The sequence below is a fragment of the Sinohyriopsis cumingii genome, chromosome 1 (assembly GCF_028554795.1).
Source record: "Sinohyriopsis cumingii isolate HCF-2022 chromosome 1, ASM2855479v2, whole genome shotgun sequence".
In the NCBI taxonomy this organism is placed as follows: Eukaryota; Metazoa; Mollusca; class Bivalvia; order Unionida; family Unionidae; genus Sinohyriopsis; species Sinohyriopsis cumingii.
In genome coordinates, this window is record NC_142961.1 from 160,074,052 (window position 1) to 160,556,448 (window position 482,397).

The window sequence follows — 482,397 nt, forward strand, 5'->3', positions numbered from 1 at the left end:
AGACAGGCATGAACTTCTTTCGAAAGACTAATCCACACGTAGAAGCTTCCTTCAACGGATCGAAACCCTAGGCGATCCAGAAACAATTGTTAAAATGTTCTACAACAATGCCATAAAACGTCCATATGAGATCGGCAATGTTTCAACATTTCTTCTTGAATGTCAGATGGTTTGGAGAACAAGTTTGGTCCCAGGCGTACTATGCTTCTCGTAGTTCTGTGCATATACCATATGGGTCGTAATAGTGAACGTCTTCAAATATGGAACGTGTTCATTAACTTCAGTGCTGATAAAGTGTAGAAAATAACCTTTGACCATTTTATTATTCCAAACGTTTCAGGGATTCTTCTCACTCAAAGTCATGTCCAAATAAAGCATGGCATCTTTAAACTGTGTTGTTCCACTTTCATGTAGATAAATTTGGTTCCATTCATGGTGACGGTGGGACATTGATGCCTTGTTCTGAATAATATTTGTAAAAGATATTGTCCACTGTATCCCAAGAACTTGGGAGCCGTGAATGTAGCATATCTATGACAGTCCTCATAACGTTGAATGTCTTCGCACAAAGTGTCGTAGGCAGGCTCTAATATCCATCCAGCAAATTCGGGACGAGTAAGAGATTTTGTCACATCATCCTTAAATCTTTTCGTAATTGGGACAGTGACAAAGTATTGATTCTTTTATATACTTCTCAGAAGCATGATGAGATACGGAAACATACACTGTGAATGCCAGTCTCTTGTGTGCATTTAAAGTCGAAAACGATAAAAACCACTTGTTTCTTTCTGTTTTTGTGCTGATATTCCTTGAAATCGTTCTTCGTTATATTTTCATATCTTTTTTAAATCTGGCATTGATGTTCAAAGTCCAAAACTTGGTCACAAAAACAGCATATTTCTTTTCCTGGACAAACGTGTGCTTTTGGGTTTTGTTTGGTTCGAATAGAATCTCTACAATTGGAGCACAAACTCAATAATTCCCAAGCACATTTCTGTTGCTAAACTTGTTTCAGACAATGGACTGATAAAGGTTCACTTGCATGTCAAGTGAAGAATTTGTTCTTAACCTTCAGGAAAGCATGGTCTTGTTACTAAGTACCTCCGACATTTCTCTCCACAAAGAATGTGTTTGTCGCGAGTGATAAATCCTTGTTCGCATTTCTTACAATAATATTGGTATCCAAAAATTATATTATGGTAGTAATGGCATCAAAATGCTCCTGATGATGAGCGACATAAATGTATTTTCCATCTGGTTCTCTAAAACACGAAAGATCCGTGAACTACTTGAGGATATGCTTTAACGGGATAACGAGGAGGCAGGACGTCTCGAAGTTTCTGCATTTCAGGAATGCCACATATCGTTTCTTTAGAAATGCCTGCTTGCTGCGGTAGAAGTTCATTTGGTTGCTTTCATTGTTGGGGTTTGTCCGATGTTGGAATACACGCACATGATCTTTTTGATTCTGCGATATCATTTTTTCTCGGTATACGTTCACCCACGACAATAGTCCATGCTAACCACATCTAATCTTTTGAGCAGTCAATTTGAAAGATACTGCGTTTGTCAATGCGAATTTCGTCCATCAATAACATTTTCTGCATCCACTTACCTCTAAAAATTGAAACGTGTGTCATATGAAGAGTGGTGTTTCCATCGGTGATGTTAAACTCGTCATTGGATTATCGAAACTCGGTCCACACAGGAGACTTCAAACTGAGAAAGTCCCAAACATTCGTCTTATTTGGCTTGGTGTCGTCGTTTCATTGCCTTTAACAATGAATCACACAAATCTGTATGAAACTTGTTGCTCTCTCTGGTGGCACTTCAGACTTGAACTCCTTACATTTTACTGTATACGCATAAACAGGGATTCTAAAGTTTCTGGAAATCATTTTGTGTTTCTCTCGAAGCTACTGAATGACTTTCATTTTTGGTGAAATCATGATTTTCATGGTTTTGTGTCGAGGTAGATGGTGTTGCTAACATGCTCACTAATACCAAAGGTTGTCGTCGTCGTCTCTTGGCTTCTTCTTCTGTTTCCATCGCAGCAAAGTGTGTTTGTTTCATCTTCAAAGTTTACAAAATGAAATAGTCAAAGAAAGAAAGACGAAAATGGACTTTTGTGATTATGAAATTTTCATTGTGACTCTTATTCAAAGAATATACCAGAGAAAAAGAAATGTAAGCATTTCTTTGTCTTGATCTTTTTTTTTAACTCTTTGTATATATAAGATACTTAAACACACTAGTACACACATGCACACACTAATGAATCACGGGGAAGGCGTTTCAGTTTTACTTGATTTGGCAGTCATTGAGTAGTATTCATTTTCTAAGTGATATAGGTGGCCCTATGCGTTTTGTTGAATCACAAGACATACTCATGGACTTGACATCATCACCTTTAACTGTCTTAATCCCTTTTCCGAGGCCAAGTCATACTTCTTCTCCTCGTGCCGATGTAGCTGCCATGTTAGGGGTAGTAGTAACTGCTGCTGCTTCTGGCATCTCAGTGATGTGAGAATGGATAGAAGATCTTATGTCTCTTTCTTTTGGGCTAAGCTAAAGAAGCCTGATACATTTGTCGCAGATAATTTAACTCCATTACAATGCCTTGTAGCGCATATAGCACTTTGTTTTCGCTCCCTTTCCTTACGTTCTTCATAATGCAAAGATTTTCCCGTCTCTTCTTCTAGTTCTTCATGTTTTCTTTTTCCCCTCTTAATGTTATCTGATGATAGATTGTTGTTTAGTGTGAGACTAGATAGCTAGAGGAATATACTAATGTCCTTGTGTGTGTTCGGACAGGAAGCTTTTAGGGACCGGAGGAGCTGTAGGAGACGGAGAAGGGAAATACTCTGGTACAGTTGTTCCATAGTCTCTGGCAGATAAGAAAAGGAGAGAACAGAAGTGGAGGAAGTGGAAGGGTGAAGGACGTGATTGTTGGACTGAAGGGGTACTGGGTACCAGTCAAGAAATACTACAGATGATGAAATAGGCTGTCACTTGGTCGAGTGAAAGATAAGTGATATGGTTTCAAATATTGAATTTCATTTGAGGAAGGACTATTTGTTATTGAATGGCATTAAATTTGTTGTTTATTTGAATTCCACCTTTTGTATATTCAGTAATTTAACTTTTGGCATCGCTAACTGGGGGCTCGTAGCTTTGCATCTGTATCACTACTTCAATTTCTAACGAAAACGAGCCAGGGTGGGTCTCCTGTAATAATTAAAGATAATACTGGGAGCACCCCACCCCAACCTAAGGTAGTCTACGAGACCTTTACAACCTATATACTGAATATACTGAAAGTAACGTCACTCGTCTGCTCTATTCTGATTGGAAGAGAGACCCAATCTCTGAATTTTGCAACGCACGCTTTTATTGGTGAAACATTTCAATCCGTTTCCACCCGGTCTTAAGCTAGATATACAAGCTCATTATCCTATGGTGTCACTTGTTCATGAAATGTCGTCTCGGTCATGTTGTTTAACCCGGGCTAGCCCATGTATGTAAGTTATCGCGGGCCATTACCAGGATCACAGACACAGCAACGAATGTTGAGAAGAAGAATTCCGGTTAAGCGATGCCATTTATGTTACCGTCTTTGGTTAACCAACACAACGGCTATTTGCAAGGCCAAGCAGACCTCTAGGAAAGAGACATACTAATCCTATTTGCAAAGAAAACTTGGGTTTGTGTTTTGTGTATGCATTTGTCTCTTTGCATATGTTTTTGTGTATGACACCGTATGTCTATGTTGCTGACAACAACAAAAAACTAAATCCACTTTTAACCCTTCTCTCTTCTGTGTGATGTTAGATGTGGGAGGGTACCGTATTAGTATATCAATAAACACTTCCTACCCTTGGGTGTGATAGTATGTTTGTATGTAAGGGGCAAACGTCACCGACAACAGTGTTGATGAGATTTCATGATGGCATGGTTTAGTGTTTTACTGAGTTCAGGTCAGAGCTGGAAAAGTGGGCATGAGCCAAGTAGTTCCTATTTAAATCTAAAGGTGTTGATTGATTCTGTATCTCCGTGTGAAATATTGCATGAGAGAGACTGATATTTTGTACAATGGATTAATGTAGAAGGGATTGTTCTATTATCAGGAGAAGTTGTGAGTCAAATGTGAAGTTGGGATATGTTGTGGTCATTCATTGATTTATAGTCTTGATACGTTGTTAGAACTTCCAATAGACAACTGATGCTGTCGAGAGGTCCTTGACATAAGGGAAAACATGTGACTTCTTGCAGAATTCACGCGTGTGTTGGATTTGCTCGGTAATGAGACCCCTTTGCATATTACAAGAGGATTTTCCACACATCACCTGAGTGGTCCACCAATGTTAGTCTTTGAGCTAATGGTTATCCACGTAGGTCCCCCAGGAGTCCCATAAATATAAATGGAAGATGTTTGACAACAGAAGTAAATGGGATATGTTTTTAACAGATGGATATTGCACAAACAGTTGACAAATTTATAGATTATTTTACACACTTTCTGTTCAGTGTATTAAGGTAGTGTCTAAGGCCTGCATTTTCAGATAGGCAAGCAATTCAGGCCTTTGAATGCCCCAGTGTCCAATGCCTGCATTTTCAGATAGGCAAGCAATTCAGACATTTAAATGTCCCAGTGCCCAAAGCTTTCAGTTTCAGATAGGCAAACAAACGTATTTTCTAATTTAGATTACCAGTAGGAAAAGATGAAATCAGATGCATATCCTTAGTCAACTGTCCATCTGTTACCATGTGCTATATTATGATGTACTTCAGTATTTGAAACAAGAAAAAACAAAAAACATTAGGATATCGAACGGGAGACTTTTATCATTATGCGGAAAAGTAAAAACCTATGTACGAGTGTTTGTTTGTATAAATACGTACATATGCCCCTAGTACTGATATTAATAGTATGGCGGTAAAAGACTTCTTTCTGCTTTATCACGTGCCTTTTTGAAATCTTTGAAAACGGCATATAACTTTGCTCGTGTTTTTCTCAGATGTTACCTTATTAATGTGTATAGTATGAACATAGTATCAGGTTGGATTGGTTATTTGCACTACCTTTTGGGGAAAATTTAGTTAGAGTCGCTGTTGACCGTTTTTGTGGAAATACCCAATATCAAGTTATTTATGAAATAATTAAGCAAGTATTGGATAAATAATTAGCATAGTGCACTTTTATAAAAAAAATATAAAAAAATCACTCCACGACGCATCTATTCCACGGCTATTCGGTTTTTCAGCTCTGACTGTGTGATTCTGCCCTCTTCTTCTAATATTACATTGAGTAAGAATTCATGCTGAATAGTTAGATCTTGATTATCTCGTATATGTTCAACTTCGTGTGCTCAATTTAAAACCTCAGAAAAACAATGCGAATACCAAGATAAACAGGAGATGCTGGTATTTACCACAAAAATTGTTTTACATCATTTGCATCTTTGCTCTCATTTTTATACTCGGATTTTTTACTTTTGCAAAGCTCTTTGTAGTGATGAAACGTATACGTAACTCATATGTTTTTATTAAGCCGAGACATTCGGAAGGTCCTTAAAGCAGTATATTTTCAAACTTGCGATCTCTATCAAACCTTGGATGGGATTTCAACTTTCTAGTTAATGCTAAGAGCTCTATTTGACCGTCATGAAGCACTGACTTTCATATATTTTGCAGGTCATAATACCCATTATTTAATATTTAAATATTTCTTCAAAGGATTGTATTAATTAGCTGCTTATAATATTTTCTGATCATTGTGCAAATACATTTGTAAATGACTCGACAAACTGTGCTCTTTTTGCTTTGTCCTGTATATAGTTATACATTGGAGTAAATATTAAATTGTCCGACACGCCCTTACAATCATATCTATCGGAATATCCATCAGAGACACACGTATTGATTCGATTCTGTCATTAACATCAAAGGGAGATAGGTAATTAAATGAGTTTGAAGATACATTATCGTAAATCATTTGTATTTTCCGATGCCTTTATCTGCCATTCAAAGTTCTAAGTCCAATAGCTCTGGACACATTAAAAACTTATTCTCCATAACGGTTTATCTACCTTTGATCTCGATTTGCAAAGATTGTTCCGTTCCGTATCTTGAACATGCTTTAAATTAAACCAGGTTCCGTACTTGTAACACATATTAAAATCGTCAGCAGGTATAAATTTATGATCTGTGTACTTCTCTTTTAATTTTATTATAGTATAATTTTCAATAGTTGTAGATACATTTCCTTCATTGTGAATTGCTGAGTATGACTTATGACTCTGTATGATACTGTATGACTTATCATAGCTCTGAGTAACACAAAAGGACGACAAAAGACTATTTTCAGTAGAAGATGCTGTCCACCAAAAAAATAGGGAATAAAAACCACATTTTTCAGCAATTGACTTTGTCAAAAATGTGCCAAATATCTAATTGATGTTACTTTTCTCTGTAGCATGAATAAAATAATTAGCTATCTATGCACATAGCTTTACTGAATTTTCAGGGGGGAAAAATGTGTTCACCATGCATTTTCCCCTTTACGCTGTTCTAGGAACAAAAAATGATATCCTTCCTTCTTTTTAGAACATCATAAATTGGAAACGGGTGGATATGGATTTTTATTTTTAACGTTCTGTTGTTTGCTAGAATTTGTAAAAATATAGCACCATGTATAAAATAATGACAGACAAATCCTTAAATTTCATTTTATAAACAGTATTGGATTGAAACTAGATCCACGAAAAATCATGAAATCCATTAACAATGGGATATGTGTTCCTCAACTGAACAAACTAAAGGTAATTCATCATACTGTTTATAACAGAAGGGCGGCATTTTTATTTGCCTACGAATAATTAAGCATAAATGACCTTGACTTAACTTAATGACCTTCAGATTACAACTCTTACAAGAGATTACAAGCATAGAATTCAGGAAATAATATCATTTAAATTGTAGTCAACGTGTAAATTTGGATTATATCACGTCATTATTTGTGTAAAAAATGTACACAACTGTTATATGCTTCTTAGTAGACGCTAATTAAAACTTATATATTTGTACATGAAACTAAATAAAAATGAATATGTTTTAAATGCTTTTACTTGGGCAAGTTTAGACACCCCCCCCCCCCCCGCTCCAACCACTCACCCTTGACATTATTATGACGAATTTCACCGTATCTCAGCCTGCTGATGTTACTTGCTAATGATACTGAAACTAATCCGGATCGATGCCCTAATTTCGAACGAAGCCTTTTATTTCGCTGTATTAGCAAACTAATTATTGACCACAATACTGACCACATGACCACAGAACAGGTACGGTATTATTACAATCAGTGAGACGCATTTATATAGATCATTTCCAACAGAATATATCTTAATACGTGTTTGTCAGACACCAATCGATCTGGAACCAATCGATCTGGAAAGAAACAGAACTGCAGGTGGCGTAGCTGTGTATATCAAAAGATGGATTCAATTCAAAAGACTATTTTATTAATATTAAATCTTTAGGCCATCCGGGCTAAAATAATTCTTTCCGCAAGTTAATTTTAAAATGGAATAATGTATGTGCATCAAAGATTTGGTGACTTAGGGTCAATGGGAGTCTCAGTTGAACAAGCAATAATGCCTTTGGAGACTTGTAGGAAGACCGCGTGGCATCCAGTAGACGCAGAACTATTGCGAATGCTATAAATACCCTTAATTTACATCAGTTATTCGATTAGCCTACAAGTAATTCTTACCGTAGCTCAACATTGAGAGTAGTATATGGGGGCGATTCCGGGTCTATGGGACTTACCATTAAAAACATGGTCCCGGCACTATAGGGTTTATGTAAATTTAACATGGGGAAAACTAGCCCGGCACTATAGGGTCTATGTAATTTAACATGGGGAATACAGGACCGGCACTATAGGGTCTATGTAAATTTAACATGGAGAATACAGGACCGGCACTATAGGGTCAAGGGGAATTGAACAGGGTCGGGACCCTATTTTAATACGGTCCCGACCTTATGGGTCTATGGAAACTGAACATGGGGAAAATTTAAACAGGTAGGGTCTCTATTTTTTTTTTAAAAAAAGGGGTAGGCATGAAAGTCAAGGTTTTTTCGAGGCATATGAAGGGGCCCTGAAAAGGGCCTTTGGTTTTATGTTAACATACCCAGCTGTTAACATAGAGGGCATCTTTGAGATGTTCTTCTTTTCCTCAAACTACGTCTGATTTCAGGGCTGTAAATGAGAACCCTCTTTAGGCATCCTTGCCTCTCCACGTAAATCCTTCGTATCTATAGGTTTGTTTCTGTCCTATGGACAATAGTCCACTTGGATCGGACATACATCGGTATGTCCGTCCGGAACATCATGGAAGAGACAAGAGTTGATGATTCCACTGTGGTCCACATGTTGGGGTGTCGAGAACGGGTGAAGGAATGCAGTGAACTGCGCTTATTTATAAGGAGAGGAAGGATTGAGTTCATTGACCAATACAAACACGCGTTACAAAATTCAGTCAGTCCACGTCCAATCCGAAGAGAGCAATCTGTGACGTCACATTCCCTATATAGATTCGCTAGCGCCTGTGCGCAGTCAATCCATGTGACAGTTTTTCAACATGACGGAAACTCAGAAAACGATAAATTGGGGTGCACCAGCCATGGAGACTACCCAAGGGAACCCGGACTTACTTTCAGAAGAGGTGAATTGGGATTTTGTGGATTTTCTTACCTCGCAAGAATTTGTTCCGGAACCTTCGTCACCTTCTCCTTCATTACCGCACATGGAGAATTTTAGACAGAGACAGAAAGAACAATTGGAGAAATTTATACAACAGCAAAAGGAAGCAGAACAAGCTTTTCTCCTACAGCAACAGCAGCAAGAAGAAGAGGTAAGAAAAAAACAACAACAACAAGAAGCAGCAGCAGCAAAGAAACAATGATGTGAAAGTCAAACGGTCACGGTACTGTTAGACATTTTAGCAGAGTTAAGAAGTCTGAAACAAATGTATCAGACTTCTTCATTACAACCGAAGAGAATACGACCTTCCCGAGCTAAACACTCCAACCCTGTGACTAAGCCTACCGTACCACCCTTAGTGATTTCAACCAAATCATCATCATCATCAACATTACGCAGTCCAGAAGTAGGCCTTGGCCGTGGTAAAGGCTTAAGGCAGTTAAAGTTGATTGTTTAAACCCACCCATACACCAAAAAGGCCCTTTTCAGGGCCACCCATGTCTCTCGAAAACAGATAGTCTTTCAATTGCCAACATCCATTAAACTCAAAACAAAAAATCCATTTTACCCCTATAGTGCGTGTCTGTGTATCAGTGCGTGAGTGTAGGTTCTTATTTTAAAATCAAAACCCAAAGACACTTACCTTTTATACATAATTTATTCTTTTATAAATATTTACAATTCAATTCACAATTCACAACATAACACTTTTAAAAGTTCATAGACTTCTTCTGTCTCATTGTTCACTCTCTCTGTTTTTTAATTTCTTCACAGTCACAGTCTTTTCCTCCTCTTCATCCTCACTTTCTTCCCTTCTTCTTTTCTTCTCCTGTTTCTTTCTCTTCACCTGTCTGCTTTCTTCCTCCTCTTCTTCTTCTTCCTCTTCTTCTTCCTCTCCAGAATCCCTCTCTTCTTCTGACTCCTCTTGTTTCTTAGGGCAATCTGGAGACCAATGTCCTTTTTCTTGACAATAATAACAGGTATCTTGACTTTTCTCTCTTCTAGCCCCTTTTTTTCTTTTTTGACGGTCTGGACACTCTGAAGACCAATGCCCTTTCTTGTGACAGATATAGCAAGTATCTTGACTTTTATCTCGATAGGAGGGTGAGTAGTCCCTCGGCTGGTCTGAAGAAAATTTTCGGATGACCCCTCGCAAAGCTCTGATGAAAAGTTCTATTTGTGTAGTCTCGTCCATCGTTGTGCTCGGTTTGATAGTGAAATGAATAGTGGAAGGACAAGACACACACCCTTTATATACGCTGGTCTGTCATGACTATAAAGTAACCCATGGTGTTTAAATTTTAGTCATTTCACGTTTTGCTATCAAGATAAAACGATCCAATTCATTCAAGAAGAAAGAAGAAGAAGAAATTAAGAGGCAGAAACGTGATCTATCGCCTCGTACCAGGGCTGAAGTCTTGGCACAAATTCATGCCAGTGATTTTGAAGAGGACACGAGTGAACCAGAATCCAAACCCAGAGAGTTTTCCTCTAAACAAAGTTCACCACCCTTAGTCAACCCTGAAAAGTACTATTCCATTCAAGAGACGGAAAAGCGTCCCTCTAGAAAATTTATAACCACGGCTTACAAATACACGGTGAAGTTTAAAGATTTCAAGTCCGAAGTACCGTTAGAGAAAGCAGAAGGGTTCATCACCGAAGTGTGGGATTCTTCGCTCACCACACTAAAACGACAATGTGAAGCCAAAGAAGACGATCGCTTGACACTTTCCATACAACACGACGGTTTGAAATCCCCTGTTTGGATCGAGTTTAGCACCCCTGCAGAATTGACCGCTTCCAAAGTCATGGACAAGATTCAACACGTCCAACAATCCAATGACCAGTTTGACATCACCGATGGAAAAGCCACACTGGACATGACCCACGTCTCTCCTCCTCAAGGGACCGGACAGCGCAAAAAGGTGTTATTGGTGAACGCTCTTCGTAGCACCAAAAAGAGCCTCGTCCAAATTCACAATTCTCAAGACCAGATGTGTTTAGCTATCGTGGTGGGACGAACCTATGCCGACAAAAACGACAGGGCAGAATGGAAAAGAGCCTGGAAGAACATTCGACAATCCGACAGAGCCAAACAACGAAGTGAAGCAGAACTCCTGTTGCAACAAGCTGGCCTGTCCAAAGACACACCCTGCGGCATTCCTGAGATGCAAAAATTGCAAGATATCCTAGCTCCACGCTACACCTTGAAAGTGCACCCTCAAGAAGTGCGCGGACCTCTGTTGTTTCGAGGGAAAGACTTTAAGGATGGAAAATACATTCACCTTTATCATCACGATGACCATTTCGATACCATTACCAGTATCACTGCATTCCTGGGATACAGTTATTACTGTGAGAAATGTGACTATGGCTATAAAAATCGAGAACAACACAAACATTGTGGATCGAAATGCTCAGGATGTTTGGCCTCTCCACCCTGTCTGAGCGAAGGACAAGAACGAGTGCATTGTCCTGCTTGTCTGCACATGTTTGTCAGCCCTACCTGTTACCAACAACATTTGAAGACGCAATGTTCACAGCAGAAATGTGCTTGTCAGCTCCTGAGATTGTGCCCTACGTGTGGACAAAGCTTACGTACCAATACTGCCAAGACACATGTATGTCGAGGAAAGAAAAAATGTCACATTTGTCACCAAATCGTGGACTTGGAACATCAATGCTACATGCAAAAATACCATCCCCAATCAGAGAAAGAGGATGGTCACAAAAAGAAAGGAAATTTCATCTTTTCCGATTTTGAATGCATGCAAGAGACTGGCATTCACATTCCTAATTTCTGCGTGGCTCATCGAGCGTGCGAAAGTGCATTCAAGAACCTATCTTCAGTCATTGCCCTCACTGCAGTAAGATTCCTAGAGGGTGTGAAAAAATCTTTCGGGGACCGAACACGCTAGCCGATTTCGCACAATGGGTCTTAGACCCCTTCGACAAGACGTGGAGCCAAGAGGACATCGAACGTTACGGAGATTGTCATCGTCATGCCACAATGATGGCTCACAATTTCTCAGGATACGATGGACAGTTTCTTCTCAGATACTATACGGAACATGGTACCGAGCGTCCTAAAGTCACTTTGAACGGAGCCAAAATCATTTTCATGCAAGTGGGACAAGTGCAGTTTAAAGATTCCATGAGCTATTTGGCCATGCCTTTGAGTCGAATGCCTAAAACGTTTGGAATGACAGAAATGGCTAAAGGTTATTTTCCACACTTTTTCAATACGGAAGCCAATCAACACGCCGTTCTACCCCATTTGCCTGAGGCTCAAGATTACGACCCCGACAACATGCGTACCGAACAACGAGAAGCTTTCTACGCTTGGTACCAGGCCCATGCCTCGGACCCTTTCGACTTTCAGGAAGAAATGCTAAAGTATTGTCGTTCCGACGTGGACATTTTACGGCGTTGCTGTGGAAAATTTCGAGAACTGTTCATGGAACACGGAGGGGTCGATCCTTTGAAAGAAGCTTGCACCATTGCCAAAGCGTGTTCCTTAGTGTACCGACAACGATTCATGCCTGGAAACAACGTGGCTGTCATCAGTCCTCAATCGACCAACTATGTCAAACGTCAATACACGGTCAAAGCCCTACGCTGGTTACATTACTTGTGCGACAAGGAAGACAAATGGATTCAGCATGCCCGCAACGGAGGGGGCGAAAAGACCATCGGAACGTATTCGGTCGATGGCTGGGAATTAGAAAAACCCCAAGATCGTGTACGAGTTTAACGGTTGTTTATTTCACAGATGTCCCGTCTGTTACCCTGATCGTGACACTAAAAATCAGTTTTTACATCGAACCATGGAAGACTTGTACCAGGCCACTTGTCAGCGACGCCTAAAGTTAGAACAGCAAGGATACCAAGTGGTGGAAATGTGGGAACACAAATACGATCACCGTTTGAAAACCGATCCCGAATTTAAAAAACCGTGGAAAGCTACCAGGTCATGGATCCCCTGAATCCGAGGGATAGTTTATACGGAGGAAGGACCAATGCCACCTGTTTGCTGTACCAAGCCGACGAAGAGAAAAGAGAAGAAATTAAATACTTGGACGTGTGTTCGCTGTATCCCTACGTGTGCAGATATTGTCGCTTTCCTTCAGGGCACCCACAATTGTTGACGGAACACATCGACCTGAAAAACATTCGACAATACTAAGGCTTGATCAAGTGCAAAGTTTTGCCTTCCACCGACTTATACCATCCCGTCTTACCTCACCATTGTCAAGGCAAACTGATGTTTCCTTTGTGCCGTACTTGTGCCGAAACGTGCAACCAAGATCAACCTTGTCAGCACACCCAGGAAGAACGGGCCTTGACGGGGACGTGGGTTAGCGTAGAATTGTTCAAAGCTCTGGACATGGGATACCAGCTGTTAGAAGTGTACGAAATTTGCCACTTTCCCAAGACACAACAATACCACATGGGTGACCCCACGCAGGAAGGCATTTTCGCAGACTACGTGGATGCCTTTTTGAAACTGAAGCAAGAAGCCAGTGGCTATCCTTCCTGGTGTCACACTCCCGAAGACCAAATTAAATTCAAATAGAAATACTGGGCACAAGAAGGCATTACTTTAGATCACATCGAGAAAAACGAAGGCAGGCGATCGTTTGCCAAAGTGATGTTAAATTGCTTGTGGGGGAAAAATGGCACAACGACCGTGTTTACCCAAGACGTAGTATTTGACAGTACCTTCCCGCTACTTTCAGATGATTCACGACAAAACCAAATTTATGAAACACGTGGACGTCGTTCGCGAGGATTTGATTTTAGTGAATTACGAAGGAGATCTGGACTTTGTAGAAGCCGACCCCTTTGGAAATGTCATTATTGCGGCTTGCGTGACAGCTCATGCTCGCTTAAAATTGTACGAAGCTTTAGAACTGTTAGGGGAACGCGTCCTGTACTTTGACACAGATAGTTTCATTTACATCGATCACCCGAGTCAACAGCACCTGACATCGAAGGAGACCGTTTAGGAGCCTGGACAGACGAGCACCCCGACGACAAGATTCTAAGTTTCGCAAGTGGCGGTCCTAAAAATTACGGATACGAATACCGGGACAAACAAGGAGAAGTGCACACGAAGTGTAAAGTGAAAGGATTGACTCTGAATTATCGTACCAGTCGAGTGGTGAACTTTGGCGTATTGAAAGAAGCCTTACACTCTGGAAAAGATGACCACTTTAAAGTGACCACCTATCAGCCCTGTACCAGAAGCGAGTGCGACTTCCCAATCATTTTACCTTACAGTATGGACATGTTGGTATTGGCCTGTATAAAAAAAGGAACCATAGGCAAGATCGATAGTTCATTGTGACTACCAAGACCAAACGAACAAGATGAATTGTTTGAAAGAGACAACATTTCAGTTTGGGGATTGTAAAAAAGTTTTATCTTCCCTAGTGTGACTAATATTGGATGGATAAGACCCATGCATTGCGACGGAAAATGTCCGGAAGGAAACTGCAAGTGTCCATGCGGTTACCATTGTAATTGCGCAACGGAGTTTTCGGACTAGTGCGATTGTGAGCCTTGGGATGGGAACGTTGCTGTACGTTGTGACCTTAACGATGCCGTAAAGCATCATGGGAACTTTGTTCTCACTACCCCTATCATGGAAAGTGATGCTGTGCGTGTCAAACCTGAGGGATGCAAAATCGATGTCCCTGGTCATCGTGGACACTTTATTGGGTTTCATGGCCGATGTGGATGTCAACCTTCACGTCTACCACCCTACGGATGTCATCCAGCCCTAGCAAACTCCTGTCCATGTCACCCAACCCTCATCGAAACGAACCTGTGAAAGATGAATATTCGTTCCCTGTGCGTTTGTCGGAATACTGCGACTTTGAAAATCGTTCAAAGGAAAATGGCCTAAGTATCTGGGAGGATCGACCCCCGAAGAATTAGCCATAGCCGGATTTTTCTATTTGGGCGAAGGGGATAAAGTCAAGTGCTTCAGTTGCGGTGTGTCACTTCACCACTGGGAACTGCAAGACTCGGCCTACCTAGAACATGGTCGATGGTCACCGAATTGTCATTACTTACCCTTAGTGGCACCGAGACATTGAAGTAACTTACCATGTCGTTGAAGAAGAAGAAACCAAATTGGCTAGGAGTCAAATGTTGGACATCACCGAGACCAGTATTTAAACTTCATTTCAAAAATGATATTCAATCATTACCTAAAGGACTGCAAGAGAAGATTTACAAGGAAGTTTGGCAGGGGTTTGCCAGAGTGAAATCTCAATGGGTAACTGTAACTTTTGTGTCGAGAAATTCACAAGAGGAAAGTGAAAAAACTAAACCAGTGTGTTAGATTTCTCTGGCTCAAGTGCGCATTCATCCTATTATATCGTTTTAGACCGTTTACATCAAAAGATTTCAATGAGATTCTTGGACGTTACCCTGAGTGGCAGTGGTCAGAAATTACGTACTATGTGGATTACTTTTACTCTAGGAGAAGATTGTAAATTGTACTGACTGACCTATTCATGGATACTTTGCTAGAGAACATTCGTGACTTGCCTGTGGAGTTGAGAGAACGCATTTACCGATAACTGGTCAAAATACAAGTCAAACGTAAAGAACAATTGCGTTCGTTACGTCATCAGATGTTTAACCATTGGTACCTGAATGGTATAAAAGAACCGATTCGTCAGAAATTGTTCCAGTGGTCAGACCTTGTTCAACACTTTGAGTTAGTGAATGATCGAAATGTTCATCATTTTGGTTACTTCGAGATTCACCTAGAGCAACGCATTGAGGAAGACAAGTTAAAGTATTACAAAGGTCTATTACGTGGAATCTACTTAGCGGAAGAGGAAACTTCTAATCGAACTCTGAAGTGTAGGTTACAGTTTGGAGCATTTAAATTTCCAACTGGAGAACGAAGATCTCTGGCTAGAAAGTACGTGTATTGCTTCCGAAACAAAGAGACTATAAAAACAGGAATCCATGCCACGACTTTTATCACATGTGATTGAACAGATTCCGTGGAAGGAACTCAATGACCATATTCAAACCGTGGATCATTACCATCAATTCTTACGAGAACTGTTTCCGTTCAATTTGGGTCGACAAGTGGTGTGTGTCTTAGTGACTTGTTTTCTGGGATTTCGTTTACCAGCCGATTCCTAGTGGACTCTTTACGAATAGTACTTACCACCCAAATGGCCTTAAATGGTCACGAAAGACTCCTTTTGATCAAAGCCTTGCGTTTTCATCTGGATACTTCTCGACCTCTACGGGAAAAAAAGATTCGTCAACTTTTAGCTACCGAAGACGTGTATGACGATGTGTGTGTAGCTTGTGACTTACACCCCATTGGACAGATGTACGTGCCTGGATAAAAAGGGGTTTTGAGGCTTGGACCCAAGAAGTGGCCCAGTGTGCTCGAGAGTTGTGATCAATCCTTTCAACGTCCAAAGAAAAAAGTCACTTTTCAACCTGTGTAAGTGACAGTACCAGAAGAAGAACTCGTCACTCAGGACAGGACTGTCGTGGACATTCCTGAAAGACCCTTTCGGGAGGACACTTGTGTGACCTTACCCAATATAGAACTGGTCAGAACATTACCCAAAACATGTTGTACAGAACTTGTTTCTATTCCACGTTGATGGTTTTCATGTGCCTTTTATTGTTGTATTTAAGCCTTTGGCTTTTATGTATTTTTGTATTTCGTGTTCATGTTTGAAACATCAATAAACGTGTCCTGAAAAAAAGTATATAAACTATTGTCTTGTCTGTTTTCGTGTCACAAGTGACATTCGAAACACTATGGCTACCTCTGCTGTCTCTGCACCCTCTTCCTCCACTGTCAAAGTCATCGACGAACACTTAGATCGTGCCAGTTGGGAGGCTTTGTATCTTCGCCATCCCTTTAACATGCTCATTACTGGACCTAGCGGTTCAAGCAAAACCGAATTCGTCAAACGTTTGATCGAACATAAACATCATTTGATCGATCGGCCACCTCAACGCATCGTGTAGTGTTACAAAGAGTGGCAATCGGCGTATAGCCTCTTGCGAGAAAGTCAAGGCGATTCCATCGTGTTTGTGGAAGGCATTCCTAAAGAAGACGACGGAATCGTCTCTGACTCCCGTCAAACCCATTTGGTCATTTTCGACGACATGTTAGGAGAAGACGAAGAAGAAATTAAACTTTGGTTCATGCGCAAAGGGCATCATCGTAATGCCAGTGTCATTTACATCACTCAAAATTTGTTTCAATAAAGTAAAGCCCATCGCACCATCAGTCTCAATGCCTATTACGTGGTCTTGTTTAAAAGCCCTCGAGATAAATCGCAAGTGCAAGTCTTAGCCAAACAGTTAGGAACGCCTTGGCTGACTCAGGCGTACGACGATGCCACTCAAACTCCACACGCCTATTTACTCGCCAATTTGAAACCTACGACTCCCGAGGATTTGCGATTTCGTACCCACTTGTTTCACCACTGGTGCCAAGACGGAGGGCCTGTCCTGTACACGTCTCCGTCCTCGACCTCATTTCACTCCCCATAAAAAAATCTATAAAAACCTCAGACCCTTTTTCGTCTGTCTCACTCTTAGTGCGAACATGACGTCCCTTCAGTCGCATCTTCCCGTCAAATTGATTCGTGCCTTGTATGGCATCAGTCGAGAAAAAGATCCACAAACACGAGCTCGTGTCTTAGAAGCTAGTCTCAAAGAAGTCTTACGATGGTTCACGGTGACGGCACGTCAATTACTCCAAGGAATCATTCAGATTCCTCATCAAACCAAACGCTTTTTTGATCGAAACAAAGTCGCTTTGGTCCAACTGGCCGATCCCCGCATCGACACTCAAACCAAAAAACAAATCATTTTGAAACCTGGAGGGAGCGGTACTCTAGGAGGTGTCATCATTCGCTCTTTCTTAAGATGGGATCCTAATGCTCACAAAGTTCTCCCCAAGAAAAAAGTCAAACGAAGCTCCAAGAAGACCAAAACGTGCCACGGTGTCAAGAGCAGGTCCCCAAGGAGACCCGTGTCTCCAAGAACGTCTCCAGTGGCGGGACCCTCCTCTTACCAGTCACCACTCCGGAAAAAGAAAAGACCCCAGAAAAAGAAGCAGAGAAAAAGTCCCCAGAAAAAGAAAAGCCCACAAAAAAATAAACTAGTCGCAAGAAGGGCACCTCGGCCAGGACGCAACCTTACACTTGCAAACCACGACCTGCAAGGACGGTGACCGCGTCTCCGGTAGCCTCAGGTTCATTTACTTCTCCTTTGATGACACCAACAACTGAGAAGTACTTGGAGACGTTGATCACACCAAGAACTTCTCCGTTGATGACCCCAAGAACTTCTCCAGTGGCAGGACCCTCCAATTTAGTGGCAGTGGCCGCTGCTCACAAAGTACCTTCTCCCAAAATCAAAGTCCAAGACAGATCGGGCATGTTACAAAGTTTACTGGATTTGTCCAAGCAAGAACTGGCTCGATTTAGTCCGTTGCGTACCCCTGCACGACGTGTCATGCCTGTCCTCAAGTTGATACGCCGTAAAGACAATCATTGGCGACGCGTTCCAATATAAAAAAGGCCTACGACAAAGTAGGGGTATCAGTGAACTTCCAAAAGATGTCACCTCAAAGAAGTGCACACCGTCACTATCGTCAAAAAAGAAAGAGACAAAGGCAGACTCGTCATCCGACAAAGCGCTTAGCCAAGCATCGACGTTACCCTAAGAAAAGATACAGTCGTTCAAAGAAAAAGAGGCGTCAACAAAGGGGAGGATTCCTTGGCGATTTTGGAAAAAACATTGTCACCTTTATGACAAAGCGATAGTCCCAAAAAAAAGATACAAGGGCGTGTGTTAAGTCATCGACGTTAGGGTATGTTTGGTGAATGTCCCGGAACCCACAAGCAAAGATGTCACCCTCCAGAAAACATTCCTCTTCTAAACCCCAAGGAAAGAAAAGGAAAGGACTGCCTCCACGTTTAGTCAAACATGGGGACATGTTATCTGTCCTGTCCAAAGCTTTTCCACCCCTGCGAGAAAAACCCATTCAAACGGCCTCCAAAGAGGTCATCGACACCGTGTGCGAATCTTGTTTGAACGTGTTGAAAGGCACGATCCCTTTGTCCAAACAACAGAAACAATGCTTAGGCAAACATCGTCACGTTCTTCGCCAAATTGTTCAAAAGCAAATTCTCATTCGTCAAAAGAAGAAGATGTTGGTCCAATGTGGAGGTATTTTACCCCTCTTGCTAGTCCCATTACTGAAAGGAGTCTTGGGAACCGTATTGGGAGGACTGTTGGGAGCAAGATAAAAAGGCCCTCTGGAGTCCCAAGATCTCAGAATCGACCCCTGACATCCCATGGAAGGACGAAAACTAGCTTTAGTGCCTTATAAACGATGGATTGAATACCATCGTTGGCAAGAACAACGCACCCCGCATTTACCTCCCAATCCAAATTTGAGCGAGATATCCCGGTTGCAACATGAATTGCAGTCCTTAATGGATCGCCAAGATTTGTCCGAAACAGAAAAATCGCAAAAGTACGGTCAACTCTTGCAACGACTGCAACTCTTTCACCAGAAAGCCTCAGACGAAACAGCTCTTCCCACTCTGAAAGATTTTAAGACCTTGATGAAAAGTGCAGCACCATCACTACTACCACCACCACTACCAGTGACCAAGACAGAAAAAGGAGAAGAAGAAGAAGAAGGGTTTCAAACTCCTCCAGAAAAAGTAAGCAAGTTAACAACACCACCTACCTCCAGAATTGGATGGATTAAAAAGATGATGACCACCCCTTCTTCATCAGAAGAGAAAAAGAAGGTGAAGACAGAAGTGAAACAAGAAAAGATATCCCCTGTTCAGACATCCTCCTCTGCGACACCTATTGCCGGTCGCACACGGAAAGCATTGCAATCCAAGAAAATACCCCAAGAGAAAAAGAGCAGCATCCTCCAAGAGTGGGTACCTTATTAACAAACAGACAAAAAAAATGGAAAAAGTGTTAGCCAGCATTTGCTACGATCCCTCCCATCCTGCAGGTTACGCAGGAGTTCAAAAATTGTATCGTGCTGCCAAAACGCGGCTGAAAGGTCTCCGTTTACCTCAAGTGCAATGATGCTTACAAGAACAAGCTACTTACACTTTACACAAACCCATTCCAGCAAGTTTGCCAGAAGTCGTACCCGAGTGGAAGGCATCCATTATCAATGGCAAGCCGATTTAGCCGATGTCTCTCATTTGGCCAGCTAAAATCGCGCCTACAAATGTTTTTTTTTTTTGTGTCATCGACGTCTTTTCCATATTTGCCTGGGTTGTGCCCTTGACTTCCCAATCGAGCCACGAGTTAGTGCGAGCCCTGCAACAAGTGTTAAAACAAAGCGGTCGTCACCCTCTTCGATGGCAAACGGACAAAGGTACCGAATTTCTGAACCAAGCTTTCCAAAAAGAATTAAAGAAACGTGACATTCATATTTTTACCACCGAGAATCCTGAAACCAAAGCCAGCATCGTGGAACGTTTTCAACGCACTTTGAAAGAATGTGGAAATATTTTACGCATCACCACACTCTGAAGTACATCGACATCTTACCGCACCTGGTGCAAGCGTACAACCAATCTTACCATCGAAGCATTGGACGTGCCCCGCAAGAGGTGACTCCCGAGAACGAAGTGCTGGTGTCTGATCGCCTGTTTGGTACGTCCCCGACGAGAGCTGTCCCCAAGAAAAGTGGAGTGTTGGCCGTAGGAGATTGGGTACGCATTGGCAAAACCAAATGCACTTTCGACAAAGGTTACTTACCTAAGTGGACTACCGAATTGTTTCGTGTCACTGAACGAGTGCATGGCCGTGATCCTGCCGTCTATAAATTGGAAGACATGAACGGAGAAGTGCTCAAAGGAACGTTTTATTTGCCCGAGTTACAACGTGTCACCAAAAAAGAAGACGACATGTACGACATTGAAAGCATTCTCGAACGCAGAACCCGTAAAGTAGGCAAACGACGTGTCAAAGAAGTAAAAGCACGTTGGAAAGGATATCCACCCAGTTTTGATTCTTGGATCGACGCTTCGCAAGTCATCGACTATAAAAAGAAGTGACCATCATGCCCTTTCACACAGACGCAGCTACGTCGACCACTCCTTCACCTAGTTCTTCTGTGCAAGATTTACAAAAACAACCCTTGTGGGTGTGGTGTGGAGAACGTGTGCCTAAAACGCAAATCGTCTTTTTCTGCCAAATCTTTGTGGTGTATTGTGTCATCAGGGTCGCCATCGCCAATTTGAGTTTGCAACAAGGAGACAAACAATTGTGGACCATTTTATTAAGCAGTTGCTACCTGCTTCCCAATCCCTCCCTGAAATTCACCTCGAACGGGAACAACGGGAGCCTTGTGTCCAGTGCCAGTGCCAGTCACCACTCCAACAACAACAATCCCATTTTGAGCGGAGACACGCCTCTGACGTCCAGTAACCCCTCGGACAGCCACAGAACTCTGGAATTATGAGCAATAACAACCAATTTTACTTAACCTTACCCAGTGACAGATCCATGGAGGTGTTTCCCAAGAACACTTTGTGCTGTTACACGGTCAAATTACGGGAACAACGGGAACCTTGTGTCCAGTGCCAGTGCCAGTCACCACTCCAACAACAACAATCCCATTTTGAGCGGAGACACGCCTCTGACGTCCAGTAACCCTTCGGACAGCCACAGAACTCTGGAATTATGAGCAATAACAACCAATTTTACTTAACCTTACCCAGTGACAGTTCCATGGAGGTGTTTCCTAAGAACATTTTGTGCTGTTACACGGTCAAATTACCTCAGACCATCCAATTAGATCACGAAGCCCATTGGGAAGTGGCTTTGGTAGAAATCATTCACCCGACTCAAGTCCTCAATGTCCTTCCTAATCAAAATTTTTTTACGGTGGAAGTTCATGACAAGCAAATGCTAAAGTACTTGAATAGTTTAAAATATGACAATAAAACCTATGATGACAAAACTCAAAAGTGGACCTACCACTTGTTCATTCCCCCAGGCTATTATTTTAGCGGTCAACATTTGGTCAGCACCATTACATCCAGATTTAATGTCGTGTTTCTTAAAGCTTTGGGAAGTGTCAAAAAAAGTTTCACCATCGAGTACCACAAAGCAGCTCGTCGCTTGTTGATGAAATTTGACGGAGGTAAAATCATGTCTATTTTACTTTGTCCTGAATTGTTTGACATCTTGGGGGGGGACATGGACATGAGAATGGCCATGATCAAGAAAAACGAATTACTAGTCATTTCCGACAACGATTCTTTTACCAAGTTATTTCGTTCCCCAGTAGAACTGAACCAAGGACTGAATTTGATCTTTGTGTACTCCGATGTAGTGGAGTATAACGTGGTGGGACACACCTCTGTACCTGTACTGCGTGGCATTCCTTTCAAAGTGGATTCTGCCACGGTCGCTGACGAGGAAGGTGGAAACACTTATCACGTTCACCGCGACTTTGTACATCCTCACTATTCGCCTGTCAGCAAGTCGTATTTGGACACGGTCAACATTGCTATAAAAGGAGATCTGAGACAAAATATTCCATTTACCAAAGGAAAGGTCACGGTGAAACTCCATTTTCGAAAACGGTTCTCTAACGACTCCTAAGTCATGTATCCAGTGTACCGATGGGTTGCTCGACAGCGAGGACACGGTTTAGGAGATATGTTGAAATCGGCTTTTCGTTCGGTGGCTCCGGTGTTGAAACCGATGGTGACACGCGGATTGCACGCCTTGAAAGATGCCACATTGACACACGGCAAAGAATTTCTCCAAAATGTCATCATCGACAAACAAAACCCCAAAGAAGCTTTCTTGAGGGCAGGCAAAAATGTCTTGCTGCAAACAGGTAAAGACCTTTTAGGCCGACGAGAAACACCTATAAATGCCCTGAACGCTACCGAGTCAGGCATTCCTACTTCCCTGAAGCCACAGCAAGGACAAGGCAGAAAGAGACGACGAAGAAAACACCCTTTCACCAGACTTCACACGTCTAAAGCTAGAAAGACAAAGAAAAGAAAAACCGTTCGAGACGTTTTCGATTATTGAGAAAGAGAAAAAAATGATGCACCGAGAGTCTTGCGCTTGTTCCAAGTCGGAACTAGATCTGTTTGCCATGCCATCCACCATGATGACCATGCAAGAATCCCAATGGGTGGAATTTCATACCGTCTCCTCTTTGACGGATTCAGCTCCCATCGAGTTTGATATCAAAGGTCAGCCCGAAGATCTGAATAGCAGTTACCTGTATTTGAAAGTCAAAGTGATCAAAACGGACAACACCAATCCACGAGGCGATGCAAGAGTAGCTCCTGTCAACAATTTCATGCATTCCTTGTTCAGCGAAGTGGACTTGTACTTGAATAACAAACTGGTCAGCAGCAGCATGGATACTTGCCTTTATCGTGCCTACCTGGAAAATCTCTTGACGTACGGAAAAGAAGCCAAGAATACTCATCTGGATGCTTGCGTGGTATGGAAACCTGACACAGCGGGTGATAACACGTTTAACGACACAGCCTTCACAGCAGATGACGAGCCTCACAATGTGGGGTTTAACACATGTAGAAATAATATTCTGCAAGGACGAAGTTTAGAACTGATGGATCGTTTGCATTTGGACATGTGGTTACAAGAAAAGTATTTGCTAAACGGAGTGGATGTCCGCCAGAGACTGAATCGTAGCAATGCCGCTTTCCATTTGATGGCCCATGCCAACGAATACAAAACCATCATCCAAGAAGCCAGACTCTACGTGCGTCGTGTGGAAGTGTTACCCAAAGTGGGAAACGACGTCAGTCACACGTTGAGCAGAACGACCGCCAAGTATCCGATACGACGCGTAAAAGTGAAAACGTTCACCATTCCCACTGGACAGCGATCTATGATCGAAGATCATCTGTTCCAAGGACAGTTATCCAAGCGTTTGATCATTGGTATCGTAAGCAATGCAGCTTTCAACGGAGCCTACAATGAAAATCCGTTCCAGTTTCAACACTTTGGCGTGTCCAAGATTGAAGTCAGTCGCGACGGTAAGACCTTGTGTACCCGACCCTTTGAGCCTAACTTTGGTGCCGCGAAGAATTATTTGAGATCGTACTTGTCCCTGTACGAAGCTACCGGACAGTTAGGAACCAACACCAGTCATGGTATTACGTACGACGATTATGCAGGAGGCTACGTTTTGTGGGCTTTTGATTTCACTTCAGACCAAGGCAGCGACGAGGGACATTTTCACCCTATAAAATCCGGTCAGATTCGAGTGGAACTTCAGTTTGCAGGTTCTCTAGCTCACACGGTGATCGTCATCCTGTATGCTGAATTTGACAATACGATAGAAATCAACAGTTTGAGAGAAGTCATTCTAGATTATTAGAGGCCATGGAAGACTATTATCCCTCTTTACCTAGTGGAGTAACTTTGGACATGGAATTTGAGGAGACCGTGGAAGAAGAATCTCAAGACAAAGAAGACGAAGTTATGATGAAGTCGAAATGGCCAGAACGAGAAGCGCATTTAGTCTTCTGTTTTGCTACAGTCCTGGCAGAAGGAATTAACCAAGGAAGAATGTTATGGATGTCAAAACGATCATCCCAGTCAAATTCAACACGATAAATGTCTGATGCTGAGTCAAGAAGAAAAATTGGACGAGTATCTGGACGAAGCTTGGGGTCTCATCTCGAAAGAAGTCGTGTTGCATCAGTGGTATAAAGGCTTGCATGAACATTCTTGTCCTCCATTAACGCCTCTGGAGATCCATCGCATCGAAACTCTCATGAACCAGGGTCCGAGGTCGGAGCTAAACGCCTTTTACTTGTCAGACATTTTCCAAGAGAAAATCAGGATCGAATTGATCGCTTATCATTACCTGTGAAGACAAAAACCACACAAATAAATAGATACCTGGGAACTTTATTACCTTTTGAACCACAGTTCGTACACTGCTTCTTGGAATCATGTCGTATGTGCTAAAGATGAACTCCCTCATCGCAAACCTCAAGACCATCAAGCTTATGTGATCAACACGGACGAGAGTCATCTCCCAGGAACCCACTGGGTAGCCGTCTACTTTCCTCAAGAAGGATGTGTGGAATATTTCGATTCGTATGGATTGCCTCCTTTGGAAGACGATATCATTGACTTTATGTGAAGAAATGCTCAGACCACACGATTCAATAATGTAAAATTACAAGGCACAGATTCCTTGGTGTGTGGACAATATTGTGTGTATTTTCTTCAGAATCGCAGCCTGGGCTATTCCTTAGAACATTTAGTGACTCATTTTGATCCTCGTTCTTCTTCTAGAAACGATGTGAAAGTAGATCGATGGTTTTGTGACCATTATGCTTATCTTTTGTCTCAAGCTAGGAAACGTAGTGTCCATCAATGGCCTAATGACTTCCAACAGTGGAAATCACAATTTCATTCACAACGTTGTCAGCCTTGTCCAAAATGATGTGTTAGTTAAAAAAATGTTTGTTATTTGAAAAAATGTTTGATGATATATTGAATGGTTATTGTTAAAAATGTTATAGTTGTTTGTTAGTGTTAAGTGATTTTGAAAAAAAATGTTTTGAAGAAAAAAATGCCTTTGTGATTTGTTTTGCTATAGGTATCCTGATTCATGCTCTTTGACTTCTTGCTATCCCTCCCATGATACTCATTGAACGTTCCGACTCAAAAACCGTGTAAGGATGTTTTCCTTCACGTCCGCGCTTTGACTATAAAACCGGGGGCAGTCTCCAGTCTAACTATCCATTGTCGACTCATCCTCCTACGAAGATGTGCTCCAGACTACCTAAGCTAAACGAAGCCTACGTGAATTTGCATATGGTCAGACACAGTCTGATACCGAAGCCAGAAGAGATAGAGAATGTGAGAATGTTAAAAGTCACTGAAGACCTAATAGAAGAGCTCTTCAGAGAACAAATTAACAGGGAGAAAGAAGAATGGACAGAGAAGTACAGACTTCCGAAACAGCAGAGAGAGCAGCAACAGCAACAAGAGCAGCAGCAGCAGCAGCAGCAACCTGAACCTGACAGAGGCTTTGTCGAATGTCGTATCGATACCAAAGAGTTCTTCTTCTCTTTCCGAAGAAGCAGACCTTATCCTGGGAGAAAGCCTATCGTCAGAGGAGGCCGCAATCTTAGAACCTAAAAGATTGCCATAGCTTCAAGTTCACACGCAAAAAAAACAGCCCTTTTCAGGGCTACCCCAACCTCTAGAAAAGAAATAACAATCGATTGCCTATAATAAGTTAAAAAAATAGAAGTGCGTGTATAAGCACATGAATTGTTTATCTTACTTAGAAAGTGTGTGTGTGTGTGTGTGTGTGTGTGTGTGTGTGTGTGTGTGTGTGTATAAGTATTTTCTTTAAGTGACTTGTCAACATGTTTTAGAATAGTGATGGGTAGTATAAAAAAGTGAGTGTTTCTTTTAGGTCCGCGCGTTGTTTGGTCATGATCTCGGTAATGTAAGTTTTGTCTTAGGGAATGTTTTCCTTCACGTCCGCGCGTTTTAAGTGCTGATCTAGGTAATATAAGTTTTGGGTCTTAGGGGAATGTTTTTCTTCACGTCCGCGCTTTTCGTATAATTACAAAACTAGTCGGCAGTCGGGCTACCCATCGTTGACCTTTTAACAGCAAGACAATGAATACAAGGATTTAAAACTTCTAGAACTCCAGATGCACCTGGAATATGCCAGGCGTATAGTGAATGAGCTGGCTGCGGAGGCCATTGTTGAAGAAGGGAGAATAAAAGAGGAAGAGGAGCAAAAAAGGAAAAAAGAAGAGGAGGAAAAGAAAATAGGAGAGAGGATGGCTTACAATATTCCAGAGACAGAGGATTGGGGTGCTGAAGCCAGTTATCCTCCCTCTGCGCTCCTAGTCAAAAGAGTGAACTGGGAGAAAGATTGGAGGTTTAGATGTGTCTGCGGTGCCAGGCCGGGGAGGTGCAACCATTAGCCAGGTGCCCTGGAGTTCAAAACAAACAGCCATTTTCAGGGCTAGCCAAAAAACTTGAAAAGAGATAGCAATCCATTTGCCAATGTGTGTGTATGTGAAGTAGTGTATTTATAAACACTCACTCTTTTCCTGTTAAGATTGTATGTGTTTATGTATATGATTGTGTGTTTGTAAGCGCTAGCGTAGGTTTGTGTGGATAGTAGATTATTGGGTTTTGTAATCACTCACGTACGTTTGTGTGGATAGTTGATTTGGGTTTGATTTTAATGCTTTGCTTGTGTGGATGGTAGATTTTGGGTTTAATTTGGCTGCTTTGCGTGTGTGTGGATAGTATAGTTTGGGTTTTGTAAGCGCTAACGTACGTTTGTGTGGATAGTAGATTAATGGGTTTGATTTTTTGCTCATTGGCGTGTGTGGATGGTATATTTTGGGTTTGTTTATTGCTGCTTCGCGTATGTGGATAGTAGATAATATGAGATGAGAAAAGTAGGGGATGTTTTCCTTCACGTCCGCGCTTTTCCTATAAGAACTCATAGTGTTGGTCGTTCGCACCATAATAATAACGGAAAGAAGAACATGGCAACAGTGACAAGTTTATTTAACGATTTGAGACATAGCTATTTTTTGGATCATGGATGGGACTTATGTAGTAGAAAGATTGAATAAGGAAGGAAGATTTGAAGGTAGCCTGAACAATGTGAAGAGTCTTGGAGTAGCAAAAGACCTAATAGGGGGAATGATTGAGGAAGAAGTAGAAAGAATCAGAGGATTCATTGACCCACCTTACGTGAGAGTAGGTAGTTTAAAGGAAGCCTTGGATCATGTTATAGAAGTCGGGAGCTTCCTAGATAATAGCTTTTATTGGACTAACTGGTGGTACGTAAAGTAGGGTTTTAACCAGTTGATAAAAGCAGAAGAACTAATTAGAGAGGTAATGAAAGTGGAAGTGATGAAGATAAAAGAAAAATGGAGTAAAGAGAGAAATGAAGAAGAGAATAAGAAGAAGAAATTAGAATTTGAAAGATTGAATAACAACTGGATGAAGATCCAACAGAAATTCAGAGCGATGGGCCACCCTGACTGGATACCGGAAATTGAAAAGAGGAAGAAGAAAGGAATTTTGGAAAAGATAAGGGATGGATGAAGAACCGTAGGAAATAGAAGAAGAGGATGCATCGAAAAGACCTTGACTTTCATGCCTACCCCTTTTAAAAAAAAAAAAAAAAATAGAGACCCTCCCTGTTTAAATTTTCCCATGTTCAATTTCCATAGACCCATAAGGTCGGGACCGTGTTAAAATAGGGTCCCGACCCTGTTCAATTCCCCTTGACCCTATAGTGCCGGTCCTGTATTCCCCATGTTAAATTACATAGACCCTATAGTGCCGGGCTAGTTTTCCCCATGTTAAATTTACATAGACCCTATAGTGCCGGGACCATGTTTTTAAAAGTCCCATAGACCCGGAATCGCCCCCATATACTACTATTGAGCTAGACAATACTTATGTGTGATACGCTAAATTGTTATGAAATTGGGTCTTGTATCTTTTTTGTCTAATCATAACCCCATTCATTGATGTTTATGAAAGTTCCACAACATATCTTCAAACGAGTAATCTTTGACTATAGAGCAGTTAATTATTAACTGTTCAGAGACTTGTTATTTAGAGCTAATTGGGATTTTTCCCCTAATCGTTTGTTTATGAATAGGTCAGTAAGATTTCTAGCCACGTTTTAGTTGCAGCACACTCCGCTACTCCCAGGAAAATATGAACAATTCATTTGAGAGATCCTCCCCTGATGAACAATAATATTAGACAATTATTTCCGATATAGAAAAGAATCCACCGCTTGACATTAAACAATTCCCCACCAATCTTTCTCTGTACTGGACCAAATACAGAGATATTAGAAACCGATTTTTAAGCGTCGTAAAAAAAGGCAAAACTTGAACATCTTAGTAAATTAGCTAATAAACTTGAAGATGGCAGTAGTGGTCCAAACGTCTGGTGGAACATAGCCAAAAACCTTTCTGAAGAAAAATAGAAAATCATAGTATCCATCCCTGACACATGATGACTAATATTTCGATCTAGTCTTGAAAAAGCAACTTTACTGAATAAATATATCTCTGACTATTCATCTGTATACTTCCACTACCCTTACTATTCATCATTGGGGCCCCGAGTGGCCGTGTGGTCTATAGCGCTCACCGTTCCGGATCACTGCCATCTCACCTCTGTCTGCGTGGGTTCGAGTCCAAGGCTCGGCTAGCGTGGGTACGTGGGAAAGCCTGCCAGTAGCTTCTCGTGGGTCGGTGGTTCTTCCCTGGGTTTTCCAGGGTTCTTCCTCCACCAGTTATACTGGCCGCCATGTATAGCCTGTCTTGTGCTGAAAAATGGCGTTAAACCCTAGAACAACAACAACTATTCATCATTATACTTCCACTACCCTGACTATTCATCATTATACTTCCACTACCCTGACTATTCATCTGTATACTTCCACTATCCTGACTATTCATCTGTATACTTCCACTATCCTGACTATTCATTTGTATACTTCCACTACCCTGCCCACACTACGTCTTCCTGGTACTGCCCTTAATAGTGTAATAAACCTAAGGTATATGCTGTTTGTATTTACGTCTCCGTTTATAGCTTTGGTAGATGTAAGTGAGTATTTGTTGATTATGGAGAGCCGGTGTTGGAAAGATAGTTCTCAGCCCATGCAATTAGCTGATTTCTTGGGGGAATAAACGTTATCATAATGGATACTTTACGCATTTCATTTTATAACTATCGTTCATTAACAAGAAATATACAAAATGTAAGAACTTTATTGGATAGTTCCGATATTTTTTTTTTACAATAATTGTGGCTTCTCGACAGTGAGTTAGACTGTCTCTCATCCGTACACGACGAGTTCTATGGATCAGGGGAATTGCCAAACAAATCTTCTAACGATAATCATACAGGCAGACCTTACGGAGGTGTCGGCGTACTATACCGTAGATCTCTCGCAAGTATTATAGAAGTACAACACCTCGATGATCCCAGATTAATAGGTATTAGTATCCATACGGGGGATTCCTCTTTGCTTTTTGTCAATATCTATTTACCTTGTGATCTTGCGGAAAATGTTGGGGAATTTGTAGATTATTTGGGCAAAATTAATTCTATTGTAGAAAATGCTAATACTCAAAATGCTTATGTAGTAGGAGATTGGAATGCTAATACGCTCAAATCCACACTCTTTGGAGATGAACTTCGTCTATTTTGTGACGAATATGGTTATATCATATCGGACTTAAAACTAATCGTAGACCACACAACAAATTTTACTTACATCAGTGATTCACACAATGCAGTGTCTTGGTTGGATCATTGTGTCTCTACACAGTCTGCTCATTCCGCTATAACTGATATGAGAATAATTCACACCCTAGTAGAGTCCGACCATCGTCCTACTTTAATGAATATTAAGACTGATCTACTTCCCAAATTTGTTTCATGCCCCAGTGAACTCTTAAATTTGAAATACAACATCAGTTGGTCAGACCTTACTTCTGATGAAAAACTGAATTATACTCAGACATCTGCATTCTTATTAAACAAGATTGAGACCCCACATTGTGTTGCGATCTGTAATGACCACGGCTGCACTTACCAGGTGCATATGAAACAGATAAATGGATTATACACTGATATAGTAAAAGCTTTGTCGAACTCTGGTAATAGCTTGACTAGTAAATCCAAACGCGGTCACCGGGTTATACCAGGTTGGAATGACTGTGTCAAAGAACTACATGAATTTGCACGAAATGCTTACCTTATGTGGCATGATAACGGTAAACCTCGTCACGGCCATCTCAGTAACCAAATGCGCCAAACAAGAGCACAATTTAAGTATGCTCTTAGATTATGTAAGATGGAGGAAGTAAAACATCGAGCAGACTCGTTAGCACAAAAATTTGAAAATGTCGACCAACGTGAATTCTGGAAGCAAGTTAAACAAAATACTACGACAACTTCCAACAAACTACCAATTTGCATTGATGGGAACCATGGTCAGAATAATATATGCAACATGTGGAAAAATCATTTTGAAGACTTACTCAATAGTGTTAAAAATGAATCGAATAAGAAGCATGTGCTTTCAGCATTGAATACCCCTTCTGCTCCTACTGAGGAAATCACATTATCTGAGATCCAAAGTGCAATTACAAGACAAAAAGGCAGTAAATGTCTAGGATCAGATTTTTTATATGTGGAACATTTTAAATTTTCAGATACTAGACTTCATGTGCTTTTGACGATTTATTTAATTGTATGTTTGTGCATCACTTTGTACCAGATGATTTCAAAAAAGTTACAATTATACCGCTACTAAAGAGCAAAATTGGTAACCTGGCGGACAAAAATAACTACAGACCCATAGCTCTTACGACTATTATTTCAAAAATATTTGAATGCATCATACTGCAAAGATGTGAAGTCACAATCACCGATAATCAGTTTGGTTTTAAAAAGCAGCATTCAACAGATTTATGCATATATGCCTTTAAGGAAACTGTTAGCTATTATGTGGATCATGGTAGCTTAGTATTTGCATGATTTTTAGACGCTAGCAAGGCATTTAATAGGGTCAATCACTGGACACTCTTTAAAAAGTTGATTGATATTAAAATACCTGTCTACATAGTTCATATTTTAGTTAACTGGTATGGCAAACAGTTGTATTGTTACGATGGGGAAGTGTAATATCCCGCTCTTTCCATGTAACCAATGGGGTGAGGCAGGGGGTATTCTTTCCCCTTTGTTATTTAATGTGTATATAGACGAGTTAAATCGTAAGCTCGGTCAGTGTTGCGTGGGGTTACGTCTGCCACCAAATGCGTTGTTTCTTAACAATTTTAGCTTTGCTGATGATATGTCATTGATAAGTCCTTCTATCACAGGTCTATGGAAATTATTAAAGATATGTGAACAATACGCATTTGAGAATGATATCATCTATAATACAAAACAAATCAGTATGCATAGTCTTTCAGCCAACTTCTTCCAAATTACCATCTCCTCCCCCTGTACATCTTATCGGCAATGCTCTTACATATGTCAACAGTTACACCTATTTGGGTCATATTTTGAAATCCAATCGGTCGAATAATGAAGATATGATGAGACATTACCGATCTTTGTACACTCGAACAAACATGCTTCTACGTAAATTTAAGAATTGTTCATTGAATATCAAAATTAGATTATTCAAATCTTATTGCTGCACTATGTATTGCGCTCCTCTGTGGACAAACGTTAGTGAATCTCTGAAAAGAAAACTAGTCATTGGTTATAATGATAGTCTTCGTTTTCTAATAGGTCTTCCTAGGTGGAACAGTGCCTCCAGCATGTTTGTAAATCATACTGTATTCAGTTTTGATGAAGTAATGAGAAAGTATGTTTTCTTAATGATGACAAGAATATTTAATAGTAAGAACTGTATACTGAAATCTCTTTGGAACTATGACATTCATTTAAATTCTCACATTATTAGTAGATGGAACAAATTACTATTTAAATGTGCCGTTTAATTTCCTTCTTAACGCTGCATGGCACAATTATTTGTTTTAAATGTATCTGTATACTTGTATGTATGATATATATATATTCTTTTATGTTTACAATGTTTTTACTTTATAATTATATTTTAATTTAGAGGTATGGACTTTGTAGTCTGAAATAAAGAATTCTTATCTTATCTTATTACTCTGGTGACTTTAAGACAGCATGGATTAGTTTCGTTAAATCGACCCTCCCTACGTTATTGGCACAGGGAATTCTCTGGATATTTTTAGGTATACATGTTTAGTAATTTGAGATAGGAATAATTCTTTTCATCGTGTGTTAGGGTCCTGTTTTGCACTGAAATGCGCGGTGAGAAGTAATAATATTCGGCTTGGAAAGACATAGTGAGGAGTCATGCAAATGTGAAACAAGTTAGAATTTCATGACGTATAGTTATAAGTTGATTACAGAAAACATTATTTGTAGTGTTTGCCCCTTTCAGTTGATAAAGACTGTTGTCTTGAGGTCAGTGGAAATCGAGAAAACCTTGACTTCAAGCGACGCTCACGCACGTATTCGATTGGCTCGGGGAGATAACTTGCGTGTAACAATACCAATCTCATTAGTAATAATACGTATTTTTAAAAATGCACTTTCACGTCTCGGCATTAGCAAGTCGGGGGATCCTGGCAGGATCCATATTGAACTAATTAAGGAAGGCACTCGTATATTATCCCAATATTTATTAGAAATTTTAAATTATTTGCTCCAAACTTTATATTTTCCAACAGTGTCTAAAGAGGCTAATGTTATAATTTAAAAATAAGGGAACACACATTTTTTCTCAAATTGCAGACCTATGTCCCTAAGCTGCGTTGACAAATATTTGAAACATGAGTATTCTAATATTTATATTAAAATTTATCAGCCAACAACCTAAGTAGTATTCTGAAATTTGCCCCACCCCATCCACCCCAAAAACTAAAACCCTCTGCTGTTTTACATGTGTTTACTATGTATTTCCATTTCCATAAGAGTCAACAAAAGTAAAGATACTATACTGGTGTTCTGAAATATATGTAAAGACTTTGACAAAGTCTAGTATAAATGTTTAATTTTTAAAATAAGAAATATTGGAATTGGCGATAGACTGTTGGAAAGGTTTAAAACAATTGTTTTTGAAGGTTACACATCAGATCAATACAATGTCGGGGCGTATATGCCTCAGAGATCTATAATTGGAACACTGTTAATTTAAATTTATATTAAAGATATTGACGTTAACTCTGGTATAAGAATATAGAGGATTCTTCGCTATCAATAATTGTAGAGGCCACAAACATGGCTACATAAAATAAATCTTGTGTACTGATCAATGATTAATTGATTTTAATTCAGGCATTGTCAAACCAATTAAAAATAATAAATTAGTTCAAGAATTTAAAAAATATAAACATAGCATCATTAGGTTCTAATTATTCAGCTGCTCTTTGTCAAATTAAAGATTTAAAAAAAAACTTCAAAGAATTTTTGAAATGTTAAAGTAATGTCACACGATTCCAACTTATTAAGTGTGCTGCTCTTTGCAATATAAAAGTATTTCAGTGAATTATCTATGATCAGAGAGAGAGAGAAAGAGAGAGATTGCACCAAAACTGCACTTCACTGAGTTATTGTACTTGAATGCATGTATCCTGGGTCGATGAGCGTGTTTTGGGACATTCTTAGGATCCTACTCGATAATTATACACGGTAGAATTTTACTGATCACTGTCCTTTTTATTTAGTTTTATTATATTTAATTGCCTACATGTATCCTGGATAGTTGAGGGTGTTTGAGACAGTCTTTTGATGTTTTAGGGTAGTCATGGGGTCTTTCATTTGGTGATAATTACAAACATGGGGGAACAACTCTCCTGATCTTACTCGATAATTATACAATGCAGGAGTTTACTGATCACTGTCTTTTTTAAGGTTTGATTCAGCAAAATTGCATTCATGTCTCCTGAGTAGATGAGAGTATTTTCGGACAGTCTTGTGCTAGCCCCATTACGTTCAGGGTGACAGACCAAAAAATTAAACTGTTGGGTGACTAACTCATGAGTCATGCATAAGTTGTTGGAAATAATCAAACATAAAATTGTTGGACAGATTTGGGGTGGCAAACAAGTGTTAATAAAAATTGCCTAAACATTTAGAACAGTTTTTGCTTTGATATTCTTCAAAGGAATAACCTATGGAAGTCTTGAGGACGAACACATTATGGTCAACAAGTATTGGCTGCTTGACTTGGTATTAGGTAAGGAACCGACAGTCTACCATTTTTCTGTTAAATGGCTTGTCAAATAGTCAAATGCAGGAATAGGTTGCAGATGTGCCTTAGATATCTTCTGCTTGGGATTTCCTGCCATTTGACAAGTGTGACAAAATCTCTGATACTTATAAATATCACTTTTAATATTCGGCAAATAAAAATGATTCAGGATCTCGTGATAAGTCTTACTGACACCAAAACGACATGCTTAAGGTGTTTTATGGGCTAGACTATGAATTTCCTGTCTATATGACTTTGGAAAAACAATTTGATTGCTCACTGACCACTCATCACCAGCATGTACATCAGGTGTCTCCATGTTTTCATAATGACCCACTTTTTCACAAAGTAACAATCTGGTACTTGTGTGGCCTTAATTTCTAAAACACAAGTTTGTGTCTTCCCTGAGGAATAGTACATGGGGGCCTATAACTCACATTAAAATGTATTGCATGTTTATAAAGTAGCTGTTACTTTCTGCTCAGATATCTATGAACTTCAGTCAGAAATTAGCTAGTGGTTTCTATTATTCTGTGAAGAAACTAACTTGCTTATGAATCTCTCTCTCTCTCTCTCTCTCTCTCTCTTTGCTGAGTGATCAAGTAATCAAACTAATGGAGTTTACCTCATTCATTTTCGAAGGCACATATATTATAGATAACAGGCCGAATTTAAAATTTTATCTCAGGTTCATAAATATAATAGTTTTATGACGGTCAAATCGTCAGAAATAACAAATTAACAAATAAAATATAATCCTTTTCATGGAATTTTATCATAGCATGTGCAAACAACTTATTATATTCCTTGCAAACAAAAAACTTCTCTAAAAAGTGAGCATTTTTGTACAGAGTGTATAATGAATACAGATCCAGTAATGGAATGTTTTTGGGACTTAATTCTTGACACATACACTAGGGAATATAACCTGACTCTTCTTGAGTCATAATTTACAAATGTATTGGTATACAAAAAGTAATGTGTCTTGGACAATCCAGAATTTACAGTTTTAATTCCTCAGAATTTGAAATTATGAGTGTACGTCCAATACAAAAGCCAAATTGTGTGAAAAGCTTGTCTTTATTCATGTTTTATTCATGTGAAAGTGAAAAACAAAAGGGACTAGCAAATAGATGGTAAGAACAATGTAACAAGATAATCCAGGTATTTGTTCCTTATAATTGCCTACCTGTATGATAATTTATGTTTTAGACTAATTCATCTAACAATATTGTTTTTATGAGAGCCGGTTTACATTAAATATTTAGTTTTCTCTTATATTCCCTATGAAAAGTTAAACATAGGACGGAATATAATTTTTATTTATTTATTTTCTTTATTGCATAGTTATTTTGTGCTGATATTTTTGTGTCATGACAATATTAACTTATGTCTCAAAACAGAATAAAAAAATGATAAAATCACAGACAAATAAAGATTATTTTTTTTTTGGGGGGGGGACGTTACAACAGCTTGAGCTGTGAGTAGCCTTGTAGGCTTAAAACCTTTACAAGTTTTTAAAACAAATATGTGTATGGGGTGTGTGTCTTACTCTTCTAACTGAATACAATCACATCTGTAGAAGATACATGTAAAAATATGTTTTGATCTTTTTAACTACTACATTAATTTCATATCCAAATGTATCAAGCAAGTTTGGTACTGTATTGTAGCAGTAATAATAAAAACAAATTGAGCTGGCTACTGGTAGCGGTAGTACCGTTATTTATATTCAATATATTATATTTTTATAATTGCTACGAAAGGAGTCTGATGTTTTATCAGTGAAGTACCTTACAATCAATCATCTTATCTCTACTATAAGCATCATTTCATATATGGATGAATGCAATTTTAAATAATAAAAAATGTAGTTTCCAGTTTGATATATGTGGAAACAAAGCATCTCATAATAGTATGGAAATGTTCTTTATGTTTAGATACAGAAAATATATTTCATACCGTTAGAATTAATTTTCTTAAATAATGAAATATTTTCATATTTTTGTAGCATATAGCTATGCTACAGTATATGCTTTCTATCTGATATCCTTGTTTCAAGTCACTGGAATCTTGCTATTGTATTGGAATTGGAGATTTAAAATGAAATTATATATATATATATATATATATATATATATATATATATATATATATATATATATATATATACTGCCACTGTAAACTGCAGATTAACAGTACAAATTAATTACATCGGTATGAGAGAATAAACAGAATCATCATCTCTCTCTCTCTCTCTCTCTCTCTCTCGTGAATAAACAATAAAGAGAAAATATGGCCTTGATGAGGAGTTATCTGCAATTTGCTCAAACCTTATGAGGTCTTGACTGATACAAAAGCAGAATTTGCACTGCACTCTAAAATAAAAAACATGCTGTAAATTGATAACATTGTAAATGAGAATATATAAACAAATTAGGACCATAAACCTTGCTTGTAAGCGGCTACCCTATTCTGCCATCGTGCGGCAGCGGTCCATTACACCCACAAAATGTTCAAATAAAATGTGGCGGGAAGGGTCAGCGGAACTATAACGTTGTGTAAACACATCTGATTGTATACAGTTTGATATATTTAATTTGTTTTGTGTTTCTTGCAGGCCACGTCTCTTCCGAATGTTAATACTCTGAGAAATCAGCTGCCTGCAATGCTGTAATATAATTCGAATGATATGTTAAATAAGACGCCCAAATATGCCATAAGGTGATAGCCTATAACCTCTTGTTGCTAGGGTAAGGGGAGTAGTATTGTAAGAAATTGACGTGTCACAGCGCCATCTGTTGTCATAATGAAGCATTATTTTATGCTAACTTCCGTGATGCTAACATGCAACGTGCTTGATGCTACATTATAATCATGATTTTAGAAGGTGCAATCTGTGTAACTTGTGATATAGCAAGTTTATAAATAGAATGTTAAAACTTGTAATAACTGACATAGCATTTGCCATACGACAAACTACAGAATGAATTCAGTAGTTGCCAAATTGCAAGATACAATGACGCAGAAAGAAACTAGATCTAAGAACTTACAAGCAGCCATTTACAGCTGACATCAATAAAGAATAGAACATTCATGACTAGAATTATGAATGTAGCACTTTCAAGAAGCTATTGACAATAATCCAGAAGGAAAGTAGCACTTGCAAACTGCCACATACAATCTGCATCAATGAAGAATACAATATACATTGATAGAATTACGAAAGTAGCACTTGCAAGCAGCCATTTATAATAATGCACCAAAGAAGATTAGAAAATACATACATATAATTATGGCGGTAATCCCCTTCCATTTATCACTGCCATCTCACCTCTGCCTGCGTTGGTTTGAGTCTCGGGCTCGCCAGTGTAGGTATGTGAGGCACCTTGCCAATAGCTTCCAGTTGGCTGGTGGTTTCTACCGCGATTTTCCCGGGTTCTTCCTCCACCATATATTCTGACTGCCGTGTATAGCCTATCACACTGAAAAATGGCGTTAAGCCCCCAAACAACAAAAGCAATAGCAAGTACAGATAGGAAAAATGTTTTAAATTTTAAGGCAATAAAACGCACATTTAATCACACATTAATGATCAGACGGTAAAATAATGGTAAAATTATATAATAAGTTAATCACATCACCTCTTAATAGCCTGCGATGTAAAGAACAGGTACGAAAAAATAAGTAATGTCAGTATTAAACAGAAGATCATAAATAAGGTTCGCAACAAATTTTTTACAAAGGAGATAGAAAGGTAATACAAGTTTCTTCTGATTTACGAGGACAATGCAGCAAGCCAATAAAAAATGATTTATCGAGAAATAAAACTTGCCTTCTAAGCAAGAAGAATGAAAACAAAAAAAAAACAACTATTCCACAAATCTCAAACAGCTGTAACGCTTTCTGATGGCACATGAAAACTAATCAGCGTTGACCTTGACCATGACTTCGACATGCGTAACTCGTGTCTGAGTTCCATTCCCTGATATAAGTAATTATATCTCAAACATGTTAAAAAGATCTAGACATTCATTTCAACAATTCTACAATGAACAGATGTAGGGTCGCTGATAGAGAAAGGCTCATCGCAAACTTACGCATTTAGCCCATTTGCAAAACAGATAGAGACTAAATGCAACGTTCACGTACATCAGCTTAATATTTGATTTTTGAAGACCTATTAATTTGCTGCATAGATTCAAAGTATGAACGGGTCCGTTTTGGCTTTTAGGGTTAGCGTGCAAGACCCGCGACAAAAGGGTGTTTGAATCCTACCATCGGTTACCGTGGTTGGTTCTTGAACAAGGCTTTTACTTAAATTGCACATAGCCTTCATGTGTTGGTGTACCGTATACAAACAATGTGAATGTAAACCAACATCTCTCAACATGCTGTTAGTGTGCTGATGATGACAAAAAAACAGAGACCAGTCCAGGATGACCTTTAAAGTTTTAAGTGGACAAAAATATAAATTGCAAGTACAAAATTATGAACCCCTAGATTAATATATGTTTAGTATTTTAACCCATTTAATATTATTATCATCAAAGCCTAAGACCCACTTCCCACCCTATTAGAAAATAGTGTTTATATCAGGTCATGTGGGCCCATGTAGCCTAAATGGAAAATTTACTAGTACTCTGGTGTGCCGGTTTGACCCTGGTACTTGAATTGCATAGATGGTTAATTCAACGTCGATTAATGAGCAGCATCAATGAACAGCCATCCAGTTCATTAGTTAGAAAGGAAACCGGTGTTCGCAGGCATCTACAAACTACATGTTTACGTGATAATTGAACATCAAAGGTCAAGTTAGCGTGAAGATAGCAAGAGACAGATTTTACCAATATATTTTATATTCAAACTTGGAAGCCTAACGTCTCGACCTATCCTATTTTGATATTTAACAGTTGGAATTCGGTCTGTTCTTGAAAATGGACGGTAAGTGTCGCTTATGATACCTTTTGGAATCAAAGAGATAAAAGATACGCATGTTAGTAATATAAAACGATTGCGATTAGCAAAGCATGTATTGTATAAAAATGTGTTCCAAACAAGAAAACAAGAAAACAAAAATTTCGCAAATTTATTTCTCTCTCATAAATCATATACATGTATACTGATGAAAACCGTATGATTTGCAGTATTTCATCCTGCACCTGTATGTATGTATGTATGTATGTATGTAATGGTTTAAAGGCACGTTAAGATATTCCTGTCTATAGTGTACCGATTTAAGTTTAACTTCCAAAAATATAAAGGCAAAAATTACAAAAAACTTTAGAAATAAATACCCATATAAATTATGGTAAATATATAGTCTACAGTCGAACTTCAAATATCGGCAGGAGTTTTCCAGCTTCAGCAATATGTGTCGTTTACGTGAGCAACACAATACAGCATCATCTTTGATAATTCTTCCGTTCGAATGATGGAACTCTCCAATAGAGGATTTGTATCTTTCAAAGCGTGTTGTGGAGTTTTGATTTCAAATGTATAACGTATTGATTGACATCATAGTTAACACGTAATATTACATTCGGAAAGGGATGACTGAAATAATTTATCTTTATCTGCTACAACTGTACTGCTGTGCCCAGGCAGTCAGTATGTGGGAGAATGTCGGCTGCAATTTTTTTTAAAAAAAAGTGGTCGCATTGACAACAAGGATAATTGACCTGTTAAGACAAACAAATGTTTGGTGTCATCTTTAATTTGACGGAAATGGAGAAATGCATGCGCACAGTTTTTGGTTTCGAAAACTTGAACTCCATTTCTTTTCTGACCAGTGCAGAAATCTATATAATCATATAAACAGAACTATGTTTAATCTTTAACGTCGGCAGATTTAACATTGAGAGTATTTTTCTTTTGAGTTTTTGTTTATTTACTGCCTTCTAAATTTCGTGTTGTTTGATATTGCCTGGCAGAATAGTATTCTCTCGTTACCTTATTACGCGTAGCACTCGATTGTATACAACACATTAGCAATTAGAAAATTAACACTTAATAAAATCGATGTGTGCTTTAGTTAGACACTGTGCATGCCTTGTAGAGACAGAGAATGAATATTGAGCTATAGATATAAACCGCTTTGATGTATATCCATTTCAGGACTTGTAATGCTAGTGGTCAAGAGAGACCTATTTTTTAACAAGACTGAGTACATGATATTTTTCGGTTCGTCATGGAGGACTCCTGTCGTCCTAATTCATATAATGTACTTCAGATTTCAAACTTCTGTGATAACCCTGTACAAAATTCAGATTTTGATTTTCAAATATCAGACTCGTACAGAAAGTGAAGGTACTTTTGACTTTTGACTTTAGACTTTATACTGACGACATCTGGCTTCACATTTCAGTCTTCAGACTTTTAACTTCATAACCGGTACTTCGGGACTTTAAATTTCGGATTTTGAAGTCTGAAACTCGAAGTATAAAATAGTTAATCAAAATTCACTACAATTACTCCAGGAAATGGGGGCGGGGTGTAAAGAGGGGCAGGACGAGGTGGGTAGAAATTGAAAATATTCATTACCGTTTAGTGCGTATTGATGTTAAAAGCTTTTAAAGTTTTACAGTCTTACTGAACTGATAAGACATTGGCAGCAGCAGGAATTAGATTAGCATAACGTTATTGCTAACTATAACATCAACATTGAACAACGACTGCAAATAATCTGTTAGGTACATCTAATAATTAACATGATATCGTCATAAATACATTATAATTCACTTGCTATATACAGATACATTCGGGGTTCTAGATATTAAATCATAATGATGACAAAGCAAACGGACGTTTACTCTTTCCACCTGTCTAGTTATCGACCGCCACTCAATATGAAACGTTCCATGTTAAAACACTTGCATTTCAGATCATTAAGCAAACTGCAAAAAGGAGTTATGTAGTTGCATAAGATTGATGTAAGGGTAAATATTTGTCCAAAATTACTGGTGAAAGGGGTCATTAAATTCCGCATTATTAACTACGTGAAATAAGGCCACATTTCTAATTTTATAGGTTTTATTCAATGTCTGAAGATACGTAGTTACATAAGTAATGATCTATAATCAATATCAGAACCAGGTCTCAGATGCCCATTTATCGACTATACCGAAATTAATGGGCAATTGTAATCAATAATGGACTTGGCCGAACGTGATGGGCAATTATGATCATGAGTGGACATGGCCGAACTTGATGGGCAATTATGATCATGAATGGACGTGACCGAATTTGATGGGCAATTATGATTATGAATGGACATGGCCGAACTTGATAGGCAATTGTCCATAAAGAGCCGGTTTTAAACCCGAGAAATTAACCTCGAGAAGAAAATATATTATGTAATTTTCAAACAAAATGAAAACAATGACATTTGCAGATTGTACTGAATAATCTTTTGATAAGCAATTTTACAAATATAAATTACAAAGATAATCTGCTTTGCCATATATAAAAAGTTAATATTTGAACAAACAAACAAACACAACTGAAAATTTGCAATTATTGTTTAATGATTTTTCAAATTTTTGAGACTGCCATAAGCGTTCGGATTAGTTCACCGGATGTCCTGAAATGACTATTCGTGAGAGGTAACACCGGATGTCCTAAATTGACTATTCATCAGAGGTAACACCGGATGTCCTGAATTGACTATTCATCAGAGGTAACACCGGATGTCCTAAATTGACTATTCATCAGAGGTAACAAGTTCGAATCGGAATTTATTTTGTTGATCCTTTTTAACCGTGCACCTGTCACAATAACACATCTTATTCTTTAAAAAAAAATCATCACTTTCTTTTCAATGTCCTGCTCTTGTAATCTGAATAACATTACACAGAGAACATTGCAAATGGTGCATTGTCCATTTTGTCTTTCTGTCTGCAAATACAGTATATGCGCAGTCTTTTGCCTACTTGCAGGTGATTCCTAACTCGTGTAAACAGGCCATAAATAATATACTGTACAGCTTATGTACTGGCTCGGCTCATGCGACCAGTAATGTGAATACCTGCATCGAAGAAGATTCTTCATTAGTCTCGACCATCTCTTTTGCTTGGAATGATGTAACATCAGAACCATGTACGTGTAGAAGACCTGTCAGACTTCCCAATGTAAACAATAATGTTAACGTTTATAGAAAGAAACAAAGTTTAACTGATCATCGAGCGTTAAATTAGATGTTAAATTCAATTCTGGAAAATATATCATATTTGTCTCGAGGCCGTGTATAATCTAACTTATTATTACGCAAACAAATTTCAAATCACGGATGCTGGTAAGGATGGTGGTATCAAAGTAAAGACTGTTATCAGAGTCTCCATGAAGCCGTCATGGGATGTACTGGGAGTAAGAGTGTCGCCATTGCGCCAGGAAAACAACTGTATCTCTATTTGTCTGAGGAGGAGATCAAACTTGTCCAAGAAAGCTGGGAAGTGTTGAAAGAAGATCTAGAAGAAGTTGGATTTCTAGTGTTTCAAAGGTAAGTGAGTCTGACCAAGATAGTCAAATGAGTAAACGAGTCTGATCAAGAGAGCCAAGTGAGTAAGCCAGTCTGATCAAGAGTCAAGTGATTTAGCCAGTCTGATCAAGTGAGCAAATTAATATGATCCAGAGAGTCCATTGAGTATGGTGGTCCGATCAAGTGAGTCGCGTAAATGATTTTAAACAAGTGATTCGGGTGAATAGGTGAGACTGATAAAGTGAGTAAATTATTTTAATAAAGTGAGTAGGTGAGTAAGTGAGTATGATCAAGTTCTTATATTGGTGGCATTACATATAAAAATACTGTAAAAGGAATTTAAGAGTTTCAGATAAAACAAAATACGTTTAGCTTGCTCAAAGTTTAACAAATAGTTCATGCTGTTTTTGTTGTATTTGAAAAATCAGTAAAATTATTCTTTTTACTGGTTTGAAATCGACTATAATAGGCTGTAGAACACAAATGGAAAAGATGAAACAGTTCTTAATTACAAGATCTCGCATCACTGGTTTTTTTTTTTGGGGGGGGGTGGTCGGGGGGATGATGGAAGTTGTCGTGAAAAGAGCGTAACCTACCATCTGAAAATAAATTATGCGCATGCCATCGATTAAAACTCGTTGCAGATGATGTCACTTTTCGTTTCTCTTTCAGCAAAAGCAATGTTATTTATATTATGTAAATAAATTAAAAAGTCAACACCAAATCAAATCAATTTAACATATTCTTTGGCATTTCTGATGATCGAATTTTTAGGTCTCATTTGTTGTTACGTAAAATATACAAAATGAGAAGGTCGAATTTAGGACTGAGAGTCCAAGGTACCAAAATGGGCGATTCACTGACAAATAGGGGCCTTAATAATTCGGACAAGAAAAAATACAAAAGGACTATGAAACTGCTTTGGACTGGAGACTAACTCAGAACGAATAGATTTCAGATAGATTTCAGAAGCTATTGCTTGATGGCAGTTTGAACCCGTCTGTATTATGGGAAGTTCCTAGGATTTTTCCAGCTTCTCTTGAATCATGTCGAATTGTTGCCAATATTGTGTCCAAGTTGTTTTCATCTGCCGATGATGCCGTTTTTACTAGCTGTCATACCATGTGTACTTCCGTTGTTGATCATTTGATAGGAACATGTAGCTTCCTTATACCAAACCGGGATGGGTTTTGGTGCCACCATATTGATCCATTTGGAGTACACGTTTACATGTTCTTAGAGTCATTGTCTGATATTGATTTTCTCAATGCTCTTCTGAAATGATGTCCCGAGACTTTTTAGCTCTTATTAGCAATGATCATATTGTGAACTTTCATCTCTCGTGTATTACAGCTGTTGCTTCCATGTGGAAAAAGTACATGAGAAAGGTTTGACAGGGCACCGTCGAGATATCCAATATGTGCTATACCCCTATTACTCAATTAGAATGTATGCTTACTGATACAATGTAAGCACCTGTCTTCTAGCTCACTGTACGACCTCAGGGATTAGAATAAGAAATAAGCTGTCCATCTTTGCATATACACCAGAAATGTTATCGCTTACTTCTGTGCTGAATGCGCAGCGTTCACATAATCTTATTAACAATTATACTTTTTCACTGTTTAATACTGCGTATTTTTTTTCTCCAGTAGATAATTCATCCCTGTATAAAGATATCACACACACACACACACACACACACACACACACACACACACACACACATATATAAAGTGCGTGTACTCATTGTCAAACAGTATGCACTTCGATCGATGATCATGTTTTATCCTTATGTAGCGTTTTTGTACGGGGCAGTGACAAGGTTTTTATACGGGGCAGTGACAAGGTTTTTATACCGGGCAGTGACAAGATTTTTACGCTGGGCAGTAACAAGGTTTAGTGTCATAGTATTGATACCTTTGGGTTGCATGTTACATGCACTTAGATTTAATGTCCAATATGTTTACATGCACTTAGTGTCTAATATTTCTTTGGGGAATACTTTCTAAGGAATAATGCCCGTGTTTATTAATGCCTGCAGGCAATGAATCAATTATGTATTCCGTCTCATATGCATGTTAACTGTTGCTTCCATGCGGAGAAAATACAAAGAATAATTATGGCCTATATCGGCACTGATAATGAATGTATTCTTTCTTAAATGTTTGTCAGTAACTTATTGATTTAGATCATTAACACCTTATTTTCTGTGTGGTTCGTCCCTGGTAGTATTTATATTATTGCGATAACTATCCCAATACTTGTATATAAGGAAAGCAATGGCAGCATTTGATAAAGAATTTCATAATAATTATATTGAGTTTCCCTCTGATGCTAATGAGATTTACTGTTACTACTGTGTTTGTTGCTAAACCGTTTAAGTTAGTAACACTAACCAAATTGTAGTGGCCGAGTGGTCTAAAGCGCTCTCCGTTACGGATCACTGCCATCTCACCTCTGTCTGCGTGGGTTCGAGTCTCGGATTCGGCTAATGTGGGTATGTGAGAAAGCTTGCCAGTAGCTTTTCGTGGGTCGGTGGTTCTTTCCGGTTTTTTTCCGGGTTCTTCCTCCACCATTAACACTGGCCGCCATGTATAGCCTATCGTGTGCTGAAAAATGGCGTTAAACCCTACAACAACAACAATTTACATTCTGTCATTAATGTTCATCTTAAATGCATTTATTTATGTTTGAGCATTTTTAAATTTATGATTTTTCTCACCTTTGATTACTGTACTTTCTACTTTTGCTGCACTATTGATTGTACTCTTCGAAATATACGGAGGAAATCAATCAATCAATCAACAAATCTCTTTCTCTCTTTCTCTTTGTCTCTCTGTCTCTCTCCGATAGACTATCACTTGTAGAGTTTCTGACAAAGTCTTCCATCTTGAACATATCCTACAAGTACTCATTCGTAGGCATGTATGCTCGTAGGTCTGCAGTAGACCTAAACAACCCGCTACTCACCACACCGGCTGATCAAGATCTTGATATTCGCCAAGCTAGCGCGTTTATTCTCTACAAAACAATGTACCCCACAAACCTCGCCCAAACGTATCGTCTATTACTTGTAATACCCATCAGCTGATATTTTTTTGAGGGTAAAAAAGAGGGAGGGGGGCTGGGGCTGGTCATTCACAAGCGCAGGCAAGATAGTCTAGCTCTCCTCTTTTACTCGAAGCGCCGTCTTTTAAATTCTTCATGAGGAACACCAATTAAAAAAGTGCAGTTTATTAGACCATTCACAAATTTGCGGGAAACTTCAACCGGGAGATACAGTATGGTTCCGCGTATGTATGATGGGTTTCATGGTGGACATTTCGGAATTAAAGTCACTTGACTTCACTTTTATAAGGATATATTTGCTAAGTCATCGTAGTACTTGAAGCATCGGAGGCACGCGTGTATTTGGAGCACAGACATTAGATTGTACCTTGTACCTAATAAAGACAGTCGTTCAGATCGCATCTCGGCTTCTCGTCTGTAGAATCATATCGAAAGATAATCATCCCTGCTTTCACATTTAATTCCGGATTAAATCCAGTGAGTGAATCCCTCCATGATTAAACCCGGTGGAGGCCCTTAGACAGTCGAAATCTTGGGACCCCCCTCGCAAATTATCTCCTATTACGTTTTATCAATATTATTTTGATCCGTTGTCGCGGGTTTCCTAGGCCGGTGCCTACTTTGCCTATTTGGTAATCCGGCACTGCCAGGGGAATATTTGTAGCTATTACACTCCATTGTTTGTTTGTCAGTCAATTGTAATTATCCCTCAAGGCGAGCATTGAGGAAAACACAGAGTGGTGTAATTCTTAACTACCCATTATCACCATTGACTCTTACAAGTCTGAATGGGACTCTTCTATTTGGCAGCTTAGGGTCACTTGACTCCTAATATGGAATTACTAGTGTGAGCTCTGATGTAAGATATTTATATTATTACAAACAATATATATTGTAATGACATTACATTTCCTTATGATTACATTTATTGGCCTTTGAAGATGGTAATAAATGAAAAAGTATGTGTATGTATGCTGGGTTTCATGGTGGACATTTCGGAATTAATTCAGTAATGTTTACAGAAATTGTCCAATCCAATTTGAAATTATCTAGTATTATAAGCAATGTTTATAAGAAATGTGGCGAAACAAACTATTTCGCTCAGACAGTCGTTTTATTATTGAGATAAGGTCCTTTAAAGGCCGAAAGAAAAACCACCACTGTTAATTTTCCTCCCAGAGCCAAGTTTCACAACAAGCATGTGAAACTAACTAGTTCTTATGTTCCAAACTCGTGCTGTGTAAATCATTTTACTAAATACGTGAGCGTAGCGTAGTAAAAAAAAATCACAGTGTACACACATTCAGGAAGCAATATTGCTAATTTTGGGAATTCGAAATTATTTAATTTTAACCATGCATTTTGACGTTATCACTCACGCTTCATATTTGATAAGATACGACCGGTCTTATGTTTGAAAATACTTCTGTTACTTTCATAATAAAATTACAACAAAAAAATCTAAGGGGTGGGGGGAGGGTGGCCTTAAAATATTTTAAAGTTATTTTATATATACATGTTTAAAGTGTATGTTCCTATGTAGGTCTTAATATTGTTTCAAGCCAGGGGTCTTTACTTGACCGAGCGGAGTCAAACCCTGGCACTTCTATTCCGGCTAGAAGTCATAAGTTTACCCCAAATTTTCAAACACTTCCATACAACTTCACTTGTAAATTAGTAAGCCCGACGTGTCCGTTCTATACATAAATTTTACTCTAATCAATGCAAGACCACAGATCTCACAACCTGCCAAATATCTATCAACCTCACATCTGCATGGTTTCTCTTCGTTAGGTTCCCGCACCGCCAGCAGTTCACGCCGTAGAAACTATACAACTATTCCTTAACACATGGAACTATTTTAACTACGCCACCTTAGGCCAGTAAAACTATGGTTTCCAGGCACATTTCACCAATACAACTGCATTACATTTGCAACCATGGCGACATAAACGGTATTTGGCGAGTCCCTTCTTATTGATTCCATTGTGTAATATACCGGTTTCCTACCATAAATACTGCCACTGCAGTCACACCATCAATGTACACCACTATATTTTAGTACAGACTTTGTTATTCCAGAGACACTCATTCGGTTTTGACCTGAATTCACTATTAGTGAACCATGTCATCATGGAAACTCACTAACACTTTACTCCATGGCATTTGCTCCTAGTAACTGGCTAATTATTTCGGGCTAAGGAATATTTACACTGCACCGAATTTCAGTAATTAGACAAGTAATCACAAAAATCTAATAATTCCTTAAAACGGGACGCTTAATCAAATGAGGATACTCCAAATTTATTACAATATGTATACATTATTTTTTTAAAAATTGTATGTAGTACTGTCAAGCCAAATAAGTTACAACAATCTAAGTTTCAAGTATCGATGAATTGCAAAAGTCGCGATCGATGTCACAATGCTCAAAGAATTTAAGGCGTACAAACCAAATCTCGCGATATTTAGCGGGAGTGAAAATAAGATCTTACACTGTATGCTGGAAGACGAAATCACTATTATTGAAAATAGTCTATTACTAACGATATACACAATTCACCGGTTTTGTTTTCGACTTTTGCGCTACTTCTTGCAGTGATAGAATACATAAAGCAAAACTCTCATTCTGTGATGAAAATATTTATTTTACAGTCTTAGAAAAGGATCTTTCAGTGTCGATGCCTTCGTTGGTTTCTGATCGATTTGTGACAAATAACCGGAATGCAAACTATCATATGTTTCATGTGTGCAATTGTTCGGTAACAGCTGAAGATAAAGGGCCATGAGAAATAGAAGCACAATTTTTTGGTCTAAAATCTGAATTTGAAATTTGTTTTGAAAAAAATTTACCAGCTGCACTTTTATTTAAAAAAATGAAGACAAAATATGTGCAGGAGATACTAAAATGGAACAATGAAAATGGACGAGCAGTTTTAATAAATTTATTCTTCCAATTTTAACTAAGATAGTCACTCCTGCATGAGTAGAACGCACACCCAAAACATGTTGGAAGTATCGAACTTGTTCTACAATATAGTAGTAAAAAAATAAAATGTAATGTCTCGATATTGTTAAATCTATAGCGTGTTGGAACAAGATATCAACTGTTATGGTTTGTTGAAAATGTGCAAAATAACATCCCGCATAGCAACTCGGCTAAAATATCTCAGTCACAGGGTGAGCGAACATTGAAGAAAGTCCCAAGTATTGTTAGTAAAACATTTGATGGTAGAAAATGGAGTTTGCAACTGGGCTCCAAAGTCACATTATTCGTAGACACGAGGTACGCGTATTGAACATTATAGTATCGAAATGGTGCAGATTACAACTATGTTTCCTAACCACTTCTGTTTAACAATGTTTCTTTCAGATTGTTGCGTATGCACGAAGAAGTGAAAAAACTTTTCCATATGTTTTTGACACAAGAGTCCTCCGGAGAGTATGTAATTGACGAAGGGAAACTCAGAACCCACTCCAGAATTGTCATGGAAGCGCTTGGTGCTGCAGTTGAGTGTCTCGATGACAGTGATCAACTTACCTTCATTTTGATTAGCGCCGGACAGCGACATTCAAACTATGATGTCCAATCAAATATGATCCCGGTATGTATGAAAATAATAGCCATCCAAATTCTTTGACGACGTTTTCCAATAACATTCTGAGAAAGAGTTGAGTGTGCATCCGATTTCTAGGTACCACGCAAATGTAATTTCGTCTGTGAGAACTCGCTGCCAAAACGTCAAAAATCTGTAGTCTGGAAAAGTAAAATTTATATAAGCCCGTATGTATGTATGTATGTATGTATGTATGTATGTATGTATGTATGTATGTATGTATGTATGTATGTATGTATGTATTGTTACGAGTCTATGCTCTTAAAATAAGTAACAGAAAAGAGTGAAAGACAACAAGCTTTGTAAAATTTAACAAATAATTTATTTCGCTAGAATACAATGTGAAAATGAGAAGAAAAAAGAACTAACGGTATTGCGAATTAAATCCCAAAATAATCAAAGAATTAAAGACATAAGTCCTAATAATATAAAGTCCTGAATAAAACTCAGTACAAGTCCCGAAGAGATCCAAAACTGACGTGTCTGTTATCGCTTATGGAGTGCTGATGTGTCAACAGTCTTTTGTTGAATCACAGTAATATAAAACCAGGTTTGAATATACTATATATTCCAGTGAATGTCTTTATCCAAGAATTGTATCAGAGATTTTTTTATTTCCAGAGAAAATAATCACTTGAATTAAATAATTTGAAGAAAATAAAATTCAGCCAAAACTGGACACAAAATAAAACAACTTGAAAGTGCTAGATATTAAAGCACGAATGCCCAATTCCTCACAATTACATGATTATATAGTTCTTTACTTGACCTCAGGTCACAATTAGTATTTTCTGGAGAAAAAAAAACATTACTTAATGGAAAATAACCTTCTAGAATGATCCTGATGTTTACAAAATCAAAACCATAACCTGTAAAATTTACTTAGGAAACTCCAAAATTTTAACTGAAATCAACATATTTAACGCTTGTATTAATAAAGATCCTGATATTAATCCCATAAATACAGAGAATGATTTAGCTATGTATTAGCTGTTGACACAAAATGAAAAGAAAACAAAATGTCAATCAGGTCAAGCAGAAATGAACTCGATTTTTGACAAGGTCAAGCCCAGCATACGATGTTACATAACAATAGCATGTAATGAAATTTAAAAAAAATATCTAACAAACAAACAAAAATAAAATAAAATATGCATAACAGTATATATATATATATATATATATATATATATATATATATATATATATATATATATATATATATATATATTTTTTGTGTGTGTATGTTTGTGTGTGTATGATTAACGTTTTTCCTTTTAACAAATTTAACAAATTTAACATTCTATTTGATCACATCCGTCCATGCCCACGTGCAAGATGCAAAACGATATCTGGTTTTAATAATTCAGCCGTGTCAATTTACCAAAATATACACATATTTCAAAGTAAGAAATACGTGAGGTTCTATTTTGCCGAAGATCCCCAGCAGTTGTCAATTCGTGAAATGTATGGGTCTGATAGATTCACTAAGTTACATCCAAGTCTAATTTACAGTTCATAGCTCTGTATATTTCTCTGGATAAATAGCGTAATGAAATATTTTCAACGTTGAAGTGGAATTACAAACAAAAAGCAAAAAAACAAGAAAACAAAAAAAACACAACAACAACAACAAAACAAACAAAAAACAAACAAGAAACCCCACCATATAATTTGCTTTCATATCGACTCTCAGTGTTATACAGACCATATCAGCAATTTTTGGATTTGATAAAACGTGTTAACAAACGATCAAATGGGTTTTCCTTTGATAATAGGTCATCTTGTACTGTTATAAGATATTAGTGATAAACAACTCATGGTCAACTACATGTAGCCGCTGGACTGCATGCTACACAACATAACGATACGGAGTTACGATTAGTGTGCCAGACTTGACTTTGTCATCGACATAATGGGTGCCCAGGGTCGATTTCTTTGTCATTTAGTATTTGTTTGCATATCTATATACCGTTAATTAGTCCATGATTAATAGGTGACGATATTTTCGAAAGAAGACTTTTGCATGTACTGTTAACTGAAATGTAACCGACCATAGTTTCACGTAATGTGAATTTGGTTTGCAAATATTATGTCCATGTTCTTCATATGGAGTGGGGTTGAATGTCCACTAATCTCACTAATTTGCATATAATAAATCGGTGGATTGTCTTTCAGTCGAATTCCGTCATCGGTGGATTGTCTTTCAGTCGAATTCCGTCATCGGTTGATTGTCTTTCAGTCCAATTCCGTCATCGGTGGATTGTCTTTCAGTCGAATTCCGTCAAGTAAAGGAGTACATGATGACTTGTGTTTTGTATATATACTGTCTTTAAAGCAAAGTACAACAACACAGCATCAGGCATGCTTACAAAGTTTGAAGCTCAACACCAAACTTTCATAATAAATTCCCTCTGTCCTCAAACGTTGACACTAATGCAAGAATTTGATGCAAAACATGAATTTCAGTACTGACCGTCTCGTATACATTCTTTACACAATATACTTGCGCTAACTAAATTTAGTTGAAACCACGTAAACTTGCCTTAAAATTTTTCGTCACTTTCAAAACCAGTTTCTTATGATGAGTTCAATGGTTTAAATATATTCGATGACATATAATTTTCCGCTAATCTGATCTACCTATAAATAAGACCTCATCTAATACATATTTTTAAATTGTATATTTTCTTTTTAAAATTCGACACCTTAACCTATCTCACTGTAAAACATTTTCCACGTTTTTATTAAGTTTAGTCGCTATTGGAATCTGTTTTACGTGTGCAGAAAATTCCTTCTTAGAGTAATAAGTTTGACATGCTCAGATGGTTCAGAGCTAAAGGACAAGTCTCTGTACGATACATTTTGCTTTCCTTGAATAGATGGATTGATGTATTGAGCAGCCGGGAAGTAAACCCTATGGTTTGTTCAGATAAGCAGGTTGATATTATGTTACAGATATTTTGCTACTCAGTTGTTCTTAGTGTTTAGGGTTTTAGACATTGGGTTTCATGTTTATGTATTTCCGTATTTCTTAAGCCTAAAAAATCACCTTATAGTTTTCGTTCCGATGATATTCGTGAGTAAAAAGATATGCATACACCCCTTTTGTTGAGTGAAGTGTCTTGATTATAGCACGGATGGAAGCCACATAAAATCATTGTCCATGAGTAGTGTCAGATTTGGAGTTTTGCCCCATTTTTCCTCTTTTGACCATGACCAGTCACCACAGTCTCTATCCCCAATGATTCTTCAAACAAGCGACATACAATGCCCATCAGATGGATGCAATCCACGAAAGTATTCAAAACGCATACGCGTTCCTGAGGCTGTATACAGTATAATTATGCATTAGTTGCAAGCAGCCAGTATCGGATCGATCAATACTTTTCAGGCTATGTAAAGCGTCGAAGTTTGAATTGCATTGAACCTTAAAGTTAAATGCGTTGAGCATTAAACTTTTATGAAATTTTAGCCAGAAAAGTCATTGTGAAGGGTGACTTCGACCTTTCTTCCTCCCCCTGTATCAGCGTTAAAACTTGAAAGGCTAGAATTTATGACTCAGTGAGATTGCCCAAGGCATTGCTACGCTGTCCTGAGAAAGTAAACATTTGAGCTACCAATCATCACCGCATGATAGGAACAAATGTCAAATTATCATTTTCAAAGGGAAATTGATATGCCCCGTACTTCACAGATTCTATGCTGTCTGAAATCTGACGGAAGAAATTATTATCTTTGGATAGTTTAGGAGCCGCTGCTTTAGATTGCCCAGAGTAAATTAAGGCGAACACTTTGAAAGTAGGGTTAATTTAAAGTGACTACCATAGTCGAAATTCTATAGTCTTAAAATTCCTGAAAGGTAAAGTTTGACGCCGAGGACGCCTAAAAAGAATAGTGATTTCCTCGGTAAACAAGAAAAGGGGACCAAGTGGCTGTCTTGTAAGAATTGACAGGGTTTAGTGCTATGACACACAATTTCTGAAAGAGAACAGCATTAAGGTACGCAATTTTAATTTTCCACGTACTCTTCTACTTTTGATTGATTATTTTATGCAAATGTGTTTGATATGAATAGGATCCAAACCGTTTTACCAGGATCGGGACAAAATGCTCTACTCCGACACTGACTCGCTTCTGATGCATATCACGACCAATGATGTTTACACGGACATGGCACAATCATGTCTGGTCAATGAATGTGATATCCGAAATAACATACGTTATTTAGGGTCACCAATAAAAGATTGTTATAAGTTCCAAGATGATTTCTGGGGTAAACCAGTCGAAGAGTGTGTGGGACTGCGACTAAAATGTACTCGATTATTCTGGACCATACATCCGCCAAAAATAAAAAGAGACTAAAAGGTATTCCACCGGTTATTGTGCAGAAAGATATAAAATAGGAACTGTACATGGAATGTATCCGAGACCAACGTCAATTCACACACACGTCAAAAATATGATACTGTGTCAGAAACATCGCATGGGTGTTTACCGATATACTAACGTGAGTTTATCCCCTATTGATAAAAATCGATGGATACTTTCAGATGAAATCATCACTATGTGTTTGGCCATCGTGCAGTTGCGGCTGACAAGTCAACTAGTGCACCAACGCGTTAACATAAATTATGATGGCAGATCCGTATTCGCTAGAACGACTTAAAATTCCTCTCACACAAATGTCCTGCTCAGTGGCTTTGGTCCACTCGGTGGCGGTCCCAAACGGCAACGTCTTAGATGTCTTGGAATATCAATCCATTCTGAAATCATAAACACATCGACGGACCATAAATAGTCAATCGCACGACATTACTCACCTTCTAACTCTCCCGGTGCATATCAATACCGAGTTAACTTGTCTCAGAATAGTTGTGTCGGTGCCGGCTGTTAATTTATTTTCCGAGTAAATGTGACTGTCTTTGTCGAATCGCATTGTATTTTAATCCAATCGTTTTCATAACTTCATTGCTTAGTGCTGATATAACTAATGGAAGACCTGCTCGACGTTTGTGACACCGCTCAAAATTGTTGGTCCCCTGGGTGCTAGTTTTCCGAGATCTCATCAACAATTCCTGGGGAAATGTTTCTGTCGTTCAACGCCCTGTCAATCAATGATACAAGATGTGGAAGAAACAGCAAGTCAGTCTGCTGAACTTTATTTGGTATTTGGATATCAAACCAACCACATAAAATTTGCCCTGACATTGGCAGGTAGATTTTGCCGCAGCGCTTGTTCAGCCAATCAGCGATTGTTGCTTGTCTAATACGTGTTTGAACTAGAGTTGGATTTGTGGTACGTGTTTTGCGCTATATGGTACACAATATAAAGACATGCTAATATTGTATGCTATATTATTCAATGGCATCACGTACAGGGAAATACGGACGCGTAAATTTAACAATCATAACAATCATATCAAATGTCCGCCAGTGGTGTCATAGAAATGTAAGGGAAGCGACGCATTGAAGCTGCTTGTAAATGCCAGGAATTGATTCAAAATGTTATAGAAGGCCATAAAATGTCAAAGCTATGTTAAGTTGCAATAAACTGCATGGGAAAACCTTACAGTAGGTTTGAACAAACATTTGCATCTCAGGTTAAACCAGCAAAAGAAATTGTCAAACTTCTTTTGCCGAGGATATTAAACAGGCTACAAGAGCAACCGTACAAGTGTCAGCGCTAATGGGATCAGAAAGACAACTGGGCCCAATCCGTAAAATAGCTAAGCCTACCAAGGAGATAAAAAAAGCAACTTCAGCGACTCTTGCCACATACAACTGGGGAAGTCAGAGAAGAAGTTGGTGAAATTGGAGAAGCCGTTGGTGTACTTGCAGAAAGTACATTTGCTCTTGATGACGAGATTAGAGCCACAATAGTTAGGATACCACGCGTTCTACCCAAATACAAGTCGCAGATGCTATCACCCCTTCAATACTTTGACGAAGGAGCTCGCCAGGCGATCATTACAAATCCTATAAAATCCTTCGCAGACCGAGAAATGGAAAGAGTATATGATAATACCGCTATCAAGGACACATGGATAAGAAATGGTCTAAAATGGTATTCAGGAAGTTTGCTGTAAAGAAACAATGTATCGGTGAACGGTGGGCTCATTATGTACAAAGTCTTAATGTATTTACGAGCGGAAAAGCTGAAGAATGTGAAATGTTATGGAGAGAATATTTGACACTGTTTCTACCTCAAACTGTAATGCAGTTACAACCACAACAGCTTTCTAGAGACTCATACCTCAAAGATATTACAGAGGAAGATCTGCAACGTATGCAAGAGGAACGAAGTGCCTACCAGGAACAACAACTAGTGTTGCAACAACAATACGCAGCACGCGCACCCCAAACAGCTGCACCAGCACGGCCAAAACATGTATCACAAACAAATCAAAACAAGAAAACTAAAGCACGTGGTATCAGCAACAGCAGATGTGACAAAGGCGTGAAGTACCTGCTCCTCCGTCCACACCTACACTTCATGAACCTAGATTTCTCACAAAAAGAAGAAAAGATATGGCAATGGCACATGCAGCCAAAGCAACAAACACCTGCACTCACACGAGCAGAAAAATAGCAGAGGTGGATGAAGATACAATATGAAAGGCAACAGTATATTACCAGAGAAAGGAGAAGGCTTTGGTGGACTGTGTGACCCTAACGACCTCGCGGATCGACTGTAAACACTCGTGGTATCAGTTAGCGTGGGCAACAACGCACCCATAGTCATTAACAAAGCTACATCGATTTGCTAGCGACTGGTCACCATATTTTCCATTTTCTTTATGAAATTGGCTTTGATAGACAAAAAGATCACATCTTAAACGTTTTGCGAGTCTGGATCAAACGTATTTATCATAACAGGAAGTACAGGAACTTGGGGTCAAACAGTAATGTTAATAAATAATAATCAGCCTTTGATTATACACCAGGTATATTACGTGCTGACAAGCCGGTCATTAATGCTGTAAATTCCTACACAGCTGCATTGTCAGCATCGTTAGTCACGGGAGATGAAATTCAGTTTTAAGGAATCAACAACTGTCCGTACGAGGACTTGACCATATTTGGTATTCGTGTTTAAGATTAGATTGTATCATTATATATAAGTAATGGATTCTGACCATGGTGATGAAGTTTCGGAATTAACAGACGGGGTTTTAGAGCAATTGACAGCAGATGCTAACATTGATAACAATTTCATTCCAGTAATTAGTAAATATCTACTTCCAAACGTTGTTACCTAACCCTCGTATACACTAAAATATAATTTTGTCATGAGTCAAGTAGAAATTAGCCGTGTAATTAACCTGATGTGCGATTACCAATTTAAGGTCAGCTTGGGATCACCGCGTGAACACTCTCAAGCGCTGGTGGTTCCAGCAGGCTCGAAAACACTCAGGGATTGTTTTATAATTGCGAAGTGGTATTCATCTATGTATTTAGCCGGGTTACTTTCACCAACGAATATTTTACACCAACATTAACTCATAGCCCATTTCATACCGAATTTAACCGAGTTACTCCGTAATTATCCGAATACCCCCCCCCCGAGTTACTTTATAATCCAGCCAATCAAACGCTGGTGGGCACATGTACATAACAAAATTAATTAAATGATTGAAATTTATATGTAAATTATCCGTAGACTTTCAAAAACAAATCTGATAAACTCATATGAAACGCATTTTATTATAGTGACGTTTCGGATGCACAGAAATAGTTTGAACAACTTGCTGTTTGCCTGTCAGGATTAAATTTGTTTACTTCGACACCGTTTCCTTACTTACATGTACATGTCCAGATGTAAACAGCTCAAAGCTATTCTCTCTTATAGGTTTGAAATCCGCCCTAGTTTCCAGAAAATAAGACAGGATGGTTCCAATATTAAATTTCGTCAATATCTGCGGCAACATCGCTTTTGAATATGCATTTTTCAACTCGATAAACGATGTTGAAGTAGTTACAGAACTTGATGCTGATGCTGAAGCGTCCGCCATATTTTGCCCACCACCTATCGAGAGCCTATTAAGGTCAGCTGACCACCCGCCACGTGATCAAAATTCCGAGCTAATTACGAAGTTCACCGAAGTCTGCATGAAATGGGCTATTGGATAAAAGAAAGATCTCGACTGTTATTCATTAAGAACGTACTTGTTCGGGTAACAGTTATTACACAAAGATGACCGTGAGATGTAAAAGGTGTAGGTGTAATCAGTGTGTTATTATAGGGAAGGGGTGCCAGACCACCAGAACGGAATTTCGCAGGAGATTTAAGTATTCCCAAAGAAGAGGTTTTCTATAATTTTAGGACAGTTTTACCAGTGACAAAGAGTTACTGACTTGATGTATGTTTGAGTATTTCACCTGAAATTGATGAGATCCGATTGGGTCTACCAGTCATACAATTGTGGTACGCGATTGTATTATTTATAGAAGAACTATGATAGACTCTCAATGTTACCGACGTGAACAAATAACTGAAGCGGAGAAACAACTGTAAGATGAAATCACCCAGATAACCGTGTTAATGGTAAAGTACAAACGTGTGTGTTTAGTGGTAGATGGTAACTGTGGTCTTGCTGCGGAAACAACTGTTGATGTTATTGTGGCTAGTATCACAACCACACCAACCAATGTAGGTGCACCAATCGGCACAACTGTTGTGGATATATCAACAGTAACCGGTGTCTTTGGTGGTGCTAGCAAATTAATTTCGATACGATTGCATTCACGAGTACACGTTTATTCAAAACTGCATGAGAGGCATAGACTATTCTGAACACCATTTAGGAAACTATATTCGGTGGCTATCGAGAATAAAATAATTAGCATGACCGAGTTCGAGACTGAGCTGGCGGAGATGGAAAATCACCAACAAATCGACCATAATTAAGGAATACAAAAATCTGCACTTTCGTGGATTAATCGTCGACGAGTTGCACAATTAACGTAGCTTGCTTGCCAACTCATGGGGGGTAGAGGCTGAGGTGACTGGTATTGGTTCATATGTTGCAAATGGGGGGGGGAACGTCCAATCTGACACTACCCCAGAAGGGTTAAAGGTCAACTAAGTGCAAACACGCAGTCAAGATTTCAAATAACATTACAGTCAACGATTTATCAAGATTTTGCAAAACTCTTGAATGAATCAAGAGAAATAGGTAATGGAAAGTCATAATAGTAATATAAACTTACCTGTTTTTCCTTTCCTCTGCTTCCACTTTACGCTTATTAAAGAAATTTGGTACACAACGTAATTATATAATCAGCTAAAACCAAAGACCTTTGAAAAATGTTCCTAGCAGCTTTTCTTAGTAGAAGCTGGCATCGATGTTTGATATAATCCTCAAAATATAATATGAAAAACAGGAATGACATCCCAATCAATCCTGCACTTTATAGGAGATATGGAGGCCATAGGTCAAATGAGTGCAATGCCTTCCGTTCAGTTTTAACGTATGCTATGAACATTAGTTATAACCTAATAGGTCTAAAGAAAAGCCCGGATTCGTGTAGAATTACCTCATATAGTTCTACTAATTTTAAGTATAAACTGTATCCAGTTGATAATAGAAGGTGGTAACTAGACAATATCTAGGCTATTTATTATGCTAAGAATTATATAAAATAATGAATTCAATGCATTTATCTTCGTAATTCTCTTTCAGGTTATAATGTTGCCATGTAAACCCTTTCATTTTAAATAAGAAACAATTGTGTACCATATTCGCTGATTTTCAAGCTTTCAATGCAATGTTTGAAAGGAAAAGGTACCATATTTGTTACATTTCTCAAGCTGAAGACTACCTTCCCAAAGGAAAAAGCGTACTAACTTTGCTGATTTTGTCATGCTTTCAGTGCTACGTATCCCAAAGAAACAAAGGTGTACCATATTTCCTGATTTAGGCAAGGTTACTCTTCCAAATTAATAAACGGAAAAATGTATATCATATTTACTGTTTTCATTAAGCTTTCGATGATACGTTTCCACAAAAAACGATAAAAATCAATTAAATAAAAGTAATGCGGAACACAGAAATTAGTTGTAGTTGTCAGAGGATGTTTGTAAGTCGCATGTTAGAAAAAGAAAGTATGATAAGGGGCCCACAAGCAAATAAACAGACAGAGCAATGTGGAATGTATATCTATATTGTGTCTTTTACTTTTGGTGCATGCCTGTCTAGTCCATAGGAGCTATAAATAGGTGTTGACAAGTTATAAAATTCCTAATATTACTCGTAATAAGGAACTTGTTTACAACTTTGGGTTGATTTACCATTGGATGGGTCGGTTAGGTGGATTCTTTTGGGATTTGGGATATTGTGGCAGAAGGGCCGTATTGAGTTAGAAAATATTTGCAACATACAGCCGTATGGGTGCATATAAGGTGAGATATATTCATTTAATATTCCGTCGTATTTCCTATGTTCTTGCTTTAATATCAGTTCCAGATTTGTTTAATGTTTTGTTTAGGTGTAATTCGAATCACAAAGTGCTCGTTTACTCTGGACTAAAATATTATGTTGGGATTATTGTGAATTTATTCAAAGGAGTTCTGAAAAATGACATCATACGTGAAGACTGTTGGCAAATTAACGCATTAGAGTACGTCGAATTTATTCAGAGGTAAACATGTTGCATAAAAAGAACAATTCTGCTATTGTGCGAAGAGCATCCTATAAAATCATCGTGCTCTTAGGATATTTCCGGACTGAAGTATGCGGAAAAAATCTCCTGTCATGTCCTGCAATTTTCAGGTGGTTTCATCGTCTGATAGACTGTCGCTAATTCATGGAAGATGATCCATCTTCTGAAAGACTGTTGTCTGGAAGTCGAAAAAGAATGTAACAATATAAAAGCTTCTTTAATAAATGCTTCAGGTCTGACTAGATGATTTATAGGGGCGCTCACCAGTTAGTATGTACTTTTGAGAGAGTGACGTATGCAAGGTGAAGTTGTTTGCATTTAAAACATGCACAGTGGAGAGAATGTTGCCATACCTCTATGCTACATTAATGTAATATGGATGATACTTCTTTGGATATTGTGCTTTTGGAAATTGTACATGATCTAAGCACACTGCTAACTAAAATGACTGCTCCCTTGTGTTAAAAAATCAGTCTGAATTAGTCTAAAGTACACTATACATAGCAGTTTTAAAATAGGGAAAATGAATTTTGCCACACTAGACAATACTAGCTTCTGAAAGTGCAATGAATGAATTATCAAATATGTAAAATTTTAAAAAGTTATCGGCTCTTTTTTTTAATACAAGTTATCTCTGAAGTTCAGGATGTGAAAATGACCAAGTGGAGCTAGCACTTTTTTGAAAGGTGCACATCTGGAGCAACGCCAAGCTGTATAATCTATAATCCATATTATACACATCAATCATACACCAAAAGAAAGGGAATTAAAGGTTCTTTGAATTATACCTAAGATATACAAGGTCTTTTTAAATAACCAGTACAATTAGTGAGGAAAGCCAGGGAAATTCTTATTCTTTAAAATTCTCGCCCTATGCAAAATACTAAACTATAGAGCGCCACCATAGTGCGTCTGTGGTGTCTGAATCATCATCGAACGTCAGATAGAAGATTGTTTTGGATTGGAGATACTAGAGCAGTCATCAGTTATAATTCGTTCCATAATTTTGCCAACACAGCTTGTTAGTGTTATGGGACAATAGCTTGTTAGTTTTATGGGACAATAGCTTGTTAGTGTTATGGGACAATAGCTTGTTAGTGTTATGGGACAATAGCTTGTTAGTGTTATGGGACAATAGCTTGTTAGTGTTATGGGACAATAGCTTGAAGGTTCCGTTTAGTCTTTTCCAGGTGAGGACACTGGTAACACCGTTGCGTATGGTCAAGACTATATTTTATTGAAAATGTTTTGCAGTGTTCCAGGGCTGTGACAGGTCAATATTTCAAAAGTTTATACTGGATGTCATCTGGTTCTACTAAAGTGTCATGGACTTGGTCAAGAGAGTCTTGTAACTCTCTGGTTTATTGTAATCTCCAGCATTTATTTTAAATTTAGTGGAACGGTTTTTTTTTAAAGTTTATTTCTTGGGATAAAGTTTTCAGACTGATTCTCTATACATATAGTTCTTCGAGAATGTTTCGGCCAATGCATTTGAGATTTCTAGTACGGTGTAATCCTTTAATTAGATTTCTTTAGATAGTGGTTAGAACGTCCGCCTCGGATGCAGGAAGTCGTGGGTTCGAACCCTGGCCGAGTCATAACAGAGATTTCCAAAAATGTTAATAACAGTTGCCTCGCTAGGTGCTCAGCATTAAAAGGTTAGAGTTAGGATTGGTCGGCCTAGTGTCAGGATAATGTGACATGATGCTACTTATCTGGAGCATGATGCCCCATTGCTAGACATCACTATATACTGTTACACTGCAGACATCGTAGCGATATGACTGAAAATTCGTAAAGCTACGTTAAAAATCCAAATCACACACACACACACACACACACACACACACACACACATTTCTTTAGATGCTTGATACAGCTGTTTGGTCCCATGTTCAATACGGATTAAACTGAGGTGCCGGAAGGAAATCGTTTTTGAAAGATGGATGATTGGGTAAACAATAAGCAAACGAAGCGTGTGATGATATGTTGTTATAAGACAGTTAATCTTAAACCAACACTCGCCACATGCTGGCTATGTTTTAAAATGTCACATATGGTATTGACTGTATCATAGAAATATAATTTGCTGATCCAGGGCTTGTTTATTATTAATCTCCAATACTTTCAGTCATCTTAAACGGGTCAGTATTTACCCATAGATACGTTGCTTATAACTTGCACGAGCTCATAAGTTAGCGAAAAGCGAGATAGCCACTGACTGACGCAGTGGTCAATACTAGGTCATATCTTGAAAAGTATGAAAAATCTCCCGAAATAGAATTTTATCTGGAGCAACCACCCAATATGGTGGTAGAAACTGCATCGTGTAGAGACAATATGAAAAATATAACTCCCACACGTTTTTCTATGTATCTCTGTTCAGTTTCTGACTCCCTGTAACTTGGAAGTTTGTTTCCCATCCCACTAGGCCTAGTGTGCCGGCGAATAATAGACCTTACAGAAGCAACACCAACAAAAGGCACACCGGAGCTTTATGTTACATAGTATTTACATCTTTTCTGGATCGTACCCTCTATATAATGAAGTATTATAAAGTCTTATTACACAGTGTACGATCCATAAAAAGTGAAAAATTGTAGCTTCTATAATATAAAGGGTACGTTACATAGAAAAGTAAACACCAACATCAAGCTTCCCTGATATGGTTGTGCCTAGATATAAGTATTAATCAGATGAATATTTATATAATTCAAACAGCATTCAGCATTATGCAGTTCCGAGTTATGTGAAAAGAAGGTTGAATTATAAGATCTAGACTGTGAAATATTATTACGCTGTAAAGTACTTTGGAGACATTGGGATGAGAACTGACATTTTCGCATGTTATCGTCTGTATTATAGCATCTAGAAAAAAAATCTAAAGGTCACCAAACGAGTCTTTCCAGCTGACGCTGAGCATGACCTATATTCTTCGCACTACTTTTGTGTCGATGCACAAGCGTATGATTTCTATAGCTTTTTCATTACAGACTCAATGACAAGTTAACTGAAACACGAGATGAATATTCTCAATTCTAGAAAGGTCATTCTCTGGTAGTTGAATCTATTAATTTATGCAGTTATTCATGATGATAATGATGATTATGACGATCACGACAATGGATATTATTATTATTATTATTATTATTGCAGCACATGTGGCCAGCTGTGGAAGGGGCTTTGGCAGAAAAACTGGGAGGCGGACTGACAAATGAACTTAAGAGAGCATGGGAACACGTGTTTGAATACATTGTCAGTAAATTTGCTGAGGGAGTTGTAGCCTGTAAGAAGGACTCAGTTAACACAAGAAATATCGTATAATATACAACTGCATGTAATCATGATAAAAATGCCAGCTCATTAGAAATGATGAACTGTGAAAAAGTAGTGTTCATGCTTCTATTTTTACATTTTAACGTATGCGGCTATAGTATTAAGTAAATAAGTTATTCCATTAGGAGTATGCTGTTTACATAATTTTTATTACATTTCCTTTTCTTCATACATGTATAGAAATAATGTTAAGATAATTTGCAAACAATTATGAACTATATCATTATAAAAGCAAACCAAATAGCGTAAAAATCCAATCAGGTAATCTGGACTGAAACATGCCTTCCATAATTTAATTTGTCTGTGTCAGATGGTGTTTGTGTATTTGTGATGAAAAACGTACAGGAAATAATGGACAGACAGACGAACGAAAGGATCAAAGCAAGATGCTCACGTTGCTAGCAGTGGGAACACTGTACGAAAAGTTTGCATGTGGGTACATATACATATGTGCAAAAGCTATTGGGTAATCAAACGAGCAAAGAAATATGACACGGTGTAACCTTTGCATGCCCTGGTACCATCATAGTAAAATGTTAGGACAGAAGTGAATGGGGACGGTTTAGCCTCAATGGAAATCCAGGTCAAAAAGGTCGTCGGACGATACAGCCTCAAACGGGAATTTAACATGGTGGGACTGTCTTGCCTCAAACGGGAATTGAACATGTGTTTTGGGGACTGTCTGGCCTCAAGGGGAAATGGAACATGTTGGAACTGTCTAACTTCAATGGAAATCTAAGTCAAAAAGACCGTTGGACGATATAGCTTCAAACGGGAATTTAACATGGTGGGACTGTCTAGCCTCAAACGGGAATTGAAAATGGGTTTTTGAGACTGTCTGACTTCAAGAAGAAAAAGAACATAGTAGAACTGTCTAGCCTCAATGGAAATCCCAGTCAAAAAGGTCATGGGCAACTCTGGAGACAAGGGGAATTCAACATGGGTAAATTTAACATGGGTGGTACTATAGCGGTTCAGTGGATTGGGACTGTCTAACGTCAAGGGATTGAGACTGTCTAGGCTCACTACAAGCGATTTAGCCTCAGTGGGACTTCCATGTTAAAAAGGTCGTGGGCAACTCTGGCGACAAGGGGAATTTAACATGGGGAAATATTGGGCCTGTCCAGCGACAAAAAATATTGGGTTTGTCTAGGGACAATAGGAATGGAACAGGTGGGGTGACGTCATGGACAATGGCAACAATGTCCGCCAGGTGTTATATAAAGTTATATGTACGGCTCCGCCAGGTGTTATATAAAGTTTATATCCCGCCCTGCCAGGAGTTATATCAAGATATATGTCCCGCCCCGCCAAGCGTTATATCAAGTTATATATCCCGCCCCGCCAAGCTTGATAGATTTTCACGGACAATGGGAATTACCATTACAAAACACCCTGGAAAGATTCACGGACAAGTTTCATACGGACAAAAGATTGGGTCTGTATAGCGACAAAAAATATTGGGTCTGTCTAGAACAATAGGAATGGAACGGGTAGGGCCACGTCACGGTACTGGACATTGGCAACAATGTTGCAAGGGGCTGACCTCAATCTGGCCAAACAGTGACAGCGGAAAAAAATCTATAACGCGTGGCGGGGCGGGACGTATAAATTTATAGACATAAAATCACCTACCAAACAATCCATAGCGATGAGAGTGCTAATCTAAAATAAATTTGTATACAAAACAATCAAACTAACTACGCGTTCGTTTGTGTGTGTGTACGTGTGCGCGCGTACGCTTGTAAGTGTTTGTGGGTTTGTTTTTTTTCCTCAACAAAACCCTTATCTCTTAACAAAAGTGTGTGCGTATGTGTGTTTTTGTATATATGCGTTCGTTTGTGTGTTATTTTGTTTGTGTGTATTCTATTTGTGAGTATGTATGTGTTTTCGTATGCACGCGCTCGTTTATGTGTGTATGTGTATTTTGTTTGTGTGCACCCATACGTTTTATGTGTTTGTGTTTGTTTTCTTCCCTTAACAAAAACGTATCCCTTAACAAAAAAAGTGTTTGTATGTGTGTGTATGTATGTGTTTTTGTATGCACGCGTTCATTTTTGTGTGTTGTTTGTATTTGTTTTCCCCATTAAAAAAAAGCTTATCCCCTTAACCAAAAAAGTGTGTGTTATATGCGTGTGTGTGTGTGCTCATACGTTTGTATGTGTTTGTGTCTTTCTAAGGACAAAAAAACCCTTGTCCCTGCTCAATGTGTTTGTTTTGTGTGAAAGTAGTGTGACTATAACCATTAACCTTTTTACTGAGGTGATTGTAGGTAATGGTGTGTATTGTAGATATATATAAAAAAATCCTTCTCCACAATGTATTCATAGTAAATAATGTAGATTTTGTTAGCATGAGTGTGATGTTTTGTATAAAAATTTATTTTAGATTATTACTCTCATCACTATGTTTATAAAGTAATATATCTCCGCCCCGCCAGGCGTTATAGATTTCTTATTCCGCTGTCACTGTTTTGCCCGATTGAGGTCAGCCTCTTGCAACATTGTTGCCAATGTCCAGTACCGTGACGTCACCCCACCAGTTTCATTCATATTGTCCCTAGACAACCCCAACATTTTTTGTCGCTAGACAGGCCCAATATTTCCCCATGTTAAACTCTCCTTGTCGCCAGAGTTGCCCACGACCTTGTTAACATGGAAGTCCCATTGGGGCTAAATCGCTTATATTGAGCCTAAACAGTCACAATTCCTTCACGCTCGACAGTCCCAATCATTTGACACTAGACGGTCCCAATCCCTTGAGCCTCTATAGTCCCGTCCATGTTAAATTTCCCGAGGTTAAATTCCCCTTGTCGCCAGAGTTGCCCACAACCTTTTTGACTGGGATTTCCATAGAGGCTAGACAGTTCCACCATGTTTCCTTTCCCTTTGAGACCAGACAGTCTCAAAAGCCCATTTTCAATTCCCGTTTGATGCCAGACAGTCCCACCATGTTAAATTCCAGTTTGGGGTTGTATCATCCCGCGACCATTTTGACTGGGATTTCCACTGAGGCTCAATCGTTCCCATTCACTACTTAGGATGATATGGGGAAATGGGTCTTTAACACGTAGGATTTATTGGTCCAAGAGGAAATCTATGTTTTTAAAAAAGTGTAAATAGGTTTAGCAGGTGCGTGAATCTCAAGGGACAATTGGAAATTAACATCACTGGTAAGTTATCATTATATTTTTTGTCCACAATGAAATAATGTTGAGCTTGTATAACAAAAAGGGAAACACGGTGTTAAAAACAAATAGGTTTAACAGATCAGCATGTATAGACAAGGGAAAACGTAACGCTAATTTTTGACATTTAATGTTCCCCTTGTCGATATAAATGCTTCAGGATTGGTCTGCACGGTCAAAAAGGACAAAGTAATTTTAAAAACATCCATAAGTTTAACAGTGTACGTTTATATGGCCTCAAACTGATATGTTAAATTGTGGCTACATTTTATGGCTTCTAACGGAAATTTAACATCGATGCTATATTTTTGACTCGAATAGTATCCTGTGGCCCCTAACAGATATTTAACAATGAGGCTATAACGCTTTTTTGGTGGGATCCGATGGCCTCAAATGGGAATTTAACGCTGAGGCCTAATCAACCCATTCCAAAAATGCCCCTTGGGTCTCTATGGTCTCTTACAGGAAATGTAACGCTAAAACTTTTTTGCAATTTAATACCCAACATTTATTTATCTACTATTCTACACATAGTTATCTACAATCTAACACAGTCGTGTACTATCCAACACCCAGTTATCTGATATCCAATGGATCTACTATCCAACATCCAGTGAGTTTTGTCCATCAGCCAGCTATCGACTATCCAAAACACAGTTGCAGTGACCAGTGTTCATTTATCTACTATCCAATACCCAGCCATACAATATCCATCACCACGACATTTACTACCCAACACGCCGTTTATAGTGTGTGTGTGTGTGTGTGATTTAAATTTTTTAACGTAGCTTTAACAGGTTTTCAGTCATATCGCGACGATGTCTGCAGTATGACAATTTATAGTGATGTCTAGCACTGAAGTATTATGCCGCAGACATGTAGCATGATGTCCCACCCAGTCATATTATCCTGATACCAGGCCGACCAATCCTAAGACTAACCTCTTAATGCTGAGCGCCAAGCGAGGCAGCTGTTAGTACCATTTTTGTAAGTCTTTGGTATGACTCAGCCGGGGTTCGAACCCGCGACCTCCCGCATCCGAGGTGGACGCTCTAACCCCGTTTATAGTGACTAGTACCCAGTTATCTACTAACCAACACCTAGTTATGTTCTACTCCTGTTCCACTATAACTTCTCTAGCATCAGCTTACATACAACATTAATACTTCCTATCGCTCTTATAAAATCTATAACGCTAGCAGTCAAGTGCAATGGGAAGAAAGGGTGGAAATATACACATGCACAGAGACAAACATAATTTAGCGCAGTCACAAATTGAGTGAAAGAGGAGAAGCAAGCATGAGTGTTTACACATATACACAAACATGCCATTCAACAGATATTCAACAGGATGGAGAGAAGAAGAAACATACACGTAAGGGCAGGCATTCGCTTATTTTTACAATGCACGGAGTGTATTAAATATATCCATTGCAAGTACTGTATGGTGTTATGTACATTTGATTCAATTTATATTTGATTTAATTTAATTTTCTGTTTCTAAGTTTTAAATTTTTTAATTTCGATTTCATTACATGTCAATGTAATGTAATTTTGCTTACTAGGTACTCGATATTTTTTTAGACAATAGTTTGACCTTGACTCTTCAGTTGTAAACACCTAAAGCTGACCTAGTTCCCGACCTTGATTTTCAAATCAGTTCGAGAAGTAAATAACTTTTCTTTTTTATCCTTTTTTTTGAGTAAAATGATTGGTTTTTGTCAAGGTCATAGTGGGACTACGTGCTTTTAGACGTAAATACTTTTCGAAAGTTCTGGAGATTGGACCCTCATCCGGGAATCTGTTTTGCGTTTGAAGTTACTGCATAACCTTTGTTTATAGAGTTTTCTCAGTTGGAGCTTTTTCTTTACACTGGAAAGTGTGTGTTTGTGACCAGTTTGGTAATTACATTATAATTTTTATTCAAATTGCTTGGATTCTAAAAAATTAATTCATTTTCCTGGAAATATTTGATTGCTCCTACAGAATTCTTGGACGAAGACATTTATTTAAATTTTATTCTGTAATTCAAACACCAGAATGTTATTGACTGTGGAATAAAAAAGAACTTTAGATGATACAAGACCATATTCACTACAGTATACGTCATCGCCTTCCATTCAACAAGGTTGGGCATGATTACACTTTCAGCACACGAACGACATAGAGGAGACATCAGTTAACTGTGTGACAATGATGAGGTTCGACAACATGGTACAGGTTCGTTTGTGGCAAAATGTTACATTTGATCAAACCTTCATACTGGTGAATGTGTACTACGTCGATGCATTGTCAAAATTTCAGGATGACCGGTGGGTAATCGAGCATATTTACACATCTAAGGAAACAATGAACACACATCTATGTATATGGTTTGCTCTCCTTTGAATTTATCAACTTTAGACAGCAAGCGTGTAATATTAATCCACCCGCCGAACAAACCGTTGCGTTGATTCAGTGATTCGAGGTCCACCACATTGTGCTCGTGAACGATGCGTTGAAATTCTGAATTTGTTTTGAAACATTGATCGTAGTAGTGTTCTCACATTCCTATCACTTGGTATGCTTCATTTTCTAGACTCTGGTATGTTTTATCTACACTCTTGTATATTTTGCCGAACAGCTTTTTCATGGTGGACTCTGAATTCTTGTTGAGAATAACAGGTGCAGATTTCATGAAATAAACATCCCTGAAATTATTACTTAATCTGTGGGTTTTCTAACTCGCAGCCATCTGCTAAATGAAAGCCACTCTTTCAAAAGAATGTCGATTTTCTCTGCCTAAGAGTGAACCACCACGATGGCACGGGCTAAACACATTGGATCTTGATGGTTGTTAATCAGGATGATACTTCGTTCGGAAGTAGGAAATCGAACCACCGATAAAACTTTGCTAATCCGCAGCTGCAATTTGGAGATGAAACTTGCGTCATGTAAAGAGTATCTTTTTCATCGGTCATGTCAAACCAATTTTTCGAACTTTTAACGTGTTGAACTTTGTCCTAGGTTTTTGGAAGAAAATTTTCTTGCAGGTGTACCAAACTCGATCCACACAAAGAAGTTTCAAACTGTTGTAAGTGATGGATAGTCTCAAACAATCTTGATCTTTACATTTTCAATGTCATTTCAAGTCCTCTTAGGCTGACTCCATAACTTCCGTAATGATCATAGCAGCATTCTGTTAAAGCTTGATATTTGAACTCTTTAAAATGTACTGTACGTGTAAGCATATTTGATTAGAAAATTACTTGCTGAATTATTGGCCAAGTTGAGAACTTGGAAACACAGGTTACAAACTTACAAATAGAAAATGAAGACAGGAAAGACATAAACTGCAGATGATGTCTAAATATGCTTACTGCGAAGATCAACATCATTCATGTATATGAATATATAGCATGTTAAACCCTAAAACACTGAAAATGAAAAATAAATGTGCTAATGCTGCAAATGTGTCAAACTTAAGAAAACTGTGAATACCTTTCGTCACTTTAGTTGACCAGAGAGAATAAAGGCTATGTTCTAATCTGTTCTATTCTGATACTTTGACGGGCCATATTTGTACACGAAAAATACAAAGCGTTTAACTTTATTTTCTTTTTTTAACCACGGAAAAATCTCTCCACATTTTTGTCACTTCAGGCAACAAGTCAGCAAATTCTTTTACTTTCTTACAATCATTCTGTCTGAATCTTGCGTGCTCAATAACCACAACGGATCTTTACAGAGTACCAAAAGACGTTAGGCTCTAATTTGCACCCTTAAAAATATTTGGGACAATCATGTGTACGGATTTGGTGTACCTGGTCATCCCAAACATTAGAATTGTGAGGGCTGTCATGTGATCATAACATTATAACTTCAATTTTATCTTGCTGTATTGTTTATCATGGTGCTTTTAACTCTGGTAGGCTCACTTAATCCTCATTTCGCCTCAAGTTGCACATAAGGCTTCGACAAGAAAGCACCACTGCTGACGGTCTGCAGCCCTACGTATGATGGTGTTCCATGTTAGACTGCTCTACCCTATATTTTGGAATAATTCCCTGAGGCTCTTTGGAGTTTTGGAATATTTCTCTGAGGCTCTTTGGGGTTTTGGAATATTCCGACTTCAGCATTTATGGGCAGAACCCCGTCCTCACCAGGAGTTTTCCCATTCTTGAGACTCAGTTATGTCCTCCAGACTAATGACAAGGTCCTCTTTGGTTTTCGGGCATCAAGGCAGTGACAGGTGGGTTGGGTCTGTTCTGTATCTTTGGAAAGTGTTCCTTCCATCTTGTAAATTTCTCCCTCTCATTGGAGACGATGTTCCTAGCTGCTTTCTTTAGATGGAAATTTCGACCTGTTCTGTAGTCTCCTTTAAGCTTCTATTCTTCAAGTCCGGTCTCTCTGTTGCCTGTTCTACTTCTGCATTGAGCTGTCCACAGTAGTACCATTTATCACTTGATGTTTCTGTTTTCTCTGACCCTACCAGTGTACTCTTCGAAAATCTTGTCTTACAGCCTGCATGACGTTTGCCTCTAGTATGCATTTTTAAAATTTGTTTTCTGTGTTCAATTGCATTACAGGTTGGCTGAGATATCGATTCCTCCTTTAAAGCTTTCCTTTAACTGAAAACCTCTCCAATTTCTCTCACAACTGTATTTGGAGAATGGATAGTCATTTCCGTCTAGTTGCAGAGTGTGCTGACTTGTTCTTGAGGGTAAAGTTGAAATCTTGCCAGATCTTGGGATCTTCCAGTTTGGTAATGTTTATACATTTTGTGTCGCCTCCAATTTGGCTTTTCTCAGTTTAAGGGTAAGCTTGGCTACCAACAAACTGTGATCGCTTCCTAAATCAGTATGCCTCTTGATTTGTACATCTTGCAAGGCTACTTGGCTTGCTGTCCTTCCTTCTGGAAAATTCCATGTCATCTTGTAATTTTGTTTATGCTTGAATAGTGTCCTTCCTATAACAAGATCATTGTCTTTACAGAGGTGGCAAAGTCTGTCAGTCCCATTCAGTGTCTACCCATGAACCACTCTTTGCCTGTGTTGTCTGAGCATGTTTGTGAATTAAAATTGTCATGCTTTATGCTTTGGTAATCCTTCAACAGTTGAGTGCAATCTGTCATAAAAAAGGCCTTTCACTTCAATGTATGTATCTTCTGTGTGGGAAAAGCAAGTGATGCCTGATATCTTGGCAAATTTTGAGTTGAATCTTGCATTTGTCATTCATTCATTTATGGATTTCCAGTTTAGAAGTGTGTTGTTCAGTTGTTTCTTTATGACCAAGGCTTTGCTTTCTTGATGCTGTTCATCATGCTTGCCTGTGGCCAGTGCTCTTTTCCTTGCTTTTATCCATCTGGCTTCGGTAATGCACACCAGACTCAACTTGTACTGGTGCATTTCCTGGAGAAACTGACCTATCCCAGTCTGATACAAAGTCCTCACATTTCAGCATCCAATATGGATGATAGTTTTGGGTGTCATGAGATCTGATACTCCGGAAGAGGCTTTTTTGAAGGTTCAATATTCAGCCACCATAGTGTCAGTTTCCTGCTCTCCCTTTCCCCTTCATCCTAGTGCAGTGTTTTCTCTTGGTTCCACTTCCGTAGCTTGAACAATCATACTGGTTTAGGGTACTAGCCTAGACTTGATACAGGCAGTTAAAATTAGTGTGACCAGGTGGACTCAACTCTGGCAGAGACTCAAGTAGATGAGATGACTAACTTATCCTCATTAAACTGAGGAAAAAGAAAAGCACTTATACAATTTTAAAAATCATAACAACAGTATTAAAAAAGAATATGATAAAGTCAATTAAAGAGTGTGACCTTTGTAAATATTTAGTAATTCAAGACAGGTAGCATAAATCAGGTTTTTGGGTTTTCTATTGTGAAAACTAATGTTATCTAAACTAATCGTGTCCTACTAAAAAAGTTCCCTCATCAACATACATTTTTCTTTTTGTGAATTGATTTGAGTCCATGATCTTGAAGCTGTGTAAATTTGATTAATTCCTAAATACACATCCAGCTAACATTTTAGTGACAAGGTACTTATTTTCCTAACTTTTATATGTAATGTCCATCACATGGAGATAGAAAATCAGCAAAGACCAAAAAATACATCGTTAAGTGATTTTGGATTGCTTGGACCCTTAGCTACATAAATTATAAATTTTCTTATGGTTAAATATGCACCAATATTTCATAAGCAATCATTCTTAACACATACATACGACAAACAACCACTTCCCATAATGCAAATGTTTCTGGGAAATAATTACATTCTTTATCACCATAAAAGCATAAGCAATCACCTCAATACCAATGAATGATACTAATACACACACATTAACAAAAGTAAGAAAATTCTGCACAAAATAATTTCATCCATATTCAACCAAAATCAAATGAGAAAGTGAGTTGACTTTCTATTATCTCCCTTTGCCTAATATCTATAATTTGTTCTTGGGTACCATATTTTTAAATTCATTTGTGTAGCAAAATGTTTCAGATGATAACATACATTATTTTTTACAGAGTAAATTTACAGTACTGAAAGTGGCATTGAAAATATTTTCCATTATGAGTTTCCATTTATTTGTTAGCCAAGGGAAATCAACTACTGTAGTAAGATGGACGACGAGTCAAGACAGCACAAACTTAATTTAGTACTTTAGATTACTTTTGATGGTATAGCAATCAAAATTAATAACATTCTAATAGCTGAATGGGTTGGCTAGGGGTAATCATTGGCATGGGGTAATCATTGGGGGTAATCATTGGCATTGGGTAATCATTGGTGGTAATCATTAGCTAGGGGTAATCATTTGGTTTACTAACGGCAAGTATAAATTAATCTACATGTTTTAGGGTGGTGGCAGCTGGTTTTATTAAATTTCTTAGTCAAAATAATAGACAACAAATGCCAGCATTATTCTTCAATAACAATAATTTTATTTTTAAAAATCACCATTTCATGGTGTATTTTGAAAGTCATTCCAAACAGTATCATTGTTGGGAATATTATTGGTGTGCAATACATCAAGAAATTGTTAAGCATACTAAATCATAAGTGATGAATTAATAAAACAAGAAAAAAAGTGGGCCTAATATTGTTTATGGAACAGCAACTTGATGAGTGCAATCGAGGTCAGGATAGTATTTCTGCAAATATGGTTAAAGATGGTGGGTATTTTGTTAAATAAATGTTATAACTGTTTTGAACTATTAGTGACAGAAACCCTATTTGACCAACAACATCTTTTGTAAATTTAAAAGGGGTCACTGCTTGGATGCTTTTTACAGTGAAACCTGTCTTAAAAAACCACCCCTTCTGTGATCACATTATATAACACCATGGACCTGTGCATGAAAAAAGGTCCTTCTGGTCAGGTTTTACTCTAAAAACATGCAAGGCCTTCATGTCAGGATGTTCTTTGCCACATCTGGTTGAAATTCAAACAGTGTTTAAAACCTATAAATAGAAGATGTCCATTGACAAATGATGAATAAAGGAAGGAAGACTGTCACAGGGTCATTTCATAAGTGGACATGCCCTTTGACCCTGTGAGGTAAAATGTAAATACCATATATATTCATTATAAGCAGACTACACAGACCAAGTTCTGCCACTGCTTAATGCTCTGGAAGATCTCGGTCTATGCAGTTTGTTAGGAGTAATCAGTAGAACAAACAGCATAGACCCTGATCTGCAGGTGCACTATGCTATGAGGATCTTTGTTGTTTGCAGTTTGACTCGACTTATAAACGAGTAGACACGGTACACTAAAAGTTAGAGAATAGAATGTGTTTAAAACCCTTACACATTTCAACCAAAATTTAGTCAAACCACTGTATGTAAGACACCAACTGATATATATTTTTTACAGAGATACTGAATATGGAAACCAAATGAAGAGACAGTGTTTGGTTCATCGATGTTTTCCTTTAAGAATTGGTGTCCTTTACATGAAGGTGTCCACTAACAAAGGTTCCATAACTGTTAAGCTTTGCAAACATTTTCAGCAAAAGAACCCTTTTTGAAAAGAGTGTTAATTATATTTCATAGACGCAAATGATCATCATTAAGATTTGAGGCCATTTTTATTTAAAGCTGGCTCTTTCAGGACTAATATCCACAGAACAACGAACCTAATGTAAACATTCATTATGTGGTAGTGACTCCCGTGTTATTACTATCTACTTTGTCTGGAAAAAAATGTCACTTAAAACTTGCCTAAAATGGAAAAAAGACCTCATTTCTTTATTCTCCATAATTTGCCCACTTTGTTCAAAACTCTGTTCCATCTTGAACATGCAATAATCCAATCTGACTATTCTTGAACAGTTCGAAAGCATTGGTTTACAAATTCATGATGCAAAGCATTTTTCTCCCATGATATTTTGTGAAAGAGCAAGTGACAAAGTGTGTATGTTTGTGTTCGTATGTGTGTAGGTGAGTATCTGTACACACCTAAACTTTGGAGTTTTATCTAGAAAAGGTAGTTACTTGGGTGAGACAACTGAACAGGCAGGGGCAAGATTTTGCCATGACAGACCATTTCTATATAAAGGAATTTATTTTAAAAAATTGAATTACTGGCTTGAAATGGTACCTATCAATACAACTCAATAGTCAACTTGATAGTGAAATACTGGTTAAATCCTTTGGCAAATTCTAGCTTGACACAAGCAGACTGAAAACTTTCAAGAAGTTAATACATTTTCTAAGGTATTTTTAAAATTCCTATGTTATATTCATGCCACCTGAAAGAGGACAATTGGGATGAAAAGTATACCATATATGTATGCTTAGAACAAGAGACCAACTGCAAACTGCACAGACCCAGATCTGCCATCACATAAAGTGCCTGCAGTTCTGTGTCTGTGCAGTTTGTTAGGAATAATCAGTAGAACAATAACATTGCCCAACCTTGATCTGTAGGTGCATTCTGCTATGATATTGCAGATCTGGATCTATGTTGTTTGCAGTTTGACTTGACTTATAAGTGAATATCTATGGTACACCCCCAATAGAAAAGATACATTTGCCAATCTTCTTCCTGCCTCCAATACACACAGATCAAATCCAAGGTGACCCCTGCCCATATCCACCACTCATGCATAAACAAAATTACAACAAAATATCCACCATACAATGTATAAATAAGCCCTATCATTGATAAACGGCGAATCACTGAAATGAATTTACATTCATATAGACTGAATATCTTCAAGGACAAATGATTCAAGGCAAGATTAGAGTATTTTGGCATAATGCAAAAACAATTTTTAATGGAATAACAACCTTGAGTATATACATGTATACATCCGTAGAAACATAAAACAGTAGTACATACATATATAAAACTGGAGTATAAATATGTTTCCTTACCTATAATTATTTATAGCATGCTTTTGTTTCTAATTGCAGTGTGTTTGTCTTGCAATCTATCTATAAATATATATATATATATATATATATATATATATATATATATATATATATATATATATATATATATATGATAACAAATGTGGTTGAGTGCTTTTTGAAAGAGTAAATGATGTAGTCATTATTATTATTCACAGATAAATTTAGTTATTTTAATGACACTCCTATGGTCCTTACAAACATTTCTTCTATAGATATTCCATACGATTAATACATATATGTAAAATTCTGAATACCATATGTACCTGCTTATAAGTTGAGCCCAACTGCAACAAAAACAAAGATCCTGATCCACCATCGAATAATGCACCAGCAGATCAGGGTCTAGGTTGTTTGTACTACTGATTACTGAAAACAAATTGCACAGACCCAGATCTATTGGTGCATAATGCGATGACATATCTGGGTCTGTGTAGTTTGCAATCTGAATTGCCTTATAAGCAAGTATATACCAAGCATAAACTCTCTCACATCAACTGGAATATTGGTAAAAGTACTATTAGCACATCGTTTTAAACATATAATCAACAATAAAAATGTATAAAAATATATTAGTTAACTCCAACAATTATTCAGTTTTAACAAGGAGACATACATTCACATTTACACATTGTCATCTGCATATATATGCATACATTATTATCCAAACTTATATATGCATACATTGTTATTTGCATATATATATATATATATATATATATATATATATATATATATATATATATATATATATACATGATCAATCACATTAGGATACATACATTGTCATGCACACACAAATGCATACACTGTCATCTGTAAATGTATGCATACACTGTCATCCACACATATATGCATACATTGTCATCCATAAATATATGTATAGATTGTCATCCACACATATATACATACATTGTCATCCACACATATATGCATACATTGTCATCCACACATATATGCATACATTGTCATCCACACATATATGCATACATTGTCATCTACACATATACATTATCATCCACACATATATGCATATATTATCATGCACACGGCGAAAAAATGGCATTCATATATTTCGGTGTTGGAATATAGAAGAAAAATATGTAATCTGCCATACCTGTATAAATTTAGAGTATTATAGGCACTAAACTACAAAACACAATATTGTAATCCGAGTATGGAATGTTTTAAACCATATCTGTTTTATGCATTTCAAATTTCATTCTTTTTAAATGTGAGGGTAAATGTTCTTATGTACTTTCTAATGTAATTAATCTGACAAAGAGAAATTTGCTAAATTCATCATAAAAAAGATGCAAATATTTTCACATCAGATTTCCCAAATCAAGCCTAATTTTTTGTGTGGTTTTCTGAATGAAACTAAAATAAATTAGAAAGGACAATAAAAGAATGACACATGTAAAACTGGGTGTAAAAAAAAGAATTTAAAATTTAACAAAATCACAAATATTAAGATTTAAAAAATGGACTTAATTAAAGCACTTTTAAAGGTTACCTTTTAACTTATTCACATAAAGTTTACAGATATTGTTAGAATTGGCTAACGACCACACATACTTGGCAACTGCTAATGATGCCACTGGAAATGGCACCTCAAAGACTTGATATGCCATGAACACAGCTGTGAGGATGAACTTAAAATAAAAAATCATCATTATTATACAGATTATCAGATTTGACAGATTAAGGTCACAAACACCGAATTAAAATCCTCTCTGCAGGGCTTGAATATCATAGTGGTAAAGCTCTCTGCATGCATCTGTGTAGGTTCAGGTCCGATCTCTTGTTATGCTATGTGCAATATTATGATACCATACATCTGGGTTTCTCCATTATATTACCAATGAAAGTTTGTCACATCCAATTCCAGAACATCTGACTGAACATTATGCTAGAAAAGAGCTAGAATGTGTTCATGGAACACAGATACCCCACCAGTACATGAAATGACCTAAATGAAAACCTTACCCAAGGAAGACCGGACACACAGACAGACATACATATGCATGGACAAGGGTTGTACTATATACCCCTACCAATGTTATTGTGGCTAATGGGATAAAAAAAATCTTCCACAAAATAAATAAAGCAGATCAATATCTAAGGCTAAGACTGTGTTATGAGAGGAAGAATTTTTCCTCTGGGGTCAGTTTGAATTTTAGCTGCCAATATCATCAAGGAAAGTTCTCCTTACTGGAATCTGTTTGGTTGGGTAACCATTGCATATACATGCACTATAACAATAAAGGATTTGCTCACTAATCTATGAAAACAATACCTGCCTGAAACCATATTTAAAAATAAACAGCAAGGACACAAATATTTTATTAAAGGCTACTTTGAGATATATCAAAGTTTGTAAGTACAATGGATATAGAATTTAGCTACTGGTCAAATACCAATTAAGTCAATGAAAACGTGAAAACCACACATCAACCTGGCTGTTGAACTGGTGAAAGTTAATAACACCATCATGTTCCTTCCTGCACAGCAGGGTATGTTTGATGGACATTTTGTAATCTTGTTAGATAACAAGAAATTAAAAAAAGACAAAAAGAAAGAAGTACAAAGTGAGACAAAGAAAACTTGTAGATCTACTTGTATACAGTACTGCAGAGTTTGTGATCACTGACATAGCTTTTCATCAATGAGTGCTCTCCCTTCTGTAGCTTAACTATTTCTAAATTATTGACAAAATATGAAATGTGAATTTGTCCTTCATTTTGATGCAAATTTAACCGACTCTACCTTGTAATATGATGCACCTACAGTGCTGTGTAAACAACCTATTGACATCTAAAATGCAAGGTACCCATATGTTTTATAACATGTATTACAAAGTCAGGTACTCACATGTTTTATAACATGTATTACAAAGTCAGGTACTCACATGTTCATTACATATATTACAAAGTCAGGTACTCAATTTTTTTAAACATGTATCACAAAGTCATATAAAACTCATATGTTTTATAATATGTATTACAAAGTCAGGTATCAAATCAGGTACTCACATGTTTTATAATATGTATTACAAAGTCAGGTACTCACATATTTCATTATATATATATATATATATATATATATATATATATATATATATATATATATATATATATATATATATTAAAAAACCAAGTCAGGTACTCACGTTTTATAACATGTATTACAAAGTCAGGTACTCACACATTTTATAACATGTATTACAAATCAGATCAGGTACTCACATTTTATAATATGTATTACAAAAGTCAGGTACTCACTTCTTTCATTACATATATTACAAAGCAGGTCATGTAGTCACATATTTGATAACATGTATTACAAAGTCAGGGGGCACCCTGAGTGGCAGAGTGGTCTAAAGCGCTCACTGTTACAGATTACTGCAGTCTCACCTTGGTCTGTGTGGGTTCGAGTCTTGGGCTTGGCCAATGTGGGTACGTGAGAAAACCTGCCAGTAGCTTCTCATGGGTTGGTGGTTCTTTCCGGGGTTTTACCAGGTTCTTCCTCTACCATTTATACTGACTGCCATGTATAGCCTATCTGGTGCTAAAAAATGGTGTTAAACCATGCAACAAAAGTAACAACAACAACAAATCAGGTACTCACATGTTTTATAACATGTATTACAAAGTCTGGTACACACACATCTTATAACATGTATTACAAAGTCTGGTACACACACATTTTATAACATGTATTACAAAGTCTGGTACACACACATTTTATAACATGTATTACAAAGTCTGGTACACACATTTTATAACATGTATTACAAAGTCTGGTACACACATGTTATAACATGTATTACAAAGTCTGGTACACACATTTTATAACATGTATTACAAAGTCTGGTACACACATGTTATAACATGTATTACAAAGTCTGGTACACACATTTTATAACATGTATTACAAAGTCTGGTACACACACATTTTATAACATGTATTACAAAGTCTGGTACACACATTTTATAACATGTATTACAATGTCTGGTATGCACACATTTTATAACATGTATTACAATGTCTGGTATGCACACATTTTATAATATGTATTACAATGTCTGGTACACACACATTTTATAACATGTATTACAATGTCTGGTACAAACACATTTTAACATAAGTTGCAAACAAAATAATCACATGCAGAGCAGCATAAGCAACAGGAGGGTAAAGTGAGGTAATTTCTGAAAGAAGAAAAAGGTTCTAGCCATCTGTCATACACAGAGGTTCTAGCCATCTATCATACACGGAGGTTCTAGCCATCTAGTCATGTGTCATCCACAGAGCAAAATAAGTTATGTTTATATCTGAGCTCTGCCTTTAAAAATTTCTACTTAAATTGCTGATAATAGAATTTATTCAAAAAAGTTAAAACTTTTCATTCAATTTACCAATAATGAAGTGAACAACATCTATGGGCAATAGAGAGTGCTCGTTTTTCAATCATTCATCTTTTTGTTGTTCTGGGTTTAATGCCATTTTTCAGCACATGATAGTCTATACATGGTGGCCAGTAGAACTGATGGAGGAAGAACCCAAGAAAACCTCTGAAAAACAACCAACCCCCATGAAGCTACCTGCAAGCTTTCTCATGTACCCATATAGCCTCAGCCTGAGACTCAAATCCAGGGAGACAGAGGTGAGATGGCAATGGTCAGTAAAGGTCAAGTGCTTTAGACCACTCAGCCATCCAGTGCCCCCAAAAGATTGGTGTTGCTCTTGAAGACTCTGAGTACATAATTTGATACTTTTTCTCTAAACATTACCATAAAGTTGACCATTGATAATACCAGAATTTTGTATCATACAGTCTTCCCTTACTTTAAATATAACTGTGTAATTCTATATGCTTTGAAATGTTTATATGTCTAAGCAACCATTATATACAATTTTTACTTTCTATCCATAGGACAAAACCAGACAAAAAAGTCTTTTGTTCAGAAAAAACCTCACTTAAAACTTAACTAATATCATCAGGATGGAAAAAGAAATGGTTTGAATTTGGGTTGTTTTGATCTAGGCTGATTACTGTAGTCCCACAGCATGACACGCCCATCACAGCTTGATATGTACAGCTTCTGAGAGTCACATGTGTAGGCCACACTGAAAAATGAAATGAATCATTCAATTTTAACACAGGCACAGAGAAATGATAATCAAAGTATTGAGAATACTGATCAAAGTATTGAGAATACTGATCAAAGCATTGAGAATACTGATGATAGAACATTACTCTTGAGATACTTTTTTTACGTTTTATAATTCATGGTATGTTCAACTAATGTAAACATACTACTATAAATATTGTTCATATTTTTTTTAAATTTTGTTTTATTTTCTTTTCTTTACTGTTCAACAAAGAATGTATATTGATATTTGAAACAATTCTGGAGGAATGACAGTGTTGCTTTCCTTTTAAAAAGCATTTTTATTATTGTTTCATATTTTACCATTTGTGGAATAAAACCAACAGAAATAAGTTAACTATGATAATGTATAACGATTTTCATTGAGTTGCTTCCCTTAAAATAACATTTTCCTGAAAGTCCAGTGGAGTTGCTAATATTAGTAAGACCATACAGTCTGTTCCTATTATTAGTAATACAAACAAAATTTGGACAATGGACACCATGCATACCTGCCATAACATGGCATGGAATATTAAAAACACAATTTTCAGTTATTTTCGAAAACAAACTACCACCGCTACTCCAGTATACTGAACAGAAACAAAATCTGCATGTAGCATGTATAAATGGTAAACAGTGCTGATTGGAGCTGATGCAAAACTACACTTTGGGCAGCTTAAATAGCTGCAATTAAAAGGCAAAAGGGTCAGGTATTAACCAACATTTCAGATTTTACATAATTAGCTGATAATTAATAGCTAGTGTGATGTACTGCAGTAGATGAGCCCTTTGTGCTATTTGCATAGGTACAGACCATGAAGTGGAACAAACTGACAGAGGTAAATCAGAAATGCTAGATGCCTGTAGAAGAATAACACTTGTTAAATACTGCCCTGAATGAGAATGTTTAAGCCATCTGTATTATTGAAAAGTTTGTGAACAGTGGCAATACTGTCTCTGAAGTCCGATTTTACTTCATAAGTAAAATGCAAAACGTGATTATTTTAGTTGTCAGAATATTAAGTGCAATTCATTTTTGAAGGCGATTCTGGAAGCAATTAGCTATCAGCAAAGCAAGCAAAAATAAATGTCATTTCTGTGATGCTGTCTGTCGAAATAGGAGCATCAACTGAATGTAACATATTCGACACAATGAACTGAACATTTCAGATTAGTTCTTTGTTATTATCCTTTATAATGATCTTGCTAAAATACTACCTATTAACTGACCTATACTTTTCAGGATGATTCTAACCATGAAACCGATTCACTGAAAGATAATAATAAGAACACACTTGTGCTTGCATGGATTGTTTTGAGCTGACAAAGTGTTACCATCTGTACTAGAGAGGTGTATATTATTGCTGTATTGCCTGTAAAGCCCATTAAACCTGAAAATAATATACCTTCCCCTTCCCAAACGTGATGTATGTTAATTTTTCTATACAGACAAGCATATCTCATGATCAGACTGCATCAGATACAGTTTTGACAATGTTAAATTTATGATCGTCCAGTTCTGACCAGGATTTGCTCAGAGAATCCAGTAGAGAAGTTTGAAAACCAGTAGTATCCAGTCTTGAGTCAGTGAAGTGATGAACACTAATGACAGTTGTATTACCTTCTAACACATAACTGAAATATCAAGAGCAGCAAAGACTGTATCTACTATAATTAGGACTATATTTTTCCATCCAATGGATTTTAACAACAGAAACAGGGTGTAGGTTTTTAGTGAATGTCAGTGTGGTTTTGATTTCATGTTTGCTCCTATATGTATTTGTATGGTGATGATATTTGCCAATACTAAGTCTCCCAACTATTGTTTCCTTTGTGTTAAGTGTATTAAATGCAGAAAGACAAGTTATTTTCTTTTATTCAGATCTGAATTTCCAATCATTTTTTTACATATATGAAAAGTTAAATTCTCATCTGGAAAAAATCACTGTTTTGGTTAAGTGCATGGACCTGCCCTTGGGACGTCAAAACACTTTTTAGGTCTAAAAAATAAGCAACAATTTCTGGGAATATGGTAGGCATGACCATCGCATAAGCCACAGAGGGATTCGAGGGTTGAACTCCCTCCAAGCCAAAAATAAAGCCAAAGGAGGATGAGGTAAGCTAAGATAAGAAAAGACCCTGTACAATTATATGCACTAAGAGATATTAAATTTATTAAAAATCTCATAAGAATACTTTCAGAATTTGAAGACAGTGAAATGTAAGAGATAATTCAATCATACAATTAACAAAAGAAAAGTCAGACAAAAGAATACAATTCTCCAATCCAAAATAACTGTAACTTTAGAGCAGTCAGGATTACAAGACTATCCTTTAGATGATATCAGTATTTATGTTGAGAAGATATCTGTTTAGAAGATATCTGTGTTTATGTTTAAAAGATATCTGTATGTTTAGAAGATATCTGTATTAATGTTTAGAAGATATCTGAATGGATGTTTAGAAGATATCTGTATGTATGTTTAAAGATATGTGAATGTATATTTAGAAGATACATGAATGTATATTTAGAAGATATCTGTATGTATTAGAAGATATCTGTATTTATGTTAAGAAAATATCTTTATTTATGTCTAGCAAAAAATGCATCACAAACATGCTGGAAATACCATATCTGAAACAAATATAATAAACGGTTTAAAACGAATTGGAAATATGGCAAGATACAGTGGGAAAAATAAAGAATAAAGGAATAAATACAGCAATACATGTTAAAACTTAAGTAACATCTATTTGGTTTGAGAAGTAAAATCCCAATGAAGTAAGATGTTCTATGCATTATAATAGGAATATAAAAAATTATGGATACATTCAAGTAATTTTACCTATTGTTCAGAGTGCTTTGTTAATAATATGTTTTACTGAAAATGTGTCATAAATGTCTTTTCCTTTAAATGTGTCATAAATGTGTGTGTGTGTGTGTGTGATTTTGATTTTTAACATAGCTTTAACAATTTTTCAGTCATATCGCTATGATGTCTGCAGTGTGACAGTTTATAGTGATGTCTAGCACTGGGACATCATGCCGCAGACATGAAGCATCATGTCCCAGCCAGTCACATTATCCTGACACCAGGCTGACCAGTAAAACACTAACCTCTTAATACTGAACGCCTAGCGAGGCAGCTGTTAGTACCATTTTTTTAAGTCTTTGGTATGACTTGGCTGGGGTTTGAACCCACAACCTCCTACATCCGCGGTGGATGCTCTAACCACTAGGCCACTGGAGCGCTGTGTCATAAATGTATTAACTGTCAATATATTATCGTAAATGTATTATAAATGCATTTTACTGTAAATGTCTTATAAATGTGGTTTACTTTAAATGTGTTATACATATGTTTGACTAAATGTTATCAATGTTTTACTACAAATGCATTATGTGTTTTACTGTAAATACATAATAAATGTTTTACTGTAAATGAGTTTTACTGCAATGTGCTAAAAATGTTTTTCTTTAAATTTATATATGTGTTTTAATGTAAATGTGGTATGAATGTGTTTTAATTTAAATGTTGTGTTTTACTGTAAATTTTATGTGTTTTATTGTAAATGTTATAAATGTTTCACTGTAAATGTTATTAAATGTATTTTACTGTAAATGTGTTATAAACGTGTTTTACTGTAAATGTTATGTGTCTTACTGTATATATGTTATAAACGTGTTTTACTGTAAATGTTATAAATGTGTCTTACTGTAAATTTATTATTAATGTGTTTATTGCAAATTTTTAAAAACTGTCATCACTATTCATAATGTTATTAGATCTTACTAAAATTATTTACATTTTGATTTTCAAGATGTAATAATATATCTAAACATGTAGCATATTAGCTAGACATGTGCTGCTGAAGTTACCTTATCACAGGTACAGCTATCAGATCTTTCTGTCTCAGATCACGGACTGGTGTCAGATCCCAGCTGCTCCATATTCTGAAAAAAGGTCCAGTCTGCTAGTCAGTCCAATTCAAACAAGACTAATTACATACTTTTACCAAGCTTTTGTAACATGAATTTCAACTGGTTCAAATCACATCATGTGACATGGAAAACTAAAAGTTATTAAGTTCACAACACATGAAAAGAATGATTTATAAATTTATGCACCCTTCTTGTGTGCTTTGACAATATTTGTAAACAATGGTTGAAATGCTATTAGTTTCTTGCAATTCACTATTATTTTTATAACTGTTTGTAATAACAAGAACGGAGCTTCATAATTTTACAGGATTCATTAGGTCATTAAGCTTAAAAACAAAAAACGTGATGCACAAATCGGCACAATATGAAGTTGCATCTCAAAGGCAGGGAAACAAATCCAAACTTGTATTAGGGATAATCTGGCAATCACAACAGATGCAGACACAAGACTGGTGGAGAAAGTTTTCTACTATTTTGGGATGCCATAGGACAGTTGCACCCTCAGGATCATTATTTGCACATCAACATTCTCAAAATGAAAACCATTTTGAAAACCTTCATTGGTGGCTGGAGAATCTAGATGGGTATTCTGCTTATTGAAGATCACCATATATAATAGACGCAATGTTCATCCTAGACATAACGTTATGAATCAACTCATGGGTATACAAATGGAAAACTGATGGAAGGCATTGCAAGAAAAAACATCCCTAGGCACTTGAAACTTGTGTCAATTTTAAAGAGTCCCAAAATATCAGAAACTTTGTCATATTGTGGAAGCAGTTGAAAGCAGATTCTTCCATAGACAATGACCACCTGATGTCAGAACTTTAGAAATGGCAAGTGATGTAGAGGAAAGAGAATGACAGAACTCAGATGGGAGTGGGCATACAAAAATTTCAGTCCAAGCTTGCAAGGTGGAGTTTCACTCATCATAGTAAGATCTAATAATAACGAGGGAAGCTGAGGACCAGTTTTCATCGTTTCTGTATTAAGGTGATGAAGCCGATGTCTCTCATGCTACCTGTGAAGTATGCTGAGTTATATACTCTTACTAAGCATAGGCTCCCTTTGGGTGCCAGAGGCTTGAGAGCATTTGAAGACACATCTTAGGAACTGAGGCACCAAGATGGACATCATATGCCCAAAGTATACTATGAGGGTTAGGGTATGTTACTCAGTATTAGTGGCATTAGTAACTGACAATTTCACTGGATTTGATGCCAATCACAGTTCCAAGGGGAAAACCATTCTAACTGCCACCTACGTGGGCTGATAATGATTAGCTTTTTAGCTAAATGTTTTACCCTGGGAGGGCTGGATTTGTGAGGTAGTAGTAGTAGTTCTTCTAAGGTATTATGATTGGGTAACGTATTTGAAGAAGAACCAGAACAATGACTGAAATGAGTGAGCCACATCACAGATCTACCAACCCTAAAGAGACATTTTTGATAAGGCAGTTGATTGTTTTCAGTAAGTTGGACCAATTTTCAGTAAGTTGTACAAAAAATGTCATGTACAGTCAACAAGTAATGTTACAACTGTTATAGTTCGTTTCTTTGTTTTAACTTGCACTCTACTGCTTCTGTTAGGACTGGTACATGGCACTTTCTGAGAAACTTCTGGTCAAACTCAATTTTGAAACATTCTCTTCTCTTTGCTTTCCTCACTAGGATTGCTTCCAAGGTATCAACTAATATGAGTAGTGTTTTAAAAAAATGAGAACACCCTCTTACAGTCTGCATATGTGTATGTGTACCAACATGCACAGTCTTCACAGTCTTCATGATGCTGGACAACAATTTGTAATTCAACTGGCATCCTGAACTTTATTGATAAGATCCCATTTCTTGTTTATTCCTTCAGTGTTTTAGACTTCTGGATACAATTCATTCACTTGATAATTCAAACACTTGCTTCCAAGTTATCTTTCCAGTTAGTTTCGTTGGGTTCAAACATGCAAAATATATCACAATGCTAAAATCATTCATCATTCTTTTCGATATATCAGCAACAGCACTGTGCTTGAGCTGTTCATTATTTGAGGTACACATCTTCATTATCAAATCCCAAACACTTAAGTAATAGTCTTCTTCATAAAATTTATTGAGTATGCTTTCATGCAGCTCACTTTTCCGCCATGTATTCGGAATCTACTGTATCATCTGATTTTTGTTTCTTACATGTCAGTAAGATCCTTGAAATTTTAAATTTCTGAAGCCTTTATCAATTGACCGACACTTGTATGAATAATTCAGGTGTGTTTCTCTAAGTCTGTGGATCGCAGGTTCTTCCTGTTGCAGCATTAGGTTAAGTAATGATCTAGAAATAAGCAATAAAGCTTCATTCTCTTAGACCACAAAGCCTTATGCATAGTCAAAGCCTTATGCATAGTCAAAGCCTTATGTATAGTCAAAGCCTTATGCATAGTCAAAGCCCTTTCATCCTGTAACTGATTTTTTTTTACTGTCCCTCCTCTAAAGCACATTCCTTAATTTTTATTTTCTCACAATTATTGCCACATTCAGTGGCTATACTGAAGGGTTGGGATGAAATATTATTCACAATTCTTTATGAATTGACTTATAGTGTTGCAATAGTTTTTTTTCTACCATACCAACAACTATTTGCTACTGATGATTTGGGAAACAAGATGCAGGGTCTGATGCAGCAATTGCAACATATGTCTTTCAACTAAAAAGTTTGTAAAAATGTCTTCGGCCTTTTTGACCTCCAGTTCAGTTTCTTGCACAACAAATCCAAATGTCACTTACAGCTAGATTTCGATGCAATGTATACTTTATGCTTTGGAATTCACATGGTGGCAACAACCTTCTTGCCCATGCTATAGGCAATGCTTAAGCTGACAAAACATAATGTACTAAAAATGTAATCGCTGCCTTTTCCACTTTTTGTAAGCTTTACCAAGTAACTGAATAATCTTTTATTTATACTTTTGTGATCACCGTTTTAACCTATAACTGCCTTTAATACATTTTTAGATGAAAGGATCATAAAAGTGTAATTTTAAGCAGGTCTGCATTTTGCAAGAACAACATTGGTTATAGTTTAAAGCATCTGAGAGACCACTGTATAGTTAGTCTGGTTCCCTGCCATAGTCAACTTAATCTAATACGAAAACCCAGATTTGTAAACCATCACAAGACATTGCTATTATTCCATAAGTTTTTAATTCTAGCATCAAGACTTAAGGCAAAATCGTAATTAGGGCTGGCAGATCTGACATCATAGTCACTGGATAGAATCACAAAGATGCAGTGGAAACAGTGTATGCTTGCAACAACTCAGTGTCTGCAATGTTGATATCCTTTGCTGCAGAGATTAATTTCACTGCTGCAGGATTGTACAAGTATTTTCTGAGCTACAAAATGTCTTCCTTGTAGCCTTTTTTCTTGATGCTCAGTCATAATAACTTAGCCATCAGCTATGGAAGCAATAACTGCTGTATAGCGAATTACATCCAATGATGGATGCCTGTCTTGCTAAGTTGGACCATCTACAAACCTATGGAGGTGATGCACTGAAGGACACGAGACAAAAAATAGGTAACATGTAGGTTATTTTTAGTGGGTGGGGGTGTAATACAAATTTTAATTATGTACAACTTCCCTGCCAATACTGCATATCCTTTTTGTGCTGAAAACTAACCATCCATTCGATGTTAATACATCCTCCCAGAGTGGAGAAAAAGTCAGAATGACCTTTTGCACTCCACTCGCTTATTTTGCATGCCACACTATATATCACATGGTTCTATGCACAAGGTTATCTTTTTTTATAAGAAAAGGCAAATATAAATCAAATCAGAACTTATATTGATTAAAACACAATGTAATACAAAATAAAATTATAATACAAATACGAGTTGGTCATACTTAGAAGAAATGGAAGTAATATACTTACTAGTAAACACCTGCAGTTAGATAATAACAATGATGAACACTTCATTCAGCAATACATAATATGCAATATTTTAAATTATTGCAACCTAAATAAAAGTAGATACTAGTAGTATGCGTGAATACCATAATAAAACATAAAATGCAGTGCATAGCATGGCCTATACGCATCTCTTGATGGGAATAGTGGCATGACAATGTAAAATATTTTAATGTAAGGATTTTAAATGTACTGCTGACTTTTAGTGTTTTCCAATATTGCACCTAGACTTATACAAATGTGTTCTACAAAACCTTGCAGTTAGGAAGAAAGGTATGAAAAACATTGACCAGACTTTTTATTTTATTATTTTTGATACAATTTAAGTTTGGGCACACCTTTGGACATGCAAGTTCCAAATGATTTAAATTTTAAATTGTACAACTTTTACCATTATTAATCATTTTACTGGATAAGCATCGATAATATGATTGAAAAAATGTCCCAAAAGATATGATTCAGAAAGAAAAAAACCTGTCCCAGAATAAACAGTAGACAAAAAAATAGCTTTAAAAATTAAATTCTGGCATCCAGACATATATGGTGTCCTAACATATACTGTAAATATGGTAATTCTCATTAGAATATTGAAAATATGAAACTGCTTCATATTTATAAGAGAAATATCGGTAATAAAACCTGTTCCTGAATTCCTGTCAGGTAAGTTTTAAAAAAATCATACTGGTGTCATATTTAAGCATTTTCTAATCACTTTTACATACTGAATTTTAAAAGAGTAAAATAATCACCATGATAACTCCTTATCATGAGTTCTGTTGATGGAAGGATAATGGATGACACACAACTATGGCATCACAGTTGCCTTATGACAATTTAAAAGTGTAAATTTCATTAACCCTCTGCTCATGTTCTGGCAAGACAGTATCAGTAACCCATTCTTTGATTATTGCAAACAAACCTTTAATACAGTAGTCAACCACAATCTCACCCATTTAATTTCACTGAAAAAAATATTAGAAATCATTCCTTACTTGCATTTTAGATAAGACCTATGAAAAGTTTCAACACCAGGGGCTTAGATAACTATATTCTCTATTTACTAAATGTGCAACTGAAGAAATCTTGGTTAATATATATGCAAAGTCAAACAAGGGATATCACTCAGTCCAATTTTGTAAAATGTTGTTGAAAATGTTACTTGAACATGATTTTTGTAATTTGGAGCCTCAAAGCAAAAAATCTGGTTCAGTTCCGTTCAGCCCTTCAAAAATTCTGAGTGGAAGAAAATTATTAGAATACCCCATGGGTACATGACGGGAAATGACAGATGGGCCTGCATAACATTCCCCCACTTTAGATTACAGCAGAGGCATGTTAAGGAAAATGACAGATGGGCTTGTGAAACATCATAATCCCTCTCCCAGAAATAAATGAGATACTAACCTAATAATACCAGAGCTGAGTCCACCAACTACAACATTAATAGAGACTCCTTCTGGAGCACCAGAAAATGCCAGACAGTTAATGCTGTCCTCACATTTTACTGTGGCCACATGTTCAGCATTCACTGTATGTAACTGAAGACAGCTTCCCATCCCTGAAAAGTGAACAGTAAAATCCAGTTAAAGTGGTGCATGGGTGTTTGTTCAATATGGATGGGCAACCTATGGGTCATGCTGGTGTAAAAGGTATGCCATCTATTTTCAAATATGTGTGTGTGTGTGTGCGTGAGTGTGTGATATTTTGATCTGCTGTCAACTACCTGTATGCCAGGATTGTAATGTCAATCTATAACCTTTCTGAAGTGCAATTTGTGCGAGATTTCAAACACCAATAGCTTTCACATCACAACAGACATGTGCCAGATATTTTTATCCAGATGATTTATTTCTATAGTCACTGTAAAGGTCTGTATTCTTTGTGGCTTTATCAATATTACTGGGGGGCCCATAGTGGCCGAGTGGTCTAAAGTGCTCTCCATTACGGATCACTGCCATCTCAACTCTGTCTGTGTAGGTTCGATTCTTTGGATTCGGCCAATGTGGGTATGTAAGAAAGCTTGCCAGTAGCTTCTCGTGGGTCAGTAGTTCTTCCCGGGGTTTTGCAGGGTTCTTCCTCCACCATTAATACTGGCTGCCATGAATAGCCTATCATGTGCTGAAAAATGGCGTTAAACCCAACAACAACAACAACAACAATATAACTGTTATCAAAACTGTCATATCCTTTTCTTTACTGTATTGATCAATTTATTATTTATATTGTGTCTTTACTAGGGCAATGTGTAGATGACCTTTTGTTTCCAAGATATTTCCATGATAAACATTCAATACAAAATCAGGGAGAATTGGTAGCTTATTTTGTAAAGCATTTGTTTCATAATCCATGGGTTGCAGGTTTAGTACCTGTCCAGGCCATTCCTAGTTGAATGTCTGTGTGTGTGCTCATGAAAGGCACATGGATTACTTTTCCTGTGTGATATAACCAGATAAATTTCTAAAGGTGCCATTAAAAACCACCCAAGAAGAAGAAGAAGATACTAAACCAATTTTATTTGAATTGTAATGATGGGGCTACAGTTTGCCAATGAAAATGTATACTTCCTTAACAATATTACAATGCATAATGAACCCAAGTATATGGTGACCTCATTTGTGTGCTTCCTTAATAATACTGTATTACTATGTATAATTTACCTCTGTATATGGTAACCTCACCTTAGAAGGAGTTTATTTGTGTGTTTTCTTAATGATATTACTGTGTATAATGTACCTCTGTATATGGTAAACTCACCTTAGAAGGAGTTTATTTGTGTGCTTCCTTAATGATATTACTATGTATTATGTACCTCAGTATATGGTGACATTGCTTTTAATAGAATTCAATTGTGTGCCTCCCTTAATAGTGTAAGATTGAGGGATCCTTGTATTTAACAAAGCTTACCGCAATTGCTGACGCTTGCTATGTCTCCCATGGTGTCACTCACAGCAAGAACCTTAACACCTGATCTATGGCCTTCTATACTGCGGACGTAGGAGAGTCTGTGGAGAAGAGTGGTCACACTGTCATTCATACTAATACTAACTAAACTTATTTAAAATGCTTTACCTGTTTGTTGTTGAAACTATATTGGATGTCTGTGGGATACCATTTTCAGTTAGGTCCAACCAGATAATATAGAAAAGGTTTTAGGTAAAAACTTTGTCAATATGACCTTTAAATCAAGAGGAATAACAATAACAAGATTTTCATGATTTCAAGATGGCTGCCAACTAAGGTGGCCATCATGGATATCAGATTAACACTATTTTTATTTAGGAATTCTTCAGGTGAAAACATGATATTCATATGACTTGCCATCTAAGAGGATTATGGATAAGATTTTCAAGACAGCCAGTGCAGTGATATCAGATCGGAATGATTTCTTTAAAGATCCACTGGACCCCATAAGAAGTCATCCAGTGAAAACCCAATACTGATATAATTTCCATTCATGAGTAGCAGAAGTAACATTTTCAAGATGGTTGCTGTGGTGGCCAAACTGGATGTCAAATCGGCTCCATTTTCATTTTAAAACCAACTAGACATCATAAAATCTCTTCTGTCTGGTGAAAAGCCCATATTGATCTGACCACCCATTCAAGTGGAGCAGCAATCTTCTGCTAAGAAGCCCATGCTGATATGATTTTCTACTTAGACAAGGTGGTGGTAAGATTGTCAAGATGGCAGCCACTGTTGACATATTGGATGTCAGATTGCATCATTTTCATTTCAAACCAACTAGACATCATAAGAAACTTTTAGTGAAAACCCCATGTTGATAAGACCTTCCAATCAAGAGAAATAGCTTAAAGATTTTCATGATGGATGATGTGGCAATATATTGCATGTCAAAGCAGAAAAACATTCATTTAGGACCAGCTTGACATCATATGAAGTTTTTCAGTGAAACCCCATGCTGATATGACCATCCATTCAGAAGAAGTACCAATAACAATATTTTCAAGAAGGCAGCTGAGGTGGGTATCCAACTAGATATCATAATTAGTACTCTGGTGAAAATCCTGTTTTGATATGACTTTCTGTTCAAGAGAAGCAGCAATACCATGAGTCTCAAGATGGCTGCCATGGTTGCCATACTGGACATCAAATCAGTACATTTTTCCTTTAGGTCCAACTAAATAATTTATAAGAATTCTTTTATAGAAAAATCCATGCTAATATGACCACCCATTTTGGAGGGGTAGCAATAACAAGATTTTCAAGATGGCTTTTGTGGTGGAAAATAGGATGTCTGAGCAGCACAATTTTCATTTCAGACCAATTGGATCTTATTATTGGGCTGAATGTGTGTGAAAGGTTCAAGGCGATCCTCCAAGTAGTTTTGGAGGAGTTGTGGCAACAATCTTGTGATAACTGACAGACATCAGACAAAAGATGATGGACAAAAGGCCATTCCATACACTCATCTGATCGGTGACTAGTAGAGCTTAGTACAAGCAAATACTAACAAAACAGTCTACAATGAACTGTGTGAATTATGTGAACTAACCTGTTTAGATCCCATATAATACATGTTCCATCTTCACTAGCACTGACTAGGATGCTGTACGGTTTGCAGACAACAAGAGTTGTGATGGCTTTGGTATGTCCATACAGACACTTTTTGTGCCCGAACACTTGCAGTTCGCTTTCCTAAAAAAAATAACTCACTACAATAAATTGTCTTCATTTGCACAACTTGGTCAGTTTATTGGTCTCTTGGTCAGTTTATCGCAAGAATGTTTTCAATTCCTATAAGACCTGCATCCCCATCAGGTTTTGTTACAACTAGATATTCATAAAAGCAATGTTATAAAAGCAAAATATTACTGTATCATCAAATATGTAAGCCAATCAATACCTGTGCAATTAAGAGGTCAAATAGAGGTTAAACACAGTTACTGTGGAAAATAAAAGTTGTTCTTAATTTTGAAGACTTTTACATTAAAATGAATCCTCATGCATGATGTAGATGCCTCCTTGCAAACCAAACATTCCATGAAATAATATTCAACTCTATGCAGATTATGAAAACAATTAAACAGAATATGCACATAGATCTACAGTAAACCAAAATTTTATCGTATATTTACCTTAGCTGGATTGTATTTGGTTGAGTACATGATGATGACTCCAGAGGTTCCCCCAGTAAACAGATACCTACAGTCTGGGACTGACAAGCAGCAAGTCAACTGAAAATAAGATAAGTATTTCTGCATGTATAACAAATTATTTTGCAAATACTAACCTGACCTTAATACTCAGATAAACTTCAAATACCTGAGAAAATCAGCCCTCCCATAAAAAAAAAGTTAAAATCATACAGATAATTCAGTATAATCCATGCAGATGACAAAATATGGATCATATTGTGGCAAATCTTAAACTAGTGTGAATCCATAAGAATGTTCCCTAATACCCAGTTTTTGACTCCATTCAACAAGTCAACACATTGTAAATCACCAAAGAACTGCATTTCTACACTGGTCCATTGTGATGGTTTTGCAATTACCTGCAGGTACTAAATTATGGAAAGACATTTTAATGTCCACTTTTGATGGATGTTGTTTTTCCAATTTAGATATTGATAATAATAGCATAATAAGTTCTGTCCACATAAACAAAGAAAGATATTTTCGATGGGGATAAATATTGATGCTTTCTCATTAATTTTAATCAAATGAAGATATTTCAATCATTCCACAAAAATGATGTTAAAACCGTATGCTTATTAATGCTTCAAGAATTGAAAGAATCATTGTTATTACTTCTTTCTTTCCATGATTTAATGTGTCATAAGAGTATCTGATTGAAACAGGTCACTGTGGCTAGTGATGATTAAATAACATTTTGACTGAAAAAGGTCACTGTGGTTAGTGTCGGTAAAAAGACATTTTCATTGAAAAGGTTACTGTGGCATCATTTTGTTTGAAACAGGTCAATGAGGCTAGTGATGGTAAAATATAATTTTGTTTCAAACAGGATACTGTAGCTAGTGATCATGGTAAAATATAATTTTGTTTGAAACAGGTCACTGAGGCTAGTGATGGTAAAATATCATTTTGTTTCAAACAGGTTACTGTAGCTAGTGTTGGTAAAATATAACTTTGTTTGAAACAGGTCATGTGGCTAGTGATGGTAAAATATCACTTTGTTTGGAACAGGTCACTGTGGCTAGTGATGGTAAAATCTAATTTTGTTTGAAACAGGTCACTGTGGCTAGTGATGGTAAAATATCAGTTATATAACATATTATTGCTCCTGTCCAATGTTCCATGTTTGTCACTTTGTCATTCGTGTTATTTCAATTTTGACATTCTTTTTTCAGTGCTTCTATCCAAGATATAGATGTTGTTTATGCCATAAATCATCCATACTGGAGGGCTTCAAAGGATATTAGAATCATGTATACTGGCTGTGCTGAGCTACAGAATAGCAGAAAGCCTCAAAAGAGATTTGCATGCTTTAAATAGTTTGTGTAGACTACATGATAGTAGAGTCATTGCTCTGTTTTGGGTTTAACACCTTTTCTCATCTCAAAATAGGCTATACATGGCAGCCATTATCACTGGTGGAGGAGAAGCATGGAAAACCCAAGTAAAAATCACTGACCCACAGGAAGCTACTGGTAGTTTTCTTGCATACCCACACTGACCAAGCCTGAGACTAAAACCCAGGTGGACAGAGGTATTATGGTAGTGATCAGTAATAAGGCAAGTGACCACTAGACCACCTGGGGCCCTATATAACAGTAGAGAATCTCAAAGGTAATTAGGATGATTAAATTGATTGATTTAATAGCTCTACAGAATAGAAGAGGGCCTCCAATGAGATTTAACATGCTTTAAATTGCTTGCACAGAACTATAGAATTGATATTGGCCTCACAGGTAATTAGCATGATGTAAATTGATTGATGGTGTAGATCTACAGAAAAGAAGAAATCCTCAAAGGTAACTAGCATGATGTAAATTGATTGATTGTGTAGATCTACAGAAAAGAAGAAATCCTCAAAGGTAATTAGCTTGATGTAAATTGATTGATTGTGTAGATCTACAGAAAAGAAGAAATCCTCAAAGGTAATTAGCATGATGTAAATTGATTGATTGTGTAGATCTACAGAAAAGAAGAAATCCTCAAAGGTAATTAGCATGATGTAAATTGATTGATTGTGTAGATCTACAGAAAAGAAGAAATCCTCAAAGGTAATTAGCATGATGTAAATTGATTGATTGTGTAGATCTACAGAAAAGAAGAAATCCTCAAAGGTAATTAGCATGATGTAAATTGATTGTGTAGATCTAAAGAATAGAAAAGGGCCTCAAAGGTAATTAGCATGATGTAAATTGATTGATTGTGTAGATCTACAGAAAAGAAGAAATCCTCAAAGGTAATTAGCATGATGTAAATTGATTGTGCAGATCTAAAGAATAGAAAAGGGCCTCAAAGGTAATCAGCATGATGTAAATTGATTGTGTAGATCTAAAGAATAGAAAAGGGCCTCAAAGGTAATTATCATGATGTAAATTGATTGTGTAGATCAATATTAAAGTAGAGGGCCTCAAAGGAGATTAGCATACAGTAAGTTGCTTGTGTAGATGGTGAACCTGGTTAAAATCCAGAGATGCCTTATAAAATCTTTTCCCTCAAAACATATAATTAACCACTGCATCCACGACCTCTGACCATTTTACCATTGCACCAGTAGCGACATGTATAACCTATGATAAACAACTAAGTTTGTTTCATTATGGCAATAATATGTAGCAATGCTTCATCAAAAAACTGGACAATTGACCACCCACTTAAAATCTGACTGTTGACCTCTAGGGGACATTTGTGGGGAAAAATTTAATGATCATGCTGTTATGAAAACTGGAGATACTGCCCTTTAAAATTGAAGACTGGATGTATGGATGTATGGATAGAAAATGAGACTGCTATAATTTGCCTTATGTGACAAATGTTACAGGCATGACAAAAAGCCCAAGTCACAAAACTTCAACAACTTAAAATTTTCCATTATGGCTTGAAAATCTAATAAGAATCTAATAAGACCATCTATATATGCATATAAGCTTGCCTATTCTGTCTATTCTCTCTGCCTCAAATTATTTTTACTTAATCAAGCTATTAAAAAAATTGAGAAATTGCTGTAATGGACTGAGAAACTAATCAAGTTATCTGCATATGAATACAAACAAAAACCATCAAATTTATTTTGTTTAGTAATACCTTAAGTCATATCTACATAATTCTGATAACAATTTCTTTGTGTCAAAAATGCTTCAGTTAACGTAATTAAGTTTTAAAATGTTCAAATTTTGCAAGAGTACAGTGAACAGCATATTATATTCCAGGCCCATGTTAAATAGCCCTCTATACAGATAACTGTAATTTTTGCAAATAAACCTTTTTATTTCTTTCACTCACAGTGACCTTGATCTTTGACATTTTGAGCCTAAACCATTTTTCTTCTTTACCTCAGTGACCTTGATCTTTGACATTTTGAGCCCAAACCATTTTTCTTCTTTCCCTCACAGTGACCTTGATTTTTGACATTTTGAGCCCAAACCATTTTTCTTCTTTCCCTCACAGTGACCTTGACTTTTGACATTTTGAGCCTAAACCATTTTTCTTCTTTCAGTCACAGTGAGCTTGCCAATTGAGTTTTTGAGCCTGAAATCAATAGAGTTCTTCCTTATCATATGTGCAAGCCATACACAAAGCTTGGTAACACTTGATGGTGGAGAACTTGAGTTATTGTGTGGAACCAATTTATAACAGATGTTTGGACAGATGGACAACATCATAATATGCTCTGGCTAATGGCGGACATAAAAATTAGAAAAAATTCTGCATTTATCTATTTATGCATGCAATTATGTCTACCAAAATATGACCTGTCTATATCATGTGATTTTTCACACAATCATGCTAATGAGCTTGGGACAGTCGGATGGACAGGACAAAATCAATATGTCCCTTCGGCAGGTAGCTGTTGTTGTTGTTGTTGTAGTGTTTAAAGCCATCTTTCAGCACAAGACAGGCTATACATGGTGACTATAAGTGGTGGAGGAAGAACCCTGGAAAACCCCGGGAAGAACCACTGACCCAAGAGAAGCTACTGGCAAGCTTTCTTACATACCCACTTGGCAGGTAGTGTGTACTTTATAACATGGGCCTACAAATGAAGATCCTACCTCTTCAAACTGGCTATGATGCAGGAAGTTGATGGCTGGCTTGTCCTTCGCATTGATGATGCGGATGATATTGTCTGGATGACCCCAAGTCATTATGGCTTGCCACGCTATTTCCTTCAGTGCTGTTGGAGTCCAGATTGTAGAAAAAATATGCTCTCAGTGTCATATATTATTTAACATCCATATAAATCAAGTAGATACTTTAAAAAAGTAAATATTTTAGTAAATTCTGTTCCCAAAGAATACTTCACTGACAATATTAACATTAAAAAAATAAACTCTGCTACTTCTTAAATCCAACCTTCCCAAAAGATGAAATTTCATCTTTTCCATCTATATACTCTAAAGACAAAGGGAAGAAGCTCTCACCAATCATCTCCCATTCCCACTGCAAGGTGCCTAATCTGTTTACCTGTTTAAGGTGAGTGATACATTGATGAGTATGCTTGCATTTGTTAGGTGGTGTGGGAGGGTACTATTGTAATGTAAGGTAGGTATTCTCAGCATAATTAATTAAGGTTGTACTCTACAGTTTTGTATTTTCATAGGATAAGATTTTTAATGAAAAAGAATTTCCCCAGCTTTCCTCACCGGTTATACTGGTTATTAAAAAAGATCTTGCATATCTTAATATCTTAACTTTTAATTCCCATTATTTTAGTGCACGATTGATGGGTGTAATTTGTGTTGTAGAGTATACAGCTCAACCTTGCTTCAAATGTTCACCAATAAAAGAAAATCCTAGCTCTGTTTGATCATTTTTAACTTCTGGACATCAACGGTAACTTTTTTTTAACATTTTATATATTTTGTAAATTGTTCTTTGCACTTTTAGAAGCTGGTATTTTCTAGTCTTGCAAAATTTATTTTCCCTATTTTAATAACTGAAAAATCTACTGTATTTTAGACTAATTCAGGCTGATCTTTTGAGCACATGGGAGCAGTCATTTCAAATAACTGTGCTTAGGTCATGTACAATTTCCACAACTACAATATCCAAAGAAATTTCAACCACAGTACATGAAAGCAGCATAGAGGTATGCCAACATTCTCTACACTATGCATCTTGCAAATGAAAACAACTTCACTATACACTTGTCACTCTCTCAGAAGTTCATTAAAATCTATAGAGTGCCCCCTAAATAAGCAAGTGATGCCTGATTGGATGTGAAGGTTGTTGTTGTTGTTGTTGTTCTAGGGTTTAATGCCATTTTTCAGCACAAGATAGGCTATACATGGCGGCCAGTATAACTGGTGGAGAAAGAACCCTGGAAAACCCAGGAAAGAACCACCGACCCACGAGAAGCTACTGGCAGGCTTTCCCACGTACCTACGCTAGCCGAGCCTTGGACTCGAACCCACGCAGACAGAGGTGAGATGGCAGTGATCCGGAACGGTGAGCGCTTTAGACCACTTGGGGCCCCTAGGGTGTGAAGGTGTTCCTGCTATCTGCTAAGGTGGTCAATTAACCCCTGATACCTGACCGGTTTCTTTATCTTTCAAACTCTTCTGAGGGTCTACCTTTCACTGAATGACACAGTCTAGAATGTTTGCAATGAACATGTACTCAATATGTGCAATTTAAAAAGATGAATATGAGAGCAACGTAATATAACCACCTGGATATAACTGTTGCTGTGGGCATGGTTCTCATGACCTTGGATGGTAGAGGGGCCATTGCGTAATAAACCAAAATTGTAGTTATTGATAATGTCTTTGGATGAATACTCAAAATGTCGCTGGCTTTGAATGTAGCTTCTTGTTTTTTAAGCTGTAGCACAGCACAGAGGACTACATTTCCTCTGAACACTAGCACAAACACAACGTGGTGAAGCTGATGAACACACAAGCATGAACCATAAATTTGTCCTCAATGGTCTTAAAATTCTTGTAACTGAAGCATAAGGTCATCAGTGTAATTAAAATTATAGGAATGACAACAGTTGGAAATAATAATTGGTAAATGTTCATTATATCAGAAATGCACTTGCTAATTAACAAGCAATAAAAGTCAAATTTACAAAAAAGACAACCAACAGCAATTCCAGTGACACCATGCTCAAATACAGGTCTGAAAATCCAAGCCTAACAAATGCAAAAAAATATACAGAATTATTGAATAATATTCAGAAATAAGGTTGCCAGATGGATTGGTATAATTCAGACTGATTTCTGATGGATAACTAGATGGAATGTGGTGTCATGATTAATGCACCACTGAGAAAACTTAAACTGGTAAACATCCAGTATATGGGTAGCCACCTAGTGGTGGGAAGGAGAGACAACTGGAGAATTTTATTTCCTTTGTCTCTATAAATACAGATGGAAGACTGGATTCATGAGGTATTGGAGTTTATTTCCTAAGACTAAAACAATTGAGGAATGTATTAGATTGACAAAAATTTAAATTTACATGGTTTCCACGCTTTTCTAAATAAAAATTTCCAGGTCTTTTCCACGTTTTTTCCAGGATGAAATTAATTTTTTCAAGGTTAACATATGACCATTACTGAATGGAATTAAAGAACAATATATGTGCATGTTATACAAAGCAAACACTTCCTGTCACAGTATGAAAAAACCCCAATAAATGCAAAATATCATAATCTTATCTTGTAAAGAAAAAAGTTTAACAATGAATTTGTGTGCCAATAAACTCTCAAACAAGATTTTTCAACCAACCTAAACTCCTTAAGACGATCTGGTTAAAAATTCCATCATAGAGAATTTTCTGCTCTTTTGTTTTTGAATTTTTATTACAACCATTATACGACTTTCATTTAATATTTTTTTTCTACAATATTTAAAATTGATGGTTGTGAGATTCTGTGTGCTCATGTGACTAGCAATCAAAATCGCTAGTACCAGCTCAAATTTCATCAACACATTAGTTTTATCGTCTTTCAGCAGATTAAAGACATAACAATTTTAATACTCGCAATTTCTGAGAAAATAAATAATTTCATATCGATTTTATGCAGGTATAACTCGATTTAACAACGTTTAAGTTTGCTAGCCCATCTGCTAAGCGGCTATGCTTTAATGCCACCATGTTCTCCTCTTGTGATGCTAGACTGGTTTTCATACCTTCCACATAAAAAAAGATATGGATATTGAACTGTCTGTGAAACAAGAAGTCTACTAGACGAATCTAATCCACTGAGCATTTGGATTGTCTCAACAAATATATTTATGGCAAGCACCCAAATGATCCATACTGCAACCTCCTAATATATTCTGGTTTGAATTCGAGAAATGCAACTCACAATCAATTCAGTTACGACTCAATTACATAATTGTTTCAGGCGACAACTTGTGGAGGAAAATTCCTGAGTTTTTCCCAACTTTCGTCAATATTTGCAAAATTCATGGACTTTTCATGGATGGGACAGAAAATTATCATTTCTCCTGATTTTTTCCTGATTTCCCGGCAGCATGGGAATCCTGAATTTAGCAGAATAAATCTAACTTGAGACTGAACACTTTGCCTGTTGTGATAATTGCTAAAAAAAAATTGTCTATAGGTCAGAGGTCATAAGTCTCAATTTCAGTGTGATTTTGGTTGACTGGATGCTGAAATAAAGAAGATAGTTTTGATTTTTAGTATGTGTTGAATATACTGAGATACAAAATGAGTGCATGTTTTGCATTTATATTTTTTGTGAACAAATATTAAACAGGATGTTATTGATTGATCTTAAAATAGAGTAGAGTTTGTGTTTAAGAAAGAGTTACTATATAGTGAGACAAAATTCTAGCAAAATGTGCCTTTATAATTTTTTAACAAACTTTGATGTACACACTGTTGAGCATAAATTCACCCCAAATGACTTTAAATTAGTGTAAAAAGTTGAAGTTTGTATTGTCCAGAAAATTCATTGAATGTTCTACTAAAATGTAATGTATGTATTTGATGTGTGTGTGATTTGGATTTTTAACATAGCTTTAAAAAATTTTCAGTCATATTGCTACGATGTCTGCAGAGTGACGGTTTATAGTGATGTCTAGCACTGGGGCATCATGCCACAGAGATGTAGCATGATGTCCCACCCAGTCACATTATCCTGACACCAGGCCGACCAGTCCTAACACTAACCTCTTAATGCTGAGCGCCAAGCGAGGCAGCTGTTAGTACCATTTTTGTACGTGTTTGGTATGACTCTGCCAGGGATCGAACCCATGACCTTCCGCTTCTGAGGCTCTAACCACTAGGCCACATCAGTGGTCAAAATGTAATGTAACCTTTGTGATTATCTAAGATAAAAAAATATTTTTTAAATTTATTTTAAATCTATGATCTATGATCTTCACTTTCATACAAAATATTTTGAAACTAAACAAAGCTGATGAAAACTATTCACGGTAAATACAAATCATCAGTTATGATGAGAGAAGAAACAGAAACACTTCTTTGTCTGAAAAGTTGAATTTTTTTCTTTCCATTCTTGAAGGTGTTACTCCAAATAGTTATTAATTTAATTTTAATTGCACACCTACTTCTTGACTTGCAGGCAAAGTAATTTCAGAAGTCTTCATTTCATTAATACCTACTTTCTAAATTCTTTTTTGAAACAGATCTAAGTTGCCAGAAAAAAGAAACACAGGAGTGTTAGTATTACACTCAAAAGGAAATCCAGATAGTAAACCTGCTAAGGTGGTCATCTCTGTGTAGCAGTCACCTGGGTATAAAAAAAGTCAGGAATAGTAGGTCAAAGTAAGTACCCACATTTATATATTTAATGTATTTGAAAAGGTCATCTGCTTGCATTTTCTGAAATGCTGTTGGTGGCATCTGTAGACAAGTTTGTCTGCACTATAAAAGGTCAGTATCCAGCTGAAAACTTGCTGGAGTATCTATTCATAACATGCACCAGTTGAACATTTGGTAGGACATTCATTATACATTAATTGACTTATGAATCAACATGGAAGGTTTGAATAACTGACAAAACCAGTCTGGTGTACTTACATTTGTCCTGACTGTACACAGCAAGAACACAACTCTTGGCACTGAGTCCATACACAAAACCAGTCTTGAGTGGAACAAGGGAGGCAACCCCAGAGGAATACTGCTCTTCCCACACACATTCAGGGTCGGGCATATCTAGGGATCCCAGATAACAGCCCCACTTCAGCCCCTTTATGTGTCTCTGAAAGTATAGGTGTCGATTTATAATTACAGTTTAATGTATAATGCAGTGCATTTGTGCTTATAGCTGAGAATTCGTTTCTATTTACCAAGGGTGAGTTCACATGCACATAGTCCTACAATGCAAGACAGCTACCCTGATATATGTTGTCTGGGTTTGACCTAAATGACATAAAATATCAGCTTAGATAACTCATGCTGTAGGACTAATGTGCACATGAGTCCTTACTTTTGACCTTGTTCCATACTTTTTTGGGGATAAACACATGACTATGCGAGTCTGGCACTGGTGCATCAGAGCTAGATGATAGTTGCCATTATTTGTTGTGCCATTATTTTGATTCCATCATGGAATGAATTATACCTCTCTAACCTGTTAAATGACATTAGTGTACCATATATATATATATATATATATATATATATATATATATATATATATATATATATATATATATATATATATACACACACACACCACTCCCTCAATAACTCATGCCCTGATAGCTCGCGAACCCACTTATAACATAAGGTCAGGCATGGATCCCATTTTTTAAACCAGAAAATACAACGAAAAAAAACTGATCCCTATTTTTTTAACTTTAAGAAAATCGTGATCAAAACTGATAACTAAAATGCTGATATATCGCTCGTTTTATGGTCAAAAACAGGAAATAGGACCTGAAGAATTTAATCAACATTTTGAAATAATACACTTTTAATAAGAAGTCATATAATTGGTTACATTTTCTTTCCAAACGATGTTCTTAGTACACTGCAATTAAAGATATTCAAGGAAATTATGATCAATGAAAAATTCACTTACGCCTAGTATAGGCAGTACATTAATATTTAAATGCCAATCAAATAATTTTTATTAAGTGAAATTTGTGTTTTAATTCTGTCTTTTAGTTCCTCTTAAGTGTAATCATCATAAATACAATGTGTATTTAAAAGTAAAATATGTCAATCTACCGTAACAGCTATGTCCACATGAGTTTCTCTGAGAACCTTGTTGTTGTTGTTGTTGTTGTTCTTGGGCTTAACGCCATCTTTCAGCACAAGATAGGCCATACATGGCGGCCAGTATAACTGGTGGAGGAAGAACCCTGGAAAACCCAGGGAAGAACCACCGACCCACGAGAAGCTACTGGCAGGCTTTCCCACTCTCTGAGAACCTAATTAAGTGCCAACAGTGTTTTGATAACTGACTTACAAAAGTATCTGTTGTATTGTTGCACTGAATTAAAAGCATGCTTCCTCTGTATTATCATGCTAATTACGTCTTTTGAATCAAATAAAAGAGGTGGAATAAAAGAAAAGTTAAAAGGCATGCAAATCCTACATACTTAAAATCTAGCGACCCCAGCTGTATGTCGGGTGAACTCACTTGATTTGATCAATCAAACATTGTCATACATGTTATCGTGTATGTAACATAACTAAACTACCTTAAACTAACTGACTCATTCATAACTGTGATCAAAGATAGCAAGGCAACCAAATGAAACAAATACATCATAAAACAAAGAGCTTGGTTTCACAGATATGGACCATAGTGGGCAGAGATTCTGAATTCCTGAACTGGTACTTAGAGATATTCAAAAGGATGAAAAGAAGTTTCACTATTACTTCCAATGAAATCATGACATCAATATTGTACTAACTGAACAATACAAAAATTGAGTTTCGATGTAGATGATTGTTTCACAAAATAAATGTTGCCAATTTTTTTATGAAAAAGAAGCTTGTTTGGTGGTGTATCTACAGTTAGTCTAGTTCCCTGCTACTTTGACTCCCGACTTGACACTATACTATTAAATATCACTCTGGGAACAAGACTAATCAACAAAACAAAAACAGTGATGTAATACACAGATGTTTTTGTGTACACATGATGGTTGTTGAAACCAGTTGGAACAATCTTTCACATGTTAGACATTTTGTTGTTGTTGTTGTAGGGTTTAATGCCATTTTTCAGCGCAAGATAGGCTATACATGGGGAAGTATAAATGGATGAGGAAGAACCCTGGAAAACCTAGGAAAGAACCACTGACCCTTGAGAAGCTACTGGCAAGCTTTCTAACATATCCACATTGGCCGAACACAGACTCGAACCCACATAGACAGAGGTGAGATGGCAGTGATCCGTAACGGTGAGCGACTTAGACCACCTGGCCACTCGGATTCCTCTGGGCATTTTGAAAATAAATGTTATTTCTACAGAATAATGAACAACTTCATTAGAAAAAGTGCGCAATTAACAATTATTATTGACATGATTGTAAAACGTGGATTCAGTCATTGAACAGCCTGGTTCCCTACCCCCCGGCTTTCTCGATCTCTAAGTGGATTTTTTCCATTTTGGAGGTCCCTCAGTAACTCGCACCCTTGCTTATAGTGCGGTCAATGTTTGTAGACCCCATTGTGTGCGAGTTATTAAGGGAAAGGTGTATATATATCCTTCTCATTAACTTCTAGCAGCCACTCTCCCGCAAATCAAAACCTTCTAAGTTGACAAATTTCAAGATTGTTATCATCTACTTTTCTTCTATTGTGGCACTGACTTTGCTTGTACAATATATACTGTCATAGGAGCGATACAAAAATTTCAGAAACAAAAACCAACGACAGCCATGTATGATGGCCAATTGGCATCACTGGTATAAATATGAGAGAGACTCAAATCAAGATGTCACCTGTTAAGTTCACTTTAATTCTGTTGAGCAGTTTTGGAGAAGACAAATAACAAGTTCATGGATGATGTAAAGATTCATGATAGATGGAACACTGATCCTACCCACTGTCCTCGCTGCCGTGTATCGGTTTCTGTCATCATATGTCGTGCAGGATGGGGAACCCTGAACAGCTGTTTTGGAGTCTGACCATATGTCTTCACCATAGTACGAATTGCCCTGCGTGTCACTTGATCCTCAATGTTGTTCACATCAATCCCAAAGTAGGTCTGGTTTCAGATTATAAATGTATAAATAAAAAGGATAACAATATAAATTATAGCATACTTTTGTCACAACTGTTACTGCAAGACACTAATTTGGACATAACATATCCCAAATTTAGCATAGGTTATGATGCATTTTCAAGAAATAACTGGAATTTTTAGTGCTTGTGACCTTTCCTTTCCAGAACCAGCTGAATCTCACCTGCTTGCTTTAGCACATTTTTTAAAAAAAAAAACGCCGAACTGAATCATCATTTTATTTCTTGTTTAGGCTTTAATACTATTTATGCAAGTAACAATTCTTCACTCCTTTAACAAACCTCCAGGAAAAATCAGCAAAAATATGAAATGCTACCTATTATAGATGACACAAGTTGCGACACTGATGTACAGCTTGAAAATTTGGCAGCATGTTCTCTAGTGTGGTCTGACTGGAGTGACATGTGATGCAATTGGTGACAAAATTTATGTAACTGGGACTGAAATCCATATTGCAAAAATCAATTTTAAAGTATATGGACATTTTTAGACTAGGTCAACCTAACGGTGTGAACCAGTACAAACTGGACTGAATGTCACGCTTTGTGAAGTCATAATGAAAGCTGTGTGGTGAAAACTATTTGTACTACTCTGTGATGTGATTTGATAGACCCAACATTCTCTTTTTTTGATCCAGTTTGGTACCTGACATTATAAAAGTCCATAGTGATCAATCATTTTCATCTGGAAGTTTTTTAAGGTGCAGAGCATTCAACAATCAGAAATGAATAAACTAGTTAAACTATACTAGAATTAACTTTTAGAAACAAGAAGCATTTAATAAGAGTAAATACGCCAATATAGCATCAACGTAGATTATAGTGATAAATGAACTGGTTGGACATTCTTCAAAGAGTTCAGTTAGGTCTAATCAGCTCCGAAGAATGTTCAGGAGCTAATCATTTATTACTCCTAATTAATTCAGAATATTTCTTTGAGTATTTGGGCTTTTATTGCCAGAGTAACTATATATAAAGGTATTATTGTAATGTCATTATTGTCACTATAAATAAAAGGTATTTTATAGTATAATTATAGCCATTATACATAAAAGGTATTACTGTAGTGTCATATTGTTATTGCTATAAATAAATTATTGTAATGTCATTATTGTCACTATAAATAAAAGGTATTTTTCAAGTGTAATTATAGCCATTATACATAAAAGATATTAATGTAGTGTCATATTGTTTTTGTTATAAATAAAAGACATTATTGTAATGTCATTATTGTCACTATAAATAAAAGGTATTTTTATAGTGTAGTTATAGCCAGTATACATAAAAGGTATTACTGTAGTGTCATATTATTTTCACTATAAATAAAAGACATTATTGTAATGTCATTATTGTCACTATAAATAAAAAGTATTTTTATAGTGTAGTTATAGCCAGTATACATAAAAGGTATTAATGTAGTGTCATATTGTTTTCACTATAAAAAAGACACTATTGTAATGTCATTATTGTCACTATAAATAAAAGGTATTTCTGAAGTGTAATCATAGCCATTATACATAAAAGGTATTAATGTAGTGTCATATTGTTTTCACTATAAATAAAAGACATTATTATAATGACTTTATTGTCACTATAAATGTATTATTGTAGTGTCATACTGTTTACAATATAAATAAAAGATATTATTGTAATGTCTTTATTATTTCTATAAATATAATGTATTACTGTAGTATTATATTGTTGTCACTATAAATAATAGGCATTATTGTAGTGTCATTATTGTCACTATAAATATAATGTATTACTATAGTGTCATTGTTTTCACTATAAATAAAAGACATTATTGTAATGTCATTATTGTCACTATGAATATAAGGTATTATTGTAGTGTCATTATTGTCACAATACAATAAAGGTATTCTTGTAGTGTTATTATTGTCACTATGAATATAAGGTATTATTGTAGTGTCATTATTGTCACAATACAATAAAGGTATTATTGTAGTGTTATTATTGTCACTATGAATATAAGGTATTATTGTAGTGTTATTATTGTCACTATAAATAATAATTATTGTAGTGTTATTATTGTCACTATGAATATAAAGTATTATTGTAGTGTCATTACTGTCATGATACATAAAAGGTATTATTGTAGTGTCATTATTATCACTATAAATATAAGATATTATTGTAGTGTTATTATTGTCACTATAAATATAAGGTATTATTGTAGTGTTATTATTGTCACTATGAATATAAGATATTACTGTCGTGTAATTATTGTCACAATACATAAAAGGTATTACTGACTGTAGTGTCATTATTGTCATGATACATAAAAGGTATTATTGTAGTGTTATTATTGTCAATATAAATATAAGGTATTACTGTAGTGTCACTATTGTCACAATACATAAAAGGTATTATTGTAGTATCATTATTGTCATGATACATAAAAAGTATTATTGTAGTGTTATTATTGTCACTGTAAACATAAGGTATTATAATTGTAGTATCATATTGTTTACACTATGAGTAAAAGACATTATTGTAATGTCAATTATAGTCACTATAAATTTTGTATCATTGTAGTGTTATATTGTTGTCACTATAAATAATAATTATTGTAGTGTCATTATTGTCACTATAAATATAAGGTATTATTGTAGTGTTATTATTGTCACTATAAATATAAGGTATTGTTGTAGCATTATTATTGTTAATATAAATATATGGTATTACTGTCATGTTATTATTGTCACTATGAACATAAAGTAATACTGTAGTGTCATTATTGTCACGATACATAAAAGGTATTATTGTAGTGTCATGATTGTCACTATAAATATAAGGTATTATTGTAGTGTTATTATTGTCACTATAAATATAAAGTATTATCATAGTGCTATTATTGTCACTATGAATATAAAGTTTTATTTTAGTGCCATTATTGGCACTATAAATATAAGGTATTATTATAGTGTTATTATTGTCACTATGAATATAAAGTTTTATTGTAGTGCCATTATTGTCACTATAAATATAAGGTATTACTGTAGTGTCATTATTGTCACAATACATAAAAGGTATTATTGTAGTGTTATTATTGGCACTATAAATATAAGGTATTATTATAGTGTTATTATTGTCACTATGAATATAAAGTATTATCATAGTGCTATTATTGTCATTATAAATATAAGGTATTACTGTAGTGTCATTATTGTCACAATACATAAAAGGTATTATTGTAGTATCATTATTGTCACTATAAATATATGGTATTATTGTAGTGTCATTGTTGTTGTTGTAGGGTTTAACACCATTTTTCAGCACATGATAGGCTTTACATGGCAGCCAGTATTAATGGTGGAGGAAGAGCCCAGGAAAACCCAGGAAAGAACCACCGACCCACAAGAAGCTACTGGCAAGCTTTCTCACATACCCACGTTGGCTGAATCCGAGACTCGAAAACACGCAGACAGAGGTGAGATGGTAGCGATCAGTAATGGACAGCGCTTTTAGATCACTCGGGGCCCCTTATTGTAGTGTCATTTTTGTCACAATACATAAAAGGTATTATTATAGTATCTTATATTGTCATGATACATAAAAAGTATTATTGTAGTGTCATTATTGTCACTATAAATATAATGTATTATTGTAGTGTCATATTATGACCTAGGTGAAAAAAAGGTATCTGAACTCACAGCTGGATGAAAGACATTAATGGCTTTCACTGCATTTTCCCCCTGCTGCTTGTACCCAAACACCAGATCAATCCAGTTTTGAATGTTCTGTGAGATGAAATCTGACTCCAGTGCTTGATGATGGATGAGAATAAACAGACGAGGATTGTTTTTACACCAAGGGGGCAAAGATACATCCCATACTATGTCTCCAGTTTGTCTCTTGCCTAAGTCAAAGCCTGCAAATAAACATTTATAAATGAACAGACTTTGCACATCGGTTGAATTATTATAAACAGAAAGAATGAATCTAAAGTATATATGCACAGAATGATACTGACCAAACCCTGCATGCTTTGTAAAAGGATGTTCGGAGATGGCCACCCCAGCAAGTAATGTTGGCATCTGTAAAGAGATGGCCACCCCAGCAAGTAATGTTGGCATCTGTCCAGAGATGGCCACCCCAGCAAGTAATGTTGGCATCTGTCCGGAGATGGCCACCCGAGCAAGTAATGTTGGCATCTGTCCGGAGATGGCCACCCCAGCAAGTAATGTTAACATCTGTCCAGATCATGATTTCTAGTAGTTGAAACCCGCAAGAGATGCCATCTTTAAGCCAAGAAAGTCCCCCCCATCATGCAATGAGAAACTTTGAGCATTTGGTCTAGCAAGGTTACAGCTGCCACAAAGATAGAAGGATCATCTAGTGACCTCTGAAGGTAAAGCAGCCCAAAACAGATAGGTCAGTAACCTCAATGAAAAGACCCAGGAGGATAAGAAATTCAAAGGCTTAAAACCAATTCTCCTTGCACATGGAGGACACTGCTGAGATTAAAGAGGTTTCAAACTTAATGGCCAGATAAATGAAGCCGAAGCAAAGCATGAACAAAACAAGGAATTGCATGTCTTGGTCCAAATATTGCTAACAGTGTGCTTTTTGAGACTGTCATCCTAGTAATGTGATGTTCCCAATGAAAACAAATTCATGACTTCATGAACAATCAAGAACTGTTCAAGAACGTTCTTGAAATGTTCATGATCAGTTCATCATTTGAGTTCATGAACAAATATTCATGAAAGTTCCTCAACTAAGCTCATGAACACACTGATGAACTTTTATGAACTATTATAATATCTCTGAAGTTCCTGAAATGTCATGAACTTGGTTCATGAACAATTCAAGTACTTTGATGCACCACCAAGATATTTCCTAAAATGTATATGAAATTTCTATATCATTATATTCATAAAATTCTCATGAAAATTCATCATACAAACTTCTCACAAAATTAGTGAAATATAAATAAAGGTGAATATTTCTTTTTAATTAAATGATACGATATTGTATAATGGTTCATAGAGATCTTTTATACAATACTTGTGTAATTAACCCGAGTAGTTCTGGATAAATGTGGGAAAATATTTTCTGGCCAGCATAAACAAAATGTATTTGCTATAAAATCTTTCAGTGACTGTTCTAAAATTTTTGTCCACTACTGTCATAAACTGCATATCCTACTGACTTAGTCACTGGTTGCCAATTTGCCATAAAAACTGAAATATGTAAACAATGATTATCCTGACTGGATGACTGTGAAAGAAGATGTGATATGATTGGTTAATATACACACGAGATTTCAGCAGCTGAGCCTCCTTTTTCCCACAAACGAAAGAGCACGCAAGTGGTTCTGCAACAAGCAAAAACCTCAAAACAAAAACTGTGGACTCCCATGGAATGGACAGATGAGAATATTTTCCATATAATTTTTTTAAAAAGTAAGTAGAAGTGCAGAGAAGCGATTATGAAGAATATGAAGGAAATGATTAGGTGGAAAAGCGTGGAAGCTGTATGGATATTTTATTGGTTTTTCTATGTCATCATGTTAGTTTTAACCAAACTTATGATTCATCATTTTGTTCAGACCTAATTTAAACTTGCTCTTTGAATTTTTTAAAATCACTAAACATTATCATACCCCCCATTTTAATCTCAATACCAGACATGGTACTGAATCTGCAAAAAGGAACTGAGATGTTCTGATGCAGTTGTTGTTGTTGTTGTGGGGTTTAACACCAATTTTCAGGACAAGATAGGCTATACATGGTGGCCAGTACTAATGGTTAAGGAAGCACCTGGGAAAACCCCGGAAAGAACCACCGACCCCCCGAGAAGCTACTGGCAAGCTTTCTCAGATACCCACAAAGGCCGAACCCAAGACTCGAACCCACGCGGACAGAGGTGAGATGGCACTGATGCGTAACAGTGAGCACTTTAGTCCACTCGGCCACTCGGAGCCCTCCTGTTCTTAAGTAATTTGGTAATTTAAAACAAAAAAAAACCTAAAATAGTTCATGTGTCACATAGTACACAATACAGGTGCAAATAACATAGTGATGAAACCAGAAGCAGCTATACGCAACATGCAGAGTCAGAGTGGATGCATTAGTGACATACTAAGGGCCTATACCACACAAGTCTTACGTTTTATCAATAGAAAATGGCAAAACTTTTTGAAGGCATGAAATAACCATTATCTGTACTAAAAAAATAATATATATATATATATATATATATATATATATATATATATATATATATATATATATATATATACATACAAACACACAGAAAAAGTTTAGTGTAACGATGCTGTCAAAAGTTTTTGTCATATTTCATTGATTAAAACATCCGACTCCTGTGACTATACCTATGGCTAGGCAGCTTCAGTTAAAATGCAACTAGTGACAAAATTCTCCGATAATATAAATGCTCAGTAAGTTGTGTATTAAGTGTACGGGATTAAATCATTTTGAGTTGGATCATAATTGATCCAGTAAATAAAGTGGGGTACAATAATAATGTGCTAAAAGCTGAAGATAATGTTGATCACAGGTTATCTGTAATTAACTAATTTTATCTTTCTTTCAGATCAGACAGCAGAAAAGTAAAATTATTAGAGGATGAAGTTTGTAGGTTAAGGAGGAAAATTTGAAAACTGGAGGATCCTATGGCCAAGATGGAAGAGACATTAAATTGTGACTGCTGCAGCAATGGTAATGATCCAAACAGTAATTGGATGGAACAGCTTAAGTTGCAGATGCAGACATTCAGTAGTGACAATGGACAGGATTTGATTAAATTATAGGCCCTGAACATCTTCACAAAAGAGTTATCAGACAGGTCAGTCTCTGGGAAATAGATTGGTCAAGTCAGGAGAAACCCCAGTGGAAAGACAGCCTCTTGAAGTTAGAGTCATCATTGCAAAACAAAGGGTCAACAGATGTCAGAATTCCATATGAGACCATTGACAGAGCAAGTGGAGGTAGACAGACCTCTGGAAACAGAAGTCAGAAGACTTCTATGGTGGATGCAAAGAAGACTTAATCTTTCACAGGCACTGTCAGATCAAGAAGAGCAGACAGATCTCAAGACTGAATGTCTATGACATCAAAGATGTTTCATTAACAAAAAAACCTTCTACCATGGCAGTAATGACTGAGCTGGTGAAGCAGGTAGTCAAGAACAATGAACAAAGCTGGGACACATCTTAGGAATTGGTGATTTTTCTACCTGGAATGACTTGAGAATTTTGGAGACAGAGACAGATTTGGTAGCAATGCTGATGAAGTATACATGCTCTTCCCTGCGATGAAAACCTCAACATCTCAAACAGTGAAAAAGCACAAAACTGAGAATCTGCAAGGCATCTTGTGACAGAATGCTGACTAGGTGAAAGCAGAGTTTGTAACTAACAATAGATGGTATTTGGTGCCAATTGCTCTATCCAAGCAGAGAACCACTCTTGTCTGACTTCCTTCTCAGAAAGCAGAAATATTTTTAGAATTTTCATTCCTAAAACATGCCAAATGGTATGTATGGTCCACATCTTTTAAAGCTTGGGAGGGCTTAATTTGTGAGGCATGGACTGTTCTCAAAATATATTATGACTGGGTAATGTATTTGAAGAAACCTAATTTGTACTCAGTACTGATACTTTTCTGCAAAAAAGAGAAAAATGTCAAACCTTTAGAGTTTACTTTTGGCATAAGAAAACACAAAATTCAACTGAAACCTGTTTATTACTGGGATATTTCAATTCATTGTAAACACATCCTGATGTGAGTTTGTAAAACGATTATGCCTATCATGGTACCAGATTTATGAAATTTTTCAAATCTCTATTCCATACAAGTAAACATTTTTTTCTTCTAAACAGTAAATAAATAAAATTTTCATGAAAAACATAATCTTGTTACTTTTTCATGTTGTCCGCAAGTAAAAATGATACTATAAACTCCTATTATAACAATTTTCAAGGGACCCCTTCTATTACATACCTAGATACGTCCTGATATAATTTAATACATGATCAAGTAATGTGTGTTTGTATATAAAAGAATGTAAATTGTGTTCACCCTCTGAATTTCTAAAAAATTCAGGTAAGAAGAAGAATTCTGGGATTAGTTCTTTGACATCAGTGGTTGAGTCTGCGCTTGACAGTCTCCATGATGTATGCATACTGTGAAATGTCCTATCTGGAATGTCAAAACTGTGATCTGAAATAAAAAAAGAAAATAAATGTCACTAACAGAAAGGCCATTTGGTAGATTTTTTAAATGAAAAAAGCTCAAAGTCAAAATCTTTTGCATTCTGTTTGCATTCAATTGAATAAAGCTATTATATCAAGATCTTCCTATCTTTCAAAACTTGTCTGATTTGCATCCTATCGTGCTTTATTATAATGAATATATATGTAAAACACTGTCATAGCAGCATTCATTGTTTTTAAGCTTTTCAGGCCAAATATACAACTTACTCTCGACTTACATAATAGTTGCATTCCCAAGAGCAGTTGCATAACTCAAAATCATGTAATTCAACTCTTTTGGTTTCACTACCTTCAATGTTCATCGAAAAATCTGTAATTCAGTTAGCTTTAATATCCTTCATTGTAGCTGGTTACAAATCTGACATTTTTGTTGTACACAAAATAACTACATAATTTTTAGTATTTACAACAAAAGTTAAATAAAAAACAAATTCATACGAAACTGCTTTAACGTGAAATTCAGCTAATTTGACACATTTCTACGTTGGCAGATACCTGTACTTCTGTCTTTTGATTTTTGTGGATACTGAATATGCATACACTACAAAACTCCAATTTATCAATATAGCTTCTCTCCCAAAATCGATGCAGTACTCTCCCATTATAATGCTGTTCTTGGAAGCCATGCCACTTCATAGTGAGATCTAATTTTACTACCATCTAATGAAATTGGATCCATTACCATACCTGCTAACAGGAACTGTGTTGTAATGAAAGACCTTCTAACAGGAAATTTGTTATAATGAAGGGCCTCATAATAAGATCTGTGTTATAATAAAGGGCTTTATTACAGGAACTGTGTTATAATGAAGGGCCTTATTACAGGAACTGTGTTATAATGAAGGGCCTTATTACAGGAACTGTGTTATAATGAAAGATCTTCTGACAGGAAATGTGTCATAATGAAGGGCCTTATAATAGAAACTATGTTATAATGAAGGGCCTTGTAACAGGTACTGTTACAATGAAAGACGTTAAAACTAGAACTGTGTTATAATGAAGGCTTTAAAACTAGAACCATTATAATGAAAGGCCTTGTAACAGGAACTGTGCTACAATGGAGGGCCTTATAACAGGAACTGTGTTAAAATGAAAGGCCTTAAAACTAACTGTATTATAATGAAGGGGCCTGTAGTGAGGAGTACTGTATCTTATGAGCATTCTAATAAAAGTGTGTTTGTGGAGTGTCATTAATATATTTTATTCTACCTTGGAAATTGAGGAACATCTTGGTGAATGGTGGCAGCCTGACAAGGTAGTGGAGAACAGTTCCACTGTTAGAGTAATGGCTGCCATAGTGATATGGTGCCACTTGGAGGCTGTTTGGCTCCTCTGGATTACGCCTCTCATATTCCTGCTGAAGAATCTGAAAACAAAATTCTCTATTACAGTGTAAGCAATCATTAATTTCTCTTTTTTTGTTTCTTTTTCTCAAATTCTATCAAAATTTATTTTTTCTCAAAAAAAAAACTTATTTCGACTTTTATGCCATGAAATGAAATGGAATCTTAACACAGCAAATATAACTGTGGTTTTGTATCTCTTTAGTACACTTGATGGAGAGTAGTTCTGTTTTGTGATGTTTTTCTGACAAAGTATTTAAAACCAGTCTTTGTTAGTTATGACAAAACTTGGGCACTGCTCCCTTCACATGATACTGAAAAAACCATGTACTGATTAAAATGTCCTTGCCCTAGGGGAAATAGCTCTTTCACAGCATGTCTAAGGACTGAAGGGAAAGTAAAATTCCATCTTTAATCTTAGAAACTTTTAAAAGATTATAGCTGTTCACATTTCACTTGGTTTATATTATGTATCCCAGAACATCCACCTAACATGGTTAACTTATAACTTATATTTATGCACGAAGCATTTATTGTAGCCTGCTAATTTTTGACACCCTTTGGGTGAAATGATACCCTTCTAACAAAACATAAAAATCTTGTTAAAACTAAAAAGGTTCGGACTGCAGACACAATTTGCATTGTACAATAGTGCTGAGTGACTAATACTGTCATACTATGCTCTCATCTTAACCAATACACTTGTAATTTGAAATGTGTAGAAGCAAATTCCGTGAGTTTTTGTCTCATGCTTACTGTATGGATGTCACTACAAGCACACAATGATGAAATCTGGCTGTGAACCTTGTAACAGAATTGTAGAATTACCAAATGAGTAAAAGTGTGGAAGTCGTGAAGTAACTGATCAGTGATCGACCCTGAAGATAAAACCTCAACTCTTATAACAAGATGATCTAACAAACTGAGAACTAGTGCATCGTTGTTAATCCCTGAATCTCAAATAGATTTTAAGATACAGAGCAGAAACAACAGCAATCATGAAATATGTACCTGTGGCCATGACCCTGAAGACAGGACCAAATGTGGTCATTTAGTAACAATGAAAAAACCCTCCAAATTTCACTAATTTTATCTTAAGCAGCTCCTAAATTACATGGCAGAAAGGAAAATAATATTAAAACCTAAAATATTTGGTACATGCCCCCCCCCCATGGTACATTTCATCAAATGAAAATTAAAGTATGAGGAAAACATCAAATATTGATTTTGACCTTAAAGCAGACTCCCAGGTAACTATGTGACACACCTGCTGCTGTTGATGCATTCCAAACATTTTCTCTTCATATTAAATGGCTTTAAAGTTATTGAGGAAACAAAAGTGTAATATTAAATTTAAATTACTGACAATCACCTGAATACTGCAGCACAAATAAGACAGATGAGCCACTACCTAATGATAATGTACAAGTATACCAAGTTTCATTGACAAAGCTGAAAGGGTTCAAATGGTATCTAATGATAATGTACAAATAGACCAAGTTTCATTGATAAAGCTGAAAGGGTTCAAATGGTATCTAATGATAATGTACAAGTATACCAAGTTTCATTGACAAAGCTGAAAGGGTTCAAATGGTATCTAACGATAATGTATAAATAGACCAAGTTTCATTGATAAAGCTGGAAGGGTTCAAATGGTATCTAATGATAATGTACAAACAGACCAAGTTTCGTTGATAAAACTGAAAGGGTTCAAATGGTATCTAACGATAATGTATAAATAGACCAAGTTTCATTGATAAAGCTGAAAGGGTTCAAATGGTATCTAACGATAATGTATAAATAGACCAAGTTTCATTGATAAAGCTGAAAGGGTTCAAATGGTATCTAATGATAATGTACAAATAGACCAAGTTTCATTGACAAAGCTGAAAGGGTTCAAATGGTATCTAATGATAATGTACAAACAGACCAAGTTTCATTGATAAAGCTGAAAAGGTTCAAATGGTATCTAATGATAATGTACAAATAGACCAAGTTTCGTTGATAAAGCTGAAAGGGTTCAAATGGTATCTAACGATAATGTATAAATAGACCAAGTTTCATTGATAAAGCTGAAAGGGTTCAGATGGTATCTAATGATAATGTATAAATAGACCAAGTTTCATTGATAAAGCTGAAAGGGTTCAGATGGTATCTAATGATAATGTACAAATATACCAAGTTTCGTTGATAAAACTGAAAGGGTTCAGATGGTATCTAATGATAATGTACAAATAGACCAAGTTTCGTTGATAAAGCTGAAAGGGTTCAAATGGTATCTAATGATAATGTACAAACAGACCAAGTTTCATTGATAAAGCTGAAAGGGTTCAAATGGTATCTAATGATAATGTACAAACAGACCAAGTTTCATTGATAAAGCTGAAAGCGTTCAAATGGTATCTAATGATAATGTACAAATAGACCAAGTTTCATTGATAAAGCTGAAAGGGTTCAAATGGTATCTAATGATAATGTACAAACAGACCAAGTTTCATTGATAAAGCTGAAAGGGTTCAAATGGTATCTAATGATAATGTACAAATAGACCAAGTTTCATTGATAAAGCTGAAAGGGTTCAAATGGTATCTAATGATAATGTACAAACAGACCAAGTTTCATTGATAAAGCTGAAAGGGTTCAAATGGTATCTAATGATAATGTACAAACAGACCAAGTTTCATTGATAAAGCTGAAAGCGTTCAAATGGTATCTAATGATAATGTACAAACAGACCAAGTTTCATTGATAAAACTGAAAGGGTTCAAATGGTATCTAATGATAATGTACAAGAATACCAAGTTTCATTGATAAAGCTGAAAGGGTTCAAATGGTATCTAACGATAATGTATAAATAGACCAAGTTTCATTGATAAAGCTGGAAGGGTTCAAATGGTATCTAATGATAATGTACAAACAGACCAAGTTTCGTTGATAAAACTGAAAGGGTTCAAATGGTATCTAACGATAATGTATAAATAGACCAAGTTTCATTGATAAAGCTGAAAGGGTTCAAATGGTATCTAACGATAATGTATAAATAGACCAAGTTTCATTGATAAAGCTGAAAGGGTTCAAATGGTATCTAATGATAATGTACAAATAGACCAAGTTTCATTGACAAAGCTGAAAGGGTTCAAATGGTATCTAATGATAATGTACAAACAGACCAAGTTTCATTGATAAAGCTGAAAAGGTTCAAATGGTATCTAATGATAATGTACAAATAGACCAAGTTTCGTTGATAAAGCTGAAAGGGTTCAAATGGTATCTAACGATAATGTATAAATAGACCAAGTTTCATTGATAAAGCTGAAAGGGTTCAGATGGTATCTAATGATAATGTATAAATAGACCAAGTTTCATTGATAAAGCTGAAAGGGTTCAGATGGTATCTAATGATAATGTACAAATATACCAAGTTTCGTTGATAAAACTGAAAGGGTTCAGATGGTATCTAATGATAATGTACAAATAGACCAAGTTTCGTTGATAAAGCTGAAAGGGTTCAAATGGTATCTAATGATAATGTACAAATAGACCAAGTTTCATTGATAAAGCTGAAAGGGTTCAAATGGTACTGAGCCTCTGTAAATGATAATGTTATGTCAAACTTAAAATATTCATCTATCAGTCTCAAATTGCTTGAAAGTTAGTGTGGAATGAAAGAAGTAAAACTTATAATTTTCAGTCATGCCTTCACATTGAAGACTGGACCCTTGTTGTGGCACATGACACATCTTTTAATGATGATGAACAAACAAACCAAATTTCATCCAAATGTCTTTAAAGTTATAGAATGGGAAGGAAAAAGTGAGGGAAAGCTTGTAATACCGAATTTTGCATTGCCCTGAAAATAGCACCCCCAATGTAGAAGACAGCACAATTTCAAATGATGATGTACAAAAACACCACATTTCATTCCTAAGTTACAGAGCAAAAAGTGTGATGGAAAACTTTATTTACTGGGCTGTTATTTTGGCCATGAAGACTCTAATGAGGTGTGTGACACACCTTTTAATGCTGCTGAATGAGTACACAAAGTGTCATCTCTTAAACTCAAATGGCTTCAAAGGTATTGCGTGGAAACAAAAGTGTGATGACAAATGGACAGACGGGTGGAATTGCTGATGCTATGTGTCCTCCACTTTTTGTAAAATGGAAGGAAACAAAAGTAGGAAATGGTATGACTGGTTAGGCTCCCCCCTAAAAAAAAATGTTTTCTATTGCACTTGTTTTAAAATCTGGGTAGGCAGGTCTTTGATATATATATATATATATATATATATATATATATATATATATATATATATATATATATATATATATATATATATATATATATATATATATTTTTTTTTTTTTTCTTCTCTTCTACCATGGGTAGAAAAAACGCATTATTAAAAAGTATTATCAATGTGATTGTAAAATGAGGATTCAGTCAATAAATAGCTCAGTTCCCTAATGCTGCTTCCCCCCAAAACAGTTTTCTCGATGTCAAAGCAAGTTTTTTCAATTTTTGGAGGGCCCTTGGTAACTCGTGCCTCCCTTACAGTGCAGCCTATGTTTGTGGACACTGTTGTGTGCGAGTTATTGAGGGAAAGGTGTACTGTGTTTATACTATTTAATATATACTTATTTCTATATATATATATGTATCTTCATTGATCTTTTATCAAGGCATTGGCTGTTAAATGAATCTACCCTTTATTATGAATGCTGAACATTGCAATTTTCAACCAACAGCTGGCCTTTTCTTTCATATCCGTATCCCCATTTACCTACTGACTGTTAAATTGATCGCACATATGGGTTCCTTCTACCAATTCAGGCCTTGACTAGAATTACATGGACAGTAAATCTGGTTTCAACAAAATCTCAAGGCATATTTGATTAGCATGTAGTAACTGGGCATATCCAGTTGGTTTCCTGTGGGAATATGATAATGGGATAACAGGACTGAACTGATTGTTCTGAGGTGTTACTTGAGAATGGAAATAGCCTGTCCCTGAAAATAGCAGTGCCTTGGTACATGAGGGAGACACAATCATGATGTAATTAATACAATGAATACAATCACCATCTAACATCTCTATTTAATTAGACATAATGCAATGCCATAACGGCAAAAAAATACTGCTCAGAATATTTATGATCAACATTAATGTTTCACCATCTTTCTCCCACACTCTCTCCTTCTCAAACAATAACATATATTTCACTTCTAACAACAAATCTTTACAAGTTCTTTCAACTGTAATTATATTCATGAGGTTAATGTTGTTGTAAGACTACAAGCTGCATGTGTAATTATATTCATGAGGTTAATGTTGTTGTAAGACTACAAGCACCACATGTAATTATATTCATGAGGTTAATGTTGTTGTAGGACTACAAGCACCACATGTAATTATATTCATGAGGTTAATGTTGTTGTAAGACTACAAGCACCACATGTAATTATATTCATGAGGTTAATGTTGTTGTAAGACTACAAGCACCACATGTAATTATATTCATGAGGTTAATGTTGTTGTAGGACTACAAGCACCACATGTAATTATATTCATGAGGTTAATGTTGTTGTAAGACTACAAGCACCACATGTAATTATATTCATAAGGTTAATGTTGTTGTAAGACTACAAGCACCACATGTAATTATATTCATGAGGTTAATGTTGTTGTAGGACTACAAGCACCACATGTAATTATATTCATGAGGTTAATCTTGCTGTAGGACTACAAGTACCACATGTAATTATATTCATGAGGTTAATGTTGTTGTAAGACTACAAGCACCACATGTAATTATATTCATGAGGTTAATGTTGTTGTAGGACTACAAGCACCACATGTAATTATATTCATGAGGTTAATGTTGTTGTAAGACTACAAGCACCACATGTAATTATATTCATGAGGTTAATGTTGTTGTAGGACTACAAGCACCACATGTAATTATATTCATGAGGTTAATGTTGTTGTAAGACTACAAGCACCACATGTAATTATATTCATAAGGTTAATGTTGTTGTAAGACTACAAGCACCACATGTAATTATATTCATGAGGTTAATGTTGTTGTAGGACTACAAGCACCACATGTAATTATATTCATGAGGTTAATCTTGCTGTAGGACTACAAGTACCACATGTAATTATATTCATGAGGTTAATGTTGTTGTAAGACTACAAGCACCACATGTAATTATATTCATGAGGTTAATGTTGTTGTAGGACTACAAGCACCACATGTAATTATATTCATGAGGTTAATGTTGTTGTAAGACTACAAGCACCACATGTAATTATATTCATGAGGTTAATGTTGTTGTAGGACTACAAGCACCACATGTAATTATATTCATGAGGTTAATGTTGTTGTAGGACTACAAGCACCACATGTAATTATATTCATGAGGTTAATGTTGTTGTAAGACTACAAGCACCACATGTAATTATATTCATGAGGTTAATGTTGTTGTAAGACTACAAGCACCACATGTAATTATATTCATGAGGTTAATGTTGTTGTAAGACTACAAGCACCACATGTAATTATATTCATGAGGTTAATGTTGTTGTAGGACTACAAGCACCACATGTAATTATATTCATGAGGTTAATCTTGCTGTAGGACTACAAGCACCACATGTAATTATATTCATGAGGTTAATGTTGTTGTAGGACTACAAGCACCACATGTAATTATATTCATGAGGTTAATCTTGCTGTAGGATTACAAGCACCACATGTAATTATATTCATGAGGTTAATGTTACTGTAGGACTACAAGCACCACATGTAATTATATTCATGAGGTTAATGTTGCTGTAGGACTACAAGCTGCACATGTAATTATATTCATGAGGCTAATGTTACTGTAGGACTACAAGCACCACATGTAATTATATTCATGAGGTTAATGTTACTGTAGGACTACAAGCACCACATGTAATTATATTCATGAGGCTAATGTTACTGTAGGACTACAAGCACCACATGTAATTATATTCATGAGGTTAATGTTACTGTAGGACTACAAGCACCACATGTAATTATATTCATGAGGTTAATGTTGTTGTAGGACTACAAGCTGCACATGACTTCAGCCATCTTAATCGCCTGAAATATCTGTCTGCAATAGAGACGTTTCTGAACAGAGAAAGTATCTGTCTGCAATACGGAGGCTCTGATAATAAATAATCATTGTTGATGGCTTACTGGTATTACTCAAAAACACAAATGGAATATAGGTTATAGAGCACAATGAGACAACAGTTGTACTGGACTTGTCATTTTAACATTAGTATGGGTTTGTACTGGCCTTCTCCTTTTAACATTTGTATGGGTTTGTACTGGCCTTCTCCTTTTAACATTTGTATGGGTTTGTACTGGCCTTTTCCATTTAGCATTAGTATGGGTTGGTACTGGCCTTTTCCTTTTAACATTAGTATGGGTTTGTACTGGCCTTTTCCTTTAAACATTAGTATGGGTTTGTACTGGCTTTTTCCTTTTAACATTAGTATGGGTTTGTACTGGCTTTTTCCTTTTAACATTAGTATGGGTTGGTACTGGCCTTTTCCTTTTAACTTTAGTATGGGTTGGTACTGGCCTTTTCCTTTTAACATTAGTATGGGTTTGTACTGGCCTTTTCCTTTTAGCATTAGCATGGGTTGGTACTGGCTTTTTCCATTTAACATTAGTATGGGTTGGTACTGGCCTTTTCCATTTAGCATTAGTATGGGTTTCTACTGGCCTTTTCCATTTAACATTAGTATGGGTTTGTACTGGCTTCTCCTTTTAACTTTAGTATGGGTTTGTAATGGCCTTTTCCTTTTAACATTTGTATGGGTTTGTACTGGCCTTTTCCATTTAGCATTTGTATGGGTTTGTACTGGACTTCTCCTTTTAACATTTGTATGGGTTTGTACTGGCCTTTTCCATTTAGCATTAGTATGGGTTTGTACTGGCCTTTTCCATTTAGCATTAGTATGGGTTGGTACTGGCCTTTTCCATTTAACATTAGTATGGGTTTGTACTGGCTTTTTCCTTTTAACATTAGTATGGGTTTGTACTGGCTTTTTCCTTTTAACATTAGTATGGGTTTGTACTGGCTTTTTCCTTTTAACATTAGTATGGGTTGGTACTGGCCTTTTCCTTTTAACTTTAGTATGGGTTTGTACTGGCCTTTTCCTTTTAACATTAGTATGGGTTTGTACTGGCTTTTTCCTTTTAACATTATTATGGGCTGTAAGTTGGCAAGTATCTTAAGTTTAAAGCTCTTTTTCGGTTCTGACGCCTTTATTTTTGTTATATGGTCAGTACTAAAAAATCATTTCCATACTCAAAAAATATCTCTTTGTGTACAAAATAATTACATGAATTATGGTATGATGAGAATTTATCAAAGGGTTTAACCTAAACCTCTACATAAATTTTCTATGAGTGGGAGCTTGACTCATTGTTAAAGGTGCAGGACAGCAAATCTTGGACTGAACTGTCTTAGATTCATAATGTCTCATGCTAGATTTGACGAGAGTCTATCATGGGGTTCAGCAATATATCCAAAGGAAAACTTTTAAGCAAAACCTTAGTAAACTGTTGAGACTCCTGGCAGAAAAGTGACTGGTATGTCTTGCTTCCCACTAATGTGGGCTTGACAAAAATTATGAAGAAACAGGGAAAGATAGAAAAAAACATGCACATAGTATATAGTATTTTGAATAAATACAGGTATAAATTACCTTGAATAAACATAGGTTGATAATATCCTGAATAAATATAGGTATAAATTACCTTGAATAAACATAGGTTGATAATATCCTGAATAAATATAGGTATAAATTACCTTGAATAAACATAGGTTGATAATATCCTGAATAAATATAGGTATAAATTACCTTGAATAAACATAGGTTGATAATATCCTGAATAAATATAGGTATAAATTACCTTGAAATAACATAGGTATATAATATCCTGAACAAATATAGATGGAGATGTAGAAAGCCTGACACAGCAAACAATCTGAAATTGGTATAGTTTCATTCAATTTCTGTTAATGTACTTCTTTAAGTTGAAAAGTACTCCAAAGCTGACCAGTGTTAGTGTATGGCAAGTTACTGTCCAGGCAGGTAACTGTTGCCTGAAGGATAAGCTTTTGTTTAGTGGCAGACAGAATGACCTTTTGGACAACTTTTGTGTTCTCGTTGGCTAAAAATCAGAGATATTTATACCTGGTGTCAAGAAAGGTGCACACATCATTGCAGACTTTTGACATATGTGAACACTCTCAAACTGCTGAAGTAGGCATTGAAATGTATCATAGGTGGAATTCCACCTTGTAAGGATATTTCTGCATAATGGTTTTTGGGCAAGTTTGTTTTTGTCTGGCAGCGTGTTTATTTAAGGCTAGGACAGATTGACAAAAACGTGCAACACAATTTGCTGCTGCAATGGTACAAGATAAAACAGGAACAGCATTATATGCACCATGGATGGATAATGGAAGTATCTGACCAAAAGGTATAAATGGGAGTATTTCAGAATCTCTGCACTACCATGTTGGAGGCAATGTCACTTACTAGTGCATTAGCTTAAGCATGTTTTATTCCAAGATTTAGCACAAAATTTTGTGATATTAGTTGCAATATTAATGCCCTTTGTTTTTATCATTCACCTCTCACATCACAAACACAGCATTCTGTATATTCCACAATTCATCAAAAGTGTGCATCATCAGCATTAGGAATCCTTCAATTGCATGGACTGTCTATGTATCAGTTGTAGAAATACTATGGAATATTACTGTGAATGTCCTGAACCAGACTATCTTTCTCTTGTTCATGTAGAGAAGAAATAAATTTAGAACAGGTAGGGCAACACGGAACTTCATAAGCCAGGTTTAATTATGGCACAAAACTTTGAAACTGTCCCCATAGACAATTCTTAATGGTTTTAAATCTAGGATGCACACAGCACCAACTTCTCCATGTATCAGGGCCATTAACATGAGCCATTATGGAATCAGGAAACAGTTATAAGGTATCTGTTCAACTGTATGTGTCTTTCATGGATTATATGCCTACATGGACATTTTAGCATATGACATGTTTAAACTGGAGATTATTTGCCATAATACCTTTACTTTTCCCCACTGTATGGGAACCCAAGTTGGCATGTACTGTATATAAATATTTTCTTGTTCCTAATGCCCCACTTAACCACAGAAAAGTATTCTGATATGTCAGAACATCTTAAAGTGTGCTTATGGTTGTTGGATATGAACTGCAGCTTCATACACTGCACATATATACAGGTAGTTCTTGTGACACTGAAGACATGTGCATGTTCATTTACACAGTTACCGGAGCCCCAAGTGGCTGAATGGTCTAAAGCACCCACCATTCCAGATCACTGCCATCTCACCTCTGTCTGCATGGGTCAAAGTCCTGGGCTTGGCTAACATGGGTACATGAGAAATCTTGGCTAACATGGGTACATGAGAAATGTTCCCAGTAGCTTCTTATGGGTTAGGGGGCCCCGAGTGGCCGAGTGATCTAATGCGCTCTCTGTTATGGATCACTGCCATCTCACCTCTGTCTGCGTAGGTTCGAGTCTCGGATTCGGCCAATGTGGATATGTGAGAAAGCTTGTCAGTAGCTTCTCGAGGGTCGGTGGTTCTTTCCAGGGGTTTTCCCGGGTTCTTCCTCCATCATTAATACTGGCCACCATGTATAGCCTATCGTGTGCTGAAAAATGGCATTAAACTCATCAACAACAACAACTTATGGGTCAGTGGTTCTTCATGGTGTTTTCCCCAGCTTCCCTTCATTAGTTATACATGCCATTATATATAACCTATCTTGTGCTGAAAAATGGCATTAAATCCTACAACAAAAACATCAACAACACAGTTATCAATTTTGGAAATATATCAAAGCTTAAGCAAAACATAGGCAATTATAACTGTAAACATTGGGGTCTTACAGTGCAATGTAGATCAGTCTCCCTCAAGCCAACTGACCAGTTTTCTTGTCAAATGGTTTGATTAATAATTATTTTTTTAGGAATCTCTCATAATTTTAGTTAGCATTCAGACTTTTAGATGTCTAAATAAACTGTCAAATAATCTACATGTGACTTGTATACAGAATGTCTCCAAGTTATGTGCATTCTAGAATCCATCGCAGGATGTACTCCATTTTGATTGGAAAATTTTCATTGAAAAATTAATTGTCTCTAATCCAAAATAAATAACTTTCCAACCCAAATATGACAGCTTGAGCACAAAAGTTTTCATTGCATTGGTTGGTATAGCACAACAAATACTTAAAGTAGAGCGAAAAGTCACACTATTCCACCCCAAGCAGACATTTGACTGAGGAGATAGTTGTTTTGAAATGGTCAAAAGGGGGAATGGTTATATGCTGTCTGCCAAAGGGACCAGACCAGAGGTGACCAGCTGATTCTGTCCAGGATGGGAATTGAGTTATGTAATTACTCAGATCAGTTTTCAGGTGATTAATAGCTTTTTGGTCAGCTTGCCTTTCTAAAAACTTCTTTCACTTCTGCTGGACTGATCTGGTCGATGGCATGAGAGAGTACAACTTGAAACTTTGTTTTTCCAATCACCATATGCTGGTTTCAAACCCCAGATTTCAATCAAGAAAAGAAAATTTGCTCTTTTAGGGTTCATTCCAAGCAAAATCCAAATACTGGAAAAGATGTGTGTTGTTGGGTGGAAGAAAAATAAGGATGATCTGATTCTCTATTGCTAGTCCGACAACATCAAGGGTAATGTGGCTGTCATGATCATTCGTCAGCAAATTTTAGTATATTCCTCCCTTTCCAAAAGCTTTGTAAGAAGATGCCTTGGAACTGTGACAAAAATATAGCTCAATTGATAAATTGATAAATTCGTTTTCTGCTGTGGCATAGCTCCATTCATCAGGAATATGTTCCCTAAATTCCCAATGAGGCATTTTTATCCAAGATTATTAATATTGGTATAAATTTTCCATTGGCAGGTGCATATGATGCAAGATGTTTGGCATGAGGTTATTACCATCTGCATGTCCTCAACCCAATGACTTTTGTTGTCGATTTCTCCAAGTCCCCTTAGACCAGGAATATGGGATATTAATGGGTTGACAAATTAGAATTTTGCAAGGCTTTCAGTGTGGAAAGGGAATCAGAAAAGATGACAATTAAATTTTAGTATGGCTGTATTTGTGTTGTTAAAATGGAGGCTTGACATTAGAGAAACCTCCAACAATGCATTGAGTAATCTTGAAAGTTGCCCAAGCAAAGTTCAATTCAAAACCAAGCTACTCACATTTCAGTACAAATCAGAAATGTGTTCATGGAACACAGATGCCCCATCAAGCTGCCTGTAATAACCTAAATGAAAATTTTAACCAAAGTGTGATTAGTTTTCCAAGATGGCTGGCATGAGGTGTCACTTAACAGCTCGAATAATTTCATCTGCTAATGCAAAATTTTCACCTCTCTGAATGAAATAATCATCTCTAGATAATTTCAAGACTGTGTACCATCTGGTTTTGGCTCTCATGGAACAATTATTAGATTTGTTTGTCATATCAGGTTTGATGAAAAAATTTTCACCCACCTGTCCAGGACATATATTTCAGAAAATTCACTTGTCCCATGTATATTTTCACTTGTCCTAAAACTTCACTCTCTTGCCTAGATTTTATGAGATGTAAGCATTTTAATCCATGGAAGAAAAAGAAATAATATACACCATATTTATTTTTTCGAAAGCTTAACTTTATACTGTCACGGTATCTTATATTCAACATTTCTTGCTCCGATACGGTAGCATCTGTACTTCCATCAGCAAGAATGGAAATGAATTGACTGGAATTCAGACCTTTTCTTCCAAAACCTTATCAAATGAAAGAGCAAAGTCTCTTGCCCTCAGTCTGTTCTTATAAATAGCGCCAAGTTTAGCATTGTTCTTCTCATGAAGCACACAGCATTTTCATATCCGAAAATGGTTTTCTATATTGGGCTAGCATGCAGACTTTTCCTAGTGGAGTGTTAGCAACATCAAATTAAACAGTCCCTGCACATACTAGCCAGTGTCATGCATATACCGTGTTGCACAGGATTTATGAGGTTCCAACTGCACAGAGACATGATTGATGAAATCCTCAATTTGTTATTTACATTGACAAATACACAGGTTGAATATCAACACATGCCAGTTTGGGATACTGCTTGCAATAGCTGCAAAACATCTTTCCTTTAGAGTCAGTGAATTCAAGCAATGGATAATTATCAACCCATGTGGCTGAGAAGAAAAAAATTATGTTTCCTTTGTTATTGTCATATTGATATATTTTGCTGCCACAGATTCTGGCATATGTCTCTTTGGAGAAATAGTTACCTCAGACTGAGTGACTGCCTTGTGTTTTATCCCTCTACTTTTACCTTATGATCTAAACTCATTTTATTCAAGCAGAAAAGATCACATATCTGTCAACTACTTCTTCTAAAATGATCATAATATTTACATTTTGCTGTTTAAATAAAAAGGTGACTGCACCTTAATTAATGTAATCAATCCATTACAAATCCAATATTGCACATTGAAATGATCCTTTGCATAACCAACTGAAAAAAATTGAAAGACTTGTTACTGTCACTTAAACAGTTCATAAAGGAAATGGACACTTATATCAGCAAAGTGCCTTTCAATAATTTCATTGTACTGACTGGTGGAATGAAATTAAAGTGTGTATCAGTTGTGAGTTTCTGGCCCAAGTAAACATGGTTCTTTAAGACAATGCTTTTTTATCAGATTTGTTTTGTTTGAAGTGTTTTGATTGGTTGATAATTTGGTCTTTTAGCTCAATATACAGTCATGTTTTTGAAACAGGAAAAAAGCGCTTGTCCTGGACTAGCACTTTGGAAAAATGTTACTAGTCAGACTGTGAAAATGAATAGTCTGTGATGTCAGGATATAGGATCTGATCAACCCCAAATATTTCATTATTTAAAATTCATGATCTTTTCTTGTATTGCTATGATGACTGTTAGGGCAAATGTCCTTGTCCGTGTACAAGGTGGCAAAGAAAATATCAAAAGGATAAAAAGAAAAATAAGACTGGTGGTTGTGTGCCTTTCTGTATGTCTTTGTCAACATCCCAGCAGCTTAAACAAAATGAATACCAGAATTATTCTTAGTATGTTAACAGTAGTGTGTATGACAGTAAATATTAAAAGGGGAAGAAGATTAAGCGTTGGCGGTAATGAAGAAAGAAAACGGGGCATTCTACCCAGAAACAGATTGTTAAATTAGTAAGTTACCTTATCATAGCATATCAAAATCCCCAGGTCCTGAATCAAACTGCTGATGCTGTTGGAGCTGTGCTAAGCAAAAATATTCAAAACAGAATTAACTGTCTTGCAAAAGACAGATGAGAAGGACATAAGGATGAGCTCTCTTGAAACCAAACTGAAGTTGGTTGAATCACAAACGGAATCCACAATGGGAGAGCTTGAAAGGTACAGCTGAAGGAATAATATCAGAATCAACAAAATTTCGGTGCAAATGGGAGGAATCACAGATTGAAATTTGCTTGGGCATCAAGACTGCAGCTGCTAAACAATCCTCAGGATTGTGCAGAACTCACAGAGTTGGAGATCCACAAATATCCTAGTCAGGGCCCATTACTACAAATATTTATTTCACAAAATTTTAATGCTTAAATGTTGAAGAGAAAAATAATCTAAAAGCAAACCACATGCTAATGATAACTGTACAGAATCCATGTGTACAAGTATCTCTGGTTTCACCTCAAAACACTAAGCTTATTTACAACTGTGTGATATGTATGTACAACTCTTTTTGCAAGGCAGTAAATGAAAGCAAAGAAATTACAGTGGTATTTTGTGCTGCTAGTAAGACTTTCAACAAAATTTGGCACAATGATTTTATTTGCAAAGTCAGAAATACTGGAACTGTTTATAGACTATTGGAATGATTTTAAAATTATCTTTCAAACAGGATTTAAAAAAAGTTGACAACACTTCAGGTCAACAAAAGGTCAGGGCTGCAAGGCTGGTGTGCCTCAAGGATTTATCCTATGACCACAGTTATTTTTAATTTATAATAAGGATATTGTGACTGATATTCAGTCCAGCACAAAAATGTTTGCTGATGATACTTCAACATCAATTATTATTGAGGACCCAATCGTAGCTGTTGGTATTTCCAACAAAGACCTGTTTAAAATCAATCTGTGAGCTGATCACTTATTAGTAGCTTTTAATTCAAAAAAACCAAATGACTTTATCCAGGAAATTTCAAAAAAGACCATCACCCAAAACTTTTCATTATTGATATTGATAAGGATGTCACTTCTCATAAACACTTGTTTTTAACACTAGATGAAATCCTATCTTGTCATATTCATATATAGGAAAAAAATACAAATGCATTTAAATCAGAAATCCTTATCTCTTCTTATGTACAATTATTGCAAGAAAATATGGCACGTTATTTCTGACTGATTTAACTTACAAATTAAGCAGCATAATAAAGACAGAGCAGTTCCAAATGCTCACTTCTCAGACCTGTCTTGGTCATGGTCATGTATTGGAAACAATACAGTAGTTGGGTCAAACAAAGCCCAGTCTGATTTTACAATGAAGAATTATGAACCGGTCATGTAAAAGGTTCTATATCACTTATTGGTGATTTGGCTAGTCCTATTACTTTGAAAATGTTAACGAACTCATGAGCTTCACAGAGTCTTTTATTATTGGGTATTTTTGTCTTTATCTGAGCAGTCTTCTTCTTCTTCAAGTGCTCAATGGACTATGATATTATGTTGGAACAACTGTGAATTATTCAAAGGAGTCATTTTGACATGTCAGGAATGTTGGTGGACCAATACAGTTTTAGATCTGAATTTTATACAGAACTTTTCATTCTTTTGGACTTCAATAGAACTTTTTCAGGATTATTTTTATTTCATAATACTGTTAAGTTCCTCTTAAATTTTTATTTTATAATACTGATAATTAAACTGTTTGTTAAGTTTTACAAAACTTGTTGGTTTTGCTACTTTCTGTTACTTGAGGTACTGTTTGATATTATTACTGACAATATTGTATTGAACAATTTTCTTTCTCATTAACATGTTGCAATCCATACCTGAATTATTCATGCCTGCCACATTACTAAGGTAAATATTATTATCAATGAGGAGAGGGAGCCTGAAATTAGATTATGCTTGCTGCGGAGTCCTATATATTTCGCTTGTAATGTACTTCCCATGATGACTTCTGTTATAATGCAAAGGAAACTGTTACCTTGATTTTTAAAAAAGACACAAATATTTGTCTCCTTTTACAGACCTTTCTCTCACTTAAGCTGTTTGGGCAAAGTATTTGAAAAATCTCTTCAAACATGTACGTACCTTACAGTCAATACCCTAATTATTCATTTGCAATGTGGTTTCACTCCATATAATTAAATGGTTTACAACTGTGTTATAACAGCTTTCGCAAGGCAGTTGATGAAGGCAATGAAATTAAATTGGTATTTTGTTATATAAGTAAGGCCTTCAACAAAGACTGGAATAAGGGTTAATTACCTTATAATTGTTTTTGTATCTTTCCTCACTGGCAACATCCTGTACTGCAATTGGTCGTGACAAATCCCTGTAATTTAACACAAATTTCTGTCAATTCTTTACACAGTTTCACAAATGCATACAGGTATTAATTTAAATAGTAATAAATCTTAGCTGCAAATCCTAAGTAAAAGTATGTTTTAGATGTATATGATAATTTACTTAAAGTACAACCAATTCTCACATAATTTAAACCACTTAAATTATAGGACATTCTCATTTATTAATAACAAATTTTCAAATCCTTATTTTGCTTGCAAATTACAATTTATGGATAACACATTATGCATTTTTACTCCTAATTATGACTGGCTGCATGAAGATTGTTGCAGTATATCTTTTCAAATAAGCATTAGGGTAGAATAAAAATTACCCCATACGTATGTATGTGTACATTTTTAGAACAGTATGTAAATAGTGTTCCTAATTTCTTTTATCTACATTCAAGAATCAGATGTTTATGTATAGAATCAAAATATATATCAGTACAGGCCAACATTGTACAAGCACTACGAAAGATATTTGAAGATATAATTTAGTCACTCCATGACTTTTGCATGTATGATAGAAAATACAGAGATTTTAGCATTCTAGTTTGTATACTATCATGAAACAAAAAAATTAAATAACGAATGGTCTCTAGTCTTTTTTGGCAAGTACTAATATATTCTTATCCATAATTTTTGAATGAAGAATTAAATCAACTGATTAAAAATATCATGAAATATTTAATTACTATGATTTTTCTGGTACAAAGGAATGTGAAAAATTACATTAATTAAGGTAGATATAATTAATAACTGACACTTTTTTCTACAGTATGACAAATTTTCCTAAGAGATTATAATGAAAAGCTTTGAGCCAGTAGCTGAAGTATCTATCAACTGGAAAATGCATTTTGATCTTGTCATGGGGACCTGTATATGCTAGGGTCCCTGAGATCCAGAGATTCACTGGTGTAGTCCTTCAGTATGAACGGAAATACTGGGTACTGCATTAGATCATTAAAAGATCGACCTGCTGCTTTGTTCAGATGTGTAAGGTACTCGAAATTTGTAAGTCTTCCATCCTCCCACTGAGAAAGCATGTCCATTAAGATTTCTGTGTTGATTCGATTTGGCAGCTCCAACTCCAATAGCTGCAGGTAGAGGTGATCCCGGTCCTAAACAACAAAATTAAACTTAATTTTTACAAATAGGTTTAAACTAGTCTGATGAGTACAATTTGTGATGTAAGCTGTAGTTAAATATAAGAATAGCATTTGATGTTGGTTTAAATTCTTCATTTTGCAAGTACTGGCCACGTGAGGAATTATTAAACTCGTAGGTAATTAATAGGTGTGGAATTAATAAACTTGTGGGTACTAATTAGGTTTGCAATGTACTAGCAGGTACTAGCCAGGTGCAGAATTAATAAACTAGTAGGTACTAACCAGGTGTGCAATTAATGTACTAGTAGGTACCAGCCACATCTGCCATTAATATACTGCAATTAATATACTTAGAGATGATCATGTGGGAATAATGATCATACACAGTTTATTGTGTGCGAATGTTTGTCAGAGCACTCTGGAAAAACTTGGAAGCATTGAACTAAAACTCTCCCATCATGTTCCAGCACACAGTAAATCCTCTGAGATTCATATATTCATGTCCATTGTGCAAGACAGTGCAATGATTTCTTACAAACTGCTGCTATTTTCCTTGCCTGATTGCAAATGGGACCCAGATCCATTATTTTCAAGACAAATTTTATCAAAAGAGTAATTACAATTTGCTGAAGTAAATTGATAAAATTTGGAATCAGTAAGATTTTGAAATATTTTATAATGGGTAAAAAGGATTCCCATTTACCTTTGGAGGGGGTCACATTTATTTTCTGTCCAAAAAGAATTTCCAGTAATTAAAGATGAAACTATTTTTTCTTTTTAGCTGCTGAGTGTCATAAGTGTTATAATCATATCTGATATATTACTTGAATGAAAAGATTTTCAAACTAGCCACTATTGTGGCAATATTGAATGTTAGAACACCATTTTCAAACATTTTCAACTTGGTTCTCATTGGAGATCTTGTTGACATAAAGTTCATGCTTCATAAAAATCTGTTCATTAATAAAGTCAAGAGAGTTTCCACAAGCAATTATCAATAGACACATAATGCAAAAGAGACCATGCTATAAACTCACTTGGCCTTCAGGAATGTCTGAAATAACCATATGTCCTGATGTCTTCGTTTAACAATGGAGAAAAGCTAATTAAAATCCATCAACTTACAATGACCTAACATTGGATAAAGATGGAAGAATTAAGGAGTCATCTGAAAAAGCAAAATCTGTCTTAGTTACCATTACGCCTTGATTTATGCTGTTTGAAACTTAACAATCTCTAAAACTCGGTGTATTAACTGAATCAAAAGAAGAAATCGGAAGAATTCAGACTGATGTTCAGGAAGTGTTAAATAAACATTCCTTACCCATTGCTTTAACCCAGTTATTATTTCATAAGTGTTGCATGATATGTAACTAATACTGGTGCCCGACTACTTTGGTGTGACTGAATGTATTCATAAACCCTCTGACTACAGGTGAAAACATCCAATGGGTGACTGAATGCATTCATCTCCTTCTGGTAACAGGTACCTGACTAACTGGGAAAAGTTGAATGCATCAATAACACTATAAAAACAGGTGCCTGACTACCTTGGGGGTGGGGGTGGATGAATGAATTTATAACCCTCCAGACAACAGGTGCCAGTCTAGCTGGGAGCAAATGAATGGATTCTTTACTTTCTGACAACAGGTGCTTGACTACCTGGGGGGTGAAAAAATAAATTGATAACCCTCTAACTACCTGGGGTTGACTGAGTACATTCATAACACTCTGGTAAAATGTGCAAAGACTACCTAGAGCAGTTTTTCAATGAAATTAGTTTTTCAGGAGTTTCAACAAATGCAACTGTATGTCTATAAAGATTGTCACTGAAGTTAGTATTATTTTTCTGCTTTTACCTTATCAAAGGACTTTAGACTTACTGTAGTTGATTTGAATGCCAAGAGGCATGTTTTTCCACTGGTCAGGAAAATTTCTAAGCCTTTGTCCATGAGCTGGTACCATCGTTTGTGTATCTCTCTAATGTCCTCATATGGCCATGTCATAGACAATTGGTCCTTGTTTCCTAGCAACACCTACAATTAAAGAATTATATAAAAAAATATACATGGTCTATTACAAGATTTATTTTATTCTGGTGTAAACATACATTACAGTAGTTTATGAAGCATGAAAAAATTATAAAGTCATCAACGTTTGTGTAAAGGTCACCTTCATTCACCTGCATTAAGCAGCCTCTTTCTTGAGATATGTTAATTGAAAAATGACAAGCAATGACCATCAAATAACCAGTTTCTTGCTTTGTCACATTGCAGACACAGTCTTCAAACACAACACTGACTGACAAATGAAGGTGTGAAACATACTCTGTCATGCAAACATATATCTCAGGTACTGAACTTGCCTGTTAGTTTAAAATACAAAATGGAAGAAATGATACATCAGTCTATAGTGATTTCAAGAGTGACAATCAACTGAATGCTAGGAATCAAATAACAGCTGACATGTACAATATGGGGAGCATCATGTTTATCATACATCTGTAAACTATGAACATCTGGATTTAATTTTTATAATGTCAACATGAATATGTTACATGCAGTAAATTTATTTGATATATTTGTATACCAGTCACAAAAGTTTCATATTCCAAAAATAGTTTTTTGCACATAAGTTTTGCAGTATTTATTCATGTCTGACTCAGTTTCTGTACTGGAAATTTACATATATAAAAAAATGTTTCTTGCTTCACAAATAAGATGGAAGGCATGCAAAATACTTTGTCAGGCTAAGATGTCAGGCAAACAACTTGTACAAGATACACTGAATGAGAAAATATTACTTCAAAATATACTGTTCCAAAGAGAGTGGCACTGTGACCAAGTAGTAGGGAATGTTGGTTCAGGATCAGAAAGTCCCAGGTTCAAATCCCGTCATGATTAACGCTGTTATGCCCCTTGAGAAAGTCACTTAACCCTGGTTTGGTTCGGTGCTGAACAGCACAGAAACAAAAGTAGGTTATTTAGTGCCAAGGCAAAAACTCTGGAAATGAGACCTTACTTAACTGTGAATGAATCTAATCTTAATATATTTCCTTCACGATGTGTGCAAATCGACAGACTGGTCTTAAATGGACAAATATCCCTATCAAGAAATTCGCTTACAATTCTGAGATTTTCATGTATCAAATACTCATTACTTTTTTCTTTTCTTACCTGAGTGTAATTAGCGTCAGTCATGGCCTCATCAGCGACAAAGAAAACACTATCTTCCCCTAAAAGATAGACATAGTGCAACAGTTTTCATCAATATTTTAAGCTAAAGCAATACTCACAATTTAAATCTTTATTTAATCCTACTGAGGAAGTGCTGTTAACATCTACTGAGATGTAAAGTGGTAAAATAACATAAAAAGTCCCTAAGTGAAGAGTAAAATAGAATAAAAAGTCCATATGTGAAAAGTTGTTGTTGTTGTTGTGGGGTTTAACGCCATTTTTCAGCACGATAGGCTATACATGGCGGCCAGTATTAATGGTGGAGGAAGAACCCCATATGTGAAAAGTAAAATAACATAAAAAATACTTATGTGAGGAGTAAAATAGCATAAAAAAGTCCACAAGTGAGGAGTAATATAGTATAAAAAGTCCATATGTGTGGAGTAAAATAGCATAAAAACTCCATATGTGTGGAGTAAAATAGCATAAAAAGTCCATATGTGCAGAGTAAAATAGTATAAAAAGTCCATATGTGTGAAGTAAAATGCATAAAATGTCCATAATTATGTTGCGGAGGAAGAAACTCAATCTAATGTCTTTCTATCTGTTTGAGCAGTTCAGGCAAAACTTTGAGAATATTACATTTAAACATAAATGATACAAAATTTATCTTTGCAGCAACTTTTACATGAAATTGTGCTTTCAAACAAAATCTTACAACTGCAAAGAAAAGAAAAACTTGCCTATCAGAAGTTCTCCTTTGGTCTCATTGCTTGGAGATACAACCCAGCAAGTACTTGTGTACCTAAATAAATGAAAGAAAAATAAGAGCAAAATGAAAAAAGGGCTAAAAGACTGGATGTCTGTCGGTTTTAGGGGTCCACAGTGAAAAATATGCATGTCCTTTTGTAAGTCAGTTTTAGAGGTTTACAGTGAAAAGATCCTTACATGCATGTCTTTTAAAAGTCAGTCTTAGTGGTCCACAGTAAAACAAAAAATGTTCCTACTAAATTATGTTTCTTCAATAACAGTTATCTGATCATAATACCTTAGGAGAACTATTACTAACTTGCAAATCCAGCCCTCTCAGACTGAAACATTTTAGACAAAATTTTGTTTTCCAACTAACAGTTTTAGTTATCTGTCCATGTAGGTGGCAGTTAGATAGTGATCTCTCCTTCTCTCCATGCTCTCTGTAAGGATGTAATATAAGGTAGGCTGAGAGGGTGTAAGTGTATTATGATTTGGTATTTTACTATAAAAAATTGCTTTCTTTTTCAAATACATTACCTTAGGAGATACATTCCCTTACCCAGATAGACCACGCCAGTCTCCTAAAGTATGTGAGACAACTAGCTACCTGACTGGAAAAAACTCCATTTGTCAGCAAGCAGCTTTGAAAGGAAAATTTTCCCTCTCACAAATCCCAAGGAAGTCTTGAAGCCACGTTCTTATGAAGCTGTCAAGCAACTTGGAAAGGTAACCTTTTGTGCCATGGCTATAGGTTCCACCAGACTGATTTCAGCCTTTAAGGCCAAAAAATCTCTGAGATAAAAACTGGAGACATGTACTCAGATCTCCATCCCATGACATGGATAATAACAGAACAGTTTCATTCACATGCATTGTTTGTGTAGATTATCCTAGCTTTGTGTGCAAAGCAAATTCATTGGTGTGCGGTTATTTCCAATATAGGGAACGAATAATCCACTTTTTTCAGGGGACCACTCCAGTGGCCTAGTGGTTAGAGCATCCGACCCAGATGCAGGAGGTCGTGGGTTTGAACCCCGGCCAAGTCATACCAAAAACTTCTAAAAATGGTACTAACAGCTGCTGTGCTAGGTGTTCAGCATTAACAGGTTAGTGTTAGGACTGGTTGATCTGGTGTCAGGATAATGTGGCTGGGTGGAACATTATGCTACATGTCTGTGGCATGATGCCCCAGTGCTAAAAATCACTTTAAACTGCCACACTGCAGACATTGTAGCAATATGACTAGAAAATTGTTAAAGCTACGTTAAAAATCTATATCACACACACAAACACACACTTTTTTCAGGATGAAAGTGTCATATCACCATTTCCCTTTGTGAGGGCAAGAAGCGGCAGGATGAAAGTGTCATATCATCATTTCCCTTTGTGAGGGCAAGAAGAGGCAGGATGAAAGTGTCATATCATCATTTCCCTTTGTAAGGGCAAAAAGAGGCAGGATGAAAGTGTCATATTATCATTTCCCTTTGTAAGGGCAAGAGGCAGAATGAAAGTGTCATATCATCATTTCCCTTTGTAAGGGCATGAGGCAGGATGAAAGTGTCATATCATCATTTCCCTTTGTATGGGCAAGAGGCAGGATGAAAGTGTCATATTATCATTTCCCTTTGTAAGGGCAAGAGGCAGGATGAAAGTGTTAATGGGCAAGAAGAGGCAGAATGAAAGTGTCATATCATCATTTCCCTTTGTAAGGGCATGAGGCAGAATGAAAGTGTCATATCATCATTTCCCTTTGTCAGGGCAAGAAGAGGCAGGATCTTCCTCAATGCAATGGCTTCGGAGCTCACACTGGATCTTGTAGATGACCTTGAGGTAAAGTGACCAGAGTAGACAAGAATTTATTAAAGTCTGATTACCGATGAATGGTAGTCTGTTCTTGGCAATGACAGTAGGGGCTGTCATTAATGATACTGACCCATCTTGTAGGAATTGCATGTTGATGGATCCACCAAAATGGCATGTATTTGCTAATGAGGAGGCAGAATTCTTAAGAGAGGTGAACCAATGAAGTTCTTGAGAGCATTCTAAATGGTGTCTTGTTCAGTCAGGTTAGTAATAATGATAGATTTCACTTGTGCAAGGATCCACCATCACTGGACATGCGTAATCTAAAATGGACAGAAGATAAGATAGGTCTTTGATTGGTCTGATATCATCTCTTTCATGATAACATAGTGTACCAGTGATCATGGAACAGTAGGTTTTAACTGTAATTAGTGCTAACTGTTTCTTGATGAACAGCCATAGGAATTTAGCTATTAAGGTATGGATGTCTGCAGTGGTGAAAACTGTTTATTCCTGATGGTGTATTTTAATAAGATCCAGATGTGCAGGTTCAGGAACTCAGAGCTGGGATGAAACTCCTGCCATCGTGGTTGCTTAGAGCAGATGAGGGAATATCTCAATTCCTGGCAATTCTGCTGTGAGGTTGATCCAAGACTTCCCATTTGAGTGGAGTAATCAGGATGAGGTGACACTCAAACCTTTTTTGCAGATCAATAGTGTATATATTTGGCCGTTCCAAACTACAGAAAGCAGATCGATTATCCAGACCTTTGGATCCAGGACTGGTGAGAAAAAGATTGGGATTTTGGCATTCCACCTTGTTGCTAATGGATCCATCATAGGTTGATCCCATTGGGCACCTACTGAGAGAAAACAAAGGGATGACGAGATCATTCCGTTTGTATTAGTTCGTTCTTACAAAACAATGAGTCCACCAATATATCAACCGACCTAGGATAACATTGAACTTGGATGTGGATTTGTCACTGAGGACACCACTTTAAAAAATCCTAAATAAGAATACCAAGGTCTGGGGACTTGGTTCTGCCTTTCTGCCTTGCTGTTTGAGATAAGTCACCATAGCAGGCAGAGTTGTCTGACAGAATGAGAACTTCATTCCCATGTAGGTTCTCCAGTTACCAATGAAAAGCTTTTGGAATGGTTTTCATCTTGAGAATGTTGATACATAAATAATGATCCTGAAGGGTCCACACTCCACTGGCATACTGAGATTATAGGAGACTTGTCCCCACCCCCACTTCCATGCTCCCAAGCCATTCCGACAATGATATTGGTCTAAAGGAATGTAAATTGAGATCATATGCAATGGCTTGCCACTATGAATGTCCATACATTTCACTGCATATTCCAACCCCACGCCACCATATATGCCAAGGTATTCACTCCTACCCCTAGGACAGTAGCCCAGTGGTCATAAATCAAAATTGGTCAAATACATGACAAATCTTTCTTCACCCCTTCCTGCTATGGCTGCAAACATAAAGTTTGGAAAATTTCATTAACTAAAATATAATGACACCCCTCTCAAAGTTGGTCAGAACTGGGGCAACATTACTGGAAAGTTTCATAAATTGCATTAAAAAAAATATTTAAAAACATGGAAATAGTGAAAGATGGACAGTCCCACTTTAACGTCTCCATGAAGAATAAGGAAATAAAATCTTACTTGATCTTTTTATTTTTGTGCAGCTGATAGATAAGAGGTGCTTTATCGGCCATTTGGTGATCATCCTCAAACAGGTAGATTAATGGTGGGTCAACTGCCTCAGCATCTGGAAATTTGATATAGAGTGTTAATACATGGATTCTGCAGAGTACTGTACTATGATCCATAGCAAAATGTACTCTGATTACCCTTAATTGACTTTCAGATTTAAATATATCTTAAGAGTATTCATATTTGTTCATGGAGATGATGACAACATCATCACCCCTTAGAGCAGCCATCTAAAATGGCTCTCAATATTTAGATATCGCTACCTCTGGTATAACAACATTGAAAAGTGACAATGGAGCTGACAAATTTACCGATATGCTTCTTTTATGCAGAGCTATTCAGATAGGATTCTACTAAATGTCATACAGTACAGCAATGTGTGTGTGTGATTTGGATTTTTAACGTAGCTTTTTAAAAAAATCAGTCATATCGCTACAATGTCTGCAGAGTGACAGTTTATAGTGATGTCTAGCACTGGGACATCATGTCGCAGACATGCAGCATGATGTCCCACCCAGACACATTATCCTGACACCAGGCCGACCAGTCCTAACACTAACCTCTTAATGCTGAGCGCCACGCGAGGCAGCTGTTAGTACCATTTTTGTAAGTCTTTTGTGTGACTCAGCCGGGGATCGAACCCACGACCTCCTGCATCCAAGGCAGACACTCTAACCACTAGGCCACTGGAGCGGTCTACAGTAATGTAATTCTCACACTGAATCAAGATATAATTTGCAATCAATGTGCATGCATCTAAAAAGCTTTTGTCTTGCCTGTTGCAATATATATGTATCACTTTTTCAGTGGCAGCAGCAGCAATATTGTAAACAATTACAGCTATGTTAAATGTCTGTGACGAAATTGGTTAAATTCACTTATCTAATACATAGTTGCTAAACTCAGAAAAGGGTAATGACCACTGTGTTACTGAATGTTTATATTGTGATACTCAGACAAGGGTAATGACCTATGTGTTACTGAATATTTATATTGTGATACTCAGACAAGGGTAATGACCAATATGTTACTGAATGGTTATATTGTGATACTCAGACAAGGGTAATGACCAATGTGTTACTGAATGGTTATATTGTGATAGTCAGACAAGGATAATGACCAATGTGTTACTGAATGGTTATATTGTGATACTCAGACAAGGGTAATGACCAATGTGTTACTGAATGGTTATATTGTGATACTCAGACAAGGGTAATGACCAATGTGTTACTGAATGGTTATATTGTGATACTCAGACAAGGGTAATGACCAATGTGTTACTAAATGGTTATATTGTGATACTCAGACAAGGGTAATGACCAATGTGTTACTGAATGGTTATATTGTGATACTCAGACAAGGGTAATGACCAATGTGTTACTAAATGGTTATATTGTGATACTCAGACAAGGGTAATGACCAATGTGTTACTGAATGGTTATATTGTGATACTCCAGAAGTTTCTGTCTGATTTTTAATGACCAGAAGGCTGGTGGCATCTATGTCAAATTCATCAATCCACATGCACAAGTTTTAGAAAATCGAACATCTTCATCAGTTGGCATATTAATCTGAAAATTTTAGGATAGTATCACCATATACTTAGGTGTGTATCTTAAAATATTATGAGTTTTTGTTCAAGAAACTCTCACTGAGGTGTGTGCCTTGATATGCTGAATTCCTCTACTACTTGTACAAGTTTGTTACATGATATGCAGAATTCCTCTACTACTTGTACAAGTTTGTAACATGATATGCTGAATTCCTCTACTACTTGTACAAGTTTGTAAGATGATATGCAGAATTCCTCTACTACTTGTACAAGTTTTTAACCTGATATGCAGAATTTCTCTACTACTTGTACAAGTTTTTAACCTGATATGCAGAATTCCTCTACTACTTGTACAAGTTTTTAACCTGATATGCAGAATTCCTCTACTACTTGTACATATTTTGTAACCTGATATGCTGAATTCCTCTACTACTTGTACAAGTTTGTAACATGACATGCTGAATTCCTCTACTACTTGTACAAGTTTGTAACCTGATATGCAGAATTCCTCTACTACTTGTACATATTTGTAACCTGATATGCTGAATTCCTCTACTGCTTGTACAAGTTTGTAACATGATATGCTGAATTCCTCTACTACTTGTACAAGTTTTTAACCTGATATGCAGAATTCCTCTATTACTTGTACAAGTTTGTAACATGATATGCTGAATTCCTCTACTACTTGTACAAGTTTTTAACCTGATATGCAGAATTCCTCTACTACTTGTACATATTTGTAACCTGATATGCTGAATTCCTCTACTACTTGTACAGGTTTTTAACCTGATATGCAGAATTCCTCTACTACTTGTACATATTTGTAACATGATATGCTGAATTCCTCTACTACTTGTACAAGTTTTTAACCTGATATGCAGAATTCCTCTACTACTTGCACAAGTTTGTAACCTGATATGCTGAATTCCTCTACTACTTGTACAAGTTTTTAATCTGATATGAAGAATTCCTTTACTACTTGTACATATTTTGTAACCTGATATGCTGAATTCATCTACTACTTGAATAAATTGGTGATAAATAATCTCCAGGCTCTGTGTAACTTTTTAAAAATCAGATGATGTACTCCAATTAAAGTTTTTAAAAATCAAACATCTAATCAGCTAATGTAATCAGTTAATGTATTCCAATTAAAGGTTTTAAAAAGCACATATCTTCTAATAACCTGATGTATTCCAATTAAAGCTTTTAAAGTTTTGGATAACACTGCTTACTATATGTCTTCGTTATTCTGGCTGTTAAGTGCCTTGCCTCTGGAAGAGGAAAAGTATAAAACAAATGACAGGTGTTAGTTGAAAGCCATTTAATAACACATACCATCATTTACAGGTGCAAGCAGAAAATCATGTAATTATTAAAACCACTGATTGGTGTAAAACCATTATAGAACCACTGACAGGTATTAAATTGAAAGTCTAGAAATTATAAACCACTGACTGGTGGAAACAGAAAGCCAAGTAGTTATAAATTACTGACATATGTAAGCAGAAGGCCAAGAAAGTATAAACCACTGAATGGTGTTAAACAATTATAAAACCACTGACAGATGTAAGCAGGAAGCCAAGTAATTATAAACCATTGACTGGTGTAAACCCATTAAACCATGATAAGTAGAAGTAGAAAGCCAAGTAATTATGATACCACTGACAAGCATACATAGAATTCCAAGTAATTATAACACTACTGATAGACATAAATAGAATAATAAGTAATTATAACACCACTGACAGGAATACACAGAAAGCCATGTAAATATAACACCACTGACAGATTTAAAATGTCAAAAATAAACAGCAATAATGGATTTACTTGTAGATTTTGTGAATTCTACCGAAGGTGAAATGCTTAGAATAGTGAGTTGTGCTCTGTGTCATTTTCTCCAGAGTGATGGCGGTGGCATTGCTACATTCAGTGATACATAAAAATCTCAACACTTCTAAGTAGGTTTTTTAATAAAATGATATGATTACTATATGGGCATACAATCTCTGAATTTACAACACATCAGGCCCTTGAAACACAACACAAGACTAACTACAGTGTAATAATACTATCAAAAAGTTGTAGGTAATTGCAAATTTACTTAATTTACCATTGTCATTGTACATTTCTCTTGGTTGTGACTGGTAATATCAGATTTCTTGAATTAATCAAGGTGTGGAGGAAAAGTACATTTTGTTGACTGTTCAGGCTTTGATATTTTGCATGTTAAAGTTTTCATGCGATTTTCCATTCTAGAATTTTTATTTCTATACAGACTAAGTCTCCAATAATTACCAGAAGTCATTAACGAAAATGGATTTTTGCTGCAAATATTGAAAATAATTCTTCACAAGAGAGGATAAGTGGTGATAATGGCATGATAAATTATGAGTGATGGGCAATTGCATAGAAATGGCGGGGAAAATGCTTCTTATATATTTCATGAATTGGAGCACTCATTGTCGACTTACAAATATGATTTGATGTTGAGGGTGCATATATGAATCTTGATACGGACCTACAGGGTGATAACAGCAATATAAGGACATATATCAGTTTGGATGGTAATTCTTTAATGAGGTGGAACCTTTTTATGTTGTTAACAATATTTGTGTGGGGTGTCTACTATTTTAAAGTGGAGATTTACTGGTGCTTTGTGCTGAGATTTGCATGAATTTCAACAAGGAACTTACCAAAATTCAAATTGTTTTCTTAATTGCTACATAGCAATTTATGCTGCAAAACCAAACAATCCAAAAATTAAATCAATGGCAGCCAATGAACAAACTCAGACTGTTTCATTTAAATTTTTTACAGATCTTAAGCAACTAGCCATTAAGAGGTTAAGGCATTGCCCTGACAACTTTCAATAATTCAATCTCTCAAATTATTTATTTTCTGAAAGATCTTGTAAATTGACTAAAAGCAATTCAGAGATAATAGAGAAATTAGACTTGATGGTTTTTCATATCGTATCCCAAAAGCAAGAAGGGATAGATATGCCAATATAACTAACCTGAGCACAGCAGCTATGTCAACCGTTTGTTGGCTTGAATATGGCCAGTAGATAGCAAACAATATTCTCAGAAATACTGTAATCATTACTTCTTTTGCTTCCATTATTCCAAAACTATGAGACGGCATAAGTGCTGACATTGTGAAAGCACCTACCTACCCAACTATATAACCACTTACCCACCCACCTATCTACCTACCTACTGTGACCAGGAATAAAAGACAAAAGGATAAATAACATCATTCTTTCCTATCATATCAAAATCGAGGTAATACGTTGATAATAAACAGATTAATGTTATTTTTGTATTAATTTTTAAATCACAATTTTTAAAATCTACAGCTATTATCATTGTCCACAGCTAGAAGCATAATATTAATGGGCAGTACACAGCTGATGCATGAGTAACTACCTTCATTAACCAAAGGTGAGGCCACGCTTGAAATAAATACAGCATACAATCTGATCACCTTATTCCTATGCTCATTTAGATTTACAATATACATTTCACCTGACCATCTGTTTGCCAAGGGAAAGGCTTGGTTTAGATTTTGCCGCTTTCTATTTATGGATGACTGTAAGTTATGTGATCTTACATGCCACGCTGAAGTTTAAGGTGTTCACTCGAACAAATCCACTAAAATTAAATGCATGTAAACTGTTGACTGACAGTGATGATAGCAGAATGGGATTTTACAGTCAGAGTTTCCTCTGACCCTCCCCACCCCATTTTAGATATTCTGACATTTATGTTGTGGTATGTGGTTAGAGACAATATGGTATCAAAAAGTTGGAATTCTCTGCCACCTAGAGAAAACCAGATTCATGAAGCATAGAGCATTAGTCAGAGATGTTTTTGTTGGTATCATGTGACTACCGCATTGACATGTGCTCTTTGCCTAATGAATACAGACTTCTGGTCATTGTTCATGCAATAGATATGTTGAGAATTAAGTATGCTTTACTTCTTTTTACAAACTTTAAGTGATTGTACAAGATTGAAGGGGTTTATTGTTGGTATTATATGACTTTTGGATAGCTAATGTCATGTACATGTAGGTTGTGAAATTTGTTTAGTCATGTGACCAGCAATGCAATTGGAGAGAATCACATCATATTTCACCAATGGTGTAGTTTTGTCTCATCTATCAGTGAATGATAAACATAACAAATATTATAATCTTGATTTCATGCAGATATTGCTTGACATAAGTTCATTTAAACTTGCTAGAACCACTAGCAAGTGGCTACCCTATGCTGCCACCATGTCATGATGGTGAATTCCAACATTTGTCAATAAATGTCAAAACATTAAAAACTAGGTGAAAAGTGTCAGACAAATCTTGGACTAGGGATTACACTACTGTTGTTGTGTTAATTTGTGACACTGTCCATTATCAACACAGCTCACGTAAAGATCAGAAATGCATTTATTTCATTTTCTTTCTCTAAAGTATCGTTTACAATATAATTTTCTCAACTTTATGCAAACAATAAAGCATGTCTTGATGATATTAGCTGAGAAGCATTTGTACCAGTAAAATTCTGCCATGTTCCACATTTTCCCATCCTTACTGGCATGAATTACTGGTATCTGCTCATCCCTGGCAAAATCCCTGTCTGTCGATTCATCATTTGTTCCATGAATCTTGCAAAAAACAACTCAAGGCCTTACGTGGTTGCATGGTCTAAGGAGCTTGCCTTTACAGAGTCCTTGCACATCTCACCTCTGTCTATGTCAGTTCGAATCTTGGCTCAACCATCCTGTGAGAAAGCTTGCCATTAGCTTTATGTGGGTTGGGGATCTTCCTCCACCAAACATACTGGCTGGCATGTATGATATGCTGAATGATGTTAATCCACAACACCAAACCAGATCAAAAAGAGCAGTGGAATAGATTCCACTGAAAACTTTCTGGTTGGACTTCTTTTTACAAAAATAAGATTATTGATGAAAACCTATTTTCATCATCCATATCCAGTCAAAATGACATGTTCCATTCACTATATTCTTTGAAGTTATAGTTTAGTCTGGTGCTTTTAGGCACAGAAACACAACAGATTACCGTATATACTCGCATATTATAAGCTGAATAATTTAGGAAAAATAAAGGCTTAGAAGAAGGAGGGGCTGGCTTATCCGCAAGCCAACATCAAAACTTGTCAGTTTTTAGGTCTTTTTGTTGACTACTGTAATGGCTGTAAATCTTGGGACACGAAACAATATTTTTATCCGTGTCCCAAGACACAGGCATGTAAAAAAATAACTTTCAGTGACCTGACAATTATTAAACTGTTATAAAGTAATGAGATTGATTTTGTTATTATTTTGCATGTGCATATTTTCTGATTTCTCCAACACAAAATTAAATAAAGGTAAATAGAGACTTCACAATTTGTGAGCCGGTTGAGTTTACCCAGGAGACCATGCTGAACTATAACGTACAGAACTGTCATTGTGCAAAGCGTGCATAGCATCACTTAAATCCTTATTTGTTCCCAAACGTATCAGATGCAGATTTTGCTTTATTCATTGTTTTGACCAAATTGCATTCTTCCAGATAACATTTCAGTTAGTCCTTAATAGCTGTTTCATTTATGTTGAATCACATGCTCACAAGTTGCTCATTTTCAATAATATAAGCGATCCAACAAATTATGGTAATATTTGTAAAAAGGTACACATATTTAATTGTACAAGGCACATAACCAGCATAATTTACATGTTCACAAAGAGTGGAAATAATAAAGGCAAAAATTCTCCTATATATCAACTAAGATCAACATCAATCAATTTTAGTTGTGTGTTCTGGCTGAACAAACATCATAACTTTCCACACAATGGAAAGCTTGATGTTTCGGCATCTCCTATGCTGATAGTCAGCAAATTTGTCTTTTGTTTTGCAACAGTGATACAGGCCAGTTAATCATTAAAACACTGAAAATGGCTTGTGTTACGAGGGAATTTTAACCAACAACTATACTTAGTACATCGATGTGTAATTGCCTTTTATTCCATAATATTAGCATGATTACTGTAGTTTTGTAAAATGCAGTGTAAGGCATACCTATGAACTTTTCAAAAAGCCAAGTAGGGAGACTGAATAAAAAAAAAAAAGAGACTGGGACCTAAAATCGGGAGGTTTTTCATGGCATTCTTAAAGCCGCGTTTTCACTAAATATTGATCGATCTTCCTGGTCCAATATGCGTGAAATTTACAAAAAGACACTGTTTCTCACTGTGATGCGCCTTTTTTTCCTCCAGGACATGCCCTATTTTCATATTCTGGTCAACTGTGGTCAAACTGCACAATAGCTAAAGGTTAGTCTTTAGTAAACAAGTGAGAAAGCCAGGGCAACCAATTATAAGTTAATCCTTATCGATGCAACTATTATGTTTAAATGACTGGCCCGTTGTCGTAATTCAAAGAAACCATGTTCTACACTACACTACTGTGTGTTATGCAAGCACCATCAATTGATTGGCAAATAAAGGATTCCCAATTTTGTTGAACTAAGGGTACCTAAATAGGCAGCCTCATGGTACCGTACATGTGGCAACTATTTTCCCCTCATTGTATGTCCAACCGTATTCCCTTATTGTCAACTCGTAAAGCATTTATTATTGATTACTATAAAACATGTATTCTGAATTAGTTTTTTGAGGACACATTTGCTGTGTGGTATATATTTTCATTCCTTCTTTTGATTTAATGATGGTAATTTTCATTGGTATATATGGTATAAAAATGCCAGGTGTTCACTTGTGTAAGTTTCTTTCGTGGGAATGGCGCTATAGCATATGGAGTTACAGCATTTGTAAAGATCATTCTTAGGATTGAAATTACGAGTGGACAATTTTATAGTTGTGGTTTATTTTTTTGTTCTGGTTTATTTTTTATTTTTGTAATGTTGTATAGGTAAAAGAATAATTAATTTACTTGAATAATGTTTAAACTTAACATTCTATTTAGTGAAGAAGCAAGTTATTTCTAGTAAAGTAATTATTTTGTCACGACAATAATTCACAGGTGATACAAAAGAACATGTAGGACTTTTATTGTTTAGAAGATAAGAAAATCAAAGATATAATGTAATAATCAGGAGTTCTATGCAAAAATCGGAAGATATTATGAAATCATGAGGAAGAAGTGGAGTGACCCCAAAAATCGGGAGATTGTTTTCCCCTCCTGGTGTGAAAGTTGACAGGTATAGTGTAAGGTCTCTTACATCAAAGCAAACTACAACTCAGCTTTTACGGTATTAGCATAATTTTCGAGGCATTATTTCTGAAACTTCATTATTGTATTTTGGAGACATCATTAGAGTTTAGTGCATTGGTACCCATGATTTGAGTCGAAGGATGTACTTAATTCAGCAAGTAATCAAACCGACAATGTATATGCGGTGACGCCATTATGTAAATATATTCAGTAGCCTAATTGCGAGCGTTAAATTGAACTGCATTGTCGTTGTGTTGTCATACTGGGATTACAATTTAATGAGTTAGGTATTTACAATTTCAAAGCAATGTAAAAACGTAATTACCGGTGCACTGTCATAAAATGTCCAATGCAATAATGAATAAACATACAATAATCGAGTCAAAAGGGAGAGGTAGTGTTACAGCAACTTGCAATTACTAAATTCTTGTCATTGTTTGATCAAATTAAACACAAATGTAAATAGGGAAACAATAAGAAAACAGAAAATTAAATAAATTACCTTTCAAACAAGTTTATAGCATTTCTTTTTATTAATCGTGCACGCCAACCTCGAGATAAGTATAGATGTAATTTTGTTAAATATAAGTTTGCCTAAATAAATGCATTTAGAACTTACCTCATGCATCTTGAGATGCCTCGGAGTTGTTGGTCGACTTATACACAGGTCATACACTTTTTAGTGTTTATACCTGTTCAGTTTGGGGGTCAGCTTATATGCGAAAGGGCTTGTATGCAAGTATATACGGTATTTGGTGCCGAGGCAACTGGAATAGAGAACCTTGCCCAAGGACACACCATGGCAGCCGAACTGGACTGATCCAATGGTAAAAGTTACTGAAAAAATGCTCTAAATGATGACATGAAAAATAAAATTATGTCATCGATTCATCACTTACCCAGTTTGTACCGATAATTTTCTTTCAGAAATCTGGCCTCTATGCCTAACTGTCCCCTCTGGAGCCTCTTTCTCACTCTGCAAGGGCCTTCAGTGGGATTAAGCTGCCATGACTGAGGATATGATTTCTTGTCAAACCAAACAGCTCTGAAAAAAATCACAAATATTTATTCACGTGGATCTCAGTCCTTACTGGATGGATCTGGAGTTAATATAATATTATACATGATTAAATGTTTAACCAAACATCTTGAAATTATATTAATTTTGTTGAATTTTAAGATAATGAAGTATGAATGGTTAGTATAACAAACATTTGAGGACTGGTATTCAAGTGTTACTGGTATAAAATATCAATGCTACCTGGTGCACAAAGTACCAGAAATGGGCATCCCCATGTCAATATATTTAAAGTTCGAGATGGCAAAGTTAATATACAAGGAGCATAACAAGTACAAGCAATATATTACTGTCCACTAAAAGCTGGCATCTTCAGAAACTCAACTTGCCAATCCCCTAAAAGCAATTCAATAGGACCCATTTAGTTAAAGAAACTGTAGTTTGACTGTATCAGGACTGTTTCAAACTGTTGTCTATTTGTATGACATTAATTACAATCGCGTGAGGAGAGTGACTCTGTCACATCACAATTTTGACTTTAAAACCTACCCAGGATATGTGTGTGTGTGTGTGTGTGTGTGTGTGTGTGTGTATGTACAGGGTTTAATGGCACATTAGTACCATCCTGGCTATATAGTGCCAACTAAGTTTTTGTATCATAAAAAACATACAACACGAAGATCAATGTCAAAACGGTAAAATCCCTAAAATACAAATTCAAATTTTGTATATAAACCAAGCTCTATTAAAAAATCCAATATCATCACAGATGGAACATTATCTTGGGAAGCAACACTGGGCAAAAATGTTGCCTCTAATAGTTGTTTCCCATGACAATCAGGAAAGTGCAATCTTGCCAATTCTACAATTCAACAAGTCTGCACATGGGTCTAATAATACAGAAGTGGTAAAGTCAAATTCTTCAACCAACGCAGAAAGGCTATCAGGTCTAATGAATCAGCCAATGATAAAATGAGGATCTTAGGGTCACGGTATAAGCAAATAATGGACTATACCTGGGTTCCATCTTTCTTCTTCAACTGTTAGTGTTTCATTCTTCAGCACAGACATGTATAAATGACATTTGTTTAAGTTACCAAGTATGGATTTTACTCTGATGTGTACTTAGCCTTGAGCATATCAAAGTTACCTGGTCTTGAGCAATACCAATTGCAAATAACATAGAACCTGATGCTTTGGCAGATCACTGACCGTGTTGTTTGTTTTACTGATGACTCTTAACAAACCACAATGACCCAGATCTGCAAGCACATTTTGCAAAGGCAGATCAGGGTCTATGTAATTTACAGTTGGACTCAAATAACAAGTAAGCAAATACAGTAAGTATGACATGCTTATTTTCATGAGCAAACATGTCACAGAAAAGCATTAATGTGGGTATTATAATACAGAAGTGGTCAGGTCAAATTCTCCTACCACCATCACCTTAATCATGACTAGAAGGCTCTGAGGTCTAATGATTGTCTTGTGATCACAGGCAGTGTTACCACAAATATACTATACTTGAACCAAAATGTTAAAAAAATGGAAAAAATCCCATTTTTTTACTAATAATTTTGGATACTCAGGAGAATTCAGCGAGTGATGGGAGGGAAGGGAGACACCAATAAACTTGGGGAAAAACCTATGCAGGGGGTTCTCATGCATATATTGTATCATATTTGGTGGTTTTGTGCAAATAATAGTTTTATTGGTAACTAAATTTTCTGATATACTTCTGTTGGGGCTGGAAGGATACCATTATCTTCACACATTAAACAATTTACTATTTGTTTCTTTTATTTTACTTTTTTGTTTTTGGCAACCACAAAATCAAGAAATTTGGTACCCAACCAATAAGGGCCCACCCAATATCTGTGTTTGCTATTACACTGGTATTAAAATCAGGGAGGGAAGGCATGTTTTTTTTTTCTTCAAACATTATTAATTATAAAGATTAATATACATAATGTTCTAAATGCTTCCAGTGTTTAAGTACTGGGCCGAATCAACTCAATTTCAATAATTTAAAAAAAAAAATAATTGTTGGCTTAATAGTTAATTTATTTTGTAGTACCTTTCATGTGTGAGGTTTTGGACTATCTCCTGCCACTGTTTCTTCACTTGAATCCTATCTGTCATTGTCTGTTTGATGTGTGTGACAAACTTGTTCCTTTCCTGTGTTTGAAGCTGGGTAACTGCTTGTGTTGTCTCCATCGCATGTCCGCACAGCTGACTGGCTGTATTATCAAACTTGTGGAAAATTCTGCACAGAGATTGAATAAATGTGCTAAAATTCGTTTGATGCAAAATTAAAACAACAGGCTATTGAATAAGAACTTCATTTATTATTTTGTCAAATGGAAAACAAGTTTAAGAATGTGTACAGGCTACTCTCAAGCCAATTGATTCCCTGGAAAATAGAAACCAACTTCTCTAAATGTACCATTTGGATTTTCATGCATATAATTTTTTGTATTTCAGTATAACCATTTAGATTTTTAATTAATTTATCTTTAAATTGATTCAATCCAGGATGAAATAATTGTGAGTTGAATTCAGAAGAAAATGGTTATATTTTGAATCCAGGGGAAAACAGTCGCATGTTGAAATAGTTGTATGTTGAATCAGGAAGGAAACGGATGAATTCTGAGTCAAGGAAGAAACCATGTTTTGTTGAATATAGGAGGAAACACTTGTACATGTACACTAAACCCAGGGAAAAATCATTGTACATTTAATCTAGGGGGAAAGAGCTGCATGGTGTAATTGTGTTATGCTAAATAGGAAGAAAATAGTTGCATGTTGAATGGAAACAGATGTATTTTGAATCCAGGTGGAAATAGTTGTATGTTGAATGGAAACAGATGTATTTTGAATCCAGGTGGAAATAGTTGAAGGTTGAATGGAAACAGATGTATTTTGAATCAAGGTGGAAATAGGTGAATGTTGAATGGAAACATATGTCTTTTGACTCCAGGTGGAAATAGTTGAATGTTGAATAGAAACTGATGTATTTTGAATCCAGGTGGAAATAGTTGAATGTTGAATGGAAACATATGTATTTTGACTCCAGGTGGAAATAGTTGAATGTTGAATGGAAACATGTCTTTTGACTCCAGGTGGAAATAGATGAATTTTGAATGGAAACAGAATGATGTATTTTGAATCCAGGTGGAAATAGCTGAATGTTGAATATATGAGGAATAACTTGCATGTGTATGTTGGAGACAGGAAGAAATACACCATTCCCTCAATAACTCACACCCTGATAATGTGCAAACCTGCTTATAATGCATGGTCAGGTGTGGATACATTTTTTTCAACTAGAAAATACCACCAAACTGGCTTGTACTTGTTGAATCTGAAGAACATTGCGATTGAAATTGGTAACGGAAACCTTGATATACTGCTCATTTTATTGCTGAAAATGATGGTTAGTCCTCAGAAATTTTAATCAACAACATGAAATTCTTAACTTATAATAAGAAATCATACATTTTGTTAAACTTTCTTTCCAAACAACATTTTCAGTACACTGTAAATAACACTATTTGATGAAATTTTGATCAATGAAAATGTTACTGATGCCTGTGGGTGAGAATACTTTAATAAATAAATACCAAATATACAAGTTTTGTCAAGTGAAATTCATATTTTTAGTTCAGTCTTTTTATTCAGTTTCAGTGTAGACATCACAAATGCAATATGCTAGGCTACTGTATTCAAATGTGAAAACTGTCACTCTGCCATCATAGCTATGTCCATGAGCATTTCTGATGGAACCTATATTAAGTGCCAACTGTGTTTTGATCTACGACTTGGATAAGTATTTATTGCACTGTTACACTCAAAAGCACACCTGCTTTGTATTATCAAATCAAATAAAAATGGTGGAATAAAACAAATGTTAAAAGTGTGTTATACTTTTTAATATCCAATGTGTGCTAACTTTCTTCATATCCAGTGTGTGCTAACCTTATTATCTAGTGTGTGATAATCTTCTTACTATCCACTGTGTGCTAAACTTTTTAATATCCAATGTGTGCTAACTTTCTTCATATCCAGTGTGTGCTAACCTTATTATCTAGTGTGTGATAATCTTCTTACTATCCATTGTGTGCTAAACTTTTTAATATCCAATGTGTGCTAACTTTCTTAATATTCAGTGTTTACTAACCTTTTTAGTGGGTACTAAACTTCTTAATATCTAGGGTGCAAACCTTAACATCTAATGTCTAAATCTTTGCAGGAATAAAATCTCTCATGTGGTAAATCTTACCTATTTCTTGCATTTTCTCTTTTCTTTAACCATGCTGTCTTCTGGTTGGCATTTCTATTTTCTACTGTTTTGCATTTCTAAAAACAAAAGAAAACACAACAAACTGTAATAACCTGTAATGCAAGGTAATTCAAGTTTATGATCACATTTGCTGCTGAGAAAATATCACAAATGAATCAGTTTTTGGTTAATTCTTTTGCTACAGTTTGATAATGTTTTATAAAAATTGCGACATCTGATTATCAGTTACAAATATACACAATTTCTTCACACAGAGAGAAAAGAACTTCAGCCTGTTTTGCATGTGTCAGTGCCTTATTTAACTTACTATAAGATTAATGATTCAAGAAGAAATGTATGGGTACTTTATTAATAGGCTGTAAAAATCCTACAGATAAATAAGTTTACAAAACCATAACATAGTTCTTTCCTTGCTTAACATTACATTGTATAAATTTTATAACATTCAAAAGTGGGGCCCCGAGTGGCTGAGTGGTCTAAAGTGCTCTCCGTCACAGATCACTGCCATCTCACCTCTGTCTGCTTAGGTTTGAGTCTCGGGCTCGGCCAATGCAGATATGTGAGAAAGCTTGCCAGTAGCTTCTCGTGGGTCGGTAGTTCTTTCCGGGGTTTTCCCGGGTTCTTCCTTCACCATTAATACTGACCACCATGTATAGCCTATCTTGTGCTGAAAAATGGCGTTAAACCCTATAACAACAACAGCAACATAACATTCAAAAGTAAATGTACCACCTCATATTTGGATAATGGAGACACATTGGAGACCATGGTGTGTCCATAGGCATTGTACTTTACTCATATTGCCTTGGCATTAAATAATCCACTTGTGTTTCTGTGCCATCAAATCCCAAATGAAAATTATTGGATTAATAAGGTCAGGTGTACCATCCCAATTCGGTGATACACTGATTGTCCTTAATTCATTTCAACAAAGTCTTCAAGACCAACTCTTACTTATGTCACGGATTCTACTTTCTGCTTTCACTAATATTAATATAATGTAAGTTTTTTCTTTTTTAAGTAGGCTGATGTTACAGGATTACTCCCATTACATAATACATGAGACTGTTATTAAGTAGGCTGATGTTACATGATTACTCCCATTACACAAAATACATGAATTGATTCACCTTCCCCCTGGCTTTCTTAATAGTGAGGTTTGTGTTTCTCACTTCCTTGGCTTTCTGAATGCCCTGTCTGACAGCTAGGCACCAGGTGGAGTGGTTGTTAGCACAGCTCTCCCAGTCATTGACATTGATGTTGGCTGATGCCCCAGAAGTTGTTGCAGTTGCTATGGTCTCCTTTGTTCTTGTACAAAGTGACAAAGATGGGGTCCCGCATGTCCTGGGGGATGTGATCCTGTTCCCAGCAGAGGCAGAGGAGTACATATGTGCTGATTTCCCATTCTTGTAGACTTCCAGTGGGATGCCGCTGCTTCCAGGAGCATTCCCACAAGTGAGGCTACTGATGGCTTTTCTAAGCTCTTACAGGGTTGGCAGTGTGTCTAGTTCCTCCATGACTGGCCGGTCTGGGATGGCATCCATGGCAGTGGCGGTGATGAAGTTTTGGGTTACATACAGCTCGAGATAGTACTCAACCAATTGTCACAGCTGTTTCCCCTGGTCTGTGATGACTTTGCCCATCTTGGACTTGAGGAGGGTGGTCTTGGAGGTGGGGGGGCCTGTTGCCTTCTTGATACCCTTGTACATGCCTTTTACATACCCAGTGTCGGCAGCTGTCTGTATACTGGTGCAGAGGTTCAGTCAGCAGGTGTTAGCACAGCGGCAGGTGGTCTACTAGGCGTTGTTCCTGGCAGTCCACAGGGATTGTAGTGAACTAGGGCTAGGTGCAGCCTTGAAGGCCAGGAGGGCTATCCTCTTCGCTTCAGTCATGGGATCCATCTCCTCCCAGTTGGCCTCATACCAGTTGGCATTTTTGCACTCCTTCTTCCCATAGAAAGTGATGGCTGAATTGTACACAGCATCATGGAGGTGGGACCACTTGGAGTGTACAGTGTCATCAGGTGTCTCTTTGGTGAAAGCCCCCTGCAGCTTACTGATGAACTGCTGTGTCTTCTCTGGGTTGCTTGCACAGCAGGTGTTGATGTGTGGGCAGCCCTTCTTCTTGGCATGTTGCAGCTTCTTGGATATTATTTGCACCTTGCAGGCCATGAGGGAGTGGTCTGTGTCTCAGCTAGCACTGTGGTAGCTACGGGTGAGGAGGACACTAGCCAGTTCCGCACGCCTGGTGATGATGAGGTCTAGCTGGTGGCAGTGACAGGAACATGGTTGACTCCATGACACCTGGTGGATCTTTTTGCATTTGAAGAAGGTGTTGGTCATGCATAGGCTGTGGGAGCAGTAAATCTCCAGCAGTCGCTGACCATTCTTGTTGATCTTACCCCTTCCTTGAGAGCCGAGACAGGTGGACCAGCTCTCGTGGTCAGCTCCCACTCTAGCATTGAAGTCTCCTAGTAGGTAGAGGCCTTCAATGTTGGGGATACTAGATATTGTTTGATCCAGAGCCTCGTAGAACTTGTCTTTCTCATTGTGCATGGAGCAGAGGGTTAGTGCATACATGCTTTAGATGTTGGCTGGGCCTGAGGATGTTGACAACTGGAGGACATAATGATGGCAATCATATTTCCCTCCACGAGTCATATTCAAATTGGCACGTGATGTCCAATAAACATAATTGTGTTTATTCCAGCTTTTATTCACAAGAATCTGAATATTCCTTTTTATTTTTCCTGTGTTGATTATTAACACTTTTTAAGAGGCTTATTTTCCCTTTCGTCTTAAAGATGCATCGCTTGCTGGATGCCATTTTGAAAAAAAAATTATATGATCAACAGTTTCTTCAAGCAGACACTCCGATAGAAGAAATAGGTGCAGATTAAAGCATCTGATGTGCTACTGTAAAAATAGTCTGGTTCTCTGACCAATTTCACTACTTCTAATATGAAACCAGGATCCAAATCAAACTCAGATGAACAAATTTTCCAGACTTGTCAGCAATGATCATTTTTCTGTAGTTTTTGCTTTTATGCCATAAGTCCGTATTTTAAGGCATATGTTGATGGTTGGATGATGCGTGGAAGGCATAAGGCCATACATAGAACAACAGACAATGGATGACAGACAACTGACCATCACATAAGCACTTCTGCTCCATAACCAGTTGAGCTAAAACTATGGAACTGGTTGCTCACTAAGCTGCAAGACAAAACATGCAACAACTTGAAAAACAAACATTAACCCTTTACCTCATGCAAGCGCCTTTGGACACCTCTACTCCATTCACATGGAAGCGCCTTTAGACGGCTCTACTCCATTCACATGGAAATGCCTTTTGACGCCTTTACTCCATTCGCATGGAAGCGCATTTGGACACCTGCTGTAAACATTGGCCATTTTTAGCGGGTTTTTGTAGCGCCACCTTCAGGGAAAACCCCCTATGATATACCTCATTCATTGCTGTGAATGACCATTACATCAGATCAAGTGGTTGCTATTTATGTTCTGGTCGAAATCTGCTATTTAAAGTAACTGGGTCGTATTCTCCACTCTCCAAAATGGAGGTCACGGATTTCATTCAGTACTTTTCACAATTAGAATCACAACTATGAAAGCTTCAATAACTTAGGTAAAGGCTCTGATATTGATGTAGGTAGCAATTAGTTTTTATAAATTATCAAATTCAGATGACTTAGTGGTGTAGATGCAAAGAACTTGTAAATTTAGAGTATGAGAAATGGCAGCTACGGTTGGTCACACGGCTTCAATGACTTGACAGTGAACAAGTTCTCTCAAGATTTTAAAGCACATAAAAAATTCTTACATGAAAAAAAATTACACAGCTATAACAATCGGACTTTACTCTTAAACTTTTCCATACATAATATATGTGTACCAAAATGTAAAATGGTTATTATTGCTGTTAAACGTAACATACACTACACTGCATAACAGTTAACAGGCAGGCCTATGTGTATGGAGTCGAATAGGTAACAAGTGTTCTATTTATAGCACACTGCACTGGGTAACTTTGCTTCATGCGTATCGATTGGCTATAAAGCCATATACTCTATGAGGTAAAGGGTTAAGGAAGCTAAATGATTTTTTGATATATGTGCATCTTCAGACCAGCACTATAATATTTACCACAGTTTCATGGCAATCCATCAAAAACAGCAGGACTTAGTTGCACTAATAAGATTGTATCATACACTGCATTAGGCTAAAGGACAAAATGGGCAATAGATCTAACAAAAATTGCAGAAGCAAAGTGATTCATCGATATATTCATCTTCACGTGAAGACTAAAAAAAGCTGAGGAAGTTTTATGGCAATCCATCAAAAATTTCACAACTAGATGAGATTGTGTCATACACTCCTGCCAGCTCCAAGAAAAAAACATTAATTTAACAAAAATTGCTGGAGCAAAGTGATTTGTTGATATGTGCAACTTCACATCATTACTAAAAAAATGGAGCAAGTTTCATGGCACTGCATCAAAACCTTCAGGACCAGCTAGTGAGATCATGGCATATGTTCCTGCCAACTCCAAGACAAAACAGGCAATAACTCCAACAAAAATGAGGCTGCAAATGATCTGTCTTGAAATGATGACTATTATATTGACAGGTTATATGGCAATCGATTAAAATCTGTGAGACCAGTTGCACTAATGAGATTATGTCATAAAATGAGCAAAAGGTCTAGCAATTACAGGAGCAAAGTTCTTCTTTGATATGGGCATGTTTAAGTGATACCATAATATTTACCAAGTTTCATGGTAACCCATCAAAATCTGTGGGACTAGTTTTCACAACAAGGATATGTTATAGACTGAAACAAGATGAGGTCAATAACTAAAAAATAAATAAGCACTGTAATTTCTAGATATTGTGCATCATCAGGTGATGACCGTAATATTTACAAGGTTTCAAGGTAATTCATAAAACCTGTAGGACTAGTGGCAATACTGTGTTACATACAAAACAATGAATGAATGGGTAGATGGAAATGAGGATTTATATATACCCCTGCCTATAAAAATTGTTTTTAGTGCAAAAAGAACCAAACTTTTGCAAAAATTATTCCCTTACATCTTTCAGCATCTCTTGCACCTCAGGGGCTGGAGGCACTTCCCTTGGTGACGGTACCGTGAAGCCCATCCCTCGAAGAAGGTTGATAAACTTTGACCCATCTTCATTCTGTTGGTTCGATAACCAGCTTCGGCAATTAGCAAGAATGTTGTACACATAGTACCCTAGGTCACTGCCCTGAAAAGTAGAAAGTACATGAATTTGTGATCTGACATAAGTATAGTGTTATATATACTAATTAGCAATAAAAGTCTTTAAAATAAAAGATTTCATCTGCAAAACACTGCAATAGTACTGTACAGTATCTGCTAAATATTTTGATGAACCTGAAAGAAAAGGGAGATGAATCTGTACATGTTTTATATAGAGTAATGTCTCATTGTCATTCAAGACTCAAATATATTGCAGAGAGGTCATGGGAGCATTCAGATCAGTGATAAGAAGTAACTGACTGTCATATACGTCAATTAACTTTCCATGTCAAGGCCAAGTGAACTCAGAGTTTCCATCTATTTCTAACAAAATGAACTTGCAAGATGTTGGAAACCAAGACGATTCTACATATTCATGTACACTAATCAAAATTAAAGAATTTCCTTTCCTTTATGTTACTAATTCAAAGATAACAACATTTCTTGATATGCAGTTGTTTTTTTGGGGGGTGAGGGGGTAAAACCAACACTTACTTGTTATTATTGCAACACTAGATCTCTTCCTGGCACTAGTTCCCAGTACTAGGCAATTATTCCCTCCTCCAATTAGCACTGTATTTTCTGTATGTCTTAGGACACTGTTTATTTTAGGACATTAAATTTTGTGGGAACCAAAATCATATTTTCTTGCTTTTTAATGTTTGGACATCATTTAGAAAGAAAATTTAATTTATGTACTTAGATATTTTTAAAACACAAATGCTGCTATAACAAGATAGATGAAAACTGCTTTCAGAATGTTGGGGAAAACTTGCTCGTTACTGAAAAAAATAGCTTTGACAATTTACACATATAATCCAAACTGTCCAAAACTGGTTAGCTCTTTCACTATTCATTAGCTCAAAAACGCTGATATAATGAGTGTCATTTGTTTAAAATTAAATTACTCACTTGTGGATATAAAAAAATTAATTGTATAGACATTAGAAGGCTATGCACACTTTATTAAAAGATAAGCATATTGTTTTGATTCTTTGGTCTTAAACTATGTAACACAAAAGAAAGAAAACCAATAAGTTAGATAAAATCAAGAAAAAAATTATTTCACTAAAATACAAAATAAAAATTCAAAAGACACAGTATTGTGAATTAAATCCCAAACAATCCTAAATGTTCTATCAAAAGTCCAAAAGTATAGAATGTTCTACATGAATATAAAATAATCTTGAATGTCTTGATGTACCACAATGATATAATTCAGAATATCTTTGAATGAATTCCTTATAATCCCAAAGTAATGTTTTCAGCCAAAAAAGCCCATGAGCAATTTATAATTCCAATGAATAATTTAAATAAATAACTCCTCTCAAATCATATCTGAACACAACTTTAAGTCATTCTGCAGACTGATCATAAAACATGAGTGAATAATTGTTTACCATAATCCTTTCTATGCATATTTCACTTGACCTATGTTACAACAGAATGTTCTGGAAAATCCAATGATCCTTCATTGGAAAAATTCACTACATTTTAATCATTTTTGCTTCCAGAACCTTTTAAAATCACAAACAAGGTTAGGCTTTGAACTCAGATTTTAGTAAATATTTTTAAAATCATGACAAAGATCAGGCAAGCAAAAATTCCATTTTTAAACCTCAATCACTGAGGTCATGTGCACAATATATATTAAACATACATAACAGTATAGTGCAAGCCTTCATCTCTATTTCAATATAATATTTATTAAGTGTAATATCTCCTTGAGTTCAGTGTAATATTTATTAAGTGTAATATCTCCACTGTAGATAATTATAAAAGCTGCACCTGGTCACATACCAGCAGCTATTTAAAAACTGATATCAGTGGATAATAATTATCTTAAAGAAATAGCAGCAAAAACAAATAAACAATTACTTTTTTCTCATGTGTTTTAGATATTATGAACTTTAATATATTTAAATTTAATTTTGTTAGCTATTAGTCTTAGAAACGTTTCTGTACTAGACTGCACAAACTGCAGTTGATTCACTGCATGGGGACAGTCTTAAGTCTTATCCACAATGGAGGTATTAAAAGAAAACTGAGATGCCATTTTTCACTTTAATGATTTCCTCCTTTAATAAAGGGTGGCGTATTCTTCTACTGTTTTACCATGAGATTTGTTGTCTATAGGTGAGTAATAGAATTTTAAACAAATAGTATTTGTTATATCAGTGTCAATGAGCTAAAGAATAGTTAACCTGGTTCTCCCAAATTCTCATTCACTGGTTTTCAGTCACGAATGTTATATTAAAAGATGCTTTGAAAATAGTAATTATTTTTGCCATCCAAAGATGTGCAGATAATCAAGTGACTGCTGGTTTTGCCACCTCGGATGCGGGAGATTGTGGGTTCGATCCCTGGCAGAGTCATACCAAAGACTTACAAAAATGGTACTAACAGCTGCCTCGCTTGGTGCTCAGCATTAAGGGGTTAGTTGTAGGACTGGTTCGCCTGGTGTCAGGATAATGTGACTGGGTGGGACATCATGCTATACATGTCTGCAGCATGATGCCCCAGTGCTAGACATCACTATAAACTGTCACACTGAGGCATCGTAGTGATATGACTGAAACATTATTAAAGCTATGTTAAAAATTCAAATCACACACACACACACACACACACACACACACACAAACTGCTGGTCTTGAATACGAAAACATTATCTCAGTCCAATACCTTAGTAAACTTACATCATTCAGAATATCATCCTACTTTGAGTTGGACCCAGACTCCATGAACATTAAAGCTAGGAGAGAGGAGGGAATTGGGCAATAAAAGCATTTCTAACTTCAATTCATAAGCAGTAAATAATTACCTGCTATTGTTGCACTGCTGAATTTAGCAGACGAATCCTTTGATAAAAGTCAAGTGTTAAGATGGAGAATATGAGAAGTGTTCTGCAAGATGGAGCCCATGTGCTATCATGGCAGATCCCTCCTCAGTGGTCAATATCCTGGGATCAATGACCAACAGGTTATAAAATCAATGAGTATGTGTGTATGAATGCATGTATATGTAGAGGGATGGATGGATGGAAACATGTATGAATGTAGTAGCACTTTACAGCACCTCAGCACAATAGCAATTCTATGGTACCAAGTAAAATCTTAAAAAAAATGTAAAACTGAATTGCACAGAAACTCAAGGAAGATAAACTCTTCCAAATAAATGTAAATGTGAAACACAAGATAAAATATAAAATGTGACAATATTAAAATTCTCTAAAATGTATATAAAAAAATTAATAAAAGTCATACATAAAATGCTGATAATATATGATCAAAATATGTTAGATAAACTACATTCCCTCCAAAAAAAATCCAATATATTATCAGGTGGCACATTATCTTACAGTTTCTTCATGTAGTTAACATCAAAATGCTCTCACCGAACTCTGAAGAGGAATTTAAAGACTTCTAAGCTTAGTAAAAATGACATGTTGTCTATAATGTACGCTTAAAGAACCTGCATTTATAGATTGTTGATATGAAGGGTAGATTACTCCCAATACCACAGGCCTATATCCCAACCTGAATCTGAGATTTCAGTGTACAGGAAGACATGAGGCTCTGGGGGATGAAATAGTCAGAAACCTAGAAACTTTGATGGTGATGAAATGTGAAGACTAAGGGGATCATAGTAGATGGGTTCCCTGTGAGGTCTCCAGTTTGCTAAGAGCTGTTTTAAGTCCCAGGAGAAAGAGGTACTGGCAAACCAACCACAATGTCCTCTTGTCCAGTCTCACTACAAGAAAAAGCTTTTGTGAAATTCTGTTGGAAGGAACATGAACTGTCCATTAATGGGTGAGAAAACTCATCCCCAGTAAATCAATTTCTGGGATGGGATCAGATCCAACTTCTTCTGGTTTGGAATTAGGCCAAACATGAGTTGATGTCTCCCAACACAGTGACAGATCCCTCAAAATGGCATGTCTGACGACACAGTGCATCAGCCAGTCATCAAATTACTGGAGGATCAAGGCTCCTAAGGACCTTAAATGAGCTGCTATTTCTCCCATTACCCTGGTGAAGGCTCTGGAAGTGGAAGAGAGACCAAATGGAAGAATCATAAATTGAAATATCTCCTGTCCCAGTCAAAATAACATGAAATTCTTGTGGGCTGGGAAGATGGGGATATGAAGATAGGTGTTCTGGAGATCAATGAAGACCACTGTTATTCGGGCGTTCCTGATTGAAGCCGATGTCTCCATCCTGAAACACTTTCCCAGACAAAATTTGTTTAGTGGGGAAAGATTGATAATGAGTCAAAACTTTTCCTCACTTTTTTAAACAAGTAAGATCTGGGAATAATCCTAGACTTCAGATGTTTCATATCCTCTCTATTGTGCCATTTCTTAAATGGGTGTACACCTTTTCCTGCAGGGATTGGTGGAGCAAAATGGGGCTATTTGAAGAAGGTGAAGGGTCCCAGAAGCAAAGCTAGTAACCGTCCCTTATTGTGGAAAGGACCCACACGTTGTCCATGAGGTCTAACCAAGGTTTTGATAAAAGACCCTGTCTGGCACTACCTAGAATCTTTTGAAGAAGGGAACTTTAGCAGGAGAAGGTATGACTCACTTGCAATGACAGCCTCCCTCCATTGGGAAGGAGGCAAGGTCCTTAGAAATCTTCCTCTGGCCACCTTATTTGTAGCAAGACAAGGCATAAAAGTTTTAAACAGGGTCTTATGGTTCTGCTGGTGCCCCTACTTAAAACATTTAGAATTATCAGTGGGATTGTGGATCTTTCAAGTTGGTGATGTTTCTTTGACGGTGTAGTGTAGCTGGACCCTAGTACCACAGACAGAGCTGGCATTGGTGATACCTTAAGTCTTGCAAGTCCATAGTTACGGATTATCCATGTCTCCACATCAACCAGGGGAGCCCTCAAAAGGCTTTTACTGTGCTAAAGCAAAATATCTGACACCTCCAAGGCAGCATTCCTATGGATGTGGGGAATCTCAGCAGACAGTGCAATATACACTGACAGGGTGTCTCTAAATATATCTGTAATCTCTGCAAAGCAGCCAAAGACAACAATTCCTCCTTCAACAGACTGACAAAGGCATGCACCCCCCACCAAAAAAAAAAAGAATGTCATGGGAGGTTACAGTTACTAGTGAAGGAGCCCACAGTTCCATAGACTTGGGAGACCTAAGGGGGAGATTGGTCCTTGACCCTGCCAAATTCACCACCTGGGTATCACCAAAGTTGGGTGGGTGGGGGCTTAAGGAGACAAGCAGGTAAGTGGGTCCTGCAACTGGAAGTTAAAATCAGGGGCTAAAGAATAGAAGAGGGGACAGACCACCCCTACTGTTGTCTTGAGACAACTTCTGAGACAGCTCACTTACCATTGCTGAAAAAAGGGTTTTCATAGCTGCTTTTCAAGACCAGGTGTTCTCAAGGTTTAGTTGAGGTATGTGATGTACAACTAATGTTAATGTGTGAAAAAAAATCTTTATTCTTTCAGTTAGTGGCCCTGATCTCTAAACTTTTGACCCTAAAAGCAAAAGATTTTTCCTTGCATTAAGTGCAAGCCAACCAAAATGTTTATTTGAGGTATGTGATGAAACCATGTTATTCTTTTAGTCATAGTGACCTTGATCTTTGGACTAAAAACTTAACTGGGTTCTTCCTTACACAATGTACAAGCTCATCTATACTGATAGGTAACCACAGATTAAGCAGAACTCAAGTTACTATGCAGAAACAATTTTTTTTGTCTTAAATTAAAGTGACCTTGACCTATGACTTTTGCAACCTGAACAGAGAGTGATCTTCCTTACCCTATCTTTGAGCCATCCACAAAATTTGCTAACTGTAGATAGTCAAGAACTTGCGATGTCATGTAGAAACTATTTTTCTTTTTTCACTTGTAGTGACCTTGACCTTAAATTTTTTTAACTTAAAATCAATAGGGTTCTTCTTTATGCCAAGTGCAGATCATTGGTACCTGTAGATGGTAGATAACTCGAGCTATTGTGCAGGCACAATATTGGTAACAAAAGGCAACATCATAATATAATCTGATTAAAGCCAGTACCTGGTTATATTAAATACCAAACATATTTTGTTATAACCAAGCTGTGCTATAACAATATCAGGGGGAGGGGGAGAGGGAGGGTCAGTATATTTGAAGAAGGAGCAAGTTAATTTACATGAAACAAATTACCTACCAGTTCTGCTGAGGTGCACATGGCCTTTAAGGCCTCTGTTCCCCGCTTTTCCATCATCATGTAGGACATAGCATAAACTTTCTGGTCAAGCTCCTGCTCAGGGGACAGCAGCAGGGACAGCATTCTACCCAGCTGTAATGACAATTAATTCATTTTAACTTTCCAATTTTCACAGCACATTTTTCCTTTCCAAATTGATCTTTTTCATTCATAATTGTATTAATCCATTACAAAAATATCTCCATTAAAATCACAATTATTCTAGATGGCATTTTGATAACAAGTCCTTTTCATGCTGCATTCAAGCAGAGGTTGAAGCAGTTACACTAGAGTCAATGAACAGATCAAGGTCCAAATGGCATATCCTTCCAGTTTAAAAAAAAAAAAATACTTCCAAAATTAAAACAAGTATAAACCTAGAGAGTATAAGAGCTCAGGTATTCTGAACAGGTAGAAGCATGATATTAAGCAGATGACCATGTACAAATGGAAATTCCAGTACAGATCAGTGCCATCTTTACAAGTCATTATGGATCAATTCTGCAAGGTATTTTGGATATGACTGGTATTCATTGATAAATGGAGTGAACTAATGAAATTATCAAAATGTTCCAGTTTTATCCACAATGCTTTGCAGAAAATTATGAATAATAACTAGCACAGGCATTTCCATGTTTGCCATTGTCTGCAACAAATGAGACTTATAAATGAAACTGAAATTCATTTAGACCTAGAAATAACTGAACTCATATTGTCAATGTGTGTTGTTATTGTGTTAATTCGGCAACTTCTTTCTCAGAGAAAATGATCTGCATACCTCCAGGACTTTTAGAAGTGAAATTTAGACAGTAAATATGTTGTCTATTTGTTTCTTCATGTGAAATTTATGATCATACCTGCTTTGTGAATGGGCAATAGACTTAATTAATTTGCTTCATTTTTTTCCTCCCAATAATGTGACTTTTCCTGATTAAGTTATATTAACCTGAGTTGAAAGGATAAAAACAAAAACTGAATAAGTACTGCCTTGCCATGAAACCATACTGGACTATGTACCAGTAATGAATAATAACTGAAAATTAAACCGTATACTATTCTCTAAAATTTGTAATCTATGAAAAATTTAAAGAGGTTAAAAATACAGTGGTCCCCCTCTTATACACCCCTTCTGCACCACAATGCAGTTTTACTAAATCATAAATGAAGCTATTACCTGAACGCGGATGACATCCTTGGCTCCGAACATTATTACATTCTTAGACCTCTTGTACAAATTCTTCTCCTTAAATTGATAAACATTTACATAAGTTTAAACAAGTGTTACATGGAATGAAGCATCTCACCAATGAGTGACATTATGATAATTTTCTGATCTTACTGGCAAGACAGGAATCCCAGCAATCTATCAACATACGAAATTTACATATATAGTTAATGTTGAAAAGAGAAACAAAATATACAAAATGTATCACCATGAATAATGTTAAGATTTGATCTTAACCTTAACGCTGTTTGTGGAATTGCTGATATGACTACTGTCGCTGTCAACACCCAAAAAGTGACAGAAATTACTCATTATTTACATGTATGAAATAGACAGAGGTTAATGTCTATATTACAACAGTTTTGATCATTAAGTTGGTCAGTCACTGCATTACAATCCAATGACATTTAAATGTCAAATATCATTAATTGTGCATGAAGTCGACTTGAAAATTACAGTAAGAGAAAATAACAAACAAATTAGAACATTAAAATCCATGTTAAAAATGAGACTTTCTTTAATCAGCACCATTCATAATAATTGATAAAATGACAACCTATATGTATCAACAAAATTTTAGAGAGACAAATAAAAGGATTAACAGTTCTTGAAGAATAAAAAGCTTTCTTTCTTATTATTGTGAGAATAAAGTTTCACTTACTTGTGGCAGAGTAGCTTCAAAAGCGTTGAAAGTGAAGTCAAAAAGTTTCCTCTGAAATTCCCTCTCAATATTGACAGTATGTTTGGCACTTTCAAACAGCATCAAAACTCTTCTCTCTTCAACCTTTCTCTTCTCTGTGGGCAAAATCAAGAGGCAGGTTAAAATATTCTTTCATAAGATAATATATTCTTACAATTACTACAGTACTGTAAAACTGTCACAAGAGAGTATTTAACAAGAGTTTTTCTGTACACACAACAGGGCAAAAACTAATAATATCTGAACCATCACACACACAGAGATTTATGTAACTGTGTTTTTTTTATGCAAAGCGTTTGAAACACACAATTCTAATTTAATAAATTCACACGAATGTAAATTTTGACAAGAACAGGATGGCTAGAATTTTCCCACTCTCAGACTGACATTACAGTTGAATGACTGGAATGTCTGGGTGATGATAAATGACATAACAAGAATACAGTGAAGTGTACATGATATGCACCCCACCCCCATGATTAACAGTCCTCTATATAGATAGCTGAAATCTTTGTTCAGAACAATTCTTTTTTTAGTCAGTGACCTTGACCTATGACCCTCAAATATAGAGGTCACTTATTTAAGTGCAACTCATCCATAAAGTTTGGACCAGGTCTGTGATGCTGGACTAAAGTTTTGTATAGAAACCATTTCTCTTCTTTCAGTCAGTGACCTTGATCTTTTGACCCATAAATCTACAGGTTTTTTCCTTATCCCAAGCAGAAGCAATCCACAAAGAAGTTTGGTTCAGTTCTGCCAATTAAAACTAAAGTGCAAACCATCTACAACGTTTATTAACTGTACATGGTGGATAACTCTAGCTATCGTGCAGAAGCCCTTTTTCTTCTTTCAGTTACTTGCTTTGACCATTCATCTTTCAATAGGGTTCTTCATTACCCTAAGTGCAAGCCATTCACAAAGTTGGGTAACTGTAGATGGTGGAAAACCTGATTTATTGTGTTGAAATGAAATTGGTCAAAGAAAGATGGATGGATGGATGGATGACACTGTAACATAACTGGCTCTACATTAAGGCTTTAAACAAATTGTAAGAAGCGACTTCTAATGAAGCAAAATAGTTTTTAAAGTTCGCTAATCAACATCTTGATGGGCCACATATATAACACAAATAATTTTTCACACTTACCAGTAAACATGGCGAGATCTGTTGCAAATATCATCAGCTTCTTGAGTCTATCGATAAGTTCATTCTGAGATATTGGAATGGTTGCCAGCTTTTTCCTTTTCCCAATGGAAAGCACTGATTGCAACAAGGAATTACTACGAATGAGTCTACGATGAGTTACATCCATGGAGACAGCTCTGTTGTAGGGTAGCTTCTGACTTGGAAAAGAATCCTGAGAGCCATTGCTGTCACCACTGACAGCCAATATGTCCTCGTATGGCTGGTCTGACAAGACATAAAAACCTGCTGATCGTGTGGACTTGGATTTATGAGGTGGTGCTTTGGATATGATGTTGCCACTGAGCCTGATTCCTTGTGCTGCTGTTGCTAGAGAGGTGTTCTGGTGCAGGAGGGACTGTGACAAGGATGGTTTTTTAAGGGATAAAGAGGATTGGAGGGATGGGATCAGTCGTGAGGTTTCTGAAGCAGCTGCAAGTGTGCACAGGAACATAACATTAGTGATATTACTGAATTATTGACCTTTGATGATGCTGGTGCAAGAGTTTAATAACTCCAGAAAAATTTATATTCACTGAGACTATATCAGAATGCAAAACCAATGACAAGATTCTAAGATGGAGTCCCATTTATCAAAATTCAACAAGGTTTCTGATGAAGCAGAATTTAATAAGTACACAGCTAGGGATAAATTTTGAGTCAAACTTTGGGTGACTGAGTCACATAGATTTCTCATCAAGGAAATAAATGAATATATTTATGTGGTTATAATATAAAGGGAGTTCTACAGTTTTATTATTGTATATGCAATTTATTCTTTATGTTGAAAAGGGAGGTAGTGGAAGAGGGGGAGAATTTTCAAACACTATTACAGTAGTCTCATTCAAATTAATATCCTGATTAGGAAAGTTTTGTTTTAGTTTATTAATGACTCCAGCTGGTATAAACAAACAATGAAAAGGTTTTGTTAAACAATTTATCCAGTTTAATGTCTGCCTCTGAATTGGCATCCTGCTTCATGATCAGAAAAAAAAAAACTGCAAGGAATTTGACCAATGAACTATGGTTAAGAGTAGACCAATCAGACGGACATCATATGAAAGAAAATAGTAAAAAATAAATGATTTCAGTACTAGATTTTGGGCAATGTCTTTGAAAACAAAATGAAACAGCCATAAAATAGCCGGCTGTTGTGAAATTTTTATTATTGTATAAAAGGCCAAACAGTTTTATTTAGTTCTTTAAACTAATCATTTATATCAATATTTTTCAATTAAATTTAAAACTTACTACTGCCAAGCTTTCTCATTTACCTATGCTAGTTGAGCTGAGACTTGAACACATGTGGACATAGGTAAGATGTGGGAATTATCTGTAAAGACATGCACCTTAGACCATTTGGACGCCTGTGACCCGATGTTTAAGACAGGATTTGATTAGTCATTTACAATTAAACTAATTTAAACAACAAAATAAACACCATAGTCAGTATGGCCTGATTGCAAAACATTAAATATAGGTCACAGTTGCAAAGTTTTGACTGATGACTGTTGTACAACATTGTGATGTAATTTTATAACAAGTTACGTGACTCCATTGGCAATAATACCTAAGAAAATTAACTAAATGTGAAGGTCAACAAAAATCACTGAACTGAGAACTGTACATTGCAGTGAAATAATTTTTGCTGTGAGGGTACAGTACTCCTCTAGCCAAAGATTTGATGCCAGAAAGACAGGTATCATTCCATATTCTGGAACTGCTTTGCAACCCAGCCACTTGAATCAAGAAACATTGCATTAGTTTGTATCAACATCACCAGTACCATCTATACTTGCTTATAGGTCGAGTCAAACTGCAAATAGCAGAGATCCTGATCTGCCATAGCATAATGAAATGCAGATCAAGGTCTATCTTGTTTGTTCTACTATTAAACTGAACAGATATAGGTCTGCTGGTACATTATATGATGGCAGATCTGGGTCTGTGCAGTTTGCAGTTGGACTCAACTTATAAACAAATTATATATATATATATATATATATATATATATATATATATATATATATATATATATATATATATATATATAGTAGTTAACAGTGGACAGGATAAGTAAAACATATTTTTGTTATATTTTTCTTGCTATATTTGCATTAGTCAGTTAAAAAACATGGAGGGGGTAGGGGGTACAATTTAAAGATGTTATAGAACTTGTACTTGCACAATACTAGGTATCCATGACCTTAAAACCTCAAAAACTGAAATCTATCTACAAAATGTCATCACCCTTGAAATGTTACTATTTGTCCTCATCTGTCATTTGAATTCTAAATATTATATTTCAAAAGAATTTTGAATAAAGAAATTAATTAATGAAGAAAATCAACTGTTATCGAATACTGAACATTAATGGGTATGATAATCACATCTGTTCTGCTTAATATGGTACTCCACTTTAATGTAGACGACATGACAGAGCAGAACAAGTTACCAGTCGCATATTCAAGAATTTCCAGTCAAGTCAAGGAACAAATGCTTCACAGTGATATAAAATAAAATGAATTTATTAACATAACCAATCAAACAGGACTATAGAGGTTTCTGAGCATTATTTAATTCTTTAATAATCTAGTTGCTATGCAACAGATTTAATATTTCATCTTGAGAGAATGTGATGAGTAGGCAGCTTTGGTGCTGTCATACTTCTGTCCAACTGACCTGGAAAAAAATCTTTTTTTTTGTTCTTCTGTAAAACGTATACCCCTCCCAAATATAAAAAATTAGCTACAATACATGTGCATCATACACACCAAACTATGGTATACTAGGTGCAAAACAGTATTATAAATGGTGCAATAAAAATATGAATGAATAGCATCATCAGTGAAACAACATATATATAAAATTAACTTTTCAGACCAATAAATTCTGATCGATGATGTTCGTGTCATTAACCCTGATGATAGTTTTAACAGATCTTAAAAAAATATTCAAAAAAACAACAGCCTGCAAGAATATTACTTTCTTTTGTGAAATTGATAAAATAATCTGTAATTTTCAGTTAAATTTTGTACCGTATGATGAAGAAAAAGATCTTGATGGTGAGGACAGCTGCCTTGGGAAGATGCTAAATGACTGGTTACTGACTTCCTCGCTTACTTGCTCTACCAACTCAAGAACCTTTCCCAAAATAAGGTATTGGAACATCCGCAGGGTTTGGACACCCTTACTTTCACATCCTGAAATAATATATAAATACTTTGTAAAGGTAAAGTCAATAATAATGAAAAAATGTTCACTCTCTTGTTGGATGTTATCAGGTTTCCCCTAGGCCCCCACCAACTAAAAAAATTACAGGGATGGGGGACAAAAGACTATACTTTTAATGAAGTGACAAAAATATTTTTTCTTAAAATTGAAGAAAAACCATACTTTTATGTCAAAACCAAAGTACCAAGAGTAATATTTCTAGATTTATCTTTTATTGCCTTCCTAATCTTGCATTAAAACTGGAAAGACTGACAGCATCGATATACATGTAGTTGTTAATGAAGCCATTTTTTTCCCATGCCAATCGATCCAAGTATTACTGTAATCATTGTTATGTTGCATCCCTAAAGAATAAAAATTGCAATTATATATTGTGTTATAGATGTCTTACATTGGCTTTTATAGGTTCAGAAAATTAGGCAACTGTTGCAATGATTATATCTGTTTGGATTTCCATACCCATACCAGGTCTGCAAACTGCAGTGGGAGAGGGGATTGAAATTTCTTAGTTGCACTTGAGTATTTACCTGTTTATATTTTACACTTATCACTTTCACCACACTCTCTATGGATAAGATCACAAATATGCAACTATTTCTTCATTCAAAGGAGAAAACAAATATTATAGTATGCAAATTTAAGGTATTTAAATTATAATGTATTAATATTTATAACAGTATTTGATCAACTGAAAAGAGCTGACCTGACACAAATGTGACCACTACCTCTTACACAGGTAGGATTTACATGCCTTTTTACCTTTGTTTTATGCCATGCACTTTTTTTTATTTGATACAACAGATGTAATTGACGTGACAATAAAAAGCAGGTCTGTTTTTATCCGAGTGTAACAATACAACAAATATTTCCACAAGATCAAAACACAGTTGGCATTTAATTATGTTACCACAGACAGAGCTGTGATAGCAGACTGAAATTTTCACATTGGATACATGAGGGCATACAGTGTTTATGATGATAACATTGAAACTGAAGCAAAAGATAGAACTAAAACACAAATGTCACTTGACAAAACTTATTTAATTGCTATTTATTTATTAAAGTGTGGCCACCAGTGGGCATTTGTGCCATATTCATTGACTGAATTTTAATCTAATTATTTTATTTCCAGTTTACTAAGAATGTTGTTTGGAAAGAAAATTTAACAAAATATATGACTTCTTTTTAAAGGTTGAGAATTTCATGATATCAATTCAAATCTCCAGGATCAAACCATCATTTTCATAAATAAAATATCAAGGTTTCATTTACCAATTTTGATCGTGACAATCTTCATTTTCAAAGAATTGGGAAAAATTCTAAGGGTATTTTCTATTTTAAAAAATGGAATCTATGCCCCACCCTACATTATAAGTGGATTCATAAGTTATACAGGTGTGCGTTATAGAGGGAGTGGTGTATTATTAAATACTAATTTTTGTTCTTTACTATTTTCTTTTAACAATTTAGAAATGACTGTTTACGTCATCCTAGGATGATCCTCTGAACAGCAATGAAGAACAATAATATTTATTTTCAATACAGAATACATAACTCATCATGATAATGATAGCTCCTGAAAATGTGATGTTTCTTAGGGCCATTTAGATGCTAAAGTGAATGTAGTTCTTTGGAAAAATCCATAATAATTTCTTGAGGGAAATAAGTTATTGAATTGGTTTTCTTCAGATACATCCATACAATGGGTTTGCTAAAAATTTATTAATTCTCATTTGTGTTACCATGCTCATAAACAATCACAAATGAAAACATGAATCAAAAGCTTTAACCTTGACATCGAATGACGATTGTCAACTACTTTATTTGTTTTGCTGAAAAACAATTAAATATGGATTCTTGTCAAAAATAATTGTGTATGTACATTTCACTTAGTTGAAAAGGTCAGTGAAGTATAAGGAATAGGAACAATGACTTTCAAAGGGGCAACCATTGTGTTAATGTGGGATGTCAGATCAGCATCATGTTCATTTATATAAACTAGACATCCAAAAAAGTCCTTTATTAAAATCCCATATAGATCCGAGCATCTGCTCAGGAAAAGTGATAACAAGACTTTTAATACAGCAGCCACACTGAAAGTCAGATCAACACCATTTGCAGACCTGCAAACCCCAAAAAGACCTTCTCAGTAAGGCAGTCAATATTTTTTCCATACGCTAGACACATTCTCAGTAAGGTGTAACAAAATATCATGTATTGTCAAGTTGGAAAACATGCATTTAAAAAGTACAGAAGTGTGGTTGTAGACTGATGCTGCAATGGTAAACATTATATTCAATTGAAAGGTCTGTAAAGTAATTTAGACCATAATTACCTCCAGTACAGGTTCACAGACTGCAATTCCAAACCCTTATGGAGTTTAATAGCTTCTTGTTATCTCTCAACCTGACATAATCCATTTGGACTTTTTTGTTTGCAATTTCACATAGAGATGACAATCATCTTTCCATGAGACAGGTTTAAATCAACAACGATGTTAAATAAACACGGTTGTTTCCCTTCCTGCTTTTTGCCCCAAAGAACCTGAATATTTGTTTTTATTCTAATGTGCTATTTAAACTTTGTAGGAGGTTTATTGTCCCTTTCATGTTTCGTTTGTTGGATGCCATGTTTAGAACACTTTATAATCAACAGCTTGATCATGCAGACATTTTCCATGAAAAAATATGTGCAATTTAAAGTGTCTGAGGTACTCTTGTAAAGTTAGTCTGGTTCCCTGACAAACTCCATTGAATCTAACATGAAACCCAGATCCAAATCAAACACGCACAAGTCAGTATTGGGATTTTACTGCAACATTCGTATTTCTGTAAGTTTTGCTATTATTCTGCAAGCCTGTAATTTAAGGGTTTGTAAGGGTTGGCAGGTCTTTAGGATCATATAGTTATCATACATGGTCTTTTCATGAAAAGCCATGTTAATATGACCATTTATTCAGGTGGACTAGCCTAAAAATATTCTCAAGATGACCATCAGGTCCATCAGATGAAAACCATTCAAGACCATTGCACATTGATATGTCCATCTACTGAATAACAGTAACAAATGTTTCAAGATGGCCACTATGCTGAATGTCAGATCATTACCATTTACAGTTAGGACATAGTAGTCTTTCAATGAAAAAGGATTAAAAAATGTGCTAATGGCTGAATGTTCATCACAACTTGTTTATTCTGATTTCTCTGAAATGTCAGCAACACTAACATGTGCAATTTATCCTGCAACATTCTAATTGATATCTGCCAAAACAATTACCTCAGATTTGCAAAGTCAGCCCACTTATGTAATAAACAGTCTCTTTAACATGTTAAATAGAGACCAACATAAAATGTATGCAACAAGTTGAATGTTTCATGTTGGAGTGACAAACAGCCATTGCATAAATCCTATTATTTAATATTCTGTCACTAAGATCCTCCCTCTATCAGCTGGCATATATAAAAAAGTTAAGATCATTTTTCTCATGGTCATCAAATTGTTGGCTTTATAAAACCAACTTGAAATCATGACTTAAAATACAGATAAAGATGACACTATTGTCACTCAGATGCCTCAACTGGAATGATTATAAGTTGTAAGTGCTGAGTAGCAGCACAGAGGAGATAACTTGAAGGGTCTGCCTTTCTTATGATGGCATGGTCAATTTCTCAGAGTATTATGTCATCCCTCATCATACTAAGGTGGCCTCCCATCTAATCTACCTCATGCAAGGATAGGTGGTGAATTGTAAAATAGAAATCTCACATGACTTGAATGCTTGATCAAGTATGGAAGTGTCAGGCTGATCTCTCTACCTCAGCAATTGAGGGTGCTCCAAGCAACTGAGGGAATCTCCATGACAACACATACATACCTTTGCAATTGTCTTCCCTGGTTTCTAACTCCTTAAGTAGGTTCAGAATGTCTTCAAACTGTTGGTAGTGTTCTGGACCACTAGCACTGAAAGTAGTTATGAATTATTCTTACATATCACAGTTACAGCAGTCCGATGAATAACTTTTTCTTAACTCAATGCATAGATTTACATAAATGGATTAAAATAATAAGCAATATACATTTTATTACATGAAGATAGACAAAATGAAAGTTGTCAATTTAATTGTACATTTTCAACTCAATAATACAAATGTATTTATTCTATACTGATTTTGTCCTTATTTGTCCTATCTGCTTGTCAATCCAACTATCCAGTTGAACTTGTTTATTTTTCCCCAAGTGCGACTCTGACTCACTGACCACATGTCACCCCTTGCAGACAGAACTGGCTTTCAAAAAACACCATGACTTATAGGAGGGTAAAAAAGACAGTCTCTTTTCTGCTGCCCTAAAGTGGGGGGTTGACTTAAAATTGAATTGACTTATAAGCATGTATATATGGTATATGCTGTTCATGACATGGATCTGGGACTATACTGTTCATGACTTTGGGGTCAGGCCAGATCTGGGACTATACTGTTCATGACTTTGGGGTCAGGCCAGATCTGAGTCTATGCCGTTCATGACTTTGGGGTCAGGCCAGATCTGGGACTATACTGTTCATGACTTTGGGGTCAGGCCAGATCTGAGTCTATGCCGTTCATGACTTTGGGGTCAGGCCAGATCTGGGACTATACTGTTCATGACTTTGGGGTCAGGCCAGATCTGGGACTATACTGTTCATGACTTTGGGGTCAGGCCAGATCTGGGACTATACTGTTCATGACTTTGGGGTCAGGCCAGATCTGAGTCTATGCCGTTCATGACTTTGGGGTCAGGCCAGATCCTGGTCTATGCTGTTCATGATTTTAGGGTCAGGCCAGATCTGGGTGAATGCTGTTCATGACTTTGGCATCAAGCCAGATCTGGATGAATGCTGTTCATGGCTTTGGCATCAAGCCAGATCTGGGTCTATGATGTTCATCATTTTGGGATCAGGCCAGATCTCAGTATAAGTCCCTTGAACTTAGCTTAGAAACCACTCAATGAGATTCCATTTACTTGTTCCCTGGTAAGCAATATGATTAAATAAATAAAGTTCATTAAAAATATATCTAAACCATCATCCTTTGATGGTACTGGAGCCTGCAGGCAATTCTTTTTTTTTGGTAAGACTCTTCATACAGTAGTAACCAAGTGCTCACTTCAACAGTTTGCTTTCTGTTTCCATAGTTACTGAGATGTACCCAAGCATAGTATTAGGCCATGGCATCAAGGCCAGAATTAATCAATGTAACTCTTACAAAGTAATTACAGTGTCATTTAAAATATTATTAATAAAACTGCTCCATCTGAACATTTAAATATAGATTCTGAACAAACCATTGTAAAATGATCATCAAAATATCAAGCATTATTGCTGCCTACAAAGTTTTCTGGAGATAAAATTGTTGTGGAAATTAATGGCAACAAGATTAACATGATCAAAAGTTAACTGCCAACATTCAGATTTTAAACCCAACTTTTATTACAATAATTGCTAGTGATCCTTGTCTGCTATCATTTATTTTTACCATGAACTCTTCATTCATCAATCCACAAAACCTAACAACTAGCTTTAATGAGATGCTTCAAATACTCATGGAAGAATCTACACTACAAACAAACAACCATACCATAAAACAATGAACAATAGATCTTTGAAACATGAGCAAAAGGGAACACAGACTGCCTTTACCTGAATTCCCATACAGCCATTGTGCACAGAAAACACTGGATGTCATGCAGGAGCATCTCACTCTCATCAAATCCCTCCACATCGCCTGGACTACACAAATATACAAACATCAATTACTAAATATACAATTAAATTTCATGTACTGGACACTACTGGCAAAAACAAAATTGTAAATATCATGCTTCATGCCTTGGATGTATTTTTACAGCAGTAATAAATCCTGTCAATTCATTTGGTGCTAAATACATAATTTGGGATATGAGTACTATTATTTCCACAAACTCATGGTTGGGGACATGGGTACTATTGTTTCCAAAAATTCATGGTTTGGGATATGGGTACTACTGTTTCCACAAATTCATGGTTTGGGAAAGGGGTACTTTTATTTCCACAAATTTATAGTTTGGGTATGGGGTACTATTATTTCTACAAATTCATGGTTTGGGAATGGAGTCCTATTGTTTCCACAAATTCATGGTTTGGGAATGGAGTCCTATTGTTTCCACAAATTCATGGTTTGGGAATGGAGTCCTATTGTTTCCACAAATTCATGGTTTGGGAATGGAGTCCTATTGTTTCCACAAATTCATGGTTTGGGAATGGAGTCCTATTGTTTCCACAAATTCATGGTTTGGGAATGGAGTCCTATTGTTTCCACAAATTCATGGTTTGGGAATGGAGTCCTATTGTTTCCACAAATTCATGGTTTAGGAAATGGGGTACTATTTTTTCCACAAAGGCATGGTTTGGGAATGGGTACTATTATTTCCACAATTTTATGGTTGGAAATATGGGTATTATTGTTTCCACAAATTCATGGTTTGGAATATGGGTACTATTGTTTCCACATCAATCAGATTGCATGATTTATTTCAAACTCAAGTTTGCTGTTGAAATTCAACATACTCATTTAGCTTCAAACTAAACTTGAGAATTACAACATTTGTTAAAATGACAACTAAACAGTCATCAATATGTGCACATTCATGACATTTACAACAGATGCCATCAGAAATAAGCCATGTGGAACCTGCAGCATCAAAATCATTGAACCAAGGGTTCCTTGCTGTCAAGAGTGCCATATATCATGCCTTTCCTGAACTTTTAGATTAACTCAGATCTTAGCTAGGGAGGGACAGGTACCTTACCCTGCCACCCAGAACCAGCTGGATTTGCCCTATCCAGGAATACCCAGTTTAGCCAGGTTTTAAGATAAAAATATGACCTTGCTGAGTTGGGTTCTCCACCCCTCATCCCCATCTTTCTGGGTGTCAGTAACAAGATTTAAAGAAACAAAACCACAAAAGCATTTTATGGTTCACAAAAATGGGGATACAAGAGAGGGGTGTGACATGGACAAACTGAGAATGGAGAAACCCAACCTAGTAAACACCCACCCAGCTGGGTAGTTCCCTGATGGGTTCCCTACCCATCCATCTCAGATCTTAACACTGATAACAATGTCACAACCCAAGGTCAAAATAATGATGACAATACCATCACCATCAAAACAGTCATATAATGTACCTGTTAACCCAGGGAAAGACAATCCTATGTCTCACCTGCTATGTCCAGGCATACAACAAATGTGTGGCAAAGTCACAAAAGCATGTACAGTAGGTCACTGTGATCTCCTTTTGAATAACATAAGCAGTACAGATGCAAACATCTAGTTTCATGGCTGTACATGCATCAATATCAGAAAATGAGCTGCATGCAAAAATTGAATGGTGCCAACAACAATGTAAACACCTCTGTCTCGACTATGGTTTGCAGGTGGGACAAAAGTTACAAAGTACTGATGTGTCAACCCGTTACCTCATCGAGTGTATGGCTTTTTAGCCCTTCAATATACGTGTAGCAATGTTACCCAGTGCAGTAAGCTATAAATAGAACACCTGTTACCTATTTGACTCCATACACATAGGCCTGCCTGTTAACTGTTAAGCACTGTAGTATATGTGACGTTTAACATCAATTTTAACCATTTTAAATCTTTGACGCACATATATTACGTATGGAAAGACTTTTAGTAAACTCTGATTTTGATAGCTGTATAATTATTTTTACGGAAGAATTTTTATGTGCTTTAAAATCTTGAGTGAACTTGTTCACCGTCAAGTCAGTGAAGCCACGTGACCAACCGTCACTGCCAATTCTCATACTCTAAATTTACAAGTTCTTTTCGTTTACATCACTAAATCATCTGAATTTGATAATTTATAAAAACTATTTGCTGCCTACATCAATATCAGAGCCTTTACTTAAGTTATTGAAGCTTTCATAGTTGAGATTCTAATCATGAAAAGTCAAGTAAGTACTGAACAAAATCTGCAGCCTCCATGTTCAAGAGTGGAGAATATGACCCAGTTTTCAACCAGATCTTAAACAGTGACCACTTGATCTGATGTAATGGTCATTCACGCCAATGAATGAAGTATCGAATAGGGGGTTTTCCCAAAGGTGGCGCTATGCTAACTCACTCAAAATGGCCGTTGTTTACAGCAGGCATCGAAAGGTGCTTCCATGAGAATGGTGTAGAGGCGTCCAAAGGCACTTGCATGAGAATGGAGTAGAGGCATCCAAAGGCGCTTGCATGAGAATGGAGTAGAGGCATCCAAAGGCGCTTGCATGAGAATGGAGTAGAGGCATCCAAAGGCACTTTCATGAGAATGGAGTAGAGGCATCCAAAGGTGCTTGCATGAGAATGGAGTAGAGGCATCCAAAGGCACTTTCATGAGAATGGAGTAGAGGCATCCAAAGGCACTTTCAAGAGAATGGAGTAGAGGTGTCCAAAGGCACTTTCATGAGAATGGAGTAGAGGCATCCAAAGGCACTTTCATGAGAATGGTGTAGAGGCGTCCAAAGGCACTTGCATGAGAATGGAGTAGAGGCATCCAAAGGCACTTGCATGAGAATGGAGTAGAGGCATCCAAAGGCACTTTCATGAGAATGGAGTAGAGGCATCCAAAGGCACTTGCATGAGAATGGAGTAGAGGCGTCCAAAGGCGCTTGCATAAGAATGGAGTAGAGGCATCCAAAGGCACTTGCAGTAGGTAAAGGGTTATGCATTAACAAGTTGTGCTAGATTTTGTGTTGGATAAAAGACTATACCCCTACTCGAGACCGTAATAAAAGAAATTAGAAAAATGTAAAATATCACTGTAATGTCATGAAAATCTTATATCACCAAAATAAGATTACAAACATACTTTATCTGTCTACCTCTTATCTATAATATTCAAACTTGAAAGATGTGGCGAAAATTACTGTTACAGTAATGCCCTAAAAATCTAACTGAAAATCTAATCAGGTCAACTACAGTAGGAGTCAAATATGCTAGACAAATTTGTCTATGCCTAGTGGTTTTTGTGCAATTTTGTTTACAAGCTTCTCAGAGTTAACAGACAGGACCAAATGAAGATATCCCTGCTTCAAGCAGTAGGACCAAAAGTAAATTGGGACAAATGTCAGATTAGCCATTTTTGGACATGTATCAAAGGCTTGCTTTAATAGCAAATAAAGTGACCTACTTGAGAAATATCAAAATAATCTGTTTGAATTTCAAAATTTCTTTGATCTAACAGACAGTAATGGATAAAAGAAGGTGTACCAGGATTCTTTCTCCAGAACTTTGATGATCATGTTGGACAAGACTTCCATCAGCCCGGCATCCACCATTGCACCTGCCAGTACAATGGAGCTTTCAAACAGCTGGAACACAGAATATTACATACGTATATGAATACAATTAACAACAATGACAACAAGAACATAGAGTAAACTAGCTGACTCATTTTTGCACTGAACCGGCTCATTCAGAAGAAATAACAGCAAGAAACAGGGAGAACAGCAGTATTCAAAATACACTTTAACTACAGCAAGCAACAAATAAGTGTTTTATAGCTTTGCTACCTGATAAAAATCCATGAATTTATTTCACCATTTGGAAGATAAATAATGACACAAAGTTTGAACTTCAAGGATCATAACAGCTTTTAACACACACACACACATACACACACACACACACACACACACACAGACACACTAATAAGGATAAAGGTTTGAATTACAACAAAATGAAGGATCATCAATGGTTTTGGTTTTCTACCATGTACCTTTAAAGTGATGATAAAGATAAGCATGTACTGATGAAAACAATATTGTTTTCAGAATATGCACAAGACACAAATATGCTAAATGCATACACATTTCAGTGTCACATCTGCTCCTAGGTAATAGCAGGCAACATGCTCCACGTGAATGAGCTACAGTAAATAATAAAGTCTCAGTTCAACAACAATTCCTAACAGTACATGGGGCCTTTAGGAATAAAGAAGCACCTCAAAGAAAAACCTATCAAAGCTTTCAAAATAACACCCACCCTGCCCTGGGTGTCAAAGGTGGGTGGAAGTGGAAAGTGATACAAAACAAGTGTACTATAAATGGTACATTATATACCTGCTATGTGGTACATTATATACCTGCTATGTGGTACATTATATACCTGCTATGTGGTACATTATCTACTTGATATGTGGTACATTATCTACTTGATATGTGGTAAACAGCATTATTAAACTTCTTTTATACAGAACCCTCTTTCATCCATTGGATTCTTGAACTTTTGAACTGAAAAGCAATAACTGTCTTTCTTGTTTTAAAGACAAGCCACTAAAACATTTTTTGATTGAAGTAAAGGAAATGGATCACAAGTAAACAAAAAAATTTTTCTTCAGTTTCACTGGCCTTGATCTTTGATCTACTGACCCCAGAATCAAAGGTGCCTTTCTTGCCTCGAATCAACATACGTCTTCCTTGGCTCACATGCAAACCATCAACAAAATTCAGCAAAGCATACAGTTAAGAACTTAAATAGCATCAGGGAATTAATTTTTCTTTATATCTGTCCCTGTACCTTTTGCCTTTGACTTTTCGTAGCCAACATGAATGGTCTCTTCCATGCCTTAAGTACAAGCCATCCACAAAATTTGTCAAAGAGAACTAAGCATATATTGTGCAAAAACCGTTTTTTGTTTTTTTGAGTCACTATACAAGCCTGACATTGGAACTTTTCACTCTAAATGATTCTGTATCTTTTTTCTCTCAAATACAACCCAGTTGCAGATTGTGGTCAAGATATCTGTTAGATAAGTCAAGTTACTGTGTGGAAACAGTTTTCCATCCTTCAGTCACTAGGACCAAGCACTTTATTTTACCTTTGGAATTCAAAATCAATAGGATTGTTCCTTGCCCCAAAATGCAAGCTACTTAACAAATGTTATAATGGAAGAAAGCTACTTAACAAATGTTATAATGGTAGATATTGGAGAAGTTGAATCATTGTGTGGAAGTAAAATAGGGAACAGACAGATGGACAGACATCATCATAGATAGATATCTTCTACATTATGGCAGGCATTAGATAGCTTTTTTTTTTTGTTGTTGTTGTGGGGTTTAACGCCATTTTTCAGCACACGATAGGCTATACATGGCAACCAGTATTAATGGTGGAGGAAGAACCCTGTAAAATCCCGGGAAGAACCACCGACCCACGAAAAGCTACTGGCAAGCTTTCTCACATACCCACATTGGTCGAATCCTAGACTCGAACCCAAGCAGACAGAGGTGAGATGGCAGTGATCCATAACGGAGAGCATTTTAGACCACTCGTCCACTCAGGGCCCCTCATTAGATAGCTAAATGGCTTACTGATGCTTCATTATACCATGTATACTCGCTTATAAGTCGAGTCAAAATGCAAACAACAAATATCCTTATCTTCCATAGCATGTTGTACCAGCAGATCAGGGTCTATGTTGTTTCTTCTATTGATTACACCTAAGCAAATCAGGGTATATGCTGTTTGTTCTACTGATTATTCCTAACAAACTGCAGAGACCCAGATTTCATGGCGCATCATGTGATGGCATATCTGGGTCTGTGTGGTTTGCTCTTAAATTCAGCTTATAAATGAGTACATATGGTACATGTGAGAGACATTCCTTTAAGGTTTTAAAACCTTGCAGCCAAATGCATCACAAATGTTGACACTATCTGCAGCAGCAACTGAAACATGATGCCAAGGACTAATATCTGTTAACAACAGGCAAACTGAAAATTTCACCAAACCAAAAAAAATATACAAAAATAACTATACCCTGATCACATATATTAGAGGGTGTATGGACACAACTTCATATCACAGGAGACAAAATGAAAAAAACTGCTGTCAATTCTTACCTGAGTGCAAACATTCAATGCATTATGACAAAGGGCAAGGTCACCAGTGCTGTTTCCAAGCAATGCCAATGTCAGCTGTATAGCTGATTGTTGAACAAGTGATGGCTCCTCCACAGCTTCCATCAAACAAAGCCTAAAAGATAGCGAGAAATGAAAATAAAGCATTCCCTCATAAAATAGTATACTAGTAGCCAATGTATCAACCCTCATTTGTGTTATTCCCTCTACTCTTTCATATATTATTTTTCTTTACATATCCTCCCATTTCCATTATCATTGTCTACTGCAAACTGCTCCAGAGAATAGTAACTGGCACCAGTCCACACTGTAATCTGCATCATGCCCTTTTCAAGAGAGATACATGGAATTTTCCATTCTTTTTGTTCTTTTTCTTTCTTATCCAATTCATCACAGGTGGCAGATGATATAAAAAGTTACGATGCACAAGTTATTGCAGCCCCTGAAACATTCCATGAGAAAGGAGACAACAGCCAGGCAAATCCCAAGTAATATCATCCTTAATTTGACCTGAAAGTGTGTGACTTTTTTAGAAATTATTTTACTGTTACCATACTTCAATATCTTATCTAGGAGAACAGGGGACATTGTAGTAATTTATCTGCTCAGTTCAATGCAGGAATGGAAAAGAAAGTGTGCCTGTGTGAATGGAAAAGAAAGTGTGCCTGTGTGAATGGAAAAGAAAGTGTGCCTGTGTGAATGGAAAAGAAAGTGTGCCAGTGTGAATGGAAAAGAAAGTGTGCCTGTGTGAATGGAAAAGAAAGTGTGCCTGTGTGAATGGAAAAGAAAGTGTGCCTGTGTGAATGGAAAAGAAAGTGTACCAGTGTGAATGGAAAAGAAAGTGTGCCTGTGTGAATGGAAAAGAAAGTGTGCCTGTGTGAATGGAAAAGAAAGTGTGCCAGTGTGAATGGAAAAGAAAGTGTGCCTGTGTGAAAGGACTATGCAAAAGAAAAAAGATCATGAGGGATTTATTAGTATACAGTTTTTCACCTTGAAGTGCACTCTGAAATACCTTCATGTATATGACTTCAACAAACACTGAACATGAGCTTCCTTGAACATACTGTCCCACCTTTGTACCTGTACTATGATGCACCATAATTCATGCAAGTTTTAGTACCCTCTAATTTTTCATACAAAATCTGTCCATACAAATCATATTTAATTCAAATAATCATATTCCTTTGTATACAGACCTCATATTTTTCAAGAAATCCTTTAAATATTTGTAACAAAAAAGTTAAGACAGTTTATCTCTAAGAAAAGACTGAAATATTATTGCCAAAATGTTTTATGACAAAGAATGAGAGATTAAAATAATATAAAATTAAAGCATTGTTTTAACATTTTTTTAAACTTTGTATTATTTTATATTATATGTCAAGAAGAAAATTCATATTTCAAACAGCCTTGAGAAATGGCCTAAAAAAAATACTGACGTGCAATTTAGATACATCAATGACTATGTATTATTTGCTAAAAATATGTTTGATGAAATAAACTTTAATTAATTAATTAACTTTAGGTATTTAATTGAGGTATTGAATAATGAAGATTAAGAAAGAAATAATCATTTGTCATCATTCATAAAGGCCTTCAAACACCTCATTTTGAAAGGGTTATAGTTTCTTTAAGTGAGAATCTATCTACCCTTATTCTTTGATTCACCCTACTATTATCTTTGCTGGTGAGAACAAATAATGTTTGTTTTAATGGCATTTATCAGATAAAAATGTTATTGAAAATCTATCTTTATTCTTCAATCCACCATTCTACTGCTATTTTATCTTTGAGAAAGAAGAAAGAAGATGGGGGTAAATACTTGTCATTGCAATGTCTACTACTGTTAATTTATAATAGGACCAAGGACTTTAAAACCTTCAGACATATTTTCATTTCCCAATGGACAGCCTCATTTTGCTACTGACATCCTCACTAATCTGATTTCATCTGTGGGAATCTTGTCCTCATTCCAGCTTTGACTACAATTATCTGAACAGTAAATTTGATTTCCACCAAAGTTCAAGTCATATTTAATTAGCATGCAGCAACTCTGTACGTCCATGTGATTATTGTTGCAATGTTGACATGACTAACTTAATTACAATATGAACAAACAGGTATTAATTGGTATTAATTTACAATATTAGTGCCCTAAGGATCATAATCATCACATAACTGAACAATGAAGATTACAACTGCCAAAATAATCTCTCTCCAACAGCTACAAAGAAATAATGCAATGAATACATAAGACATTACACATACAACAGTGTTTCATCCATCTTTGTTGCTCACACACACATCATCACCAATAACACTAACAAAAATGTAAGGTCTTTTTAAACTCATTTTTATTGTAGTTAGATTATTGAGGTTAATCTTACTGTAAGAAAATAAACTGCACATAAATTTGACAATATTAATCATATTGCCAACATAACAGCTACAGTAACGACTTCTCAAAATGCACATGATCTTATGCATGATCAAAACATTACTGTTTCATTTCTTTTTCTCTCTCACGGACATTCACTAGCAACAAATAGTTTTTGAGTTCTTTCATTTTTCATTGTAATTTGGCTCATTAGATTAATGTTGCTGTAAGAATAGAAGTTATATGTAACATTATCCACTTTAATTACATATCACTGAATGGAGGAAACACCTGTCTCAATACACAGAATCATCTTAGAATCGTTGCAGAATTTATTACTAATTACTCAAAATCATGAAAACAACCAATGTGCCAGCTTATTTATTACATTTTATTATGGTATGGTCAGCAAGTATTGTAGGTTATGTAGACTTTTTACTTTCATACATGGTTATTACTTTTAAATAATAATCATTGTTTGTTATACATAATTATTTGTTCTCTGAAAAGAAAAATTATTTTTCCTCTATGAATTGCATGAATTATGGTAAACCACAAATGTGACTTAATAATGGTTCCTTGTAGCATAGAGTCACATCTTCATACCATGCTATGATGTATCCTCATATATCTGACTTAATAATGATTCCTGTAACATAACGTATCACCTTTGTATCATGCTATCATGTACTCCCTATATCTGACTTAATAAGGGTTCCCCGAAATGTCTCACCTTCATACCATATTATGGTGAAACCCAAAAACCTACTTAATATGGGTTTCCAGCAACCTAGTGTCTCACCTTTGAACCATGCTATGATGTACCCACTTTATCTGACTTAATAAGGCTTCCTTGTAACCAAGTCTCACCTTCATCCATGTTGTGATGTATGCCATATATTTGACTTAATAAAGGTTCCCTGAAAGTGTCTCACCTTCATACCACCTTATGATTTGACCCCCATATCTGAATTCCACAAATTTTTTACTCAAAACTTTTAATACAGAATCCTGATGTTGGCATTATCCAATTGCCGCCACAGCTGTCTTAAAAGCAATAACTATGCCTCACCATTTGTTAATATGATACCAAAAGAAATCATCATGCATGGTTATCCTGTCCCTACAAGGAAACAAGAGGAATAATGAGCAATTTGCTCACCTAGAAATAACCCCATCTGAAGTGCAACCCATTCCCAATTAATAGAGACAAGTCCACTGTAAAAAAAAAATGTATATGACTTATCAGAACATAGTCAAGTTCAATGACTGGGCAACAAATACCTATATTCTGATGAAGACCATAATATGAACTAAATTTTATAGCAACCCACTGAAAACTGCAGGAGTAGCTGCAATCACAAATTTCAGTCATATACTGCATCTGGCTAAAGTTGGAAAAGGTAACAGTAAATCTGCAATACTGCTTAACTCATTTCCAAAACAAAATGGCTATAGCACTAAGTATTCCAAAAACTCAAGAGTCCCATCCAGGGACTGATGTAATAATGGCCAAAAAGAATTTCCATCAATCCAGGAAAAGACTCTTTTTTCTTTTTAACTGCTGAGTGTTGAAACCAACTCTGATATGCTTACGATTTTCAAGATGAGAACTCTGACAGTGATATTGGAGTAAGATCAGTAATTTTTATTTTAGATTAATTAGACATAATTAGTTTGATGTAAAAACTACATTTTGATTCAGAAGATATAGCGATAACAAGATTTTCAAGATGGTTATTATGGGACCATATTAGATGTCAACTCAACATCATTTTCATTCAGGACTAACCAGACACAATAAAAAATATACTGCTGAAAACTCCATGTCAATATGACTATCCATTCAAGAGGAGTAGAAATAACAGGATTTACAAGATGGCCATCGTGGTACCATACCAGATGCGAGATTTACACCACAATCCTTTAGGATCAACTGCTTATTACAGGAAGTCTTTTGAGTGAAAACTCCATGTCAGCATGACTATCCATTCAGAAGAAGTAATGATAACAAGATTTTCAAGATGGCTGCCATCGTGGCCATATTAGATGTCAGATCAGCACCATTTTCATTTCAAACCCCATGTCAATATGACTTTCCATTTAGGAGTAACGATAATATTTTCAGGATGACTGCCATATTGTATGTCATATCGCAGCAATTTTAATTTGGACAAACATCATGTCAACATGCCTTTCTGTTCAGAAAGAGACTCAGTATTGATAACAAGATTTTCAAAGATGGCTGCAATGGTGGCCATAGTGGATGTAATGTCAGCACAATTGTAATGTAAGACCAATTAGACATTAAAAGAAGTCTTTTGCTAAAATCTCAGGTTTATATCACCATCCATTCAGGCTGAGTAGCTACAACAACATTTTCAAGCTAGCGGCCATACTGGATGTAAGATCAACACTATTTTCGTTCAGGAAAAACTAAGGATAATAACAAGTCTTTTAGTGAAAAACGCTTTTTTATATGACCAGCCATTCAAGATGAGTGTCAATAACAAAATGTTTAAGAGGGCCACTGTGGCAGCCATATTGGAAATACAAGTAGCACCATTTTCATTTAGGATCAACTAGACTTTGTGATGAATGTGTGTGTTCAGGTTCATGGCATCCCTCCAAGTAGTTTAGGAGATGAAGAGATAACAAACCTGTGGTAAGAGACAGACAGTGAATGGCAGACCATCCCATATGCTCTAGTTGTAGCATCTGACCTGTAGAGCTAAAACTGCAAGACTAGTTGCATTTACAAGATTTTATGTGATGGACTGATGGACAAATGGACACCAGGATTACTATATATAGTATACAAGGATAACAGGTATATTGTCATCTTTGAATGCAGACAAGACAAAAAGTAAAGCTTGATAAATACCCATCCTCAAAGCTGAAATTCCTTGCCAGGACTATTGAGAGAGCTGCCTCAAACTGCTCCTGGTAGGTGGGATATTGGAACAGCTGGGCAGACAACAGCTGGAAGCCATCCATTTTCAGGAAAGATTCCACATATCCTGCATTACAGTGTTCAAGATACTTTGCCAGAACCTGACATATCGGAAATAAAAGATACAGTATCAGTTCCATAAAGTTTCCATAATACACATTAATTACATTTCAATTTACCATAAAGTGATCCCTCGATATAAAGTCTCTAAAAGTACACTATGACCTTGTGTAATGGGGAAGTGGTCATGGACATCAATAAACAACTCAATGACATATCACCAATAGCAATTAAAATGTAGTTTTTGTGGGTGTGAAACTAACTTCAATTATGAAATACTTACCTGCTATCATAGCTATATCTTTCTGTGTGCTAGACCCCAGTTCCTGGTGACTATTCCAATTAGTAACTGAAGGTCTAGAAAATAAAATGTGATGATCCCATTCTAATAACTTAGTCAAATTCAGTCATTTGGAATACTGTCCTTTTTTGTTGATTGGATTGAGATGGAAAGGGCACCTGAGAAGGGGGGGAGGTGGGCAATAATAGCAGGTAAGCATCACATGATTCAAACTAACTTTACCCCTCAGCTATTTTAACAGTAGTAATACCTGCTGTTATTGTACTGTTGAATTTGCCAGCCTGCTGGGCAAGTGATGGCCTAACTTGTGATTGCCATCAGTAGGATGCTCTACCACTGGTTGGAGGATGTCTTGACAACTTGTTGGGTTGACACACTTGGACCTAAAATGTACATGTCTTTACCTGGTTTGGCACCGAATAAAGATAAAATGACAAAAAGTTGGAGTGAGAATGGCAGAATGCAGCTTTCAAGACTGCTGTCCAAAGAAGAATGATTAAATAATGCTCATGATGTAGCAACAGCTCCAACGTCATGGACTCGGAACTTCATGAAATAAAGATCTCTCCCAGTGAGAGATTGGTAAGCTCTTCTAATAGCCTGAACAATCCATATGGCTACTGAAATGTCAGAGATATCATTAAGAATGAAGAAAAAAATGGTTCTCACACTTTCTTTACTCTTCTGTTTTAAACAGAAAAATACAGTTCTAGTAGGGTAAAGTACCAGTAGTCTATAATGATCATCTGCAGCATAGGTATGACTGAGACTGAGTAATACTACAGGAATGGGACCTACTGAAGGTAGCTGATTCTTGGCCATATTCCCAGGTTGGCAAAGAAGAAAGACTGATTCATAGACTCAAGAAGATCACTGAAACAGGCTCACTAGGGTCACTGAGGAGCTATGACGATTAGCCATGACTTGGCAATCCTGATCCTGTGAAGAACCTAAGGAATTATTCTGAAGGTGGAAGGTGTAGACATACAGTCAATCCCATCTCAAACTGAAGGCATCTACCACCGATGCCTCTGGTCTGCCATGGAACAGATATAAAGAAGGGATGTGTTGTTCAACCTCAACCTCATTATAGAAAGTCTACCACTGGCTTTCCCCAAAGATAAAAAGTGTCTCTGCTACTTACTTTTGCTGAGACCAAACTGTGAAGACTGTTCATTCCTGTTTGGACTGGCTGTCCAACAGAATATTCCTCTTGTCCAGATTATGGCTGGCTCAAATGGTGGTCTCTTTGTAAGCTGTCCAACAGAGGATGTCCAAGACTTTCAAGCAGATAGAAGCAGCATGAGTGTCCCCTTTATATCTAAAGTACTATATGAATAACATCTTTACCATGATGCAGTGATGTCTTATGCAGGTGATGCCCCCTTAAAATGCATTAAAAACAGACCACATTTCTAGATTGTTCATATGAAGGAAACATTATTTTCCAGAGACCACAGACGCTGCAGGACTACTCCATCTGGCTCTAGGTAAGCATCCCAACATGAATCTGAGACATCAGTGCAAAACAAGGAATGAGGTTCCATTTGATGAAATGGAACTCCAGTTAGAAACCTGTCCTGATTTTTCTAGCAACTCCGATATTGACAAAGTCTGCAGCCAAAGGGAATCTGACCTTACAGGGGTTACTTGTGAAGTTTCCAGTTTGTTAGAAACAAAAACTGGAGAGACAGCAATTGAAGCCTTCCCCATAGAACTTTTTCTGGTGCCATGTTGCCCCCAGGAGAAACAGGAAAGCATGCAACAAAGTCTTCTCATCAGGAATTTCTATGAGAGAATGTAATTGGGAGATTCTGTTCAAAAAGGAACATTCATTGTCCATTCATGGGTGAAAAAACTAACTGCCACATAATAAAACATTCTGATAAGGAAAAGATTCAACTTCTCCAGGTTGGTGATTCTGCCTCAATGAATCACTGTCTTCCAAAAGAAAGACTAATCCTTCTGAATGGCACATCATAGGATTTTGTATCAACCAATCATGAAGCCATTGTGTGATGGGGACTCAAAACAATCGTACACACATCATCCTGGTCAAGGCTCTACAGTGTAAACTAGGTCAAGAAGAGCCCATGATGAAAAGATCTGTCAAAAAGATTTTTAAAAACCTCTGTAATTTCCCGTGGGATCAGAAAATATAGATGTGAAGATAGGCATCCTGGAGATCTATGGAGACTATTTCCTAGATGTTTGGCATGATTTTCTGACAGAGGCAAATATCTCCATCTTGAAATTCTCTTCTTAATGTTGTTGATATTGTCATTGTTGTAGGGTTCAAAGCTATTTTTCAGCACAAGATCGGCTATACATGGAGGCCAGTATAAGCGGTGCAGGAAGAACCCAGGAAAACCCCAAAAAGAACCACCAACCCATGAGAAGCTACTGGCAAGCTTTCTCACATATCCACATTGGCTGAACCTGAGACTTGAACCCACACAGACTGAGGTGAGGTGGCAATGATCCGTCATGGTGAATGCCTTAGACCACTTGGCCACTTGAGGTCCCCAAAACTTGCTGAAGAAGAAAGATTGATAAAGAGTCAAAACTTTCCACCTTTTTTTATACTAGGAATAGTGGGAAATAAATTCCTGAATAATGAATGTTTGTCACCCCCATCTACTGCAACCATCCTCAGATATGTGTACATCTCTTCCAATAGGGATATCATGGAACCGAACAGATGTCCTTGAAAGAGGTCAAGGGTCCCAAAGCAAAACTGGTAAAACACTTTTATTATGGAAAGGACCCATGCATTATCCATAAGGTCCAACCAAACCTTTGAAAAAAGGTTAAATCCAGCACCTACTGGAACATTAAGAAGCTGATAAGAAGGGTCTCAGTGGGAGAGGATTCACCTCCCAAGATACAGCTGCGAAGAGGAGGGGTTTTGTCAGGAGAGAGTTTGACTTCTTAGAGATGACTGCCTCCCTCCTTACAGAATCTGTAGAAGACTAAAAGACTTTCTTCCCAGTCCCATTCTGGACATCTTGTGAGAAAGACAAGTGGAAAGGAGTCTTACACTAGAACTGATGGTTCGGCTGAGGCGTCAGCTAAAAAAAAACAACAGGGTACTGTGGACCTTTCATCCTTAAGGGTTTTCTTTGCCAATTTAGATGGGAAAAGTAACAATACCAGGGACCAGAGTTATTGCTAATTCAAAATCATTTGAGGTCACTGTATGGATCAGCCCACCAAAAACATCTCTGCATCAAGCAGAGTGGCACAAAGAAGGATTTTGTTGTGCTACAGCAAACCCTTTTATTTCTCCAAAACCACATCCCTATAGATATGGAGCTTGGTGTAGAGCACCGTAGACAAATAAAGTGTTTGTCTCATTGTCTTGGCAATGGCTTCTCAGCCAAGCAGCCATAGACAATCACTGCTCATTTCAACAAATTTATTAAAGAAGCTGAATGAAAAGAATGGCATGGAGGATATAGTAACAAGCGCACTTCAGTTCCAAAGCCTTGAAAAACTTAAAGGGGAGATGTGCCCAGTTTCAAAGCAATGGAGTCCAAAGCAAGGGGCTAAAGAGGCTAAGTAGTCAAATGGAAAATGTTTACTGAAAAAATAGAAAAGGGGGACAGTCCAGCCATTTCCTGCCTGGTCACCTATGGGCCTTGAGACAACTTCTAAGTTAGCTCCCTTCCCATCACTCAGGGGGATGACAAAAGATCCAATCTGGACTGTGCCCTGGAGGGTCTTGCCCAACTGTGGAGGATCCAAATGTCTGAAGTACCCAAGGGTTTTAGACACAGATCTGGTAGAAGGAGGCAGTACACCCTGTTCACTGCATTGTTAAAAGCTTACGTTTCCTAGGATAGGATGAAGATGGGAACACCAAAAGAGGTGAAGGAGCTATGTAACTGGTTCTTCAGGGAATTCACCCTGTCAAATTGAAAGTACATCATCCTGTCTTCACTCCCATGGCAAGACAGGACTATTCCATTTTACATTTTATTTCTTTGTCATCCTTTTGTATTGTTTTCAAGCACCATTATCTTGAGTGTATGTGAAATAGGCACTAAGATTCTGAGGTGGGGGGTAACAAAATATTACAAAATAATGAGATGGTAACAAATGTCATGTGAATAAAAAAGAAACACATACGAGCAGGCAAAATGTTATATCCCTCCAAGCTTCATTGGTGATAACAAGACCCATTTTATGAAAATCAGAAGCTCTGTAGCCTTGATCCATATACATGCTTTTATATTCTTAACAACAAAGGAATAATGATAGTCTATTTGAATACTACACCTTGTTTGTTCTACTTATTACTACTAACAAACTGCACAGAACCAGATCTGTCCATGCATTATGCAACGGCAGATCTGGGAATGTGCAGTTTGCATTTAAGACTCATTTTATAAGTGATAATATATGGTAGCGGGTATAATCACACCCTCAGCACCTGCCAACAGGTTAGTTGAATACATATATCAACCCGATTCAACTAGAATGAACTATTCTTGCTAGGACTTACCTTGATGATCCAGGTCCTAATCTCAGGGGAACTGTGGTGAGCTAGCACTATGAAGACCTGCGGGTTGATGGAATTATGGAATGTCTTTTCCAATAATGCATCTGGCATTATTACAATGGTGTCACACAGCAGCTTCAACAGACCTAGATAAATACAAAGTGGTGATTCAAATAAAGAAATAAATCCTATGACATTTTTGTAATGAATGCATTGCTCGCCTACTGCAATGCAGCATAGTACACTGTAATGAATGCACTGCAGGCCCATTGCAATGCAGTATAGTACACTGTAATGAATGCATTGCTGGCCTACTGCAATGCAGTATAGTTTATTGCTGGCCTACTGCAATGCAGCAAAGTACACTAATGAATGCATTGCTGGCCTACTGCAATGCAGCATAGTACACTGTAATGAATGCATTGCTGGCCTACTGCAATGCAGTATAGTACATTAAATGAATGTACTGCTGGCCTACTGCAATGCAGTATAGTACACTGAATGAATGCATTGCTGGCCTACTGCAATGCAGTATAATACACTGCAATGAATGCATTGCTGGCCTACTGCAATGCAGTATAGTATACTGTAATGAATGCATAGCTGGCCTACTGCAATGCAGTATAGTACACTGTAATGAATGCATTGCTGGCCTACTGCAATGCAGTATAGTACACTGTAATGAATGCATTGCTGGCCTACTGCAATGCAGTATAGTACACTGAATGAATGCATTGCTGGCCTACTGCAATGCAGTAAAGTACACTGAATGAATGCATTGCTGGCCTACTGCAATGCAGTATAGTACACTGAATGAATGCATTGATGGCCTACTGCAATGCAGCATAGTACAATGTAATGAATGCATTGCTGGCCTACTGCAATACAGTATAGTACACTGTAATGAATGCACTGCTGGCCTACTGCAATGCAGTATAATACACTGTAATGAATTAAATCTTCAACCCTGTAGGTTGTGCATTACTATACATATTAATATGTACCATAGGCATATGGTGTCAGTCCAAGCAAACATGAAATCCAAGAAAATTTATACCCTGTAAAATAAAGTCAACTCAAAGTATTCAAAAAAGGACAACAACTACAATAATGAATGAATTTCAATATGTGTATATTTAAATGATTAAGCAGCATACAACCATATCAGTACATATAATTCAAGGCATAACAGCATTCCTTGTTAGTGCATTCTATCTTCAGAATGCTACATTAATCAGGGATGCATGGTGGTCTACATTAATTAGGGATGCATGGTGGTCTGCATTAATTAGGGATGCATGGTGGTCTACATTAATTAGGGTTGCATGGTGGTCTACATTAATTAGGGTTGCATGGTGTCTACATTAATTAGGGATGCATGGTGGTCTACATTAATTAGGGTTGCATGGTGGTCTACATTAATTAGGGATGCATGGTGGTCTACATTAATTAGGGTTGCATGGTGGTCTACATTAATTAGGGATGCATGGTGGTCTACATTAATCAGGGTTGCATGGTGGTCTACATTAATTAGGGTTGCATGGTGGTCTATATTAATTAGGTATGCATGGTGGTCTGCATTAATTAGAGCTGCATGGTGGTCTGCATTAATTAGGGCTGCATGGTGGTCTACATTAATTATGTCTGCATGGTAGTCTACATTAATTAGGGCTGCATGGTGGTCTACATTAATTAGGGCTGCATGGTGGTCTAAATTAATTAGGGCTGCATGGTGGTCTACATTAATCAGGGTTGCATGGTGGTCTACATTAATTAGGGTTGCATGGTGGTCTACATTAATTAGGGTTGCATGGTGGTCTACATTAATTAGGGATGCATGGTGGTCTACATTAATCAGGGCTGCATGGTGGTCTACATTAATTAGGGTTGCATGGTGGTCTATATTAATTAGGTATGCATGGTGGTCTGCATTAATTAGGGCTGCATGGTGGTGTACATTAATTATGTCTGCATGGTGGTCTGCATTAATTAGAGCTGCATGGTGGTCTGCATTAATTAGGGTTGCATGGTGGTCTATATTAATTAGGTATGCATGGTGGTCTGCATTAATTAGGGTTGCATGGTGGTCTACATTAATTAGGGTTGCATGGTGGTCTACATTAATTAGGGATGCATGGTGGTCTACATTAATTAGGGTTGCATGGTGGTCTATATTAATTAGGTATGCATGGTGGTCTGCATTAATTAAGGTTGCATGGTGGTCTACATTAATTAGGGTTGCATGGTGGTCTACATTAATTAGGGTTGCATGGTGGTCTATATTAATTAGGTATGCATGGTGGTCTGCGTTAATTAGGGTTGCATGGTGGTCTACATTAATTAGGGTTGCATGGTGGTCTACATTAATTAAAGCTGCATGGTAGTCTACATTAATCAGGGTTGCATGGTGGTCTGCATTAATTAGGGATGCATGGTGGTCTACATTAATTAGGGATGCATGGTGGTCTACATTAATTAGGGTTGCATGGTGGTCTACATTAATTAGGGTTGCATGGTAGTCTACATTAATCAGGGTTGCATGGTGGTCTACATTAATTAGGGTTGCATGGTGGTCTACATTAATCAGGGATGCATGGTGGTCTACATTAATTAGGGATGCATGGTGGTCTACATTAATTAGGGTTGCATGGTGGTCTACATTAATTAGGGTTGCATGGTGGTCTACATTAATTAGGGTTGCATGGTGGTCTACATTAATCAGAGCTGCATGGTGGTCTACATTAATTAGGGATGCATGGTGGTCTACATTAATCAGGGTTGCATGGTGTTTACATTAATCAGAGCTGCATGGTAGTCTACATTAATTATAGCTGCATGGTAGTCTACATTAATCAGGGCTGCATGGTGGTCTGCATTAATTAGGGATGCATGGTGGTCTGCATTAATTAGGGATGCATGGTGGTCTACATTAATTAGGGATGCATGGTGGTCTACATTAATTATAGCTGCATGGTGGTCTGCATTAATTAGGGATGCATGGTGGTCTGCATTAATTAGGGATGCATGGTGGTCTACATTAATTAGGGATGCATGGTGGTCTACATTAATTAGGGCCGCATGGTGGTCTGCATTAATTTGAGCTGCATGGTGGTCTGCATTAATTTGAGCTGCATGGTGGTCTGCATTAATTAGGGATGCATGGTGGTCTACATTAATTATGTCTGAATGGTAGTCTACATTAGTTAGGGTTGCATGGTGATCTACATTAATTAGGACTGCATGGTGGTCTGTATTAATCTGGGCTGCATGGTGGTCTACATTAATTAGGGTTGCATGGTGGTCTATATTAATTAGGTATGCATGGTGGTCTGCATTAGTTAGGGCTGCATGGTGGTCTACATAAATTAAAGCTGCATGGTGGCCTACATTAATTATGTCTGAATGGTGGTCAACATTAATTAGGGCTGCATGGTAGTCTGTATTAATTTGGGCTGCATGGTGGTCTGTGTTCATTTGGGCTGCATGGTGGTCTACATTAATGAGGGCTGCATGGTGGTCTACATAAATTAAAGCTGCATGGTGGCCTACATTAATCAGAGCTGCATGGTGGTACCAATTTCTATTGGTGATTCCAGAACATCTTTAATATATCCCAACTGAAAGTTAGTTGAACTTTCATGATAGGATGCATTCTGTCTAATTCTGATGTGTAATTTATAAGAAGTTATTTAAAGTTTGCAAGTTTTTAGTAATGGTGGCCATATTGGATATCAGATCAATCAGATCATCATCTTTTATCCAAACTTGAAATGCCTTTATGCCAGGAGGCTTTCTGGTAATTTGATCTAACTCTGTTAAAAAGCATTTCAGAAGAAACTGTTTATTTAAAGGTTTTCTATTTATAATACGGGTGGCCATACTGGATGTTTGATCAACATCATTTTGTACAACATTAAAGTCACCTTCATGAAGGACATTTTTTGTTGCGTTCAGTAAAATTCTACAAAGCAGGTTTTGAAAAGTCACTTAAAAGACGTTTTCTATTTATAGTCATGTTGGCCATACTAGATGAATAATCAGTATCATTTTGTGCAAAACCATAAAGAGTCTGATGCCAGGATGCTTCATGCAAATTCAGTTAAAACTGATCCAGTTGTTTTAGGGAAACTGTCAGCCAATATTTATCAATGAATAACAACACATGCACTATGGGACATAAAAATATATTTAAATCTTATATGAAAATTTTGTGCTGAAACAAAAGTTTTAGTTCTGTTATATTGTTGAAATCAAGCCCATGACACCATAAAGAGACACCTTCAGATAATCTAGGCTCCTTCCCTACTGTATTCCTTCAGATCATTTGCAATAGACTCTGTGATATTGTTGTAATTTGGTGTTCAACTTTGAGTATACATTCAAGCAACTGATATGTGAAAAAGCTAATCCTTAAATAAGTGTTGATTGACTGAATGCATATTAATTAACGTTTATGTGGGTGGTTGTTGATTTAACTGAATTTACTAATAAAAGTAACTGGTTTGCTTATTTAAAATTTCATGAGTGGTATGTGTATATAAAAATTGCTTTAGTCACTTCAACACCAACAAATATTTTCTAGAACAAGCCAGTGGGTTAATAAATACAGACTTACCAACACATAGTGTAATCAGGCCTTTCTCAAGCTCAAACAGTTCTGCGTTTTCTTCATCAAAATGATCAGCAGCACTTTTCATCTTTTTGTTTCCATCTTGGTCAAGATCCTTCCTGTCGGGTACAGACATGTTGTCCCACTGTTTGTCATTAAGACTCTCTTCATGTAGGCTTGTGTAACTGCTGTCTTCTTCCTGGGACTGGTTTGAACTTTCCCAAACTTTTCCATCATCCTGTATTTCAGCAAGTGCTTGTGAATCATGTCTTCCCAACCCTGACTGTGATGAACTTCCTTCAACTTCTGCATTCTCTGTGACCATATCATCAGAAGATTTCTTGTGGCCAACAGTTAATGAAGGCTTGAAACCTATTGAAACCGTTTTGACTGCATCATCACAGCTTGGGGCTCTTAAATATATATATTCAGTGGCACTTTTCTTCTGATTTTCTGAATTTTCAGGGTTGGACTGACTTCGTAATTTACGTACAGTGTCTGGTATTAAACTTCTCTCATTGCCTATTTCAAGCTGCAAAGACCGTTTTGGAGATCTGCCTTGTGATGATTTCTCATCACTTGACATATGTAACCTCTCAATCCCATCAGCAACCCCCACTTTTGACAGAGACCTCTTGTAACCTAAAAAGAACAAATGGAAGAAGAGGACCAAGTGGGCCTGATATCGCTCAACTGACTTACATAACTTGACAGTTCACCATGTAGTGCATAAATTGTAAAAACACAATCTATTTAAACTACATGTATCTCCCACATTTTATGATGTTAGTTTTACTTATTTTTACTATATCCTGATAAAAATTGTTTCCAAAGATAATCGATAATTAATCTGCAGAGGGTCTTGCTCATAAATGAAGTCATCCAAAATCAATAAAAGTCAATTTTACAGATAAAGTTTTAATCTGTAATGCAGAGTCACATGGTGTATACACCAATTAAGATCATAATTTACGAGTTTGGGGTGGGGATTGTTTCGATTCATCTGAACACAAGTATAAACATATTTTCCAGTAAGAGATCATTTTTTCAGCTCAACCAGTCAAGCAACATCTTTACTTCTTTCAATTTCATAGAACAATTAAGTTCTACCATATCCTTCAATTCAACAGAAATCTAATCCCAGTAATCTAAAATTGGATGTTGACCAGTTAAAATCTGCATGGTTGTCTCCAAGGACAAATGAGAACCATCTAATAATAAAAAGTGTCATCAGTGTATTACCATAACTTTAACTCCATTTCGTTACAGAAAATTCCTATATTTCTATTCTTTTCTAGTTCTATAGCAACAAGTTCAATTCCTATTATAAATAAGCAGGGTGCGAATGGTTCTCCCAGGCGAAAACTTCTTTCAAAAACAATGAGGAAAAATGTCCATTATAAACGACACAACATTTTGATTTATTGCAGAATGCTCTGAACCACTGTCAAACAGATTCCCCAAAGTTAAAAGATTTCAGGGCATTTTCCAGAAAATTCCATACAACCGAGTCAAAAGTAGGAGAAGACCAGATTCATTTTTCAAGATACTGCATCAGGTCATGCAAAAGTCACCGAGGAATCTCCCTTTAATAAAACCCTTTTGAATGTCACTAAAAACAAAATGGACGACTTTCTTGACCCTAGAACTCCCTTTAATAAAACCCTTTTGAATGTCACTGAAAACAAAATGGACGACTTTCTTGACCCTAGAACTCCCTTTAATAAAACCCTTTTGAATGTCACTAAAAACAAAATGGACGACTTTCTTGACCCTAGAACTCTCTTTAATAAAACCCTTTTGAATGTCACTAAAAACAAAATGGACGACTTTCTTGACCCTAGAACTCCCTTTAATAAAACCCTTTTGAATGTCACTAAAAACAAAATGGACGACTTTCTTGACCCTAGAACTCTCTTTAATAAAACCCTTTTGAATGTCACTAAAAACAAAATGGACGACTTTCTTGACCCTAGAACTCCCTTTAATAAAACCCTTTTGAATGTCACTAAAAACAAAATGGACGACTTTCTTGACCCTAGAACTCCCTTTAATAAAACCCTTTTGAATGTCACTAAAAACAAAATGGACGACTTTCTTGACCCTAGAACTCCCTTTAATAAAACCCTTTTGAATGTCACTAAAAACAAAATGGACGACTTTCTTGACCCTAGAACTCCCTTTAATAAAATCCTTTTGAATGTCACTAATAACAAAATGGATGACTTTCTTGACCCATTCATGCCAAAGAATCTTGTAATCTACATTAAGTAGTGAAATTGGCCTCCAGTATTTAATAAAGTTTTGTTGCACATCATATCCATCCTCCTAGATCTTTCTAAAAGAATTTGTTGAATTAAATCCATCAGAATGAGGGCAAGCTTCATTTTACATATTTCTGACTGCTAAACCATATTCTTAAAAAATTAACTTACCTTAACATAAACTTCTTTCAAAGTCTTAAAGATCTTTATCACAATTTTAAAAAATGGTCACAAGTTTGTAAGTTAATGATGTTTTTGATTTTGCATAATTTTTCATAAACGTCTTTCTGATGATTTAATATCTATTTTTGACCTGTTACCTTCGTTCCATCTTCTGTAATTAACTTTTTTATTGTTTGTTTATGTAATTTCGTTTTAGAAGGTTAATAAAATATTTTGTGTTTTTTTTTCTTCACCAGACTCATAACACCTTGCTTTTAATCTTAACATTACACCATCCACCTCTTTTCTCTCATTTTTTCTAAATCTGATTGGTTTTTGTTCTTTTATAATTCATAGTGGGGTTATTTTGATTCACTAAAGTATGTAAAGTCTGTATTTCAGTTTAAATTTTCCTTTAATTTTGTTTCTCCTGTTTAGCATTAGCTTGCAAATATATAATTGATTCTGGTCTTATAATCATTTTAAAAATTACAAAAAATATTTATTATTGCAAGTTAATTTCAATTTAAGTAGGTTTTTCTTATTAACTTCACAAAAGTATTCTTGTACTGTCTTAGATATACATCATTTTACTAGATGAATATATTCGTCTTGCTTTCATGGTTTTGAACTGAATTTGAAGTACCCAGGACCTCTGGGTGCTGCAGATATATCAGTTTTATAGCCAGCAATAATAGAGGAGTAAATTTGAAAACATATCCTCAAGATTAAAATATAGTCCAGTCTACTCTGTTTCTCAGGGTTTACCTGTCAGCAGGACAAAATTCTACTGTGAAAACTTGTTGTTCAACCCACTACAACCCTCTGATGCTTGCTCATTTACATGTATACACACCTGTGTATGAAAATATGTTGCTGTTGAAGCACCTAAATCAGATCAATAAATTTACCATCCTAATTAACTAATTGCAAATCTTCAAAGTTCATCCCGTAGCAAAATGTTGCCACAACTATCAAGAAAAAATATTATAAAATCAAAGCTGCCTTCATGCACAAATGGGTGGACCATGTTACTATTCAATCATCAAGCAAACAATCGATCAGTAGCTAACAATCGATATTCAATATGATCTTGCATCTGATATCTCTCACACAACTTATTTAAGGATAGATATCGGGATAGCTTATCTTGTTTTAAATAAAAATTATTGCTTTTATAGTCCACAAGTTACAAATAATGTTGTGGGTATGTGAGAAAGCTTGCCAGTAGCTTCTCGTGGGTCGGTGGTTCTTTCCGGGGTTTTCCGGGTTCTTCCTCCACCATTAATACTGGCTGCCATGTATAGCCTATCGTGTGCTGAAAAATGGCATTAAACCCTACAACAACAACAACAACAACAAATAATGTTTATATCTCAAGCAAACCTTTTATGAGTCCTTACAAAGGGTACAATTATGTTTCACCTACATACTTTGTGCATAGCATATAATAATAATTCAACTGTCATAGACATACGTGAAATTGGCATGGATTAGGGTACAATAAGTGAATCAATTATAGTGACCATACAATCAGAGTAACTTGAACAAATGCATTAGTTTCACTATATTTTTTATACATGTTCAAATGCTGTGACAAAAAGATTCCAATATACATTCATTGGTCCTATTCATGTAGGTTCTGTAATCACACAGTATTTACAATTTCTGTACTAAATAAATCATTATGCCATCTACCAGTCATTTATAGTGGTAGTGATAAGTATTTGATCTTAACTAATTGCAAAGGCTCTCAATAATGTTTCTTTTTTCTATAAATTGACAACAAAAGAACGAATCAATAGAAAATTTCACATTTCCTCATCTCTTACTCACTATCCAAACACTGACCCAAGCATATGTCAGATGTCCAAATTTCATATCTCTTGGTTGAATAAAGTCAAGCTGATGATGGTTTTCCATAATTCAACCCTAGTCACATGATCACTTGCTGTCAAAACTGTGGTAGACAATAAGGGTCACGGCACTGAAACCTTAGGTTATTCCAGAATGTTGCAATCATTGATTATTTATTCTATCTACAGATATAAAAATATGTCTGTAATATACAGTTTGATTTCAAGTATAAACACTGGTACATGGATGGATAATGCGAAAGTATGGGGGTTTGTTGTACTAGATTAAAATAACATTGATCCACATGCCATTTCTTTTGAAATCCTGGATCAAATACTTTCTTTTCTTTTGTAACATTTTTCATTTTAGTTTAAGTAGTTTAGTGATAAATTATGAAAGAACAACCTGAAAATGAGATTCAACTTTTTTGTTGCTATTTCTACTGACTTCCATATTTCCTTACATGTGGATAGTCTTCCATAACTGGACAAGTGAGACTTTATTGCAAATATATATATAGCTGTATTTCGTTCATAACACACCTGCGCACATGCTGTCTTTTTACCCTGATTCTTTTTATCAGTCTTTCAATCTGCATTCTCCAAGCTTTCTGATGCTTCTTCTAAATTCAGTTTTGAATTTTTTTGTTGTTATCAACTAATGAATGTTTTACTTTTACTTGTAGCTCATGTTTTGTGCTGTTTTAAGCAACTACCGTAATCACAACCTGTGTTCTCTCTCTCTCTCATACACACACATGCACACACACACACACACACACACACACTCATACAAACATATAAATGCAGTACAGAAAAGTTCTATTATAAAAAACTGCATTTACAACTGATGCCACTTGTCTGTAAATGATCAACCTACATCATAAGATTGCACAGACTTTGCATGCTCTTTGAATTCCTTGGTCCAGACTTACTCAGTGTCATATATACCATTTAAACTTGCGGTCTTACTTATGGTGTAATGACAATGAAGTTTCTAGACAAGAATAAACAATCAAAGTAAAATGTCTTGAGAGTGTAAACATTTCTATGAAAATATCAAACTGGAGAGTCACTATGATAATTGTTGATAAATATTTTAAAATATGTCACGTTTCCGATGCTACGGCCCTGGATGGCAAGTGGTCTAAGTCATTTTATAAGTTTGACGAAATTCATTGTTTATGGTTTTCGTTCATTATTTGTTGCTACAGTTTGTTGTTTATGTTTTACCATTTTGTGTTTATTATTCAACGTGTTTATTCATCTTTCATGTACCTATTTTCTTACTGTTTTTTTTATTATAAATTATTCCATTTGCATTTCTTAGGTCTGTATACAAGATTATTCCCCTTGCATTTCAATGGAATAATAGACAGCTTAGGTCTGTTTACAAGGTTATTCCATTTGCATTTCAGTGGAATAATAAATTACCAAGGATCTGCATACAAGGATAGTCCATTTGCATTTTGATGGAATAATGCACGATATAGGGTCTGCATACAAGGTTATCCCATTTGCATTTCAACTGAAGAATACATTACTTGGGCTCTGCATACAAGGTTATTCCACTTGCATTTCAATGGTGGAATTCATTACTTAGGGTCTGCATACAAGGTTATTCCACTTGCATTTCAATGGTGGAACTCATTACTGAGGGTCTGCATACAAGGTTATTCCACTTGCATTTCAATGGTGGAATTCATTACTTAGGGTCTGCATACAAGGTTATTCCACTTGAATTTCAATGGTGGAATTCATTACTGAGGGTCTGCATACAAGGTTATTCCACTTGCATTTCAATGGTGGAATTCATTACTGAGGGTCTACATACAAGGTTATTCCACTTGCATTTCAATGGTGGAATTCATTACTGAGGGTCTGCATACAAGGTTATTCCACTTGCATTTCAATGGTGGAATTCATTACTGAGGGTCTGCATACAAGGTTATTCCACTTGCATTTCAATGGTGGAATTCATTACTGAGGGTCTGCATACAAGGTTATTCCACTTGCATTTCAATGGTGGAATTCATTACTGAGGGTCTACATACAAGGTTATTCCACTTGCATTTCAATGGTGGAATTCATTACTGAGGGTCTGCATACAAGGTTATTCCACTTGAATTTCAATGGTGGAATTCATTACTGAGGGTCTGCATACAAGGTTATTCCACTTGCATTTCAATGGTGGAATTCATTACTGAGGGTCTGCATACAAGGTTATTCCACTTGAATTTCAATGGTGGAATTCATTACTGAGGGTCTGCATACAAGGTTATTCCACTTGCATTTCAATGGTGGAATTCATTACTGAGGGTCTGCATACAAGGTTATTCCACTTGCATTTCAATGGTGGAATTCATTACTGAGGGTCTGCATACAAGGTTATTCCACTTGCATTTCAATGGTGGAATTCATTACTGAGGGTCTGCATACAAGGTTATTCCACTTGCATTTCAATGGTGGAATTCATTACTGAGGGTCTGCATACAAGGTTATTCCACTTGCATTTCAATGGTGGAATTCATTACTGAGGGTCTGCATACAAGGTTATTCCACTTGAATTTCAGTGGTGGAATTCATTACTGAGGGTCTGCATACAAGGTTATTCCACTTGCATTTCAATGGTGGAATTCATTACTGAGGGTCTGCATACAAGGTTATTCCACTTGAATTTCAATGGTGGAATTCATTACTGAGGGTCTGCATACAAGGTTATTCCACTTGCATTTCAATGGTGGAATTCATTACTTAGGGTCTGCATACAAGGTTATTCCACTTGAATTTCAATGGTGGAATTCATTACTGAGGGTCTGCATACAAGGTTATTCCACTTGCATTTCAATGGTGGAATTCATTACTGAGGGTCTGCATACAAGGTTATTCCACTTGCATTTCAATGGTGGAATTCATTACTGAGGGTCTGCATACAAGGTTATTCCACTTGCATTTCAATGGTGGAATTCATTACTGAGGGTCTGCATACAAGGTTATTCCACTTGCATTTCAATGGTGGAATTCATTACTGAGTGTCTGCATACAAGGTTATTCCACTTGCATTTCAATGGTGGAATTCATTACTTAGGGTCTGCATACAAGGTTATTCAACTTCAGCTTCAGCTTCACAAAAGTCTCTCTTTTATAGAATCTACCTTTACTGTAGCTAAGAAAGTAACAAAAATTTAACAATGAGTTTAATCTAAAAAACATTAATACTGACATCAATCTAGGGTGTGCACATACTGAAATGCTTTGTTCTTAAAATGACAATGCAGCTTACCTTTGCCTCTCTCAGGTTGACCCTCTTTTTCTGGCGTGCTGGTCTTCTCCCTACTCAGCCCTTGTTTCCACTTTGTGAGGGGTGAGGCAGGTACTCCTGTGTGCCATAAAAAATTTACATATTCATGAAGGATCAAATGACTCTTCAGGTAGAAAAACAACAATACAAGGTATCAACAAAAGCCTAGAAATTACATGTATGAAAAATATATCACTCACTAGTCACATTGCAATAACAAAGTTAGAGGTACTTTGCATAGGTATTTTATTAAGTTCAATTTCTTATTTGGCAAATAACAAATCCCTGCAGCATTGCCTTGCATGTTTGCACAGCAATTTGCCCACAAGATGCAGATAACTTTTCAGAATGAAGATTTATCTGTAGATAACAATAATACAATAAAAACAATGCTTACTCATTATGTTGGTTTGCATGGATGAACTTGAGAGTACATACAAGGGTCATAAATCTCTTTCCCCAAATGGTCAAAACATATTTCTGTCATATTGCTTCTATGGCTTTTACTTATATGATTGTTGGAAGTGTAAAAGACTTAAAATGTGTGCACTGCAATTCTAAGGGAGGTCAGTGAGTGTAACCCAGCAAGCAACATTATAAAATTCAGGATAATGAGAGTTATCAACTGATAAAAGCCAATAGAAAATGACTGGAAATTCAAAATTAAATTAAAGGAAATAAAATGTCTACTCTGAAGTACTTAAAACACTTGCGTACAAATAGAGCTGGTAGATTTAGTCTCACAACCTCCAAAACCGTCGGAGAGGTTGGTTGGTATATTATTCTTATTAGACCTTAATTATTAATGACTGTTAGAAGTATATATATAGTTACTGGAAGATGCACTATGATCTCAAAAGTTTGTTATTTTGTTACTTTTAACAAATGTGCTCTTCATTCTGGATTTGCTGCCAAGACTTTGAAAAACTGATACAGTAAAAGCATGTCACATTATTACAACCACACAGACATTACATTTTAAAAAATTCACCAAGTTTCAGTCTTTAAAATCCACAGGACAGTGGCACAGTCTCAACTAAATGGAGTCTTTGCTGCTCTAAATAGTTCAGTGGAGTGTTTTAAAGGTGATGCGAGTGTCATTAGAGTTCATTCTGCCATCAGAGACTAGATGGTACTACTGTCCAAACTTCCCAAAGATTTTGTTAACTTCTTCTCAGCATATAAAATGATCTTCCTGCTACTGCATTGCTGTGTGGGAATGGCAAAGATACAATGACCACACAAGATACAATGTTTAAACATGTTACTTTAAAGACTGAACTCTGCATTTGATCATTGTTGCTAGGTGGTGTTACTATGCTGATGGATGTGATACATGCCAGAATGTTATTATGGTGTTTGCAATATGTGCAAATAATATAATCCTCCATCCTTATAATAATAATAATAATAATAATAATAATGACCTTATTTAAAGAGGGTAACACAATTAGCTAAAAACTAATCTACCTTGAGGCCCTCATACAAAGGAATTCATTTATTTAAGCTGCATCTCTGAAGCCACTGGATATATTGGGTTTGGAAGAAGGAAATAGAGTGGGCATTTCTAATCTCAGCTGGAATACTATTCCAGAGCAGAGTTCCAGAGTATTGGAAACTTTTTTTAAATAACTCCTTATTTGGTTTGGGAATTTTATACTGCTTGGTTGACATGGATCGCAGGTGGGGAGTATTACCAGGTAGCCTATACTGGAATAGTGATTGTAAATATTCAGGAGCACTATTCTGAGATATCCTGTACATTAATTTGGCTTTTCTCAAACAGATTCGGTCTTTAATAGGTAATATTTTTAACCTACCAGCTAAACTTTCCTTGCTTTCTTTCTGGATTGATATTAGCCCAAATGCTCTTTTCTGAAGATGTGCCAGCTTTCCTATGTTTTTATCATTTGAATTACCCCATACTGTACTACAGTAGTCCAGATAGTGTTGTATGTAACTGTTATAAAATAGTTTCCTGTGCCTTTCAGGGAGAAAATGTCTTATCCTACTGAGAAGCCATAAACTTGAATTGACTTTTTTACTGGTATGTTTGATATGTTCAGTCCAAGATAGGTTATTATCTACCAGAACACCAAGTAGTCTATCATGACAGACAATTTGCAGATTTGTATCCTTCCATGTCAGACATAGTTCATCACTGTCAAGATTTGTCCTTCTTTGCCGTGTTGAGATAAGTAATATTTTAGTTTTACCAGTATTTACCACCATGCCATTACATGTGCACCAGTTTTCCAGTTTGTTTAGTGCATTCTGTAAAGAAATTTCGAGCTCATGCTTTGTGTTTTGGATGTCTGACAATGTTGTGTCATCTGCATAGAGATCTGTAGATGATATTGAGTCTCTTAGTGAAAGTGGTAGGTCATTAATAAATAAAATGAATAGTAGTGGACCTAGAATTGAGCCTTGTGGTACTCCATATCTAATTGTTTCAGGTTCAGACAGAACATTATTTATGTAAACATGTTGTGTTCTCTCATTTAAGTACGAAGTAAACCATCAAAGTGTTCTTTCATCACACTGGTAGATTTTCAGTTTCTTCAAAAGGATTTCATGATCCACCATGTCAAAAGCTTTCCTGAAATCTACAAATACAGTTCCTATTATTCTACCTTGGTCAAGTGCTTGAAGCATTTATCAGTTAGGGAGATCAAGGCAGTCTCACAGGAATGGTTCTGTCTACAGCTGTGCTTCACACAAAGTCAAAATTCATCAATCAGGCACTCTAACATTTAGTTTTGCTGGGTTTTGCTTGCTTCATCGATGACTCATCCTTTCATAAGTCAGAGCTGTGTTTTGACATTTTGGCTTTAAAATTAACCATCCATCCAGCTACTGAAATAATCATGTTTTGCATGTTAGAGATTTGACCTAAAAGACACATTTCCATACCAGGAACTACCCAACAGTCTTTAAGATGGCTTATATATTATCATTCAAGGCAACAAAGAATAAAAACTTTTGTTCTTTAACAGGCATTTCTTTTATTTAACAAGCTTCAAATGAATTGGGTTGTTCCATGTCCTGTATTCTACCTATGCGAATTAGCATATTGGAATCTCCCCAAAAGGCTTCTTATGAAAGCATCACCCTAGATATTGTCAGTCAATTAAAATATTTGTGCAGCCTATTATAACGGTTACTTGTCTCAGACAAATTTACATTTTTAATGACTTCGGTCTATGACAATCAACTACGTAAACTGCCTGTAGATAATACTTTTCTATGAGCATGAAGCATGACTGTTCATAAATGCTACAGACACATATCGGGTTTGAAGAAAGGTCTGTGTTTTTAGTATGACTACCACAAACCATGTTTTTTTTAAAACAGGACCTGGAAGTATAGAATAATGTTTTTGCATGACAAATAGTGTTCAGTCAGCTATGCAGGATGATTCTCTCTTTCATAAGGCCTGCATTTATGTTTGCCTATAAAGGAATAAATGTTCATGCTGAGCTTAAATCTAAGATAAAAATCTTAAACTAAAAAGCCTAAACATTAACCTGTAGATGTCCACACATACACTGCCATGACTGATTCTGCTTGACAATAAAGGTATATCTATTCCTACAAAAACAGAACCCTTAATTCCTTTGATATTTTTGGTCAAAACAATAACCATAAATAGAAACTGTCCTCACAAATAATCTTCATTTCTCTTTTCTTTTCTTCAACATTTTTCACTGTTTACAGTTGAATAAACTAGCTTCTTCTTGTCAATATTCTGTGTTTCACACAAAGAAAATACTAAGAAAATATATTCTATGTACCAGTCAATCATACCAGGTGCTTCAGTACTTTTCTCCCAACCTAGGTGGGATGTTAGGAAGAGAAAGAAAGAAAGCAGCCAAATGTCCTGAGAAATCTGGCTTGTGGGAAAAGATATCTCTTTCCAATGACTGTTACAGATGGTATATAAACAAGACTACCCATTTAATTTTAGTAACAATAACAGTGAACTAATTACTTTCACCCCCCAGTTAATTTTTTTTTTCCAACTTAGCAATAGCACAGACAAAAACCACTTGCATGAACAATATGCTGAACTGGCATGGTGTCAGTGATTTTTGGAGGAAATACTTATTATATGTCTTTTGTGGTTAAGAAGATGTTTACCTTTCTTCGATGTATGTATGGATGGATGGATGGATGGGTGGGTGGGTGGGTGGGTGGGTGGGTGAATGGATGGATGGATGGATAATGTTGCAATTCTTTCCAACACTGTTCCTGGGAGCCACAAAACTGACCCATGTTTTAACTGAGGAAGCCTTATATTGTGAGATGTTCCAACAAGATGATAACAGTGCATAAACAGTATCCTATTGTATTTAATTATGTGGAATGAAATACAAGTGATTCTCTTCAGCTTAGAACTGAGAAGATTTTAAGTAAATTATGTAACAATGACAAAGCAAAATTCAACCAACTGAATGGGATGCATGACCATACTTGCATTACAAGAGTGCTGCAGTACAATAAGGGGCTTTATAGTGTACACAGATATACAGGCAAACTGAAATAGACCTAGATCATAAGAATCTTCCCCAAGTATGTTGGTAGTATGGGGAAATCTAACCCAAGGGGGCAAGATTTATATCAGTGAAGAAGCCTGCCAAGTCACTGATACAAAATCTTACTCCTGAGGGTTCGAGTTCACAATCATGCACACACAAAGACACACTGCCATCCTAGTGGCCATACTAGATGCCAGATTAGCATCATTTTCATTTTGGATCACCAAGACATCATAAATTATCTTCTGGTGACCATCCATCCAGAAGCAGCAGCAATAACAAGATTTTCAACATGGCTGCCATGGTGACCATATTTTCATTTATGACCCACTAATCACTAAAAGAAGCATTTTGGTCAGAACTAAATGACATTTTGACTTACCATCAATAACAAGATTTTCAAGACAGCTACTGTGGTGACTGCATTAGATGTTTGATTAGCACCATTTTCATTTAGATCCAACTAGACATCACATGAAGTCTATTGGTAAAAGAACCAAATCAATATGATGATCCATCCAGGAACAGTATTGATAACATGATTTTCAGGATGGCAACCATGGTGGCCATATTGGATGTGAGATTCAGGAAGAGCAGCAAAAAGATTTCAAGATGGCTACTGTATTGGCCATATTGGATCTTGAAGCAGCTGCATCTTCATTCAAAGCCAACTATATCTTCTCATGAATGTGTGTGTAAAGTGTCTTGTCTTGAATGTGTGTGTAAAGTTTCTTGTCATAAATGTATCTATCAAGTTTCCTGTCATGAATGTGTGTGTAAAGTATCTTGTCATGAATGTGTATGTAAAAAGTTTCTTGTCATGAATGTATGTCAAGTTTCCTGTCATGTGTGTGTAAAGTATCTTTTCATGAATGTGTGTGTAAAGTTTCCTTTCATGAATGTGTGTCAAGTTTCTTATCATGAATGTGTGTGTAAAATTTCTTGTCATGAACATATGTGTAATGTTTCTTGTTATGAATGTATGTGTGTACAGTTTCTTGTCATGAATGTGTGTGTAATGTTTCTTGTCATGAATGTATGTGTGTAAAGTTTCTTATCATGAATGTCTGTAAAGTTTCTTGTCATGAATGTGTGTGTCAAGTTTCTTGTCATGAATGTGTCAAGTTTCTTGTCATGAATGTGTGTGTAAAGTTTCTTTTCATGAATGTGTGTGTCAGGTTTCTTGTCATTAAAGTGTGTGTAAAGTTTCCTGTCATAAATGTGTGTGTAAAATTTATTTTCATGAATGTGTGTGTCAAGTTTTTTGTCATGATTGTGTGTAAAGTTTCCTGTCATAAATGTGTGTAAAGTTTCTTGTCATGAATGTGTGTGTCAAGTTTCTTATGAATGTGTGTGTAAAGTTTCTTGTCATGAATGTGTGTCAAATTTCTTGTCATGAATTTGTGTGTAAAGTTTCTTGTCATGAATGTATGTCAAGTTTCTTATCATGAATGTGCATGTCAAGTTTCTTATCATGAATGTGTGTGTTTAAAGTTTTGTGGCAATTCTCCAAAAACCTTATGAGGAGTAGCAATGACAAACTTATCCTTAAAAAATGAATGGATGACCGAAAACAGGCCAGTCCATAAGCACTACTGGTCTATGACCAGTAGAGCTAATATAAATGAAATAAATACTATTGATAAATTAGATATACAAGTAAATTTATAAAATTAAATTCCACATACCCCACCAGAGTGTGAAGTAGAACGTTGACCTGGAATGGTTAATGTACGTGTTGGCAGCTGGATGGACATGAAGCAGAAAATCACAAATTTCAATTATTAAGTGGTAGTCAGGTGGGGAACCAATCATAGCATGAATGATATACAGAGCCCTCTGGCTTATATGGACTGGTAATGCAGCTTTACTGTCCTGTATACGCTCCTGTGGTAGAAAGAAAAGAAAAAAAGGAGGATATATGGCAGACAATACTGAAAAAGTCTCACTATAAATGGCTTATTTTGGTCATCTTGACGTCATCCATATATTCTCATCATATTCGTGAAACATTCCATGGAAATGCAAGTTATGTGATATCTGTCAAGGTCTACGGCTATAATTCAGAAGAAAAAAAAACAATGTGCTTATATACTGAAAAGAAGTTTATGTTCTCAATTGTGTATCTTTTGTGCATTTCAATATATTCTCATGTCATTGTTTCCAATTAAGCTGACAACTCTGAAACATATTTTCCCAAACGTTATTACAAGTTATTTTAGATTCAGATGGGTCAACGTTATATCTATATATGATTACATGCTCCATTACTTGTCATTACCTTATTTGATGCTACCATCCAAGGTGTACAGAGGTGCATTTCTGATGTGAAATCGTGGATGACATGTAACAAGCTGCTGATGAATGATGATAAAACTGAGGCCATTCTGATCACAACACAAAGACTTTCTCATTCACATCCTTTACCTCAAACAAAAAATATCAGCAACACCAACATTAAATTCACACAATCAGTATGAAACCTACGTGTTACTCTGGACAGTACTCTCACATTGCACCAACATGTCATGAACATATGCAAGGCTGCATATCTTGAGCTGAGATGCATCAGCTCAATTCGCAAATATCTTTCAGCTGATGCCACTAAAACACTTGTGTGTTCATTAGAACTTTCAAGACTGGACTATTGTAACTCAATTCTGTCTGGTTCATCTCAATATCTGCTCCAGAAACTTCAAAAAGTTCAAAACACAGCTGCTCGGATCATACTTAGAGTACCACGGTCAGAGCACACCTCCCCACTGCTCTGTACCCTAACACTGGCTATCCATTCGATCCAGAATCAAACACAAAATTTGTTCTCTGTGCTATGTTTTACTGTCAGACTCTAGTCCAACATACCTATCCAACCTCACCCATGTGTAATAATAATAATAATAATAATAATAAATAATAATAATAATAATGACCTTATTTAAAGAGGGTAACACAATTAGCTAAAACTAATCCACCTTGAGGCCCTCATACAAAGGAATTCATTTATTTAAGCTGCATCTCTGAAGCCACTGGATATATTGGGTTTGGAAGAAGGAAATAGAGTGGGCATTTCTAATCTCAACTGAAATACTATTCCAGAGCAGAGTTCCAGAGTATTGGAAACTTTTTTTAAATAACTCCTTATTTGGTTTGGGAATTTTATACTGTTTGGTAGACATGGATCGCAGGTGGGGAGTATTACCAGGTAGCCTATACTGAAATAGTGATTGTAAATATTCAGGAGCACTATTATGAGATATCCTGTATATTGATTTGGCTTTTCTCAAACAGATTCAGTCTTTAATAGGTAATATTTTTAACCTACCAGCTAAACTTTCCTTGCTTTCTTTCTGGATTGATATTAGCCCAAATGCTCTTTTCTGAAGATGTGCCAGCTCTGCAATGTTTTTATCATTTGATTCAGTCTTTAATAGGTAATATTTTTAACCTACCAGCTAAACTTTCCTTGCTTTCTTTCTGGATTGATATTAGCCCAAATGCTCTTTTCTGAAGATGTGCCAGCTCTGCAATGTTTTTATCATTTGAATTACCCCATACTGTACTACAGTAGTCCAAATAGGGTTGTATGTAACTGTTATAAAATAGTTTTCTGTGCCTTTCAGGGAGAAAATGTCTTATCCTACTGAGAAGCCATAAACTTGAATTGACTTTTTTACTGATATGTTTGATATGTTCAGTCCATGATAGGTTATTATCTACCAGAACACCAAGTAGTCTATCATGACAGACCATTTGCAGATTTGTATCCTTCCATGTCAGACATAGTTCATCACTATCAAGATTTGTCCTTCTTTGCCGTGTTGAGATAAGTAATATTTTAGTTTTACCAGTATTTACCACCATGCCATTACATGTGCACCAGTTTTCCAGTTTGTTTAGTGCATTCTGTAAAGAAATTTCGAGCTCATGCTTTGTGTTTTGTATGTCTGACAATGTTGTGTCATCTGCATAGAGATCTGTAGATGATATTGAGTCTCTTAGTAAAAGTGGTAGGTCATTAATAAATAAAATGAATAGTAATGGACCTAGAATTGAGCCTTGTGGTACTTCATATCTAATTGTTTTAGGTTCAGACAGAACATTTTTTATGTAAACATGTTGTGTTCTCTCATTTAAGTAAGAAGTAAACCATCTAATTGTTCTTTCATCACACTGGTAGATTTTCAGTTTCTTCAAAAGGATTTCATGATCCACCATGTCAAAAGCTTTCCTGAAATCTACAAACACAGTTCCTATTATTCTAAGTTGGTCAAGTGCTTGAAGCCATTTATCAGTTAGGGAGATCAAGGCAGTCTCACAGGAATGGTTCTGTCTAAAGCCTGATTGATTAGGGTGTAACAGCAAGTGTTTGGTTAAATATGACATGAATGAGTCTTGGACATGTTTTTAAATCAATTTTGACATTTTTGGTAATATTGAGATTGGTCAGTAGTTATCAGCATCATCCTTAGAACCAGATTTGTGAATAGGAGTTACTTTTGCAGTTTTCCATATTTTGGGGACAGATGAGGTTGCAATACTTAAATTAATTATGAATGTTATGCTATCTACAATAGCAAAGGCAGAAGATTTAATGAGTCGTGGACCAATCTGATCAAGTCCTGTAGCTTTCCTGGTATCAAGTTCACTGAGACATTTTTTAACAAAGTTTTTTGACACTGGTGGGATAGAGAAACATACCTCCTTAGAGATTTTGCTGCTGCATAACTTTTTCAGTTCATTAAAGTTGTTTTCTATCACTGGTTCTTTTAACTTTGTGGTAATGTTGGTGAAAAAATCATTGAAAACATTTGCAATGTCAGTTTCATCAGTGACTATGATGTCATTTACCAGAAGTGAGTGAATTTTATTTGTCTGTTTTTTGTGCGTTCCTCCAGTGAGTTCATTGAAGACTTTCCAAATGGAGTTTGAGTTGCTCTTTTTGTTTTCAAGCAATGATTGATAATAAGTTTTTTTAGCTTTTTTAATCATACTTGTTATTTTATTTCTCCATACTTTATATTGTGCATGGTTTTCCATAGCCTTGAATTTGTCTCGTGTTTTCATAGCATCTAGGATTTCAGTAGTAAGCCAATTAGGTTGAATTTCAGTCTTTACTCGATGTACTTTCAATGGTGCATGCTTAGATACTACATCCATGAATAAGTCAGTCCACACCCTCATGGCTTCATCTATGTCATCCAAATTTTGGATCATATCCCATGGAACTTTATATAGGTCATTGAGAAATTGTTCTTCATTACAATTTTTGAACGATCTGTAAGTGATCGTTTTATGTGCATTTTTCTTATTTTTCTTGCATTTAACCTTTCTTGTCAAAAAAGGTAAGATAGTGGTCACTAAGACTAACATTCCGTACATTAACACAAGCCACATTGTCTGGTAGGTTGGTATAAATGTGATCAATAAGAGTGCTCGATTTTTCTGTTACCCTTGTAGGCTCATTTACCAGCTGGTCTAGGCCTAATGATTCAATAAATTCCATCCAGTTGTTCCTTATTTCAGTATTGAGAAGGTCCTTATTTATATCTCCAAGTATATCTATTTCTTTCTCCTGTGCTAGAACATTTTTCATTTGTTTCAAAAAGTTATCATTCCAAAATGCTTTGGAGGAAGGTGGCCTATAAATGAAACCAGCTAGGAAAGATTTTGCATTATTTTGAAAATTTCCACCCAGATACTCTCAATTTCATGTGACTCCAAGTCAAGTCACCTTTTTACATTTACATCTTCCCTAATGTATACAACAAGACCCCCCCCCCCAGCTGTCTCTCTGTCCCTACGTAATGGTTTATTGTAGCCTTGACAGTGAAATAGATCATCATTGTGGTTAGCATTTAATTTGGTTTCAGTGAGTCCTAAAACATGTATATTATTTTCCTTGGAAGACAACATTAACTTAATCTGGTCTATCTTTCCCACTATACCTTGTACATTTAAGTGACCTATGTTAAAACCTTTTGTATTTAGTTTCACACCAGCATGATACTTACGCTCCTCTTCTGACAATTGTATACTCATTATTCCCACTATGAAAACAAAGTCATATGCACAGCGTTCTTTTGCATACCAGGACCCAGCAACATGGAATGAATTGCCCACTGAACTTAGACACAAAGACACAGTGATCCCATTCAAGAGTGCTCTCAAAACTAACTTATTTCGACTGCAAGAACAAACTTAAAGACCTAATAATGTTTCCTAGCTTAAATATTCTCAGCATGTTTTTTATGTTTTCTAATTTCATGGTGTTTGTTTTTGTAATCATATCATTATATGTTTTTTATCTTATATGTGTTGTTTAATGGTGTAAAATGCTTAGAGCTTCTAAAGATTAGGTGCTATACAAAGTCCTCATTATTATTATTATTATTATTATCTATTAAATATTGTCTCTGTTGGATTTATTTTAGCAGAAGTTTTAAGGCCACTGACCTAGCAATTTGGAATTGACAAGTGTTTAGTACTTTAGAAAATGAAACATATTCAAGTACTTGGATGGAGAATCTTTTTCTTTCAAACTATAAATATCAGGCATAAATCCTTTCCTATCCATAGATGATATACCAGTGTCAACTTTCAACTTTTACATTATTCCAGAGAGTCTGTTTCTGGATCAAATAATATTTTCTGTGTTGTAAAGAAAACATCATGTTACTGGTGTCTGCTTATAAAAATATGTTTGCATTGTATTCCTAAACTGAATGTGCTGCATATTTCCTTGAAGAAGGTATTCCTGCCAATTTCCTTCACTATTCTTAACATGGAGGATTCCAATTATGACCAATATCATCATTTTAGAAAATCATTTTACCCACTATGCTTGGATGTATAGATCTATATCTATCATTTTCAATATATTTTTCCCATTAGCACATATATACCTCTACACAGTGATTCTTGGCATCATATCCAACTTAGATCTAAGAACAAACTGGAAGATTTTTAAAGCTTCTTTAATAATTGCAACTGAAGGAAATGGAAAGACTATCAGAGGGAATATTAGATTTGTTATCAAAATTTGTTAGCTACAAATATTTCTCGAATCAATGAAAGGCTTAAAAAAAATTTAAGGCATGTCTTTCAGTTTGGAGTTGAAGTCCAGTTCATACAGGAGATCTGAAATTTAGAACTTTGGGAAGTCAGTCTGGATTGTATACCAGAATAAAATTTTACCGTAATTCCACTAAGTCCAAAACAAATTTTTTATTAACAAATCAGTGAAACACCAGAAATTTCTTAAAATCCTCAAAAACGTTGACCATGGTAGTAAAGTTTATTTCCGAACTATCAAGAAATACAGTAGCATCTTAGGCCAATAATGTTCATTTGGATTCATTTTCATAAAGTTTATACCCTTTGATATCAACATTTTTTTTCCTAATAGCACAGAATTGGAATTATATTGCCAGTATGATTTAATATTAAGATAATAGGGGCAACTTTATCTAAGGGAAAATGTAATTTTCTGATAAATAATAATAGTTTGATTTACAGTGTTATATATGTTTAATTTGCACTGTTTGCATACCTGTCAACTCTCATGTCGGGAGAAGAAAAAAATCCCAAATTTTGGGGTCATTCCATGCCTACCTCCCGATTTCATTACACCCAATTTTGCAAAGAACTCCTGATTATTACATTATGTCTGTCGATTTTCATTTCTCCTATAAAAAATCCTACATGTTCAATGTTATAACCCACGATATTGTTGTGATGAAATAATTATTATCACACTACAAAGAATTTTTTCTTTGTAACCTGAAGTCAAGAAAAGGACTATATGACCTTGATTTTCCAGAAAATATTTTTTTTGTGCTTAAAGATAACAGCAGAAAAACTTGTATTATTCTTGTACCCAGTGTTTCATTTGAGCAGGAATTTTATTTATGCCGATTATTCATTGGAAATACAGAATGCTCATCAAAACATCATTCTTGGAAACAGAGACTTGAATTTCTTGTGAAATTTCAAACAGGGACATATTCTTGGATTGTATTATTGTAATTCAACAAAAGACTTGGCATATCACCACTACATGGGCCACCACAGGACAGGCACATCGACACTTCCAGCATTGGATTTAATTTGGATTTCCACTAAAGTTTATTCGGAACTTTAATCATCAGGACTTGTATTTGCATATCTAAAATTAATTGGGATTTAATTTACAATGTTATAAGAACCTTTATAACATGTTCACTTAGTATTCTAGTGAAATAAATTATTTTTTAAATTTTACATGGCTTGTTCATTTTCACTCTTCTCTATTACTTACGTTAAGACCATGAATTCGTAATAACAGCTTTTAGCATTAGTGTAAAAAAAGATGGATCTAATTCATAAGATCTAGGTCAATAATAAGAAACTCCAAACAAAAAGATACAATTTAGACCATTGAAAACCTTTTCAAAATCAGCCAAGGAAAGAACAATGAGAAAAGTGATCTGCCCTGGGACAAAGACTCTGGCTGATTTAAAACATAAATATGCAAGGAAGAAACATCATTTTCATCACTAACCTGGTAGATCTTGAATATTTTTCTGACAATATTGATGACTTGGTATTGCTTGACGTTGAAAGTCTGATGTGGGTGATCTTCCCTGACTAAACTCTCTAGTCCTTGAAAAACAAAGTCTGCCAATTCCTCCTTCTGCCACAGTTGCCAGTTTAGAAGGAGCTGCTCGATGATAGAAGCATCTCGTATCAAGGCCTCAGACTTTGGGCGAAGGACAAGGCCTCCAGACTGAGGGTCGATTTTGAATAACGATTCCGTTGTGCTGGCATCCATCAACACCTAAAACAAAGACATTCACAAATATTTTGATTCATATTCAGTCTGTAGCAGTATTTACAATTTTCTTGCAAAAGAGAACATTTTCACTTTATTGTAAATGATCTAATGAAATTCAATAAACAACAGATTTAATGAACAAATTGTCTACGTCAATATTTACAATTAGCAATACAGATTTTCTACAGAATGACCTACCGTCACAGTGAACTGAAGACATTTATACTAAAAAATTCTTTTTTTTTAAAACTTTAAAATTATTGAGATTTGTAAGGATTTAACATGTGTTACATTTATCTTTTATATTATATACCATTAACAGAATTTATACCTCTTTATGTTTCATACTGGAATTTTAACTTCTTGTACTTCATGTAAGCATTTATTTGGCAGGGGTTATAGCTTATATGCAAATCATTTTTACAATGTCATACTTTATATTAAGTTGGCACAATATAGCCACTATTGTGCTGTGATACTGTAAATTGCTACTACAACTTCTACAAGTGATTCAAAACTCAATTTCCAGTACTCAATGCAATCATTTTAAACTTCTATAGCTAAAATGGTTGTATGTATTGATTCTTCATTTGGTTTATCATCCAAAATTGAAGAACATTTCTTTAACTTATTCTGGCAAAATACCCCTCCAATATCTGTTCTCATATTGACCTTTCATATCCAACAAGCTTGATATTCAACTTTCTTTACATTATGAGATCAACTAATTCTTGTTAAAGACTGAGTACCCTTCAAACGGATAATAGCCTCAATATTTGAACTGTTCACCCCAAAATCAACACATTATAAGACTTTATTTTAGGATAGGCTGTGAATTATTGGATTTTCCAGGAGAAATAAATTTGATAATTTGCTGGAGTGGAATACCAGGAATATTTTTTTCTCTGTGCTGTCATCAGACATTAATAACATTATCACCAAGATGTCTGAACTATTTTTAGAAGCTTACATGATCTAGTGTAAATATGGCCACCATGCATGGAAATGAACCAAGTTCAATTCCACTTTGTGCAATTTTTCTTCAATTCTTGTTTCTTATGTGCTGCTTTACATTGAGTTGTGAAGTAGAATTGTTCCTACTGATATTTCCTGTGCCAATATACACATCCAAAGGAAGACACATTTGCATGTGCCACAACTTGAGAGCAAGAACAGGATTCTACATAGCTGTTGCTCTTGACCAGTCTATGGAAGACAGCAAGCAAATGATGACTATTTCGTTACCAATGGATGGTAACTTATTTTTGGTTGTGTCAAGAGGACCAACAAACCATCTGATCTAAACTGAAAATAGTTTGGGTCAACAGAAAGGGCATGTAGCTCACTTACTCTGCATGCAGAAAAATGTCTACCAAGATGTTGAAATGTGTCCGATATCATGGAGCAGTAGCCTTTGATAGTAATTGCAGCCAACTGTTTTTCCTCAAATAGCCAGAGAAAAATGTTGGCCAGTTGAGGGATTGAAGCACTCAGAGGGACGATGTTATTGGTATGATACCACTCCCTGAAAACATGCCATTTTCCCTCATAAACCTTGAGAATGGAAGGCCTTCTTGCTCTCGGGATTCTCTCCACAACTGAAGGTCAAAATTGTTTGCCTCGCCCTTATAAGAGCCAAGCAGGCAGAAGATGGTCCAGGCAGGGATGGAACACCCCTGACCCTGGTTGCTTGAGAAGATTCGGGATGGCCAGATTCTTCCAGGGTAGATAAATCATTAGATCAATTAGACTGGTAACTCACGACTTGTCCCATCTGAGAGGGGCTATCAGAATCATCCATATTTCTGACCCCATAACATCTGGATTATTTTTTTATCTGGACCATGAGAGGGTAAGCAAATGCCCACAACCCATCCTAAAAGACTGACAGGGCAAGAGTTACTGGTCTTTGTCTATATGAGATAGACAGAAAAAGACATTTTTCATCTTTTAGTAGGGCTGGATTCACGAGGTGGCAAGTTAATATTCCTAACATAATGTGATTGGGGTATTTATTAGAAGGAGAAATACATCCATTATTCACTCATTTAAGGCAAAATATCCTCTATATAAAACAACAGAATTGTCTACAGTATATATACCTTACCACATGACATAAGTATACACAATGTCGGACTCACCTAAACATTTTAATCTGCCCTAAGATCAGGTGGCTCATTATCAAGGCTGCTCATGGTGGCCTTCCCCTTATAATATTACCTAAAATCTCATGGATATTTGCTCTTTGGGCAGATTGCCAGATGGGCAGTCTGACATTGGGTACACAGCAATTTATTCTTATAAATGCAATAACCTCTCATACTTTGCCATTTCATTATAACATCTGAATCATTATCTTATTTCTATATGTCTGACGATATCAGAAAACAAAGTATGATACACTTAAACCATATGAGTGCAAACACATAACACCATTACATAATTTTTCCAGTGCAACATACAACCATTTGCTATATTTCAAACAATTTTGTCCATTTAAAGACATTTTTATTGCATGCAACAAATAACATAAAACTAAGAATTTTAAACTGAAATTTTCATTCCATTTACATTGGTGAATTTGTTTTTACAAAATGTATATTCACATCCTTATTTATGCAAATTACCAACCCGTTTCTTAATCCCTTTTTCTTAATTAGAAATTAAAAAACTGCAATTATTGCCTTTTGCAAAATCCCTGTCCTTTTTATTGCATATTTCAAACCAACCAACCAACACACTCCTTGGATTTACCCCCTCATACCCAAAAGAGACCAATCAGTCATAATGCAAAATCCACCAACTATATATATGATGCTTTTTCTTAAAATAATTTCATATGTGAAGTATGGTCAGCAAAAAAAAATTATTAAATCTTTGTACATTTGATTTCTGATCCCATCACAGGGGCCCAACAGGCAGGGGCCAAGGAAGACACTTTTTGCAGATGGGTATCCTGGGCAACAAATCAAAAAAGCTTCTTGAAATTCTATCCAGCACTTTACAAGATATAGTAACAAACAGACAGGTGGACAGAATGCAGGTATCACGAACTCCACACAATTGTTTTCAAAAACTGTATGTTTGGGCATGGAACTGGAAAAACCCACTCTCACTACTAGAATTCACAATTTTACCATTATTATTACTTTTTTATTATATAAACCTTTTACAAAATGATACAATCTTTAGCTCTTTTTGCTTATCCTGTGGAACTACATAGTGTGACCCCACTATAGCACGCTGTTATAACACAAATTTGGAAATAACAAGATTGTGGCGTGGTTCCTGAAATTTCATATGCAAATATATTTCTCATGCATGAAAAAATATTTTTCCTTCTCAAAAGTACAAAAATAATGTGCAAAAAGTTTAACATTTGAGGAAGAGATCACGTGTGAGTTCTAATATAAGATGATTGTGGTGAGACTCTTGAAATTTCATATACATGTATTTTTCTCATACGTGAAAACAAAAATTGTTCTTTTCAAAGGTATGAAAAATAATATTAAAAAGTATATTCAGGGATAACATATGGCTTTGCCAAAGTTGCAAATTGCAATTCTTTTTCCTTACTGGTGACAAAATATATGATCTGGCAATTATTTTTCTTTTCGTGACAACGTTGTTGGTTGTTTAAACTTGCATACACAATCTTGAGTTGGGAGTGGAGAAATTCAAAGGCACCGTGAAAGGAAGCTGCAAACTTTGATATAAAATGGATTGGAATCTATCTACTGTTACATAAACAAATCCTTTGCTCATATTGACCAACCATCTTAACAGTGCATTGATATATCATAATTCACATATGCTGACATCTGACCTGAGTACAATATGCTATGATAGACCTGCTACTGGACTGGTTACAATTGACCAACCTTTGAAGGCAGGAATAGGAAGATGGGAATAGCTACAATCAACCAAATGAAATCTAATCCATTTTTTGTAAAAATGTACCCAGAAAAAATAATTTTGCTGAAACTTAAAACTGATTAGCTTTGAAGCACCAATCATTCTGTATATATACTAAGCAAATGAAAATTATTTCAGTCTCAATCAATGTTCTACACTTATCTGATGTTGACACCACAATAACAAATTGACATTTGTTTGATCCTCCAACTTTGTCCTTTAGCTGTGACTTCAGTAACACATGCACCTTTCATCGAAGCAAGCCAACTACAACCTTCAAAAAAGACAAATCACCTTTCATCTATGGAAGTCAGCACCAAATTTAAATAAGAGCAATGGAATCTGACGGATTGTCACATTTTCCAAAGTGACTGAAAGATGTATATTGTGCCCTGCAGTTTCCTTTTTGCAGGAAAAATATTTATGCATACAACTGCTACCAATGGCAGCATAAAATGCAAATTAAATTCCAATCTTTTGAAACCACAGATATCTGGCCGTCAAGTTAATTGAACGTGTTAAACTTTGTTCACATTTTTAATTTCACTCTGAATAGCCTCATCCCCTGCTTAGCCCCGGCAAGATCATAGCTGTCTATGGCTGTCCACAATCTAGGCCAATTTAAGTACAGGTACACACTGCATGTAAATAACTACAGCTACATGCTACAGGTGAAAATATCACAGTGAATTGTTTAGTGACAAAAATGGGATACAGATCCAATGAGAACTACCATTTTATATATATGTGTTGTGTTTTCTAATGGGATGTGACTGGTATATGAATTTTATAACTTGATTTATACTCGAATTCATGAATTTTCCATCTACATGTACACTACTCAATGCATTTTGGATTGTACTAAAAAAAATATAAGTTGTTGATAAACAAGTGTGTTCCAGGCTAGTTTTGTCTTCATTTAATCAAAACATGTATTTTTGCAACTGCTTTTATCACCCACCCACCCTGCCATATTTTGGTACATGCATCATTTTCTTCAGCTAACTGAATTCATTGGTTATAACACAGTTCAGTAGATAACATGGTTGGGTTATATGGACCCCAACCATCATCTTATAGTGGAGTCACGCTGTATTTACATTTATTTGGAAGGGTTTATTTTCCAAGAGTTTTTAGCAATTCTACTGTTTTAAATTGGAGAACTTTACTTCTAACTGGTTTCACATAGCTAGTATTGTGCTGATGTGCTTTTATAACATCATATATAATTCACCAACAAGAATTCAGTGTCCTTGTTCCAGCACTTGAATTCCAATCCTTACCATGCAATTTCTCATAGTCTCAGCCTCGGCTAACGTTGGTACGTGAGAAAGCCTGCCAGTAGCTTCTCGTGGGTCGGTGGTTCCTCCCGGGGTTTTCCAGGGTTCTTCCTCCACCAATTATACTGGCCGCCATGTATAGCCTATCTTGTGCTGAAAAATGGCATTAAACCCTACAACAACAACAGCAATTTCTCATAACCCAATTTTTTGTATGATCAATTCATGCAATTTCTCATAGTCTCAGCCTCGGCTAACGTTGGTACTTGAGAAAGCCTGCCAGTAGCTTCTCGTGGGTCGGTGGTTCTTCCCGGGGTTTTCCAGGGTTCTTCCTCCACCAATTATACTGGCCGCCATGTATAGCCTATCTTGTGCTGAAAAATGGCGTTAAACCCTACAACAACAACAGCAATTTCTCATAACCCAATTTTTTGTATGATCAATTCTGTTATTCTCACCTTCAATGTGTGATGACCAACCACACGTCTGGAGATGGTCAGGACCTTACTGAGGAGGGCATTGCCATTAATTTTAGCATATTCCTGTGCCATGAATGGCGAATGGTGAACTACAGAAAATAACACTCGCAAAGCTCTTGCCTGGAGCTTTTCTGCCTCATGTTTCCCTACGCTGCTCTTCTCCATGGCAGAAAGCTCATAGATCTGAAACAAATGAAGACCAGAAGTTTGGATGATATCCTATACTTGACTCTGCCGGTTGCGATCAGGTGTTAGAATTAGAGTACGTATTATCTCTGTTAAAGTTACTTAAAATTCTGGCTGTCCAAAGGAGACAAAACACTTACGAAGTAAAAATTATTGTTATACTATATTTCTTGGTCAAAATTCTTTCTTCACTAACAAATGGTTCTTTTATAAGTCGTTCCTTTATAACTTTTTATTTTTTATTTTTCTATGGTTTAACCTCTTGATTTATATCATTTCAATGCATAGTAGTGACATTCACTTAGCAATCATGAAGTTCCAGGTTTGATTCCTTGTTCTGACAAGTGAAATGTAATGGCAATTGTAAATGATCATCCATTTATGATTGATAGGTGACTCTCTATGTACTGTAGGTTTCTTCCAACATAAAAAATACACAACTTCAAACGATGCATTAGGAACACTTAAAATTTAAAATAATTTATTAAAAATTAATTCTGAAATATAATGGAATATGTAACCATTACAATTTGTTAGTAAACTAACCACTACATCGCAAATACATCACTCCCAACTTTCTTTTGGCTTGTGTCTGCAATAAAAGTGCTTCATATCCTCTGCTTGCCATAACAACTGGCTGTCTCTCTTCAGACCAGTGAAAATAATATTACAAGTCAGTCTGATCAACACCCTGTACAGCTTGTACAGGTATGGTAATCCTCTACAGCCACCCTGAATTTCCTACAGACTCCACATTTAATCATACCCAATGATATTTGTAATCTGAGTAGAAAAAATGAATTATCTGCATGTCCTATTCACAGTGCAGCCGTGTTTTGTTTGTATCAATATCAAGTTTCAAATAAATTCAAATAAATTCAAATACATTCAAATCCATGCACAATTACTCTGCATAACAGGTGTATATATAGAAGCTTGTCTAAAATTGGTGGTTCGCATGTTTAGAAAGGTAAAAGCTATACAATTTTCTGGCATTCCATTCTTCAAATATGCATGAAAGAGGTGATTTATTTACGTATTTCATTTGCATCCATAAAATAATTAGCTAATACTAAAAGAAAGAAATGTTCACAGAGTATTTCCCATTTTGATGTTTAAGGCATCACAAGATTAAATAAGTTCCTTATATATTTCCTTCATTTTTTAGATATAATAAAATCCAGTGTTTCAGCTATAAGTTCTGATGCACCAATACAATCTCACTTATGTTAGACACATACATGGACACAACATAAAAAATCAGGACACTGATATGGACACAACATAAAAAATCAGGACACTGACATGGACACACTATAAAAAATCAGGACACTGATATGGACACACTATAAAAAATAGGACACTGATATGGACACAACATAAAAAATCAGGACACTGACATGGACACACTATAAAAATTCAGGACACTGACATGGACACACTATAAAAAATCAGGACACTGACATGGACACAACATAAAAAAATCAGGACACTGATATGGACACAACATAAAAAATCAGGACACTGACATGGACACAACATAAAAAATCAGGACACTGATATGGACACAACATAAAAAATCAGGACATTGACATGGACACTCTATAAAAAATCAGGACACTGATATGGACACACTATTAAAAATCAGGACACTGACATGGACACACTATAAAAAATCAGGACACTGATATGGACACACTATAAAAAATCAGGACACTGATATGGACACACTATAAAAAATCAGGACACTGATATGGACACAACATAAAAAATCAGGACACTGATATGGACACAACATAAAAAATCAGGACACTGATATGGACACAACATAAAAAATCAGGACACTGATATGGACACAACATAAAAAATCAGGACACTGATATGGACACAACATAAAAAAATCAGGACACTGATATGGACACAACATAAAAAATCAGGACACTGATATGGACACAACATAAAAAATCAGGACACTGACATGGACACACTATAAAAAATCAGGACACTGATATGGACACAACATAAAAAATCAGGACACTGATATGGACACAACATAAAAAATCTGGACACTGATATGGACACAACATAAAAAATCAGGACACTGATATGGACACAACATAAAAAATAAGGACACTGATATGGACACAACATAAAAAATCAGGAAACTGATATGGACACAACATAAAAAAATCAGCTAAGGTAATGTTGCATCTTCTAACAATAGCTGCATTTGAATGCAACTGCTGCAAAATTTTTAGTTCAAGTGATCTTTCCAAAACCAGCCAAAACACACCTGGCTGCTTTTTCATCCAGTGTAAGAGTCAAGATGCTGAACTTAATAAACATTTTCTTTTCTGTTTAGGCTTTAATACCGCATTATGTTGAATAGAAGTAACATTCTTCTCTGCTTATCAAATCTGTAGGAATCAAAATATTTAAAATAATTATGCTTTGGAGTGTTTGGATTATATGGAACATCAATAAGGATCAATGGGATTAATATAAATTGCAATATATTATTGATCTTTTCTATTTATCATAATTAACACTAATTTCCATCCAAATACATGTAACTGCAAATAAATATTTGATGTCTTTTCATCCTATTATCAGAAAACTGATTAAAAAGTTTTTAATAAGTTGGAAGAAAGTACTTCTGCAATGAAATTTTATTAGCATTTGTTATTCAAACAATGCTATTATTAAAGCACAATTAAGATCCTGTCAAACTATATCAGGGGATTTCCTCTTAGAATCAGGATTTGAATGATGTCCCTTTACAAAGCTCAACTGAATTTTTCAAGACCAAAATGTTAAATGAGCTAAATACAGAAAAATGCATATTATTTGAAACTAAAACTATTTTTAGTAACAGAAGAGCAGATGTCATAGGCTTTGGAGGGAAATCTCTCCAAGCCAAAAATGGGTTTAAAAATTTATTACTGATTTTCTATGGTACCTAAATAAGATGCAATAGCAACTAACTGGCTAATTTAGTGGAGAGATACTTGAAAAGAGTGTTCTGATTTAGCACAAATATTAGTTACAACTATTGGATGCCAATGAAGAAAAACTCACTTCCACCTTGGAAAGCAGAAAGATTTTACACATTTTTATTTAAAAAAAGAAGCCGAAAGTTAACATCTTACTTAGCCTGGAAGTCTGGATTTGTGAGGCAGTGGATGTTTTCCTAATAAACTGTTGCACCATCAAACACAAAAAATTTAAGTTTATTCTTAAGGAGGTATCCCTGTAAATGTTACTCTGAAGGTCAGCACCTACCTTTGCTACCAAAAATAGAACAGCATCCAACCCTCCTGATTCTTCCACAGCCTTTTCCAGACCAAGATTGATGTCTGCATGAAGATATCCTTGAATTGTTGGAATTATTTGCTTGGGTTGTTGAGTCAACATGGCCATATCTGGTGTAAGACCAAGGTTGGCTGCAAGCTGCCCAGACATGTTCCCCTTGCTAACAGCACCGTAAAGGCTTATCTCCCTTGAATACTTAGGGTTGTACATCAACAGTAGAGAATTCTAAAGAGAAAACATATGAATTGAAGCTTTCAAACTAGTCAATGTATATCATGAATCTACACTAGCAATGTATTTTCATGAATTTTAATCACATTTAATCTCATCAAGTGACTTGTAAACCTGAACACTATTCTGATGAAAATACCCATGTTCCTGTGCAGGTTCAATGATGTAGAACAGGCCTAAAAGTGCCCTCCCTCCCACATGTCATAACAGGTGATTCATGAAGGCAACCTTTTTGCCCCAGGGGCATCATGTGAGAACATTCCAGATGAGAAGGTGTTAAACTATTTAATGAAGTGTTGTCTATATCAGAAATTGGATTGTTTAAAGGACTAACCCATTTCTGGCTTTATCTTTGCCTTGTGTGCTTTTTTGGAATACCAAAACTTACTTAGCACTATATAGCCACAATTGTGTTTATGTGCTGTTAAACACTATACATACAAGCATGCATACTATCCCAATACATGCATATACTACCCAAGTATAATTCTGATATAAAAAATGAATTTTTTAGATTTTTATGTGGCAATCTGTAATGTCTGATTATAATATTCAAATTCCTTAATAAAATAGTCCTGTTGATGATAAAGATTTGACACTAGGCAATAATAACACAATTAAACATATGTTGTCACACAATAATTAACAATCCCCGTTTATAACTTTTTAAGAACAATCCAAGCACAGTGTATTTGCAACAGCACAATACTGTTCCAACTTATTGTGAGAGAAGTATTTTCTCCATAAAATTAGTAACCTGAATTACTGATAATGATTTACAAAGTAAAGTATAAACTCTGAAACCTTGAATCCAGACCTGCCAATCTTAACACAAGGCACTTTTTTCTGTAGCTTCAACCACTTTTCAGTAAGGTTTAACAAAATATCATGTACTACTTTTGTAACGTTGGAATGCTTTTAAAACATTCAAATGTTGTATTGGAGACTAATGCGGTGATGATATATATTTTGTTCAACTAAAAAGTTTGTCAAGTATACTTTGATATCAAAGACCTCTATATAAACTGCAGTTCCAAATACTATGTAGTTCAATGACTTCTTGCAATGGTAACTCTCAACTTGTCACAATTCTTTTTCCACATTTTCACAAGATAATAGTCATCATATCTCTGCCATGAGATATACTCAAATAAACACATGTCCAATAAATGTAACTGTTACCATTCATGTATTTTTCTCCAAGAATCTGAATATTCCTTTATATTCTTTTGTACTGACTATAAACACATTTTTAAGAGACACTTTTCCTTCTATCATGAACATGTAACAAATGCTGGATGCCATTTTTTGAAAATTCTTTATTATAAACAGCTTGATCATTCAGCCATTTTGCCTGAAAAAATATGCACAGTCTAAAGCATCTGATATCTTCCTGTAAAGTTACCGTATTTACCGCATATATTGGGACACGAAAAAATAAGTATTTTTTTTGTGTCCCAGAACTTAAAGTGAATTTTTTTTAAACCTACATCATGTGTCCCAAGACTTAGGAAATGAAATAAATTGTGTTCAATTTGCCTCCACCCCCTCTGGCGCAACCGGCCACACCACATTTGACAATAAAATAGATAAATAAAATACTTATTTGATAATAAAATAAAGAAGCTAACCTTGTACTATTATCATTTATTCACTTTTTGGTTGACATTAGCATTTTATTATGAGCAAAATATATCCATGAACCCCGCATAAGTAGCACATGCATCCATAGTGTTATCGCTTTTCGTCAGTCAACACAACACATTGGTCACTGACGTGAATATTGAGACAGTAGCCTTCCACAACTGGATTTAATCCAGACCCTTCCTGTGAAGGTTACCATTGAAGGTGGAGAAGATGATTGGCCCTTCTTCCTCCTATTGCATATGTGGCAACTTTCTGCCAACTCCCACATCTAATCACTCCAATGACAATAAATTTGACAGCCATCCATGCCTGCACACCCTGTGCATGCAAAGCAGGTGTGACAATTGTGTCACATGGGACTGTCCTGTGGACATACTGGCCCACAACTTGCATCTTTAAAAACCCAGAAATTAAAATGTGTGCAATGCAAACAATCTGAACTAAACAAAGCACAGACAGTACTTACGCTAGCACCAGAACAATGATGGGGAATACAAATTAATGAAGCACTAATTGCTAACCAAAGTGCAAACCCATCCCTAAAATTTACAAGAAGGGCACAGATAACATAAAGCAAAGACTGAGGGGACAAATACTCAGTTGATACAAAAAGGTACCATATGTACTACATATGTGTCACAAGACTTAGGAAATGAAATAAATTGTGTTCAATTTGCACCACCCCCCTCCTCCCCCACAACCGGCCTGTTACAATAAAAAAGATAAATAAAATGCTTATTTGATAATAAAATGAAAGAAATTAACCTTGTACTGTTATCATTTATTGACTTTTTGTGTCGAGATTAGCATTTTATTAAAGGAAAAAAATATCCACAAACTCTGTAAGTAGCGCATGCATCCATAGTGTTATAGCTTTAGTCAGACAACACAACACATTGGTCATTGACATGAATATTGAGAATTGAATCATATTTGGTTGTCCTTAAAAGTTTGAAAGTCATGAGAATGAAAACTGGATCCTGCAAAATCACATACAAATGAGAGAGAGAGAGAGAGAATTATCAACCCCATTGCTCTAAAGCACCTGTCATTCATGCGTGTCACAGTGTAAGGTACAAAATAAACAAGAGTGTATTATATCCAGTTAACAATATGACAATATCTCGTAAACTAAAATCATTATTAGAAATACATTCACTGTGAGTACAAATGACAATCTTTTTGATTCCATGGGTTACAAAAAGTATTATTGATGCAAGTTAATGCTGTGTATACTATTTACACTGAAGAACTCGAAACCCATTTGTGTTAATTATGACTACAGATGGCACATAAATGAAAGCCCAGGTGTTGAATAAACACACCTTGTAACAGCCATAAACTCATTGTTTGAACTTACTGGTAGGATATCAAACACAAAGGTCAATTTATTACAAAGCAAGCCGACCCCAGAAGCAGACATTGGATTCCTTTTAGCGTGGAGATTTTTTTTAACTATACATACGTATAGAAAGTCGGCCAACATGGGGAAGCCAACTTTGATTTCTTTCTAACCAGTTTTCACTGGGATTTTGAAAATAAATAGAAACAACGGACCACATTGAAACGATAACTTCTCACATATTTACACAAAAAGTGATTCCTCACAGTCATTGTTATCATGTACATAGCATATATAATGGGGAATAAAAATAAAACAAAATAAACCACATTATAGATCTTCACTATCATGGATAAGTTTGTAGTGCGATGCTCAAGTAGTGAAGAGGCCTTGCCTCATGCATGGAAAGAAAATGCGTTACCTAAAGCTTCACCTAAGAGGCCTGTAGGTCGACCAAAAAAGTGTGCTAGTGAGAAGCAGTATGATGTAAAAGAAAATGAACCAGGTGCAAAAAGACATAAAATTGGAGACCCCAGTCAGGAGAGACATGATGCCTACGAAAATGATGATGTCAGGCGAGGGCATTACAAGCGTTTTACATTAAAGCACAAAGAGGAAGTTGTAAATTTCTCAAAATTGCATGTAAGTTGAGTAACAGCAAGACATTTCAAAATCCCCAAATCAACCATTGCAAACTGATTAAAAATAAATTTTTCTCGGCAGCTGAACGAATGGGGACATTTAGCAAGGAGTGGGAGACCAGGATCATATGGCAATGAGTTAGATGGAAAAATTACAAAGTGGGTTCTAGTCCAACGCGATCTGCAGATCCCTGTTAGTGTGGACACTATATGTGCTTATGCCAAGGAATTTGTGTCAAGTGAACGTCCAGAAATTGAGTTTCAAGCCGGTAGGAACTGGGCAACTGGTTTTTTAAAATATATCAGTGGCATTCATGTTTGTTCAGTAGTACTTGGATTATGTCAGATATCACTGCTGTGTAAATAAAAGATGTTTGAATCGCTTCAGGACAAGCCAGATCTGATCCAAAAATAATTTAAAGTTTGTGGTATTAACAGTAACTTGAATGGATGTGAGGACAATACCATAAGAGATACTGAATGTGATGGCAGAGACAGTGAAGAGGACGAATTTGATGGATTTGAGCCTGAGAAAGTTGAGTGGGCAATTAATAATGTGGACAGATTGAAGGATTTAAATTAAATATATTAGCAGCATTCAAGTTTGTTCAGCAGTACTTGAATTATGTTAGATATCACTGCTGTGAAAATAATAGATGTTCGGTTTTGGAATTAGTATTTTATCAATCACTCTCATAAACACAAACAATTCATTCTTACCTGTGCTCTTGTTCTTAACGAATTTGCATCTAGGAAGAAAAGTGTAAACAAACAACACTCACAGCATTTTCTTTTTTAAAAGTTTCTTTAATAAAATTTACATTTGAGTGCATTTGCCGATGTAATTTTCAAATGATTTAAAAGGTGTCCCACAACTTATGACTGGAGAAAAACAATGTGTCCCAGAACATAAAGTGCACAAAGAAATTACTTTTAAAATAAATTTATGGTGTCCTAAACAATATGCTGTCCCAACATATATGGTAAATATGGTAGTCTGGTTCCCTGAACCTAATATGAAACCTGGAACCAAACCACAGACAAGCCAGTATCAAGATTTTACTGTAACAATCCATTTCTGTAACTTTTGCTTTTATTCCACAGAACTTATTTCAAGGGTCATTTTCATAACATATAGGGTCAAGTCATGCCAGTTGGTAGGTCTATGAATCACACAATTTGCATCCAACTTTACATACTACAGACCTGAATCTGCTACCAAATAAGATGCTGGCAAATCAGGGTGTACAATTTTTGCTTGACATCATCAATAAAACAGACTTGACTCTGATATAAGGTGGCAAATATGAATCTACAATTTTCAAAGTTGAGTATGGATTATATGCAAGAAAACTGAATTACTCAGTGAAGTACATGGCAACCTCTTAAACAGTGATCACAAACTCTCAATTAGTAATCACAAACTCTCTATCAATAATCACAAACTCTCTATCAATAATGACAAACTCTAACTCAGCAATCATAAATTCCCAATAGGCAATCACAACTCTAACTCAGTAATCATAAATTCTCAATCACTAATCAAAAACTCTCAAACAGTAATCACAAACTCTAAATCAGTAATCAAAAACTCTCAATCAGTGATCAAAATTATGATAAATTTTAGCTGTTTAAAAGAGTACCTGGAAATGGGAGGTAAGAACATACAAGAAGAATTATGGGTGATGGGATAATTTTGTGAACCTGACAACCTTTCCAACAGTGCTGGTAGGTGTTTGAGCTTTGTGATCCCAATGAGGGGTTCATGCATATGACCCACGAAAGCAATGTCATACAATTGAGAGTACATTGTCTGCTTATAGACACTAATAGAAAATGACTGGATATTAAAAAATGAACCATACTTCCACCCTATTCCAACTACAGAAATAATCATACTCTACACTTTATATATGGAGTAAAATTGGACTTTAAAAAAAACATTGCTGCTGATCATGAACCAGCCTATAATTTTTCATACTGATGGCTTAAACATTCCAATTCAACAAAGTGTAATAACTTCAACATCTATCTCTTTGATTTACCTAACTTCAAATGAACTGGGTTGTTCCACTTCATGTACTTTACCTATGCAAATTAGCCAAGCAGGGTCTCCAACCACTGTGCTGAAAAAACTTTCACACAAAATAACCCTTGGTGCAATTGTCTGTCGAAAAGGTAATTTGTACAATAGTGTCTGTTTATCTCTGACTGGCTTTACCTTTAAGCTGAATCCATGTCAATTAACTATATAAATTGTCCCATGCTGACATGTTTGCAAGAGTGTTAGGCATGACTGTTCACTATTTATATAGGCTATAAGTTATGGGCATATATCATGGTGTCAAGAAACCAATCAATCTCTCTCTCTCTGCCCCCCACTCCCGATCTTTCCTTCATAAGATTTGATGGCAGTCGTGTTTTTACAAACACAAACATGTCATGGGTTTGGGAGTCAAAAACTGTTTTGGCATGACACTTTGTACAAATGTTAAGAGGGGTTAGACTGCATATACCTAAGTTAATGCTCAAAATCCCAAATCAAAGCAGTGGACCAGAAAAGTCCTTGGTAAATATACTGCATATTTAAAAGTCTTTGGTAAATATACTGCATATTTAAAAGTACTTGGTAAATATATTGCATATTCAGAATTACATACCCTCAGTTCATCTAAGCTCACTTTCTTAAGACCCACGAGGATGTCATACTGTATCTTTGCCTGCAGCACTACATTTTTCTTCAAAAGTGGAGCATAGGTAAAAATGTCTTCTGCTCTATCACATTTGCTGATAGATTGGCAACTGGGACCAAGAGCATATAAATGGAAACACAAGTCCTTGCTTTCAATGGCACCTGTAATAAATACAACAATGTAAATTGATGGATCATGATTAACACTAGCAATCATTATCAAATACAATGAAACCCAGCTATACCATCCTTCATTACGACACAAATTCAGATATAACATGATTGTGGCATGGCTTCTGTAATACATGCAGCAATTTTAATTGATGAATTATGATTAACACACAGGAATTATTATCAAATATAATGTATCTTTTATGAAATCAATGGAAGAAATTAAGAAAATATTTGGCAGACTTGTTTCTTGCAAGGTTTCTATTCCTTCTCTGCAAGCTGCATGTGCAAATAGTGAAAAAAATGTACCCATCATTTCATACTAGTTTCCTATCTGATATTTATGAATTCCAAAAACTGAAATCAGCATTAAATTTTAGTACTGTCATTACCCTAAGTCTCTGGACATTAAAAAATAATTACTTTTCTTTCTATTTAAATAAATTATATGCTAATGAAATTCATAATATTTCCACACTGTCATACCCATAAAATAAATATGTATTTTCATGCTTGTCTATCAATGTTCCCCATAAGATAGATGCTGGTTGAAAGTGGTCTGGATGGGTAAACTACCTTTCAGTAGCTTCTTGCTTGCCAAAATTCACACTTTCTAGATGATGTATATAAGTGATTTCTTATACAAATCAGAATACTGGTTGGAATTCTTTCTATTTGCAAAACTATGACTGTCTGCTCATGTTGTATATGTACTACCAATGGTGATAAGTATGAACAGTGACCAGTACCCACCACTGAATGGCTCTAAATGACATCTGATTTTGGTAAACTCTAGGTTAACTTATGAATTATGGCAGATTATTATCATGTTGCTTAATCTCTCTGACATATAAAGTTTTAACAAAATCAACTGATTAAAGCCCAACAAGTCACAGTCATTGATAGAAATTTGACCATGATACAGGTAATAATAAAATAGGCTGATTGGAGTGAGTTCTAATATCAAGCATGTTTTGTGATGTTAATCGTTTCTGACAACAGAAATGTCTACAGTATCCATATTATGTTACCTCTGAAAATCTGAAAAATATTTCAATTTGTTTTTTTCAAAAATGTCTGAGCCAACCTTGACATTACAAGTTTAAATAAGGTGATTTCTGCTCTAAATATGCAAATAAACCAAATTACTTAGACTGGTTCAAGAACTCAAGTGTTTCTGATTTAATGTTCATGACTGCTTTGTTTCCATTAGTAACCTCTCCAATGGTTTAAATAAAATAAATCTGCAGTCATATGTTGACTTAATGTAATGTTGATGACTATTAATTTACAATAATGAAAGTGCTTAATTAATCAATCTGACCCACTGTCATAATAAGATTTTTTTTCTCTCTTTATCATCACCTCTAACAAGTTTGCAACTTGCTTTGTTATGGAACTTCATAAAACAAGCTCTGGAGAATGTCAGCTGTTTTTGTTTTCTGCCTATTGAAACACCTTCAGTTAATCCATTTGATAATGAGAGTAACCAAAAGGTTTCACTGTCTAATTTGTCACTTATACATTCTGAGCACAGGTAAAACATTCCTTAACTGACGTTCCATCTTGATTTGTTATCATCAGCTTTAACAAACTATTGTTGTCCAGAAATGTTAGGTACTATTCAAAATTATTATAAATTTTGAAAATAAATAGTCTGTAAAATTGGATAATCTGTATGACAGTACTAACACTAAAGAAAGAACTGCAAAAAGGGTTCAGTACCTTATAATGTCTTGCAAGTTAAACAAATTTGTGAACTTCAGGTGAAAAGAAAAATGGGCGAGTTTAATTACAAAAACATTGCATTATATCTCACCTGAGAAGTTTTTGAACACATATAAAATCTTAAAGCTGCTACTTCACATTAAATATTTTAAATTCTTTATTCCTTAAATTCTTTAAATTCTTTTATATACCTCTTTTAATCAGCTTTTAAAAATATCAATTGCAGAAGACAAATAGTGACATCTGAAATAAGGAAAATTCTCCACAATTTTAGCAGAATTTCTCTCCTGCATATTATATTTAATAATAAAGATGTATCCATATAGAACAGATAGTCAATCAAATTAAAGAAAGCTCAGTTTAATATATAAGGGCAAAAGTCTAGTTGAATAAGGGCCATAACTCCATTAAATTTGTCACAAAATGTGGAAAACTAAAACCCATGTCTGACCTAATTTTTCTTAATATAAATCCCCAAATTAAAATCTAGTATCAATCCATCAAGTTACTGAGTGGAAATGAATTAAAAACAGAGGGAGAAAAAAAAGAAAATGGATGTATGACAAATGAATATGCAGAACAGATGTATATGGTAAGACTATATGCCAAGTCCTGAAAATAAGCCCACCTTTGAAAAACATCACTGGGCCAAGAGACAAAGTCCCTAATGCTGAGCTCCTGGGATCCTCAATGACATGACCAAGGCAGAACTGAGGAGACAGGACACCTGACTTATTACGAGACTTGATGGCTGAGAAGGAATGATCCAAGGTGAAAGAGTGACTTTGCCAACCATCTGTAACAACTGTTGTCTACAAATAGAAAGAGTGACAAATATTTTTATATATTTGGGTCAGTTCTGGTGGGTGTAAGGTGTTCATGTCATGATCTGTTGTCAAATGCCTCAATCTCATCTGCCAATTAAAATCTGTTATAACTGTATGCATTTTTTTATTTGGTATCCAGTAATCTGTGCAAAAAGAAAAGCAAAGGCAAAGATGGAAATCAAAGGTCTGGTCATGGTGTATGCATAAACATACACAGTACACCTGTTCAACTTTTTCAGACATATGTGGATATCATCTTTGCAAGAAAACTTTTTTTGTGTTTAGATTTTTTTCAGGAAATTCGTTGCAATGGTGACTGATCATGCAATTACAACAATTAAACACAGTTTACAAAGGTCAAATTTTTGCAAGAAAATTCTGGAAGGAATTTAAACTAATTATTCAGAATTTAATATTAAAGCTGACTCCTGAAACCTCCAATACTTAAATACAAGAACCTAAAATACTGCTGAGGGATCTACACTTAAGATTTCATCTACCATTTTGGTCTCAGCAAATCATTATGGGATCAAAGAGAACTCTTTTGTATTGAAAAAATCTGTATAAAAAAATATTTTAAAAAATGCTGTCAATGTGAGTCATTTATCATTTTACGTAACAATAACCTACTAGACATCTAGCATATGGATAGTACTGTAACAAAACAAGCGGACCATGACAACTGTTGCTTGTGTATCTTATAAAAACAACTCTTATGGCATATCTATACTTTGCATCTACAGATATGGTTGGTAGTACAACAGCATCATTTGTCCAATACTGTAAAGCCTATATGTTTGGATGCTTTATATCAATACTTGTCAAATTCGATTGAGGTTTTTCAGAGGCACTGTTGACTTTTTCTATTTTCAACTAAAGTGGGAATATTTCATGGAAGCCTACCATAATTTGCACAAAACTGAAAAGCCTCTTTTGACTGGATGCTGTCACTCAGATTTGGTTGAATTTTGTCTTTAAACAGTCTCTTAAAGGCTTTTCGATTTTAAGCAATTATGGCCATATCTAAGGACAAATTAGCCTCAATTATACAGACTTGAAAGACATTTCTCAATGGATGATTTGTGTCAAACTTTGGTAAATTTTGTTAAACAGTTTTTGAAAACAAGTTTTCTGAGAAGAAATTTTTTAAAAAATCTATTTTTAACTTTTACCTAAGTTATGGAAGCTTTCATAGTAGTGATTCTAATCATGCAAAGTGCAGAAAGTACTGAACAAAATCCACGGCCTTCATATTGGTGAGAGGAGAATATGACCCAGCCACTTTAAATAGCAGATCATGACTAGAGCTTAAACATCGACCATGTGATCTGATGTAATGGTCATTCAAATCAATGTAATGTAATATCTAATAGGGGGTTTTCCCCAAAGGTGACGCTAATAAAACCAGCTCCAAATCGCAGATGTTTACAGCAGGCGTCGAAAGGTGCTTCCATGAGAATGGTGGAGAGGCATCAAAGCACGATTCCATGCAAATCAGGCAGAGGCATCCAAAGGCACTTCCATGAGAATGGAGTAGAGGTGTCCAAAGGCACTAATATGAAGTAATGAAGTAAAATTTTTAAAGAAAAAAAGCTTCCAAGGATTGTTCAATCTGATGAAAAGGTACAACATGGAAGGTGTCTGTTAGGCTGCTTGTAAGACTGTATTTACCAGAAACAAGTAAAAGCAGTAACTGATTCATGGGATATGGTATCAGTCCCTCCATCCAAGAAATTCTACATTTACTAGTGATATTCATTTAAAACAGAATAAAACAAAGTAGTGTAGTTTAAAAATAGTTTTACCTGTCCTGTTAAAGTGCTACCATCTAAACCTTCCACATAACTGATAACAACATGATGCCAGTCACCCAGGGGTAGAATATTCTTACGAGCTGTTTCCTGTACAACCAATTCAACCCCAGCTGTCTCACTTGTCAGTCTAGCAGAAAAAATATACACAGACAAAATACAGTTCATTTAATCATAACAGTCAAACAAAGGGGTCACTGTTCTGCTAATAAAATGTTCACAATGAATCACACACTGTTTCTCTATACTTAAATGGCTTCCTCTGTCAAACAAAGACCTTGAGAAAAACAATATTTTTTTTTAAAACCTTGATTTTATATTATCTAAAACTCATTACAAGAAAGGTTTTAACTTAAAAACAACCCACCAGATGCTATTAATGAATATATAACACAGTTGCAGTCAATGTGCCTTTTAGGTCACTGATGTCAGAAAGCAACAGTCTTAAAACAGCCACATAATAATTATAAAGTTGTTAAGCAACCAAGTGTTGCTAAGTAACCATGTGTTGTTAAGTAACCAAGTGTCCTAACAGGTCAATTTTCTTAGTTCCCTGTCTGCTGGAAAAACTGCATACTCAAAAACAATACTCCAACAATACTGGATAATCTGCTAGAAAGAAAAAACATTTCATATACTAAACCTGCAATTTATTCCAATACTTTTTAGAAATTCAGGCTGTAATGATCTAGATAAATGAGCAGCAGCAAAAGCCATCAAATAGTGTAAATTCACTGTTATTCAAAGGGTACCATGAATTTCTAGCCAGACACACTTAAAGAAATGATGTTCTACTGATGGAAAAGAATTTGCAGGAATTCACAAAATATCATTTTCATCCCTCCTTTTATCATATTTAATTGGTGAGTACTGAAAACATCTCAGATCGTTCTTTTAGAAACTCCAGCAAAATAAATTGATAAACCATGTGACCGCAGTTATCATTCAAAGTAGTCTTAAAATACCATAGTTACTCTAATAGAAGCCCTCTTCTAATAAACGCCTTCCTTTTTCCCCCAAAGAAAAGAAATTCCTACATTATAGAGGTTTATAGATCAGTACATATCCATTATGGAATGTCCAAAAACAGTACATGAGTAATCCAATGACTGTTACAAAAATCAAAACAACTTAATTTAGAAAAGTCTTCAGTCAAACAGTGATGTATGGTATTAAAAAGAATTCAGCTCAGACACAACAAAATCAACACATTACCCCCTTTGGAAATTGTAATGCCCATGGGGTATATATTAGAATAACTATCGTATATCACCAAATGGGGTTGATAAAATCCATTCATGCATGTCTGTTGTATCCTGCTCATAAGTCATCACAGACAAATAAACGAGTCAAGACTTTTGACCCTAAAATCAATATCAGTGTGCTAACAACTTATGTGTGTGTGTGCGTGGTTAGATTTTTAATGTAGCTTTAACAATTTTAGTCATATCCCTACGATATATGCAGTGTGGCAGTTTATAGTGATGTCTAGCACTGGGGCATCATGCCACATGTCTGTCCCACCCAGTTACATTATCCTGACACTAGGCCAACCAGTCCTAACATTAACCTATTAATGATGAGTGCCAAGCAAGCTAGCTACTAGTAACATTTTTAAAGTTTTGGTATGACGGGTTCAAACCTGTGACCTCCTGCATCTGAGGTGGATGCTCTAACCACTTAGGTTTCTATAGCAGTTGCCACTATCAACTCGTTTATTGCAAACCAATGAAATACAAAGTAAAATTTGTCCACAATATCAAAACATGTTGTTGGTCAGAACATCATAATTTTATTCCGAACCAGTAACATACTGCAAAATGTGTTTTAGTGAAAATCCCATATTAAATACCACCACCATTCTTTCAAGAAAAGTGGTGATAACAAGAGTTGTTTAGTTTTAGATGGCCACTACATTTGCCACACTCGAAGTCAAATGAGCAAGCTGTCATTCAAGACCTGCAACATATTGCAATAGTGAAAAGCCCATCAATACAACCATGAAGACTTTCAAGATGGCAACTAAGGCAGACATTTTGAAAGTCAGACAATCGTGACTTTAACACAAGACCAACTACCAAGTGTCTCATGCAAAACATTATGTGGTTATGAGTACCTACTTAGAACTAGTCATCAAAAGATTTTCACGATAAACAGTCCACATTCTTGACCAATATCAATATCATAAGACGTCTGTTGATATTAGCATCTATTCAGGAGAAACAGTAATAAAAAGACTATCCAGATGGCTACTATGATGAATGCTGGAAATCAGCTCAATACCAGTTTTATTTCTGACCATCTATACATGCCATAAAAAGTTTTTTAGTGAAAACACCATGATGAGCTGAACATTTATGCAGGCAATAGTATCAATAACAAGACATCCCAGATGGCAGCCATGGTGACAATGTTGGATAACAGACAGTTTCATTTATGACCAAGTGCAGGTCATAAAAAGTCTTTTAGTAAAAATACCATGATAATATGACTATCCATGCATTTAGGAGTGGAGAAAAAAAAAATGTGATTTTTTTCTTCTCAAAATGGCCACCATAATGGATGTCTAAGAGCAACTACTTTCAGTCAGAACCAACCAGACCTCAGAATAAAACAGTATGCCAAGTTTTCTGACTTTCCTCCATGTAGTTTATTAAGAGTCATGACACCAAAAAACTGCTCACTGACAACAGATGCAAGGTGAAAGCATAAGCTCTCAAGTATGCCAAAAAAATTTAATGCAGGGACCCAACGAACAATGATTATTCTGTGAAAACAATGGGGCCACTCTCCCAATTCATAGAAATTTATGTACTAACACAAATATCTTTTCATTTTGTCAGAACCATGAAAATTGATACCCACAAAAATAAACAAATTCGCAGTACATGAAATAAAAGAATCAGAGTAGGAAGAAATACCTGAATATGAGAGATCCATCTTCTGGTTTGGTCCATACTTCAAACATTTTTTCTCTGGTCCCAACTGATACAAGATGGAGGCAATTATCAAGAGAGATACCATGCCTACTACTGGATGCTGTGTGCTGAGGTGTGACAAAAGTATCTGTAATGTTAAAACAGGAGTAACATGAATGGCACATTGTCCACTGTGTAGGCATTGGTTGGTAAACATTAGAGATTATTGACCAATGGGGCTCAGTGACCTAGATCTAACATGAAGGCATGTACTTTTGAACAAATGTTACAGTGAAGAAACCATAATGTTCTTATTTGACTTAACCATGAACTTGACATCTGAGCTACATACCCCACAAAAGGTTTCCTAATAACCACAAATGCAATTCATTAATAAAGTTTAGTCAAGGATAAAGCTAGAATGAAAGTTATTCTGCTGAAACTATTTTTCTACAATGACCCTAACACATTTTGGTCCCAAAATCAAAAGACTTATTCTATACCTGAATAGAAAACCCGCCACAAATTCTGGTAAAGGTACAGGGTCTAGAACTAAAGTTATTATGCAAAAAACCATACTTCCTCTTTTGATCTTTCAATCCAAAAATCAACTGGCTCCTTTCTTACCTAATGTGCCAATCAACCGTATACTTGTCATGACAGTTATTGGTCCAGAGCTTAATTTCTTATGCAGAAACCTTGACCTCTAACACTCTGACCACAAAATCAATAAGGTTCTTTTATACCTAAGTGCAAACCATTCATAAAAATTGCTAACTGTAGATGGTGGAGAAATCAAACTTTGTTGTGCAACCATTTTCTCTTCTTTCAGTCACAGTAACCTTGACCTTTGACCTTTTGAACTCCAAATCAATAGGGTTCATAATTACGCCAAATACAAACTATCCACAAAGTTTTGTAAGTAATGATTGTGATAAACGTATTAGTTTTTGTGCCGAAACAATTTTTCAGTCAGTGACCTCAATCTTTGACCTTTTGATCCTGAAATCAACAAGGTTCTTTCTCACCCCACATGCAATCCATCCACAACATTTGCTAACTGTAGATGGTTGACATCTCAAGTTTGTGTCTGGAAAGGAAATTGGTAACTGATGGATGGACAAGATCATAAAATAATACCCTCTGCTTTATGGCATAGTCACTGGGATTTGATTATTTGGTTTAAATATGCATTTTGGCACAATGCCTGTGCACATGTTCATGCATAGAATTTTCAGTTAGGGACTCTGGATCCAAACTCCTGACCTGCAGATCCAGGATCTATTCTAGGAAAAGCCATTGTCATCCAACTGATTTCAAAAACATTGTGCACAAAGAAAAAGCAATAATGTAATGTGGGAAAATTGCAATAAATTTTGCAAGCCCTATTTTGTTTATTTCATTCAATTTCCCTTATATTTAATGAATCCCCTACCCCCAAGGGCACACACATGATGCAGCTGCTCCACATAAACTGCCCAGATAAGTAGCAGTTTATGTCAACTAAGTGGCATCTATTAAGTTAAATAAATAATAAATTCCTGAACGTGTAAAAACTATAAATTAAAACAAAATTCTCAATCAAAACCATAAATGTAACAAAATTTTAACCATTAACTAAGGTAATGGTTAACTAGGAATTCAGCCTCTACAAATTGCCTGTTGATGCATGTATGTACAGGTATCAATTCAAATAATCATCAAAGAAAGCCCTAAATCTTACATATTTGGTACTGTATGTAAATGCTTATAAGTCCATCTGCAAAGTGCACAGACCCAGATCTGATGTCACATAATATGCTGACAGATCTGGATCTCTACAGTTTGTTATAAGTAATCAGAAGAACAAACAATACAGACCTTGATCTGCAGGTGTATTATGTTATCGAGGATCACAATCTTTGTTGTCTACAGTTTGACTCGACTAATAAGGGAGTAAATACAGTAGCTATTGTTGTAGTGGACATCTCATCATCTATATGAATGTATCTATAGGTTTCTCACATATCTCTCAAAACTATTATATTGCTGACTTTTCATATTATGAAAACACGAATTGACAGAATCTTCCAAATGTGACGGACCATTGTAGGATCATCAAGCCTTAGTGAGTAGGATGTCCTAGGTGTTCCTGCCAAGTCCCTTGAACAAATCTTATTCCTGAGTGTAGGAATTCTGTCTCCTACCCACATGCATTGGGAAAATTCATTTTATTAGCTAAAGCACCCATTAATTCTGTGAACAAGTTTCAAGAAATGAGAAGTCTGTGTATGATTTGTGCATTCCAAACTACAACATGAAGTGACCGACATTACAAAGGGTAGGCGTTAACCTTTTGGATTAGTTTTTTTTCTAGATCCATGTAAAATATGGGATAACTCTCTCTGGTGGGCAAAAGAAGCTGTGATTTAAGAGTTTACAACAGACTTGGGAAGACTTAAATCAACTACATTCCTTTCCATATCGGTTTCATCAAAATAGAATTTTGTATCCACACTAGAGAGATAATCTTGACCTGTAAATTTTACTGTGTTGCTACTGACACCATCATCCACAAGCTGACACCACAAGGCAACACTAAAGCCCTTCTGGAATGGTGGCCATGTGAGGGAGCTAAGTAGTGAGGTTTGAATGGCAGATATCCCCCACACTTCTTGATAGTGAAGTTTCTTCTCTGCCTCAACAGTATCTGCAAATATACATATGATATTGTTGCTGACCAAGAGATTTCTTATAAATATAAACAGTTTGTGCACTCAAAGAAAAATCAGCATATATATTTCACATTTAAAATATGTTTTTACTTACAGTTACTGGCAAAAATAAACATTTTGAGTCCAATGACAATCATTTTTTTCATTTTTACGAATAATTGTTATATGTTCATGTGAACCAATCAATGTCGCATTTGTCATTTTTATTTTGGTATGCATACCTAGACCAGAAAGTTGGATTTTTTCATTTTATTTCATAAGCTTTCTTTGTGATTTATATTTATTTTACTAAACAGTACCCTCTGTCAATGCAGGTTTAGTCTACTTTTCTGAACAGATAATCTGACCTTGTCAATATAGTCACATTCCTTTATGCCACAGTATGGTAGATGAAGATATGCTGCATGGAAATTGTTGTATTTAGAGTTTAGGGATCATTTTCAAATAATTTAGGGATAATTAAAACATACAGTTATGAATGCAAGTTAATGCAATGTTTTTTTGCAGTAAAACAATTTGAGAACTGAGTATTAGCCACAAGACAACCTGTGTTCCAAATGACTTTTATTAGCTACAAGACAACCCGTGTTCCAATTGACTTTTATTAGTTACAAGACAACCTGTGTTCCAAATGACTTATTAACTACAAGACAACCTGTGTTCCAAATGACTTTTATTAACTACAAGACAACCTGTGTTCCAAATGACTTTTATTAACTACAAGACAACCTGTGTTCCAAATGACTTTTATTAGCTACAAGACAACCTGTGTTCCAAATGACTTTTATTAACTACAAGACAACCTGTGTTCCAAATGACTTTTATTATCTACAAGACAACCTGTGTTCCAAATGACTTTTATTAACTACAAGACAACCTGTGTTCCAAATGACTTTTATTAGCTACAAGACATCCTGTGTTCCAAATGACTTTTATGGACAGAGATAACAAAGAACTTAAAAAACTTGGTTAATGTATAAAAAAATCCAATTTTTTATGACATTATAATACACCTTTTAGAAAAAAACACTGTGGTACTAAAACCTTTCTATACATGGTGGATTTTTAGAAAAAGTGGAACAACTGGATTGTAACATAAACCAAACTGACAACACATAAAAGAAATCTTTACAACATATTACAATCTAGCTGCCTTAATTCTACCCAAGCTGTTCTAATGCAAAAACTGTCAGAAAAAAAACAATGACTTAATTTATTTTACAAGCATTTAAAATTTATTTTAGATAAATCGTTTCTACCTAAAATGATGCATTAATTGAACAGCTGGACATGAATATGTTCATGGCATACATATTGGGCATGCTAAGAATTGAAAAATGCTGGTATATGTGGTTCTACTGGCAGTAGGACATAAGTTCAGTTTCAAAGGGCATCTATCGCAAGTACCATTTTATACATAAAATCTACTGCTTTTGAAAATCACAAGATTATAAAAAGTAATTAAATAGCCAAAAGATGGTATTTACATGTTCTATAAAAACATTAGAGAAACTAGCCAGAATCAGTCGAATGAAGACTGGAAATGTTGTGATAATTATGCATGGAAAATCTATTGTTCAAGAACAGCCAACTTGTGTTGTCCACAACAAACTGTTAATTGATTACCTTATTGATGGAATATTGAGAGTTCAAAGCCAAAAGTGGAATAACTTTTGAAGTGAAGGAGTAAAAGGTTGTCATGATTTCTTCTGAGCCTTTGATGATAATCAGCCAACCAATACCAGAAGGGATTTAAGAAGGAGACCAACAATAATAAATCATTTTAGCAGACACACTAGAGAAAGTTTTGGGATAATTTCTCATGTTTAATTGTCCTTGTAATGTTTACGGTGTTTTAAGATTAATATTTATGGGCAGCTTTTGCATTTTTTTTAATCAATTCATAGCATAATGCCAAATGCATGCTTTCTCCCAAATGCTAAGAAACCACAGGATAAAATATATTACAAATTCAACAGTGCATGGATATTAGAGTTTTTAAGTGGGTGCAGGTTAGTAGCAAGGTCCTGAGTTTGCATTGTGTGTTTTAAAGGTATGCATTTTTGTATTTCACACACATAAATTAAATTCAATCCCTAGATGAAATATAATAATTAACAGTATATTACAAGATAATTGTGTGTGTGTGTGATTTGGATTTTTAATGTAGCTTTAAAAAAATTTCAGTCATATCGCTATGATGTCCGCAGTGTGACAGTTTATAGTGATGTCTAGCACGGGGGCATCATGCTGCAGACATGTAGCATGATGTCCCAACCAGTCACATTATCCCGACACCAGGCCGACCAGTCTTAACACTAAGCTCTTAATGCTGAGAGCCAAGCAAGGCATCTGTTAGTAGCATTTTTGTAAGTCTTTGGTATGACTCGGACAGGGATCAAACCCAAAACCTCCCACATCCTACATGATAATTCATTTTAAAGTTGGGATAAATTATTCATAAAGCATAAATACATCAAGTACTTTTCATCATTTATTTAAAGTCTAAATCATTCTGTTTTTCTTTTAAATTCACAGTGGTGAAACCTGCCAACAAATGTTTGTATCTACGCCAAAGAAAAAAGTTCCTGAGGATGAGACTTTGGAATTCATCTAAAGTCCAAATCGAGAACTTTCCCCATGGAGTGAACCTAGCTCGGTTTATTGGTAGCAGTCATCAACCTTACAAACCCAGGAACAGGAAACTGAAGCAAAAAGTTATCTGCTGGCTGATCATAGCTGTCTTGTCAATACAACAGTCTTGTGCTGATGCAGAGAGGACATTCTCCATTCTTAGAAAAATACAAAGTGATTCAGGGGAAATCTGAACCAGACAACTATTGAGAGCCTGTTAAGTGTGAAGCTTAATAATTACAGTGACTGTCATCAGTGGTCATCAGTGGTCAGAAAATTGTAATCTTCTGAAGACAGCTAAAAATGCTACTGGATGTTATCAAAAAAATTTTTGCAGTGAACTGTAAGATAAACAACTCTTACCTTTTTTATTAACTGATAATATACTGACTCACATCAAAATAGTCACATGATATCAACAGTAAACCATCATCCAATGTTGTTGCACAAAACATTTGAAAATATTAAATGAAAGTCATGTAATGTTTGCAAATAAATATAATACACAACTAATTCTCAACATATTTATTCTGAGAACAACGACCAGAAACCTGTTGGTATCGCAGCAAGATATAGAAAATCAGATTCATCAAGTATTGAGCATGTTTCAATGATGTTTTTGTTGGTATCAATTGACCACCGAACTGACATGTGTTCTCTGCTTGGTGAATCTGGTTTCCTCCAAGTTGCTGCGACAGTAACAGAATTTTGGTCGGTCACTGTTTCCAGAATAAACAGTTTGGGATGTTCTTACATTTTTTAATAAAGAATACATGACTTATCATTTATATTTTCAATCTGATATCCTACAGCAACAATGAAAATGGTTTATTGTTGATGTCATGTGACTATTTGACCTCTGATGTCATTAATATGTAGGTTGCAAGATTTGTGTAGTCATGTGACTAGCAATGCAATTGGCAAGTTCCAGGTAAATTTCATCAATGCTGTAGTTTCCTCTCATCTGTCATTGGATTGAAGACATAATAAATGGTATACTCACAATTCCTGGTTTATATAACAAATTTTCGCCATATATTTTAAGCATTTTATACTGATACCATTATCTTTTATCTTATATAACTTTAAAAGAATTATACCATTTTAAACTTTTATCCTTTATCTTGTAGGACCACATGCTTACATTTACTTTGAAAAGTTTATTTCCCACACATTTTTGCAACTTTTACCATAAAGTTTACATTTTTAGAACATAACTTCAATTCAGCACTATATAGCCAAGATTGTGTTGACATGCTGCTAAACTTCATATATAATACAAACATGTGCAAGGACTAAATGTTTTCAATAAAATTCTGTTCATAAAAAAAAAACTTTTCACCATAATTTTGGTACATGTCTAAAATCTTACCCTGTATGTTGTGATCCTTACCCTGTATGTTGGGATCCTTACCCTGTATGTTGGGATCCTTACCCTGTATGATGGGATCCTTACCCAATATGTTGGGATCCTTACCCTGTATGTTGGAATCCTTACCCTCTATGTTGGGATCCTTACCCTCTATGTTGGGATCCTTACCCAATATGTTGGGATCCTTACCCTGTATGTTGGGATCCTTACCATGTATGATGGGATCCTTACCCTGAATGATGGGATCCTTACCCTGTATGTTGGGATCCTTACCTTGTATGTTGGGATCCTTACCCTGTATGTTGGGATCCTTACCCTGTATGTTGGGATCCTTACCCTGTATGATGGGATCCTTACCCTGTATGTTGGGATCCTTACCCTGTATTTTTGGAGCCCCTATCATCAACATGCTGGACATAGCTTTAAAGAAAGGAACCACTTTGGAAGGATGAACAGGGGGTTGATCAAAAGATCCACTCTCAAGGAAGTCCCTTTTGTTGTCATCTTCTGGCCGGGGCTCAGTCACCTTCACTGGAAACCTTACAGAATGGTATGGCAAGAGTGGGGAATTTTCAACAATCGTCAACAACACTGACAATAAATTATCCTGCAAGGATAAAAAGCAATCAATTACTTTATTTGCTAAATAAAGAAAAGAATGATAGTACATCTGACAGAACATCTAGGGAAAAATCATCGCATCACAGTATTCTAATTGTTTGTACAAACTAAAGATATTAGTAATGGGTGCTATGAAAAGATGTCCTTACTCCCTAAAATTTGCTCAGCAGGGCTTTGAACTTAGTGTTAAGGTGGCACTCTAACAGTTTCATATTTTGCATAGGGTGAGAATTTTAAAGAAAAATCATTTCCTTGGGTGTCCTCACTGGTCTTAATGGCAATTTGAAAAAGACCTTGTACATCTTAGGTACTGTTCAAAGAACCTTTAATTCCCTTTATTTTGGTGTATGATTGATGGTTGTAATATGGGTTATAGAGTATACAGCTTGGCCTTACTCCAGATGTGCACCTTTCAAAAAACTGCTAGCTCCACTTGGTCATTTTCACTTCCTGAACTTCAGAGGTAAATTGTAAAAATAAAGAGCCAATAGTTTTCTAACATTTTATATATTGGTAATTCATCCATTGCACTTTCAGAAGCTGATATTGTTGAGGTATGCAAAATTTGTTTTTCCTATCTTAACCCTTTACCTCATAGAGCATAGTTACAAAGTGCAGTGTGCTGTAAATAGAACACCTGTTACCTATTCGACCCCATACGCATAGGTCTGCCTGTGAACTGTTAAGCAATGTAGAGTATGTTACGTTTAACAGCAATTTTAACCATTTTTCATTTTTGGTGCACATCTATTATATGTGGAAAAATTTAAGAGTAAAGTCAAATTGTTATAGCTGTGTAATTATTTTTCACAGAAGACTTTTTATGTGCTTTAAAATCTTGAGAGAACTCATTCACCGTCATGTCAGTGAGGCCGCGTGACCAACCGTAGCTGCCATTTCTCATACTCGAAATTTACAAGTTTTTAGTCTGCATCTACATCACTAAGTCATCTGAATTTGATAATTTATAAAAATAATTGCTGCCTGCATCAATATCAGAGCCTTTACCTAAGTTATTGAATCTTTCATAGTTGTGATTCTAATCGTAAAAATTTCATAAGTACTGAATGAAATACATGACCGCCATTTTGGAGAGTGGAGATTATGACCCAGTTACTTTAAATAGCAGATATCGACAGTGCATAAACAGTGACCACGTGATCTGACGTAATTGTCATTCGCAGAAATGAATGTAGTATCTAACAGGGGGTTTTCCCCGAAGGTGGCGCTATGAAAACTGGCTTAAAATGGCTGATGTTTACAGCCAACGTCAAAAGGCGCTTCCATGCGACTGGAGTAGAGGCATCAAAAGACGCTTCCATGCGAATGGTGTAGAGGCATCCAAAGACGCTTGCATGAGGTAAAGGGTTAATAGGTGGTACAGATAGTGTACTTTAGACTAATTCAGGCTGATTTTTTTAGCACATAGGAGCAGTCATTTTAGATAGCAGTGTGCTTATATCATGTACAATTCCATAAGTACAATATCCAAAGAAATGTCAGCCACATTACATCAAAGTAGCATAGAGGAACACCAACATTCTCTCCACTGCACATGTTTCAAATGCAAACAACTTCACCGTACATATGTCACGCTCTCAAAAGTATATAATAACTGGTAAGTGGCCCCTAAGAGAATTGGCAATCTGGAGATGTAACTCCTGGCATCTGGGGACATAACTCTGAAAAATACTAGTGTAAATGATTGAAATTCACCTCTAGCAAGGTCTCACAAGAATAAAAGAGCATGATAAAACTGGTTGAAAAACAACATTCCTAAGTAAAGGTATAAGTCTGAAAGAAAAGGGACATAACTCTTCAAAATGATAATGTGGAATGCTAAAATCGCTTATTCAATGTCTCATAATTATACAGCCCCATACAAAATTTGGCTGAGAAACAAGATACCTCAGTAAAGGTATAGTGCAGAACAAAGTCAGAAGGACAGGCAATCTGGGCACAACTGCTGCAAATGAACACCAGAATCTGAACTCATTCTAGTTCTTAACACATTAACCTCTAGCAATGACTTAATGGGGCAGGAGGTAGTAGCCTACTGCCAAGCTCTGTAGCATCCTGGTCATGCATGATACACTAAAGTGGGTGGTATTACAGAAAGATAGACAGATGTAGCTCTACGATGATACCAAATAATCTGGAATATCTGGTTGCACTACAAAATACAGATAAAAAACCTCATTTTTTGGACCCGACTTTTTTCTCCCAAAATTCGCCCGTGGTCGGAATCCGATTTTGTGTCTGAATTTTAGACTTTTTGGTCTCAGATCTAAGGCAAACTGGTATGAACTGCAAGCAGACAGATGAGCCTTTGCAAAAAGTAGGATAAGATGGGCATTTGGAATAAAAGGTGGTCTTGATACAAAAATAATGGCTCTGTTTAGAAAAAATAAAAGAAAAAAGAACTCCAACTTCTACCTTTCTGCGCAAGTCAAATAGCCAATGAAAAACAATGTTTCTAACACAACTAGGCAGTATGTTATTGAAAGATTACTGGGGATTTGGTATATTCAGATCTATTCAGAAATAGCTTTCAAAATGTGTTTCCTACTCAATTTTCAGGGGAAAATGACAAAAACCTCCAGGGGTTAATATGTTAATATGTCACGTATCAAACCCAGTTCAAAGTGAATAATTTCAAGACATAATTATGAAGTCCCATTGTAAAGACAATTATCAATATTTAGAAGAAGAAATCTCCTGGCTTTGATTTGTAATGGGTCCTGATGAATTTCCTCTACTTACTGGTAAATTTTCAAACAAAGAGGTTCACTTTTCTTGAGAAAATCATAAATGCAATAGAACAACAAAACCTAAATTACAGTAGACTCTTATTTATTTTAAAACTTATCCAAATACCTGGTATTATTCAAACAGCTTGACATGCAGTCCAGGCAAAATTTGTTCTTCGTTTATATCTTTTTTACATCTATTAACCAAACACCAATTATATGAGTACAACCCATGAATTAAAGTAATTTAGTGGTCTGAAATCCTTGGATCCTACTGAATATTGGAAAATCATATAAACACGTTGAAAGCTACATTAAAATTATGGGAAAACAGCAGTGAGCTCTTAACAAGAATTATGCAAATTTAATGATTATGCAATGAAATAGAAAACATGCAAAACAATCTGTGCTTACAATTTTTCTGAAGCACTTGATTTATAAATGAGAACAACAGCTGAAGAGAAGTGAATATCACATAAAAAAAAACAAATTAACTTATCAAGTGATCCATCAGCACAACAGATTGTCTTTATTTTGGTCCTTGTTTTATGCTGTCCAATGAAATGGATTCCTAGATATGCTGTAACTCTATGACATTCAGTTATTTGAAACCTGATATTATCTTAAATTTTCTTTTAATCCTTTAAACTTGAAATAGTGGAAAGTCTGCTGTAATTAATTAACATTTTTTGTTTTATCCTGAATGCATTAAAATCCACTATAGCTGTGGTTATTCAAAGTGGGCTTGCCATGTACAGATTCCTAAAATAAATAAGACATCTTGTCCTTTTCTTATGAGACCTAAATTGATTACCATTTTAAAGTCTCAATGTAGAGCCATGATGGCTTGGTACCATGCATGCCAGACTCAAGAATGAAAGGATGCAGGATTGAATCCTACTGTCAAATCAACCTTGGTCTACTACCATAGTGTGTCCTTGTGCAAGGCAATTACTCTGATTGCCCTGGCAGTAAATAACCTACCTGTGTTGCTGTGATATAAAACACCAAACCATACAAACTTACAAATGAAAATAGTTTGATCCACAATCCAAATATTACAATTACTTGCATCTACTAATTTAGAAACATAATATGATGGCCATATTCCTTCAATTACACACTTGTTACTAAATCCTGGATGAAATAATTGTCATTTCTTAAAATGTTTTGATATATAAAATTTTAGTTTCAACTGACATTTCTTGGTTAGCTGGCTGAAATAAAGTTGTAAATCTGATAAAATTGTGGAAATAATTGAAGTTTAACACTTTGACAGTAATTTTTTTCTATCTCCATGATATTCGTAAATGAAAATGTTATGATCTTAAAAATGTTTAGTTGTCAGCAAAAACAAACATACCGTGGATATGTCCGAATGCTGGAACAGCTGCAGTATCTTCCTGAAGTCATGTGATCCAATAGAATGCTGGGCAAGTTGCTGTACCAATGCCAACAAAGTCTGATGGCCTGTTAATAGAAACATTATACAATACATAGAACAGTGATGATGTTGAGGATGTTTTTATTTTCCAAGGACAAAATAATCCATATAAAGTTAACAATGCTCTGTATATCTGCAGTATACTTAAGTAAACTGTCTATTTATAAACCAAACTTGATAAAAACCTGATTATAAATAATATTATTTTCTACTGCATAATGGGTTAATATTTTTGGGTACCAACTGAAACTGTGTCAGCTAACTGCAACATAGGCATGCCAATGAAATGAAAATGTCAGTACTGAAAGAATAATGTAAAAAGAAAGAAAACACATATATATGAACATAGATTTTAAAGCAACTTATCATTCCATAAAAATTTAGAAAATATTAATGACATTATCAAATAATAGAGCACACGACCTGCAGATAACATGCCTACCCCATGTTTAATAGTTCTCTGTGTAGGCAATAGTAGAACAGTCCTTAATTGCTGTCTTTAAACATCAGTGTTTATTTCTTTAAAAAGAAAGATTTATCTATCATTACTTGAATCATTTTCATTGCTAAAAGAAGAAAAAAAATCATAAAAAGCTATAAATAATTTGCTATTCCACACACAGAATTGTTATTACTTTTTTAAATTACAAATGTAAATACATTATAATTTAATCTATAGTGGAAACACACAATCATTATAACTGTTCCCACTGTAAGACTAAAGTGGTCCTCATCGACTTGATGGATAAACCATATACACACACACACACATACATGTATATATATATATATATATATATATATATATATATATATATATATATATATATATATATATATATATATACACACACACACAAATAAAACCAAAATTTAACTGATCCCTCCCATGTCTCTTCCAATCAGTAACTTCTCTCATTTTTATATGCAGGGAGAACTCCCACTATTCTGTCCTTAGTTTCAGCTCTGAACATGCATCTTTCTTACCCAATGTGCAAGTCATCCACAAACTCTGGTGACATTATATGGTCAAGAACTGACATTTTCAGATGACAATATTTTTCTTCCCCCAGTCACAGTGACCTTGACCTTTAACCCCTAGCCAATAGCCTTTTCCTTACTCTATGTACAAGCTATTATGAAGAAACCACTTTTCTTCTTTTAAGTCACTGTAACCTTGACCTCTAACCTTGCCTCTTTTTCTCAGTCAATGACCTTGACTGTTTGACCCAAAAATCAATATTCTAAGTTTGCCCATGCTCATTTGCATAAGAAAATCATTTCTAATAAAACAAAAGATAATTTTTACTGACTTGACACGGAAACTATAAGAAGGTAATCTTCAAAAACAAAATTGGATTTTTATAGATATTTTGTTTCTCCGAGTTACAATGTATTTCCTAGATTTCAAAGTTACTGTATATTACCTGGATGTCAGTCAAAGTTATTATGTATTTTCTGGATTTCAAAGTTACTATGTATTTCCAGGATTTCAGTCAAAGTTACTATGTATTTCCTGGATTCCAGTCCAGCATGTGTGAACATCTCCCACATTGTGAAAGATGATACAACTACATGTGTATTCACACCATGCCAAAGCTGGGAACCATCTCATAAGCCATAGGTAATTATATCAGCAGGTACTAAACATGGTGGATTTACATGCCAGAAGGTTTACATAGCACTTAGATTTGTACTTTGTCTTGCAGTATGAAGGAGTGCAGTATGGAGAAATACTGCATGATTCTCACAAGAATTCTGCCAATGTTAAGTTAATGGAGAAAAAAGGAGTATATAACAATACACTGTATGAATTAGAACTGTGTACATGAAAAAGACATCGCTACCAAATACCAAAAATATTGTACAACCTCGAGTGCAGTTAACAATGCTTTTAATATTTAAATAATGAATGAAAGCATCTAGTTGCTAAATTGTAACAAGTGACTTAGTAAATGCATGATTAAGGTAGCTGATCTATAAGTCAAGACATTAAAAGGCTGAGCTTTGTTAATATTAATAAATGTTACTGATTTTGTTACATTCATGGAAATTGACCAGGCATGATTTTCACATACTTGCTCATTTCAACTTGGATGGTGGTAGATTCATTAAATTTTCATGATTGATTCACATAACTGCAAATCCAATTAAAAAAACAGTGAATACTGTGTAATCACTCATGCCATTAAATGGCTAGTCACCCTCATATTGATCAAAGATAGTGGGATAAGGAGACACTAAGTAAGAATGAGGTGGTGAAACTATTAACAAAACCCAAATAAACCAAATGCTTTCACCTACCAGAACCTGGTTTCCATTATGCATGAAGAAAAAAACATACCAGAATCTATATCCATTTCTTCAGCAACTGGTTTCCAGAATCCTTCATTGCACAGGATCAGCTCCAGGATATTCTGCACAAAAAGATAGGTAAAGCAAAAGAATATCAGCACATATATTTCAAACTGAACACATTCAGCTCATGTCGCAACAACAGGTTGCTCAGGTCAAATTCATCACAAGAACTGAATTATCTCACATCCAAATGTGACACAGTACTGCATTTTATGTACACAAGGATAAAAGTTGTCCAATTTATGACATCCAATTTTAACTAGTGAAAGAAACCAGTGTGCCAAATTTAAGACTTTAAAATTTCCACCATACATTTTGCAATCAATACAACAACAAAAAAATAGGCAGATATCATTTATATCAGCAATCCATCTGAAGATGAAGAATGTCAATTGTATTATGTTAAAAATGTGTGCAAAGCACAATTTGAGACACATTTAGAGAAATTTATGATCCATGCAAGTTAACAAGTAACAAAATATTCACTTTTATCAGTAGGCTTGTCAGATATGACTGCAGAGAACTGAAGCACTATTGATATACAGTTCTTATCCATATCCCACATGCAATAAGGTTATAAATTACTCATTATTCTCTTAAAAATTATCCTAGTGAGGTTTATGAACTCTAGCAAGGTTATAAGTCATGGCTAATACTACCATATACACTCACCTATAAGTTAAGTCAAACTCCAAACAACCAAGATCCATAATGTGCCTGCAGATCGGGGTCTATGTTTTTTGTTCTACTGATTAATCCTAACAAACTGCACAGACCCAGATCTGACAGTGCACTATGAGAGAGCAAATGTGGATCTGTGCAATTTGTGGTTGGACTCGTCTCATAAGTGAGTATACATGGTAAATGATGAACATTGTTTGCTTCAAATGTTAAAATGCAATTATTTAATTTATGAGCCAAATATACTAACTGATTTTTCTTATATGCAAAACTAAATTACTGTGTTATTTTTTATTAGTGTAAATTATCTTGCAGAGATTAAATTTTAATTAAATAATGCTAATTCTATAGTAATTCAATTAGGATTTTGGGGGCACAAGGGAAGTAATGGAAACAACATGCTGTTAACATTTCTCTTCATAGCCAACAATGGCAGCTAAGAGAATCAAGAGTCAGGTTTATGAGGTAATGAATTCATTAAATATAACTTTACTGAGGTGTTTGGAAGTTATTTTGAACATCTAAAACCCGATATACCCTTCACATGTATCCATATATTTCAACAGACTCGTAACTTTAACAAATTATCGTTGAGGATCTGGCAACAAGAAATAATTTATTATAAAACTTTATTGTCTCAAGTAAATACATATTGGTAATTACCAAACAAGAGGTCCCAACGAGCCTGAAATCACACACCTGGATGACTTGTCTACCTACATGCCAAATTCAGTGGCAGTTGACTAAGAAAACAGCATTGGTATTGAGCTTACTGACATTTAGCGGCTTTTACATTATTTACAACAGCCATATGGGATGCATGATCAGCATTATTTTTCACAAAGACTAAGCGCTCTACGTAAGGATGCACAGAAAGAAATGAGCTCATCTTCTATTCATTGGGTGGCATGGGGCTGACTGTGTGGTCTAGGGCACTTGCCTTTACAGATCATGCACATCTGACTCTGTGTGGGGGTGAGTCTCAGCTCAACCAATGTTGAATATGTGAGAAAGCATTCCATAATTAATGGCAGATGACCACCATTTGTATAAATCTGAAAGGCCTCTATGCCAGTATGCTTTAAAATTTGGTAAAATTCTGTAAAGCAGACTTTGAGAACAATTCTTTTAAAGGTTTCCCAGTTTTTAGTAATGTCAGCCATATTTGATGATGAAATCGCATCATTGGTGCCAATTTTGAAAGACCTTCATGACATCAATGGCATCACTGGTGCCAATTTTGAAAGGCCTCCATGCCATGAAATGGCATCACTGTTGCCAATTTTAAAAGGCCTTCATGCCATTAACCTTTCTGCAAGGTTCGCTAAAAATGATCCAGTGGTTTTTACGAAGATGAAAACAATGATTGTTAATGATGGATAATAGTTGCAGAACCATACCTTAAGCACACTTGGCCTTATCAACAAGTGAGCTGATCAAAGTACAATATAATGTGTAGCCATCCCCCAAAAAGACATATTCAAAGATACAAAAAGTTTAAATCCATACAGGCTGTTGGGAAAATGGTGAAAGTATCTAAGGAGAATAGTCATTTCATGACAAAATACATTTGCTGTCAATAACGGAATATCAAATCTAATACATTTAAATCTAGAGAATATTTGATCAAATCAGAAAGAAAATTCTCTTAATGTATATTATAAAATTATGGACTGCAAGAACTATCTCCCCATTTTCCACTAACAGGTTACAAGTATGATGCATTCTCCATAAGATTTCTGGAACAGAGCAAAAACCTAGACAATATTAAATGATTGATATTTCATGCAAAAGTCACAGGTGAACATTGGCATGGATCAAATATTGGATCTTTGTCATTTACAAAATGTTAACTTTTAGCTTAGTTCTGTTGAGTTACGATAAAACAATATCAGACCTAACAAGAGTGGGAATATTGTTCAATGCCAGAAAACAAAAACCTGACAAATTGTGTTTTATTTATTTGAAGGAAAGAATAGCTCCATACCTATGCTATGTAGTGGGAAAAGACAGAATACAGCCAAGTTATTGTTGTGGACCCAAAGAGGATGGAGAGAGAGAAGGAAAATAAATATGGTAATGCTGACCTGTCACCAACAGTGATTGGAAAGGACCAGAAGCAATCAGTCATGCTGACTGCTGACATGTCAGTAATAAGAGTTCAATCAGTCAGTCACTCGACTATGATGAAATTTGTTTTATCAGAAGGGCTAATTGCATTCTGTATACAGTCTGTAATGCTATTTTTGAGAGAAAGTGTATCATTCAAATGTCATTTTCAATTTCCTTTAGTCTATGTAATTGATTAAATTGTTATATTTTGCATATGGGGGTTCATGTTGATCATTGCTCAGATCTTTGTATCCCATCCATTAATTTCATATTTTAATTTGACTGTTTACTTGATCCAGGCAATAACAACATGGTTGATCACGTCCTAGATAATGATAACCAAAGTACCATTATAACAGGTAGGGGATCATACTAAATGACACACACACACACACACACACATACACACACACACACACACACACACACACACACACACACACACATAGTGAAACATGTATACCAGAATAACCTCAAGACCAAACTGTTGTACAAGTTCCAAATTTTCCATGTTTATAATCATTTTTTCCCCCCAGTAAACTAAACCCCCTCAAATCCAAATACTAAGACATATTTTAATCTCAAACATTAAATGTATACTGAACCCAACCCCCCCTCAACCCCATAAAACCAAAGCTTACTTCAAACCTGAAAATTTATTTTGGCTGCTAAAATCCTAACATACAGAACAATAATGGTTAGCAGGTACTCTCTTAATTAAGCTTATCTGTGTAACAGAGCCCCAGAAAATGTCCCAAGGACACACAATGATAAAGCAATACTTGACATGCATGTTTGCCAACACAGATTACAGCCAACAACAGACTAAGTCTTTGCACTAGAATTAAAAGCCAGCTTCTATTGCAAATTATTAATAACTAAATGACTGTAGATAAGCCATCTAAGAAAGATTATGATTATCTGCTTATCCAAGTATGATTGATTTTGTATACTGTATACACTTGCTTATAAAATGAGTCCAACTGCAAACTGTACAGACCAGATAATGTACTGGTGCTTTATGCTACAGCAGATCAGGATCTTTGTTGAGTCAACTTTTAAGAAAGTACATTATGATACATGATTAATAGAACATTTTTTTAATGTGTTTGTTTGTTTAATGAAATCTAAGAGCTTTATTAATTAGACATGTGGTCTCGCTTTTTATGCTTTGTTGATGGAGATGAACAGAACAAATCCAGATTCACTCAATTGATTTTTTGATGGGAAAAAGTCATTACATGTATTTTAGCATCCACGGTCATTATTTGTTTTCACTCACATGTCAAGATGTCACAATGATCAGCTAAGCAACATAGGATTGAATTGTCTTTACTGAATAAAATTAGACTGATCAATGAGTATGAATCTGTGCCTAAACCTACACTGAACAAACAAGGGAAAGAATCTGGCTGAGAAACTTGTAGTTTCAGACATTTTAAAGAAAAAGGATTTACATAAGAATGAATTGGAAAAGAAGACTAATGCAAAGAAGCATTTTTTACATGCAACAGTTTAGCCACGCTAAGACCAAAATATTCCAATTTCAGGCCCCATAAATATTTTAAACTCTCTCTCCCTCTAGTCCCATGACACATTTTTCTCTCATTCTCTCTCATCAAATAGGCACTTAAATTTTTTTATTTCTGTCTTTCCATCAAAACAAGCATTCAGAGAAAGGTTTCTTCACATCTTTCAAATCAACAGTAAACCAACTCTCAAAACTGAAAAATGTTTCTGGGTCAAAAATTGTGGGTGTGTGGGTGTGTGTGAGAGAGAGAGAGAGAGGGAGGGAGAGAGAGAGGGAGAGAAAGAGCATCTCATATTGAACTTTTTGTACCCTATGTATAAAATATGAACATAACACTTCTTCCTCTTTGCATTCTTTTTAAACACCTTTTGGAAAACACTAAGTAACAAGGTTTATTTCCAATAAAAGATAATGGATTGTACTGGAATAGTCAGCTGACCAATAATGTCAACCCTACATAGGTACTCTAGTCTAATATAATGTCAACCCTACATAGGTACTCTAGTCTAATATAATGTCAACCCTACATAGGTACTCTAGTCTAATTTAATGTATATACTTTCATAGTTCTGAATTTTGTCTCGACAACATTGTGGAGCTCTGTGGACATTTTGCTTGAATTAAAGAATTTCATTCTTTCAATAATTGCAACTAAACAGAACAGTGTTTACTTGAGACAAGAATTTAGGATTATTAAGGAAGCCCCCTCCCCAATGAATGACAGATTAACAGGAAAAGAAAGAGATATACTTTACACATTAGTTCAGAATCATTAATAACAATGAAGTAGAAGCATTTGTATCAACAGTCATTATGTATGATGTAAATATTGTACTGACTCATGAATAATCCATATCCAACTGTGCCAAGTGTAGACCTTGATCTGTGGTTACATAATGCTCCAGCATATCAGGGTCGATGTTGTTCATACTACTTATGACTTTAAATGAGCAGTACAGACCCTCATCTCAAACTTTCGGTAAACAGAGAATTGCATTGGCTCAATGGTTATAACACTGGACTTGTGACCAGTTGGCATTGGTTCAATTTCCACAATTGGGTCAGCACAGATCAACTATCATACCATGGCTTTGCAAGGCACTTTACTAGCCTCAGCACCATATGTCCTGTGTCGTCAAACACCAAACCAGATCTGGGTCTATATCTAGGTGCATATTAATGTATAATAATATACAGGTACATACCTGATTACAATGATTTATATTACCTTGTTCTTGTCCTTCTTGATAGTCATTGCATGTAAAACTAAACAAGTGTGACAAGGTAAAGTGAAACTTGCAGGGTATTTTACAGTTCATGAATGAGGCCATTGTTTAAAAAAAATGTATCACTGCTTGTAACCCATGATCACTCTTGCACTGAATTTACTTACAAATTATTACACAACACATTAACTTTTCTGAGCTTTGACCGTTTATGGGCCATTTGAATGGCATATTTATGATATACATTTATATAAATGACATCTGTCTACAAAGGAAAAATGTGCATGGTCTCTTAAACATTCATTATTACCATATTATAGGCGCTTATAAATCTAGCCTCTCAAAACAAGTAGCTTCATAATAATGATGCATTCTCATAATAATATGGTGTAGAAGACTAAAAAAGGGAAGCAGTAAATTACTGTAAATTCACAATTTTTGATGTGGTACTGAGTTTGGCAGATTTCATGGCAGCTTCAAACTACAAATGTAAAGTCTCAATAAACAATGCTGTTGCTGAAGAACAAATGGGAATCCTTTTACAATTTAAGTACTCAAAGTCCCTAAATCTCTGCAAATTAAGTACTCAGTCCCTAAGTTCTTGCAATTTCAGTACTCAAGTCCCTAAATCCCTGCAATTTAAGTACTCAAAGTCCCTAAATCCCTGCAATTTAAATAATCAAAGTCCCTAAATCCTTGTAATTTAAGTACTCAAATTCTCTAAATCCTTGTAATGTAAGTACTCAAAGTCCCTAAATTCCTGTAATTTAAGTACTCATAATCCCTAAATTTCTTCAATTTAAATACTCAAAGTCCCTAAATCCCTGTAATTTAAGTACTCAGTCCACAAATCCCTGCAAATTAAGCACTCAAGGTTCCTAAATCCCTGCAAATTAAGTACTCAAAATCCCTATATCCCTGCAATTTAAGTACTCATAGTCCTTAAATCATTGTAATTTAAGTACTAAAAGTCCCTAGATCCTGCCATTTAAGTACTCAGAGTCCCAAATTATTGTAATTTAAGTACTACAAGTCACTAGATCCCTGCAAATTAAGTACTCAAAGTCCATAAATCCCTTAAATGTGGCAGCAACAACAAATTGCACCTCTTTCTTTAACTCACAATCACAGGGATCCACAAAAAATGACTTCAGCATAAGCAAGGGCATGCTATAGTGAGGGAAACGAATTTTGATTAACATTGACAGCAGTGGTGGGGGACAAGGTGGAACTAGCAACTTTCATGACTACATGAAAATTAAAATCTTCCTTGTCCAAACAAATTCTTGTATAATAGATTTTAATATTAACTGATGCTAGCCAAAAACAGTTAATACACTAATGACAAGATATTTAATACAAATCCAGTTGATATACATTACTTAGCAAATTTATACATCAGTAAAATTTTAAATGCCACCAGTATTCATCGTTAAGAAAACACAAATAAACTAAAGTTTCTTAGCATAAACTATAAGATCCAAATGCAGTTATATGGCTGCACAAGTCATTTACTAAAGACGGCAATTTTAGCACATGTAAATGTCTTAATACAACTCCATGTGTTTGTACTAATAAACACACATGGTATGTTGCACTCTCCTGGCATTTTACATCTTGATATTTAAAAAATAAAATAAAAAATGGACCAAAAAGAAAAAGAAAAATAAGAAAATATATGTTTTGTGAGAAGTCAATTCCAAATGTATCATTGCAATATTTAATTAATAAACCATATATTATCTAAAGGCAAAACTATGAGTTGTCTCGGAGTGTAACTTTATTTAAAATAATTATGCTGATCTCCACTCAGGTGTTCTGTGATGTTGGAAATTTATGTCATGTATTCAGCTAAGATGCCTAATCTCTTAAGTAATTAGCATCACTGTGTCAAAGAACTAACATGTTCTCAGCTTGTCTGAAATAAAGCCAGCTTAGCCACTGAATATGCACTTAATTAGGTTCTCACGGAAATGTGCTCATGCCTTAACGTGATAGTCAATTGAATAAATGAAGGTGTGTCACTTTTATCATGATGAAGCCCAATCCAAAGAAAATTAAAACAGTAATTTCAATTGATGAGACATTTTTAATTGATATTCATTTCATACAGTATAGCTAACCACCAGTAGGCATTTACCAATATTTTCATTGATCAATATTTCGTTATATACTGTGTTATTTTTTGAGAAACTTTTTATGAGGAAATATTTGTCAAAATGTGAGTTTTCATTCAAACTACAAATTTCATGACAAAGATCCCAAATTTCTGCACAACGACCACATTTTTTTATCACAAAACTAGTGATACGTCTAACTTTCATTGACCAATTTCAATCACAATTCTTTTCTTATAATACAACTGTTAGTGAGAAGCAACAAAAAAGGGATTCATATTTGCTTCTATGCAACAAACAGGTTTGCAATTTACCTGGGGGAAAAAAGGGAGCAGACATTTTCATGCTTCTAGCCTGACTCCACACAAAGTTATAAAGATAGAAAGTTGTGGAGTTTGAATAAGAGTTCAACTGGACTTTATGCAGGTCAAGTCATTTAAAATTATTAAATCTAACCTCATTGCACATGGCTTTGACCACCCTGCTGTCCATTCTTGTCACCTGCAAAAGTCTATGAAGCACCAAAGTCAGCACAGCCCTGTCTGGCTTGACATCCTGTACACACACAAGGAGTTCCACGACAAGTCGAAATATTGAGGGGAAAAAGACCTTCTGAAGTGAGCGACCTGTGGTCAGTAATTCTTTCCCTGTTAACTTCTCACCTGCACATTAGAATCATTATAAGCTTTATTTCATCTAAAGCATGTGAATGAATCATAGTACTGAAAAAAAATTATGTGATGATTTGAGTGAAAGATCTTTACTAATATCAGAGTTTAGTCAGGAGATTTATCAATGCATCCATAATTTCTCATTAGGTCATTACTGGCATTAGACCAATCAAATGTATCCATACTTTTTCATTTGGTCATTAATTGGCACTAAACCAATCAAATGCATCCATACTTTCTCATTTGGTCTTTAATTGGCACTAGACCAATCAAATGTATCCATTGTTTCTCATTAGGTCATTAATGGCACTAGAACATACAAATGTATCCATACTTTCACATTAGATCATTAAATGGCACTTGAACAATCAAATGTGTCCATACTTTCTCACTAGGTCATTATTAGCACTAGAATAATCAAATGTATCCATACCTTTTCATTAGATCATTACTGGAATTAGACCAATCAAATGTATCAATACTTTCCCATTAGGTCATTAATTGGAATAATCAAATATATCCATACTTTCTCATTAGGTCATTACTGGCATTGTAACAATCAAATGTATCCATACTTTCTCATAAGGTCATTAACGGCACTAGAACAATAAAATGCATCCATACTCTTTTCATTAGGTCATTACTGAAATTAGACCAGTCAAATATAGCATTACTTTCTCATTAGGTCATTATTGGTATTAGACAATTCAAATATATTCCACATTTTCTTATTAGGTCATTCCTGGCAGTAGACCAATCAAATGTATCCATACTTTCTCATTAGGTCATTAATGGCAACAGACCAATCAAAATGTATCAATACTTTCTCACTAGGTCATCACTGGCATTAGACCAATCAAATGTATCAATACTTTCTCATTAGGTCATCACTGGCATTAGACCACACCATTAAATCCTTTAATTATGAATGCAACCCTTCTCAAAAGATATTTTAAGTTTGGGCAAAAATTTATTACATAACAAGAATTTTCAAGTTTAATACAGAGTCAACCAGTAATAAGGATATTTTTGAACTTCAAAACTGACTGCAGATAAGACAAATAGTGTTTCCAAGGAAATCATTTTTGGCTGATTCTCTACAAAGTGTCTACACTGGTGTGGGAAGGCAAACAACATTTTAGACTAACCTTGACCTTCTTCATAAAGGGACTCTTCATTGTCTGCTTCATAACCATGTTCTGTCATAAATACTTCCTGCTCATCCTCACTTCCTGACTGAAGAAGCTGTCGGACTTCATCTTCATCACAAATATCATCATCACCTGTGTGCTGAATGGCAAGAGTTTTAAAAATGACAATACTGGCCGACAGATAAATATTTACATCATCATTAAGGGGGCAGGGGGCCTGTACAATTTTATTTCAAGACTACTGAACTATTTTAAACCATATTATTTTAAACTATATTTCTTTCAGACATTCTTACAATTCTAAAATATGGTGGTGGGGATTCAATAGAAAGCAACTGCTTACTCGAGAACCATCTCATGAATAACGAAAATATAACAGTATAAATCTGGATGCTGTTAACAAAAAAAAAGTACAAACAAAAATTATCTGCACAACTAAAGGTATTTACAGAACAGGTGATAACACAAAAGGACTGACTTTTACAGACCCATACAATCTTTAAACATTTTAAAAAGGAACAACAGTTATTATTAGATAAATGATTCATGATAAATTAATTAATTAAATAATAATACTACTAATAATAATAATAATAATTTAAACCAGGGCAATTGTTCTTAATCTGGTATGCAATACCTCCATTATTTGATTACCAATGAATTAGAGTTTGAAATTACATAATGAGGGGTTATTTCTTACTACGACAGGTAGCATGTTCTATGTTCAAATCAGTAAAAGGAATTTTAGAAAAATGTTGTTCAGATCTTGGATGCTGAATGTTGCTGGCTAATCAAGCAAGGTAGTTTTCTATAAATGAGGGCTGAATTAAGCAAAACCTGAAGATATTTAGGCACTAATCCATCATAAATGTTAAATAACTGAACACTAATAGCAGTAACAAGTGAGGCTTTCCCACCTAGTTTAATGGTACAGATGTACAGGGTATGCAGTCTTGGTTGTACTCATCAGCACAATATATTTCTGAGTTCTTTCTCCTTCAACATTCATCCATCACAAATATGATCGGCATAATAGAGATAAGACTCGTTTTAATAAAGGCAACCAATCCAGTTTGAATTTAAAACTTTCTACACATTTTCATTTCGCCCAGACGTTATGAAAAATATATTTTATATAATATCATCTATACTTGCTGACAAGTTTAATTCCAAACAACAAAGATCCTGATCTGCCATGTCATAATGTGCCTGCAGTTCAGGATCTGTGTTGCTTGTTCTACCCATTACTCCTAACAAACTGCACAGACCCAGATCTGCTAGCAAATTATGCAATGTCAAAATCTGGGTCTGTGCAGCTTGCAGTTGGACTTATAAGTGAAGATAGATGGTATACCAAGTGGTATCTCTAAACTTATGTCCAAATGTTTGTGCTGAGTAAATTCTTGTATGCTTGTTAAGGTCACATAAAAAATGAAGAATGGTGGTTCTGGTTTGGTATTAAAACTGGTTCACTTTTACCTGGTATAAATGGAACCAGCCAAATGCCCATGAATTCTCCCATGCCACATTTCGACAACATTTATTACAGTACATATAAAAATTAGGGTCATATATAACTGACATACAGTATATAATCACAAGTAAGACAAGTTCAACTGCAAACTGCACAGACCCAGCTCTGCAGGTGCATTATGGGAGAGCAGATCTGGGTCTGTGCAGTTTGTTAGGAGTAATCAGTAGAAGAAGCAACACAGACCCTGTTCTGTAGGCACATTATGATACAGCAGATCAGGATCTTTGTTGTTTGGAATTTGCCTCGACTCTTAAGTCAGTATATACAGTAATCAGAAAAATGTAAACAGATTTTTAAAAATGAGGATATCGATGAATTTCCAACAATTAGCTAATTCTTCAAACTAATCTGGAACATTTTCCAACGGAAGGTTTAAGCTATGCCTGTTTGCCAAAGTAAGATAATTCATCATTATCCCAAAGATCAAGCAAGAATGCCATGGACGGCAAATTACATGTAGATGCCTGCCCGATTCTTCATATTCCTCTATGTCGACCATAGTTGGGCACAGTTGCCTTGAGAGAATACTAACCAATTAGTTTTTTTGTTGTTGTTGTTGTTGTAGGGTTTAATGCCATTTTTCAGCACACGATAGGCTATACATGGCGGCCAGTATTAATGGTGGAGGAAGAACCCGGGAAAACCCCGGAAAGAACCACCGACCCTCGAAAAGCTACTGGCAAGCTTTCTCACATACCCACATTAGCCGAATCCGAGACTCGAACCCAATTGGTTTTTGTGACATCAACCTTTTATCAAGATATGCAGTCTAAACTAAATTTACAGAAACCATTATTTTCTTAACCGACTTACCAAGACCATGCCCTCTAACCTTTAGACACTAGAATCTAAAGGTTTCTTTGGTAATCCAAGAGGAAGTCAACCAGCAAGTTTGATTAAGGAACTTACTCTAAAAGCAAAATAATTCTGCAGGCTCCCATCTTACCTACATGCAAGAACTCCACAAATTTTGCTCAAAGTAAGTGGTATAGACTTAACGATATCATTCAAAAACCATTTTTAATCTTTTATTCACAGTGACTTTGACCTTTGATTTTTTTTAAACCCAAAATCAGCAGGTTTCTTCTTTACCTCAGTACAAGCAATTTAAAATGTTTGGTCCTGAAAACATCTGGGTACCAATTTTCCAACAGGAGCAAAAGATAAATACAAGATGAATCCATATTCTTCACAAAGGTCTTGGGTTCAAGGTAATTTTGCCCTTAAATTCCACTTTGCACCCGCAAGCTGTTGCACCCTGAAATCAGCTTGCCCTTAGCCATTTTGTTTCTATTCTTATTTGATTAATTTTTCCTGCAATCATCACAGTTACAAAAAAAGAACAAGAAGAAAACAACAACACTGATATAAGTAATTAAAGTGCTCAGGTAAAACTTCATTCAATTAAAATATAATGACTCCCAGCTAAAGACAGATGTTGATCCCTATCCAAACTGCAGTGTGTTATTGGTGTATCCCAAAAATATCCTCTATTTATACAAGCTCGATCTTGCTACTGAAAATCTGAGTTCGATGAAATGAAATAACTTCTATTATCTAATATTCAGTTATATCAGTTTTGAAAACAGGGTGTCCTTTTTGAAGATATCCCTGAGGTGTTTCTTTATTTCCCTTTTGGTTCACCTGTATATTATTTGTCACACATGTAACGTTACTTGATTTCTAACCACCTGATAATTTTATCTTGGTCAGGTAAAAGAATGAAGATTTAATAACAATAATAACAACAGTCCACAAATCAGGTATCATACAGGTCAACCAAGTCTTCTTTTAATATAAATTTATTTTCTTCATATTAATTAATTCCTATTTACACATGTATTTTGTATGAAATGTGTAGATTACAGAAGAACCTGTAACAAAAACATAAAATCAGCAAATAGATTTATGAATTCCCACCCATAAACAATTCAAGCAAGAATATTATTAAAGTTAGGAAAATAATTAAAACTTGAGTCTTTGCACATGGTTATTGTTGGTTAATTCCTTTAAAAAGGTTGTCATACCAAGAAAATATTCTTTATTTTCTTCAATCATATCCAAAAAGTAACATTTTATGAGAAGCTTAATAGTCAAATTGATTCTCAAAAATGTACAATGTCAATGCAGTCTATACGCTTTAGAATCTGCAATCTGAAGACAAAGCAATGGCTAACTTGGGCAACTTGCCATATTGTAGCAACTTAATCCCAATGTTTTGGTATCACATGGATGTAAGGCAGTCCTTTTCCATTTGGAATGAATATATTACATACAGGATGCAAAATTTGCAACAAAACTTCATACGTCTTGACACTGGATACTTTGAAGTATTCACAAACTGGTAATTAAATGCATGAGTCTATTAAACAAATAGTTTCCCAGCCATTTAATACCAAGCCAAATTGACAAGGCTGGTTAAAGTTCCTGAGTCAGTTCAGGAAATGGAAGCACCAATACAGCTGACATAATATTGTTTTTTCTTTCCTGAAAGTGTGTACAGACTTATCCCAAAAATCAATTGTATGCCCTTAATGGAGAGAAATTGGAACCTGTGAGACTGTTATCACATTTGCATCGAAGAGCAGCTTAATTTTCATAAAGTACACTGGCTGCATACACAGGTCAGATTATAAGGAGTTTACTGACCAATTTGATGCTCACGACAGTTAAAGTCTAATAATCCATATCAGGTCCAAAATGTGTCCACAAATTTTCTATACACATGTACTCTGTACAATTTTTTTTTATAGAAATGTAGCCATGACAAAACCTGTACATGGAGTTTTGTAACACAGAAGAAAACTACTTGCACTGGATTTGAGAGAGACAGAGAGAGATATGCAACTTACCCCATATAACCATCCTTAACAAGTAAATGGAAAGATCAATACATAACAGCAATAAAATAAGCCTCAACAACATTGAGACTATCACATCAATAACCCCCAATCAATAGCTACAACCTCCTACTCCACTCATCTTTCCAATTAACATTTTGCACAATATATGTGGTCATAATTTTCTCCAAAGTAAAAAGCTTTCTGCAGATGCCTTTTGTTATAACAATCATTCTAGAAAGGCAGACTGCATCTACTGTTGAAACTTCCTATCAGAGTTGTAGGGAACATAGATTTGTCTGCACATAACCACATTCTAAGTAGGAAACCCTCACAAAGGTTAAAAAGATCAAAGATGCAATGTATTAAAACATAAAAATGGCAATATAGAAAAATTTTGGTGCCATTAAGTGAAGGCACTTATTTTTCATCAATTAATCCGCTGTCACCAATTCCATGCATACTCAGGGGAGATAACTACAGCCACTGTAATGCTCTCCTGGTCATGTCAGTTATAACTTGGCACTGTTTGTAGTCATTTATTTTGAAATAGGTGTACAAGAAAAGGTTTTACCCAGGACTGTAACAGTCCAGTATCATTTACCTAAACTCCATTGTCAAACTAAAGACTTTTGTTAACATCATAAGTGTATTTAACAATACTGAAAGTAATTAAAATTGCAAAACATCTTTATCAAATGTGAAGGTTATCTAACTTTCCTTACAGCAAAGACACAAGCCTGACTCATGGCATCATTTAAGTAATAGTAACCAAAAGGTAAATAAAACCCTAACACATTACCTTCATCAAGCAGAAGGATTGTTAGTAAGTAAATGCCTACCTTTATGTAGTGGTAATGTATGCATGTTTGTATGTAGTACAGTAGAACCTGTCATGAAAGACCACCCCTTCTGCCAAAAAGTTATAGTCTCTCAAGACAGGTGGTCTCCTATACAGGTCATACAACTATATAATCAATAAATCTGTGCATTGAGAATGAGGTCTCTCATGATAGGTGGTCTCACATAACAGTGGTCTTTCAAGACAGGTCATAGTGTTTTATGGCAGCTCTGCACAATAGTGGCTATATGATGCCAAATACAGTAAAGTATGAAAAATGTAAAAATGAACTGCACACAAATTTAGGAAGATAAATCCTTCCAAATAAATGTAAACATGAAGTACAGCAAGTTCAATCATGAACTGTAGAAATGTTAACATTCTGTAAAATGTATATAAAACAAACAAAAAAACACATGTAAAATTCCTAAAACATATTTAAAATGTCTTGGATAAACAACATTCCCTCAAAAAGTTCAAGATCTTCTCAGGTGGTAAATTGTCTATGTTTCCTCATATTGTTCAAATAAAAAATACTTCTGTCTCAGAGGGTGAAAGTTAACACACTTGACAAGAATTTGTTATACAGTTGATGAAAAATGGTCTGGTATGCACTTTGGTTGAGGTTCACCATTCTGGAGGATAAATGAATCAGGTATTAATGTGTCCAATATGCAACTGACACAATACCATATTGTTTCTGCAATTTGTTCTATGAAAGGGGTGCCACTCTCTAATAGTGGTTTGACATTTTTAAGTTTATATGTACAGTTTTCATTCCACCCAGTTTTCCAAGTATGATAAACAGACTTATTTATGCAATATAAGAAGTCAGTAAATATAATCTTCTGTTTGGAAAAGTGTGGTTGCTGGGCACATTTGGCTGCTCTGTCTTTTCTTGGCCCTTTATACCAATATCACAAGGCAGTCAAGAGCACAGAATGTGCTCCCCACATTGTATAAGCTCAGCATGTTTCTGTATCATCTGAAATATCATGGGTTGTCAAATAAAAGATTTTGCAAGGCTTTTCATTTTTGGAAAGGGAATATGAAAAGAGGTAATTTACTTTTTGATAGGTTTAAACATTGTTCAAAGATCTGAATCCAAAATGTCTCCCCCCCACACAAATTGGAGACTCTTTATCTTAATCAAAAACAATAATACACATTGCAGAAAGTCATTCCACAACTAAATTTGCACAACAGTGGGTATTTCAGTTGGATTTCAAAACATCGTCATCATTTTTATTATCATTTTGATACAGATAAGAGATTTTGTGTTTCTTATAATGAATCAATTAAATATCATTTAGACCTTCTAACCTCCTGACAGTGTAAAATTATTTCTTCTATTCTACACATTTGCTCTGCATGCATTTCCAATTTCGTCATTTATCAAGCAATCAAAATTTTATTAATGCTGGTCATGTGTTCTTTCAGTGATTTATTTTTATTAATTTTCTTTTAAATGGACAATTTATGCATTGTGGATTCTGGACTGCCCACTTAATACCATGGACAAGGTAACAGGAACAGGGGTTTAAGTGTCCACTATGAAAGGTGAATGGTCACTAAATCTCACTTAATTTTAGTGGAACTCCATCATGGATTTTATTGCAGCCATTAAGGGTTTTATGGCATCCTCATTGATTTTACTGCATAAGCCCTTCAAGTTGACACGCTAAAGAAACATTGCTGTAAATCCAACCACGGTAATTGTTCATTTCATACCTTTACCTGTACGAACTATGCTGTTTTAACAGCATTTGTGGTATAGAACAAACGTTTCAAATTATTTCAATTAAAATTCAAGCATGTTACATAATGGGCTTAATGCTGTAATACATGAGCTCAAAAGACTTGCAAGAAATTTTGATACCTCTCTGTAAGCAAAATAAATAAGTTGAACAGACTGAAAGTAGAACAATAATTTAGTGCTGCAATAATCAAAATGAAGATATTGACAATATCTGCATGCTGGAATTTATCAAGAAAAGGTTCATAACAAACAAGAAATAATTTGGATTTACAGCCTATAAATCCAAAATGTCCCCCCCCCACTACAATTGGAGACTCTTTACCTTACATCAAAAACAATAATACACACTGCAGAAAGTCATTTCACAACTAAATTTGCACAACAGTGGGTATTTCAGTTGTATTTCAAAACACAGTCATCATTTTTATTATCATTTTGATACAGATAAGAGATCATGTGTTTCTTATAATAAATCAATTTAATATAATTTACACCTTCTAGACAATGTGAAATTATTTCTTCTACTCTATTGCCAATTATGTTTCAATTCTTGCTTATCGTGTAAAATAAGTCCTTAGTAAAGTGGATAATTGGATAAAAATGTAAAGAGTTAGTGGAACACCAGACACTCAACTGATAATAAAATATCTGCTTGACATCTGGAAACACGGCATTGTGGTAAGTGTCATGAGAACTGGAAGAACACGCTACCAATGGAGTCATATCTAGATTAGTATTTTAGTGTCACTACAACTGAAAATAATTAACTAATTAAGCTTTCTTCATTAATTTCACCCTTAAATTTGAGAAACATTAAACTTACCCACTGCCCAAATCACTAGCTGTCAGGAATTGTTTGAGCTGTTTACAAAGGAATCAACAGCATGGGCCTTGTTGAGCCTTATTATAGGCCTATCCTGAATCTAAACACATGGCTGGCTAGCACTCTGGTCCCTCAGATCTTGGGAAAGTGTGTGGCATACACACACATATGCACAAGTCTAATACAGAGGCTCAACTACAGGCTTTATCTTAGATATCAGTTTCTCTATGTCACTACCGGTATGCATGTAATTTTACAATTTTAAGCAAAAGACAATAAAGAAGCTGGCAGAATACAACAATAAAGACTGTGTGTTTCTTGTCTTATTTTATAAACTGAATTTTATCAACCTACAATCATGCTTCAGACTCAACATATTCCTTTGTATCAACCCATTAATACTTTTCATGTTTTTACATTCATTTTATTTTTTCTTTCATTTCATTTTTTGTTTGATCTCTCTCTTTTTCTCACAAGTTATTAAAGCTGCTATACCATTCAACTTGTATACTTTATTGAAGCCTATAATTATACTCCTGTTTGAAATTTATCATATATACTAGCTTATAAGTTGAGTCAAATTGCAAACAACAAAGATCCTGATCTGCCATAGCATAACATGCATGCAGACCAGGATATATGTTGTCTATTCTGCTGATTACTCCTAACAAACTGCATAGACCCAGATCTGCTAGCGCATTATGTGACAACAGATCTGGGTCTGTGCACTTTGCAGTTGGATTGAACTTATAAGTAAGTACATACAGTATCTTTCCTCTCTATATAGACTCAGATCTGCTAGCGCATTATGCGACAACAGCTCTAGGTCTGTGAATTTGCAGTTGGACTGAACTTATAAGTAAGTACATACAGTATCTTTCCTCTCTATATACAATTTTTATCTTCATGCAATTTGGTAGGCAAGTATTTGAATATTTAAAAGCATTTGGTCAGCAAGTCTTTGAATATTAAAAAGCATTTGGTCAGCAAGTCTTTGAATATTAGAAAGTGATGCGTACAGCTTAAAAATAACATTCAGCCAACAGGCAAGTTCCACACAATATAGTGTATGTCCGTTATTACCTAATTATACTGCTGCGATCTCCCAGATTTAAACATCCACTATAAGCCACGATGTGGACATCCATGACAACCACATTACTAGGTCCATGATACACAAGTCTGGATGGATTCATTTCCACCACAGAAATTCAGACATCTATTATCTCAGGCAATAACTTGACTTCATCAATATAGAAAATATAAAAAGCCAAAAGTACTGATGTTAACTCTAACAAACCAATCAAAGAGTAACATCACTGACAAGGTAAAGATTTCTTTTCAGTTGCACACTTAAATGTCTTTGTTTTGAACAGTTTGTAGGAACTGGCTTAACAAGAAGGTGCCATTTGTATCAGCATCCAGATCATTGATGTTATATTTTTAGTTGCTGTTGGTGGGAGGACAGTGTTAAAAGTTTATGCTTTCACTGAATCCCCCAAAAATCATTTCACATAGTTTCTCTAAAAAATATGGTTTAAACTAAGAAGGTGCTTGCTTTAAAAGATTCCCAATAGTCTCTCTCTGATATAAACATACAAGAAACAAAGACAATCCAAGTAAAACAGTTTGCCAAAAATACTACTCAAGCACCTATATATGTCTCAGAGTCTGTTTCAGTTTCTTGATAGCAACAAGTCAAATGCTTAATGAACTAGTAAAGTGAACAGCAAACAACAATCGGACTGAATACAATCTGAATGTCGCTGTAACCCCATAAGTAATATCAGGTTGTTTTTCTGATTACAAATTCAATCTCCATCCATCCACAACTGTGTTAGTGTTGTACCAGAATTAATCTAAGCTGATGCCATTTAGTGAAAATTTCATAAAAAGGGAGAAGAGAATAATCTACAGATTATTCTGCTGTTTATGACATTCAAACTGCATTTCGTTACTATGATATGCACATATGTATACAACCAACTGTTTGCTTACTCGGAAACCTTGAATACTACACATATTTACCCACCAAATATGTACTTTAAAACAGAAAACAATGCCAGACTCATGCATAACCAATGGGCTGGCACTTCGGCTTATTCAGCGTAGTGGACCCAAGTTTAATCCTAGAGAAAGGTCCTGAGAGTAAATTTAAAATAAATGAAATTTCAATTTAAGCGCATTTTTTAGAAACTTTTTTTCAGTGATTGCAACTTTATAATTGTTCTAATAAGATCACAGCAAATGGGCTTGGACTTTTTTGCACTTTGTCATGAACATATGGAAAGAGAGCGCAAATGTAAACAGCTGTTTAGACAAATTGTTAAGTCATAATATTGCTGGCATCAATATTCATAACTGAAGATTGTTGGTAATGAATATTCATGCGTGAAGATTTTATGTGCAAGTTACTTTTTGAAAGAAACCAATTTCAACCGTAAGATCAAAATGAGAACATCGATTCCAGTTCTAAATTACTCAATCCTGAATGGCATTGTTTTTTCAATCCTTAAGCTACTAATTAATTAATTACAGTTTCATGTCTGAAGGTACTAAATCCTATCTGTTATAACAGGTGAGGAATTTATCACAAACAAGATTGACCAAATTATTGCAAAGTAATTCATCACGAAGAAGATACACTATATTACTGCAAAGTAATTTATCACAAAAAACAGACCTAATTACTACAAAATAATTTATCACAAAAGATTGACCTAATTAGTGTAAAGTACAAATATTATCTACTATTACATGTAACAAATGACTGACTAACCCTGTTAATATTAAAGGAAATAATTTTATCCTACCTGCTAAATGACACATGAAAATTAATTAACTTGGGGGGGAATTCTTTTTTTTGTAGGAACAGACATGACCAATATCTGTCGACTGTTTAATCTGATTTTTTCTTTTGATCATTTTAAAAGTCTTATATTTCATGCCTGAAAATGTGTAAAATCTAACCATAATTATATAGCAAAACAGCAGCATGACTGAACAAGAAGCCAAAGTGGACACAACTAAAATCAACTAACCCATCTTGGCCTGATCTTCAAACAATATTTAAAATGTTTAATCTGAGACCCAATATAAGCCCCGTTAATCATGTTGGGTCAAAATCTGTGTACGAAGTGATGAATCAAATCAATGACATTTCCAGATTTCACTGGATACCAATCATCACCAGTCTGAATTATTGCTCAAACATATTCACTGATCAAGTTTCATTAAGTAAAGCATCCAGAAGCTAGAACTGGTAACAAGACTAGTTAATCGGAGTAACTGGAGTAATCATTATCTAAATAATATGTTTCAATGGAAAATTTCATCATAAAATGTTAATTGATAAAGTTCAGAGTCTCTAAAAACAACAACTGCTGAAAATGAAAGTTCTGAACAATTTAACAAAAGTACAGGATTGAATTGTATACTTTTTTCTTTTGTTTATTATCCACTCCATCCACCTGCCCACCTTCTACAGTTACAAAGTTGATCGTGAGTACCTCCAATGAAACTCTAAAGCTGAAATTGTACATATAACTGAAAAGGAAGAGTTGCACTGTGCTAAATACATTTTCTTACTAGCACCCAAAATGAAATAAAGACCACAATTATTATTATTATTATTATTATTATTATTATTATTATTATTATTTTTATTGAAGCTATTAAACAGATGATAATACAAGATATCTGTAAAAAGAACAAAGTCATATCTCTGAGTTGGGAAGATGTTGCAAGAACCCCAAACAGATGAGAGTTCTTCCATATCTTTTATTTGATAATACACGTACATATATTAAGCTGTGATACATACATTAGGTTATGATACATATATAACGTTATGGTACATAACATTATTTTGTGGTACATACATTAGGTTGGATACATACATAGATTAATAAAGACTAATTAAAAACAAGAGAAGGTGTGCCTGAGTGAAAGCAAACTCTGATTGACACAGAATTTTTAAAAAAATTAATTACAATTATAACTTCACTGGACTGTACAAAATGTAACTAAGTATTAATTATTATAAATGGATAAGATATTTTCTCTGTGACGGACAAAAACTGTAAGTAATTTGTTAATATAAAAGCATGAGACAAAGCCATTACATTAAGATGGTTTTAGAAGTGTAAAAAATTTTGCATGTGAATAAAGCATATAAATTTCCATCAGTATTGGTGGTATTAAAACAAGCATACAAAGGATGCTTTACCATTGATTACTGGGGAAGAGAGCTTTCAATAAAGGATTGGTGTATATTTCATTGTTGCTTTTAAACTGTGGTCTGACTTACCCATATAAACTATAAATTGGCACCCCACAAATTTTAAGTGATAATCAGGGAGTATGTGAAGTCCCTTTGGGAATTTGTGATGAAAGCAAGCCATTAGTCTAGAGGTTTTAAGGAAATCCTAAATAACTATAAAAAAAATACTTGTTGGCTTTCTGGGAATTCGCAGTCTTATAATTGATGCCAGGGATCTGAATTAGTTTTGAGAATTGTCACTTTACAATACAACACAACCATTATGTAATTTAGCGCCAAGGCAATTACAGTAATGTTCCTTGCCCAAAGGACACACCACTGTAGCCAGTCCTGGCTAATCAAATGGTAAGATTCAAACTTGCACCGATTCAGTCATTAAACAATGCACCACCCTGGCTCCTACCTTTATTTTTGTTGCTTCTTATAACTTACAGAAGGCCAAATCAGTCCTAATCTGTGTATCTAACACCATAGAGATGGCTGGGGTTGGTGTAGTAAGGGTTGGAATGCTGGAAAATGAACTCTGAGCCCATGAGGGTGGCTGGAGGGGGGGTAATGAGGGCTGGAATTCTGGAAAAATGAACTCATTCGAGGGCTTATCAATTCACACATACATACCAAATGTATGTTCAAGTCTTTGTGAATTTTGATAAACAGAAAGAAAATTAATATGTAATCAGAGGCCATATCTCTTCAAAATGACATTCTCCAAATGAAGTTGGACAATGAATTATTTTCACATCTCATTATCTTTATGCTGCATACCAAAATCCTAGAGTTCCAAGTAGCTAAGGTTATCTTTTGAAAAACCAATTATTCAAAGAAACAGGTGGATGGACAACGTCATTACTATAAAGTTATAAAAACATCATCAATCATAGTTCATATTACTACAATAACAAACAAACAAACTATATTAAATATCTTCACAAGCTGCAAATGTATGGTTAACTCACCACAAGAGATATGTTCCTGTTGTAAGAATACTCCAACACCGATGAGTAGTGAGGCATGGCTGCACTTAACAGGGCATCAAAAATGACCTTCAGCTTCATGGGCTCAAGTTTGGAACTCATATCAAAACATTCAACAATCTTTTTCCACAACCCTGGCTTCATATTATTCTGAAATAGTCAAAAGCTAGTCAAATTTCTTGGAACTAACTCTATAATGCTGTTCAATAAAAGCAAAATACATCAAAATATTGGACTACAATAAACTTATTTTACTGCTGTTTTTTTTTTAAATACAAATTTTTGACGTAAAATGCTTCTTCAATAATACCTACCTAGATGTACATCCAATATCTTTAAAATTCTGCCCTCTCTGGATAAAACAATGTTTAACATGTCTTTGTTAGTTTTGGCAACAAAAGAACTAAAACGTCATCTGTCTGCAAAGACACAAGTCAAATGCACATAGATTCCACTTGTATAAAGGGATTGGTAACAAATCCCATCAATCATCAGTGGTTGTCCCTTGTATTCAGGGATTAGAACCAAATCCTTTCAATCATCAGTGGTCAGTGGTTGTCCCTTGTACACAGGGATTAGTACCAAATCCCATCAATCATCAGTGGTCAGTGGTTGTCCCTTGTATTCAGGGATTAGTATCAAATTCCATCAATCATCAGTTGTCTCCCCTTGTATACAAGGACTGGTACCAAAGCCCATCAATCATATGTTTATCAAGTGCCAGGATGTAACTGTAAGGAGGACTTTGCATAGTGCCCACATAAAAACTAGGAAAGAATTTCTTATGAAATATATTTTACTCCAAAATTTGTTTTTGTCAAGTAGTAGTAATTGTTGTTGTTGCAGGGTTTAACACCATTTTTCAGCACAAGATAGGCTATACATGGCGGCCAGTATAAATGGTGGAGGAAAAACCCAGGAAAACCCTGGAGAAAACCACCAACCCACAAGAAGCTAATGGCAAGCTTTCTCAGGTACCCAATTTTGGCCAAGCCTGAGACTCAAACCCATGCAGACAGAGGTGAGATGGCAGTGATCCGTAACAGTGAGTACATTTGAGGCAGACACTCTAACTACTAGGCCACCGAAGTGGTAATGTATGTGAAGCCATTTTGAGGCTTGTGTGAGTTACAGGCTAGGATTAGCAATGTTCCAGCAAATCCAACCCATGTTGTTACAAAGCTGCTGAGCATACTGGGAAGGTAGCCTGTTGTGCTGCAGATACAAATCCCACTGGGTCAAACCAATGCCTTTGGAATGAATGTCTCTGAAGCAAAAGCAGGAAAACATCATTTCTGAACTCCATGTTACAGCACGTCAGTCAGGGAACAGCTGCTCTAGATAATTGCAACTGCCCTAACACTAAGAGCTAATCCTGGGTTAATTCCTTGTTGGGTTAGTGGATAATCCAGTGGGCAGAAGACAGGCTGAGTGAAAATATCATCCCTTCCTTCAACAAACAGTAAAAGCAAGCAAGATCACCTTCCTCTGATTGGCTCAACATGCTTCAGGTACCATCTGAATTCTGACTGCCCTGAAGGGGTCCTACAGATGCCCCTGGGGGAAGAAGACTCCAAAGAAGAAAGTAGTCTCAAGAGAAGAACCCAACCCCATGTGTTGGAGCCTGTTCTTAACAATGAATGCATGGTCATTATGAGAAACTGAACCACTGCAGAAAGGAGAATTTTATGACTGGGATTAAAATCAATTTTGTTTGAGCCACCACTGAAATGACATGCTCAAAAGTGCTTTCACACAAAGCCTCTATCAGATTCATTATTCTACAACTAAATTTTTTTATTGTATTATAGTAGTTTTTGTAACTGACAGTAAATTTCATGCTGTCTTTTGCATTTCGCAAGATTAAATATTTCACTGAAACACTTTTAAAAATGACAAGATATAAAACCAATAGACCTCTCAATCAAACTGAACTTTGCTAAATGCATTTCCATTTGATTCCAATCAATCAAAACTAAAAGGAAAAATGAATGAAAATGACAAATGCAAAATCAGAATCCATTGAAGACACTAAATGAAAAATGATCAGATGATATCTGATATGCAAATATGAATGGAATGCAAATTAAATGAGTAGTAAATGGGTCTCTATAAGCATGCATAGTTGGTAAAATTTCCCTTTTCTGGGTCTCTCTAAGCATGCATAGTTGGTAAAATTTCCCTTTTCTGGGTCTCTATAAGCATGCATAGTTGGTAAAAGTTCCCTTTTCTGGGTCTCTATAAGCATGCATAGTTGGTAAAATTTCCCCTTTCTGGGTCTCTATAAGTATGCATAGTTGGTGAAATTTCCCTTTTCTGGGTCTCTTTAAGCATGCATAGTTGGTAAAATTTCCATTTTCTGGGTCTCTATAAGCATGCAGAGTTGGTAAAATTTCCATTTTCTAGGTCTCTACAAGCAAAGCACGAGGTTCTACATCTCTGTATTCAGACAGAAAACCTGCATAGTGAATTCAGCTGGCAAGAAGACAGGACTCTTCTTGGAATATCTACCACTAGATTTACAAGGGTGTTGATCAGCGAGTTTTCCTACCATATGAACTCACTTAAAAGTTTCTGCTATAAAATAATGTGCCTGCAGATCAGGGTCTACACTGTCTGTTTTAGTAATTGCTCCTAACAAACTACACATACTGAGATCTGCTGGCTCATTATGCAATGTATGGTCTGGGTCTGTACAGGTTGCAGCTGAACTTGACTTATAAGTCAGTATATATGGTACTTGAAGGGCACAATCTTAATTCACAATCTTAATTTGTCAGCACTTGGAATTCCATGCTTTCTGCAACACTTTGCAGGAAATGTACATGTCTTGAGTGCATACCAGTTCTGAGAAAGGACATGAACAGCTAAGGATTTCAGATCTGGGTCTTGAGAGATGAATGTTCAACATTCCGCCTTGTTGCAAAGAGGTGCACAAGAGGTTGACCCTGGCAGGAGCAGATTTGATCAAAAAGCAATTGGTGTAAGGACCATTCCTTTTGGATTGGTTGATTCCATCAGGATAATGACTATGCTAGGGCACTGAGCTTGCATGGAATGAAGTTGACTTGAATGTAGATTTGTCGATGATGGCAACACCTGAGAGAATCCCAAACCAGAAGGCAGTTGCCTGGGAATTTGGTTTCACCTAGTCTTCTGACATAACCGATGACAGTTGAATTGTCTCACAGAATCAGAACTACCTTTCCAGACATTGCTACAATTAAACAATAATTTACTGTGGGCTTTATCTCTTGAAGACTGATGTGCATGGAGACCTCTGAAAGATGCCTAACTCTGCTAACTTTTTAAAATCAGGCAGAAGGTGGGTACCCCAGCCATTCATGCCAGTGTCTTCATAAATAATAATTTCTGGCAGTGTTCCCATTTGCTGACATGTAGTCCAAAACTCTGACCATTTGGTCTAGGCTGCAAAGTTTTGGTTGACCCTGGGATAAAAGACTCATCTGCAGGGCTCTCATGAAGCAGATGAAAGACACTACTGAGATGATTTTCAAAGAACATTCTTAAATGTTGCAAAATCAAAGAGGGTTTTGAACTCCAAGGTGAATGGAAAAATGTATTGATGCAACAAGATCAGATTTTCATCCTTCTTCACAAAGAATCCAAGTTCAGGAATGAGCAAAGCAGGGATTTCATCTATTGGTATAAAATATTATTCTCTTGATACCTTGTGTAGAATGTCTCCAAGGTAGTTTTGAAGCAAGTCACCCCTTTGTCCATGGTTCCTGTTAAAAAACAGGAACTGGAATTCAGACTGAAACCGAGTACCCTTGAATGGTACATGGTGCCACCCAGAAAGCATGCCTCATACATTTCTGAGAAAACCTGTGAATATGAAGGTACACATGTTGGGAATTTATGCCAACTTTGAAATCTACCCCTGGAACAGTGTTCAGAACTGAGATCAGTGTCGCCATTTTGAACTTTGATACCTGATGTGTGGGTTGAGAGAGCAAGATCCATGACTGGTCAGAGCTTGCTAAACTGTCACAGAGTCTGAAGTAAACTCCCAGAGAGTTGGCATCATGAACAAATTATACAGCTATTTTACAGAACATTGTTGTTTTTTTTTTACAGATCTCTAGCGATGTCTGCATCAAAAGAGGCCCTTGACAAAGAGTGAGGGCCAACAAATGTGAAGTGAAATTTCTTCCATTTCATTGTACAGTGTTGAAGACTTGCCCTTTTGGAATGTTGAAAAAGTCAAGGATGGCATTATTTTCTGTAGAAAGACTATCAGGTCTGAGCTGGGTTGAAATGGGTTCCTGTCTCCCTCTGTTATGACATCAGTGGCAGGAGACAGACAGAAGAAGCTGGAAGATAGATCAAGGAAGAATGGTGCATAAGAATTGTGATGTTTTACCCCAACCCCTTGTATTATACATGTATTTATAAGTCTGTAAGTGGAGCCAGGTAAGCTTTGTTTTTCCAAGTACCTAAGTTGGCTAATCCTCTTACGTAACCCAGTCTTTGTTTGAGCTCTTGAGTGGAAATCTGGCGGGAATCTTTGTACATGGGAACACGTGACGTAGACAACTTCAAAGAGCCGGAAGCCGACAATGGTAGGCTGGACAGTACATGGGGACACACAGACTGACATTTTTATGATTGACAGTTCGATCAAATGACCAGAGTCCGTCGCCATCCAATCGGGATGCGTTGTAGGTGGGACTTGATTCGAGAAACTGGCATAAGACTTGTACAAGCCTGAAATTCGTCAGTTGGTGTTTAAGAGCCACAGTGACACACACTCCGTTAGCCATTCGTAAAAATTGGCGGAATTTAGGAAATTCCTGAAATAGCTTCGATCAGGAAGCTTTCGGGGGACGAAAGAATTTCAGAGAATTTCGGGGGACGAGAGAAGTTCAGAGAATTTCGGGTGACGGTGAGAGATACCGAGTGAATTTCGGGTGACCTCAAGGGATACCGTCAAGGGTTCCGGATACTAGAAGAGGAACCGGAAGTCAAGATAACGGCAAGGAACAAGGATTATAGAAGAGGAAGCGGAAGTGGAGATCACGAAAGGAGAGAAAGACAAGGGAACGAAGAGATTTAGATGAGTAGCACTCAAGAAGGGAAAAATCTCCTCACACTGTGAACTCAAATGATGATCAAAGGGATCATTGGGTGAAAGAGAGACATTGATTACTTTAAATTCTTTTAAATTTCATTTATTAAATTGTTATTGTTTAAATTTCATCTTTGTATTTCTTTTAATTTAACTGTCGGCATTGCTGACTGGGGGCTCGTAGCCATAAATATATTTAGTCAATAAATAATATAGTGTCCAGAATTAACCTTCTGAATAAGGACCAGGGGAACTTCTCATAATTCGTTAAAGTCTATAAGAAGAACCCCACCCCTAGACAACCACTACACCCCCACAAGAATATGTCTTTGAATTCAGAACAGTGGGGAGACAAAGAGGCCTCCAGTGCAGGTAGAAATAACAGAGCTAGCAAAGCAACTAGTTGGGGACAATGAACAAAACTTAGAGTAAAGCCCTGTTTGGATGTGGTGATCTCCAGGCGTTTTGAAACTGAGTGGCATCAAAGGTGTCCCAAAATATATATCAACATAACCATAACTGCATCATGACAGAGCCATGAGTGGTGAGGAACATGCCTGGTACTGGTTCATGATACTTCCATGGGTTCAGTACTGGATATTGTAGAAGAATGGTTCACTGAATCCATTATCAGCAATGCTTGGTCCCCATGACAGAGCTGTATATGGAATTTGCAAGACTGGGACATCTGCATTTCATGACCTGGACTGGGTAGAAGATAAAGACAGATCACTGTACCCAGTCCAGGTGTTACAGGGTGTAGATTAAGTCTATCCCAAATCTGGAGTGAACATAGTCTGGGGTGGGGGGATGTCTTGTGCCAAAGTCCAATATCAACTATGGTGGGAATGATCACCATAGCCAGTCCTAGAATTTGCATGCAGTGATGGATTGTCCTGGACAGGTCCAGGTGGACCACCATTCTATGTCTGTACTGGCCTGGTAGTCTGAGGAATGGTGGTATGCTCCTGTAAGAACAAACTAAATAATGTCATATACAGGTAAAACCAGTCAACTCTTGCGCTGTGCTTCCAGTGCCATGAAATGAAATAAATGGCACAGAAAATTGCATGAGGGTCTTATTACAAGAAACATATGATCATGATTTACAAAAGGTCAAGGGCAAGTAATTAAAAAATTGTGCTCAAAGTACCGATCAAACTTTAGTAACCATGAGTGCAACCCACCTGCAAACTGTAGTGGCAATTTCAAACTTTAGGTCACCTAATCCAAATAATTTAGTCACCTTGGACATTAAATGCAGAAATAAACTGAGCATGGAATTAATGGCAGAAGATGACAAATAGTGAAGTTCTCAGTTAAGGCAAATTAAAGAGTAACTAAAGAGTAATTTTAAAAATGGTAAAAAGTATCAACAATCATCATCTGCCTCAACCTCAGCCATTACATTCAAATTCTCTATAATGTTATCAAAACCATCTACATATTGCCAGGTCTCAAATTCACAAATAAAAGGTCTTAACCTTCATTGTCTTCTGCTGATAGATTATATTAGTTATGCCTTAGCCATATCTGCATTTATGGTACTTTGACTGACAATAATTTTACTGCCATCAAAACTGTCCATATTTTTCACCATATATATATTTATGGTACTTCGACTGACAATAATTTTACTGCCATCAAAACTCTCCACATTTTTCTGGATACATACCACTAGCTGAAGTTGAATGCATATTAGAATGGTCACTTAAAGCAGACTAGTCACAATCAAAGATGGTGATTTATTATAGGAACTGGCAGTTATTCTGCAAATTACTGTACATACTTGCTTTCAAGTTAAATCAAAATGCAAAAAACAAAGATCCTGATCGGCCATTGCATAATGTGCCTGCATATCTGGGTCTATGTTGGTTTTTTTTGGTCATGATTACTTCTTACAAACGACATAGACCTAGATCTGCTGGTACATGTAATGGCAGATCTGGGTCTGTGCAGATGGCAGCTGGACTAATCTCATAAGCAAGTATACATGGTAAGTTGTGCCTGCTATGTTTTTAGCATAAAGCATGGCATATACTTGTAATCAAATGTCATTTTCAAGTTGCTGCAATTAGATTTTGAAGGTCACTAAACGGCAACCAGTGGACTATTTTCACTCTGTGATTCTCAATTTTTACTCACAAATCTGACCACTTTTGATGTAACTTGGAGATGGTGCTGATTACTTTATCATATGATTAAGTTAAGACAACTGATGTGCAAATTGTGCGTCTACTAGGATGATAAAGTAAATTTTAGAATGAAAAGAAATGTAGTATACTTCCCTATGATGATGTAACTGGATTGCTGAAACTGGTGAAGCTAAAGGTTCAGTGGGGAAGGTATTTGCAAGGCCTATTTGTAACAGCATGCTGACCAGGCAAAAGCTGTAGTAGTAACTGATAACAGACTAGACTAGGCGCCAATTCCTAAATTCAAGCTGAAACCACTCTCACCCAACTTCCATCATTGGAAGCAGTCAAACTTTAGCACTTTTTCTGCTAAAACAAGCCAAAATATGCAGCAAAAGTTATCTTGCTTGATTTGTTAAGTACCAAAGGTATATTCCTAATGTATTATGATTGTGGAAGGTATTTTGAAGAAGAAAAAATCTGAACTGTGAACTCATTTATTTTCAGACATATCAATTTTTATAGTCTGTAAATACTTTATAAAGACATATCTGTAAGTACTTTAAATTGTAAAACTACGCAATGGTCCTATACCACCAGAGTTTTGCTTTCCAATGGATTGGGTTTTTGCTAGATTTGTAAATTTGTTGTGTGTAGCAACTATTAAGTCCACAAAATTTGGTACCCCACAAATAATAGTGAATAATAGTGAATCCACAATATATGATCTTAAAATACTGAAGGAGAAATCAAGTATATGTACAATGTAATTTAACTTTCTGTCCCAAGTATTTGTACAATGTAATTTAACTTTCTGTCCCAAGTTCATGTACAATGTAATTTAACTTTCTGTCCCAAGTATTTGTACAATGTAATTTAATGTTCTGTCCCAAGTATATGCACAATGTAATTTAACTTTCTGTCCCAAGCATATGTACAATGTAATTTAACTTTCTGTCCCAATTTTGTTTCTTAGTATTGCCATTCAAAATAAAATTGTTTAGATAGTACTTTAAAGTAATGCCAGTATGGCATCAACAGCCTGATGAATTAACAGCCTTCTTGTATCTTTTGAAGTAGCTAGCTCAAAATTAAAAGTACATGGCCAAATCAGGCAACAGTATCATAACAATGTTAGTGTGGTAAAAGCAGATGAATCCAATGTAAAAAGTTGTACAAGTAGAACATTTTTAAGCCACTTGCCAACATCTATAGAGAAGACTAATGAAGTTAATAGACTATGTTAGAATAGCTTGATAAGCCTGTCAAACAACAGATCATATGCAGATTTAACTTGGATCAACAGATCAGATGCAGATTTAACTTGGATCAACAGAACAGATGCAGAGTTCACTTAGATCAACAAATCAGTAGCAGTTAACTTGGATCAACAGATCAGAGTTTGCTTGGATCAACACATCAGAGGCAGATTTAACTTGGATCAACAGATCAGATGCAGAGTTCACTTAGATCAACAAATCAGTAGCAGTTAACTTGGATCAACAGATCAGAGGCAGATTTAACTTGGATCAACAGATCAGATGCAGAGTTAACTTGGATCAATAAACCAGTAACAGTTAACTTGGATTAACAGGTCAGAGTTAACTTGGATCAACAGATCAGATGCAGAGTTCACTTAGATTAACAGATCAGTACAGAACTGAAATGGAATGATGTCATCATCATCCACCTCCTATCAAGATTGAATGTTATATATAAGTTGAGCTCTGGTTATCTCCAGCCAATTCATTTAATTTGATTCTGTGTATATTATGAGGATTACAGCATCAATATTATTGAAACATATATTAAGACTGGTGCTAAAAGAACATGGATGCTTATCTGCTTCTATTCTGTATTCAGTAGAACCTGTCTTATGCAGCCTCATTGAAGAAGTGAAAATAGTACCTCTTAAGACAAGTGGTTGCACAATAGAGGTTCATTACTGCAATAATTCAGTGTAAGGAACTTTGAAATGGTGGTTGTTTAAGAGAGGTGACTTCTAAGGGAGATGAGTGCACATTAAGTATTGAACCTTCGACACTAATCTAAAAAACAATTGACGTTGACTGCAACAACAAGAGTACTATGAATGGTATATTATATGCTCCATCTCCATCTTTAATAGTTTTCTATATAGGCACTAAAAGGTCAAGGCTGACTCTAAAGATTACTGACCAATGACCCCAAAAGAAGTTATTATTTTCTTCTTAGTCTTACCATGATCATAATTCATAATCACTGACCAGTAAGACCCCAAAGTTTCTGTTTCTTTCTTACCCTAAGTGCCAAGCCATGAACCAACTTTGATCAATGAACTTACTGCAGAACAAGTTATCTGCAAAGCCTATTCCTTGAGAGGCAAAATGGCCCTTACCTTTGACCCCAAAATCAATAAGCCTCTTCCATACCTTAATTGCAAACCCTCCACAAACTTTGGTAAGGGTACATGGCATAAAAATAAAGTTATTATTCACCCCACACATTTTTCGTTTGGTCACAGTGCCCTTAACCGCTAACATTTTGACCCACTAATAAAGAGGTTCTTTCTTACCATAAGTGTAGTCATCTACAAACTTTGTTGAAGGTACATGTTCAAGAACCAAAATGTTTTTGCAGAAAAACATTTTTCAACCAGTGACCCTGAACTTAGAAACCCAAATCATTAGGCCTCTATGATGCTCCAAGAGCAGTCATCCACAATGTTTGGTCCAGATCTGTGATGCAGAATTAATGTTGCTGTGAGGAAACCATTTTTTGTTCATAATGATCTGGTCCTTTTAAATTTTCTCAATGTAAGTGCAAACCTTTCACAAACTCTTTCTGAGGTACATGGTCAGGCACCAGGCACTTAAGTTAATATGCAAAACCATTTTTCTTTCTTCAGTCCCAGTAACTTTAACACTGACTTTTGACTCTAAAAACTAATATGCTACTTTATTAGCAAAAGTAAAGGTAATATGGTCAGGAACCATTTGTACAGAAACCATTTGTCATTTTTCAACAAATGACTTTGACCTTTGACTTTCTGACCTAAAAATCGATAGTCTTCTTCCTCATCCCATGTGCAAGCCATCCAAAAGTTTAGTCAAGGTCTGTAATGTAAAACTAATGTTTTTGTGCACAAACCATTTTTCTTCATTCAGAGAACTTAAGGTTATGGGTAAAGATAACAAGATAAAGAACATGATACTAGTGTTCAATAAATTTACCTCCTTTTCTAGGAAACCATAGTATGCTCCACAGACTACAGTCAAAGACTCCAAGAGTGAGACTCTCATGAAGAAGTTAGCTGACTTAGAATGGAGACTGGTGAGAGAGATATTCTGGTCTCCCTCCAAGCCGGAATCCTCTGTTTCAGTGCTGGTTTGAGACATCATAGCAGATGGTTTGATCAGAGAGTGAAGTGTCTCAAGCAGAAGAGACTCTGTTGGTATCATACATAACATGTCCTGGAACTGTGACACAAAGATACTGTTGTTGAGACAAAGTTTGGCACAGGTTTCCCACATGTCTACCATAACAGGGAGAGACCACTGAGTGCATGGCAAATCACCCTGTCCCACACCATCTCCATGTTTCATCTGCTTATAGCCTGTCTCTCCCTGGTCAGATCTTACATCTTTGAATGATCTCCTGGATAATTCATTGATGAAAGCTCCAATCACATGACCGCCTTTACATGGACATTCATAGGAATCATTTCCATCACCCTTTCCTTCATTTTTATCAGTTTTCAATCTTTCTTGATCTAAAATTATTAAAGCTTCAAAAATTCTAAGCACGGGAGCTCTGAGTGCTGCATCTTCCAGTAAACAACACATCTGCATGATGCCCTTCTTTGTGAGAAAAGCCCTCATCACACAATTTGCTTGCAGAAGGTACGGCAAGGCTGACAGGCAATGAACTTGAACAGATTTAGACATTTCTCTTGCTTTAAAAGCACCCTCTTCCTCTGATGAACTACATGCAGATGGAAAACAACTTGTCCCAGAGCATCCTAATGTGTCAGCATACAGGCTAAAAAACAGTTCTGCTTTCAGGTATGGGTTACCCTTGATGGACAGAGCAAGGAGATGCTTTGAAACTGACACAGCAAGACTTTCATTATCTGAATACAAAAGATCTTTTAGAACCTGCATTGGCCTCCATCTTGATAGTTTCTGCAGGACTGAAACTTTGGTGTCCCTGTGATGATCACTGCTTGAAAACCCACTGTCCAGGCATACCATGGTGTCTAACACAGCCTTATGATAAATACTTAGATCTGCCCCTTTGCTTCTCAACTCCATTTCTTCACACATGGAACATGTGAATCCAGAGCTATCTTCACTGTGGAGTCGGAGCCCTCCTGAGAAATTCTCCAGTACAATCTTGTTCAAGATGTTCAAGGAGTAGGATCGCACTGCCGGTGAAACGAACATGATACCCTTCACAAATGTTTTGACTACATTATCCAACTGCATACAACAGCAGATCCCTGATGAATCGATGACCCTCAGAATTTCTAATCTTACAAATTTCGAATTCATGTTGGTCCAAAGTTCCATGAGAAAGTCTGTACAAGAGGCAACCAGGCACTGAGTTTGGGTGCAGAACTTCTGAACCTTCTTTTTGGGGCTACTTGATGAAAAGGACTGCTGGTTAGCCATGCGGCTTTCAGGTACTCCCAAAATATCATGATGATGATCCAAGTAATGAGAGTACACACATCTGTTGTGCTTTCGCTTCGCACACTTCATGGAGTGAATGTAATTCACTTTCACCACCTTTAGAGTATTTAAAAAAGAACCAAAAAGCCTGATTGGCTCATTCCTGATGATGTCATGGTACACATTGTCACTGGATTTGAGTTTTATCCAATCAATGAATGAGATAATTCTTCTTAAGTACATGAATCCTTGATTGTCACCAAAATCTTCCATCATGTGAACGGCACTATTGATGTAGTCTGGATTGAAAGGTAAATGCTGGAAAACACTGTCAAAACAAATAACCAGACCAATTAGAACTTCCATGACTAAAGAGGCCTCCTTCATCATACGTGACTTCTGAGGCTCAGGGTCATCTGGGCTGAAATTAGAAGAATTGAAATATTCACATTTCTGACATACTTCCAACAGCTGTGACACAACCTTATGTCCATTGAAAATTTTCACACCATTCTGTTGCTTGGCAACAAAGCTGCAGGCAAGATATATAACTCTCAAAAGATGGCGCTGTATATATATGACCAAGTCTTCAGGCCAATCTATGGTTTTGGCAACAGTAACCTCCATGTCACATCCGTTGGACAGAAAAGCATTTAGTAAATGTGGCATAATAGTAACTGACAAGTATTTCACTGCTGAAGACTGCATTGAATCCAGCTTACACAATTCAAATAACAGATCAATGATAAGCAGACACAATTCTGGTGCACTTATCGAGCTTTCTTCTTTTTGGTATCTCCTAAGCAAATGATCAATGTCATTGTCATCGGAATCGGAGTCCTGTTTTGATTGAGTATGCGTATCAGGAGCATATAAACATCTTGGCCTCTTACGAATTTTCCCCGCTTTGGCTTTATCTGGCATGGTTTCATTTTCACTTTCATCATCACTTTTTACCTGATTATTTTTTGCTATCATTGAGGAATTTCTTTTGTGTGTCATCTTGTGACGTACGCCCTTCACATGTGAAGTTGCATAATTGCACTTTTTAGATACACGCAGCACTGTATTTCTGTGATGCTCGACCCGTCCTTTTCCTGAGCTGACAGTGCTTGGAAAAGACTCGATAATTGGAACTAGAGGAAATTCCAGAAAGGTGCCTAAAGAGAAAAATTAAAAAGATCTGAATCACTTCTGTAACAAATAAATTTAAATTAAGGATACACAACTGGCTTAATTTTGCTAAACTTCTTTTCTGTTAAATTTGTGTGCAACTGTGACATCTTTGATTGAAAAATCAATATCCTAACATTCAAAGTTGGGTGAAGGTTAAACAGGTCACTGTGACCTATTTGTATGTGGAGTTAGTGAAGTTTGTACAATGATTGTTTACTATGCTACTGAACCCAATGATCATGCATCAAGAGCTGACAGTAAACTGAGATAAAAGAACTACACTGATTTGTTTGTGTAGATGACAAAATAACTCTATCTAAATTGCAAAAGCTTATGTTCTTAACAACTATCTGGATAATTTATATTAATGGAATTTGTACAAGAAACCCCAACACACAGTGGTAAATTTTAATCCACAACTCGGACATGTAGGTGGATTTAAGCTGGTGCATATCTTTAACAGTAGTACACTATTACTTATGCTAGACTGGTGCTTGAATTTACCAAGTATTATGCTAGACTGGTGCTTGAATTTACCAAGTATTATGCTAGACTGGCACTTGAATCTACCAAGTATATTATGCTAGACTGGCACTTGAATTTACCAAGCATTATGCTAAACTGGCACTTAAATTTGCCAAGTATTATGCTGGACTGGCACTTGAATAATAACTGCCTGCTTTTACATTAAAAAGTACTGCTATGTTCAATTGTCTATTATACCAAAAAAGGGACATTACCCTATATTACCTAGCAGTTCTTTCCCAATTCCCATTTCTCTTAAGTTGTAACTTTCAAACTAATAAAATTGGACCTTATGTTATAAGATGCATTTATGATAGTTCCTTTGTTAAAAAAATTATGTCAATTAAATTTATTATATTGTTCCTTTGTTAAGCATGTTCTCTATTACATGACTGATTCAACCTAGAAATATTTTACACTAGCAGACATCAGCAACCTCACGGTAAACAAATCTATAGACATGAAGACAATCCCCCAAAATTTTCAACTGCCAACATTTTTCTTCTTGAACTAAATCACTGTCTGAAAATGTGCTATCACCCATGGCAACTTCAGCGATCACTAGTGCCAAATGAAGTTGTGGAGTCTGATCTCAGTGTGAAGACTATAATTTGAAATATTTAAGAACTACAAAAAGAACATCCTTTATATCACTTTAAAATTGGTTTTAGGAAGGACTGCAGCTTAAAGATGTCTAAACAGATATGTGGTCATGATAATGAGTGAATTTGTATTTCAAGTGGTATCCTATTAGTGCATGTATTTTGGATGGAAGAAAACATAATCTGATATGCTAAAAGGAAGAGATTCAATAACATCAAAATGGATTTAAGATGATAATCAGTCCCTATTAATCATTCTTGTGCTCTTTAAACAACAAACAAACTCAAATATACATGAATTCCAAAGTAAATAACAACTGCATTGACAGATTGAAACACGATGCTACAGGTTATTTCAGCAGTGGAGAAATTTTAGTGAATGAGCAGTCACAGATTAAGATTGCAAAAGTATGTATCATCATGTATCATCACAAAGTATGATCCATTAAATTAGTGGCCAAACTTTTTATCATTTAGTGAAACTCTGAAAAACATACAAATAAGCATGACAATGCAGTCTTCAATTTTTTTAAAATTACTATGCTTCTTAAGTCTCTTTTCTCAACAGACAATTAAAGACATTACTATACAATGGCTAAATACTGTGTCCAAAATAAACGCCTTTCCTTCCTGAGGGAACTTAATCTTTGGTACTGTACATAACATCTAAATAAAAATAAATGATTGTATTACACACTAATCATTACATATTGTTACTACTATTGTGAATGAGACTGCAACCTAATCATGGGAATGCAACCTAATTAAAGAATGAAGCCTATCCGAGAGATTTTGACCTATCCAAGGGGCTGTGACCTATCTAAAAGACCACAACCTATCCAAGGGACCATGACCTACCAAGAGGACTGTGAAATATCAAAGGGACTGTGGCCTATCCAAGGGACTGTGACCTATCAATGAGGACTGTGATCTACCAAGAGAAATGTGACCTATTCAAAAGACTACAACGTATCTATGCGACTGTGACCTACCCATGAGACTGGTACCTGTCAAAGAAAATGTTACCTATCCAAAAGACTGTGACCTATTCAAGAGAGACTGATCTAACCATGAGACTGGTACCTGTCCAAAAATATGTTATGTATGCAAGGGAGTGTGACCTATCCAAAGAGGGTGACCTATCCAAGGGGCTGTGACCTATCTAAAAGACCACAACCTATCAAAGGAACCATGACCTACCAAGAGGACTGTGACCTATCCAAGGGATTGTGACCTATCCAAGAGACTATGACCTATCCAAGAGATTTTGACATATCCTAGAGACTGACCTATCCAAGTGACTGTGACCTATCCAAGGAAGTGTGACCTATCCAAAAGACTGACCTATCGAAGAGATTGGTGCCAATCTATGGGATTGTTACCTATCAAAGAAAATGTTACTACTCCAAGGGATTGTTACTTATCCAAGGAATTGTGACCTATTATAGAAAATGTTACCTATCCAAGTTACTGTGACCTATCCAAAGGGCTGTGACCTATCAAAGAGACTGTGACCTAACCAATAAACTGTGACCTATACCAAGGGACTGTGCCCAATCCAAGGGATTACAACTCAACCTATCTACTATTATGTACAATATACAAGACTGTTCATGCCATAAGCATTGACAGGCCACTGTGAATATGCAGTAGCCACTAAAGCTAAGCTGTAAAAATGGCAGGATATGTCTTCTTTCTTTTCCCAGCTCATATTAATTTAATATCAATGTAATAGCTCATATTAATGTAAAACCAATGTAATAGCTCATATTAATACAATACCAATGTAGTAGCTCATAGTAATACAAACCAATGTAATAGCTCATAGTAATTTAATATCAATGTAATAGCTCATATTAATTTAATACCAATGTAATAGCTCATATTAATGTAAAACCAATGTAATAGCTCATATTAATGTAAAACAAATGTAATAGCTCATATTAATGTAAAACCAATGTAATAGCTCATATTAATTTAATACCACTGTAATAGCTCATATTAATACAATACCAATGTAATAGATCATAGTAATATAATACCACTGTAATAGCTCATATTAATTTAATACCAATGTAATAGCTCATATTAATTAATTACCACTGTAATAGCTCATATTAATGTAATACCACTGTAATAGTTCATAATAATTTAATACCACTGTAATAGTTCATATTTAATACCAATATAATAGCTCATCGTATTTAATACCATTGTAATAGCTCATATTAATATAATACCAATGTAATAGTTCATAATAATATAATACTAATGTAATATTATTATTTTCATTCATAAATGAACAGAATGGCTTGGCAATGGGGGAGATAGCTCATGGTTATTTTACCTGACAAGGAAACTCAAGCAAGCAGTACCAGTCTCAGACTCAACAATGGTTTGTTATACATTATATAATGTAGTTAAAGTGAATATTGCAGAAATTAATCAATCTACATAATGAGTGTCTATGATTATAATCAGCCTCTCCCATCGTGAGCCTCCTGTGCAGAATTTGAATTCCTCACACTCAGGTAAGCTTTCCCCCTCCAGAAATTATTGTGGTCATTTGAGTCTATATGCTTTCCTCAATGTACACTACTTTCGAAATAAATGCAGCAGTGTTTTTAGTAAGATTTCTTTTCTTCTTTTCATTATCTATGAATGATCGTGGATCATGTGCTCTCAACTGGAGCCCAAGCCAATCAAAACATTTCTAGCAGCCAATGAAATTGATCATCTTATTATTCTCTGGCAACGAATGTTCTCTGTTAAATAAGCCAAAGATGCATTTGATTCAGTCTAAAAGCAACCATTATAATATTTTATCTACATTTTCTTGGATTGTTTTTATTTGCACTATGGGCTCCATGGAGGGAACTTTCTTTAATAAAAATGCAAAAAAAGGGTCAGTCAATGGTGCAAGAGTCACCCTAAATTGAACCTTGATTTAAGCCATATATTCTTTAAGGATACAATTGTTCTGATGCTGTAGAGCTTTCTATGGATAAAAGATCTTTTATTCTGATTTCATCTATTTAAGTATTTAATTATTAATTTAAAACTCAGTGTTTATAAATGAAAAATATATGGATTTTAAACAAATCTAATATTATATTTTTAATTTCATTTTATTTAAATGAAACAACAACATCTTTCATGAAGAAAACTCTAACATATGTATATAACACATACTGGAGGCATTCAATAATGATGGTTGTTCAAGCTCAATTAAAAACCTCCCTATATCTGCAATCAAATAAATATATTTTGCCAAGAATTTCAATCTGTCTTTTTACTATAAATTGTTAAATTTTACAACAAAAAAATAATCTAATATTTGGTATTGATAATATTTGGAAAATTAATAGTACCCCATTCTTCATTTTTATTTACACTTTAAAACACTTTCATTTACAAGACATATATATTATTTTAAAAATATATAATACAAATAAATATATTTGTGATTTTATAAAGAAATAAAATTCAAAGAAAAGTAACTGATTACCATCTTGAAGTTATGTACTTTAATCAATTAATATGCACAAAAGGAATTGATTGCAATCGTAATCAAAACATCAAAAGCAACTGCAATTTAATTTAAAGTAACTGACACTAGGTCTGCTTATGAACTAAAATGAACCAAACTTTTTCCAAGCATATCAATCTGGGAATTAATTTTTATTAATAACTTACCTGTGATGGCATCTTCATGAGGGGCAGGAAACTTCAGACAAAATGGTAACAATGAAACAAGCAAGTTAGCCAGGTCTCTTCCATTGCTGAGCATCTACAGATGAATGAAATAATATATAAATCTATATATTAATCAAATATTATATAAATCTATACATGAATCAAATATTATATAAATCTACACATGAATCAAATAGTATATAAATCTACACATGAATCAAATATTATATAAATCTACACTTGAATCAAACAGTATATAAATCTACACATGAATCAAATATTATATAAATCTACACATGAATCAAATATTATATAAATCTACACATGAATCAAATATTATATAAATCTACACATGAATCAAATATTATATAAATCTACACATGAATCAAATAGTATATAAATCTACACATGAATCAAATATTATATAAATCTACACATGAATCAAATATTATATAAATCTACACTTGAATCAAATAGTATACAACTCTACACATGAATTAAATATTATATAAATCAACACTTGAATCAAACAGTATATAAATCTACACATGAATCAAATATTATATAAATCTACACATGAATCAAATATTATATAAATCTACACATGAATCAAATATTATATAAATCTACACTTGAATCAAATATTATATAAATCTACACATGAATCAAATAGTATATAAATCTACACTTGAATCAAATAATATATAAATCTACACTTGAATCAAATAGTATACAACTCTACACATGAATTAAATATTATATAAATCAACACTTGAATCAAACAGTATATAAATCTACACATGAATCAATTATTATATAAATCTACACATGAATCAAATATTATATAAATCTACACATGAATCAAATATTACATAAATCTACACATGAATCAAATATTATATAAATCTACACATAAATCAAATATTATATAAATCTACACATGAATCAAATAGTATATAAATCTACACATAAATCAAATATTATATAAATCTACACATGAATCAAATATCATACAAATCTACACATGAATCAAATATTATATAAATCTACACATGAATCAAATATTATATAAATCTACACATGAATCAAATATTATATAAATCTACACATGAATCAAATAGTAGATAAATCTACACATGAATCAAATATTATACAAATCTACATATGAATCAAATATTATATAAATCTACACATTAATCAAATATTATATAAATCTACACATGAATCAAAAATTTTCATTCTACACATGAATCAAATAGTATATAAATCTACACATGAATCAAATAAATAAATGTACACACGAATCAAATATTATATAAATCTACAATGAATCAAATACTATTATATAAATCTTGAGTTTCAATAGCATTAAATTTACACATTTTCAGAAAACTATACTTATAAAAACTTTACCTTATAATAACATGTTGTCAATAAGTAATATGCAATAATGCCTGTTGTCAAGAAGTGACATGCAATAACATCTGTTGTCAGTGAGCAAAATGCAATAATGTCCGCTGTCAAAAATAACATGCAATAATGTCTGTTGTCAGTAAGTAACATGCAATGATGTCTGTCAGTAACATGCAATAACGTCTGTTGTCAGTAAGTAAAATGCAGTGTCAGTTGTCAGCAAGCAACATGCAATAATGGTATGTTATCAGCAAGTAACATGCAATGTCTGTTGTCAGTAAGTAACATGCAATGTCTGTTGTCAGTAAGCAACATGCAATGTCTGTTGTCAGTAAGTAAAATACAATAATGTCTGTTGTCAGTAAGTAATATTCATCAATGGTCTGTTGTCAGTAAGTAACATGCAATGACTGTTGTCAACAAGTAATATGCAATAATGTCCATTGTCAATATGTAACATGCAATAATGTATGTTGTTAGCAACATACAATAATGTATGTTGCTAGTAAGACAAATGCAATGTCTGTTGTCAGTAAGCAACATACATCAATGGTCTGTTGTCAGTAAGTAACATGCAATAATGCCTGTTGTTAGTAACATTCAATAATGGTCTTTTGTCAGTAAGTAACATGCAATGTCAGTTGTCAGTAAGCAACATGCAATGACTGTTGTCAACAAGTAACATGCAATAATGTCTGTTGTCAATAAGTAAACTGCAATAATGTATGTTGCCAGTAAGTAACATGAAATAAAGTGTGTTGTCAGTAAGGAACATGCAATAATGTATGTTGTCAATAAGTAACATGTACTAATGTAAGCTGTCAGTACAAATGTAACATGCAATGTATGTTGTCAATAAGTAACATGCAATAATGTCTGTTGACAGTAAGTAACATGCAATAATGGTCTGTTTTCAGTATGTAACATCTAATGTATGTTGTCAATGTATGTTGTCAGCAAGTAACATGCAATGTTTGTTGTCAGTAAGTAATATGCAATAATGTATGTTGTCAGTAAGTAACATGTAATAATGTATCTTGTCAGTAAGTAACATGCAAAAGTTTTACTAGTCTGCAAATGCCACATTTACTGAATTTGCATCGCTATTAATAAAACTACAATGAACCCCCAAATATAACACATATCATTATAACACAAATTCAAATATAGCATGGTCATGGCATCACTCTCTGAATTTTACAAAAGTTCACTGTAAGTACTATAAAGGTTTGGTGCCAAAATAAACAAGATTTTGATATAATAATTTTGCAAGTATTGCTATATTTTGAAGAAAATATGCAATTGCTTCTTGAATATTTGGACAGAAATTAACTCCTTAAAAAGCTGATAATTATCAAATTAAATTTAATTATCATTGAACCATGAACAATACTGCCATGAAGTCTTTGTTGTATCTGTCTTTAATGCATCCTCTCTACAATAATTTATAAATCCAGGGTAAATAATCGACACCAGATGTTTGCTCAATCATCTGACATACGCATCCAAACACCAAACAATGTGGTGGCATAACCAAATTTATAAATTAATTATTGTACATACCTATTTAAGAGAACATACCTATTTAAGAAAAAGCAACAGACTACCAATGCCTACTCAATCAACCATCATACAGACTCATTGAAACAAGTTTATCACTAATCAACCCTTATACTTCTTCATTCCACCTTTTTCATCTTAATCCATTTTAATTGAGAGTCAGAAATGCAGACAATAGTTGCAAATCAATACCAAACCCTTTGTCATTGTAATCTGACAGCTACATGTAGTTGTAATGTCTACCACTGACTGCAACAGAACCAATGAAGTTGTAGGGGTGGATGGATTGGCTATTATATTCAAGTACCATTTATATTTGCTTATAAATCAAGTCCAACTGTACGATGCACAGACCCAGATCTGCTGTCACATAATGCACCAGCAGATCTGGGTCTGTGCAGTTTGTTAGGAGTAATCAGTAAAACAAACAACACAGACCCTAATCTGCATGCACATTATGCTACAGCAGATCAGGATCTTTATTGTTTGCAGTTGAACTCCACATATAAACAAGTATATGCGGTAGTGCAAAGTCATAATTATAAACATAAATTTAATTTGTCTATTAGATGATGACTTAACTGGCTTTTTTTATATCAATATCACTCTTTACCAATGAAATCTAATGGATTACTCCCAAACATCATGTACACTTACTAACTTGCTCATCTAAAGTAACTTATGAAGCCGTGACATCATTTACAAATTTCACCTAAGTACTTTTCAAGCCTAAATACAAGTTTTCTTTTTAGAAACTCACAATGTCTGATGTAAAGGTGCAAAATTTTCTACAAAATTTTGCAGTACATTCTTTTGTGGTCAGCATGACACATAAAAATTAAGATTGACATTGGCTTGGCTTGCAATAAATTTGGAAGCTAGAGATGGTTAACCTCTCTTGTTTGGAAGCTTAAGTGGATTTTAATTAGAACCTGCTAAAATAAATGTTGAGGCAAGCCAGAGACAAATTTTGGGAAATTTTGGGCCACTTGAAATAGGTGTCTTAAAATGATATTTTCTAGAATAGTAAATATCTTATGTGGACTACAGAGAATTATTCTGATTTCAGTGTGAGTGTTAACGTTTTGGCAGTTAGAGAAAGTTAATTCTGACTGGCTAAGCTAAACGAGGGGTTGTGTGTTCCCAGATGAAATCCAAGGCTAGTGTCAATGAATCACTAATTATCAAGCAATGGGGTAAAGACAAGATGTGAAGTCCACTAATTCATTTGTGTAATTAAGCTGTGAATTCTCTTAACCAAGTGTGTAAACCAACATTGATCAGCTGGTAATTTATATCCTGCAGTGGGGCATAATAGTTATCAAAGAGGTCTAGTTATGTCATGGTCACAGTCAGGAATGCGAGTAGCCACTGAAGAAACAGTATATTTATGTTAATAGGATCATGTGTCAGTATTAGTTTGAAAACTGACCACAGCTTAGTTCTGCTGAATTACGATAAGACGATATCTTACAAAACAAGAGTGGGAATATTGTTTGATGCCAGAAAGGGAAAAAAGAAAAACCTGACAAATATTTAGGTCGCATCTGATATATCTGAAGGGAAAAATAGCTCCATAACTGCACCATATCGTGGGAAAAGACAGTAGATAGCCAAACTGCAGTTGATGACCAAAGAGATTGGAGAAAGAGAGAGAGAAGGAAAAGAAATATGGCTATGCAGACCTATCACCAACAGTAATTTTGAAAGGACCGGAAGCAATCAGGTTATGTTGACATGCTAGCAGTTTGAGTTTAATCATTCACTCAATTATGAAATGAAATTTTTTATTGGCTTAACAGAACAGCTAGCTGCATTTTGCACAAATTGTATAATTCTGTTTCTAAGAGAAAGTGTATCATTCAAATATCATGTTCCATTTAGTTTTGTTTATATAAGTGATTAAATTGTTATATTTTACAAATGACGGCTCATGTTGTTCTATTCTAAATCTTTGGTCAAATCTATGTTACTCCATCCATTAATTTCATATTTTATGTTATTAATTACTTGATCCAGCAATAACAATGTGGTTGATCATCTCCCAAATAATTATAACCAAATCATTACCATATATATCTGCATATAAGTCAAATAATTTAAAAAAATATAAGCCTGGAAGATGGGGGGGGGGGTCAGCTCATCCATGGACCAAGTTCTAAACTTGAAGATTTTTACTTCTTTTTTTTCGTTGACTATCATAATGGCTGTAAATTTTGGGACATGAAAAAGTAATTTTTTTTCCATGTCCTAAGACAGATGCAAGTAAAAGAAAATACATTTTCTGTGTCCCAACACTTACTCAACTGTTATAAACCACCATATATACTCGCATATAAACCCATTCGCGTATATGCCACCCCCAAACTGAATAGGTATAAACACTAAACAGTGCATGACCCACATATAAGCCAACTCATAACTCCGAGACATCACATGATGCACATGATAAGTTCTAAATGCATTTATTTAGGCCAACTTACATTAACAAAAATTACACATATACTTTTTGTTACCTTTGTTACATTTGTTACCATCTCATTATTTTGTAATATTTTGTTACCCCTTCAGAATCTAAGTGCCTATTTCACATACACTCAAGATAATTGGTATGTAGATACATCTGGAGCAAAGTAATTCAACCATAACAAAATTAGTTCATTGTAATCTGATTTTCACACTTGAATGACTTGTATTTTCAGCTGCTATTACAATCTTAATATCTTTGACCCTATTTCAATAGAAGTCATGAAAACTGATACATGGACACCTCATACCCAAATTAATTTGTCCATACCAGAATTTGGTCAGTTTGACCTAATGTTCGTGCCTGAGTGGCTTTTACATTTTCAGTTGTTTGTTTATCATAACCCCAATATCTTTGACCCTATTTCATCTACTACACTTGAAAATTGTCTTGTGGATAAATCTCGACAAACTTACCTCAAAAGTGCCAATACTAGGTTAGTTTTATCTAGTTTTCACACTTTAGTGGGGTCTTCAAGTGGCCGAGTGGTCTCAAGTGCTCACTGTTATGGATCACTGCCACCTCACCCCTGTCTATGTGGGTTTGAGTCTCAGATTCAGCCAATGTGGGTATGTGAGAAAGCTTGCCAGTAGCTTCTCATGGGTCAGTAGTTCTTTCTGGGATTTTTTCCGAGTTCTTGAGACTGACTTTTTCTTCTTCTTTCATTTGCTTAGTATGTTTTCATAACAATCAGTGCCTCGAAGGTAATCTGTTTTCTTTGAAATTTCAGGAAACTATTTTTTTGGGGTACATTTTTAAAAAAGGAATTGTGTTCTTAAGGATTTAATTCTGAGTGAAAAGAAGAGGAATTTTACTTTCCATTCACATTCAAATATCAGTCTATGTAAATATATGAATTACTTTTGAATGACCAAAAATGCGACAAAAGACAGTATATGAGATAATGACTTGTCCAGTTGATCTCCACCACCAGAAATGTCAAGAGCAAAAACAAGTGGATATCTTACAAGATACAGTACTCGTGCTAGATATCAATATAAGCAGATTCTGATATAACAATGCACCGTTAAGATGGTTTTTCAATATGGACAAATAATTTGTTTATGTAACAATAGATAAATTTCAGTGCATTTTACATCAAGTGTACGGTTTCCTTTCATGGGGCCTCTGAATTTCTCCACTCCAAACCAATGGTTGTATATACAAGTTAAACATCCAGCAATGTTGCCAATAATATGAAAAATCATCAGATGGTATACTGTGCTGCCAATAAGGAAACAAATTGCAATTTGAGACACTGGCGAAGCTCTGCATGATCCCTACATAAACTTTTTACACGTTATTTTTCGTACTTTTAAGAAGGAAAATCTTTTTTGTGTACAGAAAAAAACATATCAAATTTCAGAAGCCACGCCACAATCGTCTTGTATTATTCATACAAGGTCTCTTCCTTTTTCGTACTTTTAAGATTATTTTTTTGCATGTGAGAAAAATACATGTATATGAAATTTTGGGAGCCACACAAAAACCGTGTTATATCCCAATTTATGTCATAACAGAGTGTGATAAAGCGGGGTCACACTGTATCTTTCAATTTTTGCAGAGAACTCCCAATTATTACATAATGTCTTTGATTTTCATTTCTCCCAAAAAAAGCCGACATAAATAGATATTAAGCAATCCATGGAAGACATACTCTGTTTTATCACCTGTGAATATTGTTCTGACGAAATAATTACTTTACTAGAAAGAATTCGCTTCTTCACTAAATAGAATGTTAAGTTTAAACATTATTCATGTAAATTTATGATTTGTTTTTCCTCTACAACATCACAAAAATCAGAAAATAAACCAGAACAAAAAATAAACCACAACAATCAAATTGTCTGCAAATAATTTAAATCCCAAGAATGATCACCATTAATGCTGTAACTCCATTCCCACCATGAAAAACGAGTGAGCACCTGGTATTTTTATACCGTATATACGAACATTAATTACCAACGTTAAATTAAAAGGAATAAAAATACCTACCATGCAGAATATGTGGCCTCAAAAAACATTCAGAATACATGTTTTATAGTAAACAATACTAAATGTCTTACGAGCTGACAATAAGGAAATAAGGTCGGATATACGAGGGGAAAAATAGTTGTCACATGTATGGTACCGTGAAGCTGCCTATTTAGGCACCTTTAGTTTAAAAAATTGGGCATCCTTTATTTGCCAATCAATTGCTGGTGCTATCCATAACACAATGTAATGTAGAACATGGTTTCTTTAAATTACGATGGAAGGCCAGTCGTTTAAAAAAAAAATAGTTGCATCGATAAGAATTAACTTTTAATTAGGCACGCTGGCTTTCTTGCTTGTTTATTTAAGACTAACCTTTACCTATTGTGCAGTTTGGCTGACCAAAATATGAAAATAGGGCACGTCCTTGGGGAAAATAAGGAACATCACAGGGAGGAACAGTGCATCCTTTGCGAATTTCACACATACTAGACCCAGAAGATCGGTCAATATTTAGTGAAAACAAGGCTTAAATAATGCCACGAAAAACCTCCCAAGTTTATCTCCCAATCTCCCTATTATTTTAATTGTCTCCCTACTTGGCTTTTGAAAAGTTGATAGGTATGCCTTACACACCATTTTACAACACTATGATAATCGTGCTAATATTATGGAATGAAAGGCAATTACACATCAATGTACTGGTATAGTTGCTAGTCAAAATTCCATCTTAAAACAAACCAGTTTCTGGGTTTTAATGATTAACTGGCCTGTATTGCTGTCGGAAAACAAAATTCAAATCTGCCAATAATCAACAAAGGAGGCACCGAAACATCAAGTTTTTCATTGTGTGGAAAGTTATGATGTTGTTCAGCCAAAACACAAAACTAAAATAGATTGATGATGATCTTAGTTGATCTATAATCAGAATTTTAGCGTTTATTATTACCGCTCTTCATGAACATGTAATTTATACTGTATATGTGCCTTGTACAATTAAACATGTTTACTTTTTCATAAATATTACCTCAATTTGTAGGATCGCTTATATCATTGAAAAAGAGTAACTCATGAGTCCATTATTCAACGTAAATGAAACAGCTATTAAAGACTAGTTGAAATGTTATCTGGAAGAATGCAATTAGGTTGAAACAATGAATAAAGCAAACTCAGCATATAATATGTTTGGGAATAAGTAAGGATTAAAGTGACACTATGCACGAATTGTGAAGTCTGTATTTACCTTTATTTAACTTTGTGTTGGAGAAATCAGAAAATATGCACATGCAAAACAATAACAAAATCAATCATAGTACTTTATAACAGTTTAATAATTGTCAGGTCATCGAAAGTTACTTTTTTTACATGCCTATGTCTTAGGACACAGAAAAATTATTATTTCATGTCCCAAGATTTACAGCCATTAAAGTAGTCAACAAAAAGACTTAAAAACTGTAAAGTTTAGACACTGGCCCATGGATAAGCTGACCCTCATTCTTCCAGGCGTTTATTTTTTCCTAAATTATTCAGCTTACAAGCGAGTACATGTGGTAATTACAATATCTATTTTGTAAAGAAGTAGAATGCATTACATTAGCAAAACTGTATTAACCCAAAAATATGTTGATTTACATTACCTGAACCCCAATCTTATGGATCACTCTTAGAATGGTCCAGCCACGTTCCCACAGCAGGTATTTCTGTAAGACACTAATATCGTCATCCCCAGCATCACTTGTAATCTTCAGAATGTCATTCATAAACTCCTTTGCCAGAAGATTACACACGCTTTTCATATCACTGCAAAATGTGAAAAATACCAGATCAAACTCACTTTCATAATTAAAATATTTACCAGAACACTGGGGAAAAAATTCTGAACTTGAGACATATGCAATAGAAAGATGAAAGGTTCTTTCTCAGGTGGATTTGTTTGGGTGGGGTTATGAACTACTATTCAGTATTAGTGCATAGCTCCTTGAAAATAAATGAATTACTGACAAACTGTTCAAAAAAAATAATAGTTTCAAAAAAAGGAAAAGAGAAACCACTTGTGGAGCTGGTGCATTAAATTCTTAAGTTCTGAAACTGTCTGACACAAAAAATGTTCATGTCTACTAAAACTTGTCTTATGACAGTCTATGCAAACAGTCTAAGATTATCCAATGCATTTCAAAATTTACAAACTCTTAGACGTTAAAGCTACTTTGGGCATTTAATATAAATTCTTACATGATTGAGCTGGTTCCAGTTAGTTCGGTGTAACTTTTATACTGTGTGCAAAATTTTGCTGGTCAACTAAAAAACTCTGTGCCTTCTGACTCGAACTCTCTCCGTCTGATCCAGCAAACATTTGACTACAGCAAAACAAATCATCTGTGCAAACTTACTAAACAATTACATTCGTAAGTTAATGATCTGTGACTTCTAAAATTTCCTTACTTGTGTGATCCATGTCTGTAAATTTATTTATTTCAAAATAGTTGTATCGATTCCTTATGTAGATGCTGTTATTTTCAAAACTTTTCCACAATATATCCTTAGTGTTTATTAAACCTAATCAACTCAAATCTAAATCATTTTATGAAAAATAAAAAACCGAGACAAAAATCATTTTAATAAAGGAATTTATTTTGAACAAAAGATTATGAAAAGAAGTCAAATTATAAAAAGAACATTTCTTCCATGAAACTTTTGTTTAAAAACTAATTTTTCAAATATGATAGGAAAAACCTGAACGGTAAGTTTTCCTTCCAAAGCTCTGCTACACTCCTAACAGCAAAAGAGAGCTGTGCCATCTCCATTGTTTCCAAACATCAAGTGATAATGATATGAGAATCTGGGCTGACAACACAAATCATCAATGGACTAGTATAACTCAACCTGGTGGAGATGATACACATGTCTCTGACTGAGTTATTGTAAGTAGAACAGGGTCATTATACTTGTAGGTGTATGTGCAGTGCAAGTTGGTAGGTATATACCCGTCCAGCAATGTACACTGTACTTAGCCACCTTATTAATCAACATTTATATAATCAGGCACAACAAGCAAGGTTGATGACAGTGAATGGTGGTTAAGCCAGCACTTATCAGAATCTGTATGCACCCTGAGTAGTGGAGGATCTTCCACAACCGCAACTTTTCTATGATAACATTATTTATCTAGATAACCAATTACAGTGTTCATGCACTATAAGTAATGAAGGATCTTCCTCAACCACAATTTTTCTGTGATAACAGATTATCGGATGGTCAATTACATTATATGTTTAAAATACCTTAGTATGTTATGAGATGTATGGTCATAAATCATTTTTCATTATCTATAATATTATGCCTAAATACGTCTGCAGACTCCCTGCATTAATGTACTCTCATTCTTTGTAAGTTCAATGTCACATAAGACTCCACACATTATTATAAGTTTAGGAGTCCTTGTATGCGATTATGTTACTAGATATTCAGATGTTTCACACTTCACGTTTTATATTTGTATTTTTCATATATGGATGGATGAGAAACTGTTTAAGTTCAAAAAAAGTTCATGTTCTCTTGAATAATATTAAGACATTATGAAACCTCAAAGAAAAGGATGCCCACCTTTATGGCTACTAGATATTATTTTTATTATGGAGTACTGCACTCCCAACTCCTGATTTTGTCCATTTGTATTACTGTATTTCCATGCATGCAACATGTACCCAACTTAAAACAGTGTAGACTCAGACCTGTCTATACATAATGTTCCAGCAGATTTGGGTCAATACAATTTAACTTATCACTAGAAGTCAGCAGTGTAGAGCCAAATCAGTAGTCCCAATATGTAGTGGCATAGTCAACAGTATAGAGTCAAATCAGTAGTCCCAATATGTAGTGGCATAGTCAACAGTATAGAGTCAAATCAGTAGTCCCAATATGTAGTGGCATAGTCAACAGTATAGAGCCAAATCAGTAGTCCCAATATGTAGTGGCATAGTCAACAGTATAGAGCCAAATCAGTAGTCCCAATATGTAGTGGCATAGTCAACAGTATAGAGCCAAATCAGTAGTCCCAATATGTAGTGGCATAGTCAACAGTATAGAGCCAAATCAGTAGTCCCAATTATGTAGTGGCATAGTCAACAGTATAGAGCCAAATCAGTAGTCCCAATATGTAGTGGCATAGTCAACAGTATAGAGTCAAATCAGTATTCCCAATATGTAGTGGCATAGTCAACAGTATAGAGTCAAATCAGTAGTCCCAATATGTAGTGGCATAGTCAACAGTATAGAGTCAAATCAGTAGTCCCAATATGTAGTGGCATAGTCAACAGTATAGAGTCAAATCAGTAGTCCCAATATGTAGTGGCATAGTCAACAGTATAGAGCCAAATCAGTAGTCCCAATATGTAGTGGCATAGTCAACAGTATAGAGCCAAATCAGTAGTCCCAATATGTAGTGGTGTATCATTGTACATTTTTTCTTCTGGTATTTATCACCTGGATATGTAGTCCAATTAAATAGTGGCATAGTCAACAGTGTAGGCTCAAATCTGTAGTCATAGTGTGTGTGTGTGTGTGTGTGTTTTTTTGATTTTTAATGTAACTTTAATAATCTTTTAGTCATATCGCTATAATGTCTGCAGTCTGACAGTTTAGTGATGTCTAGTACTGGGGCATCATACCAAAAAACACATAGCATGATGTCCCACCCAGTCCCATTATCCTGACACCAGGCCGACCAGTCCTAACAAGAACCTCTTAATCCTGAGCGCCAAGCGAGGCAGCTGCTAATTATGTACTATTTTCGTAAGTCTTTGGTATGACTCGGCCAGGGTTCATACATGTGACCTCCTGCAGCCATACTGGATGTCTCAGCACCATTTTCATTTAAGACAAAACTGGACATCATAAGTTTCTGGTGAAAATCCCACATCAGTATCACTTGATCCACAGATTTTAGACACAAGGAAACTGTGATCTCATTCAAGACTGCTCCTAAAACCCACCTAATTTGAATGCAAGAACAGACTGAATGACCTAATACTTAATTATTGTCAGCATGTTTTTGTTTTGTAATTTCATGGTGTTTGTTTCTGTAATCTTTTTGTTGCACATGTTTTTATGTGTTATCTAATAATTTAAAGTGCTTAGAGATACATGTACTACAGATCTGGTGCTGTACTAAATGAACATGATTATTACTATTATTATTATTAATTTTCTTTTAAAATTATTATTATTATTATTATTTTCTCTTCATGCAGAAAACTGTGATAAGATTTCAAGACGGTTGCCTACTGACCATATTGGATATAAAATCAACAACAATTTCTTTTAGGACCAACTTGGCACTATAATAATTCTTTTAGTGAAACTCCATGTTGATATGATAACCCATTCGGGAGAAGCAGCTATAACAAGGTTTTCAAGGTGTCTGCCATAGTGGCCATAATAGACATCAGAATGGCACCACATTCATTAAGGACAAACTAGACATAATAGAAAAAGTCTTTCAGTGAAAACTCCATGTTGAAATGATGATCATCCATTCAAGTGGAGTAGCAATAACAAGATTTTCTAGTTGGCGGCTGTGACGGCCACACTGGATGTCAGATCAGCACTACTTTCATTCAGAAGCAACGAGATGTCACAAGAAGTTTTCGAGTGAAAATTTCATGTTGATATGACACTCCTGATCTGAGGAGGAGTAACGATAACAAAATTTGTAAGATGGCCACTCTGGTGTCCATATTGGATGTCTAAGTAGCACCATTTTCATTGAGGACCAACCAGACCATGGCATAAATGTGTGTGTCAAGATTCAAGGAAATCCTATCAAGTAGTACAGGAGGTGTATCTACAACAACCTTAAATGGTAATGGACAGATGATGGGCAACAGATGAAAAACATACCACCCCTAAGCTGTTCTGGACTAGAAGAACTAAAAGTCAATATTTTACTAATTGACCCAGATAATTTGTACAATGGTACTCTGAAAACTTGGTCCTAACAAAACAACATCCAACTGCTAATATGGGCCATTTGTTTGCTTCTGAAATATTTTACTATTTCAGTTTTTGAAACATTAACTTATACTGTGAATATCTTCCAAAAGTTATAGCATAATAAATTGTCAGTTATATTAAGTTCCACTGTCCTTCACTGTGTCATAATTTATGTTTTTGTAATCATCCAATATATCTTAGTCTGTGTAGTGTAATTTTCCCAGGAAATTATGTACACAATGAAAACTGTAGTTTCCTGTTTCATTTCAGACCTTTGCACATTGTATCCTAAAAGGAAGTACTCTCTTACACCAAGTTTGAAACTGACACCTGCCCAACCCAGCAATTATCAGAGTGGATTGGACAAGTAACTTTTTTTAGAAAGATTTTGCTTTATTTTATTTCAATAGTACAAGTTAATTTTGAACACTACACACAAATGGCTATGTAAGGTATATAAATGGATTAGCCATGCTGGTACTGTTGAGCAATAAGATTACAGATAGACTGTTACTTGTATACAACAAATAATCAATGAATAGAATGTAATCTCTTCAAGTGGGGTGTATATAGTAAATAACAAGGAAATGAAATAACTATGCAAATAGCGTTTTGATTGGCATGGCTAGTATGACCCTTTTTGCCGCAAGCAATGCCAAGAGAGTCACTTACTGACCAGATAAATAACCAGTGTGCTATAAATGAACAGTTGTGGCAACAGCAAGATGACCTTCAAAAGCACTCTAGTACTGTGGCATCAATTCAAAGCCAATCTTCTAAAAATCACATGCACAAGCACACATTTCAAATGTCCCAAGAGGATAATAATGACAAGGAATTCCCCCTCCCCTCAACAATGATGAATCGCTGACTTGGTCAACATGGGGGACAAATTAAAAGGCCTCTTTGCAGAAAGCATGACAATTAACTTGCTAAAGGTGTTGAAGTGGATTTGGTGGCAGAGCTTCACAGTTTTATCAACTCTAGTCCAGGATCATACTGGGACTGCAATTTCTGACACACTGTCACAGTTCTATCAACTCTAGTCCAGGATCATACTGGGACTGCAATTTCCGACAAACTGTCACAGTTTTATCAACTCTAGTCCAGGATCATACTGGGACTGCAATTTCCGATAAACTGTCACAGTTTTATCAATTCTAGTCCAGGATCATACTGGGACTGCAATTTCTAACAAACTGTCACAGTTTTATCAACTCTAGTCCAGGATCATACTGGGACTGCAATTTCTGACAAACTGGCTACTGTTCTATCAACTCTAGTCCAGGATCATACTGGGACTGCAATTTCTGACAAACTGTCACAGTTTTATCAACTCTAGTCCAGGATCATACTGGGACTGCAATTTCCGACAAACTGTCACAGTTTTATCAACTCTAGTCCAGGATCATACTCGGACTACAATTTCTGACAAACTGTCACAGTTTTATCAACTCTAGTCCAAGATCATACTGGGACTGCAATTTCTGACAAACTGTCACAGTTTTATCAACTCTAGTCCAGGATCATACTGGGACTGCAATTTCCGACAAACTGTCACAGTTTTATCAACTCTAGTCCAGGATCATACTGGGACTGCAATTTCTGACAAACTGGCTACTGTTCTGAATTTTACCATGCACACTCAAGTGATGCAGTCATCTAAGCAGTTCATGTGACCAAAGAAATGTACTAAAATAGCAGTACCAAAGGTCAACCTAGAATATGATTGGAAATTTCAGATCATAATAGGTTTCCTGATGTCCAAGTGCAAAAAGTTAAGGTGCATATAATCCCTGCCATCATTTCCCATACATTCCCCATATGGACATTTTTCTAACAAATAAAAAGTAACAGGTCACTAATGGTGTCCAAATGTGACAAGTGACATATTTTGTCTTCTCTTACCACCTTTTGTTTTGTTTATATATGACACAATCAGTTCAACTCATGTTCCATCAGTCAAGCATACCATTACAACAACAATAACAACAACAACACTGGTCAAAGAAAAAGCAGACCAAATGGGGACATGGCTTGGCTCATCAGCAGAGGCTGCCACCAATGACACCTTATAATGATACCTTTGTCCTTACCACCGAGCTGGTTCTTCCCAGGGGTTTTCCTTCCAGTGTTATTAACACAAATGCCAATTTTATTTCAGGCAAAACAGTGTCATATTTCAAGAATGGAAAAAATACACACTTCTGACACAATGATTGAGAAGACTTAAGCTAGAATATACCACTGAATTGGATTTATTTCCAATAACAATATTTCACAAATAAAATAACTTCATTGACACTGGAAGTGCTTGAAGTTGATTTTTTTTAAAAAAATCAGCCAATGCTCTAACTTACCAACATAATTTGCTTATTTGGCATATTTCTGTAACCCAATTAGACTGGCACACTAAGATTAAATTTTAACCACAAATTCTACTTGAATCAATACATAGAAAAACATCACTCTGAAGTGGAAACTTTGTATTCTGTCATCAGAATGAAAAAAGACTGCTTGTTTGACGGCACTGACTTTAAATATGGATACCGTTTATTCCCATACATGATTTGCACAAATTTTACTTAAGATTTTGTTGGGATAAAACAGTTTATGAATTCACTTGCCTTCCAAATTCACTTGCCTTCCAAATGGGTTGTCCTCTGCTATGCGTGTAGGTAATCACAAAGTTATTAAAGCCAAGTTTTGCATACCTGTGCAAACGTGGCCATTGTAATGTAGTGTACATTGATGAAAGCATTACTACAGGAAGACATGTTGATTGACAGTGTAAAAACTGTACAAGACGCTGCATTTTATTGATAACTTGGGATTCACTATTCACGTTATTGTGTTTGTGGGCTTCATTCTTAATTCTGTTCAAGAAAAGGCTGATAGCTTGGCATCTGACTGCCTGCAGCTCCTGAGGAAAAATTTCCTTTTCCATTGTACATTTCACTAGGTTCATTGGAATAATGGTCGCTAGTGAATGTTAAGTGCCATATATACCATGTCCTACAGAGCCCCTGACACAGAGAACTATAATACGAAATTGCATAGCTGTGAATTTGACTGTCCCTTCATGGTTTTAAAAAACAAAGGTCACAAACTTATAGACTGATGGAATCGAAATGTGCTTTTATGGTCAAAACCATATCAATCCATTTTGCTAATCAGTACATTTTATTTTGGATTTCTTAGCTAAGCTTTTCATAATGGTCTAGGATATAGGGATATAGTGTTATCAATAAAGCCAAATCTGCAATTAACACAATTCCTGTTTTGTTACATGATTCCAATTATTCCAAACACCAACTGCTTAAATGTTTTTCTAGATCAGTATTTAATCTGAGACCTAATTTACCCAAGAATGTTGGCACATGGAATGTTGATTCTGTGCTAAGATACAATCACTTTCGTCTGTACATAAATTTCTTTTGAAATTTCTCTCATATACATTGGTTGTGCTTTTGTCATTGCTTTATGGTCAAAGTGAGCAAACCCTTCATTTCTTTGACCTTTGAAATTTAGAGCTATATAAAAACAGTTATCTTTATAATGGAACATTGATCTTAAGCAGTCAAATACAGATAATTGTTTGGCTGAAATTCACTTAGCATCGCATGCACCAGACAGATATCTTTGTACAGCAACTCTTGTAGATATTTTGATTGGACAAACAGTATTAAGAATAATAGGATATTTGTTGTTTGCAGTTTGTATCGACTTATAAGCAAGTTCGATATATAGTATCAGTGCCTCTCTAAACACAAGATTTGTTCTGCAGCGAGGTATGGAGTACATTGATTTTGGAAGGTATTTTAGCCATCGTTAAGCTGAAATTTGTATCAGAAAGGACACCTGTCACACCTGTCAAAATGAAACACTGACACTGGTGCAATATTAAATTATTGTTAGAAGTCAGTGCAGATACAGTGTCTGTGTGTGTGTGTGTGTGTGTCTGTGTGTGTGTGTGTGTGTGTGTGTGTTGGATTTTTAATGTAGCTTTAAAAAAATTTCAGTCATATCGCTACAATGTCTGCAGTTTAGCAGTTTATAATAATTTCAAGCACTGGGGCACAGACATGTAGATTATGTTCCACCCAGTCATATTATCACGCCACCAGGCTGACCAGTCCTAACACTAACCTCTTAATGCTGAGCGCCTTGCAAAGCAGTTGTTAGTACCATTTTCATAAATCTTTGGTATGACTTGGCCCGGGTTTGAACCCGTGACCTCCCGCATCTGAGGCAGATGCTCTAACCACTAAGTTCTAATATCAAGCTGCTTCATAACTTTTACATGAATAACAACTGCATATAGAATATTTGCAGATTCATTGTAAATTACTGTGCCATTAAAGCTACTTGATATCCAGTAACAAATCTGAATATTTTTGTGTAGAAACAGAAGCAGGTGGGACCATCAATCAGGGTTATAATTCAACTAAATGAGGATGTAGAACACTGACAGTTTAACTTCTCTGAGGTTTCATCAATATCAAATTGAAGGAAAGTTTTTATTAGAATCTATAAATACATGAAGAGTTACAAGCAGAAAGGAAAGTGGGTGGTCTGACATTAGGGGAACAAATACAAAAACTAATGACACTGAACACTTACAACTGAAACAAGGTAAGGTCTCATTAATAAAAAGTGTACACAACGTTTACTTTAAATAAATAAAAAATAAATGATGCTGAGTTATTGTGTTGAAATAAAATTGTGTGGGTACAAAATTCAACAACCATAAACTCCACTAAATTAAAATCAAGAAATCTGATAATCCAAATTCCACTGAGATTATATCAATCTAAAGCTGCAGCTACAATTTTATTGAAATATGATATAAATTAATGGAGTCATAGGGTGGTAAGAGAGAAAGGGACCATAATGTCACTAAACGATGATGCTGACAATGAGAATCAAACTCATTCAAGGTGTCATCAATACAAAGTTTAATAATAAATTTGGCTGAAATCCAATAGTAATTAAGGGAAGTGTTATGGTGCAGGGAGGGAAATGGGCAAGTCCAACAATCAGGGTTCATAACTCTGCTAAAAGCTGATATAGCATGCTGTAATGCTAACTCAGCAACATTAATAATCAAACTCAGCTTGGAGTCTCATGAATATATTAGCAGCCAACAAAATTTGTATGAAGTCCAACAATAAGCAAAGAAGTTACTGTATAGAAAATGAAAGTAAAGGGATTTATACAATGCTGATAACTTAACGTATCCTTAGTACAAATGAATATTATGTTATCAACTAAATATGGCTGAAAATCAATCATAAATTTGGGGATTATTGTACAGACATGAAGAAAGAGTCATCAAATCAAGAGCTGTGATTCATCTAAATGGCATAGAATAGGACAAACTCAGCCTGGGTCATATCAATTTCAAGTTGCATGCAAACTTTGTTTAAATCGAATAATAAAGGCTGTAACTGTGCAGAAACTAAAGTGTGTGTGGTTATCAGGGGCTACAACTCCAAAAATGACTAAAGACATTACTGTGCAGAATCAAAATTAGTACAAACAGATGGAAAGAGAGGAAAATGGATGTATAGTTAGATAGCCATGCTCAATTTAATTACCTCCACCACCTGTTCTAGTATGAAAACGAAAGTTCCATCTCTGTGGAGTCTGTCTGACTGCAAATTATCTCCAGTCGTTGAAGCTCTCTAACATAAAAGCATCAATGTTTGTAATGAAAGCAAAGTGTTGATTCAAGCATTATTATCAAAACTTTGCTGGTCCATCTGGTATAGAGACCACAATGGTAGGAAACTAACTTCACAACCCTGTAGTCCTGGGTTAGTGATTACCCATCAAAGATTGTGTTTTCTCTGGTCCTCCAACTTACAGATGACTTATTCACACAAAAAATGAATACACAGTATAAATCAAATTTGTTTTCGACAATTAATGTAAATTTAATAAAGTGTAAACATGAGGCTGTCATTCACATGGCCATAGTCTGATCAAAATTTGGAGAGAAAATGATCTATTGAATGATAGGTTCTGCCAGTCTGACAAAGATCTTGATGGTATAAGACTAATTACTGAGTATGTCAAAATTGGATCAGTGTCTGATGTGTTGACATGCTCAGTCAAACTGATGCAAGATGACCGCATTACTATCCACTTGTTTTGCTCATAACGATATCTCATCCAACATCAAACATAATACTTTCTACCAAGATTGATTAAAATTTTGTCAGAAACAGTGTCTCCTGAGTAGTAAGGGGATCAGCCAATCAGATGAAAGGTCACCTCGTTTGTAAGAACGGATCTCACTACTTATAGAACCTGTCCAAGTTCTTGATTATATAAGCCCCCCACATTTGATCAAAATGAAATCAGAAATATGGCTTTCAGAGTGGTAACTAGCTCAGCCAATCATTTATATTTATATGCATGGATCTCATGCATTACTGAACTTGTCAAAAGCAAGATCCTTATTTATATGCACGGATCTCATGCATTACTGAACTTGTCAAAAGCAAGATCCTTATTTATATGCATGGATCTCATGCATTACTGAACTTGTCAAAAGCAAGATCCTTATTTATATGCACGGATCTCATGCATTACTGAACTTGTCAAGAGAAAGATCCTTATTTATATGCACGGATCTCATGCATTACTGAACTTGTCAAAAGCAAGATCCTTATTTATATGCATGGATCTCATGCATTACTGAACTTGTCAAAAGCAAGATCCTTAATTATATGCACAGATCTCATGCATTACTGAACTTGTCAAAAGCAAGATCCTTATTTATATGCATGGATCTCATGCATTACTGAACTTGTCAAGAGCAAGATCCTTATTTATATGCATGGATCTCATGCATTACTGAACTTGTCAAAAGCAAGATTGGACAATGCAGAATAAAGCTCTTTAGAAGCTCATTACACATGCCATCTAATATTCAATGACTTGCCCACTAAAACACAATGACATACATGTATCTGTATTACAAAATGAAAGGAGGAATTTCCTGTGAGAATATTTAAATGCTTCACAAATAAGAAGTTTAGTGAGAGAGATATTCTGCTTTTAAACAAATAACAAGAAATAGCACATCAGTATGTATTTGTAGGTTCATACACAAAAGATGCATATGCAATATGTAACATGACTGTATGGACTATCTATTCATTTTTTAATTTTATGAACAATGTGATTTTGCTTGGGCACTCCTCCAGTCACTTTTAACCCATTTTGCTTAACATGATCCCATACACAGAAATATCTGTAACACTATACAAGATACAACCTCTACCAGTCAAAGTTCTGCAGTACTTTTGTACCAAATATGCATGTGACACATCTTTTCTAGTACTGATAGAAACAAGCATCCGATAAACACGTTTACTTTTACCATATACTTATTGTATGTAAATAGACTCTACTAAGTACATGTTGCATAATTCCTTGTCAAAAGCTCAAACAAATACACCTATGACTGCTGGTTTGGAAATCTAACAAGTTTATTATCATTAATGAGACAATGATGATAAAGCGAAAGCCAAGACTATAAAATCTATCTCTAATTGCATTGGCTGCCAAGACTATAAAATCTATCTCTAATTACAAAGATATGGAAGATGCAGTTTTTAAAAAAAAGCCTTTAGTGTAATTGAGCTAAATATATTATACATTGGTGTACCAGCTGACCAAGCAACCCCATAACTGTGGCGAGGGGGCCAAGGCCTAGCAGGGGCCAACAAGTTCTCATTAAACAAGCTTTTTAACTGAGGGAGGGGCCCCAGGATTAGGTTTTGTGGGCTTGGGGTGGGGTGATCAGAATTTCTTGCTACGTCACTGTTGTTATAGCATTAGATTTATTTATTCAAAGCATTATGTCAAAAAAAATTTGGAGAAAATATTCATTTTATATGGATTGCTTTATATATCATCAGAAAACGAGTTACATATATATATATATATATATATATATATATATATATATATATATATATATATATATATATATATATATATATATCACCACCTCAGTGTGTTTCTCAGTCCAAAAAAAAAAGTCTAAAATTCACTTTTCACAAACTAACATCTCATTCAACTTATAATGTTTGGTTTTGTGATAACAATAAACATTTGTGATAACAATAAACATTTGCATTCAGAAGTTAATGTTTCTAATTGAAAAATCAGTGCTAAACAGCACAGAAGCTACACACCTTTTGATTGCTGTTAGGAACTGTGGCGCCTGTATTTTGGCACTGACCCTTGTTAAAAATAACAATGACTGACTTCAAAAATGAATGTCACACCTTGGCTGGTGCTTTATAATAAATTTGTGAAAAGAGTGATGAACAAAGTAACCATTAGCAGAGGGTGACTCAATTAGTTACAAATGAGAACTAATCTACCTTGAGTCCCTCTATTACACATATAAAAAACAAGCTAATAATATGTTCACACACACACACACACAGAGAAAAGCAAATGCACAGTATATAAGCAACTATTCACATAAATCTTACATTGCTGTATAAATGAAAATGAAACTCAGAAGGTGGGTGTGTAACATGTACTTTAATAAGTACACCATTACTTAAAAAATAAACCATTTTTTAATACAAAAATTTATAAATTTTTTTATGATTTCATCCGTCTAATACACCTTGTGTGGAAGAAAAAGATACTGGGAGCTTACTGAATATCATGTGGAATGTTATTCCAAACAAGCACAGCTGAAAACTGAAAGCTATTTTTGAATAGTTCTCTTTTTGGCTTAGGTACATTGAAATTCTTCCCTTTTAATGATCTATGATTTGGGGTACCAGGAGATTCTCTTTTCTGGAAAATGGTGTTTCGGTGAGTGGGGCAGATTTTGTAAACACTTTGCACATTATTTTGACCTTTCTCATAAATATTCTTTTATGTATTGGTAATACTTTGAATGTAAGCAATGTAGTTTGAATATTTTCTATTTGCTGATCAAGAATTGTTTTACATGCCCTTTCCTGGAGTCTGGAAATTTGTTTCATATTTGTAGCAATTATGTTCCCCCAAATTATATTACAGTAGTCAAGATGCGGTTGAATGTAACTTTTGTAAAAAGTAACTATGTACTGTAATGGAAGGAAGGCCACGATTTTCTTTAAAAGTCAAAGACACAAGTTTATTTTATTTGAAATATAATGTATATGATAAGACCATTGCAAGCTATTGTTTATAAATATTCCAAGAATTCTATCTAAACACATCATTTTCAGATCAGTTTTATTATGAAGAACATGCAGCATATCAGCTCACAATCTTTTTCTTTTCTGCAGTGTAATTATCAACATGGTCTTTGTTTTGTCCTTATTGAGGACCATACCATTCTCCCTGCACCATATTTCAATTCTTTTGAGAGCAGTTTGAAGGTTTTCCTTCAACCTCTGCTTGGTTGCTTTGAGCATCAAAGTAGTGTCATCAGAACACGTCATTTGATGAGACTGCATCTCCGATTTTTAGGGGTAGGTCATATATGAACAGAACAAATTAAGCAAGGGCCCCAAAGATAGAACCTTGTGGCACTCCACAACTTATCATTTTAGTTTCAGATAAGTGTCCATTTAATGTTACCTGTTGAGACCTATTGCTCAAGTAGGATTTGAATCACTTAGGAGTATCTTCACTACATTGATAGATTTTTTTACTTTTCAAGAAGAATTTAATGATCTACTAAGTCAAAAGCCTTTTGAAAATCAATCATTACAGTACCAACTAACTTTCCTTCATCTAAGGCTTTCAGCCACTTGTCAGTCATTGAGATAAGTAGTTTTACAAGAATGATCTTTTCGAAAGCCAGATTGATTTTCATGAAATAGGTAGTGATCACTGAGCTAGTTCATAAAAGAACTGTGTACATCCTTTCTAGTAATTTGGAAAGAGATGGAAGAATTTATATAAGTCTATTGTTGCATACATCCGACTTTTAATCCAGCTTTATGTAGTGGCATTACTTTGGCAGTTTTCCAAGACTGGGGAAATTGAATTGTTCTCAGACTGTGTTTACATAGAAAGGTAACAGATCTATTAGCATAGCATCATATATATATGATGCTATGTTATTCTTATAAACAGTACAGCACTGACTTGTAAGAGCCCTAATGTTTATCTTCATTATCAAAAATTGTTAATGCCACATGTTTCTCTGACATTTATTCAATTTAATAAATTTAGGTAAGCCACTGACTTGATATAGCATGCTTTAAATCTTATCTAAAGGACTAATGCAATCTACATAAACATCTCATCTATTTGTAACAAGATGGGAATTGTCATTTTTATTTGTATACCACATTTAATAGCTCGTTCAAAAGAGGCTTTGAAAATCATACTGAAAGTTAAGGAAAACTATGAAAAGTATTAAAAAACCCAGCAAACCTTGCATTTTCTTGAAATATAATAGTGATCACTGAGATAGTTCATAAAAGAACTGTGTACATGCTTTCTAGTAATTTGGAAAGAGATGGAAGAATTTATATTGCTCTGTTGTTGTATACATCCAATAAAGAACATTGAAGTTACCAGTAGATGCAGAACAGTATGTACATTTCTGCATGTGTATATGATACCATTTTATATTGCTCTATTGTTGTATACATCCAATAAAGAACATTGAAGTTACCAGTAGATGCAGAACAGTATGTACATTTCTGCATGTGTATATGATAACAGGTATGTGTACATGTAATCAATCTACAGGTATGTTCACTGTAGCTAAGCAATATTCTGATGTACACTGTCATGGACAGGGATAGGAGGATATCCAAGAAATGCAAAACCTGCTACTTTTTTTGTAATTCCAGAATTGATTGAAATTAGATTTTTTGAGTGGTAAAAAGTATATGTTGACAAATGGATGCAGTACAATGGATGCAGGGCCATACCATAAGCTCACTTGGCCATACCATAAGCTCACTTGCCCAAACTGTAAGCTCACTTGGCCATACCATAAGCTCACTTGGCCATACCATAAGCTCACTTGCCCATACTATAAGCTCACTTGGCAATACCATAAGCTCACTTGGTCATAACATAAGCTCACCTGACCATATCATAAGTTCACTTGGCCATACCATAAACACACTTGGCTGTACCATAAGCTCACTCGGCAATACCATAAACACACTAGGCCATACTATAAGCTCACTTGGTCATAACATAAGCTCACTTGACCATATCATAAGTTCACTTGGCAATACCATAAGCTCACTTGACCATATCATAAGTTCACTTGGTCATACCATAAGCTCACTTGCCCATACCATATGCTCACTTGGCCATACTATAAGCTCACTTGGCCATACAACCAGGTGAGAGTCAAGATGAAAACAAAACAGTTCATTACTGCTTTAAATCAATAAAGGCACAACTACAGCAAAAATCATCTGCATCTAAATGCAAACACAACTCCAAATGATGGTAAAAATAAGCATGACAATTAGCAAAACTGAGCAGAGCTGAAAGGATACTTACACCCTCAGTCCTTGGCTGCAAAGAGAGAAAGGCTATTTCAATAACCCCTCATTTTCATGGCTAGAGTAAAAGGAAAACACTCTGGAAACTAGGTTTACCTGAAAACTGGCATTATATTGGTCTGTTTTATCTCATCCAAGCAATGCTGTAGAAGAAGATTCAGGGCAACGTCTTTTTTCTGAAAATTAAAACAAAAATTGAAATTATATTATTCAAGTGTTATTCAACTTTTGTGACTTTCTATTACAATTAACATACACATGACATACAAATTTGCAGGTGCCCCGAGTTGCAGAGTGGTCTAAAGCGCTCTCTGTTACGGATCACTGCCATCTCACCTCTGTGTGGGTTAAAGTCTCGGATTCGGCTAATGTGGGTATGTGAGAAAGCTTGCCAGTAGTTTCTTGTGGGTCGGTGGTTCTTTCCGGGTGTTTTCCGGGTTCTTCCTCTACCATTAATACTGGCCGCCATGTATAGCCTATCGTGTGCTGAAAAATGGCATTAAACCTTACAACAACAAAAACAACAACAACAAATCTGCAAGTTAATTATCAACTAAAACTGCTGTATATACTCACCTATAACACATACGAGTGTAAATCAACCCCCTCCCAAACACCCTTTTAGGTCTGCAAACAGCTAATTTCTTTTTTACCCCCTTATGAGTCAGTGTTGTTCTTTGCTTCTTTGCTAATCAAATCTGCTTGTAAAGATGGGAGGGGGAAGAAAGATAGAGAGACAAACAGACAGACAGATAATGAACTATTGAATGGTTACCATAATGTTTGATGAAATTGTAAATATATATTTTCTTCCAACTGCCACAGTGACTGACTTATTTTTCCTTCTCCAAAACAATAAATTAACATTCTGCAGCAGAACTGTTATGCTTCTCTAACTTGACTTCATGAGCATTAGGTTTTCTTTACCTAACTGTCTGTGACACTATTAAAGTGAATATCCAAATGAAAAGGTAACTGACAGAACACTAAAATTAAAAAACTTGGGCAAGATTTAAGTGGAGAGCTAGCTTGGAATATTAGCCACACTTCAATCTTACAGTTTGTGTCATCTCATTAAAGGATAGTCACAAATGACAAGGTATGAAGTGTGCACCATGATCACAGTGAGTTGTCAATTGTATGAAATAAACACCTACAGTTAAATGACTGTGAATGAATTAGTTACAGCCCCATCTCCTAATTATCTTCTTCTTCTTCTTCTTCTTATTATTATTATTATTATTATTATTTACTATATATACTTTTGTGTTTCTTTAGATTGCATTTAAATTTGATGATACTGTTTGCATATGAACATCAAAACCTTCAGAATCATTGTGCCAGAAAAAATTCCAACAATAAGTGAATAAAAAATAAGTGGATGCATCCAAACATTTATTTTTTTTAAAATATAAGCTTTTTATCCAGAAATTGTTTAGGGTCTTACTGGCATAAGTCACTTTTCTGGATTATTAGTGATGGCAGCATCTTCATCAATGACAGTGGTAATGTTTTGCTTTAAATTGTTTTGCAAGTCATGCATTCTGTACATCAGTAACTGCATTCTGGAGAAACTCTCAGACAATACCACTATAAGTCTTAAGTTTATGCTATGATATGTTAGGAGTTCCTTTATTGCATGTCCCACCTGTCCCTGAAATGCTGAGATTTCCTGCCTTGCCTGTGTCAATTTCATGAGAAAACAGTTCAATTCAACTTGACATAGCCTGTCTTAATTTAAATCCTTATACAAAATTTTATTTCAATCCACAGTTTTTCAAAAGCTACTGAACAGAAGAAAAAAAAACGGATGGTTAAAGAGGTACCATAGCTCCATAACATTTTGGGTCCTGCAGTAACTCAGTTAGTAAAGCATCAGACTCACAACAAATCAGTTCTATACCCAACCTGGCCAACCTAGTCAGCTGCTGCACTTAATCTTTGTGAAAGGCATTTATCTCCCATTTTCCCAACATGATATCGCCAATAATGTTTAAAGTGCCATTAAAACCAACAAACTATTATATTTTATAGGACAATGGTGAAAATCTCACTTGACTTCATGCTTCTTGATGCTAAGCCTGATGCCAAATTTCATGCCAAACCTAAGTTTTACAAATATTATTTAGCGCAAACAAAATTGAAATGCAAAGTTCTGAGACAAATAGGGGACATAACTTTATATAATTTTGCCAGAAATATGAAAGTCAAACTGTGTCCACAAAGTCAGCCAATCACAGCCAAGATCACCACATTAATATGCAACAATTTTACTAGTTCTCAAACTTGTATGAAATCATGCTATAGGCCATGTGGCATCTCTTGATGGGGTACAAAATGTAATTTTCTCCAGATTTTTAATATTAACTCAGTCATTAGTTGATAAGATTTTTGTGATTCACTAGCACTGATATTAAACTGACATGATGTACATAGGTCTGCAGCGCTACCCTTAGCCACTGCACCAATTCTCCCATAGAGATCACACAAGTACTGCTACTCCAATGGATTATCTACCGTATATATTCACTTATAAGATGATTCCAACTGCAAACTGCACAGACCCAGATCTGTTGTATAATGCACCATCAGATCTGGGTCTGTGCAGTTTGTTAGGAGTAATCAATAGAACAAACAAAACAGACCCTGATCTGTAGGCTCATTATGCTACAGAAGATCAGGATCTATGTTGTTTGCAGTTTGACTCGACTTATAAGTAAGTATATATATGGTATGTGTGACAGCTGTTCCTTTGTATTTACAACCAGTTATATATGAAAATAACAGACAAAAAAATTAAAGTTTAAAAACTATAAAGTTCACATACCGGTACTCAAGTGCATACTTATAGTTCAACTCAGGTACTAGTAAGTTTCAGTTTTTATTTTGATTTTCACATGTATAAAATTGTATGGGTAATAAAGGTGCAACAAACTGACTTTACACTGCACATTTAATCAAAATCAGATAACAAAAAACTTGTATAGTCTGTACCATCCACAAGGCCATCTAATTAGGGCCCATATCACTTTAACCATGTACAATGACTTTCCTGGGTAATGAACTCATATGATATCTTGTTCATATAAAGCTTCAGAGGGAGTTTATTCCGTATTTATCATAAATAAAGCTTCTAATATGTCCAGTGGGTCAGTCAATCTGAGCAAACATCACTTCAATGATAACAGATATGTGCATGTTTTACTGATTGATGAAGTATGCTTAGATCTTAGTGATTAGGAAGTTTAATATAAACATGATTGTGAATAAAGCCTCTAGTTCGTCCACAAAGTCAACCAATCTAAGCCAAGAGTTCCTCATTAATACCATATATACCTATAAGATGAGCCCAACTGCAAACTGCACAGATCCAGATCTGCCATTGCATAATGTGCCAGCAGATCTGGGTTTGTGCAGTTTGTTTGTACTAATCAATAGAAAAAACAAAGAAGATAGACCCTGATTTGCATGTGCATTGTGCTACAGCATATCAGAATATTTGTTTGCAGTTTGGCTTGACTTATAAGTGAGTATATACGGTATGTACGAAATCCTATGACTTATTAGTGTGTGTAAGTGTGATTAAGATTTTTAACATAGCTTTCACAATTTTCCAGTCATATCGCTATGATGTCTGCAGTATGGCAGTTTAAAGTGATGTCTAGCACTGGGGCATCATGCTGCAGACCTGTAGCATCATGTCCCACCCAGTCACATTATTCTGACACCAGGCCGACCAGTCCTAACACTAACCTATTAATGCTGAGCCCCTAGCGAGGCAGCTGTTAGCACCATTTTTAGAAGTCTTTAGTATGACTCTGCCGGGGTTTGAACCCACGACCTCCCGCATCTGGGGCAGAGACTCCAACCACTAGGCCACTGGAGCAGTCAGTATGTTAGATATCTCAGTGATTCAACGTTATACACACAGTATATTTCTGTAAATAAGTAATGCCTACAGAGCACAAACAAGCTTCATTGATAAATACATGAAAGATAAGACAGACTCCCATGCCATAAGCTCACAGTCACAACCTCTGACCTTGCAATTAAGTGTCAACTTTCATTTTGGGTATGCATTATGTACTATGACATGTAGCTAGAAATAGATATCTACACTTTTATTCTGCCACCCCCAGACTCACACCCACACCTTAGCTGCATTCATAATGTAACATCTTCATTTTTATCTACTTATCCTCCTAAAACATCATATGATAACCCTCCCATAATCGGAGTTGGAGGAAAATGTGACCATTGACCCCAAGGGTGACATTGATGATCTGACCAACACTGTCATGGGATGAGGGTTACATTGATGATTTGACCTACAATGTCATGTGTGGAGGGTTACATTGATGATTTAACCTACAATGTAATGTGTGGTGGGTCCCATTCATAATCTGACCTACCCTTTAATGATTTGATCTCCATTGTCATGTGTGGAGGGTTCATTCATTATCTGACCTACACTGTCATGTGCTGAGGGCTACATTGATGATCTGACCTACACTGTCATGTGCTGAGGGTTACATTGATGATTTGACCTACACTGTCATGTGTGGAGGGTTACATTGATGATTTGACCTACAATGTAATGTGTGGAGGGTTCCAATCATTATCTGTCCTACCCTGTCATGTGCTGTGGGTTACATTGATTATCTGACCTACACTGTCATGTGCTGAGAGTTACATTGATGATCTGAACTACACTGTCATGTGCTGAGGGTTACATTGATGATCTGACCTACACTGTCATGTGCTGAAGGTTACACATATGATCTGATCTACACTGTCATGTGCTTAGGGTTACATTGATGATCTGACCTACAGTCACATGTTGAGGGTTACATTATTACACTGGACAACAAATTTTTACAAAAGTCATGTTACTGAAATAAAATTAGTCAATTCTTATCAATTTTTATGTGCTGAACATGAATATGACAGTCAAATTGCAAAATTGGCTCTAGTTTTTTTGTAATCTGCAAGAAATTAATGTTTACATAACGAAATGCATTCCAATAGTAAAAGGTCAACTGTAATAGCCTACCTATAAAAAATCAAGTCATTGACTACATCTTAGATTTCTTCGCCTGTCTCTTGTACAGCTGTTTGGGAGCATCTCTGAGGAGTGTCCAGCAGTAGTCAGCCAGCATTGTAGTGGACCATTTTTTCTGGTATCTTTGTTCCATTGTTGCGATATCTTGATGAAAACGTTCGCCGTGTTCATCACTAACAATACCACAGTTGCTAGGAAAGAAATCCAAATGGGAATGAAGGAAGTGAATCTTTAGAGACATATTGCAGCCAAGTTTCTTATACTTCATCAACATGTCTTCTACTAGTTCCTTATAGTTTTCTGCCCAAACATTTCCGAGGAAGTTTGTAGAAACTTGGCGAAAAGCATTCCATGCTTGTTTCGCGTCACCTTCCAGCAAGTTGTTGAACCGGTCATCTTTGAAAAGCTCTCGAATCTGAGGACCCACAAAAACTCCCTCTTTAATCTTTGCTTCGCTGAGTCGAGGGAATTTTTCATGCAGGTATCGGAATGCTGGCAAAGTCCGGTCAATGGCTTTCACGAAGTTCTTCATCAAACCTAGTTTGATGTGAAGGGGTGGTAGCAAGATTTTCTGAGCCTCAACCAGAGCTGGGTGTTGGATATTCTTCTCTCCAATGGCTACATTCTGCCTGTGAGTCCATTCCTTCCTCATGTAGTACATTTCCCTTGCTCGGCTATCCCACTCGCATAAGAAACACATGTATTTTGTATATCCTTGCTGCAGTCCCATTAAAAGGGCAACTACCTTCAAATCACCACAGAGGTGCCAGCTGTACTTGTTATACTCAATGGAATTCAGTAGCTGCCTTAAGTTATCGTATGTCTCTTTCATGTGGACAGCATACGCTACTGGAATAGATGGAAGAATGTTTCCATTGTGCAAAAGCACAGCCTTGAGACTCAGTTTCGAAGAGTCCACAAATAGTCTCCATTCTTGTGGGTCATGAGTGATTTTTAAAGCATTCATGAGGCCCTCAATATCGGAACAGAATATCAGATTACTTTCCTTTCTGAAGAAAGGCTCCAAATGCTGGTGGCGCTTTCGATATGCAGTAATTGTGACATCTTCTTCTAGAAGATTCCATTGTTGGAGTCTTGATCCTAGCAATTCTGCCTTGTTCTTTGATAAGTCCAAATCACGAATCAGGTCATTTAGTTCTTCCTGTGTTATTCTGTGTGGGGTTGATGATGCACCACAGTGAAAATCTGGATCACTGCATGCTGATGGACCAGGAGAAGAACAGGTCGACTCACCTTTGTCTTCGTCAGATGAATCAAGAGAATATTCTGCTGGAGGTTCTGGAATAGGAAGTCCCTCACCATGTGGAACTGGTCTCAATGCAGACGGAATGTTTGGGTAGAGGAGGAACCAAGCAGAAGTAACAGTCATTTAGGTGGTTGCTTGGCTCTCTCCACACCATTGGGACTGCAAACGGCATTGATGACCTTTTGCAATTCAACCACTGTGAAAGCTGTGTTGTACATGTAGCACAGCATATATGCGGAGCCCAAGGCTTGTCTTGGTCACCAACCTTGCATCCGAAGTAAAGATGATATGCCTTCTTCACTTGAGAATTGATACTTTTCTTCTGGTTGGCAAATGTCACTTCCCCACAAATATAGCAAAAATTGTCCGCGGTATTAACACACTTTCGAGGCATTACTGTTCTTTATTGTACGTAAATGGATAAAATAATAAGTTTTATGTAACAGTAGCTTGAACTGTCTCGCACAACGTCTAAAATATTTTAAATGCTGAACCTATCTGATTGGGCTTTATATAGTACACTGCTTACGTCAGCTTCAGCAGCCGCCTGGCATTAGTATAATAGGCCTACACATGTATAGTACACTGCTGACGTCAACTTACTTCAGCAGCCGCATGGCATTAGTATTGCATTGCATCAGAAAATGATGCAATCAACTGTGGATGATGTGAGCATGATGGTATTATGCAATGTTACATCATTATTCCGGATGTTGCTGCAGTCCTACTGGAGAAATTTACACAGTGAAACATAGAAAATGAGGTATATGAATATCTTCAAAACGAGAGCCAATACAAATTTTTCACGGTTATATTCGTGTTCGGCACACCAAAATACTACAGATTAGGGCCTTTTCAAGTCAGTAATGATTTCACTGTTGACCAGTGTTATCTGACCTACACTGTCATATGCTGAGGGTTACATTGATGATCTGATCTATACTGTCATGTGCTGAGTGTTGCATTTAGGATCTGATCTATACTGTCATGTGCTGAGGGTTACATTGATAGTCTGACCTACAGTTACATGCTGAGGGTTACATTATCTGACCTAGTCACAGGCTGAGGATTACATTGAGGATCTGATCTATACTGTCATGTGCTGAGGGTCACATTGATGATCTGACCTACAGCCACGTGATGAGGGTTACATTGATGATCTGACCTACACTGTCATGTGCTGAGTGTTACATTGATGATCTGACCTATACTGTCATGTGCTGAGGGGTTCATTGAGGATCTGATCTACACTGTTACTTGCTGAGGATTACATTGATGATCTGACTTACACTGTCAAGTGCCTAGGGTTACACTGATTACACTGGACAACAAATTTTTACAAAAGTCATGTTACTGAAATAAAATTAGTCAATTCTTATCAATTTTTATGTGCTGAACACGAATATGACAGTCAAATTGCAAAATTGGCTCTAGTTTTTTTGTAATCTGCAAGAAATTAATGTTTACATAACGAAATGCATTCCAATAGTAAAAGGTCAACTGTAATAGCCTACCTATAAAAAATCAAGTCATTGACTACATCTTAGATTTCTTCGCCTGTCTCTTGTACAGCTGTTCGGGAGCATCTCTGAGGAGTGTCCAGCAGTAGTCAGCCAGCATTGTAGTGGACCATTTTCCCTGGTATCTTTGTTCCATTGTTGCGATATCTTGATGAAAACGTTCGCCGTGTTCATCACTAACAATACCACAGTTGCTAGGAAAGAAATCCAAATGGGAATGAAGGAAGTGAATCTTTAGAGACATATTGCAGCCAAGTTTCTTATACTTCATCAACATGTCTTCTACTAGTTCCTTATAGTTTTCTGCCCTAACATTTCCGAGGAAGTTTGTAGAAACTAGGCGAAAAGCATTCCATGCTTGTTTCGCGTCACCTTCCAGCAAGTTGTTGAACCGGTCATCTTTGAAAAGCTCTCGAATCTGAGGACCCACAAAAACTCCCTCTTTAATCTTTGCTTCGCTGAGTCGAGGGAATTTTTCATGCAGGTATCGGAATGCTGGCAAAGTCCGGTCAATGGCTTTCACGAAGTTCTTCATCAAACCTAGTTTGATGTGAAGGGGTGGTAGCAAGATTTTCTGAGCCTCAACCAGAGCTGGGTGTTGGATATTCTTCTCTCCAATGGCTACATTCTGCCTGTGAGTCCATTCCTTCCTCATGTAGTGCATTTCCCTTGCTCGGCTATCCCACTCGCATAAGAAACACATGTATTTTGTATATCCTTGCTGCAGTCCCATTAAAAGGGCAACTACCTTCAAATCACCACAGAGGTGCCAGCTGTACTTGTTATACTCAATGGAATTCAGTAGCTGCCTTAAGTTATCGTATGTCTCTTTCATGTGGACAGCATACGCTACTGGAATAGATGGAAGAATGTTTCCATTGTGCAAAAGCACAGCCTTGAGACTCAGTTTCGAAGAGTCCACAAATAGTCTCCATTCTTGTGGGTCATGAGTGATTTTTAAAGCATTCATGAGGTCCTCAATATCGGAACAGAATATCAGATTACTTTCCTTTCCGAAGAAAGGCTCCAATTGCTGGTGGCGCTTTCGATATGCAGTAATTGTGACATCTTCTTCTAGAAGATTCCATTGTTGGAGTCTTGATCCTAGCAATTCTGCCTTGTTCTTTGATAAGTCCAAATCACGAATCAGGTCATTTAGTTCTTCCTGTGTTATTCTGTGTGGGGTTGATGATGCACCACAGTGAAAATCTGGATCACTGCATGCTGATGGACCAGGAGAAGAACAGGTCGACTCACCTTTGTCTTCGTCAGATGAATCAAGAGAATATTCTGCTGGAGGTTCTGGAATAGGAAGTCCCTCACCATGTGGAACTGGTCTCAATGCAGACGGAATGTTTGGGTAGACTATTCTCGACTTCTTTCGCTTCGTTATTCCGCCGGAAAGAGGAGGAACCAAGCAGAAGTAACAGTCATTTAGGTGGTTGCTTGGCTCTCTCCACACCATTGGGACTGCAAACGGCATTGATGACCTTTTGCAATTCAACCACTGTGAAAGCTGTGTTGTACATGTAGCACAGCATATATGCGGAGCCCAAGGCTTGTCTTGGTCACCAACCTTGCATCCGAAGTAAAGATGATATGCCTTCTTCACTTGAGAATTGATACTTTTCTTCTGGTTGGCAAATGTCACTTCCCCACAAATATAGCAAAAATTGTCCGCGGTATTAACACACTTTCGAGGCATTACTGTTCTTTATTGTACGTAAATGGATAAAATAATAAGTTTTATGTAACAGTAGCTTGAACTGTCTCGCACAACGTCTAAAATATTTTAAATGCTGAACCTATCTGATTGGGCTTTATATAGTACACTGCTTACGTCAGCTTCAGCAGCCGCCTGGCATTAGTATAATAGGCCTACACATGTATAGTACACTGCTGACGTCAACTTACTTCAGCAGCCGCATGGCATTAGTATTGCATTGCATCAGAAAATGATGCAATCAACTGTGGATGATGTGAGCATGATGGTATTATGCAATGTTACATCATTATTCCGGATGTTGCTGCAGTCCTACTGGAGAAATTTACACAGTGAAACATAGAAAATGAGGTATATGAATATCTTCAAAACGAGAGCCAATACAAATTTTTCACGGTTATATTCGTGTTCGGCACACCAAAATACTACAGATTAGGGCCTTTTCAAGTCAGTAATGATTTCACTGTTGACCAGTGTTATCTGACCTACTGTGTCATGTGCTGAGTGTTACATTGATGATCTGACCAACACTGTCATGTGTTGAGGGTTACATTGATGACCTAACCTACACTGTCATATGCTGAGGGTTACATTGATTATCTGACCTACACTGTCATATGCTGAGGGTTACATTGATTATCTGTCAAGTGCTCATCCTCCTACATCATATGAAACTACCTAAACTGGTTTACACTGAATTTAGATTACCAGTTTAACACATTAACAGATGGACAGATTGATACATGGATGGATGGACACTTTGATGATCAGACAGATGGATTGTCCATCAACAGATGGATATGACCTATCACAAAATAAATGCAAAAGTGCAGATATAACATGTCTTTCAATGAAATCCCCTTGTCAATATTAACAAAGATTCAGGATTAACAAGAACAAAAATTTACAAATGGCAATTTTGGCAACCATGTTGATCAATAGATCATCATAATTTAATTTAGCATCAACTACACTTTGTGAGAAGAGTTTCAGTAAAAAAATCTCATGTCAATACAACCATCCCTTCAGAAGCAGTTGCTATGACAATACTTTCAAGATAACTAATCTGAGGGTCATCATGAAAGTCAGGTCGTTAACATTTACAATTAGGGCCAACTTCATTTTTTAAAAAGTGAACTGTATGATAATATATTCTGAATGAGTAGCACTAACAAGAGTTTCAATATGGCCAACTTGTTGGTCCTTTTGGAGGCCATCTGCATATTTTCTATATGTGCCAAAGAAAAACTGCATCCAGCACGTTGGTGGAAACCCAAAGTTAATAAGACTATCTTCTTCCCAGATAATGTATGCCCAACACAACAATTTTCCCTTTTGATCATTCTGGATCCCATTGGTAATTTTCTCAGATATCTGAATGGAGTTTTAAAAAAATTAGAAATCTAAAAACTCTTTTAAAATAATTCTCATGGCTGCACATGAAATTTTTGAGATAGTTCAATATCATCAATGAATCTGAGTTCTTACTCCATAGTAGAGCATGCATCATGACTCAAACTATTGATTTAGAATGACAGCACAATGAAATATGAAACAACTGATATAAACTGTCCAAAAATCAACATTTTTTGTTGTCTTTTGAATGAAGCAGACAACAAGGGTGCTAACAACATATAAACAAAAAACTATCTTTGTGTACCTACCATACACTCTCTTACAATAGACACCATCTGCAAACCATATTCTCCTTAAATAAATGATCCAGCCCACCACATACACAATTTAAATGTAAATGATTTATAAAAGAAAGCACAGTTTACATCTTTAACTGTTCAATTATTCACACAAGATATCAAATGCCATGTAAAGACATTTAATAGCACCATAGCAGAGAGCTAGATTTATGGTGCCAACTGAAGGAGAAGTTTTAAAAGTAGAACAAGAGACCCCTCAAGGGACTGACACTCTCTGGCCTAAAAGAATTTCCAGGAATTCAAGGTAAAACTATTTATTCCTTTCAAATGTCAAGTGCTAAAGCCATCTATGAAATTCTTCAGCAATAACAAGATTTTAAAATTTGCTACTGTGGTATACACAATGGATGACAGATTGGCACTTTTTTCCTTTAGAACCAATAAGAAAATGTAAAAAGCCTTCTTAAGGAACACCATGTTGATACAACTTTTCATTTTAGAGGTGCAATGACAGCATGATTTTCAAGATGGATGCCATGGTGGCCATATTGGATATCAAACTGAACAATTCCACTTTGGACTATCAAAGCATCAGAAGAAGTCATTTGGTGAAAGCACAATGTTGATATGATCAGCCATCTAGAAGTACAACAAGGGTTTCAAGACAGCCATACTGGAAGTCAAATTGGTTCCATTTTCATTAACAATCAACTACACATTGTAAGTCTTTGACCATTCATTCAGAAGTAACAGGATTTTAAAGATGCCACTGTAGTGGCCATAATGGACGTCTGAGCAAAATCAATTAGGACCAACTAAACATCATAAGAAATTTTGAAGAAAAAAAACATGTTGATACATGTATGACTATCCATTCAGGAAGAACGGCAAGAACAAGCAAAACCTAGATTTTCAAGATGGCCAATGTGGTGGCCATACTGGATGTGCAAGCTGCAGCATTTTTATTTCAGACCAACCAGACAGCGTAAGAAATCTTCTGGTTAAAACCCCATGGAAATATTCATTTTCATTCAGTGGAATTGTCAATAACAAGATATTCAAGATGGCCACTTGTACATCACTTCAGCACCATTTTCAGTTAGGATCAACTACATCTAAAAAGATGTCTTGTAGTGAAAACAAAATGTTGACATGTCTATCCATTCAGGTTTAACCAAAAACAAAAGTTTTCAGGACCAAACAGAAAACATTAAGATCTTCTGGTGAAAACGTCATGTCAATGTGCCTTTCCATTCTGAAGGAGTAGTGATAACAAGATTTTCAATATGGCTGCCATAATGACATCATAGGATGTCTTCTGGTGAAAACCCCCATGTCAATGTACCTTTCCATTCAGGAGAAGTAGCAATACATTGGCAACATTTCTTTTATGACCAACTAGATATCATAAAGAGTTTTTAAAAAATTAAAAACCATGTGTTGATTATACCGTCCATTCAGGAGTAGCAAAATAAAAAAAAATTAAAGATGGTTACTGTGGCAGCCATACTGATGAACTGAGTGGCACCATTTTCATTTAGAACCAACTACACCGTACAATTAATGTGTGTGTAATATTTCAGGGCAATCCTCCAAGCAGTTTAGGACGATGCTCGATAACAAACTTGTTTTAACAAATGGAGACTCAATGAACATCAAATGACAGATGGATGGTGACAAATGACCATGACTAGTAGAACTGCACAAATCTATAGGAAGATAAACCCTTCCAAATAAATGTAAACATGAAGGACAACAAGGAAAAATGAAGGAAAAAAAAGTCCCATGGTTAAAATTATGTAAAAGTTATATAAAATAAATGATAAATATAAAACATGTAACAGGTGCCATGACATCTCATCCCTTTGCATTTATACTCAATACCATATATACTCACATGTAAGTCAAGTCCAACTGCAAACAGTATATCAATATCTAACATTGCATAATGTGCTGGCAGATCTGGGTCTGTGCAGGTTGCTAGGAGTAATCAGTAGAACAAACAATATCTACCCTGGTCTGTAGGTGCATCATGCAATGGTAGATTAGGAACCTTGTTCCTGCAGTTTGATTCGAAATTTAAGCAAGTACATATAGTATACATTTATAATTTGGCAGGATATTGATATCATTAGTGTTTTGATATATATATGGCAGGATATTGATAACATTAGTGTTTTGATATATATATGGCAGGATATTGATATCTTTAGTGTTTTAATATATATATGGCAGGATATTGATATCATTACATCTAAAGCGCTCTCCATTACGGATCACTGCCATCTCACCACTGTCTGCATGGGTTCAAGTTTAAGATTCGACCAATGTGGGTGTGTGAGAAAGCTTGCCAGTAGCTTCTTGTGGGTCGGTGGTTCTTCCCGGGTTCTTCCTCCACCATTAATACTGGCCGCCATGCATAGCCTATCATGTGCTGAAAAATGGCATTAAACCCCACAACAACATGATATCATTACATGCTGTTGTTTAGTTTCCAAAGACTGTATGACATTTGTATTTGTGCCTTGTTGGACCACATCAACAACTATGAACCACAAAGTACACGTAAGGGAACTCTGAGAAAAATAGATCCTTTTCTGTTAGGATCGTAAATAGAGGCACTTCTTTATTTAGTGTCACACACCTGAGGGTGCTTCTTTTCAGCAGAATACAATAACAAACGTGTTTTTAAATCATTTCAGTGTATCCAATAAATATTTATTTAAAAGAAAAGGACAGAAAGAAAGTAAAGCACTTTGTTTTCATTCTTTCCAGAAATTTAGCATCTCCTATAGTAAAAGTCACAGGAGCCCTGTTGTAAAAGTCATGCAGGTCATATCTGCACTCAACAATGATTATTTCAATAATGGGTGTCATTTTAAAGAATTTGATTCTACATACCTTTCAATGGCAATTATTTATTTTATTTGGATACAGCACAATTCAGATTCAATGTTGCATGCTGTGATGTCACAATGAAATCTATGCATGTTGATAAACAAATCTGTATCATCTTATATTGTGACAATTAGACTCAAGCTGCTCTTTTCTTGAACAAGTTTAGTAACTGGCCACCATTGTACTACAAGTCCATAGTGATCGATCATTTTCATCTGGAACTTTCATGAAGACAGTTAAGGAGCAGAGCATTCAATAATCTGGACTGAATAGGCTTATCTTAAATAAAATTAGTATTAAATTTTAAAACATAGATTTATATTTAATATAATTAAATGTGCGGATATGACCTGTATGACATTCACTATACAAATGATCTGTGCAATGATACAAGAGATGTTTGTTTTGGAAATAAGGACTCACTTCAATACTTTTCATTTTATTTAAAAATACAAAACTATCTTGATCCATATGCTGTACTGGAAAGAATAATTATGATATTTACATGTATGTTGATACATGCCTGATGATACCCCAATTATGTAACAAAAATGTATCAACATTGATAGCCTCTTTTACATACCTGTACTATCATTATCTATGTAAATAGGATTCTGAAGTGGACTTTAAATTTTCACCTAAATTAGATATTAGAGATAACACCTTACAATTTCACTGCAAATGAAGGCTGACAAACATCAGACTGTGTCAAGACTACAACTTTGCAGCTCTTAAAATGCACAAAGATAACCTAGTTTCAGTTCAAGCACATGTCAACGTCACAGATCACAAAATGTTCAGTCCTATCAATATTACACAAATAGACTAGTATGACCTTTTGTAAAATTATGTGTAATATGAGAGCCAAATGTTAAATAAATGTTGCTTGAAAAAAACATTGTGGCTTTAATAAAATCAGATTACCCAAAAATGATTTTAAAAGAAATGAACTACCCATTGTAGTGGATGCAAACCCCACAAAATGTCACAAGATTTAAATGAATTTCATGATATCTTCCTGTCAGAAGGCTACATTATCAAAACAAACAGCTGCATAAATATCCAACTTGTCACTGGAAAGTATTAAAACAATTAGTGTTATGCACATTATGCATATTCTGAAAGACACAGTTTGACTCTTTTTGACCGATTGTTTTCATGCTCACTGCAGATTTTCGGATACATTATCATTTTTGAGCACACATTTCTGTATGCTGTTGTTGTTGTTGTAGAGTTTAACGCCATTTTTCAGCACACAATAGGCTATACATGGCGGCCAGTATTAATGGTGGAGGAAGAACCCGGGAAAACCTCGGAAAAAACCACCGACCCACAAGAAGCTACTGGCAAGCTTTCTCACATACCCACATAGGCTGAATATGAGACTCGAACCCACACAGACAGAGGTGAGATGGCAGTGATCCGTAACGGAAAACGCTTTAGACCACTCGGCCACTCGGGGCCCCATTTCTGTATGTACAGCTAGGTGAATAGAAGAGAATTAAAGGACTTTTTGAAAGCTTTTCGTCTCCTCACAATTATATTTAAAATATGTAAAATGTTGTTATTTCTTTTTACACATAAATGTATGCAGCACTAATCCTGAGTGTTATACAAGATTTATAACAGATACGATGCCATGTTTTCATGAATTTTATCAAATATTAACTTTTGAAGAATCTTACACGTTACATGAATAATGACTGTTTATGATCTGTGTACAATTTAAATTTTTGTTTATCTTTCAACCAGATCTGTTAATAGTTGTGACAAATCATTATAAAAGAAAGTAGATTTCTGACTATGACAAGTTCACTTGCCCCTTTGACCTGGGGGTCAAGGTCACATTCACAGAAGAGTTCACATAAAGAGTTTGTTTATAGTTTTCATTTTTGTACATTTCCTAAATCTAAGATTAACTATGCAAAAAAACAATTCATACTGAGACATGCTTACTCATCCATCTGATGTTGGGATTAAAGTCACAGTCACAGAAAACCTGCATGCAGATTTGAGTAAAGTTTTTCACTTGCTTATCTTAAAAAAGTCCCTATGAATTATGTGCATACTTGGCAGTGTCTCTTTACAAACAAAGAAATTCAATTTGCATTTTGTTGGACCACATCAACAACTATGAACTGCAAAGTACACGTAAGGGAACTCACCCTTCCAACCTTGGAGTCAAAATAACAATGCTTTGAGTTTGTGTTTGACATGCAGGGCTCTGATACCTTGTATAAATATATAGTCACATATCCAGGGTGTTGATTCTTGTGTAATAGTTTTTCTAACACACTACATAAATATGGTTAAAAGGAAGTTGTTTCTTAAATAAAACAACATTCATTAGTATCCCAAAATGTACATGAATCAGATTAAAATCAGTTCTCCACAGTCCTACAAGGAGACCTGACAAACACTCACTGTTGGCTTTTTTTGTAGCCTATCAGATAAAGTGTTACTGACACTTATCATTAGTAATGATATGCTCAGAATGACACATGACTTTCAGACTTTTGAAAGCTTTGATTTATTTGGTGAACCAAAAAGTCAACAAAACATGACTTTCCAACAGTGTCAATCAGATCTACATGTAGGACCATGGAGATCTGATTTTAATCAGATTGGAAAAATATGTAACTAATTGGCTCCATCAGTTTGTCCAAGTGCAGTAATTTAGTATATTTTGAAGCCAAATCTGGCTTGCTAAAGATGTGTGTGATTTTAGACTGTATATTTATGCATCTCTAAAAGAGTGAGAGAGATGGAAAATAAATAAGTTTACCTTGTCCAAAAGCTATCAATAATACTTATGTTCTGGTAATTCTGAAACATATTGTTGGAAGCAAACGTTTAAAACAGAGCTGGAAGCCCCCCTCCCTCTCTCTCTCTCTCTCTCCCTCTCTCACATTATCATATACTCATCATCCTCAATCATTATACCAAAAATTATCACCTCATTCAATCTGTGAACATGAATTTCACTGGACCCCACCCATCCTTCTCTGTGGGGAGGGGAGGCAGCTGCAATTAGGCTATAAAAAAACTTGATTATCATCTACTGACACCATCCTGAAACATAATACAAAAAATGACCACCTCCACTCAACTGTTCTGGATGATTTTCAAGATGACCCTGTCCTCATTGTAGTGGTTGCAATAAAAAATCTTAATTCTCAACTCATCCTCCTAAAACATCGTACTAAGTATGATTTCTATCCCTTAATCATTATGCAATGAATTAGCATGCGAGGAAAACATGGAGGGATGGATAGAAGGATGGGCATGATCTGTAAAAGTACATTGATTAAATCAATAAAAAGTATTATGAGTACCATGAAATTTACTGCTCTAGATACATGATAGAATATATCAATACTTTCTACACGATCTTTTTTTGTGTTGTAATATATGTCTAAGTATCACTTTACAAATGAAGATTTCCACTGATACAAAAGTTTTAACAAATCTTACATTCTTGCTCCGGATGGGTGTGTACTCCCCATATGTTACCTTTCATTGTAAATGTATGTATCAATAATGCCCAGAAATTGGTTGTTGTTGAAGAATAGTGTTAAATAAAAGTATCAGCATGACTTTTATTATTTTCAAAATTAGAAGTAAAGGAGTCAACCAATGGTATATCATCTCCATACTAACAGAGGACCCAATCTGATGTCATCTCCATACTAACAGAGGACCCAATCTGATGTCATCTCCATACTAACAGAGGACCCAATCTAATGTCATCTCCATAGTAACAGAGGACCCAATCTGATGTCATCTTCATACTAACAGAGGACCCAATCTGATGACGTTAAAACGAAGTTGCCAAATGCCTCATTAACATCAACACATTAATTAACTATATATATATATATACCATCATCATTCTGACAGTTCTACTGTTGATTGTAACTGTTTATACGAAAACTGACTATTAACAGTAACTGACATGTCAGTCTGAACTATATGTCCATAACTTACATACACACTTAACTATATCAAAAGATTTAATGACTATACAGTTTAAATGTACAAGTGCACATGTAATAACACATAAATGAATGCTGGGGAAGTGAAAAATTTAAAATAATAATGTTACAAATGTCACCAAAGTTTATTTATGTATAAACCAATAGCTGTAAGTTTAAGGACTTTTTAAGATAAAGTTATAAAAGTTAAAAAGAAAATGCAGAGAATCTTTAGGAAGATCAACCCTTCCAGATAAATGTAAACAGGAAGTACTAGATGACATGCAACAGCAAAAGTGTTAACATTCTGTAAAAAGGTATATAAAATAAAATATAACGGTAACAAGTGTAAAATCATAAAAAGATACAGTAAAAAAGGAGTGAGTTTAAGGTAAAAGTGTAAAAGTAATTTAGTTATATATTTCGTAAATATCAATTACGGGTATGTTGCTCTAGTACAAGAGACCACTTTTTTTGTCCAACCCATATATATTTGGTAAAGCAAATGACTTTAACATTAAAATAAATCTAGGGCATAGATGGACAGAGACATGCATCAAAGTATTTTGAGTTTTCACCATGGCATGCTTGACTAATTATTACAAAAAAAAAAAAAAAATAGGATGCAAATGAACAAATGTTTACCAACCATACCATTCTATGAGTTTCCAGTCACTTCTCTGAGCAATGGGTTTTAGAAACTATTATTAATTTCAATATCCACATCAGATAGATTTTGAAATGAACTGATCCATACAGTCACTGAATTTCATATTAGACATGTATCAGACATCCTTCCTGTTTCACAAAAATTATATCAGGCAATCCAGGAAAATAAATCTCCTTACATCACACATGGAGTAACATGCAAAGTTAAATCCCACTGTATCACAATGCTTAAGACTTTACCTTGTTTCAGTATTAAACTAGTTCCCTATGAGTAGTACTGACGAAAACTATTTCGAATCCTCTGCAAAATGGACGCTTGTGGGTATCTGACAAAGCCATAATTCTCTTCTCTTCATTGCGGACTCAATGAAGAAAAATCTAACAAATAACAATGTACATCTTCAAACCTACTCAGTCCATCCCAAAGTTCTAGTATCCAAAACCATTTTTCAATTTTTACAAACGTAAAGTTGTAACAAGACTGAAACATTTTTATTAAAAAAATTAATCTGAAAACCTCTCTGCAGGAGAGTAGATTACCCTATCAAATCGACCATGCCAATTTTTCCTAACTCCTGTGGTTCACCTGTTATACACCAATGAAGTGAACACACACATGCATGTACACACACAAACACAATTGCTGAGTCACAACCCTCCATGATCATAGAACATGTAGATATGTTATTTTCTCTATATAAAAATAACTTGGCATGAAAAGTTAATTAATATGTATTAAGCAGAACTTTTCCATAATTATTTTACCAGCCACTGAAATTTTCTATGATGATGAGAATGCATTAAACTTTTTTTGTGGAAATAATTAGGAGGTGGAGCCTAAAATCCATAATTTATTTTCCTGGTTTTATAATTGAAGAGTACAACTGAGCTCCACCTTCAGCATCATTACAGCTGAAGTGTGATTGCACCTCAGCAAGGTCTGCAACACTACACATGTGGTATGAACAAGTAGGGATGAACATTAAAGTTGTGATTTGCCCATCATAAACATACCTCAGTAATGAAATGCATATAACCCTATTCATAACATCACCCTTATAATAACATATTCAAACAAATGTACATTACCATATTGTGAGAGAGTACTAAGTGTTACAGATGCATTCAATAAACAGAAGACGAAGGCATGAAATACAACCAAATTTAGTATCTTTTTACATATTAACATTTTTTTTAAATGTTAAGTGTCTATTTGAAAATCACAATAAGTGAATTCCAAAGAGTGAACAAAATCAATTTAACAAGCAGTCAAATCTTATCAAATGAATATGTTACACTGATTTACATTAAATAATCATCTTATGTAGTTATATACATAATATTCAGCCACAAACTACCAAGTAACATTGAAAGCTTCTGTATCAACGTGATTCAGTAAGAATAAAATATTTGTAAAACTCCATACACAAATAATGTCTCACATAATTAAGCTGCAATTATGAACAGAATTATTATAATGAAATAGATTCAAAAAAAGTATCCAGTGTTTGCATGTTCCATCATTCCTAAATGTTTACAGTGAGCACATGCATATGTTCTGTCTTTTTTTCATGTTTTTTTAACATGTGTCTTCCATAAGTCCTTTCATTCTAGATGCATTTTGTTTTAACATGTGTCTTCCATAAGTCCTTTCATTCTAGATGCATTTTGTTCCAACCATTTTTTCTATGTCACTCATGTCTCGTACCACTGTTCCAAGCTTTAGTAATGAGTAATGTCTAGTACTGATGCCTGTGCCATTTTTCCAAGCCTTAGTAATATATAGTGTTGATGCCTGCACCATTTCTATATGTACCATTTTTCCATGCTTTAGTAATGAGTAATATCTAGTGTTGATGCCTGTACCATTTTTCCATGCTTTAGTAATAAGTAATATTTCGTGTTGATGCATGTACCATTTTTCCATGCCTTAGTAATGAGTAATATCTAGTGCTGATGTCTGTACCATTTTTCCATGCTTTAGTAATGGGTAATATCTAGTATTGATGCCCTGTACCATTTTGCCATGCTTTAGTAATGAGTAATATCTAGTGCTGATGCATGTACCATTTTTCCATGCTTTAGTAATGGGTAATATCTAGTATTGATGCCCTGTACCATTTTTCCATGCCTTAGTAATGAGTAATATCTAGTGTTGATGTCTATACCAGTTTTCCATGCCTTAGTAATGAGTAATATCTAGTGTTGATGCCTGTACCATTTTTCCATGCTTTAGTAATGAGTAATATCTAGTGCTGATGCATGTACCATTTTTCCATGCCTTAGTAATGAGTAATATCTAGTGTTGATGCCTGTACCATTTTTCCATGCCTTAGTAATGAGTAATATCTAGTGTTGACGTCTATACCATTTTTCCATGCCTTAGTAATGAGTAATATCTAGTGTTGATGCCTGTACCATTTCTGCATGCTTTAGTAATGGGTAATATCTGGTGTTGATGCCCTGTACCATATTTGCCATGCCTTAGTAATGAGTAGTATCTAGTGTTGATGCCCAAAACAATTTTTCCATGCCTTAGTAAAGGTGCTAATGCCATGTACCATGTTTGTCATGCCTAACAGTAATAAGTAATATCTAGTGTTGATGCCATGTACCATATTTGCCATGCCTTAGTAATGAGTAATATCTAGTGTTGATGCCCAAAACAATTTTTCCATGCCTTAGTAAAGGTGCTAATGCCCTGTACCATGTTTGCCATGCCTTAGTAATAAGTAATATCTAGTGTTGATACCCTGTACCATATTTGCCATGCCTTAGTAATAAGTAATACCTAGTGCTGATGCCCAGTACAATTTTTCCATGCCTTAGTAAAGGTGATAATGCCCTGTACCATGTTTGCCATGCCTTAGTAATAAGTAATATCTAGTGTTGATACCCTGTACCATATTTGCCATGCCTTAGTAATAAGTAATATCTAGTGTTGATGCCCAGTACAATTTTTCCATGCCTTAGTAAAGGTGATAATGCCCTGTACCATGTTTGCCATGCCTTAGTAATAAGTAATATCTAGTGTTGATGCCATGTACCATATTTGCATTGCCTTAGTAATGAGTAATATCTAGTGTTGATGCCCTGTACCATATTTGCCATGCCTTAGTAATAAGTAATATCTAGTGTTGATGCCCAGTACAAATTTTCCATGCCTCAGTAAAGGTGCTAATGCCCTGTACCAAATTTGCCATGCCTTATTAATAAGTAATATCTAGTGTTGATGCCATGTGCCATATTTGCATTGCCTTAGTAATGAGTAATATCTAGTGTTGATGCCCTGTACCATTTTTCCATGCCTTAGTAAAGGTGCTAATGCCCTGTACCATGTTTGCCATGCCTTAGTAATGGGTAATATCTAAATATAATCTTCTGCATCTTATGATGCATACAAAATGTATGTAGCATAAATACATCATTCCAAGAAGTGGGTCAGTGAGAGTGTGAGAAACACAAAAAAAGCAGATCATATTGCTATAAGGCCATCGGATCAGTACTGAGGCATGCATTATGACATTTTGCTAAACGAATGGAGATGGGTGGAGCTTATTAACTTCACTACCCCATAATACAAGAAATATAGAAAACAGGCAAGTGCATTATCCAACTTAACTTGGTTTGTCGGCTACACCCACTCTTTAGATTAAATTGGATAATACCTGCGCCTTGTTCTCTACATAACTTATCCCACCCGGCTTTTACCTGAATAATATCGCATGTGCTGCTACTCTTGATACCACTGCTGTGTGCAACTCTAGAGAGTCTGCTGTACACTTCCCAGGTGTCCACTATTGATGTTCTCACCATCACTGGGATCTGCTTCAACACAGTTTGATCCTGCACATCCATTACTGGCACACCTACTTTTGCCAGAACAAAGTTACTCTCACAATGATGTAGGTCTGAAAAGAGCAATTATACTTCTGTCAGAAAATAAATAAATACAAGTACAATTATCAAATGGTTGTAGCCCAAATAAAAGGCTTTACTGGAGGCATATCCAACCTATGGTCTGCAGGTCACATGCAAATCAGTCCTCTTTTAATGCAGCACAAATTAGACACCATTAGAAGATTTTTGGTGAAACCTCCATGATGATGTGATAGAAGAGTAAGAGACAGGATTTTCAATATGTTACCTATGGCAACTATATATGAGGTTACTAACAACCCACAGCAGCTATTGATAAAATTTATCCCATATGGTATCCCATGCTTGTCAAGCCAAAACTGAAATCCATGCAGACAGAGCTGAGTGATCTGTAAAGATGGATACCTTACACCATTTAACCATCCAGGGCCCACCATTTGGGAGTAGCAATAACAAGAACAACAACAAAAGAATATTTTTTTTAAAAATAACAAGATTTTCAAGATGGCTGCCATGATGACCATTCTGGATGTCAAATAGGTGCATGTACCATTTTCCAACAAGACATCACAGGAAGAATACTGGTAAAAACCCAATGTTGATATGACTTTCCATCTTGGGAGGAGTAATAACAAGCTTTTCAAGATGGCTACTGTGGTACCCATAGTTAGATATAAGACTGAAAAGCAACTATGCAAAATTTCAAGACTTCGAGTGGAAACCCCATGTTGATATGAGTATTTACTGAGATGGAGTAGCTATAAAAAGATTTTCAAGATGGGGGCAATGATGGCCATATTGGATACCCAGTTGGCAACATTTTCATTTTGGACAGACATCACAAGGTCTTATGGTGAAAAAGCCCACGCCAATATGACTTGTCATTACAAGGAGTAGTGAAAACAAGATTGTCAAGATGGCAACTGCCATGGCAGTCATACTGTAAATCAGTGAAACACCATTTTCATTTAGGACCAACTATACATGATAAGAAGTTTTTGCAGTGAAAAATATAGATGGATGCATTTTTATATCAGCATGGCCAGGAGATTATTTTCATTTCCACTTAACAAGTAATTTGCATATAATTTTGGCGTTTTTCATAAAACATCTTCCCATGTTATTTTATTGTCATTATCATTTGTGTTTCTGATTGACATGGAAAAGAAAGCTTTATTGCCTAAATCTTTTTTTCTTTATGAGAGGAGGTGTTGTGTATTATCTATATTTTTTGTAAATCTTGGTATATGATTGTGTTTTTATTAGGTGTAGTTTTGGAGAGTCTTGTTTCCAAATCCAACTCAGAAAGGGTTTGAATGCTTAAGGAAAGCTGAGTTAGTGGAGCTTGCCGACCACTATTCTCTTTTGAACATAAAATCATCTTTGCTAAAGCAGGAAATTGAAAATATTTTGGTCAAGTATTTTTTGAATCAAGCAAAAGTAACTTGAGTATTGTGTATTGTAGTACCAAAACCAGATAATACTTTCTAATTATGCACAACTACAGGAAAGTAAACAGTGTCACCAAAACAGATTAATTTCCATGATCAAAAATTCATGACTATATTGACAAAATTGATAATGCAAAATATGTCACAAAGTTTGACCTATTAAAAGGCTTCTGACAGATTCCATTTACATATAGAGCAAACAAAATTTCAGCCTTTGCAACTCCAGTGGGACTCTAGCAATATAAAGTACATTGTAATGCCATTTGGTATGAAAAATTCTCCCTCAACATTCCAGTGTTTAATGGTCACTATAACATCTGATATAGATGACTGTTATGCGTAATCAACAATCTCACTATGTACAGCGACACATGGAAAGATCACATGGAGATTATCAAGAAATTCTTCATTTAATTGAGTGATGCAAAATTTGACAATTAATTTAACAAAAAGTTAGTTTTTCTGAGCTTGTGCTATTTTTACTATATATTGTGGGACATAGTCAAGTTAAGCCTGAAGAAGTTATGGTTAAAGCTACCTCTGAATTCCCTGTGCGTATCAGTAACAAAAAACAACTGATGTGATTTGTTGGGTATGGCTGGATATTATCAGAAATTTTGCTTAAATGTTTCTATAACTGCTCAACCCCTGACCAATTTGGTGAGTAACAAAACCAAATTGTATTGATCTGACAAATGTCATGAGGATACAGTTCACATGATGATGCTGTGGTATTCCAGGTGAAGGTTCTATTTTGCTTATGTGCTAACACCACTGAAGATACACATTTCGAAGTCCAAATTTTTTAATTCAAGGTAATCTCATTTAATTAGAATACCACTAACAGCATACATAATATCTGTACAGCACAAAATCACTTCTAGTATCATGTGATGTTTTCGTGACCTCCATTCAAATTTAATGTTGATATAAACTTTCCAGTTTCACATAAAGAAAAGAAATTTTTTACAAAATATTATAAATATTAATAGTATGTTTACAATGGCAAAAGGAACCATGTAAAGCATAATCTCCAATTCTTCCATCTGAATTTATACAAATTAGTATCACTCCAAATTAGAATCTTTCGGACTGTCAGTTTTTGAAGTTTTGAAAAGTAGAAAATTAAATTACCTGTTCCAGTGAGAGATGAATAACTATTGATATGTATAGATCTATAATGCACCTCAGTCAAAAGCCATCACTAACCAATCAAGACTATTGCAGAGAAAATGGACAACAAACATTTTCATTTGATATAAAAGGTAACACAGAGAATCATATCAGAGATATTTATATAATTACAAAACAAGTATTAACAAACTTTTAAATGGCCAATGACAGACAAAAGCTATTAAACCATGCCAAAGGACAATTTGCTTATAAGGTATTTCACAATCCCTACTATAAAAAATACTGAATAGTTACAGTGTACTAAACATTTGGGGGGTAGACACAATGACTGAGTAGTTAAGGTTCAGACTCAAGAATGATTTTACATCAAGCAAGGAAATGAAGTCATCACAAGGACTTAAGCAAAAATTAAATTAGTCTTTACAAATGAAAACATTAGTTGCATTTTGATTTTCTTTAGGAATCATTGCGTCATGGAACAACTAACTGAAACAGGTTTTAAATGCAGTGAATTTAACCTAGACTGCAAAGATTTATATATATATATATATATATATATATCCCAACATAAAAATATGAAAATGATAATGAAAGTGTCACAAAACAATAAATAACCATTGACCCACCATGTTATCAAGGCAGTGTTGGAATTTAAATACAAAAAGGACCCTCAAGTTCCAAAGCATGGTAGGGTAACATGGTCATATTCCGACCAGTAGGGTAATTCCAAACGTGGATGTACATCCTGCTGTTTACAACAAAGATATGCAAATTACTTGATGTGTTCCGTGTTTTTATTTGTGCACATGCGTATGCAAACTAGTGAAGGTGTTTCCAGGCAACGAGGGCATCGAGTGCCAAAATGACATAACTGCCTCAAAATTCTATAATCTGCGCGAGTTCAGAGGTGGCATTCATAAAAATTGTTATTCAGGACCCTAGTCAGGCATCAATCATCCATGATTTGTATAGCTTTCAATAACACAATAATTATGTTATCATAGTTTAAAAATAATGCTTTGTCTCCCGAAAAAAGTAAAAAGTGCATCAGTTTTATGACAAATAATAATATTACATAATGTTCCATATAGTCATCAGATTTACCCCAGGCTCTTTTTATTGTAAGAGGGCAATTCTGACCAAGAACACAAGCTTAAAGAAAATGTAGAACTATGATTCGTTTGTATTGAACTTTGAAGAAAGAAAAAAAACAGGAATAAATATGTGATTAAAACAATAAATAAAAAATAAGAGGTATAAAATCTAAATAAAAATAAAATGTTACTTCTCTCCACAATTATCTCAATAACATCATCCACAATTATCTATATAACAATATCACACTTTCTATCTGCTATCTCTCTATCTGTAAAAAAAATAAAAACAATTTAAAGCTTTGAAATCTGTCAAGATAAACAAAATCATTGTATTTTATAGATGAAACTTGTATATGTACAGTCAATATATGGTTGTCGGAATTACACATATCAGAGGTCAGAATAAGCCACAACACAATCGGATTTACCCCTTTGTGTATATAGTCATAATAAAATCCTTTTCAGTAAGAACTCAAATTATATGCTTTTTGAATAATGAAACTTGGTGTTAGGTACACAGTAGTTGGCTTCAATAATGAATTTGTCGATCTCATGTCAACAACCTCAGTGGTTGGAATATGACCAGATTACCCTATAGTTTTTTTTTTACCGCTCCAGTGGCCTAGTGGTTAGAGCGTCCGCCTTGTATGCGGGAGGTCATGGGTTCAATCCCCAGCCGAGTCATACCAAAAACTTTAAAAAATGGTACTAACAGCTGCCTCGCTTGGCGCTCAGCATTAAGAGGTTTGTGTTAGGACTGGTCAGCCTGGCGTCAGGATAATGTGACTGGGTGCACGATGTCTGCAGCATGATGCCCCAGTGCTAGACATCACTATAAACTGCCACATTTGCAGATATCGTAGCGATATGACTGAAAAATTGTTAAAGCTAGGTTACAAATCCCAATCACACACACACTATAGCTTTTTTCTTTAAAACACTTCTTGCTGCAGGTCTTCTTAAGATAGTATTTACAAAAAAACAAACTTCTACATTCATGACCACATGTTATCATTAAGCAGATGATGAGGCAAATAATTATCCCTATAACAATTGACAAGTCAGGAAAAATAAACCATAATAGGGTCAATGTAACCATCATTATATATCTATTTAAGAAATTCATATAAAGCCACAACAGTTGTACTAGCTGAACATACAAGAAAAATATTCTGGTGACCGTATACAACTTTTTGGCAGTATAATGGTGACCGTAATCTTGAACTGAATATCTCTATCAGGAATATACAGGGTCACAATCCCAGAGCTGATTCAAGTTTCCACTGTAAATCGTATACTTTAGAGTCTCTGCAAAAATAAATTCAGAAGGCCACTGTAATAGTTTTCATTAAAGCTAATGACATGTTGGCAAAATATTATGGTACAAAACAAAAGGTTATGCTCATCTGTTTCAAAACATATATTTTATTATCGACCTATCAATTAACATAAAGTTTGCAATAAGTTGTCTTAGTGCTAAATTACTACACTTGTTAAACACTTCCATCAGGGATGCAGTGGAAATGCATAGCATCGAAATTAGGTAACTGCTTGTGGATACTGATTTTAACTGAAATATCTAGGTTTTGTTTGTTTTTATTTTTTAATTATGAACTATTTTACATTTCTACTTAATGTCGGTTTATGCTGTGATGTGTCTGATAAGCAGTGAAATCTATAATGCGAAACAAAGAAAATGACCTGTTGCGAGAAGTACATACTATACATGTATGGCTACGATGTCGTAACCTCCACATGACGAAGTAGGGATACTATTATTGTACTAGTAACGTACATGTTATCCAGGAATAAATGCACACCAAACAGATGTTATTCGCCTGTTCTTGGTGGTGGGTTTTATTTTTTTTACTGTATTTCCCCCCTCCCCATTTTAATATCAATAAATAATGTTAAATATTCAGTCATGACAAGTTGCTGCTTCGAAGGAGCAGACCTGTCCGTCGTGGATTTTTTGTCAAGACTTTTCTCAGCAACCAGTCAGATGAAAAATAAATAATATAAAAATCGGCGGAGAACAACTTGTTGGTAGCGAGTTGCTGGCGTGAGACCCGGTCGAAAGCTTTCGAGAAATATATAAAATGGGACATAGACTGCAACCAATAGATAATAATGTATGGAAATACCCACCTGTACTCTGAAAGGAACGATGTTGTCATAGGCAAAAAGTCCCTCTGTACTGTAGGGTTAGTTTACCACCGAACGGCATCTGCACAGTACATGCGTGGAGACTTTTTTCATCCTTTGTGGACAATTTTGACAAGGTACTTCCGTTACTGAAATATCACCCATTTGCTCTGCACACATATCCATATATATACGCACCGATTGTCTAACAGCGAGTAACACACACTCTCTCAAAAAACCGTAGTGTTGAAATCACGTGATAGTTTATTTTTAGCCTCATTCCTATCAACTGTCTACATGGTTCCGTAACATAGTTACCGTATACAGCTGTCCATACGAACCGGTATCAAGCAGGACATAGATTTTGTATAAAACCGGAGATGCTAATGTAATTGAGGACAAAAATTAATTTTGTTGCTGGGTTGTCTATCCTAAACGCCAATATTTTTTTTTAAAAAAATTCACATCATCAACGAAATACTTCAGTACCATTAAAAGAAAATCACTGGACACTGATAGAAAGTCGATTTGAGGCTGTATAATGTAGAGCATGATATATTTTTCATTGCCGCTCGCTCAACAATACAACAAACGGTGTGAATTAAATTAATACTGTTGTGATTCTAGGTCTTAAGCTATGTAACACAATGAAGCGAAATTAACAAATTTAGTAAAATCAACAAATTATATATTTCTTCAAGTCACATGTGAAAATTTTGGAAACACAGTATTGTGATTTAATTCCCATGTAATCCTAAATGTCCTATCACAAGTCCAAAAGTATAAAATGTTCCGAATAAATTCCAATAGCCTTGGATTTCCTGATGTACCACAATAATGCCATCCAGAATGTCTTTGAATGAGTTCACAATAATGCTAAAGTAATGTGAAAGTCCAGAAGTCAATGACCACTGTGTAATTCCAATGAATAATTTAGATAAATAATTCTCTCAAATTATTTCTGAACACAACCCTAAATGATTCAACAGGCTGATCTAAAAACAGGAATGAACCATTTGTTTACATACTTCTATATATAAAAATCCCCACTTGACCGACGATGCAGTGGTTTTCTGGATAATAGAAAATTCCACTAACTCACAAACAAGAGTAGTATATGGAGACTGCTTAGAGTCTACGTAAAACTCAGTCAGAAAGGTCGTGGGGCTGTTTAGGGTCTATTGGAAATTTAACATCGGGCAAAACCTTGGGGTTGTATAGGGTCAATGGAAGTCCCCATATACTACTAACAAGGTTAGGCCTTGAAAACAAATTTTTAGTAAACATCTTATTTACTCTTACAATTATGACAAAAGTCGGGTTCGGCAAAAGTTCCATCCACAACCCACAATCACGGACAAAAATTAAACGTAATATACATAACAATAATTCCTGCTCCTTTAAGATAGTTTATTATATTATTATCCAAGGTTGATAACACTAGGCGCTTCAACATTGAGTTTTTCCGTATTTGTTTTTCGACGTGTGTAAGTAATTACCTTCCAGAGGAATACAGATTTGTGAGGATCCAAATAGACTGAATATTCTCCCTATCAAGTTATGTGTAATAAACTATTTTAAAAACGACGCCCGTTGCTGAAATAGTCGGCAATGAACGCTGTAATGTGGTGGGTTTGTGATTATCGTTATCTACAGGATGATCGATAACGGTGTTATTGCCCGGATCGAGTACATAATAAAATCAAAAATGATATTAATGAGTGGAATAATCAGAGACCTGAGCAGAGATATAGAATCGAACAATACGAGCCCTCGTATGCTGAATTTAACAGTTTAATTATTTGTAAAAAAAAAATAAAATAAAATTAAACATGACATTTGAATGGTACACTTTCTCGTAGAAATAACATTACTAGATTTACTTTTAAAAATCCAATTAGCCGTTCTGTTTATATCGATAAGACAAATACAATATGTTGCTAATTAACAGTTAATTGGCCTTCCATTTCCAAACATAGTATCCTAATATCAATAGTAATATCAGCCACCGTAACTGAGTCGATGTTCTTTAACTCAACAGCTCCCGGGTATCGTGTGGCGTAATCAAATACAGCAGCAGAGGAGGCCTCCTCTGCTGATAATATGGATAATAAGTAACGATTTCAGCTTTCAGCTGCAGACTTTATCGAACCTATCAGATCCATTGCCATACCCGAGAAAGGCTCATCATTCAGTGTGGTGGTTCTTAATGGCACTGGGTGATGGGAGGTCTTTGGTGGCACCCGCTGATACTTGTGACACAATATGCAAAACATCCACATATCCTAATCCACACCTGGCCAATAGAATTCCTTTAGTAGCCTATTTCTGGTCTTCGCTACGCTCAAGTGGCTTCCAAGTAGACCCTCATGTACCAGCCTAAGCATTTCTGCTCGCTAAGCTCTTTGCATGATGACTTCTTTGAACGTATCTGGCCCTTTCCTGGCATGCTGGTACAAAATGCCTCATTTAAACGCGAACTTCAGCTCGCCGTCTGACAATTTTCATACGACCCGTCCTTTGCGTATCTGGGTAACTTTTTGAGACAACCTTTCTCTTGAAGTTTTTCCCAACTCGCCAGGTACCAAACTGTCTATGAGCAAAGTTGTGAGTCCCAGCGACTTTCACACTGACTTTCCCTTCACAACCCTCGTCTCAACACACCCGACGAGCACAGGCATACACGTCACAGGGTTGGGTTGTGGAAACACATGCGTACATTCTAGGGTCACTTAGTGAGACAATCCCGTCAAACATGCTTCAGTTCGTACGCTCACATACGGCGAATCTTGGTCAATGTTCGCGACCGCGAGCGAATCTTTAGTCCTGTTAGCATACTGGACTTCAACCGTCTCGCCTGTATAATCCACAGGCTACACATACTTTCTACCAAGGCCAGGTAACTACAACCGGTATCATACTGCATAGTTGCCAGCTGACCACTTACCAAAGCGACCGTGGTATTGGTCAACTCCAATGTTTTCCTTTTCTTAACAGAATGCGGCGTTACCGCATTAATCGCTGTCGGATGATATTTTCTTCAATCCTTAACGACATGGCCTGGCCTGGCCTGGCCTGGCCTATCCTGGCGTGTCTCAGCTGTAACACACGACAACTCCTTTATTCCCAAGAATACTTTCACCTGTACCCTGTGCCACGGAGATGATCACGGATGGAATTTCCGGACCCTGGCCTCCCGCCGTTTTGATCATTCCGTCTTTGGGGTGAACCCCACAGTGGATTTCCTAGTTCCGCTGATGCCGGCTTGGTGCCTATCACTCCAGGTTGTTGGACGCCAGTGCGCACTCTCGTAACGCTCGGCCATCACGATGATATCTTCCAAGGTTGATAACTCACGCCTTGCTAAGAACACGATTAATTCTTTCCGATACGTACTTAAATACTTTCAAGATCGCTTCGAGTATCCATCTATCAAAAGTATATGCATGCTTGCATGAAATTGCACATGCGTTTCGGTGGTTCTTTTCAACGACTCATTCACGAGTTTTCGGAAACTTTCAGCCGACAGCTCATATTGCCATGTTAGTGCTTTCTCCAGTACGTCGCAATCGTCCACGTTGTTCGATGTCATATTATGCTAGACATCTTTAGCTACTCCCTGTAAGAACGCTGACACGTTGATAGACCACTTGTCTTTGGGTGTCTGATGAACCAGTGCCAACTTATCGAACTGCGTCAAAAAGTTGTCAGTGATTTCGTCCTTGTCGTTGAACAAAGGCATGGTAATCTGTATTGGTCGTGTGTCAGATGGCCTATTTGTGGGTCCTGAACGTTCATTTAGGTCTTCACCCCTTCTGGACTCGTCTTCGATGATCCTCAACCTCTCCATTGCTAACGTATGTTCGCGTTCCCTAGCTCTTTCCCTATCTTGCAATCTGGATAACTCGAGCTCTTTCTCCTTTTCTCGCTCCGCTGCTTGCCTATCTTTCTCTCGGTCTGCTGCTTGTTGTTCCTTGTGTTCTCTAACACTTCGCTCCACGAATTCAGCTAACTGGGCGCCTTCGTGACCTAACTCGTCCTTCGCAATCGACTTAAATTACCTATCTAACTGTCGTCTACCACCTCCAATTCTACTATTACCGTGTCACAAGAACTAAATCCTCCACCCACTCTTTAGTCGTACTGTCCTACTCCAAAATATAGACTCACCTAAACTATGTGTAGCGGTGTGTGGGTGGTTTTGATTGGCGAATTGTCCCTTCTTACAATGTGTCTGCTTTATTCGGTTCTCGTTATCTAGGAAATGATCGCCCTCGGTGTTATTGCCCGGATCGAGTAAATATTAATATAAAGTGTGAAACTTACAGGTGGAATGAATAAAGATCTGAGCAGATATATAAAAGAGAATGACACGAGCCCCCGTACATGAAAAGCAACAATTTAATCAATTACATAAACAACTGTGACAATACATTACATTACGAAAATACGTTTCTTTTTTAACTAAATCTTTCACCGAATTTCAAACACAAATATATTTATATAAATAGCCGATCTGATACAATTGGTTCATCATATAATCGCGTGAACAATCGAAGAAATTGCCTTGTACAACTTCATAATCTGCTTATTCCAGTCCACTCTAACTTCACCGTAGTTGTTCCTCTATGTCCTTTCGCTTTTTCCGTTTTCCACCCTCCCTACTGTCTCGCCTCTTTCGGTCCTCAAACTTTGTGTGGGTAGGTGGATACGTAAGTACGTAGATACTTGGATAAGTAGGTACGTGGATACGTCAGTGGATATTTCAGTGGATACGTCAGTGAAAGTATTTTCCCTTTCAAAATAAACAGAAACAACCTAAATCTTCTGTCACTTGTCCTACTGGGAACATATCATTACTCTCTTCTTTTTATGTCATATATCGTTCTATCGGAATTCAAACAGATACCAAAGGCTATCTGGTCAAGCTAAACATGGCAGACCATAAACAAACATAGTTTCATAAGATTAATGTACTTCCTAATGGCTGACTCACAACAAAATCATACGAGACATAACTATTCCGTTCTCATCTCAATTACACAAATGAATGAATGAAATTGATCAAATAACTTAACTACGTCATTTTCAGCGAATGCACACATTCAAGTCTTTATCATACGTGAAATCGTCTAAGATCGGTGAATTCACACGGATTCTCTTAACTCATTTCAACTAAAGTAAAGCATGAAATTCTTGGATTCCTTTGACAATCAAGACAAAGAATTCAAACAATTCGTCAAACTTATATAAAAAACATCATTGTACGAATTCGGATAGATGAACTCAAACACATACACTCATGTCAAGAAAATTGATCTACGGATTTAAACAAATAAAAGCAAGCAAATATCAGCAAATAAATTTAAGCAAATCATTATATTGGTATCAACGAATTACATGAGATTGACGCAGGTAATTTGTACTTTCAAGCTTTGCTCGCTTCTACCGCCGAATTGTGTCCATCGACTTTCCCGACATCCGGTCCCTTTGACAAATGTTTTACGAGAGAATTTCTTCTAAATTCGATCACGGAGACCCAAATATTTTCACTCTTGCGGAAAAAATGCAGACGGATTAGTAGATTTTTTGATGGAGGCAATTTTAAACCCAATAAATTTTATGTTGGAACCACACCCTTATTTAGCATAACCAATCAGGATTAAATATATATATACCGCCTTTTATAACTAGGCGCTAAATATGCGGTTAGCCTGACTTCAGGATTTTCAAACCTGATTCTGGAAAAACTCAAGTCTGACAGTTCTGATATAAAATCGAAGTTAACCTTCCCTTTTCTATTCGTCTAACGGTTAAATAAACGATGGCTTAATTAAGAATCACTTCCTCTCCCGACACAGACATTATAAATTGTTGCAGTATAGCGATTTAACAAGCACCTGCCCACATAAATCTAATTAATTGTTCTCTGGCCCAAATTAATGATCTCTTTATAGATCGACAGAATTTTTTACCCTTACTCTATCCCTTTCACAAACAATCAATAAACGGGAAGTACGTAGCCTGAATTTCTCCCCCAAATTCAGCGTAACTCTGAAACACACGAAAACAAGACGTATTTATTATTGCGGGCTTACTTAATCAATTCTTCTCTCAAGAAAATGCAAAGGTCATTTCCCCCCTAGATTCCACAAATTCAGAATGTGACCCTTTCCCCATAACGTGCTGAATAATTGCAAATGCGAGCGCTTCAATCTCTTACAATTTTATCATCTTAACATAAGAAAATATGACAAGAAAATTGCATGCACTGAATATATAAAATATAAAAACAATGGTTGGTTCGAGTCACTCCAATCAATATTTTTAACAAGCAGTACAAATATTATCAATGTTTGGATAAATTTCGTTCTATTCTATTTTTGTTTAGAACCTTCACTCATATCAAATGCTCTAATCCCAAGACGAGTCTTGAATTTTTACTTAGTAAGAGTACTGTTATCCTTATCTAGAGGATGATCGACCACGGTAGTATTTCCCGGATAGAGTAAATAATAAAATAGACTGTGAAATTAATGGGTGGAATAATCAGAGACCTGAGCAGCGATATAGATTAGAACAACACGAGCCCACGTATGCAGTATATAACAATTTAATCAATTATGGATAAAATTAATTTTATCGTGATATTTATTTATTTTTAAATCCAATTAGCAGTTTTGTTTATATAGAAAAGACAAATTTCCTCATGAAATTGAGTGAATGGTCGAACTCAAATTGTCTACCATGCCTGAATAAACTGGTTGCTTGCCGGTCCTTCGAAATTCAACGTTGGTGACAGATTAGAGTCGAAATATTCCTTTTGCTCTCTCTCTCTCTCTCATTTAGGGTCATCAACCGTAATTTTTCTCATCTCTTTTCTTCAGTATGGGTACGTAAACGGAGCTGTTTCCCCATTTTAAAAATAATTTTAGACAACCTAAATATGTGTCAGGCCTTTTTTTCATCTGGGTAGTACATTACCCACTCTCACGTTATGTTAGATATCGTTTTATCGTAATTCAACAGAAGCTAAGGCTAATGTGGGCCAGTTCGCCCCCTTGACAGCTGATACACAAATGTGGCAGGAAAAAAATGTAATGTCTCTCCAAATGGTTATTCTGCATTCCTAACTGGATTATGCCATAAAATAAACTTCTTAATGAACATTGCTACGCCTTACTGTGGACTATAAATCACTAGTTGGACTAAATATTGGCCAGCGGCTCTCTTAACTATATTACCATTGATTCTCGGTTAGCAGAATTCACATCTTAATTATGCAAATGAATTATCGAAATTGACTTCGCGTATTAGCTACAATAATTTGCTAACTAGCAATTCATTTTGTTATAACGTTTCCATACATAGTAATATAAATTCCTAGTCTACATGATTATTTAATTTAAGGCAGAAAACTGCACACAATTCTCATAATTCTTATGGAATCCAATGCATGAAATTACAACAATAAACGAGTCATAAAACATTCAAGACAAATCAATGCTAAAAGTTAATCAACCCATCAGAGGAGAATTGATGCATGAATTTAAAACAAATTCAAACAAATAATTACGAACTCATATCACGACAGTTGCATGAGATTGAGACAAACCTTGTGCTCCCTGAGACTTGCTCGCTTCTACGCATCAGAATCTCTCTGTTCCTATAAGTTCCTTGTCCCTCAAACTTCCAGACACCCTTCCGATGGACGTTTTATAAAGAGATAATACTGTTGTGTTTTTTTTTTCTCCCCTGGAGCCAAGACTTCCCTTCCGCAGAAAACTTGGACTGACTAATTTCGCGAAGGAAATTGCTGAAAACATTGAATTTCTGTGGGAACACACATCCCTTATTTAGCTTGACAGTCAGGATTAAATTTATCTAACGGACAAAAATTAACACACACCCATCGAGGTTTGAATCAGTCTCTATTCCGCCCCTCTTACTTAACCCGATTACTGGAAAATGTCACTTTATCACAGTTAAATTGTCTCTAGATTGTCTCCACATTGTCATTTTTCCGCTACTTAAACCCTCATTCACATTGCCTCTCTATCTGTCTGACCGTTATCAATCAATCATGCCCAAAACCAGGGATGTTAAACCATTACAGTTTAGGGATGTACTCGGTATCTAGACATTAGTCAGTTTAATTTGTTTCGTGTCATATTGACCACAGCAAGATTCGTTCAGCTATATTTTGCAATAACATCTTGCAAAATTCAGTTACATATGTATACATGACCTCTGACATTTACTATAGTAATGTCCGTGTAATGTTATTATCGGACGTAAATGTATATATTTAATAGTTATGTATATGGGAATGTCAGATAGTCCATCGTCAACAACGGGCCGCATCAATCAGGGTCCGTCTTTGGCTTGATAGGATTAGTAAGTAAAAACACTTGATTCGAGAATGCTCATATCAGATCAGTCGTTGAGAAAAAAAAAAAAGCATTCATTTAAATAAGAAAAGCATGATCATCCGAGTGAGGATTTTATATTTAGTTCATTTGGTAAATCAAATTGTTTGTGAAATGGTTAGTTCTAAAAAGATGATGCATTCATGACGACTAGAGAGACAGTTTTCTTTTCCATCAGTTTTTTAAAATATTTTTCGTGAAGAAACTTTTGCCTGTGAACAATCACAAATAGTGAAGAATTAAAATTTTAATAAAACTATTCGTTATTTTTGTGAAAGTGCAAAAAGAAATATAGTGAAGGATTTTAAGTAGAGGAAACCTCTAACTGACACTAAGCACTTTGTGTTCCTTATTTTGTTTCTATTAAACCTAAAAATAGCTCATCACAATACATGTGGCTATTACAAAAAATGACGAACATATCCGGATGAGCCTAAATTACTCCTCTTCGGTAATGTATCCTGTTTTCATATTATTCACTATGAACTCAACTGCACTATGCAAATACACGTCCCTACGAGCATATACAGACAACTGCAAGTAGGTGAATGGAAAGCTTGTTTTTTAAAACAAAGTTTATACGTCATTGTTCTATATAAATTATCGGCAAAATGGAAATAGGTGTATTTAATACTATTGTCGCCATACCATCTGTCGCTAGATTATGCATAAGGATCATGCAGTACCGTGTACTCACTGATTTAACCCATCTACATATAACTTCTCAACTCCTTCCAAACTAAAGTAACTTCAGAAATGTAACACTTAATATCTGAATGTAGGCATGCATGTGTGTGCCAGATAAAGGCTTATTTGACCTAGCAAATTTACAATCTCCTTATATATATGTATCCCCCACTTCCAAATTAGTCCTCTGTACATTTGTTTTTATTCAACTATTCTTATATATACATAGAGACAGAGACAGAGACAGAGGGAGAGGGATGGATAGATAGATAGATCATTTTCTGCTTTTATAATCCACTTTGCGCAATAGCAGGCTTATATAAGTGACGTGGGTATTGGAATGTTATTGGTATATGTATTTCTCAATGTACAATCAACACCTGGTTTGGTTGGGCAGGTATTTTGAATTACAGGCTTTTTGTTGGTCAGAAAGCCATCATAAAAATGGACAGCTTCCTTACAAAACTTGTGTTGGGTTATCTGGTATTGGGAGGGTACATTTGCTGCACGTGTAGAAAACATAAGAAATATTTGTTAGCGCGATGTATTGATAACTTACACGTCAGTAAAACAAGCGAGACAGCCGTCGTATCGTGTATATTACGAAGCCATATGGGTTCTGGTTGGTTGATTGTGCTATCCCCCCAGGGCATCAACAGGTTTATTTTATCAATTTTGGCACGTGGGTTTCTATTAACTAGATCTTGTTTATATTAGATCATCAGCATTATTGGCGCATATTTACCCTCTCCCCTCTCACACGACCCCCACCACAAACACGTGTTATTTCACAAAAGGTCATATAACTAAAATGTACCGCAAAGTTACCAGTTTTAAATGAACTTTGTTGAAAGATTTGTAATTTTTCTCTCTTTAAACTTTGTAAATATTTATTTGTTCTGTAAGAAAAAAAAACAAAACGGCATTGCTTGCGACATGTATGATACGTGGTATCAGACACAATGTGCACAAGTGTTCACATCGGACATTTATGAACTGATGAATGTTTCACTGGAAAATGTAATGATGACCCCTGGACATGTACACAATGCTCCTTGCCTAACTTCACAAAAGGACTTAGGATTACGAACAAGTTCTTCACTAGTGGAGGTTACTCTACATTATTTAACTACGTGTCACAGTAGGAGTTATTCCCCATTACGGATTTCCATATCACAGAGAATACAAACGAAAACATAAGCACGAGTGCAGATTCAAACCTATTTTCGTATATCTTCGATAAGACAAACTCAAGACGCCCGACAGCACGTCATCTAAATATAAATAAGATATAAACGTAACGATATTGCATCTATTCAACAGGTAGGGTAGACCAACAATTAGATCTCCACGTTTTTTTTCCCTTGATATTCCGCCACCAGTAATGTCAGAAAAAAGTGGAGATCTACTTGTTGGTCTAACAGGCAGGAGTGTAGTACCGTGGAAATGGCGTTCCGCTACTTTTTCTGCCCTTTCCTTTATTTGCGCTTACCACTGACCCTCCCGCTCCCTCATCTGAGTAACATGCGTCCTTCACTTCTTGATTGAGTTCTCACATTTTTTGATTTAGCACTCGACCACTGCCTGCACCACAAACTGGTTGATCTTTCTGTGTTATCTGAAACTAAAGCAGACACTTCGTTAAGCTCATATTTAAGGTCAAAGGCTACAATCTTGAAAGGAAAGACTTACACTGAAATAGAGGAGGTATACTTGTTTACTATCTATCTGACCTCGCTTTTTTGGCTTAGAATTTAACCAAGCTTAAAGGTCACCAGCCATACTCTAACATTGTTATCTTTACATCTGATTTGCCATATATGATTAAAAGTAGTTATACTCGCACAAAAAGAATAAAACTATCAAGTTTAAAGAAGAAATAGTAAATTAATTACTCGAAATAGAGGTGTACAAAGCTGTTACTTCCACTTAGCTACGATTTTCCACCTATAAAGGACGCAACCGGAAATGACGTAAATTTATCTCCACAAGACGAATTAGATGTTTCTTGTTATCGAAAAATAAAACACTATAAACTATCGATAGGGAACATTTAGATGAAATTATGGAAAAATATGTTGCTGTTCAGCCTTATATCGATGTGCATGCACGACGCACTAGATTGTGTCGCTTTCAAAACAGTTCCATTGTTTCAATTAATTTTTAAAATTCCCGTTAATACACCTAAAAAGGAATCAATGCTGGCTTCCCTATGTAGGCCGACTTTGTAAAAAAAAAAATCGGCACGCTTAAAGAATCCAGAGTCAGTTTCCGTGGTTGGTTTGCTTTATAATTAAATAACCTTTGTATTTGATATCCTGTCGGTAAGTTTAAGCAATGAGTTTACTGATTGCTGCCAGTTGTGCTTATTCATCACCCGGGCATCTATTTGTTGGCCATATATAATCATAATTGATACCAAAGGGCATTGATATTCACAGGGTAAATAGTATATACAGCAATAACTTGTTTTAATAATAATTTTGTAACCCATGCCAGCGAAAAGATTATCATTTGCACTCAGAGTGAATGTATTTTCAAATAATGATTTTTCTTTGCGAGATAACGTCGTATACTTAGCCTGGATACAATACCATCTTGGTCATGTTGCGCCTTATAACGTATCATGCAAGTATGGCAGGTGCCTTCAAGCAATCGGGTAATATTCCCGTCTTCTTTGCGATTTTGTTATCTGACATCAGTCATACACACTATATTAAGGATGCATACGCCAGCCGACATCCACTACATATACGGAGTTCATGGATATATTTCTTTCTTTAATAAATTTCACATGATGAAAAAAGAATGAATAAATGATAACAATGCCATGTTAGCTTCATTAAGTTTATTTTCAAATAAGTGTTTTGTTTATCTATTTTATTGTACCGTGCGGAGGGGGGAGGGCACAAAGTAAACACACTATTTTTTCAAGTCTTTTTACATGTACTTTGGTGGGAAAAAGTTTCACCATAAGTTCTAGGACAGGAAAAAAAATTATTATTTTATCGTGTCCCGATATATATATATATATATATATATATATGACTCATTCTAAAGGCACGTACACCTATAAATGGTAAACATCCTAAAGTGATACCTGATATTTGTGGTTTTTTTAAAAACCCTTCTGAGTTCATATTGGTTTTAATAATGCTAAAAATAAATAAAGGGCTTGATCAAAGTCTACACTCTGCACGTTCAAAAAGTATTATGATTCTTATAAACATTAATATTTTACATCTGCAGTTACATTGCTGTTCTGTAATCTTTATTTTATGTATTTTACTTACGCTATTTTTATCCCTCTTCTCATATGCACCATAGAGCTTTCTACGCGATTTGGGAGGTCCAGACTTCTCGGGTGACGGAAGGGATTTTTTCTTATATTTGATAGTCTCTGGGAAAATTGTAGGTACTGCTGTCTTTAGCAAATTCAATTTTATTTGTTCACCAATGGATTTCATCACCGAAGGAGAGTGTAAAAAGCAACTGTCCTCAAAATGCCATATGCACAAGCGGGATGATGCTGTTGGCATAAATGGTACAACTTTCCCATCACTCACCCTATTCTATCCCAGAGCTTCAATCCACATTTTTTAATTGGTGATCAGGGTCTTTCGGAAAAAGAAAGAACTCTTTTGTCCCATCATCACTCTTTTGGTTACAACCATATGCAACACAGTGCACCATATTTGCTGTACAAAAGCACGTTCGTAAGATATATTGTTTTCTATATTTGATTTAATTATATCTGATTTAATATATATTTATTTCAATTTGATTGTTTTTCAGCTTTTATATTTTTTTTATATTTTTCATTACATGATATTGTAATGTAAATTTATTCACTAGAGATGATACTTTTTTCAGAAAAAAATTTGACCTTGACTGTTAGTTTATAAACACCAGGTGTTGATCTAAATCCTGACCTTGTTTCAAACTTTGTGGCAACCACGTAAACAAGTTCTATCTTTATGTTAAAATGATTGGCTGTTGTCGAGGTCATGATGGGACTTCGTGCTTAAGATGTAAACAATTTTTTAAAAATTATTTCTCAGAGTAAAATGATTGGTTTTCGTCAGGGTCACACTGGATGTAGGTGACCTTTAAAAAGTACGTAGTTTTTATAAGCTTCTAGAAGATGATCACGTGACCCCTTGTTTACGTTTTAGAAAGACCATATAACCTCAGTTTTGGAGAATTATTCTTAGTTGCAGCTGGGCTTTTTCTTACACTAGAAGTTGCATGTTGTGCTGTTTGGAGTTATTTCAAATTACTTGGATTCAAAAGGATTAATTCTGTTATTGTTCTGGTAAATACATGTACTCATGTAAGATTCTTAATCAAAGACAGTTATAATAAGAAAATTATTCAGCTATCAGAAACCGGAGAGATAATTCTTGTTTCTACAAGGAACTGTAGAATTCAACACTACAGATTTTACCATACGTCATCGTCTTCCATCCTGGATTCTTCGTCGGGATTTGAACTTGAAATCAGTAAAACGTTTTGTTATTAGGACTACTAAAATTTTATTCTTGGATTATTCTTGGATCTTTTTTGATTTGATTCTATAAAACCGTAAGTTCATATTTTTTCGTATTTTTTAATTTTTACAGAATTTTTCCAGGGAAATAAATTATTGTGTTTTTTTTTCAAAGCTTGTTGTTGTCACTCTTTCTTGTGTTACTGTTTATTCGACCCTACACAAGTGACATAAGAATATCACATAGACATTTACGTGGGGAAATTAAGAACTTAAATGGTTTTGTTGAATAGAAGGGATAAATGTACGTCATATCCGTTTTTGGCACGCGGAAACTACCGACTGTTTATGGAGATTGCCGAATAAATTTTTAATTTAAAAATGCGGATTTCTTTTAGTTTAATTAAACTTGCTGTGCATACATAACAAATGCGTTTTTTATGACCATAATAATATCACACGTTTGTACAATATACGTGGCCAGTGACATTTAATTGATATTAATGGAATTCAACCTCAATAAACGTATCTGGATGACCCCCAAAGCTTAGCAAATGCTGCTTTTGTGGCAGGTATAGAAACCAAATTAAACACCATTTTGCCAATCGTGAAAATGTATGTCTAGTAGGTGATTTAAACTACGATCGCTTGAACATGGAAAAAAAGTAAAACCTTAAGTTCAGTCTGATATATTCAGTTTAACAATGTTATAGGGAACCCTGCTTGCTGTGTTAAAGATTGCCCCATTCCATGACAGATATTATTGCCACTATAATAGCAATCCCCAATTCTTTTTAATAGTATAAATTTCGAATATGGCGTGAGCGACTGACATCACATGATAGCATCAACACTAAAAAAATATTACTTCTCAAACAGACGTGAGAAAATCACATTCAAAAGCTACAAGAATTTTGATGAGATATATTTCCTTGATGACATTTCCTTTAAATACATGTTCATTCCACAGACACATTTTGATGATATTGATGATAAATGCTGGGCATATGAAAAGTTGTTTTTGGAGGTTATCGATAATCATGTTCCAAAAAACAAATATAAACCCTAAAAGTGAACAGTGAACTTAGAAAGACCATGTACTAAAAGCGTATGGCACATAACAAATTTTGAAAATCTAAAACTCAACGATTCTCGGAGGCTTACAAAAAAAACCCAGAAATTTTGTCACCAAGTTCAGAAGACAGTCCATCAAACTATATTTCTTTGAAAGGTAAGGTGGTGGTTCAAAATCTAAGGACCTTGTACCTACAATTAAATCCTTTTTTTCTTCCTGAAAAGGTTAAGACTATAGCATCTTTTTCATGGAGATGTCCTGATTACTGACCAAACAAATGTGTGTGAAATTTTCAATGAATACTAAATAAACATTGAAAAACCCATTGGGTCACATGACCTCATAGATAACAGTGCTACTCACCCTAGCATACAAGCTGTCATGACAATCAACCACCTGAAAAATACCCAACTCTCAAACTGAAACCTTTAGTGCCAGAACAAGTTCAACTAATTATTACAAGCCTTGATACAAAGAAATCTGCAGGTGTACCGAAATTGCTTAAAATATGTGCATCAGTTTTATGTTCAGAAATTAGCAAACTTCTCAATACTTGTATTGACTAGGAATATTTCCAGATTGTCTTAGAGAAGCATAGGGAACCCAATTTGCAAAAATCTGATCCTGGATAAGAGCAGCTGCAGACCAGGAAGCATTTTACCTTGTACCGCCAAAATGTTTTCAAAGGCATGTATGCAATCAGATACAACTGCATTTTGATAACCTTTTTTCCTAGCTTCCCATCTACCTTTAGGAAAGGATATGGATGTCAAACAACACTACTGAAACTGCTGGAGAACTGGAGGGGTGCATTGAACAATGGATCTGACATGGGTGTATTACTACTGGACATATCCAAGACTTTTGACAGTTTTCCGCACGGACTCATCATGGAAACCATGAAAACCCACAAAATTGATCTAAACTAGATCAAACTATTTTAAAACTATGTGCATAACGATAAACCACGCGTTAAACTGCGATCCTCTTGTAACTACTTGGATATAGCGTCCAAAGGCGTACAGCAAGGTTCAATACTAGGACCTCTGAATGACATATTCTACTTCACAGAACAAACAACACTGTATAACTATGCTGATGACAATACTATATAGCTCAAATGACAATACCATACAGATCAAATGACAATACCATATAGATCAAATGACAATAGAATATAGATCAAATGACAATACCATATAGATCAAATGACAATACCATATAGATAAATGACAATACCATATAGATCAAATGACAATACCATATAGATAAATGACAATAGAATATAGATCAAATGACAATACCATATAGATCAAATGACAATACCATATAGATAAATGACAATACCATATAGATCAAATGACAATACCATATAGATAAATGACAATAGAATATAGATCAAATGACAATACCATATAGATCAAATGACAATACCACATAGATAAATGACAGTAGACTATAGATCAAATGACAATACCATATAGATAAATAACATTAGAATATAGATCAAATGCCAATACCATAAAGATTTTAAAAAAACTAATATCTGCTCTACAACATGAGAGCAAGATACTGACTGAATGGTTAACAGTAAATGGTATGCAATCAATCCCTCAGAGATTCCAAGCTGTTATTCTTATTACAAACAAAAACGCGAAAACACTAGCCAATATTACTATAGAAAACTGGAAAACCGTGAAATAAAATGCGAGGACTCTGTGAAACTCCTTGGAGTAGATATTGACTCAAATAAACCACTTATATATGGTCTGTCAAAAAGCAGCAATATAATTAAACGTTTTGCAACGTCTCAACCTATATTTGACCACTAATACTTAGTTACTAATCTACAAATGCTTTTTCTCCGGCACTTCTGCAACAAACACAATTCTGACAAAATAGAAAAAGAACACAGAATAGGGCGCTAAAACTGGTATTTGACGAATTTGCTAGTTCACACCAATCTCTGTTAAGAAAAGCAAACATTCCTACTCGTCGCATTAGTAGATTAAGATATATTGTAACTGAAGTGTATATACGTTGCGAAAACAACCCACCTAAGAAGCCGAAATCTGGCAACAGTACAAAGAGTAATGACCACTAGATATGGTAAGCTCACTTTCAGATTTGGCACTCCTATAGTCTGGAACAGCCTGCCCGATGAACTTAGAACAATCTTTGATTTCAAAATAAATGGAATGCTAATATGGATGTGTGGAGGCCTCATCCAGATAGTTTGGGTATTTGGTTACCCGATCTTGTTCTCTCAGTTTCTGAATAAAGAAGTCTAATGTATCGACTTTATTGCGTTTGAATTCCGCGGTCTTCTTCTACAATTCTTCCATGGACCTTTTGTGTCTTTCCCTTTCTTCCGTTCCATTGTCGGCATCAAATAACTCAAACAACTTAATACCTTTCACACATGTTCCAACAACAACGATGGTACCGCACAATGCTGCTACGACAGTTTAGTGGTAATAAATTTGGATACTCCCGCATCTCAATATTCAATATAAACTGGTCCCTTCTCGTACTTAAAATACGTGCGGTAGCTGCATCATTTTCGTTTTGTGAAAGCTGTGTGTGTGTGTGCGTGTGCGTGTGTGTGTGTGTTTGTGTGTGTGTGTGAGAGAGAGAGAGAGAGAGAGAGAGAGAGAGAGAGAGATGTGTGAGCTGGTCATTGCGTACATTTGATTCATATGTGGATAGAAGTATGATTTAAATAATAGAAGTGATGAAATAATTGAAGTGATAAAATAATTGAAGTGATGCAATGATGAAATAATTGAAGTGATGCAATGATGGAATAATTGCAGTTTATTTAATAATTGAAGTGATGAAATAATTGATGTGTTGAAATAATTGAAGTGAGCGATGCCAGCATATTAGAACATTTCGAGGTATTCTTTTTCTTTTGAAGGAGGTAACGTCTACTAAGAGGAGGTTTGTATGTAGCTAAAACAACATAAGTTGAGCTCTGTTCACAAAATATACAGAAATGATATCGCTTTTTATTCGCAGTGATATAAAATGAATGAACAGCTTACAGACTCAACGAGAAAATTACTTTACGACGAGCAGATATACACTAAAATTAGCAATATTAGTGCTAACCACTTTTGTATGGGCCACCATTGTGTATGGCTGGGCTTAAGAAGCACTCATGATAATATATTTTATGGAACAGGACATGCATTAGCTATTGTTCAACAAAGAAGACGCATTCAAATGAACAGAAAAGAAAACGTAGATGCGTACAAAATGTATGTTTATTGCATATTTAATACTCAGATAAACATTAAAAACAAGCGACTCAGAACCATTAGGTTTAAAAACAATTCCTACTTTAAAAAATGGCTTGGTGCAATTGAGCAAGAAGATTATATTATATGTGTTTTTGTAAACAAAATAAAGAAACAAGAAGAACAAATTGCAAACTATTAACACCAGATTAACTGAGTACAAAAATATCATTGTGAAATAGCGAATTATGTTCCAGAAGTAAAACTGAATTGAACACAGACATTCGTTGTTTTTTTTTTTAATTATTACGATGAGTACTATGATTAATGACATTTGAAAAAGTTTAAGAGAGCGATGCAAACAAGCTCTTATCTCGTAACAAAGTGTTATAAAGGAATACCATGATATGTTCCAGATGCGAGAAAAACAATAATGTCACAAACTGAACTTCGATTACGTTTCTAAAATTGTAAAAGGTAACTATAACGTGCAAGACAATAAATGTTTGTATGATATTCTACAAATGAGATGGAAATAAAATAAATATAATCATGTCAGCATGGTTACTGATGTATTTTTAAGTTGTTTGCTAATTTTCTTCGAATCAAATACGGTGAACAAAATATAAACTTCACATCCTTTTCAGTATGCTATTTTCTAAGGTTGATTTAGGAACATCTACAAAAACATCCAAAAGGATAAACCATCATAACATAACCCAAACCACTTAATGTGGGTGTAGTTTCTTTATTTCATGGAGATAATAAGAAGGCTAGACTAAGTGAGAAAAGCTAGTGAGAAAATCGAGCAAGTTCGTAAGCCGCTAATTTTTAAGCTGGGTATCTCCTTCACGATGGAAAAAAAGTAGCCCATCGTTGTACACCCACGTGGAACTTTTATCTAACATGTAAATGACGCCAGCAGCATTTGCACCAAAACTATGTATTTGAAACGATCTCGTAACATGATTAAATATCATGTTGCAAATACTGGAAAGGGCCAGCAAATTTTACTAGATCTGATTTAAACTGAAGATAAGAAATTTTGGTGTTTTTCTTCATTATCTATCCACCGTTTATATACAATAAGACTTACAACAGCAATGGATTTTATAGTCGGCAACGTAATTTTAAAAAGATTCTGGTGATCAAGACATTATATAAATAGTTAGAATTACTTTATAGTGCGTAGATAATACTTTAGTTTCTGACAAACGGTTTTACAATCCTCGAAGATGCAAAATAAGAAGGTAACCAACCCTATTATGTCAGCATTCATTGGTAGACATTGCGAAACGACGTAGTGGGTTAATATAACTGTCATAAAATATTTTCGTGAAAATGTTAGATTTATGGACGTCGTATACTCTCAACATAAATTATCAATATATCTGAGACAAAATTGTGGTAATGAAGTATTGAAAAGTTAAAAATGAAAAGAAGACAAAAGAAATAAACACTAAATGAGGGTTGAATTTAATTTTATTTACAAAGGGAAAGGAGATTCGCAATAAGACATTATTTATTTTATCCACTAAATATATTTACCATCGTATCAACTTAATGCAGCATTTTTTTAGTAGGACTTAATTAAATTCACTTGCTAGCTATTTAAAGTTTTATTTAAAAGAAAATCTGTGTACTTGTCTACTTTAAGGTTCTTTTTAAGTTCTGATTGAGTAAAAGTATATATTACTTCTAAAGGTACACAATTGTTGTATTAGTAGACCATTGAATTAATCTTGAAAAAGTAATTATGCCTCTTTGTTCCTCTCAGGAATATTATCAACATTGTATTATAAAACTGAATAATTCAAAGAGATATATATATCTGATGTCATATATATTGGTTCCATGTTTATGCCCTCGGCTCCTCCAAAATATCTACACATTCCTATAAATGTATCATCATTTAGATTTTTAGCACGCTGTTGATTTGACTACGTCATAATCCAGTAACTGTTTCTAAAACTGATTATTCCTTTCAATAGAACTTCTTTGGCTTCTTTTACAAATCCATCGACTAAAAGACCCCTATGAAACGATATGTATTTTCCACCTTTGTTTGGTGTAATTGATACTCTCTGACAATAAACGAGAATCGTATCCAGGTAAATTTTGAATAATTAGGAGTGTATATTTAGGATATACGTGGCTCAAATTGCACTCCTGATGTGCATCTGTATTTACCTCTTAGATGGCACAGATCGCTTTCTCTTAAACAAATATGACATGTTCGTGGAATTAAAATGCATTTTAACTTCGCAGTTTAAAAGCGTTTCTTGGCCTAAGTGATAAAAAGTTGTTGAAATTAGTTGCAAGTACCAGTAAAATCTGTATATGCAGCCTGATACTCTGTATATGTTAGGCTTGTTGTTTTTGTGAATTGATTAAATATCGAAACAAAGCCCAGATGGTCTATATTTTGCTCTTTTAAATGTAGATGGTGTATTCTGGTTTTGTTTACAGCTGACTTCAAAAGTCACAAAATACAAACAAAGACAGTTTGTAAGTTGTTATGGATAGCTTTTGAATATAACTGCAGAATCCTTTACAGGGATTGCGTCTTCTGTGTTACCTGTTTTACTGTATAATCATGTGCGTTCTTGTATAGTAAACAATAATACAATAATTTAAACACTTCTTGCAAAAAATAAATTTTTCGCGTATTTGCTTCCTTGATATATTATTTTTGACATATCCTTTGTTCCACAGTAATGGTAATGGTAACTGTTCCGACCCATTACATTAGCATATCTACAAGACCGTCTCTTTGTTTAATTCTAAATGGCTTAATAAATGTGTCTATCTTTTCAAGCCTATTAACATACATATATTAAATTCTCCTTCAATTTGATGTATATCTTGTATTTTTATTGGAAATGTATTACGCCAGTGATTATAATATCAAGGTTATATTTTTGTGGGTCATTCAAATTGTGTTTTGGTGGGCTTATAATATATTCAATGGCATAAAAAAGATTGTTTCTACTTTAAGGCTTTTGCTTTTTCAGTCCAGTTTCTGTATGAATCCCTTCTTACTGGCCTATATCTATATCTATAAATAAAGTGAGCTAACACATTCCGACAAAAGACCAATGTATCAGATTTATTCCTGATAAAATTGCGTGCATAGTACATTGAACATATTTTGAACTTTACTCCCCATTACATCTTAATTCACCATGTTCACAGGCAATGCTTGTGATATCAATCTAACTTTAAGTTTTTACAAATTAGTTTTCATAAATATGGCTCAACTTGTTCATTAAAATATGAAAAATATCTTAGTTTTATAATACTACGATATGGTTCAGCTTCTTCAGCAAAAACAAATGTATCCTCATTAGTTTCGTAATCTCTGGTTTCATATCTACTCGCTTAACTCATTAAACGAGTTTCATTTCTAGTTTGAGCAAAATTTATATTTATTTAACTTCCTGTATGAAAGCGAGGTTTTGATGTCTACTTTCAGATTTTTGTTTTAAAAAATGATCAATCAGATTCCTCATGATTTTTCCACTACTATATTTTTTAATGACATTTTAAATGTAACATTCAATTTTTTATGAGTGAAAGAGTGAAAACTAATTATTTTCTGTGTGTATTCTCTGATTTTGTCACTTTCTTTATTCTAATACCAGTCTGATTTAGATATATTTGCAAACTTTTTACATCTTTTACTGTGTGTTTCAACGTTCCGTTTTGGTTATTAGTCTGGTTTTATTCTAGGCATAGTTGTAATAAGCGCAATTATCATCTATTTTGATCATTTAAATTATCGCATATAAATCTGACATTACTACTTTAATTTCTAATATCATTCTTCGATACATACCATTTACAATTTTTAGCTCGCTAATTATATTATATTTTATTTATTGTTTCCTGTTTAGAATCATGACAATACTATACTCGTGAGTACTGAACCTACATTCCATACAAATATTTATGACGTTCTTTCCCAAAGTTTATGACCCTGTTAGCATATTTATGGGGAAATATATCTAATAGTATTCGTGGCGATAATGGAAAGTGAATCATTGTCTAAAATATTTGTACACTAACATCTTGGGAACTTGTAAGCGATATTATTATATCATCCAAGACGTTCTAATAACTGTCCTTCATAGTTATTTATATATACTGGTACATATATACATCTTAAATCGACGAAAATATTCTTCCATCTTTGAAAATGGTACGAGTATTACACTTAATGTTTAATGAGCATGGCGTTGGAATGACGTGTGCAAAATGTAAACAGATTTTAAATATTCATCCGGAATCTACTTTATTTTTGATACACAACAATTTTCGGATACTTTTCAGCGTCTAATCTTGCAGCATTGGTTTCCTAAAACTAGTCCAGATCTATTTATAATCTCTCGCGAAGAAACGGAAATCGAATTTTCCAAAACGAAAGTAAAATTTTCATTACAAATTCAGAGACTAAATTTTACTTTGCTTTGTCTCGTTAAAAAGGTGATGAGAAGTTTAAATATATATGTAATTGTCAATTCTGTTTCTGGTCTGGTGATAACACTTCGAGTTAAATGGTCATATATTACATTTGATTTAATTTATTTATACCAATAGATTGACATGGAAACGTGCTGGCTAGTACATATACATTTATTTTTTCTATTTTCAATATTTCAAACTCACTTTTGTTGAACATCTTGACATCAACCTTTTGATTGGATGCCATCTAATTACGGTTGATTGATTTTGGCGCGTCGACATACTCATCCACATTGATAGTATATATCGAATACAATTGTAAGCTTATAGTTGGATTTGACTACTCAGTTTCATCATAATGAAATTCAGGATTCTGCACTCTACCACAGGATTATGCAGACCTCATTGTAAAAGCTTTACAGAAAGAATAAAAGAAAATATAATCTTGAGGAACGTAATACACTCGAAAGATAAATTAAAATTGTTTTACACGATTAATATAAAATGCAACATTAAATTCATGTAATGTGATTTGCTCAAATACATATTTTTAAAATTTAGTTTAGTACAATCTTTGTATTAGCTTATGATCAGTTCTCTATAACAGGTATATAAATAAATACATGTTTACCTGTAGTTATATTTATAACTTCTAAGTTTTCCTATATTTATAATTGTTTCTTTTCATACTTTCTTTTCTGGTGTAAATGATTTACTGGTCAGCTCGATTAGCATATTTATCTTTCTACATGGGCTTAAATCTTTTAAATTTTGGCTTCCACACATTACTCTATTGCTTCAGCATAGTGGTTTTAACTTAACGAGCATGCAAATTAATTAGCTACAGACATTTGTACAAGTCTACGCTCTAATCGAATGACAACGCTATGACCTAATGATTTATGTAGCAGAGGTTAAAATATCAGAGTTGGTTTCATTTATTTTTGTTTCTTGTGGGTAGCATGTTGTTTTTTAAAAATAAGATGGTTTGTGGCTGAGGCAGGAAGCATACTGTTTAAAATAAATTTTAGTTTGGGTATGACTTTGGTTTTTGAAACAATAGATTTTTTCGTGAGGATTCATGGTAGAATGTTGATTTTTAACATTAAATATGGCTATTTGTGGTTATGTGACGTGATCAACGCCATGTAATAATAATAATAATAATAATGACGAAGACTTTGTATAGCGCCTAATCTTTAGAGGCTCTAAGCGCTTTACAACGTTAGACAACACCTATAAGATAAAAAACATAATGATATAATGATATGATTACAAAAATAAACACCATAAAATTAGAAAACATTAAAAACCATGCTGAGAATATTTAAGGTAGGAAACATTATTAGGTCTTTAAGTTTGTTCTTGCAGTCGAAATAAGTGCGTTTTGAGAGCTCTCTTGAATGTGATCACTGTGTCTTTGTGTCTAAGTTCAGTGGGCAATTCATTCCACGTTGCTGGGCCCTGGTATGCAAACGAACACTCTCCATATGACTTTGTTTTCACAGTGGGAATGATGAGTATACGATTGTCAGAAGAGGAGCGTAAGTATCCTGCTGGTGTGTACACATGGGTGAGGTCGGATATGTATGTTGGACTAGAGTCCGACAGTGAAACGTAGCACAGAGAACAAAGTTTGTGTTTGATTTCATAAAGCAGTACATAAAGTACATAAAGCAAACTTTTGTTATATAGAACGATTTGGTAGTAACCTTGGGTTTATGGTTGTTATTAAGTTTTGTTTCCTGGAGGTAGAATATTGGTTTTTTTAAAACAAGTATTGCTGTTTTGAGGTATCTCACGTGATGCATGACATTTTATAGATATACTACTTGTTGGAAAGCTCTTTTATAACGTTCTGCTTGGTAGCACGGCACTGTCAGGTTGAATGCATTGAAAATTAACTTTCACAACGACTAAATATTGCAGAATAATATACAAAATACAGTTCCTACATTCACAGGCCACCATTCCTACGCGTGATGAAATCAACTTAAAAATATATGGCTACTAGTAAATGTTGGGTGCAATCGTCGAATGCCTCCAACAGATTTGTAGATTCTACTCTGGTTGTCAAGAATGTATGAACCAATGCTAGAAATCATTATAACAATGCAAAAACTGTATACATCCGTATCATTATGAACAACCTTTCGGTTCTGCTTCTATATTCTAATATTTTTGTATCTATATTTGTGTACATTCATTTACTTTTCTAAAAACAAATTGTTGGCCAAAAGCAGACTTCTGCTTGTGGTTTTAAATAAGTTCATATATATAAGAACAGGCAGCATTTCTAATAGATTCCTCGTGACAACATAATAAATATATCATTGCAGAAAAGAATGAGCATTGAGACCACAGACGATCGTAATGTTGAACGATTCACACTTTTATAAAATATGTATTTACTTCTAGACTATTCTAAACTATGTGATTGTTAACGCCCCGATGTTCGAAAAGAACAGCCGTTTGATAAATCAATTTAAAATTTGGTGACGCTGTCGTTCTTTTTTAGCGCTGCTTTCACTTCTGGATGTTCGTATGGACCTTTGTCATCCAGTTCCTGCAGTACAAACGCCAAGTTTTGGTATCCTGAAATTAAGAGAAAACTAAACCCATGATGATTTAAACAGTGATAAAGACGAAAAAATACATTAGTGACCATGCGTCTTCGTGAATGTCAACGACGACGAGGATGATGATGGTGTAAGTGACAAGAACATGGAAAACACACTATGTTGAAGATTAATTAATCATGGTATTTGCACAGTAGTATATTGAACAATAGATGAAGTATTATAGAGATTTGTAACATGCGAACTCGATAATATTTTCAAAAATTTAGTCAGCAGTTTCAGCGTGATTAAAACTTAAAAAAAAGTAACTGCAAATTGTCAGTATAGCTATAGTATATGCAAAAGGTTGTTTTGCCAAGTGTGATTTAGCGCTTTGGTCTATGCCTCTAACCTCATGGGATATTTGCAATATCCGGGACTTCAAACGTTGCCTTGTTCCAGCCAGTTCACCCTCATAAGCCACTTCGTTTTAACATACCTGTTTACTAAAAGCAAGAGACATGACAAAGCAGAAACCAGAGCAAGGATATGTTTTAATAAAATTTGTGAGCTTAAGTCAACGTAACAATAAATCAGTTAGAGAATAGGGATTTTAGTCATAAGCACGACAAAATAAAATCCATTTCGATAACAGGGATGATAGTTTGTGCGACAGATATAACAGACTGAATATGACTCGTTGGTTGCACTATATACAAACGGGTTTATAAACCCTGGTCTGGCCCCAGGCGGTCGGCGCGAAGAGCGCTTGACGAGCGGTCTGTTCCAGATCTCCGCAGAAATGGCATGTGGGTGCCGCAACCTGACCCTGTGCTTGACGCTCAGCTAGAACATCAGCAGATTGAAATGATACCATTTTAACCAGAGTTCTCGAGGAAAGCCCAGTTACCCAAACGCAGACGCCTATTCCAACACTCCGTTGGTAAACGACATGTGCACGCTATGATACGGTAACTGTTCGACTTCGTAAAGTGGCAGGGTAGAGTCAATGTCTTTGTGAAAAGACCATCGCACCACTGTGCGTAACAGGCGTGAGCTCGAAGTCGACGTCTTAGTATTTATTTATGTTGAGGTGCCTAGGATACACGATATGCATCAAAACCTTGATGGCCTAATGGCTAGTCAGGTCCTAACAGCACATCTAAAGAAAGCCCTGCCTCTTTTAGAAAACGTTTATGATACACAAACTGAAACGATAGCCACAATAGTGACGGTCTGTTGAAGTACTGGCGCCGTAGTCCTACTACGCAGCGATGACAATGAGCAAATGGTTCACAAAAAAGTTACCTCATACATAAAGTATTGAGCAATACATGTGCGAGAAGTGTGGATGGTCATTTGTTCGCTGACAAATGCTTGAACTAAGAGTGTCGCCGTATCGTCCTTTTAGTTGCTAGAAGCATGGGGTGACCCGCAACATGGAATGAAGTGGATTTCTTGTTTTTCGAAATGACTCTTCACCCTTTCCCTCCCCACGGGCTGATATTCACTTGATATAACATATGGGGGTATCGGTTATCCGCTAACAACCTGCTCTGTATAACGTTTTCTTAACTTTATATAGTACATTCTCTCTCTCTCTCTCTCTGTACGGTTTTATCTGTAAACAGTTAGGCCGTGGGCAATCATTGTGTAGCAGCACCTTTATGCGATATACTGTCTCTTCCACAAATCCTGGCCTCCAATAATATGTGTTGTAACTTTTAATACAGACAGCTGAAAAAGACGCGTCAATAATAAAGCAACCCGTACACATTTTAGAAAGAACTCATTAGTTCAGATTAGTCTCCCGGTTTATTAGCCCTGCCATCATATGTTCATGACTGTATTTAATACAGTTCTTGGATAAAGTTGCTCCTGATATTATAATGAAATATATTCATTTTTATATGTGATTATCTAAGCCGAGCTTATCTGGAAATCTTTCGCTTCATTTCAAACTACTTTCTGAAGGAGTACATTTCTATCAATCATTCATAGACAAGAACATTGATTGTTGACAAACATTCCTAATCCAAAAATACAAGTCAACGCCTTTTGTGTAAAACTGCACTAAATCTGTGTACGAAACACAAACCAGTTATATAAAGGAAGGATACGGAGGTATATGAAGCACTGTTTGATTGGATGTGATACAAAGGTTTACTGCATCATTGTGGTTTTGTGGAGATTCTTGAGGAAGCTGCTTTTTTCTGCACAACATTAGACGGCCACTGGCCACATGCAGATGAATCAATTAGTCGTCTCATGGAATGACAAGAATGTTCCAGACAGTATCATATGGTGTTAACATTAGCCACTACATGAACAAAACATGTCTCTTAAGTATCTTTCTCATTAAAAGGTCAATGATTTTTAACAAGAAATATGTTTGTTGATAATTGGAGGTAAAAAAACAACTATTTATTCTTGGTAACCATTCTTTTTGCCATTAATAAAAAACAGTGATCATTGGCTAATAAAAGGATTCAATTTTATTTCCATTATTAATTTCATAAACTTTAATATATAGCTGACAACAAGATATTTTGTTTTTCTGATATAGTTTGTTGAATCCCTTTCTGGCTAAATAATATATGAATTCCAGGTACAAGGCTGTGTATTTAGGTGCAGACCAGCGCCCCCCCCCCCCCCCCAGGTTTAACATACTGTCAAAAATAATAAACACGTACTTTTCAAGGCTGAAAAGATACCATGACTATCATGAATGAAAACTACTAGGGTTTATATGCCAATCCAATGCAATATTATGTTTATGTTTGATTAATTCTGAGTTCTTCATACAAATTAGAGTTACGTTCCATTAAGCACATTTGGATATTCTAAGAGAGCTTGTGTGAACGTGGTACTGGCTTGACGTGACAGATGCAATCGAAACATGTTTTGCCTGCATCATAAATAACGGTAGCAAACGGAAATGTGTTCTTATTTTCAAAGGATTACTTTCTCTTACCCTGAGTAGCCTCAGTCGGTGTGTTTTCGAGGATCTGTATGATTTTTTCGACATGTCCGTGTCCATATGCCTCCACTGGATAGGCTGGTTCGTTGTGTTTCGGAATATCCAAACCTGAACAAAAAAGGCGCCCGTAATGTTTTCAGTAATGCCAGCGAGTCTGTTATGGACTCTCTAGTTAGTATGAAAAGTCAGATATAATAATAAGTACGCAATGTGTACTATAACTTGCCACGTTGTGTAATAAAAACAAAATCAAATTTGTGTCATTAAATAAAGAAAATAATTTAGAAACACAAATTATAGCTAAAGAAATGCAACCTTTCCTGTCAGTGGTTCTATAAATCAAAATCTAAACAAGACGAATATATTTCAAAGCCCTGTAACACCTTGATATAACACCTTAATATAACCCCTTGACCGCAAATTCTAATAATTACATGCTTCAGACTTTAGGATAACGACTTCGAATCTCAGAATAAATAATAACATGTCTACAATATGGAATTAGGTCAGAACGAGGAATCAGCTGCATATGATGGAAACCTGCTCATTATTACCATTTCACGCCTTTTTATTTCTATCTCTTGTAAATGCCCGCCAGTGATTCTAACGTTTAGGAGACCATAATATTTCTTACATTTCGTTTTTAGTATTTGTGTTTTGAATGTAATCTCTTTATTCTCATAAATGTAATATTAAATCGTTACCATTTTTTGAAATCATATATATATATATATATATATATATATATATATATATATATATATATATATATATATATATATATATATATATATATATACCGCATACCACATGACAGCCTCACCTTTGAGTTCAATTTCCTCTGGTACCCTTAAAACCTTCAAGAGCTTCATAATTCCAAACAGGAGGAGACTCCATGCTGCCGTCCACCCAATAATGGTGGCTAAACCAGCCAGCTGCCATGCCAGGAACTGAAATTAATATTGTAACAATATTATGAATAGTATTACAGTACGTTCTTACATTGTAGAGTATAAGTACAATCATGGACAAAAATTAAGCACGCAATATAGATATCCATACAAATATTCACTTCTATTATAGAAATGAGAACAACAAAATCAATTTAGAACAATCACTAAACTTAAAAATGGAGCTGCTTGGTTGGTCGTTTTCGAAGGGACATTTCAAACATTATTAACAATATCGTGTGGAACAAATTGGGGTTATGTGCTTTCCCCCACGTACACGCCATGTTTTAAGGCAAAAAAGTTATGGTATAACGGTACAACTGAACAATCCGGAGGGGGGAGCGTAATGTGTAGGAAACACTCAAAACTAGCTGTGATTGGTGCATTATGCAAGAGTTGAAAATTTCTGTTAGGCTTTACAAAAGTTGACTCGCTTGGCAGCATGGAAGTTTATATTAATTCATACTTACATCGTGTTTTGTATGTTTTATGATTTGTAAATAAACATGTAATGTGATACACGTCATTGAAAATGTATATGTTGTGACCAAATTATTCTTGTCCTGTTTAGTTCCAGCAGAGTTATCTCTCTTTGTTATGAGAATGTGATATTTGCATTGTTTGCTAAATTTTCTTTTTAATATTTTTTCATTCAATATATAATATGGATAAATGTATTTTTGGAATAACCTTGTCGAAAATCAAGATCACTTTCTACCTGACCTGAATCATTGACTTTTTAATATGTAAATAAACTAATACTTAGCCAACATTTTCTCAGTGGGTATGTGTTTAATATTAAGATTATTTATTAATTGAAGTAAGCATATTTATTTGGGTCTGGGTCTAGGTCATTGGAGTTCTTTTATAAATACACTTGGTCCACCTGATGTATTCCAAATTCTATATCATAAGTTTAATGACAGACCTATTTTTAACTAAGATTTTATTTTGTAAGCATTGGGAACCTTCTAAAATAAAATTTTCCATCAGGTAATAGCTTTCTTTTCTAGAAAATGTTAATAGTGACCTCATCTCAAGTAGAGGACTATACAGTCTTGTTTTTCTAGAAATTATTCATTCGAGCTATTTCACCAAGCTTTAGCATAAAGGTCTATGGAGAGAAAAAACTGGTGACATGATAACACCACGCACTGAGTGTTTGCTCAGCGTGTGATAAGAGGAAAACATACTAGATCATCACTGTATGTAAGTTAACTTTAGTTAATTAATAAGTTACTTAATTAAATTGCATTAATGTCCACCAAGAGTGAAAATAAATTTAAAAAATCAATAAATAAATAAATCAATAAAGTAACCAATTATTCCTCACCAGTCCTGACTTTGGATTCCAGTTGAAAACAATTCCATTATTTTTGTCCAAGAAGGCAACAGCAATGACGCCACATATTCCTCCGCCAAAATGAACTGTAAGAAATCGGTTGATAGTGTTAAGAAAATCAACACATAAACACCATATACACTGTTCGAGCGACTGTGTTTTGTTGTTATTTATTGTGTAGAAAGAAGTTGGTGTCACAGGGGCTATTATAATTAATGTCTACGGTACAGTGAAAATCTTGAAAAATAGCCCTAGCTCGTACCGCTGGCGAGCATCTCAGTCCGATGGAAAAACTTGCTTACCCGGAACAAGTCCATGGAGCAACAATACCTCGCTACCCTTGCACTTCTACAGTTATTTTGCTGTATTTCGTGCTAAAGCAAAGTATTTGTCGTTCCACGGTCAGAGGTTTCCTCAACCATAAAGACAGTCTTCGTTGTACAAGTTGGAAGAAACAGAGCAAACAAGGTACCATGCACACTTTTTTGTATTCGAGTATACTGTAAAAAATATTTTTATTTTTTACATTGATAAAATCATTTATCTTGCCTTTTTTTGTAGTTGTAAAATATGTAAGTTCAATATTTACTAGTGGTTCAATATTTAATAGTGGAGATGTGGTTGATACACGAATTATGTAGCAACGTATATTCTTCGAAACTACACTGGAAATCTCACGACTCGAATTTAAAGATTTAAAGTGTGTGTGTGTGTGTGTGTGTGTGTGTGTGCGCGCACTAGTATTAAAAAATTTCCACACTTTTTTTGTTTGCGTAAATGCCACATTCTTCCCCCACCTTTCTTGTTGGTGAAGATCATCCACTTCAAGTTTCACTTCAAATCGAATTTGTGTTTTTTTCTGGAGTCAAACACGCTCAAACGCGAAATATTGAAATACAACACAATAACCTAATTATCGAGTAATTGACAATCACTTAAGTTAGCCAAAATGTCAGACTGGCTAACGTCTGTCATTTTGGTTTTTTAAAATTATATACACAAGATCCACTCTCATCTTTTCCGGAAAATGATAACCTTTACAATACCATGAAGGAAACCAAGTCTACATTAACTTTTTGTGAACTCCACCTTATCGTGTTTCTGAATGATGTCAATCCTTAAATGTACAGGACAGAATATGTCCTCATACAACACACATTAGATTTAGTATAAATGTTGGTATACGCGTTCCGGCATTTTTTTCCTTCAAATTTAAATAAGAAATATGTAATAAACCTCTTGTTTTCTTTAGTGGTGGTAAAAGCGGTTTGAAATCTTTGCTACCGATCAGGGTTAACTTCTTCAATAACCCACTCGCTTTACCCCCGGCAAAGCATATGTGCCACGATAAATACCTGTGAGTGACAAATATATGAGGTCCGATGTGAAGTAATGCGGTGATCCTCGCGCTTGAAATCCCCAATTCACCCTACTCAATGAGAACGTTTGGAAACATGCATGCGCGATTGGGAGCCGTGTGGGACCACGTGGAAGCTTAGCTTATCATGGGTTGGAGGCTGCAGTGCTGTGAGCTTTGTTGTTGTTGTAGGTTTTAACGCCATTTTTCAGCACACGATAGCTATACATGGCGGCCAGTATTAATGGTGGAGGAAGATCGCGGGAAAACCACGGAAAGAACCACCGACCCTCGAGAAGCTACTGGCAAGCTTTCTCACATACTGCTGTGAGCTCGCAAGCAGATTAATATATGATGGCAACATATACGTGATTCACTGTTAGAGAATTGCAGTGATCTGTTATATAATGCCATTAAATACCACACATCTTTTAATGTATACAATATTAACAAAGAATGTGTGACTAATGAGGGAATTAAAGTACCAGAACCATGGTGCGTTTGTAACCACACAACAAAAGATTAAATTACTATTTGCAAATAATGTGTCATATAGATTCCTCAAAGAAGCCCAAAAGGTGTCATATAATTTCTAAGACGTATCCGGAACATATTGATAAATTAACCGATTCAGGGATTGACGACAACTTGGTGAAGAATATAATAAACTGCAGAAAAGTTATTGTTTTATATTGCATAAGAAAACTCTAAATCGCTGACCTTGACCGAACCACCCAACGAAGACACTGAAAAGACAGCGACGACATTGAAATGATTAGTGAAGATAGTGACGACAGCGATGATCGTCAAGGATAAAACAATTAGAAAAATGCTTTTAGCATAATAAGTAGAACCTATGGCACTCACAGGTATGTACAACAATGGATTAATTTGCAGTAATGAAGAAGAATATAAGGAAATGATAAGCAGCCCTGGCAAATGGTGACTTTTCTGTTAAAAGTTATTCCAGAACCCAGAACGTCAATACTTGTGGAAGATGCGGTAATCGTATAGAATCTCAGGTTCAAAGAAACGTTCACCAACACGACTTGAAATTCTTTGTTATGAATGAACAATGGATCGTCAGTTTCGAGTTGGTGTAATACACTATCGCAATGGTAAGTGTACACTGATTTCATCAATCACCCGCTTGAAGAAATTTTTAGTTGAACAAGAACTAATTGAAACCAAGGTGCATTGATAGTCACGTGGCAAAAAGCATGCTACTGGGACGCTACCGTCTTTTTTATCATTACCATCATGAACCCATCGTGTCTACGGTTGCATATAGTATCATCAGATACTATCCATTGCAATATAATTTGAGAAAGCACAGGTTTTGGCTACAAATAACATGGATCGAAAGGATAGATAAACATTATTTCAGATTGAAGAATACAATTATGTATATAAAGAAACTTCAATAGCATTAAGATGCAATCGATGAAAGTGCGTATCCCTTGTAAAAAGTGAACTTTGTAATAGAATATGACATTAAGAATATTGTAAATCCCATTGCTCGCGTTCACATGCCTTAAATGCGGTATTGGAGTCAAGTATTGTAATCAGCCTTACCGGTCATGTGAATCTGTTGCCGAATATTATCATGAGCTGAGACGCAGACTCGCCAACAAGTCTATCACGGACAAAAGAAACGCGCTTGTCACGTAAAAAGCCAACGATGGTGTCACGGATGAAAATAAAGTTGTTTATTAAAGAAAAAGTCTATAGGTAAATAAGCAATTAAACAAATGTTTTTTTCCTTTATATACAGACATGTGGATAATGATCCAACTTTAAAGCAGTTCGCGTGAGACCGTGGAAAAAGGATTCCATGATGCATGAGAAAATCGGATATATTTTTATTATTAGGACTTATAGATGAGTCACGACAGATTGTGAGACAAGTACACCCCCCCCCCAAAAAAAAAGATGGCTCGTTGAAACAGCAAATGTTAATAAACTCATATAAGCTGTGCGTAAACGAGGAACGAAAATACAGAGACGCGCAAGAAAAGGCAACACACTTGCGCTGTTAAGACTTGTTTCCAGTGTGTGTGCGATTTGGATTTTTAACATAGCTTTAAAAAAAAATCAGTCATATCGCTACGATGTCTGCAGTGCGGCAGTTTATAGTGATGTCTAGCACTGAGGCATCATGCCGAAGACCTGTGGCATCATGTCACATCCAGTCACATTATCCTGACACCAGGCCAACCAGTCCAAACACTAACCTCTTAATGCTGAGAGCCAAGCCAGACATCTGCTAGTGCCATTTTTTGTCTTTGGTCTGACTCACTTAATCCAGATGAGCTGCGTCCACCATAAGACAGCGTCGTGCAACAGCAGCATAATTTCGTATTAAGAATCCTCAAAGGAGCCAGGCGGGTCAAAATCGCATGTGAGATCGCTAAGGAACAAAATCTTAATCGTATTTCAGCCAATATCTCTGCTAAGGCTGGCGAGTTTGTTCGTCAACGAACTCATGTTCACAAGTTTAAGTTGCGCATGCGTGTTGGTGATTTAGGATATTACCGTGCAATCATCCCACACCCGAATAAACCAGGCAACGACGCTGAGAAGCTTCTCTTGAAGATGCATCTGTTGATCGTGTCAACATTACAGCACACAAACACCTCCTGGGTTAAGGTGAACATTGTTCTAGGTGTGCACTTAATTATGAATCTTAATCCCTTATAAGAACTCAGTTCAACAGACAATGCTGTACTAAAACGTAATGCCTTTAATATCTTGCACCGTGAAGACACCGACATCATCAATGATTGCAAATATTGTTGAGAAGTTGGACAAATACAGGTTCATGAATGATTCCGCCAGATACGTGCAAATTGAACTTCATGTTTTGCGTACAAGGCTTTCCGCAGATTAAGTTAGAATCTTACGACAGCGTGTATCCAACGGCGAACACTTAAAAACGTGGAAAACTACGACAACCTATTTTATAATGGACAGTCTGATCCACGTTTGTATCCCCTAAGTGATCAACCATGAAAATACCGACAGTGCCTGAGTAAACTCAGGTTTGGTAACATTGAATTTCTTTACAGGTTACTGACATCAAAAAGTTTGAACCACTTCACCTTGATATGTTTGTTTAGCAAATAAATTATCTACACATGCACGCAAGCAGACTAAAAGTGTTGATCTACTGTTGTTCAACAACAAGGTAAACGTGGACAGATTTCGTGTTTGATGCGTGCAGTATCATTACGTATGGATTAAAAAGTTTCCCAGAATAGTGTACCGGCACAGCAAGTACGAGAGATGGAAGTTTCAATGCCGACGATGTGTGCATGTATTTATCATCAAACAGCTGATTGGTGGTCATGAAGTTTACTCTGGTGGCGTTACCGAGAATCCACAGCGCACAATCATGCCATAACCTGGCAACAATGTTTGAAATTCACTGCGGTGCAGCAGACATAAAAGTACCATATCCCCGTGGGTTCCATTAGCAAGAAACTTCCGCGATTCAGTTAGGTACAGTGCAAGTGGCTGAGCAGGACCGATACGGAATTGGTTACGTTGTTGTCAGCTGTGATGAAGCAACTGAGTCTCAATCGTTTTACTGTTACAAGGATGCAGTTGTGATGTTTATTACATTGCTCGAGGTTACGACGAAACGGACACGACCACAGCTTTCAGGCCCCACGGACATGGTTATGATCCATGAAAATATTTGTGAGTTTTTCACAGCCACTCGTAGTCGGATTTGTAATGGTAGCTCTGGGACCGACGGTTCTGATACCTCCTGTGGAGTTGGTAAAGCCAAAATGCATTATCACTGCCACATCACTGGCGCGTACAGAGGAGTCGCACGCAATGCATACAACATACAGTTACAAATTTACTGGGGCAAAACAGAAATTTCACCTGTGTTTTATTCCCTGCGCACGTGTGATGTCTCGGTCACCTTTAGTTCATTTCACTCACTGCAGTTTCACAATTCCAGCCTGGACAAAGTCGTGAGCAGCCTTCCAGAGAACGGTAACGACTGGTCGATACTGTGGAGATGACGATAAAACTTTCGGTTGGCTCACTCGCAAAGGAGACTACCCTACGAATACATGAGCGACGTGGAAGTTTGCTGAACTCATCTACCACCGATTTACGTTTTCCATTGGTCGCTGTCTAGCGAGTGTATTTCCTACTACATGCAATGCACAATCTCTAGTCTGCATTCATTTCTCAAAACCTTGTTGACTATTGCGATCTATATCAGCGTATTGATGTGTTACTGCTAGCGGATGTCTTCGAGACATTTCGTGATACAGCTATTCACGTGTACAAGCTTGATCCCATGCAATTTTTCTAAAGTAGAGAAAAGACCAGGGATGCATCGCTGTCAAAAACTAAGATCGATTTTAAACTGTTAACTTATATTGATTAACTTATATTGATGAACATTTGTTTATCGAACATGATATCAGCGGCGGAATATCCATAGCGAGTCACCCTTACACTCGCGCAAATAACCCGAGCGTTGAAGTATACCACCCTTCTTTTACAAACAGCTACATCCGTTATCTTGGCACAGACAACTTGTATGAATGGGCGAAGATACAGCTTATGCCTCTAGATGAGTTCACATAAATGAATCCCGCAGATGTAGAATTAAACCAGCACGTATACGAGTATAACCATAACAGGGACCACGGAAACTTCTTTGAAGCTGACCTAGAGTATCCAGACGAGCTGCGCAACACCGAAAATGATTATCCCCTGGTCCCAGAAGCGCAAGTCCACGGGGTGTTCGATTCAGCACGAATGGATTGCTTTGTATATGCAAATAATACTGATATGCACATGGTCACAAATAACGAGTTTGAGAAAGACTTCTCCAAGCTTATTATATTGCAAAGTTTGGTAAACTGCGGAAGCGAAGCCGCATGTATCTTGACCGGGATAGCAAATAAGACAAACTAATCAGACTCATTGTGTACCTGGAGTTCGAACCCAAAAAAAGACCTTAAATGGTGGACTCATTGTCCGTCAGAGTCAAATGTCTAAACTAAGGTTGACAAAACCAGTCTATGTTGGCGCGTCCATGCTTGACTTATCAAAATTATTAATATACGAGTTCTACTATTATTCAATCATTTGACAATGTCAAGATGCTGTACACTGATAGTGTCTCGTTGCTGATGCACATTACCAGCGATGATGTGTACGCTGAGATGGGTGCAGTAACCGCATTTAAAACAACCAGTACCCGAAAAATAATCCGCTGTGTATCAACGACAACAAAAAAGTCATGGGGAAAAATCAAAGACGAGTGCGTAGACAAGCAAATCTATGAATTCATGAGACTAAATCCAGAAATGAGTATGATTGTGGCTACCTCTTGACACGTATAGTTCCCTCACGTTTTGCCCCAGGCAAAAACGTCAGAAAGAAAAAGGAGTTCCTCGGATTGTTTTGCGAAAGATCTTCAAGCGAGGGGCGCGAATTCGCACATACAGAAAGTCTTATTCGGCTAAAGAAAGATCCCATGGATGTATATCGTTGCGCCAAGGTAAGTTTGTACCACTGAATGCCAAGCGATGTATTCGCGGAACGACTTATAATTCCTCTGGCACAAATGTCATAGTTGGAGGTTACTACTAGTTCTTACCTGCAATTAGTGAAGTTTGTCTGCCTTCGTGTGGCGCGTTGGTAACCACTAAATGCAATCTCAGCCTTCATACCTTCTTTGATGATCCATCTGAAAGTTCTTCCTCTGAGTGTCGGATTGATAGCGTTCAAGTCACAGATGAAATTCATTTCGTCATGTTGACGCGCACATATATCGCTTGATGATTAACCTGGGATTGGTTGTATGTGATTGCCCCATTCACAGACGATCAGCTGTGTTATAATGTACTCAGGGATTTCCAAGAAGCGCTTGCGTCGTTAAAGACGTCTTTGTCGTCCACCTTAAGATGTTTTCCACGATCGATGAAGCCCATGCCGTTGAAGAACTTGACTCAGAAAATAATAATCGTGTAGTGTACGATCATGTGACGTCTGACCAGCAAGATAACCGCGCAAGAATATTTTCCGTCATCGGCACAAAAATACAGACGTTGATAATTGTGACCCAACGATACGCGCACGTGCCTAATATGATCCGATACACCTACGACATGTTGATATTTTGTGACGGTGACGTGCATGCTCTTGCAAATATTCTTTAGACTTGGTAACCCGCAGAAAACTCTTAAGATGAATTTCGGAATGTGTTCGAGGAGGTCACCCTGGACACGAATAGTTACCTCAAGCTTCACCAGAGTGGTTTTGGGAAAATGATTGCACGTTTTGGATGCTAATACCTCGTACACGAAAATATCTCACCTGTGAAGCAACTTAGCATGAATGATAAATGTATTAAATAATGAAAATTCCGCTTTCTGGTACTGATGTCATAACAGAATATTCTGACCGACGCCAACAAAGCCGCCCAGGACTTGCTTAAAACTTAAGCGATTATTAAACAAAAATAAAATGCCCAAGAATACGAGCTCGAGTCGCGTCGAAGTGAATGGCACAGATGGGTATTTTTGGAGTTGACTGGCATTTTTAAGATAAATGATAATTTAAAAAAAAAAACATGTTGAACGATTTTGAAAAGATCATTGAAAAACGTAGAGATGCTTCAGCAAATGCACGTCCAGACTGGGATTATTCTTGCTGTATATAGAAAGAAGTCTTTGAAAAAATCTACCGAGTTTTGTCACTGGAAAAGGCTCCGTCTACCGCGGACAACAATCATTATTACCCCATCGAAGGATACTCTGTCACAGGTACCACTCAACATACACAAGATCTTGGCAAATCCAGTGGTTGGTGAGCGGATTCGAAAAACGGAGATATTACATCAAACCAATAATGTATGAACAATGGCTGAATTCAAGATGTACCTGATCCCGTGTGGAATATAGACACGCCTTTCTTGCAAGATAGAAACACATACGAGGCTGGGGATGAAGACATACAAGGGTCAAAACAATTTCAAGTTCATAATACCTCACGGGCTTGTCTTCGATAAGGGGTAATCTTGGGAGTCCAAGGAAAGCGTTCAAACCATCGATAACGTGCACGGCGCTAACGATAAAATCGGAATTGTCTCATGGTGTTATTCAGCAGCGCACACTATTTCATTGACGGGAAGGAAATTGAAGCAGTCAGATATTTCCTCTGTGTCTTTATGCGAGATGAACCTGCATCGATAATCATCCACATGTGGGAAAACCACATCGTTAACCTAATTTCGACGACAGCACATTGAAAGCATTGAGTCAGATGCGTGGCACCGGCTCCTCATCGTGCTCCGCCATGTGAAGATCTGGACCACAAAATCGTCTACCGCTGTTTTATTCAGCACTACCGTTGCAAACTCGGATGGATGGCCCAATATGTGGACATTTTGTTGTTGAAGCTATGTGTGCACTCGCATTAAGCAAAGCCCATCTCCGAAATCACTTATTGATTTTATATTGTCATTTAGAAGCTACACTTGAAATATATACGAAATCCCTAATGACATTTACGAACCCAAAGCAACCCGATGCGGTGTCCACGATTTAACCAGCCCTTCCACCAAAGCCGATTTGGCTAAGTTTGCAAGTCTGGTTGTTGTTGGCGTTGACTCGGGCGAGATTGTGAGTTTTCAAGATCAAAGTGGAAAACTGCAAACGTCAAATCTGCATGAAATCACTGAGAAACAGAGAATCAGAGACGCTGGTGTGTCGGTCGAATCTTTACAATGAAGATGCTAATATTGTAAAAAAAACAACATGTCATTGTAAAGGTCGCCGAGGTGTTATCGGTTCTATGCTCAACAATAATTCCTAATAACTTTATGAAGCCAAATTTTCAAGGAATACTAAACAAAAACAGAGGAACGACCCACGTCGTAAATTAAGCAAATGGCCTGACTTGTTTTTAATTCTCGTGAAAATGGTTTTGACAGACCAAAAAGTCACATCCTAAAGGTCTGTGAGTCCGAATTATAATTGCTGGATTGGGAAGAATGGTCATGTTGATAAATGATAAGCAGCATCTTGGTTTTCGTCACCAATATCTCGCAATATCTCGCAATGTTGTACAATGTATAAAATATCAATCTTTATTGATTGAATGAGGTGAAATTTAGTTTAAATTATTCAGTATATATCCGGAAGGTTATTTTACCATTTTTGGCGTCTGCCTTTAAAATTTATCATTACACATATGAGATGGGTTCTGAACAGCCACGTAGTGATATATTTGCGGAATTTGCGGGTGAGGTTTAGGATCGGCTGATATGGCATTTAAACATTCATGGTGATTTTGTTCGCTTGTCAGCGGATATATGCTTCAAAAGTATGACATTACCAGACCCTCGTATGCACTGAAATATAATCTCTCTACCGGTCAACTAGAAATTGACTGTTCAGACCACCCTCATTGGTGTGTCAAGTCGAGGACAGCCTCCTTGAATATATGAACTCTGGTAGGTTTGCTAGTTAGCCACCGGATGTATTTTTTTTAAAAAAAGTTAAGCCGAATGTAAATATTGACCTGAGCTTGGTTGCTCTAGGCATAGTCAATAGGAGTTCAAGACTCTACTACGTGTATCTATGAAGACAAACGATATTAAAATTTACCTGCAATCAGTAGCATAAAGAGTTTTTTCTGCCTTGAAGAGACTAATTTCAATAGAGATTTAACTTCAAATATAGAAAGCACAATGATCATGTATATTCTCCTGAATGACAGAAAAATAAAATGCAATTTACGTAAACCATACATGTAAATTCTCAACTAGTTGTTCTCATGGGTGCACATGCTGCACATTGGTCTTGTTCATTTCTTTTCAAGTGCTCCCCTAACAAATACCCATATATCAGCATGTGCATTTGCCGTTAGTAGAAACAAATATAGTTTACCTTTTCCGTTTCGAACAAATAATGCTGCATCTTCTCAACGCCTAGTATTTGCCATGATGCACTTTTCGATTTATAATTAGCGAAAAGTTCACACCATTATCGGACTTATTTTAAAGGAAACATTTTTCATCTGACTTCCCATATAACAGTGTTTTCTTTATATAAAAAATATTTAGAAGCATTCTCTTTAATCAGTTTCTTCTATTTTTGTAACGGCAGTCATATTAGATATAGATTGGTGTTCTCTGTATGTACGGTACATGGAAAGCCTTGACATTTTCAATTAAAGGTTTGCTTAAAATCTATTAAGCAGTTTTTGAGAACAAAATTATTTCAAGTTTTTGTCTATTTTCAGTAAAAGTACTAATATTTAACGGCAGATCGACATGATTTTGAAACTCGATAGGCTTTAAGGACACAACACTTTCCATCCAATTTGATCAAAAAATGTTGAGCGTTTTCTTTAGAAGAAGTTATTTACATGCTTTTCTTTATTTTAGTAACGGTGACTATATTTGATGGTGGCATCATTGATACAAATTTGTTGTTTTGTTTTGTTTTGATTTCTCTTGTGAGATGATGATAGAATTTGTCAACGAACATTGACCATATGTCAGGGGCAACGTTTACAACCAAACCAAAAATCAAATAAACTAGCTACAAGTAAAATAATTATTATTGTTATTATTATTATTATTATTATTATCTTACCGGCTACAGCGTCCAGTGGGTCATCCACACGCAGGCTTCGAACAATGAAGGACCAGAGGTGATAGGAAACTGCTGCACTTATACCAACTACGCATGCACTCCATGGATGATAGGCATTGCAACCGGCGCAAACTGCCACCTGTAGCATATATATATATATATATATATATATATATATATATATATATATATATATATATATATATATATATATATATATATATATATATATATATATATATATATATATATATATATATATTATAAATCACAAAGCAAATTGCTGTCTTTATAAAATGCACTGGATCAAAATAGATAGAAAGATCGTGTTGTTCAGGAAAATGATAGATCTGACCCAAAAATGACAAACAACAGTGTAAAACTGGTGGGAAACCAGCCCAGTCGCTTTCAAAATCTACTGTTTCCATTTTTAAGGGCACAAAGCCACAAAAGATAATTACACAAACGCCACCATAACAAAACACAAAAGCGTGAGTACTATATAAAGTCTGCATTTTTGGGCTGTAGATAAATATAAGTAAATGCAAAATAAAAGTTGAACAATGTGGAGTGTTCCTACTAGCAAGGCAGGAATGTCTATAACAACTAACCCTAATTGTCTGCTTTAGCAGGTCAGCAATTAAATGTTAGTGCCTATGATTTTGAGAAACCAAATAAATGGTTGGAAACGCGTGGTTTTAGCTATCATTTTATGTCAAAATGTCAAAAAACACGCATTTATTTACTTTCTGAAACACATGGTCTCAAATTTATTTTAAAGCTGCGTTTATTAAGCTATTATATACTTCCAACTCAATGAAGCAGAATGTCTTTAGAACATAACTTCATGCAAGTTTTAACAAGCAGCCAGCTCATCAAAATATTGTATCCAGAATGGAAATATTATATCCAGGATGGACACTTTTGTAGACAGCACAATAATATATATTTTGTGACTTCGAAAGAGCTTATTTTGGTAGATTCTGAAAGACCTTGAGCTGGTTTCGCACAAGTTCTCACTGTTGTTTGTCACTTTTTCTGTCACACACACACACACACACACAGAGTAAAATGGAGTTAGACGGACATACAGATAGAATGAGAAAGATAATGGAAGGTGGAAAGAAAGAGAAAAAGAGCGTGCAAGTAAGAACGTGATGAAATATAAAACTGGCCCATTTAGTTGTAGATAATGCGAAAGACCAAAACGGACAGATAAACAAGCAAACTACATTGTTGGTCAAGACCATACCATCCCGGCAAGTGATCCGTTAATAGTGCTAAGCAAACTCCACGAGCTGTTTCCGAATATGTGTATTCGATTGATGAAAAGCGCAGTGAAGGCAGCAAAGGATGCCGAGATGAAAGTGTTGACGACGGAGATGCTGACAGCAGCGCCGTCACCCTCATTATGAATGGTAATCTGGGATCCGCCGTTAAATGCCAGGAATCCGAAAAATAGAATGAAACCACCCAAAGCTGCAATCTGCGAAGTAATCAAATATATTATTTATTTTATCATTTATTTGTGATTTAGACATGTTTGCCTTATTTTGCATTGCTCATACAACTCATTAATCCTTGGAGACTTTTTTCATTTTCGCCTGAAATGGGAGTAGGAAACACATTTTGGGTGTTACTTATGAATACATCCAAATACATCTACTTCCAAGAAATCTAATTTAGCCTGATGCCAAGTTGCGTTAGAAACATCGTTTTTCATGGACTATTTCACTCGCACATGAGCAGAAGTGTAAAGCTTAGAGTTATTATTATTATTTTTTTTGCTTATTGTTCTGGCCACGTTTTAAACCAAATCCCCAACTTATCTTACTTTTTGCAAAGGTTCACCTGTCTGTGTGAAGTTCAGACCGGTCTGCCTTATATCTCAGAACAAAACGTCTAAAATCAAGACACAAAATCCGATTCCGACAACAGACACATTTTTGGTATATAAAAAATTGGATCTCAAAAAATACGTTTGTTTTCCTGAGTATATTTTAACGCGAGTAGGAAGTCCAGCTTATTTGGTATCAATGTGGAGCTAGATCTGTCTACTTTTCTGTACTTGAAGATCTGACAGCGACTTCTTAGAGGTCATGTTCTGGTGACCTTTAAGTTAGCCAACGGAAATGCAGCTTTCAAAAATCGGAAAGTGATTCACATCGTTCGGCACATATTAATGCTCTTCAGCCACATTACTCACTCTCCAAGCAGGAAGATATAAGACTTAATCTGACTGGCTGATGCAATTAGCAATCATGGTAATAACATAGGTCACCAGAACATGATCGCATAGCTGTCGCTGTAAGATCTTCACATTGGACAGATGAGATTTGATTTTAATCAGATTGGTAATACCACCCACTTTGGTATATCCTAAATGTCACCGGCCATACTCCAACATTTTTCTTTCTTACATCAGATTTGCATTACATGATTAAAAGTACTTATACTAGCACAAAAAGAACAAAAAAATTATCAAGTGTAAAGAAGAAATAATAATTTAATTACTCGAAATAGAAGTATACAACGCTTCGATTTCCCACCTATAGAGGACGCCAACCGGAAATGACGTACATTTATCCCCATGAGACGAAGTACATGCTTCTTCTTGTCGGAAAATAAAACACTATAAACTATGGATAGGGAACATTTAGATGAAACTACTGAAAACTAATTTACTGTTTAGCCTTATATCGATATGCGTGTACAACGCACTTGATTGTGTCGCTTTCAAAACTGTTCCATTGTTACAATTTATTTTGAAAATTCCGGTCATTACATGTACAAATGAATCAATGATGGCTTCCCTATGTCGGCTGAGTTTATATAGAAACAATCAGCACACTTAAAAGAATCCAAAGGAACCAAACTTGGATTCGTTATGTCGGTCGACTTCATAAGAAAAAATCGGCACACTCTAAAGATAACAAAGTCAGTTTTCGGGGTTGGTTTGCTTTGTAATAAAATAACCGTTATATTTGATATCTTGTCAGTACATTTAACTAAAGAGTTTATTGCTCGCTGCCAGTTGTGCAGCAAATAAGCACTGACAAAATTCTCAACATTATTCTCTCTCTCTCTCTCTCTCATGTGTAATTGAGTTTGTATTATATGCAGCAGTGTTACAACCTGAAGCCTAAAATTAAATATATATTATAGGCTACTGCATTTGTATGGGAGAATATGAACGAGTTTTTTTTTGATGGAATACTGCACGAACTTGTGAGTGCAGCATATCCTTCCGAAAAAACGAGTTCATATTTTCCCATACAAATACAGTAACCTTTTTATTATATGCTCATTTTTTTATTCTACCTAAGGTTTAATTATATAAACAAAATACACCACAAGAAACAACGTAAATGAATGAATGCCGTATTCCAAACTAAATACACAAGCGCAGATCTGGCATTACACATTGACATCATTATTAATGCGCACATTACTCCGCCCAGATAAATTTGAACTTATTCGCGCGCTCGACATAACTTTCGAAAGAAAATGGCGTGTCTAGTTAAAATTGAAATTTGCAGTTATATTGTGAATGAATGCGCATTGCAACAACTGTTCCATTTGATCTGGAATGAATATATTTCGGTATTTGGTTTCGATTCGACGAAAGTTTGTGATTTTGGACTGGATTCATCTGTGCAAATTATACATGACATACATCGGATTGAAGTGTCGCGGGAGAAGCGTGTTTACGTCTGCAAATGTGTCTGTTTCTGGCATTGAATATTTGAAATCATAATGTGGGAAAATATGAAGTCTTTCAATTGCAATTATCAAAAAGACGCTATGGAATTTAATGCTTATTTCATTTTGAGTGCAATAAGGAGGATGCAATTGCACTTATCATCGAAATTACAGCACAATTTCGAAATGTGTAATCCAGATTGAAAACCGATGACATGGCTCATGTAATTCGGATTTGCAGAATTAAGAAAATACATTTTGAGGAAATTCAGGATATAAAACTGTAAGTATATTTTATTTTGCCATTCTTATCACCAGCTAAAGAAAACAGTATATGCCTTGTCATTTGTATGTTATTTGTAAGGACCTAATCTTCTGTGATTTATATAATGTAGCTAGCCTAAATCCGAAACATTGTATCAACGCGGAATGTGCCAAAACAGCTGGGGTTTTTTGCAGTCCAGGAAACATGTTTTAGTTCATTCAGAAACAAATTTAAACAACCACAACGTAAAGAGCCTCTTCCGCGAATGTACATGATTTGTTTACAGATCAAAAATGCTGGCGTCTGAGTCCATTGTTTGTTTACAAAAGAAAGTAGTTCCTTTATTCACGTGAATGCTATATGCGTATTGTCGCGCGCGTTCAGTATCGGGGAATATTGAACGATTCTGACAATGTAAAGTTAACGGGGAAAAAAATGAGCATATAATAAGTTATAATATTTCATGTACGCTACCCTTAGAAAAATGTATACGTCTTCTGTAGAATATTATCTGTTAAGTAATATTTTTTATAAATCAATATTGATAATTTGACCGGAAGACTTATATTGAGAATGTCGTCGTGCAGATGTATATGTGTTTCTAGCATAAAAATAAATGCATATAAATATTTTAATTAGAAAGAGCAAGATATGTCAGTTTGTGTTTTCTCTCATATATGTACGTTACGAAGTATGATCAATTATTTTCTTTTAAAGAATATCAAGATAGTTTAGTTTTTTAAATTTTTTTTCGTAAGACCTATTCCTAAAACCTATCTTACATAGTATCTACTTGTTGTTTGAAGAAAAAGAACTTGCTCCAACTATTGTTAAGTTAAGTGGGGCCGAATTGTCTTAATTTCGGCCCAATTTGAGCCGAATTGTCTTGGGCCGAATTGTCTTTGGGCGAAATTGACAATAATTCGGCATAAATGATACGACTTTTCCATCCCTCACCCTATTCCATCCCACAGCTTCAATCCATTTTTTCCCTCTGGTAAACAGGGTCTTTCGGAAAAAGAAAGAATTCTTTTGTCCCATCATCACTCTGATGGTTACATCCATATGCAACATGGTGCACCATATTTCCTGTACAAAAGCACGATTGCAAGATATATCAAATAGACATTTATGTGGGGAAATTAAACATTTGAATGGCTAGGTTGAATAGAAGGGACAAATGTACGTCATATCCGTTGTTGGCACGCGGAAACTACCGATTGTTTATGGAGATTGACGAATAATTTTTTCATTTTAAAAAGCGGATTTTTAAGTCAAATTAAACATTTTTATGGTATTCATACATAACAAATGCGCTTTGTTTCTGACTATAATAATATCAAACGTTTGTACAATATAGGTGGCCAGTGACCTTTAAATGACCTTGACATTACAGGGCATGGAAGTAGAGTACAACTTCGTGACACATAAACGTTCCGCCAGGGGTTAATGAGTTAAATCGATCGATACATATTACGGAAAGTAGGGAGGCAGCATGAAATGCTGATCTGAGTGATATAAAATTGACATACGGAAATTCAGGGGAAGTCATTCTAAGTTGATTCACGCATCGCGAAAAGCAGAATGAGCTGACCTTCTGAGCGTCCAGTAAGTTACAATATTGTTTATTCATCAATGCTGATTGTCATTGCCTAAGCAAATTAAACTCATATTTGTAATATAGGAATAGCAGTTCAAATGTTTCGTATAAGAAATTTAATAATTTTATACCACTACTGCTACTACTACTACTACTACTACTACTAAAAACTGCAACTACTACTACGACTACTACTACTAATACTGCCAATAATAATAATAATAATAATAATAATAAATAAATAAATAAATAAATAAATAAATATCAATTATTACAGGATAACATAGTATGCATCAAAGCTAATCAATTTCTGTCTAAAGGTAGTAATTATACAATGACTTGAATTTACAGTAAGAAGTTGAATGTCTGTCTAAAGGTACTAATTATACAAGGCCTTGAATGTACAGTAAGAAGTTGAATGTCTGTCTAAAGGTAGTAATTATACAAGGCCTTGAATTTACAGTAAGAAGTTGAATTTCTGTGTAAAGGTAGTAATTATACAAGGCCTTGAATGTACAGTAAGAAGTTGAATTTCTGACTAAACGTAGTAATTATACAAGGCCTTGAATTTACAGTAAGAAGTTGAATTTCTGACTAAAGGTAGTAATTATACAAGGACTTGAATTTACAATAAGAAGCTGAATTTCTGTCTAAAGGTAGTAATTATACAAGGACTTGAATTTACAATAAGAAGCTGAATTTCTTTCTAAAGGTAGTAATTATACAAGGACTTGAATTTCAAAAAAGAAGTTGAATTTCTGTCTAAAGGTAGGAATTATACAAGACCTTGAATTTACAGTAAGAAGTTGAATGTCTGTCTAAAGGTAGTAATTATACAAGGACTTGAATTTACAGTAAGAAGTTGAATGTCTGTCTAAAGGTAGTAATTATACAAGACCTTGAATTTACAGTAAGAAGTTGAATGTCTGTCTAAAGGTAGTAATTATACAAGGCCTTGAATTTACAGTAAGAAGTTGAATGTCTGTCTAAAGGTAGTAATTATACAAGGACTTGACTTTACAACAAGAAGTTGAATTTCTGTCTAAAGGTAGTAATTATACAAGGCCTTGAATTTACAGTAAGAAGTTGAATTTCTGTCTAAAGGTAGTAATTATACAAGGCCTTGAATGTACAGTAAGAAGTTGAATTTCTGACTAAACGTAGTAATTATACAAGGCCTTGAATTTACAGTAAGAAGTTGAATTTCTGACTAAAGGTAGTAATTATACAAGGACTTGAATTCACAATAAGAAGTTGAATTTCTGTCTAAAGGTAGTAATTATACAAGGACTTGAATTTACAATAACAAGCTGAATTTCTGTCTAAAGGTAGTAATTATACAAGGACTTGAATTTACAATAAGAAGCTGAATTTCTTTCTAAAGGTAGTAATTATACAAGGACTTGAATTTCAAAAAAGAAGTTGAATTTCTGTCTAAAGGTAGTAATTATACAAGACCTTGAATTTACAGTAAGAAGTTGAATGTCTGTCTAAAGGTAGTAATTATACAAGGACTTGAATTTACAGTAAGAAGTTGAATGTCTGTCTAAAGGTAGTAATTATACAAGGACTTGAATTTACAGTAAGAAGTTGAATGTCTGTCTAAAGGTAGTAATTATACAAGGACTTGACTTTACAACAAGAAGTTGAATTTCTGTCTAAAGGTAGTAATTATACAAGGCCTTGAATTTACAGTAAGAAGTTGAATTTCTGTCTAAAGGTAGTAATTATACAAGGACTTGAATTTACAATAAGAAGTTGAATTTCTGTCTAAAGGTAGTAATTATACAAGGACTTGAATTTACAATAAGAAGCTGAATTTCTTTCTAAAGGTAGTAATTATACAAGGACTTGAATTTCAAAAAAGAAGTTGAATTTCTGTCTAAAGGTAGTAATTATACAATGACTTGAATTTACAGTAAGAAGTTGAATGTCTGTCTAAAGGTACTAATTATACAAGACCTTGAATTTACAGTAAGAAGTTGAATGTCTGTCTAAAGGTAGTAATTATACAAGGCCTTGAATTTACAGTAAGAAGTTGAATTTCTGTGTAAAGGTAGTAATTATACAAGGCCTTGAATGTACAGTAAGAAGTTGAATTTCTGATTAAACGTAGTAATTATACAAGGCCTTGAATTTACAGTAAGAAGTTGAATTTCTGTCTAAAGGTAGTAATTATACAAGGCCTTGAATGTACAGTAAGAAGTTGAATTTCTGACTAAACGTAGTAATTATACAAGGCCTTGAATTTACAGTAAGAAGTTGAATTTCTGACTAAAGGTAGTAATTATACAAGGACTTGAATTCACAATAAGAAGTTGAATTTCTGTCTAAAGGTAGTAATTATACAAGGACTTGAATTTACAATAAGAAGCTGAATTTCTGTCTAAAGGTAGTAATTATACAAGGACTTGAATTTACAATAAGAAGCTGAATTTCTTTCTAAAGGTAGTAATTATACAAGGACTTGAATTTCAAAAAAGAAGTTGAATTTCTGTGTAAAGGTAGTAATTATACAAGACCTTGAATTTACAGTAAGAAGTTGAATGTCTGTCTAAAGGTAGTAATTATACAAGGACTTGACTTTACAACAAGAAGTTGAATTTCTGATTAAACGTAGTAATTATACAAGGCCTTGAATTTACAGTAAGAAGTTGAATTTCTGTCTAAAGGTAGTAATTATACAAGGCCTTGAATGTACAGTAAGAAGTTGAATTTCTGACTAAACGTAGTAATTATACAAGGCCTTGAATTTACAGTAAGAAGTTGAATTTCTGACTAAAGGTAGTAATTATACAAGGACTTGAATTCACAATAAGAAGTTGAATTTCTGTCTAAAGGTAGTAATTATACAAGGACTTGAATTTACAATAAGAAGCTGAATTTCTGTCTAAAGGTAGTAATTATACAAGGACTTGAATTTACAATAAGAAGCTGAATTTCTTTCTAAAGGTAGTAATTATACAAGGACTTGAATTTCAAAAAAGAAGTTGAATTTCTGTCTAAAGGTAGTAATTATACAAGACCTTGAATTTACAGTAAGAAGTTGAATGTCTGTCTAAAGGTAGTAATTATACAAGGACTTGACTTTACAACAAGAAGTTGAATTTCTGATTAAACGTAGTAATTATACAAGGCCTTGAATTTACAGTAAGAAGTTGAATTTCTGTCTAAAGGTAGTAATTATACAAGGCCTTGAATGTACAGTAAGAAGTTGAATTTCTGACTAAACGTAGTAATTATACAAGGCCTTGAATTTACAGTAAGAAGTTGAATTTCTGACTAAAGGTAGTAATTATACAAGGACTTGAATTCACAATAAGAAGTTGAATTTCTGTCTAAAGGTAGTAATTATACAAGGACTTGAATTTACAATAACAAGCTGAATTTCTGTCTAAAGGTAGTAATTATACAAGGACTTGAATTTACAATAAGAAGCTGAATTTCTTTCTAAAGGTAGTAATTATACAAGGACTTGAATTTCAAAAAAGAAGTTGAATTTCTGTCTAAAGGTAGTAATTATACAAGACCTTGAATTTACAGTAAGAAGTTGAATTTCTGTCTAAAGGTAGTAATTATACAAGGCCTTGAATTTACAGTAAGAAGTTGAATTTCTGTGTAAAGGTAGTAATTATACAAGGCCTTGAATGTACAGTAAGAAGTTGAATTTCTGATTAAACGTAGTAATTATACAAGGCCTTGAATTTACAGTAAGAAGTTGAATTTCTGTCTAAAGGTAGTAATTATACAAGGCCTTGAATGTACAGTAAGAAGTTGAATTTCTGACTAAACGTAGTAATTATACAAGGCCTTGAATTTACAGTAAGAAGTTGAATTTCTGACTAAAGGTAGTAATTATACAAGGACTTGAATTCACAATAAGAAGTTGAATTTCTGTCTAAAGGTAGTAATTATACAAGGACTTGAATTTACAATAACAAGCTGAATTTCTGTCTAAAGGTAGTAATTATACAAGGACTTGAATTTACAATAAGAAGCTGAATTTCTTTCTAAAGGTAGTAATTATACAAGGACTTGAATTTCAAAAAAGAAGTTGAATTTCTGTCTAAAGGTAGTAATTATACAAGACCTTGAATTTACAGTAAGAAGTTGAATGTCTGTCTAAAGGTAGTAATTATACAAGGACTTGAATTTACAGTAAGAAGTTGAATGTCTGTCTAAAGGTAGTAATTATACAATGACTTGAATTTACAGTAAGAAGTTGAATGTCTGTCTAAAAGTAGTAATTATACAAGGACTTGACTTTACAACAAGAAGTTGAATTTCTGTCTAAAGGTAGTAATTATACAAGGCCTTGAATTTACAGTAAGAAGTTGAATTTCTGTCTAAAGGTAGTAATTATACAAGGACTTGAATTTACAATAAGAAGTTGAATTTCTGTCTAAAGGTAGTAATTATACAAGGACTTGAATTTACAATAAGAAGCTGAATTTCTTTCTAAAGGTAGTAATTATACAAGGACTTGAATTTCAAAAAAGAAGTTGAATTTCTGTCTAAAGGTAGTAATTATACAATGACTTGAATTTACAGTAAGAAGTTGAATGTCTGTCTAAAGGTACTAATTATACAAGACCTTGAATTTACAGTAAGAAGTTGAATGTCTGTCTAAAGGTAGTAATTATACAAGGCCTTGAATTTACAGTAAGAAGTTGAATTTCTGTGTAAAGGTAGTAATTATACAAGGCCTTGAATGTACAGTAAGAAGTTGAATTTCTGATTAAACGTAGTAATTATACAAGGCCTTGAATTTACAGTAAGAAGTTGAATTTCTGACGAAAGGTAGTAATTATACAAGGCCTTGAATTTACAGTAAGAAGTTGAATTTCTGACTAAAGGTAGTAATTATACAAGGACTTGAATGTACAGTAAGAAGTTGAATTTCTGATTAAACGTAGTAATTATACAAGGCCTTGAATTTACAGTAAGAAGTTGAATTTCTGACGAAAGGTAGTAATTATACAAGGGCTTGAATTTACAGTAAGAAGCTGAATTTCTTTTTAAAGGTAGTAATTATGCAAGACCTTGAAGTTACAGTAAGAAGTTGAATTTCTGACTAAAGGTAGTAATTATACAAGGACTTGAATTCACAGTAAGAAGTTGAATTTCTGTGTAAAGGTAGTAATTATACAAGGCCTTGAATGTACAGTAAGAAGTTGAATTTCTGACTAAACGTAGTAATTATACAAGGCCTTGAATTTACAGTAAGAAGTTGAATGTCTGTCTAAAGGTAGTAATTATACAAGGCCTTGAATTTACAGTAAGAAGTTGAATTTCTGACTAAAGGTAGTAATTATACAAGGACTTGAATTCACAATAAGAAGTTGAATTTCTGTCTAAAGGTAGTAATTATACAAGGACTTGAATTTACAATAACAAGCTGAATTTCTTTCTAAAGGTAGTAATTATACAAGGACTTGAATTTACAATAAGAAGCTGAATTTCTTTCTAAAGGTAGTAATTATACAAGGACTTGAATTTCAAAAAAGAAGTTGAATTTCTGTCTAAAGGTAGTAATTATACAAGACCTTGAATTTACAGTAAGAAGTTGAATTTCTGTCTAAAGGTAGTAATTATACAAGGCCTTGAATTTACAGTAAGAAGTTGAATTTCTGTGTAAAGGTAGTAATTATACAAGGCCTTGAATGTACAGTAAGAAGTTGAATTTCTGATTAAACGTAGTAATTATACAAGGCCTTGAATTTACAGTAAGAAGTTGAATTTCTGTCTAAAGGTAGTAATTATACAAGGCCTTGAATGTACAGTAAGAAGTTGAATTTCTGACTAAACGTAGTAATTATACAAGGCCTTGAATTTACAGTAAGAAGTTGAATTTCTGACTAAAGGTAGTAATTATACAAGGACTTGAATTCACAATAAGAAGTTGAATTTCTGTCTAAAGGTAGTAATTATACAAGGACTTGAATTTACAATAAGAAGCTGAATTTCTGTCTAAAGGTAGTAATTATACAAGGACTTGAATTTACAATAAGAAGCTGAATTTCTTTCTAAAGGTAGTAATTATACAAGGACTTGAATTTCAAAAAAGAAGTTGAATTTCTGTCTAAAGGTAGTAATTATACAAGACCTTGAATTTACAGTAAGAAGTTGAATGTCTGTCTAAAGGTAGTAATTATACAAGGACTTGAATTTACAGTAAGAAGTTGAATGTCTGTCTAAAGGTAGTAATTATACAATGACTTGAATTTACAGTAAGAAGTTGAATGTCTGTCTAAAAGTAGTAATTATACAAGGACTTGACTTTACAACAAGAAGTTGAATTTCTGTCTAAAGGTAGTAATTATACAAGGCCTTGAATTTACAGTAAGAAGTTGAATTTCTGTCTAAAGGTAGTAATTATACAAGGACTTGAATTTACAATAAGAAGCTGAATTTCTTTCTAAAGGTAGTAATTATACAAGGACTTGAATTTCAAAAAAGAAGTTGAATTTCTGTCTAAAGGTAGTAATTATACAATGACTTGAATTTACAGTAAGAAGTTGAATGTCTGTCTAAAGGTACTAATTATACAAGACCTTGAATTTACAGTAAGAAGTTGAATGTCTGTCTAAAGGTAGTAATTATACAAGGCCTTGAATTTACAGTAAGAAGTTGAATTTCTGTGTAAAGGTAGTAATTATACAAGGCCTTGAATGTACAGTAAGAAGTTGAATTTCTGATTAAACGTAGTAATTATACAAGGCCTTGAATTTACAGTAAGAAGTTGAATTTCTGACGAAAGGTAGTAATTATACAAGGCCTTGAATTTACAGTAAGAAGTTGAATTTCTGACTAAAGGTAGTAATTATACAAGGACTTGAATGTACAGTAAGAAGTTGAATTTCTGATTAAACGTAGTAATTATACAAGGCCTTGAATTTACAGTAAGAAGTTGAATTTCTGACGAAAGGTAGTAATTATACAAGGGCTTGAATTTACAGTAAGAAGCTGAATTTCTTTTTAAAGGTAGTAATTATGCAAGACCTTGAAGTTACAGTAAGAAGTTGAATTTCTGACTAAAGGTAGTAATTATACAAGGACTTGAATTCACAGTAAGAAGTTGAATTTCTGTGTAAAGGTAGTAATTATACAAGGCCTTGAATGTACAGTAAGAAGTTGAATTTCTGACTAAACGTAGTAATTATACAAGGCCTTGAATTTACAGTAAGAAGTTGAATGTCTGTCTAAAGGTAGTAATTATACAAGGCCTTGAATTTACAGTAAGAAGTTGAATTTCTGACGAAAGGTAGTAATTATACAAGGCCTTGAATTTACAGTAAGAAGTTGAATTTCTGTGTAAAGGTAGTAATTATACAAGGCCTTGAATGTACAGTAAGAAGTTGAATTTCTGACTAAACGTAGTAATTATACAAGGCCTTGAATGTACAGTAAGAAGTTGAATGTCTGTCTAAAGGTAGTAATTATACAAGGCCTTGAATTTACAGTAAGAAGTTGAATGTCTGTCTAAAGGTAGTAATTATACAAGGACTTGAATTTACAGTAAGAAGTTGAATGTCTGTCTAAAGGTAGTAATTATACAAGGACTTGACTTTACAACAAGAAGTTGAATTTCTGTCTAAAGGTAGTAATTATACAAGGCCTTGAATTTACAGTAAGAAGTTGAATTTCTGTCTAAAGGTAGTAATTATACAAGGCCTTGAATGTACAGTAAGAAGTTGAATTTCTGACTAAACGTAGTAATTATACAAGGCCTTGAATTTACAGTAAGAAGTTGAATTTCTGACTAAAGGTAGTAATTATACAAGGACTTGAATTCACAATAAGAAGTTGAATTTCTGTCTAAAGGTAGTAATTATACAAGGACTTGAATTTACAATAAGAAGCTGAATTTCTGTCTAAAGGTAGTAATTATACAAGGACTTGAATTTACAATAAGAAGCTGAATTTCTTTCTAAAGGTAGTAATTATACAAGGACTTGAATTTCAAAAAAGAAGTTGAATTTCTGTCTAAAGGTAGTAATTATACAAGACCTTGAATTTACAGTAAGAAGTTGAATGTCTGTCTAAAGGTAGTAATTATACAAGGACTTGAATTTACAGTAAGAAGTTGAATGTCTGTCTAAAGGTAGTAATTATACAAGGACTTGAATTTACAGTAAGAAGTTGAATGTCTGTCTAAAGGTAGTAATTATACAAGGACTTGACTTTACAACAAGAAGTTGAATTTCTGTCTAAAGGTAGTAATTATACAACTTTAGAGAGAAGAAAAGCAGAATTAGAGGAATCTAGGAAAAAATACATAGAAGGTGTTATATTAAGATCTAAAGCTAGATGGTATGAATTTGGGGAAAAAAGCACAAAGTACTTTTTAAATCTTGAAAAAAGAAACTATGTTAATAAGACAATAAAGGAAATTATTTTAGATGATGGGACAAATATATCTGACCAAATAGATATTTTAGAAGCACAAAAACAGTTTTATATGGAATTGTTCAAAAGTAGAACTGCTCAGCTTGATGATGAGGCTATTCATGAAACTCGAAATAGATTTTTTAATCACAATATTAAACTTAGTCGAGAGGAAAGAGAATCATGCGAGGGTCTGCTTACAATTAATGAATTTGGTATGTCTCTAAAACGGATGGAAAATGGAAAAAGTCCTGGCTCGGATGGATTCACTGTAGAGTTCTATAAATTCTTTTGGAAGTCTCTGGGGGGATTTATATGTAGATCAATAAATTACGGATATACTGTAGGAAAACTTTCAGATTTTCAGACTCAAGGAGTCATCACCTGTCTACCAAAGGAGGAAAAAGACAGAAGATATTTTAAAAACTGGAGACCTATATATCACTTTTAAATACTGATTATAAGATTGCTTCGGGAGCAATTGCAGCTAGGATTAAAAAGGTTCTTCCATCAATAATCAGCGATACTCAGAAAGGATATATGAAGGGTAGATTCATTGGAGAAAACACCAGACTATTATATGATATCATGGACCAACTTGAGAATGAAAACAGATATGGTTTATTATTGTTAATAGATTTCGAAAAAGCCTTTGACTCAGTTAACTGGATCTTTGTAGAAGAAGCTCTACAATCTTTTAATTTTGGTGATTCCGTTTGTAAGTGGTTTAAACTGTTTTGTAATGACTCTAATAGTTGTGTTATAAATAATGGACATATGTCATCTTTTTTCAGACTTGAAAGAGGATGTCGTCAAGGAGATCCCCTTGCACCTTATTTGTTTATCATTGGAGTTGAGATTTTAGCTATAACTTTAAAGCAAAACGTGGATGTACGGGGAGTAATCTTTGACGCCAGTGAATATAAATTGGGTCAGTATGCCGATGACGCTTTTATTCTTCTTGATGGATCTAGTTTTTCTCTTGAAGCAACTATGAATATCTTGCAAGGTTTTTCTCTATTATCGGGACTTAAATGTAACATAACAAAAACAAAAGCTATTTGGATTGGAAACAGAAAATTTTCTAATGAAAGAATATGTCCCGAAATGGGCCTAATTTGGTCCTCTTCTAACTTTACACTCCTTGGCATAGAATTTTCTCCAGATTTACAACAGATGGTGGAAATCAATTATATGAAGAAACTAACAAAGGCAAAACGAATACTGGCAAGCTGGAGTCAAAGACATCTATCAATAGTTGGTAAAGTAATTGTTGTAAAGACTCTTGTTCTGCCCATATTCATACATCTTTTTTCAGCACTTCCTAACCCATCAGCAAAAGTTGAAGCAGAACTAAATCGCATGTTATTTAAATTTGTATGGGGCGGAAAAGTAGAGAGAATAAAACGTGATATACTAGTTTCCCCAGAAAACGAGGGAGGACTAAATATGATACACATATTTTCATTCATTAGGTATATTAAGATAAGATGGGTTAAAAGATTGCTGGAAAAGGAAAATGGAACGTGGCAGAACTTAGTCAATACAACTATACTCAGAAATAAAAAGGATATTTGGAATTTAGGGAGAAGGAAATTAGAAGAATTTTGTAAGTTCATTAAAAACAGTTTTTGGAGAGATGTAATTTTGGCAGTATCTAAATGGAAAGAAGAACCGCAAAATCCTAACGAGTATCTATCCATGAGTATTTTAAATTTTGTCCCCCCTAAAATGATCTATCAATACAAATCCTGGACAGAAGCTGGTTTTGAAATTCTGAACGATCTAGTAGATGTTCACGGTAATTTAATACCTTTTGAGATAATAAAACAAAAAACTGGAAGCGATGATTTCTTGAAATACTTCTCCTTAATATCCAGAATTCCTAAAGCATGGAAAGATGCCATAAAAAACCACCTAGTACATAATAATTTTGATAAGCAGGAGGATAAAATAACGAACTTGCGAAAACAAGATTCACTCAAGTTTATTTACAAAGATCTTTTACAGGAAGCTAAAAGGCAACACACTGCGAAGCAAGAAACTTGGATGCAAGTATTAAATAAAAATATAAGTAGTGAGGAGTGGTCTGATATATATAGCCGGGCAAAATGCTGTACCAAGGATACCAAGTTGATCTCTTTTAACTTTAAATTAATCCATAGAATAATCGCTACTAATGATTTTCTTAAAAGAATTAACATATTTGATGACAACAAATGTACTTTCTGTAAGAGTGAAACTGAAAGTATTGAGCATCTCTTTTATGACTGCAGTATTACTTCACAGTTTTGGTACCGTTTTAATGAAGTTTTTGCACCTTTTTGCCCAAATATTGTACATCTGTCCAAAAAAGAAACATTTTTAGGAAGTGAACAACTGGACAGTTTGGGTAATTTTCTGCTTATTTTGGCAAAATATTATATTTATACTTGCAGATTCAATATGAAAAATCCTTCTATTTTTGCTTTTAAGCAAATAGTTGCAATGCATAAGAACATTGAAAATTACACTGCCAAGGTAAATAAAAAAGAGGACCAATTTCTTCAAAAATGGACCTCAACAATGAACATTTAACTTGTCTCTGACTTGAGGGTAAACAGGAACAAAATACTGTAATATCACAAAAGCCATGTCACCTAGATTTTGGCCATATGCATGTGTATATGCGAGTGTGTGTGTGTGTGGTTTTCTTTTTTACTTTCTCTGTAGATTATATTTATTATCCCTAGATTATCTGATAACCAGAAATGTTTGATTGTAAGGTGATCCTGGGATGGTTCCCCGACCCAGTGGTCAACCTATTACGGGGTTAATAAAAAAAAACAAAAAAAAAAAAAAAAAAAAAAAAAAAAAAAAAAGGAATTACTGAACAAACTAAAAAAAAAAAAAAAAAAAAAAAAAAAAAAAAAAAAAAAAAAAAAAAAAGTTGAATTTCTGACGAAAGGTAGTAATTATACAAGGCCTTGAATTTACAGTAAGAAGTTGAATTTCTGTGTAAAGGTAGTAATTATACAAGGACTTGAATTTACGATAAGAAGTTGAATTTCTGACTAAAGGTAGTAATTATACAAGGACTTGAATTTACAATAAGAAGTTGAATTTCCGTCTAAAGGTAGTAATTATACAAGGACTTGAATTTACAATAGGATGTTGAATTTCTGTCTAAAGGTAGTAATTATACAAGGACTTGAATTTAAAAAAAGAAGTTGAATTTCTGTGTAAAGGTAGTAATTATACAAGGGCTTGAATTTACAGTAAGAAGTTGAATTTCTGTCTAAAGGTAGTAATTATACAAGGACTTGAATTTACAATAGGATGTTGAATTTCTGTCTAAAGGTAGTAATTATACAAGGACTTGAATTTACAGTAAAAAGTTGAATTTCTGTCCAAAGGTACTAATTATACAAGGACTTGACTTTACAACAAGAAGTTGAATTTCTGTCTAAAGGTAGTAATTATACAAGGACTTGAATTTACAGTAAGAAGTTGAATTTCTGTCCAAAGGTACTAATTATACAAGGACTTGACTTTACAACAAGAAGTTGAATTTCTGTCTAAAGGTAGTAATTATACAAGGACTTGAATTTACGATAAGAAGTTGAATTTCTGTCTAAAGGTAGTAATTATACAAGGACTTGAATTTACAGTAAGAAGTTGAATTTCGGTCTAAAGGTAGTAATTATACAAGGACTTGAATTTACGATAAGAAGTTGAATTTCTGTCTAAAGGTAGTAATTATACAAGGACTTGAATTTACAGTAAGAAGTTGAATTTCGGTCTAAAGGTAGTAATTATACAAGGACTTGAATTTATAATAAGAAGCTGGATTTCTGTCATAAAGTAGTAATTATACAATGACTTAAATTTACGATAAGAAGCTGAATTTCAATTAGAATAGTTTTCCATGATTTTTGACCCCAGACAGTCTGAGATTTATCGAAATTGGAAGAGTGAGCTCTTAGAATAAAAAGATATTGTTTTGACAAAAACCGAAGGTCACGGTCAACTATTGTCTGCATAAATTAGCATAAATTAGCAGTTTGGTGAGAAACGATATATAATCATTAATAAATTCATAGTCCTTTATGTACCCCATTTCTCTAATGCAACATTTTCACGAAATGTTAACCAGTTTAATATCAACAGCACTGAAGACGACGATGAAAAAATGTTATTCCATTAACTCATTTATAAAATTGACTAATCCAGTAATCTTAACAGTTGGAGCCCTACCGCAGTTGTACCAAATGGTGCACCAGTAACCTAAGATTTGTAAAATAAGCTATTGTTATCTACTTTAAGAATATTTTTCAGGAACATAATTTGAAAATAAAACTTATAAGTACAATCCGTTTATTCAGTAAAAGACAAATATGATTAATTTAGATGTGCCAATAACTTAGACGGTTTTCAATCAAGCCTGTTATCAATGAAGACTATTATCAATGAAGATTGTTATCAGTGAAGATTGTTATCAATGATGATTGCTATTGATGTAGACTGCTATCAGGGAAGATTGTTAGCAACGAAGACTGTTACCGATGAAGATTGTTATTAATGAAGATACCAACAGCAATTTTTGAGATTATCCAGAGACAAGTTCAAGGCCATTGAGCTTCAGTTTGAGTGCAGTGTTACTAAAGACCTGTATGAAATTATCCAGTTGTTGTCGGAGCGTTATCTTCCTATATTTTACTACGAACACTTTCCAAAGCATTTATATGTGTTAATTATATATGTGGTATATATAATTATATATGTTGTATACATCTCACTTTATGGCCAGGAATATCGTTGGCAAGAAAAAATGGCACACATTACATGCTATTAAAACATAATATTTATCTGGTATTTCGAATCGAAAGAAAGACTTACCGGTACGGAATGTCCCCTGATAAGGGCTGTAGTTTTAGTGATCTTATGAAATCTACCAATCCTCGGTCCCACCAGCGCGGCCCCCACAAACGAAGCCACGCCCCCTACCACGTGCACCACTCCACTTCCGGAAAAATCCTTTAAAATTCCAAGATAACATGCAAACAATTATTAAAACTGAGTAAAGGCTTTAATTGTTTCGGACAGAGGGAGTCAATATACAATGGCTTCTATGAATCTAAGGCTACTTTAGTGTAGTTGTACAGCACGCAGACGATATTATCGCACGCTAGTATTATGCAATGAGGGTTGGGGAGTTGGATACGCTCATTTCAGCTTGATCTGTTTCATAATTCATTTGGTTTACCATCTTTTTACCATCTAAACCTCGCCTCTTAGTACAGTAAAGTTTTGTAGATCATTTATTTTGTTCTTTCAATTTAGCGTTTTTCAAACCCGCAAGGTTCAAATTAATGTTTAACAATAACACATATTTATATTACTGAAAGATTTTTCGTTATTTTAAAAATTAATTTATTTCAATCTTCGTTAATCCAGAAAGGAATGTGAGCAATATTTTCCTGTCGTTCAAATAAATGCATATTTCTTTTTGAAAATGATGTCAGATAGAGGAAAATGGAGAAACTGGTACACGTAAACAAGAAACCCATCATATTGTCGTTTACGTGTAAGCGGTCCACTTAAACAAGAAACCCGTCAGATTGTCGTTTATGTTTAAGCGGTCCACGTAAACAAGAAACCCGTCATATTGTCGTTTACGTGTAAGCGGTCCAAATAAACAAGAAACCCGTTATAATGTCGTTTACATGTAATCGGTCCACTTAAACAAGAAACCCGTCATATTGTTGTTTACGTATAATAGGTCCACTTACACAAGGAACCCGTGACGTTGTCGTTTACGTGCAAGCGGTCCGCTTAAACAAGGAACCCGTCACATTGTCGTTTACGTGTAATCGGTGCGCTTAAACAAGGAACCCGTCACATTGTCGTTATAAGAGCAGCCTGTTTTTCATTCAGTGTTGCTTTACATATCTACGTAATTTTTCTCATACCTCCATGACGAAAAATCCAATAAACACGATTTCTCATCCAAGCAAACCCTGCATGAACTATATGTAGTGTCCCAGTTACAAGGTGCTATTGGGGTACTTAGGACACTTAAAATTTACATAAAGGGCGCACTGAGCTGCATCCTATATCTTTTTCTAAAATTTCAAGTGTAGCCGGCAGCAGACAAAATAGAATTTATAAAAAGTGGTAAAAATACCGATGGGACTCAACAGTGACGAAAAAAGAAAGGTTATACAGACAACACCTAGAGTTGTTTACAACCTTAAGATAGCTATTCGAGATTTTCATTCTGGCGTAACCCTGCAATAAATATAAGACCTTTGAATTCCCTAGCAAAATAAGAATAAAGAAAGTGCAAAGTGAAAGTATGGATGACTGTAATAATATGTTGACTCCATAAATTATCCAAGTGTGTTCCCATGATAAATACTATAACCACGTTTTGACATTAGCAATAGTATGATACTATATCCATCCATAAACATTCTCCTTCAAAACCGCTGGATCGAAATTCACAAACCATGTTGCCTATCCTTGTCCATACGGTAAGAATTTACAAGAGGGGTATCATTTTTGGCTTACTTTCCGGTGATCCCTTAAGATGGGAAAGGGGAAGGGGTCAAAGGTCAAATTATGTCAATGTATATTTACAGGGTATTGTTATGATGTACAGTATTGTTTATCAAAGTTTGTCCATGATGTTGATAGTTGGAACACATACGGATTTCGCAATTATGACTCATAGTCCACAATCGGGTGTGATATGGTGTGCGTTTGTGTGTGTGCTGGCGGGCATGCGTAGGAGGGTAGGAGGAGGTTGTCACTATAATGAATAGTGTGGGTAATTCCATAGATGTAGATGTAGCTCTGGTTCATAATTGTGTGAAAGCAAAATTCTCGGCATCCTATCAAATATAAGCTAATATCTGTTGTTGGATGGAGCTGTTTATGCTTTGTTGCCCATAACAGGTTGATCTTCTTCTTATTATTATTATTATTATTATTATTATTGATGGTGATGGTGATCCTATTGTTGTAGCTATCGTTGTCATCTCAAACTTCGTATATGTAACGTATTAGCTCGCGCTACCAAATTTGCATCTAAGCAGCATATGCACGCTTTACATTTCGCTGCTTTAGTCCCCACCCACCCCTTTCATATTCACCATCCCGTGCCCTCTCTAAGAATAATAATCACAATCTTAAGTCCCATCGATAAATATAAGTACTCTGATCTCATTTGAAAGCGTGAATGTAAAATTTTCATTGTAACGGTATATTTTATTTATTAAAGAATGTTATAGGACTGAAAAATACATACTGATTAAACCCGCATTCAATCAACAGACATATCAAAATGGCGGCTTTTGATTGGTTTCATGCCAGTTATGACGTAGAGGTAAATTAATAGTATGTGTGTGTCACTGTAAACAGTGTTTTATGCACGTGCATCTACTTCAGCAATTAGGCGTTCTCAAGGGAAGGTTTTACAAAGTACAGAACATTAAATTAAAATTTAAATTAAATTGAATAAAATTAAAAAAGAAAATTAAACCTCGTTTTCAGAATTGAAAGAGCTATTGTGGTTTGTTCCTATTAATACGTGCCTGTGTTGTTATTTATTTATATTACTTATTTATTTATTTACATATTTTTTTATTTTATTTTATTTTGCTGCGGCTGACAATCCTATTTCAATAAAAATTATTAGACTGGATAAAACCTTATGTATGCAATGTATGGCATTTTTGTTTCTGTGCTTAGTGAAGCGTTTCAAACTGATGGTCTTTTTGATGGATTATTCGGAGCCTTAATGTTTTGTTTATTTTGAAGTCAAACGTCTTATTTGCACCTTATGGGTTACTTTGGGAAAATGTTGTCAATTATCATTAAGGGACAAGAGAAATTAACTGCGTATTTTCTGTGATGAAGGGGAATACGTGTCAATAGTAGGAAACATCAGACAACAGTAGGGGAGATATGTATGATTATTTTTTGTTTGGAAAAAGAGGGAGCACAAGCCTATAATTTCAAGGAACAATAATACATGGCCCCCTCCCCATAGGAGGGCCTCATCAATGTAGAACATAATATTTTAGGTCGTAAAATAGTTAGTCAATCACGATTCTTATAATCTTTTTTGTAATTTGATGCTTTGCATATCTTAAGTTATGTTGTCATTTATGTTTTTACTTTGACGAGTCAGAAGTGTAGTAACAATGAATGATGTTTTAAGCAACATTTGAATCCCATTCCGATTTACTATACAAGAAAACGAATAAACAATTTTAATTTAAAATTTGTGAATTTGTTGTCTCGCCTGCAAATACGATTCAGTGGCTTTGATACACAGCGAAAAGCGATCCCCATAACACTGACCTTTAACCTTTTAAACACACATTTCTTATGGCGCTTTTCTCCTCTTGTAGAAACGGACACGAGATGTATCCAATCGATAAAGACATGAGATGAATCCATTTGACAAAGATATTAGATGTATCCACTTGACGTGGACACGAGATGTGTCTATTTGATGAAGACACGAGAAGATACGAGACGTATCCACCTGATGAATTGTTATGTATAGTTATATCATGTGTATTATTTTCATGAAAATAGTTTGCAAGGGTAATTTATTTAATAACATTTTAAATACTAATTTTCCCCAATGATCAGAAGTTTGTACCTTAAAGAACATGTCACTCTTGTATTAAATGCGTATTTATTCATGAGATTTTAAGGTTGTGTTGTACATCAAGTAAACGTCACGTGATCGGATTTTAGGACATGAGTTCTGAAAGGCCGGGCTGACCTAACTTTTGATTAGTCCGTGTTAAAATAGCTGATCAGTCTAAAGTTGAAATTATATATATTTAAGCTATCTATCGAATTTTAATAGTCTATATATGACAATTATTACGTAGAAGTATACATTCTTTGTAGTAAACACCAGTTTCGAAAGTTATTCAGTTATATTGAGAGGATTCATTTATTTAATGTTATCATTCGTTGAAATCACAGTGCTTAACGTGTTCAGATTAATTGAAATAATAGCCTTCACTGGATTAATGTAAATTCATTTAATGACATTTTGGGATGATATCGTATTGATTCTTCAGTACTGTTAGTACATCAGTACATTACTGACCATCATTCAGAATAACTTTAAGATTCTGAGATCATCCCTAAAGATGATCCATGCACATGGCGAATCTGCCTAAAAGTATTATACATATCCATAAATGTGATTAAAAGCTTTAAAAAAATAAGCGGAAAATATAACTTTAAACAACTAACCACTGTAAACTTCACCTTTCAACTGGTAGCAAAAACTTCCCTAGATATAGTATTTATCCAATTGTAAATTTCTTTGCAATATCACATAATAATGAAGCTCAGCAATATATTTCGTTAGAAAAATTCGACTATTATTCCGAACTTCGACTTAAAAATCGCTCTTTTTCCTCGACCTTTGACCGTGCAGATATGTTTCTTCTCCACGACACAGTTTGTAGACAACGTTTGAATATAATCAACTCATGCTAAAGGGATATTTGGACCTATGCAAAAGAACAATTTGAACCAAAAGATTGGCACAGCATATGCGTCTGACGAACGCTAAATTTTAAAGTATCAGGACGACGGATGGAAAAATATCATAAGTACTATGTCTCGCCTACTGTCACAGGCAAGCAAAATGCATGTAAATTTTCGAATCTGAACTTGTCTTTTGACTTACCCTGTATCCTATTTGACCTATGTCGCCGCCGTAATCTACTCCTTTGTAAAGAAATCCCCCAGCCCAAGTCCAGTGCGTTACTAATGGATAGATAAAGCCTGGTGGGGAAAAAAAGTTGTGAAACAAAGTTAAGCGTTCTAAAGAAATCGCAATTATTATATAAATAGCAACGACAGATATGTGATGTTCATTATATGATATTACCCAACGGCAGCAGCAAAGAAAGAAAAGGAAGGAAGAGAGTGGAGTAGGAGTTGGAGCAGAAAAAAGTTATTCATGCCAGAAAAAAATTCGCAATTTATGAGGTTATCCCATTAAAAAATTGCATTAATAATGGTACCTTTTTAACGGTTTTTACTTATTGCATGTCGGCAGCAGAATGTCTGTAATATTAACTGTGCCTTAAATTCCGAAAAGAAATAGTTCGTCGTATTTAACTTTGCAACTTTAAAACTTCAAAATGCGTGTATTTGAAAACTGATCGGCAGACCCTGTACATGTATGTGGCATGATCCATGTAATGCTTAATAATTCCAGTATCAAGGTGGTATTTAAGAATGTTGGATTTTTTTAAAAATAATTTTGGTCAAAAATCGAAATGTCTAAGTTTCCAACATTTGGATTTTCGGTCAAAATCTAAGTCTTAAAAATTTCGAAGTTCAGGCATTTGAAGACATTTCATAAAAGCTAAAGAGTGTTAGATATTTGTTTGAATTTTGTTAACTTCGAACTTTTTAGAGTTTGGATGAAAATTTAAAAAACGAATCAAGTATATTGTCCCATTTTCCTTTGGATAGTATGCGAACTAGATATTCCCCTGTTAATTTTTAAGCATTTTGTAAACGCTGCGTTTTGACTTTGGTTCTAGTTATGATTATGGTGTATGAAATAAATGAAAATATAAAAAATAAAAACAAACTAGAGATAAATAACTAACTTACAATAATCTTTACAGAGACTTCACATTATTTTTCAGTTGTATGCTGGCAATATTTAAAATCATTGTTTTATTCCTTTACATACTTTAAAGTGAGAACACACCATATTTATTGGAAATTCCAAACAGGGTAAACATCGAGGTGACTTTCAGATCCTTTATGTTAGTATTAATTTGCATTCGTCCCTTAATTATGTCCAAGCAGAAAAGAAAGAAATCTCAATCAGGACTACCTGTTGTTTTGGCCTTTTATTGGAATGAGGGGCTTATTCCACTAGATAAGATGTTACACTGCATGCATCGATAATGTATAGTATGGTAGAATTATATTCCATACAGTATCTATTTACTGTGTGAACTAAGCCGTAATAACTTTTCCACTTTAAAGGTCAAATGGACGGGTCATGTTGGTCTAGCTACCAAAGCATATATACAGGGCTAACGCTGCGATTGCAATATGCTCAAAACACATGCTTAATTCTCATGTGAGGTCGGTTTTGCCTTGTCAGTATTTTGCTTTGTACTTTCTAGAAAATTTTCAGCCAAGGGAACATAACCAACATCGTCTTGGAAATGTCCAGGCATATGATAAATATGTTGTGGTTTTCAAAATGAATTCGACTCTCTGTGTTTGGGGTAATGCAAACATTAAAGTTAATTTCTTTACTTTAACAAATGTTCATCTTAATGTACTCGCTGACATAACTTATCAGACCTGTAAATAGTATTTTCAGATTTTATTTATTTATCTTTCTTATTATATTTTCCTGACATTTGCTTACGATATTTTCCAGTTTTCCCTAATATAGTGTGCAATGTGTTCCTTGATTGCCCATCGAACACGGTCAAAGAGATATTTGCTTTACTTTGGGCTTTATGTGACGTTTAGACTCTATATTTTTGCCAAATCCCGAATAACCTTAAACAAATGTATTTTCTTTGTTTTATACCATAGACACATGAATGTTTTATTACATTTACAGCATTTATATTTCAGTAATAATCCGTTCCCAAAATTGTGTTATAAATTTTTTTAAAGCAGACAAGTGGGTAGTCATCGATATTTATTATGAAGAACATGAACCAAAACATAGGCAGCGCCCTTTTGACGAAAATGTTGTATAACTAAAAATTAAATGCCATTGGACACGTATGATTTATTTCTACACTGATACTCGAGATGAACGTAGTTTGTTGTCACCCATTTCTTTTATAATCAGAAAATACTTCTGGTTAATGCTTTGCAGTTCTTTTATAATAATCCCTGCCACACCTTCGCCCCAAATTAGTTTCTTTTGACATATTATGGAAGAAATAAAATCAAGCAACGAATCCTAATTAAATTCCTGCAAATCCCAGGTATAAAATGTCGGATTCATTTGTACAACCCACCACGTATTAATTAATCACAAGCAATGGACTCTTCAGAGACCAGATAGATAATGATCCGCTGACTGTTACTTTTGGAGAAGGTGTTAAGCTAAGACGAGTCCCCCTCCCACCCCCGCCCAACACCCATACAAAATACATTTTTTATATGGTTAACATTGAACTACGTGTTTGGAGTGTGTTCTGCGAGAAAATGGAGAGTATTCCGTACATTGTCATTCTATCACAAGATGAATGTCCTCAGTGACATTGAGAAATACACAAACTTCATCTGACACGTGAACTAGGTGAATTCGAGGGAAACTGACCAATGAAATGAATGTGCGTTTCAACACAGTTAACAATGGACATTTTACCATTGCTGTCGGCTTAGTTGCATTTAAGTCAATTTAGGTACTGAAACTAATGTGTAAAAAAAAATCACGTGGCTATGCAAACTAGTAAATACTTACAAGTAGAGGAAGCATTTAATCATTGTTATATTTTGGTCTCAATATTTTATTTCAGGGCATTTTCAACAATCCATTTGATAATTCAAATATATTCTGAACTTTGCTTATTCTTTATCTAGTTCACAATTCACTCTCTTCTCGACCCATCGTTCCACACGTGCAGTCATGTTTCAATATGCTTATTGCGTGGGCGAGGCGAAGCCAACTAATACTTTTAACGATCAGGTTGTTGTTTGTTTGTTTTTTTAATTTTGTGCAGGGGACTACCCGGCCGATAGGTTTTAACCGTGTCCGGTTTCTCCAAACGACCCCCTTCTTTCACCCCAATTTAGTCAACCATACAACTACGTTTCGGTGTTTTAATTGTATTCCCGACACCGCAAAAAAAGACAAAAGGGCGTGGGTAATGGAGAACTCGACCCGGCAAGATCATGTTTTTGTCTTAAAACCATGTCGGGACGGATATTTCCGGGTAGTGCAAAAACCCGGCCAGGTGCGGTTACCAGGTCATCCTTAAATATGACCCAATAAAGATGTACTTAATAAGTAGAACGTGACAACGTTTGCAAAACGGGTGCAAAGTAAACGAGTTTGAAACGTACATCTAAAGAAGGTATTTGACTCTGATGAACTTAAGGTTACATCAATATGCATAACCTTTATCCTTCACAAGGATGACATGCAAGTTAGGTGGCGATATTTCATTTTTAAACCCATCAGAGGAGATCCATGGTTTGTCCTCTACCTGTGATCTTCAACTTATTAATATATGATGACAAGAAATCTTAAGATCATAACCTTGTCTCGATCAATAAATACAGATCTCACCCCAGGAACAAATCAACCGGCATTATCGCATTTAAATATGTGATATAATATATATATATATATATATATATATATATATATATATATATATATATATATATATATATATATATATATATATATATATATATATATATATATATATCCTCTCTAACGACAATGATCGCTTTAATATGGAATTAAAAATCTGGTTTTGAGTTTTGTTTTATAACATGCACTAATGGCATTGAAGCATATATTTCAAGGATTTTCTAAAGTTCCTTTTAAGTAAAATCGGAAATAAAATTGTTTAGAATCTGTACAGAAGACTTTGGAGAAGAACTGATCAAACCAAAAAGTATATTCCAAGATCGGAAACGGGGCTTAGACATTTATAGTAAAATCATGTATGATGAAACGTGTGGACACGTTTCGTATTTGAAAGCATGGGGCCATGTACTTTTTTAGATGGCATTCACAACAAACGAATTATGACCTGTTATAAAGAAGCTGTAGACGAAGTAGGCGATAAATTCACACCTCTCGGCCAATGCTCCAGAGACAATAGTGGCGGCGGAGGCAGCAAACGTGTACTGGAAGAAGAAGAATGCGTATCTGGTGTCTGGGAGTTCAGAGGACGCGAAGTACTTCCAGCCAATGAAATCATTTCCTTCTCCGAAAGCAAATGCGTAGCCAACGAGCCAATATGCGATTCCAGCTATAACTGAAAATTAACAGAAAATATGTCAGAGTTTACTGTACATATGTATCCTTACGAAAGAAACAATCGATTTTGATAGAATGATCTGACATGACTGACTTCCTGTGACGAAATATGTGTGCTAAGTAAGAATGAGGCAGGTCATAATCTCAACCTATGTAGCAAAAATACAAACCAAACACGCTATCTTGCATCAGCGTATATATTGTTTTTTTACGTTATTATCTTATTGGTTAGCTGTTGAATGGCGATACATATGTATTACCTTTCCGGCAGAGGATCCTGTCGTGAAATAAGCAAATCGTCCTAGTTATAAAATAAGCAGAGCGTGCTTTGCACATTGCATTTCTTTATGAAGTCAAATAAACGGTATGGACTTACACGAGTCAAAGACGTTCTTGATGAGAATATTGGTGACGTTCTTGCTTCGTACTGCGCCTGCCTCCAGAAATGCGAAACCACTTTGCATAACTAAAAAGAAAACATAGTTTTTTTTAAAGTCTACTTTGATTACACGTCTGGAGACCATCAGGTGGTATTCGCATCCTCGTCTGTTTCTCTGGATGGATGCATCTGATCAAACTACACAATCAAAACTAATCTGGGAAACTATTACACCTGTTGCCATATTTAAAGGCAACGTATTGCTTTTAAAAGGTCGTCTCTCCTAAGAAATACCCACAACACAGTCTATTTTTCCACAGTGTAATCAAATCACCGAACGAACTATGCCTACTCTATCTACGAGCAAATAACGTACGTCTTAATTCCCTAAATAAAATCAACTTGATCTCTGGAAAAAGCGGTTTGAGGAAACTCTTTTTCAAATTCTGCTCTCATACAGCTCGTTCTCAAAGATATGATTTTGGTTATTATAACTGTAAATAAAAATTCGAAATGAAGATAAGATCGGGCCTCATGGCATCAAGCAAAAGAAGATTTGTTGCAAATATCCTCCAATACAGTCCTATTTTGTGACCATATGGTAAGATATTTCTCATCATGTTGGTTAGTGTAATGGACGTCAATAGCTTCATCTTGACTTAAAAAAAACTCTATTCTAGATCATAAATCAGACAACATCATAAGTTAACACATCACAGATTCGCATCCCACTTCTCAAAAACGTAAGTTTGGACGGACTCGAATCGATGTTGCTTCATCAACCAAGTATTGAGTGTAAAGAGAAAAAAAGTTAAAGTTTTCAATGTAAAATATCTAGTGAAAAGGTTCTCATTTTCTATATTCCTGGTGGCAATTTGCAGCTCTTTTTCATCCATAAAACAATAGGGTTGCGTCGAACTCTGGTAGAGACTGAGGTATCGTGTACTTTGTTAGACTGGCTGAACTATTCTTCCCATTGTCAGGTTATATGTGTAAAAGCTGGAAAGGACATTTAAGACCCTTCGTTTTGGTGGTCTAAAGCGTTTTTCTTTACCAGTCACAGCCATTTCACCTTTTTCCGCGTGGGTTCGAGTCTCGGCTCGCCAATGTGGGTATGTGAGAAAGCTTGCCAGTAGCTTGCCGTGGGTCAGTGGTTCTTACCGGGATTTTCCCGGATTCTTCCTCGACCATTCATACTGGCCGCCATGTATCGCGTGCTGAAAATAGAGTTAAACCCACAATAACAATAACAATATTTTAAAGAAAGAAACAAATTGTATTCTACAGAAGATTTTGTTTATAGTCATAGCAACTGTTGTTGAAGAAGATGAATGGGTAAGGATGAAGGAAGGTTTGAGTACTATGCGAATGGTGTGCTTTCAATATGCAATCATTCCAACGAGAGTTTGAAAGTATTATTCAAATCTGTGGTTGGGATAGAATGTTTAGGCACAGTTATTGATCCGTTTGCCATGCTATTTTATAAGATAAAGGACTTTCTTTCATCTCATATTTACTACGCAAATCAAATGTAAAGTGAAAACATTGAAAGAGATAATTTATATTGTATATAAATTTAAATGCAAATAGAAGGACAGTGATTCGTGAGCGAATGGGTGAAGGTGAGGGCGCCAAGCCGCCCCCCACCTCGAAAATGAAAACAAGAACAAAATGAACATGAAACAACCGCTCCCCTCCAAACAATACCTGAAAGAACCTCAAAACGTTTCCTAAATAACGTCTTCCTTATGATTAGATGGTAATGATTATGCCGTGAAAACGCTTAAAATGTAAGACTTTCCAAAGGTTATGCAAATTTGCCACTATCATTATTTATGAAAAGTGTGGCATTAAAACAATAATAGCACTCATCATAGGCAATGCAACAACACACTAGTTAAGAAAAAAAGACGTATCATATATACAAATATATCAATTAGGTTAAAATTCAGCACATGTATTTCTGAGCATAACTGTCATCAAGAATGATGGAGAATGTTTTCAGCAATGCATAAACTTATCACTTTTTTAACATAAACCTTTACACGGCATGAACTACTTTTGCAAGACCGTGGGATTTATTCCAAGCCAGCAAGTCGTGAAAGACCGTCTCTAGCAACCATCGTATTTTAATTTTAGAAACACACATCACAATTCCACAATTTTACATCAGTTCCACAAGAATTAGTCCCTCAAGCTGGGCAAGGCAACATGTACTATAAAGTAATGTTGAACTAAGGGCGCCCGCAGAATTATTTTCAAGTTTTTACGGATGTAGGCCAAAACATGTTTATAGGTAAAATGGGGGGGGGGGGGGGGCGACCATGGTTTGAACCTAAATAATTATGTCACTTACTGACTAGACCTCTTTTTACATTTTAAAGTTACTTGTTTTTATTATCTATTCGATTAGACAGCAAAATTGTATGTTGTTAGTTCAATATGTATTAGTTTTCTGACGCTAACAAGAGAGTATGGGTCTACAGCAAATGCTTGTATATTTACATAATCATAGGATACATTTGTCCCAAACCCCAACCTACTCCCTCTCAGATCGGTGACTAACGATAAGATATTAGTCTTGTTTTTTCCCCCGAGGACAAATATTTTGTCTGACGTAAGTTGTGCACTATTAACCACAAAGAAAAGCTTCCATCTGTTATCATGATAAAAATCCCATCAATTGTACGATCTGGCATGTATACTGTGTGTTTTTGAATAAGTTCTAGTCATATAACCTGAGAGAGCTTAATTTGGTACGAAGCTTAATAATGGAAAAAGGTATCCATTCAGGAGAGAGAGAGAGAGAGAGAGAGAGAGAGAGAGAGAGAGAGAGAGATTGTGATTTGTTTTAGGCCAAAAATATTTGTGGATTACCATGAATTTCCATCTTTGAGGAACGGGTTTTATCCTTTTCTCAACAAAAACTGGTTTTCGCAATTAATGCAAGCATCCATTCTCTGTCTTCACGTATTATGTCATTCAACAATTAATAACATAGTGTAGAATATCCAAATATGGTCTGACAAGCCTTGTTTAGAAAATGGGTCACGGCGAGAGTCTCGCGTTATATGTCATGGCGGACACGGCGAGGTTAGTGTAACTATGCCAATTTTTTTGATCTGCAGCTTTCATTTTATTATATGCTCCTGACACATCCAGAGGTTGCTTTTGTGTTTGGCAATTGATATGCCTCCTTTATTCCAGCAAACACCGACATGCAAAATGTTATGTTCACTAGAACAATTCTCCTGCTGTAACATGTGGTGCCAAACTGTATGACGCTCCCTGCAGAATGTGTGTTTTGCTCTAATAATGTAATCATATGTAATCTCAGACAGGGTTGATAACATCCCTGACCGTATATGTTGTACACACTTCAAATGTGAATTTCGTTTCCGCTTCTAAAACTTTTAAAACAATTTAATAGATTGAACTTAATATCGGCATTAAGTGTAATATTAAGAATATACGGTGTTCAGTGTCAAGTTCACTGTTCCTTTATTAAAATTATATTAGTTTTAGGCTTCTGTAAAATTAAAATGTTTTCCCTTGCATAGTACGTTTAGTTTCCGCTCAAAAAATGATGTCGGTGTTTATGGATGGAAACTTAATTCAGCGTTTCATACGTAAGGGAACAACGATCATTCAATTTTGTTCCCACCGTTTCCTGTCGGGAGGTGGAATTGCTGTCATCACTAAGAACTCCATGATCAAACGTCTTAACCACACCACAACTTTCAATTTCTATCACACATCGTTTGAACTAGTCCAAACCACACTCACACTGGAGCAAAGGTCAGTCCATTTTTTCTGCCTATACCGCCCTCCTCCTAGTAGAAAAAAACAAGCTGACTGAATCTCTCTTTTTGGAGCAGTTTCCGAATCTCCTGGAGTATGGAAATTCGATAGGTGGCAACCTGATTATTCTTGGAGATTTCAACTTTCACTTTGACTGTCCGGGAAACCCAAACACATAAAAACTCCTAGATTCCATTAATGTTTTCAACCTGAAATAGTCAGTTAACCAACACACCCATAAACATGGTCACATTTTAGACTGGATTCTTCATAGACCTAATGATACCATTCTACGGTCCTCCCTGGTAACCCAAGAACTGCATCAGATGACCTCTGTATTATATGCCATCTTGACGTATCAGTCCCTAACCCTCCACCTTTATCTGCTACTAAGAGAAACCTCCGTATGACAAATAGAACCAAACTAGTGCATGACATCCAAGCTAACCTAACAACGTGCTTACCTCCTACAGCAAAACAACTCGATAACTGTCTGCGTTCATTGCTCGACAAACATGCCCCAGCTACCAAGTGCAGAGTATCAATTCAAAAGTGTTCTCCACGGTATAGCAGGGTTAGGGACCAGCTTCGCGCTGCTAAAAGAGACCGCCGTAAAGCTGAGAGGCTTTGCCTTTCCACCAGACTCACTATTTATAAGCAGATCTATGAAGCCGCTAGGAAGAATGTCACAGATATAGTCCATGCAGTTAAATCAACCCACTACAGTACTAAGATAATGAAAAGTTCCAGCTGCAAAGAGCTCTTCGAGATTCCTAACAAGCTAATGTCAAGGAACAAATGTACACCACTTCCAACTATCTTCTCTCCAGTCGACCTTCCGGACATGTTTGCAAATTTCTTCCGAGACAAACTACAAACCATTAGAGATAAGCTTGACAACACAATTTCAACTGACTCGTCGTCACCATACAGTTGGGATACAGAATTTCAGTGGCAACCATTAGCAGCATTTGAACCTGTCACTATGGGTTTCGTACGTACAATCCTGATGAAGAGTGCACCAAAGTCATGTGAACTTGATCCAATTCCAATATCACTGCTGCTTGAGTGCTTAGATCCAGTATTGCCTTCACTAACTGATGCTATTAATACCTCTCTCTATCATCCGGGGAATTCCCATCATTTTTCAAAACTGCCATTGTAAAGCCTCTGCTGAAGAACCAACACTCGACCATAACGATTTAAAGAACTACCGCCCAGTTTCTGATCTCCCATTCATATAAAAAAATCTTAGATAAGGTTGTTCTAACCCAGCTTGTATCTCATCTGAATTCAAACAGTCTTTTTAGCAATGTACAATCTGCATATCACCCTTGCCACAGTACTGAGACTACTCTTCTAAAAGTAGTTAATGACATTCTCTCTGCTTTGGATAGCGGAAAGATTACAGTCCTCATCCTCCTTGATTTGTCTGCAGCATTTGACATAATAGACCATGATATATTACTTCACCGTCTCCAGCATGTATTTGGCATTCATGATACAGCCTTACTGTGGTTCAAGTCCTACTTGGTCAACAGGACACAAATTGTGTATGCAAATGGAATACACTCCAACCCAGTTGATCTATGTTGTGGTGTTCCACAGGAGTCTGTTCTTGGACCTGTTGTCTTCATTCTATACACTCAGCCGCTGTCAAGTGTCATAGATCATCATCCAGTGTCTCACCAATTGTACGATGATGACACCCAAATATACAAATCTAGCCACCCAAGTGAAGTTGATGCTACCATCCTAGGTGTAGAGAGGTGCATTTCTGATGTGAAATCATGGATGACATGTATCAAGCTGCAGATGAATGATGATAAAACTGAGGCCATTCTGATCAAAACACAAAGACTTTCTCATTCACATCCTTTACCTGAAACAATAAATATCAGCAACACCAACATTAAATTCACACAGTCAGTACGAAACCTAGGTGTTACTCTGGACAGTACTCTCACATTTCACCAACATGTCATGAACATATGCAAAGCTGCATATCTTGAGCTGAGACGCATCAGCTCCATTCGCAAATATCTTTCAGTTGATGCCACTAAAACACTTGTGTGTTCACTAGTACTTTCAAGACTGGACTATTGTAACTCAATTCTGTCTGGTTCATCTCAATATCTACTCCAAAAACTTCAAAACACAGCTGCTCGGATCATACTTAGAGTACTACGATCAGAGCACACCTCCCCGCTGCTCTGTACCCTACACTGGCTATCCATTCAATCCAGAATCAAACACAAAATTTGTTCTCTGTGCTACGTTTCACTGATGGACTCCAGTCCAACATACCTCGTCCATGTGTACACACCAGCAAGATACTTACGCTTCTCTTCTGACAATTGTATACTCATTATTCCTACTATGAAAACAAAGTCATATGGACAACGTTCTTTTGCATACCAGGGCCCAGCAATGTGGAAAGAATTGCCCACTGAACTTAGACACAAAGACTCAGTGATCCCATTCAAGAGTGCTCTTAAAACTTACTTATTTCGACTGCAAGAACAAACTTAAAGATCTAATAATGTTTCCTACCTTAAATATTTTCAGCATGTTTTTTATGTTTTCTAATTTCATGGTTTTTGGTTTTTGTAATCATATCATTATATATGTTTTTTATGTTATAGGTGTTGTCTAATGTTGTAAAGCGCTTAGAGCTTCTAAAGATTATGCGCTATATAAAATCCTCATTATTGTTATTATTATTATTATTATTATTATTATTATTATTATTATTATTATTTTATTGAGTTATGGTCCATGCTTGATATGGAAGTGTGCCTTGCTTACTGATCTGGATTTCTTCAATTAAACCCTATCGGCAAGGCATACGTGTCTCTCTGATACATTTATAGGGTTCGAGTGAAGACTTCTTCGTGATGAACACAGAAGAAAGTATTCAGACGTTAGCGTTCTTATTGACTATTGAAAAATATCTACATTTTAGAAATTGCTGTAAGTGATCTTAATTTCACCATTAGGATATCATTGTTATGTGTTGCATTTTATTTCGAGTGGTAAACATATTCATCCACGTATTTATGCATTTTTGCTGGAGTTAATAAATACCACCAGAATCTGAATACATCCTTTTGGCAGTAATGGAACCTATAGAAAGCGTATAGTTTATGACGTAACCTTCCGTCTGTATGGTGTCGTTCGTTATACCTTTTGTCGTCAGTTGTACCTTTAGTCATCCGTTATACCTTTTGATGTCTAACATACCGTTGGCATTCTTCATTAACATTTGCATTAATTTCATCTTCTCCATTTCTGTCATTCTAATTTCAATACTTACATTGTTAGGAAATGTTTCTTAAATGATCACGATTGATGTCCACCAGTAAGGCCTATAGCAGTCACTAAAGCAAACAGCAAAAAAAAAAAAAAACTCTCCATATCATTCGTCTAATTTAAAAATAGAAAATATACAACATTACTATTTGCATTTGGTTTACCTCTAAGCAGTGTTATATTAATTTAAAAAAAAAAAAAAAAAAAAAAAAAAAAAAAATATTACACGCATTTGAAACCTTCAAGATTCAATAATGGAAATTGTTCTTCATTCTACCACATTTCTACACACACAAAAATGGATGCGTTCCCAATTTCTACCAAAAAACTCTTCTAAGTGTTTTACGATTTCACGCTCTAACGTTTCTGATTGCAAAAATCGTACAGTACGACACAGTAAATGGAAATTAAATGTACTTCTTCACTGATTTGGCATCTACAAATTGGTATGTATGCATGGAAATAATTATAGTCATGACGTTTTGATGCTTTATACTGAACTAATAGCCTACATACCAATTGGTTTGAAGGGCGAAAAGGTAAACGTTAAATTATTTGATAAATCTAGGTCAATTAAGAATATTTTTGTTTAAAAGAATATACAATGTGACTTGACCGTTGCCGTCCGCATGGCATGGAGAATATACATCCATTTTTAGACTCTGTTTTACTAAGGTATATCTAAGTGTGTGCTCTTTCCTGCATCCACAATATAATGTGTTAGTTTCTGTTGTTTTTCAATTTGCATACGCGAGATTTTGTGTCACGCTCCATCATGCTTTAGGTGTGTGGTTTAAATTTGTATTTCTTATTTCAAGCTCTATTTATTCCTGAGTATGTATTCTCAGGAGGAAATCCGAGTTCGATCTCTAAACATTTGATGTACAAGTCTGACGCTTAGAGCGATTATTCCATTCCACTCTGATTAATATTATAATTCCTTGTCTATATGACAAGATTACATTCGTGATTTCATTATGCCATTAGGGATATTTCTGAATAGAGAAAACCAGAAATAATTCAGTTCGATGAATGAAAGGAATTTTATAATATTCGTATCAATTAATTATTGTAGGAAGAAAACTTTAAGTATTTTATTCCATTAGTCCATTTCAAAATATGCCACATTAATCATAAAGCCCAATTTACCTCAAAGTGATTTTTGGTTGAATCCTGTTATCAACGATTCGACGAGGGGCAGAACCGCCATGAGGTTGGAAAAGTGCGGTTTTGCAGTTATGAACAACATGCCAAAAATGGCATTTAATAATTAGATAACGAGACTGAGAAGGTGTGTCGGGGTGAATGGGGTGTACCGTGAACTGAATTTACTGAATTGCTGTTAAATAGCAAGGAACTTTTGTTGTACGGCACAGATATTCATTACCTTTTAAATACGTCTCTTATTTGTTAATTTCAGATCTGTTTGAATGTCTGTCCAAGATCTGTCTGAATGAATAATTATAAGTTAGACCCAGTACATTATTTTAGTGCATCAGTGCATCTAGAATCAGATTCTGAATAAGCATGATGCCTAATGGACATGCTGACGCAAATCAAGATTGTTTTAATTTAGTTAATGATAACAAAATATGTGAGAAAGCGTTATCAGGGAGGGAAACAAGCAAATTTTAGAGAACATGTTTAAAGTTCTGAATACTTGATAATAAGAAACATCAAGATCTAGTTCATACATTATGTAGCTAAACGCCCACAATTTGTGACAGCAAATGACCGTTAAAAATTTAAATGGGCAGACTAAAAAGAAATAAGAGAAAATATTGATGTCACAACTATGTAAGAAATATTCATTAAAATTATTTGATTGGAAAAAAAAGCATTTATAACTTTAAAATAAAGAATTGCTTTTTCAAATTCTTTCTTCCGATATAATTTTGATTATTGTCACAATATTTGGGGACACTAATCATCTAATCTTTTAAAACGCTTGAAACGCCCGAAAAAACACTGTAGCTAGAACTCTTTGGATGAAAAATACTTGTTATTAAAAAGTCCAACCTTACACAGATAGAATAAAACAACAAAATTAAGCCTAATATACAAAGTCTAAAACAAGGAATTAGTCCTCATATACAAAGTTTACAACAGCGAATTAGGCAACACATACAAAGTTAAAACAACCTGGCTCCAGGTTATCTGAACACTTTTATTCTAATCTCAGAAGTTCATTGTGGACTCACTAGATCGTCTTCTAAAATCAACTGAGTGTCCGAAAATACAAGACTGATAGTTTTTAAGAATTAGTTTTACATACAATGGTGTTTTTGTACGGAACATTTAATGTTCCGCAACCTTCTTCAGCATTTAAAAAAAACGTAAAACTTTCATTTTTGACCCAATATAAATTATTAGCCCTTTCTATAAATAATACAACCTGCAGTATTTTATTGCCTCCAATCTTTCATGATACTTATACTTATGTGATTCACGTATTTTATTGAATCACAACCCTCTGTGAGATGAGCCTTCCACTAAACAGCTGAACAAGAATAAGTTAGTTTAACATCATCTTCGTCGTCGTCGTCATCATCATCATCATCGTCATCATCTTATTATTATTATTATTATTATTACAAATAAGCTTGGAAAAGAGAAAATAAAAAATCACTATTTTTTTACATACCTATTTTAAAGATAACTTCAAAATATATATGAAGAATATTGGCATTTCTAAGAAACAAATATCAGGACATGCATGTATAAGAAGGCTCATTCACAAAACTAAACACCACCATAACTGATGTGGTCACATACGCACAGACACACACACACACACACACAGACACACACACACACACACATATATATATATATATATATATATATATATATATATATATATATATATATATATATATATATATATATATATATATATATATATATATATATATATATATATATATATATATATATATATATATACTCTATTAATTGTCTGTACAGTTTCTGTAAGAGCTATTTTTCCTACGTTAAACTTAAACGCAAACAGTTTTATGAACTGAGGCGAAATTAGCCCGTTTCACCTAAATCTGCATTTATCAATATATCGGTTTGCATGTAGATTTAGCAAATTAACTACATCATTAGTTTTGTCTATAATACTAAAGATATATTTATGTTTGTGAATCCCAAATTATTTCTACGATACCTATGCTTTTATCCATTGTATAATTTAAAAAAATCTTAGTTATGAGAAAATCCTAAATGACATTAAAAAGAGTCTCCATATGTAACACACTAAAAGAACAGAGATTGTTTTGAAATAATTCTGATTTTTCTGAGAAATGCGTGCGTATGCAAAATTCTACATAATTTGTTGAACTGCAACGGTCAATGTTTTCAACATTTGACGTTATATATGGTGCAAACAGATTCTTCCTGTCGCTATCTTCTAATTAAAAGTTCAGTTCTTTTTTCAAAGCTGGTACTTCATTGCCTCCAAAGAATAAGTGGGTTTTAAATGTGTATATCATTATACTTGGAATCTATTTAGTTTGTATTGTATACGGGGGGGGGGGAGGGAGGCAGGGAGATGTACAATTTATTTAAGCTTAATCTAAAGTTGACATAATATTGGAAGAAAGACAAATTTACAAGAACATTCAATTTTTCTATTGACTGGGAGTAGCTTTGAGAGACTAGCATTTCTTTTCTCTCTTGTTTAATTTACTTTAATGAAAATCACATAAAGCTCTCATCGATATCCAATGGATTTTACATTTATATTTTTTTTAATTTTAACAAAAACCACCAAATTTTCTTTCAATTCAACAAATAATTCACTTTATTAAAATACAAAGTGAAAATGTTAAACGAACTTTCGTTATTGCGAATTAAATCCAAAATTATACGAATTTCCAACACAAGTCCTAATTTTTAAAGTTCTAAATAAACGTTAGTGATATTCAAAAATAAATCCTGCGTTGGATGTCTTGATATTCATGTTGTGGCTTTTTGTCGTGGTTATGCGCCAACAGTCTTTTGTTGGATTACAATAATACAATCCATGAATATATCCTTTTTTGAATTTCTCTATAAATGCAAGTCTCTATTTCCAAGAATGATATTTCTGAGCACTTTGTATTTCCAGGGAATAATATCTTGAATTAAATAATTTTAATAAATAAATTCCAGCCCAAATGAAATGCTGGACACAACAATAATACAACTGATTCTACCCAGATGTTACAACACGAATGAATAATTTCTAGAAAAACAAGATTATATAGTCATCTACTTGACCTTGGCCAAAATTGACATTTTCAAAATAAAAAGACTACTACCTGATGGAAAATTTAATTCGGTAGGGTCCCAAATGTTTACAAGATAACATATTATTTATAATTAGATGGTCTGTTTCTAAAATTCTAATATCAAATTCATTCGGCAGTTCATGGGGACTTTACAAAGTTTTAGTCTCAGGTTGAGATAAACATGTTTTCAAAACCAAAAATCACTGATTTAGGTCAGGTAGAAAATGAACTTGATTTTGGACAAGGTCAAGTCCAAAATATAATTATCCATAGCATATAATAAAATTTAAAAAATGCAAATTAACTATACATAACATTAGCGCTTAATTTTAATCATTTTTTTTTATGGGTGGCTTTGTTGTTATAGCATTTTGAGTAGGGTTTCATGTCCTAACAACTATTTTGACTACCACTAAGCCAGATTTTTCTTATACACAATTTGACCACCACCTAGTCAGAAGTTATGTTCAATAAAGTTTGATGATCACTGGGGCAGGTGCTCTCGATAAATAATCTGACGACCACAGAATAAGGTTTTTATCTTAACAGATCTGGCAACCACTGAGCCAGTAGTTACTCTAATAAAAATGTGACGACCACTGAGTCTGATGTTTCTCTTAAAAATTTGAACTTCACTAGGCAAGGATTTCATCATACAAAGTTAACGACAACGGAGCCATGATTTTCTCATAAAAATCTGACTATCACTGAGTCTGGTATTTCTCATTAAACTTTTACGACCACTGAACCAGTAATTTCTTTTCAACATTTAAAGAATGCTGATGCGGGTACTTCTTGTAAGAATCGTACAATTCTCATCCAGTTTTTTTTCAAAACAATTTGGCGGACAGAACCAGGTGTTTCATATAAAATCGGACAAAGACTATGTCATAAACCGTTCTTGTGCCAAAAGCGGGTAATATACGTATCTCAAGGCCAGTGTCCTAAGTTTATTAGTCAATTTTTATGCCCATTGGACAATGGTGAAGGATACACATTATGGCAAAGGCCACGGGTTAGATGAGCAAGAAATTATAACCTTTTTGAGTAATCTTCAGTAACTATCTAATGTTAATGAATCCGAGTTTTCTGTCTTAAAGCATATTTTATGAGAAAGAACGCAAAATTTCGGACTAATCCACATGTTCGAGTTAAGACTATTTCCGTGTTTACGACTGTGTTCCAGACTGCCAGAAGCACAGTGACATATATCTTTTTCATACCAAAAGAGGTGATCTGACATGGCATGACAATAACCAGGTTTCATCGAGAATTGTGCCTGTCTTGTTCCTTATCTCTTCTCCTGTTTATTTGTCTATTAATCTCGTTGTATTTGTGTATTTATGTAGGTAAGTAATTAGGTAGATATAGATAGGTAGGTAAATATTCATGAACGGATAGATGGAGGAAGCTATAAAATTTATTTGTAAATAATGTAGTAAATTTAGAGTATGTGCACGTGGTTGTAGTGCCCAGTTTTAAGCAATTCTTAGATTTGTGTGATTACTTGTTTGATTATTGGAATTTGGCGCCATGGAAATATTCCTGGCCCGAACTAATGAGCTAATTAATAGGAGCAAACGTCACGGAGTGAAGTGTTAGTGTGTTTCCATGATGTCCTGGTTCACTAGTAGTGAATTCCGACCAAAACCGAATGACTGTCCCTGGAGTAAATAGTACATATTAAAATCTAGTGGTATACATTGGTAGCGTGACTGCAAGGACAGCACTTACGGTATTAAACCGGTAAATTACACAAGGGCATAAATAAAAAGGGACTTGGCAGAGACCGTTTATGTCGCCATGCGGGCGAATATGGTGCAGTTATATCGGCGAAATGTGCCTGGAAAGCATACATTGACTGGCCTAAGGTGGCGGAGTTAAAATAGTTCCCATTGTTAGGGAGTACTCGTATATGTTCTAAGGCGTGAACGGTTGGTGGTACGGAAACATAATGAAGCCAAAACACGCAGATGTACGGTTGATGGATAGTTGACAGTTTGGTTTATCTGTGGTCTTGCATTAATTAGAGGAAAATTTAGGTATAGAATGGACACGTCGGGCTTTCTGATTTACAACTGAGGTTGTATGGAAGTCTTTGGAAAGTCGGGGAAACTTATGACTTCTAGCGAGAATCGCGCCAGGGTTTGACAACCGCTCGGTCAAGTAAATACCCGTGTGCGTGTAACAATAAGTTTGGAAGAATGTTTTATTAACGCACCATAATTCATCAGACTTTGAGATGACTCTAATGTGCTGAACCTTCAAAATATTATTGAATAAACGTCAGCTGTGTATATTGGGCAAATGTATTCGAGTGCAAGTGGAGTTCGAGCTTTCAATCCAACGAAAAAGCAGATTAGTTTCTACTGTGCATTATAACAAGTAATATTCTTTTAGAAATGCAGCTGCCATTCTATGGAGTGAGTTACCCAATCACTTAAGAAAATCTTATAATTTATTTATTTATTTACATGTTCTTCTTACCCGATGATGATGATGATGATTTATTTATTTACTTATTCTCGGATTCTTTGACGAAATGTATTGTTCGACATTTGGCCAAATCTAATAACAAACAACATTCTCTGCTTTGCATATGTATAAAATTAATTAAGTGATATACACTTTAATATCGTCCCCATGACGTAGGCCACGCGTTATATTAATCACGCGGTTTCGCGTCATATTTAAGACGTGCAATAGATAATGATGTTGCTATGGTTTGGAAATAAAATCTTAGATAAGAGAAAATTATTTTTTTAATAAGAAGGGTTCACGGATAAATTGTGCTATGTGCACTATAGTTTCTCAGATAAGGTAAGTGTGGAATAATAAATGCTTTGTTGATTAATATACAAAATGTATTTTGGTGCTTTTAGATAATGACGATACATTTTACTCCAGGTAGATTCTTTTTTTTTTTTTTCATTCGTTTTATCACTGTGGAAATCTAATTATTTCGATAAAAGACTGAAAAAGTGTCTCAAAATGCTATTAAAGTTTTCATTGGAAGCTAGACGTACATCGGTTTCGAACTTTACGCTGGTTTTTTTTCTTTCCAATACACGATGTTTGTTTCCCGAAATATATTGGTTAGACTGTCTTAAGGTTATAAAAGTTATACTTAGATACTTTATGACTTTCCTGCAATTACGATTACAAAATGACTCCGATTATGAACATCAATAGTGTTACATAGTTGTATTTCCTACCTCCTTCCGGTAATATCACATAAGATCAGTAATCTTTCGTCTAATTTCATATAAAACAAACTTTTTACAGTTACAAAATCGCTTCTGGGGAGTAGGTCTGTGTTTACTGGCTCTGCGAAATTACATATCTTGGTTCCTTTCTTCCCTTTAAATAAAACCCACACCCCCATATCACTCCAAAATATACACTAATTTTCATTTTGTTCCCTAGGTGTCTGAAAAAATACATATATGTGTCCTTGCTTTCTAAACATTTGTTTATCTCCAGAATCCTTGGTAAGGCGTCGTTAGTCCTTACTTTCATAAAACTATTACTAACAGTAATAGATCAAATGTAATTTATTTTATATTGCACGTAAAATGGTGGTGGGCTAAAATGTATCACTTCCTTCCTTCCTTCCTTCCTTCATTCATTCATTCATTCATTCATAAGGTAAAATAAAAGAAGAAAAAAACAAAGAAAAATATGAAAAAGGTGAGGACATGACGTACAACTGCATGTATAAATGACCAACACATTGACACATAAATGAGAAGACATTGTTTTATAGGTGATTGGCATAATCCTGTGGGGCAAATACACCTACACAGTGCATTGACATTAAATACTTACGCGAATATTATTAGATCCTTATTTATTGAACCGGAACTTTATTTCATTTGCAATTCGGCTGTCAGATATTCGTTTCTTTTATCGTCTCAAAAACGAAATATTTGGTGGGACTTCTGGACCATACTAATTGAAATTCAGTGAAAGGAGAAAAACTTTAACCAAAGATTTATGCTTAGATAAAGTTAGGAGTATTAACAGTTCAAAGAGATAGAACAAAGGATATATTAAATATTTTCCAAATAATTGTGCAACAACAACAGTAACGATAATAATAATAATAATAATAATAACAATTTCTATTATTATTATTATTATTATTATTATTATTATTTATACTTACAAATAATACACATTCCAGTGATGATCAGAAAGAACTGGTCCATATTATCTTCAAGTGCTCCCATTTTTGCACAGAGAGAAGGATAAAAATGCAAAATAAAGTCTGTATCTAAAATCACTCCTTTCCCCAAAAACAACTGTCACGCTCAGTATGGATGGGATTTCTTGGCAGATATTTCTGTTTAACTTCTCTTTCACGTCAACTAGCTGGATATGTCTGCGACTAAATGAACACAAAATGTCTTCAATTAATTTTCTTGCGAATTTTGAGTTTCACTTTTTGGAAAATCTCATCTTATATATCATAACTGCAGTGAGTTTGAAGAAATTATAATATTATTTTTTTATCGCTAACCATGCATACTCAAAAATGTGAATAAGAAAGAAACTGATATGGTACCATGTATAACTGTTTTTGTCGAAAAACGAATTTAACTGTAAGAGAGCAAAAACAAAAATCGATAATCTCAATAATCTCAAAGATTTGGCTTTTTGTCTAAATATTAAAGTTTTTCAAAACAATATTTGATACAAAAGATACAACTTTACCAGAAAAGGTATTACACGATCAGTCAGTTTTCTCAGCAAGTTCTATGTTCCTTGAGATGTATGGTCACATGTGTCAGAATGACAACTTGAGATTCAGGAAGGTTCTAACATCCGTGCAGAAAGAATTAAAAGCTGTCGATTGGACGTAGTTTTGCTTTTTTTCCCTGTGAATTAAACCAATCCGGTCTAAGCAGGTTTTAACCGCAACTTGGGGACATTTTATATAATCAGGTTGAACAAGTACATTACAAAAATTAGCATCAGTCTCCTAACACAAGGGAGATAAATGTAGCTCGTAGACACCCTTGTAACGTTGACACCTTGCAGAGTGTAAAACAAATACACGAAGAAATAAATATTCAGAATAAAAGCTATCAATCAAATAGGTGTTATTCGTTTCTTAGTTTTGCTTATTTCTTATCGACCGTTCGAACACCTTTAAAGTATTCGATTAGTGTCAACTCCATTATCGTGCTCTTAGATCACTGTTGTTTTATCTATGTCGAGGATTGTACCATCAAGAGAAAATTCAAGAAAAGGACAATGAACGCAACTACCTTAATGAATAAAGTCTTTGAAATCTGAGTGAAAACTATCGATACGAAAAAATAAAAAAAAATAAACTATTATGAATAACGAATATTGATTTGTTTATCATATAATAATCTTTGAATTTTAATAGTGTTACCAGATCAGGGGTCTCAAACTCAAAACACCCCGAGGGCCACATGAGGACAAGTACATTAGTCCGAGGGCCGCATCACTGAAACATTTTCAAACAGCGAATAGCAACGCATATAAAAGACAGCCATCTGTAACGTTGGAAACAAGAAGTAGACGATGTAACAATCAAATTTTTATCAAAGTTTGCTACCTCTGACGAAAATAATTGTATTATTAATTATTTTACAAATGCCGGCCGCAATAAATAACTCCAAAGGCAACACATTTAGGACCCTGATCTAGATACAATGTTTGACAGTGTGTTAGTGTGCAGGTGAACAGAACGCATATGTGTTCTTAGACATCATTTGTATGTAGCACTGCACATTCAGAATCATACATACCTGTATGGTTGTCGGTTTGTTGACATGTATTAAACCTATATATTGTATATGTTTATTCTTGCACCTGTTGACCACTAATGTTAAGTTTTATTTGAAAGTGTGTGTGTGTGTGTGTGTGTGTGTGTGTGCGCGCGTGTGCGCGTGTGTGTGTACGTGTGTACCCGAATATGAGTTATTTTATTATATTATAAACTGTAAACTGTAAATAAGTTGATTACAATGTGGCTGGTACGTCTTTTATTACAAATGTGCCATGCTTTGTGAACAGTAGAGAATATTATTAATATTATTATTAAATAATATCGATGGATTTAATTTTGAAAACTGTAATAATACATTAAAAAATGAAGTAGGTAAAGGGATTCAAAGCCGACAAAAATAGCAAATTTTTCTATTCATTAAGAATAATCCGCTTAAGTCTACCTATTCGCAATACTAGTCATGACATCTTTTCACTTGATAGCAATTCACAACAAAACGTATTAGGTCTACCACTAATGGTAAAGAAATGCAATTAAGATTAAAAGGAAGATAGAGTTATCTACTTGTGTATGCAAATAATTTAAAAAAACGTCGCGGCTTTAACAATGCCATTCAAATTTGGAACTACATTATATATATATATATATATATATATATATATATATATATATATATATATATATATATATATATATATATATATATATATATATATATATATATATATATATATATATATATATATATATATATATATATATATATATATATATATATATATATATATATATATATATATATATATATATATATATAAAGAATACAAACGATTGGCGAATAACAGTCCTTTCAAGTCCACTGGATCCAGCAAGGGATCAACTGTGTCAGGGATTGATTAAGATACATGCAATAAACAGACAATGACCAATGCAAAACGTGTATCTGACTAGCCTGAGCGCATTCAACTCTTCATGAGTTTTTTCAAAAGCAAATACAAAACATAGACGAGACAAACAAATAAAACACAAAAACCGTTGTGTTTGCAAAACTTTACACAACTGTTTCTATAGGAATTAAACCTTTAAATGTATTATGTTTCAACTAGCTTATTTAAACTTGTTGCTGATGCTGGAAAATATTTTAATACATGCATATATATCAGCAGTTGGTTTCACTTGGGTTAACCACATGATGGTCCATTTTAAGAGGTTTTCGTTGGATAGGAAATTGTTCACGCGAAATATAGAAATACCTGTAGTTTCACTTATTTTCACTTATGACTTCAATCAAGTTACACTCGTGAAATATGTTTTAAATCTTTTTCGAAACCTTAAAAAGTATACATTCATCTTCTGTTACCTCGAACCGTTGTGGTTGATCAAAAATAAATAATGTTTCATGAGATACCAATATCTTTGAGGCGGATCAGCAAATACGGTAAATATTCAATATCGCAAAATTTCTTATTTTATATCAAACTAACGATGTATACATTCCAAATGACTACTCATATGTTTTCTTGAGTTTATTTTTTTTAAAAATCATTTCCATTTCTTTCGAAAATGGATGATTTAACCATTTCTTACAAGTATATATTCAGGGTTGTGACGGAATACCTGAGGGGAAGATGCACTATTTGCGTAAGATGTCCAGACTACCTGAGGGGAATGTGTTCTATTTGCGTCAGATGTCCAGACTACCTGAGGGGGAATGTGTTCTATTTGCGTCAGATGCATACAATTAAGGTCATACCAACACTCGTTCTAAAACTTTAACACATGTAGACTTTTTGTGTGCTTCCGCATTCCGAACCACAGGCTGATGATGTCACCTCAGTCAGATCCTGATTGTGCTTAACCATTGTAACATTGCTCCTCATCCGTTCTGTGCATGCACTCCTTTCTTGCCGCAGCGACAGGAACAAATTGCTATGAATCAAAATAGAATCCTGGTTGTGCTTATTCACTGTGAATTTTCTTTTCATCCGTTCTGCGCATGCAATCCTTTCCGCAGCGACAGATACAAGTTGTAATGAAGCGATAAAGAAAACTATCCCTTCAAAACAAATCTGAACTATAAAATCATTAAGTTGTTGATAGTCTAAAATAGAGTGGTTTCTGTCCCAAAACGTGTATTAGTTTCAGAATTTTTGTAGCTCTCCATTTAACTTCCTATTAATGTTCTACCTCAATAATAACCCTTATGTGCTTCATACCACTGTACCAGAAAATGCAATAAAAATTCCAAGATGATGATGATGATGATGACAGTGATAATACTACTTCTGTTGTTGTTTTTGTTGTTAATAATAATAATAATAATAATAATAATAATAATAATAGTAATAATAATAATAATAGCAATAATAATAGTAATAATAATAATGATAATAATAATAATAATAATAATAATAATAATAATAATAATAATAATAGTAATAATAATAATAATAATAATAATAATAATAATAATAATAATAATAATTTATGTTATTACTTTATAATGGATGTCATCCTTGCCGTAAACAAGACTTGGTGACAATGATAATGATGATGCTTTCACTACTTATTCACTACTATTACTGCAAATACTACTAATACTACTATTACTATTACTGCAAATACTACTAATACTACTATTACTATTACTGCAAATACTACTATACTACTATTACTATTACTGCAAATACTACTAATACTACTATTACTATTACTGCAAATACTACTATACTACTATTACTATTACTGCAAATACTACTAATACTACTATTACTATTACTGCAAATACTACTATTACTATTACTGCAAATACTACTATACTACTATTACTATTACTGCAAATACTACTAATACTACTATTACTATTACTGCAAATACTACTACTACTACTACTACTACTACTTATTATTATTATTATTATTATTATTATTAACGGGGATGCTAACTAGACTCAAAACCGATTTGAAGAGCTTAAAAAATCAAAGAATATATCTTTAAGAAAAAACAAATCTTACAGAAAGGAAGGAAGGAGGATAGATTTTAAGAAATGAATTATAAAAATGAGCTTTTTTAATTCATACATGATATTTTATTGCCACAATGACTGTATATATCTCTTAATAGCAAATGTTTGCAAATCACAAAGGTAATATGAATGAGATATAGAAACAAATTCGAATTGCGTTGGGGATTTCTGTTTGGACAACCACATAATTTTGTTTAATAGTCAACAATTTTAAGTTTTCAACACATGTTGTAAATATGAACCACCCTTTTCTTGTTGTTTTTTTTAATTTAAAATTGAATTGCAAAGTTATATATTCGAATGTGTATGCAATAAATTGTCAGTTAGTTATTATATAAAAGGCGGGAAAGGATACATTAAAACTAAATTATAAGCATTTAGTATATTCCATACAAATATAGCCGCTTCCGTTACACCAGCAGTGCCGGATTAAACCCCGTAGAGGCCCTTAAGTCCTTAGGCAGTCGAAATCTTGGGGCTCCCTAGCAAATTATCTCCTAATACGTTTTATCAATACTATTTTGATCCGTTGTCGCGGGGCCTCTAGGCCGGTGCCTACTCTGCCTATTTGGTAATCCGGCACTGCACACATGGCACTCTAAAGTAAGTAATATGAGAGAACGTGCAAAGTAAGATGTTTTTGTATCTGCATCTGACATAGAAGATGCAAAATCATTAAAAATTGAAACTGAAAGCTACTAGGCAAGAAATACTAAAATAAAATAACGAAATGTCGTCTGCTACTAATGTAACATAAAGTTTATAGGACGTTTGATGTAAGCGTAAGACAGGAATTCGGAGCAATAAATTTGTTGTTCGAAACTCGCAATAGAAGAACACAAATGTTTTTACAAAACATTACTTGTTAGAAACGTCTAGAAATTCGTCAGTTAGTCTGAAACGAGATGTCCCATATAACTCTGGAAAAACGTCATTTTGTTTCTAAATTATATATGTCAGCTCTGTCCGGAAATGTGAGGCCATTAATGTTTGTATTATTAATTAAACGATGACGTCAATGAGCTAAAAATGATGACATATGATAATTTTTTTACAAGCCATAAACAATGGCATCATATAACATTCTAGTTAGTTTAGCAGTTTTCAGATCGGCGATTTAAATATTGAACATCGAAGCAACAGTGTCAATATCGAGAGATAATGTCTGTTTCTTTATAAGTTTGGACGAGATAAGTGTGCTCAAAATGTGTGTTGTTTTTTGTTTTTCTTTTGTTTTGAGGAATAATACTCTTTAAAATAGATCAGTTAATTGATGGTTTCAGTCATCATAAAAATATACTGCAATGTTTAAGATAACATTTAATGGTAATAACACGTGGGGAAAAACTTGATCAGCTTTTATAGTACCATGGTCAAAGCAAACAGTATGAAAAAGAAATAAATTACGTATTGGATGTGCGTAACTATACACAACTCTGATTTAGTTTAAATTCACATCACACTTGGAGATTTTGAAAGCTTAACAAGGTCAACATATCATTAATCAACAAATACAGAGACAGAATTAGTGGAAAGCAAAGGTAGATTTCAAACAACACCTGTTGACTCAATATATGAAGTATATGCTTTTCAATCAACCATACAATCGACAAATTTTACTAAGTCCAAACATCACGTATGCCTTTGGAGGATTTGTTTTCTGAAGATAAGCCCTGTTGGAAAAGCATTAAATAAAATACATATTTAGACGGTCTTCCAGTGTCATGTTGATAATTTATCAAACATAAAATATTCCCTCACATTTGATGCCTTTTTAATCCCCTACAAAAACAAGATTGAAATATCTTTACCATGACTTTTCAAGTCAGGTTACTGACACAAAAATGATTGATTATTGGAACACATTAAATGGCACACGAGAGAAAAGGCTTCCTTGCACACACAAAAAACACATTTATATCAATCACATAGATGGCCATACATGCAAACGAAAAAAGCAGCACTGGATACAATTATATTTTGACAGTGATACATATCTGCTCAAAATACTCTTCGGCTGAGTATGTAAACACGTGAAGTGAGACGATATACACACTGTTTTTAAATAAATCTGAAAGGAGAGAAAACCTAAATAGGTTGACAGGGGGAAAAGTTTTATCAAACATTGCATATTTTTTCAACTTACTCAAACGAAATAAATCTGTTGTGGAAAGGACGAATAGGAGCTCAATGATCAGAATGTCCAAGCAATTCAACCAGAGTGAATCAGAACACCGCTTGACCTTTCCCAATGATAACTCAAAGATGTAATCTCACACTTCAGAGATCAACAAAAATATCTGCAGTTGTAGAAAGGAAGAATTAAAACAGATCAAAAGTACAGATCAATTTATTTGGTCACCTGAAAACATACATTTGGGACTCTTGAATGTGTAATCGGTGAAGCAGTTTCAAAATGCAAAACAATTTTTTAAAAGTCTTACCTTCTAACTTTACATAGGAAATACTTAGACTTGGACAAGTATATTTGGGCGATAGTGTCGTTCAGAGACGGAAAAATAGTAATCTCTAAACGACAGAGAAAACGAAATATAAACTTGTTATATGTTTTAAAACCAAAGAATGTAAAATTTAAAGGACCCGATGAAATTGTTTATCAGTTGGAAACAGGTTGAAAAGATTATACCATTAAATAAATAGCATACTTCCCCTCAGAGATGAACGATGGAAAGTAGATAGATTGAGATAAAAATAGAACATGACAACTTTGAGTTTACAAAGATAATGGGTTTATAGAATGTGATAGATGAAGACAAACAACGCGTTATAAGGAGCTCAGATATCCACAGAATGAGACCAGATGCTGATCACGAAACCGGGCGGGGGGGGGGGGGGAGAAATTACGTGCAAACATGTCGTGAGTAAGTAAAAACACGGAACACATGAAAACAGAATCTGGCATCTACAATGCAGTCATTGTCTAAGCTAGGTAATAATTGAAATTACAAATGAAATGAAAAGGTAACATCAAAAAATATAAGCTCATCCAAACTACACCTCACAAGGATAAAAATCTCAGATAATATAAAAGACTACAGGCTAGTCGATGAGATCGTAAAAGAAACAAAATACTAATGAAAATAGCATCAAGAGTTATGCAAGCCACCGCATCCAATCAAAATTGTATTGTTCAAATTTGAACACTGTTCCTACGTGATCGAGACAAGAGCAGCACACAGCTTGAACGGACTGATAAATAAGCAATTTTCCAGTATGGGTACGTGTTTGCACAAATACATTTCACTCAAATCAACACGAAATGGCTTTTCTCTGGTACATAGGCATAATTTCGATGTCAAACTTACAAAGTATCCTTTTTAGGTAAATTGCAATCACCGTTTTCGGCGGATGTACAATGCACCACGCTCTTGGTTAGTTGGCATTATATACACATGAAATCCAATAGATGTCGCTAGAACAAAGCACCAATATATCTGTGCAATCCGCCAAGGTGTAGATTGGGTTATCGGAACCTTGGCTAGCGAAGACGGGTGTCAGGATAATGTAACTGGGTGGGACACATGCTATAGGTCTGCGGCATAATGCCGCAGTGTTAGACATCAGTAGTTAAGTGGGCCACCATAGGGACAATGGGACTTAGCATTAAAAACACCCCTGGGCAACTCTAGGGACAATGGAAATTTAACATGGAGAAAAACGCTGGGCCACTTTAGGGACAATGGGAATTTAACATAGAGTTTGGGCTTGTCTAGGGACAAGGGGAATTGAACATGGGAATAGAGTTTGGGCTTGTCTAGGGACAAGGGGAATTTAACATGGGAATAAATCGTGGGACTGTCTAGCGTCAAGGGGAATTGAATATGGAGAAAAATCGTGGGACTGTCTAGCGTCAAGAGAAATTGAACATGGTGGGATTGTCTAGGGACAATGATGGTAGAGGGTCAAACACAACAGAGACAGAGACATACATACACTAGTACAAGCGTGAGATTTATATATAAAGCATTACCAAGACCTGAAATCTTGCTGGGGTGTTCAAAAATTTGCATAATTGTAATGATGCTATAAATAGCTATAATGAAGGAAATGCTCAACGACAAAATGGATGTGACTAAAAGTAACGTTAAAATGACGAAATTGTCCCAGAATTTAAAGGAAAATAAACATATCCCCGAAAATTAAGTTACAATGGTTTAGACTAAAATGGATAAAATTAGTAACTACTTACAATATCAACTTCTGTGACGATCGTGGATAAATACCTATGTATCTATAATCAGCTGAAATTCCTATGAAATCCCACTATCTATTTATAGCTCCAACTTGTGGGTTTTTCCTTTGGAAAATCCCACTATCTTTTTATAGCCTCAGCTTGAGTGACGTTCCTGTTTATGAATTCTAGTATATATGTATAGCTACAAAATGTGGAAATCCCCAAGTCGATATTTATAGTCTCAAAATTTCCAGCGTCAGTGACGTCACTGTACTGAACACTAGGGGATAAATGGCAACAGTGTTGCAAGTGGCTGACCTGAATACGCGCTACTGTAGGTAGGTAGGTAGAGTGTATCTGATAGGGATAAAGTGAGTTTTATAGGGACAAACAGAGACCAATACACACACACACACACACAACATACGCGCGCAGACTCACACACACACACACACACACAGAGGGAAGAGGAAAAAACAAACCCCAAAATATACTATCCACACTCGGGAGGAAGAAAAAAAAACAACCAAATACACGATCTACACAACGTACGCGAACAAACACACACACACACACACACACACACACACAACATACGCGCGCAGACTCACACACACACACACACACAGAGGGAAGAGGAAAAAACAAACCCCAAAATATACTATCCACACTCGGGAGGAAAAAAAAAAACCAACCAAATATACGATCAACACAACGTACGCGAACAAACACACACACACACACACACACACACACACACAACATACGCGCGCAGACTCACACACACACACAGAGGGAAGAGGAAAAAACAAACCCCAAAATATACTATCCACACTCGGGAGGAAGAAAAAAAAACAACCAAATATACGATCTACACAACGTACGCGAACAAACACACACACACACACACACACACACACACACACAACATACGCGCGTAGACTCACACACACACACACACACACACACACAGAGGGAAGAGGAAAAAACAAACCCCAAAATATACTATCCACACTCGGGAGGAAGAAAAAAAAAACAACCAAATATACGATCTACACAACGTACATGAACAAACACACACACACTTGTATGCGTTCGCGTACGTTTGTGTGGATAGTTTATTTGGGGTTTGTATTATCTCCCTTCTGTGTTGATAGTATATTTGGGGTTTGTATGCGTTCGCGTACGTTTGTGTGGATAGTTAACTACTGACATCACTATAAACGGTCACTCTGAGACATCGTAGTGATATGACTGAATAATTGTCAAAGCTACGTTAAAAATCCAACACACACACACACACACACACGAGGAAACACAACAGAATACATAAAGCTACGGCCGTCCCAATGGTTTATGGGCGTCCTCGGTGAACTAAGACTTTGGCAACTTCCTAATGAAAAATTTTTTTACTTCCGTCTAATTTAGCGCAACTGAAATGCTTGCATCCAATGCGCCGGTCAAGTTCGCCTATTACAGGGGTGCATAACCTTTTTTCGGACAAGGGTCAGATTGCATTTTCCATGACCACTCGAGGGCCGCAAACACAAATTTCTTTAACATAATTGCTGTTCACGGGCCAGATTTCTATGTTGTTTTAATTTGCCATGATGGCGAACAGAACACGTTCGCAGGCCGGATCCGGCCCGCGGGCCGGGGATTGTGCACCCCAGGCCTATATGGTCGGCCGGCCATAAATTACACCTTAATCCGGCACATCTTTGTATTACATGCACACCTAGTCGTATTAAATTTAAATAAAATATATAGTGGCAATGTGTGTTCGTGTGTCTATGTGTGATTTAGATTTTTGAGGTAGTTTTAAAACATTACAGTGACATCGCTACGATGTCTGCAGTGACATCGCTACGATGTCTGCAGTGACATCGCTACGATGTCTGCAGTGTGGCAGTCTAGCTGGGTCATCATGCCGTAGACATGGAGCATCAGGTCCCGCCCAGTCATATTCTCCTGACACCAGGCCGACCGGTCCTAACACTAACCTCTTAATGCTGAGCGCCAATTGAGGCAACTGCTAGTTATATAACCAATTGTTTTGATAGTGATGACCTTTTCAAGTTGAATGGCTACACAATTTGTATGACGTATTATAAACGATAAAGATAAGCAAAGATCAGGAGCAGGTAATGTACAAAACACTTGCATAGAAGCTGTGCAGTTTAGCATATATGGAAAGAAATTTTGAACCAGCTGGCTTTCATATCCTTAGAGGTCATTGTTCCTTTGCGTTTACTAGCGAAAGAAACATGGGGTGCTAATAAGACTTTAACAATGTCATAAATGATTCATCTGGACTGAGTTTAAAAGAAGTGTTTTATGCTCATAAGTATAAATTGAGACAACAAAATCAACAAAGCATTCCTTCGACAAACAACAAAGGTACAAAACTTATTAATGTGTTTGCTATTTCTACACTGATCACCGTTGTATCTGCATTATTTCAGAAGAACACATGATGATATGATACCGATTTAAAGTGTTCCCTTTCAACAAAATGGACGATGAATTTAATTTTGAAATATCAGATGAGGCTATTTTTTAACGAGTTTGACAAATGTGAATCGAATGATGTAGATTCGTAACAAAGTATGAAAACTTGTGCGATGTCTGATTTCGAGCTAAGGACACGATCTGCAAGAATACGAAAGGTAACAAAAAATATCTCAAGACCATCGCAAGTTTTGATCGATACAAGAGATATAATGTTTATTATCCAAATAATGCACACAAAATAAAGTAATTAAGGAAATTAATGACGCAATGGATAGATATGCAATAATAGAAACCTGTTTAAAATTAGAGTACATTTATAAAACGCAATTAATAGCAATAATATAAGGGACTAGAGATTGGTGAAGTAGATTTTGACGCAATTAGGGGGCGAACAAAATGCCAACAATATTGCATTGGTTGGGTTAAGGTTTCTGCTATTTTTGTGAAAATCAGATCATACGGCGATAAAACTATGAAATATCCTTTCATTTTGGACAATATATATTTCACGCATGATTTCGACACATCTTTCAAACCATCGAACACAAAGATTTAATTACAACGAATTAAGATGTGAGAAATTTCTTGATTACAGTGAGGCTGAAAACAAGATAAATTTGGATACCTACTTTAGGATAGCGAAATAGAAGACGCAAATCGGAAGGCAGCTAATCTAACTAGGTTAGCATTCGCTGGAATACATTAAAGAGAGAGTATATATATATATATATATATATATATATATATATATATATATATATATATATATATATATATATATATATATATATATATATATATATATATATATATATATATATATATATATATATATATATATAATTTGCTTTTTTTCTGTATCTTGCATGACACACCACAGCAATTGCACAAAGGTGTTTTTTTTTGGTACTTTTTATATCTTTGTCTGTTGATTTAATGTTCATGTTCCTTGCATAGCTTTTACCGTGCTCTTTGAAATATCCTTGATGTACACGACTGTTAGGGTGCACATTTCTGTCGATCTATGAAGAACACATCAACTTGGGGCCAGAGAACAATTAATTAGATTTATGGGGACATGTGCTTGTTAAATCGCTATCCTGCAATGATTTCTAATGTCTGTGACGGGAGATGAAGTGATTCTTAATTAAGCCTTCGTTTACTTAACCGTTAGACGACTTGAAAAGGGAAGGGTACCTTTGATTTTATATCTGTTGTTTGTAATTACATAAGTCATGCTGACCGCAATTTTGGCACCGTCTCCAGCATGTGTTTGTCATTCATGATACAGCCTTAATGTGGTTCAAGTTCTACTTGGTCAGCAGGACACAAATTGTGTCCGCAAATGGAATACACTCCAGCCCAGTTAATATATGTTGTGGTGTTCCACAGGGGTCTGTTCTTGGACCTGTTCTCTTCATTATATACACTCAGCTACTCTCCGGTGTCATAGATCATCATCCAGTGTCTCACCAATTGTACACTGATGACACCCAAATATACAAATCTAGCCACCCAACTGAAGTTGATGCTACCATCCAAGATGTAGAGAGGTGTATTTCTGATGTGAAATCATGGATGACATGTAACAAGCTGCAGATGAATGATGATAAAACTGAGGCCCTTCTGATCACAACACAAAGACTTTCTCATTCACATCCTTTACCTCAAACAATAAATATCAGTTACACCAACATTAAATTCACACAATCAGTAAGAAACATAGGTGTTACTCTGGACAGTACTCTCACATTTCACCAACATGTCATGAACATATGCAAGGCTGCATATCTTGAGCTGAGATGCATCAGCTCCATTCACAAATATATTTCAGTTGATGGCACTAAAACACTTGTGTGTTCATTAGTACTTTCAAGACTGGACTATTGTAACTCAGTTATGTCTGGTTCATCTCAAAATCTACTCCAAAATACTTAGAGTACCACGATCAGAGCACATCTCCCCGCTGCTCTGTACCCTACACTGGCAATCCATTCGATTCAGAATCAAACACAAAATGTGTTCTCTGTGCTACGTTTCACTGACGGACTCCAGTCCAACATACCTATCCGACCTCACCCAAGTGTACACACCAGCAAGTTACTTACGCTCCTCTTCTAAGACTCGTATACTCATATTTCCTACTATGAAAACAAAGTCATATGGACAGCGTTCTTTTGCAAACCAGGGCCCAGCAACATGGAATGAATTGCCTACTGAACTTAGACACAAAGACACAGTGATCCCATTCAAGGGTGCTATTAAAACTCACTTATTTCGACTGCAAGAAAAAACTTAAAGACCTAAACATGTTTCCTACCTTCAATATTTTCAGCATGTTTTTTTTATGTTTTCTAATTTTATGGTGCTTGTTTTTGTAATCAGATCATTATATATGTTTTTTATGTTATAGGTGTTGTCTAATGTTGTAAAGCGCTTAGAGCTTCTAAAGATTATGCGCTATACAAAGTCCTTATTATTATTATTATTATTATTATTATTATTATTATTATTATTATTATCTATTTAATACTGATTAGTTACGCTAAAGAAGTGGCCGGCTCCCACACGAAAATTTCTGGGGGTTAAATTGCCCTCATCGAAAGAAATCTAGTCAGGCTGTAATTTTCATGCAAGAATGAAAATATAAGGGACTCCGAGACTGAATTTGGAAGAAATTCTCTCGCAAAACATTGGTCAAGGGGACCGAATGTCTGGAAAATCAACGGACACAATTTTGATGGTCGACGCGAACAAAGCTTGAAAGCACAAGGTATTTGCGTCAATTTCATGTAGTTCGTTGATGCCAATATAATTTTTTGCTTGAATTTAGTTGTTTATATTTGCATGAATTTATTTGTTTAAATCCGTTGATCAATTCTCTTGTAACTGTGTTTGGGTTAATCTATCTGAATGCGTACAAAGATATTCTTTATATCCGTTTGACGAATTGTTTGAATTTGTCGTCTTGATTGTTATAAGAATCTAAGAATTTCATGCATTACTATAGTTGATATGAGTTACGAGAATCCGTTTGAATTCACTGATCTTATATGATTTCACGTATGTTAAAGACTTGAATTTGTGTATTCACTGAAAATCACATAGTTAAGACGTGTAATCAATTTCATTCATTCATTTGTGTAATTGAAACGAGAACGGAACTGTTATGTCTCGTGTACTGTTAATGGGAATCAGCGACGAAATAGCCATTGAAAAGTACATTAATCTCGTGAAATTAGGTTTGTTTATGGTCTGTCATGTTTAGCTTGACCAGACAGCCTTTGGTATATGTTTGAATTCCGACAGAATGATATCTGACATAACGAGAGAAGAGTAATGATCTGTTCCCAGTAGGACAACTGACGGAATATTTAGGTTGCTTCTGTTTATTTTGAAAGGGGAAATAGCTCCACGGACGTATCCACATAAGTCTCCACTGACGTATCCACGTACCTACTTATCCAAGTATCTACGTACTTACGTATCCTCCTACCCACACAAAGATTGAGGGCCGAAAAGAGGCGAGACAGTATGGAGGTCGGAAAAGGGAAAAAGTGAAAGAAATTTGAGGAACCACGATAGTGTAGTTGGAGTGGAAAGGAATAAGCAGGTGATGAAGTTGTACTAGGCAATGACTTCGATCGTTCACTCGATTATATGATGAACTAATTCTATAATTTAAAACAGATCGGCTATTTATATAAATATATTTTTGTTTGAAATTCGGTGAAAGATTTTTTTCATAAACAAGTGTATCTTTCTAATGTAATGTATTATCCCAGTTGTTTATGTAATTGATTAAAATTTTGTTTTTCCAGGTACGGGGGCTCGTGTCATTCTCTATATCTGCTCTGATCTCTATTTATTCCATCTATAATTTCACACTTCCTTTTAATGTTTACTTGATCAGGCAACAATACAGAGTGTGATCACCCTCTAGATAACGATAGCCAAATAAAGCGGACGCCTTGTAAGAAGGTACAACCTCATAATACCACACCACCAGTAGCAACAGCTACAACGACAATACTTTTTGTTGTGTTCCACCTGACAACCGTTAGATTGCGTTCGCTTCTTGTTGGACTAATTTAATTGGTTCATCCCAAGGTACTTAGGACGTTGTTCGGTATGGTGATGGTATCATTTAAATCCTATGACTATACGCTTCTGTGGTGACGTTATCGATAGGGTAAGGTTTTGCGTATGTAATTACGTTATCGATAGGGTAAGGTTTTGCATTTTGTAGTGACGTTACCGATATGGTAAAACTTTGGTGTCTGTAGTGACGTTTTCGACAGGTAAAGCTTTTGCTTCCGCGGTGACGTTTTCAATAGGTTTACTTCTATAGTGACGTTATCGATAGGGTTAAGCTTTTGCTTCAGCAGTGACGTTATCGATAGGTTTACTCGTTAAGTTATCGATAAGTTGAAGCTTTCGCTTCTGCAGTGACATTATTATCGATAGGGAAGCTTTTGTTTTGTGGTAATGTTATCAACATGGCGACGCTTTTGCTTCTGTGGACGTTATCAATAGGATATATCTTTTGCGTTTGTGTTGACGTTATGGATAGAGTAAATCTATGAACAGAGTAAATATTTTGCGTCTGTAGTGACGTTGAGGTTATCATTGGGGTAAATCTTTTGTTTCTATACTGACGCTCTCAATAGGATAAAGCTTTTGCTTTTGTTTTGACGTTATCGATAGGGTGATGCTTCTCGTAGTATGCAGACTAGGAAATGTTGTAATGTTGTATAACTCATGGTGATACGATCACAATTAAGTAATTTCTAGTACTTCTCTGTTTTGTTCATTAAAGAAATCATTCTACATTTCAGACTTTGGATTAGTTTATCACAATAAATATGTCATTTTCATCTATGTCAGTTTTAAAGAAATAGATCATAAAATTCTCCTTCAACAACTGCTCTAATTTAATCCAAATGTCTATACATTTTCATACTCAAATAATAAATTTATAATTGACTATTCTTCAGTTCACAATATCTATATTTATTATTGTTATTATTATTATTATTATTATTATTATTATTATTATTATTCATAATTTTAAATATAAATCCATTCATTTCCTATTATCAACCTACGCGGAGAGAAAAATAACACCATTTTTTCTGAATCTATAATATCAAATTTTTTTAATTCTGGTATAAACTCGTATTCAACAAAGTATGCATCCTCTCTTATTTCAAAAAATGAATTATAAATATGCATTATAAATTACTACAAAATCTATTTTTTTATTCTTGGATTGTCACCTTTTCATTTCCAAATAAATCTTTTCAATTTTGAGGAATTTGTATCACTAACATTTAATCTAAACTAGTTCGTTTTAATATATGCACATATTTTAATTTTTAAAAAAGCATTCGTCACCATAAGAATTTAGGAAAATTCACAAAGTTACATAATATTTTTTAACTTTTAATTTATGAATATTTCAAAAATATATTTTATCAACCTGGATTGTGTTACATAAATCGTTGATCTTGATCTAAAAAGAAAACGAAAATCATCAATGATGTTGTCAAAATGTACTGAGACATTATGTAGTCCGGACATCAGTAAGTCGATGAGTCGGGCGAAACTGGCGGGTGCCGTTTTCATACTGGAGAGAATGACGTTAAATTTATAGAGCCCGAACGGAGTCACAAATGCAAAGGTTTGCCTCGATTCTTCCGCTAGAGGAACTTGCCAGTAACCCTTAGTTAGATCTATCTGACTCAAGTAACTTCCATAACCAATCTTTTCAAATAGATCGTCCATTCGTGGGACTGGATACGCGTCGAATACGGTGATATTATTAAGCTTGTGGTAATCTATAAATAGCCAAAGAGTTCCAGCTTTCTTGTCAACTAATACACAAGGCGATCTCCATGGACTGATTGAGGGTCAAATAAGGCATTGCTATAGCATTTCATCCAATATTGTTTTCACCTCTTTCCGTTGCGCGAAAAGTATTCTATATGGCCCTTTTTAATTGGTGTCTCCGAAGTTATCTTGATACTGTGAGTTAAGATGTTTGTTCGACCACTCCTTGTTGTTAGAACATCCTGAAATTCGTTGCAAAGATTTCTAATATCCTCTCGTTGCTCCTTCGACAAGGTGACTCCCAGCTTAACATCAGCATCACCTTCACCTGCTCTTGGAGGAAAATCAATATCCGCACATTCGTTCTCGTCTGCCTGCATCGCCAGCAACACAGCACACTTGTATCCTCTCAGTAACTTTACATGATAGGTTGCCGTACCGCGTCTACCCGGTAAAGATACCTGGTAGTTAACATCGTTTACCTTTCGGACCACACGCTAAGGTCTCTGCCATTGTGCCTCCATCTTGGACGAACTTGATGACAAGAGAATAAGGCCTTCATTTCCTGGACTAAATTCTTTTGTTTTCTTGTGACGGTCATACAATACTTGGATTGTCTTTTGGCGATCCAAAAGATTATCTTTGACAAGAGTCCCGATGTCAGCCAACTTCTCACGCATTTTCACAACATGCTCCACAGTTGACTTCCTTACTTTCTCCACTCCCGTAAACAAGTTTTGTAAAATCTGCATTTGCCCCCTAACTAGCAAACCATACAACATCTCAAAGTGTGCAAATCCAGTTTCCTCATGTTGGACTTCGCGGTCCGCAAAACACAAATATGGTAACATCTCATCCCATCCATTCTTGTTGTCTGTATAGAACTTCCACAACACTAACTTCATCGTCCCATTAAAACGTTCTACCTTTCAATCAGTTTGTGGGTGATAAGGTGGTGTTGTAACTCTACGGAAACCTAATAGCTCATACAACTGTTTCAATAAGGTGCTAGTGAAGGTGGTTTCTTTGTCTGTTAATATGACCCTTGGAAAACCTACACGGCTAAACAACTCAATCAGTGCTCTAGCTACACACGTTACCTCCATATCCTTTGAGGAAAAGCTTCGGGATACCTCGTTGCATCATCTACAACCGTCAGAATGTATTTGTGTCCAGACTTCGTTCTAGATAACGGTTCTACAATATCCATTACAAGTTTTGATAACGGTTCTGTTATCACCGGTGGGTAAACCGTTGGAGATTTCCCACCTGTAGCCCGTTTTGCTGTCAGTTGACATTCATGACATGATGTACAATATCTTTTTACACCTGAAAACATTCCAAGACAAAAGAACGATTGGAGAATTCTCTCTTGTTTTCTCCAAACACAAGTGACCTGCAAGGGGTCGATCGTGTGCCAGCTCCATTACCATATTTCGTAATCCTGCTGGTACAACAATTTGCTCCCCTCCAAGCAAACCATCACCAGGTTGCCATTTCTACAGCAAAATATCATTCTCCCAGAAGAATGCCGTTGGCTTCTCATCTACCTCCTCACGAGCAGCAAAGGACTTCTCTCTAATATCTTGCAGTGAAATATCCGCAGTCTGTAGTTTGGACAACATGTCCGCGTGCATTGCTAAAATTTTGTCATCTTCAATGTCGTCACGCTGATCAATATCTGCTCTCTCATTCCTGTTGTTGACTTCATTATTATCCTCATCCTTACATTGGTCAGTATTTTCCACAGTCCTTTCATAATCAAGTCCTCTTACCATCGACCTCGTAACAACAAATGACCCCTTCTTGCTTTGTATATCCATGCCCAATAGGGGTCCAACGGCTAAATTTGAAACAAGATCAACTTGCGCTGGTCCCTTATAATGCGGAGTGTCGATATTTACCACAGCCAACTGTGCGGCAAATGGCTGACCCACTGTTGTGTTTAATGTCACTTTGTGACCCTCCAGCTTGCAACTCTCGTCAAGGAGGTGTTCTCTTATCAAGGTCAAATTTGAGCAAGTGTCCTTCACAAACATGATCTCGCGCCCATTTACACATCCTGTTTCCGAAATAAGCCTTTCATCAATTGTTGACCTAACAAAAGAAGTTGCTGGGTTGCCACGATGTTTCATATCATCTGTTGGACAATACCTTGCAATATGTCCTCATTGCTTGCATCGATAATACTGCCTGTTTGGACTGGTCATTCGTCGATGTTAGTATCGCTTGATGCTGTAAGTTCTGAATATTCATCTTGTTACTATTTACAATTATATTTTGACGAAACTTTTTCTTCTGCCCTTGCTCTTGTACATTGGTGGGAATATAATCTTCTGCAACCTCTACAACCGGACTAGAGCCATTGTTCCTCCTAATCCACTGTGTTTGATCTTGTGACAAGGATTTAAAAAAAAATTCCTCACGAAGACAAATAATTGGGTCACGGTCATCCAAGAAACGCTTTATGTGTTGATCAGTCCTGGCCATCAGACCACGATACGTCTCGGTGCTTTCCTTCTTCATGCTCACCAACGCAGTGAAAAGTTCATGCGGTCTCTTTCCAAAGCGATCAATCAGTCCTTTCCTGAGTTCCAGGTAATCGCCACAAGTTTGAGTTGCAACATATCTAGCCTCACCTCTCAAAAGAGTTCTTAGCTGTAATACTTTCAACTCGTCAGACCACTCAGCATGTTTTGCAATCGATTCAAACGCTGCTAGGAAAGTCACAATATCTTCTCGTACATGGTCATATGCCTGAAGCTCTACCTTAAATGGCATTGAAGATGTGTTTCCGTCGCATTTCTTGATGTCTTACTCTTTCTAACTCAATTTCACAACGCTTCATTTGTAATCTTAATTTCTCTCTTTCCAGCTCCCATTCAAACTCCTTCTGTGTTTACTCCAGTTCACTTTCACTCTTCTTTGCGCTAGGTTTTCGCTTTGTTTTCTTGGGTGGTTGCATGTGCTCAAGGAAAAGTACTACTTTCATTCTCCGGAATCTCAGTATATTTAAATTCCATAAAATTCTGTACTGACGCTTTTCTTCGTGGTCATCCTGAAGCAATTGTTACTCCCTAAACGTAGACGTCACAAGTAACCGACATACTGACAAACTATATGCACGTGCTGTAAGTTCTATCAATGGACTAGCTTTTCTTATCTACGAGTTTCTGGTCTTATACGTGTACACTCGTTACAGTAATACACATTTTGCACTTAGCAATCAACAACTGTACTTTATACACTCAGTACAACCAGTCGCTGCTAATATCACACACAGATTTACTGAATTAACAGCTTTCAGAATTGACGAATACAATTCCAAAGTATTGAACAATTCCAAATAATTCACAAAGAATTATCGGAATCAGTACCGCTGCCACCAAAATGTTACATTCGGGTTCAAAGCACACACAAATACCAAGTAAGGGTCCTACAAACTAAAAGCGTATAAAAACCAGTGTTGCGAACAGTACCAAGCCCAGCTACATAACTGCCTGCTCTCCCATTCTGCTCTTGTTTTAGTAAGGGTTAGAGATAATACAGTATTTTAATTCATTTAACATTTGTGCCTTATCCAATGGCATGAACTGGTCCAGGCTCAGTTAGCCATGGGAAGATAAACAACAGAACCGAACCTGTTGACAGTCTCTGGTATCAAATATCCAGAATTCTGGGATTAATGTTCTGGCCAACTGTCACTACTAACAACAAGAATCTGATACAGGCGCTGAGAGTGAAATCATACTGATAACAATGTGATAAAAAATTACACAAGATGAAATCTTATTAATGACACAAAGTATATATGAAACAATACAATATTACTATACACGTGAAAGTCCAACTGCTAAAAATTGTCTTTTTCATTAATTTGACTAATGTCAGTATTGTATTCCTGAAACATCAAGCTTCATATTAATAATCTCTGATATTTGTTTTTCATCTTGTCAATGAAAATAAGGGAGTTGTGATCACTAAAAACAATAATCGGAGAGGAACTGAACTAATATAGACTTCAAATTGTTGGAATGCCAATATTAAAGCCAAACTTTCCTGCTCGAGTATGGAATGATTTCTCTGGTGCTTATTTATTTTCTTAGAAAAATAGCAAACTGCATGATCTATACCATTTCTGTCTTCTTGAACTAATAATACACCAACGATAACATCATTTGCATCAACAGCTATTTTAAATGATTGACTCAAATTTGAAACTCAAAGAACTGGTGCACTCTCAAGTATGACCTTTAACTCATCACAAGACTTCTGACATTTTTCAGACCAATAAAACTTGGTTTTCCCGCACTGGATGATCTATACCATTTCTGTCTTCTTGAACCAATAATACACCAACCATAACATCATTTGCATCAACAGCTATTTTAAATGATTGACACAAATTTGGAGCTGAAGGAACCGGTGCACTCTCAAGTATGACCTTTAACTTATCACAAGCTTCCTGACATTTTTCAGACCAATGAAACTTGGTTTTCCTGCACAACAAATTTGTGAGTGATTCAGGAATTATGGAAACATGGGAACGAAATTTCAGACAGTATCCAGCCATACCCGAAAATCGCGTTGCTTTTTACTGACATGTACATGGAATTCAGATATAGCCTTAGCATCTATAAGTTTAACTTGCCCCACGATATGTCAGAGAAATATAACACAAGCACGAAAAAAACCACTTTTGCATAAATTAATTGTCAAGTTTGCATCAGTGAGTCTGTCAAAGAATTTCCGAATTATATAAGTGATCTTTCCAGGTGTCGTTGTAGATGATGACATCATCGATATAAGCTTGATACTTATCTAGACCAGATGTACTCATGTTCAGTAAACGTTGAAAAGTACAAAGCGAACCTTTTGTCCGAAATGGCACTACTTTATACTGCCAAAATCCATATGTAGTCACGAATGCCGAAATTTCATTTGCCCTTTCGGTCAGTGGAATTTGCCAGAATCCTTTCACAAGGTCGCATTTGGTGACAAACTTGGCATTTCCAATTTTATCAATGCAGTCATCGATTATTAGCAATGGAAATGAATCTGTTTTGGTGACAATGTTCACCTTTATATAGTCTGTGCACATGCAGAAAGTATTATCTGGTTTTGGTACAAGTTTACTTGGTTCTATGAAATCATTCTCCAGCAAATACTGAATTTCCTTTTTCAAACATTCCTGTTTGAGAGGGTTCATCCTGTACGGACGCTGTTTCACAGGTGTGGAATCGATAATTTCAACGTCAAGGTAAATTTTATTTGTTCTTGTGGAACATCTGGAAACAAGTGCTCATATTCAAGTCAATCCTTTTTTTAGTTCGTTCTTATATTGCTGCTGCAGATGTGAAAGTTTCTGGTTCAGATTATTCATAATCTCTAAATTCCGAAGATTGGTTACTTAAAAATCACTAGAGTTCAAATGCATTCCATAGCTTAAATCCTCACTGTGTGGAACAGGTGCAACTAAATGGTTTGTATGATTAACCTGGCTATCTCTATCAACATACCGTTACTCCTTTAATATATTTACATCCTATGAGTAATAATCTTGTGATTTAAATCACTCATTTTCTTCTTGATTTTATAAGGACCATAATACCTAATCTGAAGAAAATTTCGAAGAATGAGCAAGAGAGACAGAATTCTATTACTAGACTGAAATGTTCTCTCCTCTGTATTTTCATCATACCTTAATTTCATGCTTGACTGAGTAGAGTGCAGATTAGTTCTTGCAACCTCACAAGCATTTGATAGAGTGTACTTAAAATTCAAAACAGACTCAAGAAGATTAATTTCTGTATCTTCACTTGAAAGAAGTTTCTCTTTTGACAACTTCAATGGTTCACGAACAGTACGTCCAAAAACAAGTTCAAAAAGACTCAATCCTAAAGATTGCTGAACTGTTTCGCTAACAGCAAACAAACGTAAATGAACACATTTGTCCTAATCTTTTCCAGTATCAAAACAATATGACCGAATCATATTTTTCAAGGTGTGAACCCCAGCTGAGTCATACCAAAGACTTATAAAAATGGTACTAACAACTGCCTCGCTTGGCGCTCTGCATTAAGAGGTTAGTGTTAGGACTGGTCGGCCTGGTGTCAGGATAATGTGACTGGGTGGGACATCGTGCTATATGTCTGCAACATGATGCCCCAGTGCTAGACATCAGTATAAACTGCCACACTGCAGACTTCGTAGCGATATGACTGAAACATTGTTACAGCTCTGTTAAAAATCATAATCACACACACACACACACACACACACACACACACACACACACACACACACACACGGTTTGATGAAATCTTTCTAAAGCCCCTTAGCTTTCAAGGTGATAGGCAGAATACTTGAATTGTTGGATGCCTAATTCATGCATTACTTGCTGGAAATTTCCAGACATAAAATTTGACCCTTGATCATATTGGACAGATTTGGGAAGGCCATATTGAGCAAACAGCATACCAAAGCTTTTACTACTGTTTTAGTTGTAATATTCCCCAAAGCAATTGCCTCTTGAAATCTTGTTGACGCACACATTATGGTCAATAATATTGGTTGCCTGACTTGGTCTTAGGTAAGGGACCGACACAGTCTGCCATTATTCTGCTAAATGGTTCGTCTAATGCAGATATAGGCTGCAGATGAGCCTTAGGTATCTTCTAAATGGGATTCCTACCATTTGACAAGTGTGACAAGATCTACTGTACTTACAAACACATAACTTTTAATTTTTGGACAATAAAAGTTATTCAAGATTGTCTGATAAGTCTTGTTGATCCTTAAATGACCAGCTAAAGGAGTTTCATCGGCCAAACGAAGAATTTCCTGTCTATACGATTTTGGAACTACAATTCGATAGTTCATCGACCACTAGTCAACACCATGTACCTCAGTTGGTCTCAAAAAGACCCCATTTTAACAAAATAACAAGCAGGTAATTCTGTGGCTTCAGTTTCACTAATGGCATCTGAAATAAACATGTGATCCCAGGATCTTTTTCCTGTTTGACGAAAAGTGATTGTCGTTTGTCACCCTGATTAGAATAAAGAGAATGAGTAGTTAAGAGATGATCAGTGTGATCAATACCCTTTAACTGACCCAAAAGAGGCGTAAAATTGATGTTATGTATATTTGATTTAATTTATATTTGATTTAATTTAATTGACTAAATTTTAAAATCATTTTTTAAATTTTATTACATGTCAATGTAGTGCAATTTTGTTTACTAGGAATTTGATAATTTTCCAGAAACTAGTTTGTCCTAAGAGTTAGTTGTAAATACCGAACTTTGTATATTATGCTGACCCAGTTCCCAGCCTTGATTGAGGGTCAAGTAAACAACTTTTGTAGTCATTTTTTAATGTAAGAATGATAATTGTGGAATCGAGGCTGTATTGGTTTACGTACCATTAGATTTGTAGATTCTTTCCAAGCCTTTCTAGAATGTGATCACGTGACCCTCGCCTGGGACTCTGTTTACGTCTCAAGTTATTGTATAACCTTTGTTTATAGAGATATTTCTCAGTTGGGGTTCTAAACACTGGTACGTAAAGATGTTCGTTTTGTTGTAACAGTTTGGAGTTATAATTTCATTCAAATTATCTGGATTCTAAAAGGTGAATTCTTTTTCCTGGAAATATTTGAGTGCTGGTACAGAATTCTTGGACAAAGACATTTATTTAAATTTTATTCGAAATTCAAACACTGGAATATCGTTTTCTGTAGTTCACAAAGGACTACACATCACCTCTATACTGACTACAGTATATGTCATCGCCTTCCATTTTAGAAATTTCGCCTAGACTCGAACGTGAATTCATTAGAACATTACTAGGTCTTCTAAAATTTAATTCGTGGATTATTGTTGGATTATTTTTGGAGTTGAGTCTTAAAACCGTAAGTTATTTTTTTCATTTCTGTTGTGTTTTACCAGGGAAATAAAATATTTGTTAAATTTTTCAAAGCTTTTTGTTTTCATTATCTTTTTTTTTTACTGTTTATTCGAGCCTAAACACGTAACATAAGAATTGGGTGGCTCGTCCGGGATTTATGAATTTTTGGCTAAAATATTTCAGAAAACATTGTTTTTTGAAATTTGGATTCACCTAGCTTTTGACATTTTTAGTTAAATCGGCAAGCTTTTTTCAAAATGTCATCAAAAGTGTAAAACTTTCTTTCCAGTCCTACCCAGGACCAATTAGACCTTTTCAAAAAAGATGAATTAATTCAACTTGCCAGAAAATATGAGCTTTCTGGGGTAAAGGCTTCCTTAACGAAGCAATAAATAAAAAAAATATTGTGGTCCAGTACTTGGTAGAAAAGAATGTTTTGGATAAAAGTGCTTTGGTCTCGATCAGTAAGTCTGTATCAGACTCTGACATAAAGGAAAAAGAAGTAGAATTAAAATACAAGATGGAATTGGAGTTGAGGAGGCTGGAACATCAGAAAGATAAAGAAGAAAAACAAATGCAAATGCAGTCACAAGAAAAACAAATGCAGTTACAATTTGAGAAAGAGGAGAAAGAGAGACCGGAAAGATAGAAAGAAAAACAAATGCAGTTACAAGAAAAACAAATGCAATTAGATAAGGAAGATAGAGAGAAAGAGAGAGAATATAAATTTAGAATGAAAGAAATGGAGCTGGCAAGTGAAACGCATATTTCCACTTTAAATTTCGATGTTGCAAAGAATATTAGGTTAGAACCCCCTTTTAGAGAAAAAGATGTAGACAAATATTTTCCTCATTTTGGAAAAGTTGCTGAAAATTTTAAATGGCCAAGGGGGCATTGGGCTCAATTATTACAATGTGTACTTCTGGCAAAACTAGTGATATTCACCGTTCACTGTCAGTTCAACAAAGTGGTGACTATGATATGGTTAAAGAACGCATCTTAAGGGGTTATGAGTTAGTCCCTGAAGCTTATCGGCAAAAATTCAGAAACTATAAAAAAAAAAAAACAGAAGCTGGACAAACTCATGTCAAATTTGCTAGAGAAAAAGAGCAGTTATTTGATAGATGATGCTTAGAAAAGAAAATTGAACAACATGAAAGTCTCAAACAACTTGTGTTACTTGAAGAGTTCAAGAACTGTGTCTGTAGTGACATTAAGACCTATCATGACGAGCATCAGATCCAAACCTTGGAAAATGCTGCTCGTGCAGCTGATAAGTATTCTTTAACTAATAAAGTTCCTTTTGGAAATAAGACTTCTACTCAACAGTCTTCTGGCGGAAAAGTATTTCAGCCTAATTCAAGCCCTTCTAAAACTTAAACTGGCACAAGTCCTAAAAATCAAGCTTCAGATAAGCTTGTCTCAAGTTCCTTGCATCTTCCTACATGTACTTATTGCAAGAAGAAAGGACACGTTATTTCTGGTTGCTACAAATTGAAAAATAGGCATCAGAATCAAGACAGACCTATTCCAAATGAACTTATTTCTAAGACGTCAAGGCCACTGTCATGTATTGAAAACAATACAATTGATGGGTCTAATAAACCCCAGTCTGACTTTATTATGGAGATGAACCATTCATGTGGAACGTTTCTATATCACTCTTAGGTAATTCGGCCAATCATATCCCTATTAAAAGTTTAGGGGACACAGGAGCTTTTCAGAGTCTTTTATTGCCAGGTACTTTTTATGAGAAGTCTTCTTCTAATGAGAGTGTTCTTATTCAAGGAGTAGAGTACGGCTTTGTTAATTTTCCTTTCCTTTGGGTAAATTTATCATCAGACTTAGTCTCAGGACCCGTGACAGTAGGAAAAGTCTGTGTTTTACCCGTTGAGGGCATTCATTTATTACTAGGCAACTACCGAGCTGGAGACAAGGCTGTGGATCAGAAAGTCAATCCAATCGAAAATGTATTCACTGATTTATTCCCAGCTTGTGTAGTTACCAGAGCTATGGCAAAGAAAGCTCTTGAGAATGATGTTGAAAAGGAAACTATTCCTTTAGCTGACACATGTATCGGTCAGGCTTTCGATGAGGTCACTTTTCACTCCTTGTTTGGATCAATCAGAAGGTATTGATCACAGTGATCCTCTTTTAACTAATCATTATCTTTATTCTAATCAGGGTGATAAACGACAATCACTTGTTGTCAGACAGGAAAAAGATCCTTAGATCTCCTGATTGTTTCAAACGGCCATTAGTGAAACTGAAACTACTGAAGTTCTTGTCTGTTACTTCATTAAAAATGAATTATTATGAGAAAATGGAGAAATCCCGAGGTACCTGCTGGTAATGAGAGGTCAGTGAACTATCAAATTGTAGTTCCAAAACCTTACAGACAGGAAATAATGTAGATCTTGTCATACCTGTCAAATAGTAGGAAAACCAAATCAGAAAATTCCCAAGGCTCATCTACAACCTATTCCTGTCTCTGACGAACCATTTACTAGAATTATGGAAGACTGTGTTGGTCCCTTACCTAAGACCAAGTTAGGTAACCAATACCTGTTGACCATTATGTGTGCGTCAACAAGGTTTCCAGAGGCAATTCCTTTGCGGAATATTAAAACTTTGATAACGTTTTTTTGTTTACTCAATTTGACCTTCCCAAATCTATCCAATCGGGCCAAGGGTCAAATTTTAGGTCTGGAACTTTCCAGCCTATTATGCTTGAATTTGGCATCCAGGAATTCAAGTCAAAAGTGAAATTATGGTTTGACAGAACTTCAATGGAGAGAACTTTTGAGTCTGATAATAGAGTTCGGTCTCCCTTGCTCATTCTTCAACTTATTCTTCAGTTTAGTCATTACGGCCCTTACAAAGTTAAGAAGAAAATGAATGAGTTAAATTACAATATTAGTGCTCCTGGGATCTAAATAAAGTTTAGGAGTACCAGTATAATGAAAGATATATCCAGGTTAAACATGCAATTAATTTAGTTGTACCTGTCCCACTCAGCGAAGATTTAAGTGAAGGAATACCATCGGATTCTACTGATACTGGAGTGACTAATCATCGAAATTCAGAAATTATGAAATATCTGGATCAGAAACTTTCACATTTGCAAGAGCAAGAAAGAAATGAACTTAAAACAGTTATTAATTGAATATGAACACTTTTTTCCAGATGTTCCTACAAGAACAAACAAAATTTCCATGACACTGAAATTGTAAATTCCAAACCTGTTAAACAACAGCCCATATGAACTTCTGGACACAACAATAATACAAATTAATTCTGCTAGTTCTTAAAGCATGAATGAATAATCTTTCCAGTCATAAGATTATGTAACCCTGTACTTGTTAACAAGTGTCCACGCAAGCAATATTCACGAGGAAAGTGGCTGGCCCCGCTCTTAGAAAGAAGAAACTCTCACAAAATTCTCTCAGAAAGAATAAAATCTCACAAAATTCTGCATTTGTCATGGATTATATATAATGATTAACCAAACGATTTTAATTAACTGCCCCCTCCCCCCGACGTGCGAGAAACATCATTATATAAAAAAAAATCTCTGTATTAAATGCCAGAATTAAAATAACATTTTCAAAAATGTCCCTAACTCTTCTATTTTCATTTGGAATACCCTAACTGAAAATGTCGAATCATAAAGCGATTTCTTAAAATTAAAAAAGTATACTACCCTTTCGTTCCTTCTTAGTATAGTTCTGGTGACAGCAAATACTTTATATGTTCATACTAGGATCAGAAACCAACTGCGCAACCTCAAAACAGATCAGTACGACAATCACCCAAGAGACAATCTCTTATATAAGTTTCGTATAGAAGCGCAAAATGCATATCGTTATATTCTCATTTGTACTCAAAGGTAAAATATAATACTAAGTCTTTACGTAATGACTGTATTGGTCTCTACAAACACCCTACTATCTGGAACACCGGAATTTGACGCCGTGTAAAATTTGAACACCTTTAAGTTCTTTCAAAAGTACATTAATGATACATCGCGTTTTAACTAATGTTTCTTCCTTAGCTTATAAGTATAAAGAAAATCTTGTTATTATTAATATTACTCTTCCTACTGTCTAATGACCAATTGATTGTAATGTAGGTATTAATCATAATTCCTTCCTAGGTCTGGTAACGTCATTCCTAAATTTGCCTTGTATCTCTCTCTCTCTCTTTCTTTCCTAAGTTTTATCCTTTAACTATTAGCACACCTAATTTTGTGTTGTTCTTTTCTGTATTTTCCCATGTCGCTTGTCAAGTTTGGTTAATTTTGTATCACTTATTCGTATGGGGAAGGTATTATCTAATGTTATGAGAACTTGTAGCCGGGTCCCTTTAGCATAATTTAGCAAACACAATTTTCAACTATGTTAACAGTGTGTCTGTAACGTAAAAGACACTGCCCACGCTGGTTATTTTTAAGTATGATGTCATTACGCGTTGCGTCACCTAATCCATAAACCGGCTCTATGTGGCATTTCTATGGTAAGTGGACGTCAGTAGTTAAGTGGGATACTATACGTACAATGGGAATTAGCATTACGGAGACCCCTGGGACAATATACGTACAATGGAAATTTAACATGGCGAAAAATCGTGGGTCAATATACGTACAAGGGGATTTAACATGGAGAAAAATCGTGGGACAATATACGTACAATGGAAATTTAACATGGAGAAAAACGCTGGGCCACTTTAGGGACAATGGGAATTTAACATAGAGTTTGGGTCTGTCTAGGGACAAGGGAAATTAACATGGGAATAGAGTTTGGGTTTGTCTAGAGACAAGGGGAATTGAATATGGGATTTTTTTTTTTTTTAAAGTTTTTTTAAATTTAAATTTAAATTTAAATTTAGAAAAGGGGTAGGCAATGGAAAGGCTATCTCTTTTCGAGAAATATGGCTGGCCCTGAAAAGGGCCTTTGGGTTTTCTTCTGCTTCTAGTTTCTTCTTTTTCTCCACCAAGTTCTTATTTTATCTCCAACACTCTTTCTCTTCTTTTCTTTCTTTTTTTTCTCCTGCTCTTCTTTCTTCTTCTCTTCCTCCTCTTCTTTCCTCCTCTTCTTATTTTCTTCTTCTTTTTCAATCTTTTCGTTCCATTTGCTTATTCTTATTCTTTCCTCTTCATCCTCCTTCTCCTCCTTTATCTCTTTCATGACACCACTAATCTTGTCCTTTACCTTTTTTAAGTTATTAATTTCCATCTTTACACGATGGGGACTATAGGAATAATGGTCTTCAACCAGTCTTATCAACATCTGCTCCATCATTCCTAAGTTGTCTAAAACGTCTTGTAATGTTTGTATTTTGTCCATTTGGTTAGAAGCCATCTTCTTTTTTTATTCTTTGCAGAATGGTTTGAACGACGAATACTGTGGGTTCTTATACTTAAAGCGCGTACGTGAAGGAAAACATCCCCCTAAAACGTAAAATTGACCTTACCTAGATCATGACCAAACAACGCGCGGACGTGAAGGAAAACATCCCCCTACTTTTTCATTTCATATAATAAAACCCAAACTATACTCTCCACATACGCTAAGAAACAATAAACAAATCCATAATCTACTATCCACACAATCGTACGTGAGCGGGTACAAACACAAACACACAAACACAAACACACAAACACATACGCTAAGAAACAATAAACAAAATCCATAATCTACTATCCTCACAATCGTACGTGAGCGCTTACAAAACCCAAACTATACTCTCCACATACGCTAAGAAACAATAAACAAATCCATAATCTACTATCCACACAATCGTACGTGAGCGGGTACAAACACAAACACACAAACACATACGCTAAGAAACAATAAACAAAATCCATAATCTACTATCCTCACAATCGTACGTGAGCGCTTACAAAACCCAAACTATACTCTTCACATACGCTAAGAAACAATAAACAAATCCATAATCTACTATCCACACAATCGTACGTGAGCGCTTACAAAACCCAAACTATACTCTTCACATACGCTAAGAAACAATAAACAAATCCATAATCTACTATCCACACAATCGTACGTGAGCGGGTACAAACACAAACACAAACACACAAACACATACGCTAAGAAACAATAAACAAATCCATAATCTACTATCCACACAATCGTACGTGAGCAGGTACAAACACAAACACACAAACACAAACACACAAACACAAACGCTAAGAAACAATAAACAAATCCATAATCTACTATCCACACAATCGTACGTGAGCGGGTACAAACACAAACACACAAACACATACCCTCACACTATCTTTAAAAAGAGGTAGTGTTTATATTCACACTACTCTACCTACACATTGGCAAATTGATGGTTATTTCTTTTCTAGAGTATTGGGTAGCCCTGAAAAGGGCTGTTTTTTTGGAACTTCATGGACACCTGGTTAATGGTGGCACCTTCCAGGCCTGGCGCCACATACACATCTTATCCCCCAGTTACTTTTTACTTTTTTGGGGGAGAGAGCAGAGGCAGGATATGTCGCTTCAGAATCCCAATTTTCGCTCTCTGGGATTCTGAAATTTATTCTTCTTCTCTTCTTTTCCTTCTCCTCCTCCTCTTCTTTGTTTCTTCTCTCCTCCTCTTTGTATCTTCTTTCCTCTTCTTCTTCTTCTTTATATCTTCTCTCCTCCTCTTCTTTTTTTCTTCTTTCCTCCTCCTCTCTTATCCTTCCCTCCTCCACAATGGCTTCCGCGGCCAGTTCATTCAACAGGCGCCTGGCATATTCCAGATGCACATGAAGTTCCAACAGTTTAGACAGTCTCGTGTTCATTTTTGGTGTTGATCAATCAACAAGGGTAGCTAGACTGCCCAGCGAGTTTCAATTTATAGTGAAAGCGCGGACGTGAAGGAAAACATCCCCCTAAAAAAACATAAAATTGATGTTACCTACATCATGAACAAAAACAACAACGCGCGGACCTAAGAGAAACACTCACTCACTTTTTTATGCTACCCATCACTATTTTAAATTTTTTTATAAATCACTTCATTAGACTATCCACATACGCAAAGCAATCCAATCTAACTCCAAATATACACCTCAAACACCAAAAAAACATGATTTTAATCTACTATTCATACCAACTTACTTAAGCACTTACTAACACACAAACACATACCCTCACATTTTTAAAAAAGAGTTAGTGTTTATTTTCACACTACTCTACCTACACACATTGGCAAATCGATCGTTATTTCTTTTCTAGAGTATTGGGGTAGCCATGAAAAGGGCTGTTTTTTTGTTTGCTATGGCATTCTTTTTTTAGTTTCTAAGAATGCGATGTCCTCTGAGGATAGACTTTCTGGCGATAGGTCTGCTTCTTCGGAAAGAAAAGAAGAACTCTTTGGTGTCGATACGGCAATCGACAAAGCCTCTGTCAGGTTCAGGTTGCTGCTGCTGCTGTTGTTGTTGTTGTTGCTGCTGTTGCTGCTGTCTCTGAAGTCTGTACTTCTCTGTCCATTCTTCTTTCTCCCTGTTCATTTCTTCTCTGAAGAGCTCTTCTATCAGGTCTTCAGTGACTTTTAACATTCTCACATTCTCTATTACTTCTGGCTTCGGTATCAGACTGTGTCTGACCCTATGCAAATTCACGTAGGCTTCGTTGAGTTTAGCTAGTTTGGAACACATCTTCTTAGGAGGATGAGTCGACAATGGATGGTTAGACTGGAAACAACCCGGTTCTTTAAGTCAAAGCGCGGACGTGAAGGAAAACATCCCCCACACGGTTTTTGAGTCGCAACGTTTAGTGAGTGTCATGAGAGGGATAGTAAGAAATGAAAGAGCATCAATCCAACATTCTTATAGCTAAACAAAAGACAAAGGCATTTTTTTCAAAACACAACATTTTTTTCCACAGTCTCATCACATTCCATCTTTAAAGTTTCTCCACTAGGTAAAGAGGGATAACAGTCTTCCATGGTTTCTAGTAATCTAGGATGACTTCTCTCAAACTGTTGATTTCTATGGTATTATCGAATTCTGCATACAGGATGACGTTCACCGTTTCATCAGGGTCTCGGTCTTTAAACTGAATTTCCACACGAATCTGGCCGGATTTTATAGGGTGGAACTGTCCCTCGTCGCTGCCTTGGTCTGGAGTGAAATCGAAAGCCCACAAAGCGTAGCCTCCAGCATAATCCTCGTACGTAATACCGTGACTGGTATTGGTTCCTAACTGTCCGGTGGCTTCGTACAGGGACAAGTATGATCTCAAGTAATTCTTCTTGGTAAAGTCAGGTTCGAAAGGTCGGGTACATAAGGTCTTGCCATCGCGACTGACTTCGATTTTGGACACGCCAAAGTGTTGAAAGTAGAAAGGATTTTTTTCGGCAGCTCCGTTGAAGGCTGTATTCTCGACAATACCAACGATCAAACGTTTGGGTAACTGTCCTTGGAACAGATGATCTTCGATCATGGATCGCTGTCCCTTGGGAATGGTGAAGGTTTTCACTTCCACGCGTCGTATGGGATACTTGGCGGTCGTTCTGCTCAACGTCTGACTGATGTCGTTTCCCACTTTAGGTAACACTTCCACACGGCGTACGTAGAGTCTGGCTTCTAGGATTTTGGTTTTGTAACCGTCACTATCAGCCATCAAATGGAAAGCGGCACTGCTACGATTCAGTCTCAGGCGGACATCCACCCCGTTCAGCAAATACTTTTCTTGCAACCACATGTCCAAATGCAAACGATCCATCAGTTCTAAACTTGTGTCGGCTCCCGTGATTCTCTTTCTTCGTTCTACAAATCCATCATTGTTGTCTTTCTTTTCATCAGTTTTCAATATTTCAAACTTGGTAGGTTCGTGAGCTTCCCATACCACACAGGCATTGAGATGAGTGTTCTTGGCATCTATTCCGTACGTCAAGAGATTTTCCAGGTAGGCACGATAAGGGTAAGTATCCATGCTGCTACTGACCAGTTTGTTATTCAAGTACAAGTCCACTCCACTGAACAAGGAATGCATGAAATTGTTGACGGGAGCTACTGCTTCATCGTCTATAGCACCTCCAGTCTTATCTAGAATTTTGACTTTCAGGTACAAGTAACTGCTATTCAGATCGATGTAATCTTCGGGCTGTCCTTTGATTTCAAACTCGATGGGAGCGGAATCGGTCAGTGAGGAGACGGGGTGAAATTCCACCCACTGGGATTCTTGCATGGTCATCATGGTAGGGGGCATGGCAAACAGATCCAGTTCCGTCTTGGAACAAGCGCAAGATTCTCGGTGCATCATTTTTTTTTTTTGTCTCTTTTCTCAATAATCGAAACCGTCTAAGTCTCGAACGGTTCTTCTTTTCTTGGCCTTTCTCGCTTATAGTCTGGTGAAAGTGTGTTTTCTTCGTCGTCTCTTTCTGCCTTGTCCTTGCTGAATGCCTGACTCGGTAGCGTGCAGGGCATTTATAGGTGTTTCTCGTTGGCCTAAAATGTCTTTGCCCGTTTGCAGCAAGACATTTTTGCCTGCCCTCATGAAGGCTTCTTTAGGGTTTTGTTTGTCGATGATGACATTTTGGAGAAATTCTTTGCCTTGCGTCAGTGCCGCATCTTTCAAGGCGTGCAATCCGCGTGTCACCATCGGTTTCAACACCGGGGCCACCGAACGAAAGGCCGATTTTAACATGTCTCCTAAGCCGTGTCCTCGCTGTCGAGCAACCCCTCGGTACACTGGATACATGACTTAAGAGTCGTGAGAGAACCGTTTTCGAAAATGGAGTTTCACCGTGACTTTTCCTTTGGTGAATGGAATATTTTGTCCCAAATCTCCTTTTATAGCAATGTTGACCGTGTCCAAATACGACTTGCTGACCGGCAAATAGTGAGGATGGACAAATTCGCGGTGGACGTGGTAAGTGTTTCCACCTTCCTCGTCAGTGTTCGTGGCAGAATCAACTTTGAAAGGAATGACACGCAGTAACGGTACGGAGGTGTGTCCCACCACGTTGTACTCCACCACATCGGAATACACGAACATCAAATTCAGTCCTTGGTTCAGTTCTACCGGGGCACGAAATAACTTGCTAAAAGACTCGTTGTCGTAAACGATGGGTAATTCGTTTTTCTTCATCATGGTCTTTCTCATGTTCATGTCTCCGCCCAACATGTCATACAATTCAGGACAAAATAAAATGGACAGGATTTTACTCCGTTCAAATTTCATCAAGAAGCGACGAGCTGCTTTGTGGTACTCCATGGTGACATTTTTGTTGACATGCTCCAAAGCTTTCAGAAACACGACATTAAACCTGGAGGTTATGGTGCTGACCAAATGTTGACCACTAAAATAATAGCCTGGGGGAATGAACAAGTGATAGGTGGTGTACTTTTGTGTACGGGTTTTCTTGTCATATTTGACATTGCTATCCATCCACTGTTGCATTTGCTCGTCATGAACTTCCACATCAAAAAAATTTTGATTGGGAAGGACATTGAGGACTTGGGTCGGGTGAATCATTTCTACTAAAGCCACTTCCCAATGGGCTTCGTGATCTAACTGGATGGCCTGAGGTAATTTGGCCGTGTAACAGCACAACGTGTTCTTGGGAAACACCTCCACAGAACTGTCACTGGGTAAAGTCAAGTAAAATTGGTTTTGGTGACTCATAATTCCAGAGTTCTGTGGCTGTCCGAGGGGTTACTGGACGTCAGAGGCGTGTCTCCGTCTAAAATGGGGTTCTGGTTGTGATTGAAGTGGTGACTGGCACTGGCACTGGACACAAGGTTCCCGGGGTTCCCGTTCGAGGTGAATTTCAGGGAGGGATTAGGAAGCAGGTAACCGATGCAACTGCTCAATAAAATGGTCCACAATTGTTTGTCTCCTTGTTGCAAACTGAAATTGGCGATGGCTGCCCCGATGACACAATACACCACGAAGATTTGGCAGAAAAAGACGATTTGCGTTTTAGGCACACGTTCTCCACACCACACCCACAAGGGTTGTTTTTGTAAATCTTGCACAGAAGAACTAGGTGAAGGAGGAGTGGTCGACGTAGCTGCGTCTGCTGTGTGAAAGGGCATGATGGTCACTTCTTTTTATAGTCGATGACTTGCGAAGCGTCGATCCAAGAATCGAAACTGGGTGGATATCCTTTCCAACGTACTTTGACTTCTTTGACACGTCGTTTGCCCACTTTACGGGTTCTGCGTTCGAGAATGCTTTCGATGTCGTACACGTCGTCTTCTTTTTTGGTCACACGTTGTAACTCAGGCAAATAAAACGTTCCTTTGAGCACTTCTCCGTTCATGTCTTCCAATTTATAGACGGTAGGATGACGGCCATGCACTCGTCCAGTGACGCGAAACAATTCGGTCGTCCAGTTAGGTAAGTAACCTTTGTCGAAAGTGCGTGTGGTTTTGCCAATGCGCACCCAATCTCCTACGACCAACATTCCACTTTTCTCGGGGACAGCCCTCGTCGGGGACGTACCAAACAGACGCTGAAACACCAACACTTCGTTGTCAGGAGTCACGTCTTGCGGGGCACGTCCGATGCTTCGATGGTAAGACTGGTTGTACGCTTGCACCAGGTGCGGTAAGATGTCGATGTACTTCAGAGTGTGGTGATGCGTAAAATATTTCCACATGCGTTCTTTCAAAGTGCGTTGAAAACGTTCCACGATGCTGGCTTTGGTTTCGGGATTCTCGGTGGTAAAAAAATGAATGTCACGTTTCTTTAATTCTTTTTGGAAAGCTTGGTTCAGAAATTCGGTGCCTTTGTCCGTTTGCCATCGAAGAGGGTGACGACCGCTTTGTTTCAACACCCGTTGCAGGGCTCGCACTAACTCGCTGCTGGATTTGGAAGTCAAGGGCACGACCCAGGCAAATTTGGAAAAGACGTCGATGACACAAAACAAATATTTGTAGCCACGATTGTAGCTGGCCAAATGAGAGACATCGGCTAAATCGGCTTGCCATTGATGATCGATGCCTTCCACTCGGGTGCGACTTCTGGCAAACTTGCGTCGAATGGGTTTGTGTAAAGTGTAGGTAGCTTGTTCTTGTAACCATCGTTGCACTTGAGGTAAACGGAGACTTTTCAGTCGCGTTTTGGCAGCACGATACAATTTTTGAACTCCTGCGTAACCTGCAGGATGGGAGGGATCGTAGTAAATGCTAAGACTTTTTCCATTTTTTGTTTGTTTGTTAATAAGACACCCACTCTTGGAGGATGCTACTCTTTTTCTCTTGGGGTATTTTCTTGGATTGCAATGCTTTGCGTGTGCGGCCAGCAATAGGTGTCGAAGAGGAGAAGGATGTCTGAGCGGGGGATATCGGTTCTTGTTTCACTTCTGTCTTCACTTCTGTCTTCATTTTCTTTTTCTCTTGTGATGAAGAAGGGGTGGCCATCATCTTTTTAATCCATCCAATTCTGGAGGTAGGTGGTGTTGTTAACTTGCGTACTTTTTCGGGTGGAGTTTGAAACCCTTCCTCTTCTCCTTTTTCTGTCTTGGTCACGGGTACTGGTGGTACTGGTACTGGTACTGGTACTGGTACTGGTGATGGTGCTGGACTTTTCATCAAGGTCTTAAAATCTTTCCGAGTGGGTAGAGCTGTTTCGTCTAAAGCTTTCTGGTGAAAGAGTTGCAGTCGTTGCAAGAGTTGACCGTACTTTTGCGATTTTTCTGTTTCGGACAAATCTTGGCGATCCATCAAGGACTGCAATTCGTGTTGTAACTGGGACATCTCGCTCAAATGGGGATTGGGAGGTAAATGCGGGGTGTGTTGTTCTTGCCACCGATGGTAATCCATCCATCGTTTGTAAGGCACTAAAGCTAGTTTTCGTCCTTCCATGGGGTTGTCAGGGGTCGATTCTGAGATCTTGGAACTTCCCAGGCCTTTTTATCTTGCTCCCACCAGTCCTCCCAACATGGTTCCCAAGACTCCTTTCAGTATGGGGCCTAACAAGAGAGGTAAAATACCTCCACGTTGCACTAACATCTTTTTTTGACGAATGGGAATTTTCTTTTGAACCATTTGGCGAAGAACGTGACGATGTTTGCCTAAGCATTGTTTCTGGTGTTTGGACAAAGGGATCGTGCCTTTCAAAACGTTCAAACAACATTCGCACACGGTATCGATGACCTCTTTGGAGGCTGTTTGAATGAGTTTTTTTCGTAGGGGTGGAAAAGCTTTGGACAGGACAGATAACATGTCCCCATGTTTGGCTAAACGTGGTGGCAGTCCTTTCCTTTTCTTTCCTTGGGGTTTTCTGGAGGGTGACATCTTTGAGTCTTCAGGAGCACCAAAAAAACACTGATACCCGACTTGGTCACAGGCCTTTTTTATACTGGAACGCGTCGCCGCTGATTGTCTTTACGTCGTATCAGTTTGAAGACAGGCATGACACGTCGTGCAGGGGTACGTAACGGACTAAATCGAGCCAGTTCTTGCTTGGACAAATCCAGTAAACTTTGTAACATGCCCGATCTTTCTTGAACTTTGATTTTGCGAGAAGGTACTTTGTGAGCAGCAGCCACTGCCACTAAATTGGAAGGTCCTGCCACTGGGGAAGTTCTTTTGGGGGTCATCAACGGAGAAGTTCTTGGTGTGATCAACGTCTCCAAGTACTCTTCAGTTCTGGGTGTCATTAACAGAGAAGTGGACAAACGTGAAGCTGCCGCAGACGCAGTCACCGCAGTGGCAGGTCGTAGTTTGCGAGTGTAAGGTTGCGTCCTGGCCGAAGTGCCTCTCTTGCGACTAGTTTTCTGTGGACTTTTCTTTTTCTGGGGGCTTCTTTTCTTTTTCCGGGGTGGTGGTGGTGTCTGGTCAGAGGAGGGTCCTGCCACTGGAGAAGTTCTCCTTGGGGACCTGGTCTTTTTCTTCTTGGGGCTTCGTTGGACTTTTGTCTTGGGTATAACTTTGGGGGCATTAGGATCCCATCTTAAGAGTGAGCGAATGATGACCCCTCTGAGAGTACCGCTCCCTCCAGGTTTCAAAATGATTTGTTTTTTGGTTTGAGTGTCGATGCGGGGATCGGCCAGTTGGACCAAAGCGACTTTGTTTCGATCGAAAAAGCGTTTGGTTTGATGAGGAATCTGAATGATTCCTTGGAGTAATTGACGTGCCGTCACCGTGAACCATCGTAAGACTTCTTTGAGACTAGCTTCTAAAACACGAGCTCGTGTTTGTGGATCTTTTTCTCGACTGATGCCATACAAGGCACGAATCAATTTGACGGGAAGATGCGACTGAAGGGACGTCATGTTCGCACTGAGAGTGAGACAGACGAAAAAGGGTCTGAGGTTTTTACAGATTTTTTTTATGTGGAGTGAAATGAAGTCGAGGACGGAGACGTGTACAGGACAGGCCCTCCGTCTTGGCACCAGTGGTGAAACAAGTGGGTACGAAATCGCAAATCCTCAGGAGTCGTAGGTTTCAAATCGACGAGTAAATAGGCGTGTGGCGTTTGAGTGGCATCGTCGTACGCCTGAGTCAGCCAAGGCGTTCCTAACTGTTTGGCTAAGACTTGCACTTGCGATTTATCTCGAGGGCTTTTAAACAAGACCACGTAATGCGCATTGAGACTGATGGTGCGATGGGCTTTACTTTGTTGAAACAAATTTTGGGTGATGTAAACGACACTGGCATTACGGTGATGCCCTTTGCGCGTGAACCACAGTTTAATTTCTTCTTCGTCTTCTCCTAACATGTCGTCGAAAATGACCAAATGGGTTAGACGGGAGTCAGAGACGATGCCATCGTCTTCTTTAGGAATGCCTTCCACAAACACGATGGAATCGCCTTGACTTTCTCGCTAGAGGCTGTACGCCGATTGCCACTCTTTGTAACACCACACGATTCGTTGAGGGGGTCGATCGATCAAATGATGTTTATGTTCGATCAAACGTTTGACGAATTCGGTTTTGCCTGAACCGCTAGGTCCAGCAATGAGCATGTTAAAGGGATGGCGAAGATACAAAGCCTCCCAACTGGCACGATCTAAGTGTTCGTCGATGACTTTGACAGTAGAGGAAGAGGGAGCTGAGACAGCAGAGGTAGCCATGGTGTGAGAAATGTCACTTGTGACACGAAAAACAAACAAGACAAGAGTTTATATACTTTTTCAGAACACGTTTATTGAATGTTTCAAACATGAATACGAAAGACAAAAATGCATAAAAGCCAAAGGCTTAAGTACAAGAATAAAAGGCACATGATAACCATGAACGTGGAATAAACACAAGTGTCTGTACAACATGTTTTGGGTAAAGTTCTAACCAGTTCTATAGTAGGGGTAAGGTCACACAAGTGTCCTCCCGAAAGGGTCTTTCAGGCCTGTCCACGACAGTCCTGTCCTGGGTGACGGGTTCTTCTGGCACCGTCACTAACACAGGTTGAAAAGTAACTTTTTTCCTTGAATAACTCTCGTGCATACTGGGCCACCTCTTGTGTCCAAGCCTCAAAACCCTGGTCTCGGTGATGTCCAACATTTGACTCCTAACCAATCTGGTTTCTTCTTCGTCAACGACATGGTAAGTTACTTCAATGAACAATGAACTATCGATCTTGCCTAGGGTTCCTTTTCATATACAGACCAATACCAACGTGACCGTACGGTAGGGTAAAGTGATTGGGAAGTCGCACTCGCTTCTGGTATACAATTTGATAGACTTTTTCCAAGGGTCGACTGACGATGTGGTGAGTGGGTAAACGTACAATCTTGTTCGGTTGATAGGTGGTCACTTTAAAGTTTCCATCCTCTCCCGATTGCAAGGCTTCTTTCAATACCCCAAAGTTGACCACTCGACTGGTACGATGATTCAGAGTCAGTCCTTTCACTTTGCACGTCGTGTGCACTTCTCCTTGTTTGTCCCGGTATTCGTAGCCGTAATTTTTGGGACCACCACTGACGAAACTTAGAATCTTGTCGTCGGGATGCTCGTCTGTCCAGGCTCCTAAACGGTCTCCTTCGATGTCAGGGTGCTGTTGAATCGGGTGATGGATGTAAATGCAACTGTCCGTGTCAAAGTACAGGACGCGTTCTTCTAACAGTTCTAAAGCTTCGTACAATTTTAAGCGAGCATGAGCTGTCACGTAAGCCGCAATGATGACGTTTCCAAAAGGATCGTCTTGTACAAAGTCCAGATCTTCTTCGTAATTGACCAAGATCAAACCCTCTCGAACGACGTCCACGTGTTTCATGTATTTGGTTTTGTCGTGAATCATCTGGAAGTAGCGGGAAGGTTCTGTCAAATATTCCGTCTTGGGTAAACACGGTCGTTGTGCCATTTTACCCCACAAGCAATTTAACATCACTTTGGCAAACGATCGCCTGCCTTCGTTTTTTTCGATGTGGTCTAAAGAGATGCCTTCTTGTGCGTAGTATTTCTCTTTGAATTGTATTTGGTCTTCGGGAGTGTGACACCAGGAAGGATAGCCGCTGGCTTCTTGTTTCATTTTCAAAAAGGCATCCACGTAGTCGGCGAAAATGACTTTCTGAGTAGGGTCACCCTTGTGGTACTGTTGTGTCTTGGGAAAGTGGCAAATTTCGTACACTTCTAACAGTTGGTATCCCATGTCCAGAGCTTTGAACAATTCCACGCTGACCCAGGTTCCCGTCAAGGCACGTTCTTCCTGGCTGTGATGGCAAGGTTGGTCCTGGTTGCACGTTTCGGCACAAGTACGGCACAAGGGAAACATCAGTTTGCCTTGACAATGGTGAGGTAAGACGGGATGGTATAGGTTCGTGGGAGGCAAAACTTTACACTTGATCAAGCCTTCGTATTGTCGAATGTTTTTCAGGTCGATGTGTTCCGTGAACAATTGCGGGTGCCCTACAGGAAAGCGACAATATTTGCACACGTAGGGATACAGCGAACACACGTCCAAGTATTTGATTTCTTCTCCTTTCTCTTCGTCGGCTTGGTACAGCAAACAGGTGGCATTGGTCCTTCCTCCGTACAAACTATCCCTCGGGTTCAGCGGGTCCATGAACTGGTAACTTTCCACGAGGCGTTTAAACTCGGGATCGGTTTTCAAACGGTGATCGTACTCGTGTTCCCACATTTCCACCACTTGGTATCCTTGCTGTTCTAACTTTAGGCGTCGCTGACAAGTGTCCTGGTACAAGTCTTCCATGGTTCGTTGCAAAAACTGATTTTTAGTGTCACGGTCAGGGTAACAGACGGGACATCCGTGAAATAAGCATCCGTTAAACTCGTACACAATCTTGGGGTTTTCTAAGTCCCAGCCATCTACCGAATACGTTCCGATGGTCTTTTCACCCCCTCCGTTGCGGGCATGCTGAATCCATTTGTGTTCCTTGTCGCACAAGTAATGTAACCAACGTAGGGCTTTGACCGAGTATTGACGCTTGACATAGTGGGTCGTTTGAGGACTGATGACAGCCACGGTGTTTTCAGGCATGAATCGTTGGCGGTACACTAAGGAACACGCTTTGGCAATGGTGCAAGCTTCTTTCAAAGGATCGACCCCTCCGTGTTCCATGAACAGTTCTCGAAATTTTCCACAGCAACGCCGTAAAATGTCCACGTCGGAACGACAATACTTTAACATTTCTTCCTGAAAGTCGAAAGGGTCCGAGTCGTGAGCTTGGTGCCAAGCGTAGAAAGCTTCTCGTTGTTCGGTACGCATGTTGTCGGGGTCGTAATAGTGAGCCTCAGGCAAATGGTGTAGAACAGCATGTTGATTGGCTTCCGTATTGAAAAAGTGTGGAAAGTACCCTTTAGCCATTTCTGTCATTCCAAACGTTTTAGGCATTCGGCTCAAAGGCATGGCCAAGTAACTTATCGAATCTTGAAACTGTACTTGTCCCACTTGCATGAAAATGATTTTGGCTCCGTTCAAAATCACTTTAGGACGTTCGGTGCCATGTTCCGTATAGTACCTCAAAAGAAACTGTCCATCGTATCCGGAGAAATTGTGAGTCATCACCGTGGCATGACGATGACAATCTCCGTAACGTTCGATGTCCTCTTGCTCCACGTCTTGTCGATGGGGTCTAAGACCCATTGGGCAAAATCGGCTAACGTGTTTGGTCCCCGAAAGATTTTTTCACGTCCTCCAGGAATCTTGCTGCAGTGAGGGCAATGACTGAAGATAGGTTCTTGAATGCACTTCTCGCACGCTTGATGTGCCACGCAGAAATTAGGGATGTGAATGCCAGTCTCTTGCATGCATTCGAAATCGAAAAAGATGAAATTGCCTTTCTTCTTGTGACCGTCCTCTTTCTCTGGTGGGGGTTGGTATTTTTGCACGTAACATTCGTGTTCCAAGTCCACGATGTGGTGACAAATGTGACATTTTTTCTTTCCTCGACATACGTGTGCCTTGGCATTGTTGGTAAGTATGCCTTGTCCACACGTAGGGCACAATCTCAGGAATTGACAAGCACATTTCTTCTGTGAACCTTGTGTTTTCAAATGTTGCTGGTAACAGGTAGGGCTGACAAACGTGCGCAGACAAGTCGAACAAGGCACTGGTTCTTCGCTCAGACAGGGTGGAGAGGCCAAACATCCTGGGCATTTCAATCCACAATGCTTGTGTTGCTCTCGATTGTTATAACCATACTCACATTTCTCACAATAATAACCGTATCCCAGGAATCCGGTGATACTGGTAATGGTATCGAAATGGTCATCGTGATAATAAAGGTGAATGTATTTTCCGTCCTTAAAATCCTGGCCTCGAAACAACAGAGACCCGCGCATTTCTTGAGGGTGCACTTTCAAGGTGTAGCGTGGAGCTAGGGCATCTTGCAATTTTTGCATCTCAGGAATGCCACAGGGTGTGTCTTTGGACAGGCCAGCTTGTTACAACAGGAGTTCTGCTTCGTTTCGTTGTTTGGCTCGATCGGATCGTTGAATAGTGTTCCAGGTTCTTTTCCATTCTGTCGTGTCGTTCTTGTTGGCATAGGTTCGTCCCACCACGATGGCACGGGCTAAACACATCTGGTCATGAGGATTGTGAATTTGGACAAGACTACGCTTAATGCTGCGAAGCTCGTTCACCAATAACATCTTTTTGCGTCCTGTCCCTTGAGGAAGAGAGACGTGGGCCATTTTCAGTGTGGCTTTACCATCGGTGATGTCAAACTGGTCATTAGATTGTTGTACGTGTTGAATCTTGTCCATGATTTTGGAAGGGATTAGTTCTGCAGGTCTGCTAAACTCGATCCAAACAGGGGATTTCAAACCGTCGTGATCTATGGATAGTGTCAAGCAATCGTCTTCTTTGGGTTGACATTGTCGCTTGAGTGCGGTGAGCAAAGAATCCCACATCTCGGTGATGAACCCTTCTGCTTTCTCCAACGGTACGTCGGACTTGAAATCTTTAAACTTCACCGTGTAGGTGTAAGCCGTGGTTCTAAATTTTCTAGAGGAGCGCTTTTCCGTCTCTCGAATGGAATAGTATTTTTCAGGGTTGACTAAGGGTGACGAACTTGGTTTAGAGGTTTCAAATTCTGGTTCACTCATGTCCTCTTCAAAATCACTGGCATGAATCTGTGCCAAGATTTCAGCCCTGGTACGAGGCGATAGATCACGTTTCTGCCTCTTACTTTCTTCTTCTTCTTTCTTCTCGAATGAATGGGATCGTTTCATCTTGAGTGCAAAACGTCAAATGACTCAAGTTTAAACACCATAGACTAATTTATAGTCTTGGCAAACCAGCGTATATAAAAAGGGTGTGTGTCTTGTCCTTTCACTATTCATTTCACTCTCAAGCTGAGCACAACGATGGAAGAGACTACCCAGATGGAACGTTTCGTCAGAGCTTTGCGAGGGGTCATTAGAAAATTCTCTTGAGACCAGCCGACGGACTACTCTCCTTCCTTTC

The 482,397-nt window shown here is 35.8% G+C and overlaps 3 protein-coding genes across 3 annotated transcripts; 1 reads left to right on the forward strand and 2 right to left on the reverse strand.

The window, feature by feature from the left end:
* Positions 1-43,015: 43,015 nt before the first annotated feature.
* LOC149808239 (neuroglobin-like) lies at positions 43,016-63,821 on the forward strand. The gene is made up of 3 exons (XM_089966245.1): positions 43,016-43,164; positions 49,589-49,820; positions 63,654-63,821. The coding sequence occupies exons 1-3, from the start codon at positions 43,016-43,018 to the stop codon at positions 63,819-63,821; spliced, it is 549 nt and encodes a 182-aa protein (XP_089822371.1).
* A 10,119-nt stretch (positions 63,822-73,940) lies between these two features.
* LOC149808240 (lysosomal-trafficking regulator-like) lies at positions 73,941-324,060 on the reverse strand. The gene is made up of 54 exons (XM_089975328.1): positions 323,979-324,060; positions 308,019-308,181; positions 298,908-299,001; positions 291,469-294,068; positions 281,012-281,179; positions 267,974-268,115; positions 266,611-266,816; positions 258,474-258,546; positions 256,049-256,155; positions 251,693-251,921; positions 247,110-247,283; positions 244,598-244,742; positions 241,671-241,806; positions 239,667-239,850; positions 237,108-237,301; positions 230,557-230,811; positions 227,068-227,271; positions 221,142-221,417; positions 214,291-214,489; positions 208,047-208,142; positions 200,488-201,123; positions 195,876-196,018; positions 190,939-191,108; positions 185,660-185,792; positions 183,027-183,127; positions 179,414-179,503; positions 177,614-177,699; positions 173,544-173,708; positions 170,470-170,937; positions 169,284-169,417; positions 168,572-168,640; positions 167,359-167,490; positions 160,985-161,161; positions 155,854-155,930; positions 153,649-153,837; positions 151,453-151,598; positions 141,709-141,814; positions 138,209-138,270; positions 137,466-137,524; positions 136,173-136,325; positions 134,057-134,301; positions 133,101-133,167; positions 116,331-116,487; positions 114,928-115,068; positions 110,533-110,750; positions 106,659-106,823; positions 103,679-103,859; positions 98,710-98,831; positions 94,601-94,699; positions 94,018-94,160; positions 92,409-92,506; positions 90,909-91,062; positions 85,482-85,556; positions 73,941-81,575 (listed from the first exon to the last, which is right to left on the reverse strand). The coding sequence occupies exons 1-54, from the start codon at positions 323,990-323,992 to the stop codon at positions 81,446-81,448; spliced, it is 10,950 nt and encodes a 3,649-aa protein (XP_089831454.1). The 5' UTR covers positions 323,993-324,060; the 3' UTR covers positions 73,941-81,445.
* Positions 324,061-375,963: 51,903 nt separating this feature from the next.
* On the reverse strand, positions 375,964-438,145 carry LOC149808241 (putative ammonium transporter 1). The gene is made up of 12 exons (XM_089950210.1): positions 438,031-438,145; positions 437,483-437,704; positions 421,922-422,011; positions 421,316-421,543; positions 417,235-417,332; positions 412,404-412,541; positions 394,823-395,056; positions 393,571-393,709; positions 382,564-382,658; positions 381,104-381,230; positions 380,275-380,388; positions 375,964-377,337 (listed from the first exon to the last, which is right to left on the reverse strand). The coding sequence occupies exons 2-12, from the start codon at positions 437,544-437,546 to the stop codon at positions 377,228-377,230; spliced, it is 1,437 nt and encodes a 478-aa protein (XP_089806336.1). The 5' UTR covers positions 437,547-437,704; positions 438,031-438,145; the 3' UTR covers positions 375,964-377,227.
* Between the last annotated feature and the right edge of the window lie 44,252 nt (positions 438,146-482,397).

Excerpts from the sequence above, each read along its gene's own strand:
- LOC149808240 (XM_089975328.1), bottom strand. Across the intron at positions 294,069-298,907 it reads TCATGAAGATGCCATCACAG|GCACCTTTCTGGAATTTCCT; the intron begins GTAAGTTATTAA and ends TTTTCTCTTTAG. Across the intron at positions 177,700-179,413 it reads ATGGCTGTATGGGAATTCAG|TGCTAGTGGTCCAGAACACT; the intron begins GTAAAGGCAGTC and ends AACTACTTTCAG.
- LOC149808241 (XM_089950210.1), bottom strand. The coding sequence starts at position 437,546 with ATGGGAGCACTTGAAGATAATATGGACCAGTTCTTTCTGATCATCACT. Across the intron at positions 422,012-437,482 it reads CACTGGAATGTGTATTATTT|TTATGCAAAGTGGTTTCGCA; the intron begins GTAAGTATAAAT and ends TTTTCTTTTTAG. Across the intron at positions 412,542-417,234 it reads TAGGTCAAATAGGATACAGG|GATTTTTCCGGAAGTGGAGT; the intron begins GTAAGTCAAAAG and ends GGAATTTTAAAG.
- LOC149808239 (XM_089966245.1), top strand. The coding sequence starts at position 43,016 with ATGGGATGTACTGGGAGTAAGAGTGTCGCCATTGCGCCAGGAAAACAA. Across the intron at positions 43,165-49,588 it reads GGATTTCTAGTGTTTCAAAG|ATTGTTGCGTATGCACGAAG; the intron begins GTAAGTGAGTCT and ends TGTTTCTTTCAG. Across the intron at positions 49,821-63,653 it reads TCCAATCAAATATGATCCCG|CACATGTGGCCAGCTGTGGA; the intron begins GTATGTATGAAA and ends TTATTATTGCAG.